Source organism: Mustela putorius, unplaced genomic scaffold (assembly GCF_011764305.1).
Source record: "Mustela putorius furo isolate JIRA1106 unplaced genomic scaffold, ASM1176430v1.1 tig00000827_pilon_pilon_pilon, whole genome shotgun sequence".
NCBI lineage: Eukaryota > Metazoa > Chordata > Mammalia > Carnivora > Mustelidae > Mustela > Mustela putorius.
Genome location: NW_025421489.1, coordinates 1,107,681 through 1,620,992, shown reverse-complemented (window position 1 = coordinate 1,620,992; position 513,312 = coordinate 1,107,681). Strand labels below are relative to the sequence as shown.

General features: G+C 40.6%; 2 protein-coding genes and 1 pseudogene across 2 annotated transcripts; all 3 read left to right on the top strand.

The window, feature by feature from the left end:
- Positions 1-200,094: 200,094 nt before the first annotated feature.
- Positions 200,095-432,847, top strand: MYO3A (myosin IIIA). The gene is made up of 35 exons (XM_004757631.3): positions 200,095-200,338; positions 200,927-201,060; positions 215,279-215,463; positions 218,469-218,603; positions 239,672-239,776; positions 240,342-240,441; positions 257,198-257,274; positions 260,564-260,709; positions 263,221-263,286; positions 266,094-266,249; positions 300,812-300,911; positions 302,563-302,679; positions 303,892-303,996; positions 304,103-304,186; positions 307,343-307,545; positions 318,433-318,531; positions 318,620-318,734; positions 330,764-330,890; positions 335,437-335,647; positions 338,647-338,794; positions 358,224-358,377; positions 360,026-360,114; positions 363,108-363,237; positions 369,789-369,868; positions 370,339-370,416; positions 373,781-373,986; positions 384,945-385,056; positions 387,584-387,746; positions 389,353-389,476; positions 393,510-394,401; positions 396,268-396,412; positions 417,534-417,640; positions 425,209-425,249; positions 426,620-426,763; positions 432,721-432,847. The coding sequence occupies exons 3-35, from the start codon at positions 215,296-215,298 to the stop codon at positions 432,836-432,838; spliced, it is 4,845 nt and encodes a 1,614-aa protein (XP_004757688.1). The 5' UTR covers positions 200,095-200,338; positions 200,927-201,060; positions 215,279-215,295; the 3' UTR covers positions 432,839-432,847.
- LOC123393344 lies at positions 420,433-421,735 on the top strand (annotated as a pseudogene).
- Positions 432,848-435,840: 2,993 nt separating the features above from the next.
- GAD2 (glutamate decarboxylase 2) lies at positions 435,841-512,623 on the top strand. The gene is made up of 16 exons (XM_004757636.3): positions 435,841-437,611; positions 438,322-438,381; positions 438,577-438,726; positions 439,686-439,919; positions 444,669-444,759; positions 445,218-445,330; positions 449,262-449,377; positions 462,059-462,138; positions 484,270-484,324; positions 486,225-486,341; positions 487,235-487,299; positions 493,416-493,494; positions 497,616-497,765; positions 503,018-503,125; positions 503,470-503,559; positions 509,000-512,623. The coding sequence occupies exons 1-16, from the start codon at positions 437,536-437,538 to the stop codon at positions 509,171-509,173; spliced, it is 1,758 nt and encodes a 585-aa protein (XP_004757693.1). The 5' UTR covers positions 435,841-437,535; the 3' UTR covers positions 509,174-512,623.
- Positions 512,624-513,312: the final 689 nt, after the last annotated feature.

The following is a 513,312-nucleotide window of genomic DNA, read 5'->3' as shown; positions in this document are numbered from 1 at the left end:
TTAGGGGCAGGACAATGCTGTGAAGAGGCTGGGGAGGGGCAGCAGAAGCAGGTGCAGGAGCCAGGGTCCAGCAGGGTGCACTGGGGCAGGACTGCACCCTCTGGGCTGGCAGGCCCCGCCTTTTTCAAGATGGCACGGCTCCAGCACTGATTCTCCACTGATTCTGGCCAACGAAGATGCCCACATCACGTGGTCCAATTCTAAGCTAAGCTCTACTGTCTGTGGTTTGTCTTTGGTGCCCCCCCCCCCACCAGGGCCCCGGATCATTCCCCTCTGACACCCAACCGTCTCCACAGGCCCCATGATCCTATGACATCTCTCTGGATCCTCCGTGTTGCAAGGTCTCGGGCTCTGCTCCCGCCCCTGCCCCACACCCCGGGTCCTCCAGTGGGAGACCACACTTAGGTGCGCCTCCACGCAGGCATTGCACAGCTCCCGCGCCCTGATCACAATTCAACCCAATGGGATTCACAACAGAAGACTTTTAAGTAGAGCAAAATTTTAATGAGAGCAAAGATGAACCCTTAGGGTAGATCTGGGGCCACAGGGGCATCTTTCCTGGACCCCATGTCTCATCATGGCCAGGTGGCCACCGACCTCCTCTAGATGTGGGACAGCGTTTTCAGAAGGATTTCTTCAGGGGATGACGAAGCTGGAGAACACATCGCACGGTTTTCCAGCCCGTACTCGGGACGGGTCTATTTTTGTTACGGATTTTGCAGTAACTTTAAATAGTGTCACTGAAGGGGCATCCTGACAGCAAGGAGTTTGCCTTTGAGAGAACGTCCCCCTCTTTGTCGGCTTTGGGGGCGTTCTTTGGCACCAGATCTATGTTGTTATGATATTGCAATCTACTGGGATAAAAATAACTCATGATGTCAACCCCTGAGCCCAGGAGTGCTGCCCTCACGAGAGACTCTGCCAGGGGGAGAAGCAGGGTGACCAGGGCCCAGAGCCTCCGCGCAGACAAAAATAGAGTGCTAATGGCCTTCGGTGGCATGGAAGAGAGTGGGAAGTGGACAGAGAGATTGATGGAGAGAAACGGCTCTGAGCATCTGCTAAGTCCCGATTCGCTTCTGTCTCCGGGTCTATTCCTGGCTTCTCCTGTCACAGCGCAGGCTGCTCCTCCAAATAGCGAGCCTTGCTCCGGCCCGCCCTGGCCTCCGACCGGGCTCTGAAGGAGGCAGGCCGTGAATGATGATTGTCTGCGTCTGGAGTTTTAATTGAAAAACACCCCCCCCCCGCCGCCCCCCGAAATGGAAAGACACACAGAGGAAGTGATCTCATCGTCAGTGATTTTGGCAACTTTCAGTTTTGGGTCCCCGCGCGGCGGAACTCAATGCAGCAGCGCCTCTCGGTGGCCACAGCCCAGAACTGCAGGGAAGCGCGAGGCCGACGAAGGAGCTCGGCGACCAGGCAGAGGTCAGGGGCAGCTTCTCCTCCGGGGTTTATCTCTAGACCCACATCTGCAGAGGCTACAATGAGCTTCAGGTCTGTAACAGGAGGGTGAGGGAGTTAAATGCTGCCCTTGACTTTGGAACTTCTTTCCAGAAAAAGAAACAAAATGACAATTGTATTACCCTCCACTCAAGGAAGATCCTTGAGAAGCGAAGTCGATTTGGGAAAATATATTAATGTGGTTATTTGTGCTCACAGCGTGTGAGCCTGCCTACAAACACTTATTAATCATCCTAATCAATCACTCAAGACCTTAGAGTAAGCTCATTAATCAAAATTTAAGCTTTCTTCTTTTGGGAAAAAAAAAATTCATTTTCTTGAGCGAGAGAGAGTCTGTGTGAATGGGGGGTTGGGGGGGGCAGAGAGGGAGAGGGAGAATCCTAAGCAGCCTCCCTGCTCAGCGCAGAGCCCAACGTGGGTCTCGAACTCACAGCCCTGAGACCATGATCTAAGCCGGAGCTTAACTGACTGAGCCACCCAGGGTCGCTGCCCCCTCCCAAAAAAGCCCCTCCTGTATATAAGTCTTAATCCACAGAAGCAAAAGAGTTGATTGTGATTCTGCCTGTTGTGACGGAGATGGGAGATGTAAGTCCTCAAGTTTATGTGTTCATATTTTCACTCCCTACCTTTGATGCATCCATGGGAATATCATTTCACTTCTCCCCTTAATATCCATAGGGTAAAACCTCACAGAATGTAAGTAAGGGATTTTAGGAATTGTACAAGTCACAGGATTAAAGTCCAAATCGGGATCCATCTCAGAAGATTCTTTTTTCTTTTTCTTTCTTTTTTTTTTTTTTTTTAAGATTTTATTTATTTATTTGACAGAGAGAGACACAGTGAAGAGAGGAAGGGAGCACATGCAGTGGGAGTGGGAGAGGGAGAAGCAGGCTTCCCTCGGAGCAGGAAGCCGGACATGGGGCTCGATCCCAGGACACTGGGATCGTGATTTGAGCCAAAGGCAGACGCTTAACGACTGAGCCACCCAGGCGCCCCCATCTCTGAAGATTCTAACCGAAGAATCCGTCTGCCTCTCAGAGGGGTGAGGGGAAGGGGTTCCTCTCCAGGAGGTGAGGGAAACATTTAAAATCTGTGTCCTCAACCCTGCCCAGTCAGAAGATCAAAGAATTGATGCTTCGGGGGTTAAAAGGGAGCCTGATAGAGAAGGTGCCCAAGATAGGCCAAGTGGCTTCCAAAACGAGGCCTCTCAAGGTGACTCCTGATGTCCTTGGTTCCAAATGTCCCAGCCTTGCAGGAACTGAAATACAATTTGTTCATTTCCCAGGAGCAGTCTCCCTCTCGGAGACAGACTTACCTTAGTGACACTAATCAGCGACAGTGATCTATAATCCCAAACTCCAAATACACAGTGAGAAATAAGATTGTCCAATGAACCTGAAATGATCTTTCTTGCTAATAAACACCTTCTGTCCATGTAGAAAAGGCATGTGAGAAAGCGAGTTACCATTGGAAGATGGCCGGGTGATCATGGAACTGAAGCATGGGGCCAGGAGAGGAAATGGAATCATCTGAGTGGCTCGTATCACTGCACTGTTAGAACCAGGCTCACCCATCCTCACTGGGCTCAAATGCTCTGTGATGCCTCCTGTCTCGGACTGGGCTCCCCGGAAGCAGGCCCACTCAGAGACGAAAGTGTATAAGACTGATATGTAGAATGTACCTCCAGGAACAACTGGTAGGTGAGTGGGGAAGTGCGGCAAGAAGGCAAGTAGGAGAAGGGGCGCCTGGTTGACTCAGTTGACAGAGTGTGTGACTCTTGATCCCTAGGTTGTGAGTTCGAGACCCACACTGGGTGGAACGATTACTTTAAAAATAAAATCTTCTTGGAGCGCCTGGGTGGCTCAGTGGGTTAAAGCCTCTGCCTTCAGTTCAGGTCATGTTCTCAGGGTCCTGGGATCGAGCCCCACATCCGGCTCTTTGCTCATCCGGGAGCCTGCTTCCCTCTCTCTCTCTCTCTCTCTGTCTGCTTCTCTGTCTACTTGCGATCTCTGTCAAATAAATAAATAAAATATAAAATAAAATAAAATAAAATCTTCTTAAAAAAAAAAAAAAGGAATGCAAGTGGAATAAGCTAGACAAGCATGATTTATCCAGCAAAAGCCCAGGCAGGTAAGTTTGGCTCAGTCCCCCAGGAGAGCTCTGGGCACAGTATAGGTGACACGTCAACCCGTCCTGTTACTTACACTCCACACCCACAGGGAACAGGTCAGAGCTGCCCACCAGTGCGGGTGAAGCAGGCTCTGCCAACCTAAACACAGGTCAACGCTGGCCTCAAGTCGGCACCTGAGACGCAGGCACCTGCTGTTGGAAGCAAAAACAGCGCGGAAAAGCGAGAGCACGAAAGTGGACAGGGATCCGTGCGGCTGTCCGCGGAGCGCTTGGGCATGGTCCGCTGGACGTTCAGCGCCCCCTCCCCAGCACTGTTCTGGGTCATGTCCCAGGCTCACCCTCGGCCACCCTCGGGTTCGGAGAACCTACTAGAGGCAGTCCTTCCCCGAGCTCTCTCCCGGGCTCTGAACTTTGGCGTTCATAACCTCTATCCAACTCTTCTAATCAAAGAGAACTTGGAGTGCCTTTGTTCACACGCGGTTGAACTGGATTTTTTCGCATGTCCACACATCCTTATTTTGCTCTCCGAGAAAAGCTGTATTTCATCCACAGGGATATGACCTACAGGGCATGCAGGGGGATAGGAAAGATTAGTCGTGCAAACGCTCTGTGGATCGGGAATTGTGAGTCGGAGAGGTAGAAGTCATTTAGAAGAAGAAGATAAAATGTTACTGGACGTACAGGCTTTAAAGGATTCATCTTTGACTTTGTAGACTGCAGAGAAAATTATCCCCAGGAGAACGGCCATGCATGAGCAGGGTTAACGAGGTGGAAAACACCCCGCAAAGACCCTTTTCCTGCGCGTCCCGGATCTTGGCACCTTACTCAAGTAAATTCAGGCTTGCCAAATTCCTTCTTCCCTTAGCCTTAAGGAGGGAGCCCAACTTTATCCATAGTATTTTATTCAACCCTTGTCCTTTCCCATGCACACATTTTTTCCACCCTGTAGCTCCCCTCCATCCCCCCAACCCCCTCTTTGCTTCACTCTCTGCCCTTCCTTTGGGGTAGAATCCTATTATTTTAGTTCCAGAGAAAAGTTCCCCTCACCAAGTTAAAGAAGATGTTCTTTATGAGAAAGAGACAAAATTCCTCCTCGGTTCAGATATTTCTAATACTCTCCTGTGAGGGTCTAACATGGAAGACTATTAAAATCAGCCCTGGGTGGATTTCTGTCCAGCTCGCAGGACACAGAGGACAACACGGCACCTTGAGCTGGTTATGGTAAGATCCGACATTGCTTTGATTCAGGTGGAAGATGAAGTGAAGAGAGAAAAGCAGCAGCAAGAAGGGGGTTCTTCATCTTGAAGGTGGATAAAAATAGTGCCAGAGTGGGCAGCCTTTGGAGAGGCAGCCCTGCAGAGAGGAGCCAGAATTGTCCCTCCCCAGCATGCAGGTGCACGTGCCCTGCCCCCACTCCCGGGTTAAGCAGAGGGCGGGTGTCCCTACTATGCCCTTTATTTCTGTGGCTTTGGACCCAAAAGAAGTGACCTGGAGAAGACATTAGCACTTTCCCTGATGTTATGCACAGTGCCTCTGGGAGAAGGCAGTGGCCGGCAAGGGCCACTCAGGGACAAGACGAAAAAAATATTCCTTCATCAAGATTTTAAGGCATGGTGGGGTTCATCCTGGGACTTGGTTGCCATCATTGGTTGTATGCTTTAAAAGAAACTTTTACTAAGATCATATGCCTGTGCGTTGTTGTCAGCCGCGTTTGCAACAGCCAACGGGGCTGCCTGGTGAAGAGGCGAATTCGAGGTTCAGGGTGAGGCCTCGAGCCCAGCAAAGTGGGACCCCCCTAGAGACCCTGAACCATGATGAGCACAGGTGCCTCCATGTGCGGGCCCAGTTGCCATTTCTTGCATGGCTAAAATATTGAGTGGTTTTTCCGCCGGCCATGTTTTCACCCCCGTCTCCCTTGCCCATTCTTTTCCAGATGCCATCTTGGAGTCTGTAATTCCTTGAAGATATGTAATGTCCAGCCCATTCCTGTTGCAGTTTCCCTGCTACAAACCTTTTCAACGCTGTGTCCATGGTAACCTGAAATTACCTTCTATGGAATTTGGGGTTTTTTTTTTCCTATTACGTAAGTGCCCTCCTTTACTGAGCTACCTCAGCATCTATGCAGCACCTTTCTGTGCTTAGTTTTCTTCTTCTGCGAACTGGGGTTAATAATAGCCCTCCCTGCCTCAGTGGGTTGCCGTGACGATTACCTGAGTTACTAGGTACGGAAACAGAACCAGACACATGGTAAATGCTCTCAAAAGTTAGCAGTTATGATGATAATGTTTACTGCCGTAATCATTACCCCGTACAGTCTCAGTCAATATTTGGGGATGAATGAAGAGGGGAAAAAAAACTATTAATTACCCAGAAATGTGGGGAACTTGAAAACCCGATCATGTCCACGTCCCAGACCCATCTGAAGAGTGTTTCGTCACCACCCAGCTGCACTCGAGTCTGGGTTGTGTTTGGTTAGACTGGCTTAAGGACTTCCAAAGGCTTCCATGTCTGTGAGAGAAAATCCCACCTCACGCCAAATAGGAAAGACCCAAAGATTCTGAATTCTTCTTGGAAGGAAAGGAAGTTACCATTCGTTTTAGCACTATTAATTCAGGTTTAGAGTGGTTTCTGCTGTCAAGGATGAGTCTTAAATAATCTGAATTTGAGAATCTGGGAAGTGATAAGGAGTCTTCTTCCTCAATGGTAACACTGCTTGTGTGAGCACAGGAGACTTGGAACCTCCTGAAATATTTTTAAAGTTCTGACCATAATCCTAGTATCAGTCCCCACGGATGCATTCAGACTGTATGATATTGTTTGGTTCTAGTGATTTTTTTTTTCGCATTATGAAGTTTTTCTCCTTCAAAAAGAGGCAGTCAACGCTTAGAAGGAGCTCAGTAATTTGCATTGTACTCATTCTCTGGTCTACCCATTCTTTCATAGGTTGTCGCAAACCAATGGATTTCAAGCTTTGGTCAGAGGATCACTAGAGGACTTTGCTATAAATGCAGATGTCACAGCCCCTCCCTAGGCTTTCAGACTCAGTGAGTGCCCAGAAATATGCATTTTGAGCAGGACCCTTAAGTTATTCTAAAGCAGGCTTCTTCTGGTCCCTGTGTTTAGGAATGCTATTTTCTACAGACACAGATGAATACATAGGCCTCTTGAACTGGATTATTATTAAATTTTATTGCCATTCATACATTCATACATTCATTCATTCACCAAATACTTATCGAACAATCAGGCTGTGCAGTAAAGATAAAAGAGTTTAAAAAAAAAATGAAAGAAAGTCCGTGATCTCATGGAGTTTACATTCTAGTGGATAGAGATAATTAGTAAAGAAATATACACATAGATAGTTGATAGATAGACAGACAGATAGCTAATGACAGTGGGAACCAAGTTCTTTAAAGAAAGGTCAAGTTATAAGAGACAGCTTGCGACCGTTGGGAGGGTTATGCAGAGTGATTGGAGGTCTTTCTGAAAATGGGCATTTGAGGAGAGACCTGAAGGCATGAGGAGCAAACCCCAGAGCCCCCCGGGACGAGAGCATCGCCAGCAGTGACGAAACCAGATGCCGAGGCCCTGAGCTGGGCGTGAACTTCGAGGAAGGAGCACCGAGGAGGCTAGGAGGCCAGAAGTAGCGGAGGCAGGCAGGACGGTAATGGGCCTAGAATCAGGGACCAGCTCACGACGGGCTTTTTAAGCTACAGGAAGGACTTGGGGTTTTATTCTGAGCAAGACAGAAAAGCCACAGCAGATTTTGAGCCACAGAGAGATGTGACGAGAAGTGTTTCAAAGGCTTCCCTGAGGCTTCTGTGGAGAGAATGCGGATGAATGCCAAGAAGCGGGCGGGAGATCCACTGATAAGGAAGAGTCATGCAAAAGCCACCAAGCCTTTCAGTCTCCTTATCAGAAAGCAGAAGGGACAGACTGCCGGTTATAAGAAAATTAGGTGGGACACAATGACCATGGCTTGCACTGCTACAGGATACATGGGAAGTTGTTAGGAGAGTATATCCTAAGAGTTCTTGTCACAAGGAGAATGTGTTTTCTTTTTTCTCTGCTTTTTATTGTGTCTGTATGAAATGACAGATGTTGGCTGAAACTATTGTTTTTTTTAAGATTTTTTTTTTTTTTTTTTTTTTTTTTAGAGAGAGAGAGTGTGTATGTGGGAGGGGGAGGAGCAGAAGGAGAGGGAGAGAGAGAATCCCAAGCAGTCTCCACACCCAGCATGGAGCCAACATGGGGCTCGATCCCACGACCCTGAGATGATGACCTGAGCTGAAATCAAGAGTTGGACACTTAACCAGCAGAGCCCTCCAGGCGCCCCTGGCTGAACTCACTGTGGTAGTCCCTTTCACAATACATGAAACCCAAACCATCATGTTGTATATCTTAAACATACACAGTAATGTATGTCAATTATTTCCAATAAAACTGGGGGCAGGAGGAGGTGGGGAAGCACAAAAGAAGTAAGTCAAGAAGGAAATTGTGATAGAAGGGACATGAGCTCCAGAAAACACACTTCAGAGGTTACTGAAGACTCATAACATCACATACAACTTTTTTTTTTCAATTCAGTGTGGACGGTTTAAAGCCAAAAAACACAGTGACACGCCCCCAGGTCAAGCTTCCTCTTGAGTGGGGCAGAGTCTGAGGGAATGTGTGGTGACAACAAACACAGGAGAAAGAGCCATGAAAGAGCCACTGCCCACCTGTGTTCAGCCACCTCCAACTGAGGCTGGATAGGTTTGACCAAACAGTGCCCAGAGTGGGTCATCAAATCTGAATGGAAATGTGTCCCAGAATCTTCTATTTCCTTCTTCTCGTCTTTGCCTCCCTTTTTCTTATTTTTTTCTTCCTCTTCCCAATCATAAACTCCAATAGTCTGAAAAAAGCTGTGCACACACCTCTTAAAAATTCTCAGCAGTGCTTCAAAGTACAAAAAAAAAGTTGGAAATAAAAGCCACTACACAGAAAGAACCAATATTAATAATAATAAACAATAAAAGTGTGCACAAACTTGGTGACTTTAAACAACAGAAATGTATTATCCTACTGTCCTGCAGGCTGTCGGATACCAGGCTCTTTGGGTTAAAATCAACACCTCGACAGGGCTGCATTCCTTTCTGGAGGCTCCAGGAGTGAATCTGGTTCCTTGTCTTTTCCAGCTTCCAGAAGCTTCCTGTATTCCACGGACTATGACCCCTTCCTCCACCTAGAAAGCCAGCACTGAGCTTCTCTCAGTGTTTCTGTGATCGTGCCTTTTTCTCTGATCACAGCTGGGAGAGGTTCTCCACGTCTGAGGACTCATTAAGTCAACACTCTGCTCATCCAGTTTAATCCAGAATAATCTCCCCCTCACAAGATCCTTAACCTTAATCACATCTACACAGCCCATTCTGCCATGTGAGGTAACAAAGTCACAAGCTCTGGAAATTAGGACTGAACTTTTGGGGGTGGGAGAGATCATTATTAAGAATACAATATATGTTATTTTTTAAATGTGTTTAGTTTAACCTACATTACCAGATCTCAGAATTAATTATTTTAGTGAGAACCCTCTAGTCATGTCATGATAAGTTAAAATGACTGATGCAATTACGGAAACATAGATTGGAAACTTACCCCAAGGTCCAAAACTCCATACCTCAATGAAAGAAGATACTGGGCAAAGTCCTTGTAATGTTAAAGCAAGCATGAATAAGATTTCCTTAGTTTGCAATATTGACTAATTTCTTTAAAATGGTATTCTTGGGACGCCTGGGTGGCTCAGTCAGTTAAGCGTCTGCCTTCCATTCAGGGCATGGTCCCAGAGTCCTGGGATCGAGTCCTGCATCAGGCTCCCTGCTCAGCGGGAAGCCTGCCTCTCCCACTGCCTGCTGCTCCCCCTGCTTGTACACTCTGTCAAATAAATAAGTAAATTTTTTTTAAAAAGTTGGTATACCCTGTAATCTTTGGGTCCTACCATTCCCTTCACCACCACGCCCCCCAAAATGTTAAAGCCCCTCTAGTTATAGCTTTTGAGTTTCCACACATTGGGTCTGATGGAAATGGAAAGGAGTCAGTCATTCAGAACCTTCCAGCGATCCCCAGGGCTCTAGCCAACATCCAGTGAGACAGAAGAGCTACTTAGTCAACCCAAAAAATCATGAGAAACTATATATTGCTGTTGATTTATGCCACTAAGTTTAGGTGTGGTCTGTCAGGCAACAAATCAATGAAGTGGTGTGAAGATGCTGGTGGACACCCAAGCCCTAGAAGAACATGGAGGAACACACCTGATATGTGACGGCCCTAGCTCATGTCTGCTCACACCACAATGGTGGCTCCTGTCATCCAGGGAGGTCACTATAAAGCCAATATGAACTCTGTGGGGGACAGAAAACAGTATCAGCTGTGAAATTCACCCTACATGTCTCCAAAGAAAGTAGCAGAATGGGGGTCCCCAAAACACCTTTGCACTCTGGCCAAGGGCAGTTGGCTGCAAAGACAATTGGTCTCTTGCTGAATCACCTTGGAAAGTGACCTCTGGTTTGTCACCTATGAGCTGCTTGAAAATGCCAGTACAGAAATGCCCTGGACCCCAGGTGGATGGGACATCTTGGCCAGCTCTCCTTGTGGCTCTGTGGCCTTTCCTAGATTTCTCGATGGTTGAGCCTGGAGATGCCCCTGAGTGAGGAGAAGAGTCACATCCTTAGGTTCACTCATAATAACACTTTAGCCCCAGTGACTGAAGTCCGCATTTCTACTACCACTTTGGAGAAAAACAAGATTTCTGAGAAGGAGCGGGGGTAACAGGACCCATATCTGAAGAGTACCCTGGAGAGAAAGGACAGGGGCTCTGTCTCAGGAGCAACGCTGTCCAGCAAGAAAAGGAGGGAGGACATCTCAAAGAACCTTCTGAAATAACAGGCCATCACACAAATGACAAAACGTCAGGGAAGAGTGATGTCACTCCACATGCCCAGACAGCCCCTGAGTTCCCCCACGATCTTCTGGAACAGCCCCTCCCACTGTCAGTTCCAATCGTCAGCGCTCAGCTGGCACCTACTCCAACGGCCCGCAGCCTCTCTCCAGCTGCCCAGCCCTGCTTGGCCCCAGGAGGTCCCAGGACTTAGCGTCCCTGCAGAATGCGATCTTTGAAATCATCTCAGGGGACAGTGTCTGAGGAGGATTTGGACTGCTCCTCACTCCGAAATTTAACCCTTTTATGACTTTAATCTTGGACACGGTCGTTCACCGCGGAGCCGTATGATGGGGGCGGCGGGCACAGGAGCGCTCATTGGTGTAAGCATCTGCAGCCCCAGTTATCAGGAGGACGGCGCCAGCTCCCTTGGCAAGGTCCTAAAACAGAGAGCCACATTCTGCCTCATGTAGATCTGTCTTCTGAGGAGGGAGCCTGAAGGGCCTCCGTCCCCAGCGACCCCCTGTGTATTTCAGGGGACGGAGCTATGGGAGCTGTGACCTCCGGTAGCAGCGGGTGGAACCCGACTTCCCCGGACAACTTCTGCGTCCGGTCAGTGTCGTGTTTCCACTGCGACCCTAGGTGAGATCCCTGGAATGTTGCCAGGATGGTGGGGCTCTGTCCTGGATATCGGCAAGCTTCCAGAGAGTTTCTAGGGTGAGCGGTGGAGAAGGAGTGAGGCTAGAACCCTTGTCCTGCAGCTTGGCAGCACAGCAGGCTTGGTGGGGACACCGGGTCCTGTCTCCCTCTCAGGGCCGTGCCAATGAGGTGACAGAGCCCCATGTGTAAGAAACTATGCCAAACTACCCAGGTTTTAATGCATCTAAATGTCTGACCCCTGACCTGTGTAAAAACCAAAGGCTGTTCTAACACTGGCTACTTCTCTCTCAGAATTTGCTACCTTGTTAACGTGGAATTTCCCATAGGTTCCAGTCACATTTTCATCACTCATCGGTAATATAAATTCTAATTGTGGTACACAGGCTGTGCAATAATTAGAGAAAGGTAATATATCCATTACAGGCTTTTAAAATTTTATTTTATTTTAAAACCATTACCCAAAGAGACTTTTTTTCTCCTGGGGAGAGGAGCAAAGGAGGGAGAGCAATTCTTTGTGCAGTTTGGAAAGGCAGGGACACTGTCCGGACACAAGCGAGTCACAGTGAAGCGCGGTGCAGGACTGGGTGGGAGCGAGTCCCAGGGCGCTGGAGGCCCTCGGGGGGAGCAGACACGGTGCTGGCGGGGGCGGAGAGGAGCAAGCCTCTGCGCGACCTGACCTGTGGTCTCAGGGACTCCAACTCCAGGTCCCCTAGCAACACCAGGGCCCTCCAGCCTGGAGCAAAGACTGGCACCAGCCGTGGAGATGGTTAAGAGGGGAGGGAGAAAGGAGGAACGTCTGCCATGGTCACGGCCATGGTCACGTTCACGGAGTGAGTGGGCACCTGCCCCTAGCTCCTGGTTCTCCGGAGCCGACCACCCTCAGTCCCGGTGACCTTACCCAGGGCGTGGATACTCCCCCACTCCCGCATCCAACCAGGTCTTGGCAGCCACGAGCAGGGGTTCCCGAACTCTGCCTTTCCCCAGGAAGACCTCGGTTCCGGGCCCACCCCTCAAGCTTCACCACATCTGTCTGTCTGGAGACCTCCCAGTGTGGGAGGAAAAGACAACTGGGTTCAGCTCGGTGGGCATTCTGCGGTAGGACCTCCCTGCTCACAGTCAGCCTGGCTGCTTAGAGAAAGGCCAGAGCTTAGAATCCCCACCACAGTTTTCGGCCTTGGAGTCGAGCCCTTGAAAAACCAGTGACCTCCATTCTAGGCACCTTCTAAGTCATGAGTGACATCCACCCTGCTTGCTGTCCCCGCTGGGGACCTGGGACAGAGGACTGTCCTTCGCAGCCCCTTGGCTGCTAGGATCTCTTAAGTAACAAATCTTATGTGTGGGTATATTGAAACTGCACCTTCAAGTCCATGACCCTGGGTTTTTACTTCCCCGAAGTGGGAGCTCGGATGCCGCTGGAGCTCCCTGCCGTCTCCGTGGGTCTGGCTTGTGGCTCGTCTGTCCTCACTCGGCAGGCCAGGATCGGCAATATTCGTAATACACTACACCAACTACAGGACCCTGACCCTTGGTGGCATCTCATGGTGCCCTCTCCCCCCACGGAGTCTGTCTCCCCCCACCACGGTCTTTGCAAAGCTGCTCTCCTTCGGCCCGCTTCAGCTTTCTAGCCCTCCCACCAGGCCCTTCGGGATCCCACTAGGTCTGAGGCCACATCCCTGTACTCGCCACCTCTTCTTCTCTGAAAGCTCCCTCCTCCTGTTGGTTCCCGAGGCCCCCGCCTCCTGCAGCCTTCCCATCTGCCCGTGGGGCAGGAGCAAGCCCCCCTCCCAGCCCCCAGAACCACTCCAGCCCCTCTGCCCTTTCCCTTCTGAAATGCTCCTGTCCTCAGACCACTGCGGCTGCCCCTGTTTGGAGCAGGCCCTTCCAGAGCACTGAGCTGCCCTCCCCCCGAGCCCCCCCACCCCCCACCCCTGGCTTCTTCACTAGCGCAGCTCCTTCCCGGGCCTCTCTTCCACGAATACTCTTTGCCATTCTTGGAGAGTTTGTGTCCCCAGATGCCCTGGCCTCTCCCTCCTCCCCTCACCCCTCCCCCAGCGAACTGTGCCCCCCCACCCCCGCAGTGGCCTCTTTGTCCATCACGCCCCACCCGGTGTCACCCCAACCACCCTCCCTCCCCGTTGAACTGCTGACCCGACCCTCCCACCACCTCCTCCGTCCCTCTGACTCACTCTCACTAGCCTGGTCCCTCTGACTCACTCTCACTACCCTGGCTTTGAGAACTCTTTGAACTGCTTTTTTTTGTTGGTTTGTTGAATGTTTCATTTTTCACTTGGCCTCAAGGTTTCTCACTCCTGAGTCAAATTGGGTAGATCTGGACACCCTGGAAAGTCTGGAAGGTGTGGATGTGGACTTGGTGTGGGGGCAATGAAGCCAAGAGCTAAGGAAAGGGTTGGACGGAGAAAGGTGTGCTCGGGTTGTGACGGGATAAAGACCAGCTTGCTTGCATTACGGGACGAAATGATGGAAGGAAAATCAGTTACAATCTTGAAAAGGTCCGACCGACGTCATCAGGCTAAATGCTGGGCTGAGCTCACCCTCCAGTTCCCGTGGGAAGCAGTGTCTGACTCTTCCATTCTCGAGGGCACTTTTGAGGCACTGGTCAGGCATTTATTATCTGACATGTGACGGGCACTGGGCAGAGCAAAAGGAGACGAGGTTCCTGCAAGCAGGGTGATGATTGGGAAATAACAGATCAAAGTCACTAGCACTCTCACAGAGGTACGTCCTGGGGCCATGAAAGAAGAAAGGTTGTCGAAATCCGACAGGGAGGTCAGGAGGGCTTCCTGGAGGAAGAGATGCTTCAGCTGAGTTTTGATGGAAGAGAGGAGTGTGCTGGACGGACCCAACTTCAGAATGCTTGCGCCACTCCCCGCACCCCCTTACGGAAGCCGGTTCTGGACCCACGGCCCTGACCTCACAAAGATTGTCACAGAGTCCAGCTCCAGCCCCTGCCCCGTGCACAGCAGCCACGGCAAGTCAGCAGCCTTCCATCAGCCTGGTTCAGGAAGACAAGCCAGATGGTGGTTCTAGAGTGTTGGGCACAATAAATACAGAGAGAGTCAGCAGAGGGGTCAGGAGCTTTGAGGCTACCACAAGAGGGTCAGGCAATGATGAGCCTTAACTTTGGGAGAGCTGCAGGTTCGAGGAAGCAGAAATGCGTGGAGCCAGCAGGCACAGAATGGGACAGACAGAGAGAAGTAGCAATGCTACGAGGGAGACCCGAACCCGTGGGGGACATAGGACCCGGCTGAGACCTGGAGCTGTCACCCCCACCTCTCTGCTCCAACTTCAGACCCCATGTGTTCTTACAAAACAATCCACTTCCTTAAGCCTTGAAATGACTCAATGAATGTAGTTCCAAGTACACACCCAGTGAAAAGTGTTGTGTGGGGGCTCCTGGGTGGCTCAGTCAGTTAAGCTCAGGTCATGATCTTAGGGTCCTGGGATCAAGTCCAGACATCGGCATCTCAGGCTCCCTGCTCAGTGGGGAGTCTGCTTCTCCCTCTGACTGCTCTGGCCCTCCACCTGCTCATGCTCTCTCTCTAAGTAAATAAATAAAATCTTTAAGGAAAATGAGAAAAAATTGTGTATGTGTGTACAAGGAAACATATAAAATCTTGCTCACTGGAAAAAAACTTAAATAACAGTTAACAAAGGAATAAATAATTAATTGTGATATATTTAGGTGTTGGACCGGGATTCTGAAGTTAGAAGCGTGAACAAGTTGTCTAGACGGATAGATGACAGATAGACCTGTAAATCTGTATATGCAGATACATTATGCATTTCACACACGTATATATTGACAGGGATACAGTCTAAGTTATAATGGCAAATTTTAAAATTTCATTTAAGATACACATAGCACCATGTCTATAAATTTAAAACAATGGAATGCATGTCGCTTGCTCTGGATACGGTTATGTACAGGTAACTGTGATAAGAATTAATTCAAAGGTTATAATCTAAATTCAACCGAGTAGTTGCTTCAAAAGATCATCGAATAATTTGGGAAAATGAACTATTTCTTAGCTGTATAAGGTTGAATTCATTTAATGACTTAATAAGAATTAAATCAAATGGGACCAATCGTCAAAATGGTTAATTCTTGTATTTTTAAAGATTTTTTTTTAATCTAAGAAAATGAACAGGGTGCAAGTGAACAGAAAGGAAGGAAGAAGAAAGCGCAGTCATGGCCAGGGAGGTCGGAAGCAAGAGCACAGACGTGGAGAGGAACGGTAGAAGGGATTAATATACACACCAAACAGAAAGAAAACAGTCTGTGGTGTGTTCGACTGTGGGACTCAGGGAGGGGGAGAAATCTAATCTGGCTCTGAGCTTTCTGGCTGTACTGATTACAGGAGGTCCAGCAAGGAGGAGATTCGGGGAGGAAGTGGATTCATCTGTCGTTGGACGCACCAGTTCCATCCACGTGGGACGTGCTCACTAGACACAGCCAGGACAGATCAGGACACAGACTAGGAATCATTTGTATCAAAGGTGTAGTTAAAGCCATGGGACAGAAGAGACCCAGGGAGTGTACATAGAGTAACAAGAACAGATGTCAAAGGATGGAACCTTGCACGAGAGAATGGCATAGAGGTAGCCAAAGAAGGAGCCGGTGAGGTTTGTGAAGAGAAACAGTGGACAACCTTCCAGAACAGTTATCCAGAGGCCCAGGAAAGTGAGCCCCTTCAAGAGAGTGCTCAGCCACGAGGAAAGTCACCAAGAATGTGAATATCTATTTACTCCATTTGGAGGTGCGAGGGGATAAGCCACAGAATCTCTTTCTTTGGCCAGTCTTGGCCAATGACCTTCAGAACTCCCTTTGCTGTGTGGTGACAAGGAATAAGTAACATAAGGACCTAAGAGCTCAGAATGAAGGACGTGAGGTGAGGTTGTCCCTTGTACATGTCGAGCCTTTCTTTTCTTCAGTTCAAGACATTTTTCATGAGCACTCCTGACCTTCACCGCTGATGCTATTCTAAACCTCTTCCCTGGGGGTGACCTATGTTCCTCCCCAGTCTGTGTGTTGAAGCCCTAACTCCTAGAACCTCAGAATCTAACTGTATTTTGATGTGGGGTCTTTGAAGAGGTCATTACATTACAATGAGGGCATTAACATGGGCCCTGATCTAGTCTGACCAGCATCCTTACAAGAAAAGGTGATCAGGACACACAGAGAGACGTCAAGAAGAGCCAAGGCCACCAGGAGAAGGCGGCCATCTGCAAGCCAAGAAGAGAGGCATCAGGAAAAAACAACCCTGCTGACACCTTGATCTCAGTCTTTCAGCTTCTAGAACTTTGAGAGAATAAATTTCTGTTGTTTAAGCCACCTAATCTGGAGTATTTTGTTATGTCAGGCCTGGCAGACTCAGACAAGAAGGAGGTACAAGTTCTGCCAACAGCCATGGCTGCCGGGCTGTGTCCATCATAAGTGTACGTGTGCACCAGAGGGGGGTCTGTTTGCACACGGGAGGCTGCAGGGCCATTGTCCTTCCTGAAACCGAAGGGAGCAGAGGCAGGAAGGAGGTCAGAAAGACAAGGCGGAATTAGGTTATGGAGATCATCTAAAAAATGATCTCTGTTGAAATTTTTTTAAATTACAATATCTTAGAGGGCCAATGGGTTCATTAAAAGGTGTTCCACATCACTAAGTATTAGGAAAATGCAAATCAAAACCACAGTGGGTTGTCACCTCGAAAGGGTTAGAACGGCTGCTGTCAAAAAGGCAGGAAATAACAGTGCTGGTGAGCGTGTGGCCAGGAAGGAAACGCTCGAGCCCGGTCGGTGGGAACGCAAACTGGGGCGGCCACTGTGGAAAACGTGTGGAGGTTCCTCAAGTTACCTACAATCTAGCTGTTCCACTTCTGGGATCCAAAGAATACAAAAACACTAATTCAAAAATATTTACACACCCCTACGTTCATTGCATCAATATTTACATGATATGTATGGAAATAAATCTATGAGTCCATTGATGGATGAATGGATAAAAAGAACATGATATATGTATAGATATAGATACGGATATAGATGAAACAAACTAACAAACCATGTAAAAACAAGCTCACAGGGGCGCCTGGGTGGCTCAGTGGGTTAAGCCTCTGCCTTCAGCTCAGGTCATGATCCCAGGGTGCTGGGATCGAGCTCCGCATCGGGCTCTCTGCTCAGCAGGGAGCCTGCTTCCTCCTCTTTCTCTGCCTGCCTTTCTGCCTACTTGTGATCTCTGTCAAAAAAATAAAATCTTAAAAAAAAAAAAAGCTCACAGACACAGACAGAAAGGAAGGATATGGGAATGAGCAAAATGGGTGAAGGGGGTCAATTGTATGGTCAATTGTATGGTCTATTCCAAATCTAATTACAAACAGTAATTAGATTTTGGGTGGTGATCACTTTGCAGTATATACAGTCGAATTATAATGCTGCACACCTACAACTTATATAATACTATACATACCCATATTACCTCAAAAAAATAAAATCTGGAACAGGAAACATTCAGATCTTAAAAAAAAAAAAAACCCAGAAAAATGAAATTACAACATCTTGTCATGATAAATCCCTGAAAAATAGCGAGCACAAATACCCAATTACTTGTGCTGACCTTCAATGACGTCCATTCTTGGTGCCTCTTCAGGACAGTGACCAAGGGGCAAATGACACCGATCTGGGATGTCAGGCAGCAGAGTTTTGAGGATCTGGTATTGGGAGATGGTAAAGGTGTTCTAGCATGAATAACTGAATAATGCGCGTGATTTGAACCGGGTCAAGAAAAGAAGGGACAGAGGGTAGGTGGGGGAACAGCAGAGGGCATTCCCACACCCAGCTCCCGGCCACCCCTTCCCACCTCTTTACCTCCTGGCCCATCAGCCTTGTCCGAATTGTGGGCAAGAGGAGCCCCTGCCCCAGCTCCGTGCTTGGCAGCCGCTCTGCCCCTCCTGAGCGAGGTTTCTCACCCCTGGACAAGGAGCCCAAGAGGGCAAAAGGCCATGGCCCCCGGAACCTAGGCACCCCCTTCCAGACCGCATATTCCGGGTACCCAGGACCCTGGAATGACCTATTCCAACGGTCTCGAGTGGGCAGCGGCATCATCTGCCCACTTTTTCCGAGGGCCCATGCTTCCAGCCTGTACACCCCAAGGCCTGAGGCAGGGGGTAAGGGTTAGAACAGGGATGGGAGACTGGGATAGGCACACGCGGCTGCCTCCTCCTGGAAGGCAGCGGGGCTGCAGAAAAGAAGGGGCGGGGCGGAAAGCCGGGGACGCCGAGGCCGGTCCTTCTTGTGGGCCGGCATGCTGGGGCTCAATGTTGGGGACTCTGAGTTCCGAATTCAAACCTGATGCACCATGTCACTGCGAAGCTAAATTTGCCAAGGAAGGACGGGATATTTTTATAAAACAGTCTGTAGCTGTATTTCTCCTTTTAAATATTGGACAGAGGGTGTGTGGACCTCTGTACAGATGGGGGTGGGGGTGGGGCAGCCGGCCCAATCTCTGCCCAGACCAGGCCTAACCACTGGCCTGTTTATTCCCCTTATTTTAGGTCATTATGTCTATATTTGTTATTTCCTCCTTAAAGCATTAAATGGTGATATTCTCAATTGATTTCTTTATGAATAAGTATGAGGATTTGAGATATTTGCCCTTTGTTTATGCATGCGAGGAGGCAAAAAGATGAGTATCCCTTTGTAATTAGCTCAAAGAGGTAGCATCTGGGGCCTCCTTTTCTATTTTTATAATCTCCCATCAAGCCACACCGTGCTGACGGTTTCCTAATACCACAATGATCACACTGAAATAGAACCGTCTATCTTTTTTTTTTTTTTAAGATTTTTATTTATTTATTTGACAGATCACAAGTAGGCAGAGAGGCAGGCAGAGAGAGAGAGAAGCAGGCTCCCTGCTGAGCAGACAGCCCGCTGCGGGGCTCGATCCCAGGACCCTGGGATCATGACCCGAGCCCAAGGCTTTAAACCCACTGAGACACCCAGGCGCCCCAAGCCGTCTATCTTAATCTGAATTAATTCGGGAGCCTTCGCCCTCCGCCTCCCCACCCAGGTTTTCCGTTTTCTTTGCAGTGACCGAGTCCGGTCAGCAGATGGCAACGCGCATCTTGTCAGAAAAGAAAAATGATTTAGGCTGAGTGAAAAATGAAGAGAAAAAGAGGGAAAAAGAAGAGCACCCCATGGAGAAGCGGAAGCCTGCGGCCCCTGCGGAAACCTGTCTTCCCTGTGGGGCCCAAGTCCTTGACGCGAGCTGCGCACGGATTGGGGGACGCTGGACCGGGAGACAGAGGTTGGGGTGTCTCACCTCCCCAGGAAGGTCGGCCCGGGCCCTGCTCTGTATGCAGCCCGCATCCCCGTCTGGCTCCCGCGGCCACAGCAGCACCCCCGCCCCGCCCCCACCCCGCAGCCCCCGGTGACAGGAGACAGCTAATTTAACCTGCATGTCCTCGGCTCCTTTCCTATCAGGCGGTTGCCATGGCAACCCCCAAGGCTCCTCAGCCTCTTCTCACTGACTGACCAGGCCTCCGCACACCACCGTTCTGGAATGGATGTGCTGGATTGGGGGAGGTCTTCATGAAAGCACGGGTTGACCCAGCTCTAATGCTACACAAGGACAGGGCAGGTCAGTGAGGTGGTACCGAATAGAAAAGGGACAGTCGCTATCAGAAAGGAGGGGACGAGGACAGGGGCCGTGGTGGGCGCGGAGGTGATCTCGTCCGTGGTTATTTGCTCAACTTCCAGAAGGAAAAGGCCCGCATTGCAGTCAGGGGCCGGTTCTCCCAAATCGCGGGCGCATTTCAGGAGGGGCAGACCAGTGCAATTCCTGTTCTGTGTTTTAAGAAATATAGAAATGGAAGATGGTTTTACCTATTTAAAAGAAGAAAAAAGGAAAAACAAAACAGAACAAAAACAAACAAACAACAACAACAACAACAACAAAACCCCTGCATTATCTGTTATCCCTGACAGCTTGGATCTGAAGTTGGCCCGCACTGCTCAGAGCGATTTGTTCAACTTCCAAAGGCTCTGTGGGCGACAGTCAGCCCGCCTCCTGGTCCCCCTGTCCCTGTGCAGTCTTTCGCCTTCATTGTGGCCTGAGGCTCGGGGGATTTGCTTCTAATGACTGGAATACAGAAGAAATGGTGGCGTGTCTGCTCTGAAATGAGGGTTACAAAATCATGTTGTGCCTCGACTACTCTTTGTGGCTGGGAGCACTAAGGGCCAGGCCACGAGGACACACAGGGAGGATGATGGAGAGGCCTTGTGGCAAGGGACTGAGGTCTATGGGGGCCCTGAAAAGAGCCTGGAAGGGCACATGCTGCTCCCTGAGCCAGAGGACCCAGCTAAGCCACACCTGGCTCCTAGCCCACAGCAGCTGGGGCCAATGAACAGCTGTTGTTTCCAGCCACTACGTTTTGTTACACAACAATCACTCACTCATCCAGCCATTTGTTTTCCTGCTTCCAGGGTCTAGATTGTGGTTCCAGGTACATCCTGGAACCTCGTACATCATCGTCGTTGATGCTGGCCTTCGCCTCTTATGGCTGTGCAATCTTGAGCAAGTTACCTGGTTTCTCTGGGCCTCAGTTTTCCTTATCTATAAAATGGGTTAATTCTTATAAAGGGCTTAGAACACACCTAACTCATAGAAAATACTTAGTAAAGTAGCCATTACAATTTCTGAATACAAATTACTTACATTTCTAGATACATAATTTCCTTTTTATCTGTATCTATAATTTGTCTTCTTTAATCATTTCCCATGAAATGTAATAATAACTCAACATGTGAGAGCGCTGCAGATCTTCTATGAAAACATTCAGACGAGGGGCACCTGGGTGGCTCAGTGGGTTAAGCCACTGTCTTCAGCTCAGGTCATGATTTCAGGGTCCTGGGATCGAGCCCCACATCAGGCTCTCTGCTCAGCAGGGAGCCTGCTTCCCTCTCTCTGCCTGCTGCTCTGCCTACCTGTGATCTCTTTGTCAAATAAATAAATAAAAATCTTTAAAAAAAAAGAAAAGAAAATGTTCAGATGCAACCTAAGCATGGCGACCAGGCATTGTGACCCCCATGTCTCTGTCACTCTGTGAACTCTGTCCTAAGAACTCTGCCTATGTCTACAGAAGAGCAGAAGCCATATCCTGACCAAGCTAACATTTCTTTTCTTTTAAAGATTTTATTTATTTATTTGACAGAGAGAGAGCACAAGCACCGGGAGCTCCCGGTAGGCTCCCCACTAAGCAAGGAGCCCGATGAGGGACTGGATCCCAGGACCCTGGATCATAACCGGAGCCGAAAGCGGACGCTTAACTGCCTGAGCCACCCATGTGCCCCAGCTAGCATTGCTTTGAAATGCAAAGTGGAAGTTACCTTTTATGTAGAAAAAAAAAGAAGATAAAGTGAACCCTGAGCTTGTGTCTTAAAGCAAGAAACAAGGCAAAGATATTGAGGCAGGAAAAGGGAAAGAAGGAAGATAGAGCTATGGGGACCTAGATAATCTGAAATTCACAACAAAGGCAACGTGCCTCAGTGAGAGTATGCATTTTAGGCGATGATCCATGGCAAGCAGACCCACAGGTGCAAGGGAGCACCCTTCTTTGGTAGAAGGAAAATCTACAGTATGGGATGAAATAGAACAACTGGAAAGAAATGAGGCTTTGGGAGAACTTTCTGAGAAACACGGTAAGATAGGAGGAGCTAAAGCTGTCAAATAAGAGAGGCATGGAGAAGAAAGAGTTAATGGCAGGAATCCTGAATATTGGAGGAAACCATCTTGGGACATGGTAACACCAGAGAATACTGGGGCTGTCTCAAATACCAAGCTTCAGTGTCCGCGGGAAGCATCCCATGGATGTCTTGGCACATAGATGCATATCACCCGTCATGAAGCTCACCTGAGCTTGGTGACCAGAGTTTTTACTAGGGTTTCATTATGGAAGTGTGATTAACTCCATCATTGGCCATACCTCGAACACAGTCTCCAACTCTCTTCCTTCCCCTAGAGATTGGGCTGATATCAAGTGGTTCAAAGCCCCAGCCCTGTTGGGGTTCCTGGTATGGCTGGCCCTATCCTGACTCATCTCATTAGCACAAACTCAAGTTTGGTCCACGGGGCCCAGTGTGAGTAACAAACACTCCTATCACTCAGGATTCCAAAGATGTAGAGGTTCTCTCCCAGGGAGCAGGGAGGGAGAGGTATCTGAAAAATTATTTATACAACACACTGGCTATGGTAGGAGATTGGCAAAACTCAGTTGGTCAGGGAAGGTAACAGTTTGGGGACAGATCTATCACAGGAGATGTTGGAGAAGTTGAACAAATAAGGATTGAAATAATGGAGTCCTCATGGGGATTTGGAATAGCTTGGGAGATGTGAGATATTTAGGAGATGAACACAGCACTACACCCATGCAGTGGGTGTAGCAGTGCCCTGTGCTAGGCGTTGTGCCAGATCCAGAGGGAGTGGAAAACACATCTCCTGGACGCCTGGGTCTCTGGTCAAAGTGAGAGACCAGTAAGTAGGTAATCCCCAGGAGGGATGAGCCCTGTATATATGTGAAGTGAGTTCAGAGAAGGACGGGCGCGTCTTCTCAGATGCCAGCTCTACACTTTCAGGGTTGGCATTAAAAAATAAAACCAGGGGTGCCTGGGTGGCTCAGTGGGTTAAAGCCTCTGCCTTCGGCTCAGGTCATGATCCAGGGGTCCTGGGATCAAGCCCCACATCGGGCTCTCTGCTCAGCAGGGAGCCTGCTTCCTCCTCTTTCTCTGCCTGCCTCTCTGCCTTGTGATCTCTCTCTGTCAAGTAAATAAATAAAATCTTTTAAAAAATAAAAAAAAATCAAAAATAAATAAAACCAGCAGCTGTGTCTGCTCACCCCTAGTGTCACCTATAATGTGCATCCATGACAGATAAAATCCGGGGACTTAATGAAGTTTGTTCCCCCCAAAAGCTAGAAAATCCTAAGAGAACATATATTAGGTGCAGACTGCAAATTTGGGCATTTGCGGCTGTTGATGACAATGATTTGCTGCTAATATTTAGCAATCATTTACAGTGCATTGACTGAACACACCTACGAGGCAGGTACTGTTAGACCCATTTTCCAGCTGGGAAAATTAAGGCACAGGTAGGTCAAGCAGCTTGCCCAGCCACACTCAGGTAGTCAAGGCAGAGCTGGGATAGAAAATTCAACAGTCAACAGAGCCTGTAGTCTTCGCCAGTGGGGGTTGTAGACTTCGGTTTACTATTCTAAGACTCAAGCTCCTTGTAACCTCCAGCCTATTCTCTGCTCTTTGCAGCATCTCAGTCAAAAAACCAGGGCATCACCCTTTTCCTTAGGGCCGTATCTGAGTTTGTTAAGGGACTTTGAAAGGGCTCTTGGACTCAGGAGGCCACCGAAACCCAATCCTTGCCCAGCAAACCACTCAAGCTGCTGCTGCTTTGTCCCCACACAAGCACGACTCAGGTTTATTTTGGATAAGCCCCTTGTATGGGCAGGGGGCCAAGGGGAAACTAGATGCCCAAGACCGGATCTCGCTCTTGATTGAGCGGATTTAACATGGTCGGTTGGGACCAAGGGGGCACACACGTTGCAGCCAGGATCACGGGCTCCGTGTGTCCGAGTTCGGCCCAACCATGCCCACGCCAGACATGCCAAGGACAGGCCCCTTATCCTGAATTTTCATTTACACCCGAAGAACAAGAGGCCCCTCACCAAGGTTTTGCTTCAGACCATCCAGGCCCTGGATAGGTACAAAAGCTTTTACTGAAAGACTTTTCAGTTTAGGTTTTCCCCCTGAAGGTTGGGGGTATTCTCGAGATTTTGAAACCTGAAGGACTTTGAAAGGCAATGGTTAGCGTCTAGTGGCCGCGTCAAGGAACTGTGCATTTAGTAGGCTTGATGCTTGAACAGAAGATGAAGTCTGTGAGGATAAGAATAAAACCGTTCTTTAAAATATTTTATTCATTTATTTATTTAGAGAGAGCGTGCATTCGGGTGAGCGGGGTGGGGAGGGACAGAGGGAGAGAGAGAATCTCAAGCAGACCCCTTGAGATCAGAGCCCCATGCAGGGCTCCATCTTACAACCCTAAGATCATGACCTGAGCCAAAAATCAAGAGTCGGATGCTTAGGGACCCAGCCACCCAGACGCCCCAAGAATAAAAACTGCTTAAAATATGCCACATCCTGAGCAGGGAATGATGTGGCAGTTAAAAAAGTTGACTGGGTCTTCGAGAAGTTGTATTCATTGCCTAGGGCTGCCCTAACACAGTCCCATGGGCTACGTGGCTTACACAACAGAAATAGATTTCCGCACAGTTCTGGAAGCTAGAAATCTGAGATCAGGGTGTTGGTGGAGATTTCCCTCGGATGCCTCTCTCCTTGGCTGGCAGACGGCACCTCCTTCCTGCATCTTTGCACAGTCCCCCTCTTGTGCCTGTCCATGTCCTCACCTCCTCTTGTTATGACTCCAGTCCTACTGGGTCAGGACCCAAAATAGTGACCCCATTTCAACAGAATTAACTTATTCAAGACCCCAGCTCCAAATAGGGTCACCTTCTGAGGTTCTGGGGGTTAGGACTTCAGCATTTCGAGTTTCAAGGAATATAAGTCAGCCCATCGTGGAAGCTTAGCTCACACTGGAGCACAGAGAAGGTGGAGACAGAGAGGAAGGGGAAGAAATGCACATAAATTTCTAGAAGGGAAGACTCATGAAATGGGCTGTAACCAGACCAAAAGAAAGTTTAATTTGCTCTTAATTAGAAGAAAAGACACCAGTTACGGGGAGAACAGATAGTAAGGAGCTCCCACCTGTTTCTGGGTGATTCACTAAGAAAAGTTTAATTTCAAGATTTTAGGTCTTCCTTCATCTGTATTCTGCTTGTCGTGGCAGCTGATAGTACACCCACATTTCAAGAGGACCCAGAATATATCTGTTTCTCCTGCGACTAGAAAACTCTATCTTTAACCTTCTATTATGAGGCAATCAATCAAAACGGAAGAGATGTGAAAGTTTCCCATCTTATCTCCGTGGGGGCACAGCTTTGCCCCTGAACCTCTCTACCTTGATTCCCTCATCTCTAATAAAAGGAGATATCCTGAATGATTCCACAATTCTATTATTTAGTGGGGTTGGACTCAAATCTACTTATGACTCTAGAGAAAATTGTTTCATGTACGTTTCATCATGACTATTTATAAAGTCTGAATACCAAAGGAGGATGAATGTCCACAAAGAGAAAAAAAATTAGAAAAATTAGAAAAATAACCAAGAGATACACTGCGTGTATTTTTTATTCACATGAATCACGTCCTTAAGGCGATGACTGCCTGTGTTAGCTCACCAGGGCTGTGATCACAAAGACAGAAATGTATTGTCTCACCCGTTCCGGAGGTCAGACGTCTGAGATCAAGGTTGTCAGCAGCATTGATGGCTTCTGAGGACCCTAGAAGAGAACCTGCCCCAGGTCGTTCTCCCAACTTCTAGAACCCATAACACTGTCCATCAAGGGATTTAAAAAATAAAATACTTCATTTTTCTACCGTTTTCAAAAGGAAGATACAGTCTTTGTCAACGTGGACCTGTATTTTCTGCAATGACACTTTAACCAATAACTAAATCAGAAGCAATTAAAAAAAAATAACAAACCCTAAGCCAACTAAAAGAAGAATCCTGATTATAAAGTGGATCCCACTTTATGGGTTTATAAAATCTGCCTCTAGAAGTATCTCGGTCCTTTGAGCATATCTGTTCTTCACCTCCTACCCAGGTTATGTGTTAGGTTTAGAAGTTATTTCCAGAACGCCTTCCACTTAAGGAATCCTTCAGGCAACAACTGTCTAGTTGAGACCATCTGTGGCTGATTAAGGTGTTGATGGGACACCTATAAGGAAGAGAGGCGAGTCTCACTGGTAGCACAAAGCAGGCACAATTGAGATGCGCCCCATAAAACTAAGAGAAACATCCCTGATTCTTGTATAGATGTGGCTGGCACCCTCCAGAGTTCATATTTAGAAATAAAATATATTTGTATTCCTCATATATCTCGCAGTAAACATTGCTAGCCCTACTTTCTTTAATTCTGCTTCCCTTTTAATTAGCTTCTACCGAGAATAATCTTGCAAGTAAATGCATGTCACAGTAGTAACTTTTCCCGATAATGTAAAAGCAAGGTGGCCACAAAGGCATCCCAGAATTAAAGAAAACTGTAGTTGAATACAGACCTTTAAAAGATAAGCTCTCAGTTGGCATTTGGAGATAGTCCTTTAGCTCGTGTTTGAAGTGATCTACTATTCTGAACATTGAATACATATTAAATTAGAGGCATAACATTTTAAAAGGAGGTTGGAAAAAATCTCATTAAACCTCACCTGGTTAGCGTCCTCAGAGTAAATCAATGCAAATGAAAAAAAAGCCTGTGTAGGGGGCCATATAAAAGCCATCTTTTAGAGCTGTGGGGACATCTTGTGGCCAATTTTAGTATGGATTTTTTAAACACTCGCAGCTTCAACTCAACAAATAAATACAGTGAATGGTTACAATGTGTTAGTAATTGTGCCCTATCCAAAGATGGATAAAAACATAAATTGTGGTTTGAAAAAGCTATCGGAATGCAAAGGGACTGAGCATTTTCATATGGTCAGGCCTCATTTTGTTTACGGATACACAAGAAACGCAGGTATCTTATAAAAAATTTTAAGGTACAGATGGAATGAACATCTGTGTTTTTGCCTCTCCTTCATACACCCACGTTCCTCCCCACCTCGGTTCAGATTTGTTTTGGAAGACATTCCCCACTCAGCCGTCATCCATATGTTATGGAGGATCGTTGGCCAACCCCTCTGGTTTCAGGCCTCTCTAGTCCTCATAGTCTCTCAGGATCACAGGACCAGACTAGGTAAAAGTCGTTCACTTCCAGGAGTGAACTTCTGTTTAAGCTCTGGAAGCAAAGATGACCTCTTTCTGCAGGTGACTTGTCAGCCTAAGCTGCTGTTAACCAGTAAAAAGGGGTGGTCCTGTAAGGAAACCAACTGAATTCATGAAAAAGCATAAGAAGAGAGAAAAAATAAAAAACAACCGACTAATGCAAAACTATTAACAACCTTCAGGTACATGGATAGATTGACAGACAAATATATGAACATAAACACAAATAAATAAAATAGATGCAAATGTGTTTATTTATTTATCATTTATTTTTATTAAACAGTGCTAAGACTTAGCTTTCCTGGCTAACCACAACGTGAAACATTTTCCACATACTTGGATGTCACCCTGCTCTGTACGTAAAGGTTGCAGAATGTTCTATGCTATAGAGGCAGCATAATTTATATAATTGATTGTCATTTGCTGGGCATTTTGAACATTGAGTCTGTTGGCAAACTTTGTAGCTATCAACAATGCTGCAGTCTTTCCTGCTTCCCTGAAAAATTGTTAGAGTATTTCCTTAGAATTGGAGAGAATTTTTTAAGTTCTTAGACAGACCCATCACAGGACCCAGACATTCCACTCCTGAGGACAACCCCCCAATCAATAAGAACATACTTTAGAAGTCTTTATGAAGAGCACCTGGGTGGCTCAGTTGGTTAAGCAACTGCCTTTGACTCAGGTCATGGTTCTGGAGTCCCAGGATCGAGTCCCACATCTGGCTTCCTTTTAGCAGGGAGTCTGCTTCTCCCTCTGACCTCTTCCCTCTCACTCTCTCACTCTCTCTTTCTCTTTCTCTCTCTCTCTCAAATAAATAAATACAATCTTTTTTGAAAAAAGAAATCTTTACAAAGATTTATACATGAATGTTCATAGCACATTTTTTTTTCATCATAGCACCAACTGGAAACAACTTCGCCATCCATCTGTAGTAACAATTTGTGGTGCCTCCTGGTAATGGACGGCTACTCAGCGATACAAGAAGCCACCAATTCACACACCACAGAGATGAATTTCAAAATCATTATTCTGAGTGAAATAGTTCATCACAGAAGAGAACATACTATAGGATTTCCTATATGCAAAATTCTATTAAGTACAACCTAATCTGGAGTGCCCAAAAAAGATCAGTAGTTGCTTGGGACCAGGAGTGGTGAAGAGAGAGCCTGTAATGTGGCATGAAGAAGTCTGGAAATCTGTATCTTGATTGTGGTCATATTTTCATGGGTGTATCCATGTTAAAACCCATGAACTTTACACTTGAAGTGGAAGCGACTTGTACTTGAATTATACCCCAATGAAGCCTAATAAAGCTGATAAAACAATTTAAAAACAAAAAACATCTGCTGCTTGCAAGTGTTTCTTTTAAAGTGTATATAAATCTTGAAGTATTAGCATGGAAAAATTTTTCTGTGAAAACACCAAAGGAAAACAAAATCATAAAATATGGATTCTAAGGCAAGAAGCATTATTTAGAGAAAAAGAAATATTTCATAATGATAGAAGAGTCAATACTTCAGGAAGACACAATTATAAATTGATATGTGCTTAATATCATATTTTCAAAATATTTAAATGATATAAAACCTCAAGATAAATTACTCAAATTTACAATCATATTTGAAGATGTTTATCATTCACCCTTTTCCCCATAAAAGAAGACCAAAAAAAAAAAAAAGTAAAGCTATAAAATGTTGAAACAAAGTGATTAAACAACTTGAGTGATTTGGCATTTATAAAATACTGCTCCAGAAAATTGCATTCATTTCAAGAGCACCCAGAGTAGTTGATTAAATTGCCCTTTTGCTGGTCTGTAAGACAAGTCCCAGTATGTTTTAATGAATTAAAATCGTAGGGAGTGTGTTTTCTGACCGCAGCGGAATTAAGCTAGAAATTTATTACAAAAAGATAATTAGAAAATCCCCAAGTGTTTAAGATTAGATGATATATTTCTAAATAACCATAGATCGAAGTAGAAATAATACTGGAATTTAGAAAATAATTGAAGAATAATAAAAATACAGCATTCCAAAATGTGCAATACAGATAAAACTCTACTTAACAGGCCTTAAAGAGAAATATTAAAAAGAAGAAAGGCTGAAAATAAATTAATTTGGGGCTTTGGTCTTAAGATAGAAAAAGAACAAGCAAATTAAAACGAAAGAATGTGGAAGGTAGAAAAATATAAAGAAAAGAGCAAAACTTAATGATAACAAAGTACAATAGATAATTAACGAGACAAAGGGAGAATCTTTGAAAAGACTAAAAACAATTGATAAATTTTTGGCAAGTGCAATTTTTTTTTAAAGAAAAAGCATCATGAAAACACAGAAACATGGAAAGAGACATGAATCTAGACTCTATCCTAAAAAGGTACAGCAACAGATTATAGTCAAAGTGTAAAAATTAAGGTATTTATGAGACAATTGGAAATTCAAGCACTAAACATTGGATAATCAAAGAACTGTCACCATCTTGTAAGTGTGGTGATGATAATGCAGTTACCTAACTGCACGCACATGGAGATGGGTTTCATGATGCAACTGTATGGGGAAAATCCAATGTGTGGGATCTGCTCCAGTATGTTGGAGTGAAGCTAGTGGTGGGTGCCTGGAAAGGGCTCTGCACTGCTGGTTGATGGTGGGGGAAGGGATGTAATAGGTACATGGGATTCATTAACCTACACCAGCTACTTATGTGATATTCAAAATTTTCCATAATAAGCAAACTCCTAAAAAAAAAAAAAAAAAAAAAAAACCTATGAACCAAACTGACACAAGAAACAGGAAAAAAATATTCTTATATGTATTAGAGAAATAAATCTATAAAACAAAATTTTTTGCCCCCCAAAACAAACCAAACCATTGATGAAGATTACTTTACTTAGAAGTCCTTCCAAGTGTTTACAATTAACCAATCTTACACAGATTTCTCCAGTGAATAGAATGAGTGAGAGCAGAAGCACCTGGGTGGGCTCAGTCGGTTAAGCACCCAACTCTCAGGTCATGATCTCAAGGTCATGAGATGGAGCCCAGCATCGGGCTCTGCACTCAGCACGGAGTTTGCTTGGGTGTCTCTCTCTCCCTCTGCCCTCTCTCTCTCAAATAAATATACAAAATCTATTTTTTTAAACAAAGAAGGAATTAGAACAATTCTCAGTTAATTTTAGGAGACTCGTAGAATTCTGATAGTAAAACCTAACAAGAACAATATAAGAAAGGAAAATCAAACATAAATCAGCTTCAAGACGCAAACATTTTTAAAGAATTCAAAAACCTAACCTAGCAATAATTTTTAAAGAAAGAAAAAAAGAAAACAAGTTGAGTTCATTCTAGGAATGCAAGATTGCTTTACCACTCAAAAATCCATTACCAAAAATAAATAATAAAAAATCCATTACTTCATTAGGAGAATAAAGAACAAATATTATGGTCATCCCAATAGATGTGGGAAAAGGAGATAATAAAAATTTAACACTTATGATAAAATTCTTACTGAACTACTAATAGAAGTAAAGAAAATTAAAACTAATTGAGGGAATACTAAAGTATCTATAAATATCATCATACAGAATGGTAAAGTCCTGGAAGCTTTTCTCCTGAGACCAGAAATGAGACAAGGATGCCCATTATTACCAGTTCTAGTCAGATGGTACTAGATATCTTAGTACTATATGGCAAGAAAAAGAAACAAAACATATAAAAATTGAAAGTAGAGGAATAAAAGTGCCATAATTTACATTTGCATTATTAGTACATAAAAACTATACACAGACAATCCACTTACCTTATTAGTACATAAAAACCATACACAGACAATCCACTTACCTTAATAAGTAAACTTAGGAAGGTCACTGCTTTAAAGTCAACATACAAAATCAATTACAGTTTTATATTTAAATAATTAATTTAAAATAATTTTTAAATGACACCATTTATAGCATCTGAAGAAGTAAATACAAAGGAATAAATGCAGCAAGATACATATAAATAGTAGACAAAATGGTACTAAACATTTTACGTACAATAAGAAAACACAAATAAATTTCCCAAATATACTCATGAACATACTCAATGTTGAAAAGATGTCAGTTCTCTCAAACTGACCAATAGATTTAATAAAATCTCACTCATAATCCCAGCAGGACTTTTTTCAGGAAACTGACAAGATGATTCCAAAATTTATATAGAAATGCAAGGAGCCAGAATATGCAAGAAAACTTGTTCAAAAGAACAAAGTTGGGGGATTTCTGGTACAACACAAAACACCTTTAAAGAACGATATAATATAGGTGTGCCTGGGTGGCTCAGTAGATTAATAAGCTTTCCACTCAGGTCATGATCCCAGGGTCCCAGGATCAAGCCCTGCTCTGGGGTCCCTGCTCTGCCCGGAGTCTGCTTCTCCCTCTGCCTGCCGCTTCCCTTGCTTGTAGTTGCCTTCTCTCTCTGACAATAAATAAATAAATTAAATTAATATAAATTAAAATAAATAAATAAATATACGGAAGAAGGGGGGGGAAGAAAACAAAAAATGATCATTTAAAGACAGTCATGTGCTCATCCTACACAAGTAAAAGTCAGTGGAAGCAATCCTGAGCCAAACCGAATGATACAGATCTTTGCCAAAGTCAACAAATGGTCATTTAATATGATGATCCACTGATTTCTGACAAAGACATTTACAAATGGTACCTGAACAACTGAGCAAACACAGAGGGGGAAATAAATCTCACCCAAAGCTTACAGCACACCAAAATTAATTCAAGGACAATCATAAGAGTAAACATAAAAGCTAAAATAAAAATGTTTTAGAAGACAGGATACCATCTCCAAGAACAAGCATAGACTTCCTAGACAATTCACCAGATATTACGACACACAGAGAGAACACTAGGAATTGGACCATGATACATTTAAGAATCGCTTATCAGAAGACATTGCGAAGCAGATGAAAAAGTCAATCGTGGGTTGCCTGGGTGGCTCAGTGGGTTAAGTCTCTGCCTTCCGCCCAGGTCACAGTCTCAGGGTCCTAGGATCCACCCCCGTGTCGAGCTCTCTACTGCCTCTCTCTCTCTCTCTGCCTACTTCTGATCTCGATCTCTCTCTCTCTGTCAAATAAATAAATAAATAAAATCTTAAAAAAAAAAAAAAGAAAAAAGTCAGTCATAAGCTAGAAGAGTATTCTCCATATGTAAATCTGACAGAAGACTTGTCACCAGAATATATTTAAAATGACTGCAAATTAGTAATCAAAGACAATCAGCCCAGTAAAAAATGGTCAAAAGGTTTGAAAGATACTTCATGAAAGAAGGTATATAAATAAGCACATTTAAAAATGCTTACATTTATTAATTATGAGAAAATAAAACCACAATGAGATATTCCTTCACACCCACTAAAATTAAAAAGACAGAGAAATATAATTGCTGCTGAGGATGTGGAGATACTGGAACTCTACACCTCTTTTGTGGGAATGGGACACCGCCCTCACATTTTTAGAACGCTGGGAGACATAAACCTACCCTCTGACCCAGCACCACACCCCTGGGCATTTTCCCAAGAGATATGGCAGCGTATGCTGCCATAAGACCCGCCCAGTAATGCTTCTAGAAGCTCTTTCCTACCAGCCAGAACCCAGAGACAAACCAACATCCTTCAAGCAGGGAGCGGATAAATTGTGGTATTCCACAAACGGAATGCTGCTCAATTTAAACAAAATCAAAAACTACTGCCACAGATGAAACCCAAAAGCCGTGAGGTAAGTGAGAGCAGCCAGACGTGGAAGATGGTGTCCTGTGTGGTTCCATCTCGGTGACTTTCCCCAGCAAGTAAAACTCACTCTGATGATGGCCGGCAGAACAGCGGGTGCCTCTGACTCAGCGGAGGGAGAGCACGGACTGGGGCAGTTCATGAAGGAACTTTCTGGGCTTATGGAAATGTTTCCTCTTTTGACAGAAGTATGTGCTACACGGGTGCATATATTTGCCAAAATTCATCTCACGGTACGTGTAAGACCTGTGCATTTCACTGCGCATCAAATGTCCTTCAAGAAAGAGAAAAGAGAACAAAGCAGGCGCATTCAAAATAACAAAATGTATTTGCAAGAACATAAAAAACATCCATAAAAATGAAGGGTAGCTTAATATTCTGCAAAGGATACTTGGACACAGGGTTGAAGGATGGCCTCAAATGTAACATTTAGTTACTTGTTCGTTTTCCAGGATGAGGGTCCTAAGCGCAGGGGAGGAAAGAAGACAGAGGGCTGGGAGTGGGGATAAAAGGAAACAAAGAAGCAAGAGGCATGATGTGGAGAGAGGCGTGGGATGAGGTCACACTACACACCCACTTTATTGCTCTCACTTTTTTCCCCATGCCCACAGGAGCTGCGGACCTCTGGCCTAACTGATCATGCCCTTCCCGGTTTCACCATCCATGCGGGTCTCTCTGTATTTTCAAATTACTTGCTACTCCCTTCACTAATGGACAAGTGGTCTGAGACTGTGAATACTGCCATTAAGTTACCTTTCATAGTTTCTAAATTTGGCTTATTGGAGAACCTACTTTGCCTTTTGCATGATACCTTGTATAACTACAGTTGTAAAAATATGTCCCAGAAAACAGACCAAGAGGGAACTGAGTGGAAAACCGCCCAAGCCTCTGGGTTCATCCCTCCTTGTCTGGCTGGTTTTTACTCCGGGTTCCTCCCTGATTGCTTTTAACATGGACGTATAGCCACTCGTGGCCACTAGGTGGCGCTCTACGCAAAAACTCGCGCTTTGTTCCCTCCTTCCTTCTATGGGGCTGCAGGATGCCATTATTTGGACCTGTTCTCTCCCCTCCAATATATGTGTGTTGAGTTTTCCTCTTTATGGATTTGCTAAGAACAAACGTAACAGTCCTAAGCACCTACATACTGGAACAAAATATTTGTAATTCCAAACAAAGGGAACATTTGTGACAGCAGGAATACTTCACTGGGTCAGGCAGAGGGGTCCCTACTACCAGCCCTGAGTTCAGTGCAAACTGCATTCTCTCTCTCCCCCCTCCCCTTCCTCCTTCCTGTTTTCTTCCCTCCCCCACCTGCTTGCTTTTTTTTTTTTTTTTTTTTTTTTTTAATTTTTATATCTTCCTGTCTGTCTCTCTCTCCCTTTCTTCGCACTTTGATTCTTTGTTTCTCTGGCGCCATGGGGTTCTGTCCCAGGAGTGCAGACAAGCAAAAGAAATTAGAACCTGGCGCTCCGGTGGGGAAACCACACTGTTCTGGTGATTCTAGCCTCTTCTCTGGGCTGCTTTTGGCAGAGCCTGCAGAACTGAAGGCCGCCCCTTGGTTGCTCCCTCATCTCAGGCTCCTTGATGTTGTCCAGCAGGTGCAACAGTGGCTCTCCAGTGACTGCACAAGGAAGTCAGGGGCCAGGAATGGTTCCGGCGTAGGGAAATCTGGGCCTCTGCGCTGGGGTCCTACCTTGGTTTGGATTGTCCCTGGCTCTGTATACCCACAAGCAAGTGACCTAACTGTTCTGTGTCTCAGCTTCTTTACCTATGAAAAGAAAGTAATAATTTTACCTACTTCATCTGGTTTTTGAGTCATGAATGAGTAAAGCACTTGGAATCCTACCTGAGATGTAGTATATGATCAATAAACCCTAATAATACTAATGAGAATACTAATGATGACTACTATTATTAACAGAAGCAGACATAAAGTTAAAAAGGAGTCAGGGTTAGCAAGTAGCAGAAGAAATGACTTATAGGTGTTTTGTTTTGTTTTGTGTTTTATCTTAAGACTCTGGACTGAGGACCAAGGTCTTTCCCTAGGTCACAAAGTCCTGTTTTCTAGCAGCTACGTGGTCATTTCAAGTGACTCACAGCTAGGGTTTTCTTGGGGCTGTGGGGAGGGGGGGCTGAGATATCACTAAATATTTGCACGGTTCTTGGAGACTGGTGTATAAACTCGGGATTCTCACCTAGAGCGAGACGCACTTGGAGTTGTGGGCTGCAATCTTATAAAAATATAAGGTTTCCCATGGGGTGCCTGGGTGGCTCAGTGGGTTAAAGCCTCTGCCTTAAGCTCAGGTCATGATCCCGGAGTCCTGGGATCGAGTCCCGCATCGGGCTCTCTGCCCAGTGGGGAGCCTGCTTCCTTCTCTCTCTCTGTCTGCCTCTCTGCCTACTTGTAATCTCTGTATGTCAAATGAATAAATAAAATCTTTAAAAAAAAATAAAAATATAAGGTTTCCCAAAGTAAACCACTGCTTCGGGGGAAACGTGCTCGCCTTAGCGGATGTTCAGAGGACAAGGGACAGAGCAGCGTTGACCCTGCTTCGTTTGGTTTCAGGATCTCACAATCTGAAACCATCAGGGCCTTGCAATTCTGCTTCCAGATGGTAAACAATGGTCTTTAAGATTCAACAAGCTCTTCAACCTAGAATAACATTCTTCACGTCTGTGAAGGGAGAATGGACTATTATTTCCCACAGAGGGAATGTCTGCAAATGAAGAAATTATTGCCTGGTCCTGGGATTGGCCTTACAATCTACACTTCCAGAATTTTTTAAAAAGATGAACTTAAAATAGTTTAAGGACGCAGTACCATACTTTGTCGTAAACTGTGATTATACATAAGGCTTCTTAATTAACATTCTTGGGATGAGAGATTCCTTGTACGATGTGGCAATGTCTAAAGAGAAAAGGGAGACAAGCGTAGGTTATTTTTATCACTTAAGGGACCATGTTCGGAAATCAAAACTAATATACTAGGCCGTCACACTGTATTATTTCCGATAATTACTTTCATTGCTCAAGGCTTTCTTGTCAGATTTTCAGAAACCATAGGTTTACATTTGCATAAGACCTCCTGCTTTTGTTCCCAAACCCCAAGGACATTTAACTGTTCTCACAAGGCTTCTAACAACTTGCTTATTGTTCCGTCTAATGGAGAGAGCTCGGTCTCGAACTTCCACAACATATCTGAAGCTTTCAGTGTGATGGGATATCTTCCTCTAAAATGATTTCTTATTTGGTCTTTTCTGACTTCTTTTCTGAGTCCTGCTTCAGATGCTTATACGACTTCTCTTTCTCAGTCAGGTCACAGAATTGGGGGCGACGAGGGATTCTGCCGTAGACTTTCTACTTAGTCTCCACAGTCTCCTGTCAGTCCCCACACTTGCCATCAGAGCCACCCTGTTCTGCTCTTTTTCTGCCTTAGGTTGATTGTGTCTAATGTAGAACTTCATGAAAATAGAATCAGACGGTACGTCCTTTTGATTGGCAGGGTCGTGAGGGACCTGCAGGTAACAAAATGTTCTATTTCTCTCAGCTTACTGGAGCAAAATGAAGTTGATGACTGAAAAGAACATGGAGCGCAATACTGAAGAAGAACAAGATTAAAAGTCTCATGCTTCGGAGCGTCTGAGGGCCTTAGTCGGTTAAGCTTCTGACTCTTGATTTCAGCTCAGGTCCTGATGTCCTGGGTTGTGAGAGGGAGCCCCCCCACCCCTCAGTTGGGCTCTGGGCTCTGGGCCCAGAGTCTGCTTGAAGATTCTCTCCCTCTGCCCCTGCCCCCAACTCAAGCACATGCACCTGCTCTCTCTCTCTCTCTCTCAAATAAATAGATAAATCTTTAAGAAAAATGAACTAAAAATGGATCACAAACCTTCGTGTAAATAGAAAACTGTATAACTTCTAGAAGAAAACAGGAGAGAAAATCTATATAATCTTAATTTGGTAATGAGTTTAGAGAAACCACCAGAAGCGCAGTCCATGAAAGAAAAATTGAGAATTGAACTTTTTAAAATTAAAAACAAAAACAACTCTGTTTACAATAGCATCAAAGAACAAAATATCTAGGAGCAAATTTAACCAAGAACGTGAAAGATTCATACACTGAAAAATACAACACTATAAAAATTGCTGAAAAATACTTGAAGACCTAAATAAATGGAACGACATCACATATTCAGAGACTGAAAGAATGTAAGATTGTTATCTTAACAATGTTGATTTTGATACAGTTCCTATCAAAATCCCAACAGCCATTTGTTTTTCAGAAATGGAAAAGCCAATCTTCAATTTCGTGTGGAAGTATAAGAGGTTCCAAATAGTCAGAACAATATTGTAAAAACAAAGCAAAGCCGGATGAATCAGACTTCTCAATTTCAAAAATTGAAAGTCTATTATTACAAAGCTGGAGTTGTCAGCACAGCTTGATACTGGCCCAAGGATAAACATAGACAACAAATGGAACAGAATTGAGACCCTAAAAATAAACCTAAATATCTACAGCCAATTGAGTTTCAGCAGTTTCATGCGTCTTCAACAAATGCTAGAACAACTAGATATCCACCAAAGATCACAATTCTTGGAAGAAAACATGGGGTTAAATTTCATGACCTCAGAATTAACAATAAATTCTTAGATTTGACACCAAAAACACAGTAGCATTATCCACGACAGCCAAATAGCCATAATAACCAAAAATGTCCAAAAATGGATAAATAAGATATGATATATCCATAAAATAGAATATTGTTTGGCCATAAGAAGGAATGAAGTGCTGTTATGTGCCCCAACTTGTATAAAACTTGAAAACGTGATTCTAAGTGAAAGAAAACAAACTTGAAAAACCACTTCCTGTAAAATTTCATTTATATGCAATGTTTAGACTAGGGAAATTTTTAGACACGGAAAGTAGACTGGTGGTTCCCAAGCACCGGGACCACAGGGAGATGGGGAGCAAATGCTAACAGCTATGAGGTTTCTTTGGCACACAGTGAGAGTGTTTTAGTTAGAGAACTGTGATGCACAACTCTGTAAACACATTAAAAACTATTGTATGCTTTAAAAACATGAATCTTATGATAGGTGGATGATATATCAATACAGCCAAGAGATAAAGGCACCCGGGTGGCTCAGTCAGTTAGGCATCTGCCTTTGGCTCAGCTCATGATCCTGGGGTCCTGGGATTGAGCCCACATCGGGCTTCCTGCTCGGTGGGGAGTCTGCGTCTCCCTCTGTCCCTCCCTCACCACTCCTCTGTGTGTGTGTGTGTGCATGTGTGTACACACACTCCTTCTTTCAAATAATTTTTTTTTAAATGACCAAGATATACAAACAAACACTTCACCTAAAAACATATCATAGCACAAATAAGCAAGTGAAAAGATGCTTAACATAATTTTGCATAAAGGAAATGCAAGTAAAAGAACAATGAGGTACCACCATACACTTACCACAATGGTTACTAGGCAAAAATGGACAAAACCAATTGCTGGTGAGGACACAAAGGAACAGAAACTCTCATTTATGATTCTTGGGAATGCAAAATAGGACAGCCATTTTGGAAGACAGTTTGGCAGTTTCTTACAAAATTAAGCATAACATTAGATAGGATCCAGCATCAGACTACTGGCTTTTTACCCAAGTATATGAAAACTTACAACCACACAAAATCCTGTACATGAATGTTGATAACCGTTTTATCTGTTATAAACAGTTTATCTGTTATCAACAATTTATAAATTTTATTTATAATTTCCCCAAACTGGAAGCAACCAAGATACCATGCAATCAGCAATTGCATACGCAAACTGTGGCCCATCTATGCAGGGAAATATTAGTCAGCTGTAAAAAGAAATGAACTATCAGGCCGTAAAAATGAACTATCAAACTGAAATGAAAATAGTTCACTAAAAATGAACTATCAGCTGTAAAAAGAAATGAACTATCATGTGGGACATGGATGAATCTCTTAAATGTGTATTTATAGATGCAAAAATCCAGTTTGAAAGGCTCTATACTATATTACGCCATCCATGACATTCTGAAAAAGACAAAACTATAGAGACAGTGGTTGCAGGGGCTCCGAGGAGGGAAGCAGAGTTGAATGAGTAAAGCATAGGGCTATTTTTAGGGTGGTGAAAACATGCTATACGATACTGTAATGTTAAATAAATAACATTACGCATTTGTCAAAACCTATACAACCTTACAGCACCCAGAATGAACCTTAATGTTTGCAAATTAAATCATTTCGGTCAAGGGGGTCTTAGGAGGGAAAGAAGAATGTAACAAAAAAAAAAAAAAAAACAAAAAACAAAAAACCCCTCACTCTATTAAAAATATATGAAGCAACTGTCTCTGGAAAAGGCAAGGAAAAAGATACTGACCTAAGTCCCTCTGGAAATGAGTGGAGTCTATAACTCTAAAGGCAAACAAAGCAAAGCAAAACAAAATGAACAACAACAAAAATTGTACATAAGCATTGTGCTCTAGTTAGTGTAGGGGTTTCCCAAGGGCGTACAAGTTCACAATTCCAAAACTACCATATCTCTATACTGGAATCTAGCAATGAAGTAAATAAATAGTGGACATTGGGAAACAAGCTTCTCATCATTGGGAGGTTAGAGATTCGCAAGTGCTCAATAATTAAGAGTTGGAGAGGTCAATATGAACTCATGTCTAACTTAATAGAGCTACAGCTACAGGTTACATATAGAAATATTTTAAAGAAAAATATACACCTGGGTTAGTATTACACAGAGATTTCCTGGCATCAGCTGAAAGGGTCCAGAAGCAACCTAACAGCAACAAGCAGACTAGCTCCCAGATGTTGGTGTCTAAGATCATTGTCCAATAAAAGGTTCGAAGATGCCTGACTCTAGAACTGGGGAAGAAAGTGTACAAGTTGAGTGAGGAGCAAAAAGTAGAGCAAAAAGTGGGGGGTGGGACACAGTGATGGGGGTTATACAGGTGTCAACTGAGAGCTTCCAATGGACAAAACCCAAACAATTTGAACAAAACACGTAATGTAGTATGGAGTTATAACACAAAGTAGAAATAAGTATTCCAGAGTCTAACTGATGTACATGACGGAACACATAAATAAAAGGAGGGGAATAGGTCCATTTCTCACATAGAAGAAAGTCTAAATCATTGATGCAGACACTCCCTTCTCAAGGAGGTAGGGGATAACTCTCTCCCCTTACACGCGGCCGCACACAGTGACTTCCTTATAAATGGTGAGAGGGGAGGGGCGCCTGGGTGGCTCAGTCAGGTGAGCGTCTGACTCTTGGTTTCAGCCCAGGTCCTGATCTCAGGGTTGCGAGTTTGAGCCCCGTGTCAGGCTCCTCACTCAGCGGGGTCTCTCCTTGAGATTCTCTCCCTCTGCCCCTCCCCCTGCCCCCCCCCTCTCTATCAAATGAATGAAGAATGAACGAGAGAGAGAGAGAAGAGGGGGAAAGCACATGTTTGAAGAATCCTGAGAAATTCTACCTCAGACCAGTCATCAAGGTCAGCATCAGAGACAGGCCATGTTGAAAGAATGGTGCTTTATTTCTATAGCCTTCCTCCCGAAAACCCACAGCCCATTTAATCGTGAGAATAACATCACACAAGCTCGAGCTGAAGGACAGACTACAAACACCCTGCCATTTAAGGTCTCAAAACTGTCAGGGACATCAAAACCAGGGAAAGTCTGAAAAACTGTCCTAGTCTAGAGGAGTCTAAGGAAAGGAGATAACTGAGGAAAAGGACCCCAGGAAACCAATATGGAAATCTGAATCCATTATGAAATTTAGATAATATTGTATTCATGTGTTAATATGTGTTCATTAATTCTTACATGTTAAAATAGGGGAACGAATATGAGGTCCACAGGAACTCTGTAAACCTTCATAGTTTTCCTGGAACTCTAACTATCCTAAAATGAAAATTTTAGTGTAAAAAGGAAAAAAAAAAAGGCATATGGAGATGGGCCATACCCTCTACCAGTGTTGCCAGGTTGGCTGACTTTCCATGTAACTGATTTGACTGAAATGTAAAATTGTGGGGAATTGCCACTGAAGATTTCCTAGCTTTGTGGAGGTCGTAAAAGGCAGGTTTATAATATGGAGCTAACTCTTCACAGCCGTTGGGAGATGGGAAGGTGAACATATCATATAGAATTCGTAGGCTGGAGAGGTATAGAAGGAATCCTCTCAAAAGTTTCCGAAAACACAGCTGGACCATGGTGATGGAACACGAACCTCATTTTAAGGAAAAACAAATCTGTAAAAATGAGGTCCTTTGTCATGGTCCCTTTATTCTCTGCCATAGTGATTTCCATGCATTTCTAGAGTGGGGACTTCAGATTCTGTGTAGATGGTTAAGTTCGTACCCTAGGAATTTCAGTATTCCACTAGGAGAGTGTCAAAGGAGAGAGACAAATGTTCAAAGATGAGGTCTTTTGAATAAATATGTGTCTACACAAAGCACCAGTTTGTTTAGTTTGAGTGTGCCTGTGACTTCCCCTAATTTTTTGAGTTATTTGCCAGTGTTTAACCTTCAAACTAAATTCCAGATGTTATTTATTTCCCCACATTTCACCTTAGGAACAACTTGAATTCATTCTCCTCTCTATTTAAATTTTAATAACTTTTGCAATGTTGAAAACGGTGTGGTAACTGATTTCATTATTTTTCATCATCATGATTAATAACTATTCAAAGTTTGTCCATTAGGCAAAGCATCATCTTAGGCATGAATGTCTACTTCCTTCCTCCCCACCCTTCAATGCACAATGAAACGATATTTTATTCAATGTATTTTTTGAAATGATTTTTTAGTAGTTGACAGAAGAGCATTCAGCAGGACTTTTCTGTTTCCCAGTCAATCCTGACACAGAATTGAGATAAAGATGTTAACGTCAGATTGACAAAGAAGTAATGAAAATGCAAACATTCTTATTTATATGGATGAGTGTGATACTGAGTTATGAAAAGTGATTTAATTTCAAATCACTCCTGCTACTTCAGATCATACTGGATTTACATTTTATGAACATTAGCATTAGGATTTTTCACAAAAGATATTATGGTGCTATCACCCTATTTCAGAACTACGTTCTTTCCAACTAAATTTGATTTGAACTGTATGAATACATAAATGTTATTTACATTTCTCTAATAGCTCTATCAGAGTTTGATGACTTGCCTTCCTGTTAATATTTAAGCAAATACAACTTTTTTTTTTTTTATTTTTAAGAGAGAGAGAGAGAGAGGGAGTATCCAAGCAAGAAATAGGGGAAGAGTAGAGGGAGAGAGAAAATCTTAAGCAGACTCAATGCTCAGAGCAGAGTCCGATGTGGAGCTCAACCCGAGCTTGATCTCACGACCCTGAGATCATGACCTGAGCCAAAACCAAGAGTCGGACGCTATACCAACTGAACCACCCAGGTGCCCCGGCAAATACAACTTCTTTTTAACTGGGTAACCTTATTCACATAGTTTAAGAGTTAAGAGTTTAAGGCAAATTCTCAAGATAATCATGAGTTGGGGAAATGCTGATAATCATAGATAAGTAGGATGTGTTCTCCTAGTAAACTGTTGGTAGCAGAGTCACCAAAAATCTGTGATTCGAGGAAGGCCACCTGAATTATCACCTTTTGGTTATACATCTATTTCCAGAAAGAACACTGTATGTCAAGCCCATCATCAAAAGTTGTACCCAAAGTGATCTGTGTACTCAAGGCCCCAGAAATATTTATGGAAATTTGCATGTCAAGGTACTAGGGAATTATCCCAAAGAAGTTAAAGTGGAATTGTCTGGTTCATTATTATTATCAGTGACTGAGGTCCTGGGAAACCAATTTGCTTCCTGACACATTGTTTGATTTAGCCACTGAATGACTCACACCAAATTGAAGACCCGAGGCTAACGTTGCCTGCTTTAATTCCAAAGATAAGCCAGACTCTCAGTTCAAAGATAGCCTGTAGAAGTGGCTGACAAATCATGAAGACTATTAGTGAGGCTTCAATTATAAAGTCTGAGCTGAGAGCTGTGATTAAGTATGGACCAGTCCCGATTAATCACTAAGTAAGCCACTTTTCTCCTGTGCTCCCCTTCACTCATTCTGACAGCATCCTAATGAAGCTATAGAAAGGATTGGAAGAGAAACCTAAATATTTAATATTTCAGGTGGGAAAGTCGCCTTAGTCCATGAAGGCTTTCAGAGTCTGAGGAATTTGGGCAGCATCTAACTTAGAAGATAACTCGCTCCTTTAGAGAAAATGTGACTCTGTCCCCCACTCCCACTTCCCATCCCCCCGCCACCCCCTAATATGGCTGTGGCATTGGGAAGATGATGGAAGACCTCATAGATTTCAAAAGCGAGGGCAAGAATGAAGTTCAAACAGGCAGAAATTGCAGATGCAAAGTGAATTTACTGAACTTCTTTTCTCATTTTACTTTGAGAAACTCTCACATTCCACCAATTTAGAAACACATGCAGGGGGGAAAAAATGGGACGACTTCTGGGCTGTTGAAGAGCTATTACTGTAAAGTGAATAAGTTGGCTCCATTTGCTTGGTTCCGAAATGCTCCAATCCCCAATTGTGCTCAGGGAAATGTCCTGTGGATAAGGGGGAGTGTTGGAAATAATTTCGGAGTCTGAGTCCATGTGGAAAAGTCGGTAGGAGCTACAATAAGGTGCATGGAGAATAACTTAGCAAAGGACATGGGGAAAACCAATGCCAAATGCCAATTATTATTATTATTATTATTATCATCATCATTGTCTTTTGGCTGGTCCTGTACTCAAAAGTAAATGAGATTCTCCTTCCCACCTCACCCCTCTCTCTCCTTCTCTCTCTTTTCACTTCAGTCTTTGTTCTTTGACATCAACTCAACCAATGCTGATATGGATGGAGTCAGTGGTTGTTCCCTCACCCAGGACTATAAATAACAACATATTTGTACAACAAAGCATGGGAATTCCAATCCGTCAATCAATTTATGTATGCACCTGGGCACTCATTTCACGGGTAAGGTGAGAGTCGGGTTGCCTGAACATCTCTCTCACAGGGCATCCCTTTGCAAGTCACTGTTTCTCTAGCTTTTATGCTCATTTTCCACCCAGTGACTAAGCCAAAGCAGGTCTGCTTTTCTGCACTGTTGCCTCTTTCTGAGCTGGAATTTTGCAACTGGAAAAAAACTGAAGGACTGGAAGAACAGGGCACATTTCTGTCCTTCTTTGAATGTGAATCTGAAGAAGGTTCAAAGGGGAGTCCAGGGGAATGAGACACTCTTTGCGGGTTTCAGTGAGTTCTTCGGGGGTCGACACAAGTTGTTGGTCACAGAGAATTGTGGGGCCCTCAGGTGGGTGCATGGCTCTGGTGTTAACAGTCGTCAGAACAACCATACACTTCCAGAATGCTTTGTACATGCCTGACACTGTCCTAGGCACCTCACCTTTATCCCCTCATTGAATGTTTGCAAAATTGTTTTCAGTAGAGGGCGCCTGGGTGGCTCAGTGGGTTAAGCCGCTGCCTTCGGCTCAGGTCATGATCTCAGGGTCCTGAGATCGAGGCCCACATCGGGCTCTCTGCTCAGCAGGAGCCTGCTTCCCTCTCTCTCTCTCTGCCTGCCTCTGTCTGCTTGTGATCTCTCTCTGTCAAATAAATAAATAAAATCTTTAAAAAAAAAATTGTTTTCAGTAGAGACTACGAATCTACCCATTTTACAGAAGAGAACGCTGAAGCACATAAAGATCAATAACTTGCCCAAGAGCCTACAGCCAGCAAATGACAAAGCTGGGATTTGGGGGGGCTCACATTGGTTCCAGTGGCTGGACCACATTCTCTACCACTATGCTCTGGAGTTTGTAGTAGGGAGTCTTTCTTTCTTTCTTTCTTTCTTTCTTTCTTTTTTAAGATTTTATTTATTTGATGAGAGAGAGAGAGAGCATGAGCAGGGGTAGCAACAGAGGGAGAAGGAAAAGCAGTGCCAACCCCCCTTTTCCCCTCCCCCTGCTGAGCAGAGAGGCTGACACGGAGCTCCATCCCAGGACACTGGGATCATGACCTGAGCCAAGGGCAGATGCTTAACCGACTGAGACCTCCAGGCACCCAGGCACCTCAAATGGTTCTTTCAATACCTATTTTTTGAGAACTGGGTCAGGCACTGGGGATACAAGTAGTAAATCAAAACAAATATTGTGGAATGTCAGAGTTTCTCAAAGATGACTAGAATTAACTGAATGCCGGTGTTCTAGGTAGCCCTGAATGATGGCCCCGGCCAGCCAGCCCTCCTGTTAACCAAGACCTTGTGGATTCCTCTCCCACACTGAATGTGGGATGGTCCTCTGAGACTCCACCAGTCCCAGGCCTGACACATAAAAAGGCCTGAAAGTTTCTATTTGTGCATCTTGGGGAGGCCTAAGCCCCTATGTAAGGACTTCCTGCTCTGCTGGAAGCAGCATATGGAGAATAAGCCCTGAGACTAGGTGGAGACAAAGGGGCCCCAGCTGCTCCAGGGCCCCAGCTGAAGCAGCTTTCCAGTCATCCCGGCACAGGGACCGGGTATAGGAGGGAATCATCATGGAGGTTTTAGACCCACCTGCCATCTAATTGCAGCAGCATGAAAGACCTTAAGCAAGACCAGCAGAAGAACTGCCCGGCTGAGCCCAGTCAACTATAGAATCAGGAAAGATCATGAAAGTTCTGCTCAGCGGGGAGTCCATTCTTCCCTCTCCCTCTGTGCTCTCTCACTGTCTCTCAAATAAATAAAATTAAAATAATAATAATAATAATAAATAAAATTTCTGAATAATTCCTGATCATGAGCTGTCAGAAGCCCTAGTTCCTGTTGAATCTCCATGAAGTCACATGATTGTCAAGATTTCTTCCTGCTTCCATTGCTTCCATTGCCTAGTCTACTTGTGAGCCCTGGATTGCTGCTCTGTCGGTGGTGGGCTACCTCTGAGTTCCGTTTTTAACACCAACAGCCCACGCAGTCCCGCTCCCGCTCACCAGAGCTCACACTTCACTTCCTGTGAACTAACAGCTTTGCTGCACCACCAAGTGGTGGTGCACCACCAAGTCTTCTTGTAACTGTGTCAGCCAAAGACATTTGGCCATTTGCAGCAGCATGACAGTTGTGAGTTAAGTGGAAAGGGAACAATAAGAGTAATCATTTGATTTTAATCAAAACGGTGGTGAGAAGACACAGAGTCACCATCTGGTCACTTAGGTCCTTGAGGTGACTTCCCGGCAAGAGGGGGGCGAGAAAGACTGGAATGTATCCTAGAGAACACGGAAAGGGAGAAAGTACGGAGAGCTGAAAAGGACAGATCTTCTAGGGAATTTCTGTTTAAAATGAAACAAAGACAGGAAGCAGGAGCTTGGGCAGGGGGTGGGAAGAAGGGAGCGCTTTCAGGATTTGTTTGTAAAAACCAGATCCTGGGGCACCTGGGCGGCTCAGTGGGTTAAAGCCTCTGCCTTCAGCTCAGGTCATGATCCCAGGGTCCTGGGATGGAGCTCTGCATCGGGCTCTCTGCTCAGCGGGGAGCCTGCTTCCCCCTCTTTCTCTGCCTGCCTCTCTGCCTACTTGTGATCTCTGTCAAATAAATAAATAAAATCTCACACACACACACACACACAAAAGCCGGATCCTTAGGAGGGAGAGACACTTAGAGATGGGACTCAGGCATGAAGGGGAAACGTTGCCCAGAGCTCTGGACAGTTTATCCACTGTCTTCGGAGAGAAGGCAGGATTATGGGCAGAGACCCAGACAGATTGGAACATGCAAAGATAAGAAGTGGATGTTCTTTATCGATGGCATCCATCATCTCAGGCAAAAGGGAAACAGGAACCAGCTGAGAGTGAGAAGACTTGGGGAAGTCCTCTGGGAGGGGGAGTGAAGTGGCCAGGGTCCGCGGCGGACAAAGCCAAGTTCCTCAAGAAGTCTGGCTTCCTGAGTTCACAACCACACAGCCAGCGTGCTGGTGGTTTTCTCCAACTACATTCAGCTCCTCCTCCGTGTGAGAGGGGAATGGCAGAGAGGGGGGTTGACTCCACATGGAGGCTCTGCCGGGTGAGTGCAATGAAGGGAAAGGGGGCAAGAGACTGTGTGATACACGCGTGCGAGAGTTACAATGATGGGCCACGTGGTCTAATCTGAGGAAGAAGAGTGAGCAGTCAGGGACAGAAAATGGGGGAAAATGGGATAAAAAGGTAAAGTGAATAGATTAGAAATCTCCTATTGGGATTTCACAGATAACACAGGGAATATTAAGACTGCATCCTTCTTTGGCATGAGAGTATAATTATAATGTCAAAGAAATTTCTTCTTCTTTCCCTCCCCTCCCCCTCCCCCTCCTCCTTCTGCTTCTTCTTCTTTTAGCAATTTCCTATAAGCTAAAAAGTGCTCTTTGAATAGACACTTTACTGATGAAAAACACGAATTGAAAACCTCTCCTAAAAAAGGCATAAATACCAGTACAGAGAGTGTGAAAGAGACATAAACACCCACAGCACGAGTGTGAAAAACTCCTAATTGGGTTATTTCTGAAATAAAAAAGTATTTTAAAGAGGGAGGTATACATTCAAGCAAATAACACTGAGATTATATTAGGCCTATTGGTTTCTGCAATTCTCAGCAAAAGGGAAGTTTCACTCAGGCAGGAAGATCCCCCGTGAAGTAGGTTCATTTCCATCTCCCCATGGGCACAGCCTGAGTCACAGCTCGCTCCTAAGCTGGGTGCTTAGAAAAGCAAATTAACTATTTCAAGTCAGCAGGGAAATCATGCTTACAGCAATAGTGATTGTAGAAGTTTTGAAATTATGTAGCACTGACAAAAAGCCCTCTAAGGTGACTTTGCCATGATGCAGAATAGGGCCTAGGGGCCCACAGAGCCCTGTGACAGCAACAGCATTTTAAAGGATATTTGAGCAAAACAGAACAAAGTGAGAATCTGGGTTTCCCCAGATATGACCTAATTTTACACATGGTAATGAGTGGCTTAGATAGGCTCATACGTAAGTTCTAAATCTGATCTAGGAGAACTTTGTTAATTTTCCTTTTTTATCTTTTTTGACCATCTTCTGTGTTTTCCTCAGCTACATTCTCAGGAGAGCAGGAATTAGATCAGGGACATTTGCGGAAGGAACCAAGTACATTCTAGGCTGGTGTTCGAAAGTATGCATTGCATAATCATTACAACTGTGGTATCCCCGGGGCCTGGACATGTTACAAAAATCCCCCTTGAAGAGATTCCAGGTTCTGAAGTCTTATCTTTGTCTGACTTTGATGACCTTGAACTACTGGGTCCAAGACTTCTACTCCTCTCCCATGATATTAGCTGCCCAGCCGAGATCCAGACATTTCTCACCCATGCCTGATGAATAGTAGGGATGGACATTATTATATCTTCATCTGACAGAGAAGGAAACTAGGTTTAAGAAATTAAGTAAGTAACTGAGCTGAGATTCAGACTCAGACTTAGAAATCCAGATCTAACTGATTAAAAACCTCTTGTTCCAGATGGGATCGGAGGGAGACAAAACATAAGAGACTCTTAATCTCACAGAACAAACTGAGGGTTGCTGGGGGTGGGCGGGGGGACAGGGTGGCTGGGTTATGGACGTTGGGGAGGGTGTGTGCTATGGTGAGTGCTGTAAAGTGTGTAAACCTGGAGATTCACATACCTGTACCCCTGGGGCTAATAATACATTACATGTTTAAATAAATAAATAAATAAATAAATAACCTCTAGTTCCTTTGACCAAACCAGACAGGGCTCCTTTTAAAAGCTGGTGCCTCCCTGACTCCTTACTTCTTTAATTTTAAAGCTTCCTGACCCCATGGGGCTAACTCTACTTGCATAAACGCCCCCTTCCCAGCATCCTATGACCTTAAAGCTCTCAGGTGGGAACAAAGGCTTTCAGGGCCAGGAGATCAAAGGCCTTCCAGTCCTTACCATACCGGGGGTGGGGGATGGGGTAGCAGGGGGTGGGGGGGTGGGGGGGATGGGGTAGCAGGGGGTGGGGGGGTGGGGGGGATGGGGGCGGTTGATCCTGCTCTCAGGTAAAAGCCTCAGTTTCATTCAGGGGAAAAACTGAAAGATAATACTATTACCAGGGCACCTGGGTAGCTCTTGGTTTCGCCTCAGGGCATGATCTGGAGGTTGTGTGTTCAAGTCCCACGTGGAGCTCCAGATTCTTTGTCTCTCTAACCCCTCCCCTATCCCTCCCAGCTTGCACACTCTCTCTCCTTCTTTCTCTCAAATGAATAAATAAAATCTTTTTAAAAAAAAAGATCCGCTATGGGGTGCCTGGGTGGCTCAATCAGTTATGCGACTGCCTTCGGCTGGGGTCATGATCCCAGGGTCCTAGGATGGAGCCCCACATTGGGCTCCTAGCTCAGAGGGGAGTCTGCTTCTCCCTCTCCCTCTGCCTGCCTCTCTGCCTCCCTCTCTCCATCTCTCTGTCAAATAAATAAACAAACAAACAAACAAGAAACAAAGAAGAAGACCCACTATTACCTTTTCCACAGGGTTATTGTACAAAAATAACAAATGCAAAGGATTTCATAGTGCCTAAAAATGGTTACTGTGTGTATTATAATTTTTAAAACTAGCTACCTGGATTAGACTGTCTTAGAGTTACCTCTGGTGACATCTGTTTGTTACTTTTATTTAACCTTTCGTCTCTCTAACTTGTTTAAAAGCCATTAACGTCTTGGATCATATTATTATTTTTTTGTATCATCTACACATAGCATGGGGCTTTACACAGAGAAGGTTTTCCAAAGATATTTGTTGAACTGATTTCATTCCATAAAGTATTCTCTTTAAAGATTCTATTTATTTGACAGACAGAGATCACAAGCAGGCAGAGAGGCAGGCAGAGAGAGAGATGGAGGCAGGCTCCCTGCTGAGCAGAGAGCCTGATGGAGGGCTCTATCCCAGGACCCTGGGATCATGACCTGAGCTGAAGGCAGAGGCTTAACGCACTGAGCCACCCAGGCGTCCCAAGTATTCTCTTTAAATAGCAACTGGAAGGACAATTCAAGATATACTGTGGATTTTGAGAATGTGTTTCTTTTTTCCCACTAAGTGGCTCTTTGTTTCTTTTCCCCTTCTGTGCCCCTCTTTTGAAGTGCCACTTGGGGGCAGCATTGAGTCAGCTTGCACTTCGCTGTCCGGGAGGAGAAGAAAACCCAAAACTCCAAAGGTAGGTAGGAGCTGACAGATAGGAAATGAATAATTCTCAAAATACGTCACTGGCTTTAAAATGACTACGCACTTTGCTACAGAAATCTATTTAAAAGCAGCACACCCTTCTTCATGCCTCATGGGAGCTTTTGAAGGTAAATGATTTGTTTTCCTTCTCACCCTGGGGGGCAAGGCAAACTGCAAGACATTTAACCATTTACTCACACAGCAAAACAGAGCCAATGTGCCTGCCACACCATAAAGGAAGATGCACTTAGTATACATTTATGAAGTGGAAAAGGCACATCCACTGCTCCCATTAAATACTACCTTAATAATTGCAATAATTAAATTAGTTCAATGAAACTGACATACAATGTTCCATCAGTCGGATTCTTGCCCTGCAACACTAAAGAGAAAAAGTTAAGGGCAGTGGCACGAGTTAGCAGAGGTTTTTTGTTTTGTTTTTTTTTTTAGCTAAGCAGCCTTCTAAAACGCTCTATGCCTAGTGCAGGGTCGATCCAATCTCCCACAGTTATATTTATGTCACTGCAAATACACGCTTAGAAACTCTAACGATGCTCAGAACTTTTGCCCCTGGATAGTACAAGATCCTTACCAGACAAAACCAATGTGTTAATTGTTTGATAAAACAAAGATTTAGACATTTCAGGTGTTTTTTTAAGGGACAAAAAGAAAGCTTGTAGAGGAACACCTCTGCCCAGCAACTAAGCTCTGTCTGTACTCCTCGCCAGAATCTGAGGAAAAACCATATACTTTTATACCAGTAAGGTTTCCACGAAATCAAAGAGAAAGGTGCAATAGGATACACCGGTTTCTCCACAGGCTCACAACCTAATTTCCGTGATATCTATTCCGCGATTTATTACAGAGGCATTGATCCTTCCCGTAGTCATTCAACAAACACTCAGAGAACATCAGGTATGTGTCCAGTACTAGCAATATAAGGATGAAAGGCAAATCTGTGTTTTAAAGAAGTTTATGGTCGGGGGCGGGGGTGGGAAGGAAAACATACACACACGCGTGCATGCCCACACACGCAGGCCTGTGAATAATTACAATCACACAGATTTCCTTTAGGCTTGGAATCTATGATTCTTCTCGCAGCGAAATAAAATGACAGACACTTCAGATGGTAGTTCCAGAGAGCACAGACCTCATTCGATAGATCAGGAGAGTGAGCCCGGGGATGTTAAAAGTTGTCAGTGGGTATTTGTGTCTTCCTGAAACGGCCATTTTGAAATTCTAACTCCAGAGGTGATGGTTTTAAGAGGGGGAACCTGTCAATGGAAAGAAAGCCAACTTCAAAGTAGGCTAGTAAATACCTTACTCGTTGTTTACCACAGACTATATACCCTGGGAGACTGTCTCTCAGATTGTTCTAGAGAACTGCTCCAAAGCTTGTTAGTTAAGGGGAATTATAGAGGTATATACAAAGGGGAGAAAGAGATACATCTGCTGGCAAGCAGCTCTCCAAATACTTGCCCATAACAGGGTATAGTTTGTTAAGGTTTTAAATATCAGGTTTGCTGGTGTCCACACAGATACAAGAAAGACCCTCAGGTCACCTTAATATATTACGTTTCTATATCTGATCAAAAACACTGCATGTATACCTCAGCTTACTTGGTCTTCCATTTCTCCTTGTTTTTTATTTTTCCTTGCAGTCACTTGAGATGGTCACAGAAGGCTGACATCAGCTGCCTATATTATGCATTGGGGTTTGAGGGCACGGGGCTTGGGAAAAGGATTAGGTCATGAAGCTGGAGCCCTCGGGAAAGGGACCCAGGAGAGCCCGTTCTCTTTCTCTGTCAGGTGAGTACCTGGTAAGAGGGCAGCCATCCGCGAAGCAGCAGAACATTCTCAGCAGAACCGAATCTACAGGCATCTTGACCAAGGATTTCCCAGACAGAAATAAATGTTTGTTATTCAAGTCACCCCAGTGTGTGGTAATGTGTTATAGCAACCCACCCAGAGTAAGACAATGGGGACTTACTGGAAATCCATTTTTGTGTTTCTATGACTTTACTGAAGTAAAAAAGGATTTCAAGTCATGTAGAAAAAGAAAAGAATTAACACTAAGATACTTGTTCTGATGAAAATTATGCAACTAGGATGCCCATCCTGTCAGTGGGAAAGCCACAGTCCCCATAGCTGGGTTGAGGTAGTTATCCAAAAAAGGAAAATAACCTTTATATGTTTCCTTTCCTGACTCCTCCCATGTTCCTAACTGCTTTGGGGCAGTTTTTTCCTTACTGGGTCATCTAGCTGGGGACATACCAGCCTGTTTTCAGTCCCTTTCCTTCAGTGTTCCTTTACTATGGGCCGTTTTTGATTTTCATGTGTAGTAGTTAATCCCAAACAGGCTAATTTTCTCCCAATAGGAACCAACCATAAATGCGCTGTGATCAAAGCTATGTAATGACTCATGTTTGGTTTCTGGTTTTTTAAAGACATTATTTATTTATTTGGGAGAGAGAGGAAGAGCACAAGCAGGGGGAGGGGTAGAAGGAGAGGGACAAGCAGACTCCCTCTGACGTGGGGAGCCTGACTTCACTTGGGATGGATCCTAGGACCCTGAAATCATGATCTGAGCCAAAGTCAAAGGCTTAACCGACTGAGCCGTCCAGGCATCCCTGGTTTCCATTAGAACGTTATAAAACTCTACCTTTACATTGCATCTCTAAACAGATATGCCTGTTTTTTTCATTGTCCTTATATTTTTCACTCTACTTTTGGAATTCAGATTATAAAGTATGTGTGTTGTCAAAATACGTGTTAATATATTTTATCCCAATATTGGGCCTCATGCTTTTAACCCTCAATAGCATAAATTAACAATGCTACCTATTCTGAAGGAACACGGGAAGGGGTGGCTTTTCTCTTCCCGCCACATGTGGACACTCCCCACTTGACAGCTAAACCAGAGAACACCCAGGTTGTAGAGACTGTTCTACACACGTCAGCTTGTAAGTGGACACTTTAGGCACAAGACCAGAAAACCTGAAAGAAAAGAGGGAGATTTTATGGAAGAAAACCTCTCTTCCACCCAACACCCTCCAATTGTTGTGGGGACAGGAGATAGGAGGCAAAGTGCTCAACCAGTTGAGGAAACTAGTGAGAGAGATAGCATCTCTTCAGCTCCTTCTCTGAGAGCTGGCATCTTACACAGATGTCAGTGAGGGGGTTGGAGGGCAATGTTGTATCCACTGACAACTTTGAGTTTGCCACAGGCTCCAAGGCGAGGTCAGGGCAGAACCTCAGATAGAATGATCTCCGTCTATAATAGACGACATGTGACTAGGGACAGTCCCTCTGCACTGATACAAAAAGTTCTCCTGGACCCAGATGTCTCCCTCTCTCCGCCCTCTGTGAACAGGTGTGATGGGAGCAGGACTTCCACCTGTGTGTGAGAATTACACAATTAAACCATGGATGGGAACACAGAACAGTGAATGAAATAAGATGTAGATAGAGAAGGAGGAAAGAAAAATGCTGGATTCAATAGAAGAAACATCTCAGAGATGCTAGATTACATTTCCTGCCGAGAACAGAACTGGACACGGAGAACCAAAAATTAAACTGAGACATAGAAATTTTTTTTAAAGCGGTATTTCCAATACCTGGAATCTTGTCAATGATCATGACCATAAAAATGTATGTCTAGCATGCAAATATTCCATTATAAATATAAATTAGTTATTTAACACTGTGTCATCCCCAAAACTTGCCCCCACTATCCTACAGCCTTGGATGAATGGGGCCCATTGAATCTTGAATCTGTTTTTATCACTTAAAGTCCAGAGGTGTTGGTGCTGTTTACACAGACTTAATTGTTCTGTTAATATCACCTCTGATGTTTACAGTAGAGGCCTGTTTGTCCTGAGTCTAAAAGTAGAAAAGAAGCATTTACCGAAATATATTCATCTTTAGCTGTGAGAGAGGTTAACAAGGCATTTTATATGATTATTATTAGCAAATATGCATTTAAATTCCTTACCCATTAGGAATTCTCAGATGTCCATACAGATTGTGTTCTGAAGTAGATAAAATCTCCCAGGGAGGAGGTTGGATGCAAGTCGGTGAGCCTAAGTGATACCAAGGAGTCTGAGGGGTCCTGCTGGTTCCAGAAGGTTCTGGATGCACATGTCTCCTTTAAGAGGTCTTATATTTCCTGAGTTCCAAAGAGAAGGGAGAAGAGAGTGATAGCAGGGTGCGGATAAAATTAAAGGGGGGGGGGATTCCATTTCCTACATCATGGTGGGTTTTTTAAAAAAAACAATTCCAATGGGATCATCAAAGTAGACCTGTCTGCTTCAATATTCCTGTTCCTTTCCGCAAGGGCGGGGCGATACACCCAGATGAAGCTAAATCATCCCCAAGTAGCCTCTTAGGGAACAAAGTCATGAGACAAGAAAGGCACAAGACTCTTTGTTTTTCAGATCTTCCGATATTCCCCCCCAAATTGGGCACATCAACCATATACCTAAATCTGAGATATTTGCTACTTACAAATAATTTAAGACAACGTTAAAGATATTTCTGGTTCGAAAATCTTTGTCCCGCTTGTCTATAGCCTATAGAATATCTATATCCTATAGATAATCTATTTTAGGGTTCAAGCATTCAAAATTGTATGGCCCCTCCAACCACCCAAAACGCATACCCAACTCACCTGTTTAAGCGGAGTGTCATGGGCTCTTCGGTACGTTAATAAAACAACCACGCTTTTTTTTTTTTTTTAATTTTTAATTTGCATTCCAAAAGTTCTGCCCCCAGCCCTACCACTTCGGTATCCATTTACTTACACCCCAACTAAATCATAATTACCAACTCACCTTTCTTTTATAAAGGGTGAAGCCAAGGACAGTCAGGAATGAATGACAGATCCCTCCCCCTAAAACAGGACAAAATTCCATCTCTCCGGTCCCACCTTTTCCCCCCATCCCCCCCCCCCGGAGGAAAGTCACCGTGGGCTTGGAAAGAGCATCACGCACTGTGGGAACACCGCCCCCTCCCCTCCGCAGACCTCCCCACTGTGCCTCTCAAAGTGCCGTCTGTAACCAATTGTTCCTGCTGAATAACAATGCGAGCTGCAGGGCCTTTCCGCCTGCCTGCAAATAGATTAGGCTGCGCGCTTTTCTGTGCGCTACGACAGCACCCGCGAGCCCCCAGGAGCCCATTATCAGCCGCCAACAGATGGAGCCTATCAGCGCGCTGTCAGTCATCCGCACCTGTGGATTGCGCGCCCCGGCCAAAAAATTAATTGCTTAGAAATATATAATCGGTAGACTTAGATCGGAAAGGATTAAAGAAAAAAAAAAAGCAGTTAAGCAACGGAACAAGGAAAAACCATACTCCACTAGGGAACCTTATCAACGTCCGCATATCTAAATGTGGGGACGCATTCAGCATTTGATTTGGTTTTCAAGCATCAGAGGAACAGCGCGATTAGAACCAAAATGTCTGAAAAGTTAAAAAAAAAAAAAAAAAAAAAAAAAAGGCAACTTGAAGGAAGGCATAATGCCCATTGCTTCAAAGTGGGTCATCCGCATGCATTCTGAAGAAAACAACACCCCCCCACACACACCCCCAATTTCACATTCAACCTGATGGTTTCTTCGCTCTTCTTATTTCTCCTTTGCCATGTTTTTCAGTTTTTCATATTTTACTGCTTCTAAGATTTCAGCCCCAGCAGGGAGATGTTTTCTGTTTTCCTTTCTTTTCCACAAAGGTTTCATGGGCCTATTTTTATAACTCATATATTTCTAGCTTCCCTTATAGAGTTTTTTTTTTTTTTTAATAGAAAAAAGTAGTCTTGATTCCATTCCAAAAATCTCCCTCACTCTGTGGCCTTTGGTTCTTTATCTTTTTTTTTTTTTAATCACAGTTACCTGTAAAATAAAGCTTGGGGATGCCTCGGTTAACTCTCAGTGGGTTAAGCCTCTGACTTGGGCTTAGGTCATGATCTCAGGGTCTTGGGATGGAGCCCCTCATCAGGCTCTCTGCTCAGCAGGGAGCCTGCCCCCCCCTCACCTCTCTGCCTACTTGTGATCTCTCTGTCAGATAAATAAATAAAATCTTAATAAAATAAAATAAAATAAAATAAAATGAAGCTTGATTGCAAAGACCCCTTGCAGCTCTGAAATCTCGTAGGACTCCATAAAATCTGTCTCCTCCGCCATTTAGAAAAAGCTTAGACAAAATATGGGGAATGGAAGCAAGGGATATGGGGGGAGGGGAACGACCCTAGGAGGAGTGCATGTTACATTGCCCAGCCCAGCACTTTTCTTCGAAAATCTCTCCAATGAAACAACAGATCATTATTACTGGGGTCATAGGGAGGAAGTATGGTTCAGTAATTATGGGGCAGTAGTTGGCGTTATCTTAATTGAAAAATTAAATACAGTTTTAACCTGTCGACATTTTGCCTTATTTTAGTTTTAAAACAAATGTTGTCTTTGATCCCGGTACAGCAAAGCTGTGTCTAGTCCACATTTTGAATTGAAATACTTTTTTTTTTTTTTAACTCTGCGAATAGACTTTTAGGGGCAATTAAATTCAATTAACAATAAATTAATTCGATAAACTTTTCTCATTTATCACGCATCCACTTCTAGCGTATGCGGGAAATAAAATATAGTGCCTTTTCTCAAGGAATTTGAAATTTAGAAGTCTGAATAAAAACAAGGGCTCAAATTAAAATGATAGAAATAACACTAGCCATCACTTCTTGAGCATTTATGATGTGTCTTTAGTCACTTAACACATGTCCACCGCCTCTAGTCTTGACAATGCTGCAAAATGTCATCGTTATCCTGTATTTTCTTTTTAAAACTCCAGCTTTTAGAGCGGTTTTAGATTCACAACAAAACTAAAAGAAGGTACATATATTTCCCATATGTCCCCTACCCCCTCACATACACAGCCTCTTCTATTACACCTCTGATCAGAGCGCTACATTTATTACAATTGATCGACCTACATGGACACATCATTAACAACACAGGCACCCAAGTCCATGGTTTATGTAAGGGTTCACTCTTGGTGTTGTATATTCTATAGGTTTGGACAAATCTATAATGACATGTATCCATCATTAGAGTATTGGATAGACTAGTGTTATTGCCCTAAATATTGTCTTCTACTATTCTTCTAAATATTGTCACCTACTCATCTCTTCTCCTACCCCATCCCTGCCATCACTGGTCTTTTTTTGGATATCTCTATAGTTTTGCATTTTCTAGAATAGCATATATTTGGAATCATACAGTATGTAACCTTTTCAGAGTACGCACTTAATAATATGTAGTTCAGGCTCCTCCGTGTCTTTTCATGGTTTGTTAGCTCATTTCTTCTTAGCACGGAGCAATATTTCATTTTCTGGATTCCGCGGGTCATAGTTTATTAATCCAGTCACCAAATGAGGAACATCTTGGTTGCTTCCATGTTTTGTCAATTGTGAATAAGGCTGCTATAAATATTCATGGGCAGGTTTTTGTGTAGACATAAATGTTTGACTCCTGGGGGTAAAAACCAAGGACAGCGATTGCTGAGTCATATAGGAAAAATATGTTTAGTTTTGTTCAGAAACTGCCAAACAATCATCCAAAGTAGCTGCACAGTTTTGCATTCCTACCAGCAGTGAATGAGATGTCCTGTTGCCTCACATCCTCGTCAGCACTGGATGTTGTCAGTATTCTGGATTTTGGCCATTCTAAGAGGGGTGTCTAGTATCTCTTTATTGCTCTCATTTGCATTTCCCTCATGACATGGTGTGGAGAATCTTCCCATAGGCTTGTTTGTGTTCTGTATATAGTCTTTGGTGAGGGGTCCATGACAGACTTTGGCCCCTTTTTTTTAATCGGGTTGTTCGTTTTCTTACGGTTTAGTTTTAAGCATTGTTTTTATGTTTTTTTCTAACACTCCTTCATCAGATGTATCTTTTGCAAATTTTTTCCCCCCAGTCTGTGGCTTGTCTTCTTAATTTTCTCAACATTGTCTTTTGCAGAGCACAAGTTTTTTAATTTTAATGAACTTCAGCTTATTAACTGTTTCTTGAATGGATTGTGCCTTTTGAGTTATATCTAGTCACTAACTTACCCAGGGTCATTGAAGGGTTTTCCCATATTACCTTCTATGGATCGTATAGTTTTGCAATTTATATTTAGGTCTATGATCCATTTTGAGTTAATTTTTGTGAACGGTTTAAGGTCCACATCTAGATTCATTTTTTCACATGTGTTTGTCCACTTGTTCCTGCACCATGTATTGAAGAGACTGTCTTTGACCCATTGTTTTGTTTTTCCTCCTTTGTCAAAGATCAGTTGACTTTATTTATTTGGTTCCATTTCTGGGCTCTCTATTCTGTTCCATTGGTCTGCTTATTTATTCTTCTTCAATACCATATGGTCTAGAGTACGTTAGCTTTTTTTTTTTTTTAAGATTTTATTTATTTATTTGTCAGAGAGAAAGAGACAGAGAGAGAGTACAAACACAGAGAGCAGCCAGCAGAGGAAGAAGCAGGCTCTCCACTGAGCAAGGAGCCTTATGTGGGACTCAATCCAAGGACCCTGGAATCATGACCTGAACCAAAGGCAGACGCTTAACCCACTGAGCCACCTAGGCGTGCTGAGTACCATAGCTTTATAGTAATTCTAGAAGTTGGGTAATGTCAGCCCTCCAGCTTTGTTCTTTTCCTTCATTATTGTGTTGGCTGTACTAGGTCTGTTGTCTTTCCATAGAAACTTTTGATTTTTGTTTCAAATACCTGCAAACTAAATTGCTGGGATTTTTATTGGGGTTGAATGCATAGATCAAGTTGGGAAGAACGGACATTTTGACATTATTGAGTTTTCTTATCCAGGAGCATGGAATATATCTGCATTTATGTGGTTCTTCTTTTTATTTTATTTGATGAAGATTTATAGCTTTCTTCATAGAGATCTTCTACATATTTTGTTAAATTTATGCCTAAATATTTTATTTGGGGAGAGCTAATGTAAATAATAGTGTTTTTTTTTTTATTTTAAATTCCACTTGTTAATTGTTAATAGATAGGAAAACAGCTGACTTTTGTAAATTATATCATGCAACTTTTCACCTATTAGTTCCAGGAGATCCTTTGTCTTTTTCTTTCTTTTCTCTCTCTCTCTCTTTTTTTTTTTTTGAATTTTCTTCATGGACAATCATGTCATCTGTGAACAAAGACAGTTTTTTTTTTTTCTTTCTTCCTGATCTTTTATTTCCTCCTCTTGTCTTATCACATTAGCTAGGACTTCCAATAAGATGTTGAAAAGCTGTGGTAAGAGGGGACATCCTTGCCTTGTTCCCACCTTAGTGGGAAAGCTTCTCATTTCTCACCATTAAGTATAATGTTAGTTGTTGGTTTTTGTAGATATCCTTTATCACATTAAGAAAGTTCTCCTCTATTCCTAGTTCATGAAAGTTTTTATCATGAATGGCTTTTGGATTTTCTGAATTGCTTTTTCTGTATCTGTTGGTATGGTCATGTGATTTTTTTCCTTGTCAGCCTGATTGGATGGATTATCTTAATTGATTTTGAAATGTTGAACCAGCCTTGTATACCAAGGATAAATTCTACTCAGTCACAGTGTATATTTATTTTTATACATTGTTGGATTTGATTTTCTAATATTTTTTGAAGATTTTTGCATCTATGTTAATGAGAGATTTGTCTGTACATTGCTTTTTCTTGTTATGTCTTTGTCTCATTTTGGTATTAGGATAATGCTGGCCTCACTAATGAATTGGAAAATATTCCCTCTGTGTCCATGCTCTGAGAGAGATTGTAGACAGCTAGTATAATTTTTCCCTTAAGTGTTTGGACTTGTTTTGGAAGGTTATTAGTTATTGACTTAGTTTCTTCAATAGATATAGCTCTGCTTAGATGTCTAATCCTTCTTGTTTGAGTCTTGGCAAATTACATCTTTCAAGAAATTGGTCCATGTCCTCTAGGATATTAAATTTGTGGGCATAGCATTTAGGATTATTCACAGTATTCCTTCAATGTCCATAGAATCTGTAGTGATGTCCCTCTCTCATTTCTGATATCAGCAGTCAGTATCCCGTGTTTGCAAATGAAAAACACTGAGTAACACACAGTAAGATTCGGTGCCTTATGCAGAGACAAACCACCTGGCAAGTATGGGAGCTGTACTCTGAGTTCAAATGTCTTCCTAAACCACACCCTGCTCATAATACCAGGTAGCATATTTATTTCACAAGGGTGATACAAAATGGGTTTAGAAGTGGGATACATATCAGTGCTGAGAACACACTACAAAAGAATATAGCTGATTTGAAGAAGGAATGTAGCTGAGTTTTACTTCTAAGCAGCCCTGAGATAAGCCAAATCCCCGGCCATCACTCTCACTGCACACTGTACATCAGCTTTTCTGCTGCTCATCCCACTTCTAATAATGTTATGCTATACGTTATTCTATATGTTTTGGCCATCCAACAAATTCCTTTCCCACTAGAGTGTAAGTCTTGCCAGCATAGAAATCACTAACATGCTACTAAATGTTAACCAACCAGCCCTCGGAGTTGGCCCATCTCTGTGGTCAAATACTCACAAGCTACCAACATGCCGGCTACCAGCTTGTAAGGTTCCTACAAGTGTAACAGACCAGCCGCAGCACATCCCTGATGGGAACCGGCCATATTGCTTATCAGTATATCCCTAGGGCTGGCCCTTGGTGGGCTGTTGACATTTCTGTTGAATGAACGGGATTCCTTCCAAGCTCAAGTTTCTGAAAGGCCATATTTCTCTTGTGATCCTGTGTTTGGTCAGGAGATCAAAATCCCTATCTAACAGTCTGGACCTGGGAAAAGCTGTAATGACTTTTCAGGAGTCGTAACCACAGCATTCCAAGCACATTCACGCAACGGTTGCCGAAACACTCACCCGTGTGATGGACCTGTTACAGGACTCAGGTTAGTCTGTGCACCCGACACGCCGCAAGCTTATGTCTGAGACACCAATTTCAAGGCAAAGGAGGCTTTATTGTTGGAAGAGCAGCCCATAAGAAAGCATTCCAAAATGCTTTCCCAAACTGCCTTTCCCTGCTAAGCCCAGGGACAACTTATCTATGTTTAGAGAAGAAGTTGATTAGACGAGAGGAGAGCAAGGGGTTTCTTGAAACCTTGAGGTGGGGGGCTTGAAACAATCTGGAGGTATGCATTCTTCCAGAAAATGAGGTGGCATTCGGGACCTGGTACAATCAGGTACATCAGATAATTTCAAAACAAATGTTACTATCCAGTCCCCATTAGGTTTCCCCAATCAGTGGGTAAACAGGGAGTAGGGGTGAAAAAGGCAGCGTTAATGATTGACTGAGCATGGGGCTAAGGGGTGCATAAAACGTAATTAAGTAGGGAACAAAACAGAACATGGCGCTAAGTTAATAATGCAACTAATCTAACTACGGTTCTGCTTTATGCTTTCAAAACAAGTCCAGGAACCAAGGGTCCAGCCTCAGACCTCTCAGGTCTGGTTGGACAGGAGGGGATGAGAAAAACATAGCTACTATCTTTGATCTTCAGGAAAAAACTCATGTGTCGGATTTATGAGGGTTTAGTCACAGCCACTGTAAATGGTGATATTTAGACTTATTACTCTTACATGTCATAGGTCTGGCCAGTGCGGATCCGGAGAACTTAGCTGGTGCCTTTGTTGGAGGCATTGCCATTCTCACTCGATCTTTAAAGTGCATTGGATTAGAAACAACGACATAAAGCCCCCAAGAAAGCCCTTGCTCTTCAAGCATTGTACCCTCTTGATTTTAACGGCGGCTACTGCTGTCCTTGTTCTCACCAGAGGCATATGTGAACATCTCCTCCACGGAATTATGAGCCCCTGGAGAAGAAACGTGTGTTTCTTTATATCTTTCCCATGTGGTTTCCTCAAGGAGCCCTCAAATTAAATGCACCTTTCTATAATGACTTAACTATGTTAATCTTATGAAGGCATACGGCCTCACAGGGCCCAGGAAATGGCTAACAAAACCTACATTTTGGAATCTGTTTTAAGTGCATTTCACTGTTTGTACCTCTAGGCTTTTAGATAAAAAGAGACATCGAGGCTTATATTTAGGGCTTTACTCTTAAAATTCTCAGCTACTCCTTTTCTCCCTCATTTCGTAAGTTATATTTCTCCCCATTGTTATTAAGAGTTTGGACTGGGGTGCCTAGGTGACTCAGTCGGTTGGGCATCTGGCCCTTGGTTTCGGAGGCTCTAGTTGTGATCTCAGGGTCCTGGGATCCATTCCCGATCCTCATGTCCACTTGTTCCTCTCTCTTCCCTGTCCTCCTCTCTCTCTCTGTCTCTCACATAAATAAATAAAATCTTAAAAAAAGAAAAAGAAAAAAGAACATGGACTACAGAGCCAAACTATCTTGGTTAATATCCTACATCTGCCTTGGTTTACCTAACATGAACTCTCTATGCCTCAGTTTCCTTATCTGTGAAGTGTGGGAAATAATTGTGCCCTCCCCATTGGGCTATTGTGAAGATTCAATGTCATGATGTGTGTAAAGTGCTAACAGAGTGAATACGCTCAGTAAATGCTAGCTAGTTCTATACATATTTTATTCCCATATCTGCCTCCCCCCTTAAAAATGTTTCTAGATTTTTTTTTTTTTTGAGATGTGCTTGATTTACTACCTGGATGTGTCTGAGCTTTTATGTGTATTTATGATCTCTCACATGGGGCTATAAAAAATCCCATTTAAGCAACATTGGGTATCTGTGAAAAGCCTGTGGCTTCTTGCTGGAAAAAGTCACTACCCTTCTATAAAATAGATCAGAACTCTGATGGCACAGGTCATGCTGGAAAATGGTGATCTTTAAATTCGTTAGAATTAACTCTAAAGGGTGTTTTCTAATGCCCAAAGTGAAAATGACCTATCAAAGTAGATAAAAATACATTGTACAGAAAGACGGCATTTTTAGAGGACGTGTTATTTACCATACCTGTCACCCAGGCTCATTCGCTATGGTGGTGGGGACATCCCCTGACTACATGCATAAATGAAACAGATCAAATGAGACATTTCTTGCTGCAAACTAGTGTGTTGTTGTGCAATGAGAGTGGCCCAGAAGTGAGAAGGTCAGAACTCTCGTGCTGATTGCTATTAAGTCGTGGTGTGATCTCGTACAAGGCTCTTCACCTCGGCAGAGTGTGTTTTGTTGTCTATAAGAGATGATGATTGGGAGAGACAGGTTGTGAAGTCTTTCCAGCTCTATGGTGCTGTAGTTTATTTCTATTCAGCATTGTCAGCCTCAGGATTATCTAGCTTTAATGAAATGGGGAAGGCAGGACAACCTGATCTTTGATGAGATGATGATGTGCTCAAGGTTTATTTCTCTCTCTCTCCTTTCTTGAACTCACTCATTTGATGGACGCAAAGGACTTCCTTGGACAGTTTTCATGAATTCAAGATCAGATAAATGAGAACAAATAAGTGTATGATGAGTGAACATTTTTTCATGACCTAATTCAAATTGATCATTTCAAAGCCTGTCTCCTGGTTCTGCACCTGGAAGACAGTATGCAAGAGAGGACTCTTTGTTTCCTGGTGCCACAGGCTTCACATTTTAAGATATGATAGAGCATTCTCCTTCTGAGATAAACATTCACTAATCTTTTATTTGCATCTCCAAATGGCATTGACCTTTGATCATTTCAAGGACCCAAAGAGATACTTCCCAACCAATTCGATGCAAGCTGCAAAGAATTGGTTCTTGTTGCATTGTGCCCCGGTCCATTGCAGGTAACCCATTCTGTAAGACCCCAGGGGAAGAGCCCCTTGGGACATTTCTCTGTTATCCCCTAAGGGATCACATATTTAGACATTATGAGGGGATATCTACCTATTTTAGCTCCATTAGGAAATGTTTACTATCTTTCTGATTAGAAAAATATTTTTAATAGCATTTCCTGTCTCTGATTATAAAATTAACTACTGATGCGTAAGTTCCATGCCAAACACAGTTTTGTGACCTGACCTTCTCATCTAAAATTATACAGGTAGTATTTTCCAACATCTGTATTAATAAAGATATTTTTAAATGGTGGCATAGTGTTCCATTACATAAATTTATTGTAATTTGTTTAATTAACCTTTCCACTGTTAAATACTGAAGCTATTTCTGGTTTTCGCTCATAAATAAAACTATGGTATACTTCATCGTATATAAATTATAGTACACATCTATGATTATTTCCTTAGAACAATTTAATATCAGTGGAATCACCAGGTAAGGGATATTTCTTTTTTCCCCTCCAGCAGTCACTGGGAGGATCTATTTTATTGCATGATCCCCAAGACTCCAAAATATCATTGATGAAACATCTGTCAACTTGATAAAAGAAAAATGAAAATTTGCATGTCTACAATTACTAACGTAGTAATTCTTATCATTTTTTTTTTTTTTTTTGTACGTGAGTTATCTACATGGGTCCTTTTGTGTTTTCAAGGAACCTACTGAAAGGGTCTTGAAGAACCTGTGAGTTGCCACATGTGACCACTATGTGAGTGGTACCTTCTAGCTCCATGAAGAAGTACCAATTGTGAGAAACTCCTTCAGCAAACCTCTTGTATGTCCCGCCCTGGAAAAGGCAGGACAATAAGACAACGTATCAGAGGGCAGTTGATAGATAGGGCTTTGGACTGAATGTCTGCGTCTTCCCAAAATACATATGTTGAAACCTAATCCCCGTTCTGGTGATGCTTGGAGGTGGGGCCTTTGGGACACGATGAGGTCATGAGGGTGAAGCCTTTATGAATAGGATTCCTGCCCGCCCAACAGAGACTCCAAACAGGTCCCTTGCCCTTTCCATCATGCGAGATTGTAGCAGAAAAGACCACTGGCTCTGAAACAGGAAGGGGGACCTCACCAGACACTGAATCTGCCAGTGCCTTGATCATGGACTGCCAGTCTTCAACCGTGGAAGATCAATGCCTAAGACAGATTAACAGGAGGAAAAAAAACAAAACAAAACACAAAGTTTTATTATGTGCACACGAGTCCCAATAATGAGAGTGAGATCTAGAGAAATGGCCAAGGTGGGCAGTTTTCATACATTTTAGGCAAAGAGCCAATAAATTTGCGAGGGCATTACAGGTTAAGGGAAACAAGTGTTTGGGACTTTCAGTTAAGGAATTCATAGCAGAATTTGGTCTGAGGTAGTAGATTAGGAAAAAGTAATAAGGTCAGAGGTCGCTACCCCCCTCTGGGCAGCATCCCTGTTCTCTGTTCGAGTCACCGTACTCACCTTGCTCTCGACATGTGCTTCCTTCCCTCACCCTTTCCGATCACCTCTAGTCCTGCTGCTCTGACTGGCGATTTCTGGGCAAGAGGAGCAAAGAACCAGAGGTTGGGTGATGGGGTCTGTGAAAGAGGCACCGGAGAGGTCAGGTCTTACCAAGATTTTTCTCCATTTCATTTTGGGTAACTGTTAGTATAAATGCTTTGACTCCTGATGGCATTGTTTTTTATTTTTCTTACTTTGTGCTTCTGTGTCAGTGTCAGGCTGAGGGCACAGACCCCCCTAAAATGGGCCCCTTTGGCATGAAGATGATTTTGAGTGAAAAAACAATCAAGGGGCACCTGGGTGGCTCAGTCGTTAAGCTTCTGCCTTTGGCTCAGGTCACGATCCCAGGATCTTAGGTTGGAGCCCTGCATTGGGCTCCCTGCTTGATAGGAAGCCCGCTGCTCCCTCTCCCACTCCTGCTGATAGTGTCCCTACTCTCACTCACTCTCTGTTAAATAAATTAATAAAATATTAAAAAAAAAGAAAAAAGAAAAAGCAATCAAAACCCAGCAGATTCAGGAGAGCATCTTTACTTCCCCCAGTAGTGCCCAAAAGAACTGAGATAGAGCACCTGCTCCAGTAGGGAGCTAGCACCAGAGAGAACCGCATCATATTATTACAAACGAGGTGCGGTAGACAGGGAGAAACCTAGGAACACCTGTTTGATTGATCAAAGTCCTTCATGCCCCATGGTTTCTAAGGACCCAGCAAACACATGTTTACCAAACATTGACGCTTTTTCATCTTCCTGTGCTTGCATTCCCTCCCTTTTGAAGTCTCAGACCTCTATCCCCTTCTCCTTATTTGAAGAGGACCCCTCTACTTCATTTTGCTTGACTCTCCTAGGAATTTCCCCAACTGTGTGGATTCCTGGTACGTACGACATCACATTTGATTTTCTCCTGTTTGCCTGTCTCCTGTCAATTTGATTCTTAGCCCAGCTAGGACCTAAGAGGGGACAGGAAATTCTTGCTTCCCTGCCGATGCATTCCTGATATTATATTTCGAACAAAGCCATTGTGGAATTGAGGGGGGGAGGTCTGGACAAAACATCTGCCTAATAAAGGGTAATGACATTGACCTGTAAGAGAGTGGCCAAGGAGCACCAACGCCGTAACAGAGAATCAGATGTTTTCAGAATCAACTCTCAATCAGTCCTCATGGCCATTTATTACATAATGGATAAAACCATTGGGCTAATGAAGCGAGTGGGCTTCCTGTGTGCGTAGCTAATGGTAAGGAGTATGCCAGCTTATGGAATGTACTCTCTTGACGGCCATCTGTTTGTCCTTTGATGCATTTCATCTTAAAGGAAGATTTATCCCAATTAAACAACTTGAACTACCAATAAAAGCTACACTAGTGTATTCCCACACGCTCTGTCGAACTTCTGTGTGTCATCTTTAAGGTCTGTTTCCATGACCCGGATTGGATTAATTTGAACGAGCCGCTCCTCTTGCTCTTGGTTCCAGCCTCTGATCTTTTCATGAACAGTTGTTGGCTGAACCTCAGGTTTCCTTCTCTCCAGTGATAACGCCGGTGATAGCAATGTAACTCCAGAAACCCCTGGATATTCACCACCTGTTTGGTTCTTTTCCATTCGGTTTCAGATCAAGTCTTGGTGCCACGTGTTGTGAGGCCGCGTCTATCCCAGAATAGATCCTGACAAACAGTCCGTGAAAGACAGGTGGCAGCTGGCTGACTGGGAAGGGAGCTCTGTCTCTCTGCCAACTGCCACACCAGCCCCCGGCAGCGGGTATTCAGTAAGTGCCTACTCAATGCGTGGAATCCGAATCATTTAAAATGTGGTACTTGCCCGTACTATTGGCCTAGGACTCTTCACCACGCAGCACATGGCTGGGGGAGCCGCCTGTCCCTCTGTTCTCTGGAGGTGGCCTCAGGCGACCAGTGGCAGTTATGGTTCTTCTTTCTCCCGGTCCTCACCTCACCTCACAACAAGGAAGCCATTGTTCACCAGCGTCCATCTCCAATCTGTGGATTAGATTCTAAAGTCTTGTAAACCTGAACCATGTGAATTCACGTGGGATTTGTACAACAAGACATTAGCTGAGGGGCCCCTGGGAGGCTCAGTCAGTTAAGCACCTGCCTTTGGCTCAGGCCATGATCCTGTGGTCCTGGGATTGAGCCCTGCTCGGGCTCCCCACTCATTGGGGAGTTTGCTTCTCCCTCTCCCCCTGCTTGTGCTCTCTCAAATAAATAAACATATTTTTTTTTATAATTAGAAAAAGAGAAATGCCTCTTTCCATTTTTTTTAAAAGGCAAGGCTGCTTCTTTTCCTTCAGGGATTTCTGCTAGCGCGTGGTGGGCAGGGCACCGTGTCAAGAAGAAAACCACAGGCCCAGAATGGCAATGTTGCCACTGAGGTTACAGCCCCAAGTCAATAACCCGAGACATAACACCAACGTGACTGCTGTTTCAACCCCCCCAAACATGCAATCTGTCACCAGGCAACGTGACGATTTCCTAGTCAGCACCAGGCAGTTACCTGTGGACCCATTCCCTCCTTCTAGGGCGACCTGGCCTAAAGCAACAGATTCTTTGCTCATCATTTCCTTTTTTTCACTTTCTATCTTTAAAAACAGTTCCTTTTCTGCAGCATTTTGGAGCTCCTCTCTGTTTGCTGGAAGGGATGCTGCCTGATTCAGGAATCGATGAAGAAGCCAGTTAGAGCTTTGAAATTTCCGTGGTTGCATTCTTGTTTCGGAACAACCCTGTTCTCCCATGGTTGCTGTGGCAGCTCCTCCTGAGAGCAGGGCCAGGTCGTGGGACAATCAGGGTTTCCTTAGTGAAATGAGAATCTTGGCGGTGCAGTTTCTGCTCTCTGTCTACTCAGGAGAGGATGAGTTCTGTGACCCTGAGTTGCTGCGTGAGGGCCATTGTCTACACGCTCTCTACCCAGCTGGTTTCACCTACTCCTGTCCTGTCACCGTGTTGATTTCTGAGGCTTCCCCAGAGAACACCTGGAGGTCTCGCAGACAAATCCATCCTATCCAAAGTGACACGAAGTCATACAGTGCAGAATCTCCTTCCCCCGTGAAATGGAAACACTCTCTGGAACAAAAAGCTTTTGACTATTAAAAGGACAAATTTGGGCACGGGAACAGTCTCAAGGCTGCTGACTGCCCTAGGTTCCCACGATCCTCAGAAACAGGTTTGCTCTTTGCATGCACTTTTTTGGGGGAACTTAAGGAAGACAGAGCACCTTCTGATGCCTCCTGCATTATAAAAGCAAACAAAAAACCAAGGGCAATTTCTCAAGAGGGGAAGTCGCTTTGAAAAGCACCCTGAGGCCATATAAATAAGTAATACCTAATTAAAATGCAGATTCTCCAATACCCCCATTGGGGATGATTCATTTATCTGGGGTGGGGCTCAAGATCCCATTTTATCAAGTACCTGGAGGCACCCAGGCAGGCACTGTTTTGAGAAACAGGGACCAAGCTTCAAGTTCTATCTGGGGCATTCCAGAAACATACTCTCTTTACATTTTAAGGAGAGAAAAATGTCTACTTAAATTACACCAAAGCAGGGGCCTCATAGATTTAAGGTGGTCGACACAAGGGAGACATACACTCGTTTCATTTCCCCTGCTTCACAAAACCATTTTTTTTCTAGCCCTTGTTTTTACGCCTAATGAGTTACTAGCTGATCCCAGGAGGATTTGAGGGGATGGACTTGGCCTTCTGACCACTCCCCCGACACTAACCAGTCCTCTCATTCTGGCCAACAGGATGCAGCTCTGTGCCAGGGGACTGAAACAAGCCAGCAGTGTGTGACCCTGACCCCTCTCCGGGGAAAGGAGTCTGAGTTTACAGTGATGGGGTCTATGCTGCGTGTCTCTGTGCTCCGGCACAGACACCTTCTGAGAACTGTCCTCCTTGGGATTCCTTGTGTAATCCTGGTTACGCACTAGGATCACCTGCCAAGCTCTTCAAACCAACTAATCCCCAGGTCTCTCGAGAGACTCGAATGGCAAGGTCTTACTAGGTTGTGAAGGAACAATGTCTGAGCAGCTTTGAAGGTTGAGCCCCTACCCCCACCCCCCCACCGCGGGGGGGCTGAGAGAGCCTGCTGGAAAGGACGAACATTTCTGCAATGGGATGGAAGCATTGGTTTATTTAACGAATGTTTATGGGAGGCCGACTCTCCGCAGGGCTGTGAGCTCGGAGCTGGAGAAAAATACAAGAAAATGAGACAAAGAGCCTTCCTTTGAGAGGCCTGGAGCCCAGGAGCCATGAAAGAACATCCCTGGTCTCCACAAGGGCGCTCCCCTCTGGTTTCTCTGCTTCTGCTCCCGCGCCCCCTGCAGGGTGTTCTCGGAACAGCAGCACATGCACCTGCTGAAACCCGCAGCACGTAATGACGCTCCTCACTCCGCACCTGCCTGCGGTTTTATGAGTCCAAAATCCAAAGTCCTCCCGGTGGTCTAGGAAGCCCTAAATTTTCTGGCCCTTTCTTGCATCACTGACCTCATTTTCTCGGTTCCTCTCTTGACTACCGAAGGCTCAGCCCCCGCCCTTCTCTTTCTCATCCTCAAACCCAGTAGGCAACCCCTTACTCCTGACTTCTCTTGCTGTTCTCTGCTCTTGCCCCTGCCCTGAAGGCTCTGCAGGGCCCCCCCCCCTACCTCCCCCACGTGTCCCCTGCACGTCTCTGCTCCTTTTAACCTCATGGGCGGGCGGCACCGACCATCCAATATGAAAGAATAAATGCCTTCCTACCTTGCCAGCCCCTCTTTTTTTACCCACGTTCTTAGCCTAGACTCCGGCCTGTGTGACATACTGTACCTTTCTATTTTGACTTCTGTATTTCTCCTACGCTGATCAGGACTCTTTGTATCCATATAGTCCAAACCGAGCCCGCCACACGGCGTGGTGCACGCTGCCAGCTGTGATGTGGAATGCCGGGGCAGTGCGGGGCCCCTTGCTGCGGTGCAATACAGACTCACTGAACGGAGGAGTACGTGGGAGTCCACACAGGGGGGGCAGGAACCGGGGCTGGAGGGAAGCCAAGGGAAGCTCAAGAAGGGCCATTTTACCTCTTGGAGGGACCAATTCTTTTTGTTTTAAAGGAAGAGACAGGATCCGTTTGTGATTTAGACAGAGTCCTTGGTCAGAGCGGAAGATGAGTACAGTTATTTCCCCGGTTTATGGATGAAGACGCTGAGACACACAGGTTAAGCACAGTGCCCAAGTGCACAAAGCCAGTAAGCGAATTAGTACGATTCAGGCTCTGGAGGTTGCCTATAGAGTCTTCCGTCATCACCGGGCTCTACTCCCATTGGATTAAAACTTTTTTTTTTTTTTTCCTGACCAGTTGTCTTTGATTGTGTACTTTAAACCAATCACAGCATCTAAGCTGAAACATGGTAGGTGTGCATTCATTTCCCCTTTTCCCAAAGGAAGAGAATCACAAACCATATCCTGTGCACGGATGCCCCCGGCTGCACGTCCGTGTCCTCTGTCCTCTCAGCTGAAGTCCGGTTCTCAGGAGCGGTTTCCATACAAGGCACTGCTGCAGGTGTGTACGGGCATTGCATTAAGCTCTAGGGTGCACCAGTAAGGGAGGAAACTTTCTCCCTGCGTCCGAGGGCAACTGTCAGTTCACAAAGAATGGTTACAGGCCTGAAAATGATGCTATCAGAGAGCCGGGGCGTGGGGGGTGTGGGGGGGAACATGAGGGGGGCACTGACCCTGAGAGATGAGGCATTTGTCCCAAGGCATGAAGGCCAAGAGTGAGAAAGGTGGGGAGTTTGAGGGAGAATATTCTAGAACAGACAGAACCAGAACAAGGAGATAGAACAAACTGATAGGTTTTATTGAAAGTAAGGGTTAGACTAATTCATGGACGGGCTTCTGCTCCTCAGTAGGAGGTTTCCAAGGAATTCTAGCATTAGACAGAAATAAGTACTTTTAGAGAGACTGTCGTAGGCCTTTCTTAAATGCATTTGGCCTCTGCTGAAATTCATTTTCTTTTGTCTGCCTTGAAAATAATGGAGTTTTCTCATAGAATGATCTGTGTGTTTGTGTGATTTTGAGAGGGTCTAAGAGCAGCTCGGCAGAAGTGCTGGACAGATACTGGACATTATTACAAGGTTTGTTTTTTCCCCCAGGCAATTCTGCTTATATCCGTCTGCATGATTTTGGAAAAACTGAAAAACTTAGCTAATCTTATAACTTTTTAAGAAATACCTGTACTTTTTTCTTCTTTAGGAATTTTCAAAAAATCAACCAGTATATACAAAAACTTAACCATGTTGGACATCAGACGACTTAAAATGAGAAAACTGAAAAAACACACAGACCCTGATCTCCAACCATATTTTAAAGCAATATAATATAGTGAAAAACACTCATTTGGAAAGATATGTGTACCCCTGTGTTTATTGCTGCATTATTTATAATAAGCAAGATAGGACATAGCCAGCCATAGATGAATGGATAAAGAAGATGTGATACACACACACACACACACACACATACATATATATACACACATGCATATATATGATGAATTATTACACAACCATAAAAAGGAATGAGATCTCACCATTTATAACACCATGGTATAATGCTAAATGAAATAAGTCAGATAGAGAAAGACAAGTGCCATCTGATTTCACTTATATGTGGGAATCTAAAAACAAAACCAATGAGTAAGCACAAACAAATTGACTAAAAGTCTGAAATTCATTTTCTTTTGTCTGCCTTGAAAATAATGGAGTTTTTTCAGACCCATTAGTACAGAGAACAAACTGATGGCTGCCAGACGGGTGGGAGGTGGTGGAAGGGGCAAAATGCGAGAAGGGGAGTGGGAGGGTCAGACGTCCACTTACGGAATGAGTAAGTCACAGGGACGAAAGACACAGCGCAGGGTCTATAATCAGGGGTATTGTGAGCACGTTCTATGGTGACAGCTGGTAGCTACACCTGTGGTGAGCCTCGCTTAACGCATGGAGTTGTTGAATCACTATGTTGTCTGCCTGAAACTAATGTAACACTGTGGGTCAACTAGACATCAATAAAGAATATAATAAATAAATAAATACATAAATAAATAAATAAATAAATGCAAGCCACACCGGGGGAGGGGAATGAGGTAGGGCACCATCAGATTTTCCCTCAAATCTGAAATGTCTTTCCTTGGAAACCTTTAGAGAAGTATTAATAGGTCTTATCATTGCACACCCAGAAAATCTAAGTTTTCACCCTCTGTGAGGATGTACCCAGTTTGAGGCAAGAAAACTGAGGAAGTGAGTTGAACTGATCTGCCTGAATGTACATGGTTCTTTTTTTTTTTTTTAAGATTTTATTTATTTATTTGACAGAGAGAGAGATCACAAGTAGGCAGAGAGGCGGGGGGGAGGGGGTGTGGGGGGAAGCAGGCTCCGTTCTGAGCAGAGAGCCTGATGTGGGGCTCGATCCTAGGACCCTGGGATCATGACCTGAGCCAAAGGCAGAGGCTTTAAACCGCTGAGCCACCCAGGTGTCCCCTGAATGTACATGTTTCACTGGTGAGGGGTCAGCCTGGGATCAAGGGCTGCTTTCCTTGGATTCCAAACATCTTTCTTCCACAACTTAGATCATGTCTTATGACAAATAAAAGCATACTTAGGTTGAAGAATGTGTTTTTTTGTCATCATTTCCTTGGTGTCTTCCATTTGACATTAAAGCATGACTTAATATGTCAGAATCTAAATATTATCTTCTCCTGAGCAATGAGGAAGATTAAAAATTATCTTTCCTCCCACCCCCCCACAGCACAGTGTGTGCCTCATAGCCGATCTTCAGTAAATACTTAGTGAAAATGAGTGAATAAATGACGGGACAAAGAAGATGGGAAGCCTGAACTCAATACAGTTTCCATTTCCTGAGACACATGGACTGTGGCAGAAGCAGGGACTTTGACCTCTAAGACCTTGGACCATTGGCGCGTGCAGTAGACAGTGCTGAAAGTGTCCCTCACCTCAAGCCTCCTTCTCCATCATCATCACCCCTCAGCCCCAGCCAGGCAAGAGAACTCAATATTTTATGTCATTTTTAACCAGGTGGAGCAGGGATGGATTCCTGACCTCATAAAAGCCAAGCCGTTTGGATAGCCAGACTGTCCTACTCTCTGATTATCAATAATTTGACTAAGAGACCGAAGTTGTTGTCAGAAATTAAAGGTCACCACGGCGAGCCACAATCACGTACAGTAAAAGGGAATCAAAGTAAGAGGAAGCAGAGGAAGTCAACATTGAAAGACGAAATACTAGGAGATTCCGGGGGCCAAACAGGCAGAGGAGAGAACATGGGACAGAGAACCCCACCCACAGAGAAGAGAGACCCAGGAGGAGCGAAGGGAGAGACATGGTTCCTCACTTCCCAGATCTGAAGTATAGTTTTCATGAAACTCCATTTTATTTCATTTCCTTGAGACTTCCTTATATACCTCCTTATATTTCAATAACTCTTCCTCCTCTTACTATATTTCATGTCATCATTTCTGTTTTCTTTTTCTGCAACCAAGAACTTCCATTAGAATAGCACATTTTCAACTGAAAGACCAAAATTTTTAATAAAGCTGAATATTAAAAGCAATATATTCATCGGTTTTGTTTTTGGTGGACTCTTTCAATTAGGAATTTTGTGCCGGTGGCTTTAGCAAGGCTGTTGATGACTGACATTGGTATCTAGGGCATTTGAGCAAGTAAATGTGTTCTGTCACCTTGCTGACAGGCAAGGCTCTTTGAATTGGTTTCCAGAGAATTCTGGCACTTCCCACTAACGAGTATTTTTACAGACTCAAAGCATTTATGGAAAGAAGAAATATAAGAAAATGTTTGGTTTCCTTGAATGTGACAAATAACTAATTTGCTAATAAATGGATAATGTCACCCTGACACCTTCGTGGGTAAATGACACTATTTGCTTTCTTGCTAGTGCAACTATGATTTATCATAGCAATACCTCGTACATAGCAATTCCTTATTCAGTTAATATGGTTGATATGTGCCATGATAAGCAATTGTTTACCTGGTATGTATACCACAAGTTTTTGTTTTTGTTTTTTCTTTTGACAAATTTTCATGGAGGGTCTGCTGTATACATAAAACTAGGTTTTGGGGGGCGCCTGGGTGGCTCAGTGGGTTGGGCCGCTGCCTTCAGCTCGGGTCATGATCTCAGGGTCCTGGGATCGGGCTCTCTGCTCAGCAGGGAGCCTGCTTTCTCCTCTCTCTCTGCTGCCTCTCTGCCTGCTTATGATCTCTGTCTGTCAAATAAATAAATAAAATCTTAAAAAAAAAAAAAAACACTAGGTTTTGGTTGGGGAAAAGGAACACAGGTCATCATCCCTACTCTTAATGTTATATTTAAAAGGCAGAATGGAGGAGTCTGAGTGGTTCAAGACGTTAAATGTCTGCCTTTGGCTTAGGTCATGATCTTGGGGTCCTGGGATCAAGGCCAGCATGGGGAGTCTGCTTCTCCCTCTCCCCCTACCCCACCCCTGCTCATGCTTTTTCTCACTCTCAAATAAATAATAATATCTTTAAAAAAATAAAAATAAAAGACAGAATGATTATTGATTTTATAAAATGTTCTGTTAAAACATAGGTATATTGCATTGTTCCTTAGAGGCTGGTTTGGAGAATTAAGGTTTTGTTTTCAAATCTGGAAGCCCATATTCGTTAGGAGAAGTTGATTTGGATGAAAATTCTCCTCTGCTCTATACATCAGTAGTAATCTACCAGGCTTAGCCCAAAAACTATTTGATGAATAAATAAGTGAATGAGTGAAGAAATGAACTGGAAAGATTATAAGCAGAAAAATGTTACATGGGGGTCTTCTGGCACATTGAGAGCAGCAACTAAACTCAGTGTGACTAAAATAGGTACAAGTTGTTTTTCCTGGTGCCTCCTCAGAGCATCAAGATTTTGACTCTACTTGGGTTTTCTTGGTATCGGCCCTTGTTTGTGTGCTCCATACAGCCTTTCTAATAACCTGTATTCACCTGAGACCACTGATCTTAACCCCTTGACCAGAGACTTAATTAGTAAGGGAGTCTTACTTCCCTCCAGGATATCTGAAAACTTCTGTAACTTCCTCTCTTCTAAAGGTTTAACACCAGGGAGAGACGTAGGGAGCCACTGGTGGCTTTTTCTCCGGCTCCATCCATTTTCTACTATGGGTCATTTTAATCTCCTTACAATGGGAAGAGTCATGGCCTGTAAGTAGGGCTAGCTGAAAAAGATTCTCTCACTGGACACCTTAATCGTATTTTCCATGGGACAAATTTAAAACATTTAGGTTATTTTGTTCGGGGACATCTGCCTGATCTGCCTATGGTGGAGACGATCTAGCTCTATTAATGCATAAAAGCTTTGGTATTACTGGCCAACATTGTGATTTCAAGAAATCCAAGGTTATTAAGTATTTTTTTTTGTTATTAAGTCTTTAGACTGGACTGTATCACTAGTGAATTTAATCTTAAATATAATTATACGAAATTTCACTTTTAAGATGGCAGACTGAAAACGCTGTTGTCTCCTCTCCTTTTAAAAATCATTCTAAAAATCACAAGAGAACTGAGTATAAAAATATAAATTTCATCTAGGAGACAACTAGAGTCCCAAACAGAAATGTGAAAAGATGGTCTTTATGAGGCGAAGTCGAATTTGGGTTTGATGAAATGCAAGGCAGAAATGTCTACAGCTATGTCTCTTGGGCAAAGAGGGGAGGAGCTCTAAAATGTTGGCACATCTCGTAAGACAAGACTTTCATCCACTGTCTGGAACAATGGGAACAAATGTTAGTGCTGAGCACTTGTCTGGATTGGGTTTGACACCCAGGAGAAGCAAGGGAATTGAAACTGAACGAAGAATCACATGAGACAGCTGTTGAAGATAAGCCAAGGGGGGCACTGGTTAAAATAGCAACGACTGATTTTAATCAGTAATAACTATTGTAATAAGGACAAGAGCCCAGCAGGAACTGAACTCAATGTTGATTGTGGAGTGACTGGGCATTTTTTCAGAGAAGTGACCGCTACAAGTGGGAAGAGAGGGTTTGGTCTGTGGGAACCTACCTGGATTTGCTGACTGGGGCGTATCAAAGTTAGGCTCCCACCTTCCAGCAGGGCCTGGGAGGCAGGGCCCTATCTATCCTTCCTTATGGGTTGGCTGGAACAGTCTGTTCATTTGGCAGCCTTGAGTTTTCTCAAGCAGGCTTACATTTATAAGCAATTACTCTGCAATGACACCATGCCCCCAAATCTTGGTGGTTTAAAACCACCAATTTTAGGGGCACATGGGTGGCTCCGTTGATTAAGTGTCTGACTCGATCTCAGCTCGGGTCTTGATCTCAGTGTTATGAGTTCAGGCCCCAGGCTGGGCTCCACTCTGGGCGTGGAGCCTACCCAATAAAACAAAACAATAAATTTTAATCTCTCAGTCAGGTTATGTGTTTTGTTGCGGGTTGACTGAGCCTGCTCCATCATCCCTAGTTAGGAACCCAGGCTGAAGAAACCACTGTTATCTGGAACGTCCCAAGCCTCCATAACTAGAAATAAAGAAGACATGCCATACAGCAGCTCTTAAATCTTCCAGTAGAAGTCCCACATGCCACTTCCACAAACATTCCCTTGGTCACTTGCAAGTCAGAGAGCCACAGTTAATTTCAAGTGGGGAGGGAAGTTCAATGTTCCTATGTACTTATGCATGTACTATGAATGGGAAAATATTTGCAAATATCTCCAAGGACTACTACAATGCCCTTTAACATATGGCTTAAGAAAACTTCCCATAAGTAAAATTAGATCTGAGTCTATAATAAAGGACATATTGTATTCCGTGAGAAATAAATCCAGAAAGATAAAACAATACAATCCCAGAAAAATTGGGGGGATGAAACCTTAGAATTCAGACAGGATAAATACACACACATGTACACACACGCACGCACACACACACACACACACACACATCCTATGTGCTATGAAAAAGTAGAAAATAGATCATGTGTTTTCTTTCTTTCTTTTTTTTCCAGATTTATTTGTTTATTTATTTGAGAGAGAGAGAGAATGAGAGACAGCACAAGTGGGAGGTGCAGGGGGAGAGGGAGAGAGAATCTCAAGCAGACCCCACGCTGAGTACAGAGCCTGACTAGAATCTCCACCCGGGGACCCCGAGATCATGACCTCAGCAGAAACCAAGAGTCGGTTGCTTAACCGACTGAACCACCCAGGTGCCCCTGGAAAATGTGTTTTCTAAAAAAGGATAGTAAGACACTTTTTCAATTTCCAATGTTTACTTCGATTTTTCACAAATTATATTGAAACCGTATACATTTTGAAAACAATTTTATCCTACTTTTTAGTATTTTAGAGAGGGTACAAATGGAACCTTGATAGAATTAGAAAACACAATAGTACAGATGCTTAAAGAAAGCTGAAAAGGAAAGAAAGTAGAAATGATTTCAGAAAGAAATATTGTTCAAATTTTTGAAAACTCTAAACAAGGCAAGTGAAAAAACTTCTGTTAAGCATAACCTGCCTAAAATTCTCAAACAGGACTTTATAAGTTATGTATTTCATGAAGATTTAATTATTGACTAAAACAATATCACGGTTGTCAGAATAGTAAAATCAAAAGCACATAAAACATGTGTTGGTGAAGATGTGGAGAAAAACAAACCCTCGTGCACCATTAGCGGGCATGCAAACTGGTATAGCCACTGTGGAAAAACAGTATGGTTTTTCTTCAGAAAGTTTAAAAATAGAAAAAAAGTTAAAAATAGAATTACCATATGATCCAGTAATCCCACCATGAGGTGTTTACCCAGAAAATACAAAGACATTAATTTGAAAGGATATATGTATATATCTCTGTTCACTGTGGCATTATTTACAATAGCCAAATTACGAAAGCAGCCCGTGTATCCTCTAACAGATGAATGGATAAAGAAGATGTGGGAGGCCTGGGTGGCTCAGTGGGTTAAAGTCTCTGTCTTCGGCTCAGGTCATGATCCCAGAGTCCTGGGATCGAGCCCCGCATTGGACTTTCTGCTCGACCGAGAGCCTGCTTCTCTTCCTTTCTCTCTGCCTGTCTCTATGCCTACTTGTGATCTCTGTCTGTCAAATAAATAAATAAATAAATCTTTAAAAAAAAGAAGATGTGAGATTATTTACATATATATGAGATATGTGAGAGATATATAGATAGATAGATGGATAAAGAAGGGATAAAGACACACACACATATTCAAGATGGAATATTATTCAGCTATAAAAAAGAAGGAAATGTTGCCATTTACAACAACATGGATGGAGCTAGGGAAATAAGAGAGTCAGCAAAGACAAACACCATATGATTTCACTCATGTAGAATTTAAGAAACAAAATAAACAAAGAAGAAATGAAGAGACACACACACACACACAAAGACTCTTAACTTTAGAGAACAGATGGTTACCAGAGGGAGGTGGGTGGGGGATGGGTGAAATAGATGAAGGGGATTAAGAGCACACTCATCATGAGGAGCACTGAGTCGTGTATAGAATTGTTGAATCACTATATTTACACCTGAAACTAATATAGTTTCATATGTTAACTATACTCGAATTTAAATAAATAAATGCATGAATTTTTTTTAAAAAGAAAGGAAAGAATACAGAGGAAAAAACATTGAGAAAGAGCAAGACAATCTTATTGAATCCAGAATTTGAACAAATCAAATCTCTGCAATTTTATCTTCTTTATTGAGTGAATATTTAATAATTGATCAAAATAATGAGAATGAAAAAGAATTGCTCCTATGAAAATCACAAGTCTCAAACAACAAAATGTCACTCTGGTCTGCACATTAGAAGATGAAAAAAAGGACATTTGTGACCTGTGGCATGTGCACCTATATTCATACGATTGCACTAGACCCCTCAAATGTTAGGATTAGGCCTGTAGGTATTTACTATATTGAGAAATACAAGTGAACTAAACTTCCCAATAAAAGATAATAAAAGGATTCTAGGTTTGAAGCACAAAGCAACATTTAGCAACATGAGGCATACAAAAACTTGCCTCTTTAAAAACGGATTCAGAGGGGCTCCTGGGTGGCTTAATGGGTTAAAGCCTCTGCCTTTGGCGCAGGTCATGGTCTCAGGGTCCTGGGATTGAGCCCCACATCGGGCTCTCTGCTCAGCGGGATCCTGCCTCCACCTCTCTCTCTGCCTACTTGGGATCTCTGTCTGTCAAATAAATAAATAAAATCTTAAAAAAAAAAAAACAGATTCAGAATGTTTGAAAGTAAAGTTCGTAAAAGATACACCAGAAATATTCAAATAAAAAGAAAGCAAAAGTTGCAATCTAAAGGAACAGGGTTGAATCAGGATGAACAGGCATTAAAGGAAACAAAATGCTCCTTCAGCAGGAATATTTAATATTTGTGATTAAGCACCAAATATCATGGCATCAATAGTCATAAAGCTAAAATATAAGAAATCTAGAGAAAGATAGACAAACAATAGTAGTATGAAGCTTCACTTCTCCTGAAGTGATCACATGGAAAAAGTGAGACTGAATTGTATTTGTAAAAATAACCCGAAAACGAAGGGAGGTAATTTAATTGCTACAATAACATAGTTGACAGATGTAATAAGGTATATCTAATTGGTATACCTCCAACTCTATACTCTGAAAAGACAAAGCATACTTTCCTTTCCTTTTATTTATTCATGGAATGATGCCAAAATGACCACATATGGTCCACAAGTCATAAAAAATAGAAATAGACAACATTCAGTGCAATGCAATGAAATGCAGTGAAAATAGCACAGAAAGTCGTTAAAAACAATCACAACCGTATCAAATCCACTCCCATATGGAGTAAAACATCTCTTCACCCTTGGGACACTGCATCATGAACAACTGAAGTTGCAATATTTCTAGAAAATAAATATGAATCTGTCTATCTATCCAAGGAAAATACATTACCCTAAATACTTGGAAAATACGTAGTGTTAACTACTTACACACAATAAAAGACAGATATAATAACCTCATGTCTGTTAGGATGGCTATTATGAGAAAAACAAGAGATGACATGTGTTGGAGAACATGTGGAGAAAAGGGAACCCTGATGCAGTCTTGGTGGGAACGTAAATTGGTGCAGCCATTTTGGAAAACAGTATGGACATGCTTCAAAAAACTAAAACTGAAACTACCAGATGATCCAATAGTTTCCCTTCTAGGCATATACATCTGATGGAAATCAAATCAGGATATCAAACAGATTCTTGCACACCCATGTTCACTGAAGCATTACTCACAATAGCTAAAATATGGAGAGAACATAAGTATTCATTGGCAGATGAATGGATAATGAAAACGTGCTGTGTGTATATGTAAACAAATATTATTCAGTCATAAAAAACAAGGAAATTGGGGTACCTGGGTGGGTCAGTGGGTTAAAGCCTCTGCCTTCAGCTCAGGTCATGATCCCAGGGTCCTGGGATGGAGCCCTGCATCGGGCTCTTTGCTCAGCGGGGAGCCTGCTTCCTCCTATCTCTCTGCCTGCTTCTCTGCCTACTTGTGATCTCTGTCTGTCAAATAAATAAATAAAATCTTTAAAAAAAAAAAAAAGGAGATTCACTTAAAAAAAAAAGAAAAGAAAAAGGAAATCCTGCTATTTGGGATAACATGGATAAATTCTGAGGGCTTTCTCTTAAGTGAAATGAGTTAGACAAAGACAAACACTGCATGATTGCACATATATGTGGAATCTAAAAAACTGAATTCCTAGAAACAGAGTGGTTGCCAGGAGCTGGGAGATGGGGGAAACAGCGAGGTGTTGGTCAAAGGGTACAAATTTTCAGTTAAAAAATGAATAAGTTGGGGATCTAAACTATAGCACAGTAACTATACTTAGCAATACTGCATTGTTTACTCAAAATTTGCTAATAGAGCAGATCTTAAATGTTCTCACCACACACACACACGCACACACACACAGAGTAACTTGATTATGGTAATCATATATCAAATCATCCTCTTTCACCTTAAATGTATCAATTTTATTTGTGAATTATGCCTCAATAAAGCTAGAGTGAATGAATACACAACAGAAAATGTATCCAATTCAAAATGAGAAAAAAATTTAAAGATATATTTAAAGAAAGCAGAAGGAAGGAAGAAATGGTGATTCTAACAAAAATTAAAGACTGTGAAAAATTTATTCATTGTTTCATTTCATTGGAAACAATAATAAAATAGATACCCAGGTAACTAGCAAAGAAAAAAGTGACAAAATTTAATTATATAAATTAAATGAAAGCGGAAAAATTACTACATATACAGGAGAAATTAAGAAAAATATGAGACCATCATCAAAGCTATATAAATTTGAAAAAGTACATGAAATGCATGAATGTTTTTGGAAACTATAAATTTTAATATTAACTATATATAAGACAGAAAACCTTAACAATATAATCACCATAAAATAATATGTAAAACTTGTCCACAATTTACAAAGTTGTTTATTCTTAGAAAGAATGGAGTGACTCTGTAAGGACTGGTGTGGAAAGCTCTCAAAGACCTACCATTAGATAAGAAAAATAAGTTTCATTTTCGTTGTTATCTTCTTGTTTTGTATGAAAAAAGATTAGGAATATTTATATGCATATGCTAATTGGGTACACATATAACATTTCTGGAAGGATAGAGGAAAAGCTTTCTGGAGAGGGGCAAATTTGTTCCTGGAATAGGAGGTTGATAAACTACCTTGCTCCAGGCTGCTCACCTTAATGAGATGATACACCTGGAGAAAGCAGAGATTGAAATGAAGAAGTTAGAGTCCCAGTGGACACAGGGAAATCCACTCAGCTTTGTGACTGAAGAAACTCAAATGCAATAACAAAGTGGGGGAAATAGATTTTCCAGGAGAATAATAAGAAGTTAGAAAACATTGTAGGGGAGGAAAATATCTTTATACAAATGTATGGGGTAAGTATGGGAACCTTAGTAAAGCCTGATGTTCAGCTTCCCCTCTGTCTTCAAAGACAAGGGTGCATCTTTACTCTGGGATAGAGAGAGCACCTCCTACTTGAGTGGTTTATGACTTGCTTTGGGGGAAAAAACCCAGAAAGTCCTTCCGGCACATTCCATTTCTCAAAGTCCCTCCACTTGAAATATTTGTTTATGCCAAGTTGCTATATTTTGGGGTAGTGTGTCCTGAACCCATCAACATGAACCCTCCTTTTTTGAAAGGATCATTGGATTTCTAGACTCTTGTGGAAAAGAATTTTTCATCTCTGTTGGTTATTATTACTGTTGATTTCTCCTGAGAGAACTGATAACACCAAAATATGTTAATTGTGGTGCCTAATATTTAAAATTCATAGTTTGAAACTATAAGTATATAGTGTCAATACCAAGGCCTATTACCTATTAATTAGCTTGTTTTGGTCTCTTCAATGCAAAATTTTTATTTAATGCACAACTCTACTTGATTAAAGGATCTTTGTTTTCTCAAGCTTTAATTACATATTATAACTAATAACATCTTAGATTTAGTCTTTTTTTTTTAATCTTTTATTTATTCATTTGAAAGGGAGAGCGTGAGTGAGAGCCCTAGCAGGGAAGAGGGCCAGAGGGAGAGGGAGGAGCAGACTCCCCACTAAGCAGGGAAGCCCGGTGCAGGACTCGATCGAGGAGGGGGAGTGGGAGAGGGAGAAGTAGAGAGAGAGTCGGTTGTGGGGCTTGATCCCAGGACTCCAGGATCACGACCTGAGTCGAAGGCAGCCGCTTAACCAATTGAATCACCCAGGTGCCCTACCCTAGATTTAGTCTTAATAATTAATTCATAAAATATCCTAAATTTAGCTTTTCAAAATCCAAAGGATTCTTTATGATAAAGGTTACCTCTAGGGGCGCCTGGGTGGCTCAGTCGGTTAAGCGTCTGCCTTCGGCTCAGGTCATGATCCCAGGGTCCTAGCATCAAGTCCCGCATCAGGCTCCCTGCTTGGCGGGGAGTCTGCTTCTCCCATTGGCCCTCACCCCTCTCTCACTCTTTTAGGCTTTCTCACAAATAAATAATTTTTTTAAAAGGTTACCTCTCAAGGCAAAGATTCATAATGGAATATGCATCATAGCAAAAATCATATTGGAAACAAAAAAAGTGGCCATAATATTTATCAAGAGAATATGCATTGTATATTTTATTGTAATATCCTGCCATTTACTAGTGTCCTATATGAGCTATAGATTGTACCAAAGATAGAAATGGTTATGTCATACTATGCACTGGGAATATGATCTATACTCTTCAAAAACAGTTTCTAATTGCGTTTGATTTGTTTGTCCCCTGTAGGAAACTCAACATGCCAGGTAGGCACTAACAGCTAGTTGCCACTTCTCTTGAGCTATGCAGAAGAAAAGTAATTTGCTGAAACATCTGCCAAATGAGAAGGGGGTTCCAGTTCCCTGAAATGTTGCTTCGAGCTACAAATGTTCACAGCAGAAGGAATGAGCGGTGCAGAGTCACCGGTAAGCTTCTCGACAACAGGTCGCACTGACCCAAATCTGCCAGCAGGAGGATTACGCACTCCTCTTGTCAGTTCTGGAACATAAAGGCTGCTGCTAAGGCACCGGGGGCCACTTCGCAGCCACAGCGACAACGCAAGAGCTCCTAGGAACATCAATGCTGCGTTCGCATTAGTGACCCTCATGCTCCCCTAGAGAAGGCATCTAGTCCGTGAAAGGCGGACCCTGGGGGACTTGCAGAGGCCAGCGTCCGAGCCACATGCTCTCTTTCTGTTAAAAAAAAAAAATTAACAAGCATATTCTCACAACTGGAAAGTTCATTTGCTGTTTAAAAGCACTTTTTACAAATCGGGCTTCTGTTCACTCCTAGTTCATTTCGTATCCTCACCCACACTTGTCATTGACTATGAAAATGCACTCGCCAGATGAATTAGAGACATAATGCCTCCTTACAAGGAATCTTTGGCTTAATTTAGCACCAGTTTTTGGAGGGGCACCTGGGTAGGCCAGGAGGTTAAGCGTCTGACTCTTGGTTTCTGCTCAGTTCCTGATGTCAGGGTCCCGAGATCGAGCTCTACACTCACTGCAGAGTCTGCTGGAGACTCCCTCTACCTCTGCCTCACCTGCTCGTGCTCTCTGTCTCCCAAATAAATAATTCTTAAAAAAAAAAAAAAAAAGGAACAAGACATGGGAGATAAGGTTGGCTTTGTTACTTCTCTCTGCTCTTGCTTTTCCCACCAGATTTCTGCTTTTTTCTTTGTTGTGCTGCTCTTTATAATTTGTCCTGTTTGTGACATTTAGTTTACCCTAGTTTATGAGCTGACTGTATAGCTAACATATTTCCGAATATCCTTCTATTGTTTTAAAGCAAATGCCCTCGAGGACTATAAAGTTACCTTCACATTCTGCGTCAAGTACGTCTTACTTATTTTTTAAGGTCATTTCAGTGCCGTGGCATCTCGAAGCGCAGACGTGTAACACAGAAGGTAACTTGAACCTGGGCTGTTGGCAATACCCAGCATTTGTATTTTGACCCAGCTTGTGTCATTTGTATTTAATGGAATTTGTGCGAGTGTGTGGCAGTCGACCAGGATGTCCCACAGGTACTCGTGAGGGAAAATACCAGGCTTGGGTCTCTGGGTTAGCATGGAATACTGCTCCTGTTGGATGGAAAGGCACTGGAGGAGATGTATAGTCTGCATGCTCCCACTGGATTTTTTCAGAAGCTGGAGGTTGAATTGCTATGACAACCAAAAATTGCTATTAAGATTCCATTTGGAGCTGAGTCATCCCCTGCCTTCTGAGTAAGGTAAGCATCCAGACATGAAACACATGGAATTTGGAGTCGGAAGGACTTGAACTCTCATCCCATGTGATCTCTCATTAATTGGCAGAATTTATTACTTCCCACGTGAGAGGTCTGAAAATAAGACAGTCTACCTCAATGTCTCTTCTAGCTCTCTATTCATTTTCTGGTTCCCTTCGTCTCTTTCTTTCTCTTGGCCTCTGTCTAGTTTCTGTCTGTCTCTGTCTCTCTCTCACACACACAGACATTTATGCCTCTCTTTGCCTCTGTAATGCAGTGCACTTACGGACTCGACTTTCACTTAAACAGCAAAGATAGACATCTTGCCTTCCTCTTTCTTTTGCGAGATCGTTCTTCAAATATCATGGCATCCAGGCTTGCTTTCTTCTAGGGAATTAAACACTGCTTGATTAGCTTCGTCAGTCTATCCTCCGTGGACACTCTTTTGAGAGAAGGAAGACTTTCTCTAGTTGATGCTATTTCAAGATATTTAGAGGTTTAGAATAGAATTTATTTTGGCAACAAAAGTGACCGAAATTGTGACTATTCTATTAAATACACACTTGGATTCTTCTGTATCTGGCCACAGTTCAGTTCCTCCTCCTGTATTTCCCGAAGCATTAAGGACTCACCCATTTGTGGCATTGGGCGCTCCAGACTGACATAGTCCTTCTTGGTCTTAAACTTAGGATCTGTATGTGATGACCAGGTTAGGGATCCATGCTTATAGTCCCTTGTCGCCACTAATGCTGAGAATATTAATAGTGTCAGTCATTTCCTTTATGTACTGCTCAGGACACAAGATGTATTAGACATGATTCTGCTTCAAGGAACTTACCACCTATTCTGGGAGGAAGGCAAAGAAGCAAAAAGAGGACATATTTATAATAAGGCAAAACTGAAAGCCACAATATGTAATTATTGTATTTTAAAGTATTTATTTATTTTAAGTATTTAAAGTATTTATTTATTTTAAAGATTTTATTTGAGAGAGAGGGAGAGAGCATGCATGGGCAGGGGCAGAGGAAGAGAGAGAAGCAGGATCCCTGCTGACCAGGGAGCCCATTGCAGGGCTTGATTGCAGGACCCCAAGATCATGACCTAAGCCAAAGGCAGACACTTTACCAACTGAGCCACACAGGCGCATATTTATCCATTTGAGAGGGAGAGGAAGACAGAGCAGGTTGAGGGAGGGGGCGGAGGGAGAGAGAGAATGTCAAGCAGATTCCCCGCTGAGCAGGGAGCCAGACACAGGGCTCCCTCCATCGACCCTGAGATCATGACCTGAGCTAAACTCAAGAGCCAGACGCTTAACCCACTGAGCCACCCAGCCACCCCTATGTAATTATTTTAAATGGTTTGCATTTTTCAGAGTTTGATTTTGAGTATATGTAATAGTCCATGTCTACCACTTATCTCTCACAAAGGTGAATAAAATGTTATTCAAAATCATTTATGCTTAAAAATGAATTGCAGGTATATTACTGACTTGGAGATGGTCAAATGGTATAATAAATACCTCTATTGATTTTGCGTGGGTAGGAAAAGCAATGGGCTAATTGACAAAAGGCAAATTACCAGGCAATGGCAGTTCATTCCTTTAAGCACAAGACTCTTAAAATCTTACCATTTGGGGGAAATGCCTCTGAAAACGTCCTACACTCATCTGGCTTTTTAAGTAGATGACTGAGCATAAATTACCCTTTCACTGATGACTCATTGTCAACAGTGAACGTTAGTCCTTGTCCTGGGTGATAATACGGGCATGTTGGCAGGACCACTGAGGAGCTTAAGAATGTTCTGTTGTATCTGAGCCCCGTGCTCCTCAAGGTCAGCTTTTGGCTTTCTGTTGTGACCTGGAGTGTCTTGATTCATTATTGATTCAGGGCAATTTCATGTACCATGCTCTCTGGCACCTCCTTTCCGATGATGTGGAGCCTCTGAGAAGATCAAGGTTCGTGGTTGATGATGTGACCAAGAATTCTTCTTCTTTTTTATTTTTACTATTTTATTTATTTTTTTGACGGAGAGAGAACAAGCGGGAGGAGCAGCAGGCAGAGCAAGAGGGAGAAGCAGGCTCCTGGCTAAGCAGGCAGCCTGTGGGGCTCCTGGGATCATGAGCTGAGCTGAAGACGGACAGCAACCCACTGAGCCACCTGGGCGTCCCTAAGAACTCCTCTTAATCAGGAGAGAAACAATACGAATGACCCTTAGCAAAGCACCCCAAATTGTACCTCCCACCCAAGCTAACATTGAGGGATTCTAGATTCAGAAGAAAGTACTGGGTACAGAAAAATGTTTTGAAAAGGCAAGATGAAGCCTGAGCTTGTTAGCTGGTCCCTGTGCTTCCCCCGCAACATAGGAGTCACAGTGCACGGGTTAGCCAGACAGCCCCGTGAACCACAGGCTTATGTCCCTTTTCTTATCTGTCATTCTGCTATTCAGATGACAAGATTCACCCAGGATTTCTGCTGCCAGAAATTGAACTAGCCAACATCTGATTGCTACATGAAAGATATGTTAGTATCATAAAGACAAAAAGCATGTCTTCAGAGCTGAAATATTATAAGAAAAGTGTCAGTTTTTTAAAAAAATATTCATGCCTTATTTAATAAGAAAAAATATAAGATCAAGTTAGAATGTCCAGTGTGATCATGGATGGCCACTCAGTGCAACATGTATTCGTTGGGAGTGTGTGAGTTGTGGAGTACAGACACACAGAGATGACTGAGCAATAGTTTCCACCCTCGAGGGGCTGATGGACCAGAAAGAGAAACATGCCCTTCAGCCAACCACCACCATCCAGTGTGCTCAGTGCTATAATAGGCGTGGAAATTGAGCTCGGAAAGCAAAGCGAGCAGAAAAAAATCAAATGGAGAAAGTGTTAAGTAAGTTTACCTTACTTAAGGGATGGAACAGAATTTTAAAAAGATGGGACTTAAGGTTGTTTCTAAATGACACGTGACAGTGGAGGAGAAGGGAAGGGCAGCTTTGACAAAAGGGACAGCAGAAGCGAAGGTTGGCATCTTGCCACCAGGAGGAGGACGTAAGATTTTGCTGGGGTGGAGGGGGGGGGCCTGGAGACTGAGTGCCGAGGATTAATAATCAAATCCCTTGATAAGGAATTTGGAGAATTTCCTGGGGAAGGGTATTATGTATTTTAAGTCAGGAGAATGACAAGGTAAATTTTAGTGTTTTAATTTAAAAATAAATAAATAAAAGCGGTATGGAAAATGGTCTGAAATCGAAGAAACTGGAAATGAAGAAATATAAGAGCTTGTTGGAATAGATTCTTGTTAGGGATGGAGGGAGCCTGTCGTGGTTGGCAGCAGGCAGAGGTGGAAATTTAGTCTAGAGAGCAAACCAGAGTTGGCTGCGTTTGGCTTGGATGTGAAGGGCAGTGTGGATTCTAGGACAAGGACAGCTGACGCTTGACAGTGCAAAGATTAGGGGCACCGAGCCCTCCGCTGCCCTCGCAACCTAAAATATGCATATAACTCTTGACTCCCCATGAACTTTACTTTTCCCAACCTACTGCCTGTTGGAACCCTTCTGATAGCATAAGCAGCTGATTAATATACCTAGATGCATACATATATATATAACATATATATTTCAAAATATATATATATTTCTCTCTATACCTTATATGCTGTATTAGAATAAAGTAAGCTACAGAAAAGAAAATATTATTAGGAAAATCATAAGGAAGAGGAGTGCCTGGGTGTCTTAGCTGGCGGAGTATCCAATTCTTGGGGTCGGCTCAGGTCATGATCTCACGGCCAAGTCGGGCTCAGTGCTGAGTTTAGAGTCTGCCTGAGGATTCTCTCCCTTTTCCTCGGCCCCTCCCCCTGCTGGCACGCTCTCTCTCTCAAACAAACAAACAAACAGATACGATCTTAAAAAAAAAAAATCTTAAGGAAGGGAAAATACATTTACCGTACTGTCCTGTAAAAAATCTGTATAGAATAATCCTGCAGGCTTCATACCCATGTCATTCAAGGGTCAACTGTATTAGTTTTCTGGTTTGTAACATTTAATGGACTCTAACACCAGTCTGAGAAGGAAAATGTCAAGTTCATTGTTCTGGATAAAATACCTCTGAGATGCCCATGCGGCCCTGTAGGCTGCAAGTTTTTCTTGGCAGGTGGGAATATGCATATGCTCCCGAGCGAGGGGAAGGGTCTTGCCCTGTGCACCAGGCAGGATGGGGACAGGTGACAGTGAGTGACAGGGAGGGAGACACAGGCCTCCTCTAAGTTTAGTGACGGAAGTTTCCACAGCGTACACCAGGATGCTTATTCTGAAAAGCGTATTTGTATTTTTAAGTCGATTAAAACGGATCCTTTCAAGCAGGGACTGCCCCCCTCCCAAAAATAACAGTCATGTGGTTACTTTTTAAGTCAACAAAAAATAGTCCAAACACCCAGAGAGGTCGTGCAGGCAGAGACTGCCCTGGATTGAAAGGAGCCTGCTGAATCGCTCCTCACTCCCTTTGCACGTAAATGCACAGTGGTCCTGTTCCTATGTATTTCTCTCTGTGGGGCTTCCATTCACTGCATTTCATTTTCATGAGGGGGCAGTTCTGCACGGGGCTGGGGGTGGGGGCGGTGGGGAGCAGCCTGGCAGGACACAGCTTGCCCGGAGAGGCACCTGCAGCCACCTACCTTTCTGAGGTCCTGGCTCATCGCTTTGGCTCCTGTTATCAAGCTGCCCAGCTCAGCAACCATGAGAACTACAATGACCTACTTTCCCTGATACAGCCAGTTCTACATTTTTAAATCTTCATTAAAAAAAAAAAAAAAAATCCTCAGCTCTATTTATTTGGGGAAAAAAAAAAAAAAGTTCTGCTTTGTTACCATTCTCCCTTTGGCTTGCGCTTTTCATTTTTTGAGGTCTGAGCTAGCTTTTAGAGGATAGAAGAACAATTACAGCCAACAGTGGGTCACCCCCTCCCCGTCCTCAGAAAGGACCAGGGGCTTCTGGACTCATGCCGTTGCAGCAACATATTCTTGGAATCAGCTCTCACGTGCATTCGGTTTTACCGTATCATCCGTCTCTTCAAAGGAGGATTGTCTGAATGATGAAAATCTGAGACACAGATTTGGAGCCCACACACCGGCAGACACTCAGCCCAGCCATTCCGAGCCTGTAGTCAGTTCTCGCCTTAGCAGATGAAAGACAGAATTCACAAGGGGGTGTGGGTGTGTGTGTTGTGGGGGGGATGGGAACAGCATTTTTTTGGTTGCACATCAAGTATTTTTGTGTTCATCGGGCTTCCTAAGGCAGGTATTCATTTCCACGAAACGAAAGATGCCAGCAGTGGGATAGCCAAGTACACATGTCTAAGGGAACCAGCCACAAACCCAAGGAGGAAATTAACATTCTGGTCATGGGCCGCAAAGCAATGTATTCTGCAGTTCATTCTGAGGAGGTAATGACTAGGAAAATGACAAAGAAAACTGTTATTGACCATTAGTGAGCAATCACTCTGTCATATTACTGAGATAATTTAGATAAATGTGGGGTTTTGCTGTCTCCCAGGGAGACGGGCTGCTGATGTCTTTGATGATGGCAGCGCACTTAAAGGTTGCCTCTGACAAATATGTTTTTTTTGTCAGGCCCATGGAAAATAGTCATGTCTGTGCCCGTTTGTGGGTTTGTGGTAGCAGCTCCTTTTTAAAGTTTGTCAAAAAAGTTGGTCGATGTTTTGTGTTCAGGGCTGCGGGATACTTGCCGGAATGCCCCTCGAAGGCTCTGTGGAAAGCAGTGTTTGGAAACATAAGGTATTTAATAAATGAAGGCAGAGTGTGCCATATTTTTGTTCAATTGACTTCTATTATTTTAGCAGCTGCTAATTATGCACTGTTGATATGTGGAGGCCCGTAACAGATTTCTCTGTTCCATCTGGGTAATCAGGCTTTTCGAGAATGGACTTTTCCTCACCCGAGTATTAGGAGGATTTTGGCTGCTGCTATATTTTGAGGGCAGTGATCAGATCAGCTCAAAATGAGTAGGTAGGGAGTTTTCTCCCTAGTCTGCTAGGGAGAGGATGAAATTTATCCAGTGTTGTTTGTGATGTATTTCATTTTGTCTTTGACGTCACAGCACGCTCTCCAGGCCATCTATGTCATTGAGCGCCAAGAGGAAAACAGAGTGACAACAACCATTTTCAAAGCAAATAATAAACATGTACATTCTGAGAACATCTTATCTTAAGAAAATACTGAGCAAAAACAGCCATGGCGTCTCTTCTATGTATTAAGCATTGACTGCTTAGGCTGTAGAATTGGCCTCTATTTGCACAAGACTCTCGCTCTCTCTGCCAATTCCCCGAGCTTGCTCTCTCTCTCAAATAAATAAATCCAAAAATAAAACAAGAAAACAAGTGCCAAAATCACCTTGGAAGAGCTGAGGTTGATTTTACTTACTATGATGCAATGTCTTTGGGGATAACAGGTAGGTTCCCCTTACTTGCCTGCCCTAACAGACAGGAAGACGAGGTTATGAAGAAACTCCAATTATTAGCCCTCATTCTCTTTTTCAACTAGTGTGTTTTTTGGTTTGTCCTTGTACAGGCTCCATGCATAGTCATTACTATGTGTTTTGTTTTTTATTTAATGCAGCAAAGTAACCAAAATGCTAGCTCAGGTAGATGCTGCCTCGTTCCAGAACCCTGGACAGTACCGCTTTCCACCAAGGACAGGGGATTAGGTACCAACCATGCATTTAGGCCTGTCCAGTCTAGCAGAGGGCTGTCATATCAAAATACTGTAGACTGAGTGATTTGAATAACAGTAATAACAGTAATTCATGTTCTCACAATTCTGGAGACCAGAAGTCCCGGATCAAGTTTCCAGCTAATTTGATCTCTTGTGAGAGCTCTTCTCCTGGCTTGTAGATGACCCCCTTCTCACGAGCTCTTCCCACGGCCTTTCCTTGGGGCATGGACACAGATTTCTCTCTCCCTCTTCTTCTAAGGCCACCAGTCTTATCAGATTAGGACCCACACTTCTGACCTCATTCGACCTTAATGACCTCCTAAAGACCCTACCTACCTCCAAACACCATTACACTGGGGGGTCATGTCTTCCACCTATGAATGGGGAGGGGGGCATGCAATTCAGTCCATAGTCCTCACATCAAAGAAAATGTCATTTTCAGAGATCTCAAATCCCTACACTTAAAAACTGCTCCTAGAGGGCCGCCTGGGTAGCTCAGTGGGTTAAGCCTCTGCCTTCAGCTCAGGTCATGATCTCAGGGTCCTGAGACCGAGCCCCGCATTGGGCTCTATGCTCAGAGGGGAGCCTGCTTCCCTCTCTGCCTACTTGTGATCTCTCTCTCTGTCAAATAAATAAATAAATAAATCTTAAAAAAAAAAAAAAAAAACAAAAACCTGCTCCTAGAAACTATAAGTAAAATAAAATGTGGGGAGTTCCTAGAAACTTATGTGTTGTAAAGTGAAGTTTTCATTCACATAGAAAGAACACATTATAAAATGTGTCATTGTATTATTCTTTTTAGGCATAATACCTGATGATCTTTTGAAGATTTCACACATATTCTTGAAATGTGGTTCTTTTTAATCTTAATAAACACATGGTCTACTGGTTTCAGTTCAATGAGCTTAAGACCTTCTTCAAAACATCTCTGGTAAAATTGCTCAATCCTGTAGGGGCATTAGAATCACTGGGAAATTTCATTTCTTTGTTCTGGTTTTTGTGTGATTTTTTTTGAAAACACTGATTCAGAGGTTCTTCCTAGGTTATACTTGAATCAGAATTTCTGGGTACAGGAGGCCATACCATCTGTCCAAGGCATTCTAGTTCACTACCAGGGCTGAGAATGACAGATATGACTTCCAACTTTGTCTCAATTCTGTTAGGGCCAGAACTTAATTTTTATGAAAACAATAAATTAAAACGCAATAAAATAAAACAAATAATTACACAAACTTTCTGGGCAGTCAGCAACACTGCTGAAACTGAACTGATGACCTGCACAGTAATCATCCAGAATGTTCCTCTGTCAGCTCTTGGATGAACGTTTTATTCACTACATAAATGGCTGCACAGCACCTCGGGGCTCACGTCGCCCTCAGAGTAAAAGCCCAGGTATCTACTGTCACCTGCAAGGGTCACACTCACTTCCCTTACGGCCCTGGTGTCCTCTTTCCCTCTCTGCATTGCTCAGTCCTGAGCCAGCCGTCTCACCTGCTACTCTCCCTACCTTGTGGCCTTTGTATTAATTATTCCCTCCCCCTGGAATGCGTGGCCCAGAAATCCACATGGCTGAGATCCTTAGGCCCTCCTAGTCTTTCAGTCAAGGGACACCTTTCTCATGAGAGCTCCCTCGACTACCCGATGTAAAACATGAAACCCACCTTCCGCATGTGCCCATGGCACTTCTGATCCCTATGGCACCCCTTTTTGCCATTAGCATTTCTCAACTTCCAACGCCCTATAGCACTTAACTCAGTAACCGTATTTTGTGCATTGCCCCTGGCCCACGACTAGCGTGTATGCTCCACAAAGAAAAGGATCTTTCTCTTTTCCACGGATGCACCCAACTGTCTAGTGTCTAGAAAAGCACCTGGCTCATAGGAACCACTCAGCCTGTCACCGATGAATGAATGAATGAATGAATGAATGAATGAAATGTCTTTCTGGGCTTCTGACACAGGAGTCCTGCTCCATTCCCCAGACAGGATCCATGGCAGACTTGTCATTGTTTCAGCTTCTAGGTGTCTGCCTCCCAGCCCTCATCAGGAAGGATGAAAAACAAATCCTACGTCACAGCCCTCTAATTCTTTCATATTCCATCGCCAACGGGGAGATAAAACTAAATCCAGCTACTCCCAACAGAAAGGAAGTAGCAATTCTACAGTTTGGGGAGGAATGCCATCATATCCTAGTGGCTTGATTATAGTCTGTTTTATATCATGGATTTTGCTCTTTGAAAATATTTTAGCTGTTAGTAGAAGGAGCAGAGCTAATGATTGGGTATTGGCTCTGCTTACCATTTAAAGCTCTCAATTCGGTATTATTCACTGGGCAAAATTCCCACCAAAAGACGTATTACTTAGCTTGATTTTAATACTCACGAAACATGTTACAGAGATAAATCAATCTAAACATTTTCCTAATTTTCTGTCACTTTGAATTAACAGCTTCTCACCTCCTGCTTCTGACTCACATTCATCTCAAGAATTGACTCCACAGAAACCCCAGGCTCCAAGCTGCAAAATATGCTTCCTCAGGGAAACAAAAACAAAGTCTGAGTTGAGAGTTTTGTCTTTTTTTTTTTTTTTTTTTTTTTTTTACCTTTTCCATCATCATAAAGATAAGCATGAGGGCTCCTCTTCAGAGAATTCAACAATGTCAGAAACTCTAGTTAGATCTCACTGGCGTTTTCCAATTTCAGTATTGTGGTTTGAGGAGGAAAATTTGTCACGTAAACTCATCTTTAGCACGATGAGTAATAGAGGGGGAAATTGCAGTCAGAGGTAAATGGCTTTGAGTACACATTCCTTTTGCTCCCTCAGGTTCAACACATTATAGAATAACCTTTTAGTGAAATTAGGAAGCTCTCATGTTGCCCTCTCTTCCTCCTTTGTGGATGGCTGATGGGAGAAGAAAATTGTGTGTAGTTACAAAGCATTGACTTTTAGTCCATGGATTTTTTTTTTTCATGGAGCTGTATTTGTTCGTAGCTCTTACGTCCGTCATCCTTCACCTAATTTGTTGGAAGTGGCGATGCAGGGTATGGTGGGGAAGGCTGAAGAGGATGAAAACACTCTTATTATGAAGGCAATGAAAATCAAAACTGAAAAATGAAGATAAGCTAGCATTATCTGTACAATAGCTCCTGGAAGGCTCTAGCTCCTGATGAGCTCAGAACAGCAGAGTGGGCAGGAATAGCGTGGAACCAGAGATCACCCCGTGCGTGTCTCTCAAACTCTGCATACAAGGGAGCAATGAGGGTCTTCAGCTGTCGCCTCAGTGTGTGAGGGGAGGAGGGAAGTGACAATTTAGATTGCTAAGCAACCCTGAAATGAGTAAATTAGTATGTGCAGATGGTAGGGGAACTCTTTCTCCGGGAGGAGGTAATAGGACCAGACCTTCCTCTTCAGCTAGTGGTGTCTGAAAGCCTTTCCTGTTCTGGGGAAATTACAAAATGTGGGGGGAGGCTGGGCTGTGGAGCTTTCTTATTTCCCCTTTCAGGATCCCCCAGTCCCTTGAGTAGCTGTCCTACTTACGTCAGGGTGAGACCCTTATTGTGTCGGGACTGGACCTACTTAAACCAAGAGGTCCTGAATCCCATGTGCCTCCCTCACCCCAGCCCTCTTCGGGGCATTGTGAAAGACTGACCCAGTTTCCAAGGGCCAGACTCTTCCGGTATCACGACAGGGCAGAGTGAGGGATGCCATAGGTAAAGAGGCCCCTCTCGAGTCACTACAGGTGAGCTGTCACCTTTCTGTCCAGCAACTGGAGCCATAAACAGATCTGCACCTGAGTCTAGAAGGTTTCCAGCCATTCTGCTTCCATCCATGACTTCGTAATCTGATCCTGTCCCATGGACCCAATAACAGATACAACCGTGGCTGAAGTTGTTAATTCAAAGTGATAGGAACATCAGGTGACCGGCTGGTCTCCTCCGGCTGGGTCGAATGTCTCTGGAGAACGAGATGCTACAGAAAACAAAATGCTTACATCATATAATATTTACAACAGGAATGGTGAACCAATTTTATTGAATCTGTGTTGGGAAGTAAGATGATGTATGAAGAGATGAGGAAGAGAGAGCTGAAATACTTTCCCCAGCCATCCATGTGGCGGGTAGAGGATTCAGGTAAGAACGCAGATTCCCCGGGCCCCTTACTCTGCTTTCTTTCTGCTGAGTCGTGAGAACCCTCCTCTAGCATGTACGCATCCTTTCAGAGAACCAGCTTTATCGTTCATGCACGGGGGCGCTCTCCACTTGAGGCTGAGAGAGACGTACCTGACCATGTCTGAAAGTCTGGTAGCATGAACCAGCCAAAGATTTCTTTTGCACCAAGAAGCAAGGACTTTGCAAAATAAGTCATCTGAAGGAGAAGCCAGTTAAACCCCATAATAAGACTAGGAAGAATGTGTTACGGTCTAAGGAAAGGGGTGATTGTTCCATCAGTCAGTGAACAACTTCCAACTCAATCCCTATTTAATAACACCTGAGTTTTAGGGAGGAAACTGTATTCTCAGAAGAATTTACATTAGAGCAAACATCAGGAAACAGCTGTCTTCTTACCTTAACTCCCAGTGTCAGTGGCACAGGACAAGTGCAGGGTGGGAGGTGGCTCTATCCATTCTCCTGTTTCTTAGTCTATAGGATGCCACCACCTGGAGTTGTGCAGTGCACAGCCTGTGCAACTAAATACAAAAGTCCTTACATAGACTATTAAATTCTGCTTACTGGTGGACCAAGAGACAGAGAGAGAGGAAAGGCTCAAAATCAGGAAATCTGGTTGTGAAATATCATTTAGTCACTAAAATCTGAGAAACCTTTTCTTTCTATTCTGTTTTTATTTTATTCTTTTTTTTTTTTTAAATTTAAATTCAAGTTAGTTAACATATAGTGTAGTACTGGTTTCAGGAGTAGAATTTAGTGATTCATGACTTACATACAACACCCAGTGCTCATCACAAGTGTCCTCCTTAATGTCCAGCACAGTTACCCCATCCCCTACCCACCACCCCTGAGCAACCCTCAGTGTGTTCTCTACAGTTAAGAGTCTTGTTTTTCATCCCCCTCTCTGTTTTTGTCTTGTAAAAATTGAGAAACCTTAAGAAAAACATTTCAACTTTCTAGACCTTAGTTTCTCCATCTGTGAAATGGATGGATCTGTAGGAAATTCTCTGGGGTTGAAACTATGGGACTGGTCCTACCCTTCAGTGCATTTCACCATTATACAATAAGAAAGAACTATGTCCAAGGAACCAGTTTTTTTGGTGCATTGCTCTAGCCCATTTGAGAACTTTTCTGCGTAATCCGTGGATCATTTCTCAGGAAGAGCCCTCCCAGAACAGGCATCATTTGGTACACAAGCCAGAGCTGTCGAAGTGATGGCTCAGCTCTTACACCTCACAATAGACCTCTGATTAGCACCCGGGAGTCACGAGCAGGAGCTGAGTCAGCTGTACCTCCTGCTAAATGCAGGCCGGGTCGTGCCTGCGCCTGATGGGACCCCCTCCCGTGGACTTCAGAGAAGTGACTGCGGGAGGAGATGAGCGCCTGGCAGCTGTGTGGCCCATCACAGGCTGTGTCCCAGCGTCAGGAGACAACACAGTGAATGTAGTTTTCTGATTTTCTGTCCTCTACGCTCTTGTCAGATGGTGGATTCAACTCTGGCTTCTGACATCACGGCTACTAGAAACGGAATATCTTGTGACCTGCCCAGCCCCTTGGAAAACTAACTGTGTTCACAGGAACATCTCTTAAGATAGTAAAATGAGAAAAGAAGAGCATGTGAGTCTTTTCCTAGAGTCAACAACAACAACAAATACTTTTAAATAAATACAACAAATACATTTAAAATGCTCTAGAGAAGAATGATGGAAAGCTTCCAAATTGGTTTTTTTTTTTGAAGCCATAATCACAATAATACCCAAATCAGACTAAGGTAGTAAAAAAAAAAAAAAAAAAAGACTAAAAACAATCCTCACTTCTGAGTAAACACCAATATGAAGAGTTTAAACAAAATAATATTAAATAGAATTTATCCATAAACTAAAAGAATGATTAGACAAATGGAATTCAGTAGGAATGAAAAACAGTAATGCTCTCAGCATCTTTCTTTCCCTGAATTAAATATTATGATTTATTTTATGATTATGATTTAATGCTTATGTGCCTATGTTGTTTCACCATTAAACATATGAAGTTGATTTTGAGATATATTTGACAATCTATGCAATATAAATATTTTTTCAAAATCTAGCTTAATGCGACAATACAAAAATCAAGTACAGAGGTTGAATTTCTAAATGCCTTTTTGTTGTCTGATAATTTTCTCCTTTCCATCAATCTACGAAATGTGATATAAATTTCCTTACATTAAATGATCCTGAGAAGAAATAGGTTATGACATCCTATTATTTTGTTACATTGATGAATGAGATGTATTAATTTTAACTTGGAAATTTTTACATTTATGATAACATGTATCACTGAACCTTAAATAAATTTATGCTGGCTATCTCAGATTTATAATTTACTTTTGTGAATCATGAATGAATTTTTTAAAAATCCCTTTCTCTCTTTTCATGCTCTTGATCACTGTGTATAGCAAAACAGTTATTTGTTTTGGAAAATATCTTAAAGATGAACTGGTAAAATTGTATGGAACCAGAACCTTTTTGGGGACGATTTTTTGACAATATTTAAATTCTCTTCCATTATCACTGGTCGGCGAAGGCTAGCTATTTCTTGAGTTAGTACTTTTTTATTATTTTTTTTGGCACTTTATATTTTTTAAAGAAATTTTCAACTCCGATACGTTCAATTTATTATACATAATGACTTTCTACATAGTATTTTGTTATAATCATAACTGTCATTCCACCGATATTACATTATTTGGTTCCACATTTGTTATATTTGTGTGCTGCCTTCCTTTAATAGCACAGCTCTCTGACATCCCCCACCCCAACTAAAAAGAAGAAAATTCTTTGATTTATTTATTTTTTTTGCCTGTTTTCTTTTTCAACAATTTCTGCTTTTTTTTTTTAAAGATTTTATTTATTTATTTGACAGAGAGAAATCACAAGTAGATGGAGAGGCAGGCAGAGAGAGAGGGAAGCAGGCTCCCTGCTGAGCAGAGAGCCCGATGCGGGACTCGATCCCAGGACCCTGAGATCATGACCTGAGCCGAAGGCAGAGGCTTAACCCACTGAGCCACCCAGGCGCCCAACAATTTCTGCTTTTATCTCCGTTGTTTTTTTTTTTTGCATTTCCTTATACTTTTGTTGGTATTATTTTTCTAGTGTCAAACATTTAACATGAAGAATTTGTCTCTGAGCCCCGACAGCTCTAGTCTCATGATGTAGGCTTAATTTGGAATATTCATGTCATCTTATTAATACCCTACATTTGTGTTTGTTTGTTTGTTTGTTTGCTTGTTTTGGCCCTGGTTACATAGATACAACTTATTTCAAGTTGCCAAATTATATGGAAAAGTATAACTGAAACACGAAGTAAAGTAGAACCTGGAGTCCTCATCTGGCACATCTGTAAGCTGGTGAGGGGAGAAAACAGTTTCGCAGAGAGAGATATAAGGAATCGAATCAGAAATCTACATTAAATTGCAACATCTCCAGGCCATACTAATAATTAAACATTCCACCATGTTAATAAAATCAAGCGATGACTACCATTTACTAAGTGCTTATTCTTGGCCTCAAGGTTTCATAATTTGCACACTGACACAAAGCAAGTAGATGTCCAAGCCAAGATTAAAAACCCTATCAGGTTGAGTCTCACCAATGCTTTATTTTTTTTTAAAGATTTTATTTATTTATTTGACAGAGAGAGAGAGATCACAAGTAGGCAGAGAGGCAGGCAGAGAGAGGGGGAAGCAGGCTCCTTGCTGAGCAGAGAGCCTTATGCGGGGCTCAATCCCAGGACCCTGAGACCATGACCTGAGCTGAAGGCAGAGGCTTAACCCACTGAGCCCGCGCCCCCTCACCAATGCTTTAAAACAGGACACTTGGATGTCTCCCTAAGACTTGGCTTCAGATTCCAGTGCTGCCTGAAGAGTGATGTCTGGTTGATGAAACGTCTAGTTATGTAAACAAAAATGCTAGGTGTAGTCAACCAAAGAGTTGGAATTGCTGTTCACACTTCTGATAATGCCCACAAGGTCCAGGAAAGAAAACTCCCAGATCAGCTATGGACACAGGACAGAGACAGAGCGGTGGGGGAAGAACGTGTTTCCATCATTGTCATGAAAATGGATGCACCCCAAATACTTCTTTTTTAAAAAACATCTGACTCATCATGTCTTTCAAAATCCTCTCTATATATCTAGTTATATTCCAGTATAAACTGACAGTAATTTTCACATTTTCAATGCCTTTTTGCCTCCAATAGGACAGATAATACAAATTTTAGTTATATAAGCGAAATCATCTCTATCATGACTTCAACTCTAATAACCCACCGGCAGTGAATATTAACTAAACACTTTACTCCTCCACCTCCCACACATACTGCTTACCTCAAAGCACAGGATTAGCCACAAAACTTGCTATGTGAATTCTTACCTGATAATGGATTTTATATATTTGAAAACCCTTTCACAGGACAGCTGATAAGTGCATCTCCTGACCACCTACACATTTACTACCCTACACATTTACCAATCATGTTAAAACCAATAATTAAAGATAATAAAGAATGACATATTAACCACATGACATTAGAGGTCAAGCCCTTGGAAGGTGGTAAGGATTCTGCTGACTCCAAAGTTTGTTTTTTGTTTTCCCTGATCAGTTCACATCTCGGGTGTGCACTGAGCTTATTACAGATTTCCATTTCGAAAAGTCAATATCCAAGGGCATATTTTAAATTAATCAAACCTGTTTCTGAGAGATAAGCTAAATTAGTTCTTTTAAAGGAGAAGGTGAAATGCAAACTTATGTATTTGTCATTATATTTAGCTTCGAGAAGTAGCCTTACATAACCCCAAAGTGGATTTAAATGATGACTAAAACCCAATGTCAAGTTTGAAGCTGATATTAAATTTCTTAAAAGAACACACTGCTATAATTTTCCAAAGTCACAGATTGTACTCACTATGTTTCCAATTGTTTCATGCATTTACATCATAATTTAAATTATGAGAATGATGTTAAGTCAGTAAACACCCATGTGTACTATGGATAAAGAAAGGGAATATAAAATGGTTTGTCTACCCAGGGAGTAAAGTTCTTGCTGAGGATGGAAGACTTAGTCACATGGAAATAGTCATAGATAAAAGAAAATTATATGGACATGACTCAAAATTCGTAGTTTCTAAAAGATCTGCTCTGCCCTTACCATCTGCTTGCCTCTGCCCCTTTTGATCATGGCCTGAAGCTTGCCTCCTTTTGGTCTAACTGTAGCCTACAGAAATCTTAAATGGAGGCACATTTTCATTACCAAATGGGAGGCTTCCATTATCCCTTGAGAGTCAGTTTAATAAAAGATTAATACATAAGCCTAAGCAGCCTATAAAAAAGAAGAGCTTCAGGGGCGCCTGGGAGGCTCAGTTTGCTGAGCGTCTGTCTCTTGATTTCAGTCGGGTCATGATCTCAGGGTCACGAGATCGAGCCCCATCCCTCCCTCCATTGGGTAGACATTCTCTCTCCCTCTCCCTCTGCCCTTCCCCCTCCCAAATAAACAAATAAGGAAATAATTTTCTAAAAAAGAGAAAACAAGAAAGGTATCTGGAGCCATTTCAGTTGCTAGCAAACTTCCCTCAGCAAATAGCCTAAAACCTTTAGCTATCCATGATCTATTAACCAGGAGGAATTGAGGATTTCTAGGCTCCAGTTCCCTTGAAGGAATATATTTTTTTATCTTGGTTGTCTCAGTGCCCACTGATATAATCAGCACATGCTAGACTTTCAATATCCTCTGCTTGTTTGCTTTAAAAAAAAACAAAAAGATGAATGAATGAATGAAAAGTATCTTTTTTATAACAGTGTTATAAAAAACTAATTAGTGTTATATAAAACTAATTAGTTTGGGTAGTTTGACTAAGTTTGGGTAAAGTGTCTTTTGATTCTTCTAAATAAACAAAAGTCTGTATTTAAGGCTGTAATCTATAAAGCTATTTTCAATGCTGGCCTTTGATAGTGGGTTGTACCATAGATCAACAAATTCTTAAATATCAAAGCAATGATGTCAAAAGACTGCTAGCTTCTTTGGGCTTTGTATGTACAAATACAGGGACTAGATAAATTTTTTTGCAAATATAGTAAGGATGATTCTAATTGGTGAAAAAAAATCTCCTAACTTAATTAAAGGAAGGCCATTATTTCTGGCCTTGTCCTCTGATTTCCAGGTATCATACTCCTATTGAAGTTATCATGTCTAAGGTAGCAATCTCTCATCTTCGGAATTTAGGGTTGGCAATGAAACAGATGTCTTCATAAATATGAAAATATAAGATACCACTTACAATATTCTTGTTCTTTGATAACAAAAGTAGTCCCTGATGAGAGAGCTATCTCACCAAATAGAAGAGACTTTGTAGTCCGAAATGAGACTAACTCCTAGTTGATCAAGTGAAATTAAAACATGGATTAATGATCACAGATATGCCATAGGCTGAGTGTTTGTCTCCCCCCAAATTCATAAATTGAAGCCTAATCCCCAATGTGACAGTATTTTGGAGGTGGGGCCTTTAGGAGATGAGTAGGGTGTAGCTCTCACGAATGGGGTTAGTGCCTTTATAAAAGAGACACCAGAAAGTTCCCTTGCTCCTTCTGCCGTGTGAAGACTCAGTGAGAAGATGGCTTTCACCAGATACCGAATCTGCTGGTGCCTCGATCTGAGACTTCCAACTCTCTGGAACTGTGAGAAATAAAGGTCTGACATTTAGGCCACCCAGTACAGGATCTATGGTATTTGTTACAACAGCCTGAATAGACGGATACATGAGATACATAAAGATTCCCAAAGCTGTGAGGTGAGTATAGATAATCCCTCCTTGTTGATACAATACATCCAAAGCTCATTTTTTTGTTGTTCCGTCTCAGCAACCTGTGTGAGCTCCCCCTCCATAATGAGGATGGCCCTCACACGTGAGCTCTGGGCAGTGCCATTTTGGACGAACCGGTCTCACAGGCAAACGCTGTGAACAGTTGCCACCTAGAAACCTGGACATTCTGAAAATGTGTCATCACAGCAGTCATTTTCATGGAGGTTGCTATGGTTCCTGGGCAACGCTTTCTCCTTTCTCTATAGCTGGATGATTGTAGTTAATCAATGGCAAGCCACAGTATAATCATTTTCTCTTCAGAGAACACGAGGAAAAAGAACTCCAAGCTTGGAGTTTCCTGCTCAATGTCACTGCTGACAGTGACTTTTTTGGCTACAAGAGAAGGGTATGTTCTTATTCTAAATGAAGAGCATAAAAGGAAAGCTGAGAGAAAATGGAAATCACTTTCCAATCTAGGCTAGCCCTTCGGAAAGCACCAGAAGAACTGTTCTCCCAAACGATCCTCCCAGAATATACATTTTTTTTTATTAGGATGCTCATCCAGGAGGATGAGAGAAAGAAGTAGTCCCTCCCCACAAAAATTTTGGAATTTTCTTATTGCCTCCACAGGGTATCTGGCCACTGAGAAGCCATAGGGAGGGCTTTCCGTGGCTTTACCTAGAGTTAATCACTGGTTCAGGTTGTGACATTTTGTTGGGTATTATTTGGAGGAAAAAAACCCACTACTCCACAGGATGGCAACAAATAAAATATATGAAAGAATCCTATTAAGAGAAGCAGAGAAACAGAATTATCACAAGGAAAACCTCAAAAGAGGCTTAGGAGATCATTCAGAAAGGTGAGTCTTCAAAACCTGGCCTGAAATTCCCTGTCTTGTTCCAAGAGTGAATTGGGTATAATTTAAGCTTGTCACACTCATTAGATTGCTGGTGTGTTTAATACTTTTAAAACTTCGGGTAGATGTTGGTCAGAGGACAGACCAGACACACACTTTTGCCGTCTTCACACAGAGTCTATCCTGTTCCCTCTCCCCTCAGACAGTGGGAACAACAACACAAGTCAGGTCATGGGGTCTTCCTGGAAGTAGTTCTAGATTGCTAGATTGCAGCATCAGAGCAATGAGCCGTGGGAATTACCAAGAAAGAAGGCAAGGCTCATATTGGGAGAAACTTTGCTTTTGCATGATGAAAGATTTATAGGACATTTTTCTAACTGTGAAAAACACAGAAACCTAAAGCTTAGTTAATTTCCTGTTTACATTCAGTAAAAAGCCGCCAAGGAGGAAGATCAGGGGGCACATCACTCCCAACGGGTCTGAGTTGAAAGGAGGTATTTAATTCAATCTGTAGGAGTTTAGTGCATTTATTTTTTCACAGTTAGTTCACATTTGAGAACAGACCCTTTTTGAGGTAGACATAGCTGTCTACAATAGGGTGGTGTTCCTTGCCTAGGCGAAGAGAAATTTAGAGCTGGTAGACGCTGTCAGACACATAAAAAAACAACAGACTTCAGGTTTCAAAAGGTAATGTAGATTTAGTGTGAATGTTACTTTCTCCTTGATATCTCTTACTTTATTATTTTTAATTTTTTTGGAAAGATTATATGAGCAGGAAGCCTGATATGGGACCCTGAGATCATGACTGAGCCAAAAGACGACACTTAAGCGACTGAGCTACCCAGGCATCCCCTAATTTCTCTTATCTTAAAATAAAAATAAAATATAGATAATTGAAAATGTTATTACTTCAGGAAAGAATATTAAGCTGTTAGGAATTGAGACTGCCTTTGGCTTTAGTTACTACCATTAAATCCGTAAACCTACAACTGTACTACTTTTAGATTTGCAAATATGGTATGAATCCTTGATTTATATAAGAAAAGGGGATTTTTCTCCTTCTTTGAGGCTGAGAACTCATCAGACTCTGCAGAAGTGAATTTCTGTTCACAATACTTCCTTTGAGTGCTAAAACCTTACAGCTTTTCCAAACTGAGGTTCCCTTCAAAAGTGTGCTGGGTCCTTTTCTAGAACACATAGACCATTCATTTTGAGGTCTGCCCTCTTCCAAGCACTTTTGATGAAAATGCACAGGATGCACCAGAAGTTCAATTCACTCGTGAAACTCAAATTTGAGAATTTTTTCTGTGATAAAAGTCAGCTGGCATGTGTTCCTTTCAACGGCGTGCACCGCAGAAAGGCTGCATACTCAAGGAACGTCTCTCAGAGGAATGTAAGATGGTGAATATCATTCACCCTTCTGCTTGGGGTTTTTTGGGTTTTATTTTGCATTACCTTTGAGACTACTTCCATTAAATTTACTTTTTGGTCTGTTTAAAAGGACAATACTTACTACAGAATATTTAGCAAATATAATAAAATTTCAAAATGAGCACAAAACGTTGTTTATAATCACATCACCTCTCACATTAACGTGTGGTATATTTCCTTTACAATTTTATACACTCACATACATACATATATCCAGAACACACACATATACAATGAACTCTACTCATGCTTATTTATATAAACTGTATATATGACTATATATCCCCTTTTCACACTTATTTAATACCGTGAACATTTACCCATATCAATAAATATCCTCTAAGGGAGGTTTTTTTAACAGCCACATAATATTCTAACATGTGATTGTGCCAAAATTTAACCATTGCCCATTTGTAACATTTAAAATTTTTAATTTTTTTCTTTTATTGTAAATAAAGGCTCTACTGAACATCCTGATACACAACTATCTATTTGCATCTCTAATCCAGTCAGTAATAGTTATAATAAGGGGTATGAAAGGATCAAAAGAAAGAACATTCTGGAGACTCTTTTTACTTTCATCTGCATAATCTTGCTTTATTCATTTTGAGAGGTATGATAATTGTCAGTCTCACCAATAGTTTGTGAATGCTTCCTCACCCCATCGTCACTAGTGATGAGTAATATCATTTGAACATTTTTACAGCTTGACTTTTGAAAAATTCTAACTGGCACTGAAATATCCATTTCTTGGATTATTGGCATAGTTGAACAGTGTTTGTAATCTTTTTAAAGATTTTATTTACTTATTTGAGAGAGAGGGAGCACAAATGGGGGGCAGGGAGTAGGGACAGAGGGACAAACAGACTTCCAGCTAAATGCTAATCTGGGAACTCCTGGGTGCTCAGAGTGTTAAGTCTCTGCCTTCAGCTCAGGTCATGATCCCAGGGTTCTTGGATCGAGCCCCACGTCGTCGGGCTCTCTGCTCAGCAGGGAGCCAGCTTCCTCCTGGCCCCCCCGCTGCCTGCCTCTCTGCCTACTTGTGATCTCTGTCAAATAAATTTTTAAAATCTAAAAAAAATTAATTAAAAAAAATTTAAATTAAAAAAAAATAATACCAAAAATAAACCGCTAATCTGGCAGCCAGATTCTCAGCTCGATCCCAGGACCCTGCAATCAAGACCTGAGGCGAAACCAAGAGCCACTTGCTTAACTGACTGAGCCACCTAGGTGCCTCTCTTTGCAATTCAATTAATTAACTAATTAATATATCTTTTAGCAATATATTATTAATTAATATATTAATTATTAATTAATATATATTTTTACTTCATGAATTATTTGGCCATAACTCTTCACTTTTTACTGTTTGACTTGCTCTAAGTATAGGACACTTTCTAGTAAGGATATTAACCCTTTGTCTGCCATAACTATCGCAACTGTTTTATTCTTATTTGACACTAGCCCTTTAGTTTTTAAGAATATTGATGTAAATAATTTTCTATCATTAGTTTCAAAAAGTTTGTCTTTGGGTGCCTGGGTGGCTCAGTGGGTTAAAGCCTCTGTCTTCAGCTCAGGTCATGATCTCAGAGTCCTGGGATCGAGCCCCGCATCGGGCTCTCTGCTCAGCAGGGAGCCTGCTTCCCCCTCTCTCTCTGCCTGCCTTTCTGCCTACTTGTGATCTCTGTCAAATAAATAAAATCTTAAAAAAAAAAAAAGTTTGTCCTTTGTGATTTCTCTAATCACTTTTATGCTTGGAAAGCTTTTTTACACACCGATAGCTAATGGAGTTTGAGCCTGAAGTTATTTCATTTTACATTTTCTCTCTGGAATACATCTAGACTTTTTTTTTTTATTATAAGATGAAAAGAAACACCTAATCTAACTTGCTGACTAAAGAAAGACCTTACTAATGTAATGGGCTCACCAGTATTTCCTGACTATTCCTTTCCTTATCCATTGAGTTATGCTATCACTTTGATCATATATTATTTATATCCTGAGATTTCTTTCTGTGTGGAGTATTATGCTCTGTTGATCTGTGTCCTTATAAACCCACTCATTCGAGGTAATGGGGATAAAGCAGTAAATAATACACACCGGAATCCCTCTCCTTGTGAGGTTTCCATATTGGCATGGGGCGGGGAAGAGATTAAGAAACACAAGATCGTTAAGTAAAATGCACATTATGCAAGGTAGTAATGACTGCTATGAAGAGAAAAATAAAGCAAAGAAAAGAGGCAGGAGTTTGTATGTGAAGGAAGATAGCGCTTACCAGCTTGCCTTCAGACGTGAGTTGTCACTGTCCACCTGAAGGAAGGACATAAAATAATCTTGAAACATGGAAGACTCATGTCTTGGGTAATATCAGAGAATGCTCTAGTGGTGAGGGCAGTGCCCAGACTAGCTCTACAGTAAAATAGGATTGATTTGTGCATGAACATACTATTTTATTCTTATTTGACATTATGGGCAGGCAGAATCTTTTTCCCTAGGACTGATTATGCAATCATTTCAGTTGCTACCGGATTTTATTACCACTTGGACAGTGCCCTATAAAGCTCTTGATTGACCAAAAAAAAAGACAAAACAAAACAAAACCTTCCTGGTTTATGGATAGCAGTTCCCAAGTGAGCAGACAGCATCTTATTTGGATGGCTGCTACTCTGATCAATGAAGGCAAAAATAAGCCCAGAAGGGTGACTTGCATGACTTGCATGTTTTCTCCATGTTTGGGTTTTTAATCAACTCATGGGCAATGGGAAATGGCCTGCCCATATGGTTAGCAGAAGGGCAGTGAAACACTGGGCTATTTTTTTTAATTTTTAATTTTTTATAAACATATAAAATATTTCTATCCCCAGGGGTACAGGTCTGTGAATCGCCAGGTTTACACACTTCACAGCACTCACCATAGCACATACCCTCCCCAATGTCCATAACCCCACCACCCTCTCCCTAACCCCCCAACCCTCAGTTTGTTTTGTGAGATTAATAGTCACTTATGGTTTGTCTCCCTCCCAATCCCATCTTGTTTCATTTATTCTTCTCCTACCCCCTTAACCCCCTATGTGGCATCTCCACTTCCTCTTATCAGGGAGATCATATGATAGCTGTCTTTCTCTGATTGACTTATTTCACGAAACACTGGGCTATTAAGGGATGCCTACGTGAGGAACAGATCTATGGAGCTCACTCTGGAAATTTGAGGGTTGCATTAAAGTAAGACTTGTTAACACCCTTCAGAAGAACCCTCTTTCAGGGTCGAAAGTAATTTGAGCTGCAAGTCGATGTCCCAGTGTGCTCACTTGAGAGGCCACCTGGTTTCATGAAATGAGCAGACGTTGCAGGGCTATAGCAATGCACGGATGAGTTGATGCGATGGAGTGACTGTGTCCTCCAATTCGTACATTGAAATCCTGACCCCCAGTGTAATCAGTTTAAGAGGTGCAGCCTCTGGGAGGTGATTGGGTCATAAGGGTAGAATACTCATGAGTGGGGTTAGTGCCCTTCTAAGAAAGACCGCAGAGAGTGCTCTCATCTCTTTTTGCCTTGAGAAGCTGGTCAGTCTGCAACCTGGAAGAGGTCCTTCCCAGCATTGAACTTGGACTTTTCTTGGCTAAGGAAATTTGAGGCAAGCCTATGTGTGTCATTTCAAGAGGAAAGCCTTTAAGGAGCAAGGGTGATTCACAGTGATCCTTTGCTTTGCAATAGACCATAGGGACAGTAGAGGGTGGGTCCTCCACGTGGAGCAGAGACCCCAGCTGGCACTGTGAGTGTGTACTGTGAATGACAAATAAAGCTCAATTTTAAAGTCAGTGAAATTTAAGAATCCGATGTTGCTGCAGCATAACCTAATCTACACTGAGGAATACAGTGGCAATATTACATCGAGACCTAGTGACCAATGACTTCACTTTTGGTAACTGAGTGGCCACACAGGGGAACAAAAGTAAAAGCTAATGACAATACAATTTACAAAATAAATCTAGGGTACTGAAGGGCCACCAGGAAAAAACAAAACCAAAAAACCCATGAATTGAGGGGGCAGGTCATGCTGCTCAAGGAAGTCAAAAGAGATAAGTCTGTTTTACAGGTGCTATGATCGAGAGAGCTGGCGAAATCTCACATAATTCAGTTTTCACATAATTTTCACAATCCTTAAGCCAGTTGTTGTCTGGTAGCGCTTAGTTCTATCCTTGCCTTACTGAGCTTTCTTCTAGCTGACCGGGAGCTATAATCCTAAAAACTACATTTCCCAGATTCTCTTGCCACTGGGCTAATGATTGGGCTCCACCAAAAGAAAGTGCTGGTAGAAGATTTGAAGGTAGAAGAAAAGAAGACGTTGTTTTGTGCCTGGCTTGAGCAGCAATAGCGTGTGGCTTCAGGAAACCTCAAGATGTACTTCAGGTAAAAAAGGGAGGATCCTAAGATGAAGTCATAACTAACAAGAGAAAAGAATTGGTAAAAAAGTGGATAAATATTTTTTAAGAGTTTTTTTATTTATTCATTTGAGAGAGAGAGAGAGCATGTGAGAGCCTGAGCTGGGGGCAGGGTCAGAGGAAGAGGAAGTAGCGGATTCCCTGCCGAGTAGGGACCTGAACTCCTGGCGCCATACCTGGACCCCAGGATCATGACCTGAGCCACAACAGACGCTTAACCAACTGAGCCACCCAGGTGGATAAATATTAACTCTAAGACAATAATAATGTCTAATTTGTTTTGTAAGATACTTAAGAGCAATAGTACAGAAGTGGCAAGTAGGCTACTAGACCTTCAAGCATTATAAAGTCTTTGTATGGTTTGGAGAAAGATAATGAAAAGACACTGATTAGTCTTAGAGTTAGGATACATGTTAAAATTTCCAGGGTAACTATTAGTGATGGAGAAAAGGGTTTCACGATTTCCAGCCTGATAGGAGAAAAAAGTGGAGTAAGAAAAATAACAATAAAATCAATTTTTTTAAAAAGCAGAGTGGGCCCATCCAGCTAAGTGAGATAAATCAGAGAAAGACAAGTGCTATCATGATATCACTTAAATGTGGAAGCTAAAAAAGCCAAACTCTTAAAAACAGAGAGTAAAATAGTGTTTATCAGGGGATAAACTACGTGGAGGAGGGTAAGACAGAAGTTTAGGGGTACAAAGTTGCAACAAGTCATAAATAAGCTCTAATGCACAGAATAACAACATAGACAATAATATGCTCCTATACTCATCAAACTTGCTAAGAGAGTATAACTTAATTATTCCAACCACTAAAAAGAAAGGATAATTATATAATGTAATAGAGGCGCTATCATGGCAATCATATTACAACATATAAATGTATCAAATAAACATGTAGTATTCCTTAAATTGACATAAAGGTATATGTCAAAAATATTTAATAAATTAAAAAAAGAAAAAAGCAGAGGGGGCAGAGGTCAAGGCTAAAAGAAAAGGAAGTAAATAGAAAATCAGAATAAATCGAAACACAAAGTAAAATGGAAGAAATAAGACTAACTATATCAATAATACAATTAAGCATAGACAAAGTTCCGCTATTAAAAAGCAAAAATTGTCAGACTGGATAAAAATGACCTAACTATAGTCTCTTTAAAAGAGATACCCCAAAACAAAAGGCAAAATTGAAAAAAAAAAAAAGATATAATTGGGAAACACTAACAAAAAATCTGAAGTTGTCTTTTAATCCCATGGAATAGACTTTAGGGCAAAAGATCTATAACAATAAGGAGAGACACTAATAGTGATAAATTCTTACATTCCCCAGGAAAACTAATAGTTCTAAACATGTATACGCTTATTAACATAGATTCAATGTCCATAATTATAGTAAAAAAGAAAAATTCATATAATAGAGATTAACACATCTCTTTCAATAACGATAGATTAAGCAATCTGAAACTTAGTAAATATATAGAAGGAGCCTATAATTAGCAAGTTTGAACCAATGAACATATTCAAACGTCACATGCAATATTTAGAGTGCCTACCTATAGTGAATAGGCCACTACGTAAGTTTCCATAAATTTAAAGAACTGATCTTGGGGCGCCTGGGTGACTCAGTGGGTTAAAGCCCCTGCCTCCGGCTCACGTCATGATCCCAGGGTCCTGGGATCGAGCCAGACGTCCGGAATCTCTGCTCAGCAGGCAGCCTGCTTCCCTTCCTCTCTCTCTGCCTGCCTCTCTGCCTGCTTGTGATCTCTGTCTGTCAATTAAATGAATAAAATCTTAAAAAAAAAAAAACTGATCTTGTATAGCTCTTGCTTGAGAAACAATGCAATTAACCTAGAACTTGAAAAAAATATATAACTGGAGAAAATCCACACATGTAAGAATTTAGAACTCATGCACTTCTAAGGGAGTTTCTAAAGAAATCAAACAAATGTGGAAGAAACATTTAGAGATTATCGTGTCTACAAACACTGCGCCAAACCTCCTCTCTTGTCCAAATATTACCATTCACCACGCAGCATAAATCATTATACGGCTATTTAACTTTGGACCCCTTTCAATAGAATCTGATTATCTCATTAAAAGCTGGGCCTGAAGGCTCATGGACCATATGTGTGTGCATGCTCATAGAGCTGTGTGTGTGTGTGTGCACTTGCACACATGTGTGTGAGGTCTATTATAACAGAATAAAAATTTTATACATATGTGCAAAAAATCTAGTAAACTACTGTCAAGATTTGTAGAAGAGAACTTAAAGATCATTTGGGGTTTTTAAAATTTCCTCTAATTTTCAAGTTTAGCTCTTTCTAGTTTGTGAAATCCATTCCCCCATTGTAGTCAAAGCTCTTCTGGCCAACAGACATCTCGTGTGTCCATACCAAGGAAGACAATAGTTTGACTTAGGTGTAAAGCAGTAAAATATTAAAACAGATCTGTCAAGGAGCAGTTTAAAATGTTCAAGGATCTTTATGGAACCAAAGAGAAGACCCTCAAAGCAAGAGTGGTCCTTCATGGTTACTGGTCAGCTGTGACTTCCCCACGCATGCACCAAAGGACTTAGCTCGGGCACAAATACGGGTTGCTGACTTCCCCTCAGACACGCTGTGCCCACTAGCCGAAGGGCTTGCACAAAGCATTTATGCCCTCATTTCAGACTGAAAAGTACATACATCTGGCCCTGTTATGCTTGACTGGTGTGAGCTTGTGGCGTATGAACCGCTGAGGAATAAATTTACGGACACTATTAACCAAGACCAAAATGTGCCACTCTATTTCACTGGCTTGAAATAACAGCTCATTTTTCTAAAATGTAGCTGTCTTAATAGTGTAGTATAAGCATTTCAATATCAGTTAAAGATACAGAAAAGGTAACAATAACATTTCGAGCGCAGATTGATGTAAAACATGAAAGCAATGACTGAAAAGAGAAATAAATCAAATTTCATGAATAATGTGTTTTGTAAGCAAATAACTCACAAAAACGTGTGTATCTGTTTTCTAGAAAACTGAAAAAATGAATTCACAAATTTTAAGTGGATAATTTAAAAGGTATATAAGGACATTTGAATTTGAGAGAGAACCATTTTTTTTTTAAGATTTCATTTATTTATTTGACAGAGAGAGAGAGGGAACACAAGCAGGGGGAGTGGGAGAGGGAAAAGCAGGCACCCCACTGAGTAGGCAGCCCGATGCAGGGCTCGATCCCAGGACCCCGGGATCATGACCTGAGCTAAAGGCAGACGCTTAACAACTGAGCCACCCACACGCCCCTAGAGAGAGCCATTTTTGAGCAGTGGTTTCATGATGCAAAATAAAGAGCCTCTACTGAATATGTTGAGCATGTCTGTGAGCAGATACAGTCCCACCTGCTAAGGGGTATAAAGAGACACAACATATGATGTGTGCTTCCAAAGACCATACAATCTAGAAAAAAAATTATAAATGCATTGAAGGCTTACACCAGGGTTAAATCAGCAAGAATGTAGAGAAGACAATGGTTGTAAGAAATATTTTGTAAACTGGATTTGAAAAACTTGGGACTCATCCGATGTGGAGGAAGGTAAGTGTAATAAATAGATTATGTATGATGGGTGACGTCATTAACAGGAGGAAGACCAAGGAGGATCCAGTTTGGGTAGAAGGCGTGATAGTTGTGCTTTGGTGCTTACATAGTTTAGGGGCTCCTACCACGAGTAAAGTATCTGAAGTTGTGAGGGAAAAGGAGGGCTTTTTAACAATGGTTTATTAGGGATGTCTGGGTGGCTCACTTGCTTAAGGGTCTGCTTTCAGCTCAAGTCATGATCCCAGGCTCCTGGAATTGAGTCAGACATCAGCGCTTTGCTTGGCAGGAAGTCTGCTTCTCCCTCTGCCTGCTGCTCCCCCTGCTTGTGCTCCCTCTCTATCTCTCTCTCTGACAAATAAATAAGATCTTTAAAAAAAAAATTAAAAACAAAAAAAACAACAATGGCTTATTGGAGCAAAGATTGGGAGCAAGAGTGACTGTTTCTTAACTCTTCTGTAGCCCGGCTGGTGAGAAAAAGAAAGATGGTGCCTCGGCCGTGCCTCAGCCCTGGTAAGCCCAGAGCAGGGGAGCAGGAGTGGGAAAGGCATCATCGTTATTGTGCCTCCAAAAAGGGAGCCGTTTGATTCTGAACATGAATTTAAATTGTCTCTGATTATGTTGTTGCATATCGCACTACATATTTGATCAACAAAGTTGAAAGTTTCTACTTTTCTTCACCTCCAGAAATTAAAAAAAAATTTTTTTTTAATTTATTTGACAGACAGCAATCACAAGTAGGCAGAGAGGCAGGCAGAGAGAGAGGAAGGAAAGCAGGAAAGCAGGCTCCCTGCTGAGCAGAGAGCCGGATGTGGGGCTTGATCCCAGGACCCCGGGACCATGATCCAAGCCGAAAGCAGAGGCCTCAACCCACTGAGCCACCCAGGTGCCCCCACCTCCAGAAATTTAAAAAAATACCTGAGCTTTGTCTTGGATAAAAATTAATTTGAGTATACAGCATTCACGAAATGGTTGAAGGTATAATTTCAAATCAATGAGGAAGCAAATGGTTCAAATGATCAAATCCTACTGACTTGTTATGCACTATGCATAGAATTACATGATCAAAAAGGCAGACTTTGTCTTTGCATTAGAAACTACCCTTTGATTCATTGTAAATGGCCATGTCAGTTACTAACTATGAATTACCAAGAATCAAGGATTATATCTGATGAAATATATCTTCACAGAGCTTAGTCTAGAATCAAGGGCATGAGAACTTATAAACATTTATTGATAAATGAGAAATAGTTTGAGAAGTCATTTAATATCATAAAAGATTTCCATTGCAAATTGAGATTTGAAGAAATGTGGTAAGTCATCAGGACAATAGGTTCTACTCACTTACTCTAAGTCACAACTTTGTCCACTTAGACATTATCACCGATAGTCTGACATACAGGGGGCAAGTCAAAGAGAGAGAAAGTCTGGGCCACTAGGTCACTATTCACCTTCATCGTTTTAGTTTCTGGGTTCACATCTCTCATCCTTTTACATATGTCCTGAATTTCAAAGTGTCGGGGGGATTCATCCCCATTCATAGATTGATGGATTTCAATCTAACTGATCAATTTCCATGTAGATCCAAAGCCATGATGAGACTTGTCTTGCTCCACTAGCCACCACCAAGCAACAGAAGAATACCCAAAACATGAAACCTCTCAAGCTTGAGACTAAAGCCAGACCGCTCTGTTGACCATGACCCTGTCTGTACAAGTGTGGAGATGAGTTTGGTCCAGTGTTTCCCCTCTAGCTGGTAAAAGAAGAGACATTTTTTTTTTAAATGGTATAGTGTATCACCAGGATCCTGAGTTAACCTTTTGAGGATTTTTGCATATGTCCAGGTTCTGAAGTCAAAGAACTTAATTTGAGCAAATTTATAATCTGGAATGACAAGTAAACATATTCAATTATGAATTAATCCATAATGATGCCATTTTCATCTTGTCAATTCCATGAAATGTATACTGATTTTAAAAAAATATCTCATAGGCCTGCATCTCATCAGAAAATACAAAAGTAGTTTAAAAAATACATTTTTCAAATACTGGGCCACAGTTAACCTTCTGTTCACTCTAAATCAAACTGACGAACTACCCAAATGAGATGATCAGGTTTGCTTGTGTGCTAAACTCAAGAAAGAGGCTGAGATGTTGGCGTGTTCTAATGTTTGAGCTAATCACATTTCTGATTGTGCTACCTCTTAAGGCCAGTATATGCGGAAAGAAGAATATGAAGGAAACTAAAGAAATTGAATCTCTCCAATAGCAGTAATAAACTGGGTAAAGATTTGGTCAGGAAAAGCCATTCCCTCTAAGATAGAGGCGCACCACGTGTGGTCTATTCAAGAATCAGGTAGCCATTGTGTCTGTTTCCCACTCTCACCCGGAGTGGACGTAGAATTTTGTTACCCTTTCATTTTAAATGCTTCTTGGAAAGCTACTGCACAGAAGTGCCTCAACTTTTTCCAAATTCCACAAAATTTCTGTGAGTCGTCCACAACTAAATCCATGGCCCCGGAAGTGGAAAATCTGTCTTCAAGAGATTCTCAAAAGCATTGCTCGGAATGGAGACTTGGGAGTTTGGATATCCGTGTAATTTTTTTCTGGATGCAGACCAGTAAAGGGAGAATTAGTAAGTGCCGTCGTGAATGAGGTAGTAACAGTAGTAGTAATATTGAACCTCCGCTGAGTGCTTACTCTGGACAGGCATTGTTGGAAACACTTTCTATATTACTTTATTTGATCTCACAGCAACCTCATGAAGGATGAGCTGTTTTTAATCACCATTTTACTGAGACACAAAGGGCTTAAGTCACGTACACAAGGCCACGTAGTTCGGAGATCATAATGGTCTCTCTCACCATTATCAACCTGTAGCACTAAGTTATTCTCTGGGATGTCTTAAAAATACACTGTTTACCCTTAATGTTACAACGTCATTGGTCTTAATCACAACATCCTATATCTCATCTGTTCTTTGCATTGGATTACTCTACTGTTTAATGTTTATGGGCTATATGCAAATCTTTTCCAATAGTCATATTTCCGAAGTCATCCATTATTGTATACTCCCCAGCTAAGCATTTGGTCTTGTGTTGAATCTTGTATTAATAGTGGGATCAATTTAACAATGGAAATACTGACCTTAAAACAAAACCTATCCAGGGTGCCCCTGCGGCTCAGGCGGTTAAGCATCTGACTCTAGATTTTGACTCAGGTCAAGATCTAAAATGTTGTGAGATCAAGATCCCAGTAAGGCCACGCACTGGGTGTGAAGACTGCTTAGGATTCAGTCTCTCCTTCTGCCTGCCCCCCGCACCCCCTAGTCTCGATCTCTCTCTAAAAAAAGAAAAAACAAAACAATACAACCCCCCCAAAACTATGATCTGCACCTCTTATCTCTGCTTATTCAGAGTTTTAAGTGGATGATGAGATATCTATGCTTTCTATGACCACATTGCCATGAACGAAAAACCCATTTGTTTGCAATGCAATACGTTTAATTTCCATTTCTTTTGGGTATCTTAAGGACCCTCATGCCCTTCCTCCAGCGCAGCAAGCACATCAAGGCTGTCAAAAGGCTACAGCCACAGCTGTCCCTGGCAGCGTGTCTTCAGAGTCCAGATTAAGTTTACTTGCTATCTTTGAGTCCGCTGACCTCCTGCAATAATAGTAGAGAAAGATTCAGTTTCAAGCTTAGCCTTTCTACCAGGAACTGCTTGGAATTCAGTCACTTAATCTTCACTGCCCCCGCCACCACTTCCTCTTAAATATTGAAAAGCAATATAAATCCATTTTAAATCAGGTCAAATGTTTCTCCTGAAAATGAGAAACGCTCCCCAGAGGCTATTCTTTCTTTCTAGAATGTGGACAATGTATCAGGAGAGATCCTTAGTGCTAAAATGCACTGGACACCATTATGGATTTCCCACGTAATAAATTGTGCTAATTTGTATGCCATTAATGGAGCAATAGGAACAAAGGCAAGCGTATTAATGGAAAGGAGGCTCCAGCAATTAAGGCATTTGAGGTTAGCAGCTGCGCCTGTGTCGGGGCTGGGGATATTTACATATAGGCGGGCTCTGGAGAAATTAGGCTGGCTTCTTGCCAGCAAACGGGACCCAGACCGGTGACCCAGGTGGCTAGGCTTATTCATACTATCACCTTTGAGTATCAGCCTGAGTTGGAAGAGACAAGCAGAGGATCAAACTGGAGTTTTGGGACCCACAGTCTGATGGTGACCCTCTCTCTCTCTCTCTCTCCCATCCAAAGCTCTAGGTCCAAGAAGCCAGAAAGCTACACTGGCATTGGGTCGCTTTTCTGCCCTGAGCCACAAGGGACTGATCTGAGAATACCCCAGACTCAGTGGCGGAGAAAAGCCATTTGATTCTAGTCCATTTCCATTAAGAAATATTTGATGGGGAGGAGAAAGGTAAGGATAAAAAAACTACATCGTTACCTACAACAAAACCCAAAAGGCACCATATTATCCTGCATTGTTCTTCAGTTTCACCCTGTGAGAAAGAAAATTCTGTTCCATAAGTCGTTAATATGACCTTATTGAACAGAGCCCACACAGTGACCTTAACAACTATCTGGGATAAGCTAAAAAGATAAATAAATCAGGCTTTCCATTTTTAATTCCATCATCTCTAAAGGACCGAGTCCAAGTGAACCCATAGTTGAGTGCATTTGGAGTTTCTCAGATCTTACACATCTCAGTCATTTGTCCTGTCCTACTCCTCGTGCATGATCCGATCTCACCCTTACAGCAAACTTGGTAAGTCAGACACCAAGAGATGACACGATAAGGAGATGGAGACAAGAAGAGGTTTGGTGACTTTTTCGAGGTCAGGCAGGCAGGTGTTGAGGACATGGGCCTCCTAAAACCAAGGCCAGTACCCCTTGGACTAGAACCAAGCTGTTCTAGTACTTTTATTACAGCTCATGCAATTTCAAGACTATATTCTCACAGTAAGAAAAAGTCACTAAGAAAGCGTGGACATCCATAGTTATGGTTTGCTGAACCCTGAGCACTCTGATCTTCTGAATTAATTCAACTCATTCTGAACTTCACAAAGGCACAAACTACACTCCCCTTGAATTTCCCTTCCTGGACCTCTGTGTGTGTTCCCTGGGATTGGGACCATGGGCACAGCACTCATATCTTGTCACAAAGACTCCAGGGATTCCCATGCTCTTATTCTGACTCATATTTACAATCTACCCAGGCTTTCGTGATAAAAAAAAAAATCTTCAAAGTCATTATTCTGAGCCTTCAAATAGACCTTGCCTTTCTTCTTTATCAATGATTAATGATCCACATGAGTTTGCCTTTGGCTTTTCTTATTTTTTTGGTTCTTCGTATTTTATAATGCACATAGCCTTGAGTAATTCAGGCTTATCCAAGGAAAAATTATTGGCCATTCATCTCTTGGCCATCTATAAATCTTCATCATCCCAGCTGCCTCTGTGTTTACCCCACATGTGCTTTCTGCTCTCTTTCTAACAAATATCTTTTACCACATTTCACCCCCACTTCAGCCTTTGGTTTTATTGGTCAAATCTCAGCTTAGCAACTGTTGCTTATCTCAGCTTTCCTGGGCATATGTTCAGGACCTAAGGCAACACATGATAAAAAAAAAAAATGTGTTTTGGTCAGAGAACCATTGCTATTTTTAGCATACAACTGAGCATATGCATGCATATATTATTATTTCTTCAGAACACTTTCTGTCAGGGATGCTCATGGCATGAAAGCTTGAGTAATATTTCAAGAGTGATTCAGATTCAAGATTCAGCAGCATGAGCTCCTTATCCAGAAATCTGGGGATCTCTCCAACGGATTAAGCTAGTGGTTTGATTTCAGGTCCATTACTTGTGCTAAAGGAAGCTATATGTTGGCTAGCGGAACATAATAAAAAATACATAAATAAGTAGATAAATTAAAATATTAATATAAATCCACAAAGCAGCAGCTGAGTGGGAAAACTCTCGGCTCCCGACCACTTCTACTGTAACAGTGGGATTGTTGCAGATTCCGAGAGGGCTGTCCCTTTGCTGGTTGAACAGAGCTGAGCCCCCAAGGCTTCCTACATCTTCCTCCTGTTAATTTGTGTTGGTCTGACCTTCTTGCTTCTAGGTCAGTGCTGCTTGTGCATGGCCTTTTATAAGCTAAGATCAGAAATAGAATGTAAACATTTAGAAACTCTAAAGCAATTTTATGTCTATTTGTCTAGTAGCAAAAATATATATATATACACACACACATATATATACACACATACACATAAGTTAATATAATGATATGTTTTTAATTTTTAAAATTCTTTTTCTAGTAATTCATGATCTATTCTCTTTTATTAAAGCGTTTGCCTGTGATGGATTGGAATTTTGTTGTTAATGATCTTTCCCATGGTTTGAGAAGCACAGTTCTGACAGACCATAGGCAGGGCTCCTCTTTGCCCATCAAATTATCAAATTTGATATAGAACAATAACACCGGTGTGGGCAAGCATACGTAGAAACCTGCCCTTTCCTATGATTGTGTACAATGCCATACATATTCACAGGATGTTTGCACAAGTGACACGCCAAAGGAGAAAGTGGCTTGTTTGAGGTACTAAAATGGTCTTGTCTGGGGCGCCTGAGTGGCTCTGTCCATTAAGCATGCCTTTGGCTCAGGTCATGATCTCAGGGTCCTGGGATTGAGCCCTGGGTGGCAGGCTCTGCACTCAACGGGGAGTCTGCTTCTCCCTCTGCCCTTCCCGCTGCTTGGTGCTCTCTCTCTCTAATAAATATTCTTTTTTATTTCATTTTTTATTTTTCAATTTCATTTTTTATTATGTTATGTTAATCACCATACAGTACTTCATTAGTTTTTGTTGTAGTGTTCTATGATTCATTGTTTGCATATAACACCCAGTGCTCCATGCAATCTGTGCCCTCCGTAATATCCACCACCAGGCTCACCCATCCCCTTATTAAACATAGACATACCCTGCGACATAGCAATTGCACTACTGGGTATTTACCCCAAAGATACAGATGTAGTGAAAAGAAGGGCTATATGAACACCAGTGCTCACAGCAGCAATGTCTACAATAGCTAAACTGTGGAAGGAGCCGAGATGCCCTTAAGCAGCTGAATGGATAAAGAAGATATGGTCCATATATACAATGGAATATTACTCAGCCATCAGAAAGGATGAATACCCAACATTTGCATCAACATGGATGGGAACAAAGAGGATTATGTTAATAAATATTCTTTTAAAAATGTCCCTTTTAAAAATATGTGTATAAATAAAGATGGTTCTGTTTGGCAAACACGGTTCAGGAAAGGCTGGAGGGGGTGGGTGGGGATAAGAGATAGCAAGGATGATGGTTGCGTACACCAGGCTACTAATTTCAGTGGGCATGGAGACATATTGTGAAGATAAACACAAGGACCTGGTTATTGACAGAGGATGGGGATGAAGGTAGAGGAGAAAAGTCAAAGGGAGTCTTCCAGGGTCTTCCACGAGCACAGGTTGCCTGACTGAGGCCTACTCAACCGTGGGACAGTGTGGTTTTCATCAGCTGTATTGTTCGCCTCTACCCAGCCAGTCAAGACAACGTAGAGCTTTGTCTTCTGCTGTGTGCAAAGAAAAACCTTTTTTTTCTTTTTTTTCCATTTCCCAGGTATAAAATTCCATTGTATGACCCACCATGCTTTTTTGAACCCTATAGAGAAATGGTCTCTTCTGTGGTTTGGGCGCCATCTTTCTGCCTGGCCAAGAATGGCTGGTGGAGAGAAAAAGGAAGGGCTGGAATATGGGAGGAAGGCAGACCCGGACTCAAGCTCTAGATTCCTTTCAGATAATAGTACAATGAGCCCAAAGTGACTTCCACTACCTCAGGTTTTTGTTTCTTTCTCTTAACATGAGGATAAATATGTAATCCTTAGTCTGTATCTGTATGGGCCAAACACCGCGTCACGTGGAGCATTTATTAGTGAACCAAACAGATGTAGCGGACAGCTGGCAGTCTAGAGAAATAATAACAAAACTATACAAGCAACCTAACAATTATATGATTTATTTGAGAGAGAGAGAGAGAGAGAGAGAATGAGCAGGAAGAGGGGTGGAGAGAGAGGGAGAGGGATAGATGGAGAAGGAGAGGGACAGAGAGAGAGAGAGGGAGGAGAAGACTCTGCTCAGGAGAGTCTCCGGGATGATGACCTGAGCCTCAGGAGAGGTTTAGCCAACTAAGCCATCCAGGAGCCCTTGCAAGTGACATGTAAAATGAGGCCTGAAGATTAAGAAGACGCCAATGTTCCAACAACGGAAAGGAACGGTGTTCCTGGAAGAAGGATCAGCAGGTACAAACACGAAGGGAACCAAGCCACATGTTTAAGCTGAAGGAGACTGTGTCGCTAGCCACAGAAAGAGAGGAGTGTGAGATCAGAATGGAAAACAATAGGAAAGTTAGAGGTCATGTCTGTAGTTTTGACAGCCACCCAGACGGTGTGATACACTTGAGAAAAGTGAGGCTGAGATGTTTCACAATTTGACCAAAGGCCTGGAGCCACTGGGTGCTGAGTCTGAGCCCCGGACCCGGGGCTGGGGGTGGTGGGGGGAGGGCTGGTGGCTTCTGTGTGTCCTTTCTGTTCCCCATGCCCTGCTTGCTCAGGAGTGCCCACAATATGCAGTCTAGACTATGGGATGGGTTCTTGTCATAGTGGGCAAAACCAGATGCTCAAGGGGCTGGCTTCCCAAAGGAATGTGTTCTTCGAGTTCATGCAAAGAAATGCACACGTGGAGCCCTACACTTGATGTTGGGATCTTGTCTAATGAGAAGAGGAAGTGAGGCCAGTGGTTCACAAAGAACATCAGGTATAAGAGAAGGAAGGATTAATAAAGTATGCTTGGGAAAGCAGAGTGGGCTGGGCTGCCAAGATATAACTTTATCTGGAAGGGCTAGTGTTTCCCACTTGGGAACACTCCAGCATAAGAGGACTGGCTTCACCTACCTGGCACTGGGCATGAAACCCACTATGTCGATTATTTAGCATTATTTAAATTAAAGATAAATTATTGTCATGTTGACTCCAACTTGACAAAACATCTAATTTAATCTACAACTGAGGATGTGCCCCGATGCCTCTCCTCATCTGGCAGCACACTGACCCCGAGGGGAGACACAATGTCATGAGGAACATGGGACGTCAGCCTGGGCAGGAGGCAGGAGTGTTGGAGGGAGCCTTGGTGCCCTGGCCTTTCCAAAGGAAGATGATGGCTGGCTCTGCTCCCCACTTGTCAGGACCTCAGCCTACATCACCTGGGGGAGAAGAAGATAGTGATCTCAAGTCACTTTAAGAACTTCAAGATAAATCTGCCATGAACACTAAGATGTAAGTTTAATGACGATAAGGACTGTACCATATTCATATCCATATTCTGTTCAGTACTAGAGCAGTACTCAGCATATGGTAAACACTAAAATATTTAATGATAGGAGAGAGGAAGGGAGGGAGGAAGAGTGAAGGAAGAAAACTCTTTCTGCAGGGGGAAATCTAGTAGGAAACTCAGATTTCCTGGGCTGACACGTGTAGTCACTACTTTTGCTTGAGTGACGTTTGCTAATACAACATAAACCAAGGGAAGCAAAGAGGTTAGGGTGTTTATCACTGCTGCCACCGTGACAGCTTAGAGCCGGGGGTTCAGAAGAGTTAAACTTTAGGGATGGTCTGCCATGAAAGCACGTGGTCTCCTCTCCTCTTCGTTCGGATAATAACAAAGACTGTAGCTCAGAGGAGGGTACCTTAGCCAGGCAACCCCACAGAGCCTGCTAAGGAGATCACAGACCAGTAAGGGATCTACAGCTTATACATAAGGTGCTGCCAACACAGCCATCAAGGTGGAAGATCCCTTGGAGAGGTTTTCATAGAAAGGGCTGAGGGCTGTGTCTGACTGAGTGATGGACAAGGTCGCCTGAAAAGGGGACATTGAGCCAGACCTGGAAAGATGGCAGTGATTTGAGTTTAGATACCACAACTTAACCCTTCCAGAGGCAGTCAGATTGTCAGAGAGATGGACCTCATCTTCTTCCCACCCAAGAGATGGCTGGAGTCATGGGGTAGACAGTACCAGAAACTGCTTCAGAACCCCTGCCTGCTCATGTTCCTCCATGTTCTCTAGTAGAGTTAGAAACAGTCACCCAATCCCTGAATCAGAATACAGCATCTGTCAACAGTTTACCCCTTGACAGCAATTAGCCCCCAAACCTTACCATCTTCTCGGTTCGGGGTCAAGAGCAGACATCAGTGGCTGGGATGGGAAGAGACACAGAAGAGAAAAGCACTTCAACTCATCCCAGTTGTCTCAGCCACTAACCTATGAGATCAAATCTCTTGTTTCCTTATGACCTGAAAAGTTCTGTGTCTTAATTACACACCAGATTAACGGGAACTTTCTCCAAATAGGGGTGGCAATTTGATACATAGTGCTAAGAGTCACTGGGGTAGTAAAAACGAAGACAAGACCGCTTTGTAAAATGAAGTAAGTCAGTTGCTCACCATCAAAGATCTGATAAGTCCTGGCATTTCCATGACCCTTTGGATGGGCACACCATCTTAATGGGAAAATATGTTGCGTTTGGGTTCCACCAGGCTCCTGAGATTTTAAACCTCAAGCACGCTGTGTAGGGAAGCAATAAATGGGGGAATGGAAAGTGGGTTTTGCTTCTGGAGAAGGAGGATGAGTCACTATTTAAATGAATCCGCTGAGCTTTGCAAAGTCTTAAAATGGACCATTTAATTGCGAATACGGAGTCCTTAACATTAGAGTGTCTGGAAGAAGATAGTCTCTGAAGTGATGGGAGGGAACCGCTGCCATGTGACACTGGGATGAAAGCAAGAGCTCAAGATGTGAGGAGGAAATCGGTGGATTGAATTCTGAAATAAATTGCAGCCATCAGGAGCTCTTCGCTGTGCCTGGGAATGACACGTCAGGGAGAAAGGCGTTGTGAGTGCTTTCCTGAGAATGGTGGGCGGATTCTTTTCAGAAACTTTTAGGAAACGATCTTGACCAAAAGAATGTCCTAGATGCAAAATCAATAGGAACAGATCATCTTAAGCCTCTTGCTTCTTTTCACCTTTTTTCCTGCTAGGAACTGTTTTCTCCAGTATTGGATGATCTTCTTCAGGTAAATTAAATACAGGGTGAGTTTAAGACTGTGATTCTCAAACAGGGTGGCTTTGCGCCACCCCACAGCCACCCTAGGGGAACACCTGGCCACATCTGGAGATATTTCTGGTTGTGACAAGTGAGAAGGTGCTACTAGCACTGAAAGAGTAGAAGCCAGTTCAGGGCCCAACATCCCACAATGCACAGGACTGTGCCCCCAGTAAAGAATTTCAGCCCCAGATGACAATAGCACTGAGGTTGAGAAACCCTTGTTCAAGGCCAGTTCTTTGTGTGTTTTCAAACTGTCCAAGTAAACCATGTTTGTAATGACTCCCAAGGCCAAAACAGAAGCTTCCAGTTGTAGGTAATCCACACCTGTGATGTCTGTTTCTTGTAAATTTATGAAATATACATCTGCTCGCCTAAATCAGGAATCACACCACACTGCTGTTGCTATCTGTCCCGTGTAATTACTCTTAAATAAAATGATAATGTATCATAGAGTCGGAAACCCCTCCCCCTGCAGAGCTACTTAACAAAACCCATAGCACAACAAAACACATCCTAGAGGTAATTCCCATATATTCAAGATTTTTTCAGATAATCTTGGATATATATCAGGTCTCGGTGACATAAACATATTTCAGGATCCCAGGAATACTCATAACCACCCAGAAATATTACTGGAGCCTCAGAGAAAACTGCTTCAACTCAAAAAAGACTCTTGGTTAGATAAACTAAGAATACCTACCATTTTCTCAGTGCTTGTTTCTGTTTTCCTTGTTGTTGTTGGCTTGTTTTGTTTTGTCTTACTCGTTTTTCTCCTCGGTGGTAGATGTGATTTATTTTATCTCACACTCGAGGAAGTATGGGCCCTTATTTTAGGGTTATGTTGTCTCAGGCCTAAAGCAATAAAGGAACACACCTAATTATAGTTAATTCCAGTGAATTATCTTGTTTTCTAGCCCCCCTCCACCACTTTCCAGGGCCTGACAGGTACTAAGTAGGACCTAACTGAGGGGGCCTTTGGAACCAGAATTCAAAATAGAAAAACAGGTTCATTGTAGAAGATGGATGGATATTTCTGCACACTGAAGGACTATTTTCCTCCACTATCTTTAGTCTGCTAGATGATAAGCCCCCCTACCCCCCCAAATAGAAGCTATACTGAAAGGAGCTGATGTGGCCACAACCCATGCTGCCGGAGACAAGGAGAGGCAGGTCCTCGGAGGTAGCCAAGAAGGGCAAGGAACCAAAAAGTCATCAGAGACAGAGTCCAAGGAAAATTACTGGGAAGCTCGCTACCAAGTAGGACAGAATGGCCACAGGTGATGTCCTTAGAAACAAAAATAAGGATGGTAAATTCAAATTCCCTTGGCCATCTGGTCTTGAGGAGGCAGTAGAGTAGAATGGTTAGTGTCATGGATGTGATTCAGTTGCTTGGGTTTACATCCCAGTTTCACCATTTACTGGCTGTGTGATACTGGGCAAGATACTTGACCTCTCTGTGCCTCAGACGGTATTCACGTTCTCTTAAACCTTTACTGAGGCTAACTGAAATTAACCTTAGGGGCACCTGGGTGGCTCGGTGGGGTAAGCCTCTGCCTTTGGCTCCAGTCATGATCTCAGGGTCCTGGGATCGAGGACTGCATTGGGCTCTCTGCTCAGCCGGGAGCCTGCCTCCCATTCCCCCTCTGCCTATCTGTGATCTCTCTTTCTTTCTGTCAAATAAATAAATAAAATCTTTAAAAAAAAAGTAATTAACCTTAAAAAGTCACCCATTATTTAACAGAAATGAGAATTAATCTCAGGTCTTCTAAGTCAATGTTTGCCTGTTTATTCCATGCCACAAAAATGCTCCTAACAGGAATAGGTTCCTCACTGCTGCTATGGACAATGGTATGGCAGGCGGGGAAAAGAGAAAAAACGATGGGTGTGGGGAGGAAAGATAACAGATAGTGAAAATGAGGAGAGAGGTGATACAATTAGATGCAAAATGAGAAGAAGTAATAAAATAAGTGTCAAATATGGACAGAAGGAGGGAAGGATTGGTGATTAAAATACACACTTATGCATCTTAGCCATGGGTGAAATGAACCTTCTGCATTAAAGTATTTTTAATTTGAACAACAATTGGTAAGCTATAAATGTTTATAATGAGAGTAATTTGTTAATAGAGTAAGACCCAGTATTAGCCATTAAGAGATACTCTGCAGATTAGCACAGTGATAATTAATTTTTTTTGGACCATAATCCATTCAAACATAAGTCATTTTACCACCATTATAAATCAGAGACATTAAAGCTTCAGGTAAACCGGAAACATAACCCTCTCTATTCCTGCACTATAATCTGAGTTTGAAATATAAAAACAGAGTAACTCTTCCAGATTAAAGAAGACTGGAGAAAAATGACAACCAAATGCAGGACCTGATCATTGATTAGAGCCTAGCTCGAGAAAATATCTAGGAAGCATATTATTGGGACACTGGATAAATTTGAGTAGAGCCTGTGTATCAGATAATATCAGCAGATGATATTATTGTATCGATGTAACTAAATTTTTTAGTAGAGTGATGGTATTGTCATTATACTAGAGCACGAGTTTGCTCTGGGAAGTACACGCTCTGGGAAGTATTTAAAAGTAAAGTGTCATGAAGTCTGCAATTTCTATACCTTTCAGGTGGTTCAGCAAAACCAAAACCATAATTGTCCATGTACACAAAGACGTGGCTGAAAGTTAATCATTGGTGAATCTAGGTTAATGATATTTGGGTTTTTGTTGTAATATGCTTTTTACTTCTCTGTAGGTTTTTAATTTTTCAAAATAAAAAGTCTAGAAACATACAGCTTTAATATTTATATGAAGTCAGAAATCCAGATTAAACATGGCTGAGATTGTTGAGGAAGTCCTGTGAGAGTAGTCCTAGTGGAGCTGACTCAGATGCCAGGAGAGAGAGAGATGTAGTTACTCCATTCATCATCCTGCTATTCAACCAAAAAGGTGACCCCCCTGCAATCTGGCTGATTCAGTTTCATGAATGACAACTTTTTCAGGAGACAATAGGAGTAGAAACCAGGAAAAAGTTTTTTCTTCTCTAAATAGGTCAGTTATATGAAATAAAGGAATTCAGCGATCTCCAGGAGACATACTCTACGTTACATAAACAATACCAAAGTCCTTGAAATCATGGAGGAAGCCAAAAGGAAATATGCAAATACAGAATTCCAGGTTATCAGTGCAGAATACTACCAGAGGCTTCTCCCAATTTCCCATGAAAAGGAGGTAGATAAATAACAACAAAACCCAATCACACCACTTGAAACAAAAAGTAAGAACATATTTGGAGACATTCCCACTAATTAAATGCAGTTGTGGGACGTAAAAAAGAAATGCATTCCTCAACATCTTACACTACTTTAACAAAATGAATTAGATAATCTTTAAAACTAAAAAACTTGTTCCTAAAATGATGGCTGCCAAGGAAAAAGAGCAACCAGTCCCATGGAAACAGGGAGTCTGAGGCTACAGAAAGAACATCTTCAAGTAAAAAGTAGATTTAATGCAGTAGATATTATGCCATGGTTGAGAGAACAGACTATCTTAGTGATATGGTGCAACCGTACTATAAGAAGGTTTGAACAATGGAAATGCAAGAAAAACAAAAGCTAAAAAGAAAGACAGGGTCCAAAGTTGAGCAAACTCAAATATGTATTGAATGACTCAGGTGAAGTCAGTAATTAAAATCAATGTGAACTTGACACATGGAACATTCCCCCTCCAGTGGCACAAATCTAGTGACTTTATTCTTCAGTGGTGAAACCACATTACTTGTTTCTGCAATGAATACTACAGCAACAGAAACAGTGTTTGGGGGATTCACGGTTTAGAGTTAAACCATGATCAGAGTCTTTTCTCAACTGAGAGTGGATCCAGGGCAGGGTGAGGGTGGGTGGAGTTTTTGCAATATTGGGAACTAAAGGAGAGATTTCAAGGACGCCCTGTTCTTTACCCTCAATTAAGTGTTATGATGAATGCGTGACTTTTCTAGGATTCCCTCTTTATCCAAAGAAATTTCCATTCTGCTACTGAACCTTTATCAACAACCAATAATAGCTGATAGCCACAATGTTCAATAAATACTTCAAAATAATTGCCATTATTATTTGTATGCTCAAACCATGTAGGATGCATGGATGATGAGTTATGATTCCTGTTCTATAAGGGAAAAGACTTAAATATGGAAAAAATATCCTAAATATCCTAAAGTAACCTAAAGAGTGATTGGAATGTGCTACATTGCTCAGTGTGGGCTCTGCAGTGCCACAGGGCTTGACGGGAGAACCAGATCTGTGATAATTGCAATGGTCAGAGAGACCTTGAAAGGAGACTTAGTTCTAAGCTAGCCCTTGGAGGCCCTGAAGACAAGAGAGGGCCAGCATTCCAGGGGAGAAGTGTGTGATTTTTTTCTTAAGTAATGCATAAGTTTTAATACAAACTAGTCACATTCATTCCTAGAAGGCTCATTTCCAGTCAAAAGTCCACACCAGTAAAAACATTATCAAAGTAGATCTAGGGCAGGGGGCTAAAAGGAGCCCCGAACCATATTCCCAAGACTGATGCTCAAGGCCGGCCTGAAGGCAGACACAGGAAGAGATTCCAGGACAAGGCAGGAGGTCTTCTTCATCTTTATGTCTGAGTGTGAGGCTCCCTTGTAGAGGGAAGGTGGGGGAAGTACTCAGCCACATCCAGGCCCTACCCCAGGAAGACAGGTGGGGTGCAGGGAGAATGTACCACCACTGCTACCTTCGATAGTGACCAGTCTGGACTTCCCACCGCTGCTGCCCCTGAGGTCCTGGCCCCATGGTTCACGGCTCTGCCCAGAGACCCAAGAGCAGAGGGCCCACTGTTCAGAGACCCTAAAGTGAGGTAGCCCACGATGGAGGGGTTAAGGACTGGATCACACATTTTTCACAGAACCAGAACAAATAGTCCTAAAATTTGTATAGAACCACAAAAGACCCTGAATAACTAAAGCAATCTTGAAAATAAGAAAAGCAAAGCTGGAGACATCCCAATTATGGACATCAAACTATATTACAAAGCTTTAGTGATCAAAACAGTATGGTACTGGCACAAAAATAGACACATAGGTCAGTGGAACAACATAGAGAACCCAGAGATAAACTCACAACGATATGGTCAATTAATCTTCCACAAAGCAGGGAAGAATATCCAGTGGGGAAAAGACTGGTGTTGGGAAAAACTGGACAGCAATCTGCAGAAGAATGAACCTGGACCACTTTCTTACACCATCCCCCCAAATAAATTCAAAATGAATGGAAGACCTCAATGTGAGATAGGAAACCATTAAAATCATAGCCAATGAGGTTTATGCAAGGTGTGATTATTGCTAATTGAAAATCCTCCGGGAGAACATAGGCAGTAACCGCTTTGACCTCGGCCATAGCAACTTCTTACTAGAAGCAAGAGAGACAGAAGAAAAAATAAACCATGGGAACTACACCAAATTTGAAATTTTCTGCATGACAGAAGAAACAATCAACAAAACTAAATGGTAACCTACAGAATGGGAAAAGATATTTGCAAATGATATATCTGATAAAAGGTTAGTATCCAAAATATATAAAGAATTTATAAAACTTAATACTCAAAGAACAAATAATCCAATTTAAAAATGTGCAGAAGAAATGAACAGACATTTCTCCAAAGAAGACATCCAGATAGTCAAAAAACATATAAAAAGATGTTCAACATCACTTAGTATCAGGGGAATGCAAATCAAAACTACAGTGAGATATCGCCTCACACTTGTCTGAATGGCTAAAATCAACAACACACAAAACAAATAAGTGTTGGTGAGGGTGTGGGTAAAAAGGAACCCTTGTGTGCTGTCGGTAGGAATGCAAACTTGTGCAGTTACTGTGGAAAACAGTATGGAGGCTCCTCAAAAAGTAAAAAATAGAACTACCCTATGATCCAGGAATTGCACTACTGGGTATTTACCCAAAGAATGCAAAAATACTGATTCAAAAGGATATATGCACCCTTAGGTGTATTGCAGCATTATTTACAACAGCCAAATTATGGAAGCAGCCTAAGTATCCATCAATTGATGGATAGATAAAGAAGATGTGGTATATGGTGGTATATGTATACAATGGAATTTTATTCAGTCATAAAAAAGGAATGAAATCTTGCCATTTGCAACAACATGGATGGAGCTAGAGAGTATAATGTTAAGTGAAAATAGTCAACCAGGAAAAGGCAAATACCATATGATTTCACTTATATGTAGAGTTTCAGAAACAACAAATAAGCAAAAGGGAAATAGGGGGAAAAAAAGAAAGAGGCAAAGCAAGGAACAGACTCTTCACTATAGAGAACAAACTGATGGTTCCTAGAGGGGAGATGCATAGATGATGGGTTATATAGGCGATGGGGAGTAAGCAGGGCACTTGTGATGGGCAGAGGGTGATGTATGGATGTGTTGAATCACTGTATTGTAAACCTGCAACTAATAAAACAATGTATGTTAACTAAATGGGATCAAAATAAAAACAACAAAGTTTTACATATCTATTTTATTTTTTGTAAGATTTTATTTATTTATTTGACAGAGAGATCACAAGTAGGCAGAGAATCAGGCAAAGAGAGGGGGAAGCAGGCTCCCTGCTGAGCAGAGAGTCAGATGCAGGACTAGATCCCAGGACACTGGGATCATGACCTGAGCAGAGGCTTTAACCCACTGAGCCACCCAGGCGCCCCTACATTTCTATTTTAAAGATGTTATTTGAATTCAGTAAAATATATGTTGTTGTTCATCCTTCCTTTTATTGTTTTAGAACTCTTCTTGTATCTTCACTTGATAAACTTCTTATTGCTTTATTCACAAAAAAATACAAATTAAAACTCAAAGTGGTCACACAGAATGGGAGAATTGAAGTAACTCATGTTCAATTTCTTTGTCTTTACAGTCATTGTGCTATCAATGCTTATTATGAATCAACTGTTTAAATGCAGGAGTTGCAGATAAAAATTGTGCCTAAAGCAGCTGGAATGACTTGTAACTCTCAAGAACTTGTTCTCAAAAAGGATACATGTGTTGAGAGTCAACTAGGTAACTGGGAGTTCTCAGAATTAATTTATAGGTGGAATTCAATGTTGACTAAAGTATATGTAATAAAAATACAGTAATGTAAAGCTTGCATGTACATGTATATGTGTGTATATATATATTATGTGTGTATATTTACATTTACATAAATGTATGTTATTAAAACTCAACAGTAACCATAACAACTAAATCACTATAAGATTGGTTGGAAGGGAAGTAGTTTATCACCTCTATCTCAATAATCACCAGCATATGGCAAAGATAAAAATCAAGCTGACTTTTCACCAGTTCAGTTATTGATTTTAAGCTCTCTGCAGTGGAGATACCCTTTATCACCTGCACCTGGTAGACTGCTTTCACCATCCTTTCCTTGGTAGAAAGTTTGAAAAAACTGGAAGGATCAGAAAGGCACTAGGGGGGGCGCCTGGGTGGCTCAGTGGGTTAAGCCGCTGCCTTCGGCTCAGGTCATGATCTCAGGGTCCTGGGATCGAGTCCCGCATCGGGCTCTCTGCTCAGCAAGGAGCCTGCTTCCCTTCCTCTCTCTCTGCCTGCCTCTCCATCTACTTGTGATTTCTCTATGTCAAATAAATAAATAAAATCTTTAAAAAAAAAGAAAAAAAGAAAGGCACTAGGGAATTTTACATTGAAAAAAGAGAAGAAAAGCTTCCAGCAAGTTGAAAAACTGGCCAGAGACATTAAAAACAGGATAGGTTGGCTTCTGGGAGAAGATCTGGGTAGGAATTTAAGAGTGGAGATAAGCATTAATTTAAGGAAAATAACTGCTATCTTCTTTGATAGTGAGGGAGACTAAAGGATTTGTAATAACAATGAAATCAATGATAAAAAAATAATAATAACTCACCACGACCAGACTTTGTTGCAAATGCTATACATGCTTCACATGTGTTGAGTCATTTTATTCTCATAATAATCATATGATATGGGTACCATTATTATTCCCACTTTACAGATAAAGTCACTGAGGCCAATGAAGAAACTGCTGGGAATTGACAGAGCCAGTTCCTAACCCAGGCAGTCAGATTTCAGACTCTCACTCCTAACCACTACACTGCGCATTTCTTGAGAGACTAAGTAAAGACTTGAATTGTCATCAGTTTTATTTTTTAGTCAGATTGCTGTTCCTCTAAATTGACGTAGCATGTGAACTCAAGTGCACAAGGAGCATTTGAGCTACAGAAGGACAAGGTGATGAGCTCATGAAAAGAAAATAAATGGAATCCAGAGATATTTTGCAAAACAATTATTATATAGGATTTCATCGTGACTAAAAATCAGAAGATTAGAAAAATGAGTCAACCAACGATGACTCAAAAAATTACGCTTTAATAATGCAGAAAATGATGGTGGTGCCACCGACAGAGAGTGGGAAATGAACAAGTGGGTGGATTGGTGGGTGGAAGGTGATAGTGAACTTGGCTTTGATAATTCAAGGAGAAAGCTTCAATAAGCATTTAGAAATACTGCAACACTATCAAGAAGAAAACAAAAATGGAAAAGATTTCAGAAATAGTAGCACAGATGACACAGGACACTGTTGAAATTGAGGCTTGGGATGCATTGATTGAATGCTTTATACCCTGCTTCATTCCATGATGGATTTGAGGCAGTTTATACTAAAATAACAAGAGATCATTCATGATATATTAATTTTTTATATAAAAACATTTATTTTAACATCATCTTTGTCTTTTCTAAATAAAATAATTTAATTTTTTTCCTCAGCGCTTATCCTAGACCTAAACTTCTATTGATCAAATGATATTCATTTTAAACAAGTTTTTTGTATTCCTCTGAGTTGGAGCACTAACACTATTTACCTATTTATTATTTATGGTATTTTATAGGTACTGTCTCTTTTGTCTCACTTTGCTGTGTTTTATATCATATAAGATATTGGAAGCCTAAATGGTAAAGATCACAGTAACAGTATTTGAAAATCATTATTGAGATTATATGTGTACATAGATGTTTTCTCCATAATATATTTATATTTTACTCTTCCTTTGCTCTCCTCTGCTATTTTCTCAACAATGACTAATTTTATAGATTTTTAGTAGAAAGTTTTGAAGTCAATCTTCCTCCTCGTCTAATAAACTAAGTACACAGATGTGGTTGTGACATAAATAATAAAAATAATGATAATTGATGTGTTAGGTAAGAAAATTAGTGGGTGGAATTAAGCAGGAAGTTTGAGTTCTTTTCATTTCAATTTTACTTTAGATGCGTATATTGAATTGGGATTTTTGTTGTTGTTGTTTACTAAAATGAGCATTAGGTTTGTGATGGGTGTTTATTGGGTTTTGTCCACTTACTGCCACTGATGAACCCTATATCCTTAAGCAAGCCTATTTTCATTGTAGCATATGTGGGATATAGAGTTTTAGCAATAGTATTCATTATGCATTCTAAGGAATCCATGAAGTTCCACTGTCTTGATGAGAGTAGAGTGGAATCAGAGATAAAGGGAGATTGTGATAATGGGGGAGTCAAAAGAGGAAGGCCCAGGAGCTGATGACCAATGTATCATAGTCATGTAACAAGACATTAACAATAGGGGAAACTAGATGTGAGCAATATCTCTACCACCCTCTCAACTTTTTTTGTAAATCTAAACCTTTCCTAAATTTTCAAAGCTTATTTTTAAAAAACTATGATTAGTAAATTTTGAAAAATGTGGAAATTAGGGAAATAATGGACAATTTCATAAGAATATCTGAGTCATTAAAAAAAAAAAAAGAAAGAAAAAGAATCGAGGGCACCTGGTTGGCTCAGTTTGGATAAACGTCTGCCTTCAGCTCAGATCATGATCCCTGAGTCCTGGAATGGAGCCCCACATCAGGCTCCCTGCCCAAAGGGGAGTCTGCTTCTTCTCTGCCCTTCCGCCCCCTCCGCTCTCATGCTCTCTCTCTCAAATAAATAAGTACAATCTTTAAAAATAAATAAAAGTTAAGAAAAGAATCAAATGGATAGAGCAGTTTAGATAAACACACCAATTTCAACACAACAGGAAACAGGATTTGCAAACAGAAAGACAAATCAACTGAAAACAACCAAAATAGAGCACAGAGAAAAAGAACATTTGAAATAGGAGATATGTGGAACATGTTTAATATGTCTACATATATATAGTCAGAGTCCCAGAAAGAGATGACAGAGGAAAAATGGAATGTTCTAAGAGAAAAATGGCTCTTTTCCAGAATTGATAAAAATGAAACAACACAATAACCCACAAATGTAGAAAGTCCAGAGAAACTGAAATAGGGTAAATAGACAAGCAAAAGAAATTCATACCTAAATAATATCATGTCAGACCGTCAAAATCCAAAGAAATGAGAAAATCTTAAAAGAATCCAAAAAAAGTAACATTACCATAATATGTAAAAATTCTACAGTTCAAATAATAAGAAAACAAACTACCAAATTTTACAAAAGAGGAGGCAAAATACATGAAAAGGCATTTCTGAAAGAAAGATAGACAAATAGCATGTAAACACATAAAAATATTCAACATCATTAGCCATTGGGAAAATGCAAATTAAAACCACAATTAAAAACCAGGACACACACATTAGAATGTTTAAAATAAAAAAGAATGACAATGGTATATGCTGGTAAGGGAGTGGAACTGAAGCCCTCATGCCTTGCTGGTAACGAATGCAAATTGTTACATTCATTTTGGAGGACTTTTTTTTTAAGATTTTATTTATTTATTTGACAGAGAGAGACACAGAGAGAGGGAACACAAGCAGGGGGAGTGAGAGAGGGAGAGGCAGGCTTCCTGCCAAACAGGGAGCCCAATGCAAGGCTCCCTCCAAGGATCCTGGGATCATGACCTGAGCTGAAGGCAGACGCTTAACCAACTGAGCCACCCAGGTGTCCCTGGAGGACGGTTTTTCACAAAGTAAAACAGACATTTACCATGTGACTGTTCAAAGAATATTTGTTCACTGGATAACCTAACACTGGAAACCAATTAAATGTCTATCAACTAATGAATAGCTGAGTAAACTCTGGTAAAACCATACAACTGAAAACTACTTGGCAACAGAAAGGAACTACTGAAACATACATCAGCAAAGATAGACTTCAAAGCATTATGTTCAGTGAGAGAAGTTAGCTATAAAATGCTACATACTCTACTATTCCATTTATATGAAATGCTAGAAAAGGCAAAACTATGGTCACATAAATTAGATCAAGTAGTTGAACAGGGTCAGATTTGGAGAAAAGGGATTGACTGCAGAGTTGCATGAGAAACTCTTTGAGGTAATGGACATGACTGTATCCATTTGAAAAATCTCTCAATCATATACGAAAATGACTGACTTTTATGGTATGTAAGTCAGACTTCATAATGTGATTTTTCAATAATGTGATTTCTTTTTTAAGTATCACCTTCAAAGAGCAACAATAATGATAGCTGACCACTCAAGACAAATGGGAGAAACAAGAAGCAATAGAATGTTTTTAAATTACTGGAAGAAAATAACTCTCAATCTAAAATTTTATACTCAGCAAAAGCACCCTTCAAAACTAAAGGTGAAATGGACACTTTTAGACAAAAAACAGTTGGAAGAATTTATCATCAGTAGAACTGCATTAGAAGTAAAAATAGAGACTTACTCAGGCAGAAGGAAAATGATCCCAATGTGGAAAAGTGGAAATAGAGTATGGAATAAATAATACCCCAAAAGGTAATTGTGTCAGTAAATGTACGTTAGTATTGACTATACAAGTCAATAATTGCTTTAAAATGCATGACAACAATGACACACAAGAAAGGATGGGGCTATAAATGGAATTAAAGAGTACAAAAGTTCTAGAAGTATTGGAGAAATGATAAGATAAAATTTTTAATAGACTAGGGGCACATGGCTGGCTCAGTTGGTAGAGCATGTGACTCTTGATCTCAGGTCATGAGTTCAAGTCCCACATTGAGTGTAGAGCCTACCAAAAAACAAAAAATAAAATAAAAATTTTAGCAGACTGGGTGCCTGGGTGGCTCAGTGGGTTAAGCCGCTGCCTTCGGCTCAGGTCATGATCTCAGGGTCCTGGGATCGAGTCCCGCATCGGGCTCTCTGCTCAGCAGGGAGCCTGTTTCCTCCTCTCTTTCTCTCTGCCTGCCTCTCTGCCTACTTGTGATCTCTCTCTGTCAAATAAATAAATAAAATCTTTAAAAAAAAATTTTAGCAGACTGAAAGGAAATGAATGTTGAACTCTAGGATAAACACTAAAACTATAGTAAAAGTATGCATAATTTATTGTTAAAAGAAGGGAAATGGGTTGATAAGAAATGATCTTGATGAAAAAAAGAAAAAGGAACATACATTGAAGGGCCAAATTAAAAAATGAATAAGAAGAGGGTATAAATCTATATTAGTAATTGGTAAATTAGCAATTTAAAAACTAATTAGTAATTTAATTAGTAATTAAATATAAATGGGTTTAATTCTCTGAGTAAAACTAAGATTGTCTGATTAGGGTAGACAGCGGTGTGCAAGATAAATTAGAGGACACAGAGATCGAAGGCAGTTGATGAAGACCCAGCTGTATGGGGGAAAGGATTCATTCTAGTTTATAGAATCACCAGCTCCTGGCAGCTACATGGCTCATGCCAGATAAGATGACCTACTCAGCCCTCTGGAAGGGTAGGCCAAGTGGGGGTTGGCCTAGGTCTAGATGGAACAGGAATGTTGATGGGTAGCAATGGAGTGAGTTCTCTCCAGCATAAGTTTCTTGTCAATACTTATTTTGCGCTTGGGGATCCATCTTAGGGCCAAGACTTGTCCTTGGATACGGCTCAATTGACTTAAATGTGAAGGGAAGGGTGAGCACACAGATGGAAACATCCATACTGGTGATATCTGATCTGGGAGCAGTTAGGTGCAGATGTTGATCATGCCATTTTGTTTGCTTCACATGTTTGTTTTAGGAGCCCCCCTACAAAGGGGTTTTTTCTACAGATCTTCCTCATATGTTACCTGTTTATTGTGTAATGTAAATGTGTACAGCTAACTTGACAGTCTATCAATAGAAGGATGGCTGATTGTTACTTTATGTGTTTTAATCTAATTCCTTGATCGTTTTTGCCTCACCCTTGGTTTTCTTTTATCATTCAACACAGTTTAACATATCCAATCTCATCATATTTTATGCATTCTCATAAGACATTTTTGAGAATCGGTTGGGGATGAATAAACAAGGTGAAATAATGGCATGTATGAACACTGGAAAAGACATCAATACAAGTTGGCTATGCAGGATAAACAGATTTTAAGCAGGCTGCTCTGGAAATTCTTTGGAAGAGCAAATATTTCAAGTAAGCATAGACCCAGAAGCTATATTTCCAGAGGGATACACTAGAGGGCGTGTGGGATTTGGCGTGCCAAGAGGAAACTGTCAGTAGGAGTGTAGTAGGAAGGGCTGTTGTTGAGTCTTTGTCTATTTTGCCGTATTTGAAATTTAAGAAATCTGTATTGATTGACTTAGGCAAAGTCAGTTGTAGGCACATTGATTTTAAAAATTGAAGCTTGCCTTTCTGTAATATTGTTTAGTTATAGAATTCAGAATTGAAGGGCATCTTACTTGGAGTTTTATGGAGTCTATTCACATGGGAATTTTCTTCCAGTGCAGCATTCTACCCAGACTTGCTCAGTGTTCTTTAAGTTTTTGTTTTGTTTTGTTTGTTTCTTCCTCTTCCCTCCAAACCAATGAGTCTTGGCTCTCACTTCCTAGGACAGGCCTTCTAAATGGCAAATTGATTAATCTGGCAGTCTAGTTTGAGATAAAGTATAATGGCTAATAATATCTTATTACTAACCACACCTACCTATCTAGATAGAATTATGGTGATTTTGTGTATGTGTGTGGGTGTATGGGTGTGTGTTTAGAGAGAGAGCAGGGAGGAAGGGTTTTGTGCAGAGGGAGAGAAAAAAGAGAGAATCCTAAGCAGTCTCCATGTGTGCAGAACACCACCCTACAGATACACACATACACAAGGGTCAATCTCCTGACCCTGAGATCATAACCTGAGCCAAAATCAAGAGTTGGACCCTTAACCAACTGAGCATCCAGGTGCCCCTAGAATTATGTTTTTAATTGGTTCTAATTCCAAATTCAAAACCCTCTTTGACTACTGAGATAAGTGTGGGAGTTGCTTTAGGGCAGAGAGGCTTCCAGGTGTGAGTGACATAACCTATTTCCCTGTGTACTCATGTGCCCCAAATCATAGCAATTTATCCACCCAAGACAACAGTCCCACTCTCAGGAGAATTACTACTCATATGGCAAGCTGAAGAGCGTTAGATATTTTATGGGAGAATTTGGTTATTCAGATCTCCATTGTGAGGATAATGCATCTGGAGCTTGGGTATGTTATGAACTGTTGTGTGGTTATTTAAATCTTTGATAATAATAATGGGAATTAGATACAGGGTTGAAATGCTTTTGATCATCTCCAAACATTCTCTCAGTCAGTAGTTTCAGCCTTCTGTCTTTTGGGAAAGAGAATAGGAGAAATGAAAGAATACAGATTTTGGAGTCAATAAATCTGGACTTAGACCCAGACTACCACATAATCCTGAATTTTATTTTCCTCAACTGTAAAATATGAATATCAATACACATCTCAAGGATTTGGGGGGAAGCTTTATGTCTTATGAAAGGTAACTAAAAATAAGGGAACCTGGGTGGCTCATTCAGTGAAGCTTCTGACTCTTGATCTCGGGCTCAGGTCTTGATCTCGGGATTATGAGTTCAAGCCCTGTGTTGGGCTCCATGTTTAGCATGGCTCCTACTTTAAAAAATAGTAACTTGGAATATGTAAAGTAAATGTTCACTTTGTCTTTTCCATCAAATCTTTTGTCAGATACAGGAGTCATGAACAAAATTAGTTTAAATTACATTTCTAGTATTTAAAGTTGAAATGACATGTCTAGTTAAACCCTGGTAAAGCAAAATTGCTGGTGGAGAACACTAAATGGTGAGATGCCCGAGAATGACAGAATGGAGGTGGGTTTGGTGCAACCCAACAATCGACACTTTGTGACATCTGTCCACTATCTAAGGTCTCAGCATCTGGTCCCCCAGTAGAAATGGTTCACTATAGAACACTCTGGCTAACAGCCTCTAGCCTCTCACATAAGTCATCATTCTTATGTCAATTTTATCACTGCCCACATGATGCCACATAAAAAGGAATGAAAATTTAGACTAGAATATAGTTAAAACTCTTGTCTTGCTCGGATGTGATCTAAGTTTCTTCTTCTTCTTTTTTTTTTTTTTTAATTAGTCTTGGATTTGGCTTTGGTTGTGATCTCAGGTTGTAATCTCTGGGTTGTGATCTCAGGGTCATGGGATGGAGCCCAAATGAGGCTCCTTGCTCAGCATGGAGTCTGCTGGAGATTCTCTCCCTGTTCCTCTCCCTCCCTCTTTGCTCCTCCCCTGACTCATGCTCATTCTCTCTCTCTAAAATAAATAGATAAAATCTTTTAAAAGTATTACCCTTTTCAGCAAAATAACAAACTAAAGAAATGTTTGCTTTTAGGCACATTTCTCAGGTTACATATTATTTTAGTTTTTGCAAAAAAAAAACTTGTCATAAACCATCATTTTCAAATTAGCTAGTTAAGTTTAACATGTTATTTTTTTAACCAAATTAGACTATATGTAGAATATGTAGCCAGAACTAATAAAATAAAATGCCAGTAGTTATGTACACATGAGGGGAAAAAAAAATATATATATATGTATATATGAAGAACAGTTTCTTCATATACAAGTTCCTGCTACGGGATACAGGATGTGCCTTTTAATTTTTTTTTTTTTTTTAACTCAGAGACAGAGAGAGATCACAAGTAGGTAGAGAGGCAGGCAGAGAGAGATGAGGAAGCAGGCTCCCCCTGGGCAGGGAGCCCAATGTGGGGCTCGACCCCAGGTCATTACCTGAGCCAAAGGCAGAGGCTCAACCCACTGAGCCACCCAGGTGCCCCAGAGATGTGCCTTTTAGAAAAAGTTACTATTTTAGGAAATGATAACTGAAATGTCAGCAATAAAAACAACAAACTAGACCAGAATGATTACAAAGAGAAACAAAAAATTCCATGAAATCTCTGATTATCTACATTTAATTTTTATTTAGTTGTGGCTTGAGTGTTGATACTCTTTGCTACAAATGTTTTCAATCATTTCCTGGAGCCTGCACTGATTGGATTGGGGGTTGGGAGTTGGGTGACACATTATCTCAGAGGTTTCCGTCCTGGGTCTCAAAATCATTCTGAAAGAAGAATGACTTTCATCTTCTTTTCTTTAGAGGGACACACAGCTCTGGCCCAAGTATTAATTTCCATGACCATCCTATTATGCTGCCTTGTTTGAACCAGAGATAGTGGTCAAAGCTGATTAAAATATAATACTTCATGTGCATTCCCTTGGGTTTCACTGTAAAATATAATTCTGTGCATTTCAAAGTTATTTATTTAAGTTTTTATAACTAAATTTTCTGAGGGTTTTTTTTTTTTTTTGCTAACTTGTGTCATTTTAAATCACATATATATTATTAAATAAGGTAAAACAAAGGTATTTCAGAGAGGAATCCATTCTGCATTTTAATTTCTCCAAAGAACTAGAAGACTAAATCAGCCTTACTGTAAGGACAAGCTCCCTGGACCTTGTTCTGAGTTCTCACTGTTCTCTTTACCCCTCTCTTACCCCTCTCCCCCACACCTCCTGGGTGTTTTGTTCCTTTGTCTTTTTAACCCTGGGAGATTAATGCTTGCTTCAGCAGCATCTATAGTAACCCTGGGAGATGAGCAGATATTGCATGAACACCTCAGCTATTCTGAGCAAAGGAAATAAATAAGCTGCCCTATATGGGGAATGAGAGGAAGCACCTTGGAGAAGGAGGATATAGTTGTTCAGGTGGGAGAAGATGGATAAGTCTGGAACAGGCCAGAAGAAGGACCAGTTCAGCTACCACATGGAAATAAGTACACAGGAGAACTAGAGGGTGAAAAATAAACTTCCATTAGGACTGAAGGGAGGGAGAGTCCAGCAGGCTGGTCAGAGCACCAGGCACCATATTGAGAATAGAGCCACAGTGTCTGGGGGTAAGGTTTGGGGTGAGCCAAAGGAAGGAATAATCTAGGGTCAGTATTCTCAGGTGCCAGTTGGCTTTATTATCATGAAAGACAAGAATAAAACGAATAAGGCCAATGAGACCAATTCTGAGATAGCTGGAATCACTCAGTGTGGTGAGGTTTACAGGGACGTCTTGTAAACCCCCAACCGTCTTATCCACCCAGTAGTGTTCTCAATATCAACGTCCCCTTGGCTATATTTTAGGAGGTGAGGTCAGGGCTCTTTAGACAAGGAATTTACTACTCTACCTCCTAGGCATCGCCATAAAAGGGGAGAAATCAGAGGAAGAAGGGGAAGGAGAGCCTCAAGAGCTAACTGATGGGACCCAAGGACTGGAGGGAATGATGGGCACCCAGTCAATAAACACAGGAGTGAGAGCACTTAAGTGACAAAGAGGACTACATGGAGAGACGGTGCAGGGACAAATCCCCACTGATGGCACCTACATGCGTTTCTCAGGAAAGCAGAAAACAGTGTCATCTGCTGAGAATAAGGAGGAGCTCAGAAAGGCTGAATAGACTAATGAGAGTTCATTATTATCAACAGTGTTCATCAATAAAATTCTTAAAGTATTTTCTAAGTAAAAACTAAGGATCAACCCTTTAATTTATCCTGGCCCAATGGGTCGCTAGCACAGAGACGGAAGTAAAATTGATCTCTACTTCCGGTCACCTAAGTCATCTAACAGTTGAGACGACTCCAGGGACGACTGAGAGTATACATTTAGGAGAAAGAAGAACAGTTACAAGAAAAAAAAAGGAGTTAAAATTAGGAGTGAATGAAATGGTTACAGTTTTTTTGGTTTGGGGTGTTTTGATGGTTTCAATCCTGCATAACACAAACTTAGGGTCATATAATCTAGTTCATAGAGAATCAAGTAAAATACTCTATAAATATTTACTAAAATCACACCAGAAAGGACTGAAGTGTTATTGTGATAATATAGATACATATTTCTAGAAAATACGTATTTGCCGTTTTTTATTTTCATCTTCTATAAGCAATGGCAACATTGAGAGATTTCTGAACATATAGTCGCAACCAGTTCATGGTCTATTCTCATTGGATATTCCTGGATCACAGAGAGATTGTTAAACTAATCTGGTGCATTTTGATTTAAGAAAACAAAGCAAAAATACTCACCACCATCATACTACCCTGTACCCTCAAAACCTCTTCTCCTTTCCTGTTACTTTTTTTTTTTTTTTGCCTTATTTCATTAGGATGGAAAGCTCCAAGCTTGAGATTTTAGGCCCCAAGACCCTGTTTGGATTTCCATCTTCCTATTAACAATTAAAAAGGCACGAGCTCTGATTTTCTGTCTAGGACATTAAGAAGATATCCCTAAACCTCTGCCCTGCCTGGAGAGGAGAGCTGAGAATCACAAGACTAATCTTCATGGCTAAGAAGCATTCTGGATTCTTGGACATTCCAGAGTAAAGATCCCGGGCTTAGGTCCTGGGAGATGAGACTTGCTGTCTGGAAGGACTTACGGAGATTCAGTCATTTAATGCTAGTATTGAAACGAACGTGACCTTACTCTGTAGTCAGAGCTGGGACATCTGGGCCACATATGCTTTATCTCATTTAATCTTTATAGTAGACCACTGAGAAAAGAATGATCATTCTCAATTTATAGACAAGGAAGCTGGGAGGTGATGAGTGAAACGTCTTCTTCAAGATCATCCAGTAATGAGTGCGGAGTGGAGATTCTGATCAGCGATTTCTCAGAACATTCTTTTTGTCCTGTAAGAACACTCTGATTCACAGGAATATAGAGCTCTGTCCAGGAATATAGAGCTACATATTGTTAAAATAGAAGATTCACACTTGCTATTACTTTCATTGGTTTTTAACACTTCATGCATGATGGTATATCCCTTTGGGTTAAAATTGTTTACAGATTTGTTTCCTGCTCTGAACTATACATTTTTCAAGGAGGGGGTGTTGCCACATTCATCATTAGCTCTCCAACAGCAAGGAGGATTTTTCCAACAAAGTGTTTCCAACAACTTGATATGTGCATGAATGAGTAAATGAATGAATGAATGAATGAACATGCAGGTGTGTGTTTTATATCCCTTGTTAATATGTACAATTCACAGAAGAGTGGAGAATGACTTTTTTTTTTAAATCTCTCCTAGCCCCCAACATTGCCCTTAGTAAATGATGCTTGATAAAATGATTAAAATTTTTTAATTGAAATTTCTGGTATGATCTTAAGTTCACCGACTTTTAAATTATTTCTTTTTAAGTGCATGTTAAACCACATTAGTTGATGTCAATGCACTATAAACCAAGAAGAATATTCGGAGGACTCTATAAGAGAAGCCAATAATTGTAGGGATAAGTAACATCAAATAAAATATAGTTTCCTACATGGTCCAGCTGTTCCTATAAGAGTTTCTACTTTCTGTTACTTCAAATAGCAAAATACCGGGGCTTCTGGGTGGCTCAGTTGGTTGGGCAACTGCCTTCAGCTCAGGTCTGTCGGACTCCGGTAGGTTTTGCGGGCCGACAGGCACGAGGAGAGCGTCCGGGCCAGCCGGTAGCTCCCCTTGGGGCTGAGCGGGATGGCGAGTGTCGCGAGTCCAGGCGCATTAAGGAACCACACCAGACTCAGGGGATCTGTCGAAGCAGGATCTCACTTTATTGAGCGGGGTTGCAGCTTATATTGGGTAGGGGATGGGAAATGAGGTCAGCGGGGAGAGAGCCTATGGGGTTTGGTTAGTAGTCAGTAACTGGGTAGGGTGTGTTGGGCGAGAGGAGGAAATATCAGAGATATGCGGAACCGAAACCGCCACGTTGGCGCCAATACTGCCACGGTGGCGCCTTTTCTAGCCGGAAGAGAAGGCAGGCCAGCGCCATCTTTGCTGTGCCCAACACAGGTCATGATCCTGGAGTCCTGGGATCGAGTCCCACATCAGGCTCCCTGCTTGGTGGGGAGACTGCTTCTCCCACTGACCTCTCTCCTCTCATGCTTTCTCTCTCTCTCTCAAATAAATAAAATCTTTTAAAAAAAATCTCAAATAACAAAATACCTGGTCACTTACCTGAAATTAGAGATTCTGCTCTATTAATTGCATGCAACTTATTTTTCACATTCTCTATTCCACAGAGTATATATTTTCTTTATTCTCTTTATAGACACTGTTCTCACTAATTCACAATTAACATCACAAAAGTTCATGTCAGGGATCACACCAACATTTGCCTAGCCCCAGATTCCACATCACCTTAGTTAACTCCTCTACAGGAACAGCATTCCCTGCCATCCCCCCCCCCCCACCCGCCTGCAAGGGGATTGGAGATACAGGTTCTACACCCAGCATGGAACCCAAAGCAGGTCTCAATCCAATGACCCTGAAATCATGATCTGAGCCAAAATCAGAAGTTGGGGTCTTAACCAACTGAGCCACCCAGGTGCCCCTCCTTTGGTTCAGTTTAAATTTCTTGATTAGGCTAATCCATCTACAAACCTGTCCTATAGTATCTCATTGAACCCCCACAAAGCTCAAGTTTACTCCAGATCTGGGCTCACTCCAAAATCTTTCATCTCATGGTAGCCAGGACCAAACTGCTGTTGGTATGCTTAAGGAGCTTCCTCCAGCTTCTGGTCAGGATATCAAGTCTTGAGTGCTCAGACTTTATTCCTCACTGTAGGCCCCAGGGATTGCAGGAAAGAGCCTACAGGTGGGATAGTTGCCATCCAGGCCATGAGAACTGGCTGCAAGGACATGGTACCAGGGGAGCTCACTGTAGACAATAGGACCACATTGGTAGCTGAGCTGCTTATGTTGTCCTGGGGACCACTCTCACCTGAAGCATCCAGCTGTCTAGGAGCTCTGGCTTCCTATGGGCATTGCAACCACTCAATAATTTGGCTAGAAGTGTTCATTTGTATTTCAAACTTCCTCAAACTCTTATTGGGTATTCTATGACATAAGTCAATCCCCCATTTTTACTGCTTATATAATTATGATACAAGTCACTCAATGTTCCCTTCCTAGATTTTATTTAAAATATGAGCATAGTTGTTTCAAATATGTTTCAAAACAGATTTTATTTCAAAAAAATTAAATGCATGGTGTCCTCTAGAAGCAGTCACTATGTCTTGCATCATTATATCTGAACTCTCAGTTTTATCAAAGAGCTTCTTTCCTTCAACAGTAAAGTAGAAATAGCAGCTTACCAACACCTTCAGCCTCCAGCCTAGCTAAGGAGATTAAGGTTCTTGGGGCGTCTGGGTGGCTCAGTGGGTTAAGTCGCTGCCTTCGGCTCGGGTCATGATCTCGGGGTCCTGGGATTGAGCCCTGCATTGGGCTCTCTGCTCAATGGGGATCCTGCTTACTCCTCTCTCTCCGCCTGCCTCTCTGCCTGCTTGTCATCTCTCTCTGTCAAATAAATAAATAAAATCTTTAAAAAAAAAGATTAATGTTCTTTCATATAAAATCTCCATCTCAATGTTTTCCTGAACTGTCAGTTCCCTTTGTTCCTCTTTTCCAAAGATAACTGCTCTGTGTTTCAGATTCCTTCCCTCCAGCTGTCCCCAGACAGCCTTCAACTTTTCCCCTTTTGTCTACAAACAGAAGAAAACAAAGTTTTCTTCTCCATTTTTTAATGTTTCCATTTACTGATATTTTTCTCCTTTCTGCTACTGTTAAACTACTTGAAAAATTAGTATGAACTAAACTCTTTTCTTACTTCCTCAAAATCCACTCACTTCTTTAAAGTAACTTTTTATTGCTGTATAACACATATACATAAAAATGCACAAACAGGGGTGCCTGGGTGGCTCAGTCACTTGAGCATCTGCATTTTGCTCAGATCATGATCCCAGGATCCTGGATCGAGCCCTGTGTCAGGCTCCTTGCTCAGTGAGAAGTCTGCTTCTCCCTCTGCCTGCTGCTCCCCCTGCTTGTCCTCTCTTTCTCTGTGTGTCAAATAAATAAATAAATAAATATGTTAATGCACAAATTGTAACTTCACTACTCATTTGAATAGCTGCTACTGCCCCCCCCCCCGCAAAAAATCAGAAACAAGTGTTGGCAAGGATGTGAAGAAATTGGAACTGTTGTGCGCTGTTGGTGGGCATGTAAAATGGTATTGCTCCTGTGGAAAATAATATGGAGGTTCCTAAAAAATTAAAAAGAGAATTATCATGTAATCCAACAATTCCACTTCTGGGTTTATATCCCAAGGATTGAAAGCAGTGTCTTGCATAGACATTTGTGCACCCAATAACTACGACATGGAAGCAAAAAAAATGTCCATCCATAGATGAATGGATAAGTAAAAAATGGTATTTACATACTATTCCAGTGGAATAGAATTACAACCTTAGAAAGAAAGGAAATTTTCCAGGATGCTACAACACAGATGAACCTTGAGGGCAATACACTATGTGAAATGAGCCAGTCACAAAAGACAAATACTGTATGACTACACTTACATGAGGCACTTAAAATAGTCAAAAGTGAAAAGGCAGAAAGTAGAATGGTGGTTTCCAGGGGCTGGGGGGGGGGGTTGAGAGAATGAGAAATTACTGTTTAATGGGTATAGAATTTCACTCTGAAGGAGGAGGAGCAAGATGGCGGAGGAGGAGAAGACTTCATATCATTGGGTCCCAGGTGTTCAGTGAGACAGTTATCAAACCATTCTGACAACCTAAACACTCAAAAGGAGAATGAAGAGAAGAAGAGCTGCAATTCTAGGAACAGAAAAGTGACCACTTTCTGGAAAGTAGGATGTGTGGAGAAGTGAATCTGAGGGGATAGGAGGGAAGAGAGACCTTGGGGGAGGGGTCAGCTCCTGGCAAATGAGCACCAGAGCACAAAATCAGAACTTTTAGAAGTCTGCTCCACTGACGGATGTAGTTCGAGAGGTTAAGCAGGGGGGTGGAGACCTCGCCAGGAGAGTGTGGTCTCAGGTCCCACGGGGTGACGGGAAGACCAGGGGGTGTCTGCGTGCAGCAGAGCTCCCAGGTATGGGAGCGAGGAAGCTGGCTGCAGAGACAGAGTTGGGGAGGGGCTTTCAGGTCAGCATTACCTTAAACCATGATCCGAGGCACAGTCTGACCACTGTTCTTTGAGCAGAGACCCCACAAGTGGCAGATCCAGGGAGACTCACCTTCTCCCAGGGAGGAGTGGTGCAGGACCACATTGCAGGAACCTGCTGGGTTTGGAGACTCCAAACAGGGCTATGCGCCAGAGATAGAAATGCTCAGTCACAGGCCGGGTGAGTTTGGAGGGCGGTTGGAGACTAAGGAGATGGGAGAGATCAACTGCTTTTCTCCAAGGGATTGACTGCTTTTCTCTGAGGGCACACTGAGGCATAGAGCCCCAAGCTCTTGGTTCCTCTGGGTCTGGAGATTGGGAGGCCACCATATTCATTCCCATCCTCCAGAGCTCTACAGAAAGCGTTCAGGGAACAAAACCTCCCAAGACCAAAACTTCACAGATTTCTTAGCCAGGCCCCTGGCAAGGGTAGTGCAATTCCACCTTGGGCAAAGACATTTGAGAATCACAGAAACAGGCCTCTGCCCCAGAAGATCAGCAAGAACATTCAGCCAAAACCAAGTTCACTGATCAGTAAGAATGGCAAAACTTCAGAGTTACGGGAATACAGCACATAGAATTCGTGGCTTTTTCCCCCATGGTTCTTTAGTCTTTCAAAGTTAAATTTTTTTAATTTTATTTTTTTCTTAATCTATTTATAAAAATTTTTCCTCTTTCCTATTTTAATGTTTTTAAACTATTTTATCTTATCAATACGTTTTAAAAAATCTTTTATAGGGGGCCTGGGTGTCTCAGTCATTAAGCATCTGTCTTCAGCTCAGGTCATGATCCTGGAAATGAGCCCCACATTGGGCTCTCTGTTCATTGGGAAGCCTGCTTCTCCCTCTCCCACTCTCCCTGCTTGTTCCCTCTCTCGCTATGTCTCTCTCTGTCAAATAAATAAAATCTGTAAAAAAAATAATAATAATACAAATAATAATAAAAAATAGAAATCTTTTTAAATTTTCATTGTTATAGTCATATTCTATCTCTTCATTGTATTTAACCTCGTTATTTTTGTATACGTACAGGTTTTTCTTTCTTTGAAATTTTGGGATACAGTTTCTTCTAACAGATCAAAATATACCCTACATCTAGCACATGGCTTTGTTCTATTCTCCAGCCTGGTCACATTCTTTACTTTTTTTTTTTTTTTTTTTTTTTTTCATTTTTCAACCAACTTCTTACCAATTCCTTTTTGTAATCTTTTTAAATTTTCATCTTTATACTCATATTCCATCCCTTCATTTTTACCCTTATTTTTGTATATATATAAGTTTTACAGGCAATACAATGGCACTAAATTCATATCTTTCAATAGTTACTCTGAATGTAAATGGGCTAAATGCCCCAATCAAAAGACACAGGGTATCAGAATGGATAAAAAAAAAAAAAAGACTTATTGATATATGATCTGCAAGAAACTCATTTTAGCCCCAAAGACACCTCCAGATTTAAAGTGAGGGGGTGGAATACAATTTACCATGCTAATGGGCATCAAAAGAAAGCTGGGTTGGCAATCCTTATATTAGGCAAATTAGATTTTAAGCCAAAGGCTATAATTAAAGATGAGGAAGGACACTATATCCTACTTAAAGGCTCTGTCCAACAAGAAGATCTAATAATTTTAAATATCTATGCCCCTAACGTGGGAGCAGCCAATTATATAAACCAATTAATAACAAAATCAAAGTAACACATTGACAATAATACAGTAATCATAGGGGATTTTAACACCACCCCTCACTGAAATGGACAGATAATCTAAGCAAAAGACCAACATGGAAATAAAGGCTTTAAATGATACACTGGACCAGATGGACATCACAAGTATATTTAGCATATTCTATCCCAAAGCAACAGAATACACATTCTTCTATAGTGCACATGGAACATTCTCCAGAATAGATTACATCTTGGGTCACAAATATCAACCAATACCAAAAAATTAGGATCATTCCCTGCATATTTTCAGACCATAATGCTTTGAAACTAGAACTCAATCACAAGAAGAAAGTTGGAAAGAACTCAAATACATGGAGGCTAAAGAGCATCCTACTAAAGAATGAATGGTCAACCAGGAAATTAAAGAATAAAAAAAATTCGTGGAAACAAATGAAAATGAAAACAACTATCCAAAATCTTTGGCACACAGCGAAGGTGGTCCTGAGAGGAAAGTATATAGCAATACAAAATTTTCTCAAGAAATAAGAAAGGTCTCAAGTACACAACATAACCCTTCACTTAAAACAGCTGGAGAAAGAACAGCAAGGAAAACCTAAACCCAGCAGGAAAAGAGAAATAATAAAGATCAGAGCAGAAATCAATGAAATAGAAACCAAAAGAACAGAAGAACAAATCAATGAAACTAGGAGCTCATTCTTTGAAAGAACTAATAAGATTGATAAACCCCTGGGCAGACTTAATCAAAAAGAAAAGAGAAAGGACCCAAATTAATAAAATCGTGAATTAAAGAGAAGAGATCACAACCAACACCAAAGAAATACAAACAATTATAAGAACATATTATGAGCAACTACAAGCCAGCAAATTTGACAATCTGGAAGAAATGAATGCATTCCTAGAGACATATGAACTACCAAAACTGAACCAGGAAGAAATAGAAAACCTGAACAGACCCATAACCAGTAAGGAGATTGAAGCAGTCATCAAAAATCTCCCAACAAACAAGAGCCCAGGGCCATACATCTTCCCAGGGGAATTCTACCAAACATTTAAAGAAGAATTAATACCTATTCTCCTGAAACTGTTCCAAAAAATAGAAATGGAAGGAAAACTTCCAAACTCATTTTATGAGGCCAGCATTACCTTAATCCCAAAACCAAAGACCTCATCAAAAAGGAAATTACAAACCAATAACCCTGATGAACATGGATGCAAAAAATTCTCACCAAAAAGGTAGCTGATAGGATCCAACAAATATATTAAAAGGATTAGTCACCATGACCAAGTGGGGTTTATTCCTGGGCTGCAAAACTGGTTCAACATCCACAAATCAATCAACATGATACAATATATTAATAAAGGAAAGAACAAGCACCATATGATACTCTCAATAGATGCTGAAAAAGCATTTGGCAAAGTACAACATCCTTTCTTGATTTAAACTCTTCACAGTGTAGGGATAGAGGGTACATACCACAATATCATAAAAGCCATCTATGAAAAACCCACAGCAAATTCTCAATGGGGAAAAACTGAGAGCTTTTCCCCTAAGGTCAGGAACATGGCAGGGATGTCCACTATAACCACTACTATTCAACATAGTACTATTGATTGCATAGTACTATCTGATTGCCTCAGCAATCAGACAACAAAATGAAATTAAAGGCATCTGAATCAGCAAAGAAGTCAAACTCTCTCTCTTTGCAGTTGATATAATACTTTAGGTAGAAAACCCAAAAAACGCCATTCCAAAACTGCTAGAAATCATACAGGAATTCAGTAAAGTGCCAGGATATAAAATCAATGCACAGAAATCAGTTGCCTTTCTATAAACCAACAGCAAGACAGAAGAAAGAGAAATTAAGGAGTCAATCCCATTTACAGTTGCAACCAAAACCATAAGATACTAGGAATAAACTTAACCAAAGAGGCAAAGAATCATACTCCGGTAACTATGAAGTACTCATAAAAGAAATTGAGGAAGACACAAAGAAATGGAAAAACATTCCATGCTCATGGATTGGAAGAACAAATATTGTGAAAAAGTCTATGCTACCTAGAGCAATCTACACATTTAATGCAATCCCTATCATAATACCACCAATTTTTTTCAAAGAAATGGAACAAATAATCCTAAAATTTATATGGAACCAGAAAAGACCCCAAGAAGCTAGTGGAATGTTGAAAAAGAAAACCAAAGTTGGCAGCATCACAATTCCAGACTTTAAGCTCTGTTACAAAGCTTTTATCATCAGACAATATGGTACTGGTACAATATGGTACAGACACATAGATCAATGGAACAGAATAGAGAGCCCAGAAATGGACCCTCAACTCTATGGTCAACTAATCTTTGACAAAGCAGGAAAGAATGTTCAATGGAAAAAAGATAGTCTCTTCAACAAATGGTATTAGGAAAATTGAACAGCCACATGCAGAAGAATGAAACTGGACCATTTCCTTACACCACACACAAAAATAGACTCAAAATGAATAAAAGACCTCATTGTGAGACAGGAATCCATCAAAATCCTTGAGAAGAACACAGGCAGCAACCTCTTCCACCACAATCACTACAACTTCTTCCTAGAAACACCACTAACGGCAAGGAAGCAAGTGCAAAAATGAACTATTGGGACTTCACCAAGATCAAAAGCTTTTGCACAGCAAAGGAAACAGTCAACAAAACCAAAAGACAACTGACAGAATGGAAGGAGATACTTGTAAATGACATATCAGGTAAAAGGTTAGTATCCAAAATCTACAAAGAATTTATCAAACTCAACACCCTAAGAACAAATAATCCAATCAAGAAATGGGCAGAAGACATGAACAGACATTTCTGCAAAGAAGACATCCAAATGGCCAACAGACACATGAAAAAGTGCTCAACATCACTTGGCATGAGGGAACTACAGAACAAAACCACAATAAGATATCACCTCATACCAGTCAGAATGGCTAAAATTAACCAGTCAGGAAATGACAGGTGTTGGCCAAGATGCAGAGAAAGGGTAACCATCTTACGCTGTTGGTGGGAATGCAAGTTCGTGCAGCCACTCTGGAAAACAATATGGAGGTTCTTCCAAAATTTGAAAATAGAGCTACCCTATGACTCAGCAGTCACACTACTGGATATTTACCCTAATGATACAAATGTAGTGATCTGAAGGGGCACATGCACCTGGGTGTTTATAGCAGCAATGTCCACAATAGCCAAACTACAGAAAGAACCTAGGTGCCCATCAACAGATGAATGGATGAAGATGTGGTATATATACACAGTGGAACACTATGCAGCCATCAAAAAAACTGAAATCGTTCCATTTGCAAAAATGTGGATTAAACTAGAAGGTATAATACTGAGCAAAATAAGTCAATCAGAAAAAGACAGTTATCATATGATTTCTCCCATATGAGGAATTTGAGAGGCAGGGCAGAGGGTCATTGGGGGGGAAGGGAGGGAAAAAATGAAACAGGGGACCAAGAAGGGATACAGACCATAAGAGACTCTTAATCTCACAAAACAAACTGAGGGTTGCTGCTGGGAGGGGGGTAGGGAGAGGGTCGTTGGGTTATGGACATTGGGGAGGGTATGTGCTATGGTTGAGTGCTGTGAAATGTTTAAGACTGATGATTCACAGACCTGGTCCCCTGGGGCAAATAATACATTATATGTTAATAAAAAACAACAATAATAACAATAAAAGAATTTCACTTTTTCTAAAAAGATTTTATTTATTTTTCTGACAGAGAGAGATCACAAGTAGGCAGAGAGGCAGGCAGAGAGAGAGGAAGGGAAGCAGGCTCCCCGCTGAGCAGAGAGCCCGATGCGGGGCTCAATACCAGGACCCTGGGATCATGACCTGAGCCGAAGGCAGAGGCTTTAACCCACTGAGCCACCCAGGTGCCCCAAAGAATTTCACCTTGACAAGACAAAAAGAGTTATGGAATTTGGATGGGATGATGATGGTTGCACAACAATGTGAGTGTATTTAATACCACAGAATCGCACACTTAAAAATAATTAAGATGGCGGGGCGCCTGGGTGGTTCAGTGGGTTAAGCCGCTGCCTTCGGCTCAGGTCATGATCTCAGGGTCCTGGGATCAAGTCCCGCATTGGGCTCTCTGCTCAGTGGGGAGCCTGCTTCCCTCTCTCTCTCTGCCTGCCTTTCCATCTACTTGTGATTTCTCTCTGTCAAATAAATAAATAAAATCTTTAAAAAAAAATAATTAAGATGGCAATTTTTAAAAAGATTTTTATTTATTTATCTAACAGAGAGAGTGGGATCACATGTAGGCAGGCAGAGACAGGGGTGTGGAGCAGAAAGCTGAGCAGAGAGCCCGATGCAGGTCTTGATCCCAGGACCCTGAGATCATGACCTGAGCTGAAGGCAGAGGCTTAACCCACTGAGCCACCCAGGTGCCCCAAGATGGTAAATTTTATGTCATTTTACCACAATCAAAGAAAGAGTGAAATGTCCACACCATAAATAGACAGCTCAATGAATTTTCACAAAGTATGAATGAAACTGTGTAACTGTGTAACTGCCACCTCGATCAAGAAATAGACACCAACAGGGGTGGCTCAGTTTTTAAGAATCTGACTCTTGGTTTCGGCCCAGGTTGTGACTCAGGATTGTGCGATCAAACCCGGTGTCAGGGTGCACTCAGCGTGAAGTCTACTTGGGATTCTCTCTCTCCCTCTCCCCATCCTGCTTATGATTTCTCTCTCTCTCTCTCTAAAATAAATAAATAAATTTTTAAAAAGAAAGAAAGAAAAGAAAGACACCAGCAGACACCTTCCTCACTCTATGCCCTGGAAACTTCCTCAACCAGAAGCAAACCACTGAAGCAAACCACTCTCCTGAATTCTGATCGTATCAGTTAGTTTTGCTTAACTATGAAATGGAATTCTGAAAGTAGACATGCCTTTGTGTTTGACTTTTTTGCTCAATATCATGCTTAAGATATTCATCTCTGTTCCTGCGTATAGCAGTGGTGAGTACATTCTCACTGCTGTCTAAATTCTATCCTTTGAATGTATCACGATTCATTGGTGCTTTCTATAATCAATGTTTGTTTCATTTTTGGGTTATGATCAAGGCTACTTTAATATATCTTGAACATGCCTTTTGGTGTATGTGTATTTGCTTTCTATTGGGTAGGTACCTAGGTGTGGAAGGGTAATTTCTGGTACATAGTAGGTACTCAAATCAGTGAATGAATGAGTATATGGTGGGAAGGAGGGAGAGAAGGAGAAAAGGAAGGAAGAAGGGAAGGAAGGAAGGTAGGTAGGTTAAAGAAGACTTGTTCAGCTTATTAGATAGTTTGTTACTTCCTGATATTGTGAATGAGACATTCCATTGCATTTCCAAAGTTGGTATTACTAATATATTTTTAGTGACAGATTTTTTTTAAAGATTTTATTTATTTGACAGAGAGAGATCACAAGTAGGCAGAGAGGCAGGCAGAGAGAGAGGAGGAAGCAGGTTCCCTGCTGAGCAGAGAGCCCGATGTGGGACTCGATCTCAGGACCCTGAGATCGTGACCTGAGCCGAAGGCAGAGGCTTAACCCACTGAGCCACCCAGGCGCCCCTAGTGACAGATTTTTAATGTTGATATCCTGTCTGGCTATCTGACTAAGCTGTTTTTATGACACATTATAATTTTTATTATTTTTATTTTAAAGCTAAAGTGGTATAGTTTGTTGAGTTTTTTTTATTATTTTATTTTTCATCATAAGTACGTTCTTTAATCTCCATCACCTACTTCACCCATCCCCCTATACCCCCAACCCCCCTTCTGGTAACCATCAGTTCATTCTCTATAGTTAAGAGTCTGTTTTTTGGTTTGTCTCTTTTTTCCTTTGCTCATTTGCTTTGTTTCTTAAAGGCCATGTATGAGTGAAATTATATGGTATTTGTCTTTCTCTTACTTACTTATTTCACTCAGCATTATACCTTGTAGATCTATCCATGTTGTTGCCAATGGCAAGATTTCACTCCTTTTTTATGGCTGAATAATATCCCGTGTAATTATTTTTATTTACTTGCATTTTATAGATAGACAAATCAAAAAATGTGCAAATAATGACAGATTTCTCTCTCCCTTTCGTACTTTGCATTTTTTTTTTTTTTTGTCATCTTGTAGTGGACTAGGGACTTCAGTAAAATGTTGGTTAGTAAAGGTGATGAAAGGCATGTTGGAATTTTTCCTGCCTTTTGGATAAATTCTTTTAATGTTTCACCTTAATAATGACAGAAAGTAGTTATGGGTTGCAGACAGATTTCTCTATTTCAAGGTTAGGAATCTTCCTCCTATTCCTAGCTCACTGAAACTCTTCCTTTCTTCCTTCCTTCCTTCCTTTCCTTTTTTACAATTTTATTTATTTATCTGACAGAGAGAGAGAGCAAGAGAAGGAACACAAGCAGAGGGAGTGGCAGAGGGAGAAGCAGTCTTCCAGCTGAACAGGGAGCCCCACGTAGGGCCTGATCCCAGGACCCTGGGACCATGACCCCAGCTGAAGACAGATGCTTAATGACTGAACCACCCAGGCTACCCTTCCCCTCACCCCTGCCTTTTTAAAGATTTTATTTATTTACTGAAATTCAGAATGAGTGTTGAAATCTAACCAATGATTTTTTTTTTTTAATCTTGGGATGATCACTTCTTCTTTTAATTTATTGATGTAGCTTTTTTTTTTTTAAATCAACCCATCCTTGTATTTCTAAAGGTTATACTGTTTTAGGTCTTACATTTAAGGCTGTGATCCACTTAGAGATAGCTTTGTGTTAACGAGTGTGAGGCGTGGATAAGGGTCTAAGTTCATCTTTTTGCATGTAGATATCCAGTACTCCTAGAACTGTTCCTTAAACAGACTATCCTTTCCCCCAGTAAATTGCCTTGACACCTTTCTTAAAATCAATTGCCTAGAATATAAGGAATTCTTTCTTGGGTCTGCTGCATCATTTTGTAGTTCTATATGTCTTTTCCCATCGCCAGTTCCATGCTTTGTTTTTAGCTGTAGCTCTACAGTAAATTTCAAAATCAGGAAAGTGAAAGCTCTCCAGTTTTATTCTTCTTCTTAAAAGTTTTGTTTTGTTGTGTGTTTTTTGGATTTTTTTTTTTTTTTGGCCAATCTCGGTATTTTTATATAGATGTAAAGATTGTCAATTTCTCAAAGAAAAAAAAAACTGCTGGAATTTCCATAGGAGTTACATTAAGTCAACAGCATTTTTCATTTCTGATATAAACCCTACTTGGTGTGATTCTTTTACTATACAGTTGGTTTTATTTGCTATTATTTTATATATGATGGTGAAGGACCACAGAGTTTAATTAAACTATCATTTTTTTTCCTTTCTTCTCTCCAAATGAATCTTTGATCCTAGTATCTGTACTCACTAGCTGAGAAATTTTCCATATTTTTGTATGTTAAGAGCTCTTGGGGTCATTCTACTAAAATTACAATGAACTAAATATTTACTATATTTTTATTCTTGATCAGATATACGAGACATGATTATTTTATTACGCTTCCCAAAATATTATCCATTTTTAAATTAACTATACTGATAATTTGTCCTCTGTCTCATTGAATTCTGCTATTTGATACCTATCTCAAAGTTGTTTTATAGTGTCCTCATCTTTATTCATGTCTTTGTTCCTAGTTTATAATTTTTATTTTGTTTTCCTCTTGAGCCTAAAAGTTATTTTTTTTGTTATTAATAACACTTCATTTTTATCAATGACGGGTTTGTAGAATACGTGCTTTTTTTTTTTTTTTTTTAAGATAGACTGAGTGCAAGTAGGGTGGTGGAGGGGCAGAGGGAAAGGGAGTGAGAGTATCTCTGGCCAGCTCCCCTATGGAGCCTGACATGGGGCTTGATCCCAAGACCCTGAGATCCTGACCTGAGATGAAATCAAGAGTTGAACACTTGGGGCGCCTGGGTGGCTCAGTGGTTAAGCTCTGCCTTTGGCTCAGGTCATGATCCCAGGGTCCTGGGATCAAGCCTCACATTAGGTTTCGTGCTCAGTGGGGAGTCTGTTTTTCCCTCTGCCCCTCACCATACCCCCCCCCATGCTCTCTCCCTAATAAATAAATAAAGTATTTTAAATTTTGTTTTAAAAAGGAGGTGAACGCTTAACCTACTAAGCCACCCAAGCACCCCTAGAATCTGTGTTTTTAAGATTTTATTGCAAGTTTGTTTATGGTTTAATTTAATCTACTTTTTTAACATTCTCTGTGGGTTTAAAAATCTATTATGTATTGTGTCAAAGGTCTATTTAAATCTAAAGGATCAAACTTGTTAATTGTGCTATTTAAATTCTCTACATCCTTACTTAATTCTTTTCTTTTTGATTCATTAGTTCATGAAATGTATTGAGTTTCCCACAATAGTTGTAAATATATCAAGTTTTTATCGTTATTATTTTTTTGCTTCATTTAACTTAAGGATGTATTGTTAATTACATATGTATAGTAGACATATTCTTGACTGATTTCTCTCCCATTAAAGAATCAATTTTTCTCCCATATAATACATCTTACATTGAATTCTATCTTAAGTGGTGCTATTACTACTCTTTATTTGCTTATCTAATATATATTTTTTTAAATTTATACCTGTTCTGTCATAGTTACAGTTGTGCTTCCTGGAAACAACCTATAATTGAACTCAGATTATATACTGAACCCCTCTATGTTTTATTAGGAAAACTTAACCAATTAATTCATAATACTGTTATTAGTGATATTCCTGGACTTATTAATATCATTTTATTGTCTTTCTGTACTTACAGGTTATTTTTCTTTCTTTTTTTTTTTGTTCTTTTTGTTTCCTTTTGTCTTTTGTTAGATTAATGGATGATTTTTTTGTTCTATAAATTCCTATTTTGTGGGGAAATTGTTCATCCTAAAGCCTTTCATTTCTTACATATCTATTTTTCTAACATCCATTTTATTTTTGAAATTTAAGATATTCTTGTTCTCTTCATGTAAAGGCAAGGACACTTAAACACTTTCACCTCCCTCCAACCTGTGGGGCTTGTTTTCTGAAAGCGAAGTCTTCCTGTCACTCCCATTCATTGCTATCTCTGGAGCTCAGCACCCACCCTGCTGCTTTCCTCTGTGGACAAAAAGCTCTGTTGTCCCTGGTTTTGTAGAAGGGGGAAGATCACATTATCTTACAGCTCAAGACGCAATTCTCCAGGAATTACCCTGAGAACTACCATAAGGTCCCCTTCTGTTCCTTGGGCTTTTTGCCTCTAGGGTTGGAGCTGTTCTGACTTATCCCATCCAGACAGCGTATTTGATGAGCTGATATTCCCCCCCACTTATATTTCTCTAGAGACCTGATCCTGATAGATATACATCAAAGTTTCCTCAAAATTTCTGGTGCATTAATTGGAATCTTATCTTCACCTACTATTTATGGATTTTTTTTCTTTTTATTATAATATTTACATAGATAATTTTTGCAACTGAGGGAAGGCATAGGCACTTAGTGTGCCATTTTGTCCATTCTCATTTCTCTCTGACTGTGTCCCCTGTGATACCCTGTGTACGCATTCACTGAATAACCCTATGGGTATTTATCTTTTGCTTTTCTCCCTTCAAGCCTTGACTTTTCTAGTGAGACTCTTGCTAGACATTTCTTTGCTCAACTTGAGGACATTCTGTTCCTTGAAAACTTCCCTGATGCCTATGTCCCAGTGTTAATATCCTTATACATTTCATCCTTATGGTACTTAATTTGAATCTTTGTTATGACTAAGTTATAAGATACAGCATAATTTATTGTCTGTGAACTTGTTCCTCCTTCACACCAAGTACAGGGTCTCTTATTTTTGTATTTCCATTATACATAAAAGTGCTTTCCACATAGTAGGGATACCATCTGTGAAGGAAATTGAATTGATCTGAATTTGTAGCTTGTTTCCACCAATAAGAGAAAGTTTATCTTTGTACTGTGCTTGGGGTGACAGTTCTATGATACCTTTTTTTGAATTTGATCACGTAGTGTTCCCTAGAACATAGAACAGTATTTGTTGAGAAGCACAACAAAATAAATTATTCTTGTGGTTAACTTATCCTTAAAATGGTCTTTCTTATACCTGACATTTGTGTATTAAGAGCTCCAAAGAGAACATTAAAAATATTTTTGGCTTGCTTCTCACTTGTAGACATTAGCTGACATGATATTTTCTTAAACAATACTCTCTATCAAGTACATACATCCTTAATCTCTTGCAGAGGGTGCCACGCTGACACATATTACTGTTTGTTACAACGCTACCCATAATCATCCATGCTGCTCAACCTCATCAGAGCTCCTTCCATCAAAATGTGTCTCCATGGTAACCCAAGCCAGATTTGGCCATTTGGTCTCTGTTTGGAACACAAAGGTCACTTGAGTATTTATGACATTTGGATTTTGGAGTGTGTTTCCAAAACTACAAATTCTGCATGGCTCTGACATTTGGATACACTGTTTATTAATAGTATTTTTTCTTGGTACACATGTATGTTTCAGTTTGGAATTGTTTATGTTTATTGGAAATGAAAGCAGCCAGTGGAACCAGTTTTAATGGAACTCACTCTTCTTTCTTCATTACATTTCTTTCTAGAAAATAATACTTTGTGCTATGTAAGAAACTCATTGTAAAATGTAAATCACTGAGATTGCTACAAATATCTCAAACTAACAAAACTAAAACATTGATTATTGATTATTTTATAATGTTCTCTTTTTCCTCAAATTACAATTGCATCTTGAGTTTTATTGAAATGGGATAAGAGAATTATTCAATTTAGCATACACTGTTACCTTTTTATATCCAAGAAGGATTTGATTTGTGGATGAGAAGAACAAATATGTGTTCACTGAAATATAATCATTTGCACTGAAATTAGAAATTGTCTAAAAAAGAAAATGTTAAATGTTTAATGCTAAATGTTTAATAAAATGTTTAGAACTCTAGACTCTTGCAAAAGGAAATTTGAATATAATAACAAGTGTAGTTGTTTCCAGGTAATAAGATTCAATATCTCAGAACCAATACTTTCCAAACACATCTATTTAAAATAGTAATAGCTAGGAGAACCTGGATGGCTTGGTCAGCTAAGTATCTGACTCTTGATTTTGACTCAGGTCACGATCTTGGGGTTCTGGGATCAAGCCCGCACTGGGCTCCGCACTCAGCAGGGAATCTGCTTAAGGATTCTCTCTCCTCTCTCCCCCTCTTCCTCTGTCCCTACCCCTTCTCACATGCTCTCTTTCTCTCTCTCTCTCTCTCCCTAAATTAAATAAATCTTTAAAAAATAAATTAAAATAGGGGCACCTGGGTGGCTCAGTGGGTTAAGCCTCTGCCTTCGGCTCAGGTTATGATCCCAGGGTCATCAATCCCTGGGATCGAGCCCTGCATCGGGCTCTCTGCTCAGCGGGGAGCCTGCTTCCTCCTCTCTGCCTGCACTCTGCCTACTTGTGATTTCTGTCAAATAAATTTAAAAGATCTTAAATATATATATATATATATATATATATATATATATATAAATTAAAAAATAAATTAAAATATAAAATAAGAAAACAAGAATAGTTAACAAGCAAGCACTTTCTCTGTGCCTAATTATATTCTAAATGTTTTAGACATTTCAACTTACAGCAACCCTAAGAATTTGGTGCTATAATATTCCCCATTTTTCTAGTGAAAAGCTGATACCCTGTGGTTATACAGCTACTAACTGGCATACTCCTGTTTAAACAAAGCCAGGCAGTCTGGGTCACAGCCTAAGTTAAACTGCCCACAGTAATCTATATGAAGGAGATTCCAATCAAAATCCAAATAAGATGACTTCTTCAGAATTTTTTAATGTAGATTTTATCTAAAGGAATAAGCATCTGAGAGTAGCTACAAAAAGTCTCCAAAAAGAACTTAGGACATATTTGAATGTTAAAAACAAACAAACAAAAAACCAGAAAACTAGTTTAAGCAGGAGTTTTCAAATTTGTGGATTTTATTTTTCTCAACCATTTTCTTAAGTAGGAACCTCTGTAGGCAGTTGAGGACCAGAATAGTAGTGCAACAATACCTTCATGAGAAAATAGGGTCACTCCAGATTTCCTCTTAGCCAATCTCAGTGAGCATCTTAATTCTCAAGCCGATTCCTTTATGTTTCAAGATGGCTACTCTACATCCCTTTTTGTGATGCTCCGTATTACTTTTGGGTTCCATTGGGCAAGAAGGGAATGAGCAAGAGTGAAAGGGACATAAGCCAGATGAGCTGGCTTCTTTAAAGAACTTTCTCAGAAACGACTCACAGTGGTTTTCACTTAAACTACAGCTACCTAGACCTAACACGTAAACAAATCTAGCTGTAAGGAATGCTGAATATTTAATAAAAAAATTTTTAAGCAGGATTTTGACTAGACACTTTGTGACTGGACACGTAGTAAAGAAATGATGTTGGGAGAGGTCTAGAATAGCTTTACTCCAGGGCTGGGTTAGCACCGCTGATATGGCTTAATGTACCCTGGCCATTCAAGGAGCTTTGTCACTGGCTAGTCAGGACTCAACTGTTTGGAAATCTTCAGTTTATAACTCGTAGTTCCTCGCTCTGACTCATGACATTTCACTCCAAAGATTCATATTTCTGTGTAGCCCCCTCCTCTCCAGTGTTCTTTCTGGAAAACTAGCTGCAAGAGGCTCGATGAACCCAAGAGGCTCCATGAACCCAACAGCCTCTGCTAGGACAACTCAGGGAGTCATAGTTGGCTCACATTCCTTCTTTATGACAGAGTTCTGAGGTATTTCCTGACAGAAATTTCGGGCAATTAAAGGCTCACATGACTTGTTTACTTTGTCTCAGGTATCCCAACCATGTCTGTCAACTGATGTCTCAAAACCCTTTGTCAGGGTTTCCAGTTGTTTTCAAGGGAGGGCAAACCTAGTGTCACTTTCTACACTGTGGAGGAAGCAGGAGCCGGGTGACTATCCTTTTCACCTTTAAGGTCATGCTATAGGACACTAAAAAGAGATATTCTCCCTTTGTTAATAACTTCCTTGGAGAACAAAATACTTTTCTTATAGAAATCTCATTAAATATTTGCACATTTGCCAAAGATGTGGGTTCTGTGCCCTAAGATTTTAATCACAATTTATAATATTGTGTGGGTCGCCTGAAGAATTCCAGATAACATCCAAATGTGAGAAGACGACCTATATGCCATTAATCTTCTGTTGTCACAGAGGCTTTGCTTCCAAAAGCAGATCCCAATCACTCCAAAGCTTTTGGAAATTATAATTATGTATCACTTTGAAGTTATAATTACATAAATCTGTCCCATCTCATGATAAATGCGCTATTGCCTATTTGTCTTCCACATTAAGTAAAATTTAAGTTACCATTTTGAGAACTTTACAGATTATTTTGCAACAGACCTAAAGATGGAGGCCATGTGACTAGGCCTTACAAATCTTGTCATGAGTGCAACTATTTCATTGCTGAAAAGCAGCAACAACTTTTGCGATTACATTAAGTATATAATACATTAATATAAGAATACATATAGTATGGGAATCAAGGTTAATTATAATTCAGTGTGAAGTTTTCATGGTTGTGTTTTTGTTTTTATTTGTATTTTGTTTTGTTTACTATTCCAAATGTTTTTTTTTTTTTTAAATGTCTCTCTAGATATGCCTAACTCAAGGAGTTGAAGATGCTAGCTTTCATAAAGGGGAAGTAACTGTCCATAAAATGATTAGATTAGTAGCAAAAAGGCCAGCCTGTACTGCATCTCTTACCTTAGGGTCATAGCTAAGAAAGATTCAGTTAAATCCATTGGGTGAAGATTGACTGGAGTTTCCAGGGGCACCTGGGTGGCTCTATCAGTTGAGTATCCAACTCTTGATTTTGGCTCAGGTCATGATCTCATGATTGTGAGATCAAGCCTCATGTGGGGCTCCACATAGAGGAGGAGTCTGCTTGAGACTCTCTCTCAGTTCCTCCCCCACTCTCACTCTCTCAAAAAAAAAAAAAAAAAGGAAAGGAAAAGAAAAAGAAGAATAACAACGACAAAACAGTTTCCAAAAGATAAGTCAGTTGAGTAAAAAGTGTTTGGCATCCAGAACCAAGAGGACCAGACATGAAGCATGAAGTATTCTGTATAGTTGACATGGTGTCAGGGGAGGGAATTCTACACACACAAGCAGAAAGGAGCAGATGTAATTCCAAAGCAATGGCATTTAGAATCAGGCAAGCAGAGAGAATTAGCATTGAGGGAAATCTATCACAGCATAGCAGGAACCCGGCAGAGTATCTAGGATTTGGGGCAATGGTACAAGATTAGAAAGAGAAATAAATGTAGGCTTTATTTCTAGAAGGGCAATAGTACTGGAGAGCAGCGAGACAGAACATTGAGGGTTCAAGTCAAACTGGCTGCGAAAGAACCCATTGAGAGTCTCAAAGTATCAGACAAGCACTCTCCGATTCATTTGCTCTCCTGTAGAGGTTTATCTTTGAAACTTTTTACGAAGCTGAGCACAAGGGAGGGAGGCAAGAGGCAGAGCTATGGGAAGAGAAAAGAAGACACTGGGTGGGGTTATTGGCAGGCCAGAAACACCGGGCTGCCTGCCATGTGCTTAAATGTCTCCTATTTAAAGTCATTTTCATTTTTTTTTTTCATTAGAGGATCTGTTAAGTTAAAAAATATTACCAGAGAGATAACACTTTACACCCCTTAGAGACCAGCCTTTAGCATATATTGGTTTATCAGGTTAACTGTTAGTTTCAAATGGAAGAGTAAGGTCCTGAGGGAATGAAATTCAGATATTAGATTTAAAAGATATTTGAAGGAAATAGAGTACCAGAGAAGGTAATCTTATACATATTGAAAATTAGGGAGAAATCTGTCTTTTATGCCCCTCATTTCACATTTCCCTCTAGACAACCTGCATGGAGAATTTACTATATGCCAGATACTTTCAAAGCCCTTCAGATATATTATTTCATTTAATCTTCCAACCCTATGGGTACATCTTATCATTTCCATATTAGAACTAAAAAAACCAAAAAAATTCCCGAAGTCTATACAGCTAATAAGTTGCAGAACCGGAATTCAAACTCAAGTGAGAGGCTTTGATAATTTCACTCGGGGAGGTGTCGTTAGAAATGATGGGATGAGATTGGGGGGGGAACCCTACAAGTGGCATGGAGAGTAGTTCAACAGTCAGTTGCCAGTTGTTGTGTGCCAACCATTATCAGAGGTTGTGATAGGTCCTAGAGATACTGTCATGAGGAACCAGACATGACCCAGACTTCATGGGGCTGACTGTCTAACAGGGAGGAAACATTCAACCAATAGTGAATAAGACCTGTACAGAAGTCTTGACTTTATGAGTAGTTGAAAACAAAGGTTGATGGTTGCCATCAACAACAGTGAGACACTGTTTTTGATAACTTATATTTAAGCAAAAGGAAAAAAGGAAAAATGATGTTGGAAGTGGGAGAGAAGGGAGGGAGGAAACGAAGAAGAGTAGTTTTGTGGGGGAGAATGTGTTGAGATGGTTCTATGATGTGTTGAGTTCAGCGTGAGTTTGAGACAGTCCAAGAATTGTCCACTGGCACGTAGAGATAAGATCAAGTGCCAGAAGGCAGGGAAAGAGATGTCGTCAGGAGCCCCAGAGAAACACTTGGTACACAACCAAACTGGACATGATGACGGGGCTCTGGGCTCTCTAGGGCATGATTTTCAACCCTACCCAAGTCTACAGCAGCCCCTTTGGAAGTGGAGGGGATGGGGCTCACGAGGGGCAGGCAAGCAAAGCTGGTAGCAGGAGGTACCTGAAACTTTGTAAGAATCCCCTAAGAAAGCCATAGCCTCTTTTTAAGTAAAAATAATAGTTAAGAAGAAGAAAAACTAACACCACTTTGAGCCTCTGCTGTGTCTGGAAGCTGAGTTAGTCCCCCTAACACCATGAAGAAACACCAAGAACACTGAGGCCCAGGGAGAGTGAGTTACTTCCCTAAATCCACCTTACGAAGTCTGGATCCAAGATTTAAACTCAGATTGGGCTTTAATCACGACCACTGATCAAGGGGAGAGGGAACAAAGGGATTCTTTCTTCCTTCAACCCCTGATGTAAGTGGGAGAGAATGAAGTTCCCTGTTTTATCTTGCAAAGACAAAATGTATAGCTTTATATTCCAGTGCTAGAGGGGAACAGATATTAGTCTGCATCTCTGAATCCTGAGTATTTTAAATACATTTTATCAGACCCTGATATTCTGAATTTCATTTCATCGTCTCATACCTGATCCTTATGAGTGGTCAAGGTGGCAGGTGCTCCATCCACAGGTTTATACTAAACTCCTCCTTGTGGCTGCTCCCATGAAAGCTTTGCAGATTGGGGAAGATGTTAGGGTACCAAAGGAGACATCAGAGGATGACTAATACTGGAAAAATTGGCTTAACAAGAAACATCCAAAGTAGCCTCTGAAGTCTATGGGAAGTCGGGGCAGGTTAGCAAAATTCAGAAAGAAGAACCGCCTCTTAGCACTTGCTAGAAATGGAACAGAACCATGGGAATTTACCTGACCTCTTTAATCTCTCTGTTCCCTCACTTATTTAATAGAGCTAATCTGAAGGTTGCCCCATGTTGCCTTTGTGAGGAGTCAATGAGAATGCTTCTGTGCTCTCTCATCATGTCCAATGCTGAGCAAGGCCTCAATAAATGTTTGCCTTAAAAAAAAAAAAAAAAAAAAAAAAAAAAAGAGCGGGGTGCCTGGGTGGCTCAGTGGGTTAAAGCCTCTGACTTTGGCTCAGGTCATGGTCCCAGTGTCCTGGGATCCGGCCCTGCATGGGGCTCTCTGCTTAGCGAAGAGCCTGTTTCCCCGCTTTCTTTCTGCCTATGTTTCTGCCTACTGGTGATCTCTGTCTGTCAAATAAATAAATAAAAATCTTAAAAAAAATAAAAAAGAGCTAATGTATGTGAAAACATTTTATAAGCCCAAAGTACTCTATCAGCACAATTATTTTTTAGATGCAGAAAAGAGAAAATAGACTTAGTAGCGTATTGTGAATATGAAGGCAATATGAAGACCTATTTCAAACTGAAATATTGATGCCACTGTTTCTCTTTAAGGCTTTTATTTGTCATACTTCACAAAATTTTATCTAGAAGTCACTCAGTACTTCCACCTAAACTTACCACTGCGGAACTCAATCATAAAAAAAACGTTGCACATCTGAAAACAATATGAAACATTGAAGCACCAATGGCCTAGTATTCTCATGTAGCTTTGTGACTTGTTATCTGCCAACATCAATGTTTCCATTGTCACTCTGCTGTTTCAGATAACAATGCTTTCTGGACACTTGCCGGCTAGCCATTTAAGAAATGAGGGGCTTTTTAAAAAGTCTGTCACTGTGTTGATTCCCAGCTATACAGTTACCATTTGTAAATCAGTGGAGCAAGAAATTAAGGACACACTGGCAGCCTTCCCTGTAGAATACCAATAACAGTAAATGCAAAGGCTTACCTTGCCGTCTCTCTGCTGCCTATTGTACCTCCGACTAAATAACCCCGCCCCTCCAAAGAAACAGGCTTGTCTTAATCACTAGGAGAAATTAACAAGGCACAGTGATAATCAGAGTAGGATGTGATAAAATGAATTGCCTGCATTTTATAACATAAAAATGAGGATCTGGTTTGTTTGTTTGTTTTTAAAGATTTTATTTGTTTATTTGAAAGAGGGAGAGAGACAGAGTATAAGCAGGGAGAGGGAGAGAGGCAGAGGGAGAGAGAGAAGCAAACTCCCTACTGATCAGGGAAGCCTGAAGCTCATGACCTAAGATCATGACCTGAGACAAAAGCAGATGCTTAACTGTCTGAGCCAAACAGGTATCCCCGAAGAAAGAATTCTTGGTGCAAAAAGGTGGTTTTATTAAAGCACAGGGAGAGGACCCATGGGCAGAAAGAGCTGCTGCCTGAAGATCTGTTTTTAATGCATTACTTCCTTTTTAAAAAAATTATGCTTATAACACATCATTTTCATTGTAATTGTTAGGTCTTAACTCCTATGCTATCTGTAGTCCTTCCTCTGGTTTACTCTAAAGTGCAACCTGTTAGGCTCCAGTGATAGCTAATAAGGGCAAACAAAAGAGAGGACTAGAACGTTGTTGAATAATATTACAACTGAGTGAACTTAGTTTTTCTCTTTGTATGAGCGGACCCAAATCTGCCTTCCCTTACTGTGCTGGTTATTCAAATCCCTGCAGATGCTCTGGCCAACTATCCAGTTAGGAGGGAGTCCCCAGTATGCCTGAATTCTGCCAGAATATTCTAAGCGGCACCTCCAATTTGCTCCAGAATTCAGGGCAAACAAAGGAAATGGCTACATGTGTAACACAATTTGGGAAGGACACAAAGTCCCCAGACTCCAAGTCGCTTCCTCAGTCATTTGACAGCGCTGCCAAATGTTCTGGGAGCAACACAATATTAGTCCCTTGGCATGCAAGATTTCTGGTGAAGAGAAGTTACCCTACCAGATATTAAAATACAATATAATGCTACGATAATGAAAATTGAATGTCTGAGGCAAAAGAACCAACAGACAGAATGAATATCCTTGAAACTCTAATATATACGACAAAATATTGAAAAGAGAATATTATAAATGAAGGAGGGGTATATTACTCTATAAATTATACTGGGGATTGACTGATGCCTTGAAACTGTAAACCAGAAAGAGTTTCATCTTATAACATACTCCAAATTAATTCGAGGTGAGAAGCTAAACATAATAAGGGAACCCATCAGAAAACTAGAAGATGTAAACAAAGAAACAAAGCTTGACGAGCATGGACTTTAATGACATAAAATAATGACATAAAATAATATAAAAATAATGGAAGACATGGCAAATTTAAAATTAATGATAGATTGCATAAATATATAAAAATATATAAAAACTCAATATAATCATAGAAATAAATATTGATGTAAAAGTGTATGTATTCTCTCTATATCTTCCCTAGTTCTGTTTACCTAGAGGACCTGGGAACAAAAATACCATAGCAGTAATGAACAAGTGTGGTATCCAGACCATGGTTTTTAAAGTCCAGTAAAAGAAACAAGGAGTCTTAGGAAGAAAAGGTTGATTCCAGGGCTGGGGTGGGAAAGTATAAAATGGGCCTAAAACATCTAATTTTGCTCAAAGTAAGAAAGTGCTCAAAGAATATTAGAGATAATTCAGAAGGTCATAGGACATCTCAACTGGCCAAATCTGGAGTGATTTGTGCATCAAAATAAATGGTAGTTATAGATTACAATCCACTGAACAAAACAGGAATCCATGAGCCCATACTGACTTAAATTAATAATGAATCAATTGAAAATTTGAGTTGAAACTCGTTCCCCTCAAAATACTTATTAATGACAGAGACAGAAAGAGTAACTTTATAGTAAAAAATCTTGATAGACATAATGCTAAACAAGTGTTTAGAGTGAACATCACTAGGGTGCCTGGGAAGCTCTGTCCCTTGGGCATCTATCTGACTCTTGATTTCAGTTGGGATCATGATCTCAGGGCCATGGGATTAAGACGTGTGTTGGGGTCTGCACTCAGTGGGGAGTCTGCTTGAGATTCTCTCTCTTCCTTTACCTGCCTCCTTTCTCTAAAATAAATAAATAATTTAAAAAAATATATATAATTTGTCACCGACAATGGGACAAATCCTGATAGAATGTAAGAAGAGCATAACATCACCTCCGTGGTATCCCTGACAAAGTTGCAGAACAGGAATCTAATCCCGAGGAAACATCAAACTCATTAAGGACATTCTACAAAATAACTGATCTGTAATCTTCAAGAGCACCAAGGTCATGAAAGCCAAGGAAATCCTGAGGGACTGCTCTACATTTAAGGAGGCTAAAATGATGACATGGCCACTGGATACAATGTGATCTGGATTGGATCATTTTATATAAAGGACATTTTGGGAACAATTGTTGAAACTGGAATGGGGACTGAAGATTAGACAGTAGCTGTGTAGCAGTGTTAATTTCCTGGATTTGATGATAATGTTATTATTATGTAGCAGAATACCTTTGCTCCCAGGAAATACACACTAAAGTTTTCAGGAGGCATCATGTAAGCAACTTGGTTGTTTCAAAATAACAACCATGAACAAAAATCTTCCAAATTCTCTTTGGTCTTCTTTCAGTCAGATACATGTAAATACTGTGTTAGTACCATCATACTTTTTTGGTGTAGCAGTTCCGGCAATTTAATCTTCCCTTGTGCAAATTTTAATGTCAAACATTAGGGAAATTATGAGGATATAGCTATATCCTAGAACATTATAAATATTTTTAAGTTTTTTTTTTTGACAAATAGGCAACAACATGGAAAATTTATTGTAGGTTATACTGTTTAAAATAAAATTGAAGTAGTTGATACAAAATTAAACTGATTTATAGTCGTTCATGACTTGAAGGAATGACAGCATTTCAACCACAGTTACATCTGGTTAACGTGAATATAGGTGACTTATTTTTATTTTGGTATAATGTCTCAGTTCCCTACAATGACCATCATTTTTAAGAACACATCTTGAAAATAAAAAATTAATAAATTTAAAATTTAATATGAAGTTATGGGGAGGAGCAAGAAAAAGTTGTTGTTAAAGGGGAAAGTCTCTGAGGACACGCAGTGTTGCTATTGGCCTTGCTTTCCTTCTCTGTGATTTGATGTTCAACGTCAAAGACACCGTATATGAAGGCCCCAGCACAGTCGCTGGCATTCACAGGAACTCTACTGGAAGCCGGTCACCAGGACCGGCAGTTATATCCACAAGTAACATCCTTCCCCACCCACCCTGGCTGGTGAGGCATAGACTGCTCAGTCTTCAAGAAAGAAAAGGCACTAGGTGTTATCAGTAATCCACATGATCCAAATATCCAGTCCCCAGGTGTTTTAGAATCATTCCTATTTTCAACTCAAAAGGGTCTGTTCACTATCAAACAAAATTAACTGCCTTTAACGTTAATGGAAACTCCAGGCAGAAATCCCTAGAAAAACGACAGACATGGATTTGACAATTCGTCATGCTCTCTATTCTAGGCTCAGTTTGAACATATTTGAAATCAAGCAGAAGGCTTATGTTGATACAAAACATTGGCAGACTTTGATTTACTGCTGCTAAACTGATCACATACAGATGGTGAAGAAATATTAACTGAAACTGCCCCGTGACGGTATGAAGGAAAGTTTTCTCTGCAGAGAAATGTTTGAATGTGTCATGAAAACTGTCAGAGAATTAACATCTCCAAAGCCTTAAATTGAGTATGTAGAAAGACGATGTTGGCTTTGGACTCCAGCTTCCTGCGTTCAATGTCACGTAAGTCATAATGTGACTTTGAGCTAGTGACTTGTACTCTGTAGGCTTTGCTTTTGTCCCCAACCAATGGAGGTCTCTGCTCAGGGTTATAGTGAGGATGAATGAGATAAGGCATATACAACACCTAGCATAGTCCCTGGTTTATATGTAAAACATGGTACTAGTTATTATCATTAGTATTTTTATAGTATTAATGAATGGGTGGTATTACATTTAATTAATATCTACATGCTGTGAAGGTATGCATAGGCACATGGAAGGAGAATGTGTGTGATAGGAGGAAGAGAAAGAAGTAGAAAGTCAATGCTAATTCACTCTCCACCCCTAACACTCGAATCTTATTTCTGTTCCTGGCCCTCTCCAGCTCAGGGGAGTATCTCAGAGTCCCTCTAACCACGCCCATTTCCCCCCTCCCGGGCTAGCCCCGCCCACCCACAGTGCAATCCCAGTCATTCCAGTCTCTTCATCCTCCATCCCTAGTGTTCTGTGCCTGTCTCTTAGCTCCTCTCCCTGCTGTTGCTCAAGTCCCCCCCATCCCTCCCCGGGTTCATTCTCCACACAAGACCAGAGCCATCTTCTTGAAACATACATCAGGTACCTCTTTTCCCAGCTGGCAACTCTTCAATGCCTTCTGGTTGCACTTCGAATAATATCTAACCCCCTCTGAAGCCCTACCTGATCTGCACCCTCTTATCCCTCCTAATGCCACCTCCTGTCACTCCCTCCCTCACTACAAGTCAATCATTCAATGCTCCTTCTCACCTCAGATCCTTTGCACATGCAGTTCTCTCTACCGGGGACCCTTCCTTTATAGCAAATGTCCATTCCCCTCCTGACCTTCAAGGTCACCTCCTCAGAGAGGCCTTCTCAATACTCCAGCAAAACCAACTGTCCCCTTTACCTCAGTTATTCTCTAGATTGGCACACTCTCTTAATAGCACATAAAACAATGTCTAATTATTTTATTTCATTTTTTACTTTTTTTTTTTTTTTTTTTAAGTCTGGGTCATCCAAAGACTGTAAATAACTGAGCTGGGCCATATCTTTTTTTTAAAGCACTTCCAAGTCTCAGTTCACTCATTGTGCTGGGCATACAGAAGATGTTCAGGAAATATCTGCTGAAACCCATGGGCAATTGAAAAATTGAATCTTGTAAATGCCCAGATTTCAAATACATTAGATGTGTAAGAATTTATTTTTGCTCTTCTTTGAATGGCCAGAGATGGAGAAGGTGAGATACACATATTTTATATGTTTCTATGTATCTATAAATGTAAGAAATAGCTCACTATATACAGAGTGGTTGTTTACAAATTCTCTGTTAATCCCAAAAAAGTCATGTGGAAAAGACAAATGTAAGTTCAGGAATTTTGTGATTGTAGTTACTTAACTGGCATTTTTGGGGCCAATGGATCACATGAACCCATTTTTAAAATCTCTCTATTTTTAGAGGATACTGTGGTTTGAAACCAACATCATGACCATCTTTTATAGGATTCACATTTTTTGATCAGGGATGATCAAAGACTAATTTCATGTTGGTATTTGTTATTTGGGAGCTTATCTTCTCATGGGCCCCTGAACGATTCTTTTCTGAAGAATTCTCTCTCTCTCTCCCTCCATATATACAACTGACTCCAGTGGGTGCTGTAATGAGTCACTTGGATCCTCCCTCTGAGACTAAGACCCTTCATCCTCCAGCTCTTGGGGGTGTAAAGAGAACTGCCTTGTCTAAGATCATGTGCCATCCCTGGGGATGGCCCTCATCTAAAAACTCGCCCTTGATATATATGGGGTGGGGGAAACCAGCCTCTCGTCTAATGGGGGTTCAACTTAGAGGGACCGTCCCAACTCCGGAACTCTGGGATCAGCTCAGGCTTTGGTTGCACATAATTTGCAGCCTGGGGTCCAATGCCTCCCTCTGCCCACCCTTATTTTCTTCACAGGTATTGATCCAGAGAACACTCCCTTGTAAACTCCCAGCACTCAAACCCTCCCCTCAAGAGGGATATAGTGTCTCCTTCTTGAGACACTGACTAGGCTGATTGGGTGCCACTCTCTTCAACCATTTTCCTGCTCCTTGACTTAAAAGAGCCACTGTCCCCAAAAGGCAGACAGACAGAATCTGCTGTCCAGCTCTCTCCCAAAGATAAATAATATCTGACAGCAGGGTTGGAAATGGTGATGACCTAGGCTCCTATTAACCTGTGTCCTAGCCTGAACTGCCCTCAATTTCCTTTCTCTACTGTCTGGTGTCTTCTCAGTGCAGAGGGTATTATAATAGAGACTACTTCTTTACTCATTAATTACTAGGAAGCTAACCATAAGTATACACCCTGATATAATTATTTTTAAAACATGTGATGGACTGAATTATGTTTCCCCAAAATTCAAATGTTGAAGTTCCTAACTCCTAGTGCCTCAGAATGTAGTGGTATTTGGAGATAGGGTTTTTACAGAGACAATGAGGGTTCAATGAGTTCTTTCTTGTGGACCCTAATCCAATACAACTTGTGTCCTTATAAGAGGAGGAGATGAAGACACAGACTCACGCAGAAGGAAGGCCATGTCAAGACACAGGGAGAAGGTGGCCATCTACAAGCCAAGGAGAGGGACCTCTGCTGAAACCAACTCTATTGACACCTTGATCTCAAACTTCTAACCTCCAGAATGGCGAGCAAATGCAATTTTTGTCCTTTCAACCACCTGGTTTGTGGGTAATTTACTGTGGTGGAGCGCCAACAAATTACTCTAGCTTGGGATCATAAAACCTGTGCATTTTGTTTCCTGCCCTTAAAGGCGCAAAGCACACCTAGGAAGGCCAGAGAGGTGCATCTTTAGGAAGGCTCTAGTATGTCTTGAAGACCTGCACCAGGGGAATTCTTCATCTCTTGCTTTGCCCCATTTTTGTTTCCATAGCTTTATTTCTGCTTAATGCGAACACCTCAAGGTGACCGCACGGTTTGGCCATGTTTCCTTCAGCCCCAACCTTGCACTCTTGTGTGTAGCTTTTTTTGTTTTGATGCTGTGGTTTGCCTGATTCTTTATTTTGTATCCTGAACCCCCATCTCCGGGAAGCTATCCTGGCCAGCTTCCATGAATCTAGCCTTCCCTAAGAGAGTGGGTGGGCTAGATATCACAAGAGCTGCACAGAAGCTTAGAGGGCAGGGCACCTGGGTGGCTCAGTGGGTTAAAGCCTTTGCCTTCGGCTCAGGTCATGATCCCAGGGTCCTGGGATCGAGCCCCACATCGGGCTCTCTGCTCAGCGGGGAGCTCGCTTCCTCCTCTCTCTCTCTCTCTGCCTGCCTCTCTGCCTACTTGTGATCTCTGTCTGTCAAATAAATAAATAAAATCTTTAAAAAAAAAAAAAAAGAAGAAGAAGCTTAGAGGGCCTGAGTAACTAACTGGGGGTTGATCACATTGATTTTATTCCAACACTCCATCTACAAAATTTAGGAATTAGGTCTTAAGGACAGTGTTGTAGCTACCTTGATGTAAGGCATTGGACTGTATTGTATCAAAATAATTAAGGGAAGGAAAAAAGTTAATAAATATGTGTCCCACAAGAGAACATCATTGAGATGGTTCCCACTATCCCTAGGAACTCCTTATGCAACACCCTGGTCTCTACCCAGTATTCCCCAGGCTCTCTGATGATCAGATCATCATAGATGACAGTCCTATTCACCGCCATGATTCTGTCATCCCACATCTGGACCACCACAGATGTTTAGGAGCCTCTGGAGACTTGGAATGTACTGGTCTGTGGCAGAAGGGGCATCTCGGTGTCCTTGCTCTCATTGTGTTTAAAGAGCATCAAATCTGTGCCACCCACACAAAAACTCAGCTTCTGGTGTCACAGCTGTTCAGTTGCTTCACTTACGGCTTCCATCCTTGCCCTTGGACTCAGTCAAGGTCCAGGGACTTGGTTGAGTGACAGCTTTTGCTCTGTGTTCCCCTCCGATGACTAAGGCTTTGTTTTTGGGTCAAGCTTGTCACGATTCCTTCTTCCCTTAGGGGAAGCTCTCTCCTCATTCACTCCCTGTTTCTCAGGCAGAGACTTCCCATAGGCTGTCCTGCCAGCTCTCCGTGCATGCCTGAGAGATCTGAGTGCTAGCTTCCGAGCATGCCAGGGGGGTACTTCCTGTCTCCAGGGCCTCTCCCCAAAGCCCCCTTCGCATCTGTGCACAGAGAGTGAGCTCCAGAGGAAAATAAAGAAAACACGGCTGCTTCCTGGGGACAAGCTGAAATGCTGGCCATATTCTCCTCAGGATGATCTATGTGGCACTTCTCCCTGGTGCCTGATCTGAGGCAGGACATCCAACTTCTGCATTATTATCACAGCAGATCATTCTGTTGCCTCAATTTGCTTTTGAGAGAATGACCATGACACATCCGAGTTCTGTCCCCTGAGTGTCCTGTACTTGTAGATTTCTCTTCAGCTCGAGTCTTCCTTAAGACATCAGTGGTTGGGGCACCTGGGTGGCTCAGTGGGTTGGGGCCACTGCCTTCGGCTCAGGTCATGATCTCAGGGTCCTAGGATCAAGCCCCAGGTCGGGCTCTCTACACAGTGGGGAGCCTGCTTCCTCCTCTCTCTGCCTGCCTCTCTGCCTACTTGTGATCTCTGTCTGTCAAATTAATAAATAAAATTAAAAAAAAAAAAAAGACATCAGTGGTGCTGTTCCTGGTTGGCTCCCAAATTCCCTCAGTGCACCTTGATCATCGCAGGATTAATCTGAGAGCCTCTGTAGAAACAATAATTTCCCTCTGTTTAGAGCCTAAATGAAAAGTGAGTATTCCTGTAAGTTGTAGTTTAAAAAGCTCATGTCTGATTGGATGTGGAAATTGACTGACAGAAAAGATGACATTACATTCTGGATCAGAGAGATTTTTCCCAGTAGAGGAACTGGCCGTCGAGAAAGAGGTGACCCCACTCTCCTTTCCTGGGAAGGCTGCACAGCCAGGCCCTGAGCTAGGTATCCAGCCCGGTTAGGAGCTCAATGTCCAGGCTATGAACCAGATGTCAAAGGTCATGGTGACCCTTTGATAAGTGATAGGGATCAGTGGCAGTGCCTTGTAAAAGCAAACCCTCTTGGGTTACCTATGGAATTAAGGTCTGGCAGTAGTCAAGGTTCTTGATATTCCAAACACGTGCCAAGGGTTTCCAAAAACAAGTTGCTCAATGCTTTTTTCTGACAAATCTAGTGATAACAAATGTGCATGTGTTTGGACACCAGAGGTTGTAGAAGACAAATAGAGTACAAGGGAACAACTGTCTATTACCCATGACGTTGAAAGGGAGCACAAGAGTTAAACAATATTTCTGGGTTGGAATCTCAACTTGGCTCTTTTGCAGATTGCAAAATCTCTCTGAGCTCTGTATATTGCTCTAAGATGTAAAGGAAGTAATTTATGCAAAAATACCTGGGACAGTGCTTGGCACATGGTAATCATCGAAGACCCTAATTGATGATAACAGGTACAGCCAAAAAAAAAAAAAAACCACTTTCATGTTTAATTCACTTAGAAACGAGGAGGACCAAAACTTCATGGTAAATGATAAAAGCAAGGTACCAACCAATAAACAAATAAGACTGTAATTGGAATTTTATCTCAAAACATAAAAATTAAAAAAAAAAGTTTAAAGGCCGATTTTGATATAATCAGGCTTAAACTATAATTGATAGCAAATTTCTGTTCCAGTCCCCTCTGTAAAAGGCCCTGCCCTGGGGGCAAGAAGCAGATATAAGCGTCACATTGCCTGGGGCTTAGCTCCAAGGCAAGCCACCCAGGGCAGCAGAAGGTGGGCGGCCATCTTTCCCAGCTCAGCCTCTTTCTCGCAGTAGGAACAGGATATGAAAATACATACCTCTGTTATGTTGCTCACACTGACCTTGATCCAAAAGCCACTGGGTCAGGTGACACCCAGAGGTCCCTAGAAGCTCTCACAAATTCTTTCCCTCAGGGCCTCCATCTTTGCCTATGTCATAAATCTATCCCAAATTCCTCCTTAGAGCTTCCCTTAACATAGAACTGAACAGACTACACACCGTTCTGCCTGCAGTGATTTCTTATTTCCGTTCATGTGGCTTTTCAATTTTAATGTAATTAGCATCATTGAGAAGGCGCCCATTACCAGAGCAGCTGCACTGGGTGTACACAGCTGAGCCTTGGTTCAATTTCCTAGTCCATGTGGTCAGTCTCCATGTGTGTTCTTAAAGATTCAGAACATCTGGTGTTTCAGCCTCGATCACATAAGCCAACTTATTGGGACTGCCGCTAAAACCTAAATAATGATCTGCTGCATGGGTGAGAATCCCTGTTTGTTTTTCATTCCTTTGCAGCCCAGTCTTGACCTGCGGATGAGCCCACTGGCAGAAATGTGCTGCCAAAACTCAAGAGAGAAATTCCCTAGTTCTAATCAGTAGACCAGGAGAAGGGCCCTCTAAGTGCCAGAGTGTGGCAGAAATCCCCAGTGGCTTTCCTTTTTCCTAACCCTTGTGTCCTCCAGCTCTGTCCTGAGGCCAACCCTTGCTTGGGGAACTGCTTTGCTGTGGCAGCAACTCTTGACATTGAAAACCCAGAGAGAAGAGAGAAAACCTCACGCTGTCCTGAGGAAGAGAAGAAAGGGATCCCTGGAGCCAGACAATGTGTGGGTTACCCCAGAGTTAACAGGGCTAGAGAAGGTGATCTCCTATCCATGCTATGAACTCCTAAGGTCTGGACTTATTACTGAACTTAGCATGTTCTGAACACACCCACAGGAGTATAACATGAGTTTTAAGAACTGAACTATGATATAAACCACTAGCCAAATCCTAGATTAAATCCAAAGTGGTATTCATCATCAGGTAGATCCAACCAGCACAACAAAGGTGAAAACCAAACTAATGTTGGAACTACCACCCACAAAACAAGAGACAGAGATTATAGATGGACCCTAACTCCATTAATACCCACAAACATGTATACTTACATTATTGTCATGGCCAACAACAGCATAATTACAAGGATTCAAACTACCGGAGAAGAAAATCTGGTGCCCATAAGGGAGGTGTTCTGACTGTAGTTAAGAAAGCTTGATAGCTAAATAGTACCTAAATAGGTACTTCTCAAATAGTTGAGATTCTTGAAAAGAAGTAATTTGTCAACCTTGTAAGTATTAAAAGCCATTCTACAATTTATAGTTAGCAAGAAAGGATCTGTGAATGTGAAATAAAATTTAGACAGACTCTATCAACAATTACACAATTACTCCAAAATGAATATCTATCATACCTCAGAACTAAAAGGTGGCAAAACCACTAGAGGTAAAAAAGAGAAGACAGTTTTTCCTTAAAGCTATGGAAAAGGCAATGGATTCGTCTCTTTTCAGGGCGTATCTTTTGTTACGTACAATTTAATAAGCCTCAATAAATAAGAACTTCTCAGAAATTAGTATCTATCAAATGAAGTTACAATCTTTTCCTGAGAAAATATCTAAGTGCTCTATATATTCAATAACTAGCTACATCAATGAATAATTTAGAAAGAATAATTAATCCAAGTTTGTCTTTTCAGATGAAAAACTTTTTTTTTTTAAGATTTTATTTATTTATCTGACAGAGAGAGATCACAAGTAGGCAGAGAGGCAGGCAGAGAGACAGGACGAAGCAGACTCCCTGCTGAGCAGAGAGCCTGATGTAGGACTCGATCCCAGGACCCTGAGATCATGACCTGAGCCGAAGGCAGAGGCTTAACCCACTGAGCCACCCAGGCACCCATCAGATGAAAAACTTTTGCCTAAAAATAATAATTCTCCTTTAATTAAAAGTTCAAGTTAACTTTTGTTTAAAAGCCAAGTTTGGGGCACCTGGGTGGCTAGTCATTGTCTGCCTTACCCTCAGGTCACGGTCCCAGGGTCCTGGGATCGAGTCCCGCATCAGGCTTTCTACTCGCTGGGGAGCCTGCTTCTTCCTCTCTCTCTGCCTGCTTCTCTGCCTACTTGTGATCTCTCTCTGTCAAATAAATAAATAAAATCTTTAAAATAAATAAATAAAGAAAGATGAAAATAAAAAGGTCAAATTTGGTAAGCTAATACCTGTATAGCACTTCTTTTTAAAAATATTTTATTTATTTATTTTAGAGATAGCACCATCAGGGTGAGCAGCAAAGGGACAGGGGAAGCAGGCTCCCTGCTGAGCAGGGAGCTCAAAGCAGGGCTCCATCTCAGGCTCCTGAGATCATGACCCGAGCCTAAGGGAGCTGCTTAACCAACTGAGCCACCCAGCCACCCTGTGGATAGTGCTTTTATAGGGACTTTTGAAAACTGTGTTATTATGTAATAGTCAAATTGAGAAGTATAGAGATTTCTGTTTCTTCAAAACAGTTGCGAAATAAATCGTGTTGTCTAGTTGTACTTAAATGTAGACTATGCGGTGCCTGGGTGGCTCAGTTAGTTCAACGTCAGACTTGATTTCGGCTCAGGTCATGGTCTCTGGGTTATGAGATGGAGCCCTGAGTGAGGCTCCGCCCTGGGCATGGAACCCGCTTAAGATTCTCTGCCTCTCCCCCTTCTTTCCCTCTCCTGCCTGGTGCTATTTCCCTAAGACATTTGCTAAGGTGTTCAATGCTCCTTGATGTAAAGAGAAAACATGAGGGGCCAGACAGATGAGGGTGGGAACAGAAATCCCACGTAGATCTGGGGACCCCAGCTGACTTATATCCCCCTATCCTAGATTGATATTAAGAAGGTAGTGGGATCCCAGAATAGCAATGGTTTTTTGACAACTAGTCAGAATTTCCCCAGACCCCAGGATCAGGAGAGATAACATGACAATAGAACCCAAGTGGTGGGCATGGTAGTTACTAAGAGAAAAAGACAGACCTAGAACCTTAAAGTTACAAATGGAAAATGACTCAGCAATGACTGCGGGGTGAAGTGAGATCTTATTACAGTTTTATAGATGAGCTAAGTAAAGCGATAACTGCAGTTAAGTACCCAAAGGCCAAATCAACAGTATAGGAAAACCAGGATTTATATCCAAGTAGGCTCCTTCAAAGTTGTGCAGTAGCTTTGGCATGTAAGTGAAGAGTAAACCAATGGAGTAGACTAAGTAACCTAGAAGAAAAAAATTCATTTATTAAGAAACTTCATTGGTAGGTGGCTCAGTGGGTTAAGCCTCTGCCTTTGGCTCAGGTCATGATCTCAGGGTCCTGGGATAGAGCCCTGCTTCGGGCTCCCTGCTCAGCAAGAAGCCTGCTTTTCCCTCTCTCTCTGCCTGCCTCTCTGCCTACTTGTGATCTCTCTCTCTGTCAAATAAACAATTAAAATCTTAAAAAAAAAAAAAAAAAGGAAACTTCATTTATGACATTTCAAATCAGTAGGGGAAAAAAATGAACTATTTATAGAAGTTTCCCTGGGCAAATTTTCATCAATATGAAAAAAAAAATTGGAGTCTTTCCAAATCATATATAATAATTAGTTCCAAATGTAAATTATAAAATTATAAAATATAGAACATTCAGGTGAATATGACTGATATGAAAAAGGACTTCTCCTTTTTTTTTTTTTTTTTTTTTGGTAAGATTTTATTTATTTATTTGACAGAGAGAGAAAAAGTGCAGGCAGGAGGAGTGGCAGGGAGAGGAAGAAGCAGGCTTCCTGCTGGGCAGGGAGCCCGATGCTGGACTCCAGCCCAGGACCCCAGGATCATGACCTGAGCCAAAGGCAGCCACTTAACTGACTGAACCACCCAGGAGCCCTTGGAGAAGGACTTCTTAAACAAAATACAAAAATAGTAATTCATTATTGGAAAAATTACAATTATAATTTCCTAAAGACTTTATAAAGAAAGTAGGAAAAAACACACACACAATCTGGAAGAAGAAATTTCAACACATGTAACCGACATCAGGTTTATATCCAAAATATATAAAGAATTGTTATAAAACAATAAGGTGACAAGGAAAACATGCAGCAAAATGGGAAAGGACATGAACAGACTTCTGGCAGAATTGTGTCACAATGTGTATTATAGTCAGAACATATAAGGAATTGTTGAAAATCCAGAGGAGAAAAAAAAACCAATCATATAGAAAAATGTACAATGAGACACACACAACTATTAACTATCTGAAGGCAGGAGCCATTTCATTGACCTTTCTGTTCAATAGGGGAACATCACATAGTGCTACACAGATGGATGATTTATTTTTTTAATTTTTTTTTTAAAGATTTTCATTTACTTATGAATAGAGAGAGAGAATGAGTGAGAGAACACAAACAGAGAGAGGAACAAAAGGGGAAGAGAGAGAGAGAAGCGGACTCCTCACTGAGCAGACAGCCCAACGTGGGACTCAATCCTAAGGCCCCAAGATCATGACCTGAGCTGAAGGCAGACACTTAACCCACTGAGCCCCCCAGGTATCCCTGTTTTAATAAGGAGGAAATAAACATTTGGTCACTGAGAGCAATCATAGTATTAATAAGATAACAAAACCTTTTAAAGAAAGACACGAATACGAGTTAAAGAAGAAGAAAAAAGAAATGAGAGATTGAAGGTGAAAGAGGGTGGGTTCTTAATGGAGAAAGTCTGGTTCCTGATCAGATTCATTTTGCGTCTCTCAGATGCTGATTCACTAGCAGCGATGATATCCAGCATCTTCAAGTTGGGGTGGCACAAAAATGATTTTGAGAAAGGGGGTCCTGGAGTCAAAATGTCAAGGGTAGTTGTTTCTTGTATTTACTCTCGGAAAGACTCAGACGATCAGATATGAACTGTGGGAAGTGTTTAAGAATCAGAAAGATAGTTTGGAATCACAGAGAAAGAGATAATGTATCACCTGGGTAAACATGTGTTGCCTATTAATGTTAATATATGTGAAGCGCTCATGTTGGACCATTATGACCTGCACGGCCCTCTCCGTGGAAGCATCGATGATGTCAACAGACAGTGGACATTCTCTAATGGGAGCAATAATAGATTTAGCTGAGCAGCGTTAGTTGAACTTTAATGTTTTGCTCTATTTTTCTGGGTAATTCACCCCACAGGAGAGGCAGGAAATTTCCTGACCATAAGCTTTTCCTAACAGACGCCAAAGGAAACCTGGAGATCCTAGATCAATCAAAGCGAGGTGACGATGATTTGATGGTGGCCGTATCATTTGGCCACACACATTTCTTTTCGCGAGTTAGCTTCCCTCTTGCAGTTAGATTTGTTCTGTCTCTGTGTAGCTTGCGGTTTCGGCTGAGGATACCAGTTTCTGTAATCAAAGCTGACTTCTTGGACTAAAACACCCTCTGAAAATTAATCAGCCTAGTTTTTGAGGAGGCTCTGGCTACTTTTAGAGAAGGGCGCAAAACTGGAAGTTTCTAGCCTTGGCTTATCCAGAAAAAATGAATGAATCGGACAGACTGGGGTCTCATTGAGTGACATTCTGTCCTGCATCTTTCCAGACTAGATTTCTAATATACTTGTTGCCATCCTGTAATGGCTTCCTTCCTTGACTTTCTGCACCATTCACCTTGCTAGTCCCCCTTCTTGAACTGCCAACCATTGTAAGAGATCAGACTTCTAGCTCCTGTATTGAATTGACTTCAGATACTTCCCCATCACCCTTCCTCTTGAGTACCCAGCAATGTCTTCACATTCTCCTTAGAGTTTTCTGCTACCAAATCCTTCTCCTGGCTAGGAGACCCGGCCTCAACCCACCCAAGTGCAAACATTCATCCTCTAACTATGCACCCATTTACTCTACCAAATAGCATTGTAAGGCACTGGCCTCCCTTTCCTTTATGTTTCATCTTTCTATTTCAAATTCTTTCCACGTATTTGCTCTCTAGGCCTTTTACCCACATTCCTGAAGACTAACATTACCTTTCCATGGCTAGTAGTGCCTGTGTGTTCGTGAGCCTGCCCTGTCTATACTCTCCTGGATTCACTCCTTGCTTCTGCCTCTTTTCTCCTGTCTTCACATCCAGCCACTTATTCAATTTGCCAAACAGAACCTCCATCCTGTGCTTAAGCACTGAGGACACAAAAATAGATAAAGGATTGTCTCTGCCTTCGAGGAGATGCATAAACAAAAATTTAATATAATGGGATCAGCACTGTTTAAAACAGTTACTGCAGGGGGGGTGGAAAGAAGGTGCACACTTCAGAGCTATCTGAGAAAACTTATGGCAAGCCATTTGCCCAGGGCATGAAAGATGTGCTTAACATATGCTATCTCTTTTCTTTTCCGAGATAAATTGGTACAGGATCTTCAGCTGTTCCTTTTCCTTGCTCCCATCTCCACTAGCCTAAAAAAAAGAAAGAGGCTTTCCTACACGGCTCTCTTTCTTTCCCTTATCATCAGACTTCTTAAGAGGGTCTCCCCTGGATAATTTTTCTTCTTTGCTATCCATTTATTCTAGAAATATTTGTGATCTTGAGTGAAATAAGAATCATCCCGGATATATCTGTATGTTTACATATACACACATAAGGAAATTCATTTGATAGACAAAACCTTCGAGACTGTCTCTATTTGTGTGTATGTGTGTATACCATTTTAGAGATATTTGGTGAGGATGGGTATTCTGGTCTACCTGGTCTGGTTGGTGTGCTGGGGCTTTTCTTGACCTGCTTTGTAGAAGTACTTTAATCACAATTTGTTCTTTTAGGATAACTTTTAAAGATGTCAAACTCTCCAAAACACCATTAATCAGAGTCTATCCTTTGGGGAATGATCAAACTTTATATCCTAATTTCCAAGACTGTTCTAGAAATTAGATCTCGCTCCATGAGTCAGTCAGTCAGGTAATATTTGCTGAGGAGGTATGTGGCCAGATAACTATAATGAGCCATGGAAATAATCTTCCATATCACATTCAGTAAGAGATACAGGTAGGGTCTCTTTGTTTATCTCAAGACTTTAAGTAAAGCTCCATTCTTGATATTTTATGGGGCCTAATTCACAATCTTTTTTTTAGAAGAAATGCATATAATGTCACTGGTGATGTGCAGCCTTGGAGATAGAGCATGATTCTGGAAGTTGGTTTAGTTTTAAACTTATACTTAGAGGTCATGCTGAATGTCCCAATTATGGGCACCTCTGGCACACTCCACTGCAACTAGGAAATACTATGAAATGGGAAAAATACTATTAGAAAATGATTTTTATTAGGGATACCTGGTTGTATTATACCATTCTAAAGCTTATTCCCACATCCTTCCTTATATTTTTCCTGTTTATTCATGTTTCTAATTTTGTCTCATTTCTGAGTTCAACATATTACTGTTCCATTCTTCCAAATAATTTAAATAATAAACTCGGTGGATTATTAAGTGGTTATCCATGCTCTAAAGTTCTTAGTGTCAGTTGATTAGATAATGAGCAAGTGAATGGGGTCCTAATGTCTGCTCTTTTTATTTCTTACTGTCCAACTTATCATAAGACACTCATCTTGAAGGGATTTTTAAAAATTGCATTATTAGAGTGTCAAGCATTACTAAAGGTTTTTTTTTTTTTTTAAATGAATGGTGTCCCTGGTAATTTTGGAGCTATAATATAACAATTTCTGAAACAGAGTTTAATCCTTCCATATACAGGGGTTCATTCTAAATTTTCAAGTTTGTGTTAAACACAGAAAGAATGTCTAATTATCTTTGTCATTTTTCAGAGTAAAGTCAAGTAAATAAAATACAGTAAGCATTTTTCTCCAAGAAGCTCAAAAACAAAGAGGCTTAGAAAATGATACAGATTTAAATGCTTTGGTTTTCCTGTGAGGGAGCGTGACCTCTGTTTTTCAGGTTGAAAATTGAGCAGGATAGAAACAATCTTGCCCAGTGTTTCCAAGGCGTGTCAGTAGCAAATCTGCAAGAAGGCAGAGGCCTCCCTTTGCAAAAGAGTGAAAACGGGTTATGGTTCTGTTCAGAGGGAGAGGGAAAGAATCCTCAGGCAGACTCCCTGCTGAGTGCAGAGCCTGATGCAGGACTCAATCCCAGGATCCTGAGATCACAACTGAAGCCAAAATCAGGAGTCAGAGGCTTAACTGACTGTGTCCACAGGTGCCCCACCAATCCAAAAATTTCTAACCAGTAATAACAATTTCCTCTTTTAACAACTTTCCCAACTGCCTCCAGCCTCCAGCAGTGTGGGACTATGCAGAATTTGGAGCCAAAGGATCTGAGTTTGAGTCTCTGAGCTCTGGAACAGTTCAGACCTCAGTTTCGTCATGTGTAACATGGGGTTAATAATACTGACCTCACAGAAACATTATAAGGATTAAACATATGTGAAAACAATTTTACAAATGTTATTAATTAATAGCTAATATCCATTTTGTTGAGAGCTTTGAATGATTCACACATTGTAAAGAATTTCAGATTCAGTTGTTAGGAAATGGAGAGGATGTTTTGGGATATCTATTAAGTTTCCTACCTTTCTATACAGAAGCAAACCTATGCTTAAAAGGCAATCAACCTCACCCCCCACCCATGAAAGTGGCTACTATCAGAAACAACGTAACAGATGTGGAAGAGGATGTGAAGAAATTGGAAACTGTGCACTGTTGGTGGGAATGTAAAATGTCTACTTTTGTAGACAATAGTATGGCAGTTCCTCAAAAAATTAAAAATAGAATTATAATTTGACTCAGCTAACCCCACTCTTGGGTGTATACCCAAAAGTATTAAAAGCAGAGACTTGGAGAGATATGTGCCCAAACATTCATGTTCATAGCAACATTATTCTTAATAGGAAAAATATGAAAGCAATCCCAGTGTCCATGGATTGAAGAATGGATAAACAAAATCTGGCATACGTGAACAGTGGAGTATTAGTCTTAAAAAGCAAGGAAATTCTGACACATGTTATACAACATGAATGAGCCTTGAAGATTTTGCCCTCAGTGAAATAAGACAGTTACAGAAAGACAAATACTATATGATTCCACTTACATGAGCTACCTAGATACTCAGTTCTTAAAGACAGATAGTAGAATGGAGAGGCACCTGGGTGGCTCAGTGGGTTAAAGTCCCTCCCTTTAGCTTGGGTCATGATCCCAGGGTCCTGGGATCGAATCCCACATTGGGCTCTCTGCTCAGCAGGGAATCTGCTTCCCTTCCTCTCTCTCTGCCTGCTTCTCTGCCTACTTGTGATCTCTGTCAAATAAATAAATAAATATAATCTTAAAAAAAAAAAAGTAGAATGAAGGGGTGAGCACTGAGCATTATTGCTTCTCATGGTGCCAGGGACAGGGGCAATGGAAAATGCTAGTTACTGTTAATGAGGAAAAAATTTCAGGTTTACAAGATGAAAAGAGTTTTGTGGATGGTTGGTGGGGACAGTTTTACCACAGTGTGAATGTACTTAACACCACTGAAATGTACACTTAAAAATAACAAAAACGGTAAATGTTATGTGTATTTTGCCAGAATTTTTTTTAAAAGGCAGTCAACCAATTTGGCACATCAAGTCCCCCATTTTTTACAAATCAAAACCAAAATGAGATACCACCTTACATCAGTTAGAATGGCAAAAATTAACAAAACAGGAAACAACAAATATTGATAAGTATGTGGAGAAAGGGGAACCCTCTTACTCTGTTGGTGGGAATGTAAGCTGGTGCAGCCACTCTGGAAAACAGTATGGAGGTTCCTCAAGAAGTTAAGAATAGAGCTATCCTATGACCCAACAGTTGTACTATTAGGTATTTACCCCAAAGATACAGATGTAGTGAAAAGAAGGGGCATGTGCACCCCAATGTTCATAGTAGCAATGTCCATAATAGCCAAACTGTGGAAGGAGGTGAGATGCTCTTCAACAGATGAATGGATAAAGAAGATGTGGTCCATATACACAATGGAATATTACTCAGCCATCAGAAAGGATGAATACTTACCATTTGCATCAACATGGATGGCAGTGGAGGAGATTATATTAAGTGTAGTAAGCCAAGCAGAGAAATACAATTTTTATATGGTTTCATTCCTCTATGGAACATAAGGAAGAGCATGGAGGACCATAGGGGAAGGGAGGAAAATCTGAAGGGGGAGACATCAGAGAGGGAGATGAACGATGAGAGACTATGAACCCCAGGAAACAATCAGGGTCTCAGAAGGGAGTAGGGTGGGGGGAGGCAGTAACAGGGTGATGGGTATTGAGAAGGGCACGTGCTGTGATGAGCATTGGATGTTATACTTAACAATGAATCATTGAACACTTCATCAAAAACTAATGATATACTGTGGCTAACTGAACATAAAAAACAAACAAAAATCAAAGTCCCCCATTTCTTATCTGAACAATTGTCTGTAAACAGTGTCTAAAAAAAACAAAGAGAGTGCCTGGGTGGCTCAGTCAGTTAAGAGTCTGCCTTTAGCTCAGGTCCTGATCCCAGGGTCCTGGGGTCAAGCCTGGTAAAGGGCTTTCTGCTCAGCAGGGAGCCTGCTTCTCCCTCTGTCCCTGCTCCTGTGCACACGCTGTCTCTCTCTTTCTCTTTCTCTCCCTCGTGCACGTTCTCTCTCTAACAAATAAATAAAATCTTCAAAAGAGTTTAAAATTTTTAAAAAATAAAAAAAGATATGCCTTTAGAATTTATTATTTTAGGCAAGTTTTAAAATAAGAAAGTCTGCTACATAGCCCATACTCTATAAAACTCAACTGCATATGAACTTGTTTCTCAGTACCTGAGGCCACCACTTATAAACAGGAGTGCCTTGGATTAATTACTCAACCTCTCTTAGCCTTCCTATACTCGCCTATAAACTGGAAATGCCCATTTCTTTCCAATCATGGTCTTGGGAGGGTTACAGTAAATGATAGAAGCAAACCGCCTCATTGGCATATGGTACAGTCAGTTCTCAACATGTTTCCTTGTATAGATAAATTCTCTGAAACGAGAATTAATTATACCCTAGGGGTCCCAATCAACAAAGATACGGATGGAAGGAAGGGCGGTGATCTCATTCTTCTTCTGGAAGGTAATGGGGACTTTGTAGCTTTGTAGCATCAGATGTGCATTTAGGCATCGATTTCTTTTTGGCACCACAAGAAGCAATAGTTTTTACCGCTTGCCACTCCGGCTCAGCTGCCCATGCACATTCTGTACCAATGGGGACTGCCATGCACAGCAAGGGTTAGAATGATTTGCTCCTCTCTGCTCTGCCCGAAAGATGTCCCCGCACATAATTTTAAGCTTCAGAGCCTGCACCCTCAGAGGTGCAAAAACCACATATTTGGTAGACTTTGGGAGAAAACATGTCATGGATCTGAAAACATTTGAAAATTTATTTCCAAAGGTGGATCTTGTTTGTTTTCTTTCTTTTTCTTTTCTTCTTTTTTTTTTTTTTTTTTTAATGTTTGCTTTCCTGGTTTTCCTGCTTTTCAGAGCTATCTTGTATAGAATCTACTGCTCCCATTACACTAATTACTAATGTAAATATTTTAACAAACCGTGGGATTACTTTACCTCAGCTTTAAGCAAATGTATAATTTAACACCAGCTGGACAACTTGCATCACCCCATCATTTGATGCTTCTCGGCCTTGAATTTATACCATGATAAAGAATTTTGAAGTTTTGAAATCAGAGATAAGTCTGTCCTATAGAAGCTAAGGCTATGACTTCATTTCAGCTTCAAGAACTTTCCGAAGAGAATGTGCATTGGGTTTTTTACTGGTGTTGCTTAAATCAAAGAGAACAAAACATCCACGTCCTGAATCCTTGGCCTGTTAATTATTATAATCATAGTGAAGGCTAATTATATTGTTAATCAGGAAAAGTTTATCCTGAGCCATGTTTGCCTAAAAGCTCTAGTTCATGGTCTTTAAAGGAGACTTACTTAGTCCCTCTGTGCCCTTCCCATTGTGTTGAGAGAGGCTTGTTTTGGAGTGGGATGTGCAAAATTTATTTTTTTCTGTTGACTTTTCCATCCCTCTTCCTTTTCTTCTCTTTCTGTAGTGCAGGGCTTTTTGGAAAGTCTCTGCCTAAGAAGGACATTTCAGCAATAATGAACTAACACGTGAACATGGACAAAGTGCAATTGTCTCCTAAGAATGGTTGCTTCCATTTGTTCTATGATTCACCTGTAATTGCCCATAGGATTCCTCATTAGAAAGAGTAGGTCTGGCTTAAACTCTGGCGCAGTTCCTCTGAGGCTCCTGCCCTCCTTTCGGTTTGGATCAGATCAGTTAAAGGAACTGCCAAAAGCCAGTGAGTGGCAGTGCTCTGTCCTTCTCTATGAGAACTTAGATGAGGTTCTCTCTTCAGTGACAGAACCAGACCCCTGTGTGCGTTAGCCTTGCAACGGGCTAGGCAATTGCTGCATGTCTTTTTGTTTTCGTATATTCGATCATCTACCTAAAGGAAGATAGGGCTTGTTTACCCTTTTTTGGCTCCTCATTCAGTGAAGAAATATGAGTAACATGAAGCAGTAGGTCCTTGGAAGTCATGGCCACCTCTTTATTTAGATTTCTGCTGAAGAGTTAATACTGGGCAGGAAAGAAGTAGGAAACATTCAATTCATAAGAGGTACTTCTGGAAGGAAGTCTCTATTAGTCTTAACTTTGGCTGCCTCTGTTTGAAGAAACACATAGTTTCAGTATTCAGGTTTTCCTGAAGGAAATAATAACTAAAAGCAGTAGTTACCATCTAATGAGTCAACAAAGTACCAGAACTTACATTTATCTTTTTAGTCCTTAACATCTCTGAACTTGAATATACACATCTCTGTGAAGGCATTAATAATAAATATTTTGTCATATAAAAGAGAAAAATAATGTTTGGAGAAATTAAAAGAATTGAATAAAATTCACACAGCTAGTACTAGAGTGAATCTCAGTGATAATAAAGGTCACTTTCTCTCCATGAGATTATAAAGACCATTCTCTATGAAATTATTTGAGTTTCTTGATTTGAATAGCTAGCATAATGGAATATAAAGAAAAGAATTTTGTAATAGGAGCCCTGAAATCCTTCCATGAGAGGAAGATGATAATTATCATACTGATGACAACAGTAATAATTAAAGCTAATATATGTTAATTATGTATTATATGCCACTTAAGGTACAGAGTTTCTATAGTGATAACTTCATTTAATCCTCAAAATTGCTCTATAATGTAAATAACATTCTTATTTTTCGCCATTTTCTAGGTAAGTAAATTGAGACACAGAAACCTTAAATAATGTACAAATTGCAAATATATATTGTACATTGTACATAGCCAAGAGGTCATCTGACAATAAATTAATTAAATGTATATGATAAATCCTAATTTCTTTTTTTACTGCTAAGTTAGAATAAGAATTGAGTTTTATGTGGGAAAAAATAAACCAAAGTAAGTGAAATAAACTCTACTGAAATGTAATGGTCTGGATGGGTCTGGATAACTAAAACATGCTGGGTATTATAGAATATATTGTAGAATACCATACCAAGAGTATCTGGTGGGGGGCGCCTGAGTGGCTCCGTTGGTACGTACCCGGCTCTTGGTTTTGGCTCAGGTCGTGATCTCAGGGTCATGAGATCAAGCCTAGCACAGATTCTGCTTAAGTTTCTCTTTCCCACTGCCTTTTCCCCTACTCTCTCTCTCTCTAAAACATAATAAATAAAACTTAAAAAAATAAGAATTGAGAGTATTTTTTAAGCACTCTTATACATTGGCAGTATTTTTATGATTCTAGGATATTTTCATTCTGTTTACTCTCTTATACCTACTCCCTGGCCATATTTAACCCCCCAAATTTTCTATACTTGGTACATCCTGAATGTTTCTTGGCCTGCTTTTGCCTGAATATGTTCAGGATCTCCCACAGGTTATCTCTAATATTACAATGTCAATAGGAGATACTAACACACATGCATTTTGACCTGAAAATTCCTCACATCCCAGTATCTGATCATACAAAGAGACTGAATGCTTTGTTAATTCCATAATTTTCAAACTCAGGCAGAAGATTCCTAAAATCATTGGTCACTGAGTGGAAAACAGGAACTCGATTCCATGTTTTTAGGTAATTTCCTTCCAAAATTGATTCTACTTGGAACCTCCATACATCTCTCCCACATTGTGGTGTGTGTATCTACCCAGGACAACCACTTTATGGGATTACTATTAAGTTTACTATTACTTTATGGGACTCACTATTAAGTTTCCTGAGTTGTCACAATCTGCATGATGCTGCTAAATTTGAATATTCAGCCCAAATGTCTGTCAGCAGATGAGTAGATAAAGAAGATCACACACACACACACACACACACACACACACTGGAATGTTATTCAACCATGAAGAGGAAGGCAATCCTGCCATTTGTGACAACTTGGATGAATTTTGAGGGCATCATTCTAAGTGCCAGAGAATGAAAAATATTCTATGATATCCCTCAAAAGCAGAATCTAAAAAAGCTAAATTCCTAGCAATAGAAAGTAGAATGATGGTTGCCAGGGTCTACAGGGTGGGGAAACAGGGAAATGTTGGTCAAAGGGTAGAAACTTTCACTTATAAGATGAATAGATCCTGGGGATCTAATGTATAGCAGGGGATGATAGCTAATAATTAAACCCGTATTATATACATGAAAGTTACTAAGATTGTAAATCTTAAATATTCTCACCACAAAGATGAAATGGACAAGCTAGAAGTAATAGCCAATATTATGTGGTAATCATTTTGTAATATATAAATGTTTGAAATCCCTACTTGGACTCCGTAAAACTTACACAATGTTATATGTCAGTTATATCTCAATAGAGCTGGAAACAAACAAACAAAAACAGTTTGGAAACTGATGTCAATTGTTTTGCACAATCTCGGACTCACTGTGGGTTACCTCCCAGCAATCGGTTCCTTCTTCCTATTCTCTTCCCTGAGGTCAAGTGGTCATCACATTTTAAATCACTAAACACTTGGGAACCTTTTGGACAGCAAGTAAATTCACAGAGGCCTCACCTCTGCTGAAGAGTGAGAAAACAAGGCACCCTGAAGATCTGGGTGCTTCAGGAGAGACAACTCCGCCCCACAGGAGGACCATTTTCCAGGGTACAAAAGAGCCTCCGTGTTTCATGGGCTCTGGCCACCATGTTAGTTCTTGGATCCTCATTCCCACAGGGCCTGAATGCCACCTTCTCAATTGGCCCTACCCCTCCCCACACTACTTCTTACAGCCTCTACCCCCAACCCTTTTATCCCCTTTCCCTGCTCGATTTCTTTCATATTTGTTACCATCTGAAGTGAAATATACTTGACTTATTTATTCAGCCTCTACTACTAGAACACAAGCTCGTTTCAAGCATGGATTTTGACCATTGCTTGGATTGTCAGATCACCTACATTGAGAATGCACCTGGCATACAGGAAGCTTTTGATCCATATTTTTTTTTTAAGATTTTATTTATTTATTTGACAGAGAGAGATCACAAGCAGACAGAGAGGCAGGCAGAGAGAGAGGAGGAAGCAGGCTCCCTGCTGAGCAGAGAGCCCGATGCGGGACTCGATCCCAGGACCCTGAGATCCTGACCTGAGCTGAAGGCAGCGGCTTAACCCACTGAGCCACCCAGGCGCCCCGATCCATATTTTTTAATGAATGAAATTAAAAATTATTTATTTTCTTAATTCTCTTTCTATATCTTGATCCTTTACAATTAGGATGGCCAAACCCAAAACATTGACCTAAGGAGATCTAAGGGTCTCTGTTTTCTGTAGGAAGTGTGCTGGGGTCTACAAGGATAAGCTTAACAATAAAGATCATAATAATTTCTATCTGTTTGTATACCACAGGTACCTTCCCAGACCCAGTTCCCAGCAGCCCAAAACCCACTCCCAAATTAATCAGGCAGTGAGGGCAATGTTCTGGCAAGAATGTAGGCCAAAAGAAAGAAGGTCAGCGCTCTTCCCTTGGGGGTGCTACCTTCTTGATGTGTGAATTCAGGCAAGTGAACTAACCCCCAGTGTCCTACTCTATAAAAAGGGGGTTGAAGTATAGATGTTGAAATTTCCCTTAAATTCCCTCTTACCACGGCATCTATTTTCCAACCCAAAATGCTCCATAAGGAAAAAAGAACAATTATAAACAGTCTGCAACAATCTAGAGACAGCTTAAAAAACAAACAAAAACAAAAAATGAAACCAAGAAATCTCTCAACACGTTTCAAGTTTTTAAAAAGTTATGTTAGCTACAAATATTCTGAAGGAAAGATGTCAAATTCCTTCCTCTGCTCTGTGAAAAGATTTAAACCCCCCACTTCACACCCTCTATTCTTGTCCTTTTTCCCCAACCAAGAGTTGGTCACCCAACTGACTGTACCATCCAGGTGCCCCTAAAATGAAACTATTTTTAAATTATGGTTTTATGTCTGGTTACGAACCCAAAACAAATATTTTTATTTTGATAATGATTATCTGATACATCATCTTGCCAAATGAGGAGCTTCAGAGGAAGTATGGGATACTAAATGAATTTAGGTCAAGGTAAAAAAAATAATAATAATAACCACCAACAAAAATCATTAACTAAACAAGACATGTTCTTCCTTTCTATTCATTGCTTTACTGCCTGACACATAAGGAGCAAGAGGGAAAGAAAGCCTATGCAATGTCTGCTATTTGAAACAGCTTGTATAATTTTTACAGCAGTGAACATTTCAACTAAATTACATACAGTAGTACACAGCTCGTCCTTCCCACACAACCTAATACAAAGCAATGGCAGAAGTTCAAAACTCATAAAGAAAAATCAAGTCGGTGACCCCAATGAGATCTTAAAATGCAGAATATTTTATGGACACGTGAAAGTCAAATGTGGACTCTGTCTGAATAGATGAAGTACGAATGATAGTTTTGAAATACTTGCACTCGTAATAATGCATATGTAAATGCGTACAGATCCTTAGAGCTGAGAAACTGATAACAGGGGGGTAACCACTAGCCAGAGGGCCTGGAACAAAGATGAAGAAAACACCTGGACCAACTTTTTGGATGACTTTTGAATCCAGACAAGTTAAATGATCTACATAAGGTTAGTGGTGAAAGAATGTGTTAGTCTCAACTATTTGAGTATTATTTATATGAGTAATCCGATATTAGTAGTCTTCTGCTTAGTTCTGGAATGTCAGCTCGTATAGATAGGAAATGCTGCAAACGTTCTACAGGCATATATAGCAAAGATGGGTCTCAAATCCAATGCCTGGAACAGCTCTAGTCTATAGAAACACTGAGTAAATATTTATGGAGTGATGAATCAAGAATGAAGGGATGAAATTCTTTTAAAAAAAATGGCTACTGCACCCATCATACTGATTTTGGCAAAGGGTTTTCCACAGGAAAAGAACAATCAACTATATCATGACTGAGATTTTTTATGGTTTAGTAAGCAGAGAGGAGAGTGGGGCAAAGTTTGAATGGAGCCAGAGAAAGGTTCCCAAGGAAGACTCATCTGGCCAAAGTCTAGCCCTTCACTGGGAAGCTGTAAATTGGGTTTAGATGACTTGAAGCATCATGCTTTCATCCTCCATCCCTCTGTGAAGATCAAACTCTATTTTGAGCATTTACAGAGGTGGCAGCCTTCGGAATGTCTTATCGCGAAGTGATGACTTTATTAAGATTGTGGCCTTTGAGAAGTCATTATTGGGTGCCTGCTTCTGTTTCCTTGTCAGTAGATACAGACACTTATTCCTTACAGAAATTTTCCATGAGAGGAAGGTAGATAATGCACTTGAAGAAAGCTTGCACATTTAAAAGAGAGACCTGGTAGTAAGACCTGCAGACTGTTTTACTATATTTTCTTGACCAAGAAGATCACTACCTAGATGTGCAAAATCAATGCAAGGAAACTTCTTACCAAGAGTTTGAGGAATACATCTAATAATTTAATTTATTATGAAGTTGAGAGCACAAGGCAGAGGCAAAAATCGGGAGAAAAGTGGAACTGGCTAGGATGGTGATGTCTGAATTAAGACCACACCAGTGCAAGGATACACTTGAGAACAAATTTAATTGGACCGAGGTTCTTGGACAGATCTGGCACGGTGGAGTTTCTGAGGTTCAGAAAGCAAGGCTGAGCACTCTTCCTTCCCTTGCCTGCTCTCCTGGATCTCTGCAGCTGTTGAGCTGGGCTCATTCACAAGGCGCTGTGAGCATCCAAGGTGGGGTCTTGCTTCTGGCCAGTCCACGGAACTGTCTGCTTTCTCTGAGCCTCTCTGCCTGACACTGGATGGGACAGGAGGTAAGAGGCCTGGGTTTTCTCTTGAGTTCTGTTCGAACAGTAATGAAGAGGACATTGTACTCTGAGCCTTAGCTCTTTGTGGCTCTTTTCTGATTTGTTAGAAATAATTCAGAATATGTGTGCGATTTAGTCCCATCAACCTCTGATGGGGAGGATGAGCATCTCCTGGATAAAAGGGGAAAAAAATAACAATAGAAAAAAATATTGTAATAAGGCAGAGAACTAACTCAGTAAAATGAGTTTAAAAGCAGAAAAAAGTGACACAGAAGACAAAAGAAAAGCAAACCCCGTTCTTCTTGGAATGATACACAGATACGGATCTATTCGAAAAGAGACAGACTTTGGGCATTCTCAAAAGCTGTCTCTTATGCCTAAGAATCCTTTACACTTCAAAGTCAATATGTAAAATTTAGAATTCATCGTTGCCATCCCAAATCCCATCTCCTGCTGTTTTCTGGGGCCACAGTTTTGTAACTAATTCGCACAACTAGAATCGTTTACGTCTGTCTGGGATATCTTGAGGCCAGACTTCATGCTTCGCCTTGCTTCCATCCAATATCTACCTAATCCTGCCTGCAGATTTTACTGAAGGTTTCATGGGGAGACAGAAGAGCTGCTTCCATCCCTCAAGCTCCAGGAAAACGTAATCAAATGGCTCTCGGGCCTCATTCTTTGCCCAGAATCTTCTAAACTTTTCAGTTCTACTCAGCAGAACAAAGCCCTCAGATGGCTGAATCCAACTTTCCTGGAAGACAGTTCTGCAACCATTGGTTATAAATCAGGCACGGTCCTTGGTGGGGGCAGGGAGGAGAGTGTTTGTGTCCAGGTGTGCCTATCAAGTTATTCCTCCGACAAAAATAGATCTCTTGCAGGGGACAGGAGGAAGGGTGCTGACCAGAATAGGGTTCCTTTCTGTGTAATGACAGCCAAGGCAACATTTCGGTGATTTTTACCTCCTTTGTCTTTTTCCACATTCAGTTATCAAATCTGGCCATCAGAAATCCGTAGGAGCCCCCAAATATTCTTTAATAACTTTCATGGTCAAATACATCTCTTTGGCTGGGCATGTGGGCCTTTTGGCCAAACTCACTCATTTTACAGCTTTATCTGCCATGCCTCTCCCGCTGTATTGGAGTATTTTGTTTTCCTCCAGGTCTGTTTTTCTGTCTGTCTGATGTGACCTTCTTTCTCCTACTCAGACTTATGGTCAAACCAAACACTTCCTCCGAGAAGCCTTCCCTGACTGCCACCCTTTTCTCCTGGCCTGTATCCAACCTCTCAACCCAGACCCACATAGAATTAGCAACTTAATCCTTTGTGCTGCCACAGCCTCCTGCCCTCCCTCTCAAGAGAGCATTTGTCATCTCTATAGAGCATTCTTTATGTGTTGAAATCCTGGCACTTTTCTTAACAATTTCATTGCACTTTTTAAAATATAGTAAAGATATAAACCCTATTTGATCTGCTGCTTTTATTTCTCCCAGAGTACTATTTCTCTTTTTATTTCTTTTGTTTTTTGTTTGTTTTGGTTGATGTTTTCAAGGGGCATACGGCATTATTTAGCTAAATTTGTTGATTGTTTTCCTATATGATTGCTTTTAATCGTAAAATATTTTCCATCCAGAAATTTGATTTTGATTTTAATTTTTTCTAGACTTCCAGTTTGATTTTCTAAATCTAACTTTTTAATCCTTATTGTAGCTCTCTTGTGCATGGTTTGACTGATCTAATTACATATTTGCCTAAAAGCTAGCCAATAGTCCTAAAGTCAATTATTGAATAAAATTTTTCTCCAATATCGCTTTTTATGGCTTCAGATCATATGTTAAGTTCTTGTATCTATTAGCAGACCATAAAGGAAAATAACTGGTAAATTTAACCCAAATCTATCCAGAACTATTTCAGTAGTTTCTTTTGAAAAACAAAAAGGACAGACTGAGAAAGGAAAAGTCCAGTGGACCTGTCTATTTATCAGACTGGGACAGCCAGCTGCAAGAGGAACAGGAAACCATATTTCTTCCAAGGCATACTGCAGCTCTAAAGTACCACAACAGACATCTTCTTTGAGTAACTACTACTTGCTTACTCATTGGGAATTAGTATTTTCTAAAACCCCAGATGATCAGAGATTTAAATTTCTGAAATTATATCAGTAAGAATGAAACATTCCATTCTTGCTTGGAAGTTCTAACTCACTTTGATACAGAGAAATGACCTTGATTTTACAACCCAGGAGCAGAGCTTCATGTGAGATGTTTCCGAATATGACATTCCACATTTATCCAAGGAAGCAAACCCTGAGTTCGTTTTGCAGTCCAACCCTCATATTGGCTCCTTCATTCCCAGCCCCGCTGGGCTTTGAGCTTATCAAAACTCTGCTTTGTGGTGGACAGTCTCCATTGTTGCAATGAGTCTGTAAACTTGACGGTGAGACCACAGGTTTTGTCCTTGATGGTCTTAGGCTGGTTGGATTGTGTATACTCTTCTATTCTTGTGTTATGTCATATTCTTAATTATTATAGCTTACTAATATGTTTTTATTTCGTTATAAAAAAAAGTTCTCAAACTTTTTGAGGGTCCGAGACCAAAAAGTTCTCAAACTTTCTGGTCTCGGACCCTCTTTTATACTCTTAAAAATTATTTAAGGACACCAATGAGCTTTTGTTTATGTGTTATGGCTACTGATATTTACTATATTAGAAATTACACTGAAAAATAAAAAAATATATTTATTTAAAAATTAATTTAAAAACACTAGTAAATTCATTGCATATTAGTATAGATAACTTTTTTTTAATAAAAAATAACTACCGTTTCCAAAACAAAAGAAATTTATGCAGCCATCAAAAGAAATGAAATCTTGCCATTTGTGACGATGTGGATGGAACTAGAGGGTATTACGCTGAGCAAAATATGTCAGTCAGAGAAAGACAATTATCATATGATCTCCCTGATATGAGGAAGTGGAGATGCAACATGGGGGGATTGGGGGATAGGAAAAGAATAAATGAAACAAGATGGGATCGGGAGGGAGACAAACCATAAGAGACTCTTAATCTCACAAAACAAACTGAGGGTTGGGGGAGCAGGGAGAGGGTGGTGGGGTTGTGGACATTGGGGAGGGTGTGTGCTATGGTGAGTGCTGTGAAGTGTGTAAACCCGGCGATTCACAGACCTGTACCCCTGGGGCTAATAATACATTATATGTTTATAAAAAAAATAAAAAAACTATTAAAAAAAGAAATTTAATGGAAGAAATGGCATTTCTTTATATTCTTGCAAATTTGTTTCGTGCTTGGCATGAGAGCAGGTATATCTGCTTCTGCATTCAATCTCTTGTGATAACACATAGGATGTAGCCACTGGAAAACTCAACTGTATACTTGTGAAAGAATGGACACCAAAAAAGGAGTGAAAAAAAAATCTAAATACTATCATGAAAGCAATTATTACTTTGGGAAACCCTTGAATGACCTCAAACATCCCAAGACTACAGTCTGAGAACCACTGGCCTTAGCTTTTCTAGTTTATGTAGTTTCTTGGATGAATTCTAGAATATTTTTGTCTCTTAATTTGATGTATTTAAAACATTATCTTTTAAGGATATCCTCTGTCTCCCTAGTTAATAAAATATTTTATAAATACTTTCTCAATAGTTCTGCATTTTTCTTTTTAGATCTACAATTCTCATTTTTTTATCATTCCTAGTCATTTCATATTCTTTGTTGCTATTGTGAATGTGATCCATTTTCCCATTGTATTTTAATTGGTTATTGTTGGCCTATTTTATTTTGTATGTGGGCAGTTGGTTATTTCTTTTCATTATGTTAAATAATATATTTGATAGGCTGGTTTTTAAAGAAGTAACTTAAAATTTTGAGTCTGTGTATGTGTTAGCATTGATATGATATTCTCAATATTCTGAGATAACCTCAGATATCAGATAAGATACACGATATTCTGACAAAAACTCATTGTTCAATTTCTAGATTTCAAAGAAATCTAGATTTCAGAGAAATCTAAGGAAGGATATTGAATATGCTGAATGCCTTTTTGGCATGATCAAGTTTTTTCTTAAGGCAGATGCATTGATTAGGACTGGATGACCTCTGTTCTCTTCTAGAATTCTCAGATAACAACATCAATGTCAGGCCCATTTACATTATTAACAGAACCAAAGGACATTTTGACTATGGTTCACACCTGTTGAAGGTGAGGAAGGCCTAACTATGCGCACAATGACCCTCGAGGCTGTTCAGGGCAATGTGGTCAGCATGGACCCATTCGATGAGATGAGCTCCGAACAGTCAAGACAGGACCAGCGGGGGACTAGCTAGAGGGCTGGTAATTGACTGGAGTCTTCCAGAAGCAGGGCTTCCAGCTTTCACTCAGCCTCAACCCCAGGCTCCTTACACCGCCCAAGTGAGTTGGTATCTGGGGGCGACTTCATTAGTCACTTTCCCTTCTCAGGTCTAAATTTTCAGCCCGGAGCCTGCCGCTGGCTTGAACCCCCCAAATTGGGGAAGTTCTTGGCGGGGGCGGGGGGGGGGAGCGGAGGAGCAGGGGACTGGGGTAGACACCGCGCATTAAAACGAGGTGAATTTGTTCCGAGACACTGGGCCTGTCCGGGAAGTTCCAGGGATCCGGGGCGCCCCAGGGTGGGCGCTGCACTCCCCTTCCCCCGCGTCCCGGGCGCCAGGCGAAGGAGGCGCAGGTCGAGTCGAGTCCGGGAAGGCCCTCGCAGCCCCGGCCGCCGACCCACTGCCCTGCGAGGTTCCGAGGCGCAGGTGGCGGCGCGGCCATCCCTCTCGGCGCGCGCGGAGTGCGGCGGGGGCGCGGCGGGGAGGAAGCACGTTCCCGCGCCCCGGGAGGGGAGTAAGCGGGCACCCACTTCCGGCCCAGGTAGGGGTCAGGGCCGCGCTCGGGCGAGGAGCGCGGGGAGGGGGCGGGGCCTGCTCGGCGCAGGAGGCGGAGCTGCATTCGGGCCCCGGGGGTGGGGTGGGGGTGCGTGGAGGGCGCGCCCCGGCCTCCGAGAGTGCGAGGCCAGGGTGCCCGCGCGCGTCCGCACGCCTGCCGGGAGACCTGGACGGGGAGCGTGAAGGCGGTGAGGAGAGAAGCGGAGGGGAGGACGCACCTCGCCCCGGCGGCCCGGGGGGAACCTGTGGCGCCACGCCGCGCCGGGTCGGCCCCAGGGAGCTCTTGCTCGGGGATGGTTACTCTAGGAGCAGGTCGGTGGGGCTGGGGTCCCTGCAACTCCAAACGTCTCTGGAAAGTTCTCTAAGGGGAGAGAAAGGGCAGACAAGAGCACTGTGATCCCTGTTGAGAAATAGAGGAATCCTCCCAGAAACGATGTCCTTTCAACTTGCTAACAGTCCCGTTCTGTTTTCCAGTAGTTTCTACTACTTGCACCTTGCTGACATTTTCCTAAGAGAAATTTAAAACAAATTTTAAGAGATCATTAGTACTAGGATGGTGTTAGACGTAAGCCTTGAAATAGCTTGTAAGGGCACTAAAATTTAAAAAAAAAAAAAAAAAAAAAAAGTTTGAAAATCCGAAGAATACTCATGGGTTTCATTGTGTCTACAGTTTTCTTGGTGGTTGTAGTTGCTCTTAAAGCCTTAATTTTTAAATTTTTATTTGTATTTTTGTAATTCGCATTGATCCAGTGACTTTAGATTTGTTTTATGTTGGTAGAGGAGATGAAGTGCTTTGTGCTCCGTGTTAGTTGTGTAAAAATGCTAAAACGGAGGAAAAAATTGTAGTTCTGCCATACTGCTTACATGTTTGTAAGTTCATCTTCTAATTATTTTCCCCAGATCCTGGATGCTTTTCCCTGTAACACCATGACTTCGCTGTTGTGTGTCACAGGCCCTGGACCGCAGCTGCAGCCTGGACACTTGATGTCTTGTATCTGAGCAATATTGTGTTTTACTTTCAGACTTTTCTAAAGGTAGGTGATAAAGTTGACCGGTTTTCTGGGTCTGCTGGAGCCTAAGTTCCAAGTTTTGACAAATAAATGAGGATCCATGTTATTCATGCCATATCTTTGATCTTATAAAAGATAATTGTTTTCAAATGGGAGAACTTAGAGATGTATAAGATTTCAGTGATAACTTGTTTTTTATGAATATATTGATGTGATGTCTAGTGGGTATGAAAAATTACTCTCATTTGTCTTAGTCCTTTTTTATTATTGTTGGTGAAAGGAAAAAGTCCAAAATGAAAGATTAAACTTGATGGTCTTTAATACCAGCTTGGTATATCAATTTGTAGAGATTGTGGTCACATCACAAAAGGGGATAGCATTGTCTTGCCTTCCTTTTTCAACTGTATCTTTACGGCCTAATTTTTTTGGGCAAGTGTTTGAAAAACAACTTTTCTCTGCCAAATCTAAAATATTTGAAGGTCCACTAGTTGCTACTAATAGTTTTGTGAACAAGTATTTGGAAGTACAAATCTACTTTATAGTATATGAATGTAGATTATATAAAGTTTTGATGTAACAATATTTTTATCATTTTAATGATTTCTGTAATGTCAGTACTCTAAACTTTTCATTTCCACCTTTTTTTTTTTTTTAAACAAAGAGCCCTTCATTAATCTTTCCCATGGAGCTATAATTTGAAAGACTGTATCTAAGAAGCAAACCCCCTTTCCTTGGTAATAGGAAACAAACTCAGTTATCCATTAGAGAGTAAACAGATGTCCAATAGGCTTTCAAAATAAGTCACAGAAGACCTTTTACCATTTTGGGAACACACAGGGAGTCAGGAGCCTCTAGCTGGGGAGCATTACTCTTCTGAACTAAAATAATACATCATTGAACAGCAGCTTTCTACCATGGGCTTTGGCCTGGTCTTTTTCTTGACTCCACCATTCACCAGCATTTTGACTTTAAAAACTCTGTCTAATCCCAGGTTGTGGGTTACAGTAATGCCTTTCTGGAATGTTTCTCATTAAGTCTTAAATGACATAAGGCATATAAAGTTATAAGAATAGTAGGCACCTGGCATATTGCAGTTAGTCAGAAAAGTGCTAGCTGCTGTTAGTTTCCATTTTCCTGAGCTCTGAGGATGATTACACCATGTGGTTAGGTTTCTGTCCATTGTCCACTTCTTGCAAAGAACAGAAAACCTCATGTAGAAGTCTTAAGGCAATAGCTTAAAAGCTGAATTTGGTCTTGAGATGTGTTGGTTTGGGTGAGCTCATCACTTAAAAATAATTGAATACTTTAAAATCATTTACCAATATTTTAATTTTCTTTTAAAGATTTTGCTTATTTATTTGAGAGTGAGTGAGAAAGAGAGAGAGAGAGAGAGAGCAAGCACAAGCTGGGGGAAGGGCAGAGAGAGGGAGAAGCAGACTCCCCACTGAGCAGGGAGCTGGATGCAGTGGTGTGGGGGGCTTGACCCCTGGGGTCATAGGATCATGACCTGAGCCAAAGGCAAACACTTAACTGACTGAGCCACTCAGGCACCCTTCATTTATCAATATTTTTGAAATTAGTATGTTTCATATAAGTTCCCAGAGTTCTAGCTTTTCCTGAAAAACAGTTGCAAGGTGGAGCTTACAGCTGCTAGCTGCTGAAGCCAGCAGGTGGTTGGCCCATTTTGGATGGGGGGCCTGTACCGCCCAGGTTCCACAAGGTCACTCTCTGCTTGTACTTCCTCCCACCTGCTTCACTCATGTATTTCACTTCCCTTGTCCTGCAAACATTGCAGGTTGTGATTTTGGACTCCGAGAACATGCCTTGCTAACTTGAACAGGTAATGGTGTGGCCAAAACCATAATCCGAATTTCTTCCTTTAAAAAGGAGTACAGTAGTCCTGTATTACAATTTATGAAGCATTTCCTTATTTGATACATAAATCAACTCAGAAATAGTTCAGACACGCATTTTCATTGCATTATATGGCTGTGGACGTTGAAGCTTATAAGTTTGTTTGAAAACTAAAGATAGTGTTCTGATGACTTAAAGTTGTTTTAGGTTTTTACTAATGCCACATTTTATTTTATTTTATTTTAGATTTTATTTATTTGTTTGTCAGAGAGAGAGAGTACAAGTGGGGGAGCAGCAGGCAAAGGGAGAAGCAGACTCCCCGCTGAGCAAGGCTTCCTAACGTGGGACTTGATCCCTGAGCCCTGGGATCATGACCTGAGCGAAAGACAGACACTTAACCAACTGACCCAGTCAGGCATCCTACTAATTAATGCCACTTTTTAACTATGGGGAAATTTGCTAGGAAATGATAGCCTTTCTTTGGGTTTCAGCATTTATTTTAAGCGGGTACTTTTATCCCCATAATTACAAACTAAGGAAAGGAGTGGTAGAAAGAATACATGTATAGAAGTGCATCAGTAGTCTTTGTTTTCTCTCTCGACAGAGCATCTTAAGCAGATTGAAGGGAACAAAACATTGATTATGGCTCATTCAAAACAGACCATATATATAACTAGACAAAGGTCTGTTTTAAGTTATACTTTATTACCTATGTTATTGGAAAGCTGAAAGGGGTATGTGTCTAGTTCATCGGATCTACAGTTAAGTTAGACCAGAGATTTCTGTGAGTGCATTTTAAAATTCTGTAAAAGGAGATACCCCAAATTTGTGTGGTGATTTAGCCTGTTCTGCGAAGTTGTTTTATATGGCAAGCACGCTTTTTAGTCGGCTTCTTTTAACCAGGGAGGCTTTATTACTTTCACAATCATGCCAAGAGGATAATCAGACAATAAGATAAAAGCAGGGGTAGTTCATTTGTGGGTGTAGTGACTGTATGTGATCTTCATGGTATATGTACGAGAGAAGGTCAGGCCAGGCATGCAGAGGGTTTGGGGAAGCAGCGAGGCCAAGACAACAGGACCTCCTGTGGCAGACAAGACTTTACGGTGTCCTAAGACCTGTCAGAAGGCAGAAGACACAGAGAGTTGTGAAGAAAAACTTGGGGTGAGTTTAGGGGTATCAGAAAGAGCCAGATGTTCAGGGTCTGGGGAAGGCAGTAGGAATACGGATTTTGAAGGCTTGTGAGCAAGAAAATCATGTGATCTGATTTTCTGTTTTGAGATCGTTCTGGCTGCCATGTGGAGAGGGACAGCTTAGGTAGCTGACCTGTTGACCTTCCAGTATGTTTCTTCTGTCAGAGGCAAGAGATCCTTTTGAATCTAACTTAAACTTTATGTGGAGAAGTTGAAACAGCTTGGCGGAAGTGAGTGCGTTAAGGGAGGGATCCTTCAATAATGTTCTGCAAATATGTATGATGAATATTTTTTAAAAAGTAAGAATCGGGGTAATACAATATGGCTTGGCTTTGAGTAAAGCCACCTGTTACTTTCTTTATAGAACGGTATTTTGAGGTTCTCATGTTTAATGTAGGTATTTAACATGTATATCTATCTTAAAAGTCTGAAGTTATTATTTCTAAGTGCCTCTTTAACCATATAAGGAATTTAGGAACATTGACATCCTTTTACGGCACTTTTCATTATTTGTCATTATTACTCATTTTATTCATATTATTCAGTTCATTATTATTATCATTCATTATTATGTATTATTGTGTCCTGCAGGCAGTGCTAGTTTAGATTTATACACATGCCTAACAGTTTCTTTGCTGTTTTTGGCAATTCAGACCTTTCTTGTGGATCATTATTATTCTTGAAAGATATCCTATAAACGTGCTCTTTCTCAGAGGTCGTTATTGTTAAACACAAATTTTTTTTGGTGAAAAATGAATTTATCTTGCAAGATACTTTTGTGGATATTTTTGTTTATTTTTAGATTAACAATTTTTTCTTTCATTTGAATGTATATATATATATTTTGAATATATCATACTTCCACTTTCTATTGAAATATCAGCCGTCAAGGGGCACCTGGAAGGCTCTGTCCGCTGAGTGTCTGACTCTTGATTTCTGCTCAGGTCATGATCTCAGGGTCTTGGGATCGAACCCTGTGGGGGGCTCCCCTCTCAGCAGGGAGTCTGCTTGTCTCCCTTTCCCTTGGCCCCTCCCCCAGCTCTCTCTCTCTCTCTCTCAAATAAATAAATCTTAAAAAAAGGAAATATCAGCAGCCATTCTAATTGTTTTCCTCTACATGTAATCTGTCATTTCTAGTTGGTTGGTTTTAAGAGATTTTCTTTGTCTTTGGTGTTCCATGGTTTCACTGTAGTGTGTGTCTAACTGTGGATTTCTTTTTATCTACCCTACTTGAGCTTCCTAACTTCAAGTATTCACACCTTTCACCTATTTGGGAAAACTCACAGCCATTACCTGTGGCTTTTTCTCCATTTTTTCTAGTCTTATCTCAAATGAATTGGATGTGTTGGACAGAGTCAGTCTGGAAAACAGTTAATACCAGATACTTCCACAGGGAATTTCAGATGGTGTTCTGGTCTGAATGTTTGTGTCCTTCCAAAATTCCTGTGTTGAAATCCTGACCACCAGGGTGTTGGGAGGTAGGGTCTTTGGAGCCTTTTTTCAGTAAGCATGAGGTCTTCTAGGCTAATCCGTGTCGCAGCATGTGTCAGAATGTCCTTGCCCTGATAAGGCTGAGTAATACTCCATTGTAGATCCATCCAGCATTAATGCATATCGTTCATTGATGGACATGTGGCTTTCTCCTGCTTTTGAGCTACTGTAATACAGCTATGAACATGAATATGCATATATCTCTTCGAGAACCGTCTTTCTGTTCTTTTAAATATATAACCAAAAGTAGAATTGTTATTAATTGTTGTTAATTCTGTGTTTTTCTGAGTAACCACTATCCCATTTTCCACAGCAAACGTACTAGTTTACGTTCCCACTAGCAATGTTCAAGAGTTCCAATTTCTCCCAACCTCAACAACACTTGTTTTCTGTGTTTTTTATAATAGCCATCCTAATGGGTATGAAGTGGTATTTCATTATGGTTTCGATTTGCATTTTCCTAATGATTAGTAGCGATGAGCATCATTTCATTTGCTTATTGGCCATTTGTGTATCTTTTTGGACAAGTATCTATTCATGTTTTTTGCCCATATTTTAAATTGGGTCATTTTGTTGTTGTCCTTTAGGAGTTCTTTTTACATTCTTGTTAACCTTATATACAATATATGACTTGCAGATATTTTCTTCTGTCTGTAGGTTGTCTTTTCACTCTGTTGATAGCATCCTTTGATGCACAAGTTTTTAATTTTTATGAAATCCAGTTTATCTGTTTTTTTTTCTGTTGCTTGTGTTTGAGTGTCAGATCCAAGAAATCATTGCCAAATCCACTGCTATGAAGCTTTTCCCCTATGTTTTCTTCTAAGTACTACAGTGTTACCTCCTAGGTTTAAGTCTTTGATACATTTAGGGTTAATTTTTTGGGTCTTTCTTAATTTTATTTTTTTAAAGACCCCTCTTCCAGGGATTCTTTTTTTTTTTTTTTTAAGATTTTATCCATTTATTTGACAGAAGTAGGCTGAGAGGCAGGCAGAGAGAGAGAGAGGAGGAAGCAGGCTCCCCACTGAGCAGAGAGCCCGATGCGGGGCTCCAACCCAGGACCCTGGGATCATGACCTGAGCCGAAGGCAGAGGCTTTAACCCACTGAGCCACCCAGGCGCCCCGGTCTTTCTTAATTTTTAAAGCTTTATTTACTTGAGAAAGATCAAGAGAGCAATCATGCATTGGGGGAGGGGCAGAGGAGGAGAGAGAGAGATTCCCAGTCAGACTCCCTGCTGATCCCGGAACCTGATGTTGGGGGGTGGGGGACATTAATTTTTTGTATATGGTGTGATGGAAGAATTCAGTTTCATTCTTTTACATGTGGTTATCCGGTTCTCTTAACACCAGTTGTTGAAAAGATTGTTCTTTCCCTATTTAATGATCTTGGCAGTCTTGTTGAAAATCATTTGACCATATATATGAGGTTTTCTTTCTGGGTTCTCTCATTTATTCTTTTGGTCTATGTATTTGTCTTTATGCCAGGATCACACTGTTTTGATTACTGTAACTTTGAAGTAAGTTTTGAAATCAGGAAGTGTGAGACCTCCAACTTTATCCTTCTTTTTCAGATTGTTTGGGTTATTTGAGACTCTTTCAGATTCCATATGGTTTTTAAGGTGGATTTTCTTTTTTCTGTTTCTTTTTGAGATTTTGATAGGCAATGCATTTGTAGATTGGGGTAGTGTTGACATCTTAACAATATCAAGTCTTCCAATATGTGAACACAGGTTGTCTCTACATTTCTTTGTGTCTTGTTTAATTTCTTTCAACAGTGCTTTATAGTTTATACTGTACAAGTCTCTTGCCTCCTTAACTTTATTCCTAAGTATTCCATTCTTTTTGGTGCTATTGTTAAGAGAATTGTTTTCTGGATTTCCTTCTCAGATTCATAGTTAGTGTATAGAAATGAAGCTGACTTTATATCTCACAGCTTTTCTGAATTCATTGGTTAGTTCTAACAGCATTTTTGTGTTTTCTTCATATAAGATCAAGTCATCTGTGAATAGAGAAATAGAGATAATTTTAAACGTCCCTTCCAATTTGGATTTTTTTTTACTTTTGTTATGGGAAGGCTTTATTCTTTTTTTTTTAGTTTACTTTTATTTATATTCAATTAATTAACATAGTATATTATTAGTTTCAGAGGTAGAGTTCAGTGATTAATCAGACTTATATAATACCCAGTGCTCATTATATCACATGCCCTTCTTAATGCCTATTGCCCAGTTACCCCATCCCCCCACTTCCTTCCCCTCCAAGAACCCTCAGTTTGTTTCCTATAATTGTGTCTTGGTTTGTCTCCCTCTCTGATTTTGTCTTGTTTCATTTTTCCCCTCTCTTCCTCTATGCTTGTTTTTTTGTTTCTTAAACTCCGCATGTGAGTGCAATCCTATGATAATTATCTCTCTCTGACTGACTTATTTTGCTTAGACTGATAACCTCTAGTTCCATCCACATCATTGCAAATGGCAAGATTTCTTTTTTTTTTTTGATGGCTAATATTACATTTTATATATATACCACATTTTCTTTATCTATGGATGTCTTTTCTTTTTCTTGACTACTTGCTCTGGCAAGGACTTCTGGTACTGTGTTGAATAGAAATGGCAAAAGTAGGCCTCCTTGCCTGTTCCTGTTCTTAGAGGCAAGGCTGTCAGTCTTTCACCAATGAGTGTGATGTTTGCTATGTGTTTTTCATACATGGCCTTTATTATGTCCAGGGAATTTTTTTCTATTCTGAGTTTGAGGGTTTTTTAAAAAAATCTTAAATGAATATTAAATTTTATCAAACACATTTTTGCATCAATTTAAATGATCATTTTTACCCTTTATTTTGTTAATATCATGTATTACATTGTTTGATTTTCATATATTGAGCCATTCCTGCATTCCAGGAATAAATCCCACTTGGTCACCATGTATGATCCTTTGAATACGCTGTTGAGACCCTTTGAATACTCTGTTGAATTCAGTGGTGGTATTTTATTTGAAGATTTTTGTATCAGTGTTTTTTGGGATATTGGTATTCTTGCAGTGCCCTTGCCTGGCTTTGGTATCAGGGTAAAGCTGGACTCATAGAATGAGGTAGGCAGTGCTCACTCCTCTTAAATTTTTTGGAAGTTTAAGAATTCTTAGTCCTCGCTTGTTAAGAGTTTAAGGTGTTAAATTTCGTTTAAGGTGTTAATTTATCCTCAATGTTTGGTCAAATTAACCAGTAAATCTATGTGGTCCTGAGCTACTTTTGCTGTTGAGAATTTTGATGACTGATTCAGTCTCCTCACTAGTTATAGGCCTATTCAGATTTTTAATTTTTTCATGGTTCAGCCTTGGTGGCTTGTGTGTTTTTATGAATTTGTCCATTTCATCTAATTTATCCATTGTGTGGGCATGTAATTATTCCTAGTTCAATCCTTTCTATTTTTATGAAATTAGTAGTAATGCCCCCTCTTCCCTTTCTGGTTTTATTTGTTTCTTCTCCTTTTTTTTTTCTCTCTAACTAAAGGTTTGTCGATTTTGTTTATCTTTTGAAGAACAAACTCTTGGCTTTGTTGATTTTTTTCTGTTGTTTTTGTCTTTTCTGTTTATTTATCACTGCTCTAGTATTTATTATTTCCTTTTCTTTTGGGTTTAATTTGTTCCTCTTCCTTTAATTCTAGTTTTAGGATATAAAATTAAGACTTGAGATTTTTCTTTTTTTTTAACATAAATTTATGCTTAACATAAATATTATGTTAAATTTAACATAAATTTGCCTCTTAACACTGCTTTTGTTGCATCCCTTAAGTTTTGATATGTTGTAGTCTCCTTTGCTTCAAGATATTTTCTAATTTTCCTTGTGATTTCTTAGAGGACTTATTAATTATTTAATAGTGTGTTGTTTAATTTCCATGTATGTATCAATTTTCTAGTTTTCCTTTGGCTGTTGATTTCTAGTTCCATCATGTTCTGACTGAAAAAGGTATTTTGTATATTTTCAGCCTTTTACATTTTATTAAGACTTGCTTTGTAGCCAAACATGTGGTTTATCTTGCAGAATGTTCCATCTACATTTGAGAAAAATGTGTATTCTGCTATCGTTAGATGGACATTCTGTATGTGTCTTTTAGATTCATTTGGGCCATAGTGTTGTTCAAGTGCTGTATTTCCTTACTGACCTCTGTCTCTTTGTTTTACTTGTTATGGAAGGCATCGTATTGAAGTTTCCTGCTATTATAGTAGAGTTGTTTATTTCTCCTTCAATTACATCAATGTTTATTTTATGTATTTTGGAGCTTTGATGTTTTGTGCATATATATTTATAATTGTTATATCTTCTTGGTGAGTTAATCCTTTTATCATTATGTAATGTGTAGCATCCTTCACTTCAACCCGAAGGACTCTTTTTAGCAATTCTTGTAGGACAGATCTAGTGGCAATGAACTCCCTCAGCTGTTATTTATTTGGGGAAGTGTTAATTTCTTTCTCGTATTTGAAGGACACTTTTGTTGCATGTAAAATTCTCAGTTGACAAGTCTTTCTTTCAGCACATTAACTGTGTTGTCCCACTACCTTCTGACTTACAAGATTTCTGCTGGGAAATCTTGTAAATGGTGAGTTGCTTTTCTTTTGCTGCCTTCAAGATTACTTCTTTGTCTTTGTCTTTCGACAGCTTCATTATAATGTGTCTCAGTGTGGGTTTCTTGGGATTTATCTTTGCAGTTTTGGAGGTCTCTTAGGTTTGTAGATCCATCTACTTAGATTTGTATATCCATGTATTTTTCTTAAATTTATGATGTTTTCAGCCATCATTTCTTCAAATATTCTCCTTGTCTCATTCTTTTTTTTTCTTCTTCTTCTTCTTCTCTTACTGGTAATGCTTATATTGGTCCTCTTGATGGTATCTCATGAGTCCCTTAGGCTCTGTTTATTTTTCTACATTTCTTTTTCTTTTTCTTTTTTTCCCTCAGACTTGATAATTTCAAATTACTTGGCTTTAAGTTTGCTGGTTTTCTTCTGCCTGTGCAAGTCTGTTATTAAACCCATCCAGAAAATTTTTCAATTCAATTATTTTAATTTTCATATCTGGAATTTCTGCTTGGTTCTTAAAAAAAAAAAAAAAACTTCTTTCTCTTTGTAGGTACTTTCAAGTGTTCTATCACTAGTCTCTGAAAAAAGCTTGCATCAGATGACATTCTTTCTTAATCACTTTATTAAATTCATTGGTAAAATCACCTGAAATTTTTCTGGTTACTGTGTTTTATTTGTTTCTATCCAGTATTCAACAAGTACTTATTGAGTACTTCTTCTGTGCCAGTCATGGGTTTAGAGTCTTTGGGATATATCAGTGAACAACCTGGATAAAATTTCAGTGCTCATGGGCTTAAATTCTAGTAGTATAGAAAACCAATAATTAAAACATAATAAACCAGAAGTGTTGTAGCATGAAGGAGATAAAAAATGTTATGAAAATATAGTGGGGAAAGAGGGACCAGGAGTTTGGAGATAGGATAGGGTAGAGGGGAGTAAGGTGGCATTTTAAACAGGGTGGTTAGGATAAGACTTACTGAGGAGGTGATCGCTGATGTAAGAATTAAAGAAAGTGAGGAAGTAAGCAACATGGATATCTAGAGAAAGAGCATTCCAGGCAGAGGGAAAACATAGCCCAAAGGGAGATCAGCCCTGCTGTGTTTTAGAATGAGCATGAAGTCAGTTTGGTTATTTTAGTAAAGAAGAATGGAAGAAAGGTTTACAAAAGCAATCAAAATAAGTGTTAAGATGACTGATAAGATCCTGAAGTAAGATACTTTTTTCATTGTAATATGGTCTTTTTTTAATCGTGAAAAAGACCCCTCAGCAGCTCAGTATATAATAAATCAATTCAAAAAGATGATTTTTCATTTTTTAAATGTAGCTTTTAAAATGGAAGTACCTTTTTGAATTACGGTAAATACATATGTCAAAATATATACATAATATATACTATAATACATATGTACATACATGTGTATAAAATATATACTTACTGTATATATGCCAAAAAGATATTTAGCATATATGATCACATAATTAAGAAGTTATTCATTTTTATGAGCTAGAGAATTACTTTTTATTCCGTGAGTGGTAAAGGACTAGGAAAAATAAGAACAATCATTGCCATGTAGGATACAACCTACTATAATCATTAAATAATTAGTTGTTTACTAACTGATATTTTATTCTTAATAATAACCTATCAGTACTGGAAAAAGTAGAGTGTAAAACTTAGAAGACTTGTTTCTATTCTAAGGTTTTGAATTCTTTAATGTTTAATTTTGAGGATGTCATTTTAGACTTCATTTCATCTACTTCTTGGGAGTTTTTTTTCTTTCTTTTTTTTTTAATTTTTTTTTTAAAGATTTTATTTATTTATTTGACAGAGAGAGATCACAAGTAGGCAGAGAGGCAGGCAGAGAGAGAGAGAGAAGGAAGCAGACTCCCTGCTGAGCAGAGAGCCCGATGCGGGACTCGATCCCAGGACCCTGAGATCATGACCTGAGCCGAAGGCAGCGGCTTAACCCACTGAGCCACCCAGGCGCCCAGTTTTTTTTCTTTTAAATGACATTTGACTAAGTGTATTCTGTTTCCCAAACACCTTGGCTTTCATTATTCTGTGATTATTGTTTTATAATTTTTTATAATATAAATATAATATAAAAATTTTTATAATATAACAATGCACTGCTTTAAATATTTATCTTACTGAGAATCGTTAAAGAGGAAATTATCTTTTGGACAAACTTCCATTCATGTTTAATGTCCAGCTCCAATCCTGCTTATTTTCTGTATCTTTTTATGATCACTCCAGAATTAATTGCTTCTTCACCTGGGCTTCTATAGCACTTTAAGCTTGTTTCCATTATCTGTCACTTTTCATAATATTACTTACATATATCTATCCATGAGTTGACTATCTTTGTATCCCCAAGACTCTAATGTATACTCTGCATACATTAGGTGTTCATTCTTATGCCTGTATATTTAAATACCAATAGTTAATTCCTAACAATTAATGTTGCAGAAATTAAAATCATGTTGAATAACGCTACCACTTAAAAAGCAGTATTCCGTATAATGAATGTCTCTTGTGGGTAAAAATGCTTATTTCAGGCATTTAACAAGATTTAATTTGGTCTTTTGGTCTAACTTTTACATTATATGGATGGCATAAATGCTTATTTGCATGACTCAAGTACTTAGATGTAAGAAGTAGTTATCATGTCACTGATTGTGAAATCACTAAAGGGGATGATTATTACTGATTACCTCCTACTTATTCCATTGCATTTTGGATCAAAGGCACAAATTTCAGAAAGATTAAGTGTTCTAAGAACTATTCATGAGGGTGTTTTTATGTAGTGATGTAATTTTTAGAGCCATTCATAGCCATTTATGAGATGATGTGCCCTTAAGTATAATGAATCAGAACATGATCCTTATTTTGTTTAGAATTTCAAAATTATTTTCCGTTCTCCCTAATCCTTATTTTTTTGCTTTATTTCAGTAAAAATAAAGCCTATACTCTTTTGTAACTTTATGTAGTTTGGTCAAGAAAGGCCCTTCTAAGAAAGTGATGTTTTAGCCAGGATCTGAAGGCTGAGAAGGAACTGAAGAAACAGACTAGTTGAGGACAAAGAACAAAAATCGATGATAGACTCAATGAGAATGAATTCATGTTTGATGCACATTGGTTTGTGGTCTTCAGGATGAGAAGTTTGTAGTTTGTAGAAGTTTGTAGTAGTTCGTAGTTTGTAGAAGTAAGGAGTTTATTGTTGCTTTTGTCTTTTCAACTACTTAAGTAAAAGCATCAGTTGGGAAATTTTGTGGAAGGGGATAGAGAACAAAGAAGAACAATTTGAGGACAGGAAAATGTGAGAGCAGAGATCACTGTGAAATAATGAGAAAGGAACAGACAACCAGGGAAACACAGTAGGACTTCTAGGCAGTGTCCAGGGTCTACTTGTAGGTTTGTTATTCTGAATTTGAAGTGAAACCAGTCAATATGGTAGTGTAGTTTTTGTCTAGCTACAGTCACAGGTGTGAGGACATGTATTGTTTAATCAGACTTGCCTTTTTTTATTCTGGGAGACTGATGGCGGAGAAAGAGCAATGAGAGTTGGGAGTATTTGCAAGGAAGTCATAATAATTCAAGCTGTAGAATTTATGCTGGGAAGAAGCAAATGAAGAAGGAATGAAAAATGAACAGGTTGATGGCTATAAAGAGAGGACTCAGTGGATCAGTGATGTAGCTGAGATACAAAATTGTGGTTAGACCAATGAATTTCATAGGCTGACATTATTATGTAGAAATGATGCCTATTTATTAAAAGATATGTTTCTGCGTGTATGTGTACACATACAAGCACAACTGCACACAACTTTTTAACACCAAAGATAGTGAGCATTTGCACAGATAATTGAAAAAACGTAAGGGCCACCAGAAGTTGTAGGAGCTCTTTCTGTTACTTTTTTTTTGTTTTTTGTTTTGGTAATTCTATATAAATGGTTGAATATAATATAGGAAGAGCATAGAAGTTTACAAACATTACTGGGAAGTCAAGAAACCTGGGATCTTATTTCAGGTCACATATAACATCTGCTTTTAAAACTCACCTGACCTCATTGGCTGTATTCTAATTATTTCAGCACTGTGCCAGGTGTAGGGCATATTGTAAGATCGGATAAACGTGTGTAGAGTGCTTCGTGAGTACAGGGTTGGGCATACAACCCACATGGGATGGAGAGTGGTTGCATTCAGAGGTAATGACATCTAAGCCGAGATCTAAAAGATAAGAAGGTGTTGGAATTTAGTAAAGAAACCACAGGCAGACGTTGGAGGGATTCATGTCTACTAAGATCCTTAAGCAAGAAAAAAATGAATTTAAATGATCCCAAGTGACTGGTGTGTAGTATCTGGGAAAAGAAGAGTTGAGACATGAAGCTAGGACAGTAAGTGAGGGCCCTACTTTAAAGGATCTGGTAGGTTGTGTTAAATTTCTCCTATGAGAATCTGGGTGGCTCAGTCAGTTAAGCATCTGCTTTTGGCTCAGGTCATGATCCCAGAGTCCTGGGATTGAGCCCCACATTGGCTTCCCTGCTCGGCGGGGAGACTGCCTCTCCCTCTCCCTCTGCCTGCTGCTCCCCCTGCTTGTGCTCTCTCTCTCTCCCTTTCTCTCTGTCAAATAAATAAAATATCAAAAACAAAGAACCCCACAAAAAAAAACTCCTAAAAGCAATATGAGGGGACCCATTGTTGGGTTTTACATAGAGGAGTGGTGTAAGACACAATTACTTCAAAGTGTGGGATTTGCCTTGACAAAATTGAATTTTATCATCTCTAAGGTTAATTTTAATTTTTTTATTCATTGTATTAATATCTGAATATAAAGCAGTATATCAAAGTGATTTAAATATGTGCCTCTTATTTTAATGAGAAGAATGAAGAGCAATTGATATGGGACTGTATTAAACATAGAAATAAAGCTCTGTTTACAAAGGATTATTAAACTCATATTAATCTGTTTGCAAAAAGAATTGAAATTAAAATTTTTTGTAATTCTGAGTACATTTGGTTACTGCTGTATATTTTATATCATGTCAGTGAAATGTTAGATATTTTCCCATGAGTTTATGTGTGCGATTTAGTATCCCCAATCAAATGTAGCTGAAACTGTACTTTTTCTCTCTAGGGATTTAGACTTGTGAGATGCTTCCATTAACTGGAAAAACAATCATCTTTGATAACTTTCCTGATCCTTCTGATACATGGGAAATCACCGAAACAATTGGCAAAGGAACTTACGGGAAAGTTTTTAAAGTGTTGAATAAGAAAAATGGCCAAAAAGCAGCAGTGAAAATTCTGGACCCAATTCATGTATGTCACATTATTTTTTCAGTTTTTTCCTACGAACTTTGTTTTTATTTGTACTAAAGAGTTAAAAAGTCTACAGTAACTTTATTGATTTGTCACAATGTCAATTGCCATTGAAGAAAATGTAAAAAAAAAAAAAGTCCGTTTGTTAGGTTTTTCTTGTTTATACACTTAACATATACAGTAGGGACCAATAAATATTTAATTGAACAAACATATAATACAAATACATAAATGAATCAATACAGCTCTTAATAGCTCGGTAGTTGGTTTAAGGTTATTTTAGATTTTAGAAAGGTTGTAAGAACAGACTCAAGGATCTAGAAGTCATTCTCAGATGTCATCTTGGCCAGATCTCTTTTTCTTCCTGCCTTTATTTAGGTTTCAGGCAGAATATCTCTTAAGCTAACCCAGAAATATTTTATGTTAAATTATATTTCTCTCAGAGACAGGAAATTAATTTTCAGGTTTGCTGAAATGTTTTCAAAGCAGAAATGGTATTCCCTTGTAATCAGGGTCAGTTTCCTTGTGAAGAACTGAAATTTCATGTGTAGTCTTTTGGCCTCTGTAAGTGATGCCCCAGTAGGGGTACTATTTTGCTTTTTTTTGGAATAACAGTTGTGATAAGGGAATCTTCTAGGCTTTTTTGGGGGGGGGGCCTTGAAGAGTGTAAAGAAGTTGATGAGTTCTCCTCCTGCCCCCCCCCTTTTTTTTCTGGGAATGAGAACTGGCTGTTTTGGAACATTTTCAGCTCCTGGGAAATCTGTAGCTCTCCCGCAGCACTTGGGTGAGCCAGAAGGAGGTCAGTGATCCCATAATCCCTGAACTTCTGTTGAGAGTGGTTTCTCCAGTTACCTGACCCTTGCATACATGATGGGATGATGTGATATGTTTGTGAAGAACATGGGACTCTTGGTCCTTGTCACAGATCTTACACTAACAAACTGTAGGACTCTGCAAAAGGTCTCCAGGATTGCACTTTCTTTTTTGATTGATTATTCCTACTAAACCCATTATAACTACAGCATTTCATATTATTTTGAGCAGAGGAGAGGGAGAGTATGGGTTTATTTTCAAGCAATAAATTACATATGCTGGGGGAAGAAAAAGAGAGAGACACATATGTCCAGGCTTAACTGATGCTGAACGTTTTCATATTTCCTTATTGGAAAGTTCTCACCATTTTAAAAAAGATTTTGGGGTGCCTGGGTGGCTCAGTGGGTTAAGCCGCTGCCTTCGGCTCAGGTCATGATCTCAGGGTCCTGGGATCAAGTCCCGCATCGGGCTCTCTGCTCAGCAGGGAGCCTGCTTCCCTCTCTCTCTCTCTCTCTGCCTGCCTCTCCATCTACTTGTGATTTCTCTCTGTCAAATAAATAAATAAAATCTTTAAAAAAAAATAAATAAAAAAAATAAAAAAGATTTTGTTTATTTGTTTATTTGAAAGAGAGAGAGAGAGAGCGAGCATGAGCGGGATTAAAGTGGGGTGAGGGGCAAAGGGAGAAGGAAGCACCCCACTGAGCTGGGAGTGTGACATGGAGTTCTCTCGCAGGACCCCAAGATCATGACCTGAGCCAAAAGCAGATGCTTAACCAATGGAGCCACCCAGGCAGTCCTTACCATTTAAACTGAAGGATAAGAGACACAAATATCAATGAAGCTATACCAGAGTGACTGTACCTATCTTCTCTGGTCTTTGCAAGTGTAGGTTGGGGTTCATGGTGGCCAGAGAAAGGGCTCTAGCCGGATGCCGTGCCATAACCAGCGTGGCTCTCCCATTCCTCCACTTCTTAATGGAGAAGGACAAATGGACTGTGAATACATGTAGACATTATTCTTTTATAATTTGCTCCTGTTTCGTATCCTATGAACCTTTAAAATCATGTTTTGTTCTATTGCTTTAATAAAATATATTGGTTTCATAACTCTGGTATGACATTGGCTCTTTTGCTGCTTTTATTCTTGTCATAGTACATGTATGTTTTTCTCAGAATTATCTATTTCCTCTTCCTTCATAATGTCACAAGCCAAATAAAAAAGATTTATAACCAAGAGATTATAATCTTCGTGAAATAAATTCAGATGCATCCCAAGCATTTTATAGAGTGGCTTTTTTTTTCTTAGGAGAGTCTTACTATTATAACTTTTGATACGAGATACAATGAATGGGATTAGAAAGAAGGAGGCAGAGGACTTGCAAGCTAGTCCTGATCTTATACTCACCAGTTCTGTGACCAACCTCTCTGAGCTCTAGCTTCTTTTTCTCAAATTAGAGCTCTGATCTAAAATTCTTTCCAGCTCTGTGATTACATGATTTTGTCATAAAACAATGTGGACACAAAATGTTGCTGTAAAAACAGTGTTCAAAGCCTTTCTCTTATTACTACTCTGAGTCCTTTCATGGGTTGTGGCTTTCTACAAACATGACTAAGTGATTATCTTTCATCTTGTTGGCAAGGGTAACAACCTGTTCTGTTTCTGGCGAATGAGCCTTTAGCGAACTGAAGGCTAAATGGCATCTTATGTGTAACTTTATTTTTTTACTTTTTTGGAAAGATAGGCATTTATTGCTTGTATGACTACTTTTTGAAAACTTCTATATATTGTCTATTTCAAAGGCACCAAATGAACCACCTAAAAGTTTTTATTTCAAATCAGTGGCTTTGCCAAAGAAACAAAGTTAACACTGCAAAGAAAAGAATATCCTTTGGAATCCTTTTTCATGTATGTTTCTTCCTAATTGCATACAAAAATAGTCTTTTATTTGTCCCTTTTTAACTCAGTGAAATTAACATAATTAGAGATGTATTTGATCAGCAGGAAAATCACAATCTCTCCCCTTACATAATGGCATGAGAAATTTTAATATGTACTATTGAGCACAATAAAAGCCATTATTATAACCTTGCTTTGACAAAATTAAATTCTCTATCTCGTGGTCTCTAATGTGTCTCTTTGATGTAATTCATGTTTTTCTCATGGTTTTTCTTCCTTTGACTTTTTGAAACTAGGACATTGACGAAGAGATTGAAGCAGAGTATAACATCTTAAAGACGCTTTCCGACCACCCCAATGTGGTCAGATTCTACGGGATGTACTTTAAGAAAGATAAAATAAATGGAGACAAGTTGTGGTTGGTTCTTGAGGTGAGTGTTTCAACATTATTCTGTGTGTGGAAATTTACAGTGTAGCCTTGGGATGACTGAATGTTTATGTAACATGGACACCAGGAAACCCTTCTTTTAATTTGTTCCTAACTGGTCACAGGCTTAGCAGAATGTTGTGCCCCGTTCTGGCCTTGTCCTTTTAGGGCACATTAGGAAATTAAAGAAAAGCCACAAAGACTATTAACGACTAAGAGGAAACATCTCCATAATAAAAGACTCAAGAAACAGGGGTTCTTTGCCTTGTAGAAGAACAAGCTGGAAAGGGGACTTCATTAAAATATTGATTTATTCATCTGTATTTTGCTCAGCTAACATGTGACAGAGGCTCTGTGCCAGGTGCTAGGGTACGAGAGAAAATTAATGTAAGTGAGGCTTCATTAGACAAAAATGGAAAGCTGTGATTTTTTTTTTCTGTCCTTATTGAATACTAATGTCATAAACTATAGAACCAGGTATTTACATTTACGGGGGAAAAAAACCATTATCAGAAATGGTGTTGAATACTAAGTAAGTCCCCAAAGGGAAGCTGTAGAGTCTCCTAGGAGTGGGTTCTCTCTGATGCAGGAATACATACAGGAAGGTGCCCTGTTAAGTAAGGTAACTGTCCTAAAAGAATGTAGTTTTTCTGATTTTCATTGAATATTATTAAAGTGAGGTAGTCATTAATTCTGGTAAAATTCACAAGTGTTTTAAATAGTTGCTTTTATCAAACTCAGGACTAGGAAAACCTTCATTGGTTCACTGTAATAGTATATATTTATTATGTTCATTATGATTTTATTAGCATTTGATTATTGTATTTCTTTCAGAAAGTTTTGTTGATTTTTTCTGCAGTGACACACAAATTGTACGGTTTTCATACTTTATATTTTTTCTTTTACGCCTTTTAAATAATTCTTTAAATGACTTTAAAATAGCTGATCATTGTAGAAAATACTTGAAACTATAAAAAGAACCCCTCTCAACATTTAACATATTTCCTTCATCTTTTTTTTTTTTGGTATGTTTAAAATGATTGGTAGTATTATTTATGAATTTATCCTATTTTTTCACTCAACATAATTTCAGATAGACTTAATCATTTTTACTCTTTGCAAAATAAATACATTCACCTGGTTAACAAAAAGCAAGGAGAACCAAAAGGCTTGTAATACAGAGCAGTAGGAATGCCAATTCGGTTTAGTGGTGCCGCCTTCTCCTGAGCAGGTCTGTGCTTATGAAGTGTATCTGGAAATACATGGCTGAGGTTCTCTACTCCTTCATTTTATAATCTGTGTTCTGAGTTTTAGCTTCATGCTTCTGGAACCCTATGTCGTCCTGCTCTACAGTGGAGTTCTGCCACATATTAGACCGAACTCTGGTGTCTCTGCTGGTCACTTACATGGAACCCACTGTTCCCTGAATCTTTTGGCCTCCCCCCTTTCCAAGCTCACTTCCCTGTTTCATACACCTTCTTCTCATTATCCATTGTACTGATGCCACCAAATCTCGAGTCCCTTCAGTTTCTCTAGGGAATAAAACCTCTAATCTCTTGCCTGTGTAAGTATGTGAGGAGTACTGGGACAGGCTCCTGGGCTCCTGGATGTTGATATTTTGTATGTGAGATAAGAGGGTGTCAAGTATTTTGAGTAGACACTTCCAAAGGATCCCTTGTTTTCTGCCCCTCCCTTCCCAGCTCCTAGGTTGATGTGCACAGGTAACCACAAAATAGTTCTCATCTAATGCTTTATTTTGTGGCTTCCCTCATTACCAAATCAGTCATCACCACTCAGTCTTTCCATATTGAAAAGTTTTGTTGAAATCTTTTATATACTGTTCTCTCTTTTTCTGTTCTCTTTTTTCTTGTGGTTTATACTTTTTGATTCCCTTACTAGCATTTTAACGGAGATAAATGAGTGAGAGGAAATACACATTTATATGTTTCATCAACCACCTTTAATTCTTTTAATTCCTTTCAGAATTCCTTCCAGAAATCTGAAAGTGTTTTCAAGTACCCTTTCAGAATCTAAAACTGTGTATTACATTATTTTATGGAAATTTAAAAATTTTTTAAATAACCATTTTTGTTCTTTAAAAAATAGGCAGTGTATTATCATTTGAGAATTACTTTGTTTTTCTCCATTAAGATCACTTTATAGCTTGTAGTTAAGTCACATATTAAAATGAAGCAAAACTTTTAGTCATCTAAATTTTACTTAAGTAATAGAATGTACATTATGAACTTAAAACATTTTCTCTAAGATAAATGGAGAATTTTTGAAGTTTATTTCATGTTTTTGTTCATATTTGAGACCTAATGCTGTGCTGATCCTTAATGTGGTCTTGAATAAAATTCTGTATCTTTATATCCTTCAAAACATTTTCAGTAATGCATCTTCAGTTTTTTTCCAATGTGGAATCACTGGTAGACTAGCATTTGAATGGAGAGTCAGGTAGGCCTAAATGGCAAGGGTAAAGGTATAGATCTTTGCCCAGAGTTTAAAAAATTGAATGAGATCAGTCATTGTCTTTTATGCCTATCAAATCTGTATTCTAATTATATTGTCATTTCTCAGTATTGTCACTTGAAATTAGGTGAGAGTTGGAGACACCTGAGCATGTGAAATGTTCTTTTGTGAAGCAGAAAAGATTGATTAAAAGGGTTTGGAACATCCAGTAAAGCAGCTTCCTGATATAATGAATCAGCAGAGACTTAACAGCTTCTTTGAACTTTGTCCTTGTGTTTTATTATCAGATGGAGGAATTGGAAATATCCCTAAATGGCTTGAGGAAAAAAAACCTGATAGTTTATTAAAATGATATTTTGGAAATCTGATCTATCTGAACTTGCAACATGAGGGGAAAAATAAAGGAAAGCAAGGAGTTGGCAAACTGTGTATAAGATAATTGATTTACATATGTAAATTAGACTAATTACATACACACTGAAGTGGCTTGATGTACAATTACCTGATTTATAAACATGAATGGTACAGGTGCTGCAGTGCTGCGCTTTCAGAAAATTGGCTTGTGGCATCAATACCTTATTCTACAAAATGACTGCTAATTATACCTCTTATTGTAACAAAGCCCAAATAAATTATTTTGCATGAGGATAACCAAAGAGTGGCCAGGGAGAGGCTGTGATATTCCCCCTGAATCATGTTAACAGCAATGGACTTCTGGCGTGTATCTGCTTCGAGAAGGTGGTGTCCTCTGTGGGGGGTGAATGATTGGAGACACCCCTCATGGTCAGCCTGGCATGTGGGGAGGCCGTCCCAGCGTGGAAACACTCCTGCTCGGTGATATTTCACCATGAAAAATCATTTTATTTACACTTCGATCCAAATAAGAAAAATAAGACTTACTCCAATCTTACGGGCCTCTTTTCTCCATTATTTAGTTGTGATTCTTGAATTATTTCTTTCAGTTTGATACAATTTTTCTCTTTCCTGTATTTTCCCTTTGTACTTTGATTTCATTTTGTTTTATTAAGTTTTTGAGCATTAATAATACACAGAACCGGGCACCTGGGTGGCTCAGTGGGTTAAGCCGCTGCCTTCAGCTCAGGTCACGATCTCCGGGTCCTGGGATCAAGTCCCGCATCGGGCTCTCTGCTCGGCAGGGAGCCTGCTTCCTCCTCTCTCTTTCTCTCTGCCTGCCTCTATGCCTACTTGTGATCTCTGTCAAATAAATAAATAAAATCTTTAAAAATAATAATAATAATAATACACAGAACCCTGTTTGGGAATTATTTCCTGCTCGGTTCTGTACGTTCACTTTCAGACGGGCTAATGGTTGTCCAGATTTAGGAAAAGAGCGCTCGTTGCCAGCCCTCTGAAATTCTAGTTGCATATTTGAAATAGAACTGTCCAATAACAGATGGCGTAGAAAGTTTTCTGCTGTGGGAACCGATAGAATGTCTATGGGGCTTTTTATTGTCACTTAGTATTTTCGGTTTTTCTAATATTGTAGGCATAAAGGGAGAACCTAATGTATTTTTTTTTTTTACTTATATCCCATTTTAAAATACCATACATATATTCATGTCTACTTATTATTACCATATTTCTTGACTGACCTGCTTAGTAAAATGTAGATACCTCTTTTTGTCTTTGTGCATCATGTGCTAGTGTCTATTCTGAGCGTCAGTAGTGGAGACAGAGGGGGCCAGGGAGGGGGAAGGGGGGAGGCGGTCAGCTTTCTGCATATGTTTATCACTGACCCAGGAGACTAAAAACGGAGAGTCAAAATTGAGTTAAATCAGTCCGGTATTAAGAATTTGCTACTGATGGACACAAAGGGAACTGAGATTTAACGACAATTACCCCCCTTCTTGGTTGGAAGAATAGCCACATTTTAAGGAGGTAAGGAATCCAGCCTTCTGTCCCAGGGGCTTTTTGCTTAGTGTGCCCTCTGCCATAATGAAGTAAAAAATCAGAGTTCGGACACCTGTGGAGAGACCTCTCCCTTCAGAATCCCATCCTAGGTATAATTGCTCTTTTCCTAGTGGTGCTACAGATTGCATTCTGTGAGTTATCTGAATCCGTCCCGATCTGTTCATTCTTAACAGTGACATCGCTTTCTCCCTTTGCTTTCCAATTATAACAGTTTTTCTCTTTAAAATTATATCCCTTTCAAGAGATCAAACACTAGAAATTACAGGTAGTATTGGGAAGCACAGAAATTCAGTAACTAGTCATAAAGGCACATTTCAGGTAAACACAGTTTTCATAGACAATTAATACTACTCTGATTCTCATGCATTGTTTTTACACTTCCCTCTCGTGGTCGGTAAGATAAAACCTGTCATGAGGAAAGGAAGCATAGGCTGATGGAAAGAACGTGAGTCACCATGAACAAGTGGTTTGTATTTGCCCAGTTAACCCTTTAATGTTACCATGTTGGAGAGAACATGTACACAGACCAGGTGACAAAGCCACTGTGGGTTTGTGGCTGTGGGAGGGGTCAGGGAACAGCGGGGCAGGAGTGGGAAGCTTGGCTGAGTTGCCCTAATGGCACGGCATTGTTCCTTCCTTCCTTTAGCTGTGCTCAATTACAGTGGAGTAGCCCACTGACAGGATGATTCCTTTCATGTTCTTAGGGCTGGAACAACCCTTCCCGCTCTCCTATAAAAGCCTCTTATTTGGTGTTCTTGCAACAGAACAGACAGCAAATTACCTAGAGTTGTTCCATTTTATTTTTTTATTTAAAGGGCAAGATGGAAAAAGCAGTCTAAAAGTCTAAACTTCTTCACCCTCTCTTAACGCAGGAAATATATAAATAATAAATACCACACTTGGATGTTTTTCTTCCCTAATGGTACCCCAGTGATTGCAAAAGCATCTGCTCTTTGAGTGGGATTGAAATCTGTAGTATTATTTCAGGGGGGAAAAGCATGAGGTCACCAGAGATATTTTGCCACTTGGCAAATCAGTGTATTTTTATCAGCCACTAAAATATTTCTGCTAAGTTCTTTTCTTTTGACTTTTTTTATCTAGATTGCTTATTTCTGTCTGACATTACCAGAATTTTATGGCATTTTTCTAAGAATTTTGAAACCTTTTAAGATGAGGGAATTGTTTTATATCTTGATTTAGTGGTTACGTGATTATATACAAATTACCAAACAACATCAAACTGCATATTTAAATGAGTCAATTATATTATGTGTCAATGATACCTTGAAAAATACTGCTTCTAGCGTACACATTAGAAAAGTAATGTGAAAACTGATGATAGACACTACCCAGTAGGAAACATCTATTAGGTGATAGTGCCATTCTAATTCATATTGTATCAGTATTTTATTGGAATGCAGAATTTGGTACATTATTTTGTTGAAATTAATCAGACATCCACACTTTGAAGAGGTACTTTCCAGACCATGTGAAAAGATGCCCTTCTGTCATTTGGTATGTGTATAGGTGTGCGTGCGTTAGTGTACAGAACTTAAGTTTTCTCATACAGTCATTTATTAATTCCATAGGTATACTGTTACTTTGGGCCAGGCCCAAGTTAGAATGATCTATACCTGTTAGTACCCCTTTCTCTTTTGGTAGGTTTGGGGCATCCAATAGAGAACCAGAAAAACGCGGTCATCATGGTGCTTATAGTCTAATGTTGGAAAAAGACAACATAGGCTAAATAAACTAATTAAATGATTATACATTATTGTTAGTGCTATGAAGAATATAAATGAGGTGTTAATAATTAAAGAGAAGACTTTTTATGAAGAGACAAGTCAAAGAAAGGCTATTTGAGTTGGTAACATTTTAATCTGCCGCCTGAGAAAGAAAGGATAGTCGGTTACATTTATTTTTTAATATTTCCTCCAATTCTCTGATGATAAGCATCACCTTCATCTCAAAGCAAAAACTCTGAGAATGAGCTTTTGGAAACTGCCTTTTTTTTTTTTTTAAAGATTTTATTTATTTATTTGACAGAGAGAAATCACAAGTAGATGGAGAGGCAGGCAGAGAGAGAGAGAGAGAGAGGGTAGCAGGCTCCCTGCTGAGCAGAGAGCCCGATGTGGGACTTGATCCCAGGACCCTGAGATCATGACCTGAGCCGAAGGCAGCGGCTTAACCCACTGAGCCACCCAGGCGCCCCTGGAAACTGCTTTTTATAATAAGTACTAAAGTGATTCTTATCAAAAGAAAGTTCATGGGGCGCCTGGTGGCTCAGTGGGTTAAAGCCTCTGCCTTCGACTCAGGTCATGATCCCAGGGTCGTGGGATCGAGCCCTACATCAGGTTCTCTGCTCAGTATGGGGCCTGCTTCCTCCTCTCTCTCTCTGTCTGCCTCTCTGCCTACTTGTGATCTCTGTCTATCAGATAAATAAATAAAATCTTCAAAAAAAAAAGAAAGAAAGTTCAGAAAACACTGTCAGAGGTTCTCAAATTTCAGTGTACATAAAAATAATCCTGGACTTCTGCTCTGGCCTTGATAATAACTTCTGTCTTCATGTTTTTATACCACAAATAACTAGAGAACTGAATAAAATATATTTTTATATACAAAACACTTTTCAAACATTGAAAAAAGAACTCAGGACTATGACATTGGTAAAGGAGATAAATAAGGGGAGTTCTACAATCACCTCAGCTTTATTCTTGGAGGCAGTTTCCAGACCACAGGCTCTAGGAGGGCATTCCTATGGGGGTCACTGCAATCTTGCAGAACTGAAAAGACTGGAAAAGCAGATGTGGCTGAGACTTGCACAGAGATGATAAGCAGAAAGAAATCTTCAGAAATCTTCAAAGAGGTATTTGACTGAAAACCAAACTGGTTATGTATGGAGGAAGATTTCAGGGAGTTGGGTAAAGGATCAGGGAGAGAATTACTGAAAAGTTGTAATCTGAACAACTACCAGAGTTTGTGCAGGGTTGAGAGATACTTGAATTCTGACCAACCAAAATGGAGAAACTTTGTCAAACACCTGAGGCATTTAGTAAACCCCTTGAAAGCTTATGCATTAGAGGAAAGGCTAGATTAGCCCTAGAATAAGAGCTACCCTAGGCACACCCATAAAAAGTTCAAAAACAAGGCTTGAAAGGTTCACATTGGTCCGTAAGTAAATTAATTGTATGCCAGAACAAAGCTCAGCATTCATTAATGGAAGATAGCAGAATCTAGGAATTCAAATATAAAATTAATAAAATCTAGTATCCAGTAAAAAATTACTCAATATATAAAGAAGCAGGAAAATGTGATTTTTCAGAAGATTCCAGAAGATTCAGATTTTTCAGAAATTTTCAGAAGAAAAATTAGTCAATAGAAACAGACCCAGAAATAACAAAGTTCATGAATTAGCAGGTGAGAATTTTAAAACAGATATTATGAATATGTTCAAGAATTTCAAGGAAAACATGAACCTGATGTTGAAAGGGAAACTATAGAAAAGAATTGAATGTAACTGCTAGAACTGAAAAATATATCAGTAGTGAAAAATATATAATATTGAGTTTAACAGCAGATTAGAAGTAAAGTGTGTAGAAGTGAAAATCAGTGAACTTGAAAACAGGAAAATAAAAACTGTCCTGACTGACCAGATAGAAAAAATGAAAGGGGGAGATAAAAAGACTCTGTGACCTACAGGACATTACCTAGTATTCTAAGCTACATGTAATTGCAGTCTGAAGATGGGAGTGAGGGTGAGGGTTGGGGGAGGTAATGGCTGAAATCTTTCTGAATTTTGTGAACACTGAGAAACCGTAGATGTCAGAAGCCCAGAATCTCCACTGTAGGAGAAAAAAAACTACATGAAGATATGCCATCATCAAGATGTCAAACACTCAAAATGAAGAAACATATATAAAAGCACCAAAAGGGAAAAAGATTCCATTACACTGAGGAGTCAAAGGTAAGAGTTGCTACTGACAACCAATACAGTGGAATGGTATCTTTAAAGCAATGGGGGAAAACAGTGCTCTCAACATTTCTGTGTACAGGGAAAATGTTACTCACAAATGAAGGCAGAATAAGGACAAGCATTTTCATCAAAGGACAAGAATTTACCACCAGAGACATGTACTATAGAAAATGTCAAAGAAGGACTTTCAGGCTGAAGGAAAATGATTTTAGGTGGAAACTCAGAGGGGTGCCTGCATGGCTCACTTGGTTGGTGTCTGCCTTTGGCTCAGGTCATGATCCTGGGGTGCTGGAAGCACATCAGGCTTCCTGCTCAGTGGGGAGCCTGCTTCTCCCTCTCCCTCTGCCTTTCCTCCACTCGACTCCCAGTTGTGCACACACAGTCTCTCAAACAAGCAAATAAAATCTTTAAAAAAAGATGGAAACTCAGATCTACAAAAAGAAAAGAAAAATACCATTAGTGGTAAATAGAAGGATAAATAAGAAACTTTTAATTTTATATTAAAAATATTTTTAATAATATTATTTCAGTATTTTTAAAAGAGAAGTCATGAATTAAATCCATAATTATAGCTACATATTTTGGGGGTTTTAGCATGTAAAACTAAAAATGTATGGCAAAAATAACAAAGACTGCAGAGGAAAAATGGAAATATACAGTTTTAAGAGTTTTACACTATGTGTGAACTACTGTAATATTATTTTAAGGAGACTGTAATAAGTTAAAGAGGCATATTGGAAACACTAAAGCAAGCACTAAAAAAAATAAATAAAATGAATAAGTATAGCTAGTAGGCCAATAGAGGATAAAATGGAATACTACAAACATTCCAACCAGAGAAAGTAGGAAAATAGGAAAAGAAGATTAAAAGAAAAACAGAAAAAAATAGGAAATGGTAGACGTAAGCCTAACCTTATTCATAATTACATTAAATGGAAATAGTCTGAACTCTACATTTCAAAGGCAGAAACGGTCAAATTGGATGAAAAGCAAGACCAAATACAAACACTTTAAGTATATAGAGAAACAGAGATAGAGAGGGAGGGACAATAGACAAGTCAAAAACGAAAGAAGGTCAAGTGTACTTAAGCTTTAATATGTACTCAATAACAAGGCTTTAAAATACATGAAACAGAAACTATTAGAATTGAAAAAAGAAATGGACATATTCTGATAGATGTATTTATTTATTTGAGAGAGAGTATGAGCATACAGGGGGAGAGAGGGGGAAAGAGGCAGATTCCCTGCGCCAAGCAGGGAGCCCAATATATTCACAACGTTAAAAGGAAAATTCAACATTCTATCCCCAGTAATTTAAAAAATAAGTAGAAAATCAGTATAACAAAGAGCACTTGAGTTTTCTGGACTGTGAAACAAATCTCAACAAATTTAAAAATAGTGAAATCATGACAAGTATATTGCCTGACCATAAGAGAATTAAATTAAAAATGAAGATATCAGAAAAACTCCCAAATATTTTGAAATTAGACCATGTACTTCAAAGTAATCCTTAGCTCAGAGAGGAAGTTTTAAGGAAAATGAGAAAATAGTTTGAAATGGTAATGGAAACATGATTATCAAAGTTCTGAGATTCAGTTAGGCCATGGCTAGATGGTCATTTATACTTCCTTTCAATGCTTATTTTAGAAAAGAAGAAAGGTTCAATACCAGTTTGTCATTTTTTGTCTTAAAATGCTAAAGAAATCAAAGCAAATGAAATCCAGTGGAAGCTGAAGAAAATAAATAATGAAGATAATAATAAGCATCAATAGAAAATGAACAAAAACAGAGACAACGAAAGCCAAAGTTGGTTCTTTGAAAGTCATTAATGAACTGGACAAATCTCTCTACATAGATCCAGAAAAAAATGATGACGTACAAATTCCCAATTTTAGGGATCAAATAGGGAAATCACTATTGTATCTATAGACATTAGCATGATAGTAATGAAATGTAATGAACAACTTTATAATTTTGGAGATTTTTTTATTGATTCATATATTAGAGACAGAGGGTGTGCAAGTGGGGTGTGGGGGGAGAGGAAAGGAGAGAGAGAATCTGAAACAGTTACACCTCATGACCACAAGATCATGACCTGAGCTGAAAGCAAAAGTCAGATGCTTAACTCACTGAGCCACCAAGCCGCCCCACAAACAACTTTACGTTAATAAATTTGGCAACTGATTATCTGATGTTGTCCTTGAAAGACACAAACTATAAAACTGATATAAGAAGTAGAAAATGTAAATAGCTTTATATTAATAAAAGAAACTGGAGGCACCTGGGTTGCTCAGTGGGTAAAAGCCTCTGCTTTCAGCTCAGGTCATGATCTCAGGGTCCTGGGATTGAGCCCTGCATTGGGCTCTCTGCCTCAGCAGGGAACCTGCTTCCTCCTCTCTCTCTGCTTGCCTCTCTGCCTACTTGTGATCTCTGTCTGTCAAATAAATAAATAAAATCTTAAAAAAAAACTTAATTCATAATCCTTCCCATAAAGAATAAAGAGAATACCAGACCCAGTTTCTTCGCTGATAAATTCTATCAAATATTTATACCAGCTAAATTCCAGAGAGATAGAGAAATTATTCTTCCTGTATATTTCTAGTCTGTCTTACTCATTTCTACAACTATCATTGTTATACGTTTCACATAAATGGTACAATAATTTTCATAACTATTGTATATAATTTTATGTATTTTGACAAAGTTGAGAGAAGAAAGGACAGCAAGTTTATAATCATAGGGTTTTTTATATTGGGATTGAGCCCCACATTGGGCTCTCCACTCAGTGGGGAGCCTGCTTCCCTCCCAACCCCTGCCTGCCTCTCTGTCTACTTGTGATCTTGTGACTATAAATAAATAAAATCTTAAAAAAATAAAAAATTTAAAAAAATAATTACCTTTTCTAATGCTCTTTATTCTCTAATGTGGTTTCAAATAACTCTCTGTGATGACTTGCTTTAATCCTAAAGAATTCTTTAGTATTTCTTATAAGTTGGATCTGCTAGCAACAAATTATCTCGATTTTGTTTACATAGCAATGTATTAATTTCCTCTTTAATTTTGAAGATATTTTTGCTGGATATAAGATTCTTGGTGGACAGATATTTTTATTGAGCCCCTGGAATATATCTTCCTTCTCCCTTCTGGGCTCAGTAGTTCCTGATAAGAAGTCAGCAGTTAATCTTATTAGGGTTCTTTTTCCCATAACAATTAATTTTCTCCTATTATTTTCAAGATACTTTTTTTTTTTTATCTTAAGCTATTTTTATTTCATCTGACTATGGATCTCTGTGTTTATTCTACTTGAGTTCATTGAGCTTCTTGGATGTATAGAATAATATTGTTTTTAATCAAACTTGGGAAGATTCAGCTATTGCTTCTTGCACTATTTTTTTCTGCTCCTTATTCTCTCTTCTGGCACACCCATACATTTATATGGGCATACATACATTTCCTTGAAACTGTTCATTTATCTTACTTCTGTCTTCTCTCCCATTTCATAACCTCTATCAATCTAACTTCAAGTTTGCGGGTTCCTTCTTCTGCCACTTCAAATCTACTGGTGAGGTCCCCTGTTAAATTTATCATATACATTACTTAATATAATTTTCATCTCCAGAACTTTCATTTGGTTCTTTTTTTATGAGTTCCATCTCTTTATTCATATTTTTTATTGGTGAGATATTATCATCATACCATTCCTCACTTCTTAAAGCATGACTTTCTTTAATCCTCTGAACATATTTATAATTCCTACTTTGAAGTCTTTGTCTACTGAGTTCATCATGTGGGCTCTCTCATGGGCAGTTTCTGTGGCCTGCTTTTTTGTGTGTATTAATGACACTTTTCTGTTTCTTTGCATATCATAATTTTTTTGATTAAAAACTAGATATTCTATGTCATATATTTAATGTATTATAGGACTTCTAGGTATCGATAAGGGGAAGCTTATTTTTTTGTTTTCTTGTTTGTTTAGCAACTTGGCTTATCCCCCGTGGTATAAAGCCTCTGGTGTTCCTCCTCAGAGGGTACACTTTGGGTATGTGCAGTCACCCTCAGATGGCAGTGGGTTTAACAGTGCTTTCCACCTCTCCTTGCCTGATCTTTCTAGAAGGCTTTCTGTCTCTATGGTGAACACTCATTTATTAGGCTCCACTAATTGCCAGCGGATTCCTCTATTGTTCTCAACAATGTCCTGGGGCAAAAATTGCTTCCCAGTCTGATCTAATTAATTTGGGTCTATGCCTGGGTGCTCTTTGAGGTGAGTCCTTAGAGATTTTTCTGACCCCAAGAGAGTTATTCTTAGTTGTTTCTTTCGTTTAATCTTTTTGTTAAGCTAGCTGGTCTGTAGCTACCTACTTGTTCTCATGGAGTTACCTGCCTCCTTGTAATTACCAAAGCCTCCACTGCTTTCAAGAAAATCCTTAGGCTTGATCTTCCCCACTCTCTTTCAGATGTCAGGTTCAAACTTGGAGCTCTCTGTTTTTGTGGCCTGCCTCTCTCCCTGGGTAAAATATCTGAGCCACTGTTCTGGAACTGGCAGCATGTCTTGGAGAGTGGCCCATCTCATCCTGTTTGAGAAGCAGCACTGTGGATTAGGGAGGTGAACTCTGTAGCTGGCTTGGTAGCACAAAGTTGGGTAAGGAGTGAGAAATGCTGGTGGTCTGCCCCTCCCAAAAAAGATACCATAGACCTCCCATTCATTCAGGAGCTGATGGGAGGGGCACCCTTTCTTCTTGGTTATGTTCACGCTGAGTAGATCTTTTGTCACTGGTTGGGGGTGAGAACAGCAGGGTGGTTCGGTTGCCACAGACTCTTAACTATTCTTACCAAGATTGAGTTTTGTTCTCCAATGTTTCTTTATTTGCTATATGTCCTTATAACAATTTCTAAAGACATTAAATTGTTGTTTATTTTTAAACTTTTACCAGTTCTTGTTGTTTCATGGGGGAATAGGTCCACAGAGTTCTTCACAATTCCATTCTGGGGGAAAAACCAATCCTATGACTTCTTTAAGAAAGAATCAATCTTGTTGACCATCTATAAGGCCAGCATTATACTGACAAGAGAAAGTGAAGATACTACAAAAAAAGAAAACTATATTCTAACATTCCACATAAGTATATATGTAAACGTCCTTCATAAAATATTAACAAATTCAGTAACATATATGAAAATGTTAATAGACCATGATTAAATGGGCCTGTCCCTAGCACACAAGTTTACTAAAATGTTAATAAAAAATTAAAATTTTCTGCATTACAATTGACTGCATTAGAAGAATCAAAGAAAAAAAATCATGGAAAACACCTGCCAAAATTCAATACCCCTTTGTGATAAAACACTTTCAGCACATGAGGAATAGATGGAAATTTCACCTAACAAAGTGCATCTACCCAAATTTTTAAGAAATAAGTAAAACTTGAAGTCTTCACAAAAGCATATATATAATATATTCAATATCTTTGGTAAAATTTAAATTAAAACCACAATCACATTATACTACACATCCACTAAAGTGACTATAATTACAGACTAATAAAACAGAATATTGGTGAGATTGTGGGGTCCATCGAACTTTTCATTTTGCTCAGGCAACATGAAATGGCACAGCTACTTTGCATATGGTACATAGGTGTCTTCTAATGTTACACATGAACCTGTATGATCCAAGTTTCACCTGTAGGCATTCACTAAGACTGGTTTCTACAAAAATATTCAAACACGAATGTTGATGAGCAAAGTGAAAATTAGAAATGAGTTTTAGAGAATACAACTTTCTGCTTTTGTGGCCTCCCACAGAATATGGTCTTAAGACTATATATGGCCTTAGAGCATTCCCAGAATGAAGGAAAAAAAAATTGACATCACAAAGACTTGCCTGAGAAAATATAATTCTTGTTAAAAAGGTATAGCTATTAATATGGTGGATATTGTTGCAGGAAAAGCTAAATAGATGAATGCAATAAATAAAGAATCCAGAAACAGATCCAATAATGAAAAAAAATTGAAAAATGGCAAAGGTCAGAAATGCCAATTATAGAAATTAGTAGCCTTCTTTCAGAAATTTGAGTAGAAATATATGCTTTCCAAACATCATGTAGACAGAATACATTAGAAAACTTAAAAAGGCTGTATTTGGAAGTTAGTAGTAATGGTCTGTTTGTAGAATCTCATCCCTTTTGATTTAGATTATTTTTTAAAATGTTCGACTGTAGCCTGATTAGAGAATTCATTTTTAGTGCTTCTCTGTTATTAGCGTAACTCTGGTTTAAGAAAATGATACCTCATTGTTTTTCAATTAAAGAACACTAAGGGCTCCTGATAGCATTGTGTTTCCAAACTATACTTAAGGGATTTCAGTCCCCCATTACAAGTTCCCATCTTAGTTTATGTTGGTGATTTAAGAATTGCATAAGCTAAAAATGACAATTCATTCATCTGGATGCAGTTCTTTTTAGAGGAAAACCTAAGGTCAGTTTCATTTTTAATGATGTATTGCCTAATTCAGAAACATCATTTTATATATTTAATCCTTCATGATCATTTAAAAACAAGTACACTTCGATTTAAAATTATTGTTTTTTTTTTTTAAGGGGCGGGGAGTGGGAGGTTGGGGTACCAGGTGGTGGGTATTATAGAGGGCACAGATTGCATGGAGCAGTGGGTGTGGTACAAAAACAATGAATACTGTTATGCTGAAAATAAGTAAAAAAAATAAAATAAATAAAATTTATTGTTTTTACTTTTCTTTATATGAAAGAAAGGTATTTTGTGCTAGTTGAGCAAAAGCATATTTCACCAAGAGCATATTTGAAATAACAGTAATTCTCAGTGAGGTTTTGAGAATTCATGGTGCTGTTTCATTTCGATCATCTTTAGGAATAGTTCAACCACACATTAATTTGTGGTTTATTGACATTTGGCACCTATAGTCTGTTTCATAATTTCCATGTTTATTATATTTGCCCTCTTCCCCTGTTGGGCTTTCATTTCAACCTACTTTCTTAAACCTTCATTCAGAAGACTCTTTTCTATCCTAGAGACTAAACCACAGCAGCCAGAGAAACAAACTTTGCTATTCTCTGTACAAAACATGAGTAGGAGGCATTGGGCAGGGTCTAAGAAGAGGGAATCATCCACATCTTCAATTCCTCTTGGCCAAGGTCCACACAAAGCCTCATGCAGTAATTTCCCCTACCAGCAGACATGGCCCTAGTCAAGCAGAGAACCAGCATAGATTCCACGAGAGGGAGGATTTTCAATTTAAAAATATTTCATCATTTGTGATTTTCTCTGTCATTAACCTCTTAAAAAAACGACTATTTGGAGGCAGCTTTTTTTCTTCAGCATAAGTAATCAAAAAAAAAAAATAAATAAATAAAATGAATCAACGAGTAAGTGGGCAAAATGTCTGTGCCTCAAGCTATGTAAAATGGGAATTTTATGACTTCAAAGGGCAGGCATCTAGATTTACACACTCTAACTTTTGGAGCTATAAATACTAGAAGATATAATATCTGAGGTACTTATCCTTTGCAAAGTAGGTACACAAAAGAAAAAGGCATTTTCCCCTTTCTCTTTGTTTCCCACCTGAACACTACTCCCCGACGAATGAGACCTCCTGATAAAAATATCACACATCAGAGTCTCTGTACTTTGGGGAAGTTCTGTCTCTGATTTCATTGTTGCTTTCCATCCCTTTGCAATTTTATGTTTTGTTTTGTTTTTTGTCTCTTTTCTTCCTGGTTTCTAAACAGGAGTTATTTTTGGTCTTTGTACTTTAATCTCTCTTTCCCTGGGAGGGTAGTGTTTAGGATCTTGGGAAGATCCTAAAGGATGAGGCCCAGGTGAACATTGAAAACAGACTAGATGCTCCCATGGAAGGGTACTTATAGAAGGTCCATGCTAAGCAGTGGTAAGGGACTAGTTCTGTCCCTCATCAAGAAGTGTTCAAGACTCTCAACTTGAGGTAGACCGTCAATAGCTGTCATAGGGTCATGCATGTAATAGACACCAAATATTTTTAGTTCAAGTGCACTCTCTAACCAGGCACTAATTATTTAATGAAACCCTGGAAAAGCAATGATGGTATGCAAATGGTTAAATTTGGCTTGGATTTTTAATAAAACCTAAGTATCAGAAACTAGGTATTTCAAAAGCCACAGTATTTGGATATTTATTTTAAATAATACTTCTGAAAACAAGTTGCACGTATATTATTAATAATCACAATATATAGCAAACAATACAGTAAAAGATATAAAAGGAAAAAATAAAGCTTCTGTTATCTCAAATTCATATTATCTAGAAGTAAAACACGAATATCTGGTTTTCATAATTTATTTATTCTCTTTAATTTACTCTAGTCCTTCCACATATTAAATTCAAATAATGTTTTGGAGTTTTCTTTTTCTTTTTGATCTATAATTTAAGGATTTTAGTGGGCTTTTAAAATCCTCTCCACTTTAGTAGTTTTCTTTTCTTTCCTTTTTTTTTTTAACTTTTAGTCATTGATTGGTAATTGGTCATTTTTAAAAAAAATTTTGGTCATTCTATCTTCATATGGTTAAAATTTCAACCAATCAATGATCATTCTTTTTCAAATGTTGTATGAAATAATTATATAACAATTAATTTATTGTGTTACTCAAATTATTTATAGTCCTGTCTTTGAGAAGCTGATTCTGAATTTCATCTAGAAGAGTACATGTGCAGGAAGAGCCCAGAATTTTTTGGAAAGATAATAAGAGATGGCTTATTTGATAAACCAACTGTTAAACAAGCTTTAAAACAGGCTTTAAAACAAGTTGATACTTCACAAGAACAGAGAAATCAGAGGAATTTCATAGATAATCTAGAGAAAGGCCCAGGCATTCACTGGAATCCAGTGTATAGCAATGGTGACATCTCATACAGTAGCAGACTGTCTGTTAGAAACAAACTAAATATTACACATTTAAAACCCTGGAAGTGAGGGCCACCTGGATGGCTTGGTCAGTTGAGATTCCTACTCTTGATTTCAGCTCAAGCGTCAATTTCACGTAGGGCGTGGAACCTGCTTAAGATTCCTTTTCTCCCTCTCCCTCTGCCCCTCCCCTGCTCACTCTCTCTGAAATAAATCTTTAAAGAAATGAAATAAATTAATAAGTAAAATACTGTAAGTGAATTAAAGATCAAAATATGTTAAAAGACATAAAATCATAAAAAGAAAACACAGAAATGTTGTAATGATCTTAGTTTAGGAAAAAGCCTTTCTTCTAAGCATGACCAAGTAAAATAGGGAACATTAAGAAAAAAGTAGATAAATTTGAATCCGCCTCTCCCCAAAGTACACTTCTGAATTGCAGAAGACACCGTAACCAAAGTCAGTACACCAGAACAGCAGGAGAAAACTTGTCAACATCTTCAAGGGAAGATTCTAGCCTATCTTTAAATCTTTTTCTTTTTTCCCTTCCAACTTGATGTTATCAGTCCATCTATGGTATTCCACAGTACTTGCTCATTATTATTTTCCCATGTAAATAATATATTGTCCCCATGTAAATAATATAATTTTCCCATGTAATAATTCAAGACTTAACATATAGTCTTGATAACTGTTATTTAATCTCTTTAATGCAGAGTTTTTCAGTCTTGGGCTGTCAGTTTTAGCTCAAATGATTGTGGATCGTTCTTAACAATATGCATTTAAGGTATATTACACCACTAGTGGGAATGCAGAATGGGATAGTTACTTTGACAAATAGTTTGGATGATGCTTAGAAGGTTAAACATATGACTCATAGGACTCAACAGTCCCCTGTCCTAGGTACTTACCCCAAGAGAAATGAAAAGTATATTCATGTAAGGACCTGTATGCAACGTTTACAATGGTTTGGGTCATAATGGCCCCAAATTAGAAATACCTCAAATGTCTTTCAGTTAGTGAATAAATAAACTGTGGCTTATCTATTCAGTGGAATATTCAGCATCAAAAAGGGAATGAATGGTGGTGCACTTGGATGGCTCAGATGGTTAAGCATTGTATTCTTGATTTTGGCTTTGGTCATGGTCTCTCGGTCATGAGACTGAGCCCCACATCAGGCTGGGCACTCAGTGTGGAGTCTGCTTGAGAATCTCTCCCCCCACCGCTGCCGTTCTCCCTGCTCATGCTCTTTCACACTCCTCTCTCTAAAACAAACAAACGAAAAAGGAATGAGCATTAAAACATTAGGAAAGAAATATTCTTTTCTAGAATATACCATATTCTAGAAAATTCTTTAAAAATTTCTAGAAAAGAAATATTCAATAGAGATGAATTTTAGATGCATTAGGTAAAGTCAAAGAAACCAGACTCAATGGGCTTCAACCTTATGACTCAGTTTCTATGACAGTCTTGTAAAGGCGATGTCATGGGGACAGAAAACAGATTAGTGGTTTCCAAGGGCTGGGTAGGGGTTTGACTACAAAGAAACACAAGGAAGATTTTTATGTCCTGAATTTGTTCTGCATCTTGATTGTGGTAGCGGTTAGATGATAAATGCCCTTGTCAAAACTCAGAATTTCAATTAAATTGGGTTAAATTTATTTTATGTAAATTATATCTCAATATACCTCATTTTAAAAAACAAAGTGAGAATTTATTACAAAAATATCCTGTATTCTAACCTTGACTCAATAGGAAAAACAACTGTTTGGAATAAAAGTTGACTAGAGAAATTAAATTTTAAACTGCTCAGTGTGAATTACAAGGTTACATTAGTTCTTCCTGTATTTCATTTTTTATTTCATTTCCTGCACATTCTTTAGGGTTCCTTTATCCGCCCCCACCCCTGCAACATTCCAGCTAGTTCCTCTTGTGTTAACATAATAATCAGCCCCAGAAGATGCAGCCAAAAAGAAGCCACACTTTGGAGAAATTGGAAAGGAAATTTAGTTTCTCCATAGTGATTTTTAGATATTTTTAAACCGGCCCTAAAATTTGGTACTTTTTCTTTTCTTTTCTTCTTTCTTTCTTTCTTCTGAGAGAGGGAGAACAAGCAAGGGAGAGGCAGAAGGAGAGAGAGACAGAGAATCTTAAGGTTCCACACCCAACACAGAGCCTCTTGCAGGGCTTGATCTCATGACCCCAAGATCATGACCTGTGTTGAAATCAAGAGTTAGACACTTAGCCAACTGAGCCACCCCAGCACCCCTAAAACTTGATTCTTTGAAAGTGCCATGCAATTGAAAGAATTTTGAGTTTCTTTTCAATTTTGAGTAATTTTTTGAGCCAGTCATGCCAGGCCACAATGGGGGCAGTGTGACGCTGTTCTCCGCTGCCTAGACAGCAAGGGTCTTCTGTTTGTCCCACAAAACATTGTTCCCCTTCCTGATGCAAAAGAAAATTCAAGTTTGGGAATGCTCCTGAGCTGAAAGAAGTTTTCTTTGAATTAGAAAGACATGAGCTGCAAATTGGCTAAGTGTGAAGGCTCCATTCTAGAATCAGACTGTCCAAGTGCCTCTCTTAGCTCTGTCACTACTGCATGATCTTTTGCGAGTTACTTTATCATTTTGTGTCTCACTTTCCCAATCTTTAATACAGAGATGATTATACCCTACTTAGGGAGAGATGAGTTATAGAGAGAACTCATGTGAATGGATTAGAAATGTCCCTGGCACAAAGTATGCATTCAACACATCTGAACTATGAATACCTAATCCATAATGTATCAGAAGTGTCGGGCATCCAATAAAATCGAATTACCATGTTATGAAAAAGTTGGGGAGAAAATGTGTTCAGTATTTCAAACTAGGATGCCAGGGGTTTACGATGTCCTCTGACCTATTTTCTCTGCCTCTATTTAGGTTAGAGAGTCAGGGAAATTATGGCTTTTAGCTCCCAGGCACTGGTGGGTAACAAAGGTCAGGGTCAGACCATGGACCAGAGCCCCAGAGGAGAATCAGGGCAGAAGGTAGAGGCTAAAGGGTCAGAGATTAAAAGATCAAGTACTCAATGGGGTCCAAGCTTCACTGGGATCATTTAGCTAATTTTCGCCCCTCTTGTATTACAGGACTAATACTGGTGCTTCTCTGTTCTGCAAATCTGAAGGTCTTTTGAAAGTTTTCTGTGTACCTAGCTATGGAGAACCTTCATATGAAAAATCCTTTACTGTGGTCTTCCCTTTTGTTTTTTCACTTAGATTCTCCTACCTTTGTGGGGTGGGGTGGGAGGAAACTAAAGAGCCTGAGAAGCATGGAATTTAAAAGAGTTACCTCAAATGTTATTTGTAGTCCTTATTTTAATGCATTCTGAAATTTTGCCATAAAGGGGGTCATGTTTTTAATGAATGTATATACAAAATAGTATATAGCCTTGTATTGAGGTCTTTTTGCACTATTAATGAAACAATCAGAAATCAAAACTACCTTTTTATTAAAGCCCTAGATCCTAAAATTGGGGACTAATTTGTGGAATCATAATTATTCTCCTTGAATTTAAAAATCAAGCCCAGGGCTTCTCTAAAAAGTAACTCACATGAAAACTGTTTTCTAATAATTAATTGCACGTTAGTACAGTTTACACGTTCATTTTTGAAGCCATAAAGATGATGAGAGTAATCATTTGAAACAAAACATAGAGACAGTTTCAAAACAATGTTTTCAGAAAACCTTTTAGAGCAAGTACTTAAAATGTCATATCCATTTTAATATCTTGGAATATTCCTTTATAGCTGTGCAATGGAGGATCAGTAGCTGATCTTGTGAAGGGATTTCTGAAGAGGGGCCAAAGAATGAGTGAACCCATAATTGCCTATATTTTACATGAAGCTCTATTGGTAAGGCAATTTAAATTGGTCATACATTAATTATGAGGCAGTCTTCGTTCAATAAAAAACGTGGATCCTAATTTTAGAAAAATATCACTGCATTAGTATTGATTGATGCAAGAGTATGGGCAGAATCTGAAATGTTTGGCATTACTACTTCCTTGTTTTATTAGAAACCTACCTTCCTTACATGTTAGCAGAACCCTGAATTCTGATGGCCTGCCTATACTTCCAAGAGTGATTGTGATGAAGGCAGATACTGTGTATTTTTTACTAATTGGTTTTTATTTGCCATTATTTAAAAATAAATATACAGAATGTTTTGTTTATTGAGATCAACACATTTTTAATGAAGTATTTGATAAGAGTTAAGGAAGAGGGTGCTCTAGTTTATGAATTTTTATAAACTCCACAGCAGAAATGAGGTAGTTTGATTTGACTTATTCATTGCAAAACATTTTAAGACTGAGTGTTAATTTTGACATGTATTTCCGATTGATTTTGCACAAATGCCACCCTCTGAAAAATGTTGTTTGATGCTTTCTTTAAAAGTCTTATTTTTCCCACCCCTTAGGGACTTCAGCATTTGCATAACAACAAAACCATCCACCGTGATGTCAAAGGAAATAACATTCTGTTGACCACTGAAGGTGGAGTCAAACTCGTAGACTTTGGTAAGTGTGGCTGAAAATGGGTGAGTTTTCTGTAAAATTGAGTAGTTACGATAAAGATTTGGTCATTTTCCATGAGCCTCGCTTTCTAGGCATTGAAAGTGGAGAAAAAAACAGTATCTCACTGGGGTAGGAAAGTGCAGAGATTTTTTTGTGAATTTGGTCAGTGAGAGATTCCCAGAAGAAAGGGTGACTCTTCAAGCCAGCGGGCTTGTGCCTGTAACCGTAATACCACAGTAGCAGTCAGCGTGGTCAATGGTCTAAAATCGACAGCCCCCCAAATGATTACACTAGGTCTGTGTGGTAGTCCATGGCCCTTATTAGGTGCTTTACAAATGGGCATGGGTCCAAATGCAACATTTTGAGGCAAGAGGGGTAACCTTCAAAGGTCTCTAGGAAAATTGTTTCCATCCTAAGGAGGCACGGGGAGAGGTGGTCTCTTTCTTTCTCGGGTCTTGTCTGTCTTGCTGCCACACGTGAACGTGCTGCAGCCATCTTGCTCCATCCATCTTGTTCCGTCCTGAGCTGCTCCGTCCCGAGAGGACAGCTGTCCTGGGAGAGGCAGAGCTGAGAGGCAGGAAGAACAAGGGTCCTCCATGGTAGAATTGAGCCACCGAATCAACAGATTCTGGCACCTGCCCTAACTCTGGACCTTTTGTCACATGGGAAAATACATTTCCGTATTTACTAAGCCAGATGGGTTTCTGTGTCATAGCCGAAGGACAAACACATCAGTTGTCCCCTGTTCATCTGGGTGGTTACTTAGTGATGTGACCGTGTCCTTCCACAACTCCTCCCATTGGATTCCTGTGAGCGCACTGCTCCCAAGACGGTGGGCCGCATGATTCTAGAACATCTCTGTGTCGAGTGGCCTTCAGTCACCTTTCCCTTACTCTGACTGGGGAAGGTGTTCCTCTTGGTGCTTCTTTACTCTTGATATTCCTCCCATTTTGTGATTATCTCATAGGATTTTCATTATCTATTAGGTCCTTTTCCTTTGATAAAAATACTTAGGAATGTAGACAGACAAGGTCTTTCAGAAGTAGCGTTTCGTCTTATTCTATTTTGTAGACCTAATGCTTTGGGTGTAGTAGTTCAGGGAGTAATAGTTGAGTGAATGAATATTACTTCAGTTTGTATTTTGCAAACAAGCTTAAGGAAGGTGGAAGCTAGTTGAGTTTAATATTTGAGTGTGTAGCTCCCTGTTCATCTGGCTAATCCCAGAATGAACTTCAGAGCACCTAGAGAGGAGCCGTTGAATCGCATGTCCTTCAAACAGCCATGCATGTTGTACCTTCCTTCCCCCCCCCCCCAATTGAGCTTTTGAAAACTGCTGAGCAAAAGTGAGCTTGACAGTGAATTTCTGATGAACAGCTGGGATGCAGCTAGTCTACGTTGCTGGTTGAGCTCAGAGCTGTGTGTTTGAACAGTCTGGCTGGGTTAGGATACTAACAGCAACTTGTGCCCGAAGTGGAAAAGAACAACAAAACGCTTTACCTTGCTTCATAGGAAGGGTCATTCTCTTCAGTCATGCAAGAAAACCTGGTAAACCAAGTAGCTTTGAGAAATGCACCTCCTTGGGACACCCTCCAAAGTAGCCGAGATTAAAATCATATACCTAAATAATTAATAATGTGACCTTTTATGTGATACCTTTGTAAATAATTGTAAGTTGGGAAACTAACACAGGGAGGGCTTTGGTTCTGGATGAACTGAGTTACAGACTTTATTTTCAGCAACAGTTAGAAAAGAGGGCCAGTCACCTATTCCATGTGTTCACCGCACCAAATATGAAAATGCTATTATTTGCAGATAAGATAATGCTTATATTTCTATTCTCCGCGGTAACAGGACTTGGATTCAGCTTGCCTAAAACCATTGGTTGATTTCCAAAGGAATTAAAACCTGGTGCGGGAGGAGTTGCAAGCCTAGTGAAACTCCTCAAGGGCAGAAGGGGCCAGATGTGATAAGCCACAACCGGCAGAATTACGCTGAAAACCGATGTCCTCATGTAACGTTGAAATCAAAGGTTCAGGGAAGGCTGCAGCTAGGAGTAAAGCATTTTAGGATACCTTTTATTTGCATTTCTCACCTCACAAAATCAACAGTGAGCTCGTTATTGGCTCCCAAAGGACTGTGCCCAGATGCTGCCAGTCCTTGGAATGTCCCAGTGGAGCTCCACCACCTCAGCCATCCCCAGAAATCTGCTTCATATATGGAGTTTCTTCTCTTCGAAAAAGTCACCAGTCTGGTTTCGTGGCTTAAGTCAGAAATCTTAGGCTCATTTGAGTCTTCTTTCCTCTTCGCCTCCCACATCTACAACTAGTCCAAAGCTCTGTCTATTACATGTGTCCCCAGACTCCACTCCTCTGGCTTCTCTCTAGTCCTGGCCATCATCTCCTACCTGACCTCCTCCGCTTTACTTCCCTAAATGCCCAACGTCCAGTCTTTCTCCCTTCCCTCCAGTCCATTCTCGGCACTATAACCTGGGGAGACCCTTTTGGAAAGTGTAGCTGATCCTGGCCCGGTCTTGCTCAGTATTCTGGTCATTGCCTTCCACCAGCCCTTGCATAGGCCTTTGCCTTATGATTGTCTGAGTAGCAAGACCCGGCTAACTCTTGAGAAAAGTCTGTCTGAATTGTTTTGTCTTGTCTTTAGCATACAGGGGAAATTGTCAGGGATACCCCAAAGTGTTCCACCCAAGCGAGAACAGAAAGAAGAGGGGAACCCTTTCCAGTTCTAGGGAGATTGTGGAAAGATGAAACAGAGAAAGAGGCAGGAGAGTGAGATGAGATTTATAAAAGTGAAGCTGACAGCAAGGGCAGGAAGAGGTTCTCACCCACACACTCCCCACCATTGTCATCCACGTTCCAGAGAGGACACTGCAGACTGGAGCCAGCAATGTCCTTGTCATTTACACCTGGACCTGTAAAGTGGTTTAGTAGAAGTGCTCACGTTGAGCTTCCCCAAACCCTTCCCTTAGTGTCCAGAAGCCCAAAAGTCACTGAGGATCTGGGAAGTTCCTAGAGGGGTCGCTCAGCGTGGGCAGTGAGGCGCAGAGCAGATCGCCTGGGCTGGTCTGAACAGCAGGCATAGCCAGACCGCGAAGTGTTCTCAGCTACCCCTGAAGCCTGTGAGTGAGCCTGAGTCTGCCAGGGAGGCCCAGGGAGCCCCGCCTACATGCAGAGAGTGGACCACAAGCTCAGCTGATGCCAGCATGAGCGAGGGAGGCCAGTAGGGCACCTGACAGCTGGGCAGACACACGGGTATTTGGTCCCCATGGCTAGTGACCGTCCACACCCAAGGACCCTTCCTCATCCTGTGCACACGGTCCCATCTTCAGGAGGGAGGAAGGAGTAGCGATGCCATCAGAGAGGCAGACCAGACAGTTTTATCCAAGGGAGACTGGATTCTGTCTGAAAGGACTTTATAGGTTTATTAGATCTGACTAAGGTTTCCTGCCCTCCCTGCCAGCAGGTAGAGGCATAAAGAGAGGCCACAGCAGAGGCAAATGGAAGAAACTCCAGTTGCTCTGGGTGTTGTAGTGCAGTGTTATTAAGTGTTGTGACCGGTTACAGACATGATGGGTTCCTTGCCTAGAAACACCTCACTTCACCCCTCCACCCAGCTGACTTCTGTTTGCCTGGCGGAGTACCCCGAACACTCCACACTCTGCTTAGCCAACAGTTGTCACACTTGATTGTACTCATATGTTTAATGTGACCACCTTCCCTGCTAAGCTGTCGGCTTCATGGTGCCATGGTCTCTGGTCTAGCACTTGGTCCCCAGAGCCAAACATGGTCCCAACACCTTGAAAGTGTTCAGTAAATACTTTCAAATGAATGAATGAAGGAGAGGCAGAATTTTCCACAGGATCTCAAAATGCTCATCTATAAATAGGAAAAAGAATATTCTCTACCTCAGATGGTTGATTGCTGTGAAAAGTAAATTGCATGATCCGGGTAAACTACTTAGTATAATTATTGACATTTTATCGTTGTAAAAACTTGAGCTATTACCATTATCATGAATTCGAGTTCTCCCTTAATACCTAGCTCAGTGCTGTGCACTCAGTATGTACTTGATAAATAGTAACTAAATTTTTTTAAGTAGTTGCTAAATATTGAAAATATGAGTTCCCCAAATAGCTTCTTTCTGTTTCAAAAATAAAAAGTAGTCCTTTGCTAGAATAAATTTGGTATTGTTTTAAGTATTTTAAGTATTATATTAAGCTACTTAATTATACTAAAAGTACGATTCAGTTGACTAATGCTCCTTATGAATACAGCCTTTAAGAAACCTTTTTTGTTGTTGCTCAATGGATATGTTTTTATAGAAATCCCCCAGACACCTCAGAAAGTAAAAAGACAAGGGAGCTTGTAAATGTTTATTAATGAAATACATTAGCAGTCACTGGTATGTAATCAATCAATAAATAATATGACCTCCCAGGAGGCTAACCCCTTTAGGCAAATAGACTGATGTCTGGAAAAGCAGTCCTTATCTGGACAGGAAAATGAAAGAGAGACTGAATTTGAAGGGCAGTTCCCAGTTCTCATTTCAATGATTTCTCTCTGGGGAACTTCATTTCTAATAGGATAGTTAACATTTCAATACAAAAGTACAGAATGTACTTCATGTGATTTATTTAGACACTGTTCTTATGACAGAATATTTTATGACTTTAAATCTCTTATTACCCACATGCCCAATTTTAGACCAAATCCCCCATGAGTAATGTAGGTCAAAGTGAAGTTGTGATTTATTTATTAATAACCCACTTCTAGCATCCAGTGAGGCAGTGGTACCTGAACTTAAAAACTGTGAAGTTCCTTCCATTCTTCCCAAACAATTCAGAATAAAAGAGTTGGGGGAGGGTGGTGGTGAGCACGCAGAGGAGCGTGGGGTGAGCTCACCATGTGGTTTGGGCCTGAAGGGGATGAGAAAGGCATCCATGCCGGGCGGGGGGTGGTAGCCGTGCTTGGCATGGAGTGTTGAGCCCCCACGTGGGGCCAGGAGAGCATCTGTCTGGAGAGATGGTGATGACCCCACATCAGGCTGTCAGAGCCGAAGCTAGATATGAAGGATATCTGTGTAGGGGGTCAAGATGGAGACAAGAGATTGTTACATGAAGGGGAATTAATACCATCAGGAAATATAATAAGAACAAGGGGAGCCAGGTTTCTTAATGTTGTAGAAAAGAATTACAAATATGGAAAGGAAGAAAACTGAATCCCCAGGGATGTTAGGGCTTGGAATCACAGGTATCAGTGTGAACTCATGGCTTTCAAAATACAGAGACAAATATAAAATAAATATAAAAATAAATATGATAGCATGTGTGTGCAGGATGGGCATGTATGGGTGCATGTGTACATATTATTTAGCTCTTTCCACTAAGAGGACTAGCTAACATTGATGCCCTAAGAGCAAAGCCATCAAGCACCTAGCTCTTGTTTTTTTAAATATAATTCTTAACCAAGAGGAAGCCAGGATTCTTGGCTATTATGACAGGATAGGAACAGGATGAACCTGGAACTTAATGTGCTGAAAAAAAGGAAATATTAAAAGAATGATGGAGACATATCAAAAGGACATGAAGCCAAATTAAAGGAATTCTCACTGAGCAAATCTGGGAAAATTTGAGCCGCAAAAGAGTAATGATAGTAATGATGGTCACCCATTGAATAAAACAGATATCTATTAATCCATAACTGCATACTTATATCTATAAATAAATGAATGGAAAGAAACTTATCCTTGCAGAAGAATGCCAACTAATAAACACGGAAGGAATAATGAAGTTTTTTAAATTATCATTTGGCAATCATCACAGTAATAATAAATTCATCCCCAAACTTCAGTGGGTCCTAAACTAGTGTGTTAAGTTTTGACTAGAAATAGGCTATTTACATAGTCTTAAAATATTTCAAAATATACATAATTACAAAGGAAAACCAGAAACTTCACAGAAGGGGCACGTGGTGGCTCAGACGGTTAAGCATTTGCCTGCAGCTCAGGTCATGATCCCAGGGTCCTGGGATCCAGCCCCACGTCAGGCTCTCTGCCTGCTGCTCCCTCTGCTTGTGTGTGTACTCTCTCTGTCAAAGAAGTAAGTAAAATCTTAAAAAGAAAGGAAGGGAGGGAAGGACGCAGGGTGAAAGAAAGAGAGAGAAAGAAAGAAAGAAACTTTACAGGACAAAACTTAATCAGTTGATCAGCATGAACACAGCCAGGAATGGGGCAAGTGACAGTCACCTCCCATCTGCTAGGATGCAATAGGATGACCTCAGTGTCACTTCCATGATATTGCCACCAGAAATACACTCATGAGGGAATATCGGATAAATCCAAATTCAGGAACATTCTGCAAAGTGTCACAGTCATACAATTCAAGGACAGATTAAAGAACTCCTCCAGATCAAAGGAAGCTAAATGCACATGGTAGCTAAATGTGAAACATGATCCTAGATTGGATCCTTTTGTTGTAAAAACAGACGCATGTGGAACAACTGATGAATTTTGAATAGGGTCTGTAGATTAGATGGTAGAAATATATCAGTGCTCATCTCCTGACGTTGTTAGTCGTACAGTTGGTATGTAGGGGAATGTCCTTGTTTGCAGCTGTCACACACTAAAGTCTATGGGGGGTAAAGGGACATCCTGTGGCCTACTTACTTTTCAGTGGCAAAGGAAAGAAGTTATTTGTACCCCTCTGGCTAACTTTTCTCTAAGGTTGAAATTATATCAAAAACCTTTTCAAACTATGGAATAGAGTTGGAGATTTACTATTGAAGTAGAAAGATGTTTATATATATGTCTAAAGATATTATATATATATGTCTATGTGTGTATATACATGTGTGTGTATTGGTAGCTGGGTGTTATGAATCTTGAAAATGTGAGATTTAGTGCTTTATAGGAAGAAATAATGGGGAAAATGAGGGAAAAGAACCATTTTTAAAAGTTGGCAGAGCTTTAGAATTTTCATTCTTATACAAAAACCCAATATTTCACTCAGCTAGAATTTATTTTTGTACTTTGGGGAGGTGACCTTTATTTGAAGGAAATGACATTTGTAATTCCTTCGTTATCTACGGCAGAACCGTGACTAAATGGGCTATTTGTTTTATGGCTTTGTGGTTCCAGCTGAACCTATAGGCTTACGTATTCCAAACTGAACATTTTCCAAAGCTGAATTAAGTTATTTAACATCATAGGTAATGTTATATGTCTCAGTCAAGGGTCTTGTAGTTGTAGGGACAGAAAAACCAAACGAGCTCCCCAAAAGTAAGACACAAAGGACAAGATAGGAAGAACAGGGCTCAGAGGATTGGAACCGACAGAAGAATGGAAAGCAAGAACCACAACCACTTGCTGTCTCTTGCTTTCTCACTGGAGAAACCAAATCTCTTCTCTCTTTTCTCTCTGGGTGTCTCCAGACCAGCCTCTGGAGTTTTCATGTTGCCCATCAAGGCTACTTGAAAGAGTAGTCTCAGCCTTCTCAGCCTCTGTGGCCTCTGGGTCCAATGGCAATAGGTAACCTGGCCTGGATTTTTAGCACCCCAAGCAAAAGGAGTTTGAAATAGAAGAAGGAGCTCAGCTGGACAAGCTGGGTCAGGTACTCTCCTTTGATTCAGTTAATCATGACCAGGGAGTGGGCTGACATGGCACAAGCAAGCCTCCCTGAGCCATCCTATTTTGCAAGTAGCTGTGAAAAAAGAAAGATTTTTTTAAAAGAGGGTTATGGAAAAGGAAAGACAAAGATATTTTCTAAATATTCTAGATAACTTGTTTTCTTATGGATGTGCAGGGCCCTATATTCCAAGAGATGGTCAAAATTTTAGTTTTTAATTGTTGAAGTTAAATTACATGAAGTATACCAAAAAATTCTGTTATGAAATCAAGAATAGATTTCCGATGTTTTGAAAGAGTTTTTATTTGGTAACAGAGAAAACTTTATATCTAGGGACTTACGTATAAAACAATCTACTTACCTCAATGCAGCTGTAGACATTTTAATACGAGTATCAGGTATGCCTCTCTTGTAGTAATAGTAAAGTCTGATGACTTTAGGTGAATCAAAGAGGACTTTTCTTATATTTTTTTAAGAATCACCCATCCCTCCCTCCCTTCCTCTGTCCTTTCTCTCTCTCTCTCCTTTTCTTTCTTTCTTTTTTTCTTTATTTCTTCTTTTGAGACAGAGGGGAGGGGCAGAGGGAGCAGGAGAGGGAGCACCATAAGCTGGGCATGCCTGACTTGGGGCTTGACCTCACAACCCTGAAATCATGACCTGAGCAGAAATCAAGAGTCTGATACTTAACCAACAGCCATACAGGCAGCCCCAGTTTTTATTACTATAAAATAATTGTTTCAGACTAAAATTATATGATCTTAATCTGTAATTCTAAAATTCCAATTCCTGAAAAGCTTTAAGCAAAAAGACTTTTATGGTGGAACAGATGACAGGACAATGGGAGAGGTAAATGGGAATAAAAGGAATGAAAAAATAAGAAGGGATCAGTGGTCATAGTGCACCATACTTAAGGAGTATTCTATAGACAGGTGACCCTTGAACAGCACAGTTGACCCTTGAGCAGCACAGGTTTGAACGTATGGATCCACTTATACATGTGTTATTTGTAATCCAGTATAGTAATGTGATTGTATTTCTCTTCTTTTTAAAAAATATTTTATTTATTTCTTTGAGAAAGAGCACAAGCAGGAGGAGCAGAGGGAGAAGGAGAGAGAGAATTTCCATCAGGCTCCACGCTCAGTGCAGAGCTGACATGGGGCTCGATCCTAAGACCCTGTGATCATGACCTGAGCTAAAACCAAGAGTCAGTCACTTAACCAAGTGAGCCAGCCAGGCACCCCTGTGATTGTCTTAATAACATTTCCTTTCTCCAGCTTACTCTGTCATACAAAGACAGTATATAACATATATGACATACAAAATATGTGGCAATTGACTGTTTATGTTATTGGTAAGTTTTCAGGTCAACAGCAGGCTATTAGCAGTTAAGTTTTTGGTGAGTCAAAAGTTATATGCATATTTTTGACTGTGTGTGGGGGTTGGCAATCCTAGGCCCCACATTATTCAAGGGTCGACTGTACTCAACTCTCTGTAACAGGTTCAATGTTATGCATCTGTATACATGCACAAAGTCATATGGAATCAAATGCACAGCTCAAAGTGCACGGTTTATTTGTTCAAAGCCAAGGAGTTGGCAGTGAGCAGGGTAATCTTGATGTCTTTAGAGAAAGTACTACACAATCTCCATTACACAGTGTGAGCAGAGTATTAAAAAAAGGGAAAGATCCAGTGCCAGGTAGACTGGAGAGAGGACAGATTTCCAAGGGAAATCACATTAGTATGGATAGGAGTAGTGGTTGCACAGAATCACTTACCTTGTGTCATCTCTAGACTTGCTAAAAGCTAAAGCTGGAGATAACCTTGAACGTCATTGAGTATATTAAGTATAAGAATGCCAGGAGGTTTTGATATCCCTTATATGCAAAACATTATGTGAATATGAATTTCCTAATGAGAAAGTATAAAGCTTTCACAAAACTCACTAAGCAGTTTGTGACCCCCAAAATCATAAAGAGTCATTGACTTACCCCACTCTCCTGAACTAACAATGACAAAACAGAAGCCTGAGCCTACCATGAGATGGATCTGAGTGGAACCTCGTTGCTCACCTGACCTCTGTTAAGTCCCTACTCTGACTGGTAGAGCACAGTGATATTTGGGGTCTCCTGGAACTGGTGTCAATTCAGATCTAGTCTCTAGAAATCCTGCAAAAGTCTGATTATTTCCTTTTCCCCAGCGCACAGACACCCTGGTAAAAGGCCATTGGTCCCTTTGGAGAAGGCTAGGAGGCAGTTTAACAGTGTACATTTTCGGCAATATACTTGGGTCCCTGTCTCAAGGGGTGACCTCCCCTTCAAGAGGTTCTGGGTCTGTAAACCAGCTCAAATTTTGGGACTGATGGAGGGCCACGACTGTTTTGATGATTCAAGTGAGACCTTTGTTCATTTAACATAGAACTATTTTGCTTGTTCGGATTAACAAATTTAGTAGGCTTCCCATCTATTTCACTTTTCGTAACAGCAAGGTCAACTAGGCAACAGCACAGGTCTCTGCAATTCAGAGACTTCTGGTCAGGACTGCTTTGGCCCTGCAACCATTATGGTAACTGTGCCCACCTTGTGCTTGGCCACTGAGGACCACCAGCTGGCCCCTGCCACTCTATGATCCAATTACTCCCACTGCACTTAGCTTTCCTAATTCAGTGGCAGCAGCTCCTAATGTAAGTTTTTAGCCTACACGGAAGAGTGGTAATAGAGCTCTCAAGGATGCTGGGGCTCCCCTCAAAAATGGGTTTCTCACAGTTATGTTGAAAGGCATCCTCTGGATGCTCCCTTGTTGGGTAAGTAGGTCTGAAGTGAAGAATCCACTCTTAACATTCCAGTCTTCCTAAGTCTTTGAATCTCTTCCTCTAGAGTAAACCAGTATGGTTCTGGCATTTCAAGATCATTTACTAGGTTAACTTTTTCGTCCATGTCCGAGCCAACCAGCCAACACTTTCTGACTTTCTAAGCTGCAATATTAAATGCAAAGTCTCTGCTTAGTGGGTCTATCAGGAAGTTCAGCCTGATCCAAGTTATTCCTTCCTCCATCATCCCCCACCCTTAATAAGGAGATTCTAGGTTTGGCTTTCACTAATCTCAACTCTTTATCAACTGGAGAGAAGGGTCTCTTTCAGGGCAGACATAGAAGTTTTCAGGTCGTTATGCAGCACTGGAGCTGGGAATTTGAATCTCTGAGTCTTCTTTTTTCTTTTTTCTCCTCACTTTATCCAGCGACATTAGTAGAAACCAGCCAATGCCATTATATTCATTACTTTGTCAAAATGCCCAGCAATACCACCCTGAACCATGCCTCTTGTAAGTGTTTGATTAGAAGTATCCAGTGCTGGTATTTTGTGTACCTCTATCACCACATCATATCCCAGACTCATCTTTAAGATTCTGTTCCTCTATGAACTATTTTCCGTACCAAAATCTGTATCAGCCAGAGTGCTCCAGGGAAACAGAATCAACAAACTATGGTGGGTGGGGGTGAAGGGTGGAGAGGAGACTGACTTATATTAAGGAAATTGTTCATGTGACTGTGAAAGCTTGGTGACTCCAAAATGTGATGTCAAGCTGGCAGGCTGAAGACCCAGGGAAAAGTTACAGTTTGAGTCCAAAGGTAGGCTGCTGGCAGAAGTCCTTCTTACCCAGTAGAGGTCAGTCTCTGTTCTGTTAAGGCCCTTCACTTACTGACCGAGGTTTATCCATGGTATGGAGGATAATCTGCTTAATTCACAGTTAATTTCATCCAGAACATACGTCACAGAAACATCCGGAGTAATGGTTGACAAATATTTGGATACTGACGGGAGCAAAACCCTTGCGTCCCGCCAGGAGGTCGCACGTGTAAAGAAGAGATAGAGAGATGGATATGATGTAACTCACTTGATCTTTATTGGGACGAGGTTCGCACCGCTGTCGCGGTCTGATCACGGTCCCGCCGGAGAAGGAGATGTCGCCTCACAATCTAGACAGAGAGGTCACCGCAGAAGTTGGGACTGAGAGCCAGCGAGTGGTTGGCCAGATGGAGCTGTCGGTAGCACCGGCGATGATGTCCTCCCGACAGGGAACTCGCTTTGTCTCAGTCCAACCCGATGCCTCTTTATATACTGTGCTAAGTCTCCTTCATAAACACAGTACATCACTTGTTTTTCTTACGCTTACATACCAAAAACATACACACGTCGTAAACATGTCTTGGTTTACAATATTTCGCACAAGTCAAAAAAAAAATTTACAACTTGTTACTCCGTGCTAATCTTATCACTACACGCATATGGTCTAGGCTTATTTGCTATGTGGTTAGTTTGTATTTTGTTCCTTTTGCCTGTTTACATTTAGTAGGGGTTCGTACCTACTACATATTATTTATTTATTTATTCATTTATTTATTACACTTTATTTATTAAAGGTTCATACTCACTGCAGATACCATGCCTAGATTCATCTTCATTCTATCTTAACTTTATCAACAAAATGAGGATATTTAATGGTATAATAAATTAGAAGGCCTCTTCTTGTTGAAAAAATATCCATATTTTTAGAATTTCAATTCTCATTCCTGCAGTATTTTATTTTTAGCAACAACAACAAAATCCCATGCTCTTCCCTTTGTCCTCTTTAGATGTCAGGGGTTTTGCTGTATGGTTATAGCAAATCAAGTTTCCTGAAGTTGTCTGGTCTGTTGAAACCACTTTGGAAACCACATATTTCATGTTTCTTCTGACTCCCTAAGGCTCTCAGAGATCTCTTGACACGTTTTTTTCTCCCTAGAAGAAACACTTAGACAATAGGGAACGGAGATCGCTGTACAGTAATCAAACAGCCAGGAAGCCTTGTTGGAAGGGCCTAAAACAGCATGAAAATTTCAATATAATCAAAGCAAAGGGCTTAAGAATCATTAACATACACCTCTTTAATGTTCCTGAGGCTTTGACTTTCAGTGGATCATTGTTCTCTCTTCTAGCCTGTTTTCTGTTCAGCCCTAGTTCCCTCTGGCCTCTTGTTCCTTCCAATAGCCTCTCACTATCCCAACTTTCTGCCTGGAATTTTCCAACCTTTTAGCATCTTATCCCTTGAGATGCTTACATAACTGTTTACTTTGGTGACTTAGTCCATTATTTCCTCTCTGGACAAGATGATTGTCCTAATCTTCTTTACTTCCTAGGCCTCCTGAACTCATAATTTGGATTCCTGTTGCCTTTTAAAGTAATTTATGGCAGTCGTTTTTAATAGAATCTTGCATTTTTCTACCTTCTTAGCTACTTTTCTTGAGAGAATTCATACCAATTAAAAATGCCATTTGTCCTTAAGAAACTTACTTTTCTCTTCAGCTGAAGTTTACTAAGCTGAAAACGAACACGTTAGACTTTATGACCCGATAAGTTGCCTTCTAGCTTCAAAGCTATTTGGTTGTGTTGGTAAAGTGATGTTGGGGTTTAAGAAAGATTACAAAAACATTCAACACACACATGAAATTTGGCAAAGGTCTTCTCTTATTTTTAACGTTAGTATCATTCAATATTATCAGACTCAAGTGTTAGTTTCCCTTTTAAGATTTTATTTATTTTTTGAGAGAGATATTTGAGAGAGAGAGAGAAAGCACACAAGCAAGGGGAGGGACAGAGGGAGAGGGAGAAGCAGAATCCCTGCTAGGCAGGGAGCCTGATGCAGGGCTCAGTCCCAGAACCCCAAGATCATGACCTGAGCTGAAGGCACATGCTTAACCAATTGAGCCTCCCAGGTGCCCCGACCCACAGGTCTACCTAGTGGCATTGTTGCTTTTTCACTTTCTTGAGACTTTTTGTTTTTCTTCTTCACATTCTGGGCTACAGTTTTCTTATTTATGGTTTTACAGTATCTTTTTCCTGTATGGGAATCAGGTGTAAAACATTCTTTGTGCAGGATCCCAAAAGCCACTTAATGATATGTGAGACCCCAAGGACACTAATTCATTAGCCCACATTCTGAGCAGTGGTCTTTGAAGGGGGAGTCAATGCCAGCATGCTTACAAGACATCATGGGGGTGCAGAAAAAATACCCATACTAATTATGACACAGTCATAATACAGTTATTATTTAATCTCATCCTTTAAAATTATCTTCATGTGCTTCAGAATGCATAAGTTAATATAATAGTAAATATATGGAGAATATCTGTAGCCATATCTACATTTGTATGTTTGCTTATGAGTTTCTTCTTCTTTGGGATGTGTGATTAAAGAGTTTGGAGGCCAAACGCTGTCCTAGAAAAATTTTAGTCTCATAGCAGCATATAAATGTAATATATCATATCATATCAATCATATCATATCATATCATATCATATCAATACTATGAGACTAATATCACTTCTAAAACCTAATAACTCGTAGACTTTGTAAACCTATTATTGACTATTACTCTTATTAATTTGCTCCTTTGTGTGTAAAATCATTTGGGTCTTATATTAGCTAGAGTTCCTTGCTTGTGAGCAACAGAAACTAACTCTGACCAGCTGAGGCAAGGATACTGAAAACAACACCGACAGGCTTACAAAGTCAAGGGAGAAGAAGCTGGGCCATCTGGCCTCCTAGGAAGGGCCATGGCAGCCCTTGTCCTCAGGGGCAGCGTCACTTGGACCTTCGAGCCCTGCCATTGGATGACTCTGCTCTAGTTACTTCCTCCCTAAGAGTCCACTCCACTCAAGATTCACATTTCCAAGAAAAAGAATCTGAATGGACTACCTTAGGTCACATATCACACCCTAAAAAACCTTTTTCTAGTATCTTTCCACATGTGTTTACTTCCTGTGGAGTGTGGCAGGAAGGTCCTTTCCACACATCCATGGTTATAAATTCAGACACCAGGACATGACTGCTTGCTGAGAAATGTCAACCCTAGTGATGTAATCTTTTCTTCATATTCAAAAAGAGAATAAATATATCACATGATTACTCTAAAAGGTCATTTTCCTGCCTGGAGCAAATCTTCTGATTTTTTTTTTTATTACTTGGTTGTGGTGGTTTTTTTTTTTCTTTCCCTTTACATTTCAGTTAAATGACATTTGAATTTTTAAACTTTCTTTAAGAAATTGAGACAAACATGTGCAACAGGATCAAGTAAAATGTAAATTTAGATAGATAGATACCTTAGAATAAATCTCAGTAAATGTAGAATCAGTTTTAAATTGAATCGATTTTAACATCCATTTGCAGGGCACCCGGGGGGCTCAGTTGGTTAAGCATCTGACTTCGGCTCTGGTCCTGTTCCCAGGGTTCCAGGATCAGAATACATCTGGCTCGATGCTCAGCAGGGCATTTGCTTGTCCCTTTCACTCTGCCCCTCGCACTGCTCTCTCTTTCTCTCTCTCTCTCAAATAAATAAAATCTCAAAAAAAAAAAAATCCATGTGCTTTTCCCACTTATGTAAATAAATTACAATATTTTGATGGTCTCATAAAATCTGAGCTTAATCACTTCTTTTAATTTATAGAAAAAGACAATATGAAATGTTTAGATTTAAATTTAATTTTTCTAAAGGTTAAAATGCCTGGAGTAGAGGTGGAGGTAGGGGGTGTATTCTGGAGAAATATGCTGTTAAGCAATGATGCTCTTTCTTCAGGGAGACTGTTAGAAAATATTTAAGAGACAATCTTCATGCACAGATTAGATCATCTCCCTTGAATTTGAAAAATTATTTAGTGAGGATATTTTTTTCTGTCGAAAGATTAACTTTTTCAAAGACCGAATTTGAAGGCCATAGATGAAAGTTCTGTTTGGGACAGGATTTATACTATACATCGGTGGAATAGGTAGGTTGGGTCATTGTGAGATGCAGTTAATATGGCACTGAAACATACTGCCTACCCCTACGCCCATGTATATTCCACCAACATTTAAGCATATTTCCACCACCAAAATACCCTTTTGGCTGAATATGGCCTTTGAGTTTCATGATAAATGTCAAATGCCAACTTGGAAGAATCAAATGTATCCAAATTTAAATCTTAATTAATGTCTTTGCTTTACTTGGCTTGTAAGATAAATAGACAGAGCCTAAAATAAATGTGACAACCTGGGAGACACTTTTCAAAACAGGGAAATCAGGGGATGCCTGGGTTACTTAGTCCATTTAGCGCATGACTCTTGGTTTCAGCTCAGGTCATGATCTCAGGGTTGTGAGATCAAGCCTTGCATTGGGTTCTAGGCTCAGCATGGAATCTGCTTGAGATTCTCTCTCTCTGCCTCTCCCCTTTCTCGCTCTCACTCTTTCTCTTTCTAAAATAAATAAAATCTTCAAAACGGGGAAACCAGGAAAGGGAAGCCCATGGTTTGGGTGTAACCCATCCAGTTCAGAGTAGGTCAAGGGAAGAGCACTGGACGGCCAGAGGTAACCAGGCCAGGCCTGCTGTCTGCATGAGGAACAGGAATGTGAAATCCAAGGAGAGACTTTCCTTCTAATCTTCTTAAAGGTCAATTATGATTATATCTAACCAGGTGTAATTAGTGGGATGACATGATTGAAATTTTTGGTTATACCTCTTCATTGTAGTCCTTCCTTCTATAATTTCTCTAAAGGAATAGAACTGATTGTATTTCCGTTGTTGGATTAAATAGATACCGTTAATTTAAAACTTCTAGATAGGTGTGATTTTTTCCAAAGTTTATCATGTGATGGAAAATAATTTTATTCACATTCACAAATAACCCACTATGTGCATACCACCATAGAAAAAGTCTCAAACTCACCAGAATTTGGTAGTGGGCAAAGGGAGGAGAGGGGGGGAGGAATCTTATCAAATAACAATTACATGCCAAACTACATAATATAAACAGGTAGTTACAAATACAGGAGGTCAAAAAATAAAGGTTAGTATGATCAGGACCAGCTGTCAGCATAGAGGAATAAAACTTGAAATGGGGCTTTAAGGATAGAGATGTTGGATATGAGAAACAGAAGATTAGAGGACCATTCTATATTTTGGCGATGAGGAAATCCTGACTTAGAATACTCAAGTTCCATGGCAGCTTTAAAGGAACAGAATTTTAATGGTAGTTTGTAAAGAAATATACTGCCGTTGGAGTCTCTTTGCCTGAGTAATTAATGCAAGAATTGAAATCTTGTGTCTTTCTTTCAGGTGTGTCTGCACAGCTCACCAGCACTCAGCACCGTCGGAACACCTCCGTAGGCACGCCATTTTGGATGGCTCCTGAGGTCAGATAGTTTTGAGAGGGACAGATGTAATATTTGATCTTTTCTGACTTTCCTTTTCATGCATACTCTATCTCCATATGTGTTTCGGAAGGTACTAGAAGAAAACGTCAGTTGTTTTTATGTAAGGCTTTTGCATGTGTGAGAAGGAACATGGGAGGTGTTCGGTAAATGGACTATGAATGAACATGAATAAATGAAGGAGTGAATGAATGAATCAGATGAGGTAAAGAGAAACTGCTTGCAGCCTTAAATTTTTAAGTTAAATTTGCATTTAATTGCTTAACATGCATCCATATTATTAATATTATAGTAGAAATATTAGGAAAACTCCTAGCCTTTAAGATCAGATTTGTGGTGACTAACCTGTATCACAGGTTCCTACATTGGGCCTGTCTTGCTTGGGGACAACATTGAGCTTAAATAGACTCTTTTCAAACTGTTACCTTTGGGAAGTTGTGGATGAACTGCCAAAATTGCTGAGGGAAGAAGTTTTCTAGAGTCCCATCTTCTCTCCACAGCCATTCTTAATGCCTTTAATCTTTTTAATTATGTTTATCCATAAAGAACACTTATGTTTGAAAGCTCTCTCTTCAACCTCTGGGAAATGTTCTGCTATTTATTTACCATTTTCCAGGGAGTCAAGGGCGGGAAGTGGTTCAAATACTGCATTAATATTGCAAAGCCTTAGAATGAAATGTGTTTGGGGATTAAACCATTGTGTGCTGTTTCTATTTTAATATTAATTCAATTAGTACTTACAAAAAAAGTGAAATGTAAATGGAATATAAAACATGGAGAAAGGTTACATTATCTTTAGAGTCTTAAAAATTCCAGTGGATTCAAAAGCTTTTTTTAAAGATTTTGTTTATTTGACACAGAGAGAGAGAGAGAGAGAGAGAGAGAGAGACAGTGCAGCACAAACAGGGGAATGGCAGGCAGAGGGAGAGAGAGAAGCAGTCTCCCCACTGAGCAGTGAGCCCTATACAGGGCTTGATCCTGGGACCCTGAGATCATGACCTGAGCCAAACGAAGGGTGACACTTAACAAACTGAGCCAGCCAGGTGCCCTGGATTCAAAAATTTTTAAACAGGGTGTACATCCTGGAATAGGAATAGGAAGTGTGGTCATATAAAGAAAATCAAAATTGAGTAAGAGGATGTGAAGTGAGAGATTCTTCAGTTTGTTCTGATATATTAGTAGTGTTTTAAAAGCTTATGAAAAAAATTTTAAAATGGGAAATTAGTAAAATATAGGGATAATATTAAACAGTATAGCTTATTATGTATTTTAGTAATGTAGAAAAACAATAATATAAATACTATACTATGTAATAATTGTGTTATTACTTGATTAATATTAAATAGTCAATAACCTAGCTTTGTATTTTCCATGTTATAGTAACAAAGACTTTGGTATTTAAGTTTTCTTCTAGTTAAGAAAGCAATTTTGATTAGTGGATCTTGGAACCACTGTCTAAGTAAGAGAAAATATTTTTATCTATCTAAAATTTAATTACCAGAGTATTAAATGAGTTAATAATTAAAATTGACACTCCTTAATATGCAATTACCAGACTGTCATTTTACTGATAAGTCATTATTTATTATTAGTAAGCTTCCAATAGCACAAACACAGTTTGAAAGTACTTTTCTGCTTAACAAACCAGTGGATGTTACCTAAAAGAGAAAGGTTCACTGTGATCTTTTTTTTTTTTTTAAGATTTTATTTATTTCTTTGACAGACAGAGATCACAAGTAGGCAGAGAGGCAGGCAGAGAGAGAGAGAGAGAGAGAGAGAGAGAGAGAGGAGGAAGCTCCCTGCTGAGCAGAGAGCCCAATACAGGCTCGATCCTAGGACCCTGAGATCATGATCTGAGAGGAAAACAGAGGCTTTAATCCACTGAGCCACCCAGGTGCCCTCACTGTGATCTTTTTAAGCTGTCGTGTAAATATGTGCATGTTCCAGATTTTGTGCATATTGTACTTATTCTTCTGCAATAAACATTTCCCAACTTATGAATGATTGGCAGTATTTCAATAAATTTCCACTTATCTAGAATTGTTGAAGTATATATATTTTGAATAATCAGCTCTCTAGCTCGTGAAGTCATGGGTTATACACCAGCTCTATGTTATTAATGACCAATCTCATAGAATTAGAAAGCAGCTAAGTAAATAAAATTAAATATATTCTCCATAACTAATGGCATAGAATTATTTCAGTGTTTTTAGGGCCTCAGAGGCAATATTGTTCATTTATCAGTTGAACAGTGGAATTCTCTTCTGACATTTTTAAATTAAATTCTAATTCAGAGGAAGCATTTGCTGGTTACATAAAGCCATCCTCCGAGACCAAAGTCCATGCATGTTTTAGGATGAAAGGGACTAGGGAAAGAGTGACCATGGTAAGTGACCCTATCATTTTTACAAGCCACCATACTTTGCCAAGAAAAGGGGAATAGTATTTACAATAACACTAGGAAAGCATAAGCTAAGGATTTTTTAGACAAATTGGAGCATAAATTCACCCAAGCCTTTGGCGAGCTATTCCTAGACCACATATATGATGTCATAAAATAACAACAACAACAAAAGTTGGTGGGGCAAAATACGTTTTTATGCTAAGGAAGACCAAGAGACCCAAAAGAAGAGAAAATTCATCTGAATGTGTTTTTTATTTTAAACAGCTTTGTAGAGATAAAATTCATCTACCATAGAATTAACTCATTTGATACGTACAGTTTAATGATTGTTAACTGTATGTTTACAGGGTTGTGCAACCATCATCACAATCTAATTTTAGAGCATTTTCTTTCCCCCTAAAAGAAACCCCTTACTCATTAGCAGTCACTCCCCATTTTCTCCTAAGCTGTCCTACACTACACAACCACTAATCTGCTTTTTGTCTATGGAATTGCCTCTTCTGGACGTGTCATGTAAGTGGAATCATAACAATATGTGGCCTTTGTGTCTGACTTATTTCTCTTAGTGTTTACACATGTTGTAGCATACATCAGTGGTTTGCTCCTTTTGATGGCTGAATAATATTCCATTGTATATATGCACAGTATTTTGTTTACCTACCACCAGTTGATGGACATTTGGCTTGTTTTCACTTTGGGGCTATTAGGACTAAAACTTGTAAATATTTGTCACATGAATGTTTAATATAAAACTTGGGACTTTCATGCTTACTTTTGCTACAGTGTTTGCTAAAATCACAAACTTCACCCTGGTTTGTTTTTGTTTTTGTTTATTTATTTATTTTTTTTTTTTGCATTTTCTGCTAGGTGATTGCATGTGAACAGCAACTGGATACCACTTATGATGCCAGGTGTGACACCTGGTCCCTGGGGATCACGGCCATCGAGCTAGGGGATGGAGAGCCTCCGCTAGCCGACCTGCATCCGATGAGGGCACTCTTCAAAATTCCAAGGTCAGAGGACTAACATGGGGGGTACGGTGTCTGTAGCCTATCTTTCTCCCTTCAGCTGGTGCTCATCAGGGAAATAGTCAATGTATTTTAGCAAAGTGGGAGCACAGTGGTCTGGGATATCTTCTGCCTCTTCTGAAATACTGTATGTATTCAGTGGTTTCATTTCCCTGATCTAAGTAAGAGCTTTCTCTAGATACTTGGTATGTCTTCCTTTTGCAGGGATTTGAGCTCTGAGAGCAGCAGTTCCTCCCACTCTTTATCTACTCCCAAATTTGTCAATAAGGCCCGGGGCCACTGTCGGTACCACAGTGATTGGCTTTGCTTCGCTCTATCAATCCAGTGATTTTTTTTAACTACTTGCTAAGACTTTTCTTTGGAGGTTTAAAATGATATCATTAATAAAACAATACACAAAATTTACTGATATAATAGCAAAGACTTTAGATGTTAATATTTGAGTGTATTCATATAAAACAGTAAATTTAGAATAATCCTTTTGGAGTCATGAAAGCACTTTCCTCTCTGTGTAGACCTTTCCCTTCAGTGGATATATTGACAAACGTTCCTGTGTCTATCCTATTACTAATTAAATGTTATTTTATATATGTTTTGGTTAGTTCCTAGACATTTCAGAACACTGATTTGAAAAGACTGCCTATTTTTATTATATATGTGTTCCCTTTTGAGGACTGTTTTAAGGATTATGCCTGGTACATAGTCCTAGTAGAATGCACACCCAGGGGAGTGGTGAGGTGATAAGTTATATACTTTTTTCAAACAAATTTTGTCATCTTAATGCCTATAGCACTTAGGACCATATATTCAAAGCCCTGGGAAGAGTTCTCCAGTTCTAAAGAAATAATGTCAGTATGTTACATTCATGTCAAAAGGGGTCTATTTGGAATATTTGGCATGTATTTAAATCAGTAGAAGACCAAAGATTTTGAATGCATTTTTCACTTTATCTTTGAACTTCCTTTCTGATATCTATGTTCTAAATTATCATGACTTTATCATCCTTTACATAATAATTTATGAGTAAATCCCAGGTCTAGTTATTTGTAAAATATGCTGTTTGGTTGGTAAGTGGGGAAATAAGATTACAAAAAAGAATAGAAAACCTATGCCAAGTCTAAGACATTTCATTAAATATGAGGAAAACAGAAAAAAATATATACATTTCCTAACTCTTAGTGTCGGCATGAAGCACTACACTTCCTGAGCCCTTTTATTTATGGTTTAAACTACCAGAGTTAGCTGGATGCAGTGATTCTTGGTGATGACCCTTGGATGGACAAGGGATGACAACACTGATGTTTCTGGAAGTTGCACCCTCTTACTTACTTCCTCCAACTTCTGCCACCATTATATCTCTAGCATGGAGGACTTAGAACATGAGCTATAGAAATAATGAGAAAAAAAAAAAAGGGCTCTGAAAAGTTAGCCCATTCTGAATGTTCTAAAATCATCAAAACTTTGTTGTTACAAGCAAGCCAGTAAATCTTGGGAAATTTTCAGGAGGACAAGAAGCAAAGCAAGACTCTTGGGGAAGAGAATGACTTCTTTTAATGTGCAAATCAGCAGTCTTCAGATAGTTCTAAGACTTGTACAATGAGCTCGAGGCATGATCTAGGGTAGATGAGTGGCTGCACTTTTCTTTAATGAGCCTGTATAAACTGTACACTAATTTCATTATAAGCTATTTAAGGAGTAATGCAGAACTGAAGACAAAGCGTTTCCATCCCACTAATGAAAACAAAGCGCTGTTAGGATTAGTGGAAAGCAGTATTTCAGCAAATTCAGTCATCACGGTTGATCAGTGCTTCTTGATGACGGAGTTAGATCAGCCTCATCTCCAAGGGATGTGCCTTCATATTCATGAACATGTCAAAGAAGAACAAGATTTGTTTGGCCTTAAAATAGTGGCAACTAATAACGAAATATTTTAAGTGGCATTCAGAGCTTTCCAGCTAATCATACTTTCCAGTTCCTTACTTCTATAACCTTGTTTCCAGCAGCAACAGAACAACTCCTACTAAAGGCATTCTACTCTGCTCTTGTCTGCTACAGTGTCCCTTGTACTCTAAATGATCCACCTTTCAGGTCACCTCTGTGTGGCCTGGCCATTCCTCAGAGACTTCTGCAGGACTCAAGTTAAAATAAAATAATAAAAATTTAAAAATTCCCCAGTATTCGTTGTTTCTATTTTGCCAAGTTTAGATGTTTCCCCCTAGGGCACTCAGGTAAAAGGGAAAAGATTCCTTAAAAGAAAAAAAATTATCAGAAAAATTGGGTCATATATTAAGTGCTCGCTGAGAAACAAGGAAGCTGTCATTTTATACGAAGAATGCTTAATAACTAATCCTCTGTCTTTGAATCAGAAAATTGTGGCCATGCTTGATTTATGCCTGGCAGAACCCCCGATCACACTCATGCTCCAGTCTGTTCAGCTCTGACTTTGCCCCGACTGACGAATGTGCACAATCCAACCTTGGTTCTTATTTTTTCCAGGAATCCACCCCCCAAACTAAGGCAGCCTGAGATATGGTCAGCAGAATTCAATGACTTCATTAGCAAGTGAGTAACAACAGAGTCTTTAAAAAAAAAAAAAAAAAAAAAAAAACAAGAGATACCATCCTGCTAGAACTTGGAAATGTGCCTTTTACAACACTTCTGAATCTCCTCCTTATTTCTTATCTATGGAACAGCCCCAGAGGGTGTCCACTATTGTCTACAAAACCAACATTTGTACTGTCTTCTGAACATTCAGTGAATCCATTATTGCTCAAATTATGATCTCAGGGTCATGTTCATGTGCTTACAGATAGCTATGCCTCTGAGGTTGCTTTGTGGTCCATAAACACATCCTTCCATCTACCTGCTTTTTGCAAGTCACACTCTCCCAACTCCCACCTACTCACCCACCTTTGGTTCAGTCCACTATTTTTAACCCTTTGTTTATTGGCATCACTCATTCCCTTCACAGTCGGGATTTTCATTGCAGTCACTGAATCAGATAATTATTTGATAAAATGCTTATTATTTCAAATTCAGTGAACATTTTAATTTGACAAATATTTAGCACAAGGGCAGTGCCTCTGGGCAATCGACTGGAAGATATGGGTCAACAGTTTCTGACTATCTGCCCCACAAACCTCTTATCACAATTTTATTACATCCTCACCATAAACAACAATAATATTGACAAATAAGGTAAGGAATGACTCCAAGTTGTAAATGGGAGACAGGGGACATTAAGATTACATGTGTCAGGGCATCTAGGTGGCTCAGTTGGTTAAGTGTCTGTTTTGGGCTCAGGTCATGATCCTAGGACCCTGGGATCAAGCCCCAGGTTGGGCTCCCGGCTTAGCAGGGAATCTGCTTCTCTCTCTGCTGTTCGCCCTGCTCATGCTCTCTGTCTCTCAAATAAATAAAGTCCCCCCCCCCAAAAAAAAATATTATGTGGTGTCGGACACTACTTAGAAAATGTAGAAAGGGCAAAGAAAGTGGAGGACCCAGTCATACCCGTAATAGAGTCATTAGTGTTTCTACCAAGAGTATCTGCTTATTGCCTTATTCCTGAAAAGACAAAAGGCCTAGAGTTAAGGGATATGAAAACCTGGGGACTGAGAGTCACATTTTGTTCCCCAGTTTTCACATGAGCATCTGTTACTGAGTACGGACCGTGCAGTACAGAAGATTTGAGAAAGTGTAGTCAGACCTTACGCGTCTTCTAGGAGAATCACTGAGAACTTTGAAGGGCTCCGACAATTCGTAATCGTGCCCCATGTCTGCGGTCCTTCCACACAGATCTTCAGTGGACCTTGTGGCTTTGACACATTCCACACGGTTTCACCTCCAGGAAACATTCCCCGACTTCCTCCCGGCAGCTAGTTAGCATTCTGCCCTGTGTGCTCTCGCTGCGTTTTGCTCCTCTTCCATGAGGAACAGCTGTTTGGAAGCCTCTCTTCCAGACAGGAACTTCAGGGCACCGGATATGCCTTTTTTGTCCCTGTAACGCCTCCGTCCTGCAGAGTGCCTGGTACATACCAGCTCTTTGATACACTTTTACTTGGAGAAAAGAGTCACATATGTGACTACACTCAGTCCATTGACCAAGAGCTCCAGATGTCAGAAAAGGATACATTCTGTTAAACTAAATGATCACGAAGAGCACTTATTCTTAATGCTCAGACATCATCATCCTGGTTCCTTAGTGTATTTTACCATCCTTGCGAAATATGTTACTGGTTAAGCCCAGGAAGGTAAATGACCAAATCATCATCCCAGGAGGAGTAACGGTACAGATTAGAAATGCCACGGCCCAAGTCAAGGCATGGCTCCTTCTTCCTCTTTCTTTTTCTTCTTTCTTTTTTTTTTCTATGTCACCAAGTGCTAGCCCAGCACTGATCAGTTGTTTCACAAGCACAGATCCTCTGAATCCCAGGGTGGGAAGGGTCCTGGAGGTTGACACAGTCCAAGTCGTATCCAGGGCATAAATCCTTCCCGAGCATGTGCACTGGGTAGCCATCCATCAAGATGTCCTCATCCCTAATCAAGGTGATCCTACCCAGTGCAGCCCATTGTGACTTTAAGAAGCCTCCCTGTTGAAAAGTTCTTCCATATGCTGCCTTCAAATCTCTTTCTCTCCTAATTCCACAAATCGATCCTGGGTTCTTTGTCTCTTGTGACCACTGAAAACTAGTCTAATCTCTCTTCCAGATATTTGAAGACAGCTGTCATGGCTGATTCAATGTCCCACTTGTTCAACTGACCCTCCTGTGATGCTGTTTCAAGTGTCCTCACTAACTTTATCCTTTCTCATGCTACAACCTAGACCCCCAAAGATGTGCACCGATATGGGATTTAAACATCCCCCGCACATTAGTTTAGCAGTTTTATCACATAGAAAAGAAATAGATCAACCGAGAAGCCTTTAAAGGAATTAGGGGAGGGAAACAGAGAAGTTTGTTTTAATTTTAGATAAGCTTTCAAACTGTAATGACTTCACTCCTTCATTCTTTAACTGCTGGCTTGTAAAGCGGCCTGCAGGGGAGATTGCATTTCCTCACCACTATGCCAGCATGCTTGCCCAAGGGGACCATGTGTAGTCGGCAGTTGGGAAGGCTACGTGGTCTTGCTCCCAGACGTGTCCCCGTTCACAAACACGCGTTCCGCCATATTGCAGGTTAACATGCTCTGAGACATGCCTCTCAGGATGAACACTGTGAGGAGCGTTGCTCTCTTGTGTTACACTAGTTGTTAGGAGAATGAATAATAACATCAAAACTTGAACTTATCTAGTAATTACATCTTTCTTTCCTTCTCTCTTGCTCTCTCGCTCCTCTCTCTCTCTCTTTTTTTTTTTTTTTTGGCCAGTGCAGGTGCTTGACTAAAGATTATGAAAAGCGCCCAACAGTGTCAGACCTTTTACAGCATAAATTCATTACTCAAATCGAGGGCAAAGACGTGGTGTTGCAAAAACAGCTCATGGAATTCATCGGCATTCATCAAGGCATGGGAGGCACAGAAAAGGCCAGGTAATCAAATAACATCTTCATTCACAAAGTCCAAACATTACCTAATGACACTGCACATTTTTATAATGTGATAGCGCTGAAGGTGGAAAAAAAGAACTCATTTAAATTAGTGCACTGTGGGTTCTGAGATAAGGGGATACTTGCATGAAAAGTGAATTCACGTGTTGAGTTGCATCCCGATATTGGTAACGTTGCTTGCAGCATTTTCTAAACAACTTCATCAGAATAAAGAACGTAAACTTTAGTGGATGATTAGTGTTGGCATACGTTTTCTTGTGTTTTCTGATCTTCTATAAAGTTAAGGTATCTTATATTTGAGACTTAAAAAGAGACATAAACCTGAAAAGACTTTTTGGAAAGTATTATTTCTTGGTATCATTTTTTTCCGGTTGAACTCTATTCAGAAATATTTTAAATATCATTACTCCTACTTCCTATTTGGGTTTCTAATAATCTACTATGTATAGTTTATGTAATATTGAATATGCCTTTTACTTATTATAGATAGTATATATGTTTATCTCAAGGAACTAAGTTGATACAGAGAAGTATACAACAAAATGAATCAAGTATATCATTTTAATCTATAACCTTCTAGTATCTTATGGATGGATATACGTTGTTTAAAAATTAGAATACTATTTATATGTGTCCTGGAACCTGCTTTTTTTTTCCCTTAGTAATTCCCATCACCTATTTCACCCATCCCCCATACTGTCCTCCCGTCTGACAACCACCAGTTTGTTCTCTCTATTTATGAGACTGTTTGGGGATTTTTGTTTGTTTGTTTGTTTTGTTTTTTAGATTCCACATATAAGTGAAACGAGACAATATTTGTCTTTCTCTGTTGGATTGTTTTACTTAGCATATATACCTTCTAGGTCCATCCATGTTTTTCAAATGGCAAGATCTCATTCCTTTTATAGTTGAGTAATATTCCATTATATAGTTATGCTATATCTTCTTTACCCATTCACCTTTCCATAGACACTTGGGTTGCTTCCATATCTTGACTATTGTAAATGATGGCACAGTGAACACATGGGTGCATATATCTTTTCAAATTAGTTTTTCATTTTTGGGGGGTAAATAGCTATTAGTGGAATGACTGGATTGTATGGTATTGCTATTTTAAATTTTTTGAGGAATCTCCATACTGTTTTGCAGAGTAACTACACCAGATTACATTCTCACCAACAGTGTGTGAACATTCCCTTTTTTCCACATCCTCACCAACACATTATTTCTTGTCTTTTTGATACTAGCCATTCTGACGGGTCTGAGGTGATATCTTATTGTGGTTTTGATTTGCATTTCCCTGATGAATAGGGATCTTGAACATCTTTGCGTGTCTGTTGGTCATCTGTATATCTTTGGGAAAATGTCTATTTGTGTCTTCTTCCATTTTTAATCAGATTATTTGTTAATGTTGGGTTGTAAAATTTCTTTATATATTTTGGATATTAAATCCCTTTTTGGATATATCATTTGCATATATCTTTTCCCATTCAGTAGTTGCTTTTTCATTTTGTTAGTGGTCTCCTTTGTCGTGCAGAGGTTTTTATTTTGATGTAGTCCTGATAATTTATTTCTGCTTTTGTTTTCCTTGGCTGAAGAAACATGCCCATAAATAATGTTGCTAAGGCCAATGTCCAGGCCAATGTCCAAACCAATGTCCAAGAGAATACTGCCTGTGTTATCTTTTAGTTTTATGGTTTCAGGTCTCACTTTTAGGTCTTTAATCCATCTTGGCTTTATTTTTGTGTAAGAAAGTAGTCCAGTTTCATTCTTTTACACGTAGCTGCCCAAGTTTCCTAATACCATTGAAGAAACTGTCTTTATCCCATTGTATACTCTTGCCTCCTTTTTCAGATTAATTGACCATATAAGGTAGGTTTATTTCTGGGCTTTCTATCCTCTTCCATTGATCTATGTGTTGGAGCCTACTTTTTCCCACTGAAGAGTGAATAGCCATGTCATTAACTCCATGTCATTCATATTATTCTATGACAGATTTTTTAAATACTGCCAGCATTACCTTGTATGACTTTTCAATAATTGATTTAAATAATCCCTTATTATTAGATATTTAGGTTGTTACTAATTGTTTCTGTCTCTGATAAGTAACATTGTAATGAACAGAGTTGCACATGAATCCCTTATTATTTCCTTAAGATAAGTTCCTAGACACAGTGCTAAGTCAAAGGGTAGTCTTTTGTAGTTTCAGTTTATTCTTGAGAATTCTATTAGTTTCATTTAAGGAGCATATCATTATTTAAGGGCTAAGTGAGGAAAAGTGAGTGGAAAATGGTGCATGGGGGCGCCTGGGTGGCTCAGTGGATTAAGCCTCTGCTTTCGGCTCAGGTCATGATCCCAGGGTTCTGGGATCGAGTCCCACATCAGGCTCTCTGCTCAGCTGGGAGCCTGCTTCCTCCTCTCTCTCTGTCTGGCTCTTTGCCTACTTCTGATCTCTGTTTGTCAAATAAATAAAGTCTTAAAAAAAAAAAAAGAAAATGGTGCATGACTTAAAAGGTGATTCTATTTGAATTCCTGTCGGGGTCACATGTTTCATTCCTATTTGTTTAATGCCTAACTGTGTGCCAGACATTGTTAGGATTTTATATTATCTCATGTGATTTTGTAACATCCCTGATATAGGACACTCCATTTTCACGGCTGAGAAGAACCAAAGTTTACAGAGGCTAATTAACTTCTACAAGGCAACACAGGCAATGAATGACCTAGCAGGAATTCAAATCCTGGTCCCTAAACCCAGGCTTTATTCACATGAGTAAACAAAGTAATGATAGTAGACGTCTCTGGAGGTTAGGCCTTGCCTATATGAGTTTACAGCCTTGCTAGAGAAACAGAACTCATATACCTGTAGTGAGGGAACATTACATTGTGAGTGGAATGAATTACAGAGAAGAAGGAAGGAGGTGTGTAGTTTACAGTGAGGAGATGGCCCTGGGCTCGCACATGTCCTTCCTTCCTTCTTTTTGTGACTGTAGTTCCATAGTCAGCCACAATCCCATACTTCCCAGAGCAAGTGGACAAACAACAAGCAAACAAACAAAATGAACAGAAATTGAAGTGTACCAGCATCGTGTTGGGTGCTCAAGAACTATGGAAAATTTGAGATTTTACCTTATTTGCAAGCTAATAGTTGACCTGCCAGTTACAAGCATATTGGCAGAAGATATGAGACTCCAGGATCAGAGGCAAAGGACCTTACTATTCTTGTTAAGCCAGGAACATCAGTTTTATATTCATGATGGTTATTCTTGTCCCACAAATCCTAGTGCTGATGTGGAATGACCTAGATAGATTAGTGTATACAGTAGGTTTGCCAGATAGTGTAGGGACCCTGAGCTTGGGAAACTCCAATCTTTGAAAAGGGAAGGGCTAGTGAACCTGCCCAAACTTTGTCCTGGAGCAGACATTATCTTTACTATTTTGTTAAGCAAACAACTTCCATCTGTCATGGAGAGTCATTATCTCTAATTTCCACCATTTGCTATACAAGCATTCTTGGAAATACAGTCTGGAAACAAAGCTAATATAAGACATGCAGAAACGAGAGAGACCCATGGATAATTGTCTCCCAGCATTCAGACATCGTAAAAATGGTTGAATTAAACAATATTTAGATTCTAAGTCTGTTGCTCTAAGTTCCAGAGATAAAAACAAAGAAAAAAATTATTGAAAACAACTCTACATTGGGCACCATATGAGATTCAACACTTGTGTTTCTGAGTCACAAAATTGATTCTTGTTGATCTTGTTAAGAATTCTGAATATGTTTTCAATGTGAGAACTTCTGTTTCACTCAGAATTGTGGAAAATTTTCAGTCATTATTCAGTTAAATATTGATCTTCTCTTATTCTTTTTATTTTCTAAGAGATAAATAATGCAATGTCCCAATATACCTTCTGTGTCTTATGCTTTCTCCTTTATGTTTGTCTTTCCTTTATCAGTCCTCTGCTGTATTTTGGATGATTTCTTCAAAATTGTTTCTCAATTCACTAATCCTTAGAATAGGACTAGTCTAGAGTAGTAAACTTTTTTTTTCAGGCTGATATTTCTGTCAACAGCTGTATTTTTCATTTCTACAGTCTCTTACTTTTTGTAAACATTCCTTATTCATTTCTGTCTTTATATCTGGCTGTTCCTATCTGGCTAATTTATTTTGTGTGTGAATGTAATTCTTTTCTTTTTCTCTGTAGACTCTTTAGCAGTCTTTTTTTTTTTTATTATTTATATTCCAACCAGGGTGAATTGTCTTGATTATTGGGTTTATTTGCTTCCTTAATATTTGGTTTCCTTCTGGGGTTTAGAATTCTGATTTGCTCTCCTGCCTGGAACTGGGGGGAGGGGGCAGTTTGCTCTGCTTTTTCTTTTCTTCTGCATTCTCTTCTCCTATTTTGAAAGTTTTGCCTTAGCCATAATATGGCTTCAAGAGTCTTTCTGCTCAATAGCACTTTGAGGATATTGCAGATCTGGTCATGGAAACAGTAGGAAGTAGACCCAATGTGTGCTTGGTCTTGCCATCACAGGTACTTGGGTCCAAAAAAGAAAGAAGATGCAGAATTTTTTTGGTGTTCTCTTTCAGGTAAGAGACAACCCTTCCCACATTCAGCTCCCAGCCTAGGTCAGGGCCTTCACTGTGAGTGGGGTGTTTCATTGCTTTTACTGTCCTGGCCTTTTCTGCCTTTTTCTAGTCCTGGACTTTGTGTCAGCCTGTGGTTTCTGTCCTCCTTCCCAGGGTGTGTCTGACTTTTTAGGTCCACTGTCATGTTCATCTTGTTTTGGAGAAGGTCTTTGTCATTTTAATTCAACTTAAAAAATATTTTATCTTTCACAAGTGTATATTTGGAAGGGGTGAAAGCAGAGTTTGGATCATTAAATGTACAACACACTTTTGACCACAGATCTTAGTCTGAGGTCGTAGGAGGAGGAAGTATTTTCCTGCTCTCAGCACTTTTATACTAGTTCCAAAGTATGAAACATATTCAGGCGAAAGAAGAGACACTGCAGGGAGCCACTTGCAACACCTTGGGAAAAAGTAGTCTTCAAAATCAGGCAGAATTATTTGATTTGGTACAGTTCCCAGCACTGGTAAAGTTGATCCAAAATCTGACTGTACTAAATCAGCATAGCTAACTCAAAGGTGACATTGTTTTGTATGTGATATTGACATTTTGAAATTGGGTTGATATATGTATTTGGCCGGATAATTTTTTTTTAAAGTCCTAATTTGGTTTTAAAGAAGACTGTCCTATGATAAATTGAATACAAACTGAGTACTTTAAATTTCCCAATAACGGCCAGGGGGCAGTGTTAGAAGGCACTGTGGGATGGATACAAGAACTTCCTTTTTTGAGTCAAGGCCTGACTATTACAAGTCACTCGCATAACTTACTCAACTGGTCTGAGGAATTGAGATGCACAGAAGCCGCAATTGCTTCCATGACTAACTCTCAAACCATGGAAATGCATTTTCACAGGAGTTAAATTGACAGTGTTACAGTGCAGACTGAATCAGTGAGAAGTTTTAATTGTAAAATATTTTAAAAGAAAAGTTCGGCTTGGGCCCTGGGGAGGCTCAGTCGGAGAAACATCTGCCTTCAGCTCAGGTCATGATCCCAGGGTCCTGGGATCGAGTCCCACATTGGGTTCCCCGCTCCACAGGTACTCTGCCTCTCCCTCTGCCCCTCCTCCTACTCATTCTCTCAATTCTCCCTCTCTCAAATGAAAAATAAATAAAATCTTTAAAAAGGAAAAGTTTGGCTCCTGAATCCAGTATTGTATTTAGTTGCCTGATTTCATGGCAATAGATAAAGTCATTTGTAATTGAAATGTACTATTAAGCTTTCTTGACTAAAAACAATCCAGCCCAATTTAAGAAGAAAAGCAATTGAGTGAAAAATGCTGGATGGCTCAGAGAATTGAGAGGAAGGCAGAGTGCCAGGCTTATGCCTGAAGCAAAGGAAGCCTCAAATAGCCTCCCCCAAGAGCTGCTTCTAAGAAGCCACCAATGAAACCCTCCCTCCCTGCTCCACGTCCTGCAGCAACACTGGTTTCTGAAATGCCACAACCACCTCAAAATATCTGTAAACTGACCTTGAGCTTTGTCACTCCCTCAAGACTCTAAGTTCCATACAAGACCATCTGGTTCCCATTCTTAGGTGACAAATCCATGTTGTAGGTGAAGAAAATGCAGTGAGAAGCCCTTGCTTCTCCCTTAGTTCTGGTATCTGTATGAGGCAGAATCCTTTCTTGCAACCATCTTGGAATTTCTCCCCACAAAGGAAAGCTATTTTGAGATATTAAAGCAATAAATTATGTGGAATATGCAAACAGGTTCTTGAAATTCTTTCTTTTATGTATCTTGAATCTTTACCTAAAAGTGTTATTTAAGGTATGATGTGCATTCCTTATAAATAAAGGCAAAACCTACCCCAGTACATAGTGGAATGATAAATCCCAAACCAGGATTTCATTTTGTGGGGCACCTGGGTGGCTCAATCGGTTGAGCTTCCAACTCTTGGTTTTGGCTCAGGTCATGATCTCATGGGTTGAGATCGCCTGGGTCCTGGGATCAAGCCCCACCTCAGGCTCCATGCTCAGTGGGGAGTCTGCTTGAAAAATTCTCTCCCTCTGCCTCTTTTCCCACTTGCTAACTATCAATCAATCAATCCGTCTTTTAAAATTTTTCATTTTGTGGTGTTTATATTATTAACATGTTACCTTTAACATTTTCTTTTGCTTTATATACAAAGCAAAATAACTTTAGTATTTTGCTCGATACCCTCGATATGCTAGTGGTGATTAACTTTGATGTGTATAAATTGTTTTTTGGTTATATTTTATAGAAGCAAAAAGGAATGTTTGTAAGAATTAAGTAACTCAAACATAGCTATTTCTTAGGCCAAAAATAATGGCTGTATTTGTAGTGGTCTTATATGGTTTTCAAACCAGGATATAAGGCGACTTTGAGACAGATCTGGAAGGATTAACAAATGAAAGACAAACTAAGTTTTCCAACTCGTCAGGACTGAAAGCCTTGGTTCCAGCTCTCAATTCTTTATTTAGGTATAAGACTTTATGTCATGAAAATTCAGTTGAATGGGATTCTGATTTTACAGAAAAAAAGGAAAAAAAAAACCCAGAAAAATCAGTAGGAAGTAATAATAGGGTTTTTTCAGTGTGATTCTATTTTATTCTGTTTTCTGGGCATGATAATTTTTCTCTAATGGCTGTAACTATGTCTTTGTGAGAATTATGTACCCTTTGGAACGTTTATTCATATCCCTTAATATGTGGGGCTTTTAAAATGCTTATCCTGGCTGCTCTTACAATAACCATTCTTTTTGATTCCCATCTCCACATGAATATTTCAAAGACACTTCAAAATGAACATGTCCAAAATTGAATTTACACTGTCCCACCCAAAATTAGTTCTTTGGTCCCTTTCTTGTTAATGGCACCACTGCTCAATTCCTGATGCCAACCAGAAATCTAGGGATTATTTTGAAGTATTCTTCTTTCCTACTTTCTGTGTTTAGTCCAGAGGATGGCTACATTTCTTATGGCCCCATTCAACCTAACACCAATGGTGATAAAATCCTTGCTACCATGGAAATCATGAATTGAGATAATGCCGATGTTGTCTCAGTGTTTATTGAGCCCATTGTGTAAAGACCCGGACCTCATGCTACCATGTGGGAGCTGACGGCTGAAGCGTATATAGTCTGTGCACCTGGGGGCTTATGTTTTAATAGAAGGGATAAGGCAAGCCTGTAAAAAACCATTATACAAAATAAGACGTTCCAGTCCCATGAAAGGAATACAAACCGTGTCCTATGAGAGTTAGAAGAAGCAGAGAATGTTTACAGTAACAGGGACAGGAAGGCTTATCCAGGAGGTGGCCTTTGAAACCCCACTGGAATAAACAGGACTTAGTCACATGTGAAAATAGAGTTAGCACCTGCTGAACATTATTTCTAGAAAGAACAGCCTGAGCAAAATCAAGAAAGCTGACAGAAAGGCAAGCATTTAATCAAAGCTGTAAGGGGAAAACTCAAGAAACATGGTTGGAGATACCCACAGAGAGCCAACCATAGAGACAGCGCATTGAGAGTCGGACGGGAGGTCTGACCAGTATACTTGACAGTCCGCACTGCGGATGCCCCAAGGCCACCTGGGCCCTGCTGTGCTCCATCCTTTCATTGGTCCTGAAAGGTAAACTGTGGATACACCAAGACTGTTTATGGCAGTACTTTTGGATGCTTTTTTTCTCTCCAGTATTTCTTCCTAACTTTAAGCTATTGTATATATTTTTTTAAAAGTGAAAGAAGTTGGTCTCCATCATATTGAATGACCAAGACATTAGTGGCTAGTGTTGGGCTATTTGGAGACGACAAATCAATTGATAGATTTATTTCTATGTATTTGTGAGTTGTTTTAATTGTTTGGTGTGTGCATCTGTGTATGCGTGCTTATATTCTAAGTAAATTTTATTTTGGGAAATTCCAGGTTTATCTTGGCCAAAATAAGGGGTAAAAGAATTGTCCATATAAAATCTAAGAGAAAAGTTCTTTTTAAGGCACAAACAGATGACAGCATCTGGCCAAGATAGGGAATCAAGAAAAAAGACAGGTGGGAATGGGAAAATGTATTAAGGACCCATCTAGTACCAGGAAATTTAGAAAACAAATGATAACTTATCCTTCCCCCTTAAAATAGATCCTTATGCCTTTCTTTACTACTTCCTCTCCCAGAAAAGCTCCCACATAAGAGCTAAGTAACTTCTAAGCATGGTCCCTTAAGGAATTTTCTAAAGAACAGGCTAGTGAATAAGCATTCCCTAGGGAAGACCATTATGCGTATCTCTGCTTTTAAGTCTCAATAAATAAAGGAATTCAAATAAACAGGAAGAAGAAGTTGTTAAAATGTCCTAACAAGCTGTGAATAATGCCTAGGAATAAGTTACATTGATGTTTCAGAATAAAATTCTTTACAAACAGGAAAAAACCACCAAGGACAGGGGAAAAATAACTGTCAACCAAGGTTGGTGGGGGGGGAGAACGTGTTCAGGGTCATTTTCTGTTCTGTCATAAAGATCTGGGGTCAGAACCCATTTGTCCTAACACCTCATTCAATTTCTGTCTGTATCATACTGCTCCCCCCTCTTTTTTTTCCTCCAGAGAATAGTCATACTAAAAGAGACTACTATTACTGGAAGGGAACTTCTCTTCTGGTTCCTTCTTGGAGAGACCAGAATGGAAGCCCAGAGAAATCCACTCCTCCCAATTCAGTAGCAAGCTTGTGGCCAACACACGGCTGTAGCTCAAATCCCAGGATTTTCAGAATAGCACTCTTACTGGTTTCTGTATCTCTCACTGGAAGCAGAAATTGGCCTTCACAAAACTGGTGATACAAAGAGTTTTTGTTGGACTTTTGGGGACTGTTTTGTATGATTTTACTCCTAATGGACATTTCAGCCTTTACCAATTTCTTTGTGATCCTGCAGTTTACTGAGTAGCATGTTCAAGGGTCAAGAAATTTTTGCTCACGTTTCCCTAGATGACTTTGTTTTAATCAAGAGGGTAGAGTATAGAAATAAATAAGTCTAAAAAGGTGGTCTCATTGACAGCATCTTTGAAATATTTGGGATACAGTCATGTACTAACTTGATTTTAGTGACAACTGGACAAAAGTTGATAATCAGTGTCATGGTCTTTTCATTTCTCTTGAAAAGAGCCCCTTATCTCTGCAATGAGTTTAAGGATTTGCATTTGTTATTAGCAAGTGAACAGTGAGGGCCAACAAAACTGCATTAACTTATAAAACACTTTGTCCCATTTCTCTGGTAGTTGCTACTTAATGTTAAACCACACTCTGAGACTTCTTCTAGTGTGCTATTTTTCAGTCTTTAGTTTCACTGAGGTCTGAAAGGACAAGTTCTCAGTGGCCCCAGCATGTCACTGGTGACAGTGTGTGGGCCTGTGACCACCAACGTGTCCATCCCTTCCCTACCCCGTTCTCCATCTTCACCCTGGCCACAAGGGCACTGGCTATGCTTTTTCCTTCATCCCTGGGCTCATGCAGTATTCTCTCCTTGAAATCTCCCCTCTTCATTCTCTCCTTGAAAATACACTTGAAAACTGTATCTCCAATAGTCAGTTCACCGCTTTTGAGATGCCTTCCCCCAACCCCCAAGCGTATTTACATTTTCTGTCTTCTGTGGTCATGCAGCCCCTTGTTCCTGCTTCAGAGTCAGACAGACGTAGATTCAAGTCCTCATCCTTCCGTGTACTAGTCCTGCCATGTACTAGTTTTGTGACTCTGGGCACGTAACTGAACCTCTCCTTAGACCCAGTTAGTTCTTGTCTATGAAATGGGAATGCAAATAATGCCTACCTCATGAAGCTGTGAGGATAAATGTAATAACACCAAAAAAAACATGGGCATGGTACCTGGCACAGTGTAAGTTATCGCCATCACTTAATGGTACTTATATACAATATATTTTGTGAATCTTAATCATCTTTGTATCTCCAGTGCTGGGTCCAGGACTTTGAAAGCAGTGAGTGCTCAATAAATATACTCTTGACCCTTGAACAGCATGAGGTTGTGCAGTCAAAAACCCAAATATAACTTTTGACTCCCCCAAACCTGAACTGCTAATAACCCACCATTGACCGGAAGGCTTACTAAGAATACAAACAGTCAATTAGCACATTTTGCATGCTATATATATTATGTACTCTATTTTTGCCATAAAGTAATCTAGGAAGAAGAAAATCATTAGAGAAAGAAAATACATTTACAGTACTGAACTGTATTTTTTGGGAACAAAAAAAAAAAAACAAGAAATTCACACACAAGTGGGCCCATGCAGCTCAAACCCATATTGTTCAAAGATCAACTGTATATAAACTTTTTTTTTTTTTGCAAATAAATAAATATTTTCTTTATTTATTTGACAGACAGAGAGAATGCAAATAGAAAGAGACAAGCAGAGGGTTCAAAAGCTGATCAAGGAGCCGGATTTGGGACTCAATCTGAGGACCCTGGGATCATGACCTAAGCCCAAGGCAGGCACTTAACCAACTGAGCCACCCAGGTGTCCCTACTGTATATAATTAAAGAGTTTGGGTTGAGATCTGAAATAGAAAGCCCTCATCTGGCTTTATATATTTAACAGACACAATTAATAGTGCATTTATATTTATTACTCAACTATAAAAATAATGGAGAACCAACATGAAAGATTTTTCTTGAGAGGAGGATTTTTTCATTTTTTTTCTAGAGAAAACTTCTTTTTATAGTTTTCTTGCTGGGGTAGGGGTAGAAACAGAGGACTTGGGAAAAAATAATAAAATTTACACAAACCTCTCATTTGTTTCTAAACTTACTCTATGAAGTTGTGTGCTCATGGGTCATGGTCTTTCTTTTATGATAACACCATTGAGGCACAGCGAGCCCCTGCAGAGGTAGGACTGAAACTTCTAACTTTCATCTCTATGTTTTTTCTAGAAATGCAGTTATCCATTCAGTTATCAGGAGAATCTAACTCATACCCTGAGGGTAAATCATGTATTTTAGAGGTGTTTTCATAGTGGAAGTTACAGAGTAAATGGATTTGGGCATGCCAGTGTCTTATTATAATCAACACATGAGGTTCTACATATCATTTCTGCCTCTTGTAAGAGATTATTGCATATTCTGTTGGAAGCCCCAATTTAAAGGACTCAAGCTTTCATTATCACTCTGGTTTTACCAGTTTTGCCAACACAGTTATTCACATGCTCCCACTTAATATTTGCCTGTCTCACTCCATTACTTTTCTCAGATGGGAGCCATTGGAAACTTTTGCTTTGAAACTCGATTTTTGATTGTTTTGATTGTCTCTGCTTCTTAATTCTTTTGAAGGAATAATGAATATGGATATTAGTTTATTTGTAAAAGTGACCCTTACTTATTATTTAAAAACCCAACAAATACATAAAAATATAAAATTTGTTTTAGAAAATCCCTTGAAACCACAGCACCAAGAGGAGGGGAAAAAAATACCCAGCCTAAATATTTGATGAACACAATTCTAGATTTCTTTCTGTATGTGTGTGGGCAGCAAGAAAGATAGTTTTTACAAATATGGAATTCTTCTGTAAGTGCTATTTTATTGAAATTTTTATTGACATATTATAAATTTACATGCATTTGTAGGAAATAATACAGACAGATCCATGTATCACCTACCCAATTTCTCTCAATGGTTACATTTCATAAAACTATATAAATACTCTTTGAAGTATTTTACTCAGACTTAACAGAAGAAAGAGAACCTTAGGGCAAAAAGGAAAAACATTGTTGAAAGTCAAATAAATGTTTATCTCTTCACTTCAAGATTTTTTGGGGTTTTGCTTAAGTTAAAAGGTTAGATTCATTTTGATTCAGTTCTAGACAACCTCTGCTACCTCCTTGTTCTGAAGAATGAAGTTAGCATAGTTATACTTCCTCCCATCCCCTTGATGTCCACATCCTGGACTTGTTACCCCATTCTTTTATGTAATTAATGCTTCATGTTTGTAGTCTACCTGCAAGCCTAATTTCTGGGGCTGTTTAATCTTTCATCTGTATTTAAGTTGATTCAGTGCACACCTCAAGTCTTTTCAACTATACCCTTCCTTTTCTGAGAGCCTTATTTTAATTATTCTCTTGGGTCAGTAAATCGTGTCATCTCCTAATTATTTCCAGAAAGCCTCAAACCCTAAATTTTTGCTTTCTTGAGCTCGAAGCTTAGGTTAGTTAGGTAAAGTAAACTTAGGTCAGTGTTTTCTTCTCCTCAAAACTCTGCAAACCCTGTTCCACTCTGTCTGGGGCAGGTGTATTGCTATTGAGAGCACCAAGGCAGTGAGCCTCCTCCCTTTATTCATGGCTGGTTCTTTCACAGGATGTCTTTTGGGGGATCAGAAGCTTCATGAAGCTGTGTCTTAACGACCATTCTTCCAGATCCATTTCATTTACCCCTGACCACGTGTAGGAGCCAACTCCTACTGCCTCATGAGAGCCAACTTAATCTTTGTTCTTTTCTCTTTCATTTTGTGTCCTTAACCCATGTGTCTTACCCTGTCTGTGAATTCAGTCATGTTTATTCCCCATCTTTTCTTCGGTCATGATTTTTCCTCTATCCCTTTTCTGATCACAGACAACTCAGTTTTTATCTCTTTCTATTGTCTTATAATCTGTTTATTAAATCTTCAGACCATCTGTTTCAAGAGAAAAAAAAAATCTTCAGAGTTTGCTGTCTTAAATGAGATCATATAAGAAACATCTTTGAAGGATGGAGAACTTTTGTCTGAAATTTTTCTGCAATTCTATTTTGTGGTATATATATTCTTCAGTTACCTTGTGCTTATAATCAATCCTTAATTCTCCTCTTTCTCCCCTCCCCCATTGTTTTTGTTTTTTGGTTAGAAGTATATACGGTGATGAATGTCTTCCAGGTGGGATTGGAAATAGCTGTGTGCTAACCAAAAAAATAAGGGGGAATGGAAGAAGGGTGACTTGAAACGTCTTCAGCTTGGATTAGGTTGATTCTCTTGAACACCCTCCTACCAAATCTGCATTTTCTTTGCCTTCTCCCCTCAGTTTTGAGCCTTTAAGAAGTCACTGTACAAGGCCACTGGCCAGTACCAGCCCAGGGAACACCATTCATACCATGGTCTCTCTAATGACAGTCTCTCTGTGTCATGTCATATCTCGATTATCGACTGCTGCTTCTTCCCTTCTCCCTCTACCTGGCTTTCCCCTGGCCACCAGCCACTCCTTTACTGACAAGTAGATGATAGGTCACTCTTCCCTGGTCTACTCCCGCCCCTTGCTTTCCTGAGTGTGAACCGGGTCTTCTCAGGACTTTTTCCCACTTCCCACTATGAACTTCACACCCCCGGAACCGACAGCTCCGAGAAAAGGCTCATTGAATCCCACTCTCAGGGCGGTGCACTTTCTTTCAGAAAAGTCTTTTTTCGGGGCGCCTGGGTGGCTCAGTGGGTTAAGCCGCTGCCTTCGGCTCAGGTCATGATCTCAGGGTCCTGGGATCGAGTCCCACATCGGGCTCTCTGCTCAGCAGGGAGCCTGCTTCCCTTCCTCTCTCTCTGCCTGCCTCTCTGCCTACTTGTGATCTCTCTCTCTCTCTGTCAAATAAATAAACAAATCTTTAAAAAAAAAAAAAAAAAAAAAAAGAAAAGTCTTTTTTCGGGAAATATCCATGTGGTGTCACAATTTAGCTACCCAAGAGAATAATTAAAGAGCTCAGAAAAGGGGAGGCCTTGTTGGTTTTCAGCTTCCTTTCTCATTTTAATACAGATTTCTCATTATTTGACCATTATGTCTATGCTTTGGGACTATGGCCATTTCTGTTTTTTCATTAAAGAAATACACTTTTCATTCCTCCTCCTTTTTGTTGTTTAATGAGTTGTCAAGGAAATGAATAATTACTTTACTCTATGATCTTTAACTTGAAGTAACTCTTGGCCAGCTTCTTGATAAAATAGGACTAGGGTGTGGATTAGAGATTGCCACGGTTTTTGGATGCTTCTTGTTGGGGAGTCTATATTGCCCACCCCTGTGGCCCAGTACTTTCTCTGACATCTTCAGTTAATAGAAGATAGCCGAAGTAAGGCTGTGACAGTTTTAAGCCCTTAAAAAAAAAACTGGCATTGTCTGCTTCTTGTCTCTTGGAACAACCTCTGAGATCCCAGAACTGCCATGAAGGAAGTGTGACTAACCGTGATCAGCATGCCAGAGAGAGACATGTCAGCCACTCTGAACAGCCATCCTAGTTGAGCCCAGCCTCCCAGTGCCAACTATATGAGTGACGCTATCTTGGCTCCTTCCGATCAGCCTACCCACCGGGTGACTAGCACTGAATGACCTTAACCGATACAACATGAAGCAGAAGTTCCTGTTTGTGAATCCTGCATGAATCCCTGACCCTCAAATCATGAGATATTATAAAATCGTTGAACGAAGCTGCAGAGTTTGGGGCTACCTGTTACACAGCAATGAATAACTAGAACAGGAGGATCTGAATCTTCCTGAAATCACCAATATTCATAGTACTAATGTGGCTTAACACCCTTGGATGGCTTATGTAACAAGTCCCACCTTGAATATAAGGGAGATTCAGACATGTCTGGGCAACCAGTGAGGAGAGTCTATTCGCATAGGTGGAGGACATCCAGGCCTTCTGGGAAAGGAACTGAAACTGTGCCAACTTCCGTAAGCCAAGCATTTCTTGTAGGTGGTGGGTTGACCCAGCAGGAGTCTTTCTGCCAAGGGTCATAGAATCTTCTGTGAGAAGACTGACACTTAAGGAAAGAACATGGGTTTGACCCAGTCATAAAGCCCTAGTGGTTAGAAGGAGTCACAACTCTGAATACAAGTATTGGCTGTTAATGAAAGCCATCCCAAGCCCAGCCCAGCCACACGGGTATATCTCTGGGACCTAATGAAGAGCAAGGTTATAAGTAGAAACTGAAAGAGGTGCTTCCCTCAACCTGTAAATGGGGTACAAGCAACAACGTACCCTGTCTCAGTCAGCATGTAACACAAGGGGAAAAAAACACATCCTTTCCACAATGAACCAGAGGATTATCAGCAGAGGAGCCAAGGGTGCAGCACCCAGAGATGCTACTGTGCCTGATGAGTGAAGCCGAACACCCCCAGCCTCACTGGCAAGGACTCCACGCACAGAGGAGTTGCAGTGGCGCCCAGGGACCAACAGGGAGGCAGCCACTGTCTGCCTGGCAAAGTGGGAAGGAGACTGATACTCAGCCAAACAAGAGGTGAGTAACAGCGATGTCTAGCTGGAGTGGATGAGCAATTGTGACACATCCTTATGGGACGAAGACAGCAAAAGCCCTACATGTGATGCAATAAAGCAGCAAACTAGGATGGCTTGTGTTATGACCCCTGTCGTACCTCTAAGTGATATGGGGTGGCCCAGGCTGGACAGATCTAGAAGTTACAATTGATGTCGTAGAGTACATGAACACTTTCACCCTGGAGCCCCGAGATCCAAGATTCGTGGTGCCCTCTGGAGTTGTGTAGTGTGAACTGTGGATCACGAGCCTGGGAAAATTCTGAGCGCATTTGTTCTACAACCCAGAATATCTGTGATATTAGCTGTGTAGACAGGATGTTAAGACAGGCAGAGAACTAGGTAGAATAAAAAGCTTTCCCTGGTTTCTCTGGTTCATTGCTTATTATCAGGGACCTGATTTAGCCTGAAAAATGTTGTCCCCTTCAGTACTTTCACATAAAGTTGTTTTCACATAAAAATGTTTTCAGCAAATATATACAAGGATGAAATCCTCTGATATTTCCTTAAAGTTCAGGTGAACTGATTTACGTCATTTTCTTGATATCTTCAGCTTCAGTTAATGGAAGATCGTTTTTCATTAGCATTTAGTATTAAGATATGATAATTATAGTGTATATGTAATTTATAGGGTAATTTAAATTTTGTCAGGTATTAGGACCACTTTACAGATTCTGAAAGCTTGTATCAGATTCCCAAATTCCTGTAATGTTAATTTGGCACTGATACTCTAGAAATCATTATTTTAATGATAGCATTACCCATTTTTGGATATATTCCACCCCTTGTTTTAAAAATATTTATACTTTTTCTTATAATTTTATAATTATTTTATTTAAAGAGTTTCCTGAAAATGATTGCATTTGATTTCACGGGGTAAAATGGTATAAATCCAACAGTGCATGTACTTAAAGCAAAATAGGACACATTTTTCTAAAAAGAACAAAATTTCCTGAAAAATTCTGCATATACATCTTTTGGTCTTTCATTCAAAGGCATTAGCCTTTAAAATTTTTTATTCTAGAGGGGGAAAAATAACCTTTTTGTTTTGGTTGTCTTCTGATTGTCAACAGCCTTGACCTACTTTTAAAGATTGCAAGAAATACTGCAATATTATCTCTTTGGTTTTTTTTTTTTTTTTTAAATTAGCAATGGCCTAGGATTTGAATGCATCCATTTTTGGTGTTGTTGCCGTAAGAAGAGATGCATTTGCATAGTATTACATTAACTGTTGGATTCTGCAGAGTCTCACAAGGAGGCAGGATGCCCAGTGTGAATGATACTCATTTTTTTGCAGCCAGGTAAGATGCACAGGGTATGTGGAAGACAGATATACCATTTTCCCTGGGTGTCTTCACATTTTTATCCTCTAAATATATTTTCACCATCATGTCAAAGGCAGTAAAAGATGACTGAGCATAACTTACTGGAAAATTTTGTGCTCTAAATGAGCTAAATCTTATAACCATCTTTTTGCCATGTTAGAGGAGAGAAATATTTTTTAAGGATAGAAGTCAAGGTTTGGAGCACAATATTTCAGTCTTTCTGAGTAGAATTTAAAATGACGTGCCCCTCATTTCTCACTGCCAAACAGGCAAAGCTTTATCTCTAGCTGTTCAGCTGCCCTAATCTTGTTTGCTTCCCCATTTAGTTTTGTAATCTCTGCAAAAAAAAAAAAAAAAAAAAAGGCTGTATTTAACAGAATTTTTTTAGTTTTGGAAGATCATGATTCACTTTGAAGTTAGATTTTTATACATTTATATAAATACAGCTGGGTTTTGGTTTTGTTTTTTGTTTTTTTTAGGGAAAAATCTGAAGTCAGAATGCTCAGGGTTTTTTCAAAAAGAGGAAAGCAGGGGAAATAAATAATACTTAACTATGACAATTTCAGTCTTGGGGACAGAAACTGAAATGGAATACTATTATGTCATGGTTGATTCTATATGGCTATTACTGTACCACAGGTTCCTCAAAAAAATTATCTATATTGATGCTCTATCTACCTATCTATCTATCTAAACATTACCTGGGCAGCCTGGCCTCAAATGTAGGTGTTGATCACAGTCTATGGAGGATAGCATAGTTCCCCCATATTTATTCAAATAGATGGAGGATGGTCATGAATTCTGTTTGGGGGATGTTAAATTTGACCTGCCCATGAAGCATAAAAGTAAAGCTACTAAGCAGGTAGCTGGATAGAGGGGTCTGGACTTCAGGGAGGAAGTTCATGTTTGGGAAATGGTTTTTTTGTCATTGGCTTGTAGAACAAATGCCATGGCACTGGGTGAGGTCACTGAATGGGAGTGTTTAGAAAGAGTAATGAAGGGGACCGAGGCCAGAGCTCTGGGAGACACCGACATTTAGGAATCCCACAGAGGGAGAGGAGACTGAGGGAATGTGGTCTGTTGTAAGACACATGAACCAAGTATTTCAAGGAGAAATAGTGCTGAAAATTCAAAAACAGACTGACAGTTCAGACACTGGAAGTTCTTCAGTGACCCTGATGAGGGCCAGCTCAGCAGAGTGGGTGAAGGGAAGCCCCAGCCAGGTGTAGTTAAGGAGAGAGGTGTCTGAGGAACAAGAGCTAGAGAACAGGGCCTATTCCTTCAGGAATCTCAACTCTGAAAGGGGCAGATATGGCACAGCTGCTAGAAAGCATGGAGCATCCAAGGAGAGATGCTGAAAGCTGGGGGCTGGTAGAGCGTGTTGAGATCCGGGCAGGAAGAGCTTGACAATGCATATGGAAGGGAAGAATGGGTGAGCAGGCCTTTTCTCAGAGTAGAGACACTTTAATCCATTCCAGGCAGAGAGGAGGCTGAGAGAAAAGTCTAACTTGTTTAAAATACAAGTATATAGAAAAGAGACTAAAAGGTAAAACACCAGAATGTCAATCGTGGTTATCTCTTGGCGATGGAGCTATAGGTGATTTTGTTTCTTTCACCTTTTGACATTTTTCAATTTTTTAAACAAAGAATGTAGTTTATTTTTATATTTGGGGGGAAAAAATGAATGTAACCAAAAAAATGAATGTAACCATTCAAAAAAATGAATGTCACACACTTTCTGGTGACCCTTCCTGCCATCATTCTTCAACCAGGCAAACTACACAAAACTCCCTGGCCATGTTTGTTTGTAACCAGATTAATTTTCTGTAATGGCAGTTTCCCTATGGATACTTACTGTGGCATTGGTAATTCTGCCTATGGAAGGAACCAGTCTCTCCATCTTTGCCACAGAAGTCTCCTTCTAGAAACTGGCTCTTCTCTACTCTCCTGTTTATAAGCTGACAGTGAGGAAAAGAAAGAGGTAAGAAGCCCTTGGCAGATGGACAACAGCCATCGGATATTCTTGCAAACTAAGATGTCGGTCTTATTTCAACATCTAAAAACAGGTCACTCTGTCTAAAATAATAGCACAGAGAAGTCACATTTACAGCAGAAAGAGACAAGATTTCCCACAGGGAACATTTTTCATCAGCTTCCAGATACCTGATTCTGGTATGGGAGCACAGAGGCTCCCTCTCCCCTGCCTAGAACCACCTAACAGAGAGTACTAGGTAGTGTGTGTTACTTAAAGCTTGCTAATTGTCTTAATAAAATTAGTCCTTTCGATAGGTGAGACTGTGCCTTTCGTCCAACTCATAAAGCAGTTTCTTTTTCTAAAAAAGATTTTATGTATTTGAGAAAGAACAAATGAGAGAGAGAGAAAGGACAAGCAAAGGAGGGGGGCAGAGGGAGGAGGAGAAGCAGACTCCCCGCTGAGCAGGGAGCCTGACACGGGGCTCGATCCCAGGACCCTGGGATCATGACCTGAGCTGAAGGCAGACGCTTAACCCACTGAGCCACCCAGGAGCCCCATATACTTTCTCTTGATGCAGTTGGTTTGTAGTTTTAAATCAAAATCTATACTAGAACATAAACTATGTTTTCTTTCATTCTGTTTTTTTTTTTTTTAAAGATCTTATGTATTTATTGACAGACAGAAATCACAAGTAGGCAGAGAGGCAGGCAGAGAGAAAGGGGGGTGGAGCAGGCTCCCCTGTGAGCAGAGAGCCCAATGTGGGGTTCGATCCGAGGACCCTCAGATCATGACCTGAGTTGAAGGCAGAGGCTTAACCCACTGAGCCACCTAGGCGCCCCTCATTGTGTTTTTTGAATAGGTAATGCATGCATGTTGAAGTAGTGCAAAAGAGCCATCAGGAAAAATAGTCTCCTTACTTACGTCCTTTCTCAGAGGCAACCAATATGTCCAGGGTTTTGTGTGTCTTTCTAGAAACCTATTTATATACAAGCAACTAATTGGAAAGTTTAACGAGGCTCTTAAGCATCATTTTATCATGCTTTATCACTTAAAACATCAAGGATGCCTATAATGTTAGAAGCCACTGAAAAATAGTAGTCAGGGTTAATATCTTTCTGAAATTAAAGTGTGAGCGATTGGAGAAAAGATTTGCTTTCTAAAACCTTGATCCCTCATACCTCTTTCATGGACACATTAATTATATTAAATGATATGCCTCATGTGTTCTGCAACTGGCTTGTGAGTTTTAATGTAATACTAAGCACTTCATGGTTTAGTTTTTTTAAAAAGTTTCATTTCAGTCATCAAGCATATATTAATCTTTAATAAATTTATTTTTTTTAACTCTCTATCTTTTGACCCACTGATCACTGGTAATATCTGCCATCCTTGTCTTCTAGACCCTTCTTTTTGCCCAGATCTCTTGCCTAACAGAGGGTCCCCAAGCTACGGCTTATAGGCCAAACTGGCCTGCCTCCTAGTTTGTAAATGAAATTTTATTAGAACAGAGTCATGTCTATTTGCTCATTTATTATCCCTATGGCTGCTTTCACACCGTAATAAGGTTGAGTAGTTGTGACACAGGTCAGATGGCCTTCAAAGCTGAAAATATTTATTTATCTGGGTTTTTTTTTTAACAGAGAAAATTTGCCAATCCCTATTCTAGAGTATGGAATCTCGGTCATGGTAATGAATGGACAAATAGCATTAGAGAAAAGAAAAATCAAGGAGTGATTTTTAAACGTGTCAATAATGAAATTATAATGGCACAGAGTATCCTATGACAACATACAAATTATAGACAGTATCTTTGGGTGTCCATTTATTTCATATGCTTCAGTCCCCAGACAAAGTAGTAGAGAGGTTTAGAATAGTGGGAAGAAAATAATAGGGAGATTTAGTGCAGAGATTTGGAATAAATTAAGGAAGACATCGGTAGAGATTTTCATCTGCTTTCACATATCATTTTTCCAACTTTGTCCTTCTAGCATTGCCACAGATTTTGTGTGTATCTGTACAGTCCCGACGAAAGCACATCTTTACAAAATTATATGTGAGAGAGGAAGAGCTCTGTGAATGAAAAAGACAATTAGAAAGGTCTTGGGGGCTGGGTGACTCTGACATCTGTCACTGCAGTCATGGCCAGAGCGGGCCTGCTGATCTGACTGGCCGGCCTGGTGCCAGCTCCCTTCCTCACCATCCTTTCTCAACTACATACTTGGCCAATGGAGCACAAGTACACATAAATAAAACTGGCCTTCCAGGGCGTACCAGCGAGAGCCTACACTCCCATGGTACCGCCAGTTGTGACTTAGGTACTGGAATTTAAAGATGGATAAGGAAACTAAAACAAAGCCACTGATGGATGTTTGATGAAGGATTTCGATACTACCCCCGGCGGCTCCTGCATTACCTTAGAAGACAGGGCTTGATATTTACAAGAGTATATTTTACCAAAGTAAAAGCAAATAAAGCTGTTGCATGACAATAGTACAACTGTAGAGGCAGGATAAAAACTTAACATCGGGCAGCAAGAGTTGTTTCTTTTTTCTGTGAGCAGAACTGAAATGCAAGTGAAGCCATAATAAACCCCCTCGGGGTATGTGTGACCTTTGACAACGCAGAGAGAAAATATTTATAGTCTGAAACTATGTCTCTCCAGTATGACAGAGTAAATGAAAAATATAATCTGTTTAACAAGCTGTACTTTTCACAAAAGGACAAAAATCTTAGGGAAGGATTCTGACTTTGCTTTTTCCAAGTCTTTCAGAAGTAAAGTATTTAATAAAGTGACAAGAATGGAAACCAGTTCTATCAAATGAAGGCCAAAGGAAAATGTTAGAAGTGTAAAATTATCTTGAAGTATATGTATATATGTGTATGTTTATGTGTATATATATATATGTGCGTGTATGTGTATCTGTGCATGTATGTGTGTGCGTATATATACGCACACACACCCCTTTTCTCTGATCATTTCAATTGTTTATAACCAGAGGAAAAAAACAATAAAATTTCTTTTGCTCCACGGTCAATGAACATTTAGTAAAACAAACTATTCACTCCTTTATCCAAGAAACATTTTGAGAACCTACCATTTGCAAGAATCTGGCCTAGGAGTAAGGGGTAAATCAGTCAACAGATTAAAAAACAAAAAAACCAAACCAAAACAAAACCTAGTGTGGAGCTTACATTATTAGAGGGAAAACTTAGACAAAGTAAAGTCAGTCAGTAACAAGGTAGCACATTAGAGGGCAGTGTGCGCTGGAGGAAGTATAGAGAAAGGGAAAGAGGATTTCGAGTCCTGCAGGGGTGCGGGGAGAGGGTCTGCAGGTGGAAGCAGAGTCTGGAGGCCTCTGAGGCAAGAGTGAGCCAGGTGGGGAGCACGGGGACAGCGTTAGGAGACAAGGTCTGACATAGCGGGGTAGGGTTGGGTGGGTTTACATGGGACCTTTCTCTGGGTGACATGGGACCATTGGAGGGCACTGACCAGGGAGTCACCTATCTGACGTTCTAAAAAGTCACTCACTATTTGTAATAATCCAAGTAAGAATAGTGGGGGCTTGAAGATCGAGAGTAGAAATAGAGGTTTTACCCCCAAAAGAGACATTTGAGGTCTGATTGAATATACCTCTCTGTTGAGGCGTTAGAAGGAGAGCAGAATAGTGTTCAGTTGTAAGAAATAACACCACCACTACCCCTCACCCTGTATCAAATCAGCAGCCCCGGGCAACCTTTCTAAGCTGTTCTTACATGCTTTCTGTAGCTTTCATGACCTCCGATTTGTTTTTCCCCTGCCTTTCTTACTGTTCCCAACCTCAGTCAATGGGCCATCCTCTCCTCACTGGAGATGGAGAGAAACAGAGACCCAGCAAGGTTTAAGAAGAAAACAAAGTCATCTGGTGATGGCATGGATATAGGAGATGAGAGGGAAGCAGATCTCTGGCGTGTGCAGCCAATCAGATGGGGCGGGGGGGTGGTCAGTCAGTGAGACAAGAAACGTCGGAGGAGTTCTCGGCTTCCTTACAGAAGTCCGTGCTTTGCTTTCTGGACATTTGGAATTTGAACGCATGGAAGAGGTCTGTGTTTCTCAACAATCATGCCCTCTCCAACCTAGGTTCCTCAGCCTCCAGCCTCTCCCACACTAGCATTCTGCCTTCTGGCTGCGACAGACCGTCACTGTCGTGGGGCACCTGCCTACATTGCCCTTTCCCACGTGCTGCTGCCACAGACTTGAGCACCCACCAGTGACCACTGCACCTACAAACACTCTTCCTCAGCTCACGGAATCCTGGTCCTGCTCCAGTAACGAGACTGAGCGCCAGACCTGCAAGCCCCATTCCTGGTTCCGCAGGAGGGAATTATTGCCTCCTTGCTATTTCCCTAATATTGGATTTTTACTTCACTTTTGGCACTTACGATATGCCTCGTGTTGTTTTAAATGTTTTTATAGCTCACACTTGACTGAAACTCATTGAATGTAGGATCTGGATTCCTTTTCACTTACAGTAACCCTGCGACACTTAGGACAATGCCCTGCCCATAGCAGGGTCTCAATAAATACAGGCTGGATTGAATCGCACAGTTAGATTTTTATTAAAATGACACTGATGTAAGAAGATTCTAATTATGAACATTGGGGAGGGTATGTGATTTGGTGAGTGCTGTGAAGTGTGTAAACCTGGTGATTCACAGACCTGTACCCCTGGGGATAAAAATATATGTTTATCAAAAATAAAAAATTAAGGGGCGCCTGGGTGGCTCAGTGGGTTAAGCCGCTGCCTTCGGCTCAGGTCATGATCTCAGGGTCCTGGGATCGAGTCCCACGTCGGGCTCTCTGCTCAGCAGGGAGCCTGCTTCCTCCTCTCTCTCTCTGCCTGCCTCTCTGCCTACTTGTGATCTCTCTCTGTCAAATAAATAAATAAAAAATCTTTAAAAAAAATAAAAAATAAAAAAAAAATAAAAAATTAAAAAAAAATGACAGGAATCTATAATGAACAAAAAAAAAAAAAAAAAAAGAAGATTCTAAAGGAAATGTGCTTCTGAAATCAATAGCTATCCCTTTCTATAAGCATGTGTTTTTTTGAACTATCAAAAAATTTTTGCCTAACAATGCTACTGTCTGGTATTTAGTATATAGTTAAATCTAACAAATCATTGTGTGCATTTTTTAAAAATTTGATACCAGAAAAATGAAAGTTGACCAGAACAATAGCAGTGATGATTAATTAAATACTAGTGTAGTATATAGTGTATAAAATTATAGAAACATTTAGATGTTCTTTTAAAAATCTAGGTGTACATCCTCATTTTAAGAAATAGTTAATATTGGGTCATCTCGATGGCTCAGTCACCTAAGTGTCTGACTTCAGCTCAGGTCATGATCCCAGGGTCCTGGGATCAAGTCCCAAGTCTGGCTCCCTGCGGGGTGGAGAGCCTGCTTCTCCCTCTCCCTCTGACCCTCCCCTTCCACTTGTGCTCCCTCTCTTGCTCTCTCTCAAATATATGAATAGTTTTTTTAAAGACATACCCAATATTATATTAGGAAAAATTCAAAGCTTTTATTTACACAAACTCCAAAGAATTCGGTTTGTTTCAGACAAAATATGATATGGATATCATATTAAGATAGTGACACAGATTGAACTAGACATCTTCCTTTGACAATCATTTATCCTCTCATTTATTCAATCTATTTCAATTATTATTTATTATTATTTATTATTTATTATTATTATTATTTATTTATTATTATCTCGCAGCTACTGTTTAGGTGCTTATGATACATTAGTGACCAAAAGAGACATGTAAGGTGTAAAATATTTTCACAGTTGCCAATTCTTTTAAAATTTTTGTTTATAGAATATAATTCAGTTTTTCTTCATCATTCATTACAACTTTAATAGCTTTCAAAGTATTTAACTTACGGAGAAAGCTTTTATACACTAATTGCATGCACCTGAATTAACTGTGAATAACGTGGTTTTTTTATTTGTTTTTTGCTTTTTTTGTGATTTTTGTGTGTGTGTGTGAGTAAAACGATAGAAGTTTATTAAGTAAAGATGCAGAGGGGCGCCTGGGTGGCTCAGTGGGTTAGGCCGCTGCCTTCGGCTCAGGTCATGATCTCGGGGTCCTGGGATCGAGTCCCGCATCGGGCTCTCTGCTCAGCAGGGAGCCTGCTTCCTTCTCTCTCTCTCTGCCTGCCTCTCAGTGTACTTGTGATTTCTCTCTGCCAAATAAATAAATAAAATCTTTAAAAAAAAATAAAAAAATAAAAAAGTAAAGATGCAGAAAAAGCTCTCAAGAGTGACAGGGGTCCCGACAGGGCTGCCAACAAGGGCCTTTAAGGTTGGTCTTTGTAGAAAGCTAACCAAGGAAACTTATAACATTTACATGCCTATTGATAACACCTTCAGTGGCTTACTTCCTTTTCAAGGTCTGGTTATTCTTTGTTGGCCACAACTGATTACCAAAGACACCCACCACACACGACCCACCCTACGCCCACACGAGCAAATATAGTTTTGTCTATTAATTGAGTAGGATTTGAGGCAAAAACCAGTGCTACTGGATTTTAGCACATTCTTCTTCAAAAATGAATCTGTGCAAACATATCAGGCCTAGCTCAACTTATCCTAACATTTTTGTTTATACGTGTATTGTTAACTATTCCGTCAGGATGTGTGTGCTCTGTGTGGTCATAGACCTTATCTGCTTTTTTTTCCTAGCTTTAGCCGAGCTCCGAATTGTCTGAAACATACTGGATGCTGCAGAAATGTAAATATTTGTTGAATGAATGACTGCAATAATAGATGTTGAAGCATGTATAATTTAAGGTTCTGCTTGGGGTTTGGGGTGTGTGTGTGTGTGTGTGTGTGTGTGTGTGAGAGAGAGATTTGGGGGGGAAAGCCTAACAAACCAGAACAGGAATGGAGATGTCATATCAATCACCTGGTTCATTGTGTTTTGACACAAGGTTGGACATGTCACAGGCTTGCTGACCTCACTTTTCATAATTCTTAAAATGAAAGGAAATCGGACTGTAATATATTGAACTGTTCTTTTCACTCTTATGCCCTTTGATCTTATGTACTGTTAACTGAGTCGCTTTTTCAATGTTAAGCTAATTTTAAAGCTGAACAAGGATATAATTGACTCAACTAGTCATGTATCGACGCTGCACAAAAGAGTACAAAAGTGAGTCACTCACTGTTGCTATTTTGTTATGACAGCTGGAACTATTTGTGTGTGTGTGTGTGTGTGTGTTTCTGCCTCGTTGTCTCCATACTGTGTAAGGCCCAACCAAGTGACAGCAGTGCTGACCGTGCTTTCCAGAGCAGCCCATCATGATAGCCTTGTCTAAAGGAACTGACAGTGCAGACATACAGATAGGGCAGAAGTATGCAGGGGCAAGTCCACGGGGGTTCTTCTCCAGTTTAACTGACCTGGCAGAGAGCTGCACTCGGTCCTGATCAGCGAGAGGTGGGAGGGAGGTTTGCGGGAACCCAGATGTGCTAGACAGCTGTGTAGCTTCTCGCCGTGAACCCAACTAAACTTCAGCTCTGTTCTGTAAAGTCAGCCTAAGACGCTGCTCAACGCTGCTCAAAACATGGCTATGAGAATAGGGAGGAGACGAAGAAGAAGAATTTGCTTATTTCCCTGTCTTCTGACAGAATGCCCAGTTTCTGCTGAGCTACTACCCTCCGGGTATACATAGGATTTAATAATAAATACGGTGAAATCCTTCTCAAGACCTGGACCCAAATTCTTCCCATTTCTTGCTCGGTTTGAGCTGAGTCCAGGGCCACGTTTTTACAATTCGTGTTTGTTGAATGCAGGAGGGTATCTGTGGAATGAGAAGAGGATGGAGACAGCTAAATATAAAGTTAGTATAAATATACATTTATTTATTTAAGGGGCCCCTGGGTGGCTCACATGGTTAAGTGTCTGTCTTCGGCTCAGGTCATGATCCGGGGGTCCTAGGATAGAGTCCCTCATCAGGCTCTCTGCTCTGTGGGGAGCCTGCTTCTCCCTCTCCCTCTACTGCTCCCCCTGCTTGTGCTCTCTCTTTTTCAAATAAATAAAATCTTTAAAAAATATATATATATATATAAATTTAAAATATAATTAAATCTAAATTAAAAGTAAATATTAAATGTAAATATAAAATATAGATGAGGCTTGAACCCATGACCATAAAAATAATGGTTAAAATTTATTAACCATAGCAATGCTGAATGAATCACTTTACATACATTATGTAACTTCACCCCATAACAGCCTTATGAAATAGACTTGTATTATTCCCATCTTATGTATGAGAAAGCGAAGTTACATGCCCAAGGTCACATGGCCAATAAGTGACAAAACCACAACTGAAATAATAGTAGCTGTTATGTACTAGACATTTTCCTATGCCCATTCTAAATAAGCATTTTCCATGAAATGATCTATTTTACTTATCCTCACAAACTCTTTTGGTGTTTGCTCTGAGTGTTCTGATTCTAGAGCCCGTGCTCCTGATGTTCCTGTGGTATCATAAGTACCACTATCCAAACCGGGGCAAGGGTTCATATAGCTTCAGAAATAACTTTTGATTTTCCATCAACTATCTCAGAATTCAGTTCCATGTCTAATAATTTATCAGTCAATCCATAATCTACCCTGACTTTATACCCATTATCACTACTGGCCCAATAATGCTCTGAATCCATCAGCCTCTCTACCCTTGAGTTGAAGAGAAATCTTAATAGAGGAGTCATATTCTAGAGTAGAGCCAAGCCATCTCCACAATTACCCTGATAAAGTCTTTATAAGTGACAAACAAAACAAAACCACGAGTTTTTCAGAGTCACAGAAAATGGTTCCTCATTTTCTCTTCGTAATGAAGTAGTTGCCCATCTCCTGGGTAACACACCTAATCAATACACAGAATTATCAAGCCCATTAGGTTGACAAATTATAGAATTCCAGGTCTGGAAGAGTCAACAGAGATTATATGATTCAGCTATTTTAACACCATCAGTCTAGGTAAGATTATTAGCTTTCAGTATTTTCTGGTGTTAACATGTCTTTTTAGGAAATGATAGTGATGGATTTATCTTCCCAAATCAAAATAGAAAAGCCTAAAATTTATGTGTTCAGTACAATTTCACTATCCTAATATCTCATGAGATCTCATTTTCAGTGTTCTTTTTATTGAATTTCAAAAGTTCTTGAAATATTAAACATATTAATCCTTTGTCCATCATACACACTGCAAATTTTTTTTTATTTTCCTTAGAACTTGGGTTTTTATTATACTCATTTATTAAAATTGTTATCTTGCCAAATCTATCCCATATTTTTTAAAGAATTATTTGAAAACTAACAAGTTTTTTAAAGACATTATTTATTTATTTGACAGACAGAGATCACAAGTAGGCAGAGAGGCAGGCAGAGAGAGAGGACGGGAAGCAGGCTCCCTGCTGAGCAGAGAGCCCGATGCAGGGCTCAATCCCAGGACCCTGGGATCATGACCTGAGCTGAAGGCAGAGGCTTTAACCCACTGAGCCACCCAGGCACCCATCCCATATTTTTATTCTCTTTTTTATCTTGTCATACTTAAAAATTCCATTCCTACCCCATTATTATTATTATACAACTCTTCTGTATCTTCTCCTAGAACTCTTATGAGTGTTTTTTAAAAATCTGTAGGTTTAATACACTTGGGCTTTATTTTTACATAAGGTACATGATTCCCAAATTTTTAACCAGCACAATTTCTTGAATTTTTTCTTTCTCTACTAATTTGAAATGCCACATTTTAATATGTTCTTAGAATGTATGACCCTAAATTATAAGATATTTACTACTAGAATTCTAACTTTTCTTGGCTGTCCTAAGTGTGATGATGTTTAGTGATAATGTTTATTTTTCGAGTACAGTAAGATGATTTTTTTCCTTGACTAGAATATGCTACTCCACTCTGTTCTTTCTAGGCTCCCCCTCTTGATTAAAATAATTCCTTAATTTCCCATTATGGCTGGAGTTCAGGCTCAGTGGGCACCAGAGTCCCTCTCACTGTTTCAGTGACAGGGCCCTTTCTGGGCATGTCTTATAACCTGTCTTCAGACCTCCACACGTGTTCCTCCCTCTTTTCCCAGCAGATAACACCCTGGCAACCTCTCCACACTTGGGTACATACATACCAAAGCTAAGTTTCATGTTTTCCATTAAAACTGTGAATCACAGGGGGCACTTGGGTGGCTCAGTCAGTTAAGCATCCGACTCTTGATTTCAGCTCAGGCCATGATCCCAGGGTCGTGAGATCAAACCCCGCATCAGGCTCTGCACTGAACATTGAACCTGCTAAAGATTCTCTCTCTCTCTCTCCCCTTCTGCTCCCCCTACCCCAACTCACATTCTCATTTTCTCTTTCAAAACAAAACCAAAAGGAACCTGTGAATCACAAATTTAATTCTGTGGATATTGGTAAGAGGTCTGAAAGATGGTAGGTCAAGTAGGTTTTGGTGTCAGCTGACTTATTAAAAGGTTTTCCCGAAATCATGGGACATGAACTAAAAGGGAAGGACACAGGATTGGTTCCACTAAGAGATATTATGCTTTGCACACTGGCTAGTTGGGCATTTCATACTGCTGTGTCCTTGATACCAGGCATAGAAAGATGAATAACACTTGGTCTCTGCCCATAAGTTTCTCCTAGTCTGGTTAAAAATGGTGAACATACCTAGTTAAAGGTGAAAGTTTCCCTGCTAGGGGTACATTCTCTCTCTTGAAAGTCCTGCAACAGCTTCAGAGAGGGTGAAACTTGAGCCTGACTTTGCATGATAAGTAGAACTTCAGAGACATGGAAGGAAACTAATTCCAGGCAAAGAAAATGAAATGAGCGAAGCACTGAATCTCAGAATAGTTGGCATATTGGAGAATGTTCTGTACAGAGAGGATGGTTGATGATGCTGGAAAGGCTCTTCGAGACAAGGCTGTGAAGAGACGTGAATTCCATGCCAAGAAGTCTTTAAGTCATGCTGTAGAAAATGGGGAGTCTTTAGAGGCTTTCAATCATTACAATAACAACATCTTTTCTAAGTTTTTGGAAACTCATACCAGAAGCCTCAAGGAGGATGAACTGGAGTGGATGGATTCACAGGAGTATTAGCCAGCCAAATATGGATCTCCCAATTCTTCACCACCTCCTTCTTGTAATTCTCCAGGAATAGTCTTTAGCTGCCAAATGGACCTATAAAAAAACGGGTGAAAAATTCAGGGTTCTTCACTTTAATTAAATGGATAATTGGACTTCTTTTTCTGTTTTCTCAAAAATAATATGAGTCTCTTTGGAAATAGGGGCATAAGTAAGATGATAACCTATTGAATTCAGCAAATACTGAGACCAACTATGTAGAACTTCTGTGCCAGAAACTGTGTGGGGTATACTCTGACTTACTTTATTCAACTAATGTTTATTGAGAACGTACTATGTTTTAAATAATCTGCTTGTTCCCCAGATACAGTGGGGGGGGGGGGAGGATCAAAGACATATAATAGTCTCATGTATCTTGGAATTTACAGTGTAGTAAGGTATTCAAATAGTAACTAAATTATCCATACCAATAAGGGCATATCTGTGAATGTTTATAAATGCCATAAAGATGGAGGAACCCAAGAATTGAAAATAGGAGTACAACTATCCTTATTAGATACAAGTCCTTTATCAGATACGTGATTTGCTAATGTTTTCTCCAAGTCTGTGGCTTTCCTTTTGCTCTCTTAACAGTATCTTTTGTAGAGAAAGAAGTTTTTAATTTTAATGAAGTCCAACTTATTGATTTTTTTTTATTGATGGTGGTTTTCATGCTGTATCTAAAAATTCATTCCAAACCCAAGGTTATCAAGATATTCTCCTATGTTATCTTCTAGGAGTTTTATAGTTTTGCATTTTACATTTAGGTCTGTGATCCATTTGGGTTAATTTTGTTAAAGGGGCCTGGTTAGTGTCTAGATTTTTAAATTTTTGCATATGGGATGTCCAACTTTTCCAGCTCCCATAGGTTGAAGAGATTTCCTCATCCCGGGGAACTTCTCAGTCTAGTAAAGGGAGTAAGACCGATATACAAATGATTGGTTGAACTGATTGAACTAAAATATTTGTTCTGAAGGTTGTATAGAATTATGCTGAGAAGCTTTAAAGAGGTGGCATTTGAGGTGAGCTGTGAAGAATGAATAAAGTTTCATCACACAGGTGGAGCTGAGGAGGAACTAATATAAATGAAGGACAAATCTTCCTGACTGTAATATTGAGAAGAGTGTGGAAAGCAAAGGTGGCAGTGGGGTGGGGGGCCATAATGGTATGGGATGCAATATGGTGGAGGTGATGGCGGTGAGAAATGGTTTGTTCCAGATAGCATTCGGCAGTAGAGCTGATGGAATTTGTATATGGATTGCATGAAGGATGTGAGAAAAAGAGAAGATCCAAGGACCACTTGAACAATCAGTAGAGGGGAGTCACCGCCTACCGGGATGAGAATCCTGGGGTTTGGGGCTGCGTATTCAGGAGCATGGTTTGGGATGTGTTAAGCCTGCCAATTAGACTTCCAGTTGAAGTGTTGAGTAAGCATTTGGATGCTTAAGCCTGAAGATCAGCAGAGTTGTCAGTGTGTGGGTGGTAGTTAAAGCAGGAAGTGAATGTAGATAGAGAAGAAAAAAACTGCAAGGATTGAAGCTCCAGAGATCCCAGATGTAATAGAAAGATGAGGAGGAATCAGAAAATGATTCTCAAATGGAGATGCCAGTAAGGCAAGGAAGAGAATCAAGGGAAGCGTACAGGATACCAAAACAAGTGTATTTAAGAAGGAGTTGGTCAGTGCTGCCAGTCTGTTAAATAAAATGAGGTCTTAGACCTACCCTTGGGACTTAGCAGTGTGAGGCCATTAATATTCCTAACAGAAGGGGCGCCTGGGTGGCTCAGTGGGTTAAAGGCTCTGCCTTCTGCTCAGGTCATGATCTCAGGATCCTGGGATCGGGCCCCGCATCACGCTCTCTGCTCAGTGGGGAGCCTGCTTCCCCCTCTCTCTCTGCCTCTCTGCCTACTTGTGATCTCTGTCTTCAAATAAATAAATAAAATATTTAAAAAATATATATATTCCTAACAGAAGCTGTTTCCATGGCGTGAGAGATGGCACCCTGACTGGAACGAGTTTTCTTACTGGATGGAAAGAAATTAACTATAGATAATTCTTATGAGGATTTTTGCTATAAAGCAAGGAAATAGAACAGTAGATAGGGGGAAAAAATGGAAGTCAAGGAAGTCAAGGCGTTGTGCTTGTTTCTTTTGAGACTTTTGAGACAAGCACTATGATAGCTGAGAGGAAAATTTGAGGGACGTTAGGATGAGAGAAGAACCAGCGGTGTCCTTCAGTAAGTGAAAGAAGGTAGAATCCAGTGAACCGAAGGAAGGGCTGGCCGAGGGTAGAGGGGGTACAGTTTATCAATACTGATTTAATTCTTTTTCTTTTTCTTTTCTTTTTTTTTTTTTTAAGAGGGAGAGAGAGCATGAGCCAGGGGAGAGGGGTATAGAGAGGGAGAAGCAGACTCCCCACTGAGCAGGGAGCCTCATGAAGGCCTCCATCCCCGACCCTGGGATCATGACCTGAGCCAAAGGCAGACATTTAACTTATTGAGCCATCCAGGCGTCCCATATAATCCAGTAATCACACTACTGGGTATTTACCCAAAGAATACAAAAATACTAATTCAAAGGGATACATGCACCTCTGTGTTTACTGTACCATTATTTATAATAGCCTAAGTCTGGAAGCAGCCCAGGTGTCCATCAGTAGATGAGTGGATAAAGAACATGTGGTATTATCCAGCCATTAAAAAGAATGAAGTCTGGCCATTGAGGACAACATGGATGGAGCTAGAGAGTTTATATAATACTAAGTGAAGTAAGCCAGTCAGAGAAAGACAAATAACACGTGATTTCACTCATACATGGAATTTAAGAAACAAGACAAAGGGAAAAAAGGGACAAACCAAAAACAGACTCTTAACTGTAGACAACAAACTGGTGGTAGCCAGAGGCAGGTGGGTGGGGTGTGGCTGAACTAGGTGAAGGGGATTAAGAGCACCTTTATGGTGATGAACACTTGAGTCATATATGGAATTATTGAATCACTATATCGTACATCTGAAATGAATGCAACCATATGTTAACTACACTGGAATTAAAGTTTTTTAAAAAATAGTGACTTAATTCACTAAGCAAAGTTTGCTGAGTAAGTGGTATGGTTCCTATTATTCCTCACAGTCTACTTACTCCTTTTACTAACGGACAAATTGAAATGCTTGACAGTACAGTTGACCCTTGAGTAACACAGGTTTGAGCTGCATGGGTTCACTTGTATACAGATTTTTTTCAATAAATACAGTATAACACTCTAAGTATAATTCCCCTTTATGATTTTCTTAGTAGCATTTTCTTTTCCTAGCTTACTTTACTATAAGAATACTATATATAAGAAAAAAACCAGAAAATATGTGTTAATCAGTTTATATTATCGGTAAGGCTTCTGGTCAACAGAAGGCTATTAGTAGTCAAGCTTTGAAGACTCAAAAGTTATAGCTGGGTGTTTGACTGCAGGGGGTTGTCACCTCTAACCCCATGTTGTTTCAAAAGTCTACTTATCTCCCAAAATAAACATTGGAGGTACAGTTTTGTTCAAAATACCAATTAGATGATAATTTCATGTCCAGAAAAGTTGAAACAAGCCCTGGTGTTTATCTCAGCAGCTTCTCTGGCCTTCATGTCAAATCAAGATCCTTGGCTGTTGTCAGAAGTTGCTGAAATGTTTTTCCTTGAAAATAAGCTTCCCAGTGCCTGAAACCAATTTCCTTCATCCATTTAACCATTCGAAAATCCACAGTGGAGTTGATTTTACATTCCTCTTAAATTCTGCTGAATAATAATTTCTAATGTAACCATTGCTTAGCCACCAATGGCCTGACACGGTCTCAGAAACCACTGGGAATCTAATGAATTCACATCTCTCTGACTCACCACTTTGTAACATTGAATCACAATGTGGAGGGAGCTTTAAAGCAAATTATATATAGGAGAGTTCTTGATAGAAATAATGAACTCTTTTCATCATCGGTGAAGGAAGTTTGACATGTTGTAATTTTCCTATAGAGAGGAGAAAACAGACCAAATATATTAGGCTATTTTCTGGGAAATGGTTAGTGTTGAATTTAGGAAAATCAGCTTTATAGAAGTTTTGTAGTCTCATATGTATCTAAAACTTACCTCCACTGTGATCAGTAATAAGTTCTTAAGTCAGAAGGGGTTTCTCTCTTTGTACTGCTCTACAGACATGAACGCATTCACACCAAGAAAAGTAACTTCAATAGATCACTAATGTCCAGTCTGAAGGATGTAGACGATTTAGCAACCCTAGAAGTTTTGGATGAGGTAAGAGACTCCGTTTAATTAAACCTAAACATTCTAGATTTTGTTTAATTTATAGAAGTGATGTGCACAGGAGGCTGTTGGAATATCTATAAGCTTTGCTTGTCTCTTGGCTTCCTGATTATCTCTCCTATCTTCACTTTGAATGTGTGTAACTCAGATTTCCAGATCTCTTCAACCTGATGTCCATCTTCCTTCCTCCCTTTCTTTCTTTCTTTCTTTCTTTCTTAGTCAAATTACAAAGGAGTGGATTCCCACTAGCGTGAGTTGCTTATAAGTTATAGACCCTTCCTCCCCTGAATTCATTCTGGGAGTCTCAGAGGGATGATATACTGAGGTCAGAAAATGGTCTGCCTCCTACAATCTCCACAGAGCATTTTTTCTATTTTCTCTTCTGCTCTATTTTCTCTTCTGCTATTTTCCCTCTATTTTCTCTTCTGCTACACTCTCAGTGGCTGTACCCAGAGGCATCTAGGAAACCCTGAGAGCCTGTCTCTCCTACGATGGCCATTGTCCCCCTCATGGGATCCCAAAGTCCCTACTCTCCCAGGGCTAGCCCATTAGGGCACAGTGATCTCAGAACTATTTCAAGCATCTCTTGTGAAGGTACAAATGCAAGCCAGTAAATTACAGTTTCAGTCTCCCTTCCCCTCGTCTCCCTTTATTCTGGATAATCAGATCATTAGAGAAATAAATAGCTCCTTTTTAGTAAAAGGTTAGGATCTCTATCCTGCCTGATCAACAGCATTCTTTAAATACATCTAATAAATGCCTGAGATTTGCTTAGAAATTCAACAAATCAGGAGACATTTTCTGAACAGAGGTAGTCATTTGGTAAATTTAGGGTTGCTTAAACAACTCGAGTACTTCCTCAAAATAATCTTTCTTGAGAACATCAAACATCTTGTAATCAAGGCAATCTTTGACTTGCAAAGTCAAAGATTGCTAGCACCTTTATAAATCTTTTCATACCAAATTCTCTAATGATGGGAGTTTCTAGGCTTGTGGATTATAGAGAAGACTTTGCTCATCATACTGATGGCCTACATGTTAGACACGGGGCTTGTTTGTTTCTGTTGTCTGTGCTTTTGTTTTCGTCTCATTTTTGAGCTATGATCTGCTCTCCTCTTGTGTCGTACTGTAAATGATGATTTCTGACACTATTAAAATTGATTTCATGTACTCACAATTTATCAACTATGAAAGTTACTTTTCTGAACTTTTTGCTGTGTCTCATAAAGCCAAATGTCTCAGCAAAGGGCTAGGACGTTCTACAGAACCACTAAATAATCCTGATTTGCAAAAAAGTCATGTTCTCTGTATCCTCCCCTTCCTTTTCCATTGGTCTTTCTCTTTATGTTGTCTTCTGCATTTTCTTATTTTCTGGAAGATTCTCGGCACATAATACCTGTGTAATATCTCACCTGGCCTTTGGAAAACATGGAGAACAATGCCATCCCTCTATGGCCCTCAAAATAGAAAACGTCTGTCAGGTGGAAAGCTACTTGCTGAACCAGTGTTAGACTCCGTGTGTCTATTCCTTTCTGATCCTCAATCCAAATTCCAGATGGTTAATTTATTACTGTCTACATTTTAAGTTGTAAGTGACCTTAAATGATTTTTTAAGAAAAAAATTCTTTTTGTTTTATTTTAGAATACAGTCTCAGAACAACTTGAGAACTGTTACTGCAGAGATCAGATTTATATGTATGTGGGAGATATACTCATTGCTCTGAACCCTTTTCAGAGTCTGGGTCTTTATTCCACACAGGTATGTGGCGTGGTTTGCATTCTTCTACTTTGTACTAATAATTTTACTATTCAGATTTGAAATTAATTTAGATGAGGCCAAAGACGTTTTCATGCAGTGCCTTGAAAAAAGAAGTAATTGCTGCTAAAACAGAGAGATGGAAAAAATAGGAGGTGAATCAATCTGGATGTGGTTCCTGGTCTTCCTTCCTCCAAAACTCTAGGGCAGAAGGGTGACTACTTCCAGTCACTGGTAACTGGTCTATACGAAGCATCATATTGATAAACTGATGCCTGCGAAAGTGCAGGGTATTGTCTCCCTCTGAACCAAGTATGGGAGAGTCAAGAGTATAATTACATTGTCTCACAGGTAATATATACTTAGTGGCTATGAAACTTGTCATTATGAATTAAAAAATTCCTTTTGACATATTGGTTTTTAGTATCAGGTATGTGTGTTTTATGAATATGAGTATATAATTATCCATTATTCAAGCCCTAGTGGTTTAAATATAGAACAGTTTTCTGGAATTGAGTTAAGCTGTCTTTCATTTTTAATTGGACCTATTCTCTTTTAGCAATTTGTATATTCTAGAAAATTGGTTAATATTATGATTAATAGCTTTTTTATATGTGAGAAATAAATAATTCTCTCATTCTCTACCACCTTAAAATTTACAAGAATAATGGTAAATTAATGAGCCTTGAACTTAAGTTCCAGAAGTCTGGGCTTTCATTAAATTCTGTTATCAGTTAACTTGGTGATTTGGGCAGGTCAAATGACAGACTATATGTCAAGTGACATGAAAAGAAAAAAGTGGTGATCGTATGTCAGACAGGATTATATCCAGGGAATAGTCAACAAAATGATACCTGGTTGTCTTATTTATAGTCTCCTTTTATTTAGAGAGATAATAGTATTTTGAAACATTAAGTTCTGCTTTGGAAGTGGTTATGCACTTCCAAGAGTCTTCTTTTAAATACTGCTACCAGAATGATATATGCTATTATGTTACATCATATATCTGGGCTCTTTTATGTCAAGCTTTTATTTTATAATATTGTGCATACATGTGTGTATAGTACGTGTGTGGAGTGTATGTCATGTTTTGGTGGTATGAAAATGTATTTTGACTTGTGTTTTGCTTTAAAAAATTGGCAGTTCTGCCTGTAAATAATCTAGGACTTAAACAAAAAGAAAAGCCCCACAAAATGTGTTCTTTTTAACCTTTAGCATTCCAAACTATATATTGGAGCAAAGAGAACTGCCAATCCTCCTCACATTTTTGCAATGGCTGACTTAGGATACCAGTCAATGGTAACATACAATTCAGATCAGGTAAGGAGAGTCTCACATCTTAGAAATTCCCCTCTTAGCTTCTTGTGTGTGAGCCACATCTTGTAAGGATAAAGTCTTCTCATGGTTTCCTTTTCTCACTGTGCAGTGCATTGTTATTTCTGGAGAGAGTGGTGCTGGAAAGACAGAAAGTGCTCATCTTTTGGTTCAACAGCTGACGGTTCTTGGAAAGGTACAATGTTTTCTCTATCCTAACAGAAATATTTGTTATATTTCAAAGCCTAATGTAGCTGATTAGATTAATGTTCACTGATTCCCACATTAAATAAGGTACAGAAATTATAAAACATGCTTGCTATCTTCTGTGAGTAGAAAAAGTGTATGCTCCATTTTGCGGTATTCTAACTCTTAGTAGGAAGGCTTTATAAATGTGATTTTCTCCCCTTTTAGCCCCAGTACATTTACTGAATACTCTCTTTACTTTTTTACTTTTGTTGCTTTCAGGTTCATATACAAAAATCAATTATATTTATATATGTTATATACATTATAAGTGTATATATAATACAAAAGTTAATTTGCATTATATGTATATATACATATATCTCAGCAATAATCAACTCATTGAAAACTGAAATTTAGAAGTCTTATTTACAATAGCACCAAAAATCAAAAAATTAACTATTTAAATCTAAGTCTTATAAAACATATATGGAATTTGTATGCTGAAAAGTAGAAAAAAATGATAAAAGAAATCATAGAATACCCCAATAAATGGAGAGGTATACCATGTTAATGGGTTAAAACAGCCATCTTATTACGCCACATCTTCACAAATTGATCTGTAGATTCAGTGCTGTTACAATAAAAATCCCAGCAGGATTGGTAAGCTGAGTTAAAAAATTATGTGGAAAGGCAAAGGAGCTATAATAATCAGTTTTGAAAAGGAACAAGGTTGGAGGACTAATACTATGGTTTTAGTATTTTCAGACTTACTGTAAAGCTACAGTAGTTATAGTCAACATTAAAAACATAATCCACAAAGGAAAAAATTATATTTCACCAAAATTAAGAACTTCTTCTGCTCTCTGAATGACATTTATAACAGATGAAACCACAAGGTACATCCTCAAAGAAACTATTTGCAAGTCACATATCTGATAAAATACTTGCATCCTTAAAGCATATATTGTAAAAAAAAAAAAATCTTAAAAACTCAATAATAAGAGATCAAATAACAAAAAAAAGAACAAAAGAGCATATCAACTATTCTTAAATAATAAAATATATTAAAAAATAAATAGAGGATTTGAATATTACTTCACCAAAGACAATATGTAGATGGCAGATAAACAAATGAGATGTTCTTGGGGTGCCTGGGTGGCTCAGTGGGTTAAGCCCCTGCCTTTGGCTCAGGTCATGATCCCAGGGTCCTGGGATGGAGCCCCGCATTCGGGCTCTCTGGAGTATAATTCATTTTCAGAATGAGTTGAAAGATTTCTGTGTTTTTTTTAAAGTCAATTAACTAATTTTAGTATTTTCAATCTCGTGTATGGATAAGGAATAGAAATATACCTTGGTCACTGGGTTGATTTTCCCTCCACTAACCAGACCTGTGACCCCCTCACAACTAGAAGAGCCAGCAGAGACCAGGAAGCTAGTGCCCAGGACTGTCATCTCCATCTCTTTCCCATCTCACTGCCCATCCACTTTCCCCCTCCTTAATACTAGAATAAACATCACAGTGAAAAAGAGATGTAATTTTGAGGGAGGCACAGCATAAAGAAGAATTGAACCCCTGAATTAATTTACTCAAGGGCCGTCCATGAGGGCCTTTGCTATTCCTTCTTGGTTTGTGGCTTGATAGAGGGTCTCATCAAAGATGGATTAACTTGTTTGTGAATTTTGATTTGTAGAGGTCAGCAGATTTATTTAATCACTTTCTCTTTTCCTAGATCTAAAAATGTGACTTAATATTAATTGGGGATATATATGTATATTATATCTCCATTCCCCAGAACCCTACCCTTATTAGATCTTACTTTACTTTTTACTTTTCTCCTCAATAAAGATTTGCCAGATACAAAAATGGGATGTTTGGTGGAGTAAATTTACATTTGTAATATGCAGGCTTCAAAATCTTAGTAGGGCACTGCTCCTTATTACAAGTGGACAAAGACACTTTCTCATCTTTCTCAGGAGTGCAAGACTAGCCCCAAACATTTTAGAAGAGCCAAGTTTGTCCCAGTGCTCCTTACTGTCTTCTCTCAATGTTTACTGCCTCTTCTAGAAGATACTTTATATGCCTTCAGACCCTCACTGTGAATGCCCCCTCTAGCCTGTCTATGTACTAATGTAGTCTGTGTTCCAGAAATACCAACTGCTCCTCTCCCTTCCTTATATAATTTGCATACCTTCAACATAGCTGATCAACAAGGTATTACCCTAAACGTAATCTATTCGATCTAATTTCTACCAAGATGTGAATGACCCATACCTCCCTAACTGTCTTAGAGTGGGACATGCATGCTAAAAGAGATTGATTTTTTTAAATCATTTTTTAAAAGATTTTATTCATTTATTTGACAGAGACACAGATAGAGAGAAAACACAAGCAGGAGGAGTGGGAGGGGGGAGAAGCAGGCTTCCCGCTCAATAGGGATCCCGATATGGTGTGGTGCTCGACCCCAGGACCCTGGGATCATGACCTGAGTCAAGGCAGACGCTTAACAACTAAGCCACCCAAGCACTCCTAGAGGTTGATTTTTAACCAAATAAATTTCTACTTGATGGAACTCCCAGTAAAGTGGTACATAAGGAAATAATAATAATCATAACAAGCTTGTTTGAAGGAAGGAATGTATGAGACGGGGTAAGAGAAAATAGGACAGCCAAGCAGACCTGCTTCCATCCGTGCTTTTGAGCTATTCTCAGTTTTCCCAATAATTCCATTTCCCCGGCTTCTGAATTCAAAATAATCTTTACTCCCTGGTTTTCAGCTGTAGGAGCTTCCATGGAAGTAACAGAAGTGGTTCTGGCTTTGGGGAACATTTGGATGGGCCCCAGGGAGGTAGAGGAGGAATAGCAAAATGAGAGGTGTACCCCACCGTGCGTAGACTGCTTACAAATTGTCTTTGTAATCAGGCACTGAACAGAACTGTATTCAGTTGAAAAAGTATGAAACATCTCTTTGCCCCTTGAAGAAAGCAAGTGGGAACTCACCTAGAGGAAGGGAAAGGGAGACCAGATACTCTAACATCTGGCATTATGCCAAGAATGTGCTCTCAAGACCTTTATGTCTACATGTAGTGCTTATCAATGAAGAGACATTTTATTAGATACAGAAGTAATTTTTTACATTAAAAATATATCTTGACATTTTCTCCAGGCTAATAACAGAACCCTGCAAGAGAAGATTTTACAAGTGAACAATTTGGTGGAAGCCTTCGGCAATGCCTCCACCATCATAAATGACAATTCCAGCCGATTTGGTAAATACTTAGAAATGAAATTTTCCTCTTCCGGAGCTGTCGTGGGAGCACAGATTTCTGAATACCTTCTGGAGAAATCACGAGTTATCCGCCAAGCTTTGTAAGTCGGTGTCAAATATTTCTTTTTCTGGGAAATAAGCAAAGAATGCTTTTATTTTAATAGCAGAATATCTTACTTATTCAAAAAACTTAGCAAATGTTATTGATTATCTTCTATATGAAAGGCATTTATTGTTAGAATCAAAGAGATCCCTCAGTATTGTCTTATTTTCACATATTATGTCTAGTAGGAGAGGTAATAAATCACCTGAATTTATGATACCAGATATAAAACCTATAAGCACCTCATAGATGCTAACAGGATAAATTGTAGAGATTTCTGAAGTAGAAGAGAACATATTTCTTTACATAAAACTAATGTGAAATTTAATTAGAAATAAGAGTCTTTTTTCTTTTTAGTGCTAGAATATATAGATAGATCTTTGTATTAATTCTATCCCTCCTATGGTTTTATATATAAGAGACGAAATAAAAGTCTCAGGTATGGGCTTAATTGTACTGTCCTGTTAATTTCCAGCCGATTTCAGCCACCAATACAATGTTTCGGTGTCAGGTTGACTGAGTTCCTTTTGGTAGTTTGTAGCTGAAAGACAAAATTTCTCTACTATCCTAATGATTCCAAAATATCTTTGTTATTCTCATGTGGAAACTATAGTCAAAGCATTGGATTTAGTTGTTACATTATTGTTACATTATTTCTAAAAAGTGTGGCAAGTTAGGGGCACGTGGGTGGCTCTGTCACCCGTCATTGAGCATCTAACTCTTGAATTCAGCTCAGGTTGTGATCCCAGCATCCTAGGAACAAGCCCCGCATTGAGCTCCACATTCAGCATGGATTCTGTCCCTCTCCCTGCCCCTCAGCCCCTCCACCCTCATGCAGCCTCTCTCTCTCTCTCAAATAAATAAATAAATCTTAAAAAATCTTTTTAAAAGTGTGGCATGGTAGAGTCTTTCACTTTTCTTATGTTGGTTTTATACCAAGCATATCTACATTACTATAGAAATATGTCTTTTATTAAAATCATGGGAACACAAGTCTTATTTTATGCTAGTACATTATTAAATTTCATATAAATACCTTCAAATTTGCTACTATTCAATTTATGAATAAATTGTGAATATAAGTTGCCTGGAGTCTACTTCCTGAACTCGACTTTCACTGTGGAAAATTATGCTTTGATCCTCAATTCAAAATACACAGGGAATGACTACGAGATGAATATTTTGTATTGCGGCTTCACCACATACGTGTTAGTTCACTTTGGATTAGTTATTTAAACCCTAAAAACCCTTCTAGGATTTAAACCCTAAAAACCCTTCTAGGATCTTGGTTCTGCAATTTCGTGTGTGTGTGTGTGTGTGTGTGTGTGTGTGTGTGATTTGAAATATTTAATCTCTCTGTACCTCAGTTGTTCATCATGAAAAGGAAAATAACAGTAGTACTTCTCCCTCAGTTAAGAGGACGCCTGTGAAGTATGTAGCACAATGGATGACACGTAGGGAGAACCCCGTGAGCCTAAGCCATTGTTAGCAGTAATAGTGTGGATAGTTGTGTGAAGCTTAGAAATGATACTTAGCGCAGTACATGGGACACTGAATATGCTCAGTAAATGACAGCCACTAGTCGTGCTGTGTGCCAGGTCCCCAGAACTTACTGGATATGCATGTCAGCCTCTCGGCCACATGGAGGAACCCTGGGGGGTCTCTCACAGATGTGGAGATGGAACCGGTTCTCAAAGTAATCTGTCCTGTTCTCATAACTGTGTAAGACTCTCCTTGAGGCCTCTGGGGAAGAATGACCTAACGACCTAATAGGCTGACTCCTGAGATTCGGGGGGACCACCGTGATAGTGTCGGGGGCACCATTCACAGCGGGTTCTCTGGAGCTCTGTGCTGGGGCGCCATTCACAAATTCCTTGGGAACAATAACTTCTAGAGCTCCCCACTGAAGCCCTGGGTTTGAACCATAGACATAACCTTGTTAGTACTGACTGCTATATGGTAGGATGTATTTTAGGAAATGGTACAATTGGGATTATATTTTAGACACACTGTGAATTAATGAAGCTTTTTTTCCAACTATCCTAAAGAACTATTCTAGTTTTATAGTGTTGTTTATTGGGTCCCCCAGTCAACACTTTAAGTTCCAAATTCACAATCAACTTGAAATCCAACACGGTTTGTCATTGGAGCGTGGCTGCCTTATAGTTTTTCCATTTTTTAAATTTTTTTTACCCCTATTTTCTTCTTTTACTTAATTTCAATAGCATTTGTAAATTCTAGAGAAGCTTCTTGTGGTCTTTGAAAATGAAGTACCAAGTAGATTATTGAAGAATTCCTAGGTCACAGAGCATAAGACAGAGAGTAGAGAATAGATCCGAGGAGGCAGGCAAGAACCAGAACAGATGTTTATGTCTTAAAATGAACCTACTCTTTATTTAAAGGGAATAAGTTCTTTTTTAAAAAGATTTTTTAATTTATATATTTGACCGAGAGAGAGACAATGAGAGAGGGAACATAAGCAGGGGGGTTGGGGGTGGGAGAAGCAGGCTTCCCGCCAAGCAGAGAGCCCGATGCGGGGGGCTCAATCCAGGACTCTGGGATCTGACCTGAGCCAAAGGCAGCCGCTTAACAGCTGAGCCACCCAGGTGCCCCTTAAGAGAATAATTTCCTTTTTCTTTTTGCTTCTGCCCATGTTGTCCCACCCTAATCTCTGACCACATTTATTTTTATAGATAGTCCTATTTATTGATATATGTTTAAATATTTATAAATGATTCATAAGTAATTTATAAATATATACTTATATATTTAGGTATTTATAAATATATATTTATGTCTGTTATATATGTATGTTTTTGTTCCTAATGATAATAGAATCATTCAGTTGTGGCTTAATGAAAAAATCTTAAAAGAGGCTCCTTAATTTCAAGAAGAAACGGAGCACATGGAAGTCAATGCTCAGTAATTCTCACGAATAGAAATTATAGCTGTTTCGCTGCCCTTGTCTCCCATTACTATAGTTTCCTGCAACAAAGCATTGACTGTGCACCAGATGCTGCCGGAGGCGTCCACAAAGTGGCTGTTGTGGTCAGTTGTGGCGCTCTCTATGGAAGAAGGAAAATATTATTTATGGAGCACTTACTGTGTGTTGGGCACTGTGCTAAGCACTTTATATGCATTATCTATTTTAATTCTAACAGTGATAGGATGGATATTATTGTCTATTTTATAAATGAGGAGGCTGGGACTGAGAATTGTAATAAGTCACATAATACCAAAAAGCTAATAAATGGCTGAGTTGGGGTTTGAACCCATGTGTCTGTCTGACTCCAACATCCACTATTCTTCCATCTGTCTGTCTGTCCATCCGCCCATCCATCCATCCATCCATCCATCCTTTTGGCAAATATTAATTGAGTGCTACTATGTGCCAGGAACTCTAGTGGGCACAGGAGATACAAAGCTGAGTGAGGTCGGATTCTTCCAGTAGAGCAGCTCAGGCTTCTGGATCATGTGTGCTCTGAAACAAAGCTTGCTGACCACTTGTTGGTTTCTAGTCTCCCAGGAAAGTAGGCAATGAGTTCATCTGCTCAGTGTGAGCAGCCAAGGGGTAAGGGAGAGGGATTGAGGAGACTACGTGTCTCAGAGGAAGGAGTCCTTGGTGGAGGAAGCTGGAATTAGAAATGGAAAATTAAAAACACTGTTACACAAATATCCTATGAGGCCTTAGGAAGTCAAAGCTGCATTGTTGGCTTTCCCAGCCTTATTGTTGGCCACTTTGTTGAAGATTCAGAAGTTTCACAGTTGGGGTAAGCCACACCCCTGTGAGACCTTTGCCATAGTTTTGAGGGTGTTATAGGTCTTGGCCATATAGGTGACCCCCAGGCTCCAAGCAGGTGAATACACATGAGACAGACCTGAGGACCCTTCTGCAAATGGCTGAGCGAAGAAGTATTAGAAGATCCACAGTTAGGGGTGGAGAAATATTACCTGGTAAATTGCCGAGACCCCTGTGTTTGTCCCCAGCCATTCTGTCCTGGGAACCACTGGTCTTATGAGCATGTATGGGATGTTATGGTCTTCTGTCTTCTGAAATGCAATTTTGATGTAGTTGGGGCAACATATGAGATAGGAAATCATTGGCGGTATCTTCTTTTCCTGTTACTTTAATTCTCTGATTGTTTGTCCAACCGGAGGTTGATGTATTTCCTATAGCATCTCCAGGTCCTGTCCAATTACAATTCTCAGTAAGTGTAAACTGGTAATTAAAGAGAAAACCAGCAGTTTTGTGTTTCTACATTTATGACTCACATCTCTAATTGTACACCGCAACCATTTAAGCATTAAAGGTGTGACGCGTAGAGCAATCGATGTGATTTCGTTAGAACAAAACAAACTAAATTATGTGCTGTGCCAGTCTTCGAGAACTTTTGTTGTGGTGAGAAAAGACAAGAAGTAAACTTGTGGCTTGGTTCTGACCTTGCTCATGCACAATGCTGGTGTTCACTGAAGCATTAGTGGGTACTGCACAAGGGATGGCTGGGAACATCATTCTTAAGGACATGCGGTCCTTGCTTCAGCGTTCGAGCCCATGCACCACCCTTTGCTTGAAAAGCTCACTTGTCTTTGGTTCCCCGACTGGATTCCCCTGATTTCCTCTCCTACTTCTCTGAATTTTTTTTTCTCTGACTTTGATTCATCTATCCATTCCCTGAATGTGTATTTACCAAAGTGTGGTCTTCTGGGTGTTCCTCTTTTCTCTCTACTCTTTCACTTAGCAATTCAGCTGTCAGGGCCCCAACAACTAGTTCTATGTGACTGACACCCAAAGATGTACTTCTCCCTCCCACCTAAGTTCACATTTTTCATTTCCATGTACCTAGATATCCTGTTGCCATATAGAACTCAACTGTATATGTATAGTCAAATGTCTTTCTTTTCCTGCTGGTCCCCTTTTGGGGGTAGGAAGCCATCCTCCTCCATTTATAGAAAACCTCTGACCTTCACTTCACTCCCCATGTCTAAAGACTTGGGAGTCCCTCTCTAGAATGACTTTCACAGCTCTTCTCTGCTTTCCCGTCCTCTGCTGCTATTTTTTCTCAAGCCCTTCTTCCCTCTGATTCAGACATTTGAAAGGTTTGGACTTCCTGACCGTTTGAACTCTCTTCCAAGGTGTGGTGATATTATACCATCCCAGACTTAGGGGAGAGTCTCAACCCAGAAGGTATACTAATCAAAAACAGTGTTACTTTTTTCTTTCAAAATGTTGGATTCTTTTTGAAATACTAACAAGGAAAGCAAGAATCCGCATTCATCACTCCATCAAGTCACACACCTTCATATTAAGCATTTTTACTTGTTAAAGACTGAATAGAGTGTCTTACAGAGTTATTGATGAGGCACAAATATCAAATGTCTAACCATGTTATTTTAAAACCTCTTGAAAACCTCTCTTATAGAGAAGTTTTTAACCTTAATGAAGTCCAGTGTATCACTTAATGTCTTTCAGGGATCATGGTTTTGGTGTCGCATCTAAAAAGTCATCACATAGCCACCATCAGCTTGTTTCTCTGATCTTCTTGGAGTTTTATAATTCTGTGTTTTACATATTTAGGTCTATGACCCATTTTGTATTAATTTTTGTGAAAGGTTTAAGGTCTTTGGATTCCTGGTTTTTTGTTTTGTTCTGTTTTGTTTGTTTGTTTGTTTGTTTTGCTGGTGGATGTCCAGTTGTATTTGCTTCGTTGTATTACCTTTTTTTTTTTTTATTTGGTCAATACTACACTGTCTCGATTACTACAGCTTTCTAAGAATTCTTGACGTCAGGCAGTGTCAGTCCATTAAACTTTTTCTTCTTCAATATTGTATTAGCTATTCTTGGTCTTTTGCTTCTCCATATAAACTTTAGCATCTAAACATCAATATCCACAAAATAACTTGCTCAGATTTGGAATGAGATTGACTTTTATAGGCTAACCTGTATCCTGCAGACTTGCTATAATTGCTTATTAGTTCAAGGAGTGTTTTTTTTTTTTTTTTTTGGTCAATTCTTTAGCTTTTTCTATATAGACAATAATGTCATCTGTAAAGAAATACAGTTTTGCTTTCCCCCTCTCAAACTGTATACAAGAGTTGGGACATCCTTGCCTTGTTCTTGATCCTAGTGTGACAGCTTTCAGTTTCTCACTATGAAGTGTGATGTCACCAGTAGTGTTTTTTATAGATCTTCTTTACCAAGTTGAGGAAGTCTCCCTCTATTACTAGTTTACTGAGTTTTTTTTGCCATGAATGGCTGTTGGTTTTTGTCAAATGCTTTTTCTGCATCTACTGGTAGGATCATGTGATTTTTTTCTTTTTTAACCTACTGAGATGATGAATTGCACGGATTAATTTTCTGAATGTTGAAACAGCCACACATACCTGGGGTATATACCATTTGGTCATGGTATGTAATTCTGTTTATTCATTGCCATATTCAATTTGCCTACATTTTGTTGAGGGTTTTTCCATCTAGGTTCATGGAAGCTATTGGTCTATAGTTTCCTCATGATATCTTTATTTGGTTTTGGTATTAGGATAATGCTGGCCTCACTGAACAAGTTAAGTATTCACTTTGCATCTATTTTCTGAAAGAGACTGTAGAGAATTGGCATAAATTCTACAGGAAATATGTGGCATAATTAACAGTGAATCCATGTGGCATAAATCAAATATTTGGCATAATTCAACAGTGAACCCATTCAATAGCTTTCTATTTTGGAAGATTATTAATTATTGATTCTATTTCTTTAATAGATTTTTGAGCCTCTTCAGATTGTCCGTTTCCTCTTGTGTGTGTTTTGGCAAATTAGACCTTTCAAAGAATTGGTCCATTTCATCTAGGTTTTGAAGAATGGAGTTGTTCATAGTATTCTTTTATTATCCTTTTAATTTCCATGGGCTGGTAAGTGATGTCCCTTCTTTTATTTCTGATATTAGTAATTTTTGTCCTTTTTTTTTTTCTTAGCCTGCCTGCCTAGAAGCTTATTGATTTTATTGATCTTAAAAAAAAATCTTTTGGTTTTTCTCTACTGATTTCTAATTTCATTGATTTCTGCTCTATTTCATAGTATTTCTTTTCTTCTGCTTTGGATTTCTTTGGACTTCTACTTTAGATTTAATTTGCTCATTTAACCAGCTTTCTAAAATGAAAAGTTAGATTATTGTTTTTAGATCTTTCTTCTTTTTAACAGAGTCATTGAAGGCTCTAAATTATCCTCTAAACACTACTTTTACTGCATCCCACAAATTTTGTTAAGTCATGGTTTTATTCTCACCTAGTTCAACATGTTTTCAATTTTCTTTTAATATTTATCTTTGAACCATGTATTATTTAGAACTGCAGTATTTGATCACCACATATTTTGGAATTTTCCAGTTTATCTTTGTTATTGATTTCTAGTCTCTATTGTGAGCTAAGAGAAGAGATTATATGATGTCAATTATTTTTAATTTGTTAAGGTTTGTTCTATGGCCTAAGATGTGGTCTGTCTTGATGAATGTTCCATATGAGCTTGAGAAGATTTGAGTTTTTGCTGCTTTTGGATGATGTAGTCTAGAGGATATCAGTTATGTCCAGTTGATTGATATTATTGTTGCAATCAACTGTGCCCTTACTGCTTTTCTGCTTGCTTGATCTGTCCATTTCTGAGAGACGTGTGTTGACGTTCCCAGCTACAATAGTGGATTCTTCTCTTTCTCCTTGCACGTTTATCAGTTTTTGTCTCACATAGTTTTATGCTCCGTTGTTATGTCCATAAACATTAAGGATTATTATGTCTCTTGGGGAATTTAACCCTTTATCATTATGTAATATATTTCTTAATCCCTGATAAGTTCCTTGCTTCCCTGCTCTGTGAAATATAATTGTTGTTCCTGCTTTCTTTTGATAAGTGTTAGCATGGTATATTTTTCTTTATCTATTTATTTTTTTAGAAGATTTTATTTTATTTATTTGAAAGAGAGGGTGAGACTCTGTCTCACAAGCTGGGGGAGAGGGAGAAGCAGAGGCAGAGGGAGAAAGAAAAGCAGGTTCCCCACTGAGCAGGGAGCCCAGTGCGGGGCTCGATCCCAGGACCCAGGGATCATGACCTGAGCCGAAGGCAGACACTTAATGACTCAGCCACCCATTTATTTAATGGATAAATAAATATCCATTTATTTTTAATCAATATGTGTCTTTATATTTAAAGTATGTTTCTTGTAATAACATATGTATAAGTCTTATTTTTTGATCCCTCTGACAATTTCTGTCTTTTAATTGGTATTATTTAAACCGTAGATGTTCAGAGTGATTACAGATATAACTGGATTGATTCATAGCTATCATACTACTGTTTTCTAATTGTTGCCCTTGTTCTTTGTTACTGTTTTTGTCTCCCACTCTTTTTCTGCCTTCCGTGGTTTTTAATTGAGCATCTCTATGATTCTATTTTCTCACCTTTCTTAGCATATTTTGATGATACTTCTTTTTTCACTTTTTTAGTAGTTACCTTAGAGTTTTCAGTATGTACTTATCACTAATCCAAGTCTTCCTTCAAATAACACGATAGTCAGTACTTTATAACAATATCTCATAATAACAAAATAATTCTAGTTTTACTCTCCAGTCCCTCATTTCATTGCTATGATTGATTTCATCATATATAAGCATACATAATATATACACATGTATATTTATTATATGTACACAGAAGCATACATAATTGAATATATTGTTACTATTACTCCTTTATTTGTATTATTCCAGAAGCTGGGGAATGCTGCTTATACATAGACCACAGAGATTTCTCGTGCAAGTGAGAAAACTGAACCCCAGAAAGGCTGTTAACAAAGTGGTTAAAGATAAGGCTTTGGCCTTAAACAGCCCTGGTTAGACAGCATGGTACTGCCACACAAACAGACATATAGACCAGTGGTACAGAGTAGAGAGCCCAAATATGGACCCTCAACTCTATGGTCAAATAATCTCTGACAAAGCAGGAAAAAATATACAGTGGAAAAAAGACAGTCTCTTCAATAAATGGTGCTGGGAAAATTGGACAGCTATGTGTAGAAGAATTAAACTTGATAGTTCTCTTATACCATACACAAAGATAAACTCTAAATGGATGAAAGAGCTCAATATGAGACAGGAATCCCTAAAAATCCTAGAGGATAACATAGGCAATGACCTCTTCAACATGGGCCACAGCCACTTCTTTTAAGACAGGCCTCCAAAAGCAAGGGAAACAAAATCGAAAATCAACTTTTGGGACTTCATCAAGATAAAAGGCTTCTGCACAGCAAAGGAAACAGTCAACAAAACAAAGAAACAACCCACCGAATGGAAGAAGATGAAGATATTCACAAATGACACTATAGACAAAGTGCTAATATCCAAGAACTATAAAGAACTTCTGAAACTCAACACCCAAAAAACAGATAAGTCCAAAAATGGGCAGAAAACATGAACAGACACTCCTCCAATGAAGACAATCAAATGGCTAGCAGACACATCAAAAAATGTTCATCATTAGCCACCAGGGAAATTCAAATCAAACCCACATTGAGATACCCCCTTAACACCAGTTAGAATGACAAAGATTAACAAGGCAGGAAGCAACAAATGTTGGAGAGGATGTGGAGAAAGGGGAACCCTCTTACACTGTTGGCGAGAATGCAAGTTGGTGCAGCCACTTTGGAAAACAGTGTGGAGAGTCCTCAAAAAATTAAAAATAGAGCTACCCTGTGACCCAGCAATTGCCCTATTGGGTATTTACCCCCAAAATACAGATGTAGTGAAAAGAAGGGCCATATGTACCCCAGTGTTCATAGCAGCAATGTCTGCAATTAGCCAAACTGTGGAAAGAGCTGAGATGACCTTCAACAGATGAATGGATAAAGATGTGGTCCATATATACATTGGAATATTACTCAGCCATCAGAAAGGACGAATACCCAACTTTTGCATCAACATGTGTGAGACTGGAGGAGATTATGCTGAGTGAAATAAGTTAAGCAGAGAAAGTCAGTTATCATATGGTTTCACTTACTTGTAGAACATAAGGAATAGCATAGAGGACATTAGGAGAAGGAAAGGAAAAGTTAAGTGGGGGAAATCAGATGGGGAGATGAACCTTGAAAGCCTGTGGACTCTCAGAAACAAACTGAGCATTTTAGAGGGAAGAGCAGTTGGTGGGGGGATGGGTGAGCCTGGTGGTGGGTATTAAGGAAGGCACGTATTACAAGGAACAGTGGATGTTACATGTAAACAATGACTCTTGGAACACTACATCGAAAACTAATGATGTGTGCATAAACAAGGAATTTTGGAACACTGAAAAAAAATAAAAATTTTAAAAACCTAATGATGTATTGTATGGTGACTAACATAACACAATAAAAATGTTTAAAAAATAAGGAAAGAAAATAAAACTAACCAAAAAAAATTTTTTTAAAGTTAACAGCCCTGGTTTGAATCCAATTTAGTCATCAACTGTGTGACCTGAGGGGAGAATGGTACCCCCTCTAAGCCTTAATATCCATGTATATAAAATGAGGGACTCCTCTGAGTAACTAGGGTGTTACAGCAGGTAAATGGGATAATGTAGCCCTTCTGACCTGGTAATCATTACCATGGTAACACATGGTAACCATGTGTGACCTGGTAATCATTCACACAAGTGCACTGAATGATTCCTATGAAGTATTTCACAGTGTCTGGAATTTAATGACAGTGGTTGTTGAAAATAGTGATGATGACAATAACAAGCCAAAATTCAGTACTCCGGGAAGCCCATGGTGATGCTCATAGTTGTTCTGATAATTATATTTTCAAGTAATTTTAACAATTAGCAAATATTCTTACTAATCGCCTTACTGAAAATGTCTTATTTTTTTTCAGTGGAGAAAAAAATTTTCATATTTTTTACTACATCTACGCTGGATTAGCTGAAAAGAAGAAACTAGCCCATTACAAATTGCCTGAAAATAAGCCTCCCAGGTAACACAGCAGGTGGCACTTTTCTAAGTAATGCTTTCACTTTCCATTGAACTTTAGATTTTGATTCATCCTTTCATATTTTTTTCAGATACCTACAAAATGACCACCTCAGAACAGTACAGGACATGATGAATAATAGTTTCTATAAATCCCAACATGAATTAATTGAGCACTGTTTCAAAGTCATAGGTTTTACGATGGAGGTAAGTTTGAAAGAACCTCTTTAGAAAGTATCTTTTTGTCATCACGCATGGTAAGAATGACCATTTATTGAGTGACTAATATATGCCAGGCATTGTATCAAGTGTTTTATGTGAATCATCCTTTTAGTTACTGAAACAACCTCATGAAGTAACTAGAATATTTACTGGAATGTTACAATATCTACTTTATACATAAAGAAACAGTGGTCTTGACATATAATTGAATTTGGTTTTGTTCTTAATCTTTTGCTTATATTTGCCTCTCCCCATATAATTAACGTTTTACATAAATGCATATACGGGAGCAAATGACATGTTATTTTTTTAGTGCAGTCTTGTTTTCAGTGCAACTTTTTAAATACAGCTTTATTAAGATGTAGTTCACATACCATACAAGTCAGCCCTTTAAAGGGTGCATTTTAGTGACTTTTAGTATAGTCACAGTTGTGCCTCTATCACTATAATCATTTTTAGGATATTTTCATGCCCTAATTTTTCACTCCCAAAAGAAACATGCTAGCACTTAGGAGTTCCTCCCCATTTCTGCCTCATCTCTGCTTCCTATCACCATAGAGTTTTTTCTTCTGGAAAGTTCCCCAAAACAGGGTGATACAATATATCATCCTTTGTGACTGGCTTCTCTCATTCAACTTACTAAAGTTTTCAAGTTATAACATGTAACAGCACTTCATTGCTTTTCATTGTTGAATAATATTTCTCCTTATAGATTTACCTCATGTTATGTATCCATTCATCTGTTGATAGATATTTGGATTGGTGCATGCTGGGGCTGTTAGGCATAATGTTGTCGGGCTTGTGACCCCGAACTTCTTTACGTGTACTTACTGGTCATTTATATATCTTCTTTGAAGAAATATCTATTCATGTACTTTACCTTTAAAAAAAAATGGGTTGTGTATTATTATCGAGTTGTAAGAATTATTCACATTGTTAATACAAGTCCCTTATCAAAGATAGGATTTGCAGAAATTTTCTCCCATTAGTTGTTTTTTTACTTTCTCGATGGTGTCCTTTGAAGTATACACGTTTTTAATTTTTAAATTTTAATTTTTATCCCTCCCTCTGGAGGGATGGTCATTGCTTATTAATATGGCATTATATCACACAACTTTTTTATACCTGGTTTCTCTCACTCAGCAATACCTTCCAGAAATCCCTTCAACTCATCTAGTATAGCCCTAAATCAGTCCTCTTAAAGGCAACATAGTGTTCCATGGTGTGTACTACCATAATTTATTCTGCCATTCGCATATGACTGGGCATACAGCTCTTAATGTTTCCAGATCTTTGTCACTCTGAGCAAAACCAAAATAATGCCTTTATTTCCTGGTGCTATTTATTTCTATAGGATAGGTCCCTAGCAGTGGGATTGCCGGGTCAAAGGGTATGTATACTTTAAATTTGAATATGAATTATAGCATTGCCTTCCAACAACTATGAAGTATTTCATATTTCCACCAGCATTGTATGTGACTACCTTTCCCATCACCATCTCTGCCTTGTGTTGTAGCTTTTTAAATATTTGTTAACCTGATGATGGGTGTGAGTACCAACTCATTTCAAGTTTGCATATCCTTGACTAATTGTGAATTTGAGTTAATTCCATTTGTTTGCTGGCTACTTGGGTTTCCTTCTGTATGAACTGTATATTTATGTTGCCCTTTTTATTGAGCCATTTCTGAGTCAGTCTGTAAGTTCTCATTGAACATTATAGACTTTTTTTATCATTTGTGTTATAAATATGTTTTGGCTTACTTTTTTAAAGCTTTTATGTATTTCTTTATTTGAGAGAGAGTGTGTGTGTGCACGAGCTGGGAAGGGGCAGAGAGAGAGAGAGAGAGAATCTCAAGCAAACTCCACACTGAGCAGAGCCCAGTACGGGGCTCGATCTCACAACGTTGAGATCATGACCTGAGCTGAAATCAAGAGTCAGACCTCAGCTGACTAAACCACCCAGGTACCCCCGTGACATACTTACTTTTAAGTCACATCTTTTACCATACAAAAATGGGGTTTTAATTTTTATCTATTCGGACAAGTTTATCTTTTTGTGACATCAGAGGTCTGAACTTGCTTTAAAAATTCTCCCCTTTGTCTCCCTTACTACATGTAGTCTCCCAGATTTTTTTTTAGAAAGCTTAAAAAAATATTCACTCTATTAAATATATTTAATCTATTTGAAATTTACTTTTCACATAGTACCAAATGGGGCATCACTTTTATTTCCTTCCAATGAAGAGCCAGTCAAGCCTCACTATATTAAAGACTACCCTTTGCCTACTGGCTTGACCTCTCTTATATTAAGGTCTTATATAACATCGAATCTCTTTCTGAGTCTCTCTTTTATCTACCAGTCTATGTTTCTGTCTCTATATCAATATTCTGTTGACTTGATCCCTACCAAGAAGGCAAGTCCTGTTCTAACTTTCTTCTTTTCAGTACTTGCCTTAGCTATTGTCTGGTATCTGTTTCTCCATAGAAACTTTAAGATTAACTTTTCTGATTCTCAAACCCCCAGCTGGACTTCTAAGGAGAACTGTATTAAATTTATATATTAACTTCTGGGGCACTGTCACTTTTATAATGTTGTTTATGTCTTTCATCCCAGATCTTGACATGTCCTTCCCTTTGTTTAAATGTTGTTTGAGATTTTTAATAATTTATATTTTTATTTATCTAGAACTTAAGCTCTATTTTTAGGGTTTTTTTCTAACCAGGTCATGGTTTTTAGTGTTATCCTCAATATTTTTTTTCTGTTGGTCGACTTTTGTAAATATATAATCATGTTGTCAGCAAAAGGAATAGTTTTATACTTTTTTCCTCTTATATCAGTCATTTTATTCTTTTGTGTACTTAAAGCATCTAAGACAGGGACTCGATATTAATTACTAAGGATTATAACTTGCCTCCCTGTCTCTTTTCTGATTTTAAATAAAAACAGTTTCAGTGTTTTGCTCTTATTTCTGATAAAGAGCTTTTATCACGTAATTTCCTTTTATTGTTGCTTTGCTTAGGGCTGCTCTTAGGAATCCTATAGAATTTTATCAAATGTCTTTTTATCATCGATTGACATGATCATATTTTTCTGCAGCAACTTGTTGATATCACTTACTATGTTGATAGATTTCTTAATATGTAAGTATCCTTAACATTTCTGTAATAAACTTAATGTAATCTTCCTTGATGAATTAGTTGGTTGTGGAGAGAAGCGGTTAAAAGGTTGAGCATTCATAGGGAAACTGGCAGGCTGTTTCTGGGACCAACCAAGGAGAAATAATGTTCTAGATCACAGAGGAGTTATCACATGACTTTTCCCCAAAGACGACTTCTTTTTTGCCAGACAACTGTGAATTACGTGGACAGGAGGAAAACAATATGGTAGACTCAATGGCAAGCCAAGGTGGAATCCAGCCTGAGGCAAATAGTTTAATCCTGAGTGGTCTTGAGCTGAAGTTGAGTAACTCTTTGGCTTAAAAGTAGAGCCTTCAGCTTGCCGGCTGTCGATTCACTGACCCTGCCTGGAGCTATGGGCTTACAACTCAAGCTGTCATCAAGTCCAGAACCAGTAAACTATAGCTCAGATCGGGAAACTTGGTGGCTCCAAGGTACCTGGCTAGAAAGGAGATGAGGGGCACCTGGATGACTTGGTAGGTTACGCCTCTGCCTTCAGCTCAGGTCATGATCCCAGGCTCCTGGGATCAACTCCCGCATCGGGCTCTCTGCTTGGCAGGGAGCCTGCTTCTTCTTCTCTCTCTGCCTGCCTCTCTGCCTACTTGTGATCTCTCTCTGTCAAATAAATAAATAAAATCTTAAAAAAAAAAAAAAAGATATGACTGGGGACCTTCTCTCGGTTGACGCATTAGATAGCTTTTAGGCCATAAAATGGAACAAAGAATCCATTTTTGGTTTGGTTTTGGTTTTGGAGGTTTTGGAGAAAGGTTTTGGAGGAAGCTTGTACTCTGCTCTTAGCTATAATGTTACTGTGAGGAACGTTCTCCTGGGAGACAGCTGCCTGGTTCTCACAGTGGCCGTGTGAGAATCTCATTCCCCTGCTCTGCCCTCACAAGAGAAGACAACAGTGACAACAGAGTTGGCAGGGCGACTGACTGGGTACATGAGGATGGTGTGTGAATCTCATTCCCCAGCTCTGCCCTCACAAGAGAAGACAACAGTGACACCAGAGTTGGCAGGGCGACTGACTAGATATATGAGGATGGGAGCATTGGCTTGACCAATAGCAGGCTTCGTTGGAGAGCTGGGAGAGAAACAATGAGGACGGCCCAGGAGCTGACAGGGGAGGGGTTCTTCAGGGTACAGAATTTCCCTTGGCTGCGCACGGAAGGAGTAGAGCGCCGTCCACCCGCTATGTGCTCTGAGGTCTGGGTGTGGCATTGTGTCCACCTGACTGCCTTTAAGAACAACACCTGAACTGTCATATCCAAGGTCACAGATAACCCTCATACGTCTCCTAATATAACTGTTACTTTTATTATAGGTAAAATAAGTGTGTTTGTCACTGGTTCAGCTCTGGGTGAGGAAGTCCCTGACTCGGGAGGCATGAGTTTCAGCCATACTCCAGCTCACCTTCTTATGCTCTACTCCTGATATCCCAAGCATCACAGGTGACCACTAGGGTCTTTTGCTCTCTGGCTCAAAGGGTCAAAACCTTGTCCTCCTGAGTGTTTCAGCACAGTATAATCCTAGATTGGCTGCATCATGAGTAAAATTAGGATGTTTGCTGCTCTGGCCTGCTGACATGGTAGGAATTAGTTTAACCCTAACACTACTCCAACCCCAGTCCCTCCCTGCAGCCCGGAGCACCTTCCCCACTCTGCCTGGCAAAATTCCCATTCAAACATGGCTCCTCCCCTTCTGCTCTGTCACCTGCCCTCCCTAACCCTGCCCTCACTCACAGCTTGTACCTGTGGGGACAAGTTGATTTCAGCACTGGGGGGAAGGAGGGGTTTCCTGGCTTTCAAAGCAGAAGCCAGTTTAATGGCGGGTGCCACGAGTAAAGAAAAAAGCAGCCATCTGCCCTCCCCTCCAGTTCTTGGTCATGAGTAGTTGCTAGTGGTAGGTGCCTCTCTGGACTGTGGTGTGGCCCCGCTGGCCAACTGGTTGGGGGACACATCATAGGTTAACTGCATCTCAGGTCCTTCTCCAAGCTGGAGGCCTGTCGTACCCCAGGCAGATGGCTCCTGCTTCTGGCCAGGGCTGGATCCCTTTGTAGTTCTTTTTCCTGCTCTTTGCCATCAGAAGACTTGATCTTAGTGGTCCCCCCCACCCCACAGAGGCTGCTAGCTTAGAAGCAGAGAATCATTTTTAATTGATTTGTTTACTTCTAAGTCCCCCTCATTAGAGGCAGGGTTTTACTTATATTTGGCTCAGCCCCTTCCTCTTGATTGGTAGAACAATGTTCAGTTACATTAAAAGAAACCAGCCTTGCGTTTAACATCTACTGACAAGTCAAGTTTGTTTCTTTCAAACATCTTATTCCAAACTTAAACATGCTCAGCGTTCATCGGACATGGGAATATCGAAACACACAGCTTAGAATAAAGGAAAATATAAAATCTGTGGCTGAAGTGAAATGCAGTCCCTGCTAAATAATAACTTTTAGTCCTGTCCAGCGTGACTCTCCTAAGACGTGGTGTCTCCCATCTGAAAGCAGAGACTCCGAGAGTTAACGGGGCAGACTGACCAGGTTTGGAAGATAGTGGACTTCAACTGAGTAGGTGCTTACTTCCTTTTTATCCAAGTCCTGATTTTTTTTTTTTTTTTTAATCTCACTGGCTTCCTTGGTGTGTCCTGTGTCAGAGGCTGCAGCATAATTACGGTGATTCTCCAAGATGAGTATCTTTCTCTCCCTCCCTCTCTCTCCTCCCTCTTAGCTTTCTCTGGTGGGTGTTGATAGCACCCATGGTGTCTGTGTCCCGGGGGGCTGTAATTCACTTGTGCACTGGCAAGTCATTATTATCCAAAGGAAAGGCAGGCAAAGCCGAATCAGATAGCCTCTAAAAATCAAACAAATTGGAAAACTCTAAAACTTTTTAAAACATATGATTTCCTCAGCCATTTTCCTGCCACAGTTTTTAAAATAAATGATGACTAGTTTTATGATTCAGCTTATTTTAGAGACGGTACTTACTGTGTCATGACAGGAAGTTTTATTTGTTTTTCTTCGCACAGAGTCGTATGTCTTTTTTTTTTTTTTTAAGATTTTATTTATTTGACAGACAGAGATCACAAGTAGGCAGAGAGGCAGGCAGAGAGAGAGAGGGAAGCAGGCTCCCCACTGAGCAGAGAGCCTGATGCGGAGCTCCATCCCAGGACCCTGAGATCATGACCTGAGCTGAAGCTTAGCCCACTGAGCCACCCAGGCGCCCCCAGAGTCGTATGTCTTAAGTCCAAAATGAAAATGCCTTTTTCCGCTTTAATTTTGCTTACATTTCTTATGATAGTCTAAAATAACAACCAAATACATTTTCTTTGGACTATGAGTTATCACATTTCATGGTGTCAGTGTTTTGGATTTTTGCCAATCTAAGGGGTATGCTGAGGTATCCCCTGGTGTTTTAAAATTCTTTTTTTAAGATTTTATTTATTTATTTATTTAACAGACAGAGATTACAGGTGGGCAGAGAGGCAGGTAGGGGGTGGGGAAAGCAGGCTCCCCGCTGAGCAGAGAGCCTGATGCTGGGCTCGATCCCAGGACCCTGGGATCATGATCTGAGCTGAAGGCAGAGGCTTTAACCACTGAGCCATCCAGGCGCCCCTACCCTTGTGTTTTTAATTTGTGTTTTCCTGATGACACATGATCTAGAACAAATTTCATATACTTGTTTTACATCTGTATATCTTCTTTGGTGAGGTGTCTGTTAAGGTCCTTAACTCGTTTTTTTGACTTTTTATTTATTTTTTTGTTTACTGTTGAGTTGCTTTTTTTTTAAGATTTTATTTATTTAGTTATTTGTCAAAGAGAGCGAGAGAGAGGGTGAGCACACGGGCAGACAGAGTGGCAAAGGGAGAAGCAGACTCCCTGCTGAGCAAGGAGCCCGATTTGGGACTTGATCCCAGGACACTGGGATCATGACCTGAGCCAAAGGCAGCCACTTAACCAACTGAACCACCCAGGCATCCCTTACTGTTGAGTTTTAAAAAAATCTTTGTATGTTTTGGATAACAGTCCTTTCCCAGATGTACCTTTTGCAAATATTTTCTTCCAATCTGGAGCTTGTCTTCTCATTCTCTTGACAGATCTTTTATTTGAACTTGTGCATCTAACAGTGTTTGTATAAGAATAGAAACAACATTCAGTAACTTTGTTCACTTAACTCATAAATAGAACCTTAAGTTGTCCTAAACTGACATAATTAATTAAGTTCTTTAAATCCCTGAAACCAGGTAAAAATTTAGTGCATCTCCGTCTTTCAAATATTCTGAATGACGACACAGCAGTCTTACAAAGAATGATACTTTCTAAACTTCCTGATCATTTAACTAAATCTTCCTAACACTTAAATTTATTAGCCCTGAAAATATAATAATTCAAAATTACTAATGTAGTAGATCAAGTTATCTTATACATTTGAAAATAATTTGCAATCAAATTATGTTATGCTTTTCAAATTAAAATTATAAGTGTACTATCAAATAAGTATTTACATTCAAGTTACAAAAGTAATTCTCAGATTGTCTTACTATGTCTTTGATATTTCCCTTAAGCGTTTTAAACAGTTAAGGATAAGCACGTTGCTTATCCCAAGGCTATATATCTTATTCATTAATGTAACAAAAAAGCACTGATACTATATTTCTTTGCTAGGGCTGCTATAGCAGTGTACCACAGACTGGGTGACTTAAACTACAGAAATGTATTTCCTCACAGTTCTAGAGCTGAGAAGTTTGAGACAAGGTTGGTTTCTTCTGAGGGCTGTGAGGGAAGATCACATGCCTCTTCCCTGATTCCCTGGCAATCTTTAGCGATCCTCAGACTGCAGATGCCCCACCTTGATTTCTGTCTTCTTCTTCACATGGCAGAGGGCGCCTGGGTGGTTCAGTCAGTAGAGTGTGTGATTCTTGATCTCAGGGTTATGAGGGTTATGAGTTTGAGCCCCACATTGGGTGTAGAGATGACTTAAAAATAAAAATCTTAAAAAAAAAAAGTTCTTCTTCACGTGACATTCTCCGTGGGAAGAGTTCTCCTGCTCTCACCATGTGATCCAGCAATCAAGGTCCTTGGTATTTACCCAAAGGAATTGAAAACGTATGTCCACACAAAAACCTGAGCACTAAGGTTTATAGAAGCTCTATTCCTGATCGCCAAAACTTGAAGTAATTGCGATGTCAAGTTCAGTGGGTGAATGGATAAATAAATCACGGCACATCCCAACAATGGGATATTATTCAGCACTAAAAAGAACTGGGCTATCAAGCCATGAAAAGACATGGAGGAACCTTAAATACACATTACTGGTTGGAAGAAGCCAATCTGAAAAGGCTGTATATACTGTTGGACTCCAACTATAGATATTCTGGAAAAGGCAAAACCATGGAGACAGTAAAAGACCAGTGGTGGTTAGAGATTGTGAGAAAGAGAGATGAACAGACAGAGCTCAGAGAACTTTTGGGGTAATGGAATTTCTCTAATGGTAGAAATGTGTCATTATACCTTTGTAAAAAATCCAGAGAGTGTACAAAACCAAGAGTGAACTCTAACATAAACTGTGGACTTTGAGTGATAATGATGTGTCAGTGTAGTTCATTGATTATGACATATGTATTGCTCTAATGCAGGATATTGATAATGGGGGAAGCTGTGTGTGTAGAGTCAGGGGGACAGGGGCTACTTAGGAACTATGCACTTCCACTCAGTTTTGTTGTGAACCAAAAACTACTCTAAAAATAAAGCCTATTAATTTTTTTAAACTATAATAAAATACAGAAAGTAGACATGACCCCTATAGAAATTCAATATAGGAAATTCTTTGGTTCTAGGAACATGTAAAGTACTTGAGAGCAGAAATTATTCTTATTTCTCGGTATATACCCATTATCTCCCATAATGCTTAATAAATAGTCAACAGAAGATGGTTGAATGAATGAATGGTTGGGTGAATGACTGAATAAGAGGGGTAGGACAATAAACTTCTGGAAGAGGGAGAGTCCTTCTAACAGAATTCTTTTGCCTTGGGCAGATTAACTTGGTATAGAGAGGAAAGTGACCTTGCCCACACACATAGTTTTGGATTGCTGTCTGCCTAGCAGACCAGCCTAGTGTACAAGCACAGAGAGCAGAAATGTCCAGAGCAGCAGTGGAATAGGCTCAAGCCTGATGCATCAGAACCATGAAGGTCTGACTCTCCAGCAAACCAGAAATGTGTTCGTCCTTGCAAATATAGCAAAAGCAACAGCAGTCCTGGTCCCTCAGGAAAGACAGAGCTGTACAGCAGGAGGGGGAGTAGGTAGAAGGGATTGTGAGTGTTTTCCAGACTCCGCAGAACACTTGGAGAGCACTTCTCCTGCAAGCCACTCTTCCTCCGTGGGAAGGTATAGCCCATTCAGTGGGCTAGGAGTCAGGATTCAAAGCTCAGCTCATTCAAAGCCCATGGAAAGTTGTTAGATTGCCTCAGTACTTTTATATTGGAAAATGTTCTTTTGCTTATTATTGTTAACCATCAAACAAAAGTTGTTTTGAATTCCTTAGGGTGACCAACATCAGAGATGATTAGTCTTTGTACCATGAATAACCCAAGTGCTTGGTCAAGGTCATACCTATACCTGAGGTCAGGCCCTTTTGAGCCCCATCAAGGTAGCTGCCAAGCCAAACTGAGCCAGGGCCCTGATTTTTTGCCTCCAACTTTAATCCAAATGGATACTGTAATTATAGGATATCAAGGAGAGCCCCAGCCTGGGAGGATTACTCAACCCTTCTCATAAACAGCTGAATAAGAATTGTATGTCCATCGATTCAGCATGTGATTCTCTATTGTGGATCTCTAAACACTGTTCAAATATGACTTTGGAATGGACGCATCTGAACTTTTTAGTCCCTAATTGACAAACACACAAACACACAGAGTGTCAAAGGAATATAGTTTTCAACAACCTATTTATGAAGTATTCCTGGTATAGATGATCCACAAGGTCTGTCATTGTCCCGTGAGAAGTAGAGCAGGATGTCAGAGGCTCTGTTAACTCTCCACATGCCACTGAAGCCCATGCTGGTTGGTTCTTTACAAGTTATGCGTTTTACAAATGGAAATTCCTTACCAAGAGAATTTTCATCGAAAATTGATTCACACCAGCCCATCAGCGTATTTACTGCTCTACTTCCCAAATATGCCCCAGTCTGTCTTCTGCTTTCCATCTCTGCCACTATCCTAGTCCAGGCCACCACCTCTCCCTAGCCTCCTGCCCATTCTACGTTTCCGTCTGCCTCCAATCCGTTCATTTCCACATCCTGGCAGAGTCATGTTTCAAATATCACAGCTGCCTGCTTTGGAATCTCTAGTGGCTCTCCATGGCCCTTTGAATGAAACCCACACCCCTTCTGGTAGCACAGAGGGCCTGGCTGGTCTTGTCCAAGCTCACCTCTGTGGCCCCTATGACACCCACATCCCTGCCCCTTACTCGCCGTCCTCCAGCCCCACTCTGGCCTTCTTTCTGCAAAGTAGGCTTGTCCTTGCTGTCCCCTCTGCCTGGAACAGTCTGATTCAGTTCTTTCCTGGCTGACTCCCTTGTCATCCAGGTCTCTGCTTCCCAAAGGACTGCCTTCTCTAACCTCCCCACCTCAAAGGGCCCGCCCTGCCCTCCCCAGTCACAATCACTCCTCATTTTATTTCCTTCACATTTTATTTATATTTTCCTCTCATTTTATTTCCTTCACAGCCCATTTAGTTACTGAAAATGTCACGTTCATCTCTTTGTTTGTTTTCTTAATGTCGGCCTTCTCCTTGCCTGAAGACCCCAAGGAAACAAATGTCTTCTCTTGCCTCTGCTGAAACCCCTGTGACTAGAGCAGGCCTGGCAGAAAGTATATGTTGCACCAGATAAGTGAGAACATAGAGAGTCGAAGATATGTCTGTATAGTCATTCAATAAATATATTTATTTTAAGGTTTATATATTCATTTAATCTGTACTCATATATATGTTATATATGAATGAATAAATATCCCTGAAGATTTTTTTCATATACTTTTCATGATAGTTTTTAGCATGAATTGGGATGTTGGAACAGATGGGATAATCATTTCTGATAAGTGTAGGAGCTGAGTTAGAATCAAGGCAGCAACATAAGATAACAATAAAGGATTTTGTCTATTTCCAATACTTTACTGCACTTGAACATAGTTGGAATAACAACTACAATGACCATAGTCTACTTGGCAAAATGCTTCTAGTGCCTCCAAGAACAGTGGTGGGTGTGTGTGTGTTTCTGATGTATTTTGATGTACCTTATTTAAAAGGGTTTTACCACTCTAGACTCCAAGCTGTTGTGCAGAGTTTTCATGCCTAAACTTAAATCACATGTGTCCAAATCACATGATTTGGGCACTGGGCTCTTTGGATTTCTCTTTCCTCATTCTCATTTATCCACACATAAAATGTCACTCTTAAGATTGCCTCAAGGGAAAGGAGCATCTGGACAGGACCATGTTAAAGTTCTGAAGTTTAGTTTCACGTAGATAGATTGCTCTGTGGCCTAAGGAATTCAATTATTTCTACTTCCTCCTAGGGGAGCTCCTCGTTTCTATTTTTTACTGGTATTTGCATTCATAAAATATTTTTTTAGCACTCCCTGGCAAAGAGGCACCATGTCCACCTCTCATACTAAAATGACTGAGGAGACTGAGCTTACGTGGGTCTCAGAAGCTGACATCATCCTTTGCGGAATGACCTGGTGCTGGAGCCTTGGGAATCTTGCCCGCTCTGTCCCCAGCCATCGCCACCGCCTTGCTATCCTCCAGGGGAGGGTGATGCTAACATCTGTATGGTGTGTTTCAGCAACTTGGAAGTATATACAGTATACTGGCTGCAATCTTGAATGTGGGCAACATTGAGTTTTCTTCCGTGGCAACTGAACACCAGATTGACAAGAGCCACATTTCCAATCACGCAGCTCTGGAGAACTGTGAGTGTTACTATCTTCTGCTCAAAACTGAACTCTTGGGCGCCTGGGTGGCTCAGCGGGTTAAGCCGCTGCCTTCGGCTCAGGTCATGATCTCAGGGTCCTGGGATCGAGGCCTGCATCGGGTTTTCTGCTCAGCAGGGAGCCTGCTTCCCTCTCTCTCTCTCTGCCTGCGTCTCCATCTACTTGTAATTTCTCTCTGTCAAATAAATAAATAAAATCTTTAAAAAAAAAAAAAAAAACTGAACTCTTGAAAAATGCCTAATGAAATACTGTAAGTGTCTCATAAAGATAATCTCAGGCAGTTGTACTTATCTGGAATCCTAAAAAAGAATACTCTGATTCAATTTGCATAAAATGAAGTTTTTAAAGGCCAATATTTGAAACAGATCTTCATGCCTACAAATGAACCGATTACTGTAGAGAACTTTTCTCAAGATTAGGCTTTCCTATTTTAGGAGCTATTGATGTTTCAATGTAAAAACACAGAAAATATCACTAAAATTTAGTAAACTGATCTGAAAGGAGTAAACGCTATTATTTTATAGATTTAGCATCTGTATCATTTTATAAGTAATAAAGACTTGTATATTTATTTCCATACTGGGTGGTTTTTATACTCATTCACCCTGGGTTGACTGACTTTACGATCATTTTCTTTTCTTTTTTTTTTTTTAAGATTTTTAAAATTTATTTGACTGAGAGAGATCACAAGCAGGCAGAGAGGTAGGCAGAGAGAGAGGGGGAAGAAGGCTCTCAGCTGAGCAGAGAGCCCGATGCAGGGCTGGATCCCAGGACCCTGAGATCATGACCTGAGCCGAAGGCAGAGGCTTAACCCACTGAGCCACCCAGGCGCCCTATGATCATTTTCTATATAAGAAAAGTGCATCATGGTATTTGCTTCAAATCAACATTTTTCTCTAACTAGCAAAGTTTGATGAATTATTCCAATAACTTAAGTTTTCCCATTGATCGTGTGGTGACATAGCTTTTTTATTTAGAATATACACTTTTTTAAAAATTTTTAATATGGTCATAAGCCCCCATAGTTCAGATTTTTTAGACATTTCATTCATAACTTAAGGAATTATGATATAAGTTTTTATTTATATGTATTTTTTCTGATTTATACTTAATGAGATGTTTTCGGGTAATTTCAGGGGACAAAATGCCAGGCATCCTGGCCTAAACCTGTCCCCAGATCCCTACCATCTCCCTCCCACCGTGTCTCTGGGACCAGCTCAGTCATACAGCAGGACTGAGTTCGGCGTGTAATGATTGGCATGGACCGGGGAACCTGCTCTAATTTTTCTTATATAAATAAAGTCAATTGGCACAGAAGGTTTTAGACTGATATTTATTGATTGATTTTCTGAGCCATAGAAGCCCACAGCAAGCTGGGCCTTCTTTTAGCCAATGTACTGCGGGTTGCTTAAATCCCAGGCTGACCCTTTGTTCAGCAATCAAGTAGTTTTTGGTGCCCATGAGCCAGTAGCTCTGAGCTGATCTGTAGCTCCCAGCAGTCCTCAGTTATCAGAAACGGAAGGAAAAAACAGAAAACTCCAATGATGGATTCAAATTTCACCATTGATTATAATTAGGAAAGTTATCAGCAGTGAATAGAATGATTTACAATAGAGCTATGTTGTAGATATTCATATACTTAGAAACTACCAAACTAAGAAATGACTTTGGTAAGTGAGAACCTTTATTCTGAATAGAAGGAGACAGTCAAATGGGTCATAGAAGGTTAATGTGAATGGGAATGTAGGTAAAATTAATTCAAGTGCTTTCTGGAGTAGCCATTCATAGAAAATACAAATTTTTGCTGACTTACTTAAAATCTCTTGTAATTAAGTTGCAAGGAATTATCTGCAAACCAAGGCCATGTTTCCTGATGGATTTATAGGTGCATTGTTTCAATCAGGCACCTGTTCTGTCTATTCTATTCTATAAATAGCTCTCAAAACTGACTATTTCTTTTTATCTCCATTATCATCATTCTCACTGAAGACACTGTCACCTCTCAGCTGAGCTAAGGGACCTCCCAGTAGTCCCTTCACATCAACCCTTGAGCTTTTCCAGGCCATTCTCCATAGTCATTCAGAAACCACTGAGTGCATGATCAGTAGGTTCTCTCAGTGCCCCTCTTCCCCTCCTTGAACTTCCTCTCCCTCTTCTCCTTCTTAATTCCCACTTAAATTTCTTGATTAGTTTCCCATTCCTTCTGGATAAAGATGATCAAAACGAGAAGTCTGTCTTATAAGGTATTATACTTAGTAATATATTCCCAGGTAGAATGCTTGGCATATAGTAGACACTCAATAAATATACGTCGAATGAATGAACAATGTAGGAATAGAAATAGACATATTAATCAATGGGAGACACTATTCAGAAACAGATCCAGGTAGAATTACTGGAAATGGCATTACAAAATCGCTAGGGAGTCAGTGCTGTAGGGACAGTGAACTGGCTAGCCATTTGAGAGAAGAGTCTGAATTCTTGTCATATACCATATACCAAAATAAATTCCAAACCTTTATCAATGTAAAGGCAAAAAATCATAAAAGCACAAGACAAAGTACATTTATATAATTCTGAGATGAGAAAAGACTTGAAGGATTTTATGTGCAGAAAAGCAAAAGCAGAAAGGATTTTTTAATGGATATTTGACTACATAAAAATTAAAAACTTTCATACTAACAAAAGAAAAATAAATGAAATTACAATACAAGTGAAAAATGAGAGAAAATATTTCTAACACATATATAAGCAACATGTGTGAGCTATAAAGAACTCTTCTAAGCTGATTAGGAAAAGACAAATATATCAATGATAAAAGGCCATTTATAAAATAAAACCACAAATCACTAATAAAAATATGAATAGAAGAAAGTATTTAGCTTCACTAGGAGTCAGTTAAAAACAAATTGAAAAACAAAGGCATTTTTTCCTATCAAATTGGTCATTTTCAAAAAATAATAATCTGTTGGTGTCCATGAAATTGCATTGAAATTATTGGTTTTTTACTTGGCTGATAATAACGTAATTGGTTCAGAGATTCTAAAAAACAGCTAAATAGTATATATCAAAAGGCTTACATATGTTTATATACTCTGGACTAGTTGTTGAACTTAGGCACTTTATGCTAAGACAATAATACAAGAACCTAGCTTCATGCCCCAAATATTTATCCCAGCATTCTTTATAATGATGAACATATGGAAATGACCTAAACATCCAACAACTTAAAAATTATTTATATATTATGACATAGAGCAGAATATTATATAGCAAATTAAATCATTTATAAGCAATATTTAACAAAATGAGAAATGCTTAAGATACTTTATTAAGATGAAATGTATGTGCAGGGTAACAGCAAAAAACATGCTTAAAGGAAAAAATGCAGAATATTAACTTCAAAGGTAAGATTTCTGCAGTGACTTTGTGTTACTTCCACAGTCTGAAAAAATTTTTTTTTCAATTTTCTTAAGATTTTAAAATTTTATTTATTTGTCTCAGAGAGAGAGTACATAAGCAGGGGAAATGGCAGGCAGAGAAAAAAGCAGGCTGTTCACTGAGCAAGCTCAATGCAGGACTCAATCCCAGGACCCTGGGCTCATGACCCGAGCTGAAGCCAGATACTTAACCAACTGAGCCACCCAGGCATCCCTGAAAAAAGAAAAAATTTATTTAATTAAGGTTCAGTGATCCCAGCCATACAGCCAAGAAATAGCTTGTCCCAAATGCTAAAAGTAAGTTCAAAATGTTGAAAATAATTTGAAAGGAGAACCACTGATTTTAAAAAATAGTCTGTAATGTAATAGTTTGGCTTAAAGATGTTTACTGTATTCAAAAATAAGTTTTCTCCACTGAATTTAAATATTATTTATTTAAAATTCCCTGTGATATCTATCATTAAATATAAGTAAGTGTTCCAGGCATCACATTTTAACAAACTTCAGTAATTAAAATGTATAACTGATAAGTAGTATGATTAAATATATATGTGTGTGTGTGTGTGTGTGTGTGTGTGAAGATAAGGTTTATGCTTTTTTGGTTAAATAGTGCAGAAGTTACATAAAATACATTTGTTTGGGTTTATCCCTAAAGTCTAAGTAATCTTCCAATTAATTTCTGCATTAAAAAAAATATGTATGTAATGATGGGTATCGAAATTATCCCAAATCTATTCTTTATTTAAATGAATAATTTAAATTTTACATTATTTAACATAATTCAATGACATTATGTTTGGCATTACATAAACAACCACTGGTTGGTGTGAATGTTTTCCCTGCTGTCAGCCAGTTCAGTCTGGGTTGTGCTGTATTATACGTCAGCCTACATTTGACCAGTCAAGTAGAGAAAAATGATCAAGACCCAGGACAACTACTGTAAAGGAACTTATTTTTACATTATGAAGTCTTCCCGTATTTATTTCATGTCATTGGAAGAAGGCAGACTGAGACGTTTTCATTCTATGGGAAGCGACTGCATGGCGGTGACTTTTTCTAACAGCACCTCTGGTTCTTTCTTCCAGCTGCTTCTCTGCTTTGCATTCAGGCAGATGAGCTCCAAGAAGCTCTCACCTCCCACTGTGTGGTCACTAGAGGAGAAACCATCATACGACCCAATACCGTAGAAAAAGCCACTGACGTCCGAGATGCCATGGCGAAAACTTTATACGGGCGGCTCTTTAGTTGGATAGTCAATCATATCAACAGCTTACTGAAGCATGGCGCCTCACTAAGGTAAAATTCCTATGGAGACATTTTTTCCCCAAATGTCACGTGATATAGATCTGTTTTCTAATTTACAGATTTGTATAGGAGTCCTTCCGAGGATGTTCCTAATGTTACCATGTCATTATTAAAGTTCTCTTTCAATAGATCTGCTTTATTTCCTAGTAGCACTTTATTTGGCTAGATAGCTATAAAATTTTTAAAGTGCTGGAACATAAAATAGTAGCAACATGAGCAAATATAATAGAAAGTGAATTTTTCCTGTGACATCTTATCCATGTATATGTTCTTTTCATAAGAGAGTGTGTTGTGAAGTATAAACCATTTGATACTTGCATGAAATGTCATTTTAGCAGGGTTTTTTTTTTTCATGTTTTCTTTGTTCTAAGGGATCATATTAACTCTTGAAGACAAAGGAAAACTCTCTTTATATTTTAACTGTCACCATAGCCCTGTAAGGGTAGGTCTTATGACCTGTAATGAAATTTGGTTCAGAAACACTCTAAATAAATAGTAAATGACAGAACCCTTATCTAAACAATAATATTATTTGACCATAAGTCTATGCCCTCATCTTAGAAATAAAGAATCACAGCCACCATTAACTGAATGCTGTCTGTGTACCTACCAGGAGTTGTGCATAGATATAAGTCCCTACATTTACACCTAAAACTTTGTTCTGCCACAAATTATACAATCTGTAGAAATCTGTATACAAAAAAATAAGATAGCTGCTGACCTTAAGTTACCTTGCTCACATTTGCTTGCTAAGCATAAAAGACCATTTTATACACATTTCAGATGAGTAACTCACTCTCATTTTTCCACTAAAATACATACCACACCATAATATTATCCAAAACGCCTCAGAGAATGTCCATTATTCCTCCCTGTTCTCAACTCTGGATCCCTCAGAATTGCTTCTTGCCTCCCTGTAGCCTATCTGACTGGGTCTGCAAATCAAATCCAATTTGCCCATTAGGATTTAACGGTCAAGATACTTTGTATGCTCCTGTGTAGCCATCTGTAGGATGCCACAACATTCGAGAATTTTCAGTATCTGTATAGTCCACAGACAGCCTCGCTATGTTAGTTACCATCTGCATGTCTGGCCCCTCAGTGGTACCCGGAAGAGTACGACCCAAGCAGGCGATCTGCTGAAAATTCGGCTACAGCCTAGTCCTTCCTTAGTCACTTTCCTTTCCCTACAATAAAGGAAGCTATCCAAATCTTAGATTTTTAAGTTTTTTTTTTTACAGAATGTTTAAGAAACTAAAATAAGACCATTCAAATGGTTTAGTTCAATCTGGAAAGATTTACATTTAAGATTTCAAAGAGCCTGCATTCTGTGCCAGGCTCTGCCGCTAATTTGTTGTGCAGTCCTGGGCAAGTCACTGCCTTTCTGTGCATCTGTCCTCTTCAGCCTGTTCAGTAAAGGCATGGAATGACAACTCAGTGGTCTTAATTGTTGGCAGGTAACTTGGAGCCTTTAAAGAATCTCTTGAAAACTACATTCTTCACTCCAAAATAAAAAATGGACACCTACCCACCAAAATACGGCACATGATTGTGACTCCAGACCCTTGATGGCCATTAGCAGATCCCAGTTTAAGAATCCCTGAACAAGGTCAACTCCAAGGTCCTCCTGGTTCTAACACATTATTAGACAAGTTAAATATCTATCTCAGTGGGATCCTGTGAAACAACAGTTTTTTTAAAGAATGATAGTTCTGACTAAACCAGCAAATATTTATACTCATTCTTCATAAATAGGAATTTTTCTGAAGTACTTGGATAGCTTTCCATTTGTCCATCCCATCACAGGGTTCTAGAACTTTGCATTCTAAGTTCAGTCAGTTCTTCCAAATACAGAGAATATATTTCACTTCTCAGTGTGCAGCTAACAGCAGTCATTTCCAAATCACCTCCTCACACAGCACCAAGAGTTAACCTAGGTTACATAAATAGTGAATACAGAGAGATGTTTATACTCTCTCAATTTTTTTTCAAGTAGGCTCCACACCGGATTTGAACTCATGACCCTGAGATTAAGACCCAAGATAAAACCAAGAGTCTTGACACTCAACCTGCAGAGCCACCCAGGCACCTCTATTCTCTCCTTTTTAAAATGACATGAAAGTATCTTTGCAATGCATATGTTTCTTGGGGGAGGGGTAAACTTTTGACCAAGTATCTAACTTTTAATGAACAGAGAGGAATTAATTATTATGGAGGAACAGGAAAAGCATGCATTTGGAATATTTAATTATAAAATAGTTATTTAGGGTGCCTGGGTGGCTCAGTTGGTTAAGCATCTGCCTTTGGCTAAAGTCAAGATCCTGGAGCCCTGGGATTGCCCCAGGTCTGCCTCCCTGCTCAGCAGAGTCTGGACCCTCACCCTGCTCATGCTCTCTCTCTCTCTCACTCTCTCTCAGATAAATAAAACCTTTTAAAAAACTAATAAAATAATATTTAACTGCATTTTAAAGTATTTGATTATAAAATAAATCCAAATATATTTATATCTTTCTCCAGGTTACTGTTTATTCTATATTAAATAATTATGAAGGAATAACTCAAAAGTAAATATTGATTCTTTAAGAGAGGTAAATATTTTTAGCAACATGTTTTAATTGTCCTAAAGTGGGAGACTAAAGATACTCTTACACAGAAGTTTTACTTTTCTGCTATAATTTTTACTGAACCTATTTTTGCTGTTTGGAGTGCTGGCCAGGTTTTCCCTATGATTCAGGACTCAGGGTTATGATCTTACACCCGTGAACCTCCAGGAGAAAGTGAAGGAGCTGTGTCTGTAGTACAAGGCAAATCGTGTATCTTTTATATATTAAAGTTAATGCTACCTACTTTATATTCATTGGAGAAATTTTCACTCTCCATCATGGTAGTAGTTTCTTAGTTAAATCACAAAAGTATCCTTGAAGATACCCCACTATACATTCCCTCTTGAGAAAGTAAGAACTCAAAATCCTGCCTCTTCAATTTTCCAGTGAGAATGGTGATGAACTAAGCATCGGTATTCTGGATATATTTGGCTTCGAAAATTTCAAAAAAAATTCCTTTGAGCAGCTGTGCATTAATATTGCAAATGAACAAATTCAGTATTATTTCAATCAACATGTGTTCACCTGGGAACAGGTAAGTCAAGCCACGATAGAGAGGCATGCCTGTGTATGTGTTATATGCAGAATTCCACCAACAAAGCAGGACTTCACAGTTTTCAAACCTTAAACAGATTGGCAAAGGAAAGATTTTCTTTTCTCTGTGTGTTTAGTAAAAACAAAAACAAAACCAGAAAACAAGTATAATTTTGTTGTGTCTCAAAGTGTGGTATTGAATGTCCTCCATTGAAAATGAATGCACCCTGCCAGAAAACCTAGCAGGTCTGAGCCTGTGTAAACAAAGAAGTTTCCTTTGGAAATTTAAGGAAGCAGATGTGTCCAACTGTTCCTCTTTCTGTAGACTGCATAGCTGAAATTCTGTGTGAAATTTAAATATCTGTCTAAAATGCATTAAACTTCAGAATTCCCGTAACTAGGCAACGGAACACAAGATAATGGGTTTGATGCAAATGCCACGAAATGGCAATTTTGTCAGGGTACAACGTGTAATTTATGATTCAGCTTCAAAAATCAGAGACTTACTTGAATTGCATTTGGCAAAGCTGTAGTATTGAAATTATTTAAACTATTTTATCAGGTCTAAGAGAAGCTGTCGTATTTTCTATCATTTCGTATGTCATTGGGCTCCCTTTAATAGTATGAAATTGTTTTGTGCTTACAGATTAGAACCAAAGTTTTTATTTAAATTTGAGATAAATTAGAGGGACATATACCTCTTTCAATTCAAAATAGGTTTATTGAGAATTTACTTCAGAATTGCATTGTGAAAACACTAGTACCAAAAGAAAAACATTTAGGTCTTGACATTTCTTGGGCCCATTAAAAAAAAAGGAGGGGGGACAAAAATATAAGATTTTATCTGTGTTTGCATAGCTTTCATCTACCCCAGGAGCTGGTCCACCAAAATTTCATTCCTTCTCTTCTTTCTCATTCTCTGTCTTTGTCTCTCTCTCTCTGCTCTCTGCTAGTGCCGTCCCGCAGTCTGGATAAATAATGAAATCTTTAAAAATCATTAAAAAAAAAAAAAGCCCTTCTCCAACTTGCTTATCTCTTAGCCATGGCCTCTCTCTTCCTTCATAGCCAAACTTCTTGAAAGCATGTTCAGTATTCATTGCGCTGGATTGATTTCTGCCCCACCTGCATATGCTGAATTTGCAGCATCTGGCTCTGACATCCCCCACCCTACTGGAATGGACTTTCCTAATCTCATCAGTCATTATTTGTATCAGAAACATTTTAGTCTCTCCGTTATCAGCCCTACTGTAATTTTCAATGTGGTTGGCAGGTTCGTGTTTCTGGAAGACCCCTCCTCTGGCATCCCAAATACCATCTTTCTGTTACTTTTCCTGTACCATCCCATAGATGATTAGTTCTCAATCCTGGCTCCATATTAGAACGACTTGGGTAACTTTGTAAAATCCCAGTGCCCAGACCCTCTCCCAGACCAGTTAAATCAGGTCTCTTGGGATGAGACCCAGGCACCAATATCTTCTAAATTTTCCCACTCTATTCCAACATACAGCCAAGGTTGGGAATTACTGTCCTAAATGCTAACTGCCCTGAAGTGTTCTGTCCTTGACCCTCTTATACTCACTAGGAAAGATCATCTGTTTCCATTATTTCATTCATCCCTTCTTGCTAGTGATGCTCAAGCCCCCACCTCCCACCAATCCCACTTTTTGAATTCCGACCTCCATTTAAGCGAGTTTCCGGAACTTTACCCGGAACTGAACTTGTCACCTTTCTTCTTCAGTAAGTGACATCTCTATCCACCCACTTACTCATGCCAGGATGTCGTCTTACATTTCATTTCTTATTACTGAAATCCGGAAAATTAATGTGACTTGTTCATGTTCTTCCCTCCTCTAGGCTCCAGTAAAAATATTTGGTTTATAATTCTGCCTTTCTCACTAGGCTGCAGACTCCTTGAGGTCAGGGATTATGTTTTAATTAATTTTGTATCTTCAGAGCCCAACATGTAGCGAGTACTCGATGAATGTTCATTAAATTAAATTGCTTTAATTCCTCATACTGCTCACAGAATCCTTTTTAACCAGAGCCTGAAATAAGTAAATTTTGTCTGTTTGTTTGTTTGTTTGGACTTTTCGATAGGCTTCTATTAGAATTACCTCCCTCGTGGAACTGGGTACATCCTCATCTATTTCCTGTCTGATTAATTAACAGCCTGTCTTGGGAGATCTCTGTGATTCTTTTCTTTTGGAGTTGAGGCTAGAACCTGGTTTTATTGGAACTAACCTTTAAACCAATGTACATAATTTTATTTTTTTTTTAAGATTTTATTTATTTATTTGACAGAAAGAGAGAGAGACTGCAAGAGAGAATACAAGCAAGGGAAGTGGGAGAGGGAGAAGCAGGCTTCCTGCTGTGGCAGGGAGCCTGACATGGGGCTCCATCCCAGAACCCTGGGATCATGACCTGAGCCAAAGGCAGTAGCCTTATGACTGAGCCATCCAGGCACCCCCATAATTTTCAATAATTATTTGCTTTTCACCTTTTATAGGTTGTTATAGTTAACAGTGCATTTTGTTTGATAGTCTTGAATTTTATCCATGATCCTAATGCTCTTAACGCTTTTTGCCTTTGGGCTTGATACAAATGAAACTATTCTGGAAGGCTCTTTTAAATATCCTTGAGAGACTTTCAAAACAAAACAACTCAAAATTGCCCCCAACAGGTTAAAATTTCAGCTAGAATCCAGGCCATTCACAATCCTTTCAAGTGCCTTCCTGGGGTAACTACTCAAGAATCCCTGCTTCCTAATCTTATAGGCCAAGCATTGGCAGCTGAGTGATCTGGTTGTTGATGTGGGATTCGCTGGATATGGGATTAATCAGTGATTCTCTAGATTTTAACATGTGCGTGCACATGTTTGTTTTGTTTTGTTTTGTTTTTCCCCACTCTGTCACTTCTCTGTGAATGCAAAAATTGTAACTGAGAAATGCTAACTACAGCTGCGTGTTGTATCTATCACAGGTCAGGAATGTACTTACTCTGGGGCGCCTGGATGGCTCAGTGGGTTAAAGCCTCTACCTTCAGCTCAGGTCATGATCTCAGCGTCCTGGGATCAAGCCTCACATCGGGCTCTCTGCTCAGCAGGGAGCTTGCTTCCCCCTCTCTGCCTACTTGTGATCTCTTTCTCTCTCTCTCTGTCAAATGAATAAATAAAATCATAAAAAAACAAACAAAATAATAAGAATGCACTTTCTCTGATTTCTGTAAGTGAGAAACAGCTGTTAAGCCAAAACATTAATTAAAGTCATGGTCACATTTTCTTGATCCAATATAATCATAGGTTTGACTCAAGTGCACCTTGATTTAATAGTTCCGTAATTGCTTATAGGTAAGACATACCACTCTCGATTTTATGGACATTCAGATAATCTGAGCAGTCTGAGCAAGACAGAAGCCTCAGGCAACACCTTCACAGATGAAACAGCTTCTGGTTCTATTTAAACCAACAGACATTATCTCTACAGACAGTCAGTCCTACAACATCAGAGCCTTTATTTATGTTCCAATGAGCATATATAACTTATTTAGCCCGAGTTAACTGATAGGTCATATACAGGACACTCCTGTGTATTATTTGTATTTGTAATATGTCAATTAATTAATTAATAATATGGGACACTTCAGCAAAGTTGGTTATAAAGGTATTTTGAATATCGTTTTCCCATTACTTCCTTTTTGTTGCTGTTAATGTTACCATTGAGAGAACCTGTGCCAGATGTGCAGGGCTGGCCCTGCTACAGGGCTTGAACTCACAACCCTGAGATCAAGATCTGAGCGGAAATCAAGAGTCCAGACTCCTGAGCCACCCAGGTGCCCTTCCCCCTTTACTTTCCCTTAAAACAATAATCAATAGACTACAGTAATACCAATAATCAATAGACTAAATTTTTAGTGAATGAATTTATGGCACTGACTTAATCCATAGTTTGCTGGGTGCATAGTTTTCAAGAACACACAACTCCTGAGATTGTTCTGGAGTTTGATGCTGAAGCTGCCGTCCTTTTCCAGCGCTAGGTGAACCATTTTAAATATATTGATTTTAACAAAATTTAAAGGGACAGTTTTATATCTAAAAACAGTGGTCTGAAAATCAAATAACAATCGCAGTCCCCGTCCCTACAAATAATTAAGAGTATAGTTGTAACCTTGTAATGTTCAAGATTCAAACTCTTCTAAGTGAGTTGCAGCTGAAAAATGTATCCTTAATTCTGTCAAAGTTTTTAATTCAACGAATAAGGTGTTCATGGATCAGCTTTCCCTATTATGTTTGTATTGGCGTCATTTGGGGATGTCTACTCCCATATTTTTCCAGAAGCTTTTAGTTAGCAGCTCAAAGAGCAGCAAACAAGTAGCTCCAAGTCTGGTAAGGGAGGCCTCTCTCTCTCTCTACAGGAGCCTTCACACTGGCTGTTAGCCAAGATTCTGCTTCTGTCACACGGACTGTTAGCCAAATTCTGCCTCTGTTTGCTTGTTTTGTTTGTTTTCTGCCTTTCTTCAATGTGAGAGAGAGGACACCGGTAATCAAAGTGTGATAGAAAGCTTGAAGTTGTCTTCAAGTTGGAATCAAGCTGATGCTGTAGTTGGTGGGTTTTGTCTGTTCTTTCAGTCGGGCACTACGGTGTAACGATGGTGGTGTAGCCCATTCAAAAGAAATGAACCCTGTTCCCTAGAAGTTTGTTTCAAATCAAGGGGAATGAACAACCAACCATTGATGAGTCACCAGTGGGCATCTGTTTGAGTTGGAACAAATGCCATTGTTCTTTGGAGCCCGTTAGGTATCCTACAAAGTGTTGTTCTAGAATCTTGAAGATTCACTCTACTTGCTTCTACTCCTACTTATACCAAAGGGGAACATTCTTATCCATTACGGGAACACATCTTCCTGGCTATTAATGGAACTAAAGTTCATTTTTAAAGTGAGCTATTAATATTTGTTCCGTAGAAGGATGTACATATATCATTTATATATCTGCCCATGGGTTTAGAATTAAAATTTGGAAGTCATTTTATAAGCAGGAAACCATTGACAGCACATAATGGAAACAAGAACTGCAGTTACGGCTCTGGCTTCTCTTGGAGTAAGTAATGTATATGACTTTCCTCTCCAGCTGTTCATAGCCTAAAGTTTGAAGCTTTTGAGATGTTGAATATGGGCTCCAACACATAACTTGTGGCAATTACAAAGAACAAAAACCCATCCATTATACAGTATCTACACTTTCAACTTTTTTTTACATTACAAAGTAAAAAGAGTCAGTCATCTGATTAAAAAAAAAAATGTGGGGGTAATTCAAATAGATCCCTTATGAATCTCTTCAAGTTGTTTTGCTTGCAAAATGGATTTCTTCCCCATGAAACAAACCGTATGTGGGCAGTGGTGCTAGCATTAGTCTTATTTTAGCTCTCCAAGTAATAAAGGCCATTTTATAGGCATTTTCTTTAAGCATTAAAACAGCCATGCATTTAAGAAACCTTTGATACAGCAATGGACACCTGGGTGGCTCAGTCAGTTAAACATATGACTTCGACTCAGGTCATGATCTCAGGATTGTGGGATTGAGCCCCTCCTTGGACTCTGCTCAGTGGGGAGTCTGCTTATCCCTCTCCCTTCTCACTCCCTCCCCCTTACCCCACTTGTGCTCTCTCTCTCTCTCTCTCAAATAAAATAAAATCTTCAGGAAAAAAAAAAAAAAGAAAGAAACCCTTGATACAAAACATCTTGCTGTTTAAATGCTTAGCCAAGGTTTGGGTTATTATTTGAGATCACATACAAATGTTCCTTAAACTTCTCACATACTGAGCGAGTCTGGAAGTTGATATCCAAGTGATTGGGTCCGTGTGTGGAGCATCCCTACAGCAGCTCGAAGCTCTCCTGCTGGCTCTTGGCAGGCTGCGTCCTGGGCTCCTGTGTCCCCCTCATCCCTTGCCCCACATCCGTGCTACACACACAGTTTCTCTTTTATCAGTGAAGTTGGGTCAGCACCGCTAATGTGATGTGAGGATTTGTGGTACTTATTTTGATAATTTGGTATTGTTTTCAAACTTTTTAAAAATATTTTCATGGGGCACCTGGGTGGCTCAGTGGGTTAAAGCCTCTGCCTTCGGCTCAGGTCATGATTTCAGGGGCCTGGGATCAAGCCCCACATCTGGCTCTCTGCTCAGCAGGAAGCCTGCTTCCTCCTCTCTCTCTGCCTGCCTCTGCCTACTTGTGATTTCTCTCTCTGTCAAATAAATAAAATCTTTAAAAAAATGTTTAAAAAATAAAAAAATATATTTTCATTATGAAATAAAATAATTTTTAAAGGAATATATGATTGGGAGCATAGATCTGTTCAACGACTCTAGTTTTCTTCATGTCAGGTTCGAGCCTACTATTGACAAAACTGATCCTTATAAGCCAAAAACTGTCACCTGCCAGTAGAATATAAATTTGTAAGATCTTTTATAGCTTTTGAAGAGTTTTCAAGAGTAGTTATCCTATACAAAAAGTGCCTACGTTAGAATGTTCACCTTAGGGGCACCTAGGTGGCTCAGTGGATTAAAGCCTCTGCCTTCGGCTCACGTCATGATCCCAGGGTCCTGGGATTGAACCCCGAGTCAGGCTCTTTGCTCATCAGGGAGCCTGCTTCCTCCTCTCTCTCTCTCTCTGCCTGCCTCTCTGCCTACTTGTGATCTCCGTCGTCAAATAAATACATAAATAATCTTTTTTAAAAAATGCTCATTTGAAAAAAAAAAAAGAATGTTCAGGTTAACATACATTGTTTCCTTTTTTGTTTTTCTGAAAAAGGAAGCTGCTCTAGGAAGCACCATTTAAAACTTTTCCCCCAAATTTCATTAAATATATGTAAAATAAAACAAGTATGTTTTATTACAAATTATCCAAAATAGTTTCTCAATAATTTACTTGCCGATTTCTGAATCAGTGATCTGTGTCTTCCCAAATTAATGATGTGGCTTCCCATTAACATTTATGTAAAAATCAATAGGATCATTGAGATCTGCTTTGGATAGAAAGCACAGGAGGAGACAGATTTCAAATCATAATTATTATTTTACATCAAGAGTTTAGATTTTTAGAGGGCGCCTGGGTGGCTCAGTGGGTTAAGCCGCTGCCTTCGGCTCAAGTCATGATCTCAGGGTCCTGGGATCGAGTCCCACATCGGGCTCTCTGCTCAGCGGGGAGCCTGCTTCCTCCTCTCTCTCTCTGCCTGCCTCTCTGCCTACTTGTGATCTCTCTCTGTCAAATAAATAAATAAAATCTTTTTTTAAAAAAAGAGTTTAGATTTTTACAGCACACATATCACTACCTTGTTTTCTTCGTTTTTAGTTTTTACAAGTATTTAGTTACTTCAGTGAAATGTTCCTACTAAAAATACTGTGTGTGTGTGTGTGTGTGTGTGTGTGTGTGTGTATATATATATACATATATAAAGAGAGTGAGTGATAAAGTAAATGTGGTAAAATACTAGCAGTTGGAGAATTGGGGGAACTTTGGGCACACGGGAGTTCTTTGTACTATTCTTGCAACTTTTCTTTACATTTGATCTTACTTCAAAATGAAAGGCAGCGCAGTTTCCCTTTTCACTATCATAAAAACACTCAACTCACCTTGAGTAGTGATAGCCCCCTAAATCCTAGATTTTCGACCTTTAAAATGTTTTTCCTAGAATGAAGATTATTAGAATGAGTAACTTCTTCTCAATGGTTTCTTTCCTCTGGGGGCAGTGTTTCCATAAATGTGAACACTCATTGAGCAGTTGGTGAGTAAGAATTCTTTTCCTAAAAGGCAGACATCAAGGGATAAATGTGTTTATCTGGCTTCCTCCCCCTCCACCCGCCCCTTCCACATGTTCCATCAGCGGAAGGTTTATGCATTCATTCATAAGTTTCACAACACATTCAGGCAGTTTGGACATTTTGAAATGTTTGAACCAAAAGAAACCTAAGTAGATCATCTATATATGACAGATAAAAATTACTCCTTGTTACTTACTCAGAGTCACAGTCTGGTGAAACAGAGCCTGGACCAGAATCTGGAAGTTCTACTACATATCTGGGGTTCTTCTCACAAACAAACAAATAAGCAAAGTTGAGAAGAACCAGGGACCTAACAAAATAATATCTCATGTGGAAGAAAAAGGTGCTCTGTTGATTTGAAAGAAAGGAGAGAGGAAGAAAGGAAAAGAGAGAAAGGGGCAGTCTTTCACATGATAGGCCAAAGGGGTTCCATGCAAGACAGGAAGAAGGAAACTGGAGAGAGCATCAGCACTGGGGCAGGCAGTGTTGGTAACAGAGACTGGGACACTGGAGGAAGCAGAAACCATCTGAAAAGAAGGACATGGAACTAAGGAACAATTGAAAAAGAAAATAGAGCACCAGCAAAGAAATCCTAGGATGTGACTTCAGGGTTACAGTGAAAAGGCAGAGAGGCTATTCGCTGTGCCCTAAAGGACTGGGACCCTACCTTTTTGTCTTCATGTCTACCTTAACCAGGCCCACCTTCTCTTAAACATACATGTAGTAGGTGTTCCACGGATGTCTGAGGAATGTCCGTATGTGCTATCTTCTACGATGGTCTATCCAGAATGCTGCAAACCTAAATGGAATCTTGATATCATCCCTTGATATAAATCCTGTATTAAGTGGACTGTCCTTCTAAAAAGAGATACTGATTTATGACTTCCAAATTGCAAACACAAGAAAATAAATATTGATGATCATCTATACCAGCTGTTTAAAATACTTCTAGTTCTTAAATAGTTGAAACTATGGAGCAGTGTCAAACAATAGACTCACCTATGACCTCATTTCACAGGTGTAATTTCAGTGAAGGACTCCATTGCCCCCTGTTGTTACATATTCCCACCTTTCATAAAAGAAAAATATCATCTGAGCCAGATTGAAGCGAAGCCCTGGTGATTTCAGGAAAATCTTTTGGGAATTTCATACTTAGATCAAACTCCCAGATGGTAGCAGAAAGTATTCTCCCACGGCTTAATGATGAGGTGGTGCTGATGCAGTCTGCCTGTTTTCACAAATATGTGAAAATTAAACAATGTTTTCCTGAGCAACCAATGGGTCAAATGGAAATGGAAAGAAAAAATCAAAGTACCTTGAGACAAATGGAAATGAAAACACCACATACCAAAATTTAGGGGATGCAGCAAAGGCAGTTCTAAGAGGGAGTTTGTAATGATGAAACATACATTAAGGGGAAAAAAAATCTCAAATAAATAAATTGAACTTTATACCTCAGTGAACTAGAAGAAACAAGCTAAGCTCAAATTTAGAAGGAGAGAAATAACAAAGATCAGAGCAGAAATAAATGAAGTAGAGACTAAAAAGACTATAGAAGAGAATAATGAAGCCAGGAGTTGTGTTTTGGTTTTTTTTTTTAAGATTTTATTTATTTATTTGAGAGAGAGAGCAAGAGAGCATGAGAGGGGAAAAGGTCAGAGGGAGAAGCAAACTCCCCATGGAGCTGGGAGCCCGATGTGGGACTCGATCCCAGGACTCCTGAGTCGAAGGCAGTCACTTAACCAACTGAGCCACCCAGGCGCCCTGGAACTGTGGTTTTTTAAAAAAATAAATAAAATTGACAAATCTTCAGGAAGACTAACCAAAAAAGAAAGAGAGAGGACTGAGGTAAATAATATTAGAAATGAAAATGAAGTCTTTACAGTTGTTATTACAGAAATACAAACGATTATAAGAGACTACTATGAATACACCAACAAACTGGAAAACCTAGAAAAAATGGACAAATTTTTAGAAACACAAAACCTAACAAGACTAAATCATGAAGAAATAGAAAATATCAACAAGTCAATTACTAGTAATGAGATTGAATCAGTAATTTAAAAATCTCCCAACAGAGAAAAGTCTAGGGCCATATAATTTCATTGGAAAATTCTATCAATGAATTATTAAGGATTCATAATTAATAATTAACCAGTCTCAATTAATATAATCAATCATATAATAGTTATTTTAATTAGTATAATTGATAATGAATAATATTTTATGACTATAATTATGGTGATTAATGTTCATATTGATAACATATTATACATAATTATTTATTTATTTTTCAATTAAGAATTAATTAATACCAGTTCTTCTCAAACTCTTTTGAAAATATAAAAGAGGAGGGAACTTCAAACTTACTTTATGAGGCAAACATTACCCTGATACCAAAACCAGGCAAGGACACTATCAGAAAAGAAAATTGCAGACCAATATTCCCGATGAACAATAGGTGCAAAAGTCTTCAACAAAATATTAGCAAACCAAATTTGACAACCCATTAAAACTATCCCATACCATAATCAGGTGGAATTTATTCCAGGGCTACAAGGATGATTCAGCAGACACAAATCATTAATATAGTACACCAAATTAACAGAATGAAGCAGAAAAAGCAGTTGACAAAATTTAAAATCCATTCGTGATGAAAAAAAAAATTCTCAACAAAGTGGATATAGAGGGAACATACCTCAACATAATAAAGGCCATATAGGACAAATCCACAGCTACCATACTGAAAGGTGAAAGCTGAGAGATTTTCCTACATGATCAGGAATAAGACAAGGATGCCGGCTGTCACCAGTTTTATTCCACATAGTATTGGAAATCCTAGCCAGAGCAATTAGGCAAGCAAATGAAATAAAAGGCATTTAAATTGGAAAGGAAGAAGTAAAATGGTTTCTATTTGCAGATGACATGAAATTCCATGTAGAGAACTCTGAAGACTCCACCAAAAAATTGTGAGAACTAATTCAACAAATTCAGTAAAGTTGCAGAATACAAAATCAGCATAAATCATTCATTTTTCTATACACTAACAACAATCTATCGGGAAAAAAATTAAGGTAACAGTCCTATTTATAATAACATCAAAAAGAATAAAATACTTAGGAATAAAATTTAACCAAGGAGGTGGAAGAGCTGTATACTGAGAACTATAATACATTGAGGAAAGAAATAGAAGAAGCCATAAATAAATGGAAGAATTAATATTGTTAAAATGCCCCAAACAATTTAGAGATACAGTGCAGTCCCTAACAAAATTCTGATGGCATTTTTCACAGAAACAGTACAAACAGTCCTCAAATTTGTATCGAATCACAAAAGACCTCAAAAAGCCAAAGCAATCTTTTTTTTTTTAAGATTTTATTTATTTATTTGACAGACAGAGATCACAAGTAGGCAGAGCGGCAAGCAGAGAGAGAGGAGGAAGCAGGCTCCCTGCGGAGCAGAGAGCCCGATGTGGGGCTCCATCCCAGGGTCCTGGGATCATGACCTGAGCTGAAGGCAGAGGCTTAACCCACTGAACCACCCAGGCACCCCAAAGCCAAAGCAATCTTAAGAAAGAACAAAATTGGAGACACCACACATCCTGATTTCAAATTACATTACAAAGCCATAGTAATCAAAAGAGTGTGGTATTGGCATAAAAACACACATAGATCAATGGAACAATGTAGAGAACCCAGAAATGAACCCAAGCATATATGGTCAATTAATATTTGACAGGGGTTCCAAGAATACACAATGGGGAAAGGATTGTCTCTTTAATAAATGGTTCTGGGAAAACTGGGAGGCCATATGCAAAAAAATGAAATTGGACCCCTATCTTACACCATGCACAAAAATCAACTCAAAATGGATTAAAAGACTTGAACACAAGATCTGAAACTGTGAAATTCCGAGAAGAAAACATAAGGGATAACTCACTGATACCATTCTTGGCAATGTTTTTTTTTTTTTAATTTATTTGACCAAAGAAACAAAACTAAACAAGTGGGACTACATCAAACTGAAAAGCTTCTGTGCAGGAAAGGGAACCATCAACAAAATGAAAAGATAACCTATGCAATGGGAGAAAATATTTGTCAATCATATATCTGATAAGGGGTTAATACCCAAAACATATAGAATTCAGACAACTGAAGAGCAAAAGCAAAAACAAAAATTCTGATTAAAACGTGGGCAAAGGATCTGAACAGACATTTTTCCAAAGACACACAAGTGGCTAACAAGTACATAAAAAAGTGCTTGACCTCGTTAATCATCAGGAGAATGCAAATCAAAACCACAGTGAGGTATCACCTCACACCTGTTAGAATGGCTATCATTTAAAAAGATAACGTGTTGGTGAAGGTGTAGACAAAAGGGAATGCTTGTGCCTTATTGGTGGGAATATAAATCACTGTAACCACTATGGAAAACAGTATGAAGTCTTCTCAAAAAATTAAAAATAGAACTGCCGTATGATTGAGCAATCCCACTTCTGGGTATATATCCAAAGGAAATCAAAACAAGATCTGTGAGAGATGTCTGCACTCCCATATTCATTGAAGCATTGCTCACAATAGTGGAAACAACAACAATGGTTTCTGTCAAAGGATGACCAGATAGAGAATCTTACACATACACACACATACCCCACATACCCCGTGGAATGTGTTTAGCCATGAGAAAGAAAGAAATCCTATTAATTGCGACAACATAGATGGAAACTTGAGGGCATTATGCTAAGTGAAAATCAGAGACTAAAATGGTGGTCACCAGTGCCTGAGAGCTGTGGGAAATGGGGAGATGTTGGTCAAAGAGTAAAGTTTCAGTCTGAAGACGAGTAAGCCCTATGGGCCTAATAATGGACAGTGTGGTGATTACAGCCAATAAAACTGAACCATATTCTTGAAAATTCTTAGGAGAATAGATCTTAAAAATTCTTACCACAAAAAAGAACTAGTAGTTAGTGATGTGACGGAGGAATTAGCTGACTCTATGGTGGTGATCATTTTGTAATATGTAAGTATGTCAGGTCAGTACACAATACAGCTTAAACTAACACAATGTTATATGTCTGCTATACCTCAGTGAAGCTGGGGGAGGAAAAAGAAGATAATTTCCCCAGGAAAGACACTCAGAATCCAGCTTCAGGAATGAATTCCTTTTTTTTTTTTTTTAAAGGTTTTATTTTTAAGTAATCTCTGTACCCACTGTGGAGCTCAAATTTATAACTCCAAGATCAAGACGCATATTCTCTGCTGACTAAGCCAGCCAGACGTCTTCAGAATGAACTCCTAAGGAAGACAGTTAGTCCATGACCAGGAGAACATGTAGAAACAAATGCAGAAGAGACAAAAGAACAAAAGTTAAAAAGTTAACCTGACATCAGGATGTTCTCAGAGAAACCCCTTAGCTTTTCCTCTGTTTTAACTCTGATCTCTTCCTTCCTGAATCTTCGGCGATATCACAACAATGGATGGTGGTGTGATGTTACCTCTGAGCCCAAGAAGAAGCTAAATGATGGTCATGGTTATCCGTTCCAGAATAATAACACTCTTCATAGTAGCCCACGGGCATTGTGTAATATGTGCCAAGCATAGACATATGTTGTTTCCCTCCAAACCATCCTCTCAAGTAGTTTAAGATCCAGTCAAAGAAATGCAACTACAACAATGCGCTATCATTTTCATTTCTCAAAAATACCAGAAAAGGTTCCTTAATGAGAATATTCAGTGCTGGCAGGGATGCAGCAAGTGCCTACACACAGGAGTATATGTGCAGGGCTGATTAGAAAGCACCTTACTGCAAGCTTTAAAATAAATCAGTCTAGAAATGCTCATCATGAGCCTGTGAAACATTCACAAGTTGACCAGCTAATCTGTGCTAAAGATAAAATCTGAAATACAGAGAAACTTGGTGCCCAACGATGTACATCACAGCACTATTTAAAATGGATAGGGGGTGCCTGCCTGGCTCAGCTGGTGGAGCATGGGACCCTTAATCTCAAGGTTGTGAGTTCAAGTCCCATGCTGGGTGTAGAGATTACTTTATAAAAACAAAAACAGAGGCACCTGGGTGGCTCAGTGGGTTAAGCTCGGGTCATGATCTCAGGGTCCTGGGATCCAGCCCTGCATTGGGCTCTCTGCTCAGCGGGGAGCCTGCTTCCCCCTTTCTCTCTGCCTACCTCTCTGCCTACTTGTGATCTCTCTCTCTGTCAAATAAATAAATAAAACCTTTTTTTTTAAAAGCCATTCACTTAATAAATAAATAAATAATATAGTTAAAGAGATAATCTAAAATGTCCCCAAATAAGAGAATGGAATAGAAAACTACAACATATCTCAGGTAGCCAGTCAAATAATGTTCATGAAAATGTATTAATTACATGTTTTCCATTCCATTTTACCAAAGCAAATAAAGTAAAATTAAAATTGAATACATAGTATGACTTTTGTTATCAGAAATATTATGCATAGAGAAAGACTAAAAAGATTCCACTAAATGTTAAGCCAGTATTTAGAGGTGATGAATTTATATGTGAATTTTGAGGTCTTCATGGTTTTTCCATATTTTTAATTTTACATGAGCATGTATTACATTTATAATCAGAAGCTGAGAATTATGCATGCACACATGATTTATTGTTTCCACCCCAGTCTGCCTTTCTCTGGAAAACAGCTTTTTAAAGTGACTTTAACAAAAGAAATCCAGAAAACTCATGTATTCCTTTGTTGGGGCTGCCATAAGATATCACAGACCTTGGAACTGAAACAGTAAGTTTATTTCCTCACCGTTCTGGAAGCTCAAAGTCTAAGATGAAAGCAGGGACAGGTTTGGCTTCTCCTGAGGCCTGGCTTCTGGACTCACAGATGGCCGGCTGCCTTCTCCCTGTGATCTCCTGTGACTTTCACTCTGTGCAGTCACCTCCCTGGGGTCTCTTCCCTTCTTTTTATTTTTATTTTTTAATTTTCAGCATAACAGTATTCCTTGTTTTTTGCACCACACCCGGTGCTCCATGCAATCCGTGCCCTCTATAATACCCACCACCTCGTACCCCAACCTCCCCCCACCACACTTCAAAACCCTCAGCTTGTTTTTCAGAGTCCATAGTCTCTCATGGTTCACCTCCCCTTCCAATTTCCCTCAACTCCCTTGTCATCTGTAACTCCCCTTGTCCTCCATGTTATTCCTTATGCTCCACAAATAAGTGAAACCATATGATAATTGACTGACTCTGCTTGACTTATTTCACTCAGCATAATCTCTTCCAGTCCCGTCCACGTTGCTGTAAAAGTTGGGTATTCATCCTTTCTGATGGAGGCATAATACTCCATAGTGTATATGGACCACATCTTCCTTATCCATTTGTCCGTTGAAGGGCATCTTGGTTCTTTCCACAGTTTGGTGACCGTGGCCATTGCTGCTATGAACACTGGGGTACAGATGGCCCTTCTTTTCACGACATCTGTATCTTTGGGGTAAATACCCAATAGTGCAATTGCAGGTCTCTTCCCTTCTTAGAAGAAAACCCGTCCTATGGGATTCCAGCCATGCCCTTATGACCTCATTTGACCATAATCACCTCCTGAAGAGCCCTATCTCCAAATGCAGTCACATTGGATATGAAGGCTTCAACATATGAACTTGGCTGGGGCAGGAGCTGAGCAGGAGCAGTTCAATCCCTAACACAAAGTCATTTATTTAATACGCTCAGGTCTCCCTAGATACTGAGCTCAAAAACAGAGAGGTGAGTAAAAGTGCTTGTCCTCTTGGAGTTCCTATTCTAACAAGAGAAGGAGAATAATAAACCAGGAAAAATGCCAGAAATACTGTGAAACAATGTGAAACATGGCGGCGGAGAGATAGGGAGTGACCAGCTGATGAATGGTGGGGCGGGGGGTGGGGGTGTTGCTGAATTAGTCTGGACCTTGGAGAAAGGTCTCCCGAGGAGGTAAGAGTCCATCCTCTACTGAGTGACAGTCTGTGCCCAGCGGTGGAAACCAACGTTCCCATCCACCTTCCAAGCCACGTGGAAGCTTGCAGCCTCTCAGCCTATGGGAGCCACCCTTCCACACAGAAGGACTCAACTTCGTCATCTAGAATCTCTCCTGCGGGGACGCTGTATAGCCCTGTGTCATGGCCAGAGCTGTGCAGGGGGGCCACCTTCACGGGCTTCCTTGCCACGTGTCCTTTTCCCAACTCACCCTGAAAACTCAGTGAAAAACAAGCAAGCCCTGGACTCAGGCATGAAGCCTCCTTAACACCCAAGTCTTCTGATTTCCCTCCTCTCCTTGATTTATACTTAAATAATTATTCATCTGCCCTTCTCAAAAGGGAACTCAGGCCATCCGAACAGAGCAGAGATAATATATGCTAAGCAGTCCTTTACTGAAGTTAATAACTCCACTTATCTTCTGCTCTAAATGTATTTTTAACATACAGGGCATAGCAAAGGACTTTCTTAAGAGTTCTAAGAGCTTCGTTGCTCCACTTACGCTTAAAAACAACTAAGTATTTTGAGGTCATACCCTCTACAAAAATACATAATCGGTTGTTCTATGCAAGCTCCTTTTACTCAGAATGCTTTATAACTCCTCCATAAAAGCATGTTCTGTCCTTCGGTTTGTCTGGAGTCCCTAATACTTACAAGTATCTTCAAGGGGAGCCCATTGTTTCCCACGTTACTCATCTCTTTCCTGTCTGACCTGCCACAAAAGTGTTCCGTGGATTTTGACACAGGCAAATAGAAATGACAAATGCACTGATTGAGACCTTAACCTTGTGTGCTTTCTATACAAAACATACAAAACCTCTTCTGAACTTCGCGGTTGTGATTTAAGCTGTAATGTGCTGTCAGCTTGATACGTCTACTAGCCAAGTCATTCTGGGTCTGCATATGGCTCCCAAGGTTACCTTCAAATGCAAAGGCTGTGAAACTTCCAGACATTGTTTCCATTTTGATGTACTGGAAAAACCAAATGGCTTTCAGGTGGTCTACTTTTCAGGCCAAGGGGCACTGCCAAATTTTTACGTATTAGTTTTTTTGTCTTAAAAATGTACATTTCTTTTTCCTGGTGACACCCTTGAAATTAGATTTCAATTTCAGAAGTCTTCAAAATACTGGTTATAAGTTTAAGCTTATTAAGTGCCCCACCTGCCACTGGTTAAATTCCTCCACAGAGTTGCTGGAAATTGATTATCTTTCTCTGAACTCCATAGAGTACGTTGTAAGTATTGTTTATTGTATGTTACCTTGCATTTGAGTTTTTATTTACTAAACTTATCACTCAAGTTATATCTTAAATCCACCTGAGGACAGGGAGTTTGTGTTAAACATCTCTTTATCACCCATCACGATGCCTTTTTATAAGATGTTCAGTGAAAATATTTAATGAATTAAGGACTATATTAAAATAATGAAGGGGCCCCTGGGTGGCTCATTCAGCTGGCGTCCAACTCTTGGTCTCAGTTCAGGTCTTGGTCTCTGGGTTGTGAGTTCAGGCCTGGCATGGAGCCTCCTTAAAAAAAAAAATTTTTAAGTTAAAATAATAATGAAAATACTCTGTCATTTTATAGTTCTGAATGGTGCAGAATATTCTGCCCGAGGCAAGAGTTATTTCCTACACTTCCCAGTGATAGCTGCTTTATCACCTGAGAACTGATGAGGCCCTGCACGGGAGCATGACTTCAAGTCTCCCCAGGGTCATGCATGTCCTCTAATAGCCTGAAGCACTGGGGTAGGGGCTCAGTGTGAGGGAAGAGTCATAGGAATGGAGCAACAGCACCATTCTTTTTTTTTTATTATTATAAGATTTTATTTATTTATTTGCCAGATAGATATCACAAGTAGGCAGAGTCAGGCAGAGAGAGAGGAAGGGAAGCCGGCTCCCCGCTGAGCGGAGAGCCCAATGCGGGGCTCGATCCCAGGACCCTAGGATCATGACCTGAGCCGAAGGCAGAGACTTTAACCCACTGAGCCACCCACGCACCCCAAGAGCACCATTCTTCATGCCCATTTGGTAAATTAGATCGTCAATACCCATGTTGCCTGGGCCCAATCTTAACACTAGTTGTTATTCATCCTTTTTATTTTATACAACTTATGGTATACTCAATAACAACTAGTTATTAATGTACCAGATAGACTTACTTTGTTAGATGGAAATTGTTTCCTCCATGTGATAAATGAGACGGTGGGAGATTATAGAGTCAAAAAAATTTTTAAAGAATTATATGGCCAGTTAAGAGGCAGAACCTAGATATGAACCTATGTGTTCTTGGTTCTAAATCCACTGGTCATTCCTATGACCCACGGTTGTCCACCCTATTAACAATGTAAATGTCATCATGACTGAGAAGTTAGTTAAATGTTCTTGAGAGATCCATTTCTTTTCTTTTTTTTTTATTATTATTTTTTACTCCATTATTTTTAGATTTTATTTGTATTCAAGTTAGTTAACATGTAGTGTATTCTTAGTTTCAGGGGTAGAATTTAGAGATTCATTGGTCGTATCTAACACCCAGTGCTCATTAAATCAAGTGCCCTCCTTAATGCATATCCCCTGATTACCCCCCAACCCACTGCCCCTCCAGCAACCCTTAGTTTGCTCCTTATAGATAAGAGTCTCTTGTGACTCATCTCCCTCTCTGTTTTTATCTTATTTTATTTTTTATTTATTTTTATTATTTTTATTTTTTCCTTCCCTTCCCCTATGTTCATCTGTTTTCTTTTTTTAATTTAATTTTTTCAGTGTTCCAAAATTCATTGTTTATGCACCACACCCAGTGCTCCATGCAATACGTGCCCTCCTTAATACCCACCACCAGGCTCACCCAACCCCCCACTCCCTCCCCTCCAAAACCCTCAGTTTGTTTCTCCGAGTCCATAGTCTCTCATGGTTCGTCACCTCCTCTGATTTCCCCCAATTTACTTTTCTTTTCCTTCTCCTAATGTCCTCCATGCTATTCCTTATGCTGCACAAGTAAGTGAAACCGTATGAATCTGAAACTAGATCAAAGGTTTAAATTGGGGATATATAACTCTAAGATATACCTAATTGATATTCTATAAATTCTGGAGCGTAACTTTATTACTGCTCGTTACCAACACATTCTCTTGCATTTTGAATACCTCAGATGTCTGTAATTCTGGTATAGAGACTAGAAAATTTTATTATTACCAAGTCACCGATGACTTTAATGAACTAACAGTTTTAGGGAAAGAAAAATAAAATGATAGCCTCAGTTTAAGGGCAATGTCATAGGAAGCAATTTATTATAATATGTGTAAAAGAGAGTTTGGGGTAATTACTGTCAAGCTACCTATCAAAAATTCACGATGTCACAATTCACATATTTTTTTTTTAAAGATTTTATTTATTTATTTGTCATAGAGAGAGAAGCGAGAGAAAGCACAGGCAGACAGAGTGGCAGGCAGAGGCAGAGGGAGAAGCAGGCTCCCCACCAAGCAAGGAGCCCGATGTGGGACTCGATCCCAGGACGCTGGGATCATGACCTGAGCCGAAGGCAGCCGCTTAACCAACTGAGCCACCCAGGCGTCCCATAATTCACATATTTTTAAGTGAATTTTTTCTATGTGTCATGTCCTGTTACAGAATGAATACCTAAATGAGGGTGTTAATGCCAGAGTGATTGAATATGAAGATAACCTGCCCCTCCTAGATATGTTTCTGCAGAAGCCAATGGGTCTGCTATCCCTACTCGATGAAGAAAGTCGATTTCCCAAGGCCACAGACCAGACTCTTGTGGGTGAGTTTCAAATCCAGGATGTCTGCTTCATTTTGTGTTGCAGTCATCTAATGTTTTGAATGACTTAAAAATATAGGTTTTCAATTATCTGGGAGAAAATAGCTATCACAAAGTCTGCATATGTAACTTTAAAGACGAGGCTCTAGGTCTCATATCTGGACCAGTGAATGTTTAAAATAGGATGGAATATTTAGTGATGAATTAAACTAGTTTGATATTGGACTTTTCCTTACAGTGGTAGAGCCTCAGTCATAGGATCTTATGTTAGAAATAACCTTAGAAATTATCAAGCCCCCCTCCTTAAAAAAGGAACTACCCAGCTCCAAATTAGAAATTGGAGGGCAGGGCACAAGGCCAGCTCTGGAATTTGAAAAGACATAGCTAATGAGAAGGAAATCAATTCATCACTTGACTAACAGAGGCAAACAGCCTCCAGTACCTTAATAATTTCTAAATTACAGTACATTAATAAATATTCACAATAATCCTAAGTCATCAAAGAAAGCATAAACAAATTCATTTTTTTCTGTTTAAGAAGGCAAAGTTATGTATGCTGTATTTAAATGATTATCATTTAAAATGGTTAAAATTTTAAATGTCTTATTCCTTAGATTAAAAAATAAAACTTTAGCTTGTTCAGGTAAAAAAAAATCATTTTTGATATATAAATATCATATTCCGTGATGGTAGGAGATATTGATTATATATAATAAACATTTGCAGAAAATCTGGATTCACATTTTCTCTCATTTATTTTGGGTGACAGAGTCTGTTTCTTACCATTCAGTCTGTGAGGTTGCTTCCTGCTGACTCACTCATTGACTTATTCTCTCCTCTAATTGGACAATACTAATGGAAAGCAAAACAACCCCAAAGTTCTGGGGTTAATTGTTTCATAGCAATCACTTGATTTAGAGGTTAAAATGTCCCTTCTAGGACATGGAGCTCAGTGGGAAGCCTGCTTCTCCCTCTCCCACTCTCCCTGCTTGTTGTGTTCCCTTTCTTGCTACGTCTCTCTCTGTCAAATAAAGAAGTAGGATCTTTAAAAAAAAAAAAAAAAAAAAAAAAAGGTTTTCCAGACTAGGAACATCAGCCTCACCTGAGAACTTTCTAGAAATGTGACTTCTTGGATTCCCCCCATGAATTATAGACATCTGAGGTATTCAAAATGCAAGAGAATGTGTTGGTAACGAGCAGTAATAAAGTTATGCTCCAGAATTTATAGAATATCAATTAGGTATATTTATAGAATATCAATTAGTTATATCCCCAATTTAAACCTTTGGTCTAGTTTCAGAATCATATGGTTTTACTTACTTGTGCAGCATAAGGAATAGCATGGAGGACATTAGGAGAAGGAAACCTACTAAGTCAGAAACTCTGTGTTTTAATAGGCCTTCCAGGGGTGGTTCTGTTGCTTGCCAAGGTTTGAGTTGTTTCTCTAAATCATAATAGAATGGTTACAGTCATGATCTTGAGTTTGGTCTCACCATTTTTGCTCCAAATCTGCATTTGTCAGCCATGTAAAATTGTCCTTTTAGTGCACATTGTCCATTTTACAGTGAAAGAGATGATTCTGTCAATCAGTATTTTCTGAGGATCTCCTTACATGGCTTGATAGTGGAGTTCAATTTTTTTTTCCCTATAGAAAAATTTGAAGGGAACCTGAAATCGCAGTATTTCTGGAGGCCCAAAAGAATGGAACTTAGTTTTGGAATTCACCATTATGCAGGAAAGGTAAGAACTTTGAAGAATTATGACTGAGTTTCTCTTAGTCCCTTATCAAATAATAATGATAAACATGAAAGCTATGGCCCGAAAAATTTAGATGGTTAAAATGAGATGGCCATCTGTTTCTGCCCCAAACTGGCCCTGACTGTTCTCCAGCTTCCTCCAATCTGTCCAATCCACTGCCAGCCACTCCCACTCCAGAACATCCAGCTCTAACAGGTTAACCAAAAAATCCTTCTACTTTTTCAAACACAAACGTTCTAGTTTTTCTAGAGGAATTTTTTTTTATTTTTTATAAACATATATTTTTATCTCCAGGGGTACAGGTCTGTGAATCACCAGGTTTACACACTTCATAGCACTCACCAAAGCACATACCCTCCCCAATGTCCATAATCCCACCCCCTTCTCCCAAACCCCCTCCCCCCAGCAACCTTCAGTTTGTTTTGTAAGATTAAGAGTCACTTATGGTTTGTCTCCCTCCCAATCTCATCTTGTTTCATTGATTCTTCTCCTACCCACTTAAGCCCCCATGTTGCATCACCACGTCCTCATATCAGGGAGATCATATGATAGTTGTCTTTCTCTGCTTGACTTATTTCGCTAAGCATGATACACTCTAGTTCCATCCATGTTGTCGCAAATGGCAAGATTTCATTTCTTTTGATGGCTGCATAGTATTCCATTGTGTATATATACCACATCTTCTTGATCCATTCATCTGTTGATGGACATCTAGGTTCTTTCCATAGTTTGGCTATTGTGGACATTGCTGCTATAAACATTCGGGTGCAAGTGCCCCTTTGGATCACTACGTTTGTATCTTTAGGGTAAATACCCAATAGTGCAATTGCTGGATCATAGGGAAGTTCTATTTTCAACATTTTGAGGAACCTCCATGCTGTTTTCCAGAGTGGCTGCACCAGCTTGCATTCTCACCAACAGTGTAGGAGGGTTCCCCTTTCTCTGCATCCTCACCAGCATCTGTCATTTCCTGACTTGTTGATTTTAGCCATTCTGACTGGTGTGAGGTGATATCTCATTGTGGTTTTGATTTGTATTTCCCTGATGCCGAGTGATATGGAGCATTTTTACATGTGTCTGTTGGCCATCTGGATGTCTTCTTTGCAGAAATGTCTGTTCATGTCCTCTGCCCATTTCTTGATTGGATTATTTGTTCTCTGGGTGTTGAGTTTGCTAAGTTCTTTATAGATTCTGGACACTAGTCCTTTATCTGATATGTCATTTGCAAATATCTTCTCCCATTCTTTCAGTTGTCTTTTGATTTTGTTAACTGTTTCCTTTGCTGTGCAGAAGCTTTTGATCTTGATGAAATCCCAATAGTTCATTTTTGCCCTTGCTTCCCTTGTCTTTGGCGTTGTTCCTAGGAATTTTTATTAAGAAACTAAAGGGAAACAAAGAGACAAGCATCAAAGCCTCCATCTTTCTGACCCTAAGATCTTATAGCTTTGGGTGAGATTGGCTGGCAATGGGGACCTATTTTTGCTTCTTTAAATGATAGCAGGGAACCTTTTACGTAAACTGCCTTTTTCAGTACTGAGGTGCTTCTCTCTCCACAGAAGACTTTGCCTCTCCTCCCGCCCAACAGGAGAAAGTGGTCATTGGAGGTGTGGTCAGATAATGGAGCTAGCCTAGGTAGGGTTGTCTGATGGAGTGTTTAGCAGTTGGCTGTCTAAGCACATTCCCACAGCAGAGCAGACCTCAACGATAAACCTAAACCCAGAGGATGCTCTGTCTCCCTTCTGCAGAGTTCACTCCTTCACAGTGATGTGGTAAATATTGGAGGACTGAGAAGATACTAAAATTAAGAAAGAAATGCCTAGAATGAAAAACACATGAACAACAAAAAATAACCTGGAACCTGGAAGATTCATGTCTACTAAGATTTCTGTGTTTCACAGGCTTCTGTCACTGAAAAAAAAAAAATCTGCCTTCAATATAATAGTTATGGCCTCTCCCATGGTGTTCAGCATGTGATTTTTCCAAACAAGCCTTTTTAAAAACATCCATTAAGAATTTCCTAGGATCATTTTATCCAGTTGTTTTTAAGAGCTGTATTAATCTGCTTGGACTGACATAAGAAAAATAATGCAGGATGGGTGGCTTAAAGCACAGAAATTTATTTTCTCACAGTTCTGGAGGCTAGAAGTCCAAGATCAAGGTGCCAGCGAGATCACTGTCTGGTGAGACCTCTCTGCCTGGCTTGCTGATGGTTGTATCCTTCAGTGTCCTCCTGTGGCCTTTTCTCTGAGTACATGAGAAGCAGAAAGGGACCTCCAGTGTGTCTTTCTCTTCTTACAAGGATACAAGTCCTATGGGATTAGGGTCCCACCCTTAGGACCACATTTAACTTTAATTATCTCCTTAAAGACCCTAGCCAAATACAGTCACATTTGGGATCGGGAATTCAACATATTAATTTTGGAGGGACACAATTCATCCGATAAAACAACCATAGTAGATAATCCTACAGAAATCTTTGAGTTACGTTGGTCTTGAGAAAGTCCTAAAATTATTTAGAAGTGCCAGAAATGTGAATGTTCATAATGTACTTAGACCATACTCCTGACTGAGATGAAAATCTGTAATGGCCGATTCACTGTGCAAGACTCAATTATCACGGAAATGAGAATGCCTCGTGGCCCCAGGTGCCTCCTTTATGCCTCCCTCTGCCCTCCAAACAGAGAAAGGAAACAATACCAAATTTCCAGCGTAATAAACGAGAAGAATCAAACAAACCATGATTTCAACCCAAATAAAATTAGCGAGACACAGATTTTTCTCTGACAAAATATACTGTAGACCTGGAAAAGTTTGCTCCTCCAAACTGCCTTTATAAATCTTTGTATACCTGTCACTCAGCCCGGAGGAAGTTCTCCGTAAATACCTATTGATGACTCTGCCCCTGCCACTGTTGATGGTGATGATGACAATGAGGATGACATTGACTGTGACACTGAAATGTACTTTATCAACAGGTACTCTATAATGCAAGTGGGTTCTTAGCTAAGAATAGAGACACTCTTCCAACGGATATTGTGCTCCTTTTGAGGTCATCAGAAAACAGTGTAATTCGCCAACTCATCAATCACCCTCTGACAAAAACAGGTAAGCTAAGGCAACTTCCTTGGGCCCAATCCCATAGTGTCTGACTGTGATTTTCATGAGTTTAATCCTCAATATTTTTATGTTGGTTTGGTTTTAGCTTACTAAATATGCATTTTTTAAAATACATTCTGCCCCAGCTGTCTGAAGAACGTGGAAAAGTGAATATAAACAAACTAGGTTTTCTTTAAAGAAAAGTGTCTGTAGAAGGAACCAGAAAATAGGGTGGTATTTTAGCGACTCACTAGAAAAACATGCTCACCTCTGAAAAGTTCAGAGCGACCTCTGTTTCAGGACTGGGCAGCTTTTGGGGTGGTATTTAAGGCTCTATAGGTTTAGTGAGCTCTGCCTTATTGGTTAAAAACTTACATGCCTTTGTTCTACCCAACCATATACATGTTTGCATTTGCTTTTAAGTAGAAAAAAACTGTAGTTTGGGTTACTTTTCTTTATTGGAATTTGTTATATTATCTTGCATTTCTTTTTATAGTTTTATTGAGATATAACTGACATACAATAAAAAAAAGACATGTTTAGACAGTAAAATGTGATATGTTTTTGACAGGCATATATACTTGTAAAACCATCACCACATTCAGTAGTAAACATATTCGTCACCCCCAGATGATGTTTCCTCATGACTCTGGAATCCCTCCCACTCCTGACCTTCTCTATTTGTTCTAGCACCACTGGTTGGAAGAATTGTTCTTTCCCCCATTGAATTGCTTGGGCACCCTGCTGAAAATCAATTGACTATAAACATGTAGGTCTCCTTCTAGACTTCTCTATTGTGTGTCCCCCATATTTGTCTATCTTTAAGGCAGTGCAACACTTCTTGATTAATGTAGTTTAATTTTTTTAAAAAAATGAAATCAGGTAGTATAAGCTACCCAACTCTTCTTTTTCAGAGCTATCAAGGCAATTATAATTCCTTTGCTTTTTCATATAAATTTTAGAATAAGCTTGTCGGTTTCCACCAAAAATCCTGGTGAGAGTTTGATTGGGATACACTGAAGCTATAGATTAATTTTGGGAGAATTGATATCTTCACAATATTAGGTCTTCCCATCAGGGAGCACAATATAGTTCTCCATTTATTTGTCTTCCTTAATTTCTTTCAGTAACATTTTGTAGTTTTCAGTGTGTGTGACTTGTATATCTTTGTCAAATTATCTGCTTATATATCACATTTTATGTTATTATAAGTGGTAATTTTATTTCAAATTGTTTGTTGCTAGTATACAGAAGACCAGTTGATTTCTGTGTATTAATCTTTCACCCTGCAGTGTTGTTAAGCTCGTTTATTAGAGTAACTTTCTTTTTTTTTGTAAATTCCATAGGATTTTTCTATATAGATGATCATGTCACCTGTGAAAAAAGAGTTTCCCCTTTCTTCTCCATTCTGTTTACTTTTTATGTCTTCATCTTTCCTGGTTGCACTGGCTAGAATCACCAACACAATTTTGAGTACAAGTGCTAAAAATGAACATTTTTGTCTTATTCTTCATTTTGGGGAGAAAGCTTTCAGTTTTTCCCCAGGAAATATGATGTTTTCTGTAGGGTTTTCATAGACCTTTTTTCTCAGGAGGAGGAGTTCTTTCTATTCCTAGTTTCCTGAGTATTTACCAGGCATGCATACTTGAATTCTGTCAGATGCGTTTTTGCATATATTGAGATGATCATTCATATATTTTTTTAATCTGTAAATATGATGAGTTACATTGATTGATTTTTTAATATTATGCCAACTTTTTATTCCTGGGAAAAATGTGACGTGGTCATGATGCATTGAACTTTCATGTATTGCTAGATTACATTTGCTGATGTTTTGTTAAGAATTTTTGTATCTGTGTTCATGAGGGATATTGGACTGTAGTTTTCTTCTAATTTTCTTCTAATGTTGGGATCCGAGTAATATGGGCTTCACAGAATGAATTCAGAAGTATTGCTTCCAGGAAAAGTAGAGTATTAATTCTTTCTGAATTCCTTTGTAGAATTCACTAGTGAAGCCATCCGGGCCAGAAGGCTTTTTTTGTGAAAAGGTTTTAAATTAAAAATTCAATCAATTTCTTTAACAAATATTAGGATATTTAATTATCTAATTTTTTGAATGAGCTTTAGTAGGTTGTATCTTTTAAGAAATTTGTCTGTTTCATCTATGTAGTCACATTCATTGACATAATTTTGATTATAGTGTTCCCTTATATTATCCTTTAATATCTATAGATCTTGGAGTTTTATCAGCTCTCTCATTCCTGATCTGAATCTTTTGTGTCCTCTTTCACTTTATTCTTGTTAGATTTTCTAGAGATTTGTCAATTTTACTGATTTTCTCAAAGAACCAGTATATAGTTTATAGTTTCACTGATTTTTTTCCATTGATATTGCTTTCTATTTTGTTATTTTTTTCCCTCCTTTCTTTCTTTTTTTTGGGGGGGAGGTTTCATTCTTGTTTCCTTTCTTCTGTTTACATGGGGTTTTATTTAGTCTCCTTTTTTCTAATTTCTAAGGTAAGGTCATAGGTCGTTGATTTAAGAAAACATTTCTTTTCTAATGTAAGTAATTATATAGATTATGTATAAGTATTGAATTTTAATTCTAAAAATATTGGGATTTTCCATATCTTTGTGTTGTGGCCTTGTAATATAATTCCATAGTGCTCAGAAAGCATATTTTGTATGATTTAATCCATTTACATTTACTGAGACATGTTTTATGGCCCAGAATATAATATATCTTATTTTATGTTTCATTTACACTTAAAAACAACGTGTATTCCACTGTGTCGGATGGAGAATTACATAAATATCAATTGAGTCAACATGGTTGATAGTATTGGTCAAATCTCCTATATCCTTACTGGTTTTTTCTCTCCTGGTTCTATCAGTTACTAAGAGAAGAGTTTTGAAATATCTGATTATAATCCAATTTGTCTATTTTGTCTTTCATTTCTATCCGTTTTCACTTCATGTATTTTTAAGATTATTGGAAACATAAACATTTAGAATTATTATAGCTTCTTTTTTTTAAAGATTCTACTTATTATTTATTTGACAGAGAGAGAGAGAGAGAGATCACAAGTAGGCAGAGAGGCAGGGGGTAGCAGGCTCCCTGCTGAGCAGAGAACCTGATGCGGGGCTCGATCCCAGTACCCTGAGATCATGACCTGAGCTGAAGGCAGAGGCCTAACCCACTGAGCCACCAAGGTGCCCCTAGAATTATTATTATAGCTTCTTGATGACCAGACCCCTTTATTAATACTATTTTTATCCTTGGTAATAGTTTTTGCTCTGAAATCTACTTTGCTTGATAATACAGAGATTCCAACTTTCTTAGGATTAGTGGTTGAATGGTATGTCTTTTTTTATACTTTCAACTTCATCTTATTTTTGTTTGTATTTAAAGAGGGCTTTTTTTGTAAACAGCATTTAGTTGGGCCTTTTTAAATTCTAAATATGTCTGCCTTTTAATTGAGGTGATCAAACCATTTATATTTATTGTGATTATTGATATGTTGGGTTGGACTGACTCTACGATTTGACGTGTTTTCTGTTGGTTACATTTGTTATTTTCCCTAGTCTTCACCTGAGTTCCCCTCCTTGCAGTGTAAATCTCTTTAGACAGAAAGCTGGGATACTCATAGGGCTCACCTCATTTGTTTCCCCTCATTCGGGGATCAGTGTCCTGTACTGTTTGATGCACAACGTATAAACACTGTTATTCCTAGACAAATATGGTGTGATTCTTCAGAATAAGGTACTTCGGGCAGTTACAATCATGCAGACAGAAAGCAGAATGGTGGTTGCCAGGGCCTAGGGGTGGGAGGAATGGGGAGCCAATATTTAATGGGTATAAAGTTTCAGTTTTACAAGATGAAAAAAGTTATGGGCACGTATGGTGGTGATGGTTGCATAACATTATGAATGTATTTAATACTACTGACCTGTGCACTTATAAGTGATTAAGATGCTAAATTTTATATTATGTAAGTTTTACAATAAAAAAATGAAAAGGAAGAAAAGCTGTTGCCTCATACATATTGTATGGTTAGTTGTTGGTTTTCTTTTTCTTTTAGTCATTCAGTTAATCCAGTCCGTGTTGCTTTATCCTGCCCAGAAACAAATGTCTTCAATTTTGACTTTAACAATTGTCATCTCTTTCTATATCCACCAACTGCATCCATGCACTTAATGTCATGTTTTTTACCTTTATAAAATATGCAGCCAGGTTCTCAATACTATGTTCTGTCTCCTGATTCAGCAAAACCATGTTTCATTAGCCAGGGAAAAGAGAATTTCATAATCAAAGATGTTTCAGTGACTCCGAATCTCAAAGCTATCAGAGACATTTGGATTTTATATTCACCTAGATATGCAAACATAATAATAATAATTACAACAATAAAAATACATAAATTTACTTTTTTTTATCTTTTTATTTTTTTCATGAATTTGTTTAGAAGTTGCAATGTGTTAGGCACTGTGCTGACTACTTTTATTTACTCCTAATAGCAACACTCTGAGGAGGAACTACTGTTACAGATGAGACACTGAGTCTTGGAAATGTTCGGCAACTTTCCCAGTGTTGCCCTTGTGGGAAGTCTTAGAAGTGGGCTTGAAAGTTTAGGTTTTTCAATCCTATATTACACTGTCTCCAAGATTCTGAGATAACCTGTTGCACGTATGACTTAAAATATGAAATACAGTTCAGCCATTATTAAGAGGAAATGTACTACAGTTCCATGTAGCTCACATCATTACCTTGGTTTATTACAGGTTTGTTCATCTGTCAGCTGTAAAGGCAAAGTGGATATATTTTCTGAAATTAAGATCTATGCTAATTTTAGTTCCTGTTGATATGCATTAATGAATTTTTAGAAGGCTTTCATTTATTTTGTTGTTAAAGAATTTGATGACTCATGTATAAATTTTGTTACATTGAAATTATTAATCCTTTAGTAAATTTCCTCTAGTCTTTCAGTTTTCAGAGAAACGTAAATTTTTAGTTCTTACTTAGCTAATATTAAGTAATGGTATCTATTAAGTACTGGGTTTATTCTAATGTGCTATTAGTCCTTTGTATTAGTCTGTAGTAATTTTGGTAATTTTTTCTAAAACTTTCCCTAAAAAAAAAAAAAAATGAATGTCCACAGATGCCCCTCTAAAGACCGTGTGTTACTATCTCTGTCCACTCTGCTGTCTGTAGTAAGTCTCACAGCTGAAGAGTGAACAGTCCAGTGTGCAGCCCAGCATGAAAGCCAGTGTGCACATCCATCACAGCACTTTTCCTGATAATGGGGAAGGGGGACAACAGCACAGCAGAGGCACTGCCGGCTGCATCCCAAGCAGGGTCCCACCTGCATATCACTTCAGAGGCAGCTTTCACCACCACAAAGAATGTGAAGGATTTGTCAAAAACATGTCGCCTTGGGGCACCTGGGTAGCTCAGCTGGTTAAGCACTTGACTTTTGATTTCAGCTCAGTTCATGATCTTGACTCAGTCATGATCACAGATCTTGAGATTGATCCCTGCGTCAGGCTCTGCACTGGGCATGGAGCCTACTTAAAATTCTCTCTCCCTCTCCGTCTGTCCCCACCCCACCCCTGGCATGCACACAACACTCTCTCCTTCTCTAAAAAACACACAAACAAAAAACATGTCACCTCTACTTCTCACCTAAAAGAATGAGAATGAAAAGAAATAATCTTTCTGAAGTGATACTGAATTCTTGAGATATATTTGAACATTACTGGTGGGATGATGAACTCTTGGATTGTGGGTTGGTTGTTTATTGTGCTTGGTGAGGTGTGGGGGAAAAGAGAGTAAGAATAAACATTTCCAGGCACGCACCATGCACCTGACATACTGTCACATGTCATCAAAATTCTGTGATGCAGGCACCATCACCATTATATGGTTTCAAAATGCAACTCAGAGACTAAGTAAATGATCCACAGGCAACACAATTTAAGTACTACAGCTAGTATTCACATCCATATCTTCCCGGTTTCTGGGACCATAATTTTTCACTACACTAGAATATTTTCAAGGCCTTGGGTTGTGCACATTTAAGTAGCCCTAGTAACAGGCACATATTTCTGAATGTTAGATTGAACATATCCATTGCTTTCAACCATCCTTGATTTTCTTATAACCATTTCATATGAATTAATAATCCATGTGATTTTTAAGGCCCATCGTAAAGTGTACCTTTGCATTAAAGAAAATCTCAGAGCCATTTAACACATACATGCATACATACACGTACACACACACACAAAGAAAATTAGTTGATATCATCATAGCTTGTAGCAATTAAAGGAAATCCAACACCTGCATTTTTTCTAAACTCCAAACTGTGTTTTTTTTCTGAATTTAAAATTTATTTAAAATTATTTTGTGATATTATTTTATCCTTAAATTTCTCATAAATACTTAACCAAGGATAACTATTATGACACCAACAATGTTTATTTTAATATTTAACTATGAGGAAAGTCTTTTAGTGATTAAGAATTCTAAAATGTATGTTAATTTCATCCACATTCCTATAGGTAATCTGCCACATTCTAAAACTGGAAATTTAATAAATTATCAAATGAGGACTTCAGAAAAATCAATCAACTTGACCAAGGTAAGAACATGCATTTTGTATGACAGTGAGTCTAAAAATCTAACCTTGACAACAAACAGTGTTTGTGTGCTCCTAAAAGTCAATAGCATTTTACTTATTAGGTTTTTCCCCCTTTGATCTTTCTTTTCTGCTTAAACAGCTATGTTATGTTCATATTACTGCTAGCCACTAAAAGAATCATGCAGTTATGATACATTTCTAACCCTTCCTTTATAGCTCATTTTAATGTTACACTAAGACCAACTAAAAATATATTAGTTAAGTTCTAAGACACTCATGTTCCTTGCACGACCAATTAAAATTCCAGTGGGGTTGACAAAACAATACCCTAAGCAAAAATATTAACCTTTTGTTATTTTATGTATGTGAAAGCATAGACCATGAAAACCCGAAGGAAATTCCATGGGCTCCTTGTAGATCATAGGGTACAGTGGATACTGAAGCATCACCGTCTTTCTTGGTCTTTGTAGGATCAAAGTGGAGAAGCCACACATCATGCCATAGAGACAACCAACATGAAGACACAAACAGTGGCATCATATTTTAGAGTAAGTTATTTAATTATGGTGTGTGGTACTTAGGAATGCTATTTATTTCAGACAGGGGGAAGGGTAGAGTGAGATGAAGAAAGAGAACCCTAAGGAGGTTCCATGCCCAGCACAGAGCCCAATGGGGAGCTTGATCTCATGACCCATAAGATCATGACCTGATCCAAAATCAAGAGTCGGAGGCTTAACTGACAGCCATTCAGTCACCCCAGGAATGTTATTTATTTATTTTAATTTTTTTAAGATTCTATTTATTTATTTGAGAGAGAGAAAGTGAGAGAGGAGACAGGAGGGGGAGGGGCAGGGGAAGAGGGAAAAGCAGAAACTGCGCTGAGCAGGGAGCCCGACACGGGACTCCCTGGGACTCTGGGATCATGACCTGAACCAAAAACAGACACTCAACTGAATCAGATGAGTTATTAAAATAAATAACAGATGCCCCTGAGAGAGTTACAAATCAAAAGCTAGTAATAAGTATCACAGTACTATTAGCAAAAGATAATTTTCATTGTATTCCATTTATTATTTGTTAGATACAGAACATAGTAGGAAGTATTGTCAAAAACCCATGGGTTGGTTTGCTTTGATATTTTATCTATAAAATTATTGCATGCTAAGTTAATCAGAGTTCCTACTTTGGTTAAGATTCGTCCAAAGAACCAACCACATTTCCGCTAGAACAAAACCTGACAGGTTTTTTAATTCAGTGCTATGATAAATACCTATCACTTCTTCTTCCCACTCCTAAATGATCTTGGGGTGGGCCGATGGGACAAGGCTGAGTATCCAGGTCCATTCCATAGCTCCCTGCACATAGACAAGATGAAAACCTCAAAAGAAGAACTGGTATAGGTGTGGGGCAAGGAGAAAAGATATCGGGGAAGCATAGTAACATGCCAGGAAAGTTAGCCACTGTGTCCTTAGCATGAGGCCATGGTGACCTTATCTTACCTTTCTTCCTTGGACAATAGGGGAGAAAAGGAAGATAAGAAATACTTTACTTCCTCTATTCTCTGAAGAACTCTAGACACCCCTGCCCTCATTATTGGTGTCCATTCTTCTTTATCTCTTCAGATAAAATCGTGTTGGGGCGCCTGGGTGGCTTAGTCAGTTAAATGTCTGCCTCCTTCAGGTCATGATGTTGGGGTCCTTTCCCTCCGTGCCTCTCTCCACCTCTCGTGCTGTCACTCACTCGCCCACTCTCAAATAAATAAATAAAATCTTTAAAAACAATTAAAAAATTAATAACAAGTCATATTAACCAGCCAATGAAAATGAAGAAAATACCAACTAAAAATTGGAAATTATTAGTAGTATAACTCAAGGCAGAAGGGGTGGAAATTAGGCTAAATTTACTGTAAGTGTTGAGTAAGTAAATTCAGTTTTCTAGCAGAATCATGAAATGCTTTTAAAAATAACTGGGCATTTTAAAAAAGTATTATTAAATACTTTTTCAAGTCGTAAGCTCATAGCAGAGAGTGTGTGCTTAATCATCTTTGAGTAGCGCGTAGTACCTTTATATGCTTACTATCTCACATTTCCTGCTGGTACCTTCCAGCAAGACCACAGCAGAGTGAAATTAGCAAGTGTACTTAACAGACAGATTATCTCCCTTTTTTTAAGTGAGTTATCCAAGACCATCATCAGTCCACTGTGGCTGGCGTCCAAGACTGTGCATGTGTTTAAAACATTAGTTCGTAAAATCATTTTCCTCCTCAAGCTGAAGTGAAAAGTGATAGAAGATAATTCCACATAGTATATAATGATTTTTTATTTTTTTAAAGATTTTTTTTTTTTGACAGACATAGATCACAATTAGGCAGAGAGGCAGGTAGAGAGAGAGAGGGGAGAAAGCAGGCTCCCCACCGGGCAGAGAGCCCGATGCGGGACTTGACCCCAGGACCCTGAGATCATGACCTGAGCCAAAGGCAGAGTCTTTGACCCACTACCCAGGCACCCCTATAATGTTTTTTTTTAAAGGGGCTCCCATGTGGCAAGCCCAGCTGTGAGAGGATTACATCCGAGTTTCAATGCTCAAAAAGAAGCTGAGCAAATCCAAGGCTTTGTCATTTGTGTAATTCCGTATTTGGCTTCCTCTGGCTTTGTTATTATAGGCTTCTGTTTCCAACACTAAAAGCAAATCCAACCAACACCAACTGTCTCTGTTCACACATTCCTTTTTTTTGCCATTGAATAGCAGCGCTGCTCTTCAACATCATTTTCTAAGATTCCCTTTTTAGGTGAACTGTGATTATTCTAATGTTATACTTAGTTGTCCTGTCATTGGTTACCACTTTAATAAGCCATTGGTGAATACACATTTTTCCTATCTATGTGATTTTGAAAATTCTAAAATAAATAAGAAAATTATCAAGCTAGAGCAGATTAGAATACTTAAATGTGTTTGCTTCTTTTTGTAACTCCTACATCCTATATAGTAAACTGCTTTCACTTCTCATTTCTTACGTTAGCCCAGGAGATGATTCTGACAGGCCTTGAAGGGTTTACTGTCATACTTTCTATAAAGAAGGAATTAGACAAGGTAATTAATAGTATAAGCAAGAAATTAAGTCATATGCCTTAATATTATATATCAGCAAGCTTCCATGAAGGGATATAATTACTTATAAACAAATTATATGAAAAATAATTTTTTAAAGATTTTTTTTTATTTATTTGACAGAAATCACCAGTAGGCAGAGAGGCAGGCAGAGAGAGAGAGAGAGAGAGGGAGGGAAGCAGGCTCCCTGATGAGCAGAGAGTCCGACTCGGGGCTCAATCCCAGGACCCTGGGATCATAACCTGAGCTGAAGGCAGAGGCTTAACCCACTGAGCCACCCAGGTGCCCCAATATATGAAAAGTAATATTATCTGTTAATTAAAGTTGCCTTAAGAATGTACAGGCAACCTTTTGATAGCTAAGTTCTGAGTTAATGCCTCCACATTTTTTTTAGTAGATCTGTGTTCTAAAAAATATGCTATAAATAAAATTTTCATTAATATGGATTTTTCTCCATTGACTGTGAATTAATGTGAACATTTGTAACATTCAGTTTTCAGGAGTTTTTTTCTTACAATAAAAAGAAAGACTTGGGACATCTGGGTGGCTCAGTCGGTTGGGCGGCTGCCTTCAGCTCAGTCATAATCCAGAAGTCCTGGGATCGAGTCCCACATCAGGCTCCTTGCTCATCGGGGAGCCTGCTTCTCCCTCTGCCTCTGCCTGCCACTCTACCTGCCTGTGCTCTCTCTCTGTCTCTCTCTCTCTGACAAATAAATAAAATATTTTAAAATAAATAAATAGACTTACGAGCCTCTAAGTTTATGTACATTACACTGAGAAATTTATTTTTCTTGCATATTACAGTATTCCCTGATGGATTTGTTATCCAAAATGGTGGTGGGCCAACCTCACTTTGTCCGTTGCATCAAACCCAATAACGAACGTCAGGCAAGAAAATATGACAAAGAGAAAGTTCTCCTACAGCTGCGCTACACTGGAATTCTGGAAACAGCAAGAATTCGGAGGCTGGGCTACTCTCATCGGATACTTTTCTCCAACTTCATAAAGCAGTACGTGGATTTCTTTTCAAGGTTCCAAGTACAGTTTATGGAGAAATTCATCAGAAGAATTACAGGGAACAAATAGGAAAGAGAATCGCTCAGCTGTTCTAGGATGGAGGCATTTTGTTTTTGCAGATGATTTTGCACTGAAAGAGCAGGTAACGGGCTGGAAGTTTCTGTTGTCCGCCGGGAGATCCGATGGGGCTGCATAGGGTTCATGCCATGAGCAGGACGATCGAAAGGCCTAAGGAGTTCTGTGCCTAGCTCTTAGAGGGTCTGGGTTCTCATCTCAGTGCTCATGCCGGGTGACCCTTGGGCTGTACCAGTGACTCCCAACAGGGGGAGGTTTTTCCCCCTCGAAGAATGTTTGTTAATATCTGGAGATATTTTTGGTTGTCACAGCTGATAGGATGGAGGTTGCTGTCGGGATCCAGCACATGGAGTCCAAGGATACTGCTAAGCATACTATAGCACGGAAAAGCCCCCACAGCAAATAATTTTCCAGCCTAAAATGTTACCCGTGCTGAGATTGGGAAACCCTGGCCTGTACTGAACCTCATTTTTCCTCTTATTTAATAAATCTGTCATGACTGCCCAGTGGAATTGTGATAAGGATCAAATGAGACTTGATCTCCGTAACAGTATTTAGAAAACAACAGTAAGGGCACCTGGGTGGATCAGTTGGTTAAGCAACGGCCTTTCAGCTCACGTCATGATCCTGGAGTCGCAGCATCGAGTCCTGTGTCAGGCTCCCTGCTCAGCAGAGAGTCTACTTCTCCCTCTGACCTTCTCCCTTCTCATGCGCTCTCTCTCTCATTCTCTCTCTCTCTGCCTCTCTCAAATAAATAAATAAAACCTTTAAAAAAAAAAAGAAAACAACAGTAAATAACAGTATTTAGAAAACAAAAAGACTCAATTAGGGATAAGCAGTCCTTTTTAATATTTGAAATTAATGTAAAATGAATTAAGATATATATAACATATTTTTATTGATTATTTTTTAATGAACATATAATGTATTATTAGCCCCAGGGGTACAGGTCTGTGAATCGCCAGGTTTACACACTTCACAGCACTCACCATAGCACATACCTTCCCCAGTGTCCATAACCCCACCCCCCTTCTCCCAACCCCCCTCCCCCCAGCAACCCTCAGTTTGTTTTGTGAGATTGAGTCACTTATGGTTTGTCTCCCTCCCAATCCCATCTTCTTTCATTTATTCTTTTCCTACCCCCCAACCTCCCACGTTGCATCTCCACTTCCTCATATCAGGGAGATCCTATGATAATTGTCTTTCTCTGATTGACTTATTTCGCTAAGCATAATACCCTCTAGTTCCATCCACATTGTCGCAAATGGCAAGATTTCATTTCTTTTGATGGCTGCATAGTATTCCATTGTATATATCTATACCACATCTTCTTTATCCATTCATCCTTTGATGGACATCTAGGTTCTTTCCATCATTTGGCTACTGTGGACATTGCTGCTATGAACATTGGGGTGCACGTGCCCCTTCAGATCACTACATTTGTATCTTTAGGGTAAATACCCAGTAGTGCATTTGCTGGGTCATAGGGTAGCTCTATATTAAGGAATACATTTGTGATGATATAGAGGTTTAGTACTTTATATATTTAATATTTCAAATGCTTGTTTTTTATATTTATCAATTGTATGATTACTATTAGCTATTAAACTTGAAGTTTCAATTTTCCAAAGTATTAGAATTTTTAGGGGAGACCTAGCATTTGAGAAATTCCCTATATGTAACATTTTCTGGCCTTTTTCAGAGTGTACAAATTAGGATTAAGAACTAAACAGTTTCTAACCACACCCCCAAAACAAAACAAAACAACGTCTTGGCTTATGTCAAGCACTCTTTCACTCGTGATAACCAAGACCCTCACTTACTTATTTTATTTTATTTTTATTTATTTCATTTTACTTATAAAATAAAAATTCTAATTATTTTTGCAAATTATTACATCCTCAGCAATCTGTGGTAGTTCTTGCCTTCCTCTCCCCCCCTTTAGAAACCTGACAAAGAAAAGAAAGTTATTTTTTAAAAAAGAAAAAGAAAAGAAAGGTTTAAACGCATTCAGGTATTCAGTAATTATTACCTAGCTTGTTTTTTAAGAAATACGTTTTTAAACCTAGTAAATAAATAAGTAAATATTTCATTTTTATTTATAATTAAGGGAAAAAAATACAAGAAAGGTATTCATTTTGAGCACCTTAAAGTAAGGAAAACCCTACCACTTCTTCATGATGGAGAACCAAATTACACAAATACGGTAACTCTCGTAATCAGCAAATCTTCAGTGATCGTTTAAGACAAACTTTAAAGGCTGAGACTGTAGGGTTCAGAAGTACAGTAATCATCCAAACACTGACTTATTCCGTTCTCACAGAGCAGACCCAATTTTATATCCAAAACTAAGAAATAAAAAATACTGGAATTTCTTACTGGCTATCAGTAAATTCTTTATCCTGTATGTAAATACAGAGAACCTAAAAGTACTTGATACAAAGAAATTTCAAAGGCCAAATTAAAATCAAAATATGACCTGTTTTCCTTTTTTTAAAATATTTTATTTCTTTATTTATTTATTTGTCAGAGAGAGAGAGAGCGAGAGCACACAAGCAGGCAGAGTGGCAGGCAAAGGCAGAGGGAAAGCAGGCTCCCCGCCAAGCAAGGAGCCCAATGTGGGACTCGATTCCAGGACCCTGGCATCATGACCTGAGCCACTCAGGTGTCCCATGTTTTTCATTTTTTAGGAGAAGAGTTGATCTTTAACTTGCTTGAAAATTAATACAAATAATATAATATTAATATAATTACCATGGCATTTCAATGACCATTTCTTTAGGTACCCTGCTGAGGCACCTGGGTGGCTCAGTTGGTTAAGTGTCTGACTCTTGTTCTTGGCTCAGGTCTTGATCTCATGTTTGTGAGTTCAAGACCCATGCTGGCTCCATGCTGGGAATACGCTAAGCATTGCAGAGGACACCATAGTTTAAAACTGTCTTGAACCTCAAGAATTAACCATCCAATTAAGATGGCCAGATTCATAGACATGGAAAGTTAATAAGCAGTGGAAGGTAATAAGCATTGCAGAGGACACCATAGTTTAAAACTGTCTTGAACCTCAAGAATTAACCATCCAGGGGCGCCTGGGTGGCTCAGTGGGTTAAGGCGCTGCCTTCGGCTCAGGTCATGATCTCAGGGTCCTTGGGATCGAGTCCCGCATCGGGCTCTCTGCTCAGCAGGGAGCCTGCTTCCTCCTCTCTCTCTCTGCCTGCCTCTCTGCCTACTTGTAATCTCTCTCTGTCAAATAAATAAATAAAATCTTTAAAAAAAAAAAAAAATTAACCATGCAATTAAGATGGCCAGAGTCATAGACATGGAAAGTTAATAAGCAGTGGAAGGTAATAAGTACCAAGATCCAAGGGAATGATATACACAGTACAAGAGATCAGAGGAGAGAAAGATTATCTCCAGGAGGGCCCATAAGAGAATCAGGGAAGAAGGTTTAAACTAGAATCTAATGGTAGGTGCCGTTTCTGGAAAAGACAGAAAAAATCTTTCTCAGCATACTGTTTGGTGTGTCAAAAGCTTAGAAGGTTTTGGATTTGTCTGAATTAGCACAGTGGGCATTAGTGAAGTGACAAAAATTGGCAGAAGATAAGATGGGAAAACTGACCGGGTTAAAATCACATAGAGAGAGCCTTGAATGCCGTATTAATTATAGTTTCAGCTTTCCATGGTTTTACACTATGAACAGTAAGGAAACTGAGCCTATTTTCTTGATGATATTGTAGTTGAAAGTTGCTTATTTAGAAGGGCAGAAGTGAGAATAAATTCATATGTATTTCAAAGTCCCACGCTATATAGAATACCAAATTACTACATGATAAATGAGGAAGGGGGAAAAAAACTAAGTATACAAAGAACACGAGAATAGCTATTTTGAATACAGGAAGTTCCAGAACTAAAAGGCTAATAAACCTTTTCTCCATCACTAATTTGAAATCTGTCATCTAAATTGGCAGAGACTCTCAGGAGGCAGAACAATTTTCAGAGGCCCCGTGGAGGTGTAAATAGAATGAAATCATTCTCCTCTGTCCTGCCTTAGCCTTTGACTAACCCTCCGTGTGAGATGCAGAGTTCATCAGACGCTTTGTCTCTTCTGTTAGAGATAAACTCTTCTGTTTTGTGAAAAAGAAATAATCATAGGGGAAGATACACTACATGAACTTACCTTGCACAGGGTTTTTACTATAGTTGTTTCAAATGAACACTTATCCTCAGAGGCCCCCGAAGTGGACTCTGTTTTTCCATGAGACATGTACACCCCGTGGTTCAGCTTCGGGAACTTTAACACAACCAAGACTCATTGAAGGCACTAGTGTAGGGAAGTAGGGAAGTGCACATGCTTTGAAGTCAGAAAACCCAGGTTTGGGGGTGGGGGAGAAAGAAAGAAAATCTAAGTTCAAACCCCAATTTTATCACTATCAAACTGTGTGACCTTGTTCAAAGTGACTTTGAGTAACTGCTGTAAGCTTCAAGCCTTGATCTTTCTCATCTGCAAATAAAGATGATGGTAACAGTATCTGCTCATTAGGTGGTTATGAGCACTAAATGAAATAATATATATGGCATTTATTCATAGAACAAAATGTCATTAATAAATTTTAGTTATAACTATTTTCATTATTATTCTTGCCTCAGCCCCAAGCTCCCCAAATTACTTTTTATCTACAGTGCTGTGGTCTTGAATCCCACAACAGAAACCATCAAGCTGGCCCATTAAAAGAAAAGAAGAAGAAAGTATGTTGGGGTATGTGGGGACTTTCCTCCATAGCAGCTGGTCCGTCTGGATGGTTATTAACCCAGCAAGTCCCAGAGGCAGGTCATTAGTCCTTTAGCCGACATTTAATTGAGCACCCATGACGTTCTAGCCCTTGAAAAAAAAGATTAACCCCAATCTTCATCCAAAGATTAACAAAAGAGCCTCTGACATTAAGAAACTCACAGACTAGTTGTGGGAAGAAGGACCTAATTATGTACATTACCATACAATGTCATGTCAGCTCCAGGGACAAGGGTACCCATCTGTTGTGTTCACTGCTGGATCTCCAGCACTTAGAAGGGTCCCTGGCACATAGCAGGTACGCAATAAATATTTATCAAGTGAATGAAACAATAGTGGATTTTCTTTTTAAGATTTTACTTATTGGGTGCCTAGGTGGCTCAGTGGGTTAAAGCCTCTGCCTTCAGCTCAGGTCATGATCCCAGGGTCCTGGGATCGAGCCCTGCATCAGGCTCTCTGCTCAGTGGGGAGCCTGCTTCCCTCTCTCTCTCTGCCTGCCTCTCTGCCTACTTGGGATCTCTGTCTGTCAAATAAATAAATAAAAATCTTAAAAAAAAAAAAAGATTTGACTTATTTATTTGACAGAGAGAGACATAGAGAGAGAGGGAACACAAGCAGGGGGAGTGGGAGAGGGAGAAGCAGGCTTCCCACAGAGCGTGGAGCCTGATGAGAGGATCAATCCCAGGAACCCTGGGACCTGACCTGAGCCAAAGACAGACACTTAACCCACTGAGCCACCCAGGTGCCCTTATGTAATATGTTTTTGAATCATGTCACCTCAAGTGCAGGCGTAAACAGGTTTGGCAGCAAACACAGCTCACCCAGCAGGAGGGGAAGCACACAAGCCCACAAGTGAGTGCTGCTACCCGTGAGCTCCAGGTGTGCCATGGATCCCAGCCGATGTGTCTTACCCAGGGAAAGAGAATGCCAGTTAACCCAGTTAGTCTATTCATCAAAGATACATGAGGGAGGGGGAGACAAACCATGAGAGCTGTGGACTCTGAGAAACAAATTGAGGATTTTGGAGGGGAGGAGGGGTTGGGAGGTTGGGTGAGCCTGGTGGTGGGTATTATGGAGGCCACTTATTGCATGGAGCACTGGGTGTGGTGCATAAACACAATGAATCTTGGAACACACACAAAAAAAATGAAATTTAACAAAAAAGATACATTAGGGAGAGTTTCTAGAATATCGAAAGCGTGAGTCTTCCATAAAGGAACAAGTGGTGAGGATGAAGGACATGCAGGCAGAGAGAACAACACGTACAAAGGCAGGAGGCATGAGCAAACATGGCCTTTTGGCATAATTTTAAATAGCTTTTATGACTGGACCTCGAGCTGTCCATGGAAACTAGCCAAAGGTGAGACTGGAAAAGCAGTCAGGGATACGGAGGAGGAGGGTGATTTCATGCCCATCTTTGTATATGGCAGCTCATTTTAAATGACTGCTTTTTGGCAGGTATGACCTTTGTATTTCCTACATTTCTGCCGTGCTCCAAATTACATACGTTGTGTGCCCAGCCTTTGAAGGCACCTGTTTTTGACATCACGGCTTAGAACTAGGGATATTTTTGGAGACTTTCAATTCAGGAAAGGGCATGATCAGATTTTCATCTTATTAAGACAGTTCAGACAGAGCTGGGGGAGGGTGGACATGACCAGTTGGAAGGCAATTACAGAGGGCCGGAGGGGAGGAGATGATGAGTAAGTTCAAGCAATGGCAGTAGGAATAGACAGAAAGAAATGGATTTCAGAGCAGTTTTTAAGTTTGTTGGATGCACTGAGTGGAGAATAAGCAAGAATGTAGGACGACACACAGATTTCTAGCTTTATTGCCTTTGGAAAGGAGGTGATACCATTCACAAAGGTAGATAGTAACAGAGGAGAGGGAAGGTGATGACTTGCTGAGTTGTCCATGGGATGAGCAGGGAGGTGTAGAGCAGGCCGGCAGAGGTGATGTGTTACAAGTTGGTGTAAAGAAGGCAGAAGAGGAGATGTGTGGTCCATATACACTATGGAGTATTATGCCTCCATCAGAAAGGATGAATACCCAACTTTTGTAGCAACATGGACGGGACTGGAAGAGATTATGCTGAGTGAAATAAGTCAAGCAGAGAGAGTCAATTATCATATGGTTTCACTTATTTGTGGAGTATAACAAATAGCATGGAGGACATGGGGAGATGGAGAGGAGAAGGGAGTTGAGGGAAATCGGAAGGGGAGGTGAACCATGAGAGACTATGGACTCTGAAAAACAATCTGAGGGTTTTGAAGGGGCGGGGGGTGGGAGGTTGGGGGAACCAGGTGGTGGGTATTAGGGAGGGCACGGATTGCATGGAGCACTGGGTGCAGTGCAAAAACAATGAATACTGTTACACTGAAAAGAAATTAAAAATTTAAAAATTAAAAAAAAAAAAAAGAAGGCAGAAGAGGAAGATTCAGGACTCATCCACTGGAGAATGGTCAGAACTCTGCCTGTAGACGAGCCCCCTGTGGGGAGAGCTTAGAAAGAGACGGGACATTGGAGAACACTAGCATTTGTGCAGCAAGTCTAAACGTGACGCCTGGCAAGAGACCAACAGTGAGAAGAAGCCAGGGATAACATGGGATACAGTCGTGGGGACACTCAAGCCAGAGAAAGGTGTCAACGATATCCAAATCTACAGAAAGAACACTTAGGATTAGGATGGAAGGCATCCCTTTAGATTTCATCTCTAAAACGCCTTATGTGTTGGAGTAAGAGCCCTCCTTACTGTGTGACTAAATCAGATTCCAGGAGCTACGCAGTGATGGGAAGTGGAGAAATGGAGAGTTACTTTAAGCAATCTTTCAACTGATCTCTAAAGCTAGTAGGAGACAGAGAATTCTTTCCGGTGAGACACATGGAGAGGGTTTGTTTTGTACTAAATGGAAGGAGCCAGGAGAGAGAAAAGGGATTGAAAATACACAGAAGAGAAGAGAAGGTGGAAGTGGCATCTAGAACATGGGCAGATGGAGGGTGGAGATCTCCTCTGAAGAAGAAGAAGAAGGGAAGAGTGGACAAACATATCTATAGCTGGGGAAGAGATCAGTAGAGCTTGGCTCTGGAAGCCTCTGGTAAACTAGCAGTCACATTTACCTGCTGAGAGCAGTGCAGAGAGGGGATAACAGGGCAGGAGAGATTAAACACTTGTGAGGATTGAGTGAGGAACTTGGTCATGGACACCAGTCAGGATTCTGGTGTTTCTGTGGGTTGGGCTAACTCAGGAAACTGCAGGCTTATAGGGGAGAACACTGGTAATGAACAGTGATTTTCCCTGGCAGGTTTCCAAAGCCTGAAGGAAGGCAGAGAACAATGACTGGGGGGTCCAGGTTTGCATGTTTGCAGAGCACATGCAACAAAAGACCAAGAGGGAGAAGAGGAGTCCAAGATGGCGGAGGAGTAGGAGACCTTAGTTTCATCTGGTCCCAGGAATTCAGCTAGATAGCTTCCAAATCATTCTGAACACCTGTCAACTCAACAGGAGACATAAGAAAAGGATAGCTGTCACTCTACAAATAGAAAAGGGAGCTCACTAAGGGTTGCTCATATGATGAGCCATAAGATCCTGGCTGGATCTGGAAAGAAGCAAATCCAGGAGTTGGTTGGGAGGCTGAGAGGACAGAGTAGCTCCTCAGTCATAAGGTGTCCACAAGTAAATTTAGTCCTCAAGTTGGCAGACCTGAAGGATAAGGACCCACTAATGGGCACCCCCCCCCAAGATTATTTACACAGGCAGCAAAAACTATGATCATCACGTCTTTCTAGACCATTCTAGGTTAGAATTCTCCAAAGAGCCTAACAGAAACTGGTTCATCCACATATTTAACAGGATGACATTTTGGTGGAGCTAGAATATGTTCTTCTTAGAGGTCTTATATACGGGCTCATGTTTAGATGAAGAAATTGATAAAGAGGTTCCCTTGTGTGTCTCAATTTACACACATAATTAGTCAATATCAGAACTCAACTCTCCTGACCATGCTACCCCAGTCTTCCACACACCATGACCTCTCTTTTGAAATTCAGAACCTACCAAAACTCAATGCTTTGTCTCCTCTGGACTGGCAGGTTAATCTTGCACCAAGAAATTAAATAAAAATAAGGGAGTGTTAAAAACTGTAGAAAGCGGCCTTTTTTTGCACAAGATTGTTGACCAGGGTAAACCAGATTTTCTTCCTTTCATTCACCTGGTCGGTTTGAAAACCTTGGGGCCTATTTCAGTTCTCTCTAACATTAAGTCTTTACTTGCTTTCTTTCCTCAACTATATGTATTAAACCAATAGAGAAAATGTCCAGGGAGAGACATAGTGTAACTCAAGGAAATACAGTGATCAAAGGCATATAGACAGTGACGGGAGGTTTGCAGAGAATTAAGCCCTTCGTCCAATTTTAAGATCAGCTTCCAACATTTTTGTGAAGGTAAAAAAATAAAAAATAAAAAATAAAATCTTTCCCTCTGCTTCTTGCCACTGCCATCCTTCTGCTTTTTGTACCCAGGAAAAGTTTGCTTTTCTATAAATACTCAACTAGGTTTGGCGGCTCAGTCAGTTAGGGGTCTGCTTTCAGCCCAGGTCATTGTCTCAGAGTCCCAGGATGGAGTCCTACATCAGGCTCCCTGCTCAGCAGGGAGTCTGCTTCTCCCTCTCCTTCTGCCTGCCACTCCCCCTGCTTGTGCTCGCTCTCTTTCTCTCTCTCTGTCAAATAAATGATAAAAAAATCTTTTTTTTAATTTTTTATTTTTTATAAACATATATTTTTATCCCCAGGGGTACAGGTCTGTGAATCGCCAGATTTACACACTTCACAGCACTCACCAAAGCACATACCCTCCCCAATGTCCATAACCCCACCCCCCTTCTCCCCACCCCCCAGCAACCCTCAGTTTGTTTTGTGAGATTGAGAGTCACTTATGGTTTGTCTCCCTCCCAATCCCATCTTGTTTCATTTATTCTTCTCCTACCCACTTAAGCCCCCATGTTGCATCACCACTTCCTCATATCAGGGAGATCATATGATAGTTGTCTTTCTCCGCTTGACTTATTTCGCTAAGCATGATACGCTCTAGTTCCATCCATGTTGTCACAAATGGCAAGATTTCATTTCTTTTGATGGCTGCATAGTATTCCATTGTGTATATATACCACATCTTCTTGATCCATTCATCTGTTGATGGGCATCTAGTTTCTTTCCATAGTTTGGCTATTGTGGACATTGCTGCTATAAACATTCGGGTGCACATGCCCTTCGGGTAAATACCCAGTAGTGCAATTGCTGGGTCACAGGGCAGTTCTATTTTCAACATTAGTGCAATTGCTAGGTCATAGGGCAGTTCTATTTTCAACATTGCTTATCTATTACAGTTCTATTTTCAACATTGTTTGTATCTTTAGGGTAAATACTCAGTAGTGCAATTGTATCTATTGCAGTTCTATTTTCAACATTGTTTGTATCTTTAGGGTAAATACCCAGTAGTGCAATTGCTGGGTCATAGGGCAGTTCTATTTTCAACATTGCTGCTATAAACATTTGGGTGCACGTGCCCCTTCGGATCACTACGTTTGTATCTTTAGGGTAAATACCCAGTAGTGCAATTGCTGGTCCATAGGGCAGTTCTATTTTCAACATTTTGAGGAACCTCCATGCTGTTTTCCAGAGCGGTTGCACCAGCTTGCATTCCCACCAACAGTGTAGGAGTCAAATTATCACTCTTTGCAGATGATATGATACTATATGTGGGAAACCCAGAAGACTCCATAAAAAATCTTTTAAAAAATACTCAACTAATTTTTTTTTTTTTTTTTTTTTTAGTGATGGGGGTTTTGTAGGGGGATTTCAGTGGTAAGTGTTGAAACATAATCGCTAAACTGAGAAAACAGTCCTCAAATGTACACAAACAGACTGGTCCGAATTTTTGTCAGTCTACTTGCAAGTTCTGAGAATGCCAGCAGGATCCCCTGCATTAAGTATGGGAGTCTCTTCCTTCCCTGCACAGAGTTGTCGAGTGTCCACCAGGCTACTGAGGTGTGGAAACCTTGTGAAATGCTAACCAGCCCTTTCTTCCACTTGAAGGTACCATGTTCTCTGCTACAAATGGAACGAAGAGCCCCCAGTGAGTCCCGACTCCTGCGCCGCCATTTTGGAAAAAGCTGGTCTGGATAATTGGGCTCTTGGAAAAACAAAAGTAATGTTTTCATGTAATTTTTAAGAAAAAAACAATTAACGATTGTGCTGGCTTTACTGAGCATTCTAACATTATACAGTGCTCGAAAATCTTATGGCTTTTTTGTGTTACCAAATCTCTAGCTTAAAATAGGGAGTATAGATAGAATTTATAAATCTATAAAGGTTTTCTTCAGCAAAATGAAATACTTTGTTGTTATAAAAGTTTCTTTTAAGAAATCCAAGAAAATTTTCTCTTGAAAATTTATCAAAAAAAAAAAAAAATCAAAAAAAATTCTTCATTTCAGATAGTACTAAAAACATACTGACACATTTTATTGTATTACCACCAAATATAGTCAGTAAATATTCAGAATACATTAATATATATTAATATCATATAATATACAGAATATATTCTGCAGAGAATCATAATGATCTGAATTACAATTATCTAATTTTTTTCTTCCTAATTCTCAAATCTGCATCTGCTGTAAACTTGAAATTTATCTGGAGCAAACTATTCACCATTGTTAGTAAACTTGCCATATGTATTTGGAGATCGGTGTGTTTATGTATTGAACTTGAGACCTGAGAGATCTTAATATACTTAATCCCTTCAAGAATGAAGTAAAAAAATAATAATAAATTTTGAATATGGAAGTAAGACAGGTCGCGTCTTGGGCAAAGGATGGCTTTTCAGATACCCTCCAGCATGATAAAATGGGGAGGTAAGCAAAGAAAGATGGTAGCAGGTCTCAGGGCTATACTAAATGTATCACTGGGGGCCAGTGGAGAAAAGAGCCAGTCTTAAGAGAGGAAGTACTGAGAGACTGAGCGCTCTAGAATAACCAGGGTCAGCCCTACCACAGACCTACAGAGAGTGAAACATACTTCCACATGAGTTGTTATCTTGGGGTGGAAGAAGCCAGAGAGAATTTTCACAATATTCACGTAAGAAGTCACTCCCGTAACAATTTAAGGTATTTAAAAAATATTTCTCTTTGGCTGAATGCCCTACGTATTCAGTAATCCATTTTTCCTTCAGTAATGAGTAAGGAGAGATGCTGAGCACCAAAAAGATGTGTATTTTATTTACACCATTTTCTTTCTTTTTTTTTTTTAAGATTTTATTTTTTTATTTGACAGAGATCACAAGTAGGCAGAGAGAGAGGAGGAAGCAGGCTCCCCACGGAGCAGAGAGCCTGATGCGGGGCTCGATCCTAGGACGCTGGGATCATGACCTGAGCCAAAGGCAGAGGCTTTAACCCCCTGAGCCACCCAGGCACCCCTATTTACACCATTTTCTTTGAGATGATCACAATGATGAATTTCATCAGGCTGAAATCTCACGATTTATGGTCTGAAACACATGCCTGACTTCCAACGGAGTTCTAACTTGTAAAAAGGCCCTTTGCAGTTCCAGTTCTGCTTGGTATTTAAGTAGCATTTTAAAGCTATTTGGTTTTTTTCCACTTCACCTTTTCCAACTCATTAAGACGGATAAAAGTATTCAATACAGAAACATTTCTAATGCCGTGCAAAATAAATGAAGAAATAAAAGGATGACCTTTTTAAACAGATTGAATTTTAAATCAATTGTCAACAGTAGAATGGACTAAATATATTAACACGTAGAGTCCCATAGAAATTAAAACTGGATTCCATCAGAACCTATAATGCTAGACTGTTTGCCTGTGATGCCAAGGTTTCAAGTAATGGAACTAGCTTCCCGTGTTTCCAGTTCTCATGACTCAGCTCTTACTTTTGAATTGAAGTAACTCTCTTAGTGTGTTCCATCGACTCTCTTTTAGATGACTTTTATTAGTAAATATATTAAAAGAAAAAAAATATTCATATTTCCTGGAGGAGGAAGAAAACGCTTAAATGAGAACCATTCCAGGCCTCTGGCTCCTGTATTTCTCTGATTCATTTTGGTTATACAGTGATTGAAAAAATCAGCCCTCCTTTCTCGATGGTGGCCACTGGTCTGGTGAGAATGTTGTTAATTGCGTCTGGGGCCATCGATCTGCCTTATTCCCCTTGTGAGCCCCCGAGGGACCGCACCCCTGCCTTATTCACCTCTGTATCCCCAGTAGATGAGTACATAACAGCAGGTCTCAATAAAGGTTTGAAGGATGAATCACTATACCTGTAAGTGTCCTCTATCTTGCAACTAGGTTTGTAAGATTTTTTAACTTTGGGAAATACAGTTTTTAAGAAACGCAAAAATTAGCTTTGCTCCAAATATATGATGCTAAAACTTCAGTCAAAGAGCTGAACACCCTCCATGCTTACTTGCCCATTCCACAAAACCTGTTGCAAATAACCGTACGATTGCTAGACAGTATTCCTTCTCCAACAGAGATTTCCTTCAAGAATAGAAATCCATAATGTTATAGCAAAATCCAGGCCAAAGAAGCGAAAGGCAGTGATGTCCAAAATCTAAAAAGAGTCAGAATACAGTCTGTTCTGCAAAGCGTAGCACATGACATGTTCACATTTGAGTGTCATTGATTTTATTTGTATTTTATTTTAATTCTTCTAAGGTATTCCTGAAATATTACCATGTGGAACAGTTAAATTTAATGCGAAAGGAAGCCATTGACAAGCTTATTTTGATTCAAGCCTGTGTCAGAGGATTCTTGGATTCAAGAAGATACCAAAAAATACAGGAGAAAAGGAAAGAGAGTGCTATAGTAATACAGTCAGGTAATCACTTAGGTGGTCTCCCGATGTAATAAAACGTAATGTTACATTTGGGGATGGACATAAAATCTAATCATATATACAAACCTCCATTTTTATGTAGCTTTTGTGTTTCATTCCAGACTCTGTCATGTTGATATTTTCTCTGTGCCACATCTAAATCAGATTGTTTTCATGATGGGCACTTTTAATATTTGAAGGCTTTGTTTTAGATAAAATAATTCAATTTTTCAATTTTCTGTCAGGCATCAGTGAAACACAGTTGACCTATTGTGCAAGATACAACAAGTGATCGAATTAATTACAAATTACAGGAATCATATTATTACATCCCTTGGACAATAATATTTTTCCTACTTTATTCCAAAGGTTACACTTGCCCTAATTTTTGACCACTTGATTAAATCTCATTTTGTTAAAGGTCATCCATTTCTTTCTGTTAACTCTAGGGAAATAATATTTATAATCTTACTTCACATGTTTTTATTAAAATGTTTCAGTGGGCTTTAGATTTCACTTTCCATTTTTCCTAGGAGAAACTAACCATAGAGCCTGGCATGGTTTAATACAGTAAATATTGGACTTCCATAGTAAAAATTAAAAAAAAAAATACGGTTTTTCCATAGTAAAAACCGTATTTTATTCTGCAGCCTGATACACACTCCTACTACAAGCGAGGCACTCTGATGTTTTCTATTCTGGTTTATTTCACTTCATTTTTAGACATGAGGTTTGGCCCACTAAATCAATTCTCTAATCCACCATGGATTTGCAGCCTGCCTTCTGGAGAATACAGACATGTCGGGCAGAATCGTTGACTAACATTTGAAAGATTCATGTTCTAGTCGCAGGTCTGTCCGTTCATAATGGTTCATGTCTTTGGGGATTTTAAAGCCCTTAACTTCTCACTGAAACATCAAAATGCAAATCCCTATAATTTGGAGTCAAATTCTTTATCCTCAATTCCAAAACTTGTAAAACACTAAAGAAAAGGTTTATCATACCTCATCTAGCAGTGAAATGTGACCTAATATTTATAGCCCTTTATTCATCGCCCATGGTAAAATACAGTTTTCCCGGAGAAATAATCATGGTTTTAATTATGGAATGCTTCACTGGCATGGGGAACATTACAGAATGTATATTATTTGCTTTGAATTACCTTTATAAAATAAAAAAGTTTAAATCTGAATTCTGAAATGTATCTGGCTCCAAGGATAATTGCCCCAAAAGTCCAAAACATCACACTTAGATAGGGACTTTCTCCCATAAATAGCCAAAGTAGTTATCAGCAGATTTTAAGCAAATGAATACATTTTGTCTTTCTCATCAGCTTATCCAATCTCTTTCATTTCAGTTTCATCCCCAGACTCCCCTTAATACAAAAGGTGCCTTGGTTATTTTCTTACTATAGCTTATCATCTAGAAGAATCTAGTTAATGAACAATACTTTTTAATGAACAGTATTTTCAATGAACATGTTCTATTTGGAGTCTTTAATTTTCCTCTTTGACATAGATGGTCAAAAAAAAAAAGTGTTTCTATTACTTAAGTAATGTGTCTTTGTCTTTATTCTAATCAGCACTGCTCCCCACCTTATGTGTTTCAGCTGCAAGAGGACATCTAGTCAGGAAACAAAGAAAAGAAAATGTTAACATGAAAAACACAGCAGTAACAACCATTCAAACCTATGGTGAGGAATTTGACTACAAGAAAAGCTTTGAAAATAAAAGGTATAATGATGTTCATTCTTATGCCATTTTGACATTCTACATTTTTTCCAAATCTGTGAAGTCAATATAAAGTTCACAGTCTTTCTTGCACCTAATCAGGTCCGAATACTGAACCATTAAATGTCAGTGAACACGGGGCGCCTGGGTGGCTCAGTGGGTTAAGCCGCTGCCTTCGGCTCAGGTCATGATCTCAGGGTCCTGGGATTGAGTCCCACATCGGGCTCTCTGCTCGGCAGGGAGCCTGCTTCCCTCTCTCTCTCTCTCTCTCTCTCTCTGCCTGCCTCTCCATCTACTTGTGATTTCTCTCTGTCAAATAAATAAATAAAATCTTAAAAAAAAAAAAATGTCAGTGAACACCCAGTGGCCGCTCTTGTGTTCTTCATCCTATTGGGAAGTTCACTGGCATTTCTCCCTGATGATCGCCCTTTCCTTCCCCAGCTTTTCTCTTCCTAGGCTTCTGCCAGACTTCTCTCTACATTTCTGCTCCTAATTCTAAGTATCCGTTGCTCATTCCTCCTCTTCTCCCCATGTTTAAATCCTCCTTCCCATCTAAATATCCTCATCTCTGGGCTCTCTCATTCATTCCCATGGCCCAAATATCCAATATGCCATTAATTCCTAAACCGTAATCCAATCTTCAAAACATGGCCCTGGGCTCTTTCTTCTCTTGAACCTCCATATCATATTTCTACGTGCGTATTAGTAGATCCACCCAAATTCATTCATACAGAAGGCTTTATGCTAAGCTGTGGGGACACATAGATAATTAAGACAAAACCCTGGTCCTAAAAGTTGCTCACAGAGTCATGGAAAAGAAATATAACCAATAAGTGCATGATTCTAGAAACACGAGTTAACTCTACTGTAAAGATATGCAAAGGGTACAGTAGGGTCGTGGAGGGTCTCGGTGGGGATTAAGGCGAAGGGATATAAATATGTAGATTTTGCCTCATTGATAAAACTTGAATTGATCGAAAGATGCCTATGTTGTATCTCTCTATAAGAGACAGAGGTCATTCCAGCCCCAATCCCAGGCCCCTTGTCTTTTTTTTTTTTTTTTTCCGAATTTACTGGGATTGAATTGGCATGTAACATTGGGTCAGTTTAAGGTGTACAACATGATGATTTGATGCATGTATATACTGTAAAATAATTACCACAGTGAAGTTAGTTAACATTTCCCTCACCTCGGTAGTTACAACTGTGTGTGGTAAGAACACCTCCCTTAGCAACTTTCAAGTCCATTATACAGGATCATCAAGAGCCACCACGCTGTACACTAGATCCCAAGAACTAGTTCATCTTTTTAAAAATTTCCACTCCACTGAGGTATTTACATAGAAAATTTATGATTTACACATAAAATTATAAATTATTTACATATAAAATTATATTTAAAGTGTGCATCATGATGATTTCATATACATATACACTGTGGCAGGATTTCCCCCATTTAATTCATTACTGCATCCATCACCTTACATAGTTCTCTTTGATGCTTTTTTGGTGAGAACATTTCAGTTGTACTCCCTTAGCAAAATTCAGTTCTACTGAACAGTGATTACTCCTACTCATCAAATAGCTAGAAGGCTCTATCCTTTTACCAAACTCTCCCTTTTTCCTCCACTTAACCCTTTCACAGCCAAAACTCTGTTTCTTTTTTTGTTTTTTGTTTTTGTTTCTCAGATTCCACACATAAGTAATACCATGCAGTATTTTTCTTCCCTGTCTGGTTTATTTCATCCATGTTATCAAGAAAGACGGGATTTCCTTCTTTCTCGTAGCTGAATAATACTCCGTTGTATACATATACCGTAACTTCTTTACCCATTCATCCATTAATGGACACTTGGGTTATTTCCAGCTCTTGGTTTTTGTGAGAAATACTGCAATGAACATGGAAGTGCAGAGATCTCTTTGAGATCATTGTTTCCTTTGGATATAGTGCCAGAAGTCGGATTGCTGGTATTGCTATTTAGTTTTTTTGAGGAACCTCCATATTATTTCCTATAATGGCACCAATGTACATTCCCACTGACATGCAGCATTCTCATTGCATAAGCACTCTCTTTTCTTCACATTTTCACCAGTACGTGTTTTCTTTTGTGTTTTATGATAATAGCCATTCTCACAGGTATGAGGTGACATCTCATCAAGATTTTGATTTGTATTTTTCTGGGTTATTAGTAATGTTGAGCCCCTTTTCATGCACCTGGTGGCCATTTTCATATCTTCTTTGAATAACATCTGCTCAGATCCTCTACCCATTTTTAAATCAGGTTATTTTTTTGCTGTTGAGTTGCATGAGTTCTTTATATATTTTGGATATTAACCCTTTATCAGATATATGAGTTGCACATATTTTCTCCCATTCAGTAAGTCACCTTTTCATTTTATTGATAGTTTCCTGTGGTGCACAGAAGCTTTTTCTTTTTTTTTTTTGTTTTGTTTTGTTTGTTTGTTTTTGGGTTTTTGTTTTTTGTTTTTAGCTTTTTCATTTTATGTAGTCCCACTTGTTCTTTTTTGATTTTGTTACCTTTGTTTTTGGCATCAAATCAAAAAAAAAAAAAAAAAAACCATTACCAAGACCAAAGTTAAGGAACTTACCGCCTACATTTTTTTCTAGGAGTTATAGGATTTTAGGTCTTATGTTCAAGTCTTTAATCCATTTTGAGTTAGTTTTTATAGTAGTGTAAGACAGGAATCCAGTTTCATTATTTTGCATGTGGCTGTCTAATTTCCCAACACCATTTACTGAATAGACCATTCTACCTTCATTGTACATTTTTAGCTCCTTTGTCATAAATTAATTGACCATAAATGCTTACACATGTTTACTTTGGGCTCTCTATTCTGTTCCATTGGTCTATGAGTCTGCTTTTAGGCCAGTACCACATTGTTTTGATTACTATAGCTTTGTGATATAGTTTGCTTATCTTTTTCTCATTACTTGTATTCTGACTAATATAAGCATTCTCTGGGGGTATTTTGAAAGTATTCAAAATACTAGCATAGTATTCAAAGTATTCATAGTATTCAAAATACTAGTGTAGCCACTCATTGAAATGATGGGTTCTTGGTACCCCACCTAGTTCTCTGTTCCTGGCAGAGTAATAGAGACTCTACTGTGCCTCCCACATAAACCTAAAGATGCTATCATAGGCCTAGGAAGTAGCCAATGGGATCAGGAAGTTTGAGTTCCAGTAACTTTTTCCAAGTTCAGGTTTAAGACAGGTCCTTATGTTCAAACAGACTGCAAAAGACCAAAACTCTTCCATGGCTTTCCTGAGCTAAAATTGAAAAGTTTTTGGCAAAACTCCCCCAAGTAGCATGTCAGGTTATGACTTTTTCACTGTACCTTAGCACACTTTTTATGGCCATATTGCTCTTGTGAGGGTTTTGTCCTCACCAAAAGAAAAGAAAGAAAAAAAAAATGTGGCTTTAAAAAAAAAAAAAAGGCTGTAGAGAAGATGTTATCTTCAAGGTAAGGGAAAATCATTTTGGAAGAATATTGGTAAAGTAACAGCTGTGCACTTTTGGTCAGCATATTACATGATCATGAACTGTAGCGGGAACATTGCTTCCCTTAATTTTGTACGATACTTCCTGTGATCAGCAGACTTCACGCTTATACAGCACGTTAGCCTAGTGAACACACCCAGCTTGCTAGTTTCAAGTTTAGGCACATTTTCCACAACTTCTCCTCCCTGTAGGTGCTTCCTTTTGAAAAAGACACATCTTGAAGTGATTAAATTCCTAGAATTTTGATGCCTCGGGTGAAAATATGCTAGGATATTTTTCATCCGAAGTTGAAACTGGTTTTATCATTAATCTGAGCGACCACCAACTTCTGCTGCCAGAGAGAACGTTTAGGAAGGACTTGATTAATGTGACTTGAGAAGTTTTTACTTTGAGCTTGTTTTGCCCCCTTGGACTGTAGTCCCAACACCATGGTAGTGTGTAGCTATTGCCGGAAGTGGTGAATAATTTCCAGTTCAGTATCTTGTACTCAGATGCAATCTGTTTCTCCCAGGGAATCTTCTGTGAAGAAACAGACAGAAAATGCAGTCTCTACTAATGAAATAATCATTCCAGCTCCAAACCATAAAGGAAGTACACCTGTAGTGAAGACTTCTACTTTCAAAGCTGAAGAGGAAGGCACTCGGGCCATTGAAAATAACAACAGAAAATATCAAACTGAGAACAAAATGAATAACATGTTTGGGGAAGAGGCTAAGCGAGAACCACAGCCGGTCGGAGACCCTTGGACAGAAGGACACCCCAAAAAGAAGTGCATGAGAGACCTGGAAGAGAACAGTAAGATAAGGAGAGTGGAGAAGGAGGACTCTGTGATCCAGAATTACTACCAGAGGTATGTGGAGGAAAGGAATTTTGAAGAATCCAAAGCAATATATCTAGAAAGGAAGGCCCTGTCAGAAAAGCCAAGTTCCCCACGACTTTGGTCAGTGGAAAATGAGACAAAGCAGCCTTCTTTTAAAAAAACGTTGGAACCTAGTCTTAGCCAAAAGTCAGTCCACCGAAACACAGATAGCAAGGAAAAGGAAAAGAAGACATCAGTGGTCACCCAGAAAGCACCAACATGGAGCCATCTGAGACCGGGGATGGCCCAAGAGAGACAGTCCGAAGCAACAGTCCAAGTGCAGGAAGAAGATAGAGCAGCCGTGTTCATTCAGAGCAAATTCCGGGGCTACAAGAGAAGGCAGCAAGTAAGGAAGGACAGGACGTCTTCTCTTAAAAATCAAAAGATTGTTGCGACACCGACCGAAGTAGCAAGAAATACTCACGATCTGTATTCCTGTCCCACAAAACATGAGGAATCCTGTAATTTCAGGACAAAGAATGACAAAGACCCGAAAGCAGTTTTAGAGAAAGAAGCATGTGATTTGGCCATCTTTTCAAAACAGGTATGTAAATAGATTTACTAGGAGAAATCTTGGGGAACCACACAGTAACTGAAGTAAACCTACAGCTCATGAGTAACTGATATTCTATTTCGTCTGTTTTTATGAAACTGCAAACCTCTTTTGTAATGCCTCAAGGGTTTTGCTATTCAAATAGCCATAATTTTTATGGCTGTGTCATAAGAAATGTGTCATAAGAAATAATGTAAAATATGACAGAAATCTTGTATAGTAAAGAGACCAGCTAACTAAAATGTTGGCATTTGAAAATGCAAATTTCCATATCTGAGATCTTTCATTAGAGCCAAAGAAAAAAAAGTTTTACAAATCCTCTGAAGTCTATGCTTTTTCTGTCCCAAATTTTGAGTAGACCTCACTAGGTTTCAAAATTAGGCATAGCCATACTCAGACATATGAGCAATGAAGATGAAACTCTACGTGTTACACCATGACAATGAGGCCATAGAGAAAACCCACAAAGAAAGATTCCCTGTTGGAGAATATCTGTGCCATGAGTAGGCATGTTTCAGCTGTTTCTAGAAGGAGGCAGATGGCTTCAGGGCTTCTCATGGGTTGTGTATGGAACGTTAATAATCAGTGCTCTGGAGGGAGACCACAGAGAGCAGCTTCTGGAAAAGCCGATTCCAGATCTTGCTTTCTGCCTAGGTGTTCATAAAGCACTTTGTGCGTGGGCAGCTTTATTTTTTCTTATGTAAAGTGAAGGATTTTAACTAGATGACCTCTAAAATGCACATTATAAGTTAATATGCACTGCCAGAATAGTCAATAGCATATAAAATCATGGCAGAAATATCATTAGGGACACCTGGGTGGCTCAGTTACGCATCCAACTCTTGATCTCAGCATTGTGAGATCGAGCCCTGCATGAGGGTCCATGCTGGGCATGGAACATACTTTTAAAAAGGAAGGGAGGGATGGAGGATTAGAGGGATGGAGGGATGGATCTCATCATGAGTTAGATCAAAGAGGGACTGCCTAATACTCATGGACCCTGAACTCTGCATTTTGTCCTGACAGTGAGCCCATACCAAAACACCATGGCTGCTCCTGGACCCCTTTCATGTTAGAGGTGTGGCCCAAACATCTCCCAATGTCTGGCTGTTCCTACAGCTCTGCCAGCGCCCTCCTGTTCTATTTTTTTTTTTTTTTAAGTACATGAAAATAGAGAGTTTAATACACATTTCCTTGGTGCGTATGTTTTCTCCCCCTAAACACCAGATTGGAGATTCAAATCCTGACCTACTGTGTGTCAGGGATGCGGAGGAGATGTAGAATTTCCAAGCTGTCTCCCTGGCTCTGGCTAATAATGCCCCAGGGGTAGCTTCAGTGCTCCACGGGGACGAAGCTAGAGGCAAAAAAGCAGGAGCCCCACTTGCGGCCCAGCAGCACCGCTGTGTAACAGAGCCCGGGGGCAGACCAGACAGAGGCAGAGGGGTCAGGTGGCAGGAGAGTGGCCTGAAGTCAGACTGAGAACACTGGAGAGGAAAAGACGGGGTTAACACACTCCAAGGCAAAAGAGGGTTTCTACAAGCAAAATTGCTGCGGAGGGACAGGGACAGGAGCCTGGTCTCAGGACCAGGCGGGAGGAGCTGATCAGAATGGAACGCTTCGAGTAGCATGACACGTTTGGCAGCTTTAAATGGAAAATGTGAGACGCGCCACGAAGCGGGAGGAGGCTTGGCCAGGCGAGGACTTTTCCAGACCTTGGGTTTTCAGACTATGGTCAGGGTGGGTTCTGGAGAAGAGTCTGGGGGACTGTCAGTCAGGCATTACCCAGCCCCCAGGGTACCTGTGGAGCCCTGTGAATTCTTTTCCTTGATTTAATCTGACACATGACCTTCTTTTTAGATATCAAAGTTATCTGAAGAATATTTCATTCTGCAGAAAAAACTGAATGAAATGATTTTGTCACAGCAACTGAAGCCTCTCTATCTGGGTAACTGTCCTCATAAGCCACTTAATAGACGAGTTTCTTCTCAGCAGTGCCTCTCAGGTAAAAATCAGTAGAGTTAGAACCTCCTGACGGGAAAGGCTGTGCCAGATACTTTGTTTATTGTTTCTGATCTTTATTCTCCAGCAGCTTTGAGGTAACTAACGTTCTGTTTTGGGGAGAACCTTCATTTCATTCCATTTCTCATAAATAGATAAAAACCTTTCCAGAATATTCCACATACCTCCTATATTCTGACTTCATTCTCTCTCTCTTTTTCTTTTTTCCCTTTATATACACTTTAACTAGAACTTGGCATATGATACCAGAAGGGAGTAAAAAGGGATGGAGTTTGGGGGAGTGGGGCAGGGTGTAGGTTTGATAAGAGGGAGCAAAAAATAAAATATATCCATTCCTTTTGTCAGTGTCTACAATCTTAAGTAGAGTATGGAAGGTTCAAATCTCCATTCAGTTGTACAAACCCAAATGCATTATTACATTTTCTTCTGGTCCACCTAAGTCACCCTCTGCTCCCATTTCACCAAACTGGTAGGGGATTAAGACTCGGTATTTATCAGACCTTCCACTCTCCAAGACCGTGCAAAGGCCCTGTGGCATTATATACCCACCCAAGGATCAGGTCGAGTTTGAGGTCACTAGTTATTTACCCACAGAGTTACTGTTGGGACACCCATCTTCTCACCGGCCTCATGACCCCTTCAAGTCAGGAGCTCCTGCTCCTCTACCTGGAAACTGCAGGAGGCTCCCAGAAACGGTTAGGTTAGGAGTCTCAACTGGTCCATACATGCTTCGAGTAGCCATCATCTCTGAAGCCTTATCACCACCGCTGCTGACCTCTGTCTGGGAGAATCTCTATTTCTTATCCCTCACATTCTTGGAGGCTTCACACTCGCTCAGCACCTTCCTCCCCTACCTGGAAATGCTGTTCACCTTACGCAGCTTCTGTGAAAATCCCTTAGGCAGGAAAATACTAAGATGAGCCTGACTATTGGTCCGATAGGGGAGGAAGAGAAAATATCTTAATGTTTCGATCAGTTATGCTGTCACACTATTTTCAAGTCAAAAGCTTTAAAAAAAAAAAAAAAGAAAAAAAGCTTTAAAAAAAAAAAAAGTGGCTCTCTGGCACTTTCTGGCCACTGCTCTCAGGCACTGGCCCAGAACCCCTTGCTGTTAAGAAACAACACGTTGGAACCCAGATGTCCATTGATTTGATGGCCTCCTATGACGCATGCGCAGATGGTCTGCTGATAGAAGGGGGGGGAGGCGGGGACTTTGCCTTCCCTCTGGGTTATATGTGCAGCAGGGTAGTGAGGGGCTGGCGGTGTCGGGGAATCAAGGGGTGCCAGGCAGGGCTCCCTGTGTAAGCAGCTCAGCCCTGTGCTTAAGGGGAAAGAAGGGGTGGGGCAGGGAGGTGGCTTCCTCGGGACGGGCAGAGAGGGAGGGAGGAGAGCCTACTGATGCATCGTTATGACTTACACTTTTAAACATCTCAGGGACTCCGTGTGTGTGTGTGTGTGTGTGTGTGTGTGTGTGTGTGTGTGTGTGTTTAATAAAAATTGTGTATATTTAAGGCGTGCCACTTGATGATTTGATACAAAATACACACAGCGAAATGATTACTACAGTCAAGCTACTTCACAGACCTTCTCTTCCCACAGTTACCACTGGGTGTGTGTATGACGTGAGTGCCCAAGATGTATTCTCTTAGCCAATTTCCAGTATTGAGTACAGTATGATAAACTATAATCCTCATGCTCTGTGTGAGATCTCTAGACTTCGTGATCGTTCGTAACTGCAACCATGCGCCCTATAACCAACACCTCATATCCTCCCACCTCCCGAGGGCTCCTAACCACAGTTGTGCTCTCTGCTTCCGTGCATTTGATTTTTTTTTTTTTTTAGATTCTACATACAAGATAATGCATTTCTTTTTCTTTCTGTGTTTCATGTATTTCACCTAGCCTAATGTCTTCCTGATTTACTCATACTGTTTCAAATGGCAAGACTCCTTTCTCATCGCTGAATAATACTCCATTGTGTACGTGGGTGCGGGCGCGCCGCGTCTTCTTTATTCACCTGTTGGTGGACACTTTGGTTGTTTTCATGTCTTGGCTATTGTGATTAATGCTGCCGTGAACATGGGAGCACAGATATCTCTTCGAAGTACTGATTTTGCTTCCTTTGGTTATGTACCCAGACGTGAGATTGCTGGGTGGGAGGGTAGTTCTAGTTTTCTTTTTCTGAGGAACCTCCTTATTGTTTTCCAGACTGGCCACACCAGTTTGCATTCCCACCGTGTATAAGTGTCCCCTTTCTCCACATCCTCGCCACAGTTGTTTCTCTTGCCTTCTTGATAATATGCTTCCCAGCAGATGTTGAAATGATATCACATTGGGATTTTGATCTGTATTTTCTGCATGATGAGTGATATTGAACTCCTTTTCATTTACTGTTGGCCATTGGTATGTCTTCTTTGGAATAATACCACTTTGGGTCATTTGCCAAATTTTAAACTGGGGTTGCTTGTCTTCTTGCTGTTGAGTTGTGTGAGTTCCCTATATATATTGGATATTAATTGTTTATCTGATATTCACTCTTTACCTGATAGATGGCTTTCAAATACCTTCCCCTATCCCATACACTGCCTTTTTATTTTGTTGATGGCTTCCTTTGCCAAGCAGAAGCTTTTTGGATAGTTTCTTAAGCTTTGAGTGTCATATCCAAAAAACTATTGCTAAAGCCAATGTCAAGGAGCTTGTTCCCTATATCTTATTCTAGGATTTTTATGGCTTCAGGTTTCATGTTTAAGTCCTTAATCCATTTTGAGGAGCTTTTTTTTTTTTTTTTTTTTTTTTTTTTTTTGCAATGTCAGAGGAGTCCAGTTTTATTTTTTTGCCAGTGGATACCCAGTTTCCCAAGCACCATCTGTTGAAGGAACTATCTTTTCCCCTTGTGTCTTCTGGGAGCCCCTGTCAAAAATTAGTTGACCATATATACTTGGGTTCATTTCTGTGTTCTCTATTCTGTTCCATTGATCTTGGTGTCTGTTTTCATGCCAACATCCTACTCTCTTGGTTACTTTAACTTCATAATATAGCTTGAAATCAGGAAGCATGATGCTTCCAACTCTGTTTTTCTCTCTCAGAATTCTCTGCTGAGGACTTTGGAGAGAACTAAAGCAGAAGAATATTATAAGAAAGTTGATCGTTCACTTTATTCTTCAATCCGACATTTTTTTAATGGACCTAAGAAAAATGCCAGGAATAAAATTTCAGTTTATGTGGAAAGGATTGTAATTCAGGACATTTCTTTAACTTCAGGTTTAGAGGAGAGAGAGCCTTTTGTTCTATAGAGAGAGGTTGCATACTCTCTGACGCTTTTTTAAGGTGAACTTGGCAAACATCTGAGTTATCCTGTGTCCTGGAGAACAGCAGGGGAAGAGCCCACAAGAGACTGTGAAGTGGCCTAAAAACACAGAAGGATCTGGGTGGACCCAACAACCCAGAACCAAGGAGAAAGGGAAGATGTTGGCAGAAGTAGTAGATGCTAGTGACCAGAGACTAGAGAGCAGTTACTCTCAGCAGATGCCAGTGAAAGTTTGAGATGTAGCTACAGAGTGGAAGGACTAACTTCACTGATGCTCTGAGGCTGCAAAAGCACCCCCCCACCCCACTCCCAACTTTGATGTGGCCCCAGGGAGAAAAAAGGAGGGTCAGAAACTCCAAATGACTAAGTTTACTCAGAAGACACTAAGTAAATTAAAAGAGACTGAGTTTAACTCAGACTAATTAAAAATAGTGGAACACTTGGGGCTCCTGGATGGCTCAGTCGGTTGAGTAGTCAATTTATGATTTCGGCTCAGGTCATAATCTCAAGTTCATGGGATCCAGCCCCCGCCCCGCGTCAGCCCTGCACTCAGCAGGGAGCCTGCTTGATAGATAGAGCCTGCTTGATAGTCTCTATCTCTGCCCCTCCCCCATTCACACACATGCACTCCCTCAAAGAAATAAGTAAATCTTTTAAAAAATAATAATAGTATAACACTAGAAAATGGAAATGAGCACTAAAGGGTAAAAATTAAGTCTAGTTTTAGGAAAATCAGATTGAATTTTTGTACATCTGAATTGTTGTACACCAAAAACTCAATCCTGCAATAGACAACTGCATTTTTGAAAGATCATTCCTATTGAGTTGTAGGGATAGCATTTGATGGCACAAAGGATACATGTGGAAGGCCAGCAAGAGATGATGGTGGTTTGGATGCAGTGGTGGCTGAGGTGGTGACTGTTAGAGGCCAAGTTTTGTCGATAGAAGACCTGCTAGCTAGGCAGGTGGATAAGTATGTGGCTACAGAAGCCACAAGATCATTCAGGAAGTCACTGACTGCGAGAAGAGAAGGGAGCCTAGAGTAAGAGTTCAGACCCATACAGATCAGGGAGAGAGGAACCAGCAAAGAGGAGCAACTCGGGAGGTGGAAAGAACATGGGGGGTCCCAATACCCTAGAAGGTCCATGAAGAAGATTTTTGGGGTGTCGTGTAGAGTGATGCTGACAGAGTCAATTAAGAAGAGAATTGTAGACTATCCGTTGAACTTCCTATGCATTGACAACTACTTACTAAATTCACAGAGTTTTTTTAATGTCAGAATAGATACAAATGGAAAAGGGGATGCAAATAATCCTTGTGCTACATTTGGGGAAATTTCACCCACAACATCTTCTAGGCTTTACCATTGGAGAGAATCTATATTCATGTACTTTAAAGATCGATGCAACTTTTTAAAAAATTTCTTGAATAGTTTGTGAAAATTTATGGCAAATATAGTTTGAAGAATTCCAACTAAGGGGTGCCTGGTGGCTCGGTCAGCTAAGCATCTGCCTTCAGCTCAGGTTGTGATCCCAGAGTCCTGGGATAGGGTCCTGGGTTCCTTGCTCAGTGGGGAGCCTGTTTCTCCCTCTGCCTGTCATACCCCATGCTTGTGATCTCCCTCTCTCTCTCTCTCTTTGAAAATAAATAAAATCTTTAAAAAAAAAAAAAAAAGGAAGAGAAAAGAATTCCAACTGCTATCATAAATTGGGCCAGGTTTCGCTTTGTCAGTTGTCAATATTCAATCCCTGCCCTGGTTCTAGATCCATCACTGTTCCTTTCCATGTGCTTTTCTTACTTCAGAAGAGGCAAACTCCAGTCTAAGTTTTAGACTCTGATTCTCTTTATAAAACAAACCAAGCTTCCTAACCACCTAACCACATTTAAGCCAAGAACTCCCATAACCCATTCCCTGTTTCTCCAGTTCTAGTGGGTTTTTTTCCCCGATAGCTTCCGACACCTGCCGGCATCACAGACTTTGCACAGGTGCATACTTGTTGGAGGGAGTGGAGGATTATGACTACAGCAGTCAGCATTTACTCATCCTCAAAGTCATTTTATGTAGATTAGCTTTGTCCTCCTCAAATAGATTTTCAACCCTCAGCCAACAGGACCATGTCATAAACCACTCTCTGCTCATTTTTCTGTTACCCTATTTATTACACATTCATCACACAGTAGACACTCAGTAGCTGCTTATTAACTGGCCAGGAAGCTGCTTAATTTCCTCCAAGAATTACAGTAGAACAAGTGTAGTGGCCAGTGGAGTGAAGATTTGAATCTATGGATTCTATAAGAACAAAAAAAGCAACATTACATTCTTTAAATGTTCATTGATTTTTATTTTTTTTAAAGATTGTATTTATTTATTTGACAGAGAGAGACACAGTGAGAGAGGGAACACAAGCATGGGGAGTGGGAGAGAGAGAAGCAGGCCTCCCGCAGGGCAGGGAGCCCAGTGTGGGGCTCCATCCCAGGACCCTGGGACCACGACCCGAGCCAAAGGCAGAGGCTTAAAGACAGAACCACCCAGGTGCCCTGATCATTGATTTTTATATATTATCTGATTTTCAACCCCTCCAGTCAGGAAAAAAAAAAAAAGTTTCTTTAAAAAAAGAGAGAGAGAGAGATTTATGGGACACCTAAGTGGCTCAGTCAGTTAACATCTGCCTTCAGCTCAGATCATGATCTCAGGGTCCTGGGATCGAGTGCCGCATCACAGGGAGCCTGCTTCTCCCTCTGCCTCTGCTGCTGTTCTCCCTGCTTGCTCTCTTGCTCTCTCTCGCGCGCACAAATAAATAAATAAAATCTTTAAAAATATTTATTTATTTATTTTAGAGAGAGCGAGGCCGGGGGCAGGGGCAAAGGGAAAGGGAGAGAGAAACTCTCTGCTGAACACAGAGCCCAACTTGATCTCACAACCCTGAAATCACGACCTGAGTCAAAACCAAGAGTCAAATGCTTAACCGACTGTGCCATCCTGGCGCTCCAGGTAAAAACATTCCTATAATATATAGAAGTCCTGTTTCCTTGGATCATTAGAATTATTAAGCACCGACTTTGGCAGCCACCCTCACCTGTGGAGATGGATTTAGCTGATGCACTCTTAGCTCAGGTTCATCAGTCCACCCCTGCGGTATGGACCTTCTTGGCAAACTGTGCCTCCCCACAAAGAATTTCAGTTAGGAAACCAAAGTCAAGCTCATTTATAAGTAAGTCCATCATTAAAATAAGCCTAAGAGTCACTTGAAAATTTTTTTTTTTTAATTTGACTAGAGAGATCACAAGTAGGCAGAGAGGCTGGCAAAGCGGGGGAAGCAGGCTCCCTGCTGAGCGGGGCTCAATCCCAGGATCCTGAGATCATGACCTGAGCCAAAGGCAGAGGCTTAACCCACTGAGCCACCCAGCCGCCCTCACCTGAAATTTTAATTCTCTCATGAGTCTCAGAAATCAATAGCCATCTCCAACTATCTGCTACTCTAGACTCTGTTGTAGGACTCAGTAAGCTTTAGCTGGATTCTATAAAGTGGCCTAGGAGAACGTCTTACCTATTCTTAAAAAAAAAAAAAAAAAGCCCTAGAAAACATGGATAGTGTGCAAAGATAATTAAATTTTTCTTTTTTTTTTTTTTTGTAAGATTTTATTTGTTTATTTGAGAGAGGGGGAGAGTGCACGAGCAGAGAGGTAGGGGCAGACAGCGAGGGATAAAGAGACTCCCCACTGATCGGGAAGCCTGTTGAGGGGCTGGATTCCAGGCCCGTGGGATCCTGGGACCTGACCCGAAGGCAGACGCTTAACCAACTGAGCCACCCAGGTGCCCCGATAACTAAACTTTCCAAGTTAATTTTAATAAGCTATAACTTTTCCCTGTAAGGTTTCTCGCTCTGTGAGATGTATTTTTTAATGTGCACAAGTGTGAAGGTAAAATAATGTCCAAATGAAGACTGAGAAGTTAGTTAAAAATTTTAAAAATAAAGTGAGGTAAGTACATGAACTACTTATTTTATATCTTTCTTTTGATAGCAGTTCTAATAAATTGAACCTGACAGGTGCTAAATGCACTTGCATTTCTGTTGAGAGAAAGATAGTGTAAGGTATGTATACCTAGAGCATAGCCGTTGGGTCATACATCCTAATACATTCTGTTGTGTTCATAAGTATACAATGACATTGCGTTATTTCTCCCTGCCTGGTGTTTGGGGGAGATGTTTTGCTTCCTAATTATGGTACACCTGGCAATTTGTTTTGACCATCCTGAAGAGAAGAAAAAAGATTAAATGCAGGATAAATTCTGGGAACACAAAAGCATATTCTCTTTCTTCCCGTTTACAAAGGAGCTGTGACTATCCAACAGGCTGTAATTTTTTAATGGTTGCAAGGTTAACAAATAAGGATGCTATTGTAATTCTCATGCTTCATTTACATAATATCAACAGCAAATTCAACACTAGATCAAAGCAGTCCCTTGCCATGTACACATGCTGTGGATATAATACAGATGCTTTTAGGTTGCTTTGAGAGTAAATGTCAGGGGGAAAAACATCACAGTTTTCCATTGATTTCTAAATTTTTATGGCATTTAGACCCATGCAATGACCCGTGATACGTTCAGTTATTATGATGCAGATTTGATCTGCTTGATTATTTAGGATTGCCTCTCACCTTGCCATTGTGATGCCAGCACCTAGAAATGCGTTTTGGAGACTCTCCAAGAATATATTTCCACCTATGTCTGTCCACATGCTCACGCACATGGAAGGCCAGCTAGCTCAAATAATGTTGGCTTATGTATTTTATAGAATTATTTTTTTAGTAAGAGTGAAAAATAGAGAGATTTGAGAATTCTACTGCTTCCCACCCAATACTTCTCTTCCTGAGTTTATTTGCTATCCCTCTTTCTTCATAAGAAGTAACACTAACTCTCCAAGTCTCTTAAGAAGAGAAGTCAGCATATAAAATTAAATGACTTTATTTACAATCTTACAATTAAGTGAGGATCATTTAATTACATACTAAATCCTAATCACATAAAGGAGTTTATTTCACATAAGTTTACAGTCTAAATTGTGGATTTCTGATGAATTAACTGAATTAGTTCAGACAAAACACTTGACCCAGAAGCCTCTGATGGAAACAGCTGCACTTTTGGCTTTCAAAATATTTCCCCTCATTCTACACTTTTTATCTACACTAAACTGTGGGGGTAGCATCGCTTCTCGGCCTTTTGGCTAAGATCAAGTGTAAACTGTGGGGGTAGCTAATACACTTCCTATCATGTAGCTAATAAACTTTCCCCCAACTTTCCATTAAAGTTTTGATTAAAATGCACATAAAAATAGCAATAATAGCAGCACTGAAAACTGAGTTTCTTCTTTACCTATTTTGACACTGTACTACTTAGCTACATGGGATCAATTCAAAGAGAAATTATATAGCATAGTTAATACAATGTATAACCAACACCATAAATTCATGTCTGTCTATAATTTCACATCCTGTAGAGACAATAGCTTTTTTCCAAATATCTGTTGTATTTTTCTTAATGTTCTTTTTTTTTTTTTTAGTTTTTAGTTTAATTCCAGTTAACATACAGTGTAATATTAGTTTCAGGGGTATAATACAGTAATTCAGTACTTCCATACAACACCTAGTACTCACCACAGATTGAATATTATTAATATTCTCCTTTGCCTTTTGCCTCTGTCTTAGTCTCTCTCCCTTCCCCGATCTCTTTTGTTTCTTCTAACTAGACACACTAGGCCGGTCCACAAACTCCCCAAAATCGTAATCAAGCAAGATTACATTTTCTAACCATAATGCAATTGAGATAGAATTGAAAAACACATATCAGGAAATTAAAAATCAGTCAGATAATATGAAGTAAATAATTAGAGCTATAAATTATTTTTAATTAATAAAAATGGGAGTAGCCACATATAAAAACTATGAATGGGTTGCATCCAGGTCTATACGCATAGGAAAATTCAAATCCTTAAATGTTTTCATTATTAACTGAGGAAAAATAATGAAAAAAGAATGTAAGTTGAGAAACTTTTAATGGAGATTCAAGGTTATTCAACACCAGGAAAAACAGAAAAAAGAAATAATTACAATATGACAAAAACATACCAAATATCTAAATGAAGCTAAGCTAATAGTTTTATCTGAAAATAACTTGATAAGAATTTGAAAATAAAACAACAAAATAAATTCCTAATTACTTAAAAAAGAATCCACAAAAAATTAGAAGTAAGAACATTATAATAAATGCAGTTGATAATACCAAAATCCTACCATACTATAAATGCAATCAATTTCAAAAAAACAACTTGGGGATGAAATATAAATTTCTGAAGTCAGTCAAGTTGATGATGTGTCTGTCAAAGAAAAGTTGACAAGAACTCAGTGTTTTAGATAACTACATTTAAAGTTCATGAGATGGGGTGCCTGGGTGGCTCAGTGGGTTAAGCCGCTGCCTTTGGCTCAGGTCATGATCCCAGGGTCCTGGGATCGAGTCCCGCATCGGACTCTCTGCTCAGCAGGGAGCCTGCTTCCCTCTCTCTCTCTCTGCCTGCCTCTCTGCCTACTTGTGATCTCTGTCTGTCAAATAAATAAATAAAATCTTTAAAAAGAAAATAAATAAAAATAAAATTCACGAGACAAGTAATTCTTACATTATGTAATCTGAGAAAAAAAAAGGTAATATAGAAAATTACCTATTTTATGAAGTTTACGTACCCTGAAACCAAAGTCTGACAGGTAATGTTTTAGAAAGAAAGGAGGGAAGGGGATGAGGAGAAAGGAAGGAAGCTATGAACCAATCTCACGATTTAGAGGTAAAACTCCTAAGTGCAATACTAATTGAAAGCAATATTACACTAAAAAGACTCTCTAAATAGCACGTATTAATGGAACATGGTATCAAAAGGTCAAAAGAAAAAAGTCCTCTTGATAAACACTGAAACAGTTTCAATAAAATAACACCTGGTCCTGATGAAAAGCAAATTAAAAATAGGAGGAGATTCTTTAACAATATGAAGACCACACTTCTTAAGCCAATTGTCAACATCATTATTTCCTGTAAAACACTGGAAACAGTTCTGTTAGACAGTAGGATTAAGATAAGGATGCTAGTGACTATACTCTTCTACATTAGTTGGGAACTTCTACCTGATGGAATGAAACAGGAAAAGGAAGTCTTTTTTTTTTTTAACTCTTTAAAAATTTTTATTTATTTTTGAGAAAGAGGGAGAGCATGAGCACAAGCCTGGGGGTTGGAGGGGCAGAGGGAGAAGCAGACTCCCCACTGAGCAGGGAGCCCAATGAGGTACTTGATCCCAGGACCCTGGGATCATGACCTGAGCCAAAGGCAGACACTTAAACGACTGAGCCACCCAGGGGCCCCAGTGAACAGAAGTTACTATAAAAGCATAGCTATTGAAAAGGAGAAGTTGTAAGGGAATTAGTAGAAAACATGAATTTCAGTCTTAAAAATGCAAGGAGTGAACCAAAATGACAGGTACCAGCAATATTCAGCAAAGATATATATGTGAATAGGTAAGTAGATCTTTCCTGTAAAATTGTATAAAGGGAAAAGCGCACATTAGAAATAATAACCCAAAAAGGTGGAGGAGTTTGAAATAAAACTGGCAAGAAAACCACAAAGAGGCAAAAAAAGATGTGGATAATGGAATGACACACTGTTTCTGGATTGGAACATAAGTTATTGTAAACAGGACTATTCTAAAATTCATTTCTAAGTTGAAAAAGAAAAGTGCATTCAATCTCTATGGGATTTCTTTAGAACTTGAGATGTCCCTAAAGATCATTTGTAAATTTCAGAAAGGAAGAAGAATTACGAAGGAGGACTTTCTTTATCAGATAGTAAAATGAGTAACATGAAGCTCTAATTATTAAAACCATAGGCCGCTGTTATAAAAATCAACCACAGACTAAAGAAGTAGGATAGCCCTAAAATTATCCCTAATATATATCAAACCCTGTCACAAAAAGACACACAGCAGAACAATAAGAGGTAAATGGATAATTTGTAAAATCTTTCTGATGTGGAGAGAAGAAATAAGATAATCTTACTTCGGGCTGGATATGCAAATATTTCCCAGATACGTTCATGATTTCATTGTAAGAAATAAACCAAAAGCAACCAAATGATATGAACTAAGTCTGCACAGTCTCTGCTAAGGAAAGAATCCAACATAAAAAGTAATAAAAGGAATTTTAAAATTTTAGAAGAAGAGATAGGCTAGCTGTGGACTGCATAAACGTTTAAACCTTTGAGAGATTATCTAGTGTCATTAGAAGTTAAAGAACCAAACACAAGATAAGAAACTTAGAACAAATAGAAAAGGTGAACATGTGTATTGCCCAAAGGGCTTTTATAAATAATCAGGAAAAACATTAACATTCCCAATGGAAAAATGGGCACAAGATGTTGATCAATGAAGTGACGAATAAGAATATATATGATCATGGGGCGCCTGGGTGGCTCAGTGGTTTGGGCTGCTGCCTTTGGCTCGGGTCGTGGTCTCAGGGTCCTGGGATCAAGCCCCACATCGGGCTCCCTGCTCCGCAGGAAGCCTGCTTCCCTCTCTCTCTCTCTCTCTCTCTCTGCCTTCCTCTCTGCCTACTTGTGATCTCTGTCTGTCAAATAAATAAATAAAATCTTTAAAAAAAAAAAAAAAAAGAATATATATGATCACCCTAGAAATAGAAATACAAGTTAGAGCAAATTGTTGTTTTTGACTTAGCAAAATGGCAAGGATGAAATTAACAGTGATGAGAATGTTTAATTTTTCTCCAACACTAATTTAATTATTTAATTATTCTCAAACACTAACGGTAAGACTGTAGAGTCAACATTTCGAAAGTGATTTGGCAATATAGAAAACATTGAAAATAGGTGTGCATCATTGACCCAGTAAACCCACTTATGAGGACACAGCCTAAGGAAACAACTGCAAGAGGAAAAATTTATGTACTGGCAAAAAATAAAATGAGACAAGAAGAAAATGATTAATAAGTAATGACACGTCCATAGATCGAATATTAACAGCCCCGAAAATTCATTTTTCAAAGAATAACCTTGGCAAATGGTTAGCTAACCTAACTACTGGGTAAAATATTACAGAATTGGAATTTGAATGCTGTGAATAATCAGCTTAACCTTCCTCCCTGTGAGGCGGTTCATTAAGAAGAGCACCTGGGCAAAAGGCTCTAGAAAAGCCAGCTGTACTGGCTGAAGGAGAACAAGGTGCGCACTCTCCAGAGAATGGACCTTCTCCATCCCTCGCTGACGTGGGCCTTCAGAGTCCACCTCTGCATCAAAATAAGAATCTGAATAATGTTACCGCAGCTTGGTACAGAGCCTCCACTGCCGTGTGTGGGAAGACTAGAGTGTCACCTCCAGAGACGTCCTCTCTGTTGCCAGGTTGGCTTGGGTCACTGAGAGCCTTCTTGACGTTTCCTCCAGCCATGCTCTGGACCAGACAGGCTCTAGTCAGGAATAATGGCTTAACTAAAACTATGAGCCTTTCTCACCCCACCTTGACAGGAACCACCTAATCTGTGTGTTGCCAAGTAGGAACAGAGGGCAAGAAGAGACTAAATGTTGTGTGTTTAGAATCAGATAATGTTCTTCTATTCTGTGTTTTCCAAAGGCCAATCTGAGAAAATGACTATGATCAGTCTATCTAAAACTGGGCTCTTCGGGAAATATTAACATTGGTTCCCCCTCAGGCTATCTACGCAGATATTTTTCAGATAGATTAAGATCTTCTGTCCTTGAAAAACAGCCAAGATGTAATGAGGGGCCTTAAATCCGGTTCTCTGGGCAGGTAGACTTGTGTTTTATTTACTGACCATGTCCATAGTCCCGTGGACAGTTGCTTGGCGTGACGGTCCGCCATCCTAAAGGCACTCTCAAGAGATCATCAGTGTCACCATGTGTATTCTCTCTTAGGGTGCCCTGCTTGGATGACTGTGCACAAGTGTGCAAGACAGCTGCAAGTAAGGACATAACCAACCCCATGACTAGAACAGAGCTAGGTTTTGAGGACTCTAGTCCAAGACCTCAGCCCAACGAGGGTGCCAGCCACCGAAAGCAGATATGCAGTGATCATGTCCAAGAGCCAAATGATAATCTAGAGGGCATGTCTCTTTGTTCCACAACCCCCCCCCCCCCAAACAGAGCAGCTTTATTCTCCTCGGTTTCCCCTGTGACCTAACTAGAATACACATGAGGGGCAGGCTTGGAGAGCAGCACCTTACCTAAACCTAGGAACACAATTTAAAAACCAAATGCTCACTTATCAAGGTTCTGGATATTAGTGCAATGTGCCTACATCAGGGAGTGGCAAAAAGCTGAAAAGCTCATGCCCTACGGAATAAGCACAGATGTACTCTGGCTCTGGGACATCAGTTTTTGATTGGTAGAAAAGAACGAGCCAAAGGAGTCACTTGGGCAGCCCTAAATGGGGATGGAGGCCAGTAGCTGCCAATCGAGAAGGTCAGAGGAAGACTGTGAGTCAGATCCAGGGGATGGTAAGGGCATCCCCAGAGCGGTAAGGATGCTCAGAATAGCAGAAGCACCTCCCCTTATAACGCTTCACCTTGGGTAGACTCAAGAGAGCACAGACAGACCATACAGGAAAGCAAGTGGCCAAATCCAGGGTAACCACGAGAAATGAAAATGTCTCCAGAGCGTGCACAGAGCAAAGGAGAGGGGACCAGTGTAGACTGAACTGTATCTTGTCTTTTCCACACTGGCTGGCCTGGCTGTGGAAGCAGTACCTTCTGGAAGGCAGGTTGCAATCCTGAGTGCATGAATTCTGCCTTTGACTTGCAGCAATGAATATTCCTCTCTTCTAAGATTTCCTGTAGGTCAAATGTATTGCTTAAAGTTCACAGACTGTCAGCAGGAAATGGGAAATTTACAAAGAACTAAAAAATGGATTTCTTTAAAAATTGCAATAACAGAAGTGCCTTTCTGTTCTGCTAATATCTGATTTAGATGATCCTGATGCAAACTATACTCTCAATGTATACTTAAGTAAAATAGTTAATTATTATTAAAATGAGAATAATATGGAGATAAGTTTCTAAAGCAAATATTACCAATGACTTTTAAGCTTTCTTCCAAAAAAAAAAATATTGAACTGTTTGTCCTTTCATTAGTCAAAGAAATGTGCATTCCTGGTAAACTAAACCACCTAAATATTACCAGAACTACAGTATAAATAAATATTTTGCCTTCTGGCTATTTAATGTAGCAATAACCTTTACAAGCTAATATTTATCATGCGCATCACACAAAACAGACACAAACCTAATTTTGCTACTGCCAACATTGATACTCTGCTGATAATTTGGGATTACAAATGTTTATGTCACTTACGTAATTAAGGGGTTAGAATGACGTTAGCACACAGTGTTTGTACCCCCCACAAAAGAACAAAAATTTAGAGGGCACAATCAGCTTGCCTTTCTGGAATATTTGTATGCAGATAAGCTATGGGAAGTTTGGTCTTCAAAAATAAAAAATAGTCTGGGGAAATTTAATTTAAATGCAATCAGACCCTGTTGAACACACTCATCAATAATTTTCACTTACTGGCTGGCCACTTTGCATGGCAATATCTTAAGTGAGACACCCTTTTAAGAACATTCAGCCCTCTGCGTCTCATTATCCTGGTGAAGGAAAAAAGTCCGTGGATGAACATGAGAACAGATTCTGCAAGAGATAAGAATTAAACAGAAATTCTTAAAATTCAACACATTTTGACATTTTTTATCTCTATAATATACACATACCCACTTGCCTATTTGTAATTTTACATAAATGAAGTATTTTTTGATATACCCTTTTTCTCATATTTCCTTACCCCTGTTGTCCCTCCGCGGCCCACATTCCCTGCCCCCTCAAGACAACTTTTATCCTAAAGGCTGTATGCTTTCATTGCTTTTGCAGATATACACAGATTTACATGCACTTATACCCATGTACACATACAGAGATTTTTGTCATTGTTCTATATAAATAAGATCATAATATAAATGTATACACATCTTGCTTTTCTCCTTCAGTTCCTTAGCAGGATTCCCTGCACATCAGCTGGCATAGCTCTAACTCATTCTTTTTACTGGCTAGATAATATTTCATGTGTATTTCACAGTGACTTAAATAAACTTTTCTCTCTTGCTAGACATTCACTGTTTCAATCTTTGGCCACTATGAAAGAGGTTGCAGATAACATCTTTGAGAAAATGTCCCAGTTTGCCAGGATTTTAGTTTTGTGGGATAAGTTCCCAGGGTAGGGTTATTGAGTTGAAAGGTATGTTTAGTTTTGATAGACTGCTTTCCCAAAAGCCCTATCAATCAACATTTTCTTTAACAATTTGTGAGAACATACTTTTTTTTTTTTACATCCTATTCAGTACTGTTGTTAACCTTCTTCTTAATCTTTGCTAAATGTCCCTAAAGTAAAATAATATTGCCTTGTTATTTTAATCTATATTGCCTTGTCTACTAGCCAGCGCTGGCACCTTCCTATGCTTATTGACTTTTTAGATTTGCTCATCTTGAACTTCCTTTTTAAACATTTTGCCCTCTTTTTCTGCTGGTCTGTATTTTTCTGGTCATTTGCTAGCACTTTTATGTATTACAAATACAATCCCTTGATTTGTCGTTTGTATGGTAAATATAGTTTTCCAAATCTATCTTGTGTCTTCTGACTTTGTTGCTGTATTAATCTTTATCTATTTTTAATAGCCAAATATGTCTACTTTTTTATGACTTCTGGATTTTGGTTAAGATATTCATACCCCTGGATTGTTCCTGAATTCCTCTGGTTTCTCTTTCAAGAGTTTTATTGGTTCTTCGATTTACACTTATCTTGGAAGCATCAGGAATTTATTTTTCTGTAAAGAGTGAGAATGGTGATGCAGTTAACAAAATTCACTTACCACTCTGTCTCTGAGCTAAAATGGATCCATCTAACCTCTTAGCATCTCCAAACACCTACCACATGGACAACAACCATGAAAAGGCAGGAGGACACCAAAACCTAAGTCATGATCTCTACCACTCAAAAACATATGGCTCCACTTAAAAAAAAAAAAATCGCAGATAAAAAGAGTAATATTTTATATCTTTGTCTAGGGCTGCATGACAAAGCTCCACAGATGGTAGTTTAAACCACAGAAATTTATTTCCTTATAGTTCTGGAGACTAAGAACCTAAGATCTATATGTTGGCAAGCTTGGTTTCTTCTGGGGTAGCCCTCCTTGGCTTGTAATTGGCAATCTTCTCTCTGTGCCTTTACGTGGTCTTCCTTCTGTGTGAGTCTGTGTCCTAATCTCCTCTTCTTATAAGAACACAGTCATATTGGATCAGTACCCATCCTTGTCACCTCACTTTAAAGACGTTTTCTCGGGGCGCCTGGGTGGCTCAGTGGGTTAAATTCGTCTCGGGTCATGCTCCCAGGTCCTGGGATCAAGCCCCACATTGGGTTCTCTGCTCAGCGAGGAGCCTTCTTCCTCCTCTCTCTCTGCCTGCCTCTCTGCCTACTTGTGATCTCTGTCTGTCAAATGAATAAATAAAATCTTAAAAAAAAAATTTAAAAATACAGGTTAAAAAAAAAAAAGACGTTTTCTCCGGTCATATTCTGAGGTACTGGGGGCTAGGTACTTCACATGTGAATTTTGAGTGGATACAACTCATTTCAAATGATCTGTACAGACTATGAGTACTGTTGGTGTCCCTGGGCAGGGAGTCACTGGACAGTCAGTGAGAGCTTCATGGAAAAGCATGCTTAAGATTTCAGTGAGGCCATGAGAAGCTTTTCTGTGAGAAAATGAGAATAAGCAAAGTGATGGCTGTAGACATGGTGTGTCAGGGTTCAGTGAGGTAAGTAGACTGACCAGAGGTGACAGTTCATTTTGGGGGGAAGTAGGTTATAAAATTGGAACTGCCGAGATTCTAAGTAATCTAGATTTAGGAGAAGTTTAGGCTTAATCAAAGAAGAAGGGGAAAAAAAGCATCATAAGCTTTTGAAAAGTAAAACCTCATAATTAAAATGATATTTAAGGGGGAGAAAGGCTGGTTTTCATTTGTGAGATGAAACATGGAGAACAGGTGAAAGCTGGGCCATAATTATTAAACGAGCAGTTTAGCCCAGAGTGGTAGCAGTGGTAGACAGGAAGGAACAGGGGGTGACTATTAGACATCTCAAAGTATGTATCCAGAAATTGACGGAAGTTGATGATTGTCTGTTTATAGGAAATGAGCAAAAGGGATAAGGCAGAGGTGATGTCCACATTTTGAGCTGGAGCGGGGTGGGGGTGGGGGACAGAAATGATGATGCTGTGCCATGGAGCTTGTGATATGTAGAGTCCTACATGGAGAAGAAAGTGACCACCAGTGCATTTGAGCCTGAGAGTTTGAGATGGAAGTACTCAACAGAGCATAAGACATTGGGACAGGAGCTCTGGCGGGGTGAGAACGTCAACCCTAAGCTGGGCATCCGGAAGCTCTTCAGTATGGAGTCCACTGTGGGAAGTGCAAGGAACAAAGAGAGGAGTTGCTCATCCAGCAACATTTTATTAAGCACTGACTGTATGTCAAGCATGTCCTTAAGTGCCAGGAATACGAAGATAAATCAGATAAGGGATCGCCCCTCCGAAATCTCACCCTCAGTCATGAAGGTCAGGGGTGGTCGATAATGTTAAATGATGAAGTCAGCCATTGAGGGGCAGATAAAGGGCCTTTGTATATGTCAATAAAGTGGTCACCCTTGACTTTGTAGAAGGCAGTTTCAATAGTCTGGGTAATAGAAACGAGATTGAATGGGGGAACCTTTGATGAGACAGTGGAGATAAGAGCGGGTCTCTCTTTATTGCCAGAACTGGTTTTGTTTTCCACTCTCCTGGCCTTTATTCAGATTCTTTACCACCTTCTGCTTAATTAACTTCTGTTACAATAGTAAAACCCTGATATTTTAATTCAGACTTTAACATTAAAATCAAGTTAGGGCACCTGGGTGGCTCAGTTGGTTAAGTATCTGCTTTCAGCTCAGACCATGATCTCAGGGTCCTGGGATCAAGTCTCACATCGGGCTTTCTGCTCAGTGGAGAGTCTGCTTCTTCCTCTCCCTGGGCTGCTGCCCCTGCTCCTGCTCTCTCTCTCTCTTTCTCTTTCTCTCTCTATATATCTATATGTATCTGTCTCTCAAATAAATAAATAAAACCTTTTAAAAATAAGTAAGTAAAGTCAAGTTAAAATTTAGTCACAGGGCAGTTTCATGCTTCTAAAAACAATATCTTCATATCATATGTTTGTTTCTTCCCATTCAGATTCAAATGAATAACGCAAGAGGATAAAACCAAAACATTTTACAATGATGAGACTTTTTGAAAGAGCCATAGATGCTGTTTAATAAGCACTGGGAGATGATAAGCAGGAGAATGAAAAAACTAAAAGACCACTATTTGTGCTGGCTTTTATCATCTTTCCTGGTGTTTGTAAAAATCTAGGACAGGATCCAAAAGGGCTCAGATACTTGGATTCCCTCCACTCCTTTTTCTATCCCTGTAGAGAGGAACGGAGAGAGAGAACAGGAGACAAATCTCCAGAGATTAGTTGGGAAAGGGCTTTCACCCTTCTATCACTGATCTCTGTTAACAGGGTCTTCTTAACCAAGATCTCATTTTCTTTGTTCTTATTAAAAAAAAGAATGTACTGGGAAGATTTCTGGGGTTGTCTCTGATTGTTCCATGCATTACATGTCTATAAAGTACTCCCAGCTCGCTGATCTATCTTTGCCATCCAGCAGTTTCTCATAGATTCTGAAATTATTGAGCTAGATTATGTGAGAATATGAATGTCATTGTGATAAACATGTTCACCTGGTGGACTGGGCATGAGACTAGAAAGTTAGACAACTTCGAGTCTCTATCCTGATTGAAACTGCTTTGCACTACCAGTCGTGGCTATTTACACATAGTAGAGATTTTCACTGATTTGATTCTATTTGACTTGAGTTGGTTAGTATGGTTTGGAGAAATTCAGTTTCTCTGTGTATTTCTACATGTAGATGAGGAATCATTCCTTCCCCGTTATTACACAAAGTCATGATCTATTATTGCCTTTAAAGTCCAGCCAACAAACGTATGGTCAGATGTAAGTTGAATGTAAGTCATTCTCCAATAAGCACCCCTACCCTGTTCCCACCCTGATCTTGATCTTGATCTTGGTCTTGATGTATCTTGATGATTTTGATCTTGGTCTTGATGTATCCATTGAACAGACATTTCTGCACAAAAGCAGTCAGGAGATGCAGTGGTCATGAATCCTGACAAACACAAATACTTGCTGAGATGCCCATTGGCTCTGTAAATGTAAAGCCACATGTGACGAGCACTACCAACCCAGTACACAGAACGTCAGAAACTAACGATGCTGCTGCAGCTTTAAGAACTTGGCTACATTGAAAAAAGAGCAGAAGACAACAACAAACTTTATTCTTTCTTGGTGGAGGTTTTTAAAGCCAGGTCTGAAGACCCTAATAGCTTGAGGTTCTACATTTAGAAGAGAGTCAAGCCTGCAAATGAGCAGTGTTGTTCTTTGGGCACAAATTAGGAGATGGTCCTTGAAGTAGAGATTGGATGGAGCACAGCTTGGATGGATTTCTGTGCATTGAGTTTGCATCCTGAGACTTTATGGAATTATCAGGTCCAGGATGTTTTTAGCAGTCTTTTGGGTTTTCTATGTAGGGTATCCTGTCACCTTGCAAAGAGTGAAAGTCTTACTTCTTCTTTGCCAATTTAGATGCCTTTTATTCTTTTTTGTTGTCTAATGCTGAGGCTAAGACCTCCAGGACCATGTTGAATACAAGTGGTGAGAATGTACATCCCTGTCTTCTTCCTGACTTTGGAGGAAAACTCTCAGTTTTTCCCCATCAAGGATATTAGCTATGAGTTTTTCATAAATGGCCTTTATTATGTTCAGGTATGTGCCCTCAAAACCTACTTTGTTGAGGGTTTTTATCATGAATACATGTGTACCTTGTCAGCTGTTCTTTATCTATTTAAATGATCATATGGGTTCTTACCCTTTCTTTTATTAATGTGATGTATCACGTTGATTGATTCGTGACTAGTGAACCACCCACGCAACCCCAGGAATAAATCCCTGGGTTGATGGTACTGAGTGATTTTCTTCAATGTATTGTCGGGTTCGGCTTGCTAGTACTTTGTGGAGTATTTCCGCATCTCTGTTCATCAGAGATACTGGCCTGTAGTTCTTCTTACCTGTGATGTCTTTATCCAGTTTTGCTCTCAGGGTAATACTGGCCTCATAGAATGAATTTGAAAATTCTCCTTCCTTTTCTATGTATTGGAATAGTTTGAGAAGAGCAGGTATTAACTCTTCTTTAAATGTTTGGCATAATACCCCTTTTGAAGAATTTTCTAGTAGCTTCAACTCCTCCCCCCATCATCCTCTGAATTTCTGTATGTTCTTCCACATTACCAAACTATAAATTTCTTTTCTTCCCCTTCTTTCCTTTCCCTTATCTGTCAAAGCCCCAGACCACCAAACAGTCAGAAGGAATGTGTGGCGAGGGATATGACAAGGGTTGGTTGGGGGAACAAAGGTCTTTCCTCTTTCTCCCAGCTTGAGCCCCAGTTGTATGTATATAATTTCTTATTTTCCCCAAAAGAACACATTGCTTGATAACCATCCTTGTAATTGAATGCTTGTTTATGATCACCTTTCTTGTAGGTATCTCTAAAGAAGAAGAGCCAAAAATATTGAGACCCCCAAGACGGCCCCGGAAACCTAAAACATTAAATAGCCCTGAGGACTCCACATACTATTACCTGCTACATGTAAGTGGCTCACTCTTACTACCAGATGGGAGCCATAGCATCCACTAACACCCCTGCTGATCCTGGTCCAAGCCTGCCCCCACAGTCCTGCAACCCCCCCATCCTACCACAGTCTTCTCTGAGCGTGCATTAGTTGATCTGAGATGCAAATACCAACCCAGAAAGAGAAGCGGTTGTTCACAGGAGCTCTCCAGAGAGCCACCTCTGGTCAAAGGGCAAGCTTAAGAAAAAGAAGAAAGGGAAAGAGGAAGAAAGAGACATTTACTTAAGCACCTTTTAAATTCCAGGCCTAGAAAGAGGGGTGTTCACACACACTGTGACATGTAATCCTATGAAGAGCCCTTCAGGTGGTGTCCTCCTCTCACTGGTCAGGCCTCAGACCCAGATAGGTACCCCAAAGCTGCTGGGGTCATCAGCTATGCTCAGGTCGTTAGCTATGTGCAGTAAGAGGTTACTGCACAGCTCCTGCTTACTCCCCGTGTGCAACCTGCCAGCCTGCGCTTCCTCTCCTGCTCCTGCTCTCCGTGAAATGCCACCATCATCCACTGGTGCCCGGACCAAGAACCTGGGAATCGTCCTGGATCTTGCCCTCTCTCTGATTCCTGACATCCAATCTGTTGCCTAAAGCAGGGCTTCTCCTGGCTGAGGCTCACTCCCATGAGTGCCATGTCTCCGACCCCAGCGGCGACACTCTAAACCACCTTCTTTCCTCACTTCACTTAGAACATTTCAGGCTGCCAATCTTGGCATCTCCAGCCTCTACCAGAGTGTTTCTCTAGACCATCTTGTGAGAGTGCTCCTCCCTTGCTGATGCCTCTGAGAGCCCAGCAGTTCCTTCAGCATGAAGTCCAGATGCTGGGGGCCCTCCTCATGGGCCTCAGGACTACTTGTCAACCCCTTCTCCGGGCCCCATATCCTCTAGCCAGGGCTAACTGCCGGAAATCCCAACAGCCATGGCTTTCTCCTCTCACGTCCCTTAGACGTTTGCACCTGCTGATCCTTCCCTCTGCCATGCTTATTCCCTCTTCCACCCCCACTGCCACAAGGAGAGAGCAAGGATTCTCCCTCCACACCCAGAGAATGCTTCCCATCCGTTCGAATTTTTCCTAGCTTTTCGGCAGAAAATAGAGCTCCCGCTTGATTTCCAAGTCAAACAGCCTCCTAGTCCTCTCTTCTTTTTGGGGATTTCTCTCCAGTGTCTTTGGAGGCTCCCCTTCCACATTGGTGTTGCCTAGCTCTCAACCTTAGGCTCTCTTCTCCTCTCATTACCTTTGGACAATCTCATGACCTCAGTTATTACCGATTCCCAAATCTTCGCCTCTGGCCAGATCTCTTTCAAGCTCTACACTCAGATCTCAAACTGGCTAGTGTTTGTCTTACATACTGTACATGGATATGCACACACACACACACACACACACACAGCTTTACTGAGATATGTCATATACCATACAATTCGCCCACCTAAAATATATAATAAAATGGCTTTCATTATATTCAGAGTTGTACAGCCATCACCATAATCAGCTTTAGAATATTTTAATCACCCCAAAAAGAAACTCCATACCCATTAACAGTCATTCCCCAACCCCTCCCTCCAGCCCTAGGCAACCACTAGTCTATAATCTATGTTCTGAACATTTCATATAAATAGAAATGTGTGACACATGGTCCCTGTGAATGAACGACCAGCTCTTTTTACAAAACAGCAATCAGAATAAAGTCCTGACCCATCCCCTTTCTCATCTCATATCCAAAAACTTATCTCTCAAATATCTCCTGAATTTCTGTTTCTCTCCACACCATGTGCCCAGCATTCCCAGTTGATATTTTTGCATCTGTCCTCCCTCTCAGTTCTCTTGTTTTAGTCCCTTCTCATTAATGCATCTGTCACACTGTACAGTTGGGTTTCTAAAATTAACATCTGGTCGCACCACCCTCTGATGGAAAACCTCGTAATGACTTCCTAGTATCCTGTGCTGGTCAACACCAGGGCCCTCCCTACCTTCCTGGCCTCACCTCCTGACATTCATTCACCCCTTTTTTCTCTCCTTTCCAGCCATTCCCTCTCGTTAACCTGTACCCGAGTTTCACGTTGTCAGTAGGCAGTTGTCCCTGGACATGCTCTGTCCTCAGCCCAGAACCACTTCCTTTTTCTGTTCTCACCTTATGGGGACAAAATACCCCAGCCTCGATGTCTTTTTCTTCAGGAAGCCTTCCTGATACTCCCACATCCCAAAGGAGCTCTTCCTTTGTCCTCCCGAAGCAGTCCACACATCCATGTCACCACACTGTATCCCGCCAAAGAGTGACCGAGGTGGTTTCCATGAGGTCAAGGAGTTTGCCTGTTGCATTTAGCTTGACACATAGTCGGCGTGCAATAAATATTTGTGGTACAGACAAGCATAGAACAGTGTGAGCAAAATACAATCAGAAGTAAATCAAGGAAGCAGAAGTTCCAGGTAGCTCCATTTGACTCTTACGTTATGAAAATCTTGAAAACAGACTTTTTTCTACACTGCCCATCCCAAAAGGAAGCTCATAGCCTGCCATGTGTTTATGTGGTGAAACGGAAAGAAGAGCAGAGAACAAGATTAGAAATTACCAGACGTTCCCTCTTAAACCTGAATGGAAGTGGAAAATGGTGCTCAGTGACCTTTGTTAACTGCAGTCAAAATGACCATTGACTGTGAAGGCTTCAACAACGGATGCCACTCTCGACATGAGAGCTGATAAGAGATTGAAATAAGGTGCAGTTCCTGTTACCGACCACGGCCTGTTCACGGGGAATCATGCAGCAGATCCTGACCCTCACAGTTGAGTCCCTGCCCTCCAGAAGTTGACTTTGCCTTCCTGTTACTATTTTTTTAAATCAATGTAGAGGGCTTAATACCTCTTCAACTATTAAGGACTTGAATTCTTTTTATAACCCTAAGTCTTGAAATCTGTGGCTTCCATGACAAATAAAGCACAGAAACCCAGGATATTAGTATAAGCAACAACATACTACATGGTCATCTTTATCTGGTCCTTACCCAAATTTGGGGCATGACGCAGAGTGGAATCTATAGCTCTAGATGTGGGACCCACATGCTTTAACCAGGAAAACACTTTCTGGAACTTTAGGTTGGCTGTAATTGCATGGAAGTGGTCTCCAGTAGGTGGAATGGTAACCACCGGGCAAGGGGAGCACAGAGGGGGAGGCAGCCATTGCCACGGATGCTTTGGCCTCCTGCCAGTACAAGTGCATTGAATGCAACCAGGGGGCCAAGGAGTTGTACCAAGATGGTAACTGTGGGTAACCATTGGCAAATCCTGCCATAAAACCTGTAGACAGAATGTATCAAGTATGATCCTGTTATCATCTTGATTAATGCTATTTTATGCAAAGCCCAGGCCTTAGAGGCATCTTCTTTTCAATACTAAAACAAATGTGCAGGAAAAATTCTGCACATTTGTTTGCTTTGTGAAGCATTCCTAAGGTGGGGGTGGCTGCAAGATTCAAACCAGAACATTGAACCTGACGATTTCATCAGATATACCAAGAAATGGGATTTCTCCAACATGTTTGCAATTGCTTCTCTGGAACAAACTGCCTTTTTTGGTTGGCATTTTTACTTTCCTATGGGTAGAACAAACAATGACAGCAGGGAAGAAAAAAAAAACTCAACTTCATTTTGTTGTTGAAAGCATTATTAGTATTATTATTATCTAGCTGTGGAAAATTCTTACTGCTTCTAGCTGTCATTTGGGAACATGATGACACACTCCTGTTCCCCAGACTCCTTACAGTATTTGTCCTTAAATCAAATTTTCAGACAATTAAATTGACCCTGAAGATCAACTGAAAGCTGTCCTTTGGGCTATCTTGAGTGGCTTACTGATGGAGAGCACCGTGGTCCACTTCTTCCAGAGGATGGAATGAGATTAGGACGGGATTATGCAATCTATAAATTTCAAGACTTTAGAAGAGTTGTATTCTTTATTATATGTAGTATGACCAACTGCATCCAAAAAAGAGAAGACATAAAATACAAACCAAGCACCTCATTTCTGTTGAGTAAAATGAAGCAAAGATTCGGATATAGTTCCTGAAAAAGAAAGCAATGGTTATGGCATTGGAAACGCCCCCAAAACTGCCATGCCTAACTCCCTCCTCATATAAGAGACAACCAGACCACACTGAGACACCCACAGACACAAGGAATGTGGCTCTAGGGAATGAGGTATGCGATAAGTGAAGATTATGCATTATAGAAGCTTCCGATAAAGCATTTGAATTGAAGGAGGAACATGAATTCATGATTCACACATAATAAAAGATCTGTGTTTTGAAAAACAAAAACAAAAACACTTCCTGTAATTTTAAATGGTTTTCATGATACTCTTTCTAAATTATACTATGCACTGTAAACCTTTTCTTCATGACCCAAGGCCACTGAGGGGAAAATGGTTGTATTTATTTAGATTTACAAGGTAGCATCCCATCTCTCTGTATTCTCCTGGCCGTGATTCATTTTCTTCAGAGATGAAGAAATATACATGTTCTCTCCTCCTGTCTCCCTCTCCACTCCAGACTATGTGCTCTGTGAAGGCAGGGACTCACTAGCAGTTACAGCCCCTCTACTGAGCCATGGGATTCAAGCCCCTGCCCCTCCCCACACAGAGCTCTGTGCCCCATTGCTTCACCTTTTCCTATAGTTCTTGTTTCTCCTTGGAGGTCCCTTCTTTCCATGGTCATTCTGACTACCGGAAACCAATACCAGCTCTCTTCTATGATATGAGGCTCTTAATCTCTTACATCTAGGAAACATTGCTACTTTGTTGAAGATTTGTTTATTGTAGAGAGAAAGGCATGAGTATGAGCAGGGGAAAGGGCAGAGGGAATGGAGGAAAGAGAGAGAAGCAGACTCCATGGAGCAGGGAGCCCCATACGGGGCTCGATCTCTGGACCCTGAGATCATGACCTGAGCCAAAATTAAGAGTTAATGCTTAACTGACTGAGCCATGCAGGTGCTCCTGAAACATTGCTATTTTTGTGTCCAAAATCAGAGTGAGCTGAGCACACACACCCTGTTGTTTCTGGTACTCAGCTGTGCAGCCATCAGCAGAAGTGATGGCCCACAGTTTCCTCCAAAACTGAGCAACTAAAGGTCCTTCCGGTTTTATTATTCTCTAATACTTTCCCTAAACTAGTAAGTAGGTAAGAGGAATAGGTAGTTTAGCTGTTGGGATGTGGTTTTTTTTCTTCTACCTTTTAGCTCCTTCTTCACCCTTGTGAAGCCATCTAAGTAAATAAAGTGTTCGTGTATTTCTAAAAGGAATATAAGATTGTGTCCACCATAATGTGACAGATAGGAATTTTAAAATTCTGAGGAGGGTTTGTAGTGTAGCTGACTGAGGACAGGGTTCCTATAAGCAAAGTCCTCCCTCTTCCAAAGATTTCCTCAAGAAATAGCCTCCCAGAACATCTGCTCCTTGCGCCATCTTTATCTCCTTCTCACAGTCCCTTCTTTACTCTAGCTCTGCAAGAAACTGCCACTGGACATTTGCTTCTTTCTTTTCATTTCAGATTTCAAGTTAGTGATTTGTCATTTCAGAATTATTGTTGAAAACATTGTTTGTTTTAAATAAATGCCACTAATATAACTCCAGGTGATAAAGTTAGTATTAAGGCCTCTCCCTTGAGGGACAATTCGCTTCCATCTTCATGATGAAAAGTACGGTTTCGTGTGTCCCTTTTGGCCTCAGCTGCCAGGACACTGAGGGACAAACATAAGGCTCCATCCTAATACTTTTGGCCTCTTTATTCCTTATTTACAATTTCCACTTTATTACCTTGCTTGTGTAATTGCTTCCATGATAAACCACCTTAAATAATTTTTAGCAAAAATATAGTATCGAGTGATAATTCACTAGAATATTCTAGCACAACCAAGAGTGAAATATAAGCATAAGCCCGAATGGTATTCCCTCTACTAAGAATTCCTGTAACTGAGAACCAAATTATATACACCACCTCCCAGAGGGAAATGCAGACCCTGAATAAAAAGGGGTCATCTCCAGGTTCAGAATTCAGGGCCAGAAGGTTATTTGATTCGTGGTGGTATAAAGGGGATCTCCATCACTCAAGAGAATGCCGTACTATTGCATAACCAAAGTTAAGCATAACTTTGGGTTATAGAAAATGTTTACCAAGAACAAGGGATATATTTTCAGATAATGGATCAAGGAGACAGGACCTTTGTCATAATAGGACAACAACAACCCTAAAAAACACCACCTGGGGTGCAGGAATCATTCACTTGGGGGCCATTGTACCTATGGTAGTGGCAGTATTATTATTTGTGAGCATCTCCTGGCCCAGAGTATCGGATCAAGACTATAATAGGAAATGGGAAGGAGGACAGGGATGTAATTGGTCTCCTGCCCTGACGTGGTTACTTCTTAAATAGTCTGCTCCCAGACTCGATACATTGAAGCATTCCCTTCTACCTCCTCCACCCACTAAAATACCAACCAAGAAGAGATGAAACTATGAACTGTTTGACTCATCTGACGTTTTAGTGTGTTACCAATGATAAATCATAAGAAAAATAAATGATTTAGTGTGCCTAAAAATACTAGGGACAACCCTCAATATTTACAAACAATTGTTACTTGCCGTTTTTGTTGTCTTGCATTTTTATGGTGCGACTTAATATTTTCATATTGCAGTATCTTTAGCTTGTTCAAGGTGAGTGCTATTTGTTGTCTCAGTCTAAAAGTCAGGCAGGCCCTTGCAACATGTAAATAGGGGAGTCCAGATACCTTGCACTGGCACACATAATGAAACACATTACTGGTGTTACAATTCAAAAGGTGATATTGCTTTATGTGTAAGGTAAAATGAAGTACCTTTCCTTAGAGTTCAGACTGAGGTCTTGATTAAAATGTATCTAATTAAGTCCAGGCTTACATATTAAAATTTGTGCCTTGATACACCAAGTTCTCAACTGGGAGAAAATTTTGCAAATGAACACATATATCATCTGTGCTCTTACTTTTATGCCATAAATGGTCTTCTATGGGTTAGTGAAGTCACACTTCCATTCTTTTTTGAACTGTTATACCTGCCTTTACTGTCCACTCGTCTGCTTTGCCAGTGGACACCAATGACATAGAAACGGGAATCAACCTGCCTAACTCACAGCTTTATGTGTCATAGACGGGTTTTCCAGGAATTCTGATACATGTTTTCTCATTGGTAGGTAGATGGACCTTAGGTAATCTTGTGTACACTGGCCACTATGCAGTAAACTCTTTTTTTGGCATGGAATGCAAAGATTAATTACAGTCCAGGCGTGGTAAAATATAACCACAAATTCATAATTGGCAAATTTTGAGTGAATTATATTTCATTTGATTTTTAAAACATTGTATCCACTTGCCTCTTTCTAAGTTGGCTTTATAGGAACAAATATATTTATATGTTAAGATTATAATAAATATATCAATTATTTTCTATTGATTACATTATTTTAGTTCTATTATTATATTGATTTTTAATTTTTTCCTGTTCCCTTTAGAAGTCAATCCAAGAAGAAAAACGAAGACCAAGGAAAGATAGGTAAATTATTATTTCTAGAGTTCAGTGTCATCAAACCAAAATATAATTCCATATGTTCAAATTACAATTGAAAATCACCTTTTAAAAAAATCGTCTTTCTTATGTGGATAGATTTGGAAAGTAGCAACCTCTCAATATACTTACTTATTTTATAAACATATGCTTTATGTGTAATTTAGAAGATCACCTTACCTATTAGAAATATATTGAGCTAGCACAGCGCAAGGCATACCTTAAGAGCTCAAATAGTTTATGAATGAATTGTATTGTCCCAATAGGGAATTTGCTTTTCTTTGTCCATTGACATGGTTTTGATCGGACAGTTTGAACATGCTTGTGTCCCTGAACTTTCTTTCCCCAAACTCCTTTGCTTTTTGTTCTTCAACACATGTTAAATCTCATTCCTTGTACTGTTTATGGATCTGTCAGGAAATAAGGTTCGTGTTGTCTGTGGCAGCTTAGACTCACACTAGTCCCCTTTTCCTGCAACGTTTCAGCCCACCAGTATTCTTGCATTTTAATGTTAAAGCCTATGGCAATTAACTGACTTCCAGAGAGTGCTAAGAACAATCGAGGGTTCTTCTATTAAGCACCAGTGGACACTGAGCACTTGACTTATGCATCAGTGGCATTCTGAAAGTTCATTTGTAAATCGGTATCTGTCACTGGAAAAGCACTTTGCCCCAGAAGCACTGTAACATGTGGTCTTCTTCCAGACCTCTACCTGTTTACCTAGTATGAAGTCCCATCAGACTACAGGGACTGAGCACCACAGGAACCAGAACTAGTATGGGTGAATCCAAGAATTAAGATGGTCACACCCACCTGTGTGTATATCATGTGCAGGAATTAAAATTTAGCACAAAAATTAGCCCACTATAGGCCAACCATGAGGAGAAAACAGAAAGTAACCTACGAAGGAAGTAAGGTGAGATCATGAAACACTGTCATCAGTGTACTTAACGGATGGCTGAGAAAATTGGAAGATGCTGTGTGTTGGCACCTAAAGGTTAGCTTTTCTCAGACTGGCCCAAGGGTCACTTGTGAACCTGCCCTAGACTGGCCAAACAAGAACTTTGCAGTCACTGGCTGTCTAGCAGCTTCTAGTTTTGTGCCAAGGTGAATGAGAGGAAGCCAGGAAAACCTGCTCTAGCAGCTAATGTTCTCATAAAGGTGGGAGATGAAGGTTTCGTTTTTTCTCTTTAACTTATGGTTTATACTGTTGTATGCATTCCAAGACTCCTCTTGTTTCTGTTGGCGTGGATGTGCTATTCCTAAATTATACAAGATAAAAGAAGAAAACCACTATCCTGTAAGATTGAGTAAGAAAGTAGGCTGAAACTATGATGTGTTTATGTGTTTATTTACAGTCAGGGAAAATTATTAGACCTGGAAGATTTCTATTATAAGGAACTTTTGCCCAGTCATTCAGCACCAAAGGAACATAACCCTGGTTTAAGAGAAGGAAGACAGCAGGGAGAACACCAGCATCAAGGTTTTAATGCTAACGAAAGGTAATAAGCGACCTCCTATAGAATGAGCCTTCTCCACAGTTTACTCCCAGTTCCGTTTCTAAAGCACTGCCATTGTGTTTGTTTGGACTAGAGCAAAATACTCTTCACTGAATACTGCCTCTTAAGACAGATGTGTTGTTTAAAAGTAAACTCAAGGATTATGGTAGGTGTTCAGACAACCCAGTTTCATATCTATTTTCTTGGTGTCATGTTAATAGCACCCTCTCTTAAAAGTAGCTCACTTTAGGGGTACCTGGGTGGCTCTTGATTTCAGCTCAAGTCATGATCCCATGGGCTATTGGGTTCTGTGCTCAGCTGGGAGTCTGCTTGAAGATTCTCTCCCTCTGCCCCTTCCCCAACTTGCATATGCACACGCTCTCTCTCTCTCTTTCAAATAAATAAACAAATCTTTTAAAAAATTTTTTTTAATTTAAGAAATACCTCACTTCGGATGATAAATTAAATGGTCATACTGATTACAAGCAATAAACCACATCCAAGATCTGTGTTTAAGTTCTACCAGGGTAATCTTAAACTCTTATTGGCTTCCCAGTTATGCTGCATAATTTCTCAGAATCCATGACATTCAGACCAAAATAATATCTGGAAGAGAGATTCACATAGAAATATGTGGGATTTGGGGAGGCTTTAGAAGATTCTATTTATTTGAGAGAGAGAATGAGCAGTAGGGAGGTGCAAAGGGGGAGAGACAAGAGCAAAGCAGACTCCCTGCTGAGCAGGGAGCCCGATGCGGCGCTTGATCCCAGGACCTGGAGATCATGAGCTGAGCGGAAGGCAGACACTGAACTGACTGAGCTACCCAGGTGCCCCGAAATGCGTGTTTTGGACTTGATTTCTCAGTTCACCTCTAACTTTCTTTGACACGAAATATCTCACTTAGACCACTTGTAGCTTACTTACTGCTTTGGGAATTTTTCCCGCCAAAAATATTCTTTGTGAATTTCTGAAATTGAGGGCACAAAGTAAAATGGAAATGTGGTATACAAGGAAGTAATGACAGCCTTTGGGAAGCTGTTCTTCCAAAATCCTAAGTCAAGCTCCCGTGAGCCTTGGGCACTCACAACCCTCCCCATCTCTTTTATACAGTATGACCTGGTAGTTAAGACAAGAGGTTTTAGAGTCAGTGGGTCTTAGAATTGGAGTAGGTACTTGCCACTTGGTAGTTGAGGGACCTTGCTCAGAGTACAAGACCTGTCAAGGCTTGTTTCCACATCTGAAAAAGGATTCACTCATAACTGTCTTACCACATTGTCATAGAGATTAAGCAAAATGGGAAGGACATGTGGCATTGGGGAGAGGTTCCATGGATGGTGGCTCTCTTCATCTTTATTTGGTTTTCCATAATCTATTTGATTTCTGCCCCTTGTCTCCAAAAGGAGATGTGTGTCTTGCATCTTGAGGTCAAGACCTGTAACATACTGGTGCAGCTGAGAATTTAGTCTAGTCACAGGGTTCTGCACAAGTGCTCAGAAAGATTAAGTGACTGGCCCCAAGCTACACATTGCATTAGTGAACTAAAATCCAAGGTTTTTCATATCTTGGTCAAATTGTTTTCTATTGACTTACCTGCTTCCCATTTTAACAACCCAATCTGCCTCCTCTCTAGTATATTCTTTTTCTGCTTCCCCCAACGACAGACACACATCTGCTATAAAAGCATTATGTCCCTGAAATACAGCCTGGGGTTCCAGCGATGTCTGTGAATGTGTAGTTAATACTCACTAGAATGAGAGTGCTAGAAGCTTCCATTGGCTGAGTGCTTCCTTTGGCCTGGACACTATGCTGTTCAGCTATTTAACCCTCACAGCAAACTTGTGAGGCAGTACCTCTTAGTGCTCCATATTAGAGATGAGGACGCTAAGTCGACAACGTTTAATGACTGCAAAGTCTCCCAGATAGAAAGTGAAGGAACCATGATTTGAACACAGGCCTTTTGGAGTTTCAAGTCAGCAACTTGGATCACTATTCTATTGCCTCCACATTCAAAGCCCTGTGCTGCGCGCTTGAGGAAGGCGTGGACACAGCGGGGCACACAAAGCCATCCTTATTACCAAGGAGCTTGACTCCAGAGAGAGAGTAAATGATCAAACAAGGTAATTCCAAGAGCGGATTTTTCTGAGCTAAGGAAGACTAAAAAGATAAAACTACAAGTGCCCTAAGTAAACTTTGATGGGATCTTGGATTTAAAATAGAAAACAATTGATGTAATGAGCACTGGGTGTGGTATATACCTGATGAATCACTGAATTCTACCTCTAAAACAAACAAACAAAATAGAAAATAAAAAATAAAAAAATAGCTCTAAAAGACATTTTGGGACAGAGAAACTTGGCATGAGACTTATATTGGAAGATATTATTGCAGAAAGAATATATATATAATCATTATATACATTAAATTGTGATAAATATATATCTTATATATAAATAAGTATATTATTTTATATATCTATAAGTATATTATTCTGATAATACTTTACATACCCTATATTGAATATGTGCACACACGTGTACACCAGGTACTAATGTCACCCAGGAAGGTATGAGTGGGTCTAGGAATCAGGGACCACAGCAGTGATGAAGTTGAGAGTCTCCTGGATTTTAAATGAGTAAAAGCAGTAGCAGGTAGTGATTAGAGAACGTCATTAGAAGACAAGAGAACTGATGTCCCCTCCTGTCCTCCGAAGGTGGGTCTTAGTGGGGTCTGTGTTGAGCAATAATGAGAGAGGTGGGGTTTTGAAGGCATAGCCAGGTTGTCATTATAACAAGGAGCTACAGCGAGGATGGTAAAGGGGGCGGGGGGAATAAACTGGAACAAGAGTGCCTTGGTTAAGAGATAGGAAAATCATGAAGGAAGCACCAGCAGCAAAGAGACAGAGGAATACAGTGGGGAAAGTATGAGATCTGAGTGGTGTGACCGTGGATTTGAACCCTCACTCCACTCCTCACGTGCTCTATCAGGTAGAACTGGTCTGTTTCCTCATATGCAGATCAAGGCTAAGGAGAACCTCAGGTCTTGCCAAGCTGTCCTTAGAATTCGAGATAATGTGTCTGGTGTACCTATCAGAGGGTTGATAGTCAATATTCTCATAGCAGAAATGAGCTGAATAGGCATGAGAATTCAAGTCAGTTAATCAGAGAAGAATGATCACCTGCCCCGTAGATGCCCATGATGATGCTACCCAAGACCTTCCTGGTCAAATATCTGCTGAGCTCAAGATGCCCTAAAGACCTTTTCAAAGGTGTCTTTTTTTTTTAACAATTCCCTATTCAGAATGGACCAGAATAACAGCATGTTCATCTACAAGCAGAAGTCTAGCCCTATCCTTTCATTATTATTTTCACTGCTTTGCATATACCTTCAGTGACCCTTTTCACCCTCAGTTATAGTCAACCAACAAACCCCAGCACTGGGTAAACCCAACTTTCTACCCAATCCATCCCTGCACCTACACAGCTGTACATGGCTAGAGAAAAACACAACCAAATCTCACTCGAGTTACATGAGCGCACACCAGGAGCAAGCCCTTAGAGTTATTTTGCAATATTTCCCTAAAATTCCGCTGTGCCACTTTCCCAGTCCACTCTTTCAGACCCCTTCCTCTCTCCTCAAACCTTCAAAACCTCCTTGCTTTCACCTTCTTTCCTATATTACTGGGAAATAATAGAGAACAGACACACACTGCCACAGCCAAATCTACTACTTGCCTGTAGACTTCCCTCAGCTTACTATGGAGGACATCTGTCATCCTATCTAAGGCCAGACATTCCTGTTTTGCCCTGAATCCAGGTCCTTCCATCTATCAAGAACATTGTCCTGCAGCTGTCCCCTCCCTCTTCTGCATCTTGAGTGTTTGTCCTCTTTACGGCACCATTTACGATAGTCTGTGAACTGATGCAGTTGGACCCATCATAAAAAAAACACCCTGGATCCATTCCCCCTTCCAAGCCCCATGTTCCTGCTCTTGATGATAGCAAAAAAGAGTTCTGTGAGAGCAGTCCTTCTTCCTCAATGTTCTTGCTTCCCATTCCTCATGGGCCACTGCACACAGGATTCCCTCCCCACCACACCACTGAAACGGGCCCTACCAAGGTCAAAGATGATCTCAATTCTGCCATATCCCATGATCTACTCTCAATCCTTATCTTGTCCCATCAGAAGCATTTCTCATTTTTTCTTTTGAAATTTTCTTCATTTTCTATGTTGGCCTCTAGGACAGTACTTCCTTTGATTTACCTCCTACCTCATAGGCTGCTCCTTTCATTCTTCTTTGCTGATATCTCCTCATTTCATGGACCTCTCCTCATGAGAGTGTCCCAGTCCTTTGCTTTATCAACACATACTGTCATGACCTTAAATATAAGCTCTGTACCCAAAATTCCTAAACTGAAATCTCTAGTCTGGATTAGGATTTATATATCCAACTGCCTATTCATCATCTTCTCTTGACTATCTAATGAAAATCTCAAACTTTGCAAAACCAAAACCAAAATATTTATTCCCCCCAATATACTCCTCTTATAACCTTTCCCTTCTCATTAAATGGCAACTTTATCCTTCCAGTTTTAAGCCAAAAACCTTGGAGACCTTCTTGATCCCTTTCATTTACACCCCACATCCGATGTATCAGCAAACTCTTTCAAACCTGATCGGTTCTTTCCTCTTCTGTAAGCCTCATCCAAGCTGCTATCAGTCTGGCTGGGACCATTGCAATATCTTGTAACAGACCTCCTTACTTTACTTACTCTAGCAACCATATCCTTTAATGAACCATTCCTCCACTCATACCCCTCCAATGTCTGTCTAGCTCTAAGTAAAATTCAGATCCTTGCCATGGTCCCAAAGCACTCAATTATCTGCCAGTTGTGCCTTCATTCCTCCTGTTCTGAATCCTTGCTCAAGCCACAATGGCCTCCTTGTCATTCCAAGAACACAATATACACACTGTAGTCTTAGGACCTTTATACCGGTTGACCCATTGCCCTGGAATGACTGTTCTTCCCTAAGAGACCTGCCTGCCCCACCCCCCCCTTCCCTTCAGGTCTCTTCTCAAATGTCACCTTATCAGAGAGGCCTTTCCTGGTCACCCTCAACGTAATTGCTTGTATACCGCGTCAGTCTTATCTCATTAGCCTGCCTTACTTGTCTGCATTGCCCCTCTCACCACATGGCACATGAAGGTCGTCTGTGGTCCTCTCCCATACTAGATTAAAGTCCATGCGCCTGGGGACTTTAGTTCACCTATAGCCTACACTGACGGCTAACAGTCAGTAGGCATAAGTAAATGAATACCTCTGTGTAGCTGCGTAAGGAAGCACCTTCTTCCTCAGGCAAGTTGCTAAATCTGAAGGTAAAGCTGGGAGGCTTTCCAGGGCTTTTCCAGAACCAGGGGTAGGTTCTGGAAAAAGTGGCCCAAAAGCCTCCTTGAAAGAGCTGACTGGGCGCCCAGCTAGCAATGGTGGATCAGATGTGGAGGGAGTGCTGCAGAGAACTGTTTGAGCAGTTTTTAAAATGCAAAACGACGATTGTCTATTTAGGCACTTTGAACTTTCCTGCTTGACCAAAATGTTTTTAAAGAAAATTAAGGTACTAAAACAAATAGTTGTTTATTGGTTGTGAGTTCTTGCAGACAGGGAAGCTGAGCTCTCTCAACTATACGTGCTGAGGCCTTCCTTCCCTAGTTGTCATCTGAAGACAGAGCCACCAGCTTCCTCCCCACCCCCGACGCCCCGCCTGCTTGGGGAACACTGAAAACCTTCTGAGAAAATTAGGCGGTTGCATTTGGCCACTATCCTGATGTTTTGAGTGTGCGGCTCTTAAATGTCGGCCAGTCGTGGGAGGTGTGAGAAGTGGAAACGCCTAGCTGGGTGGGCGGGGCGGCGCTGTCGCGTGGCGCCGCTGTCGCGTGGTGCCGCTGACTCTGGGTCTCGCTGCAGGTGCTGGGCGCAGGAGAACCAGGAGCAGGAGGAAAAGAACTCCGCAGCCAACCCCTACGACTACAGGAGGCTCCTGCGCAAGACCTCCCAGCGGCAGCGCCTCGTGCAGCAGGTGTAGTCCGGCTGTTCCGGGGGCCACCCCATGGGAATGTGCGCAGACTGCGGGGCTTTGCAGGGGCCAAAGCGGGAGACCCTCGGACGCTAGCACCACAGGGAGCTGCAGCCGAGGCCCTGACCCTGGAACCGGCTGCCCGCTGCCCTCGCCCCTCCAGTGCCTGGCCCAACCTCTTCGAAAGCGGAGAAATGAGAGCTCTTCGGGCGCCGTGTCCCCGCACTCCGGCACCCTCCTCTCCCACCAGCCCGCCAGTCGGGGCTCCTAGTCCCTGGCCCCCCGTGTATCTCTTTGTTCACTCATTTGCGACTCCTGTGGACCCGACTGCGCCCGAGCTCTCGCCAATCCCTCCCGGCCGTTTTGCTTGACTTCACAGATTTCTTTTCCCTTGGAAACGGCCCTCCCAGACCCGCGGGACACCCGAGGGGCGAGCAAAACAAAGCCCGGGTGGGAGGAGAGGCGAGGGCGGGGGAAGCTTTGAAGACGGAACTTCATCACACTCGCGCTTTCCCTTCCCGAGGTTACTGCGGCTATTAAATAAAGGAAGTGCCTTGGAAAGTCCGTGGCTTTCGGGGCTGGTCCACCGATATTCCCCTTTAGGACTGGACAACTCCCGTCCAGCTGCGCCGGTGCAGGTGCCCAGGCAGGGGGGCTACAGTGCCTGTCTCCAGCAAACAGTCCCCGTCTCCAACCCTCCCAAACAAACATACCACCAGGTCTTGCCACCCAAACTTGGCCTCCGGACGATCGCCCACATCCCTCCACACCGTGCGTTGGCACACACACCTTTAGCCCCATTGAGCCAACTGTCAAGTTTTTTAGGTTCTCCTAGTCTGCAGATTTAAGACAATTTTGGTGTATTTAAGAGAGAGGGGAGGCCAACGGGTGGGCAGAGGTTCGCCTTCCCCAGTTAACTGCATCTCATTTTAAAACCTGGGTGAGCTCTTCTATGGCACTGACACCGTCCTGGTCTACGCTATCTGAAGAGCGTCAGGAAGGATGGTGAGATGATTTCAGGAGGACAGAATTGGGAGATAGGTTTGGGGTATGAGGCATGTCGCACCTGCGGCCCAGAACCAGGAGACTTGGGGGAAATTTTTGGAGGATCGAGTGAGGGATTTTGGAGGATTGAGTGTTTGTTGCGCAGCGCGCCCACCAGATGTAAGGTACTCTCCAACCCAAACCCAAAATGCTGAGGCCGAAAAGTCCCCTGACAGATAACTCTGTCAGCCTCCTCACTTTACAATGAGGCCAGCTGCAGGGGAAACCTCCCGCTGTGGCAGGGCAGAGCTCAGAGTTCGAGTGCACTGTAGGCCAGAGTTCGAGTGCACTGTAGGCCCTGCTCCTTCTCTAGATTCTGGTTGCCGCCTCTGCTCCGGGGTCAGCCCTTGGGGTGACAGCTGTTGGGACAGGCTGCAGGCTGGGCCTAACACAGGCACCAGTGAAACCAGCACGAGGGCGCACTGCCCACCGTCAAGGAGGGGAGAGATTCTGGAACCCTACTGAATCGAGTTCCCACGCCCCAACCCATGCATCCACCCACCACTGGGAGGCCCTCTGTGGGGAGAAAGCTGAGCTCCGCTGCGCTGCCAGGCCTCCTCAAGCTTCTGAAGTGGCCAGCAGTGGACCAGACACCTGGAGCCCAGCCCTTCCGTCGCTGGACTGGGAGGCAATAGACGCCCTACCTAAACTCTCCACCCCCTTTAAGGGAATCACAAACACAATGAAAGGTTTCAGTGTTTTTATTTCCCTTTTTTTCTTTTGTATTTCTTTGTTTTCTCTCCTTTTTTCTTTCTCTCTTTTCAACTCTCTTTTCCTGTCCTTTGACATTTGAGCCCTGGGAAAACTTGTAGCAGACATTCTTCTTTGGGAGACCTGCAGAGCAATCTCTGGATAACCCACGGACAAAAAAAATAGGTCAACCCAGGAAACCTGCCCAGGAGAGCAGCACCCGGAGCTTGGGTCTCTTGCCCCCTGCTGAGAAAGAGGCTTCGAAAGCTTTTCCCCAGAGTGCTGCCCCCTCCCCTTCCCATTCTGTGGCTGCCTCCTTTGTGAACTAATGACTGTAATTATTACCTCGCTGAGCTCTTTTGTTATCTCCAGTGCCAAGCCCAGGAGTGGGGGGAGTGGGCTCCTTTTCGAAATCAAAGTCTTTATGAAGCAAATTGCCGTCTAGGGAGGGACCACGTTAAGGGAAGACAAATCAGATCCCTGAGTGCAGTGAAGTAGGGTGTGTTAAATAAAAAATCTAAGTACCACCATTAGATTCAAAGTACTCCAGAGCTGTGGGATTTAATCGAGTTTAAACAGTGGGATTTTATGCCACATTAAAAAATATATATATATATATGTTAAGTACAGGTGTTGTGGTTTCTACCTTCCCTGTGTTTTAATCCGTTTCTTCCTTCAGGGCTTTGTGAGTGTTTTAAAAGCTTGTTCTAAAGAATCTTTATGTCTTCGACCACTTATCCATTGCAGAGAAGTTCTGCAACCTCAGCGTTCTGGGTTGAAGCAAAACATTGCAGGATTCGGTGTGGATTTAAACAAAGAACTGATCTCTCCGACTGCTGGAGCCAGAGCCGCGCAGCTGTCCTGCCCGCGCGCAGACGGCTGAACCACGGAGTCTTTACACCCTGGCGTTGTAACCTGGGTCCTCTGAAGCCGAGAGCGCCGGAGGTGGCCACACTGAGGCCTGGGTCCATGCCCACCAAGCGCCGATGGCAGGAGGCAGGCTTCCCGACACAGGCGGCTTTGCAACAAGTCTACGGCAGGACCTTGGCCAGCGCCCTTTCCTGCCAACACTCCGGGGCAGGGGTTTGGATCCTGGTGCCCCTCCCCTCCCGCGCACGAAAGAAGACAAAGCTTCGTGGAAAGACTTTACCAGGCCCCCGCCTGCCTGGGACGTAGGACTTGGGCTTGAATGCGGCCACCCAGGCCCCACGACGCCCTCCATAAGCGAGGATCGAAGGGCTGTAGCCAAGAGAGGATCCGTGAGTCTCTGCTTTGGCAGCGGCTTTGGTAACTTGATTGAGGAGGGCCGAGAAATGAGGGCTTGTGAACAGAATGGAAATGAAAAATGTTCGCTCAAGGGAATGCACGCGGTGGAAGGCAAGACGCAGCCTTTCCAGCGTCTTCCTCAGCCTCTTTCTCAGAGTCCAGGAGCCGCAAGATGTGCGTGACGCTGATCTCCGCTACCAAGAGAAGCAGCGCGAACTCAACGCGCCCCAAATTTCTCAGGGCGTCTTCCCTTTGTTTAACAGCTTTTAACGTAAAGGATATTATACGAGAGTCGCGATTCTGACTTTATCAGAAGAGAAGAAACCCCTTCCCACCAGGCTTCAGAAATAGTGAATCTCGCCGCCCCCACCACCGTCCTCCCGCTATCGTGAAGATTCCCGGAGGGCTCGGGGGTGGGGAGGAGATGATCGGTTTGAGGCCTGCAGACTCGAGGGCCCAGCAGGCGATGCCTTCTTTCCGCCTTGAATGTGGCAAGCTCAGATTGCTTAGCTGGAAACTGTACATGCGTCCCACGCACACGTCGATTCCGGTCTTACGGAAGCAGCAAAACCTTCCACGCCTCCGCGGGCCAAGGTCACCAAATGACCCGATCAGCTGACCCTATCAGCTCTCAATCCTGCCTGCTGATTCTAGTAGTTCTCCCTCGCCCCCCTCCAAGAAGTTTCCATTCGTTTTATTATTTTTTTTTTTTTCCGCAGCCCCAGGCCCTCGGTGATAGGCTCCTGCATGGATTTTAATTGCCTCAATCAGCCGTCTTTCTCCCAGCCGTCACTCAGATCCTGGACGGTGGGTTCGGCGACCGCGCTCCCGGAAGCACGGGAATGACGCGCTCTCGAGCACCGCGCGGCTCAGTGGCGAGGCGTCAGGCTCCGCTCAGGAGCTGAAATGAGCCTTTCAGTGCGTAGGCGCCCTCCCCCCACGGTCCCCTCCCCAAGCTCACGAACCGCTGGTGATTCCAGCCCAGACGCCGGGACTCTCGAGGTCACAGCGACCTCAGCACCGTCTTGGAGGAAGGCGGCGCGGAAATCGCGCCTCCTTCCCGGCAGCGGGAGCCAGACCTCAAACAATACGCCAGTCGATGCCTGTGTGTGACTCGGTTCGGCCACCGGCTCCGCCTGGCCGAGGTCTGTCTGGTCTACCCCTCGCTGGAGCCGCGCGCAGCCGGCCGTGTTAGCACTCTGGACAGCGCTCCCGGGCCCACGGGGGCAGCCTGCAGGCCTGCGGCTAGCGCTCCCCGGGGGCTCCCCTGCACGCCTCCCACCCACAAGCTCTGACTCCAGCTCGTGAGCACCGTCTGCCTCGCCTCCTCCCGCTCCCATTTTTTTTTTCTCTCCGCCGCCCCCTCATCCATCCGGATTGGACTCCTTCTCCTTCAAAAGCAGTTCGGGCGCTCGGCGCCTTCCCATATCCCTGCGGCGCGGACCCTTCGGTCTCCCTCCCTATCTAACCTCAGCCACGTCTCTAAGCCCTAACCCCAGCACACATACACGCACTAACACGCAGACACGCACGTTGCCTGTCCCTGTGTGTCACCCACCCTCTGCCGCACGGCCGCGCGGGTCCCCGCACCGTACCCTCCTCCCGCCACACTCACACACGCACGCGCGCGCAGAGGCGAGCCGAGCCGAGGGCAGCTCGCCGACAGTTCGCACTCGGAGGCGACCCGCTCCAGTCGCACAGCGCTGATGGCATCTCCAGGCTCCGGCTTTTGGTCCTTCGGGTCTGAAGATGGCTCCGGGGATCCCGAGAACCCCGGCACAGGTAGGGGAACAAGGGTCTGCTCCAGGAGAGCTTTGCGGGTGGACTGGGGTTTGCAGTGCTAGGGAAGACGAAGGAGGTTTTTCCATCTGCAACAGGAAACTTCGGACACTTCGCCCTGCTCTCGCTGTAGGTCCCTGATGTCCCAATAGACCAAAACCCCACATGCCCTTATCTCTTGGGAAAGACGCCTAAGAATCTCAGACTCCTTTCAGTGAAGTTTGGGAGAGCCCCCCATACACAGAGGCGTCTCCGCGAAACCGAATTCCGTGGGACTGGGGCACTGCCACCATCTTGGTGTCTGGACCCTGTAGAGGGATAGAGTGGCTGTGGGAAAAGGGAAAAAATGGAAGAGAGAATTCTTGGTCTGGAAGGAGAGCCTGCGAGGAAAATGGACAGCTTCGATATCTAGGAAAACTCGCTGGAGCAAGGCAGGAAGCGGGGTTTGCCTGAACGTTCCTATCGGCACCTGGAAGGCAAGTGCCAAAGGGCTGGAGTCTGGGCTTCTCTTGAAAACAAATCAGCGAACGTAGGGTCGGGCCGGGCCGGGCCGCGCGGCTGCCGCGCCCCTCCCGCACCTGTCCTCTGTGCGGAGCTCCCCGCGGCCCTTTTCCCGACCCCGGGTTTAGTGCGTTTGTTCCCATAGAACGAAATTTCACACGTCTGCGGTTCTCTTTCCGCCTCGCTGTCCTCCTACCTGTCTTTCCTTGCAGCGAGAGCCTGGTGTCAGGTGGCCCAGAAGTTCACAGGCGGCATCGGAAACAAGCTGTGCGGTGAGTGCCCTGCTCATGAGGGGGGAGGGAATCGAACACGGCCAGTCAGTCGCCTCTGGGTCCCGCGGGGCAATGTCACCTTCTCACCTCCGCATCCCCACCAGCGGAGCTGAGGTTTCTTGGCCGGGAATAGGCAGGGGCGAGGGGCCCGGGGCCCGCAGCCTGCTGACCAGCGCTATCGTTGTGTTTGCCTAGCCCTGCTCTACGGAGACGCCGAGAAGCCCTCGGAGAGTGGCGGGAGCCAGCCCCCGCGGGCCCCCTCCCGGAAGGCCGCCTGCGCTTGTAATCAGAAACCTTGCAGCTGCCCCAAAGCGGATGTCAACTATGCGTTCCTACATGCAACAGGTAAATGCGCTTCGTGGGGTCCCCGGGAACCACGGTCCCTCGCACAGCTCCACCCATCGCGAGGAAAAGGGACCGAGTGCCAAGGCGCTGGCCCCAGTCGTTGAGAATCAGGGCGGAGGCGGGCGGGCGGACCTTGGGTGAATCTTCAGCTGTAAACGAGAAACGCTGTGCCTGTCTCTTCATCTGAGCCCCAACCCGGGCCTATGCGCAGCGTTGGGCCTCGGCGCTCTAGTCCCAGAGCCGCCCTTGGGTTTGCGTTTGGCGGAGGTCCCCGCGCGCGCCGAACCTCGAGGTCGACTTCTTGGTGGCCGCTGAAACGAGTGGGACTTGGTTGCTGAGACGTTCTAGGTCTTTAAATCGCAAGAGTAACTCATAGGCGCAATTTCACAGGGAAACGATTACCTTCACGTGAGACCTGTGCGGGGTTTTACTCCCCTGTGTTTACACACCCAGTCACCTAAATGAGCGCGCGAGCGCGCGCGCGCACACACACACACACACACACACAGACTGACTTAGTTAGCGAGCCATCTTAATGGGTCAGAGATCCTAACATTGCATGCTCCACTTTGCCTGATTTGCCCAAAGGCAATCCTCAAACATTTCTGATGTGACGTATTTCCATAATCGTTTAAGATGATTTACTGAGATATAACATTTGGACGGACCCCTGTGAAACAGATGAACGGAGGCATAGTCTTTTTAAAAAGAAAGCAAACAACACGTTGTGGATTGAAATGCAAGAATTAATTTGGGATGGGGGGAGAAACCGCAATTTCTCTTTTTCCTTCGTCTTTGAAAAATACCTCCCCTTTAAAGAAAACGCTCTGCGTTTCCAGATTTTTTTTTTTTTTAAAGCACAACATCTCTCCATCCAAAGAGAAATTGCCAAATCAAGATCTTGCATGGATATTTTCACGGTAAAATTAAAATGTGATATTTTTTATTCCATTCTTTAGACCTGCTGCCAGCATGTGATGGAGAAAGGCCCACTTTGGCGTTTCTACAAGACGTTATGGACATTTTGCTTCAGTATGTGGTGAAAAGTTTCGATAGATCAACCAAAGTGATTGATTTCCATTACCCTAATGAGCTCCTTCAAGAGTATAACTGGGAATTGGCAGACCAACCACAAAATTTGGAGGAAATTTTGATGCATTGCCAAACGACTCTAAAATATGCAATTAAAACAGGTATTGTCCAGTCAAAAATAATAAAGCTCTTTTTTCTTTTTACAATTTTTATTTCATATTAAAATGTTTTCTGTTTGGGGGTTACTGGTCTTTTCAAATTTACAGAGTTATTTTCATCAGTTAAAAAAGTCATTATTAGAATGCTATAAAGCAAAGGCACCCTTTACTATTGATGTTTTTGCAATTGATAATATCAGAAACATTATAAATGTATCAGGTATAAATCATCAGATTTACATTGCACGCATTTGGCCATGGAGATTAACCACTGATGTAGAAGCAACCATTTGTCAACAGTGGCCAGTAGAAGTGACCCAAAATGGAGACAGAAAGGGAATATAGAAATGAAAGCTCAAAAGGCATGATCCAAACAGAAGCCCAATACTAGTATAGTGCTAGTCATTTCCACGGAGTAGGAATGGTCAGACATTGGACAAACCATTCTATGTAATTATCGCTACAGAGAGACAATAATTTGGCATTGTCTCAAATGGCCAGGACCTCAGATTCAAACCCCAGGTTTTCTCTTTTTTTAAAAGAAATGTCCACAAAAGGAAACACAATACGAACTAGCTTAACTCTTCAACCGTGTTATATACAAGGATGTGTGTGTGCTTCGTAGCCATTCTGAATATAAAATGAAGAAAATGGGTGGGGGAGGGGAATCAAATATCCTTATCCTTATTTTAAAATGTATTTTGTATTTATTGCTTTTTTTCACAGTAGTCTTCATACGCTATTCATTTTGCAGCCCCAGGTGTAACATTTATTTGGGCACATTCTAAGCTTTATTTTATCTACGCAAAAATCAGCTGTTTGTCTCTCCAGGTCACGGTTACCCCTTCTTTTCCTGCCTTGTCTCTAACCCTGCTGATGCATGATACCACTGCACTTCCTTAAAGCAATAAAACTAAGTATGAATGAATACCACAAGGGATAGAATACCTTGTGGCTCTAAATTGATTTGTAGCCTTAAAAAAGATCCGCTGGCAAATAAAAATGTCACATGAATACTAATTACCATAGGAACTTGATCTTTTTATGTTGCCATTTCTTTGGTTAATGAATTCTCATATTGCTCTCATCAACAACAAGCATTTTACAAATGTTTGCTGTGCGACTTTTAGCTACTTTTTTGGGTTTTGTTTTTCCATTTGTTATACCAACAGAGAGGAAAAGTATGCAAAGAATCAGCCTAGGGAAATGGATCTGCTGCATTATTAGTAACCGCTTCTGTGGGACTATAGACTTAGAACTAGGTACATAGGGAAAGGAGTTGAACTTGGTGGTTTTGATCACACTTGGTCTGTGGAGTATGAATTTTGAAGGCTTATTAGTTATCATTCTCAATTATGTTCACAGAGAATCCACATGATGTTTATAGTAGGCATTACAGATGTTCTTCCTCCCAGCTTTTGATGTATCTGTGGGTGCAAACCTGAACAGTGCCTTTAATTCATTTTTGTTTGACCCATTCCCGTACCCTAATATTTCAGTGTGATAATAGTAGGTTGCTACCTATTATTTTTATTGCTACCAAACTGAAAAGAACCTATAAAAATGTTTTACATCTTCATCCTTAAAAGCTGGTGATGTCTGACGTGTAATTTAAAGAGTTAAGATAATGGGAATTGCAAGTCAATGAAAGTCATAGTTCTGTCCCTCAATGCTTCATTTAGCGTCAGGAGAAGATGGGGCCATTCAGTTCTTAGATTTTGCCATAATCCTTGTGAAACTGTTGGTCAAATGTCGTTCTAATGCATTTTATTTCAAGTTCAGAGGGAAATGGGATGAAGTTGGATTTCTAAGCATCAATATCAATATTATTTATAACATATGTAGTCTTCTGGTCTTCCGTGTTCCACCCCCAAATAGCAGTTCAAAGAATTAACACCAGCCACCTCTTTTTGACTGGCAAGTTTACAGGTTTTTATGTTATAACTAGCATTTGACCACTAGCCCTATTTAGGGTGTGTAAAGTTGTTACCATCTCTGTGACCATAAGGCATTTTAGTTCTCCTCAGGAGATGCTTTTTAAAAATACGTTAGCACCTGCTTTCTACCAAGGAGTCCATAATCTAATTTCCACTTGGGCTCCAAGCTCAGAGAGGAGTGAAGAGCAGTGGGGAAGATACTTGCAAAGGACAGTCCTCATGTATTGTTAAAATTACATCTGTAAGAACTGTTGGAACAGAAAACTGAAAACTGCAGAGAATGATAGAATTCTGGAATAATTAACATTTTCGTGGCCCATTGGACTTGGTAGTGGTAGTGGTAGGGGGGTGGGAGTGCAGGGGTTAATGTTTTGAGTCCTTTAACGGAGCCATCAGACAAAGAAATGGAAGCATCGATAAATGAGGCCATCCTTGGGTGCGTGCTGCGGGCACACAGAGAGCAGTTTGGACCGACTCTGTAGACCTCCCCAGCTGATGGTGGACAAGAGGGTCAGGGCCGCCAGGGGCTGGTCGTTGGCCGAGGCTGCGCAGCCTTCGCGGCTCATTTGCTAATCTGTGGGGAGCGTTCCAGAGGCGTGAGCGGCTCTAATCTCACGTTTCCTCCTTGCTGTCTACCCGGCCGTGGGGCTGCTGCGTAAAGCCGCCAATCCCCGGCCGGTGGGGGCGGCGGCGGCGGCGGCAGCTGGATGCCCAGGACGGCTGGGACAGCTGGCAGCCTCCAAGGCAGGTCTCTAACACCCTTTCTCTCCGAGAGCCCTGCCTGGATTCGCCGGCAGCCTGCGGGGAGTCACAGGGAGGGAGCAAACAGAATATTTCCGCAGCATACTCCTGCAGAAATCAAGAGGACATGTTGTTCTAACCTGTCAAACTATCTCCCTCCGTTCTTTTTCACATCACTGTCAGTGAATGAAAAATTTGAAGCACGAGAGATTCAGGTGCTGTGGGAGATCCAGGTCAAAAAAATAAAGAAGGGAGTCAAGCCATGGAAGCCTCAAACTTACTTCCCAGTTTTCCAATGGCAGGTAGCAGGATGGATGGGCCTTTTGATATCCTGGAGCTGGACGACACACACCTTGGAATTTCTCTCTCTCTCTCTCTCTTTTCTTTTTCTTTCTTTCTTTCTTTTTTTTTTTTTTTTTTTTTTTTGCAGAGGTTTTCATCCCAAAGTTTCCCGAGTGTTAAATAGTGTGTGATAATAGATGCCACATTCATCCAGAAAATGCATATGAATTGGGAGAGTAGATTAATGGATTGATTTGCTAATCTTTATTAATTTCCTCGCTTTAAAGATATGGCTTAGGGAAAGAGAAATGAAGGGGCATCGGGAGGGAGAAGCGGCTGTGATTTCAGCTGTGAGCTCTAATGAAATGGGGAGTCAATGAGGCAGAGACAGGGGAGAGCTGTTCCAGACCACGGCCCCCCGGCGGCAGCTTTCTCACTTTCCCTGGATACATAAACTGACAGGGTCAGCATCAGAGGGCCTGGTAAAGAGCGAAAAGGTAGAAGGGCACTGTGCACAGCCACAGGGAGGCAAAACAATGCCCGAGAGTGAGTGAGAGCCACACAAATCCAGTCTCTTTGAAATGCGCCCTTTACCAGCTCCAATCTTTTCTCTGTGTCTAATTGTGTAGCCACATGCCGGAGACTGATAAGAGCACTCCAGTCCTGCAGATAAGCTCTGTATTGACTTTTGTCCCTGCTTTCCCCATTGCTTTTCTTTATCTTGTTCCGCCCATGCCGGCCTGAGACACCGTCATCCCCGGGCTTCACACAGGTGTCCGTAAGTGGAGGCCACCTTTTTATCAGATGCTATTTCCATAATTGATCATCTTCCAAAATTTTTGCTTCCAAGCAAATCACAGATTTAGAGATAGGCTTTTATGGGGCACGACAAGGAATGGAATTCTAATGAGGTATTTACAATCACATTTAAAATAATAGCCTCGGGAGTATTTGGATGTCAACTCCTTTAGAGAGTTTTAGAGAAATCTAGAAGTTAATTAGATAAGCTTGGCTAATGGACTCATCAGCCCATTGAATATATCTTCATGTATCTTGTTGACAGGGGCAGTGATGTTGACTGTATCCTGCTTTATTTTAAATCACAACTGTAAAGGAGTTCTGTTGTTTGTAATCAAATATTTGGACCAAAAAGAATCATCAAGAATTAGATTTGCCTATGCCCTCTATAGGCAATCGTCACCTTTTGAATCCAGGACAGATCACTCAACAGACTGTCCTATTTTCCCATTTTTGCCTTGTCTTTTGTAATCATCAGTCATTTGTCACTGATATCATTACGAATGTTGGCATGCCTGGCGGAGGTCATGCTATGACTGATTCCCGGAACAACTTCAACAAAAAAGGATTTTTAGCAGCACGAGTGTAAACAAGAATAGCTTTGGATTACATGAGCATTTTAGTTTGCAAATGTATTGAAGGCATGCTAGGAAATAAACTAGCATACGCATTGCAAACCCCACTTGTTATTTTTTTTTTAATAGGATAATGTTTAGGGGAAGTTTTTTTTAGAGTGTGTTTTAAGAAATACCAAAAAACCAAAAGAGTCCCTCTTGTTAGATGAAATACTCCTTTTGGGTGTGTCTGCGTGAATGCACCTACACGCACACGCACACACACACACACGCACGCACACGCACATGATGGGTTTCTGAATATGGATTTCCTATTACTGAAGGATATTTCAAGGTTCTTTAGCTGGAGTGATCCTGTGTTTGAGAGGCATTTAGTTTCACTGGATGCAGTCCTGATTCTGGTTTTCCATTATATTCAGGGCATCCCAGATATTTCAATCAACTTTCCACTGGACTGGATATGGTTGGATTAGCAGCAGACTGGCTGACGTCGACAGCAAACACGAACATGTAAGTCGTTAAATGTGGAGTGTTTTTTTTTTTTTAATCCAGGATAATTATTAGTGAGATTTCGTGGTCTTTATTCTACTTCTCATGTGAAAATCCCTTTTTTAATTAGGTAGCCCCTAACATAGTGATACAAACTTCAGAAGTATATGGGTGTTCACTTTAACTTAGAAGAGTCCTGATGTATCTTTCATGCAATCGAAGTTATATAACATTTTTCAAACACAAAAGGCACTTTCTTTGGCATTTTGGATTTATAATTATGTATAATGCGAACAAGAAACGGGACCAGATGATGTCTTTTAAATAGTATTACTCTGGAATGTTCTTTATTTAGTTATAATCAAAACCTTTGTGAATGTAGAGTTTGAAAAGGGATGTACAGTAGTTCTATGGATGTTGTAACAATGAAGTCTTTCTTCGAGTTACATACATAAAATGTGGCCATTACTACTTTTCAGGTTCACCTATGAAATTGCTCCAGTCTTTGTGCTCTTGGAATATGTCACGCTAAAGAAAATGAGAGAAATCATTGGCTGGCCAGGGGGCTCTGGCGACGGGATATTTTCTCCCGGTATATGATATTTCAACCTTTCTTTGTATTTTTTCTTCTGATATGCAGTGCCTCATTATGAACACAGGAGCGATTAAATACCTAGTCTGTATTTCTGCTTATGTTAAATAGGTTACGTTGATCAAAAGCATGAGTGTGATAATACATGACCATTGACCATGCTTCCAAGCCAACTCCCCATGCTTGAGCAATAGTTATTTGTGTTCAGAAAGAGGATAAACAGGTGGAAATTTACCCAGTCTTTCTACTGTGATCCCATCTAGAAGGTGTGGTGGATCGTGAGGAACAGAAGAATAAAGATTCCTCGTAAGGGAATTCACTCTCTGAACTCTTCCCACAATTAGTGAAAGGGTAGCCTCATTTAATAAAGCCTTCTCTGTTTCGGGATGCATTATAAGGCACAGCTATGTAATAGAGCGTAGGTACTCTGTCTCTTTCAAGTAACAACCAGAGAAGCTGATTTACATTAATTTCAAGGAGGACCGAGAGTGACTTGGGAAACCGTTTCTTAAAGCTGAAACAGAGGGTGCTGATTCCTTCCAGAGGCTTCTCTCACCTTCCCTCCTTGCATCCTGCTTTTTATCACCAGCCACTGGATTCTAAACTCCATTGTTCACACCTCTTGCAGCCAAGAGAATCAACCTGACACAAAAAAGCCTTGCCCTTGGTTCCGGATCTGTATGTGACCTTGGTTTTGATGCAGAGAAGAAATAGAAGTTTAGAAAGGTGGTTGGGAGGGAGAGTCACTGACCCGTGGAAAATAAACCTGATGCGCAGACCATCACCTAATCAGTGGCAGGAGAGGGTCATCAGAATGGGGCCGGCGCTCCGTGCACGGAGATTGGCCCTGTTGGGGAGGCCACAGCCACGCCTGCCATTATGTCAGCAAGGGCCACGTCAGGATGTCCCTTCCACAAACCCACAGAGACAAGTGGATGAAGAGGGAGAGAGAAAATAAAGAACAGGTTGAAAGAAGAAATGATAGGCGGGCAACAGTGGCCTCAAGGGTACGGCTTAAATTAAGCAGCCTTACCTACAAGCTTAGATCTGCTATTATATTTTATGCTTTTAAAGATACAACACCATTTTTCAGGTGCTGAAGGAAAACATGTTAGTTAAATGGAAGGGAAAATTAGCCTTTTTTTTTTTTTTTTTCCGTTAAACACCAGCTGTGATGAATTTAAAGCTAGCCTTTATTTTGTAAGGGAACTCAGTTTTCCTTTGGAAAACCATTCCCCATGGAGGGAACTTTGTCATCCTTGTCTGAAACTGAGGCTCTTAAGGTATTTTTCATGAGGAATTAGGTAGTGTTCAGAGACCAGCATTGTTTCTATCTCTATTCTTCCTCTTACAAGGTTGGTTATGTGATTGAGCGTCCTGAGCTCTCTTTAGTGGTCCCCAGGAGAGACAAGAGAACAGCTGCTCCTGCCGACCCTGAAAGCTTAGCTAAGGGGGCTTGGGCCAGGCCTAATGTAGCTGTTCTTGGAACCCTCTTGGCCTGGAAAATATACACCCAGAGAAAGAACCCTCTTTGGCAGTTCTGCTAAGTATGGACACCCTATCAATGACAGAAGATGATCATGTGGAAAGACTTAACCTTGATCATGAGGCTTCTTCCTTGGAGCCTAAAGATCCATATTCTCTCATGTCAAGATGGAAGCCACTAATGTCATGCTAAGTATCATGTAGACATTGCAAAGTGGGGAGGGGACAGAAGAAAAGGCCATTGGCAAACTGTTTCTGCTCTGCTCTCTACAAGGCATTACAGAGGAGAGATGGATTATAGCATCCTCGCTTGCAAATGGCTGCCTTTCCAGGTAGCTTCCAGCCTTACTCCTAGGATATAGGGTCTTCCAATTTAAGGAGTCGGGATAGGGAAAATCATACCTCGTATGTGCCTGAGATCTGAAAGTCCTATTGCCTGGGACTAAACACAGAGATTTAGGTCTGTGACTTGAATACATAGCTCAGCTCATTTTACTTTGCACCTCTGTCTATAACATCCAGAGGCTTCATGGAAAGGTCTCTGGAGCTTCTAGAAGAAATCTGTTTATATGATGTCACCTATGCCTGGGAGCTGAAGACTACTGGAGTGTTCCTCACTACTCAGCAAGTCGTGAAGGACCAAAGGAGAAGAAAAGGATATGTTGGCTTAGTCACAAACCTTTCCCTGTCTAATGGGATTTTCCTGACGATTCAGAGCTCGTTTTTGCATCCTTCCTCTCAAGATGCATCTGTCCTTCTGCCTGGGTGGCACAAAGCAGTCTGCTCTAATGATCCAGAATCTTCTTCATGTCTCTCAGGGCTCCTGGATCTCTAGACAGAGAATAATTGGAGTGAGGAGGCAAAATGAGGAGTGGCAAGGTAGAGCTGGAAGGTTCTTGAATAACTGCGCTATGTGACGTGTTTTCTTTGTGTTCATCTTCCCCTTTTTCTCCTGCCTCCTTTCTCCCCAGCCTCTCTCACAAGAACAACTGGGGCAGTGCTTCTCTGCTGGGGCTCTTGTACCCCCTAGGGGACATTTGGCCATGAATGGAGAAGTTCTCAATTGTCACAGCTGGGCGGGGTTGGGGGGAGGCAGGTAGCACTAGCAGCCTCTAATGGATAACAGTAGGGGATGCTGTTAAACACCCTGCAGTGCACAGAATGCCCCCCCCCCCACCCAACAAGCCCTTCTCATGCCCAAATATCATGAAGTACTGAGACTGAAAAACCATTGGATGGAATGGAATTTCCTTTAAAAGCTGGTCCCTTTCCCAGCAGCATCCTACAACCTCAGCCCTTGTAGACAAGGTGTCTGCTCAAAGCAGACCTGACCTGGATTCTGCTTGCCTCATGTCTCTGGGGTTCAGAAGATGTTGAAATTGCCCTTATTCTGACTGAAGACAGAGCCAGGACCAGGCTGCCTGCTTGCTTTAGGACCCAGGGTGCATGAGGCAAAAGTCATGGCCCTATGTGAGCGATTCAGTTTGGTAAAAAGAGCTCTCCACTCCTCAGCCACCCAAAGGGAAAGGAACTCAAAGCCCAGTGTGTCCCCTATAGGAAAGGAGGAGACAGTGGCCTCACTCTGCCTCATGATGTCCCTGTTTCCATGTCATCATCTCCATTTGCATGCACAACAACCTGTCTTCATCTTATGTTGCAAAATTCTAAACTTTCCAACAATCTTGGGGGAAAGCTCACTTTTCTTTGTTGGAGACCTTACTTATAAGATATAAATGTTATGGCGTGACATCCTTGACAATCTTAGAACGACACAGGAAAGGCAATTCTACACAGACTTAAAATTCCCTTAGTTTTGCGTTTTCTTATCATTATGAAATAAGATTTTGTTAGCTGTTTTAACTATATTTCTGTGATATCTTTGAGTGGGAAGAATTTCTGGGGAAATGCACAGATGAGTATGATGAAATGGGCTTGGATGTTTATCCTCATTTTATGAGAATTGTGGATTAACAGTCCACACCATTAGCTACAACAGACTTATCTTAGAGCAAGTACAAGACATTGCCTGAGTTGAAAAGAAGAGAAATGTTTTCTCCATCTGGATAAAAATAAGATTTCCACAGGCCTAATGAAGACTGACCACGTTCCCATGGTGCAAAGGAAGGCAACAATTTCTCAGTTCTAAAGAACCTCTTCAAAGGAGTCCCAGCAAAAGCAGAATCAATTGGCAGTTCTGTTCATTTGGGATACAAAGGGGTGGTATGTGTCCTATGGTTTGGCCCAATGATCCCTTCTCTTGACCCTCCTAGCCTGAGGATTCAGTCTGAGTTTGAGCATTCAGTTCACAGAATAACCAAAAAATATGGCCTTTCCCTGTGTCCAAGGAGGAGTCTAGGTCACTGGAAATAAAGAATAGTGCTTGCATGTAAAATGATGTTGGTAAGGACTACAAAAGGTCACTGTGTGTTGCTGTTACTTCCTTTAGGTGGCGCTATATCTAACATGTATGCCATGCTGATTGCACGCTTTAAGATGTTCCCCGAAGTCAAGGAGAAAGGAATGGCTGCTGTTCCCAGGCTCATTGCTTTCACATCAGAGCATGTACGTTGTTTGTTTCTGTTCTTTCCAAGTTTAAAGTTACAGTCTGTAAAGCCCAAGTGCAAAGAGTCATATTTGGAAATGCTTTATCCCCAGTGAGTAGATACTTCTTGGGAGAGAATGAGGGGAGAGAACAGTTGAGCGGCACAATGGCGTCGAACCCCTTTCTCTTTGAAATGTAGGAAAACCCTCAAAGAGAAAGCAGGATGTTTTACTCCAAGTTTCTACACATCATTTTTCTGTAATAATGTTGTGGGGGTGGGGGAAGGAAGAGAGGAGAGGCCCAGAGGGACTATGAACTCATTTGGACGACTGAGGCCATGACTACATAACTCAAATCTCCGGAGTGTCCCGCTGATAACAATCTTTCTGTATGAAAATTCTGACCAGGTGTTCTATCTTCATGGTGACTTGCACCACTTAATGCTTATCTTTGGTGGACTTAACCAGAGGATTCACCACTCTGGAGAAATGGCCTAGCGGTCCTATCTGTCATATCTGCTCTTCAAGTCAGTTCTGTCTCAGCCCATTACAGCCTCCTGCGTCCTGCTAGGCTGCTGTCCAGGCGGGGTGCTGAAAGCTGGGACTTCTAGCTGAGCGCCACAGCATAGTACTTCATATTCTTTCCATGGCTTTCAAAGAGTTAAAGCCCTTCTCCCTACCTCCGAGGACACATTGAATAAAGTGGCCCACCCTGGGGACTCCTGGGTGGCTCAGTTGGTTAAGCAGCTGCCTTCGGCTCAGGTCATGATCCCAACATCCTGGGATCGAGTCCCGCATCGGGCTCCTTGCTCGGCAGGGAGCCTGCTTCTCCCTCTGCCTCTGCCTGCCATTCTGTCTGCCTGCGCTCGCTCTCTCCCCCCCTCTCTCTGATAAATAAATAAAATCTTTAAAAAAAAAAAAAAGTGGCCCACCCTGTTCACAAGCTAGTGGCTTCCCTCTGCTAGGCCTCCAGCTTTCCTTCCTTTGCAGAGATAAAACCACATACGAGCTCAACGCTACGCTTTGTAGCTGTTTGAGCAACATCTTGGCTCCAAATTCTCCCATCAGTCCTGCAGTAAACCAGAGGCTGTTCTTGCCAGGCGTTAGAAAGCATTACATGCCGTGGAATTTCTAAGAATTTTCCTTCACAACCTCTGCCTCAGAGTAGCCTAGGGTCTGGGAAAGAGTTGACTCAGAGAAGATCAAAAAGCCCTCTGATGGTGGGGGAAATGGGAGATGGGGCGGGTATAGAGGTCTATAGGGAAATGAGAGATTCCTGGAAAGAGACATCAGTGGGGAGAGGCAGGGAGTTATAGTGGGAGTCAAGGCACATCTCCATAGAACTTTAATTTTTCTGCTTTAAGTGATGTGTGTGTGTGTGTGTGTGTGTGTGTGTGTGTGCATATCAAGGAAGCAAAGGGCAAGTACGAACTAGAAACCAGTGAATACAATTCACAACCATAGCAGTAGCCATTGATTCAAAGAAACTCGTGATTTATGTTAACAAATTATCATCAGCATTCCGTTTTTGGTCATGTTTTATCATTTTCTTGTTTTGTTCCTTTGCCCTTCCTCAACTTACAGAGGTCAAATTTAGCAGAGACATTCACAGCCTGAAATTACCTGCCTTTGCTTTCCTATTGCTACTTAAAAATTTACCACAAACTTAAAGGATTAAGCCAACATAAATTTATTATCTTATAGTTCTGGAAGTCAGAAATCTATAATGGGTCAGGCAATGCTCTGTTCTTTTGGAGACAGTAGGGGAGAACCCATGTCCTTGTTCTTTCTACCTTCTAGAGGCCACCTGCCTGCCTTGGTTCATAGCCCCTTCTTCCAATTCAAAACCAGTAGATGAACATCTTCAAATCTCTCTCTCCCGGACCTCTGCTTCTATCACCACATCTTCTCTGGTTCTGACTCTCTTCCCTACCCCTATCCCAAAGATCTTTGTTATGATATTGGGTCCACCCACATAACCTAGGACAATCTCCCAATCCAAGAACCTTAGCTTAATCACATCTTCAAAGCCCCTTTTGCCATGTAAGGTAACATATTCTTAGGTTTCAAGGATTAGGACGTGAACATCTTTGCAGAAAGAGCGTTATTCAATCTATTAAGCCAGTATCTTACCATGAGATAATTTTCATTTTTCAGCTTCTCGGGAGAAAAAACCATGATATATTTTTTCCAGTTATATTTCCTTATACTCTTGTACCTCTAAATAGTTAAATGTTACTCTATTCTCAGTCTCAAAAAGCTCAGATGATCTTATACTGAGCATCTTCTTTTGGCTTCCATGCTGTTTATATAACCCGAAATGAGTTTGGTCAACCAGAAAGCTGCCCTGTGCTCTCTAGTTTTGTGTGAATTTCTTGGCTCAGGCTTCAAGGAAATTGACTTAACCTTGCTCACAAAGCCCAGGTCATGTGGTTTGGGAATAATTCTATGCTATGCCTCCGTTTCTTGCTGCAGCAAACTAAGAGGCTAATTCTTGACTTCTAAGTGAAAGAAAGGTGATTCAACTATACAACAGCCATTCCATTCTTCCTCCTCCTTCTTGTACCTTTATCCATGCACATAATTATGAAAGAACATTTGAATTATGAACCTTTCCTAAAATACCAATTGGTTCTAACTCTATACCTATTTTTTTAAAGATTTGATTTATTTGACAGAGAGAGAGAGAGAGATCACAAGCAGGTGGAGAGACAGGCAGATGGGGAGGGGGAAGCCGGCTCCCCACAGAGCAGAAAGCCTGATGTGGGGCTCGATCCCAGGACCCTGAGATCATGACCTGAGCTGAAGGCAGAGGATTAACCCACAAAGCCACCCAGGCATCCCTCTATACCTATTTTTTGGTAGATGAACTCTTTTTCTAATTTATGATATCTAATTTATGATACCTAATATCCTATAACTATTTGACTATTTCCACCACACTTCCAATATACATTAGCTTATTTGATTCTCACGACATTCTTGTAGGACAGGTGGAGCAGAAATTATTATTAGCATTTTTTAAATAAAGAGGCCGTAGGTAGAGCTGGGATTAAATAGGTTTCCTGACTCCCAGGCCAGTGAGGTCCCTGCCCCAACTACCTATGTAAAAATCAAATCAAAAGATTCAGCGACAACATCTTATATGCCACAGCCCATCAGTTAATTTGGCATTCTATACCTTCCCAAGTAAAATTTCCACCAAGACCTTTTCTGGTAATGTGACTGTGTTGATAAATTATTACTTTCCTCACTAAAAAAAAAAACAAAAACAAAAAAAAACTTTATTATCTTATGGGGCTGGACTGGAGGGGACATTTAGAGCTCATTTAAAGCACTGCTGTGTCTCATTGAACACTTGATCCAAACCATTCTGGACAGATGAACCCTTGAAGTAGCCTTGCCCATGAAGATTTGGGTTAAGAGGTAACATGATCTTTATATATAGGTCCTTCTAGTTCTAGACCTCAGGGCCATTCCATTCCATTCATTACTTAGTGTAATTCCTTCCAGCTTCAAGCCTGCCATACATTCCCTTAGTCTTTCCAAGTTTTACAATTACCTTGACTCCACCAGCCCCCAAAATAGATCTTCACAAGCTGAAAAAGATTATCAAGTCATGTAATGCCTTTTCTCCAGGCCAGACAATTTCCATCTTTGCATGGCAGTTTCATTCCTGAGTCCCTTGACCTGCAGGGAGAAACAGTGGTGGGAAAGCTGCTTTGGGATCCAATGGAGAGAAGGAAGACCAAAGGCTATGGCAGAAGCTGCTTCAAGTATTGTCTCTCTCAAAGCTCTCGGAGAGTTTCCAAGGCCCAATACTTTTGAGAATCAAATGAGAGTCTCTTATAAAACAACTCACCTCAGTTCCTAGGATGTAGGAAACACTACATAAATATTAAGTAAAATTTTTTAAAACCCCACAACCTTATGAGGAACCCAAATCCCAGACGTGGGAGATGCTTTGCCCAGGGTTTTTAGCCAGTCAGTGGCAGAGTCAGCCCTTGAGCCTGTTCCCTGACAATCCCAACACTGTTCTTTCAACTACTGGGCTGGGTGACCTCTACACCACTCTAGCTGGCTGCTCTAAATTCACTTGTAGCATCCTTGCTAAAACCTTATTTTCCACATGTTGGTTATTCTAGTGCTAATTTAATTTCCTGATCTATTGGGCCAGGTCAAGTTACTGTCCTTTCTTCTAGTCTGAGCACTGAGTTGTGTATAGAGCCATAGGGATGGAAATGACATTGAGAAACATCACACACTGAGGAAGGGAAGGGTCATTTTTTGTTTACTAAATGGCCCTCGCTGTCTCTGTTGTACCCCAAAAGCTACCCATCCCTTTTCTGGACACCAACTCAGACAAGAAGTTTCCCTTTGTTGATAAGGAGGTCAAGCTATTACATTTTTCTATTTGTTCAACTCCAACTGTTTTCTAGAAATTTTGAATAGGACTAAATTAAATAAATAGTATTGCCATGAAGAACATTAGAAGTAGTAAATATTATCACTGAGTTGAAACAAGAGATAGCATTTAAGCTCTGAATAAAGAGTTTTAAGATGATTTTCCTCCCTAATGTGGAATCACAAAAAATCAGAATTGGAAAGGATCTTAAAGATTGTCGGATTCCATACTCATTCTTTGCTGGAATCTCATCCTTGTCGCCAAATCTTCAGTAGTAGAGGATCTTGGCAAAAATTAATCTGATGAGATTAGAGTCCCTTCTTGAAACTGGGTTTAGAGGGAAGTTGACTCTGGCTGAGTAATTCGCATCTCGGCTTGAATCCTTCGAAAGCCCAAACAAGCTTCTTTACGAATTCCTCTTATTTCTTTGTGTGCAACAAGCTCTCCCAGAAATAGTCTCAGTGAAACAGCATATTTGCATCTAGGAAAAATGTTCTTCATAATCAGAACAGGTAGTGGGATCTTTTAGGCAAATCAGCACAACTCACTCTACTCTTCACAGCCAGTCACCGATGTTCCGCTGAGACCCCTCATGGCCTCAGCCCACTTACACAGGGAGATGATTGTAATAATTGTTTAGAAAGATGGTTTTCATATCACAACACTACGTGAGAGGGCTCCATTCCAAAAACAGATGTTTTTTATGTTTAAAAAAAAAAAAAGGAACTTACTGTGACCCAGGCAGCTTGGAAAGACAGCTCCCATGTAATGCTCTCCATTAGACAGAAGCTTAGTCTGACAGAACTTCAGTAAGTGAAATTGTGAGCTAAATGCAAGTTACCTTCAGCCTCTGCATTCCCACCTCCTGTTCGTTTCAGGGCCCTCATCACCCCTGTGTTATTTTCTCCTTCTATTCAATCCCATCAAGACCTACTCTCAGGAAAGAGCCTGACAGTCCTGTAAGTGATGGGTAAAACCTAGGTGTGGCCTCTTGTGGCAGAAATTCCAGTGCAGTAGGAGACAAAGCCACAAGGCAGGAAGGCACAGTGTGGCCATGGGGCCATGGGGTGGTGGGATGTGTTCTTTACACCTTTACTCTGTGCCAGGCATTGCTTCAGGCACCGGGCAGACAACAGTGAACAGAGGAGACCCAGTGCCTGCTCTCAAGAGGCACATAGTGTACAGTGGGGGAAGGAAAGGATGGGGGTCTGGAGGGGATAGTCACTCTTCTCAGTGCCCCTGAGACCACACTGAGTGATCACTATAACTGAATTCATGCTCAGTGCTGATTTCCACATTTGTCACCAGATATCATCCTTGGATCTCCATCCTTGGATCTCTCCTCATGTCAACTTAATCTTCGTACACACCATTCTTTTAGGACTTACTTAGGGCACAAATTCACAATGGGTGACTTTACACTGTACAACTATGAGTAATAAGTAGCAGCCTCCCAGAAACGCCTTGTACCAGATCCATATCACGTCAGTATCACACAGAGTCTCTGAGGACATGGTTTGGGGATCCCCTATCCTCCAAATCATTATAATTAGATATCAATGAAGTGATTTCACAGAGTACCAGCTTCTTTGTAAATCAGAAGGTTTATAAAGCAGAATGCTCTTTTAAGGCCACTTGATGAATAAAAGCAAGGACAAGGACTACCAGTCTGTCTAAGGCAGAACAAGCTATCCTTTTACTCAAATCCCAGGATGTATAGAGAGCAAATCAATGAATGTGTGGGAGAAGTGTGGAGAAGAAGAACACTGTTAGTCCTAATATCGCTGAGTGGGGCAGGGTGTCCAAAGCATGTGGAGGGATCAAAGAAGCAGATTTCAGCTCATTCATTGGTGGCCTTTAGGACCTATTTGTTGGGGGTCCTGATGTATAAGCCCCCACCCCATTCACCTCTCTTCTATATCTCTACACACACTTCATTCACTCCATTCACAAAGGGGTTCAAGTCCAAGGACAATCAATAGGCCTTAGGGCTAGAAGACAGAGCTTTTGACAGAATGTCAGAAGAGAGAAGAGCTGAGATTTCCAACTTAGTGTGCCTTTTTTCTTCTTTTGAAGTTATGAGTTGCTTCTTCCCCAAAGCAGCTACTCTGGCTAGAAGGGCTTCCTACTTGGGAAGGACCCCATCTTGGGCCTTTTGGGGTGGGTGTCAAGAAGATCTCTGGACTTGCTTTTATAGTAGGCTTTAGATGAGAGGTGTTGGGGTCTATTTAGCCCACGATTGGCTCCAATTACTAAAGCCACACCTCAGTATTGGGATTTGTGGCCAGAGATTGATGGCAATAAGTAGTGGACATTTTTCTGGACTTGCTATCTAAGCATATGGTCAAATTCAATCAATATTTGCTAATAATAAATATTTGCTAAACCAACCACCAAAGCCCTTGCCCTCATGCAACCTATGTTCTAGTAGGGGACAGATAGTAAACAAATATTTACTCTAATGTCACATGCTGACAAGAGAATAGAGCAGAAGGGGGCTGTTTGACAAGATGGTCATAAAAGGTCTCTGAGGAGAGAATATATAGTCGCAGGGACTACATCAAATGAGAGAGGGAGCCACAATAAATATCTGAGGGAAAGGGGTGCCTGGGTGGCTCAGTGGGTTGAGCCTCTGCCTTCAGCTCAGGTCATGATCCGAGGGTCCTGGGATCGAGCCCCGCATCAGGCTCTCTGCTCAGCGGGGAGCCTGCTTCCTCCTCTCTCTCCACCTGCCTCTCTGCCTACTTGTGATCTTTGTCTGTCAAATAAATAAATAAAATCTTTAAATATATATACATATCTATATCTATATCTATATCTATATCTATATCTATATATATATCTGAGGAAAGGATTTTCCGAGAAATGGAATAGCAAATACAAAGACTGAGAGGAACAAATTTAGTGAGCTCACTGAAGACTGGGGAGTCCAGTACCATCAGGTAGAGAGAGCAAGAGGAGGGGAGGCAGGAGACGAGGTAGCCCCCGACCTCGTAGCCAGAGACTGAGGTAGCCAGAGATTGAGGGCTGTTTTAATAACCTTTGTGTCTCCAGGCTTAGCAGAGGCTTTCCCTGAAGCCCTGTGGTCCGCCAGGCAGTTGAATCTGTGTCTCAGTTAAGTGTCTGGATGTGACCAACAATGGCTGGAAATAGTTACGGTGGCTTTCCAAACTGCTTATCTAAATTGCAATAGAGGAAGAGAAACCAGCATGTCAAGAGACTGAGTGGTTTGTCTCAGAGCTTTCCACCGCTCCCACATTCTCTCACCATCCCTAAAGACAGGACAGATTTACGGTCCCCATTACAGAAGCAAGCAGTGGATGCGCCACCCCAGTCACAGGGCTGGATAGAATGACGGAGCTCCGGCCCCTGCCGCAGCCTGTGGGCTCTCATTCTCACGAATTCTTACTCTGGATAATCTCTTCCTCCTCAAGCCCAGAAAGCCTGCTTACTTTTTAATGACAGTTATTTTATAACCATAAAACCCCATGGTCATTTGCACATCTTTCAAATGTCAGCTGAATCATGTAACCTGTATCTAGATTACTTTTGATATTTTTTTAAAGATCGAGAAATTAATCTTCCATCAACCTCAAAGTTTTTCTTTAGTAAAAAATAAAAATTAGATGGGTTTTAACATCTGTTACCCAAATAAAAATACCAGTTAGTTCTAAATAAGCATTGGGTTCTATCAAGTCTATTATTTTTCCAAAATCAGGGTGGAGGGGATATTCATTAACTCATTCCCCAGCTAGTTTTTTTTAATTTTTAATTTTTTATAAACATATATTTTTATCCCCAGGGGTACAGTTCTGTGAGTCGCCAGGTTTACACACTTCACAGCACTCACCAAAGCACATACCCTCCCCAATGTCCATAACCCCACCCCCTTCTCCCAACCCCCCTCCCCCCCAGCAACCCTCAGTTTGTTTTGTGAGATTAAGAGTCACTTATGGTTTGTCTCCCTCCCAATCCCATCTTGTTTCATTGATTCTTCTCCTACCCACTTAAGCCCCCATGTTGCATCACCACTTCCTCATATCAGGGAGATCATATGATAGTTGTCTTTCTCCGCTTGACTTATTTCACTAAGCATGATACGCTCTAGTTCTATCCACGTCATCACAAATGGCAAGATTTCATTTCTTTTGATGGCTGCATAGTATTCCAATGTGTTTATATACCACATCTTCTTTATCCATTCATCTGTTGATGGACATCTAGGTTCTTTCCGTAGTTTGGCTATTGTGGACATTGCTGCTATAAACATTCGGGTGCACGTGCCCCTTTGGATCACTACATTTGTATCTTTAGGGTAAATACCCAGTAGTGCAATTGCCCCAGCTGTTTTTTTTTAAGATTTTATTTATTTATTTGATGCAGAGAGAGAGAGAGAACACAAGCAGGGGGAGTGGGAGAGGGAGAAGGAGAGAGAGAGCCCGATGTGGGGCTCGATCCCAGGACCCTGGGATCATGACCTGAGCTGAAGGCAGAGGCTTAACCCACTGAGCCACCCAGGCGCACCCCTGGACCCCCAGCCATTCTAGTGATGAATGACTGATCATTACCAGGGCCTTGATGATTTGGGGACACATCTGACTCCCTATGGCTTTCAATTTTTGTTCATAGCTTTACCTTCCGAAGCCACCCTGAGCCAGCAATCGCTTTTCTCTCACCTCAACACCACATGTCCCTATTGCCCTCTGCTCCTGAGCAGGCGTCCTCTGAGCTCTCTCCAGATGCCGGTTTCCAGGCTCTTCGGCTTCCAGCCCTGCTGCTCTGCTATGGTTCATCAACAAGTAGTTCCATTAAACGTGGTGCCAAGGATTAAAAATGATTTCCCTTGTGCTGTCTCACCAGCACGGAGACGTGCTACTGAAGTTGCTTTCACTGTTTCTTCCTCATTAGGTAGTGTCTTTTTTATTTCCACCCCACCCGCCTCTGGCTCCTTGCTGGCCATGGTCCTTGCTATTTGTGGATAACATCTAGTGATTTCCCTGCTCCCTTTCCCGAAAATGTAAACAGGCTCAGTGTTCAGTCCCTGATCTTCTATTTTCATGCCTCATATCACCTTTGTTCCCCATCTCGAAGCTTTCTCTTTGGGCCTGTGTTTTTCTTTAAGTGTGTGGCATTTGCTCCAGTGATCAATTATCCTAGGTAATTGCTCCTCATTTGAGCATCCCTATTCTTTCTCATTAAAGACCAGACAAGACTACTGCCTCTCATTGACCAGGTGCACCAGATCTCTTACTTGGCCTCGATTTGCCGTTTGGCAGTTTAGGACTGAAACAGAGACAGAAGTAAAACCAAGGAATCACTGAAGAAGTAATTAGTTAAGGTTTATTGTGCACACACCCAAAAAAGGCAGTTTGCAAACTGGGAGCCCTGAAACCAAAACATAAGCTTGAGACTCAGAGAATTTTGTTATAAAGCAGCTTAGGGAGCTCGGAGGGAGGCACGGTTAATTCTTCCCAGGGATTGGTAACAACATTAGAATTTTCTTCAACGAAAGTGAATTGGTTAGTGGTTACCTCCTATCAATTTGGGGAAAGAACTTAAGTTTCAGTTATGATGTTCAGAGGCATAAGCTCGATGTGACCCAGGTTGTTAGCCTCATTTGTCATGCAAAATAAGCTGAATTAAGCTTTGCTTGTATGACTAAACTGGCTTTTGTCTGATTTAGGAAATTTTCAAGTCTGGTCTCTGTGTGCGTTTGATTTGAGCAGTGCTTTCAAGCTCATTCACTGAGGGGCCTTTTGCTTGCTCAGTGGACAGCTGGCTCCTCTGTTCTGTGCCCTCCCTGCAGTGACATACTGATGCCCCCCCCCCCACCCGCGCAGCCAGCTCATTCTTCATCAAAGGGATCTGCTAACCATGCAGGAGGGAACACTTCTGTTTGTTGTCTGTTGTTATCATTCACTGTTACAAACCGAGTTAAGCTTTCTCTCCTAGTTTCCAGGTATCTCGGGAAGGATGGTCTACTTTGTCTTTCTGAGTTTGTAAAATGAGCTAATGGCCCCTTCTCACCACGTCTCAGCTACACTGGGCCCTTTAAACTCCCCTAGGCGGTGCCTCGTGTCTTGGTTCACGTTATTGGCCCCTGTTAGAAATGGGATTTCTTCTTGCTTATCAGACACATCCCCTAAAAATACACATGTTAACAGTGCCTGGGCTGCGTATTTAAGAATTCAGATGAGTCAAAAGTGGGCATTCAGGGAGAGGACACTCTGGACCCGCTAACTTAAAATTCCAGTCAGCAACCCTTTGGAGATGTAAATTGAGGAAGCAGCCCTCCTTTTGGACAGCTTAATGATCTGTAGTTAATAGTAAGAGGCTGCTGGGCAGATGCCATACAGCTGGGCTTACGTTAGCCTCTCTCAGCTCTCCAAATTACCCCATGATTACAGCCATTGAGATTCAGCATCCTACCCGGGATTCTGTACCCAAAAGCACAAAGATCTGGCGGTGGCTTGTCAGTGTGGCCTTTCTCTGCACACCGTCCTGCCCAAGCCAGGGACTGGTGCCTTCTCCCTGGTCCTCCTTCAGGCTGAGCCATTGCCTGCACCGGCATTAGCTCCCCAACAAGTCTGGGATGAAGAGAGTGCTTACTTGAGTGCCCCCAGTTTTGCTAAACTTGACAGAGACTGCGTGACATCTCTTGGTAGGAAAATATAAGCCTGGAAACTGTACAGTACCTAGTTCCTGGGGGCAGTTGGCTTGTTTTTATGTCTTATATGTAAAAATGCCTTGGGTTACTGTGTGTTAGGATGGCAGGTCCATTTAAAAGTCCCAGGGTCTTGTTATCTTCACCCAGAAACTCAGGTGAGTTCAACAACCACCACCACCAAACCACCCATTCAAAAATGGGCAAAAGACTCATAGAGACATTTCTTTTTTTTTTTTTTAAGATTTTATTTATTTATTTGACAGACAGAGATCACAAGTAGGCAGAGAGGCAGACAGAGAGAGAGGGGAAGCAGGCTCCCTACTGAGCAGAGAGCCTGATGGGGGGTTCGAGCCCAGGACCCTGAGATCATGACCTGAGCCAGAGGCAGAGGCTTGACCCACTGAGCCATCCAGGTGCCCCTCATAGGGACAATTCTTTAAAGATGATGTTCAAAGGGCCAATGAGCCAATAAAAAGATACTCAACGTCACTAATCATTAGGGAAATACAAATCGAAACCATAATGAGGTATCGCCCCACCCCCATTTGAATGATTAGTATCAAAACCAGAAAATAATAATTCTTGACGAGGTTGTGGAGAAATTGGAATCATTGAGCCCTGCTGGTGGGGACACAAAAAGGTGCAGCTGTTGTGGGAAATAGGATGGCAATTCGTCAAAAATAGAATGACCGGGACCCCTGGATGGCTCAGTGGGTTAAAGCCTCTGCCTTCAGCTCCGGTCATGATTTCAGGGTCCTGGGATCGAGCCCCGCATCGGGCTCTCTGCTCATCAGGGAGCCTGCTTCCCGGTCTCTCTCTCTGCCTGCCTCTCTTCCTGCTTGTGATCTCTGCCTGTCAAATAAGTAAAATCTTTAAAAAAAAAAAAAAAAATAGAATGACCGTATGACCCAGCAATTCCATTTCTGGGGAGATATATATATAGATCTCCAAAAGAATGGAAAGCAGGTCTCAAAGAGATGTTTGTACACCCTCGTTCATAGCACCATTATCCCTCATGGCCAAAAGGTGGAAGCCACCCCAGTACCCACTGATGGATAAGTGGAACTGTGAGTACACCTACAATGAATAGGATTCAGCCCTAAAAAGGAAGGGAACTCTGACACATTCTACAACAGGAATGAACCTCAGAGCCACTGCGCTGAGTGAAATAAGCCAGTCGCAAAACAACAAATCCTACACGGTTCCACGTACATGAGGCACTTAATGAAGTCAAATTCATAGAAACAGGAAGTAGAATGGTGGTTGCGGGGGGCTGGGAAGGAGGCATGAAGAGTCATCTTCAATGGGTACAGAATTTCCCTGTGACAAGATGAAAAGAATGCCAGAGGTGGACGGTGGTGCGGGTTGCACAGCCACGTAAATGTCTTTAAGGCCACGGAACTGTACACTTAAAAATGGTTAAGGTGGCAAATCCTATGTTATGTAGATTTTACCACAGTTTTACCACAGTTTAAAAAAAAAAAAAAAAAGGCTCAGCGGAAGGATGCCATCTTCTCTCAGCAATCCAGGCTGTTGAGGGAGATTAGAAATAAAAGGAGGAAAAAGACCAGCTGAGGTCTTTTTTGAATTTATGTGCAACTAATTACAAAATTTTTTTTTTTTTTAACAGAGTCATTTTTCTCTCAAGAAGGGAGCTGCAGCTTTGGGGATCGGAACCGACAGCGTGATTCTGATTAAATGCGATGAGAGGTGAGTACGCATCTGTAGCCTCCCTGGTTGGCAGTTTGCGACTCCACAGTGTCTCTCTTGGTCCAAACGCAGGCGCTGACTGTGGGGTGGGGGGCAAACCTGCCTCCCTCCCGGCTTGCTGTTCGCTGTTTCTTCGCCCTGGGGTGTCGTTCTTCAGTGCTGTGGAGCCTTCCATGGCCCTTGACTGAATTGGAAGCTTTGTTAAATCAGTCACAATCTCCTGCACCAAGAAGGTGTGTTGGTTGGGCGGGGGGGGGGGGGGGGGGGGGGGGGGGGGGGGGGGGAGGGGATTTCGTCACCTGGGCCCTTAAGCAACAACCAGTGGTTTGAGCATCGATTTATGGAAGTGTCATCATTCCAGGCGCCGTGGATGGTGTGAGATGGATGGACCCATTACAGGAGTGGGGACAGTTTAGTGAGCAGGAAGTAAATGATGCCCCCAGAAACTCCTCCACTTCGAGCCGGAACCAAAGAGCTCTCCTAGGGAAAATCCCTGCCTTACTGGGTGCCCAAACCTCATAGGTAGTCTGGAAATAGGTGTAGGATTAAAAAGCATTTCTAGCATATCCATGTAAATCTTCACTAGAACTGATAAAGAATTAATGTAATCTCTAAAAAATTGGTAAGCAATTTCACCAAATTAAAAGGAAGCTACTCAGTTAGCCATCTATTTTTTATATGTATTTATCAGGCAGATTTTATGTTTGCCCACCATGTCTGCAGGCTCCAGAAAAGCATAAGGCATCATCCTGTTTCCCTGACAGTCTGTGATCAAAGGGAGATGAGGTGTCATTAGGGCACAGTTACAGGGTTGAATCCTGTGGCACAGAACACCTCTTGTGTAGATTGCTAGGAAGGCTCTAGATTGTGTAGATTGCTTGGAAGGCTCTGCGCAGCAAGCAAGACTTGTGTTTTCAAAGGGTTTTTTTTTTTTCTTTTTTACGATTATTTATTTATTTATTTATTTATTTGACACAGAGAGAGATCACAAGTAGGGAAAGAGCCAGGCCGGGCGGGGGGGAAGCAGGCTCCCCGCTGAGCAGAGAGCCTGATGCGGGGCTCGATCCCAGGACCCTGGGATCATGACCTGAGCCAAAGGCAGAGGCTTTAACCCACTGAGCCACCCAGGCACCCCCAAAGGGTTTTCATAGCGAGGGATGAACTGAGTTGATGGAGGGGAAGTATGGGTGCCATTACAGAGGGCTGAACCCCACAAGCAAAGCCCCAGAAATAGGACCGAGCATGTGGGACTCCAGCGAGGAAAGCGGTGTGATCAGGGGTATCCAGGAGGAATAGCCATGGCAAGCCTGGTGCGCCATGTGGGATTTTGATGCCTCGACAAAACACATGGTTAAGGACGCATCTCTCTCCAGGAGGGAAAATTACAAGGGATTGCCACTTTCTCGTCCACGCCTTTACGTCTTGCCTGATCTGATTTGGTTGTTCGCAATGAACACGTGCTACTTTCACAATCAGAAAGAAAGAGGGATGTTTTATTTTTCCTTGTTGCGGCAGGAGGACGCTAAACTTAGCACTTGAGTTTGATGGATCAGTAATCAAGGTCACCTGAAAGCATTTTTTTTTTTTTTTTATCCGAGAAGGGCATGATGGAAACCATCCTTCAGGAAGCAAGGCAAAGAGAGACCTGGGTCAGTGAGGCTGACTGTGAGGCTTTAGCTTTAAGACAGATGGGAGATTAGAAGAACTGGAGCAAGGTAGGGATATTTTGAAGAAGGAACTGCTTGTGGATTTTTTTTGAATATTTTATTTATTTGGCAAAGAGAGACACAGTGTAAGAAAGGGAAGAGAAGCAGTGGGAGAGGGAGAGGAAGGCTCCCCACTGAGCAGGGAGCCTTATGTGGGACTCAGATCCCAGGACCCTGGGATCCTGACCTGAGCCATCCCTGAGCCGAAGGCAGATTCTTAACCCCTGAGCCACCCAGGCGCCCTGGAACTGGTTAGTTTTTAAGACTTTTCAAGACTTTTTAAGATTTTGTAAGACCAGTACTCTCAGATACTTAAGAACTGAGATTCAAGAAGAAAACTGGCACGGCCACAAAAATTGTTAACGGGGAATAAAGGTTTAGATGACTTTAATATTACTCTTAATCTGTAGCCAACTCTTATATGGAGCCTAGAGTTCTGGGAAGGATGGTCTAGACAGGCCCTGTTAGCTGACCTCCTCCATCTTCTAATCTAGTCTGGTTAGCAGGTGTTCTTGACCTTGTGCTCCTGTGAGAATCGGGTTGTAACAATGCAAGCGGGCTTGGGATGGGCCCACCAAACCAGCCAGCCAGGCAATCCTGGGAACCAGAGGCCGGCCTGGGGACTTCTCATGGTCTGAGGGCAGAAGTGCGCTCCAAAGAGAAGTGCAGGCCTGAAAGAAGGAAAGGCAAGAAGGAAAAGCCAAAAAGTTGCAGGAACAGGGAGCCCAGAGGAGGCTGCCAGGAACAGATGCCAGAAGATGTCTGTTGCTCACCAACAGCAGAGAAAGGAGCAGAAAGCAGAGCATACTGGGAAACCAGTGGGGTCTAAACTAAGTGGCTAGCCATGCCACCTGAAATTTTTAGGTCAAAAAATTGTATGTCAACAGTTCTGGAAGCCAGTAAAAACACTAAAACACAATGTTAAAACAATGACTGTGGTTTTTTTTTTTGTTGTTTTTTGGGGCTTTGTTTTTCAGAAAATACCTCACTTTCCCCTGCAAATCTTCCCCACCCCTTGCCCTGGCCTGCCCCATACATTCGTTGGGGAGGGGACACAGGGAAGGGACTACCAGGCACCTAGGGCTATGGGGGCTTTTCCCCCTTCTGGTCATGAGCCTTGTAGGATGGGGAGGGGAGGAGAGAACAATACAGGAGGAAGAAGAAAGAGCAAAATGAATAAGAAATAAAAGAAGGGAGAAATAAGGCCCAGGAAGGGGGGGAAAAAATCGCAATGGAAGTACAAAGTGAAGCAAGGAGGAAGAACGGTTGAAAACCTGGGGGTCGGGGGCACTAACACCCCCACCCCTTGCAGTCAGAAATTCACATAAACCTTTGACTCCTCCAAAACTAAACTACTAAGAGCCTACTGTCAACCAGAAGCCTTCCTGATAACATAACCGGTCAATTAACACATATTTTGTATGTTATGTATATTACATACTATATTCTTACAATCGAGTAAGCTAGAGAACAGAAAAATGTTATTAACAAAGTCATAAAGAAAATATATTTACTGTATTGTGTTGTATTTATCAAAAAGTAGCCATGTGTTGGGGGTGGGGGCTCCGTTGGTGAAGTAGGTGACTCTTTTTTTTAAGATTTTATTTATTTATTTGACAGAGAACACAAGTAGGCAGAGAGGCAGGCAGAGAGAGAGAGAGGAGGAAGCAGGCTCCCTGCTGAGCAGAGAGCCCGATGCAGGACTCGATCCCAGGACCCTGAGATCATGACCTGAGCCGAAGGCAGCTTAACCCTCTGAGCCACCCAGGCGCCCGAAGTAGGTGACTCTTGATCTCAAGGCTGTGAGTTCAAGCCCCACAGGGTGGTTACTCAAAAATTTAAAAATCTTAAAAAAATAGTATCTGTGTGTAAATGGACCTGCACAGTTCAGACCTGGGGACAAGAAGCACATGAGAGGTTTTAAAGAGGAATAATGATCATTTTTACCATCTGAACAGCAATACATGCCTTTAAAAAATACAAAATAACAGGGAAAAATTGTTATTCCACCATCCAAAGAGAATCAGTAGCACCAGACGGTGTCTAAATCTTGAAACTCTTTTTCCAAGCATAGAGGTTTGGGTATTTTTCTTCTCCTATTTAAATTTACATATTTGTGATCATGTTTCTTTTTCTAACTAGACATGATAAGTATTTTCCCACGTTATTGCAAACACACTCTACTACAAAACCTATGAGAAAGCATGATAATGCTTTGCAGGGCAGTTTCCAGACTCTTTGGACCCCACCCCCTTCCTGTGTCAGCTCCAGTGCTAACTTGGGTAAATCCCTCTGTGCACCTCATATTTTCTTATCTGAAAAAAGGAAAAAGTAAGGGCCTTGTTTCATAGGGTTGTTACAAAGATTAAATGTGTTCACAAGTGTAAAATAATAAAAATGATATGAGGTAGTAGAAAGCAAACACAAAGTATTACTCCCCACCATTCATTTCCCTGTTTCTGGTGTTGCTGTTATAAATAATCCTTCTATCCTTCATTGAACATGTGTGCCCAGGCTTCTCCATTTAGGATTATTTCTTAGTATGATTACTAACTTAAATTATATGAGTATTCTTAAGGAAAGTGATACATCAGGCCATATTGGCTTTCAAAATGTTTCACCAGTTTATTCTTCCAGCAGTATTGTATGAAAGCATGTTGGGGGAAAATTAAAGCTGTATTGGTAGTTACATGTAGTCTTTAATTCTGTGTTGATAATTCACATCATCTCTCTAGAATGGGTTTAAGACTGAGAGTCTGGCCCAATAGATCAAGTGAAATTGAAGTGTTTTGGGTCAGGGGCCAAGGAGCAGACTTTGGATAGTCATCTGTAGCCACCATTCCAGTCAGAATCAGTTAAAGCATGCTTGGCAGCCATTTTGTTTTTATTAATCACGTTCTTGTGAAAGCTGGATGTGTGGGTCAGAAAATCCCTTGAGGCCGACAAAGGGCATACCTGCCTTCTCATTTCTCCTAATGTACTTTGCAAAGTTCATCCAGGTTTTATAAACATAAACCTGGACCTGCTCTCAAGAACATTCATTTCTTTTTTTTTAACTAACATATAATATATTAGCCCCAAGGGTACAGGTCTCTGAATTGCCAGATTTACACTTCACAGCACTCACCATAGCACATACCCTCCCCAATGTCCATAACCCAACCACCCTCTCCATACCCCCCTCCTCCCAGCAACCCTCAATTTGTTTTGTGAGATTAAGAGTCTCTTATGGTTTGTCTCCCTTCCAATCCCAACCTGTTTCATTTATTCCTTTCCTTCCCCCAAACCCCCCACGTTGCCTCTCAACTTCCTCACATCAGGGAGATCATATGATCATTGCCTTTCTCTGCTTGACTTATTTTGCTAAGCATAATACCTTCTAGTTCCATCTATGTCGTCACAAATGGCAAGATTTCATTTCTTTTGATGGCTGCATAGTATTCCATTGTGTATATATACCACATCTTCTTTATCCATTCGTCTGTTGATGGACATCTAGGTTCTTTCCATAGGTTGGCTATTGTGGGCATTGCTGCTATAAACATTCGAGTGCATGTGCCCCTTTGGATCACTACATTTGTATCTTTAGGATAGATACCCAGTAGTGCGATTGCTGGGTCGTAGGGTAGCTCTGTTTTCAACTTTTTGAGGAACCTCAATGCTGTTTTCCAGAGTGGTTGCACCAGCTTGCATTCCCACCAACAGTGTAGGAGGGTTCCCCTTTCTCTGCATTGTCACCAGCATCTGTCATTCCTTGACTTGTTAATTTTAGTCATTCAGACGGGTGTGAGGTGGTATCTCATTGTCATTTTGATTTGTGTTTCCCTGATGGTGAGTGATGTGGGGCACTTTTTCATGTGTCTGTTGGCCATCTGGATGTCTTCTTTGCAGAAATGTCTGTTCATGTCCTCTGCTCATTTCTCGACTGGATTATTTGTTCTTTGGGTGTTGAGTTAGATAAGTTCTTTATATATTTTGGATACTAGCCCTTTATCAGATATGTTGTTTGCAAATATCTTCTCCCATTCTGTCAGTTGAAAGACATTCGTTTCTTAGTAACTCTTTCTGACTCTGCCTATTAGTCTGTCTGGGTGATAGGTTTTATCTATCCATAACCTATTTTATTTATCTATAAACCTATCTATAAACTATAAACCATTAGTCTGGGTGATAGGTTTTATTTTGTTCTACAGACAGTTGACTTAGTAGGAAGCTCACAATGAAGGAAAATGTCCTAGTGAAGAAGTATAGTCTTCTAGTTCAATATCACATATGGAAGAAAATACTGCAAGGTACTATCTCTTAATTAGTCATTACAGGGGTTCAGTTTGATAAACCATTCAAAGTGAAACATGATACTCAGTTAAAGAAGAAAATGTATAATAAATCTCCATGTGTTTGGAAAAGGTTCTTTCAAAGTTGAAAATCAAGAGGCATATTAAATTTATTATTACTCTAATAAATAAAATAAGACAATGCAAAATCTCATTGCACCATGGCTTACATATGAATGTGAAGTATCATAACTAAAGAGAATACCCTATTTTTGTGAAAGTTAATTATTAAATTCAGAAGAGGATAATGTGCTAAATGAATCTTCAAGTTCATAAGTTCTAGCGTAAGAGTTTTTTTTTTTTTTCTTTAGAAGCAAAAAGTTGAATCTTCACAGTAATGGGATTAATGAATTTTTATTCAGGTATCACTGGGTCTAGGGGCACCTGGGTGGCTCAGTTTGTTAAGTGTCTGGTTTCAGCTCAGGTCATGATCCCGGGGTCCCGGGATTGAGCCCTACATCAGGCTCCTCTGCTCTGTGGAAATCCTGCTTCTCCCTCTCCCATTCCCCCTGCTTGTGTTCCCTCTCTTGCTCTCTTGCTTTGTCAAATAAATAAATAAAATCTTAGAAAAAAAATTTTTTTAAGTATCATCGGGTCTAATAGTTGCAAATTTTGAATTAGTGGAATCCAAGTTAATGCTGCATTGATGGTGTCTAAGGATAGAAGTGTGAGTTAATACATAGGGAAAATAAATATTTGTGGAAGACGCTGAGTGATATTTCAGAATTGGATAGGGCCACTAAGCAAAAAGATGTTTCCTAAAGGTTCAGACAGAGGAGAGAGAAAACTTCTAGGAATGATAATTTGTAAGAATATGGAGTTCCCATATGATGCAAGTGGGAGCCCTCTGAGTGACACACAGTGAACACAGTGGTGAACAAGGTGGACATGGTCACAGATGCTGCAAAACTTAGTCCAGTGTGCAGAGGCAGACTTTGAAACGAGTGGTAACACCTGAGAAAGGTATGTGTTGTGAGAGGCAGAGTACAGGCTGCTATTGATACATATCTAATTCTACATTCAGAGGGAGCATGATGGGAATTAGCCAGATAATAAGGACAGAATGTTCCAGGCAGAGGTCATGGCTCATTCTAAGCCATGGATGTGAGGGATTATTGGCTTACCCAAGGGACTGAAAAGAAGTTCTTGCGGGAAGTGGTCAGAATGACCTTGTCATGAAGGACATTATGAACCATACTAAGCTGTTTGAACTGTAGATTTGAAGATGTGAGATGCCCCTGAAAAGTTCTGGAGCAGCAAAGTGACATCATATTTTGGCATTAGAAATATCATTTTAAACACCTGTTTTGGCATTAGAGAGATCATCTTAAATGCAGAGTGAAGTATAGGTTGGAGGTTGGAAGTTGGTGGCTGTGGTAGTAATATAAGTAGATGCTGAATGATGGGCTGCCCTGATGTAGAGGAGTGCTGGAATTTCTAGGAATTATTGACGGATCGGTGTGCAGGTTGAGAGAAGAGTCAAGGATGAATACCAGGCTTGCTGTTCTCTGAGACAGGGAGCCCTGGCCAAAGTGAAGAGTTCAGATTTGAAGATGTTGCATTTGAAGAACTTATGAGGCATCCAAATGAGGGTGTCACATAGGCAGGCAAAAATATGAGCCCAAGGCTCTGAAGTTACGCCGTGGAAGCCAGATAGAGTGGGCCTACTACAGAACTCTAGGAAGCATTCACATTGCAGGGACAGACTGAGTCAGAGGAGCCCTCAGTGGGGACTGAGGAGGAATAGCCAGAGTCCTTGGAGGAGGATGAGGAACCGGGGCATGAGGGCTTGAGAATCTTTCTAGAAGAAGCGGTTCATGCCATCAAATACTACCAACAGACAAAATAAGGATCAACAACTGCCCATAGCTTTACTTATCAGGAGGTGGCTGGTGAGTTGGTAAAAGTAGCTTCAGTAGAGGGGTGAAGGCAGAAGGCAGTTCGCAGCTGGTGAAGGGTGGGCAGGAGTGGGGGGGAACGGTGTGCAGGGAGAGCAGATACAGACCCCTTCTCTAAAGATGGAGCCCTGATGGGAACTGGGGAGGATAGAAGTTGGAGGGGTATTGAATTCAGGATGGTTTTTGGTTTCGTTGTTTTAAGGAGCGTGCTTAAGGCATATTTAACTGTGAGATGGAGGCCCTGCTAGACAGGAAATGTGAATTATATGAAAAGAAGGAATAAAATACATAGCAGAAGTTTAATTTCTCTTGGGAGTTCCTTATTGCTTTTGCTAAATTTGTGTAGAATCTTTCCTGAAGAGCTCTCAAGAATTGTGCAGTTGTCTTACATTATACAGCTGGAAGAAACCAAGGGGAGAAAGCAGGAGTGGTTCTGGAAGGTCTGGGGAGAGGTTAGGGACCTATGAGTGAGGGAGGGGCAAAGCCCTGGGTTTACACCAGACTGAAGCTGTGAGTGGATTTCAATTCAGAAACCCTCAGGGTTGGAAAGGTTCTTAGACATTAACACATCCCACCTTTTTTTTTTTCAATTTCTATTTTTTCCCATTTTGTGTATATATATGTATGTGTGTATACATATATGTATACATATGAATATGTGTATGTGTATGTATATATATATATATATATATATACACACACACACACCACGTTTTCCTTATCCATTTGTCTATTAATGGCCATTTAGGCTGCTTCCATATCTTGGCTATTGTAAATAATGCCACAATAAACACAGGGGTGCATGTATCTTTTCAAATTAGTGTTTCTATTTTCTTTGGGTAAATACCTAGTAGTGGAATTATTGGATCATGTGGTATTTCTCTTTTTGATTGTTGGAGGAACCTCCATACTGTTTCTCACAATGACCAGCCCAGTTCGCATTCCCACCAACAGTGAATGAGGGTTCCTTTCTCACCAGTCATCACCCACACTTGTTCTCCTTGTCATTTGCATTTTAGCTTTTCTAACTGGTGTAAGGTGTAAGGTGATATCTTATTGTGGTTTTGACTTGCTTTTCCCTGATGATAGGTGATGTTGAGCAACTTTTCATGTGTCTGCTGGCCATCCATATGTCCTCCTTGAAAACACTTCTGTTCAGATCCTCTGCTCATTTTTAATTGGGTTATTTGATTTTTTTTTTGTATTGAATTGTATCTTTATATATTTTGGGTACCAACCCCTTATCAGATATAGCATTTGCAAATTTCTTCTCCCATTCAGTAGGTTGTCTTTTCGTTTTGTTGATGGTTTCCTTTTCTGTGCAAAAGCTTTTTTATTTTGATATAGTCCCAATGGTTTATTTTGTTTTTGTTTCCTTTGCCTTAGGAGATGTATCTAGAAAAATGGTGCTGTGATCAATGTCAGAGGAATTACTGCCTCTTCTAGGATTTTTATGTTTTCAGTTCTCACATTTAGGTATTTAATCCATTTTGAGTTTTAATATATATCTTTGGAGTTCTTTTTCTCTCCAAGTGCATTATTCAGTATTATCTCTTGAATGTAATGAATATTATAATATTATAAATACAAATTATATGTGCATTATAGATAGCAGATTTTTCTAAACCAATTAAGAATTCCTTGCAGACATCATACTCTTTACCCCTTAAGACTTCAATGTGAAGAAAAAAAAAAAGACTTCAATGTGCATTTCCTAAGAACAAGGCTATTCACTTTTATAATCACAGTACAATGATCAAAATCAGATGACATTGACACATGACTATTATTTAATCAATATACCTATTCAGATTTCATCAATCGTCACAATAATATTCTTTAGAGCTGTGTTTTTCCCAGTCCAGGACCACACATTACACTCAGTTTTCATGTCTCTTTAGTTTCCTTTCATCTGGAACATTTCCTCATCCTTCCTTTATCTCTCATGACATTGATATTTTTGAAGCGTGTATTTATTTTGTAGAAGATGTCTTGATTTGAGTTTGTCTCCTATTTCCTCATGGTTAGATTCAGGCAATGCATTTTAGGCAGGAATTCCAGGGAGGTGATTCTTGTCTTTCTCAGTCATACCTCCCCAACAGGATTGTCATCTTATTAGTAATGTCAGCGTTGACCATTTGGTTACGATCGTGTCCGCCAGATTTCTCCCCTGTAAAATGACTGCTCTCTACTTTGAGGGTTATCTTATAGATGATGCCCTGAGACTATATAAATATTCTGTTCATCCTAAACATTCATTCACCAGGAAGATTCTGGCCTGAATTATGATGATGACGGTTGCAAAATACGATGCTCTAATGCTATCATTTCTTCTCTCTTTATTCGTTCCTGTCACTCTACTACTGTAAGGAAACCTCTCCCCCTCCATGTGTGTGCGATATATTTACCATCACTACAGACTCACAGGTGCTTTGAGAAATTAATTCTCTATAGCACTCTCTGCCATTCTCTTCCCATTTTCCATCTCTTACTCCTCCCTTTGGGGTTTCCTTTAAATTATCTAAATTGTACGCCTGAATGGCTCAGTTGGTTAAGGTCATGATCCCAGGGTCCTGGGATCCAGTCCCTCATTGGGCTCTCTGCTGAGCAAGAAGCCTGCTTCTCCCTCTGCCTGCCTTTCCCCTTGACTGCGCTTGCACTCTCTGACAAATAAATAAATAGAGTCTTTGAAAAAATTATCTAAATTGCTGTAAAACCTTCGAGAAAACAAATCTGAGCAAAATACATGACACCTGGTTGGCAGAAGACTGGAAGAGTCACCGGCCTTCCTATAGTCCACATAACACAAGATCTCTGGTGGTATTTTGATTAATACTTGTATACCACAAAATGAACACTTATATTTTTGTAAAAATTTTAGTTTTTTAGGTTAATCTATCTCTTAGCTTTACAAATTTCAGTCAGATAATATTTCCTTGTGCTTGTTAAATACCACACTTCATCACTCAATCGATTTAAACAATTGAAAGTATAAATAATCTGGGGTCATTATACTCTCTTATTAAATTAGCTCAATTGTGGCCAGAGTGTGAAAGCAGTTAGGGAAGCTAATTAACTCTTTCAGGTCCTTGGGGAGCTGTTGAGTGCACTGTAATAGGATAGACTTCACAGAGACCCTGAATCAATTTTTATTGAGCAGGACTGGGGTCAGCCCTTTGAGAGTCATATTTCCTATGGGTTTAGATGAAGAGAACTCAGCAGTGTTGAGGTGTATGTGTTTCATTATGTCCTATATAAGGAAGGATTATAAAATAAGCTGACACTTTGTGTGTTTATTATGTGCCAGCTGGACTCCTAAGCATTTTGCACAATGGATCTAATTAATTCACTTATTAGAGACACAGAAGAGTATATCCCTTCACCTTTACCTGGTGCCAGCACAGTTTGTGAAGTTTCTAGGTACATAGGAGTCCCAAGCAGTGTGGTGAGTTCCCCTTTCCCTGTTCGATTTATAACCCTGGTAGAGAGGCACATGTCTGTGATCATCTCGCTGGAAAGTGAAGAACTGGGGCTTGGACTCAGAACTCCTTGTGTTCACCAGTCAGGCCTGCTCCTTTGTCTCCTACCCCCTGAATTTTTAATTGTGGCCAAATACACATAAAATTTAACATCTTAATCATTTTTAAGTATACAGTTCCGTGATATGAAGGACATTGGTGCTGTGTACATCAGTACTATCCATCTCCAAAACTCTTTCCATCTTGTAAGATGGAAACTTTATATCCATTCAACAAAAGCTCCCCATCCCCCTTTCTCCTCTCTCTTCCCCAAACCACCCCCAACCACATTCTACTTTGTGTTTCTATGAATTCAACCACTCTAGGCACCTGACTCTCTTGTCTTCTTGTGATTGATTGACTTGTTTCACTTTGCATAATGTCCTCAGGGTTCATCCATGTTGAAGCAAAGGTCATCAGCTCCTTCCTTTCCAGGGCTGAATAATGTTTCATTGTATGCATATACCACTGGGGTTGGTTCCGTGCTTTAGCTATTGTGAACAGTGCTGCTCTGGCTACAGGTCTGCAAATATCTCTTTGAGCCTTGCTTTTCATTCCTTTGGGTATACTCAGAAGGGGAATTGACAGGTCACATGGCAATTTGTTTTTTATCTTTTATCTCTGTGGTTAAATTTATTTCTTTTTCATGTTTCTATAAATGGGATTGACTTTTTTATGTTTGTTTCATATCCTGAAACTTTATTGAATTTATTTGTTCTAACAGGGTTTTGTTTGTAGAGTCTTTAGGGCTTTCTATATATAAGATTATGTAATCTGCAACACAGACAATTTGACTTCTTACTTTCCAATATGAATGTCTTTTTTTTTTTTTTTCTCAGTCTTGCATAATTTCTCTGGCTCGGACTTCCAGTACTATGTTGAATAGAAGTGGTAAGAGTGAGCACTCTTGCCTTCCTCCTAATCTTAAAAGAAAATCTTTCAGCTTTTAATCATTGAGTATAATGTTACTTATGGGATTGTCATATGTGGCCTTCATTATGTTGAGATACTTTCCCTCTAACCCCAATTTATTGACAATTTTTTATCATGAAAGGATGTTGAATTTTGTTAAATGTTTTTCTCTATCTATTGATATCATATGAGATGATCATATGATTTCTGTCCTTCATTCTGATAATGTGGTGCATCAGATTGATGGATGTGCAGATGTCAAATCATGCTTGCATCCCAGGGATAAATCCCACTTGGTTATTGTGTGTTATCCTTTTACTATATTGCTGAATTTGGTTTGCTAGTATTTGGTGAGAAATTTTGCATCTGGTGTTCTTCAGAGATATCGGCCTGTGACTTTCTTTTCTTATAGTGTCCTTACCTGGTTTTGGTATGAGGATAATGCTGGTCTCATAAAATGAGTTTAGAAATGTTTCCTACTATTCAGTTTTCTAGGAGAGTTTGGGAAAGATTGGCATTAATCCTTTTATTATTTATTTGTTTATTTGACTGTTAATTTCTGGTTATTTTATTTTATTTTTTATTAACATATAATGAATTATTTGCTTAAGGGGTACAGGTCTGTGAATCATCAGTCTTACACAATTAACATCACATACCCAATGTCCATAACCCAGCCACCCTATCTCTCCCCTTCCATCCCTCAGCAACCCTCCGTTTGTTTCCTGGGATTAAGAGACTCTTATGGTTTGTCTCCCTCCCCGGTCCCATCTTATTTCATTTTTTCCCTCCCTACCCTCTACAACCCCCAGCCCTGCCTCTCAAATTCCTCATATTGGAGAGATCATATGATAAGTGTCTTTCTCTGATTGACTTATTTCCCTTAACAAAATACCCTCTAGTTCCATCCACGTCATTGCACATGGCAAGATTTCAGTTTTTTGATGGCTGCATAGTATTCCAGTGTGTGTGTGTGTGTGTGTGTGTGTGTGTGTGTGTGTAAAAATTATTTTTTATTCCTTCTGTTAATTGATTTATAGTTTCATACCACTGTGGTTGTAAAAGACAATACAGGATGATGTACATGCTGGGTGATCCTGTTGATTTCAGTCTTCTTAAACTTGTTAAAATATTTTATTGTGGTCTAACATATGATCTATTCTGGAGAACGTCTGTGTGCACTTGAGAAGAATGTGTATCAGCTTCTATTGAATGGAATGTTCTGTATGTGCCTCTGAGGTCCATTTGATTATCTTTGAATTGGGTTGTTTTTTTGTTGTTGAACTTAAGGAACACTTTATATATTTGGGATGTTAGTCCTTTATCAGATTTTGCAACAATTTGTAAATATTATCTTCCATTTTGTGGGATGCTTTTTACTCTGATGGTGACTTTTAATGCACAAGAATTTTTCATTTTTATGAAGTTCAATTTGTCTATTTTTCCTTTTGTTGATTGTTCCTTTGGCATTGTGTCCATGAAAATATCCATTGCCAAATCCAATGTCATGAAGCTTTTGCTGTATGCTTTCTGCTTTCTTCTAATGGTTTTATAGTTTTAGCTCTTACATTCAGGTCTTGACCCATTTTGGGTTAATTTTTGTATTTGGTATTAGGTGAGGGATAGCCCATTCTTTTTATAAAAAACAAACATAATATTCTTTTCTTATTTTCTTACAATTACAATATTATTTTCTTATAATAAATTCTCTCCAGAAACAGCACATATTCATTGTAGAAAAACAGGAAAGTGGGAGGACTTAGACATAATCTGTCATAATTCTTTGGTGCATATCATTCCAAATACATTATATATATTTAAATATAAAACCTACTGATTATAAATTTGTTTTTTACTTAATAAAATATTATGGGCAACTTTCTCCAGTACAATTTTTAATTACTATTTAATAGCCTATTGCTTAGAATTTACATTACTTAACAAGTCTGTTGTTAGACATGTAAGCTACTTTGAATTTTTATTATTTAAACAATTGCTAATTAAAGTATCAGTGTGGCTAAATATTTTCACACATACCTATATTATTTTCCTAGCATAAATTCTTAAAAATAGGTTTCTGAGCCTTGAACTATGTCTGCACTAAGAGTTAGGATACTTGCTTACATGTTGCCCTTCAGAAAAGAACCAGCCAATTTACAATTCTCCCAAGCAGTATAAAGGTGTGGCTGCTCACCATGTTCTTACTAATCCTAGAAACTAAAACCTTACATGACCTGTGTCAACTTGAGGAGTAGAAACATTTTTTAATTATTTATATTTTCATTTTCAATAATTTGCAAAGTTGAACATTTTATGTCATTCATAGTTGAAAAAGAACACAAAGCCATTTTTGTCATGTATGTTGTCAATGTTTTACAAAACGTATCATTCGCTTTTATTTATGGTATTTATAAAAGTATTCCTTTTTTTGATAGTCAGAGCTATCATCAATTATCCATTTTCTACCTCCAGTGTCCTTTCAAGAAAGTCTTCTCCTTAGTACATAGTAATATTCTTTTATTTTATTATTTTAATAGTTGATCTAACTGAAATTTATTTTGATCTGTGGTGTTTGAGAGATATATAATTATTTTTTATTTTTTTTATCCACTTAGTTTTTGCTTAACATTGTTCCAACACCATGTGTGATCAAACGAAATGCTTTAATCACTTCCTAGCCTTCTATTTTTGTTCCACTGATTTGCTTATTTAGGCTCAATTGCCATACTTTAAATCACTACAGTGTTATAATATATTCTATATTCTAGTAGAGAAAAATCTGACCCCTGCCCTCTTTTTAATTGAATATTCCTTATTAGTTGTGCTTTAGAATTGTTATCTCAAATTCCCTTCCCCCTAAAACAGTGGGGAGCAATTGGAATTGTGTTATGTTTAGGGATCAACTGTATGTATTTGCAATGTTGAGTTTTCTCATCAAAGAACACGTGTCTCTCTATTTATTCAAATCGGGTTTTTTTGCATCCTTTGGTAAAGATCTGTGTTTTTCTTCTTATACATTATTTCAGGTTACTCATTTATAGTTTCAGATACTAGTGATTATTTTACCTCCCTTCCATTCTTTGTATTCTTGCAACAAATTCTACTTGGCTCCATGTTAATCTGTAATTTCCTCTGTATTATATTTTAAAACATAGTCAGGATTTATGTATCTGTATTATAAGATATATTGATAAGCTTTTCTGGGCTACCTTTGACAGATCTTGCTTTGAGAATTAGCTAGTTTCTAGAAATAAATCCAGCAGCTTCCCATTGTCTTCTGTATAAGTGTTTAGAGGGTTATCCACCAGTAATAGATGTGTTAAAATTCACTATTAAAACATCTGGGCCTGTCATTTTGGGGGGTTGTTTTTGGTAACTTTTTTCCCCACTTACTTCTTGGTTATCAATTTTTTTCAAATTTTCTATATATCCTTGAATCACTTCTTTCAATTTACATTTTAGTAGGGGAAAATGATCTATTTCCTCAAAAATTTTAAGATTAGCACAAATCTCTATATAGAAAGTTTTATAATACTAAAATATCTTTTCCATAACCTCCTCTCTTATTTCAAATGTTACATTTTCTCTCTTTACTGAACCAATCAGATATTTGTCTATTCACTGATCTTTTCAATATCCCAGCTTCTGAATTTATTAAATTAGTCTACCTAATAAAGTTTCTAAATCATAGAAAAATTCATTCATTCTCTCTGTCTACACTGTTTGTTTTCATTTTCCTAGCTTCTTAGGTTAAATATTTAGTTATTTTTATTCTGTTATTTAACTTTAAATGCCCATCAGGCTATTCGTTTTCCTCTGAGGATGATTTAGGGTGCTTCTCATGTTTTCACATGTGGTATTCCCATGTCATTAATTTTTAATGTTCTGTTATTGCAGTTCTGATTTCCTCCCTGACTCAGAAGTTATTTAGAATAAGCCAAGTATGCTTTCTTACAGGGGGAATTGAACTTTTTATCGCAATCCCCCTCTTTTCTCTACCAGTGTGTTCAGATAAGTAGAATGGCAGTTTGGGGGAAGTTGAGGCAGTGATGAGAGATGGCCAGTACACACCTTCTTGCCCGTAGACACTTTCCTTCGTCACATACTCCCCTGTGAGCTTCAATGCTGGCCCCCACTGGCAGCGATCTGGGGGGTTTGTGTGAAAACGAAAGTAGCTCCTTACCACATCACAGGTGGCCTCCTCAGTTGGACATCACTTGGATTGTTGTATAGTGAGTGAGAGTGTATATATGTGTTTGTGTGAATTAAATGCATTTGGAGAAAGTAATTTTTTAAAAATTGCTGGAATTAGATACAAAAGTCACCCAGAATGTCCTATTCCTCTATCCTGGCTGTAATGCTGGGTGAGCCCATTGTGTGTATTAAAAGAGAAAAATGTGGTTATCTGTTATCTGTTAAAGTTATCTGTGGTTATCTGTTAAAGTTAAAATTCGTTTTTCCCAAATCAAAGTCCATATTAAAGACCAAAGAAGCTTACTGTTTCTAATTATGGTAAAAAAAAACTTTTGGCAGAGGGTTTGGTTTCATAATACAAGTGCTTCCGGAATGGTCTGTTTGGATTTGAGTTTGCTAGTCTGTCTGCTGGTCATGTCCTAGGGTAGGTGACCCACATGGGCAGCAGCCATGTGCAGACACACGGAGCTCTCTCCCCAGGAGATCTCTCTCATAAGTTTCCCCCCTGCTGCATAATTCCTGCAACAGTCTTCCCCGGTTAGTTCGTGAAATTTTCAAGTTACCACACAGTCTGGGCAATTTGAAAATTGGCTTGGGTCCATGAGTTCCCTTTACCATCCCTGTATCACAATCTATATATATATTTTTTAAATGCTGACTACTTAAAAAAACAAAACCAAAAAATTGGCCAACTTTGGTTACTTCTCTAGGATTTAGATACTATTCTAGAAGGAACTGTATCATCAGGGGATGATGGAGCAAAATATTTTAGTAGGAAGTGATAAGTTTTTATTTTACTAGACAGTATTAATAGCCAAAAGAATCGGGATCAAGGAAGTACTCACTTCAGGGGGCTTCCAAAAAACCCTACCTACATTACTGCAGTTCTAGAACTCAACCTTTCAGATAGGCAGACATTTTGTTTGAACCCCATAAATGCTTTGGAAGACACCTGTTGTACGGTGCTAAGAGCCTGCATTCTGATACAAGACAGCTCTAGGTTTGCAGCCTGCCCCCTGCTAGCTGCGCGACACCCAGAAGGTCACACACCACTAGAACCATTGCTAGTAATGACAACAGTGAGACCACCTCATATGTACTGAGCGGTAGCTATATGAAGACAGAGTTTTATACTCAGTGCTTTATAGTGTTTTCTACTTATGATCCCATTTAATCCTCATGGAATCCTTGTGAGGGGAGGTCCTATTGTCATCGTTTTATAGCCCAAGGAAGAACTGAATTCTTAAAGGACACACGATGAGCCTAGGTCTTGGGACAAGAACCTGGTGATTCTGTCTCCATGTTCTGAGTTTCTGCCACATCTACCCGCCTCCCTGAGCCACAGTTTCCTTGTCTGCAAGATCTGAACAACAGTAACCTTTGTAGAGTGTTAGCAGGAGGGTCCGAGATTATGGAGTCACACATATCCATTCCTCTTTGCACACATCTCTGCGAACAGAGACAACCTCTACTCACTTGATAGAATTACTACAGGTTCATCAGGGCCAATGAGCAGGGTCACCAAGGACCCCGGCACCTGCTTTGTGACTATTGGGAAGCTTGCCTAGTCATATGAATTCTCTAGTCAACATTCTCCTGTTGGTAAGCTCGCTTTCTCCTTCATGAATCTGTGTTTTTAACTTCTTCTTACAAGATTTTCCTGCTGGCAGCTCTAGCTGCCATGGTGGGATTTTTTACCCAGGAAATTTTGTGATGTTATCTGACCTGATAGCATTTAGATACATTTTTAAAGACTGTTGCAAAATCAGAAATCTCAATATAAGGCAGCCACATCCAAGGCAGAAGTCTGGTTCAAAAGTCCCGGCTTCCATGGCAGCCTTGTCATAAACACTAACAACTACCACAGGGCAGCATTACAAAGCACCAGCCACTCTTAGTTGTGTGCCGAAAGGCTAAGATGTGTGAACATTAAAGATATGCGTTTTTTACTATTGGAGATACTTTGAGGCCAGACCTACAGAATGCAACAGCTGCCGTCCAGAGCCTTCCTGCACCAAGAGATGTTTGTCTGGAAATTCCAGGCCCTGCCAGACAGCTTCTAGTCCTCAGAGGACCCTGCTGGATGTCACCCAGATGTTCTCTCGCCCCACAGCACCAGCAGGGAATGTACGCTCCGTATCTGGAGCTCCTTCTGCTCCCTGCCCTTCAGCCATGATGGCTCAAAACCACAGGTCCTAGGAAGGAAGGAATGGTCCTTGGCTAGTCTGTCACACAATTGTTTAAATGCCTACCAGGCTAAAATTTCCATTTCCAAAGCAATCTTTTCCCAGCCTGTGGATCCAGGTCAGAACGCTCTGGGGGGTTTGTTAGAAATGCAGATTCCTCTGCCTGTCTATTTGGACTGTGTGATCATTCGTTTCTCTTGTTAGAAAGGAAGCCCTGAAGAGTAAAAACTGGTCTGTTCCCCCAATAGTGTGTGGCACCCAGTATGTGCTCAATACATATTTGTGGAAAGAATTAATTCCTGGGCCTGATAACTGACCTCCTGAATCAAAATCCCTAGGAGCAGGGCCAAGGAATCTGCATTTTAAAGGCACGCCCAAGTTATTTTTATGCAGACTTACATTTTAAGAACCCTTGTTCTAAAGTAATTGAGCAAATTCTAAGATAAACAGAAAGATGAAAAGTTTGGGCCCCAGAGGCCCCCATACTAGCTGTCTGGCCAGTCATTAAGGTAGAGTCACCAAATTACTATCAACCCTGAGTTAAACTGCCTTCTGCTCACGTAACCTCCAACAAATACCTGCTACCTTCAGGCTCTGGGATCCTAAGTGGATAGAACAAGTATCTTGGGCAGAGTGCCCAAGGGTGTCTGGAACCTGCCCCCCCTCCCCCATCAAGAGCCACAACCATTGCTTTCTACCTGAACTTGATTATTTTACCAGCCCGCCCCAAAACTCTGATAGGGAAATGGAACAGATTGTCTGTTCATTACTGTTTTCCCCAGCGTGTTTGAATGACAGGTCTGATCCAGGAAAGTCAGATATTATCAGTAAGGATTTATCTTATCTTAAAAGACTCCAATCTTTCTAAATAGGTTTCCTATCTATTTGACCTTTCTAGGAAGCTTAGTGTCTTCTGTCTAGTTACTATCAACCTTTTACCAACATTTGATCTTGGCCAGTCACCTTCCTTCTCTTGGCCACTTCCTCATTGGAAAAATGAGACAATTAGACTGGAAACAGGTCTTCAGCCCCTTCTAATTATAATATACCCTGATCTGTGACTTCTGGGTGACACCTTACTGCCTATGCTTAACAAAACACCCCCGTGTGATTAGACCCCCGAATTGCCGCTCTCAACCTTGTCACCCAAAACTCTCCAAAAGAGAGTGTTTTACTCTCCTTGGGCACGTAGAAAACTAGGGAAAGTTGGGGATTTGCAAACCGTTTCTGAGAATCCTCTCTCAGCTTCTACATTTACCTAGAAAAATACAATGACCATTTTAATGTGCTGAAAGCTTTATGTAAAAGACAGCTTCAATACCCAAATTTCCTCTGAAAATTATTTTATTTATTTTTTATATTTTATTATATATTTTTTTATATTTTATATTTTATTTTATTATATTTTATTATTTATTATATTTTATTATTTGATTTTATTTATATCAGCGCTGAAGCAAGGTGTTTGAGCATAGCCTGATCTAGAGACATGGAAAATCACTGCTTCGTGGGCTGCCCCCAAGGCTGAGCTGTGAAGTGTAGGGAGAAGTGTAGGGAGTGAACTCCTTGCTTTTCCCTTCCCTCTGTCCCTCCTTCAGAAGCCCCGTCTCATCCAAGTTCCCCAGAGGTGGGCTGCTCCCACCCCAGATTGTACCCTTACCACCATAGATAGGTTCACTGCCCTTGGTCCCAAACCAGCCTGACTAATGACTGGCAACTTGTCCCTTCCTGTTGCCAGATAATTGCGTTTTAACTGCCTTCCTTTGGAAGACAGCTTCACATAAATTAGTGGTTCTTAAGGCGTTCAGGCCTAATGTCTGCTTTACATGCCAGCTCCTCTGCAGTGCCTCCTTTGCAAGCCTGGAATGAAAGTTGCTGGAAATAAAACTTACTATATGATGCTCGAAGTATTTTTGTAAAATGGGTGTTAGGAAAGTAAGTCATAATAGAATAACAAATTTCAGTATGTAAAACTTAGAAGATAGAATGAAGTAGCCCAATGCTTGCTCTATACTTTGAGTCACAGGGACAGCCAGGAATGGATTATTGACCTCAAGACAAATACCAGCCCCTCCCCACACTGCTCCCTAAATGCCAATAGCCTTTCCCATCTGTTATTGTGACAACCTCCTGCCCATAATTTATTTTTCCAAACTGCCTTTTAAAAACCTAAATCGATGACCCTGATGTGAAAAGTTAAGCCAGTTTAGCAACCTCAAGAGAGCTATTTTAAAATTTTTTCACTGTTGGGGCGCCTGGGTGGGTTGAAGCCTCTGCTTTCGGCTCAGGTTATGATCTCAGGGTCCTAGGATCAAGTCCCGCATGGGGCTCTCTGCTCAGCGGGGAGCCTGCTTTCCCCTCTCTCTCTGCCTGCCTCTTTGCCTACTTGTGATCTCCGTCTGTCAAATAAATAAATAAAATCTTTAAAAAAAAATTTTTTTTTACGGTTCCTGGCACCAGGCAACAACTCTCTCCTTTCCCTGTTTTTACCCCCCAAAGTCCTGGGAGATGGATGTCATCATACATAACAATCTCAACAATAAAACCTAACAATGATGGAGTGCTTCCCACATGCCAAGCACTTTTAAAATCATTTTGCAGTTATCAACTCACTTAAACCTCATAACTCCATAAGTAATATTATTATCACTGTGTTCCAGGGACAGTAATGAGAGGCACAGAGAAATCAAGTCACCTGACTAAGATCACACATCTAGCTACATCTCTCTTTTTGTAGAAACCAACTCCTTTGATTATTATAATAATGGAGTTTTATAATTAGCCTAGAACTATCTGTGTTTTTATTTTAGGAAAAAAACATTTCGGGGAGGAAAGAAAGGATGTTTCTTTTTCCAAAGTCCGTGTATCTAATTGTTTTGAAATTTGAGCCCATGTTTTTCTGGCCGGCTTCAGGCTTTTAGTACTTAGAATGTAATTAGGTAGCTTTTTTACTTAATATTTTCATTCAATTGTTTCGAAGGGATTTCTCTTCTTGGCATGTCATCTATATGTGAAATCGCAGCTACATTCATTCGAAGATTGGGAATACAAATCTCTATTCTGTACTGTCCTTTCATTGCCAAGTGTTTCATGCCAAAGCAGGCTTGTTTTTAACCGAGTTAGGGGGATGACCTGAAAAGCAGGTTGTGTGTAGCCTAGAGGGCCCCGTGGCCGTTCTAACAGCACCGTGTGCTCATGAGTCCCCTCAATGTGTCAGAAATTACATCCTGTATCTTTCAGGAAGAAACTCTTCCTGGCAAGAGTCAACGAGTTGTTTTAACTGATCATTTAGGGTTGACCTCCTACCCTGATGCGGCTGCTTGTGAAGACCACAAAGTAAACTATTCGAAGCAAACCTCTAATGTATTTATTTTTCCTTTCAGGGGGAAAATGATCCCATCTGATCTTGAAAGAAGGATCCTTGAAGCCAAACAAAAAGTAAGTGTTTGTAGGGAGCTTCATCCAGCCCATAACAAGCTAAGGGTACATATTTCTGATTCCATCCAGTGGAGAACACTCTTTGGTTTGGGATTGTTTTGTTTGTTTGCTTTTGGGGTTTTGGGTGGGGCTGTACTGGGGGGCAGAGGGAAAGGGAGAGAGAATCCCAAACAAGGCCCACACCCAGTACAGAGCCCAGTGCGGGGCTGGATCTCACAACCCTGAGATCATGACCTGAGCCAAAAATCAAGAGTCAGACACTTTACCAACTTAGTCACCCAGGTGCTGCCATTTTGGTTTTGTTTTGAAAAGAGGACCCAATTCTCAACCTCCCTGCTTTACTGAGAATATGGGATTTTTGTATCTAGTCATTATTCATCTCTCTGAGTTGCAGCCCCTGCTTTGGAAAGATCTAAGTTGCTGTTTAAATAATATACCCTGTGATAACATAGACGGTGATGCTGTAGGAGTTCCTACAGCATTCGTCTTTTTATGCGCTGAGAGTTGGCATTAAACAGACATCCATTTGAAAGATCATTTTCACAAGTGGAAGAAACCACAACACCAATGCACCATGAGTTACCACGGTGTGGTTATTTGAAAGGGGCCAATTTTTCCTGCCTAGGAATATGGTTATGATTGGCTCTCCAAGCATCTTTTTCTCTGGCAAGCAATTTAGAAGTCATAGAAGCAGCAAGTTCTGGAGACCTCTGAAGGATTCCCACAAAGCTCTATAAAGTCATTTCTATCCCTGGGTGGTTTGCAAACCGGAGAGCTTGTTTGTAGAACTCCCTTAATGTAACTTTTAGTGGATAGGACCTACAGTTCCTCGTTCAGTGGCAGGCTATGTGCGTTTGATTATTATCAATTTAGGAGCAGTTATTCTTTCTCTGCCTTTTCTTTTTTTTTCTTTTTCTTTTTCCTATAAAGTGGCAGCAGGAGGTTCCCCATGCTTCTGTATTCTACTTCTAGGCTAATAAACCACAAGATTAAACCTTTGCTGCCACCTAAAGACGGACTCCGACATCCTGTCACATCACCGCTCTGTTCATTCTGTTTGAGGCGCTCTTCTACTAGCTTCTAGCAACTTTCATTTAGCCAGAGCCAGTCAGATTGCAGACTACTTAGATAATGGTCATGGCTTATTGTCCAGTCCACATGAACCCTTCCCTCTAAGGCATCCCAAATAAATGATCTCACGGTTTTCCAAAGAGGAATAATGGGGTCAGTCGGATTTCCTTCCCCTTATTTTTTTGCCTGCTCACTCTAGGGGACTGTTATGTACAAGTAAGATTAGAAAGTGAGCAAAAAGGAAGACTAGAAAGTGGACAAAGTTGGGGGGAGGAGTATCTACCTGGGCTATATAAATGGCTGCAGGCCACCATAAAGCTCCCTCACCTCTGGGTCCAGTGCGGCCTCTCCTGGGAACCAGTGTCTGTTCTCCTAAGGCAATGGGCAGGTCCAACAGAATGGCCTGGAGAACTCAGATCCTGGAGATCTAAAATATCCTCCCAGTCTCTAAAGGGCCAACAGTCCTCGTCATGGTTCTAAAACTGGAGATGTATGTATGACAGAGGGAGAATATCCGCTGTTTTTATCAGCTTAAAATAATAATAATAATAATCAGGACTCCTTGGTGGCTTAGTTGTGTGTAAGTGTCTGCCTTCAGCTCAGATCATGATCTTAGGGTCCTGGGATCGAGTCCAGGGTCCGTCAGGCTCCCTGCTCAGCGGGGAGTCTGCTTCTCCCCTCTACCTCTGCCTACTGTTCCCCTTGCTTGTGCGCTCGTGCACGCGCTCTCTCTCTAACAAACAAACAAAATCTTTTTTAAAAAATAAAAAAATAAAAAAACCCTTGACACCCTGTTTGACGTTGTTTGGGGGCTTTCTTGTTTGTGTAGGGATTTGTTCCTTTCCTTGTGAGCGCCACGGCTGGGACCACTGTGTACGGAGCATTTGACCCCCTCTTGGCGGTTGCTGATATTTGCAAAAAGTACAAGATCTGGATGCATGTGGATGTGAGTATCCCATAGGGGCGGCCACGAAAATGTCCTTGCACATTTATTCATTTGGGGCTCATGGAATGAAATCTGTTTTTTCTCTCTTTCTCTAGCTCTTTTTTTTTTTTTTCCTTTGGGAGCCTATTTTCAGAATGGGGATATTTAAGCTTTTGAAGAGTGCAGAGACAAAGTAGCACACAACTCACACAAACCCCAACATTGACTGGAGGAAGTCAGAGGCTGACCTGCCTCAATGTCCCCAACATGATAATATGCTTATTTGTATGACCAGTATACCCAAGCTGAGCATTTAGCTCTTGATTCTTCAGCCCGTAACATCCTTGGAGGAATGTAACTGCGCACTTCCCCACACAGCCACACACATGCAGTTTCTACTTCCCTACAAAAATGATCCAAGAGGTAGAAAAGAGCTACATTTACATAGGAAGCCCCGGGGGTGGGGGGCACTCAAACTCAAGTCAGATATTTGTATATTGGGAGAGGAAAGCAGACGCCGAGAGCTTGCTTACTAGGAAGTATGGGCCTCCAGAATTCCAGTTTCTTAGCTGAGCCAGCTAAAAAGATAAATTATATTTGAAATGTTTTTGACTCCAGACCTAGTCACACTGAAGATGTGCCCACCAAAACATTTTCAAATTAAAAAAAAAAATTGTCAAGATTTAGAAGGACAAATAGAAGCAATTTAAGCTTAGACCAGTATGACTCAAAGTGTGGTTCAAAGACCAGCTGTTATCTGCGGACGGCTTGTTACTAATCCACTATTACTCAGCAAGGCTAAACCAGGAAGATTTCCATGATCCCCCAGTGTTCCCCTGCATAGGGGTGAACAGTCTTCTTTTCCTCCCCTGATTCACAGTGTGAGTTGTTCTTCTATGATCTTCCTTTCGCAGGCAGCTTGGGGTGGGGGATTACTGATGTCCCGGAAGCACAAATGGAAACTGAGCGGCGTGGAGAGGTACACCCACTTTTCTTGTTAACGATGTAATGTGTGAAAGCTAAATGTGAAAAGCAAGTTGCATACAATTTCCAAGCACTCTTGAAGCACATGTGAGCACATGTCTGCAGTGTTGGTGTGCCTTGTCCTGTGTGGTCATAGACCGATGAATATCATGTGTAAATAACAGAAAGACATCCAATGCTCTATTCAGTGGCCCAGGCAGAATGTTTCTCAAATAGAGATTCCTACCTGGAGTCCATGGTTGGCCAGAGGACTCAGGAATGACCTTCCTACAATCTCTGAACCAACAACCAAAGTTATTTAAAACCTATTGACAGGTCATAGTTTCCTAAGGAGAAGATCTATCCTAAAAGGATAACTTCCACTGCTGCAAGTAAGCCAACAGATGACTTTGCACTGTATAATTTATCAGCATTGAAAGCATGGGTTTGGGGTTTAATACGACCAGTGGAAAGCAAAACATACTTGTGAGAGCATCATTTCATGGTTTCATTCCCATGATAATTTCCTTTTTTTAAATGTAGCTTTGATGCCACAAAGCACTTTTTTTTCCCCCAGAGACTAAGCAGTAGATGGTTGAGAAAAGCTACTAAACCTAAAAGAGGTGAAGAGGTGATATTTAATTAACGTAAAATATATTCAGATCTCAAGAGAAAAGGGGAAAAAAAAAAGATAGAAGGCAAAATCAGCCTTGGGCTTTGCTGACCGTGTGCAGAGGAAGCTCGGCATTCCCCAGTTCTCCCATGACATCCTGGCAGGTCAGCAGCAGAGGTGAGCTCTGACCCTCCAGGCAACTAACTGAGAAAGCCTGAGCTTGTCAGAGAGGCTGCCAAGGGCCCACCATGCCCTGCCGAGTAGCCAGATGCCGCCCAGGAAGAGTTTCCCACTGGATCTGTCGCTAGACACCTTGGCATAGTTTCTGTTCCGGGATGAGGGGAGGAGCCACTGGAGCGTGGGAGCACCTGTTGGCACAGACGCCGCGGCCAGCCTGGGATGGATGTGCAGGGCGGATTCTGCGATGCTCAGGACCACTCACAGGCGGAGAACCCGATGGGGTGGGGGTCACCGAGGCAGAGTCAGGGGTACAGTGCCTCGCTCGTGGAAGACTCGAGAGACCAGCTGAGGCCCAAGTCAGCAGGGCAGCTGTCCCTGGACCAGCCAGCTGGGGTCAGGCGCTGGCAGGGAGCACCCCTGTGCCCTGATGGCAGTTTCCCATTTAGCGATGGGAGGCTGAAGGCGGGCAGAGCCCCAGCCAGCCTGAGTTAGTCTTGGCCTCTGCCTCTGGTCCTCTGGGGCTCCTCCCTTGCCCAGTTCCTTTTTGCCATGAAGATCTCTATGAAAGCAGACACTTAAAGAGAAGGTAATGCACTACACAGGGAGAGATGATGGGAGGGGAAAAAGAACAGCTTGGAAGGTGCCTGCTCAGATGATCAGAGTAAAACTGAATTCTCGTGCTTTTAAGAGCTGGCCTGTCCACAGTACTTTCTCTCCTTCGGTTTCTTTCTGACTGGCACAAAAAGTAAGCGTCTATTATTGTACCTTTAATGCCCCCTAGGACTCTGAGTGCTGAAAGCCCTGGCGTGTCCTCCCCAGTGATGACTTAAAAGCTCGCTAAATTACCCACCCTGAGCCTTGGAAAAATAAACACCCACACATTTTTGAACTAAAGACTATTATTTCGGAGCAAAGCTTCGAACATTCACCATGGAACACGGAGTCTCCTCCAATTGCCGCAGTTCTGAAACCGTATTGTAACTGGATCTACACAGTCGAAGAGCCAAAGATGAAGTCCCCGAAAATGAGGGGCTGCCACCTACGTGCCTGAGACCATCTGTCTTGCTGACTTATTGGCAAAAGGCACACCATCTTTGCTGAATATGGTTGTAGAGCCAGTGGAAACCCCTTGGCATAATGGGCATGAGCATTCGTTTAGGGACAGAAATTTGACTCCGTTGGGGGTGCCCAGTTTCCCAAGGAGTCACTCTAAAGGGGAAGAAACTGGTGGTCAATCTTGTCCCCAGATCAGGAGGTGCTCCCATGCCCGGACAGTCATCCTCTTAACAGAATGGCACAAGTAACCAGAGCCTACCTGGCACCCCCTGCAAGTACCTACCAAATTCTTAGTAACGGCTTTCTTCCTTGCGAATGCTGTCAAATCTTCTAGAGACAGCATAGCCGAGAGGGTGTGTCAAGGGCCCTAGCAGTCCCAAGTATGCTTCTGTGCGCTGGCCACTCTCTCCTTTAATCCTTTCCCACAGCACGCTGCGGCTTGCCTGCAGTGTCCCCCTGTGGCCGCCCCCTCTGAAGGCTTTCTGGCCCAGCTGAAGGTTTTGGAACAACTTCAGCCTTATTACCCATCACTGTCCTCACTCCTGCGCCAAGAGCCAGGGGTTTAGAAATTCAGTTCAGGAGAGATTGAACCTCTGCCCTATGCAAGGCCCAGCAGCAGGCCCAGCGAGGGCCCAGAGACGACTGTGGTGTGAAGCCTGTTTTCAGAGGGCTCGGAATCTAGCGGGAAAGAGTGACAGCCAATGATGGCTTCAGTCAAAGCAGAGGAAGTAAAGGCTCAGAGGCAGACAAGCGAGCTGATTGGCAAGCACAGAGAAAGGGATGATTCCTGCTAAACAGGGTCATTCAAGGAAGCCTTCGCACGGGGGTGGGCACTCGTGCTGCCTCGGGTGGAAGTGAAAGATGGATGCTCAAGGTGAAGATCAAGGGCACGGAGGTCTGGAAGGGTCCTTGGAGGAAGTCCAGATAAGTTTGGAGGGAGCCTGTGGGACTCACGGCTGTGACTGGGAAGCTCGTGGGGTGTCCACAAGTGTTGCGCAGGGAGTCTCAGTGGAGGGCCTGCCCACAGGGCCAAGTGGGATCCATAAATCCCTGAGCTGAGGGTCCCTGCTGTAGGAGCCACTATTTTGCATGGACAGCATTCTATACCTCAGCTTGGAGTGGGGAATGAAATCCCTTGTCATAGCAGCCATGGGCGGGGGACGGAGAGGGTAGGGGGCAGTGAGGGGACAAATCATATGATCTCACCTGCCCTTTGGAGAGACAGCTCTGGATTCAGAGGAGATGGAGGCCAGGGACCCAGTAGAAGCCACTGAGCTCTTGAGAATGTCCAGGTGAGGGGTAGTGGTAGTGGGAGAAGCTGGGGGTACAAACCAGGCGGTAGCAGCCGGGAGGGCCATGAATGGAGGGACCCAGCAGTGTGGCTAATCCAGGCAATAGGACGAACCATCACAGGGAGCTGCTCGTCTACAGGACCACGTATAATTCAAAGAACCGGTGCTTCTGTTGACCGCCCCTGCTTCTGAAACATTCTATGTGTTTATATACATAAGTCGCTTTCTAGTTACACGAAGAGCCTTGTATATTACAGAATGCTTTGGCACTCTTTGTATATAATACTTCTTTTTGACTTATTTTCCAATACTTTAAGAAATTCCAGAGACTTCCCATCTTTTTTTTTTTTTTTAGATTTTCTTTATTTATTTGGTGCACAGAGAAAGATCACAAGTAGGCAGAGAGAGAGGGGGAAGCAGGCTCCCTGCTGAACAGAGAGCCCGACGTGGAACTCAACCCCAGGACCCTGAGACCATGACCCGAGCCAAAGGCAGAGGCTTAACCCACTGAGCCACCCAGGCACCCAAGACTTTCCATCTTGACAGACTTTATAGACTTCTATATGTTGAAAAGTATGGGGGACCTTTTTGTGTAGGTATCTTTGACCCAGCTAGCATTAGCTTGCTGTACTCTCTGAAACATCTTCCTCCAAAATTCCAAGCATGAAGTACTACAGAATAAAGCACTTTATACAGAGTTTTAAGGAAAAAAAAAAAAAAAAAAAAAGCTAGAACTGAACGGGGAGATGTTGGGAGAGCCAGAAGAAGAAAAGGTTGCTAACACGCTGAGGTTTGAGAGCTGGATGTGTGGGAGGAAGACAGTGTGAGGCGCTGAGGCACAGAACACACGAGAAAGAACAGATCTGGAAGGATGAGGAGGGGCAAGTTAATGAGTTTTGTGGGGTCTGCTAAGTTTGAGGAGCAAATGAGGGCACAAGAACAGGTCTTAAGACAGCCCTCAGGGAGTCAGCTCTCTGTAACTTAGAGTAAATCAAAGAAGCCACGTGACTGAACTTCACAGCAAAACACTTTGAAATGAACCTGGGGCTGTTTTTCATAAATTGCCAACATTTCTCAAACAAACTAAGGGCATGTCACTGAATCACTCTGTGCAGCTTTTTGCTGCGTTTATGAGGCAGCCCCTCTGCGAGAGAGGCAGGACAGCAAACTCAGTGAAGGTCGTTGTGGGGCTCGGCAGCATCTACTCTAGTCTTTGAAAGATAAGTTGGCCACTGCATCTAAACAAACACCTCCAGTCAGAGAAATTTTCTTCCCCATCAGGTGTCATTACTAAAAAAGCTGAGTTTTGTCAGGATTAGGTATGAAGCTATGGAATATTCTAGAAGCAGTGTATATGCACTCAATGGCACAAAGTATGTAAATGATAGAATTGGAATTGATAGTAGGATCCAACCTTATTTAATGCTTACTGTGTACCAGAAGATGAGCTGGCCTATTCACTGATTCAGATGGATCCCCAGGCCAATAAGCAATCTCCGACTGGCCAGCTGATGCTCGCCATTCATCAGACAGAAGAATGGGATCACTCCCAGATTTTCATTTCTACCAAGGTTCTTGCACCTTGAGTGCAGGGAGCAGGTGAGCCCAGGTCTGTTGTTCAGCCAGAGAACAGGCAGTGACCCACAGCTGCCCTGGTTGCTCTACTTTCCCTCTTCTTGTGCCTCTGTTTATACCAGAGACCTCTGTTTATACCAAGGTCACATTCATGATTCTCATCCCCAAGGATCCCTTAGGCTCTCAGAAGACATGCATAGGGGTTCATCTGGCCTGATAAATACATCAAGTGAGCAATGGGAACCCACTCATCGAAGGGACATTTGCTTTCCCTGGGAGCTGGAGGGGGAGCTGGTTGGAACAGTTCAGGGGGAGTGAGGGAGAGAAGATGAATGAAGTTGAAGAAGTCTGAAGAGAAAATAACACTTGATCACTGATCTTACTTAACAATAAGTAAGATTTATCCAAGTGAAGCAAAGGGAGATGAATTCCAGGAAGAGAAAATAGCATTAAGAGACCCAGGAGCTTAAAAATAGAATTTTCTGAGAATAAAAAATAATCTGGTGTGATGAAAATGGTGTCATGAAAAATGAAAATGGGCATGGGATAGAGCGAGGACACAAGACTGAACATACGGCCTGTACGCACCCCTGATGCCCTTGATGGCATCATCATCACCATCATCATCTTTATTTTTATCATTACTACTACTACTACTACTACTACTACTACTACCGCTACTACTACAAGAATATGACAAAGAACTATGGTTGAGACATTCAAAAAGCATAAATCCTTGACCATCTCTATTGATGGACCTTAGAGAGAGATTGCATCTCTACTGATGGGAGAGCATCATGATTCTCAAGTGTGTTGGGAGAAAATAGTTTGGAAACTGCTATCAAAGCCATAGCTTATCCCACCTGTGGTCTAGAAGGACGTATCTAAGTCAGAGAAGAGATGGAAATGGGATGAACTAGAAGCAATTATGAAAGGACAGATATGAAAAATGTAATTCATTTGAAGAGGAAGAAGGAGAAGATGGTGAGAAGAACAAAATTAAGCAGTGAAACGAACCATCGCTCCAAGCCCCAGGCCACTATAGTAGTGACTCCAGGAACAACAGAGGCACGCGAGGATAACCCCTTCACCTGCATGGTGCCCTCCTCGTTGGCCGCCAAAGGCAGGATGTGGGAGTGGATGACCCCAGTCACTCCAAGGGACTCTCAGACCATATGGAGGCTAGCCAAATTCCTCCATGGGAGCTAAGGGAGGGAGCCCATGAAGATGCCCACACTTGCTTACTCTTTCTGTAGATGAAAAAAAGGTTGTAGATTTAAGATTCCACATCTTTTTTGGTAAATTTAGCATGAGAAATAGTGGTAAGAACCTCAAAGCTCTGTTGTCCTGGCACAGGACCTTGTAGTCTGAGCCAGTCATAGGTGCCACACTTTTAAAACCATTTCTTTCCTTTAGGGCCAACTCTGTGACATGGAACCCCCACAAGATGATGGGCGTCCCTTTGCAGTGCTCAGCTCTCCTGGTTAGAGAAGAGGTATGTCTTTCCTGATTCATGACCCAGTCCATCAGTGGAGTTTGGTAGAGTAAATGTGTGTAGTGACAGAATCCAAACACAGGATGATTCACAGGCTAGAATAGTGAGCCATACCCGAAAAGGGGGAATTATTCATGAGGATAATTATGAAGTCCTGTTCTTATTTCCATGTATAGGATGGTTCTATTTTGAGTCAACAAGACAGGCATGTTTCATACATGGCTAAATTGTACTGTGTGTGTTTGTGCATGTGTCAGGCTTACTTTATTTAGCATAATGTTTGCAAGGTTCATTTATGTCATAGCACAAACCCAAATTTCATTCCTTTTGTGGCTGAACAATATTCCATTGTGTGAATATACCACAGTTTGTTTATCCATTCATCCTTCAGTGGACATTTGGGTTAATTCTGCTTTTTGGCTGTTATGAATAGAGCTACTCTGAGTGTTTGTGGACAATTATTTGTTTGACTCTCTGTTTTCAAATGACGGACCTGTTTTCAATGGAGGAATGGAGCTGCTGAATCATATGGTAATTCTGTATTTACCTTACCGAGGAACTGCCAAAGTGGCTGAACAATTTTATTTTCCCACCAGCATGCATGAGAGTTCCAACTTACTCTACATACTTGCCAACACTTCTAAGAAAACAGGGCTAAATTTAGCTCTTAAATTTAGGTCTTTGAACCCTTTTGAGTTAATGTTTGTGTATGGTGTGAGGTAGGAGTTTGCATGCGGATACTCCATTCTCCCACTACCATTTATTGAAGAGACAACTCTTTCTCCATTGAATGGTCTTGGCACCCTTATTGACAATCAATCAGCCATAGATATATGGGTTTAGCTACATTGTACTTGTGAAAAGGACATAGAACGTGTTAGGTTGTACTCAGCAAGGTCAACCATGAGTCAAGAGAAACTTAGCATTCATAAAATATTAATGAGTTAATAAAAGCAGAGTGTCAGGATGAGGAAGGTTGTAGTCTCCTACCGTCCTCTGGATAAACCATGCCTCGAGTGGTTGCTTAGGTGAAGGCCAGATTGTTTTGGGGATCCTATCAAGCTAGGGTTCCAACAGTGGAAAACAATTGCTGAACATGTGAGAGGGATGACTGAAATAACTAAGGATGTTTAACTTTAAAGAGAAAAAGAAACTTGAAGGGCTGGAGGATGACAGCCTTTACAGTTTAAATGACTTGCAAGGGGAAGAGATTCATTTTTTCCTTGCAGCTTTGGGGAAGTGGGTCAGTAGTACTGGGTTTGATTTGGTGGCTCAATTAGAATATGCCATGACTTTAGGTCTGCCTTCCAGTCAATCAAAGGAAAGCTCTTCTAAAAATTAAGCTTCCCCAAAGGCAATGAATGCTTTCCATTGGAATAAACTCATTGCCAGAAGAACTGATTGGAGATTGGACAGCCAATTATTAGTAAGAGGATAGAAAAGATTCCTTCACTGAGAAGGAATAAAATAAGCTCTAAGGTCCCTTCCAAATCCAAGAGCTATGATGCTCTGACAGCATGTCCCTTATTGAGATACAAGAAAAATACTGCTGTACAGGACTGTATTAAGTATTCTGTGATAAGAGAGTTCAGGGTTTAAAAAAACTTGGGATATTTTAGATTAAAGAGTGAAAAGGAAGTTTTGTTACCTCAGGGCATATCAGAGCCTTTAATGTGCTGATATATATTGAAACTATCCTTGAAGAAGGGATTTAGGATGTTGAGTCTCCTTAATTTATTTGACCCTGGGACTTTCTTTTATATCAACTATTTGACAGCACAGCAATTATTAGTGCACTTATAATCATTGGCCACATAACAGTCTATAGCTGTTTGATGGGTTGGAATCAGAGTATTGTCTCATCAGGGCCCTTTGTGTGAAAAACATGACTTTCATTTATCCTTTTGTACAGTGAGACTGGTGCTGGCCAGCCTTTGGGAGGGCCTGTGTTTTGAGTTGTTTTTCCTATCCCAGGTCTGCTTTATCCACCATTCCAGAGCCTGGGGTGATTTCCCTTACAACTGGTGGCACCTTTTTGTGAGCGAGATTGCATGTCAAGCTTCTGTGACCACAAAATGAAACAGAAGCACCTATTGCAATATTCAATCTTATTGGTCTTTGAGTAAATTTTCTTTTTCAAATCCATTGTCATCCTATGGCTCTATTACAATTATTTAATTTCCCTCACTCTCAATGAATTCCACTGCCATTGAAGCCCAAACTATAGGGTCAAGCCCAGCTTCATTGCCTACCATCTGGGCTTTCAGGACTCAGTTAAATCGTAGTTGCAATACATTGTTTTCATTGGGTACTTTTTTTTTTTTTTTTTAAAGAATTTTCACTTCTAACTTCAACTAGGTGATCATGTTTTAGTCTTCTCTTGTCATGAGTCACAAGGGAAAAAAAACAACAAATGCCAAAGCTTTTGTAAAATCACAGTTATACTGTAGATAATGAAAGAGTTGAAGGCTTCCTGTGGTTCGTGACAAATGGAAACCTGGTAGGGTTTCTGGTGAGGAGACTGACAATGCTGTTTTAGTCAGAGCGCATGATTCATTCACTGTTCTTTGGAATAGTTCAGTCACTTTGCCACCCATTTTCCATACTAAGCTTCTGGTGCTGGGACAAATTAATGATCATTGGCAGTGAAACATCCCACTCTAACCACCCCAAGCAACTGAGTATAAAAATGCAGCAGTAACCACTCTTGAAAGGGGACTGTGGCATTTGAAAGATTGGGTACTTAAGACATCTCAGGATAACAATGTCTTTATTGTTTTAGATGTCAGCACACGAAATAAGTCAATCAGAGAAAGACAACTATCATATGATCTCCCTGATATGAGGAAGTGGAGATGCAACATGGGGGGTTAAGGGGGTAGGAGAAGAATCAATGAAACAAGATGGGATTGGGAGGGAGACAAACCATAAGTGACTCTTAATCTCACAAAACAAACTGAGGGCTTGCTGGAGGAGGGGGGTTGGGAGAAGGGGGGTGGGGTTATGGACATTGAGGAGGGTATGTGCTATGGTGAGTGCTGTGAAGTGTGTAAACCTGGCGATTCACAGACCTGTACCCCTGGGGTTAAAAATATATTATATGTTTATAAAAAATAATTTAAAAAATAAATAATTTTAAAAATGTATATTAAAAAAAAAAGATTTCAGCACATAACAATAAACTATCTCAAAAGCTATGACTTCCAAAGAGGACACAAGCCCTAATAGCCAAATGATAAAGTTCTTAAACTAAGTACGGGTGAAACACTAGATGAATCTGACTATTAGTATTTTACAGAACCAAAGGGATTTTAAAGTATTTTAATTACAACAAAACCAAAACAGCAGGATGTTCCCTCAAAGAATGAACACTATACTCTGATGAAGATTGTTACTTTTTTTTTTAAGATTTTATTTATTTACTTGACAGAGATTACAAGTAGGCGGAGAGGCAGGCAGAGAGAGAGAGAGGAGGAAGCAGGCTCCCCATGGAGCAAAGGGCCTGTTGTGGGGCTTGATCCCAGGACCCTGGGATCATGACCTGAGCTGAAGGCAGAGGCTTTAAACCACTGAGCCACCAGGTGTCCCTGATTATGATTGTTGCTAAAGAAACAAGCATTCTCTCAAATGGAGAGTTAAAGCATATATGCCCTTGTTATTAACCTGTAGTTACATTTGACCCTGAGTCATTTAACCCACAGAACTGTCCTATCGCAACAGCTCATCCTGTCCGGATATTGGTCCCATTTTATTTTATTTTTCACCTGTTCAGAGAGAGAGCGAGAAAAGACAGTGCACATGTGCGCATGCCGAGCACACAAACAGTGGTGGGAGGGGCAGAAAGGAGAAACTTAAGCCGGCTCTGTGCAGATCCTGACGTAGGGCTCAATTTCAAGACCCTGAGATCGTGACCTGAGCTGAAATCAAGAGTCACTCAATCAGCTGAGCCAAGGTACCGACTGGCCCCATTTCAAACACTTGATTCTTCCTGCTTTCTTCCTCCAGGAAATTCGGTGTCCCTTTAAAAAATTTTTTTCCTTAATCATTTTCATCACAATGTAAATCTAACGGAGTACTTGATCAAGTCAGGAGTTTTGCCTAAGTCTTCTCTTCTCTCCCAGGGATTGATGCAGAGTTGCAACCAGATGCATGCCTCCTACCTCTTCCAGCAAGACAAACACTATGACCTGTCCTACGACACTGGGGACAAGGCCCTACAGTGCGGACGCCACGTCGATGTTTTCAAATTATGGCTAATGTGGAGGGCAAAGGTAAGCACAGGTCGACCGTGCGAGTGTCGACTAAAGACAGAAACTGTATCTGGTGACCCTTATTATGAGGTTAAAAATGGATTTCCAAATTGAAAATCACCCGAGATTAAGCTTCTTTAATCCCATATCTAGATATCTGCCTTCCGCAGGGGCAAGGACAGAAGCCAAATTGCTTCCCATGCTCACTCATTTAGAAAACAAAGCCAGGTTGCTTTCTACAGCAGAACATCTGGATTCTTAAGAGGCATTTTGCTGTTGTTGTGATCTTGCTGTTGTCATCTCTCAACTCTGGGCTTTTGCCCAGTGATGGGTCCCTTGGGAGGTTGATGCCCTCTTTTTGTTTGGAGGACAGAACGCACCACGATAGCTTCCTTTTGAAGTTTCAAGGGATATCGTCCATCATCTCTTTAAAACCAAACCAAACCAAAACAAAAAAACCTGGATCTACCCAGTGACCTCCTTTCGTAAGGTTTCTCCGTTTACCCCAGAGTTTAACCACACTTGATCACTCCTCTCAGAAACAGAAACTCTGTAGGCAGCCTTCACAGAGGATACCTGCATGCCGAAATGTAAGCAGGCTGGAAAGGTCAAAGAGTTTTCTTTCTCATTTGGACCGGATTCCTAATTTTGGTGTCACAAATCAGTGACTTCCCACCTGGTTTCATTTACCTCCCACAGGAGGCAATGGCCAGAGCCAGCTGGACATGCCAGAGACACACAGTTAGAAAACACAACTGCTCCAAGACTCCACAAGGGAGACTTGACAAAGGAAACAAGATAGGGCAAGGTTAGAGGGAGCCTGGTAGACCCTGACGCACTCTGTGTTTGAGGGAGGGGCCCCAGATTGAGCTGGATGCTTTCTCAGTAGCCCATACAAACGGGGGTGCCCCATCCTAGAGGACGCACAGATTAACTTGGTCGGCACTTGTGACCTGCCAGGTTGAGGCGACAGATTGCGTCTGTGTAAGGAACCACATCCACAGCAGAAAGTTCCCTATGTCTTGGTTTGTAAGACGTTTCAAAGTCAACAGAAAGCCTTGAGCAGGGAGAGAGGCAGGTAGCTAACAGGAAACAGAGCGGGTCTTGGGAGTGAAATCGTTCAGTTAGCAACTATCTTACGGAAGATTCTTGAGAGCTATTTAGGGGGGGGGGGGGAGGTGGTTTATCTAGAAAGATGGTCTCACTGAATGCAGAAAAGATTTTCAGAGGGTTTCTGGGGATGGCTGGGCTTGCATATTCTTGAGACGAGCCTCCGTAAGTCTTTGTCCTACCTGAATTTCCTTTAAGTGGCACTAAGTATTGAGCAGCTGCCCCGAGTTGTTGAACTGGGAAAGATGGGCACGAGCCCCCTCCTCTCTCGAAAGATGAGAGCCTGACAAGGACATTTACTGGGTCCCCACCACCCCAAGATGAGGCTTAGAACGTCTCCTTTGGCAAAAATAAGTAAATCGGGAACAGGAATTATTGGCGTCCTCGCCACCTGTTCGAAAATGAGTAGTTTTTTCATTTCCTTGATTGGTGGGAATCAAAAGGGATGAACATGACCATGAGCTAGGGAGCTGAGGAAAGCGTGCTCTCTAAATATTGCTCGGGATCATCCTTTTTCCCCACCCCCCGGCCTGCGGCGTTTCTATTAAGAGGATGATCATTAGCTGTATTTACCCCAAAGTGTTCCTCTCACGCTTCATCAGATCCTGCTGCTCCTTTCCCAGCGGAAGCCTCCTCCCCAGCATGGGGCGGTCGTTGGCTGTAAGAGAAATACCGTGGAGGCCATCAGGTGTGAAGGCAACAACAGGAGCGACTGAAGCCTGAAATAAGGGCCGAGGAGCTCAGCTCTAACGCGCCGAAATAAAGGCATCAGGAGAGGGAATCGAAAAAGAGAGAAAAGGAACTATCCCAGCAGCCGCATAATGTATCCATAAACTAGGGATGCATATTCCTTTAATGCCTCATGCCAAACCTTAAGCATCTAGACAACTTCTATTTCTTTTTGGACTGAAAGCTGCATGTTTTGCAAAACAAAGCGATAATAATGATAAAAGCCCTAAGCTCTGTCCTACCATCCAGAGAGCTCTCCGGTGCTGCCAGCCAGGCAAGATGTCAGCCTGCCTGAAGAAGACCTGAGAAAGTGTTGACCGTGACGTTCTGTCTCGTATCCCCTCGGGCATGAGAAAATGATCTTGCAAAAACAATCCTGAGGAGGAGGCAGCATTAAGCAGTAAACCCTCTATTATCGGAGATGCCTGGCAACTGCGGTATTCAAGTGAATCCCCATTTCTACATTTTCTCCTCGGCAGTACAAACCACAAGAAAACTAGGAACCTGACTATAAATAATCCTTAATCTGTTAATGGCTGATGGAGCTAAATGTACTGACCACAGCCATCCCATTAAGTCCAAGAGAACTTGATGAAAGCAAATGTATGAAAGAAAAAAAAAAAAAAAAACAGCTTCTTGATCTGAATGCTGGCAGGCTTTCCAGACAGTAATACCATATATAAGCCTGTCTTGAGCAAAGGTCCTGTGCCTGCCCTCAGCTCCGTTCTTAATCAGGAGATCTTTCATTTTGTCTGTATTTTATTAGAGAATGCTAAATAAGCCTTGATGATTATTTTCCAGATTTCACAGATTACCCCAGTGGTTAAAACTCAGTGTAAATAGAAAAAAAAAATGAATGAACAAACAAAAGAAAGAAGGAAAGAGGAGAGAGAGAGAAGAAGTGGGGGGGGAGGATGCACCTTGAGAAGTAAAAGGATGGGGAGCCCATTCCTAGTTTGAGAGCCAACCATGATTTATTAAGAGGTTGCCTTGGGGAAGTGTGTAGAACAGGATAGGTAGAATACGTAGGATTTCAACCAGCAGAGCTACGTTATTAACACAATTAACCTGATGTCAATACAGATGGCTCCTCAGAGCATACTGTGTAAAAACACTGCCCCAGGGATTAAAAGGAGACTCCCATCCATTCATCCACTCATTCAACAAATATACATTGAGCACCTAGTGTATGCCAGCCCTGCTGGTAAGAGGGAGGCCGTAGTGAATGAGAGAAACACCTTGTGGAGCGTGCATTTCGGGCAGGGCAATCTGAACCAATCCTAAGTGTGTGGACACAGAGGGAGGGGAAAAAAACATCCTTCTCCTGTGGCTCCTTCCGCGTAACCTGGATGCTGGAGTCCAGACTTCCACTTAGACGTGCCCCTCAGAGCCTTCAAGCTTCCTTCATAGCAACCCAGATCATGGCGAGACCATGCCTGATGGAGTGTTCCAGGGGCTGCTGTCATTCTCAGAGTAACAACTGTGTGGCATATGACAAGTGCTCAGCAAGTATTTGATGAATGAGTACATTTTGGAGAATCTTCTAAAAGCCTTTAAGACCCTGAAAATAAAACATGGGTCTTATTCCTATAAATATCCAACATGAAGAGAGGCCAGGCTCCTAAGAGCACACGAGAGTTTCCTGTGCACTTCGCCTTGTACCTCTTTAGCTTACAACTAAAGGGATAGCCAGGTTATTCCTGATCCTCTTATGTAAAGTCCCAACAAGCAAAGACTACAGGAACTGCCCCCCTGACCCCCAGCCTGTGATAATCCCCCTGGCTTTGCAATACGATCAAACTCCTTTTCAGAGCATTCGTTTTATGTTACCATGTCCCTGTGTGGGAGGGATATCACACAGGTACCACCCTTCCCATATGACCAGTAAGATTAGCCAAGGCCATAGGGCTGGACAGGGTCAGTCAGAGTCCTACTGGTTCCAGCCATATCTTGGATCAGCTACATGCAACTTTAAAGCCAACCTTGGACTGGCCCAAAGGGTCCAGATGGAACTTCCCTCCATCCTACTGAGGATCCATTCTCAGCATACGCAAACAGCAAGGTCAGTCCAAACCAGCCCCAAATGCTTGGCATCACAAAGTCATAGAGTACATCATGGTGTAGGTTCTGGCCCAAGTGTTCAGGCATCAATCAAGGTCCTTCCTTGGGGTCATCAGGAACCAGTCAGACTCTTTGATCAATCAACGAGAGCAGCAATCTCCGTAGAAATGATTCCTGAACCCATCAGATTTTTTAAGGCTTCAGATGTTAGAGCACTGGCTGTGCTGCCTCTCCCTTTTAGCTGAGAGGACATGACCATCAGTAGGAGTGTGGGCCCATCTTACGGCCATTATAGCTGCTCCCTCCAGTTTCCATGTTGGATTAATCACTGGTTGATTAATCTGAGCATTAGCTGTTTGAGCATTAGCTGTTTGTCTAAGCTTTCCATGAGCCCTCCCCAAATGCTGAAGGAGTTAGGAGGAAAGCCGTTTTGAAAAGTCATTCCCTGGGGCCCCTGGGTGGCTCAGTGGGTTAAAGTCTCTGCCTTTGGCTCAGGTCATGATCCCGGGGTCCTGGGATCGAGCCCCGCATCGGGCTCTCTGCTAGGCAGGGAGCCTGCTTCCTCCTCTCTCTCTGCCTGCCTCTCTGCCTACTTGTGATCTCTGTCTGTCAAATGAATAAATAAAATCCTTAAAAAAAAAAAAAAGAAAAGAAAGAAAATTCATTCCCTGAAGTGGAACAGCTCCAGTCCACGGCTCTAGTCTTGTTTTCCCAAGTCCAGGTCCTGGGCGTCTAGTGCCGGGAACTGAAAGACCGCCCTGATAATGTTCCCCCATTACGAACCTATGAGTCATGTATCCCCAGAGAAGAAATCTAATGAGCTTTTTGCAGAATGACAGGCTAACAAAGCACCTGTGTGCCCCTTAAGCTTCATACATTCATTTTGTTCAACAAATATTCACTGAGTACCTAGCCTATTTGTTCTATAATGGGGGTACATTAGTGAACAAAAGTGGGATCCGGAAATGGTACCTTTTCATGATGGGCAGGGACTAAGCAGGCCTGCGGAGGGCCCTCTGAGGATGCTGCTTCTGTCATTAATGACTTCCATAATTACCCTTGGAATGGCAGAGGCAAATTTTCCCCTCGAGTAATCAAAATAATTGCCTAGAGAATGGGGGCTCGGGAAGAAAAGGAATCCGCTGTAGGGAGCTGTGATGACATGAAAGGAACAAAAACACCTGAGGTGAGAGCATCAAGGGAGAAATAATCACCAGAAAAGCCTCGGAAGCACAGTCTTGGGCGAGGAAAGGATGGGGCAGAGCTGAGGCGGAAGTGGCAGAGAAAGCCTCAGTCTCCAGAGAAATCAGTCCACGGGGAGCCCACCCACCTTCCTCAGGCTGCCTGATAAGCTTTCTTCTTCTCTCACTCAGGGCACCACTGGGTTTGAAGCACATATTGATAAGTGCTTGGAGTTGGCAGAGTATTTATACAATATCATAAAAAACCGAGAAGGATACGAAATGGTGTTTGATGGAAAGGTACGTATTCCTGTCTCTACGGTCCCAGAAAGTTTAGTCAGTTCCAGTACTGATCACTGATTTTTTGTTGTTTTTGTTGTTATGTCAATCACATACTGTCCAGGTAAGTGGAGCCATTACAAAGGAGAAGCCGGGCTGATGGGGTCGCTGTTCTAAGCTGGAGTAAAAAACTCAAACTCACAAAACCAACTCTGTATAGTGTGATGAGAGTCAGGCACTGCAAAATGATTATGGGTTTAAAATAGGAATTCTATTGGGAAGCTGCAGAATAGATTTGAAATGCCCTTGGGATTTTCTAAATTGCCACGATGCGCCTAGTGTGAACCTTACTTTCTTCCTTGTAGCCTCAGCACACAAATGTCTGCTTCTGGTACGTGCCACCAAGTTTGCGTGTCCTGGAAGACAATGAAGAGAGAATGAGCCGCCTCTCAAAGGTAAGGGATACAGGCTTTTCTGGCCCAGACCTCGGTGCGTCCACTGGGCCTTTCACATGCACGGCGTCTCTCTGGGGCTCCTACGAAACAAAGCCATTCAGAGCTGGTATATCTAGAATTTTGACTACTCTGTTTGCTTCTTTTCTTCTTTTTTTTTTAAAGATTTTTTAAAATTTATTTGACAAAGAGAGATCACAAGTAGGCAGAGAGGCAGGCAGAGAGAGAGGGGGAGGCAGGCTCCCCACTGAGCAGAGACCCTGATGCGGGGCTCCATCCCAGGACCCTGAAATCAGGACCCAAGCTGAAGGCAGAGACTCAACCCACTGAGCCACGCAGGTGCCCCAGCTTCTTTTCTTCTGAGGGCCAGTTTATGCTATCTTAAAATAAGCCATCAGGTGACAGTTTTGCTTCCATTCACGATGCAGTAAGAACCTTGGTGCAGTTGGCTGACCTGCCCAGCAAAACTGTTAGAAGCACAGAAGAGATTTCAGGAGCCGGCAATGGTTAGAAATCCGAGCCACTGCTGACCCCCTTGAGATGCTAAAGTCAAGGCCACCCTGTGGAGTCTTTAGAGCTATGGTGAACCCCAGAAGGGACCAGGACAGGAACAATACTAATAGCCACCATGTAGAGTGCACACCGTGCCCCAGGCTCAACTCTGATCTAGCATTAGATCACTCAACTATCATAAGTGTTAGAAATGACTAAAGAAGACAATTTAGGTGATGTAAGCAAACTTGATTAAATAGTTCATGAAGCAGGCAGCCTCCATTCCCACAGAACTGCAGAATGGGGTGGAATGCAAGAAGCTTTTATAGGATTAAGAACAAGGAACAAGAAGAGAAAGATAGAAAATGAATAAGGAGGGGCACCTGGGTGACTCAGTTGGTTACGTGTCCAACTCTTGATTTTGGCTCAGGTCATGATTTCAGGGTCGTGAGATGGAGCTACGTGTTGCACTCCGCACTGGGTGAGGGACAAGCTTGAGATTCTCGCTTTCCCTCCCCATTTGTGTGCTTGCACACACACACTCATGCACCCTCTCTCACTCTCTCTAAAAAAGAAAGAAAAAATGAGTGAGGAACAACAAAATAAGTACAGAGCTGGGGTTGGCTTGGTCTTGGGGTTTGGCTGACTAGATTTTCCATGCTTCTTGTCAAACAGAGCACTTACAAGGATGTGAAAGTTAAGTGTCTGTTTCCTGATTTGATATCTGGACAGGAGCAGCCCCATCGTGGGCCTGACACTTACTTCAATCTGAGAAACCTAGTGTGGGAAGCACTGCTGTCTCCCCATTTTCCTGATGAGGAAACTGAAGCACAGGGAAGGAAAAAAAATCACTTTCCCCAAATCACTGAGTCCAGAGCCAAAGGGCTTGAGATTCAGAGTCTTCTGTGGCCAGTAAGATACCCTTGATCTTTTTTCCTCTCCTGCTCTCATCATCTCCACACGGGTGAATTTGGTTTATGATGAACCCAAAGAGAATCTTGAAGGGAGGTAAATGTGGGGCCACATCCCAGTGTTGAGGAATAGGAAACTAGGCATGATTGTGTCCATTTGGATCTCAGAGGCTGGGTTAGTTGGTTCATTGGTTTTCCATTTATCACAAAGAAGGGGACTTCCTCCAGCCGCTGCCAGGAGCAGGGAAGGCCCTCTCCCCCAATGCAAAGGAGCCTGGGCTGCCTCACTGACCTTTCCGAATACTTCATTTCCTTCTATGTCAAACAGCAGGATTTTGTGTTGTTTAAAACCTCCAGAAAGGCTTATAAATGTGAACACTTGCCAGGAGACCATCCAGGATCAAACCCTCCTCAGGAGGAAACCGACGCATGGTTAAGGTGTTTCAGTCAAGCTTCCGAATTAGAGTAATGGTTTACAATCCTGGCCACACACTAGCGTCAGCCTGAAGTTTTACAGAAAACACCGGTGACCAGGTCTTAACCCTGAGAATTTAATCCATTTGGTTTTGGATGGGCTTGGGAATGGTTCTAAAAGTTCTCCAGGTGATCCCAAGGTCCAGCCCAGCCTCAGAGCCACTGACCTAGAGGAATGCATGGAAGAAAGCTTCTAGAATGGGGATCTGTTGGTGCATGTGTCTGGGTAGAAGGGGTCATGGTCACGTCTGAAGTGTTAGTGAAGTTGGCTCATTTGCTCATTCCCAGAAATCAAGCTCAAGAGGTGGGAGGGAGGCAGGGTGAGGGTCCCACTGAAGAAGATGCTAGGGAGGTAACAAGGGGCCTGTTGTCATTTGACAGGAAAGAATTAGTATTTTTTTTTTCCTGGGGTTTTAGGATGTGGCTTTTCCATAGGATGTATCATCTTACCCATAACTAATTTTGTTTAACAAGTTAGTTAAAAATTAGATGTTTCCATTCTTACAGGCTTTACTTCTTTTATGAACCCACTGTCCAGACAGAGTCCATGGAATAATCTGGCCAATTTCAATTGTTGAATCAATTCATTATTGCTGGGCTGAGGGATGGGGCAAGATGGGAAAACAGAATAGAAAGTAAGGTTTCCCATCACTTTCTGTGCAAAAATCAACTCTGAATTCCCCCCATTTTAATACAGCTCTCTCCAGATGCCTCTCAGGTTTTAGCAAATCACATAAACTACGATGGGAATGGAGATAATTTCTTGGGGAGAGCCGTGAGAATAGAAGTCAATTATTTTATACAGTTGGTAATTCAAATTTGAAAGTCTAGGGATTGCAAAGTGAGTTCTCTTAATTTTTTCCTCTTCTGGGATTCCATTTTCAAGATAGAGAATTCAGCAAGTCAGAGTTGGCATTCACAATACAACCACATAAAATATCAGGGTTAACTTTTGTTTATTTATATCAGTAATTTTTCAGGGTCACAGAAAAGCTTCTTCTTCAGTACAAAGCCCTTAAAATATAATGTCTAGGGACCAGTAAACCTTCACACATGTGTGCACGCATGCATGCGCGCGCGCGCGCGCGCGCACACACACGCACACGATCCCAGAGGGAAAACAGTGGAGATAAAATAAAATAGATCATCTGCTTTTTCATTTTTCCAGAAATTTCATTCATGATTCCAAGATTTTGAAACAAAAAGGTTTTGTGACACATAGTGGAAAAATACATTTCCATGACTCCATGATTTTAACCTGAGATCTCTTGGGAGAAAAAAAAAAAAAAAAGTGGATTCGAATTATGGGATAGTTCTCTGGTTATCGTTTTCTAAGGGATTGAAAAATCTAATGACACAAGGGAGAAAATGACACCCTAAAACTCATAAGGCAGCCCCAAGAACTTCTGCTGAGGTCTTTAGTGAAACCTTCAACATGTAGCCTCTCTTTCCTGACTATCTTTATTCAACAAATCCAAGAATGAGATCAGAAGACAACATCTAGAAATAAGAGAAAATGCTATAGACTCGTCAGAAGAGTCTGACTCTTATTTTCCTTCTGTACTTGCAATTAGTGATTATGCAATGAAGTAGATGTTCCATATTCCTGCTAATTTTAGTTCATCTACATTTTCTGGAAGCAGCCAAAAGTCAGATGTATTTAGACAGCTGTGATTTCTCCAAGCTAGCTAGCTTCAGCAACTGGAGGGATTCTATCTGACTTTATACTAAAACCTGTTTGGAATGATGACTGTTACTATTTAAATTTTTGACCTTTGGCTTGAATTGATTTATCTGAAAAGTTAGAGATGATTGTCTTTAATAAAAAATACCATTTCTATATGGTTTTGCTTGGATTGCCCATGAAAATGAAATCAGAATTTAATTCACTAAGTAAAGCATTATCATACCTTGTTTTTAATCAGTTCTGAAGAATAAGCATGATTTATTACACAAATAAAAATTAAGGAATAGCTATGTGATTCTTCCTGAAATTCCTACAGACACATGGATTTGGAATTCCTTTTCTATGTATGTATGTATTTACATTTCAATTAAGGAATAGGACAAGGAAATCTATAAACAGATGTCATGGGCAAGGATGATGTGTTTACCACTTAAAAGAGAAAAGATGCTACTGGACTAGGGGAGTCCGGAAAGGCTTCATCGTGGTTGTAGGTCTGTGGGGGAGTCTTGGAGTATGTGTAGGATGTGACTTGGGAGAGAAGGGGGACTCGTGTCCAAGACAACATGTGTGACACAGTAGGAATGAGAACAAGTGTAAAGGGAGAAAAATATATGTGGCATATTCAAGGGATTTTGACTGTACGTCTTGTCAGAGTTGAAGACTGATTTTAGAGAGCACTGGAAGATGAGTTCCCAGATTTGGGGGACAAAATACCTTTGCACTGAGCTGAAGAATTTGAACTTCATCTCCTACACAGTCATCAGAGAACTACTAACGCTGTAATCATTCCGGCATACATGGGGTAAAATCTCGCCTGTGATCCTCGTCTGTAACATTAAGTCTTTGTGGGCTCTGCTTTTGGCCTCAGCTGATTTCCATCATGATTAAGGAATGTATTTCAAAAAAATCTTACAAACTGAGGTAATGCAAAGGGAGAATGTAGAGAAACTGAAAGGCTTTAGGGTCTCAAGAAAGAAAAGTGCTTTAAGGCCTCAAAATTCTGCTTATTTTCAGACATCACTGGAGATTGAGGCTTATCTCTTGGTAACCATTCTCTGTGCTATGTTCTATTTCCAGTGTTTTTACATCTACTGAGGAAAAAAACAAAAAGTCCTCCATGAAAATGTTTATATTGCTAAACCATTTAGCCTTGAACCAATACCCAATTCTTCCCATTCTCCCAAATCCATAACTCCAAGTTGTTAAAAAAAAAAAAAAAAAAAAAAACCTCAGCTGAGTATGTTTTAAAGATCAAACTGGTGTTAGGCAGCATCCCATCTAGGAAGTAGATGGGAGCTCCAAGGGGCTATAGAAAGGGAGAGGTTTTTAAAGGCAGGACAAGGAAGTCACAAACAGAAAAGAGAATTATTTTGGGTGAGCTTGTCTTTCTTTGGGGAAAAGGGTCTTATGAGGTGATTACCTCATGTTTCTTTGGGGGATGGGGAGGGGCCATGTGACTAAGTACCATATTGGTGCTGACCAGAGGATTCCTTACTGACCAGTTAAGAGTATATTCCTGGGGGAAGTTGAAAGGGCAGTTGGGTTAGGTATAAAGCCCAGGGTTGGTGATGTGGCCTAGTGTGACTCCATTGGGGTCTGCAGTTTTCTTTTTCACAAGGTCAAGGATGAGGGGGCAAGCACCTGAGAGCCTATCATTTATCACTCATCTCATCACTTTCAAGAATTTGGATGTATTAAACTGTCCTAGTGCTCTGATACAGAAAAAACAAAAAACAAAACCTTGGGGACAGTTCCTTTAATTGAAACAAATATGAGTCTGGTTGTTTACTTAAAAACTCAAAATGCTACTTGATATTGGGCTCTTTTAGTAGAGGAAGAGTCCCCAGGGATCACCATGTGGCTCTGGTCTCTCCCACAGGTGGCCCCAGTGATTAAAGCCAGAATGATGGAGTATGGGACCACAATGGTCAGCTACCAGCCCTTGGGAGACAAGGTCAATTTCTTCCGCATGGTCATCTCAAACCCCGCAGCAACTCACCAAGACATTGACTTCCTGATTGAAGAAATAGAACGCCTTGGACAAGATTTATAATAACATAGCTCACTAAGCTGTTTCAATTCTCTAGGTAGACAATTAAGTTGTCACAAACTGTGTGAATGTATTTGTAGTTTGTTCCAAAGTAAATCTATTTCTATATTGTGGTGTCAAAGTAGAGTACAGTTTAAAAATCCAAAAGACATTGCTCCTTTTAAAAATCCTTTCCTAAGTTTAGAATACCTCTCTAAAAATTAGTGACAAAAGGCTGTGTTCTAATCAATAATGAAAAGCTTAAAATTGTTATAACTACTTCCCTTACTTTTAATATAGTATGCAAATCAAGCTTTATTTTCACTTCAGAGTAGTAGGATTGAATAGTGCCAAATTGCCCCTGAATCCTAAAAGGTTCTTTGGGGTGCAGTCCAAAGGAAAAAGTACATATAAAATGTATGTTGACAATAAAAACTCTTGCCTTTTTCATAGTATTAGAAAAAAAATTTCTAATTTACCTATAGCAACATTTCAAATGTATTTAAATACATATAATTTTACAAAAGGAAAATATATATATTAAAAATAAATCCTATTTTGTAACATATAGATTTTTATTTTATATGGGTTATACAAACTGCAGGGGCAGATATAAAAACCAAGTCGGATTTTTTTTCTCTTTCTTTTAATGGAGGCACAATAAAACACTGAGTAAAGTTATTTTGAAACATAGGCCCACAAAATTCTTAAAAGGTATGATGCCTTCTTTCTATTCATGTGAGGGCTTACCATATCTCTAAAGTTAGTATTACAAAACAAACACAAAAGAATATTGTAGGTTCTTTAAAATGACTGACCAGATCGACAAAATGATTCTCTTCTCAGTTGAGTTTTCTGCCCAGTTGACCGTGAGCAGACCCACTCAATAAGTATGAAAAGCCAAGCTTCATCTTAGACTAAAACTAGGGTAATTGTTTGGACTCTGCTTTCCAGTTCAGCTTTTTTGAACAGAAGGTGGATGCCCATTCTTGAGGCATCTTCCCAAACCATATTCTTTTATTAGGTCATTTGGATTAATTAGGGAAAATAAAAATAAAATCTAATCAGCCTGAACAAAAAGAAATGATGCACACTCCAGAAGGTGGTGAGCCCAGAAAATTAAACTCAGCCTTGAGAGAAGAGATCTCTGTGTGAGAACAATGAAGTCATCCTGGGCACCATATTGTCACTGTCCAGGAAGGAGTCATTTACCTCCTGGGTAATTGCTTATTCCCATTCCCTCCCCTCTCCTACCCCCAAAAGTTCTCTCCTGCTGGGCTCCTAATCACTGGAATCTCAAATAATTAATTTCTCTCCTATGGGTGGTTATTTTCCTCTCGTGAAGTGGTCTCCTCACTGAAATTTTGAGACAGCATCCTAGAACCTTCTTTTATCTGCCACTCATCAAGATCCAAAGTGACCAGAATATGCAGAGATAGTAAGATCCTTAGAATTCAAGATAACATTTTAAAGCATTCTTCTTCCCCTGAAAACCTTATGGAGAGACCCAAGCTAACAAGAGCTCCCACAGATATTTGTGGGACCACAGTTTGTCGGGTTCCAAGTACTAGTGAGATGACTACAGACTCATCTCTGCGGACTGCAGGTAGCAACTTAGAACATTAATTCTTTCTATATGTACCTTAGAAAGACTGTAGGTATACAAGAGAAGAAAGAAAGAAATGGCCTATAATATAACCACAAGATCCAACTACCTGGAATCTGCATGAGCTTGCCCCTACATTCTTTCTCCCATTACATCCAAGAACACTGACACTTGAAAGGAACATAGGTCTGGGTCTTTCCTGTCTAGGAAGAAAATGGGTTCCCTATGATGATTAGGAGAAAACTTTTATCTGTGCCCCAGAATTTCATGAAGGAATAGCCTCCCATTCTAGGTTATGTCTCATGGCCAAGCATCCTTTTCCTTTCTAGAAATGGGCCATTGAGACTAAGCACATAGCTGCCCTCTATCTGGAGCCTCAGGCCAAAAGGTCCTACCTCAGAGGCAGAGACACTAACTGTCAAACCCACTGTCCTGCTTGGAGAAGACAGTGAAGCCCAGGACCCTGACATGGATAGACGCCTCTCAACTTTAGAATGCTATACCTTGCAGTACAGATCCTCTATGAGAAGCTGCTGCTTTTTAACTTGATGGTATGATGTAATTTAAAAGGAGAAGCATTTGCACCCGTGTATGAAATTCCAGCAAAATAATTTTTACAAATAGGTTGTTTTCCCCTCTCCCTGTCCCTTCCAGATCCTTCCCCAAGTTGGCTGGGAGTCTTGCTCAATTCTATGCAGTGAAATCCCTGCCAACCACAATCCAGCAAAGGAGGTAAATAAAAGCCTAATAGGTCCCAATAGTCTAATAAAATATTCTTTAAATTAGGTCTGTAATCTACTTGGAAGAGAGAGAGGGAGGGAGGTGATTGTGAACATTAGCTCAAATTCCAGTGCCAAAGACCTTTATGTGGGACCATCCTTTCCAAATTTTAGAAAAGTCTAGGGTTAGCTTAATTAGATTTGGCATGGCCATTTTCATTTATTCAGCAATATTGTGTTTATTATTTTTAAATACTTGAACAAAAGGTGTGGTATGTCTTTATCTGAGATGCAGAAACAGTATTGACTTTGTGTACTGTCACAAGGCTGTGAAGAAAGCAAAGGAAATCAATCGTGTGTATAAATTGTGTTGCCTTCCTTATATTGATAGTACTGTCTTGTCACCTCAGATTGGGGTTGTGCACTTTAGCTCTGAACTGTACAGTGTTGCAAATCAACTGTGTTGCTGTAAAAGCTTGTACAATATATTATTGACATGTCTTTTTCTGTGTGGTAGCTGTATCGATATTATGAGAACAACACCCGCTTCTGTTCTGTGCGCGCTCTCTCCCTCTCTCTGCTAAACTGTATGCCCTCCACATCTGCTCTAATAGAGAACATGCCCTCGGCTAAGCTCCCTACTGAGAAATCTCCTTTGAGAACAGTGTGATTGCACAAAAATGCAAGGGGAACGCCGCTCATCTCCGAGAATAGAGGAGACCCATATGGAGTGTCACAAACCGCCCAAATTGCAGGTATCGTCCCCACTGGGGTTTGGAGTAGGAGCCACTCCTTAGGACATGGAAGTTCTGGTATAAATACAGTAGGGTGTAAATATAGCAGCAGGATAGGGAATCAAGGACCCTCACGGTGGGTATCATCTTGCACGTGCTCTCCTGTTTTCAGATGCTACGTACAAACACTGTGTATTTATTAGTTTTGTGCTCCAAAATACTGTTCCCAATTGGTGTTTCTGAAAGACATCGGCATCTCCCCAACATTACGCCATTTACTAAAGACAGAAAAAAATAAAACATATAAACACGTGGCAACCTGTTCTTCTTACCAAATATAAACTTGTGTATGATCAAAGTATTTTATCTGTGTTGTCTCTCTAAACCCAAATAAATGAATAAATGTGTAAATGTGGTCACGTCTCAGGCTCTGCTTGCATATTTCTGACTTTGCCTTGTTGTGGAGCTCATTTTTAACACGTTCCCTGAATACAAGGCCCTTGCCTTTCACAGAGCTCTGAGGGTCTTTGGGTCTTCATTGGGAAAAAGGAGCTCTTACTTCTGCCATCACTCTTACTGTCACTTTTGAAGGATATTGTTTTACCCCCCATGCTTCAATCCTTGAAGCTGATCCAGTACTTTTTTTTAGAAAACATTTTATTATGGAAAATTTCATATACATATAAAAGTAGAGAAAATAGTAAAACAAATTCTTACAAGTTTTCACCTCGCTTCAACATTTACTGATTCAGAGACTGAATATTTTTTCACCTATTCCCCCACCCCACGTCCTCCCTAACACCAAATTATTTTTATATGAATCTGTACAAGGTACGGGCTCCTAAAAACAAAACAAAGTCCTCAATATGATGATCACAATTAAAAATATAATAATGTTACAACAGTAGCAAATATTCAGTTGATGTTCCCATTTCCCTGGTCTCAAATCTATAGCAAAACCTATAGTCTATGGCCTGTGGCCCGGGAAAGCCAGAGAGGCCCACACAGCTTTCAGGAGAGCTGGGACATGGATAATTCAGGCCCATGATCCAGTGCTATATATACCTGGGCTATGTGTACGTTCTTCTATATTATTGGTTATTT

What these genes read in the sequence shown, in the direction of transcription:
- MYO3A (XM_004757631.3), top strand. Translation starts at nt 215,296, where the DNA reads ATGCTTCCATTAACTGGAAAAACAATCATCTTTGATAACTTTCCTGAT. An exon ending in AAAAGCTTTGAAAATAAAAG is followed by an intron (nt 389,477 to 393,509) that starts GTATAATGATGT and finishes TGTTTCTCCCAG; the next exon opens with GGAATCTTCTGTGAAGAAAC. An exon ending in TTCTCAGCAGTGCCTCTCAG is followed by an intron (nt 396,413 to 417,533) that starts GTAAAAATCAGT and finishes CCTTTCTTGTAG; the next exon opens with GTATCTCTAAAGAAGAAGAG.
- GAD2 (XM_004757636.3), top strand. Translation starts at nt 437,536, where the DNA reads ATGGCATCTCCAGGCTCCGGCTTTTGGTCCTTCGGGTCTGAAGATGGC. An exon ending in AAATGGTGTTTGATGGAAAG is followed by an intron (nt 503,126 to 503,469) that starts GTACGTATTCCT and finishes TCTTCCTTGTAG; the next exon opens with CCTCAGCACACAAATGTCTG. An exon ending in GAATGAGCCGCCTCTCAAAG is followed by an intron (nt 503,560 to 508,999) that starts GTAAGGGATACA and finishes TCTCTCCCACAG; the next exon opens with GTGGCCCCAGTGATTAAAGC.